We start from the raw sequence: 429,248 nt of genomic DNA, 5'->3' as shown, positions 1-429,248 counted from the left end.
TGCTCAAGGCTTTATCCAACCTGTCTTTGAACAGTACCAGGCTTCACAATGTCATCTGGGGCCTCAACATTTCTGAATATTTTATCTTCAGTTTACCATTTTCTAGGTGAAAATTTGATGTGGTATCATTTAATATTACTTATACAAACAACTATATTTGATTGCTGATCAGTGACAGAATTTTATTTTTTCATTATAGAATTTTTAACTTTTCTCTCTTGTAGCAAAACATGGTGTTCCCATTCATCCGAAAAACAAACAATAGAATCAGTTAACACACCTTTCTGATGGGTCATGAAACTGGAATGTATTTAGTACTGGAAAGTTACCAGTCTCAGTTAAAGGCACACCTTTTGACACCGGATGCTCTGGCAGACATCCTTGTGCCCATCTGTTATGGTGAATTATTTGCTAAAGTCTGAAAAGAGCTGGGATTTGGTTTTGGTGGGGTTTTCTTCTTGTGTTTTAAAAATCCACTATTTTGGTTCTGCAGGCCTAATGCTTGTGCCTGGCAATGTGTTTCCTTTGTATGTGCTTAACATGTGCTGGGATTAGGATGTCAGACTGAAGTACAGGGAAATGTCTTGCTAATTAGAAGATAATTCCTGGTAGCTTCCAAGCTCTAGGCTGGGCAGTTTACAAACAGCTGTGTGGAAACATGATGGTGTTATAAGAAGAATATGTCAATCTAATGGTATGTTTCATTTTTTTTTTTTTCATTCCATAGTTGTTCAACAGAACAATGCATGCCCATATGCAGCTGAACTATGTATGTTTTTACACTTTCTAGTTAGCTTTTTAATCCATACCTTGTTCTAGTATTTTCTGTGTAAATGGGGTGATAATAAATTCATTTTTATTTCTTCAGAAATCAAAGCATGTTTCTTTCAGAAAATATTAATTACATGATTGAACCACTGTCCACCTAAAGATTCAACATTTCAAAGAAAAAACACAAAACTAGACCCTCTACTATTGGAAAATTCTGACATTAGTTTTTAATATGACTGTCTTTAAGCTGTTTTTAAATGTGTAGCAACAGGTTTTACAATACCAGCCATTGTCTAGGACTATTTTTTGTTTAACTGTTGTGTAGATAGGGTACCAACTGTGTATTTTATAGGGAAAAAGATTACAAATTAAACATATTATTAAAAATAAATGTGATAATTAGTCTGTGAATGCTATCCACAGAAATAGTGGGCATATTTGGTAGCCCAAATCCTTATGTGCTTTCCTTCTGGATTTCATAATGGCACTATTTCAAACCAATGTTAAACTATGTAGTAGGACCTCTGTTCTCTAACTTAATGACATGCAAACTCATTTGTATCCATGTCACATGTATTGTTACAAAGAGGTGTTAACTTGGAAATAGTATTTTTTGCCCTTCAACTGAAGGCCACTGCTCTTAGTAAGAAATATAGTGGAAAGTATCATTGTGCTATTTTGGCTCATAAAATAAAAAGGAATTTACATGTAACACATACTTCTGGTGAAAATCTCAGTAATGGTAGTATGCTACAAACTTTTTAAAAATTTGTTTTGAGGTCTGGGAGCATGATTAATGGAGAACTTGTGGTTTTGGTTTTTAAATTAGATTCTTGTCCAAACAACAATTCCCTACCCACAGCAGGGGTCCTGCTTCCATTTGGTCTTTAAGCATTTAAAGACTACTCAATATTGCAACATTTTTCCAAGTATAGATCAATTTGGCACGTTAGTACACTTCCCCTGCTCCAGCTGACTTTGTGGCACAGTTGCCAAAAGTCCTTTGGGACTTGGCTAAAGAACTCTCACAACATAAAAGCAAACTGCTTGTTTTTTTAGCAGCAAAGGAAACTCCTGTTAGTTTTATATTAGTCTTGAAGAGCACAGCTGCTCTCCCTTGTAGATCTACATTAGACTTGTTGAATCAGCTTGCTTTTATTCCCTGTAACAGAGGTCCTGATCTGCAATTTAGATTTATCCTTGCTTCATTTCGACCTTGGTGGAGGAACAAAAGCTGTGGTTTTGGCAGATGAGGTTACATGAGATGATCTTTCACCCTGCTGTAGCAACAGAGCATCTGCTGCCTTTCATCTCTGCCTTGTGGGGAGAAAAAAAAAATAAAAGAGTACCAATGTAAAATGTTACACTAGCTCTTCAGCTGTGTGCAGGTGTAACTTCTCAAGAAGCTGGAAAGAGTTTGAAGAATGTGAATTGGATGGGCTCCTCTGCTGAGGAGTACTTGGAGCAAGCTGGGGGCAGCTCCCGTGAAAAATCACGGATCTTTATTGCTTTGCTACAGCCTTATTTTGAATGATGGCAGGGAGTGCAGTGAGCCTCAGAAAAGGGAGAAAAGTGGGGTTTTAGTGGCTGCCTGCATGTGGAGATGCCCAGTGGTGCTGGAAGAGTGGTCACCGGCAGGGAGCACATCTGTATCCTTGCCAGACGAGAGTGGAGTTCTGTGCCCGTTTCTGGGTTCCTCAGTACAAGAAAGACAAGGAGCTACTGGAAACGGTCAGTGGAGGCCCCTCAGGGGTCTCTCTTTTAAGGAGAGAGTGTGGGAGCTGGGCCTGTTCTGAGAGAGGATCTCATTAGTGCATATAAATAACTCAAATGTGGATGCCAAGAGGATGGTGCCAGAGACCAATGGCCATAAACTAAAACACAGGACGTTTCACCTCAACATGGGGAAGAACTTCTCTAGACTGAGGGGGCAGAGCACTGGAACTGGCTGACCAGGGAGATCGGGGTAGTCTCCCTCTCTGAAGGAATTCCGAACCCACCTGGACGCGTTAATGCAGCACTGTTCGTGGTGACCCTGCCTTGGCAGGGGACTGGGCCTGGATAATCTCCAGAGGTCCCTTCCATCTCTAATAATTCTGTGAGAGCGTTCCAGGTGGGAACGCAGACCCGCAGCAGCCTTCAGGCCGCTCGGGGCCAGCGGCGGCGCCAGCCCTCGGCCGCGTTTGCCGGGTGCTCGGCAGGGCGGGGCGGCGGCCCGCTTGCACGCCGGGATTTGCAGTCCGCCCTCCCTCCTTCCTGCCCGGTCAGGCGGCGGGGCCGCCTCTCTCCTTCCGGGAGCGGCGCTCGCCCGTTGGCGGGGACCGGGAGCGGCGTTTGTTGACTTCCTCGAAGGCGGCGGGGGCGGCGCCCAGCCCCGGGAATTCCCCGCGGTGGCGGAGGCCGAAAGCGCGGCCGGGCCGGTGGGCTGGGGGCGATGGGCGCCCGAGGGGGCCCGAGCGGAGACCGCGAGGGGCGGCGCTGCCTCCCCGCCGAGCTGAGCGCCCGCCGCTGACCCGCCCGGCCGAGCGGGGCCCGGACAGGTTGGTCCCGGCGCGGAGGGAACGCGGGGCGGCCCCGGCCGGGGCTCCCCCCGCTGCCGGGAAGCTTCGTGCCCCGTGGAAGAGGAGCGACTCTCCCTGGGAAAGGAGGCTGGTCTTTCGTTTCTCTCCTTAAAATAGAGTCGTCCTCATAGAAGCCCAGAATTGTGAGGGTTGGAAGGGATATCTAGTCCAGTCCCGGTGCCGAGGCAGGGTCACCTCGAGCAGGTTACAGGTGACACAGGAATGTGTGCAGGTGGGTTTTGAATGACTCCAGAGAGGGAGACTCCACGCCGTCCCTGGTCAGCCTGTTTCAGTGCTCTGCCTCCTTCATATAAAGTTCTTCCTCATGTTGAACTGGAACTTCCCGAGTTTCAGAAGGGGCAGCCTGTCGGTCTTGTGCCATGTCCCTGCCCAGTCGCACTTGGCCGGAATAAGGGGTCATACTGTGGCAGGAGGGTGAGCAAGGCTTACAGGTGCTGCCAGCAAGCTGGGCTTGGGCCTCGGGCAGGCTGTTAGCCTGGTTACAAAGCTGCCTCTAATCAAGTTGAAAAACTGCGTGGGTTCTTGGAGCTGCCGTTTGTGCCTTGGTACAGAGCAATCTGGCAAAGGAAATGAGCAAACTACGGGTGTGAAAACAGAAACATGATGGAATATTGGAGCTGGCAGGAATACAGGTGCTGCACGCCGTGTTAGTTTGGAAGAAGGAAGTGTAGATGAGCATTGAGGTAGTTGTGTATGCTACTGGTGCTTTACACTTATAAAAAATTGCCTCTTGAAATTCTGCTGTTTCACCTGGTAGGGAAAATACCCTTATCTCCTTAAATGAATTGGTCCCCTAGCAACTTAGAAGTGAGTGTCAACTGTTCCAGTGAGTGCTTTTAGGAGTTTTTTGTTTCTTAAGGAATCCTTTCATTAGCCCACTCCCTTTCACTGTATGTATGCAGTAAAATCAGTGTGCTGGAAACAGACTCTGGAAAAAGTGGAGTTAGGGGAGAATTATTGCTAGGACAGTAAAGTCTGCTCTGGACTCCAAAGGTCAGTTTCTCTTCTGAGACAGTTTTCTGGGACATGTTGTTACGGCTATGGGAACTTTCATTTCCTGGATAGTGGTGTATGATCACATGCTTCTGCTGCAAATAATCCAAGTTATCTGTTCCAACATCTATTTTAGAGTTTTAGTAATTCTACTAGAATTGCTGTAGAAACCAGAAGAAATCTAAGATTATGACTACTTTTTGTTCTTTGAATAATTGCTGTTTAATAACAGCACTTTTTTTATAAGTGTTTATCAGATAATTGCCCTATAGCTTAAGTAGATGATTATTGCCTCAAATTTTAAGCAGAATTTTTTCATCTAAAATTTCAGTGAAGTCAGAAGGCAGAAAACACTGGTTCACTGAACTCTAAATTAGACTATATGAAGGGTTTAGCCACCTTCTCACTCCCAACACCCGTATTTTTTGCTAAAATTTATAATTATTCAGAACCTTGTTTGCTGCATTTGTAGTTTAGAAATGTGTGAGGTGACCATTACCCAAGTGCTAGCTAGGTTATGTTTTACAATGAAAATTAAATAGTAAAAAGTTTTTCAAGAGCAAAGAGGGTGAAGTGATATCTTTGTGCAGCAAAAATAGGTAATAAATGAGAGATAGTTTTAAGATTGCCTAAATTTCAGCAAGTATTCTACTTTGGTTTTCTGTATATCTTTTATATGTGACACTCAAAAGGTGGGGAAAGCGTGAAAATTATTGGTCAAATATATGAACAAACTACTTAGTGTACTCAGGGCAGAGAAATAGAATAATTTCATCTCACAGCATTGGAAAATCATAGAGTTGCCAATGCAGTAAAATTTGTTTGTATTATTTCAATAGATGCATTGAATTGGAGATTGTGCATATAAAATGTTAAATGTGGGTTGCCTACTTAGGAAAGTGGAAACTCCCCTGTCACTGCACATGCTATTCATATGCTTTCTTTAGAACAGAATTTGAAGAAAAAAAAGAGAGCATGTAGAAGGAAACAGGATAAAATGCAGTGTGGGTTTACCTTTTGATATATGTTTTCATTCTTTCACAGGGATTTTCTAGACAGGGTAAGTCTGACAGTCCATATTGAATAAAACAGTGATAATGAGATCCAGTTTGCTAAGATGGCAATGCTAGGAGTAACAAAGGGGTCAGGATAGGGACCAGCTTGGTAGAAGTCAGTGGGGAGTTTTGCTGAACTCCACACTTGTGTCCATTATCCATGGTTCACTTTGGACTCAATCTTAGGTTTTTGCTAAATGTTTATACTATACTTGCATTAATTAACTAATTCACATGATTATACAATGTTTTATGTGGAGTTCTTAGTGTATGAAACTGTAGATGCAAGTAAAATTTGACAGGACCTTTGGGGAGAAGAAATTAAGCTTGAGAGGGTAAGTGAAGCATAAATGGCTTGAATATTCGAAGTCATCCACTTAGAAGCTGTTAAGTGGAACTTAGGTTCAAATTACCAGGTTTGTCTGAAATTCTGCCATATAAATCTGAATATAGAATTTTAGAAGACAGCCCAAGTTGAAAAGGACCTGGCAAGATCATGTGGTCCCCTTGTAAAAGGGAGCCTGAATCAGATTTGCTGGCATCCTGTCCATTTGTGTCTTGGAAACCTACAGATGTTGTGTTAGTGAGTTGCAGGATGACCAAGGGCCATCGGTGAGACTCACTTGCCTTCCAGTAGCTGTAACAGGTGAGGCACATTTCCACTTAAATTAAAAGTTAATACAATCACAAAAAGGCTTATCACTGAACTTGTGAACTTATTGAATTGTAATTAATCTATTTAATTGGATAGAAGGAAACTTGTGATTGGGAGGTAGGACCTGCTGTTTGGTTTACAAAGGAAGATATAAAAAAAAAATCCAAAACAAATCCTCTAAACTTTTGGAAATAGTTATTCCGTATAAACGTTTTGAAACGGGAATGAATGAACAGCAAAAGAAGGGTTTCAATAACCTTTCAAGATACTTATATTTGGTGCTAGAAATGTTTAACAGCCAAAAGCCATTTTGGTCCTACTTAGGTTTGTTTGACAGTACTGCTTTTAATTACTTTCAACATTAAATGTAATAGTTTAATAAACAGGATTACATGATGCTGAAAGGATAATATTTTATTGATTCCTACTCCTGGGTTTTTATTTTCCCCCTTTTCAGATAGTTGTCAGGGAGAGTGATTATTGTGACAGCATTCACAGAAAAGCAGATTAAATACCTTACGCTGAGGATGCATAAGGTTTGCAAATTAGCAGTGGAGGTACTGGAGTCTGACACTGTTCAGAGAAAGTAAAATTTATTGAGCGCTTTTGTAATAAAATGGGCTGTTTATTGCTTTTCTGGTCCTTGTGAGAGTAGATTATTTATTGTAAAAACCTTGAGATTGAAAAAAATTGCCTGTTGTACCTAAGGAGATTTTACTTGGCTTTTGTAGCTTACCCAGATGTTCAGGATAGATGAGCTACAGTGATCTGGTTTGTGAACTCAGAGACAGTGAGTTTCCATTTCCTGAAGGCAATAAAACGAAAGTGCTCTGGAGGTGTGATGCAGCTCCCATGCTGACGTGTTTCTGAAGGAGCACCCAGTACACTGGGCTGTGCCCCTGTGCTCAGGGACTTGCTGGGAGGGCGCTGGCCCTGTGGACTTTGGCCATACGGAAGGATGAGCAGTGGCCAGAGCAGCAGCTGCTGAGATGTGGGTGTGCGTGTGAGAATTTTTATTACTCTTAAATGGAGCAAGTTTGTGTAAAAAGTGATGCCTTTCTCTGTAGAACAGTCTGTTCACAACTGGAATCAAAGAGAACCTAAGATTTCTGAAGGAGAGGTGCAAAGTGATGGATACTTAAAGAGACTGGAAGTCTTGCTTGTTTTAACATCTTGTGTCATATGCTCCAAGTACTGTGTTGAGTTTTTGATGCTGGCTGTGGGAATTCTGTACTATTCCTTGCTGTGCTGAAGTGTCTTTTAAAAAAAGGGAAAAAAAAACAGTACAGCTTTTCTGAAATTAAGGTGAAGGTTGTAACATGCTCACTCAGGATTCCTTTGGTTCAAAGGCATTTCTTGAATTTAAAGGGTTTTATTATGGTTACACACATTTATGTATACCCTTCTCTGTGTAAGGCAAGATAAATCCGTACAAAAATTATGCTGTTGTTATCAACAGCTGGAAACTGTTCATATTACCATTAGGAAGTCAAACCCTTCAAGTCTGGAAGGCAAACAGGAAAACAACCATCTTGAAATTATTTGCATTTGATATTTGGAAATATTTTCAGAACTGTTTTATTCTCTTTCAAATCAACTGTTAGGCCAAAATGAGAATCTGCTTCATACTGGGAAAAATTTAATGTAATCCTGCTTTTACTGTCTCTCCTTCTGATCCGAGAATAAGATTAGCATTTCAAACTACAGAGCTCTGTTTGTGCAGTGGTCTGTTTGCTATTAGAGCCTCTGCATCCCATGTTCCTCATATGTAGAATGTGTTTTATATTTAACGGCCTCCCATGGTGTTAATGACTAGTGTTCCTAAAGCTCTTTAAAGAGAAAAGCAATGTTTCTGCCAAGCATTAGTAAGATATGGGAAAACATTATTTTGCTCAAAATATTCAGTGTATTGAATCAAAGCTGTTCTATAACCTATGTTGAGCAACAGAAGTGGTTCCTGTTAGTTCTTCTGTTCTTCACATTGTGTGAAAGAAAACTTAGGTGGTGCCACCTCTTCAAACTCATTTGCTTATAAACAGGGAGCATAATTAGTCCTGCTAGAACTTAATGCTGTTTCCTATCAACAGTGTCTTCAGGTTGGGTTTTTTGTTTGTAGGCTTTTAAACAGTAGTTAATTAATACAAACAGTAGTACTGGTACTCATTTAATGTATTTCATTTTGGACATAAAGATTAAAGTCCTTTTAAGTAGGCTGTTTTGTGTGCAGATCATTCTAAAGTGTAAATGAAATATATTTATCACAGGCAAAACACTTAGCTACTGTGCTGAAGTAAAGGGAGTAAAAAGTATTAAGAAGACCTTTCTTGGGATGGGATGTGTGGTAAATGGGATTGTGAAGTTTGCCTTAAGGAGGCTGAGATGGACATCAGTTGTATTCAGAGACATTAACTTGTTGGTAAATTACTTCAAATATTTTAGTGAGAAATCTTTCACTTGAACCGGTTACTGTAGGACAGATTACCTCATGAATTGCAGCTCCAGAGAGGTCAGTGTTCACTCAGGTGGTTCAGAGTTTCAGCTCTGAGACATTTTCAGCAGTGCATACGAATGTGACTTTGAATTAGGAGAAGTCAAACAGATTAAAGCAGGGCAGAAGTCCATGGCAGGACTTGGTGAACCATCCTGAAAGACCTTCTGGCATCCTTCTTCCAGATTTGAGGAGCTATAACCTGTGTTATAATCAAAACACCTATTTGATTGTTGCTGTCAGTTCATATTTTTAAGATGAGGTAATACAGTTCTGGGGCATCTAAATTTTGATTCCTGTCCTTGGGTGAAATCAAAGACTACATCTGGAGTTGGGGATTTCTTACAGACATTTCTTTTTCTATACTGAGGGTTTTTGTCTATCCTGACAGCAAAAAAAGCTGGGTGAGCTGTGCATTTCACCATGGCCTTTTATAGTACTGCTGATCATGAACTGTTTAATGGCAGCTTGTCATCACTTAGTATGCAATACAGTTGGTCAAAAATGTGTATATTGGATTTTTGGGAACTGTTATCTTCAGTGTAGAAATTTAGAAAAGCATGCAAACAAAGTCCCTTTGAATTATATGGAATTAAATGCTTCTCTTCTAAATAATCTCCAGTTCTGGCTTAGAGAGCAGCGTCAGAAAACCAGAGTTGAATAATCCTATAAACTAAATGAGATCTTTCAAGTAAAAAAATGTTAGAGTAGCTGGTCTTCCTAACAGGTGCAGGTTAGGTGTGTACTTGTATTTATAAAATATATTCGTGTATACTGAGTTTTATTTGGAAGGTGTTTCTCTCTTGGAGGCTCATAAAGGCACTTTTAGTTAACAAAATGCAGAATAAACATGGTCCTGTTTTCCCACATTGCCATCTCCTGGTAGCACTGATGTGTGCAAGAAATAGGGAATGTATGGTGCTTAGGTTTAGGAGCTATAGGAAAGCATGGGGACAAAGATCTGTGCTATGTACAAGGTCACAAATCTGCTGCTTTCTTTGAGAGATAATGATAAGCTGTGACACTTCTTTAATGACATTTGAGTCAAGTGTTCCGAGAAAAGGAGATGTGTTGCCTTGAGAAGGCAAGCTCTTGGGAATTTGATGAGATGGGTGACAAGACTTGCAGAGCCTTTGGTGAAATGGGGGAGGATAAGCTGGTATGTTATGCTCATCTTGGAAGACAAAATGAGCAATTCCTTCAGTCAGTTAATGCAGTTTCCATGATGTGGTGCTTTTGGTCAAGGTCACCTTGTGCATGGAGTGATACTGTGCTTACAATGAAAAGGAAGCAAAGCTTTCTTGCAGGGTTCTTTCTACTTAAATATCACAGAAATCACAGAATATTCAAGGCAGAACAACAAGCAAGGGAAGCTTAGGCTACCTTTTTTTGTCAGAATGCATCAAACAACATGCAAGGCATCCATTCACCTCCTGATCATAACCATTAAAACGAGTTCAGCTTTGGTTTGTAGTATTCTTGTCTTTTTTCACTGTTGAAAAACTCCACTGCTGTCTTATTTAGTAGAAATGAGCTGTCACAGTTTTTTTATCATGTTGTCTAACTGGCTTGGAGCAAATTGAGACAAATGTGATAACAGCACTATTGTTCAGCAGTAGCTGTACTACAGCTCTTCATAATGCTGCACTCTGAAAGCTTTCCAGCATGGTGAGAGAAATTTGACCATACAGACAAGCTCCAGGCCTTTACTTCTTGTAATCTATAAACACATGGAAGTTTTGTTTGAATTCAAATAGCAAATGCACAGTAGAAGCAGCAGTTGTGACTGTGGGTTTTTTTTTCACTAATGCCTGCCTTTTCTGCAAAGTTCTGCTGATCAAGTTAGTTTTCTGTTGAAGTTTTTCCTGCAGTACAAAAAGCTGTCTTCATTACGCTCAGTTCTTTCATTCCAGCATTTCTGTTGGTTCATTAGCTAATCATCAGGAAACTAAGGATTTGTTGAAGGGGAAAAAATAAAAGTCTGCTTTTTGTAGAAGTCACATCACTAGTTTGTTTAAAGGGCAGTGTATTATCAGGCACTTTGTAGCATTTCATAGTACTGCATAGGAATACAAGTAATCTCCATGTTCATAACTAAATGAGATGTGTCTGGTTTTGGTTGGTTGTTTTTGCATTTTGGAGGTTGGCTTGTTTTTAAATAAACCCCAAAAGTTGTTCAAGATAACTTGTAACTCTTAAGGCAAATGCTTTTGGGGGTTTTCCATTGAGACCTATTGCTCAAGAAAATATATAGAATTTCTTTAAGATTATATTTTCTTATTGAATGTTTTGCTGTGCCTGAATGACATCGGTTGTAACAAAAACTCAGTGTAACATCTACTTTGCATTTGTCATTCATGTGGATCTGCCTGGTATTTTAGAGTGACACTTTACTAATGATCAGATTATTGTCAGTTTTCTCTACACATACTGAGGCAGGTCATGTTACTGTGCATGTTTTCATTCTCATCATATTTTCAGTCAAAAATTACTGTAATTGTTCAGAAGGAGGTTTTCTACTGTGACCAGGGAAAGAATAGCTACTCATGCAGTCTCTTTAAGGACAAATACAAGTGTAATTTAAGAATCTGCTTTAAAGTTTCAGAAAAATATAAGTATTTGCATTCAAAAATAAAGAGGCTTTGGCACTTGTGCTTAGGAACCACAGGAGTTAGTTGATTTGTTGGAACTGTACTCTTTTACTGCTCAGTGCTGGCTTGCAAGAGTTCTGATATAATATTCCTTTGGAGTCCAGATAGTTGGTACCAGCCAAATTCTACATTGGTGTTAAGACTTAATAAAAATGAATTTGAGGGTTCATACATCTGATAGGTACTCAAAATATTTATATCAAGTAACGGTGAAATGTGTCTTTTCTAAACAGTGTATTTTCAAGGTGACATGGATTTCAAGATTTTTCTGTGACATTAAGATACTTCCTGATTATTCAGTCTTGTCTTGTCATACTTAGACAGAAACACCCTGCAGTATTATTTTGGAAGGTTTTCAGACTCTTTGATGAATTTGTCTTTGTGAAAACTTAGCACTTATATCTGTCTTTTTAACAGCTGTCATGGAGGAGTTGGTAGAGGATGACATCTGTATTTTGAACCATGAAAAAGCAGACAATGCTCACAAGAGAGACAGCGATATTCCTGTTCCATCCTATAGTGGAGATGAGTCTGTTGCCTCACACTTTGCACTTGTCACTGCATATGAAGATATCAAGAAACGACTGAAAGAGACAGAGAAGGAGAACTCCTTCTTAAAAAAAAAAGTGAGAATTTTAGAAGAGAAGGTAAGAAAATAGTTGATATACCAGTTTCTGGTAGCAGCTTCTTTTTTGCTCCTGGCTGGATGCCAGAGAAGAGGGTTAAGGATTTGAAATGTATATACTTGAAATAATTTCCATGTTAAAAAGTTTTTATAAATTGTTTTATTTATTTAAGTGAAATGCAGTTTGTTCCTCTGGTAGTGTAGTTGTGTCATACTGGCATTTTTGATTCTCACTGGGCACATATATGATGCAGTGCAAAGGCGGGGCTGATTCAGACACATGTGTAATTGCATAGAATTTGTCACTGTAGTTTGGGTGCCACTTCATGGTGTTTATTAGCTTGGGCATGTGTGATACGGTACTGTTGAACAGTGTGGTGCAAAGCTTGTAAATTATCAGAATCCAGGAATTGTCTATCAAAAGACCCTTGAGCATACCAAAATGATAAGGAAAAATTGGTTGGCAAGAATATCCAGCTAGGTCTAGCTAATCACAGCCTCTATGCCTAACATAGATGTTGGCTGGCTGGCTTTTGATGCAGTAATTCTGAAATGTAAATGAATATTGGAATTTGTTTTATAGGCAGTTTCTTATGGCCATAAACCAGTGTTAATGAACCTGATGTTCATTAAAGCTAAAATTTGACCAGGGCACAGGTTTTTCTCTCCAGGTAAAGAATGCCATGATAAGATGTACATCCATTGTTCAGCACCGAGTGTCTTTGTTCTGCAGAAGTTCTTGACTTTGATAGGTTGCTTTCTTATATAAGATGCAAAGATAGATCCTAGTATTAGACCTAAGACATTTTTAGGACTTTCTCCTTACTGTGCTACTGACTCTTAAAAGCTTTCCAAGTATGTATTATTTTGTGGCATTGGAATGAAGAACTTGAGTCACACTTGGCACAGCTTTGAGACACCTATTTGGGAATTCTTGGTGAAGGCTGGATTGAGTTTTTCTCGAAAAGGAAAACTGTCTCAAGACTGTCTTTATATAAGGTTTAGGGGGATGTTGGGAATAGGAATAGAGCTTTAGACCTGAACCATGCTGAGTGTAACATCTTTTATGTTGTTACTCAGAATCACAATAAACAGAATTTGACCTTGACAATTCCTTTTGTCTTGTGTGTTTTGGTTTGGCTGGGTTTAGTTTAATTCTCTTAAAGATGCTGCTTTGTTTTCTGTAGAGAAAACTTTTTCATATGTGAATACCACTAAAATGTTTGATGAGGGAGGGGTACTGAGAAGGCCAAGGCTGTTAGTGACTTCCAGTCTTTGTCAATAGCTAATGTACCTATATGCTTAAAAAATATATGGGGAGTTACCCCTTTGGAGTCTGTCATTTCAATGTGCATGGAAACTTCCAGAAAGCTTATTAAGGCTTGTGTTCTATTTGAGTAGCTTTAGGAGGGGGAGAAAATATAAAGGACAAAACTTAAAAGGAGTCATACACATACAAAAAAAAAGGCAAAGGGGCAGGAGCTTCCTATCTTTGTGGCCTGTTTTCCCATACTTTCTTTCAAGCAAACACTTTCTAGAGGAGATATTTAAGGTAGATATGTGAGTGTCGATGCTTTGTTTTAGTAATTTTTTGTGTGTGACTCCTATTTTTTAAGAAAATATGTGAAAATCGGTTGTGAATATCTCCAAGAGGTACACATAAAGGAAGTGTGCAGGATAAAAAGAATGAAAAGGAAAATGCAATACTTAATTAAAGCAAGAACTTTTTATATGAATGGATATAATTTGATGTAAGACTTCTTTCTATCTTATTAAAAACACTGAATATATTTTAACTCTGTTCCCCTTTTTCTAGCAATCCAGTGAGTAGTGGTTATTCTGCCTTGCTTGTCTTTTGCCATAGCAGGCAGTAAGATGGTGGTAATCTCAAAGTTAATAGATATTTCTAAAATTATTCTGCTTTGGCTTTTTGTACATAAATACACTGAAAAAGAATCTTTATTTACATTATGAGGCATTTAGGAAATTATGTTTGGCTTCCTTTGAACTTTCTGTGTGTTGTGCATTTATATGCTTAAAACTCCTTTTTCAAAAAGCATTTACATTTACATTTTTTTGGAGCCTGGAAAAAATATGACTAAGGGATTGTCAGTGGGAGTAATGATAATTTATGAATGGTTTTTAAGTACTCATAGGAGTGAACTCATAAGCAGTCTACTGGAAAGTGTCCCTGTCGATGGCAGGGGGGTTGGATTAGATGAGCTTTTAAATGTCCTCTTCCAACTCAAACTGCTCTATGATTCTATAAATTAGTGAGCATTAAGTATTGTGAGAGATTTCAGAATCTGTAGACAGCCTTTGCTGCACTTTAGTAAAAAACTTTGACCCATATCAGTGTATTTGATTAGTTTGTTATCTAAACTGAAAAAAAAGGAAAAGCTGTTAGATTAATATGGCAGGCTTAAAATTTTTCAGTTCCCAGCATACAAAACTTCTCACTTGTCCTGTGTGTTGAATGTTCAGGTGCTTGGCTCCCGGGCGGAAGAGGAATGCAGCTCAGTTGGGCGGGAACAAGTCAATAAGGCCTACCAAGCCTATCGAGAGGCCTGCATCGACCGTGACCATCTGAAAAGCAAACTGGAAAAAATGGTGTGCCTTTTTAAGTCATGGCTTCAGTGCTTGCTTTATCAGCACTGCATAGTTAGTACATGTTTACTCTAGAATGAACTTTATATTCTTAAGATCTGTGGTGTTGGTTTTATCACTCTTTTAAAGTATATGACAATACTTTCTGTAGAAATAACAATTTAGTGTACCTCAGTTTTATTACTGGGCTAGAATAATGCTAAAAAAATCAAAACAGTATTTTTTGTTGTTGTATTTGTTCTAAAATACTGAATTGTCTGACATGATAGAAAAATGCTTCACAAATTATTTTGGGTTGGGGTTTTTCTCTCCTCTGAAAATAGGCAAAAGAAAGTGCGGAATCCTTGAAAAACTTGAACGAACAGTTGCAATCTAAAGAAGTAGAGCTGTTACAACTAAGAACTGAAGTGGAAACTCAGCAAGGTATGCATTTGGTTACTTCATCTTAGGGTATGTTGAGGAGCCATAGTGGCCTCAGGGGCATGAAGAGGCTTAACCTTATATGGGGGCAAAGTAAGAGAGGTATCAACAGCAGTGAGGTACTTTGAACTTGTCTTCATTCTCGTGAATGGTGACATATACATTCTGAGGCTGTTGTGTTCTCCCACCCTAGGTGATTTGCAAATTTGAGAAATGGGCACCACCTAACAGTTTATAAGCTGGGTCATGTGCATCTCTGGTCCCCACCACCTTTTCCTCAGAGCAGAGCAGAGGCCTGGTCAAGTATAAGGATCATTCAGTCAATCCCACTTCCTCTGGCACCTGCAGAGGGTCCAGTATATTGCTTTGTCTCGCTGTTGGACACGACAAATACAAGAGGATGTTGTGCTGCAGTTGCCAACAGTTACTTAGCTGGCTGGGAAATGAGGAAAAATAGAAAGATGTTGGTTGTAGAGAGCCTGGTGAAAAGAGGAAGGAGAAAATAACACTATATCCTGGCAATTCCAAAAGCCCAAATCCAGCATCTCTTGCTGCAGTAGTCAAGAGTGCTCTGTATGTGATAGATGCCTAAAACAAAACACCATGGAAGGAAAAATCCCCTTGATTAATTTAGGTACAAGAAGATGCCATCTGTATAGAGTATGGACTGACTTCAGAGTCTGTACAAATGCAGTCATTTGAAAGGCACTTTTGAGTATGGCTGTGCATGAATTTCATTACTATCCAAGAGGACCTTAAACATGTATGAAATGCACTACTTCAATTGCACAAATGTTTAAACCTAGAAAAACAAATTGCAGGTACTGCTAGTATCACTGTTGAGGATGTCATCATTTCAGGCAGTAAGAATTGCAGGGTTTGTAAGGAGAGCTCTGAAAATGTGATGATTTACTTGTTTGTAATTCAGTTTTACTCATAAGTGGACTCTAGGTACCTTGCTTTAAAAAAAAAAGAATCAGTGTAACTTAAGGCTGTTTAAACTATTAATTCTGGAAATAAGTGTACCACGCAATTAAAGACTTGTGGGGTTTCTTCCTGTCATGTTCCTTCTTTTCTTGCTGTCTCACTAATGCCCTGCTACTGATCTGATGGTAGCATCAGCTTAGGTTGCTTCTTACCATGTGAATTGCTTCAGTCTAACAAGATATGTGTAACTTTTATGCTTTCCCCCTTTGTTTGGATTGTATCTTTTGTTGTTCTGTGTGGAACTTCTTGATGTTAAACTTGGGGAAAACTTAATGGTAAGTGATGTAATAATACAAATCTGAGGGCACAAAGACTGATGTTTTCAAAGCATGTAAGAAGTATGCAAGTTGGCATATGTGTATTTGCCATAAATTGATTTTTTTATTTCCAGTGCCTTTTTATGCTAGTACTTCCTTTTTCTCAGTGTCAAATGTCCAGTGCATTCCTAGAAAGTAGGGCTCCAAGCTTTAAACCCAGAAAATAGGCCAATAATGCCAACAGCATTGCCAGTGTTATATTTCCCTGTTGCCATAGACTCCAGTTTCTTCAGAATACAATGTTTTTGTAAGGCATGGGCTGATTGAAGAGGATCTTGCATATTGAATTATGTTCTTTGGACTGAGATTGGAATCTAATTGTCTTGCTTGTCTTCTTTACAGTGATAAAAAGTCTGAATTGTACTCCAGCTAACTGGGAATTAGAGAAGCTGAACAGTGACCTGAAAGTGCATAGTCTGGAACAGGATCTAGAAAAACTCAAGGAAGAGTGCAACAGTCTCAGGAAGGAGTTGCAAAATTCCAAGCAGAAGGTACCTTAGTTTTTAAGGAATTTTTGTATTAATGCTTAGTTTTAAATCCCAAGGTCAAACAAAATCAAGGGTTAACAAAAAGAGGAAGTCTATATGAGTGACATATTAATATCTTGGTAAAATTAACCTTTAAATCTTTCATAGACTGTCATTCTTCTTGGAAATAGGGACAGGCTTCTCAGGGAGGTGTTCATGGCATCAAGTCTGTCCAAATTTAAAAAGTGTCTGGATAACACTCTTAATTAGAAAGTTTAGCTTTAGGTAGTACTGCAGTGAGCAGGGAGCTGAACTTAATCCTTACAGGTCACTTCTAACTCCAGATATTCTATGATTCTATACAGGTGAGATTTCCCAGCCATTGCCCATATAACAACAGAAAATAAAGCTGTATGATTTTTTATAAGTAGCCACTGAAGTTTTGTGTAACCTGAGCTGCTAAGAAAGTTTAGGCAAAAGCTGGCCTCTATTTTTTTTTTTTTAAAGCAACAGGATGCTAATGTTTAAAGATGTCATGAACTTTGTTTAAGGAGGTATGGCACTTTTCTTTAGGGTAGTTGCATGAAGCTTGTCAGCAAAATTCCTCTTTTGGCATCCTTCCCTGCCATTTCTGGGACAAATATCTGTTCTGAGGGACATATTTTGTAACCTAGGCATTGTTAGGATCTCAAAAAGAAAATTAAGATCCCAGTAACAAAAAGCAGTAAGTTATTGTCTAGTGCATTCTTTGTGCTTTCCATCTTATCTTTGATGAAAGGTACAGTGCCAGTCTCTAGGACTCTGCAGTCACACTGAAGTCACACAGTGAATGTAAAACATTTAAATGTGATTGTTTGAGGAGGCAGACTGTTTTACATTCCTTATGGTCATTAATAATGATGATTATGTAATCTGGAATCACACAGCATTTGCGTGAGTCTGCAGTTTTTCCACTAGGTGGAGATAAAGCATGTGAGGTGTTTTGTTAATTTCCCTTACTGTTGGTTGTTTCACTTGGGTCTGGAGCTGTTTCAGGTGTTTTCAATAACTTGTAAATCTGAAGGCTTGCTGTAACCTGTGTGAAGTTCTGGTGTCTTCGGGTAACTCTAGAACAGAGTAACAGCTGCATAAATAATTGCAGATTGTATTGTGAGAGTGAATGATGTCAGAGAGAACAGACTAAAATAGCATTTGTAAGGAATACTGCATGTGACACTGTTTAAATAATGTTTATGCCAGCAGCTTTTGTTGCACAGAGCAAATACAGGGAACAGCTTTTTGTTTTGTTTTGGGAGGTTTTGTTACATTGGTTTGGGGGGGGTTGTTGTTTTTTTTGCTTGTCTTTAATACAATTTCTTCTTGATCCTGGTAACTGCTTAATACAGGAAATAAAGTGCATGTTTTCAAATATGGGGTAATACAGTGCAACTTTTTTATGCTATGAATTTAAATCTTTGGGAGATGGTGATAAAGCTCAGGGGGGGAAAATCTGTCAGGTGAAATACAGTCAAGTGTGATCAATGGGCAATGACAAATCAGCATTATTTCAGCTCAGCTGGTATTTTCATTTTTACTTATTTTCATTACATTAGTTAGTTTAGCTAATATGTAATGAAAGTAAGTAATAATGAAAATGAAAACAGGAAAACGTGTTTTCAAATGTTTTCTACCTTAGGCAAGTGTACCTCTATTTTTCTGTTCTTTTAGATATTCTTACTCAAGTTTTACATTGTAGTTCATGCACTGTGTACATTGACAAGTTGCTTGAAATATGTGCAGCCTGTCTTAAAGCCACTGTAAAGGGATCAAATCCCTACAACAGCTTTGGCTAGAGGGAATGATAGGAAGGGAACATGGAAAGAAGGGATATGAAAGTGAGGGAGCTCATCACAAGTGAGGGTCTAATAGAAGCACAGCTAACAAAGTGAGTCCAATGTTTGATTTGTTAAACAATCCTGGTAAATTCAGTGTGACTGCCTATATGTGCAATTTGAAAGTAGGCTTTCAGACTGAAGAGATAAATTATGTTCTGTTATAAAAGTAACTTGGGGAAGTAAATCTACACTGAAACAGCTTCCTTTAAGTTAAGGTTCTTTATATACTGTGACAGAGAAAGAAGGAAAAAAAAAAAAGACTGATTACTTTCTTGAATGGACATGAAAAGTCTTTCTCAATTTCTGCTTTTTAAACAATCTCTAATTCTGAGAGTTCAGCTGTTTTAAGAAAGAAGAGTATGGAGGTGGCTGAGCAATGCCTTCGTATAAGTAGGTAGTTTAAGCATTTCTAAGTGGAAATTCTTAGTAGAATTGAAACCCACTTTTGAAACCCACTGCAGCTAACACAAATGAAGATTACCTTACTTGTGAATTTCAGTATTAGGCAAATTGGAGTTTCACTGCCGTTGTTTGAGAGAGAAGATCTGAAATCATGTTCATTCATTCTCTGTCTTCCCTTCACTCTGTTATGCAGGACCAGGCTCAAGAGAAAAATCCATTACATGGAGACCACCTTCAAAGGCAAGACATCCAGAGGTATGAAATACTTTATTTTCAGTTTACTGAGGGACAGTTGTTTGAACAAGTAAATTACTTTTGCTGACTCTTTAGGTGTATTATTTCAAGTTACATAATTTCACTGAAAGTCTAGGTATAGTTATTTAGCAAGATCATTGTACATTTTTTTCCTTTGTCGTGTTTGTAGTTCCAGATGATGAATATTTATGTAGTTATGCCTGTTGGTGCACTTACAGCTTTTTCCACCAGAGGGAAGAGCAGCCCTTCACATTGCCAGGCTTTAGTGCAATGGGCCTTGGTGCTTCCTTGGGTGTTGAAGAGACTTTTCAGCCACTGAAAGAGAACATACAGACACTTCCCATCACCTGTTCTCTGGTGCAGTGAGGCTAACAATGCACACACTACACACAAATCACACTTTGTCCTTTCACCTTGACTGGATACTTATTCCTGTGGTTCCTCCTGGAACTTCGCTGTCAGCCTCACACACCTGATAATAGATGTTCTCTCAACACACAGCAGTTATCTCTTTGATCACCACTCTGATTGAACTGATCATTTGATCAAATAATTACTGATCAGAGCAGATTTATTCCATCAAGTGGTGCTCAGGTGGCAGCCATCTAAAATAGCATATGGATTTTATGGTGTTTATTGTAATAGAAATACTAAACGTGTCATAAATATGTAAGCCCATCCAAAAATCTGTGGAGAAAACACTTGAAAAACCTCCTATGAGAAACATTTGTTGTAGCAAGCAGTCCTGCTTTTTGTAGGAAATGGAGACATTTGCACCTAATTAACTTTCTGGAAACTAGTTACTTCATATTTGTGAGCAGCCTGCAAATCTGACTTTAAATTCTCAGTGTGCAAATCTAATTTGCTGTACATTTAAACAGGCTGTCATAGTGAAGGTTCATATCACATGTTAGAAGGCAGAGAGTTCCAGGCACAGGGAATCCTTGGTTTTCAATTACAAATTCCTTGAAAAATAGGCTTTGCAATGGGATTCTAGGCCAGTATCCACAAAAACAAAATCAGTTGCATGTGATTTAGGTGGAATTCTGGTACCTGCAGCCCTTTGCAAGATGCTTGTAAAACTGCTAAATGCATTTTAAACAATCCAAGCACTTTGCTTCTGGTTGGTGGCAGATATTTGAGCTGTCCCTGTATTTGCCACTTCTGTGTTAAATATTGGACAATTCTGGTTTGACATAACCAAAGTTTTTGATCTTATTTTTTAGACCAAAACATGAGAATTAAGGAAGTGTGATTGCCACATCAGCTTTTAAATTAAGTTGTCAGCTCTTAAGAGTTGAAAGAGCCAGAAGGAGTCTGCAGTAGGAAGGCCACAGGTTTAGCGGAACTTCTTGAAATATCAATTCTGAAAATTTTAACTTCCTATTAGTCAGAACTGCTGACACTTAACACATTATTTATTAAAATAACACCTTCCTGTGTTCTTTAACAGAACTTTATGCATCTGAACTTGTGTATTCTGGGGAAGTATTTCTGTGGATAGAAGTTCAATTTCTTGTTTTAAGAGAACTCTCTCAGTGTTGACTTGCATAATAGCCACTTCTCAGAGTGATTTTGAACACATTTGTGCTTGATATTTCATGCAGGAGTGATGCTATATTGCTATTTTTGAAAGATAGTGTTACATACAGTTATAAAGCTTATTAATTCTTACTCATCTCAGTAGCTTGAGATATTGAGCTGTTTTGAAATAAATGCCTTTATTGAATGTAGCAAGGAAGAAAAAATTCTGGAAACTCTCATCCATTATATTTGTCTTCAATAAATGTGTTTTGGTAGAATGTTAATCATTAAAAAAGCATTAAATCATTGCATTCATGTTTAAGTAACTGCATCCTTATGTCTTTGAACACTAAGTTAATTATTAATCAACATAAATGATATATTCAGTGAGCCTTTGCTAGAAATTTTACCAAGAAACATATGGTAATGCTGACTTTTTTTTTTCCCCCTTTTAATTTTCTTACCAGTTATTAACCTGAAACATCAGTGTTGGAACAGTGCTGCTGTTGCTAAATATGTTTCTTGTATTATGCTGTTTTAGAGAATTAATTGGAACACTATTTTTTACACTGTCTGATCAGGCAGTGTATTAACATAAATTGGAGGCCTTGAATATGAAAGAATGTGGTTTATATTTTAGATTGGACTCTGTGTGTATGCTCAGTTTGGGTCTCGGGTATTTAGTCTGAATTCAGTGTAGCAGTGTGCATGGTATAAGACTCAAATACTGGTTTTTGATTATTTGAAATTAAAATCAATCAATATTACTAGGCTCCTAATATGTGTTGGGGTATGTGGTCATTTATTGAAAGGTATTCAGAGTTAACATTCTGCCTTTTTTATAACCTGGTGTCACTTTAAATAAAGTATTCCTTTGAGATGACAAATCTTACTGGAAGATGCTTCGTTTCAGATGCTGAAATGAAAAGTCAGCTTCATATTTCTTTCCTTTGGAGAGTTGAAATTATTATTATTACCTAGTATGTCAATATATAATGCATTGTATATTGCAGTAGGCAAGAATCAAATTATATCCATCCGTTTAAGGTAGTTCTCAGTACTGTTCAGTACAGTTACAATTATGGTACTCCAATAAAATTTGCAAAAAAATTTATTAACAGTTAACACTTGATAGGCATGTTGATAGGCTGCTTTAGAGGCAGCAATATTTAACTTGTAATAAATTTTTGTTTTGAAAGTTTGCAACAAACATATTGGGACCTGAAGAGAGAAATGTCCAATTTGCGTGTAGTGACTGACAAGCAAGCTGAGATCCTACGAAAACTGAAAAGGAACCCACCAGGAGTCAAGAAAGGCAAGTCAGTGTTGGCAGTAACAGACCTTACAAACACAAACCATTGATGCAAGCTGTAGCATTTTAAAAATAAACCAGCTATCATATCTTATCAGAATCTCATCAATTGAAGTTGATAAGCTAGACTGTATTATGGTTCCAGCTTCCCCATTTTCTGCTTTTGCTTCTGTCTCATACTGGTCAACTTCACACATAAAGGTGTTGCTGATGTGTTTTTTCTTCAGTACTGTATTCTGTTCCCCTTGTGGCTTTTTTCTCAGTCAAGTGTTGCTTATGTGCACAAGGCTGAGGTGTTAAGTTTACTTGTATTTGACCTTTTACCACAACTACTTCATATTAGGAGGGAAAAAATCTTTTTTGCAAATGCAGTCTTTTTTTCCCAGTACAGAATATAAGAAGTACTAAATTTGCAACATTTTAAAATCAGACTTTAAAAGACTGAAATTCCTTATGATTCCCTACTTCTTTATATTTTATTCAGAAAAGTTTTCTTTTTTAACAAAATGCTACACAGTGTGACATTTTCTGAATGTCAGAATACTGGGGAAACAAAACTGCCTTAAATAATTTTAAGGGTTAAATATTTTTCACATAAAGTATTTAAATTTTCTGTGAGCACTTCATCAGACAGTTCTTCAGTTCCATACATATGTTTTTCTCAAGACAAATGCTATGCTAGACTATCAGGCAAATAAACTGTGGTAAAGAGTTAATTTCCTTTGTTTTCTGCTCACTTCAATTGTGATCTTTACTGTGCTCAGAATACTGGTGGAAGACAGTGCACTTGGTTAGAATGTACTGGTGACAGTCTCTGATGTCCCTGTCCATTACCAGATCAAGACATTTTGTTTCTAAACAGCTCAGTGAGGTAATGACAGGATTCACCTCCCGAGCAGTCCCTGCCTTTGTGGTCAGCAGTGACTAATGATCACTTTGTCTCTGGTACTTGGCTGATACAAACTGTCAACACATTTTGTAGACTTGGCCATATTATTACCAGGTGAGTCTGTGTTCCTACAATTCTAAAACATGTTTGTCAAATAACTGCAGCAGAGAAACTGGGAACTGAATGAGTCTAAATAATCTTAGATCTGTCAAGGTTTGATGTGATCATATACAGTCTTTATGTCCTTTTAATTTGGAGTTACCTGTCTTGCCACTACACAACTACTTATTTTTCTCTCCTCCTTGGTGAAGAAACTCATTTTCTGCAGTTCTTAAGCAGTTGTTCATCCACAGCCACAGAAGGCATTCTTGATTGATCAGGAAACAGTGGACTTCTGCCTTTTCATCTGTAAACTTTTTTCAGTAATTTTTCAGAAGTATGTGAGAGTGCACAGGTCTGATCTTGGTCATCAGCCACACTTATGAATGCAATGCAGATGTATCTTTGCTTATATTTATAGACAAGTCTTGGCTTATGCAAAATATGGGTACAATTGACTGAAGCCTTCCACTTCCAATACCTCTAGTACCGACTTTTGGCATTTACAGACCAGCTGCCATTGTCTGTAAGAGGTGCATTAATTCTGCAGAACACGTGTTCATTACTTTGTGTGGGACATGAACTGTATCAGTTAACATGTGGATTCTACTTAGAATGTAGAGAGGCGTTTTATGTGTGTGATGTACGGAGGAATTTTCAACAAATGGGTGCTTGTGGGGTTTTTTGTTTATTTTTTTCTTGTTTGTTTTTTTTTGTTGTTGTTGATTTTTTGTGTGTTTTTAGTTGGTTTTTTTTGGGAGTTTTGGGGATTTTTTTTGGTACATTTTTAATCTCTTTTCAGTGGATTCAATTTTTCTTGAACTTCTAAAGGTCTGTAGGCCTCTAATTGCTTTTTACACCTGCCAGCACAAAAATGCCAAATCCCGTGCCTTAGCATGTCTTTCAGACATGATGCCCATGGTATTGGAAGGTGGTTTGGGCTGACATCCACAAATTTTAATTTATTGTGACAAACAGAAGTTGTATTCTTTGACCAAGATACCAGCTTCTTTTTCTGGCCCTGAAGAACAAAAGTTAAAAATTACAATTCATGCTCAAGATTAACAGCTGCTCTAGAAAACTCTATGTAAGATGTGAGTTTTAACTCAGGAGGCATTAATCTACTCTGATTACATGTTTATGTACATTATCACTACAAAACAAAATGACCTGCTTGTATTTGGCCGTATGTTCAGATGTGTGTTGAAGGTACAGCTCTTCCATTTCAGGTAGATCCTGTTCTGTTTCAAAATCCTCCCCCTGCCTAACAGTTTAAAACTCCTCTGTAATACCACACAGCTGAGCATTGCAGTCTGTCAGTTTACTTTTGAAAGTCAGACAAGAGAACCTGTGAACACCACACATTTCCCTCTTACTGCTTCATGGGCAGTGAGAATTTGGGTTCTGGATGGCACAAGAACACAGCTTGTTAAAGAATCAGTAGAATAGGGAGTAGCATTCAGTCTTCTGCATCTGGGTGATTTCTTCAAGCATGTGAAAATGGTCTCTGTTTCAGCATTCATTTCAGTCTGGTCAGAAAGATCAATCAGTTTATTTCTGTTGAAATGGGAGTTGGGAGGTATCCTTGGAGTTGGGTGTGTTTTAGACATTGTGATTTCAGGATTTTGGGTTCATCTTGAGACTGGTGAGGGTAGTATGTTGTTTTTAGATTTCAAGTAGTTACTGAATATGGTCCAAAAACTTGTGGCTTTAAGAAACTGTGTTTAACATCCCTGCTAGACTGTAGTACATTTGGGGTACATGAAAAATGCATTAGACAATGTAATTTTAAAATCTTTTTTTTATCTTCTTCCTTCAGCTGCCTGTACTGCACCAGTGCAATGTGTTGACTTGAACATTTCAAAGGTGAATTTGACATCTGGGGTAGTCTATAAAAACCTGTCACAAAATGATAAAGCCCTCGGCAATGCTGTGTCTCCCCCTCTGCTGAGAGATGCCTGTGTCCCATCAGAAAGGGTGACCCTACAGGCTTGGACAGATGAGAGACCAATTCCAGCTGACAGCAAAATGTTTCAGGAACACCATTCCTACGGAAAGAGCTCTCTGGAAGATAATTCCTGGGTATTCCCTAGTCCTCCAAAGCCCAATGAGAATATGTTTTGGGAAATGAAAAATAATCCAACTTTGTTAAACTGTCCAGCAGATTACCTGGATCAGTGTAATCAAAACTGTCTGCACAAGAGTTAAACAATTTTTAGAATGAACTGAGGCATTTTTGGAGTGATTCTGAATAGGCACCTTAATGCTCGAACTTTTAAGGAGAGAAAACAAATTGCTTGAAATGTTCTTTCTTTATTTTTAATTCTAGTTCCAAATCAGAAGGCCTAGTCTTCCTCTGCTGTAAATCAGGAGTGAGTTCCTTGATGTTAAAGCTGTGCTGGTATAATGTAAATACAAAGAAATCTAGCATGGGGCCTAGATAGTCTTGTACTGCAAATGACATACATTTGCTAAAGGTTACAATGAAAAGTGAGTTTGTGGAATAAAACAAAATAATCCAGTTCTGTATCTGTTTGCTATTTGTATGTTATCAAGAAAATACTTGGTATCCAGTGTTAGAACTTGAACCAGCTCTGAGCTTATATTTTGACAGTGTTCTTTTTCAGAATAAGGATAATATGAAATCTTCCTTCCTCCTTTCAATTTGCTTTGACTCCTCTGGTTTGTAAGTGCATTTTTCTGTAATATGTAACTAAGAAAGGTGAGTTTGGTTTTTTTTTTTTTTCCAACCTTGATTTATATGAAAGAGTGGCAGGAGAAGAACCACCCTTAGGCTATGCTGTTTCGATTGCCTCATTTAGGGCTTGACTGAGAATGGTGAAGGACCGTAAGTAAAGCTGCTGCTGCCCACTGTGAATCCTGGAGGTTCAGCTTGTTTCCCTCAGTGGAAGCTGCTGTAACTGCAGCAGTGCTGCCACAGACCCAGCGAGCTCACAGTGCAGTTTTCCATATTGTGCCTCCTTTGCACAGCACCACAACTCTGACTCTTCATTCCTGTGGTGGTGAAGGCTACTAATTTTTCTTTTGTTAAAGAAACAAAGCCTTAATTTAATCAGACTTGGTGTTGTTGCATTGTTGATAGACAAAAATAAGTATTTTTGTGGTGTCTTTAGTATATCACTGAGAACCAGAGCTACTGGAATTCCAGCTACCTGCTTTATAGATTATGGGTGTCTAAGCACTACTTTTTCATTATTTTTTTTCCTCTTAAGGCCATGAACTGTTTCTAGACAAATATCATTTATGTTTTGGTTTTGTTTTTTTTTCTGCAAAATTCTCTGCTTCATATCTGGCGTAATACAACAGGGTTAAGTGAAATGTCTTGACTGCTCAAAAAGTGGAAGAAAAATGCATTGTATTGTAGATCCATGATACCTAACTTGTAATGGGCAGGAAGATATTTAATACTGAATATGCTATTTACAAATGTGTGGGTTGGTGAACTATTCAGCTTCACAGATCCAGCTTAACATCAAAGTAATAAAAATTAATTTCACAGCTGTTTAGTAGCTAATTATCTTAAGATGGCTTGCAAATACATGGGGAAGCTCTGGCAGTAGCACAGCCATAGTAATGATGGGCTGTAGAAGTGTTAGGAGGGTGCTACGTGATCTCTGTGGTTCCAGACACCCTCCCCTGCACAGTAAGTACTTCAGACAGAGCCCATCTTTCACTCTGTCTATCAAAGGCAAAAAAAAATGCCTTCCAGATACCTTCTCCTGTAGTACAAACAGCATACATAAACAATGTTTCCCATTCACCAGATATTGTTTTTATCTTTCTATTATCTTGCTCACGTATACTGGCTTGTCTGTGATTAATGGAAATGGTGTCAGATGCTGGAATTTATTCTGACCAATGAACACAGCTGACTCAGGGGAGTACAATCTCTTGGAAAGTAATAGAACAAAATCCAATATGCATAAAACAAATCCAAGTCACTAGGCTTTAGCTGATAGAACCAACTACCTATGTAATAACAAAGAAAACATTTCTTATGTGGCTGCATAAGCTATATGGTACCTAGTTCTAATGTAGTTTACTTTTGGGGTCCCCCACCTCAGTATTACAGAGGTTTTTTATTAAGGAATGTAATATTCAACAGGCATTAATATGATCTGTGCAATGAAGGAATTCTACTGTGTAAGATATTAAATAAATTTATTTTTGTTTGAAATTGGTTTCACTAACAAATCTCCTTTCTGTATTTGGCACAAAATTTTTTCCTGAAGTTTTAATTCCTTTATTGTGTATAACTGTTATTCCAAATACAAGCAATTAGATTTGAGGTTCATTGCTTTGACTGAAGGAAAAAAAACCAGCCATCTGCTGTAGCCTGCTTCAGCATCTTCTGGGAGAATTATCCTCCTGGATGTTGAAACCTGAAGCATTTAGTTACCTTTGACTACTTGTGTCAAAAGGTTCCCAGTCAGCCTGTCCTGTCCTGTATGAAATTAAAATTAAGATTTTTCTGTGCAGAGCCTGAGAATTTCCAGGTTTTGCATTTGACCCTTGGTTTTATATTCTGTGCTCCTTCCCAGGGTGGAGAAGGGAGCAGCAATGTTTGATGAGAGGGACTTCAGGAGTGCTGCTGCTAACTAGGGAGAAGAGGGACTGATGTCAGAGAGTTTGCTGCAGGCAGCATTTCCAATCCAATCACTCACTGCCATGTCCAGGCTGTAACATTTGAAGAGGAAGTTCCCCAGACTCAGAGTCGCTTGGGAGCTCGCTGGCTTGTGAAGCATCTGTTGGGTCTGAAGCTTAAAATCAGATTTTGACTGAAGATGGAAAAGTCATTTAAATCCATGCCACTAGTGGCTTACAGTGCCTTTTCTATTTTCAGAAGTGAAATCTTTTCATCAGTGACAGCAAATTATATGGAGAAGTAGCTGTAATAACAGGGTTCTGGTGTTAGCGTGCATGTGTTACATAAAACAGTAAAACTGCAAAACTGCATATAGTAAGGCCCTATGTTCTGAAATAATTATGTTAAATGACCCCAAGAAAATGTTAACTTTAATGCAAACTTTGAACATTATAAAACCTCCACCAAATTGACAATTTTTAATTTAAGAGATGAAAGCCAGCTTTTGGGGCAGGAGGAGGTTGTTGCTTTGCACTTTTAAATGAGCAAATAGCAACCTGATGAATATGTACTTTGGTATTTGGTGAGTTGAATGAACCTTCTAATAACTTACATGTAAACTTGTACTGTTTGGTTATTTTTAAGTAAAGTATTAAGTATTTTTAAAGTCTGATAAGTATTTTTAAAGTCTGATAATTTTAAGTTTCCCTGACAGTTTACTGGTGTACAGCTGATCAATTTTCCTCACATGTGAACTAGCCATATTGAAGAAAGCAAACCCCCAAATTAGCTGTGATGCATTGTCCAATTTTTACAGCTAGAAAAAGACAAGAGCAGCACAAGACATATGGTGGAGTTACAGTAAAACAATACCCATTCCAAGTAATGAAACACAGGCCCATGTAAGTATCACATGAACTATACTGGTGGGATAAAGCAGATGGAATTTTCTTCCAAAGCCAACTTGCAGCAGACTTTGTCACTCCTGTGCTGAGACAACTGCAGCTTTAATGATGCTGTGGTAAAGGAAGAGTGAAGAGCTCTGGCACCTGACTGACACCTCTATTGTCTTCTGATCTCCAGACAGGCCCTGTGAAGGACAGTAGTTGCAGAGGTGTAAGGTATTTCCCCGATTCTCTGAGTGTAAAAAAGGGGGGTTTGATTTTTTTTTTTGAGGTTTTATTATTTTGAGGGTTTTTTTCAGGCTTTTGACCCTTTCTTTAGGGAGAGTGGTGTTACTACTTGCAATTGTATGAACATAGGGCAGTCGATAAAAGCATTTTTATTTTTTTATGATCAGCAGTAAAGGTAAACACTAATTTTAACTGAGTTGCAGTTGGACCATTAAAAAAACCCACCCTGTGCAGTAACTGTCCAGCAAAATTAATTTAATTGTATTTTAAGATGGAAGGGAGCAAGTCAAACATTAAGATTCAGTAATTAAAGTGGTAAGATGATCATGTTTGAATATGGCTGATTGATCTAGGGAGAAGCATGCAAGAAACACCCAGGTGCTTACTGTTACTGAACCAATTTTTAACTAGGTGGAACACTTACATTGCAAGTGTATTTGACCATTTTTTGATCAGCTGAGTGCAGGAATTACCCAAGGAAGGAGTATGGCTGTACTAAATGTGGAGCAGGTGTGCAGGTTATTTTCTGGATGCTGTCTCAGACTGCAGTAGCTGTTCCACTGCCCTTTAAAAACCCTGTGCATTACAAACTGCCCCTCATATTCCCTCTGAGTTTGGGTTTTACTCTCTGAAGGCAAGCTTCTAAATAAGTATGTGACACCTTCCCCTCTTTCCTCTCGTATCTTCCACTTGTAGGGGGCTCCCCTGAGGAGTTTGAATAGCCCATTAATACAGCCTCCAGTGAAAAATGGGGGTGTCTTGGGTGCCTGCCAAGTGCTCTGAGGAGGACAGATAGGTCCCTGTGCTGTATTTTCTTACACTGATTAGAATCCAGGGCTGCCTCCAGTTCACCTGAGTAGGAAGGAGAGTTTATGGCTGAGACAAAACCAAAACTGAAAGTAATTCAGTGGTATGAGTTTCTCATGTCATGGTACTCATTCTTTCACTTAAACTTTATATAAAAGATGTAAATGCCATTCAAGTACAGGATATGCACAAGATACTAAGAAAATGAAAGGTGTGAAACCAAGAATTCAAAGCTAGGGAACAGCACATTAAGGCCAGAGGTGTATTACAGAGGAAGCTGATGCATGATCCAAGGACCAATTCCTGCTGGCTTTCCAGAGGTTGAAAATATAGCAGATTTTCATAGTGGGACAGAAGAACAGTCACTGTCGTTAAAAACACGTCACCATCTATTTTAAATTTCCTCCTTTTTAAAATACATACAACAAAACAACTAATTAGGAATATTTTGGTTTTCCAAAATGCTTGAGATAAGAAGCAAGAACACGTGCAGGACACTGTTCCACATAAGCTGTTTCATGGTGGCTACTTTTAGAGCTGAGCGCCATTTAAGTTTGCCTAACAAGGCAGAATGCTACACATCTTTTCAGTTTATCCCTCACAAGTCCAATCCTCCACCCAATCTACTGAAGCAACATTATTAATGATTGTTCCAGTAACAGGCACAGAATAAAGGGCAATGACTGACCTGCAGCATTAAGTCCTTCATATATATACATGTGTCAGAGTTTCGTCCTTGAATAGAGGAATACTGTTTGTGGTGAAACAGTATTAAAATAAACAAGGAAAATGTTGCCTCTTCTAATGGATCAGTATCAAATCCTACTCCTTACTCAGAAAATTACTTTTTTTTCAAAGTTACCGAGTTTAAGTGCAGCCTTTCCTTGCTTTTAAAGAATTTAATTTTATTTCAGAATGTTTGGATGATACTCCAAGATAGTATCTATTAGTATCACTAAGTGATACTAATCACTATTTCTATTAGTATCACTAAGTGAAGCCATTTAAGCAAGTACAATTAATTTTTAAATAATTAAATTAATTAATTACAATTAAGCAGCTTCAAGTATCAGTACACAAAAGAACGTTTGTATGCTCTTTTTAAATTAGAGACCTGCTTTGTTCCTGCAAGGTGATCTGCATCTTCTATGCCTGGTTTAGTTGTTTACTCACCTCTACCTGGGATAATTTTGCAAGTGTGGTCACTCACTCACTCCTGAAGCATGGCAACTTATTCCCTGTTCTCAAGGAAGGTCTGGATGAGATTACTGTCTCCCCTAGAGTTGAAATGGTCAGTCTGGGCCACGTACAAGCACAAGGCATCCATCCATCCCTTCTGACAGTGTAGGTGTCAAAGTGAGTCACAGTGTAGACTTAAAAATGAGTTACAGTGCAGGCACAAGTACTGCCAGGCTCTCATCTGACAACATCTTGATGAAAAGGGTAATTCACATTGGTCTGAGTAGCTCTTCTGCATTTGCCACCCTTCTCTTCTAGTAAGTGCATCTCCATACAGTCAGCTTCAGGTGATGACTAACAGACCAACTTCAGTGTAAAACCAATCTGTGACCAGTTAAAACAACTTAAATTATTCACCCTTATGTTTTTATGTAGCCTGGCTCATGCAGCTAGATACAGGCTTTAAATTCCAAATAGACATGCTGGAATTGTAAAGTCCAAATTGTACACTGGTAACAAAATCTCAGGTCCAGATAGAGGAACACACCTTTGCCACCTCTCTTGCAAACTGTGACAGCATGCTGTAGATCTTTAATTACAAAAAGTTTTAAAGTTGACTCTTAATTTCAGACATTATTTTATTCTCCATTCACTATCTCATTTTGTTATTTCAGTTAAACTCCACACAGAGTGGTACAGACAATTTAAGTCTGTTTAAATCAAGTGAAATCTAAATTGCATATAAAAAAAAGTTCATTTTAAGTTTTAATCACACATTCTGAGCAAATTTCTGTCTTTTTTTCTTAATTCCAGTTGCTCTGTATTCTTCTCTTTGCTTCAAATATTCTGCTTTGCATTCTTCATAGAATGATGGATCAGAATAGCTACAAGACAGAGAAACACATATCGTTTTTCATCTTGGAATATTCAACAGATATTGCACGAGTACCACTCATAACTGATCTTCCTTCCACACCCAAAGAAAAATTGTCTGCCTTTAACAGTAAAATAATTTTCCCTTTCAAGCCTCTGTAGTGAAGCCACCAAGAGGAAAGGCAGAAAAAGGGAAACACATTTGGTATTTATGTTCAGCTTAAGAATTCGCTTGCAGTTCTCCTCCTCAGCATGGGAACCTGCTGGAGATGACTCATTTTTTTAATGCATCCAAGTAACTACTGGGAACAGGTTCAAGGGTATGTCTTTAACAGTAAATATAATGGTCCTTGATCATTACATTAAATTCCTTTCTCTCATAATTTTTTGAAGTATAACTATTCAACACTATAAGCCTTTTTTTGTCAGAAGCATTTTGTTTAATTTTATTTTTTTCAAAAGGTGAAAGAACAGACAAATAAAACTGAGTAACTCCAGCAAATTCTGGCTGCAGTTAGGCCTAAATTTTTCCCCGGCTGCAGATGTTTTTTTTCATCAGTTCCTAAATACTTGAGAATAACTGTCACTAGTTCAAAGGCATTTATTTTTAATGTCAATCACTGGTTTAAGAGAGCAGGACACGCCAAAAATCAAACCAATCTCCTTTTTCCCCCAGTCAAACTCAAAAACTTAGCAGCCCTCACCCTGGGAAATTCAAGAATCTAACACTTCAGCCTAATGGCACTGGGGGTAAATTAGGACTTCCAAAAAAGATGTTTCAATCCACCATGGCATTGAGTTGACCTCTCATATATAACAATTTCCCATTGCTCCTGCAACTGCTGTTCACAACAGCAGGACACTTTCAAGACAGACTAAATCTTAAAAAACAGAAGCAAAACAAAAACCAACTTATCCTGTCTTACTAACAGACTACGAAGAAGCTGCACTGTGCACTCCTATCCCCACATCTGTGATGTACCAGAGCAAATAAAGGGCTGCAGGACCTCTGGGCTGAAATCTGTCCCCAGGTGAATCAAGAATAAAGTCTCTGTAGCCATAGATTCATATGGTAAATAAAATCTTGTCAGTTAGGGCCCTGACTAGCACGGCTTTAATAAAGCAAAGATACCATTTTCAGAAAATACATCCAAGTCCCTAAGCCTGCACAGCCCTTTTCAGAATAGTTAACATTTCTAGATTAGTACAGGCCATGCACAAAAACCCAGCAAAAACTCAGGAGGGACTTACTAGCCAACCAGACAGTCCTTCAGTGCTGCGTTCTCCTGCCGACACTTCACCACCATCAGAATACCGGTTTCTTGACAGCATTTAGTAAATGCTGGGGGAAAAAGAAACAACACAAACCAAACTGAAGTTAGAAAAATGACAATAGGTGAAAACACCCTATGTGTAGGAAGTAGAAGACCGGATCTGATTTATTATTAATATAACCATAGTTGGCCCAGATTCTCATACTGTTTGCAAGGTCTTTGTCACTTGTTTAGCAACAACACTTTAACTGGGATTCTCCCCTCATCATGTAGCACATTCACACACATACTGCTGTTGCTAATACCATTTCTGAAGTTACTCTTGCAGCAAATCCATGATGCTTGTGCCTGATTTTCACATGCTCTACTCAGGGCTACCTACCACTTACATCTCTGGCATTTAAGAACAATGAAGTTGCTCAATGAAGTGAAAGTACCTGGTCTGTTTTAAGGACCTTAAGACTTAAAAACAAGTCAGTGAGATACTAAAACAGAACAGCAAAGTCATGGCTAAGGACATGGGATTTATCTGGGAGTAACTAAAATTATGCCTCATTGTTACCAGCACCCTGTACAAATGTTTCACTGAATAATAACCCTAGATAAGAATTGGCTGTTATTTCTATCAGGAGATTTCAAGCTATTCTAAGAGGTAATCAGCTACATTTAGCAGATGGAAAAGAGAGAAAGACAGACAAAAAAAGAATGCCATGTGTCCACAATCAACCAGGAGCCAGATCAAGAACAAAGTTCACCCCTACCACATCCCCTTCCCCAATTCCATCAATTTCTCCTCCTCTAAGGTCTTCCTGGTAGTGATTTAATATCCAGCAAATTTAGGGCATACAAAAATTTTTTTCTTGCACAATTTACAGCTAATCTAGTAACATCAAAAGATAATGGTACTACATCACAAAACAGCTCAGTGTATAGGTACATCAAGACTTAAATAAACAAGAAAGAAGAGACTTGTGTCTATAAAGGCAGCACTCCTGTCCTTTGCTCATAGCAGATGCCTGCTGAAATGGGCATTAAGCAATTGTGGACCTCAGTGGAACAAAATCCACCTTTTAATCCTGGATAATACTGTCAAGATCTTGAGAAAGTGATCCAACAACTGCAAGCAATCCCTAGGTGAGATTAATCTGCTTGTCCACAGCTATTATTAATCAGGCTTTCACTAAATAATTGACAAGACAAGGTAGTCTTTGCTTTAAGTGTTGAGGACAGATTTCAGTGTCCTTATACTGTGAAACTTTGTGAAAAACTGACTTCTTACCTACTTCAAACATTTATTGATGAACACTTAAAAACCTTCTCCAACACAGCACCCAGCATTACACACTGGCAACTCCACCACACCCTACATGAAAACCAGATGAAAGTGTGCAGAAAATGGGTTTAAATTAACCAGTTATTACCAGCTGGGAAGACACTGCAGCCTGTGCTCAAAGATATCTATTAACAACCACACCCAGTTTCTAATATCTATGTGTTTTAAAGTCACCCAAATGCACAAGCACAGCTTTGAGGAAACACCTGGACAGCTGAAGTTTACCAAGCAGTTTAATCTCAGAACAAGGCCAATGTTTTATTAGGTTATCAGAATATTTCTTTGGTTTCCAAGAGTGAATCTGACATTTCTTCCTTTCTTTCCTGGACTATTTATATTGACTATTCCTACATCAGCATCTCAGAAAAATCATACCTATTAATACATTTCTAAAAATGACCTTTGTTTTTTTGTGGGAAAAACATCCAAAGCTTTTGAAAGGTTTTAGGCTGTCTAATTTGATTTATCCTCTCTGTAGGCACTTCTTTAAGTGCTGTGCTGAGGTTTTGGGTTGGGTTTTTTTTTTTGTAGTAGTAATCATTTCTTCTGGAAGCTGTGAAGTAAAAAACCACTGAAGACAACAGGAGGTCCCTCTCACTTGTTAACTCACCAGTCTTGATCGGTTAAAGGCGTGATGTCCCAGTGAACAAAAAAAGCCTCAACTGCAATTGCCAGGATTCCCTGGCTTCAGAAGGCCCTGCCTGTGGTACATGGCCAGGCACTGTTGCAAAGTGATAAAACTGCTTCCAGCTGTTTAGCTTTAACATTACTGATTCTTAACAACAGAGAGGAAGAAAGAAGGTTAAAGAATATTAAGCATCCTTATATGAGCACACAAAGCTTGATTATCCATCTCTTCTGTTTGGCAGTCATGTAAGGAATGCAAGACAGTTTATAGACACTTACCAGAAACCTTCCAGGAGTGTGGAGAAATGTTGTTTTTTTAATTTATTTTTTAATTGTGCTTTGTCTTGCTCACAGAGGGGCAAGTACCAATCTCTTCACTCTCCTAACCAGTGACAGGACTCAAGGAAGCTGGGTCAGGGCTAGTTATACAGGTTTGCTACCAGGAAAAGATATCCACCCAGAGGGTGGCTGGGCACTGAAACAGGCTCCCCAGGGAAATGGTCACAGCACCAAATGTGTCTGAGTTCAGGAAGCATTTCAACAATGCTCTCAGGCACATGGTGTGATAGGGGTGTTCTGCATAGGGCCAGGAGTTGGACTTGATGATCCTGATGGGTCCCTTCTAACTCAGCTTATTCTATGATCCTGTGAGTCTTCCATGAAATGAAATGTGTCACTGCTGAGCAGCACAAACAGTATTTAAACTACTCGTTTGGAGAATGTCAGAAGTAGTGCTCAATAGTTGCAAGTATCTCAAACCAAGAATTTATCTCCATGTCTGACAAGCCTTAGTCATTCCTCACTCAGGCAATATCTGCATTATTGACCACACTTTCAGGATGCATAGCAAGACACCACAAAAGGAGCAGATACACAGCATCTAGTTACAAACCTATTGTAAGTCAACACTTTAGCAGCTATGAGGGGTAATCAGAACACTAAAGAATCCGAACAAACCTTCTGCCTGATACACTGCACGTTATAGAAAGAACAGAATTGATCTTTTCATAATCTTGTGTATGGTACTATCTTTATGACTTCAGGAAAGCTTTCCATGACTTCAGAAGCCCATGGGCTGATACATTTTCTTTCTTCCTGCAAGCAGCAAGCTACCAAAACAAAACCTCAAGCAGCAGCAAAACAAGAGGTAAATTTGAGCAAGTCTGTAAATTCCTATCAAACTGTAACACAAAGGAAAGTCATTTTTCAAACAATAAAAGTTATTCCCAATATTTCCAGATACAAGGCAAATAAACTGAGGAACAGAGCTCAACACCACAGAAGTGAAAATGCCTTGAAGAAAGGGGGAAAAGGCTTGCCCTCCATCAAATCAACCCTTTGCCAAGGCTTTTCTAGGACAGCTACATATGTCCATCACTGAATGCTCTGTGCACAGACAAGGACAGATCCACTACTGCGTCAGCAAGCTGCAGGTGCCTATCAGTTACCACGGAAACTGGCTACAGACCCCCTTTCACCTGCAGCAGTCATGGTCCATGACATCAGATCTGACATAGGTCACCCCACAGGCTCCTCTCCGTGCCACAGGCTCTGTCTAAGGGGATGCACATGGAGCAAAGATCTCAAGGCTACAGCTCAGAGAGACTTCACTGAACAGCTCAACACTGATTTGAGGCTGGATTTCTTCTTCTCCTCTCATGAAGAAAGCTTTGCATTTCTGTTGCAAGGCAAATCCAAGCTAAGTTTTGGTCACAGTTTAGAGAATTTTAAGTCTCATTACGTTCTGGCTATTACAGCCTCATAGAGAGATTGTAACTACTAAAGAGCAAGCCTGCAATTTAGTACCTTTCCCAAATCAACCAAGTACATAAGGCCAAAATGTATCTTTGCCAAGACAGGTCTGCTGTCAACTGAACAAAAGCTGAACAGCCGTGTCTGAATACAGAGCAATTCAGTTTTGCCAGTTCTCACCTGCTCACTATGGCATGCTGGCATGTGCCAGGGATCTGCCTATGATGGGAAGACCACATTTTCAGGGAGAGACAGGAGGGCTCTTTGGCTGAGGCCAGAGATGAGTGAGTCCTTCCAAGGACTGACTCTTCAGCAGGGAGCATCTCTGGCCCTGAGCAGCTCAGAGAAGCTGCTGAGTTTGGTCCTGTGGCACTGCCCTGGATCCAAGAGCCGGATCTCACTGGGTCTTCCTATCCCATCTTACTCACCTGAGAAAGCACAATACAAAGAACTAGGAGACATTAGATCCTGACATATGTAAAAGCAAAGAAGGAGCTTTTTAAAGCCTTCTTAATTTATCTAAAAAGCTGGACAGACATGCATTTTTTTAATAAAAATCCCATTCCAAGTCTTTCTGTAATTCCCTTCAGATACAGAATTATACAAATTATGTTGGAGGCATGAAGAATTAGTTTTGAGTGCCTGACTTAGTATATTTGATGGTTGATTAAAAACTTCTTTAAGTTACAGAGCACTCTTTTTATTAAGGTTTCTTTGATAATTAGCTAGGTTGGCACAGTAAAGAACACTTTGTTTACAAAGATCTTTACAGTTCACACTAATCTGTGCTGAAAAAAACAGTATCTAAGAAGAATGTTTTTCTTTAGGATTTCTAATTGCTTTTTCCCCAACTCTGTTTTATGACTTTATGACAAGATAATATGAGAAGCAGATGGAAACTGAAGCGAAGCTGGCTAACAGTTCACTTATCACAGAGTAAAGATTGGACAAATTATTTGCCTGTGTATTCAAGCAGTCAGTCAGGTATATGCAATACACACTAAAGTATTAATTTGAAAAGATCAGATACATTAACAGAAAGCTCCAACAAAGTTGGTGGGGGTCCACCAACAGATGTCCTGGGACATACAAGTCCTAATTTAACAAAAGGAGATAAAAAGCCTGGGTCCTGCCCATTTTAACTTTAGAACATATTGATAGGTTCAAGAACTATTTGCTCTCTATGACAAAAATATAAAACTTGTAGGGTTTTAAGTCAAAGGGACAAACCAACATCTGGCATAAGACACAGGCACAGCTCTGCAGAATAAAGATGATGATTTTCTTCCACACCATTAAACCAGACAAGGTTAAATTTAACACTTAATCTCAGCGTCTGCAGGACTACAAACGGCAGACAACAAAAACAAGGCAACATATTTATGATGAAAGTGTTCTTTATGTACTCTACAATAGATCCCTCACCCAAATAGAATTCAGCTGTTTTTTTCACTGTGCTGCATTCAAAATGAAATGGTGGAATAGGTGTGTTGGACTGCTGAAGTTTCAGTTATGTGTACATAAAGGAAAGACTTCATGAAAAAAAACATGTTATGTCCTGCCACAAGCTTAAAAACAAACTGAAAGTTCTGGGGTTTTTTTGCAATTTGATAAAGAGGAACAACCAGCATCAGATTGTATTTGTAGCAGATTTCTAAAGGATTTTTTTCTCTTTACTTAAAATATTTTAAAATATTAAGATTGTTAATTAGTTAATTATTATTAGTTAATTATTGCTTCCTCCAAACATCAAAGTCTTCCCATCTGTAAAGTAAGAGAAGAATAAAAATAAAAATCTCCAGACAAGCAGCAGCATGGAAACTGTGTTGATATAACACCAAGGAATCATCCTCGTTGTTTTCAATATATGAACTGTTTGTAGCGTGAAGGCTATTTCTGAAAGTTCATTTTGTGCAGATTCAGATTATAAAAATACTTGGCACTTTCATATTGCCTCATATTGTGAAGTGTTGTACATTTCATATCATGTTGGAACTGTAGTTTTATCAATTATAATTGTGCATCTATTTTGCAGATGTGCTTGTACACAAAATAAATGAAATATTCCCCATTATCAAGATAAATTGATCCTCTCAGGTCTGGCTCTCGTTTATTTAAAGACTTTACAATTTTACTACTTAAGAGAAAGTCCTACAGAGGTGTTATCTCACCATTTATATTTTCTCAACACTTATGATACTGCTATCACACTCTTAAAATAAGAAAAAAAAAACAAACCAGCTTGCATCGTGATCCAGACCAGACTTATTCTGGGGTAGGTTTTTTCCCTCTACACAAAAAAAAAAAAGAAAAAAAAGAAAAAAAACAAAGAAAAAAAAAAGTTTTTTTTTTTTGTCTGGTGTTTGGGTCATTCCCTGGGCTGTACCACTGAGTGGAGAAAGATGCCCAAATAATAATGTGGATTCGGGGGTGATAGTAGAAGGAGGAGGAAACAGCTCCCTTTAAAATCTAAACAAAGGCAAAATTTTAAAACCTATGTTTGCAAAATATGTATAAAAACATTAAATGATCCAAAACATTACCAGCAACATTTTTAAGGGTAGTTATTATGCTTTTAAATTTTGTATTAAATTATGATTCATTAGCTTGTTACTTTGAAGATGACTCAGTATGCACAGAACAGATTACTGGTGCCTTTAATGAGCCAGAGGAAGTAGTAGCATGAACGTGAAGAGATTGTTTTACATTGTAGAGTACGAGCTATTTGATATTTCCAACACAGTACAAAAGAAAGCTTCTCTGTAGATTGCTCATGGTTCAGTTAACATCACTGAATATCTAATACCTCCAACTCAATTAATTCTCACCTGATTAAGATCAGTCTGATATTCAAACTAAATCATCTCTCCAGTCAAGTAGAAATCAATATTTCTGATTTTACTTTTAAATTACAACAACAAATAAAATACATGCATCGTCAGTATGCTAGGAGTATCTTTCCTATTCTAGCCTTCTATGGCATGCAGAACACAGCTGATTAAAGAATTATTCTAATTTGAGCCACAATATATATAAGGCAGATTAATTTTGAATAGAAGGAGATAGCATGAAATAATTAAATGCATCTTATATAGGGCAAAGAGAAAATTGACATAAAATAACCTTGATTCTTTCAAGTGAACCTCTGTTATCAGATCAAATACTTTGTCTCTGCAAATATTCATTTGCTATAACATAAAAATCATATACTTTCCATTTTCCTGCTCATCACCAGCCCCCCCAAATCTGCTCCATTTCAGCTTTTTCAGCTGCAGGAATCTATCCTAGGAGAGACGATCAATACATACTAGCACACAGTACAGGACTGGGGAGCAGAGAATCCCAGGAATTCAAGAATTTTAAGGAAGGGATATTCATCTTCCTGGCCAATCTTTACCACAGCACTCTCAGCTTTATCTTAAAGTACAGAGTGCAAACAGAGGAACCCCCAGCAGACCACAGCATCTCTGGCACTCCGAAATAAAATGCAGAAACCTCCCTCGCCTCATGACTGAGGTGAACGTACAGCAGGAGAGGAACATCAGGAAGGCAAAGAGCACAACTGTGATCTGCAGAGGAAGAATGTTTCAAAAAAACCCTAGAAACTCCTTGCCTAAACACAATGCCTTGGGTTAAAGAAAGCATCTTACCAATATCCTAGAAATAAATCTGAAGACTTAGCTTTAGGGGACGTTTAGAGATGAGAAAATAACATACTGAATCAAAGGGCCTATTTGTCCTTTACATCATCTTTCTCAGAAGGCTGTAATAGCTGCTTTAAAGAAATGTGTCAGAAAGGATACATTATGGAAAAACATCTTCTCAAGTGAAGTTTCTTCTTAATCCCTATCAACTGTAAGTCTGGCTTATATCTTGAACCATAAAGTTCTCACATACCCTTTAAAACCCTTAGGGTGCCTTACACGGTGAGTCTAAATGGACAAGCATTCAAACCAAGAGGATGAAAGAGGGGAAAAAGCTCCTGAAACCAGAAAGGTATATGCTAGCCTGGATACCATCAAAATCTCTCTGCCCTGGCCCACTCAAGTCCTGCTAAACTCCCAACTATTGCAATTGTAGTTATTTGTTTCATACCATGCGTGCTTTTTTCATTAGCAGGTTTTCAAAATCCTGCTGCAAAAATTAATTGGCCTCAAAGTATCTCTCAGCTGGATACAGAAACAGGCCAGAGCAGAGGGGAGCAAAGGCACTCTACACAGTTCAAAAATGTTTGAGAGTTGGTTGGGATTTTTTTCAGTACATCCAGTTACTCACTCTGTAAATGCCACCTACCTACTTAGGAACAAGAGACTCCAAAGTTTTCATGTCCTACATCCATTGATATTACAAGGATCTAGGTTTGGTCAACTGCTTACAATGGGCTTTTAAAATCAATATAGGAAACCAACGGCCTATTTAAACATTCTGTTTCAAAAATTATTAATATATGTATACAGTGGGGTTTTTTTAAACCACAATACCACAGTTCTGAAAACTGATGTAAGGCACATAGGGATCCTCCAACATCAGTTAATTCAAAACAGAAGTCATTGCTCAGTTGCTGATCTTTTTCTTACAGAAATATTAGCAGGGTTTCTCTTGTTTTCAAAGCCAACAATCATTAAAGACAGAATTTGTGGGGGGAAAAAAAGAGGATCTTAAGAAACTACCATCAAGGAATGACAAGCACATTCACAGAAGCCATGAGCCATGAAGATACAGTCCCATTCCCATGTGATGCAGAGGCTTGTGCTGGGGGAACCTCTCTCACCAGACTCACTACATGTGTCCTGCAGCTCAAAATTTGCTACCATTCAGATTGAGAATTGTGGATGTTTCTAAGAGGCATAACCAGAAACCTCAAGCAACGGCAGAGAAGCCCTTCTGTGTGTCCCAAATAACCCACACTTATCCACAGTGGGTCGTTGGATCTTTTCTTTCCAATTTTAGAATAAGCACCAAGAAACAGAGAATGGAACTGAAAAGCAAAGTTTAAGAAAGAGAATAATTGTTATGTTTAAGAAAAACACATAAAACAAGCCGAGGAACACAGCCAAACACAGCAATTCAAGCCAGCATAATCAGTTCAACTAACAAAACCCAGACAAATACTTAAAAGTATTAACAAAAATATGCCAGATTAAAGTAAATAAGTGTTTAAAAAAAGAGTTCTGAAAATAACATATACATGCAATCTCAGGATACTTTAAGGAGCATTTAGTTCTGCCATTAGGACAAGGGCAGGGCAGCTCTGCTCATTCTATGTCCTGCACATATGAGATCTGACCAAAATGTCTTCTTGGGGACAAGAGCTGGAAAGACTAAAGTTGGTTTTCAGTTTCATATAAATACTGAATGCACACATGAAACTTGACTAGGAAAAGTGTTTCCCTAAGAGTCACAGAGTCAGAAAAGAACATATACCTTAAAATGTCAGGCAGTGCTTTCCTGACTATTGTTAAATGATGAAATACTGTGAAAGACAGAATTTATTAGCAATATATGTTTAGTCACTAGAATTTCAACAGAACTTGACTGTAACAGCAAAAGGAGCTTTGGCAAAGATGATAAAGAGAAATGTCTACTTCTTAGTTTTGGTGCCATAGACCTGATCTGATCCTCGTTCCTGGATGTACAGAGTTGTCAGCATTTCCTGTATGCATGAGTATACACACCTACCTACATATGTGTGTGCACACATTTTGCCCCAAACACACGGGAATCTAGTCCTGTCATATTTTTAAGTAAATTCCAGCAACCCAGCTCTATAAGAGCTACAAGACAAGTCCTCCTGCTTCTGACTAAGCACAACAGGCAGAGCACAGCAGTACACGGGAGAGTTATGTCCTCAGAAGACACAGGAGAAAGAGCAAGGGCATAACTATTATGTATAAAGCTTTACAGCCACTACTTTGTCAGTCAAGGCAGATTTAAGTGCTCAAAGATGACAATTTGCTGGGCTATGCAGGCAGATTTTTCCAGAGAAACAAACTTCCTTTTCTTCCTAGTGAAATTACAAAAATTGACCCTTTTACACAAAGTAAGCACATTGCTGTGAAGCATTTTATTTGTGTAAATCATGATTTGTCTACTAAAGAAACCTGCTTGAGGAATGTTCCTGTCAAATACAAGCATCACCTTCTCTAAAAGGCTTCAGGTAAAGCAAGCCCAGCAAGCACAGCCACCTGGTTAAACTGCACTGGTTTTAAACAACTGCCTTGATCTAATTTTCCTGCCACCCTGCAGTAAGTATCCCTGACATCAAGCGTTACCATACCAGGCGCTGGAAGAGGCAGAACTGGAACAAATGCAAGTTCCCCCATGGCTACTGTCTGTCACTGCCTGCTTTTATATAAACAAGTGCATCCAGCTTGAGCTGTGCAGAGCAGCCTCGCCTCTGCCTGTCCTCCCGCCTCCTTCGGGAGCTGCCGAGCCACTCAAGGACAGCTGAGAAGTTCGGATAACAGATGATTTAAAGAAACAACACTCCTCCCTCCGTCCCACAGCGACTGACTCTTCAGCTGAACTCTAAAGGCAAAAGAGATCTATTTCTCAAAAACAGAGCCTCACGGAGTGGAAGAAGTAACAGTAATGTTCTTCTGCCACACGGTGGGGGTAGAGCAGGGCATTTATATCACTCCTGAGGAGGCATTTGCCCAGCTATTCCACCATGACACCAGCTCTCAGTTACACCGTGCCGTGCCAGGGACTCTTCCTTTCCCCCTGCCCCTGTTCAGTTTAATGGACTTCCAAAACTACCTATTTAACTCAGAGGTCCAATACTGAAGGTTGGTGGTAGCAGTAATAGTAGTTCTCACTCCCCTGAATGAAACAAAATATCTTCTAAAAAAAACCTGAAACTGGTTCCAGGGTTCCAGCTGGAGGGTGAGATGGGGCGCACAGAATATGATCAAAATCTCAGGTCTTTTGAGTCTATAGAATGCGCCCAATATATGGAATATAAAATATTTATACAGTTATTAAAAGAGGAAGTTACTTTCCCTCGCAGGTCACAGTTCATCCCCAACTACTGTTCTAACATCTCCAAAACAGTTATCATGTACTTACCCTACTTTCCAGTAAGTGTCTTTTTTTCCCCAAGTTTTTCCATTGGCTTGTGTGGAGGCAGGAATTCTTCACCATGAAAGAATTCCTGCTAATTGAGGTACTACCCAGGGCTAGTAAGGATGACAAAACCAAAGTGCAAATTTCCCAGGAAAAAAAAAAATTCTGTTATGTCCATATTCTGAAGTGAGCAGTGAAGAGTAACTCAACCCCTGCAATTATGGCCACTGTGTGATAAAGTATGTAAACTTACTTTTGCAAATAAAATTGCATCATTGACTATGAAGGCATTTAGAATTTCAGACTACCCTACTCATTTCATGATTTTGAAGAAATTACTTTAAACCATGAGGCAGGAAAGCACACTATCAAAACTCATCAATATCTGGAAATTTGGTAGTAACTGTGTAACATTTATCTTTCATCTTCTGTAAAATGTTTTAAATAAAGGACTGCAATAACCAGGCACATTTCTTCAGAATAAAAGTTGTAATTTTGAAGACAATAAAATAAAATACTGGTAGAAGACAGGGAATTTACAAACAAGTCTTTGATAAATCTACAAAGCAAAACAAAATGCACCAGAAGCTAGCTATGAAAACCCCTCAAAAGAGAGAAATTGTTTTGCAATGTAAAGCTCAATAGGCAAATGGAATGAAAATCTGTGTAAAAACATGGACTTTACTAGCACAAATCCAGGTGTAGTTTGGTACACTGAAGCCTCGGGGACACAGCTCTACCTTCTGAAAGTTGATTACACTGTGCTCCTCAAGCTGTATGCAGAGGAATTCAAGTTTGGCAGGAGGGAGTTGTTTAAGTGCATCTATTCTGCCTGCTCCAATTATCTTGTTTCTGATGCAAAAACCTCTTAGAGCATCAACATACAAATACAGCATAAACAGTGTTATGAAAGAAACAGCAAAAACAATCACATAGATGCAGTTTCCATTTTTAGAGAAACAACCAAACTCTTATGAATTTAGCAATTGTTAAAATAAGTATGTTAACAGTGCATCTGCTACAAAATCATTGGCAAAGGAGATACTCAAAGTTAAGACAAGAGGATATGTATATGTAGCTCCAGTTTAGAAGCCATTTGTCACTTCTTCCTATGGCATGAGGATACTTCCAATGAAATATCACACGCCTATCCAAGCAATCAAGAACTGACTAAGTTTATTCCTAACACATTCAATCACAGACCAATATCCAGAGCTCAACCTGCTGTAAGACCAGAAGTGACAGAAGACCCCTGTGCATTTACTCAGTGGCAGCTGAGGACACAAGAATCTGAAGCAGCATTCAGCAGCTGGGACATGAGCAGAAACTGACTGAGGGTCCTGGTGCTGCCACTACAACCCCTGTGACTTTTTGTCTTCTGTTTATTTAGAACTGAAAGTAAGGACCTTTCCTGGTTGGGACTTCAGTGCTATGACTGGCTGATTGTGAGTGCATTCTCCACTGGTGCAATGAGATTAAAAAGAACCTAATGTGGCTAAAAATCTTTCCTCCATTTTCTGGGTTTTGAACTAAATGAGTTTTACTCACTGAATGCAGATGTACACATGCTTCTATCACCACAGATTTGTCAGCATGTAAGTTTTTTCCAAAGACTTGTCTCACCTTTATTCTGAAAGAAGAAAAAAACACCCAAAAGCTAGCATATGCTGTATTAATGTAAAACCCCTAGAGGGCAACTAAGCTTCAATTTCAACCTGCATAAATATTCAGCTCCTTAACTAGTTTACAGATTATGTAAACTATTTCCTTCAACCTTGTTTTTTTTCCCCTCGTTTAAAAGAAATGAATCCTTTTCATTCTCAAATCACATTATTGCTGCCTATTTAGTGTAAGTTAATCACCACTGCCCAACCAGAGACCGAGTCCTCAACCCAACAAAGCTCAAATGTGCGCAAAAGAGAACAATAAAGAAAACACATGCAAAGGCTTCATTTAAACAAAGACAGAAAACAAGCATATGAAAGTCTGAAATCACTTTCTTTGCATTAAAGACCTTTAACAATACGTCTTGTTTATTATTCAGCTTAGTATTAATTTATTGCATGGCATCTGTTTTCTTGTACAGCAGTCTGCTTGCAAGTCTCAAATTTATAAATCGAAGTTTACACTGTTGAGATTATTTGCATGTTTGCCCCTACATACCAAGATTTCAGCCTTATATAGTTGGCAACCAAAAAAAAAAAAGTGATGAAATAGGAAACAAGATGTCAAATTAGTTATGAAAAATGGCTTCATTTAGATTTTGGTCTTTAGCTAAAGTCCAGGACTGCTGCCAGTGGTGAAAGTAAAAAAAAAAGGGAAAGTAATTGGAGCCACAAAAGTAAAAAGCCTATATTCAATTACAAGTGCTCTTCCCAAATTTTAAATTGGTAACCAGTGTCCAGCTGAGCCTTGTTTGCCATGAACCAGCAGGCAGCAACTGCCTTTCTCCTACTCTGATCAGATCTTGTTGGGAGCTGAAAGATGAAAGACATTTACTATCCTGCCAGTCCACAGCTGCACAGAACCTGCAGACACACTGATGCTTAATGTTAGAGAAGGCACTAACAAACCAATGGGATTCCCAAGATATGGAAGCAACCAGAGACAGACAGGAAAAAAACAGCTCAAAGAAATCCTTAGGAAATGCTTGCAAGGTCCAAGAGTTTCTACAAGGCTTTTGCAGAAGATCAAATACCCAAACAAAAACTGATAGCACTGCCATCCTTGCTTTATGCATAACTATGCAATGTCCCATATGCTGAACAGAGACTAAGAATGACTACCAGCAGAATACATTTTATCTCATTTTAGCCACCCAAAATTTCCATGTCCCACCCAAAGCTGATTCTGAAAGTACCTTCCTGTCCTTGTTGCCTTGAGCCTTGACAAGGAAGGGGTAAGGGGACGGGGAAGAGATAGAGAGGACTACAACTGGGATGAGATGTCTTCCATCCTACATGACAAACAAAAATCAAAGGAGGAGTTTGAGGAGCTGACATAAATCTCCAAGGTGTTCCACTTATAAGAGTCTCCTCTCAGAACACTGCAGAACAGAGTGAAGTAGCTTCTATTCCCCTTGAGCTTTGAAGGACTGCAGAAGGGAGAAGAGGGAGGCTAGACTGTTTCTTACTCAGATTCATCCCCTCTGATTGCCTGAAATACAACAAGCTTTAGGTATTCATTCTGACTTTTTTGTCACAAGTTCAGCCAAGGCTTAGAGACCTGAGGACTTGACAACTATTAGTACAAAAATGCCCAAGTAAAATGTTATTGTACAATCAGTTCAGGTCTGGACACACAAAAGATTGTAAGTACCAGATCTCTTTATAACACAGTAGACCCCGGACATCAGTGTATCAACCCTACAATCAAACTGAAGATGGTGATTATAATACATTAGAAACAAGGAGATTCTACCTGCTTCACACAAAAGAATTACAGTCACTGTTACAATTTACTGCTTATGTCAAACGGATCTGGCTGAACCTGATACCACAACCCAAACATTGTTACCTTTAAGTACTTTTAACACATTTCCCAGAGACTATTATTTCTCCTCTTTATTAGAGTGGCTGAACTACTTTCAGGCAAGTCAAGTCATTGCAACTCAAACATTAGGGCCACAGAGATCTGTAACATCAGGTCTGGAACAAACAGCACTGCACTGAAACCACTGCAGAAAAGAAAATCATGAGACCAGAACTGTTCATCAGGTGAGAGAAGGTAGCCAAAGCAAAAGTCGACAATTCTGTTAAAAATCTTCCTTCTACAGAAGTGCAAGTACTATTTTTTGGGGTTGTAATTTACTAAGTATTCTCTGCCCAACAATGAATGCTGCTCAATGGTTTGTGCACAGTCAGTAAGTAGTATTTGCATAAATTTGAAAGCAGAGTGAAGAGGACAGACTCCCTCAACAGTATTTTGGTTTAAAAATGCTAAAGTTTTATAGTTACTCAACAGATGGAGCATATCAAAATGAATATACACCAGTCTTGCTGAAGCAAAAACATCTTTTCCCCACCATTCTCACTCTCCACAAAGAACTCAAAACCTCCTCAAGCTGTTTGGAATGTATAAAATAAAATATAAAAAATCATCACATATACATACATGAATATGCTTTTTAATTTCCTTAAGTTTTCAAAAGTACAGGGACACCTCTATTACAAGGAAAAAGCTGAAGAACCATTAATACTACTACTCAACTGTCATGAAGCATTGTTACACATAGCTAATATAAAAAAATATACACATAGCTAATATAAAAACTTTTGATGTAAGTCATTGAAGATGCCAGAGAAGCTGTGAGCTCTTCTGGTGCCCCATTAAAGATTAGTTAATTACTAATTAAATCTTAAGTTATATAACCCCAAACACTATACCATTCTTTTGTATTCCTCTTTTCCATATTCTATGGAAAGCAAAGGTAAATTTCGGTTCATTAACTAGATACGTGCTGAAGCCTACATTTAACGTAAAAAAACCCCAAACCACTCAGAAAAGACATGCAAAGAAGCACAAGGAGGAAATCAGGACAGATCAGAAATTACAAATATTATTTACACCAGAGAAAAATAAAAAGTTCTTTTCACCATTGGCCTCATGCATCATTTTGACTGGGCTGTCAGAGTCAATGTAGAAAATTATCACCCCAAAGGCAGGAAAAAAAAAAAAAAAGCAACAAAGTTTGAAGTTGCAGACTGTGGTCACTCTTGTTCACTGGACATAATTTTCTTCAAGCTGAAAGCACAAGTTCTCCCTCTGAATTTAAATGTCATTTTTAACATCACAGCATTAAAGATTTTTGGTGTCTTTGTTAAAGTACTTCATGCTCCTGAAAACAAGTCTGGAATCTCAGGGTTCAACACCTTCCCTAAGCCATTTCGGGGACTCTGACAGAAATAGTTTTCCAGGATGGTTACTGAGTAAGTATTTTATTTTTCTTTTTCCCTTTTAGCTGGTTAACATAAATCAGATCATCCTCTTTCTTCCATTTGAAGTCCTGCTTTTATTCAGATCACTGCCAGGAACCTGTCCAATATATGAGAACCCAAATTGCTTGATAGACAAAGAAAAATCAGTTCGGGCATTAAAAAAAAAACAAAAACAAACAAACAACAACAACAAAAAAAACCAACTTGGAAAGCAAAAAGCATTTTTGAATGGTAAAATAGAACTAAGCACTGAAACAGGCCATGGTAGCTTAAACATTAACCAGATTACAGGACAAACACAGGCATACTAGGTATGGCCCCAAGAGAAGATGATGGCCCAAAATGTCTTCCCAAAGTCCTTTGCAGACCTGCAACCCTTTCATGCTTGATAAATGTGCCCTCCAAGGGCATCAGGTTTGACAAGCATTTCACAGAAATTAAGTTCATGCTTTTGAAGCATAGTTAGACCAGTCTAGATGGCATCAAGAAGTCCTACTTTCATCTCTCTATGTCTTTCCACATTATACATTTTCTGTACATTTCCCACATATTAAACCATAGCATTCAGAAAGTCTTTTTGCAAACATTAGCTGTGTCTCCCTAAAATAACTTTTTAAAAGTCTGACAGTCTACAGCCATAGGTGAGATCACATCTCAAACCACAACTCTGCAGTGCTTTATTTTCACCGACTTCACAAGCATCCCATTACAGCAAAGAGCATGGGACATTTCTGTCACCAGGAAACAAAGCAAGATCTGTCTCAAGCCTGGCATGCAAATGTAACAATATATTTTTGATTTTGTGCTTCAAAAAGGACTATTTAAACATCCCTGGAATGTTGTTATCTGAAAGCTTGAAGGGCATCATTTAGTGTATATTGAAGAGGAGCGAAAAGAAGAATAACTGGACTGTCCTTGGGAGATTCCAGTTCACAGCCAGAAGGAAAGAAAACTAAGATGTGAACAACATTATGGGTGATAAAAGTAATACAAGGAAATCCAGAACACAAATATCAGAAGCCCCCCAAAAAAAGGCAGTAGTGACTTAAAGAAATCTTTCTTTATACTCATTTTAGGAAAAAGGTAAGAAGGCAGATCTCTTAATACGATAATTAAAGTCCCAAATTCCCTACAACCATTTCAACTCCTTCCCAATACAATGAATAAATACTAAGAGAAGAATGTGTTCACTCCATATTAGGGAAATTTTCATGCACAGGTCTTCTACATTTTCTTCTTCAAAATTCCTCCTTTCTTACTCACTATCCCATCAGCATGACTACCTTCCCTCCTTTCCATGATTCCTTTCAAATCCTTTACTAGTATTCCACTCAAATCTAGGAGAGAGCAGTTAAACTGCTTTTCTTGTTCCCTGATCATAAATTTAAAGCCTCATCCATACCTCCAAAGCTCTGTACACCTCTAGCAGTCTTTGATCATCCCTTTTCCTATCCTCTGAGCAGTTCTGCAGCTCTTAATTCCTCATCCAAAACACCTCTCGCCTTCTGTTACATGATTACACTTCCTGTAGAGGCATCCATCCTGATTTGGGGCAGCAAATGTTCCAGGTGCTCTTTTCTGCAGGACTGTTACAAATAAAATTCAGAGGGATGACAATACAGCACAGTGTTTTATGACCTTTCAATACTGTAGCCTTTACTCCCTTCTTAGGAATCAGACTTTTAAGTAAAACACTCTCCAGAGCACAAATCTCCCTATTCTTTTTCTATGCAGCACCACAGAGACAACTGCTGGAAAGCGTTTACAACTGCAACAAAACTAAATTTGGGGGTGGGAAAGAGGGGGTTATTTTTTGTTGTTGTTATTAAAAGGACCTGAAAAACAATGTACAAGAACGAAGTTTTATTCAGCAACAGACAACATTGTCTCTACTCTAAAAAAAACGCTTGTGCATTGTCAGTATTGTTACCACAGGACCCATTAACTACTACATCAAAGAATAAGTGCTAGAGGGACAACTCCCTCAGTTTGAGCGAAACAATCTTTAGAACTACTGCTCTACGTGTAAGAAGAAGCTTAAAATGTTTCCATCCCAAAACAGGATAAAAATTTGACATTTCATTGTTTTCAGAAAACAATGAAGAACACTTAGACCGAAAAGCATGAAGAACACTTAGAACACCACATTTTGTTGAAAGTGGGTGTAGCCGCCAAACGATGTTTCAGCTTTGTGTTCCCTTATTGCCTGATAAGACCTGTGATTCCTGCCCTTTTATTTTTTTTTGACTGGTTCTGCTGAGTTGTAACATTCTACACGAAATATGTACAACAGGTACAGGTCTCCAACATACAGGGGATGAAAACTACAACTCTCATAATCCATTGTCTCATTAAATCAAAGCATATTAAGTAAAATCACAACTCCTATTCTGATTTCAATTTAGTATTAATTCCTGCTGAGCTTCATTGCAATTTCTGAGGTTTGGATAAGCAGTTTTCTTTGGCAAATACACTTATTAACTTCATGTGTTTTCTAAAGAATGGACAGAAGTTTTCCCCTATCACCTTATGCTGAATACAAGGTCAATATATTGTTTTTAGGCTGCATGAATGCTCACTATTTATTGAATTTCTGTATTCACAGATGCAACATTTTGATCAAACTAAGTTTTATTTCCCACTGCTGAACCTAATGGTACCTATACAACACATCCTGACTTCAACAGCTGAAAAACAACCTATTTTCTGTGTGAAAATAACCCAAGGGTAATATTAATAATTCATATACAACATAAATATTTATACACAGGCAATGAGAATATAGCATGACCTCTTAGAAGTATTAAGACTTATTTACACTAACTGCTAACTGTGTAACTGTTGAATGTAGTATCTAAGAGGGGTTTATAATGCAAAATTTCAGAGCAACAACTTCATACATTGTTAAGGACAGGCAGTTAAAACAACAGCTACTGTGAGTCACATGAACTGCCACTGCTCTGTCCACCCACGCCACACTAACACCTCACTGTAACACTCTAACACTGCACCCATAGGTTATTGCCACCAGCAAAATGGATGCAAAAAACCCCTCACAGAATCCAAAGTTTGTGCTCCCTTGCTGGTAATAAGAATGACTGACACAGAAGAATTAAAATGTGTCAAGTGGAAAAGAAAACTATGAGATCAGCAAACACTGTGTATAACACCTGGGAAAAGGCATTAGTCAGGGGCTGAACAGCACCCTCACCCTTTTGCTGGGAGAAGAACTTTACCATGTCTCCTCCACTCTTCCCCTCACGTGGTTCCCTAAAGACTGATCTAAATTCCATTAAATACACCAAGATCATTAGATACAGGTAATGTTGCATTTCTCTATTTTTACAGTTTTTTAGCAATCTTACCTCACCAGGACCCTAAGACACAAAACCAGCTCTTCAGCCTAACACTGTAGAGTGTACTAGTGGAGAACTGGAAATAATTTGAGGACTTAAAAGGCATATACATCAATACTAGCATCATTCCTGAAAAAACAAGTTTGAAGAAATTATGATAGAGAAGAGACTTTTAAACTTTTCTCATCAGTGGGCATAGAATTTCCAAGTACAGAAGTCAAATGAAGACAGCAACAATGTTTCAGCTTCAATGGGGAATTGGTCAGGGAGTAGTAATATGACTAAAGGGTGGAAACAACTGATGATTTGGATGCTTAATTTCAAGTTCAACCCTTCCAACAATCCAAGAAATTATACAAAAGGACAAAAGGAATTATTTTTTTCTTTCCTTATATACAATAAAAGTACTCCCATTCTGCAGATGTCAAAACAATCTGGAAGAATAGTTTTCCTCCTAAAACTGGATTACCAACTGAACACCATAATACAATAATTGTATCTCACCATAAGAGCTGCAGAAGAAACAAACCTACTGTTAAACTTTCAGCAGTTAGCTTGGTGAGTGCTCTTGTCACACATATTACTACTAGGTACTACAATAATCCAAAACCACACAGGCATCTTCTTTTCACACCAGCATTTGTTAAGAACATGCAATTAATCTGGGCTATATTAATATATTTATGCTGGACAGAGAAACCAATTTGAAATTCAGGATCTTAGCTGGAAACCAATAAAATCTGTAACTTGAGAAAAGCATATTGAAAGACTGCACAAAACACAGCTAACCTCTTGAGGTTCTCATCTATGAACTACCAATATCACTTTAATATCTATACATAAAATCTCTACCAGGTAAGAGATCCAAAATCAAAACAGGGCTTGTAAGATATGGCAACCTGGCTGAAATTGATATTCATTAAAGTACTCTTTGCATGAATAGGAGCATTTGGACTCTGTGGTCTTTATCAGAGCCCCAGCTGGTAATGGTTGAAGGTTAATGCCTTACCCCATTCTGTTCAATTTTCTGTCCTAATTAGTCCTCTAAATCTATAGCTGTGAGCACCAAGTGTCTGTGCTCAAAAGAAACTAATTAATGCTAGCAAATTAGATCAAGTCCAAAGATCCAACAGCCAAACTCTTAAATGCTCCTTGTTAATAGGAAGTGTAGCTGTCAATAACTGCTGTTGGTGGCTATAATGAGGCCTCTTTCTTTCACTGAAAGTGATTTCATTTCTCTTTGTCCCTGTAAAAGCTGTTCCTTTCCCTAATAAATAAAAAAAATAAAAAACCCCACACAACTAAGTTGCAGTGGTAAAGCTAGCAGCAGTCTGACCCATTTCTTGTCATCAGCTGGGCTGAAATGACATGGACATTGGGAAGAACAAAAATAATCAAACCAGACAAGTTCCCTCCCCGAACATTTTCTTCGAAGTGCTCAAAACTAGTTAGAACACTGAAATTTCTACCATCAAGCAAGAAAATATGCCTTCATATTTCTTTTCTATAAATTAGCTTAGGGTAGTTAATGCTGTTATCATTCACTCAAACAAACAAACACACACACAAATCTAGAATCTCATTTCTTCAAATTCTAATTTCCATATAGCTGTTCTCTCTGCCCAGTTTGTTGGAGCAAAGCTCAATATACCATAATCCCTCTAGAGATTGTATTAATTCACATAGTTAAATGTGATGAAAGTAAATTTTCATTGGAAATACATAGCACTGAATATTTTTTTTTTCCAAAATAAAAGCTATTGTGTGCAAATAAGAGCATTGTATAAAAATTCAGCATCTTACTCTCAAGGAATGCTAGCCAGAAAAAAGCTCACAGCAATTTACTATTAGTACTAAATATAACTGTACACTACCAAAACATCTAAAATAATTTAAATAACTGACTACTGTACAACACATAAAACATAACATAATATTAATAGTTTCATATAAGGTCATGTGGTCACACAATATGACTATAATATACTTCAATATTCAGATAATAAATACAGCAACAGTTTTTCTCCATTTTTCCTCCATTCTCCACCTGCAGTTTTGTTGCTGAATTGAAACAATGTTCTCAAATTATACTAACCTTCCACTCACAAAAATGGAGTTGCAGGTAATAATGCAGCTTTTTTTTTCCATCCTCCTAAGAGAAGGCTGTTGTGTTCATAAAAAAAATCTGATTCTTCCACTGTAACCTCTCAGGCTTTCCACCAAACTCTGAATAATATGGACATAAGCACATGTAAGCAATTTCTGATCACAGCAGCTCAATTTAAAAAAAGGTACCAGCAGCTGTCATGTTAACTCATTGATTTTTATCAGTCACTTGATCTTTTGCTTTGGTCAATTAGAAGATCACTGTGCTCCCACACATTCCTAGGAAATGTGAACTTGAAAAAAAAAATTGTAAGGACTATATTTTCACAATGATGCAAAGTGGATGAGCAAAGCTCAGCTGTAAATGGTAATTTTAGTTTTAATTTGCTATAAGACAAGAACACTCATCAAAATTTTTAAGTAGAGCTGTCATGTAATTTCCCTCTACTATCAGTGTTAGCATCTTCTGATGTCAGAACTGTAGGTACCAACCAGTTAATCCTCCCTCAGCATTCAACAGGGATTGGCAACAATTAACAGAACTCAGTCTGCAATACCAGGGAAAGTAAGAAACATCAAGCACAATTTGCTAAGGATTTCACACGTTTCATTATCTGCATTTCTGATAGGAAAGTATATATAAAAAGAATGGGTTTTTTAAGAAGGAATATCTAAAGGTGTGCTTGGGCATTTAAATGTACAGCACCACATGTAGTTCAATCAGAAATTTCTTTGGATTTCTGGACCTTGCTATGTCAGGTGTAAGGGTCATGGTCTGGAGCAGGTGGCCCCTAGAGGGACAGAGATAATGTCAGTGACAGGACTGTTGAGTAACTGCACATTATCAAAACTCCTGATGACACTGGTCATGCTCAACTGTAGAGAAGCCTGCAGTAGTGTTGCATCCCATCATCTTCACTAAGTATCAACACGAGCCCTGAGGAGGAGAGGGCTAATGGGAAATCTGGAGAATGGGAGGAGGATGGCTGCTTGGAAATGTCCTTTTCCAGCCACACTTTCCAAACCATTTTTAAAGCCCTGGCAAGTATTATGAGATTTTTTCAGCAATGTAACTCCAGTTGCTTTAATTACACAGCTCCTCCAGACAACAGAACCAACACAACAGTGTTGTCCAGTGAAGGTCCTCAACTCAGTACAATGAGAAATATCGTCCTTGTGTCTCCCTCGTAAAATTTTTTTAATAGATCAATAATTTTTTTAAAAGGACAGAACAACCTGTCATCTTGATCAAATGGATGTCACTGAGAATGTGCTTAAAATAAGAAATGGCTACCTTTACTTCACCATCTTCCTAATGGTACAACCAGACTGAACTATCTGTCCCTGCAGTGACCCTGGAAATACTGTAGATCTATTTTCTATTGAATCCTTCAAACATACAAAGGACTCTCAGTTACAGAAGATGTCTGCAGGTCCTCTTCATGACCTTAAGGGCCCAAATCCAGATGATGGGACAAACAACAAAACAACAATTTTCAGAGGAAAGAAGTTCAGAACTTAAACCCCATTTTCACTGGAGCAAGTTGCTCTTTTCCCAGGAAAAAAAAGGTCGCGAGGTTTTGGAAGGTGGGCAGAAATGCTTTACAAAACAACCAATACACAAAACATCTACAATAAATATAATAATAATACAGAATTAATTTCATTAATGACTCTGTGACCCAGTAATTTCTTTTTGGGATCTCAATTCAATACAACTTCTTCAGAGTTTAAACTTGCAACATCTCAAAGTCAGTCAGTCGTTTCTGTTTTCCAAGCCAAGTAACCCAAAATTAAATCAAATTAAGCTGACAGCCCAAGTTTCTGTATTTCTGTTACTAAAAAAAAAAAAAACATCAAGTTCAGTTTCAGAATCTGTAACTTTGGACAGCAAAGTAAGTGCTCTCAAGAAATTAGACAAACTTCTCTGTAGAAATGATTAAGAAACAACTACAGCTCTTGCAACTTTTTCCATGACTGTCCCCAGTTTTAGAGCATAGAGCTGTCCCGAGTTTTAGGGCATGGACTCATGGAAAGCAAAGCACAGCTTGGTGAAACTACAGAACTTTTGATGTGCTAAAGGTCACCATTCTGATGAAAAACGCTAACTCCAGGTTCCTGAAATTTCCTGTGAATTTGCTTTGAAGAAGCTTACTCATATTTAGATTTTATAACTGGAAATTAAAGCAAAACAGGAAAACAGCTGGCTTAAGAAATTATTTCATAAAAGCAGTAAGTGAGGCAATGGTTAACATATGAACCTTTCAGTTACTTAGGTTTGAAATGCAAGGACATGCTGATACAGAAATATATAATTTAATATTGTTGCAGGTAAACTCATGCTACAGTTTGTAAAAATACAGTGAAACATTCCTGTATGACAATGTTTTTGGGATTTTTTTGTCTGCTTGTTTTTTGACGCTTTTGCCCACAATTTCACATACACACATACAATGCATGGATATGAGCACAATAAAGCATATTTACATAAAGGTCACAGAAAACTGACTAGTATTTCCCAGAAAGCATGTTAACAGAAATACTACCCAAGTTAACAAACCACTAATATATCCATTTTCACTGAAAGAAGTGCTTGAAAATCTTATATCACACAAAAATCTTTCTGAAACTGAGAGCTGCAAAATTCTCAAGAAACATGCAGAACACACAAGAACTTATACTGGAAAAAAATGTTGTAAGCAAATTTAAATAATCTAAGTAAAATGAAATATGACCAGAGTGGACATACTTTCCATGGTTATTTCTTCCCTAAGCCATTTTGGTAGGCTGACAACCAAGCACAGCAATGAGCCAGCCATTTAACTGTGTCCTAGGGAGCAGGATCACTTCTTAAGTTAACAAGAGCCTTTTATTTTTTATTTATTTTTGTAACCCTTGGGGTTTCTTTTCCCTGGAACGCTCTGGAACACGTGCTGGACAGGCTGTCATTACTTGCATTATTAGCTCTGATAAGCACACAGCTCTAGGTGGTATAGCTGCAGGCTAAGGTACCGGGCTGGCTACAGATGGACCCTGTGCTCATGCAGAGCACTATTGAATGTACAGGGGCTCCCCATAGGGACACATGTGAACCCTGCCTGATCAAGCCAATTGTAAGGGCCCATACTTGTGGAATAGCTTTATTTCCTACAGTACTGATGCATTTATCACAATTTCCTAAAGACAAAAAGAAACAGAGGTCTACTAATAGGAGTTTCTGAAACATGAACTTAACATAAAGCAGAGAAATCCTACATTGAGAGCAATTTAAATGAGTAACTCTGCCCTCAGTGTAAACAACTCCATTTCATGCATGTGTGTACACTCCACAGCACACAAACCAAGTCACAAGAGCTTTGATTACTTAATTACACAGCTTATGTTCATAGCTTATAATTGTTTACAGCATAAAAAGCATAGCCTCTTTACTCTGATTAACACCTATTCCTGTGTACTAACAAGACAAATTTATTCCAGGAATAATCTCACAATGGATTTGTGAGATGGTAAATCTACTGACTGCAAAACTGCTTAAGATCATTTCCCATGGTTTGGTCTCTCCCCTCCACCCAGATGAAAAGCTGTACAACAAAATAACTGAAGCTCTGCTACCATCTTTTTATTTTAATAGAGGTATTAATGTGGGGTTTTGCTTGTCTATTTGACAAAAAAAAAATTGTTTCAGAAATACTCAGTTTCTACTTCTAACTTTCACACAATTTGATCAAAGTTGGCTTACAGATGACAGAAGACAGGGAGATGGATGTACCCACAAACCTTATTTTCCTAAAGATACAAAACTAAACTCTACACAGGAGAAAGAAGGAAGAAATTATAATTTTGGTTAACATCACAGAAAAAGAAAAACCAAAACATCTGGCTTTAAAATTTACGGAGGGAAAAAGATGGAGAAGCTGCAAGGTAATGGTCCACAGCTCACAGCTCAAGAACCTCCAATATTGGCTGCTGCCACAGAAAATGAAGATGCTGAAACCAAAGTCCTCATGTTACACAAAGTTCAGAGGAGAAAAACACATTCACACTGTGCCTTTGGTTAACCTCAAACAATATTATACAAATAGCAAGCTCTCAAAATACTTTTAACCAACACCTTTCAAATGACCCACACTACTGCAACTGCTTTTCATCTTCTTTTTTTTTCCCCAACAGGTATAGAATTCAAAGTAAAAATGATTCAACTATTGTTCAAATTTTAAAAAAAGGTTTGTTAAGTCCTTCTGGCAGCACTGGAAGGCACCTATAACATGATGCCACTTTCCTTTGACAGATATTACAGTAACACTACTTTTTAAAATTTTTTGGAGAACCTCTAAAAGCAGCTGCTTAAAAATACACTAGTCCACTTTACCTAGCCTTGACTCTAGTGACAAAACTCCAGAAACTTCCTTTGAAGTTTCTTAAATAATAGCAAAACACAAAAAGCCACATGCCATTGGGGAAACAATTGTCCTTCCTGCCATGGTAAAAGTCGCTGAAATAATTCAGAGAAAACAATATGGCAACAAACTAAAATGCACTCCTTTGTCAGTAAATACTGTTGGAAGATGCACAGAAGACACTGCTGAAGATTTGAAGAAACAAGTGTCAAAACAAGTTACATAGTGTGGGAGATTTGCTATACAGTTGAGTTTGAAAGTAGAGAAGTTTTTAACTTCTCACACCTTGTGGTATTTGCATTTCAACAATGAAATGCACAAAAATATGCTTTTTTTTTGTGAGCCACTAAAGGAAAGATGTACTAGAGAAGATCTATTCCAAACAGGAAGTGGCATCTTGAATAAAAAACAATGTATTATGGACAAACTGTGCAAATGTAGCTACTCATGGAGTGGCTGCTTTGACTGGAATAAGGGATTCCAGACTAAGGCTACAGAGAGAGTGCTGCACATGAAACTCCTTCACTGCCCCACTCAGAGGTAAGCTATTGCAGCAAAGTAGTTGGAGCCAGGAGTGCACAGTGTGCTACAGGACGGCATCAATGTTATAACCTGACAAAAACGAGCCTTCAAACAGTGGCATCTTCACCAGATTTTGTAATGAGATGGGGAGGGGCCACAAAAATCCCGGGCACCACAGAGAAGTTTGCTCTCTGGATAACTTGTGGCAAAGTGCTTCAAAGAGTAGTCTTTTCTAAAAAAAATGTGTCAGGTTTGACAAGTGCTCCAAATCCACTGACCTTTTTGGTGATGACAAGTGGCTGTGAGCAGTTACTTACCTAGCAGCAATTTCCAAGAACTAAGCACTCAATGTGTCCCTTTAAGGTGAAGGTGTCATTTAATAATGACTAAGAAAGTAACTCCTTTGCAAAAGAAACTTGTATTTTGGAGAAAGCATTTTGAAAACAGGTATGTGGATATGTTCACCTAATTATGTAATTTTTGGTTTGGTTTTGTAGGCAAACAAAACGTGTGTCACTTACAAAAACCTCCTATATCTGGACACTTTAAAAGGATATATCAACAGAACTTTCTAACCCATTAAAAATCTTCCCAAGGAGAGTTTTAGGGGGTTGAAAACACTGACATGCAACACCTTCTTGTTAAGTTTGGAAGAAAAACTGACATCAGGAAAGAAGATAATTTATTAGCTCAATTTCAAGCAAACCATTTGCAAAACTTGTGGATAGGACTGAAAAATGAGCATAGCTAAGTAAAATTTAGTAAGTGCAAGCAATTATGTGCTTCTTCCATGGGGATATATGCGCTTCTGTAAGGCATCTTTTCTGGGCACCTATCAAGATCAAGTGTTGAAATACACTGAACTTAGAACCAGGTATTCAAATTCCTATATCACAGTGTTAAAGATTTTAAAAACTATGATGCATGTTCAGTCATATAGATGTCAATAAAAAGTACTGTTATTAACAGTAATCTTTTTAGACTGATATTTAAATTATTCTAAAGTACTGTTTATTTCATCTTTATCTAAGCCTTTTAACTTCTATTTTTATGTTTTATAATGTATATAACATGCAGTACAGTGATACATTTACATAATTTATAAATGAATATACCTATATTGGGATCGTGCAGTCAGAAAATTTTTACTGATGGGGTGCATGAACAAAAGATGTTTAACGAGCTCAGATTTGGATGATTAGATGCAAATGCTCTCTACTGAAAGCCAACACTTGTACAGAATAATTCAGTGGCTTTTCATCCACCCTTACATCCCTCCTATAGCAGCATTCTTGGCTTACCTGTGTGTAAGCAGCTCTCAGCAGAGGGGGTGACATCACTTTAAATTAATAACTCTTCAATAACTCTTTAAAGAGTCCAGTACTCTTCACAAGAAAATGAAAGCAGAAGTGCACTGCATCACCCTATTTCAACATCTGTCTATTAACATGTATGTGTTTATGTGCATGGATCATTTCAATGCTGGGGCAAGGAAAGGATGCAGTAAATTGGGAATATTTAAATGAATTGGTTATAATGAGAGAAGCCTTAACTGAAGGTTTGCATGAGGCAGTTGAATCTATTTAAGTATTAAATACTTCATACAGAAACACAGTAACTCTTGTGCTGCTCTGTCACCACGAGACTGAGATGTGAAAAAAAAATGTATTAATCATACTAAATTCTACAGCCCTTGAGAGTAAGTCATTTTGGAAAATAGTCCACATCACCAAGCAGCCAAAGGCAACACAGCAGATTTATATGCTTCAACACTGGTTTCACAGTGAGCTGATAAAGATGGAGATCACACATATTAATTCTCTGACTACATGATTTCAAAAACAAGGATTATATTCAGGGCACAAAATTGAGTACATCTGATCTCCTAATGAATATTTGACTCTTACCTTGCACCTTATCTGAACACAGCTCCTTGGCTCGATCCCTCATTATTTGTGGAATCAAAACATCTTTTTCCACATGTCTCAGCTTAGAATTTTCTGCAAGAGTGAAAAGAAAGATAATTTTGAAAAAAATTGTTATCTATATATCAGAAAAAGTCAATCTAAAGAAATAACACAATATTGTTTATATAACATACAGGAGTATACTAAAACTGTCACAAACAGCAGTAAAAAGTACAATGAAAGGACCATGCAGATCAAAAGGATGGAAAGTCCATAATTTGCCCAGATACAAATATGAGCATTATCCTGAATATTTCTACTCTGTTTAATATGCACTGCGAACCAAAAATAAAGGAGCAAATTCTGGCAGCACATTTGAATTTCTGCCTTATTGAATAAAAAAATCTACATACAGACAGCAGTTAAATACTTTTATTTCTGGATACTAATATTTTTCTATGCCCATGATCTGTATGTACTCTTTCATTCACTAACATAAAGCTGAGAAAAACAGCACATACTAGAGGACAACCTAGAATTTGTATGGCTATGTGGAAGACTTCAGTTCTTCAGAAGAAAATGAAGTCTCTTCAATGGAGGATCTAGGAGCTTTTTCATTCAGAAATCCAACTTAAAAAGAGAAGTGCTGCTGCCTGATTTCTGTACTTAAAAGTAAAGTTGTAGTTTGCTTTCAGCTGTCTCTAGAATCCTCTTGAGTACAGCTAGTGATTTAGAATAAACAACACAGACCATTGAAAAAAATACTGCTTTTCCAAATCCACTTTCTTCAAAAAAAAAGGATGAGAATTCATCAAGAACAGTTTTTTATTTCTCAGTTTCTGAGTTTAAAACCCTTTAGAGGACATTTGCTCAGAATACTGTAGAGTCCAATGGACTTATACCAAATACATGGTTTTCATCTTCGAACACACTTTTTATTCATCTTTTGAAGTTGGTATCACATTTCAGAATAGCATCAATTGGGATGCTCACACTATGGAAATTCTACCATCAGATAGAGTTATGTTGGGTGACAATCATTTCAATTTAAAATTACTCATTAAAAAGGAAAGCAGATGAAATGAAGTGAAAGTGCAGTGTATTGAAACTAAGGAAAGAACCAGGTTTTAAGTTACCAACAGCTTTCAAACACTATTTTTCAGAGCATTTTTTGTTGCCTCTCCACAAAAAACAACTGAAACCAACATTTGTCATTCTAAAGTCATCTTCTTTTAAAGTTTACTAATGCTAAGACATTACATTATGAGATTACACAGTATTGTATGTGATATTACTAGTGGAATCTAGCAGCAACAGAGGATTACAATGAGCAATATACAGAATCTGAACTAAAGCCATTTCTCCTCAAAAATATCCTTCTTAGCATTTCTACATCAGGAAAAAAACCCTCTATTCTGTACATACAACAGAAACACTAAAAACAAATAGCTCAGACTTAGATTTGCTTCCATGCACTGATTTTCATATTAAAATATTACAAATACCAGATTTCTACAAATATATTATTTTGCAGATAAAATATTACAAATACCCTTCATTTTAACTTTCTGCAGAGCATCAGTGTACCAAACACTTGGTACAGTACATAGGCTACAGACAATACAAAGCTGTCAGAAAACTTCCAAGCATGTTTTGCAAACAGGACAAATCAGTTCAGCTGAATGACATGGCAGGAACTGGCACCACCATGCTACATGCCCCCACTCACTCCAGTCAAAGCAAGCTGGCACTGCAGCCTTCCTGCCCTCTCCCCATCCCTATGATGCTCTTTTCCCTCTGCCCACACAGGCAGGCTCAGCAGCCCTGTAGTGAATGAAAGGGAAAGTTAATTTCCTTTAAAGATAAATAAATTTCCTGTTAGGCAATTTTTCAACTAGGTAAATCCTGTTTTCAACTAGGTAAACCCTGATCCTGTTCACTGTATAACTCCAAAGCCATCCATACGAGGGAATTCAGTGAGATGAGGACAAGAAGAAAGACTGAAGTATCATGGGTACCACTGGCTCGAATTACAGCCTTAATTTCTGCTCCCCACACTCTTTTTCTAAACTCAACTTGACTATGCTGGTGCTTGGATTACACAAATACAAATGCAGATAGAGTGAATTAAGTGGGTTGCCTGCTGTCACCAAAAGGGAAGTTTTACCAGTGCCACATTGCCCTCATCCACCCCCATCACATCATCATTTTTAAGCACCTAACCTCACAGTGAGTGAGCGAGTCAAAACAGAAAACTAACTCAAATACGTGTAAAAAGGTGCTTCTCAGCTGATTTACACTTTGGAGTAATTAAATCCACTTATCTACTTCCCCTAATTAGCATAATAGAATAACCTGAGGCGGAAGGGACCCACGAGAATCACCAAGTCCAACCCTTGGCTCTGCACAGGTTTAACTTTTATACCACAGCATAGATGGAAATGTAGCAGAGAGGAGAGAAGTCTTTAGGGCCTGGGAAGAGCAGCTGGGTTTCCCCTGCTGGCAAAGCTGGCCAGAAGCATCCACAATTTTCACAATGCCAAAGCACAGGCCTCCAGTGCAAGGATCAGCTATCCCTCTACTGACAGAGAGGTGAAGTGGGTAGGAATGCAACTAAAGGAAACAGGACACAGGGCCATCTGGGAAAAAGCAAGCAAGCAAGCAAAGAAAAAGAAAACCAAAAAGAGAAGACTTCCCTGATAGCCCAGAACAGTTAAAAAAGGGTTTTCTCTTACGTTAAACACCCAATCTTCTGTTTGATTATTCAAAAGAAAGAGGCGTAAGACTGATAGCAAGGAGTAGCTCTACTGGTGTTAACACCAGCACAACCAGAACCGTGACAGAACTGTGCTCCAGGCAAATTCCTTCTTTTTAGTCCCATGTTGTCAAGTCTACAAATGCTGAAAATGCAGGGAGGAGAGGGCACATCAGGACACTGGGCAGCATCTAGTAGAAGAATGAGAAGAGAGCTACAGCAGTAATTCAAAAGCAATTATACAACAGTATAAAGGAAACTACAGTAAAGACTATTTATAAACCCATCTACAGCTTTTAGAAGAATCTCTGTTGTGAAGTATCAGTTTCAATGGGTTTTTTTAATTTTAAAAAACGCTTGTATTTACAGGATTTTGCTTTTGTATTTTTAATCAGAAAATATTTATTACTTAACAATGGTTGGACTTGATGGTGTTAAACGTAGCCTAAGTGACTGTATGAAAATTCCAAAGAATTTTAATTATCTTATACTGTCTAAGTTTCAGGCTCTGGGTACAACTACCTCTCCAAATAAACCAAATGCAGATGTTCAGGTTAAGCAGTAATGTATTTACTTGTGAGTTTCTACTGGAACATCTTAAATATTCTTCCTGGATTCTCAACTATCCATTGCTTTACAATTACAGTGATTTTCCTTCAACAATCTTAAAACACTTTACTGAAGTCAGTATCCCTAGGATTTACACAAAATATTTAAGAAAAATAAGGTGCAAATATTAAAAATAGCAGATACCAGATAAATCAATGTGTTCACAAGCAAAGTACCTGCACTTCTGATACTGATGTACAAGCACTTGCAAGATCACCATCAATTCAAGCTATTCATCTCTGCAGTAACATATATGGCAACAACTTTCAAACAACACCTCAGAAGCAAGACTTCATCAAAAAATAGGACACAACCATGATGTAAAACCATCAACTCCTTTTGCCTTTTTTCAACTATATTACAGTTTCCAGAATAAGAACTTTTTCCCCCTTTTGGAAGTTCACTATTCTGCACTAAGAAAAGTACTTCTTACTCTAATACCAGATACCTGTGGACTAGTCCCTACAGAAGAACCTGCATTTCAACAGTCTTACTCCTGTTTTATTTTATCATGAAAATATTATTCCCAGACTAGTAAGAAATATATTTTCCTACAGTTTGCCTTCTGCATTTGAAAGTTGATACTTTTGGTATCACCCACATCCTCCACACACTTTTCCTGGTCTTCTGGGGAGGCTGTTTGAAGAGATCATGGCTTTTCACCACAAAGTGAACCACCACATCACCCCAGACAAATGCTAGCAGCAGCTTTTTCTTCTCCCTCTGCCAGCCCAAACTTGGGCATTTTTGTTAGATCAATTTAACATTCTGATAGTTTACCCTTACCTTACCTTCTGATGAAATTTCTAAGTAACATCAAACATTACAAGGGACAGATGGATGAACACAGCTAATCAAGTAAAGGTTACAAAACAAAGACTAAATACTACAAATACTAAAAATAAGTATTTTGTAAAAACATACACAAAGTTAGCCAGAATTAAAACCAAAGGCAGGCTTCCAGGGGCTACAGCTAAGTCACTAGCTCCTTGAAAATCAGGTCTAGAGGCAAGGAATCTGTGTGATAGAACTACTGAATGTTTCCTAAAGACTGATCAGCAGATTCCAGAATGCTCCTCTTGGGGACAAGGAACAGAAGATAAAGAACAGTTAAAAAAGTTACAAGTTTGCCAAAAAAAAAAGGGGAGAAAGCTACAGAAAAGGGAATACCTTTGTGAAGAGAAATTGTTTTCCATAAAACCTCAGCCCAGTGTAAAGAATTAAAGAGAGAGATTACTTAACTAGGAGATATCCCTATTCACTAAATCACTAAGAAACATAAAATTTATGACTTGGGGTTTTTTTAAACAAACAAAATCTGTGGTTCTCGTTGAATACAATATGTAGGGGTCAAGATTACAGTTGTAATAATAGCCTCCCGTAGTTGATCAAAACCCTCAGCTGCAAAAGCTCTTTATTGCCATGGAGGGCCAGGGACCACAGCTGGTCATTTTAATAGTTTCGTTATTTTTCTAAAAATGGCCAAACCCCAAGAAACTAATACACATTAAGAGGAACAAGAACATCCCAACCACTAGAACACATCAAATTCACTCTGTATGGAAGCTGGCAAAACGGATGACAAATACTTTGCTGACTTTCTAGTCTCTGACTAAAGGACCCAGGATAGCCTCGAGAACAACACAAGCACCGTGTAGAGCTGTGCTGCAGGCAGCAGACCTTTAAAGGGGAGAGGAGAATGAAATACAAAGCTGCTTTACAGTCCTAACAACAAAAGGGACTCTAGCAGCTTCTCATATTAATTAGAACACTATTACAAGAAGAGGATACCAGGACAAAAGCCTTCCTAGAAGAGTGTCCTGAGAGAAGTCATGTAATCTCCCCACTTCATTCAACACAGCTAGTAACTGATTTGCTCACCCTTTACTCATCCTGCTGGTAGTTAACAGCTCTGCTCTCACCTCTTTCACCACTTCAGGTAGCAGGGACACAGATTACTCAGGAAAGTTGAAATCCGCTCTACCCAGCTACTTAAAGAACACTTTCTCCATCCAAAGGGAACTGAGTCAAGCAATTCCAGTAACAGTCTTTGAAATGTGCATTTCTAGTTATACAACCTATAATTTGGATTTTCTTGATTTTTTATTTAGCCACGTTCAAAAAATGTTCAAAATAGTACTTTAAATACTATTCTTTTTCATTAAGAATCACAGTATGCATGAAGAACAGAGAAAGCTTTAGTAACTTTACATCATTTTAATTAGCATTTTTACTACCTCATGCTTTTCTTGGAATTCCAGTTCTATTAACTTTTAAACATCAGTTATGTTCCTTACTAGAAAAAATGTTTTAGAAAGTTAAGTCAAGGTTCATGAATCCAAGTTAAAATACAACACAATATAAATTTGAAAAGCAATCACTTTAATTATTTTGGGAGATTGAAAAATGTGGAGCCATAAATGGGATCTTCTTTTTTATTACACCTTAATACTTTTTCCTACCAGTTGCCATCAAAGGTAAACAGTTCTGAGTAGACAGATTTCTAAGATACTCTTCTTTTTTAAGCTAAAAAATAAAACTCAAAAAAGTATCAATAAGAACTTCAGCACTAGAAATAGCAGTTACTAAAGTGAAAAGGGAAGAAAACCAAGGAGATGTATGCAGAATTACCATTCTTTAGCCTACATCACATTTAAAGAAAATCTCCACTACAAAGAAGCTGTTTTCCTGGAAGGGAAGGTCTTGTTTTAATCTATGACAAGTCTACTAAAACTTGAATTTAACAGCCATTCTGTCATTTCTTCCACATGCAGATCTATAGTTTACACAGTACTTGAGATGGTTTGGAGAATGAATAACAAGTTTCTAACTAAGTTGCAAAATTGCATTAATTTAGAGGATTCAGTTATTCTTCATGACACTCCATAAAAATTGTTTCTGTGAGGTAAATACTCCATTTCATTACGAAGTTTTGCTTTAGGACACTTGCCTATGAGATAATTATAAGAATACACTGGAAAAGTAAACTTTTCTAAACAACAGAAGGAGTAGCAGAGTGTCCACTGCCTGCTTATTGGCAAACATTGCTTTCATCAAAAGATTATTGGTTCTAGATATTACATTTTTTTACAAAAAATAATCAGATCAATTTTAGTGCATGTATAGCAGTGTTTTGAGTAAGCAAATATGATTAGAGCTTAGTACTCCTCTAGGAAAAGAACACATTCAACTCAAAATTTTCATCTCCATTATTCTGCCTAGCTTATTCCCCTTGTATGAAATAAAAATTACCATTCTTAGGTTAATTCATGTGAATCATTTATGCCTATGTGCATCATAAAAACTTCTCCAACAAGTCTGTATCATTGAATCAGACTGCATCAACTACTCAAAACCTCTGTTTGAAAACAGCAAGTCACACATGGGAACAAATTCATTTAGAGATAGACCCATTAAAGTCACGGGAGAGAAAAACAACTTATCTTTCTAAAATCTTAGGGTCTTTTCCTACAATTGTAATTGATGTATCAATTAATCCTTTAAGTATCCAATCCTGTAGCCTTTGGGAGGGCTTCTGTGCCTTTACCGACAAGGAATTCAAGGGGTCAAAGCTACAGAATAATTTCAGCATCCTGCTTTGTAAATCTGAGTCCTAAAAAACCCCTACAGAATCCTGTTAAAGGTTAAGAATTTTATCAAAGACATCCAGTGTGAACTGATGGATGATGGACCAGGACCAAACAAACACCTTTATACATATGTGAAATGCTACAGAGTTTGGTAATTTCATTTGCACATCAGTGTTTGCATTCAAACTAGAGCTTAAGCAGTGAGCTTCTACAGAGGTTTTAAAATACAGAAGGACAATATGAAATGACAGAAGTGTTATAATCCAAGTGAAACTAGATCTGTGATACTCTGAAACCCTAATTTAAAGGCAAAAGAAACTTATCAATGCAGCTTTTCTATGCAGTATCCTTTTTTATTCGTCTTTAAATGTATATGAATAAATTTAATTGTATTTAAAAAGTTCCAGATTTTGAGATCTTTCTAATACTGACAACATTTTAAATTAAGATGGAGTACAGGGATGACAACACCAGGGAAAATTTCCAAAGCTTTAACTTCTCACCATTCTATCATCACCTCAAAGTCAATTTTCACCTTTTTCACTGGCTGAATTTGTTATCTTACATTTTGCTTTCGGGCTCATGTTCCTGCAATATGGCAGTACTGGATTACGAGAATGCAGTTTGCTAAAAGTGAACAATGGCTGTATTACAGCAAGTCTGTAATGCCTAGAAATAAAAGGAAAAGCAGACCTGAGAAAGCACACTTTCTTGTTAATTACATGCAGATTGCAAATGCTCATACATCTAGTGAGTAATAACTAAAGCCAAGCCGACACAAGGAGATATTTTTACACTGCTGATCACACAGCAAATCCAGTTACAGGGCCTGAAAATTAATTACAGATTAGGACTTAATATTTACTACTGGAAATAATGCAGCTTCATCAACACATAGCCTGTAACATTGTTCAAATATGACAGACTTGCCCGTAAGGAAAACTTAAGTTGTGAGCTACCTATAAAGGGAACACCTCAGCCCATGTCAAATCCCATCTGAAAACAGGTAAGAGTTCCAGCAAAATGCAGTAAAGACAGCTTGGGCTGTGGGCTGACCAATTAATTAAACTAGCAGAGCCAGCCCTAATTCCACTATTGTAAATCTTCACTTGGTAACTGATGCAAAATCCTCAACACAATTTTCTGTCACTTAAACAAAAACACCATGCAGGAGGATTTCAGCAACCAAATACACATTCCAGAGTTTTTTCTGAGATGCTAAAATATACCAACAGCACAGACACAATTCAAATCCTACATATAGGTTAGGGTGGCACACTTTTTAAAAAGTCAAGCCCACACATTTGAGCACCTCTTGCCTGAAATCAGTCCCAAGTGTAAAATCCCTATTTTTTCTACGCCCTTTCTAACTAACAGTGAATGGTGTCCAAGAATTTATTGCTTACTTCCACTTGGAGTAAGAAACAGAGAAAGGTCCTAAAAAACCACAAACTATCTGAATCGTATAAACTAAACAAATAACATAAAATAGAGTTAAGCAGTGACATAAGAAACTGTGCAATAACTTGCACCAGAAACAAGAGATGAGTAAGAGGTAAATCCGACATAGAAAGAGCAAAGTACCCAATATGGACGAGGAAGGGATGCAGGAAAATCTAACAACCAACAAATCCCTCAGTTATCACAAGAGGAGATGTTTACCACCTAAGATTTGCCATCATGCTCAATACTATTAATCAGCTGCTCCAGCACTACATAATTTTCAGAAGCGTGTGACAAGGTGTCATGAAAAACAATGTGAATCACAAATAAAAGTTTCATTATAGAAACAAATCTGCCCAAACTCCTGGAGAGCTTGAATATTTAGCTCTTCAGCCACTCCTTTCAAGATAAAATTTACAACTTTCATTCCAAATAAAGAACATCACACACAAATGAAGAGCAAGGCTTATGAATAACAGGACTGAATAACATTCTTCCTGCAATTTTTTAAAAAAAATTCTTTAACTGGAAGTAAGGATTAAGAGACAAATGAAAAACAATGCCTACCTTTGACTTCTGTACCTCTGTAGTAAATGAACAATCAGTACATACAATATAAATGAATGAACATCTTGGAAACTAACATGAGGGATATGATTAAAACACACCAGTGTTCTCAAGTTTCAGAGCATGAGGTGACAAGACTAAAAGCCTGTCAGTTACATTAACACAAGGATTGCAGATGTTATTCTGGTAACTTATGTTATTAGTCACAAAACTTATCTAAAAGAAGTTTAATTAAAAGTTGAAAAAGAACAGCTGAAAAACATCTTTTACTTCTACATTTTTTCCCTTTAAATTCAACATTGCTTTATCCCTCATTATTTTATCCTTTCTATCTTTTGAAGCTATAATTTCACTCTTTTCAGTGTATTCTTCTAGCTCTAGTCTTACTGCCCTTGCCACTTTGAAACAAGTCACATCCATTCTGCAAGCCAAATTTTTTCCACTCACTGATAAAACTGCTGTTGTATTTAACAACCTACACTTCCCCCTGACATGAAGAAATAGACATGTTAAGTAACTAAGGAAAAATATCAAAACAGTCTTCAGACCCTCTGTTTTTAAGCCCTATGTCAAGGATAGGTACCAAAATCTGTATTGTCTATCTCAGCTATCATCCATGACTCTACTTTATGCATCTGTGAATGTTCAAGTAGGGATCCAAACATCACCACCTGAAAATGACAAATATAACCAAGTGCACAGTAAAAATAAAATTAACTTTATCATAACCCATGGCCTCTACCACTAAAAACTCCACCCTACATAGCTTTGGAAGTGCTGCATATAAAAATCAAATTCAGTGCTGGGCTGCAAGCACATTGATTTTGGAGAAGGACTAAACAAAATAGTGTAACATTTTCCTAAACTGGGAGAAGCTGTTGACTCCTTCAAAGGCAGAGAGGCCCTCTAGGAAGACCTATACAAATTAAGGGCTGAACAATCACCAACCATGTGAAGTTTAACACAGTTTAACACCTGGGATGGAGCAATTCTGAATGTACAGACAGACTGGGGGGAAAAGCATCTGGAGAGCAGTACTGCAGAAAAGGACCTGGGGGTCCTGGAGAGTTGAATGAGAGTCAGCAGTGCCCTGGCAGCCAGGAGGGCCAGCCCTGTCCTGGAGGGCATCAGGGACAGCATCACCAGGCAGGCAAGGGAGGGGATTGTCCTGCTCTGCTCTGCACTGGGGCAGCCTCACCTCGAGTCCTGTGTGTTTTGGGCTCCACAATACAAAAAGAATATAAAACTTTAGAAGAGCATCAAAAGGAGAGCTACAAGGTTGGTGAGGGGCCTAGAAGAGAGGAAGGGCCTAGAGGCACTCAAGGAGCAGCTGAGGTCACTTGTTTGTTCAGCCTGGAGACTGAAGGGAGACCTCACTGCAGTCTACAGCTTTCTCACAAGGGGAAAAGCAAAGCTTTAAGCAGAGTTACAGGAGGTTTTTTAAGCTGGATATTAGGAAAAGATTTTTCACCCATTGGTGGCTGAGCACTGCAACAGGCTCTGCAAGGAAGTTTGCATGACACCAAGCATGAGAGAGTTCAAGAAGCATTTGGACAACACACTCAAGCACATGGTCTGATTCTTGGGGAAGTCTTGGGGAAGTCAGGGCCAGGAATTGGACGTGAGGATTCTTGTGGGTCTATTCCAACTCAGGATAATCTGTGATTTTATGAACATAAAATCTTGTGAACATGTTTACCACTGATTTATTTATTGGAAATAATTACCTAATGACACAACCACAGCTTCTTCCCAAACTATGGCTATCAAAAAACTCCTCCCATAGAAATCACAACATAATTCACAGGTTCTACATTCTGAGCTTCAGAGGACTCCTTGATATTCACTCTCTACTGCTCTTCAAAGCCATGAGAATACTTGTGTCTTTTGTGACCATAAAGTGAATTATCAGTCACGGTAACAATTTACAGAACTGTGATCCTCCCTCTTTTTCTCATATTTGAGCCAAGAAGCAGTTAACAACGATGACATTAAAACCTACCACACCAGGGTATTTGGGTTAACACCTTCCTAACATGAACAGGGCAGCTCACACCTCTTGCAGCAATTGTTCCAGTCTCTCTACTACTTCGCTTAGACATCTCCACGTTTAGTTCATTCTGAGGTTTTTAACAGAACTGTATAAGCCAGAAACTGATGGGGAGCGGGGGAGGGAAGCAAAAGATAGTGGATAACAAGGTAGCAGATTTAGAGAGGTGTTAGTAAGCAATGTCACTGCTCAGATGAATCTCAGTATTGGTGCCACGCAGCAGGTACACCCTTAGCAGTCCTACCACAGCTAACATACAATCACAGTATAGTTTGGGAGGAACAGATAATGTCATTACACACATAAATATGGAAGCAGAATGCCAATGACTTCAGTGTTTGGTGCCATGCCTTTTGTTTTGCACTGAAATCACAACAGGTTGAATTGCTGGGATTAGCTCAGTTGGTTACAGCATGCTGCTAACAACACCAAGGTTGTGGGTTTGACCCCATTATGGATCATTTACTTAAGAGTCAAACGATCCTTGCAGGTCCCTTACAGCTCAGCCTATTCTGTGAATCTGTGAATTAACTAATGTAATAACTAGGCTTTTTCCACAGGACAACTGGGAAGCGAAATTACGCTGTAGATGAACATCCACCACTTGAAATGCCATGCTAAATTCTATTATGTTTTCTTGATTAAGAGATCGATGCATAGAGGATACCATCAATAAACCCAGAACTTGACTACTCTATGAACGCCTTCTTTGCAAGGCCTGGAGACCCAGGCGCAAGACACGTTTCCATCAGAAACCGAGAGCCTGGCCTCGGCCAGCATCCTTCAGCTTCTGGAGAAGCAGCCACAGGCGGCAGGGACCGAGGTGCACAGCCACGACCACTGCAGGTCACCACCACCTACGGGAGACTCAACCCCTTGCATTAGCAGAAGGGAATGGCCTTTTAAGACACCAAGCCGAAGGCACCTGACTCGGGAACTCTGGGCACAGCGACTGAACACTACATGGGTATGAAGGCCACGGGCTTACATTCACTCCTGAGGACACGTGTCTATAACCATTCGGACAAGACCTCGGTAGCAGGAAGCCGAGGACAGCATAATCTTGGTGCTTTGCCCTTACGTTTGTTACACAGCCAGAGAGGCTACAGCAGGCACCCGCAGGCACCTGGACGCCCCGGAGCTGCCTTCGCCCTGCGTCCCGCCGCTGGAGGTCACGGCGGCGCCAGCAGAACGGCAAGGAGGGAAGCAGGGAGGCGGCGCCGGGAGCCCGCTGAGGGCACCAGGAACGTCCCAGCCCGCCGGGAACCTCGCGGAGGCCGGGCAGGAGCCCCCGAGGGTGGCCCTTCCCAGCACCCACCGGCGGTGCGCCGCAGCCCACGCCACCGCCCTCTCCGGTGGGTGTGAAGGGCCAGCGGAAAGCGACGGGGGTTTCCCACAGGAAGCCTGGCGGGGCGAGCGGCGGTGGGGGAGAGGAGGGCGGGGGTGAAGTGAGTATGTCTGGGGGGCGCTCCGCCGCCCCGCCGTCCTCCCTTCTTCCCTCCCTCTTTCCCGCCCGCCCGTCGGCCGCCCCTACCTGCGGCGCCGGGGGCAGGCTCCATCTGCGGCCCCACGCAGCGGCGGCAGCTGCGCACAGCGTGCGCGCGCTTCCCCGGCCCTGCGGCGCAGGCGCGGTGCGGCCCGGCCGCTCGTGCCGCTCCTCCCCGCGCCGGGCGGAGACCGGGGGTGGGAGCGCTGAGGGCGGAGGTGCCGTGCATGTGGGCACGGGGGCGGCCCTGCGGCACCGCGACTAGGCCGCCGCCGCGACTGAGCCGCCACCGCGGTGATTTCCTGACCGTGGGTGGCTCGTACGTTGTGAGTTACCGAGGGATCACAAAATCACAGAATGGTCAGGTTGAAACGGGGCCGCAGTGGGTCATCAGGTCCAACCTACCTGCGCAAACAGGGTCGTCCTGGAGGATTGCGTCCACATCGTTCTGGAGTATCTGTGGTGAGGGACACTCCACACCTTCTCTGGGCAAGCCGTTCCGGTGCGTGGTCACCCGCACAGTAAAAAAAATCTTCCTCATGTTTCAGATTGAGTTCCCTGGTCATCAGATGCTGCTTGTTGTCTCTCTCTAGTCCTATTCTTTGGCACCACCGAGCAGACCCCTGCTCCATCCTCTTGGCACCCCTACTTTAGATATTTATATACATTGATAAGGTCCCTTGTCAGATGTTTCTTCTTGAGACTGAACAGGCCCAGCTCCTTCAGCCTTTCCTCATAAGAGAGATGCTCCAGTGCCCCGCTCATCCTCATTGCCCTCCGCTGGATCCACCGCAGGAACTCCATGTGTCTCTCCTACTGAGGAGCCCAGAGCTGGGCTCCTGACAGGCCTGGGTGCTGAGCACCAAGTTCCCAGGGAACCCCAGGGAAGCTTGTGCGTGTGTCTGCCTGTGTGCAGCCGCTGACAGGGACTGGTGTCACATCCTCCAGCCCTTGGGGTGCCTGAGGCTTCCACAGCAAGGACTCGAAGTGGCAAATGAGAATTTCATTGGTGGCTGTTTTCATCAATGACTTAGTTTCTGACCATAAAAAGGGGCTTCCCAGTCATTGGACATGAGGCCCCTTCTCATGCCTCAGTGTCGCTGGGACCACGTTCCTGTGATAGCAGGGCGGTTGACAGAGGAACCAGGAAATCTGCTGTCCCATCTACAACTCCTAGTTAGCATTCTGCAATATATTTGAAATATTTGGTCAATAATTGACCAACCTTTAGTTTCATGAGGCAAGAATAACCACTTTGGGACACAAAACATGGAGTAAAAAAATTAATTTGAAAAGTGATAAATTTCCATAAATTGTCATACACTTTAAAACCCAATAACATCATTCCCAAGACATTAAGAGAAATGAGACATATCTGAAACTCGGGTCTTGTTTTAATAAATACAAGCCAGAATTTTCAGAAAGCCTACCCTCTTTTCCTATCTTTAACATTTTAAACTGACAAGTGATATAAAAAATTAGTCATTTTATGCAGTAGCCTCTTACAGGAGGCTGCAAAAATTCTTCCAAATATAACATTTCCTCTGTTACCTGGCATTGTTACGTTCATTGGAAAGGTGAGTCTTAAACATTACATTCTCAGGGAAGTGAGAAACCCAGGAGCCTTCCCCAAACTTCCAGATTGTATGCCTCTGGAAGATAATAAGCAGTCTAGAAAATTCAGTAGGAGGAATTTAGATAATGCCATGTTATTTATTATTGAAATTATTTTCCGTCAAAGTTTCAAGTGCAGTTTTTCCCCAGATTGACATTATTTTCCCCATTTGAAAAGGTAGTCATTTTATTAGGAAATATATTGTTTCAACTTGAGGCCACACTAAGAGCCAAGTTCTTCGTGTTGATACATTCACAGAAATTAGTAGAGCGTGATGTAGGCAAAATCTTCCACATGAATGCTCTTGGCCTTACTGATCCAGAGCATTTCTGCTTTATACCATTAAGTGCCTTTATGCTTTTCTTTTTTTAACCACAAGTTTGATCTCATTCCTTAGAGTAAAATATGAATATTATAATTCTTTTCTGTAATTTTAACTATGCCACTTCAGTTAATGTTTATAAACTGTTTTGAGAATTTTAATTGAACAGAGCAATGCAAATGCAACGTGTCAATTTATTTGTATTTGTTTTATTAAGGGATTTTGGCTATGCCACTTCTGCAGTGAATATAAGAGAGTGTTAAAAAAAAGATACCAGCCAATCTGCAAAGAGTTCTTATATAATCGACAAAGAGAAAATACAAGAAAACACATGATACAAAGAGGAGCTTTCAGCATGAGAGCCAAAAAAGGGGAATGTATGCTTTCCAAGTAAGTTGAGTCTTTAAAAAAAAGGCATTATTTTAGTTAGTAATTTTGCTGCTCTTAAACTCCTGGCTACTGATACTTTATATATGCCCTGCAAAATTAGAACTCTGAAGGTGTCTTTTACTGATGAAGATCTTTGAACTTACATGTCAGCTCCGTGTGTTGTGTTAATTTGATCAGTTTCAGGTCAGAACTTTGCTGCTTCTTTCATAGAAACAGTACCTGCAAAAATAAATGTCCAATAGCTTTGTAGCTTGGAGAAGTTGTCCTCTGCTGCTGCTGCTGCTTCTTCCAGTAGCAGGTCTGGAAAGCAGAAACAGGACTTTCTAGGGTTTTATTTCCAAGTCTGACAGACAAGAAGTGCAAAAGGGACTAAGACACACCTGGAGAAAATAAGAATAAAGGAAAAAAAGTTGATAGAACAACTTTGTTCTGAAGATTTGAGGGTCAGAAATAGTTTTTGAGTGAGGGCATATGCAGCTGTGAGTCGGATAAGAGTCTCCTGCTTTTGGGGTTAGCAGAAATGATCAGAAATGAGAAAGTATCAGAGAAACTGTTATCTTGACAGATAAGCAAATGAGGCTGACATGCAGAGGAGGAATGGAATAAGACAGTAAGGTAGCAACTGTCCACAAAGGGCTTTAAATTAGGAGTAATATCTTGTGTTTGACTTGGGAGCCAGTGCAGTGATCCCAGAAAGTGGCACAATGGCTGACTCAATGACACAGGATAATTATGTTCTTACAGCAGCTTGAATGAACAGAAGCAGAACAGTTTTTGCCACCAGAAAAGAGAAAGTTACTGTGTGAGAGATGTGAAGTGTTAAGTGCCACATGAAGAATTTTAGTAGCACAGATAAAAAAGCAAAACTTTGTAAATACGTGTTCTTCATGCTTTTATATGCTGTCTTGATGTTAATAAGATCATCTACTTATATAGAGAAAAGAATTGCTTCCTTCATTAATGTGGAAGTGCCTGTGAAAATGAGCTCCATGCTGTAGGAGCATTCAAGGGTATAAAGGGATAGTTTAATTAAAAAAGAAAAAAAAGAAAAAAGTGCAAAGTGGGTCTTCCTTAAACATGAGGTCTAACTTGTATCTTACCCCAGGAGAGAGTTTTGAAATGACATCTGGAGTATGCAATTTGTGTTTAGTCAGATCTTTTTTAATATGAATCTTGCACAGCTTGGGCAGCCCTGTGAAGTTGTACTGAAATGTGTGGGGCATTTGCCATGTAGCACTTTGATACAAGTTTGTACCGTATGCTTCATTTAACTGAGACACTTATCTGGTAAACTTGCTTAATTGGGACATCTCCTGGGGTACTGGTGTAAGACCAGTAGTACTTAATACACACAACTGCTACTTAACAGGGCCCTAAAAGAGCAGTGGCTACTGCTGAGTGACCCTGGTTATTCAGTGCTGCCTATGTAATCTCTCTGTCACAGTTTCCTGGAATTTGTCTATACAAAGAAAATACTCCCTGCAATTAATTCCCTGAGGGTAAAATACTGGGTGAAGTATTGGAAATAGACTGATGATGGTGGTCACAATTGGTGCACTGATTGTTACAGTGGGGAAGGTATGATAACTTCCCTTATAGTCTTGAAGGATGATTGAGAGAATGTTTTTCTTACAAAATTTTTAAAACCCTATATAGTCAGAAGTAGTGGTGTTGGGTTACAGTAATTTCTGTGTTTCTAAGATTCATATTGTTATTTGATTAGCTAATCGCCCATTTTCCAAAGTGTGAACATATTTTCACACTTCAACCAAGACAGTGTTAACAAAGAAACTATAGATAGCAATAGAGATTAATTATCTGTCCCATGAGTCTCCACACCTTGCTTTTACCAGATAAAGAGAGCCTATCTGTCTGCACACAGGTGTGATTTTTTTTTTAAACAATAGTCTTGGTCAAATGAGTTCAAAGGCTTATTTTCAAGTGGCACCTCTTAGACACGTTTGTTCACTGTTGATGTTTTTGATCTTGTTTCATGAAATACACCTACCAGTAAAGGGTTGTGATTCTTTGCTAAGCTTACCCATGTGAAATTCATTCATAGGTGTGAGATGTGGGGAACTTTAAATGAGAATATTTAAAATCAAAGAAGTGTTTCCTTCTTTTCTGGGGGGAAAGTACTCTTACTGAAGTCACTGCAAAGTTGTTGAGGGCCTTATTTGCAATTGCCATCTGAGATTTTCACTGACTTGAGACGTCTTCTAGAAGAGGGAAAAACACGAAGGAGTTTTAGTGTCTTTCTGTTATATAAGTTGCAGCATTTTGTATTTATTCCCCCACAGAATTAAACCCATCCATATGTCTCTTCAGGATAGGACGTCTTTACAGCAGAATCTGTTACTGTAGGAAGAAGCATTAAGCATATTGAACTATTTTTGCCCTGTCTCATGAGTCTCTAATTTTGCCTGTTCTGGGTTTTAGTGGATGGCAGTGTGTTGCAGACCTCTGAACCTGCAGCCTGTCAAGGCTCACTTAAGTGACATGAGACTTCTGCAATATTTTCACAGTGCAGGCACAGGCACTGCATTGCCTTGGCCTCTCTCTTGCTCTCAAAGAACAACTGGATTGTTGCTGGGTGGCAGGCTCTGTGGTGGTAGTGCCTATCTCGAGTCCTGTGGACTGTTTTTACCACTTCACCAAGAATGCAATCATTCCCTTCATGGGCCTGACCTTTCTACTCAAGTTTCAGGACAGCTGGGACCATCTAATCAGGGTGACTACCAAAACTTGCTGTCTCTAGCAAGATGTCACTGAAGTTGTATATGGGAAGCTGGCCATCTGCTAAAGCAGAAAAATTGCATCAAATAATAATTCTTTTTGCCAGTCACTACTAGATTTGATTGGCAAAGTGAAAAACAGTTCCGTTTCTTTTCTGAGTCTGCACACAAGAGCACACTCTTTCACTGGCTTCTGTTTGCTGAAAAATTCCTCTTTTATATCAACAGATTCAGATGTATCCCAAAGCTATAAGCTCTACAGCAAGTGTAAATCATTAGACTGTCATTAGGATTTTTAGGTATTATTAGTTCAGTAGTGTAAAAGGAAGGGATGGTCTGCCACCAAAACAAAGCAGACTGTAAGCTTTCATCATTTGATTTACCTTGCTTACAAGAAGAGTTACTTTTCAGGCTGTGGTCAGAATGCTTTTCTGTCTGAATACATTCACAACAACTATAGGGTGACTCTCACTTGTATTGCAAGTTTTGTTTAGAAATTTATTTGAGTCATTACTAGAACTTAGAATTTTCATTTTCCCTCCTTGCAGCTCTGCATCCGGTCATGTTTTATTTCTGTTCATGAAGTTCTTTGAAAAGCTACTTAGCCATTCTCTTGCTTTACCCTTTCCCATTTTTTAACATTTATCTTCCAGGATTAGCCCTTCTCTGTGCCACACAGAGAAGGGCTAATCCTGGAAGAGAAATGTTAAAAAATAAATGGTTCAGTGTTCATTGTGGCTTCTAGGCCACAGTGACTACTTTGTGGTGCAGTCCTCTAGGTATATGAGCTGGCACAAGAGCTCTCTTGCTGTCTTTGCATCAGTACTAGCCTGGATATTTCCTAATCACTCCTTGGTATGGTTTTATTTTGTTTGGGTTTTTTGTGCCACAGCAGAGAACATCTCTATGGAGGCAAGCTCTGAAATTCTAAGGTACTTTCCAATCCATTCTTTAATGCAGACAGAGGTTACAGCTCCACCCTTGGTGTCAGGAGTTGTATTACAAGTACAGAAAAAGAAAGAGTAAGCCTTTAATGACTGAAATGCACTACATAGTCAGTCCTGTTTGAGTGCTAGTCTTGTTTGTATGTACTCATTTTGTTTAGTAAATCCCTGCTTACAAAATACAAATCCTCTTAACTGCTGGTTGAGCCTCTTAAGAATCATTGTCTGTTTCTTTAGTTCTGGAAATGTTTGTCTCTCATAGGGCACACCATCCTGTAATGGTGTAGGATCACCATTCTGCCTTGAGGTAAAACTGCAGTAGTTGCTTCTTCCATCTCTAATACACAAAGAACCTTAGAGATAGGAAAAAGCCACCACAAAGAGCTTAAGCAGTTTGCCTGGCACTGTGGAGGAATGCTAGTGATAGACTAAAGATCTGAAGATCAAGCTCCTCAATTTATAGTCCATTCAGATTACTTGAGATCGTAACACTACTCATAATTCAGGAGATTAAGCCTAAGTACAATCCATACTTCTACATTTGGATTGTCATCATTGGAAATTATAAGATCCAAGTCATCAGGGCAGAAGAAAAAGGTGATGAAACAAAAGCTACTTATTAATGTATGTAGAGATGAATGCTGAAATGAAAGAGAAAGAATGTCATTGCCAAATGTGATCCTGATGCCATCTCAAAAATCTTTCTGTCAGCAGATGGCTTCTTTTTGCATGCACCTAGCTCTCAGTATTTAACTTACAGTAAATCCTCACACTTATCCAACCGCATTCACAGTGTTACATAATTATCTATGATGTTATATTTGCATACCTACTTAGTTTATATTGTTGAGAAGTCTTTGGTTGGTTGTCTTTTTCTCCATGAAATAAAAAGTACAATCTAAGATACGAGGATTTTACCTTAACATTGACATTTGAATATCTGTCCTGCATTTGTTTCTAATTCAAACTTGTCACTTAAATTCTGATAAACAGAATGTGAGTGGAGGAAGATGCTTTTCTACCCCAACAGATATGGTCAGAACATGCTTTTTGTAAAATCTTTTCCATCCTCTTTAGTTTTTAGGTGCATAAGAGTGATGCAACAATAATAACTCTGAACACTTAGCTTCTCTATATTCACCAGTCTGGAAAATTCAATGTGACTTCAACACTACTCTACTAAGGAACCTCAACTGACCAGCACTGATTCTGAGGTTTTAGTTACTGAGGTATGGATGTTGTCAAGAGGAAGAATTGGCATATAACTCCATAACCTGAAATTCAGTAAAGGAAAAAAGTCTTACATGCTTCTTTGTAAGACATCCATTGCTTTGAAAATCAACTTCTTAGTTCCTAGTATCTTAATCTATGTTGTGCAGTTAAGCATTTGGCTGTTTGTGAGTATAGGAGACTTATTGGTGAAGGCAGTGAAATTATAATGTCCCATATTTTTGAGCTGAGAGATAAACTCTTGTTGTACCTGCAAACAAATGTTATTTCTACCCTCATCTCCCTTTCTCATCTCTTTTTTTGTGTTGCTGAGTGTGGTTTTACAGCTGCTGTACTTTCACCTACTGGCATTCATTTCAGTGTTGAGTGAGTGCTGAATGCAGGGAAGATCTGATTTGAAAACTCAGCTCTCAACATGTATTTCTCTGCAGTCTGATTCTGGTGTGTACCTAATTCCCTGCCTGGGATATGTGCATCCCTAAGTAATACAAGCTTTGGGTGATTCCAGTTCTGATGGCTACTTGGTGAGGGTCCAGCAAGGGTTGGTCACTGCTGATGTGTCAAACCATGGTGTTGTCTAAAGAATCATGAGATATGTTTTGGACTGATTAATGTGATGTGTTGTAATACGCAGAATCAAGGTGAAAACTCGAGTAATTTGTCCCATTGATTCCAGTTGCATTTAGGAGTCCATAAGAGCCTGACAACTTCCACATTCAAATTCTTTGCTGCAAAGCATTTGGTTAACCATGTCCTTTGTTTTACTACCAATGTTCAACCTTTAGTCACAAATGAAAATTATACGAGGACATGTATGTCCTCATGTATTGTAATGTAATTGAAGCTTGAGACAGAAATGGATACTCAAGAGAAACCCTTGGCAAAATTAGTAAAACAAGTCCTTGAAGATCTGGGAAGTGCTGGACAGTTCTGAAACTTCAGTGACAATGGTAACAATATTAATTTAGGGCAAACTGAAGCTGGGAGTTAAATACAGATACTATGGTTTAGGATTTCATAGTTCTCTCTTTGCTCTCCAATTAAATAGGTAGTTAAGGTGTATCCTATATTTCTCAACTTTTCCTAATAAAATGCAATCTTGGATGATGGATTTGCTATTTTTATTATTCAGCATTAGTCAGCATTAGTCAGATCATTCAGCATTAGTCAGATCATTGTGCATTATTAGCATCAGTATGAGGGATTTGAGTCTTATTTTTTCAGGCATTGTTAGCATATCTGCTCCAAAAATCTTGAGTATAAACAATTGAAGTGGCCTAACAAGCAGAATTGAATAAGGGCAAAGAGAGCAAGAAGACATTACAAATGTCGTATTTAGCATGAAAACATCTACTGTGTATCTGTTGCCATTATACATTGGTAATATATGTGAAATGTAGTAAAAGTTTCATATATACAGATATTAATTCTCTTTCTGACTTATTGTACAGAATTAGAAAGGAGCATATCATCAGATATGACTAAATGGGGATGTGTCAAAAGAAAGTGTAACTTTAATAGTTAGCTTTCTGTCATGTTTTTACATAACTGGGAGTAAGTGTTAATCAGCTCAGAAAAGCAGGGATTTTTGGTCAGGTATTTTCAAATTCATTCTTTCTTGGAGATTCCCCTCCCCCACACACACTTTTTAGAACACCTTTTATTTAATTTCAGTGACTAATTCACATTTTTGAGAAAAGAATATTCAGTCCTCTAAACTTTCAGTAAGGTTCATAACATTTCTGAGATTTTCCAGAACTTTTACAACAAGATTATGGGAGAGCTAATTTGGTATCTCTGGTAAGTCAAAGGATTGAGATAAATGGAAGACAATACTTTTAAAAATGACCAGTTACATAAAGAAACATAGAGAAATAAAAAGGCAGAGAAAACAAATAAAATGCCCTTTCTCTCAGTCTCTGTGCTTTATTTTGAATGGGTACTTGGAAATGTAACTGAATCCCTGCAGTGGATAAACCAACTGTTTTTTTCATGAGCTCTGTGTTCTATGACACAAACATGTAAATCTCCCTCAGTATCATAGTTTGTATTCAGTTATGTACCAAAAAGTTGATTGCAGTGTGTGATGAATCAATTCCCATGCTGGGATAAGCTGTAGAAAGGGAAGTTGAAGTTTGAATTTCATGATTTTCTGATGCAAAGCAGCAGATTAGGAGTAACAGCTAGATTTTAACCCCTGAGTTCTAAAGAAACACTGCATTTGGAATGTCAGATTAACTCTTTTTCACTTGGCTATCACTTAGCCAAAAAATTAGGGAAAATTTTGAATTTATTCTTTTTAAGCTCTGTATGGTTTTCCCAAGCAGGAATATATGTTAAATTAAAAAAACTAAAGTAGTTTGCTGTACCTTCAGGCTTCTAGAACAGTATGATGTTTAAGAATGTCTCACATTGATTTCAGTTCTGGATTTCATTGTGGAACACAGAGCTACTCATATGTGAGAGACATAGAATGCAATCCTAACCAGGACACCTGCCATTAGTGCAAAGTCCTTCTAGGAAGGTGTAACCAGCTGTGGTGGCAGTTTAAGCTCTATTCATATTCTAATCACATCTTCAACAAAGATGGAAATGTAAAGGATTGTTCCAAAGAAAATCTTAAAGTACCTGGTGTTGTGTAATTAAAATAACATTCTGAACTCTTTAACATTAAACTGAAATGACTGCAGGTGATTCAATCCATCTACTGAATGCAATTTGCATTGAATTCTTTCTTACCTAGTCCGTGTTTTGAGCTAGCACTTGGCTAGAGCATGGCTCTACTGCACTGACATAATTCTTTTCATATTGGGGCAACATACAGAGACCATTTCATTAACTTTCTATTCATCAAGCCATGTTCTGCCTTGAATGTAAATAATTCAAAATGTCCACTTCAGCATAATTTTTCCCCCATAATTTCCTTCCATTGGTACAGCAAAGACCCCGCAGTGTGCGGGGAGTGGGTACCAAGCAGGTTAGGGATCCACAAGCTTACAGCCAAGGAGTGCTGGTTCCTTGGTGGGGTGACACTCACTCTCCAGGGCCAAGGCCATAGAAAGCACCTTTGGGAGAGCTCCTGCTGTGGTGAAGCAGCACTGGGAGGGTGGGAAGCAGCTGCAGGCAGAGTGCTGGCCAGCCTGCCTGCTGCAGGGCCAGGGCCAGGGCAGCACAGAGCCAGGGTGGGGAAAAGCGGCAGAATCTCTGCGGCACGGTTCTTGCCAGGTTAGGGAATGTGTAACGGAGCAGCTGTTGGATATGCAGTGACAGCTACCACGACCACCATGGCTTTGCTGGCTGACAGCATGTCTCCCAAAGGGGGGTAAAGCATGGGCTACTCTAATCAGATGTTCATTCGGAGAAAAATGAACTTTCTGTCATTCAAGTCCTTGTGGGTACTGCAAAGAGAACAAAAGAATACAGTCATTAAAAAAAAAAAGAAGTCACTGGCTACTGACCTGCCTGTCAATAAGCATTAAAGAAATGTGGTGCTGAGAAACTACCAAATCTGTTTTAAAGAGCAATGCTAATGTCAAATACAAAGTCAGAATTGGTGTTGATCTGTAACAATTGTGTTAAAATCAAGAGATACTTTTGGTTTTATTGTAAAGGAAAAATCCTCCACAAAAGATACTTGCATTAGCAAGGGAGAAAATCTGCAGCTGAATTAGGGAGAGACTAGAGGAGGGAAAAAGGTAATTTTTCATTCCACTGAGTTTGGATATCCTCACAGTTCACAACAGCAATTAGGCATTTGAAATTGGCAGTGAACCCTGGGAAAGGATGAGCATATTGTCAGAATAGTTGTGTTTTTCAGAGAAGTGCATTCATTCTGACTCAGGGAGGAGCTGGAGTCTGCAGTGAAGGGAGAGCAGCAAGTACTAGCATACTTAAAACTCTTTGGAGTTGGAGGCTTGCTACCATAAAGGAACCATTTTTTTAGGAAGGATCTGCAAGGCCTTCAAAAGAAGATGTGCACATAGCAGTTCTGTTTCTGCATAATTAAATTCATAACCTGTTTCAGAAAAGAAAAAGAGCTTTGAGGTTTCACTTCAGCTTTTACTGTCTTTGATGTACATCAGAAATACCCTCCTAGCTTTTCACACGCTTCTAGTCAGAAGACTACTGTAATTCTGCAAGTAGTGTGCCGTTCTGGCTAGGTGGTTTTGTCTTAACCTCTTCTTAACACCTTTTCATTCAGTTTCTCTCTCCTCTGTCATTTACTCCAGACCACTTCTGACTTCTGCAGTATGAAAAAACCCAACTAGTAATGTAAATAAGTCTGAATCATACTTGTTTAAAACAAGTGGGTTTTTTTCACTTCTGTCCATTTTATCATGTTTGAGGCTTCTACATTTTTCTTGTATATTGGTGGTTAGCTGGAAGGACATATAGACATTAAGACCTTTGGGAGAGATTTTTCCTGCTTTTCAGTTGAAAGCAGGTCACTGCTCTTATTGATTTCTGGACTACCAGATATTGTATGTGTCAATGTCAAGTTTTAGGTCTCCTCTTGTGATGGCAATAATGATGAAGAATTCAGTATTTGGGTTTTATGGGGGCACACCTAGGTCATTTTACCATTAAAATTATCAGAGGACCAGAAATACTCTCTTGTTTTCAACTAACAAATCTCCAGATTGTTCAAGTACATTTACAAAGGTGATTTGCATAATTTCTTTGTGTGCTGGTGGGTTTTTTTCTTTTGTATGTCCAGAAAAAACTTAACAAAGGACTTTTTTTCATTCCCTTACTATTTCATAGGAGCTAGGCTTGTTCCTGCAATGTTAATATGGGTGTCATCTGTTTTACAGAAAAAATATTGAGATTGAGATTGAGAGAGGGTGAGTTATGATGTAATTGAGTAATTGATGATGAATGACGACAAAAGTGTCCATGGGAAATATGAAAAACTATTAGGCTGTGTAGGAATTCAATGGTGTTTAAGATTTGTATAATCTATCTGAAATAAAGAAAACTTTAAAGAATATTGCTAAATGTTTAGCTAGAAATTTATAATTTTCTCTCCAGCTCTTATTGTAAATGTTAAAAGTAATTTTGACCAACATTTGAAAGGAAAAGTCTTGTATTTTTCATATTAAAATTTTTAATATGTTTGTTATTTTAATATTACCTGGAAAATTTCTTGATAAAGCTTACAAAACTAAATTCTATTTTGTCTGGGAAAACTATCTTTCCCCTTTCAAGCAGCACTGAATATTTTGCAACATCCAGAAGTACACACCAGCAGTAATCTCTTTGAGAAGAAATTCTCAGAAGATTCAGATCCATTTTACATGCTCAACCCTGGAATGCAGAAATACAAACCACAAAATAAATGGGGTGCGTTTATTTATGACAACTGTTTTTTTTATTTCCCCTCCTCACTTTCCCTGTCTGGAGACTGCAGCAGAAACCACATGACCAGATAGATAACTTTCAAATAAGTTTTTTAACTAACCTGCTGTTCTTGAAAACAGATACAAAACTAAGAACACCTTAAGCAACCCCAAATGTTTCCAAATGTGCACATGGATTTGGTGGGATAGACTTGTACTATTTCTTCTAAGCATAAACTACTATACTGCAAAAGTGAAAAGTAAACTTGTCTAGGAAATGGTCATTCAGCTGTCAATGTTGAATGAAGTTTGCACATGAGGTACAGTGTGTTGAACTTCTAGTCTGAAGTTCATGCAGAAGAGAAATTGTTTCAACAATTCATTCAGGTATGGAGATAGAAATGGACACATTCTTTTTGACTTTCTGAGCTTGGCTTTGACTTGGCTTGCTTTGTACTATAGGAAAAAACTTGTCCCTTACCATTTACCTTGGCCCAGAATTCACTTTATCCAGTAGAAATGGAATAAAGCTACCATTCAGGTACTCTGTAAGCCATCTTTATGTGGTTGGATTGATTCTTTCATTGTGTTAAGACACCTTTCTGGACTGCTTGGGAAGGAGCTGTGTTAGCATCATTGCTTTAGAAAGTGCAACTGCAAGGTGCCTTTTGCTGCTGTCTTTATGTTCTTCCATTCCCTCTTAAGCAGACTTTTTTTGCCTCCTGCCTGTGACCAACAGTACCCAGTGGTCTGCTCTTCACAGTCACAGGCTTTGAAAAGTGTCCCTACACACTCACTGTGTGCAGCTGTACTCAGGCAAATGGCTTAAGGGCACCTGTAATTATTTCAGAGTTTTCTGAAAGTCTGAATTTGAACATTCTGGGAACTTTTTGTCATTGTTGGCTTTTTTACTATATTGCCTTTCAACAATATCTGGCTTTTTAAATGTCTTTCTGATGTAACTGCTCTATATTTGCCAAGGGATTGTCCTTCATCAGCAGGAAATAAAAATGGCCCTATGAATCTGTGTTCTCTGATCTTAATATTGTGTATGTTGAAGACATGAGAGAAACAGAGGAGGCAGGTTCAGCAAGGAACAAAGAACATTAAATGACTTAGAAGTTCACCAAGATATCACAGAGCTCTTAAGATAACTACTACCAGTCTTGTTGAAGAAATTACATGAACCCTATATCCCAGCAGTGATTACAGTGGCCAGACAGCTCTGGTTTTGGTGTGGGAGCACAAATTCTTCCACCAATCCTACTATGTATTAGGACTTCTACTCAGCTGGAGGGGAGAGCAAAGACAATTACTGTCTTGATCCATGAACTAGAATACAGATGTTTTTATTCACTGTTAAATGAATTCTGAAGTTTTCCTGTTTATTGCTGAGGTGTCCTAATTTATGAAAACAATATGTTTAGTGCATTTTGTAAAAAACCCTTATGAACCCCAAAATCTAGTCTCCCTAAATATGAAAAAAATTTACCAGCAGTTAATCAAAACTCTAGAACATGTCTTTGCAATGGTATTGATGAAGGTGCAAAAACTAGCTATTAAGTGATGCATTGCTTGATTATGGTATGATGTCAGTGCTTTTAAGACCTTTTCCTTCACAGGTCAGCACCTCAGTGTGCTCTGCCACAGTGACCAGTGGCACTTCATTTTTCCTGACAATGTGTCCCCCTCTCCTCCTGTAGCTTCATAGATGCTCTCAACCCAGCAGGAGTATTTGTTCTGACTGCTATGTCAGTCCACCAAACAGATATGCAATATGAAGTTACAGAATGCAGAAAAAGGTTTTAGGGCTTTCTTCTTCCCTGAGAGGGGAGCTAGTAACACACAGTGCTTTAGGAAAACATTCCAGGAGACAGTGAACTGGTCTGAGGAATAAGGGACCCTCGAGCTAAGTAGTCCCATAAAGGTTCTGGTTTGTGAACAGAGTGAACATTTCATGCTCTCCAGGTAGTTTGTGGCAGTCCATAAATGCATGGATAATGTTTTCTCATTTAACCCTTCTTTGGTGATAGTTTCAGTTTGACTCATTATTGCTCACAAAAAGACTTACAGTAATAGAAACCTGTACAGTTATGAGAGATGTTATGTAATCTCATCAGTCATTTTGTGTTTGCAATTTATACGATAAATATTTTAATAATTTGAATTCTTTATAGGTATGTTGCCAAAAGTTTCATATCAAATTTTATTTAAAAATCATTACAAAAACCCAATAAGTTTCTTGAAGCTGATTGGAAAAGCTTATGGGAAAAGCTTTTGGCAAGAGGATACCTTAGGACATATTCTATGGGCTTGTCCACGGGTAGCATGTTTTTGGAAAAATATAATTAAAGTCATTAGGCAAATTGAAAGACAGGAAATTTGTTTTGAGTAGCAGTAGAGAAAAAAAATCCATATCCAATGAAGGGTGGTTCAGTTTTACTAGGTTTTCATTTTAATTGTATGGAACATTTTGAGACTGTTGGCTCAAGATGAAAATGGAGGCTGAGAGATTTTTCTTTGATGCAGGAGGAGAGAGGCAGAGACAGAGGAAGAAAAGTGAAGACTTTGGCAGAAGATATTTGGCATCATAAAACTGGTAATATTTGAACCTTCTTGTCTGAAAAAGCACACAATATTTTCATGTATTTCCCATTTCAAATGAGCACATTTGAACGAGTGTGGTTTTTTATGTTTCCTTTTATGTCTGGTCTTATTTTTTGTCGTTAAATATTTGTGTTGTATGTGCTAACAGAACTTTGGAAAGTATATTTTAAATACAGTGACAATGGTGGTTCTGTAAGGCTCGATGAGATTATTTGAGTTCTCTGTCCTTTGGATAAGATCATTTCATGTCTCATTTTTTTGAATATTTGCCCGTTTTCCTAAAACACTAAATTGCCTGTGTCAAATTCTGGTCTTCAGGGCAGCAATAGTGCCCTGCTTTGGGAGCACTGATTAGTTGTGTGATGGGGAGCAGAATAAATTCATTGCCCTGTGTTTGTGTGCCGTTGTTTGTTGCTGTTCATTCGTATTCTCCATGATTTGTTTGGCAGAACATTAACAAGAAGTCTTATTAGTGGCTCATTTTAAAGAACAATGTACTTGAGTTTGTTGAGGAAATAACTACTGCTTCAAATTTGAAGATCTTGACTGCCCCAAGATGAGTCCCCCAACAGTTGGTTGCCTTGCACACTAATGCCCAGTGGAAGAAGAATCTGTGCTACAGATAGTTGCCACATCAGAAATAATTCAAAACTGCAAGAAAGAGAAAAATAAAAAATAACTGAAGCTCCAGACAAATTGGCAGGCTGGGTTGTGTAAATAAAATGGCCAGCTAATTGTATTCCCTGGTGAATCCAGTCCAAATGGACCAGACGGGTTGAGTGCATAATAGAACACATGCACCACAGTTTGAAAATCTCTGGGAATACTGAGCTGTCTTGTGCCACCCCTGATGGAGCTGAAATTGTAGTGAACAGAATGCTGGAACCATGTTGTATTATCAGAGGACGTGGAACCACTTATTTGAACTAAACACTTAGTGCTGTCATGCTGGTGTGACAGAAAATGGCACTAAAGCACAGCTGAGTGGCTATTTTTGTCTGGATAAATACTCCAGTTTGTCAAGCTTTGTCTTCTGGTCTGCTAAAGCACAAAGGTAGAGTTCAAAAGACATTAACAACTTTATGTTATGTTAGCTTAGGAAGAAGAATCACCTCATTCCTTTTCTGTGTGCAATTCCAAATGTCGGGTAAATTAAAGTGGGTCTCGTGATTCAAAGAGGATGCTTAAGCCTATGCTTCATTTTGTATTTCCACAAAAGTAAATTTTGTATAAATTTACCTTTTTCTTTATTTCAGCTCGTCAAGTTTTGGCATTGCTACCGGTGGATGCAGTCTCCAGTTTAAAAAGCACTCCTTGTAAGAGATGAGCTTCACTAAGTAAGTATGATTGTAACTCCCAATTTTACAATTATCCTTACTGTGCTGGAGCACTTCAAATATTTGCTTTTGTGTCCTAAAACTAACAGCAAAATATAACAAAAAAGTAGAGATTACAGATATAAAAATTAGAGTCTTACTGACTGAGCAGCCAGGCTTGGGGTGTAAGTGGGAGTTCAGGATTTCCATTCTTAAACTAAGTGTACATTTAATACTTGTTTACTCATTTGGGGATGGGGGGAATTTTTGTCATTAAACTTGGCTAAAGTTGGGGTTCAGGTAGATGAGGGGGAAATCATAAATTTAGGGCCCATGATTTCTCTGAAGCATTTTCTGCAAATGTGGACCATTATTTCAAGACGTGTTCATGGCACCTTGCAGCTGGGGAACGCTCTGTGGCAAACGGAACAGGATGAGTGTGAGGCTGGTGTCTCCTGTTGGGGTGAAGAGCCAATAAAGATCAGAGAGAGGGTAAAGAAGTATTTCAGGCATATCCCACTGCACTCCAGGCGCATAGCTGTCAGGATAAAACTTCAGAGGAAACCTCAGTATGTGGGGCTACACGTATGGAAGGACTGTGCTGCTGTGCAGCAAATCTCCTGGCTTTCTGTCAGGACTGCTTGAGTGGAAATTTTTTATTTGATCAATACCCAAAACTGTGATTTTATGTTGAGTTATACATAGAACTTAGAGAAAGGGCACAATAATACTGTCTTGAATATAACTAATGGGTGTTCTTGCTAGGCTTGAATATAACTAATAGGTGTTCTTGAATGAATACTGATGATATTGCCTTGAAGTCAGGAGTGCTATGCCCTGAGAGAGCAATGGGGAAAGGTGAAAACAATGTTTTGTCTCTGTGGTCCCCTAAAGGCAAACTTTCACTACCCCTTTCCTGCAGATTGAGAGAAAATTGTTTGGTGGGTATTTAGAGGACAAGGGAAGAACAGAGGAAGCTGGTTCTTCAAGAAATGAAGAAGAGCAATAAATGACTTCTCAGTTCACCTGGGTATCACACAGCTTTTGATATAACTAATAGGGTTACTGCCAGTCAGTTTGGTCAGTGAAGAGTAGTTCTCTCTTCCTCTTTGTTTTCTTTCTTTTCATCTGAATTTTTATTTTCTGAAATTGCTCTGTATCATGTAAGTAGTAGTATCCAAGATACCAAAGTTAAGAACTGAATATTGCTCTAAAAATTCAACTTATTCTAAACCTTTTACCCTTACAATTCTAAGAATTTTTATATTATGTTTTAAACACTTCATAATACTCATACTGATTCACAAGTGTTGTTTCTGGATTCTCAGGTCAAAGCAAGTTAAGAAGCACACTGTAGTCTAAGTTTTGTTTTGGTGTGAGGCATAGATTTATGCAGCTAGATTGTGCATGGATATCTGTGGGGAAATTCCAAGGCTAGAAATGAGAGCAAGACAAGTGAAAATGAGCAGCATGGTCCTATTTTTAACAAGTGAGATAACAGATTCAATATCGGCTACTTTTCCAACCAAAATGTTCTGGTTTTGTGGTTTGTTTCTGTTTTTTTGGGGTGTTTTTGCTTTTTTGGGGTTTTTGGGTTTTGGGGTTTTTTTGTGGGTTGATTCGTTTGGGTTTTTTTTTTGCTGTGTAGTTCTGTAGCTCAACTGGGAACTTTAGTCTTCTTTTTGAGCTGTAGTCTTCTTTGCTCAGTAAGTCTCCCACAGCAGTAAGAGTGATTCCTTCAAAGTATGTGTATAAATACATGGAAGTAGTGGAATAGGTGTATAGCTGTAATAGATTCATTGCCCAGGTAAATCAAGACACCTTAGCAACACTGGTTGAAGCAGTAGCAGGCTTAACTCTTGAGAATATCTGATTTTACTCCTATCTCAAATCTGTAATTTTACACTTTTCTACCTTGTATTTAAGAATAATATTCTTTCTTTAGTCTTTAACATGCATCCAATTTAATGCAAAAGTTATTTATATTACAGTCATAGCAGAAGTTTCATTGTGCTTTGTGCACTGATCTGGTCACAGTGTGAATGCCTTTAGTTTTGAGACATGGGAAGACATACAGTTTGAAGTTCTTCATGGTCTGAGTCTGCTTTGAGTCTGCTTGGTTTTTCTAAAAGCAGCAAAACAAATCATCAAATCAAAACAAGAAATCAATCTGTTTTCTGGGGAAAGAAAACAAAATAAACACGCAAACAGAAACGTCAATACACAGACAAACAAAACCAAAATAAAAATAACTACAAAATCAGTAACAACAACAAACCCCAACCAACCCAAACAAACAGAAAAAAAAGCACCCTCCCCCAGAATCCTACTGAAAAGATCGTTTTTTTCACTGTGTATTTGTTTGCTTGACTACTGCTTTCCTGAGAAATTCTGTTGCTTTGAAGTTTTCAAGCAGCTCTTTGCAATTTTCAGAGATTTTTCTGTTCAAGTTTGATGGCCTTTTACACTTGTTGGTGGATGTGTACTATAATCAAATATGTCTTACCATTTCACTTTTTCTATTTTCAAGATTCAGAAAAATACTGGAATAAACCAGTCTTTCTGCTAGTAGGATACATCCTCCCCAAATGTGCACACAGCTCCCTTTGGTGCATGTCAAAAAAAAAATATAAATTATTTGAGCAAATCAGAGTATGACACCATGGTCAATTTAGTTTTGATTCATTCTTATGGTCAGGTCAAAAGGGAGCAGTCTGAGACTATAGCCTGTGCAAATCTAAAGAAGCAGATAGAAAACCACTGGTTTCATTTTGAATTTTTTGACCTGCCCTGCAGTTTTAACATCTGCTTAATAATATTCTTTTTCATTAATTCTGGTAAAGAGGCACTTAATTATTTTTAAGGAGAACCAACTGATAATATTTTGAGACAATTAACCTGTAAATATTAAAGTCCTTGTTTTCCTCTTTGAACAGGAAATAGACTCCTGTGCTAGTGAGCTGCATGTTGTAGCTGGTAACACTGGCAGAAACTGTGTCAGAATTGCTGTATATTCCTCAGGACAAACCCAAAGCAAGTGTAAACCTCATTATGTATTGTGCTGTGTACACAGTTTTACATGGCTTTTCCACAGGCTAGACAGACATTTCCAGATGAATTTGTTGAGATTGTTCACTCTTGAATTACATGATGCCAACCTAGAAAATTGACAGGAAGCATTATTCAGATTCTTTTAAATTTTTAATTTTTAAAGCACATTGTTATGTATTTCTCTACTAGGTAGGGTAGAGCATCTTCCTGGCAATACTGGAATGCCCTGAGGATCCCCAAAAGCCTTTTAAAGAATATTTTATTTACTGTGAGGAGGACTTGAGATAACCCTTTTAGGTGCCTGCAAGATTTGTAAAGTCTGGTGAGAACAGATTCGCCATGGATGCCTTCAGCTCAGAGTGTACTGAGAAAGGTTTGCTGTGTATGGTTTCAGGCTACTGGCAATACTTGGGGCATTAAGAGTGCCATTGCAGCATTAGTGTTGATGATATGGGAGCTCATATGCATGGCTGAGGCCAAGTCCTGTAGAGGCTGATCCACCCAAAACTCAGAAGCAGGTTTCTGTCTTTCTTTCCTGCTACTCTGTGGTCCCCCAGAGTCTTGTTTAACTTACTTAATCTAAAGAAAAAATCAATGCTGGACAAAGCAAAAGTATTTGGTTTTGGCTTTTGGAACTTGTGGCAAAACACTTCTTGTTTATTTGCAAACAAAAGTAAATTTGCTTTCATCTTCAGTCAAGAAACAAATTTTCTTACCAGTGCTAAACCCTTGGTAGCAGGTAGATCTCTTTATGGCAAAAGATCTGAGTTGGCACAAGAAAGAAGATTTAATCTGGGCATGCATGTCATTGAAAATTAAAACATTTTTAAGAAGAATGAGGCCTGAAACAGCCTCTTTAAAATAGCAATGGAGAGAACAAATGGGGTTGATTTAAAGAGGACATTTCATTGGTTCATGAACAGGGTTAGAGTGTCTGGCTGCCTTTAGCAGCAGGAGTCTGACATCAGTCATGAGTAACACAGAAAGACACTTTTAAGATCTGTGTGTTGCCAGTCATTATAGTTCTGATTCTGCCTCATCTGTTTTCTTCCAAATCTTCTGCTTTGGGATACCATTTTAACTGAGCTGACAACATGTTAGACTCACAACATTTGTGATGTGTATATAAATGCATTTAAATGCATTTTCACAAAGGAACAAGTTCTGCACAGCAGGATCAGAGCAATTCTATGGTCCTCAGGTCTGTCAGCACAGAGCAGATTTCTTTCTCTCCTGAGTATGAAAATCCATAATCAAGGGGGTAGGCTCATCTGTAAGAGTATTTGGCCATGAAACTAAAGATAGTCATTCTGTATTAAAGGCATTCAGAACAATCTGATACTTCTGCTTCCAGTATTTGAAGAAGGATTCTATGAAAAATAAGGGGTTTCAGTAACATCGCTCTTTTGTGAATGAGTAGCAAAGTGAAAAGTTGAATGTGCCTAATTAAAGTATTTATTCATTCACTTTAGTCAGAGGATGATAGAAAAGTTGTTTGGAAGGAACCCATGGAGGTCACCTACTCCAGCCTCTTGCTCAGAGTGGGATGCATTTGACCAGTGTTTGACACTTTCCTGCGTGACATCCTTGTCACTAAACTGGAGAGACATGGGTTTGATGGCTGGACCATGCAGTGGATAAGGAATTAGTGGGATGGTTGTATTTGAAATGTTGTGGTCAATGGCTTGAAGTAGAGCCCAGAGATGAGTGGTGTTCCTCAGGGGTCTCTACCGGGACCAGCACTGTCTGAGATCTTTTTTTGCAACATTGTCAGTGTCACTGAGTGAACTGTCAGCAAGTTTGCTGACAACACCAAGCTGTTTGGTGCAGTCAGCCCACTGGAGGGAAGGAATGCCATCCAGAGGAACTTTGACAGGCTTGAGAGGTGGGCCTGTGCTAACCTCATGAAGTTCAACGAGGTCAGGAGCAAGGACCTGCGCCTGGGTCAGGGCAATTCTGAGCATAAATACAGGCTGGCCAAAAAATAGATTGAGAGCGTAGGTACAAGTTTTAATTGAGAAAACTGACTCTCAGGCTTTTCATTTCTGTTTGATTTGTTTAAAACATAGGGAGGATTAATTTCCTGTATGAAATATTCACTTAAAATAACTACTGCCAGACAAAGTAAATTACCACTAATAGGTAGTGTTGCTACAAATGAAAAGGAAAAAAATACTTGAATATGCAACACAATTAATCTATGCAACATCCTGCTAAATGAAATTTAATTGTAAAATGCAACTGAAAAGATTTTGAAAATATTTGTCGCATCCAATTATGCTTATTCTAGCAGGATGCAGTTGAAATTACTTCCTTCATTCTATACGCTTCTCAGTATGTTAAGTTTGGATTATTAAGGAGAGAAGGAAATAGAAATCCCTTCTATAAATCTCTTCACCTTCCCTTAGCCTGAGCAAGAGTCAGTTTCTAATTTTCCCACAGATGTTTTCTGTGCCTAACTTCAGGCAGGTGAAGCGCCACAGGTGTTTGCACATTTACAGATTTTGCAAAATCTGTGATGCTTATCTGCCTTTCCTGTGCATATTGAGGCCATAGCTGGGTTCAACTAGAGGATCAATTAAAAATGGCAGCTTGTAACTTAAAATATAAAAGAAAGTATACAAAATATGAAATGAAAAGAGGAAGTAAACTTCCCTTTCCAAAAAAAGAAAGTCATTTATCTGATAAAATATAGTATATCTGATTATCTTAAACGTACTAACAGAAACAGATGCAATTCTTTAAACAATGCAGGCCACAAACTAAATTTGATCATTCTGTTGTGAGCATGGATTGCTTAATGTATTTGCATTATCTGAGACAATTTTGTAAATGAGAAGGGACTACAGGAAAATATCTGAGTAGATACAGAGATAAGATAGTGAGAGATTTAACCACCTCAGACTTGCAGGTTTTAGCATCGACAAGCTGATAAATTATCCTCCATTTTGCAAGTGTGAACAGAGAATGCTGGTAGATTGACTGGGTTCAGGATATGCAAAATGCGGAAGAGTGTTCCTATTTAGATAACAAATGTCTGAACTTTCTGTCCAGAATTCAGACCTTATTTATCAAGGTTCAGTCGTGTACAGTGATCATTCTGAAATTATACACACTGTTTTATTTTCACTAGACTTCTGTCTAGAATTAAAAAGAATGAGTGGCAAAAATGGTGGTTGCTCTGACATAAGCAACAAAACAAATGGCAGCTATCTTACTGGAATTACTCCAGTCAGTTTTGCAGATTCAAAGAGATCTTGTAGTGTGAGTAAAATTCACAGAAGTAGAAATCTTTAACTGAAGTACCCATCAAACTTAGTTTAACTTGGATAATTCTAAAATTATTAAAAGTAAGACATATAAACAAAAATTGAAAGATCAAGGCTTTGCATGTATGCTGCTTCTTTTATAGTAAATATTAGTAATCTTATAACATCTGTGAAAATTACTGTTGGCTTGGGTGAACTTATTTAAGGCTCAACATAAAATCAAGATGGTCAACATATGACACAAATGTAGTAATCTTCAAGTACATAAAAGATAACTGACTTATTGGTAGAAGTCAAAATAAATTTTATGTACTTATTCAAAGTGATAAGAATATGAATTACTTATGTAATTCACAGATTAAAAAACCACAAAAGGCTCATGATTCAACAGCTGTGGATTTCCAGTAGTAAAATATCTTCTGTACATCTTGTTAATGAAAGTCCTTGGAAGTACTTTTAGAGGAGAGTTCTGCTTTTTAAAAATTCAAATATGCTTTTGTTCTAGGTGGTAAGGGTTCATTCATTTAGATAGCTAATCTAGCAAGAACTGCATATCAAGAAGGAAAAATGACAGAAAAATGCAAACAAATTGTAGGAAGTCGGGAAGTGATATTCAAGGTACAAATATTTTTGGGGTTTTTGTTAAAGTTTGAAAAAAGAATAAAATCGGTTCACTTTGTTAGTAAAGTGACCCTTTTTTGTTTTTCTTGACCCTTCTGAACCATTCACAAGTGACTCTCAGAATCACTACAAATTCAGATTTCTGTGTTTCTGCCAGTGTTGTGTATGCTGAAATGCTTTCTAGAGTTTAACGATTTGTCAGGATTGCCAATATGTTTTGGGTATTTTTTCAGTTTGAAAGAGAATTAGCAAAGAAATTTCCATCCCTGATTATTTGAATAAAGGCTGACACCAGATTTAGCTACGATAAGAGCAGTTCTAGACTTTATTCTACATTAATTCATATTCAGGTTCCATTTTAGTTCCCATATCATATTTCACTGCCTGTTTTTCAAAGATTCATACACTTGCCAATTAATATAATAGAATATATTCTTTCTTATTCACACACTTGTGTATTAACACTATCAATATATTCCTTCTCAGCAGATGATGGTAAACATATAATTAATTTTCAAATTATGATCTGCAAAAGGTTTCTTTAATTATAACTTTTAAATAAGCTCTTGGTAATAACAATAACCAGCTAAATAAAGCATCCCTGTTCTTTAGCTTCAGAACTGTCTCTCAGCTTGCTTGCATGTACTGTATGAGTCAGATTTGAAAAAAAAAAAAAAGATGTGCAAGTTCTTTGACTCAGGCTATACAGCATATGATTGAAGTAAAGAACATCATCTGCTTTGTTCACCAGGGGGTTTTATTATTATTATTTCTCTCTGGTCTTCTACTTTTCTGCTCCTCAAATACGGCTAATTACAAAGGAAAAAAAGTTGAAACTGGTAGAGAGAGATCCTTTAAAGCCATTCCTTTTGCAGAATGGAACAAAAGAAAGTACCAAGGGCATGGATAGGCCTTGAAAAAAAAGAAAAGAGAAAAACCATCTAATGAGGATGCTGAGATAAGTGCTTGTGAAGAAAACTGGCAAAAAAGGGCTTTTAGTCTAAAATCCATAAATAAGTGGGCATTAGATGGGTACTAGAACATTTTTAACAAGAGAGGCCACCAAACTGTATCATCCTATGCAAGAGCTACTACCCTAAAACTCTTCTTCTTAACAAGATAAGGGTTTTTCTCTTTGAAATATTAATTTGAAAAAGATATACTTGAAAATTAAGGAGTATTATTCACGTCTGTGAATCCATTATAGGGGAAGACACCATCAAAGCTGCTTTAGATATAATTATGAATGCTGTAGATTTTCTAAAGGTCAAAGATCCTAAACGCTATGAAGAAATTGTTCACAGCATATCATGGTTCAGACAGGGTTTGACCTCCAGTCTCTCTTTGGGTCTTCTAGTCTGTGCTGAAGAAGAAGCATGCACAGCATCAGCTACAGAAGAGTTTAAGAATCAAATCATTTGCCCATCCTCCAAACCTATTTCTTAATACTCCTGGGTAATTGGGCACTCAGACGTGCTTGATATCCATAGATGTGCAGGTCAGGTGTTTGAGGCTCGGTCTAATTACCAGAGAATGACTGCCAGCTAAGCATTGTCCATTTCAGCTCTCACTGCTGCTCTTGTAACACATAAAGGAGAAAAACAAATCTGAAAGGGAGAGAAGATAAAAGGAAAGAGAAAAATAAACTATAGGACCTGATCCAAAGACTGTAGAAGTTAATGGAAAGTCCCATTAGCTTCAGTGAGGTTTAGATTAATCTTGGTTTTTAACAAGACTGGCAGTTCTTTATCCCATCGTGCATTAGATCTCCTTTCACCCATGTGTACCAGAAAGTTTGCATTTAGTACCAGTGATCCGATGTTGAACATGTTCTGACAAACTAATGAAATCAGTTGGGAAATTATATGATTTAACTATGGGGTTTTTCAGAAATTTCTCTTAATATGAAATTTTAAGGGTTTTGAAAAAAAGGTTTCAGTACAACAGCAGTAGTCCCCAAAATATAACAACAACAAGAACAACAACAACAACAACAACAACTTGTAAATCCCATTACAAAAAATCTGATGTTTACTTTTTCTTTGGAGCATTTTGATTGTGAATTTAAAAAGTAATAAAATATTTAGTGCAGTTTTATTAACTGTTTCTTAAACATGTGGTACACTATACTACTCCTTTCTTACTCACTTTAAGTCACTTCTGGCACATGTTCTGTGCTGCAGATGGACCAAGTAAATACACATGTATCGAGTGATCAGGTGTTTGAACTTGATTGCCAGCTAACAGATTTTGGTGTGATAGAGGATTCACCCACAGGTGTCCTATGCACAGGAGAGTAATTTTTTGGCACTAACTTTTCACAGCAGGTTACCTGTGTGGTTGGTAGCCATTGGCCATTTTGTGTCACTTGCTGCAGCCTTTCCTAGATTCTGTGTAAATGATGAACAAATATAGCAGGATAGTTTCAACTGGTTTGGTAGATGTCCTGCAATTATCCAGTTTTATTTATTATGGTTCACAATTTGATTTACTAGATAGTGAAACTGAACTAATATGTTGGGTGGTTTTCTTTATATCAATGATTTTCTTTTTTTGGTCAGGGATTTTCCTGAACCATCACTCATAAAACTGATGTTTTATGAGTTTATGATAGTCTAGATATTATGATAATATCTTCTGTATAAAGATTAATAAGCCAGTTACAGCTGCAGATGAGATGGTAAGAAGTTATTTTGTGCTAGATTCAAGCTAGAGAGATAATAATGTTGTTTTCTTGTGAGACAGTCTTTTATTTTGCTTAACAAGGCACACTCAGTATCAGTGAAGCATCAGACATAATTCCATAATTAAATTCTATTGATACTTGCTTGAAAAGCAAAATTATAATCCTTCTGTTTCACACATTAAAGGCTGAGTTTGGTCTCTGAATAATACTGTAACTCTTCAGAGGACTATTGAATTTTCTTTAACACATTTTAAGAAAAATAATTCTGATTGCAGCAGAGAAAATTTTTATAAATGCCCTCTTATTGACATTTTGCACAGTTTTCTCACATCTTTGAGTTCAATTAGCTAAATAACCAGAATTCCACAAACTGCAGACTTCATAGATTATATAAAATAGTGTCTTTGATACATAGAGTATCTTGAAGCAAGTATCTAGCTAGATGTAATAATAAATACATTGATGGAACATGGTGTCAACGAATAGTGTATTCTCACACTGGGAAATTTCAGACTTGGGATAGAGCCCTCCTTTCTCCCCTCTATTGAAATGCCAGCTGTTTTTAGACAATTCACACAGAAGATAAATTATTAGAGAGTAAACTTTTTATTATAGGAAGGGAAAATTCACTTTTTATTAATCTTTCATATAAGCTGGACTATAAATTGCTATCCTTACCCAGGTTAAAACCAGAGCAAGTTTAGCTAGTTCAATGCAGAAAAATAGCTTTTTAATGAAAATGCCGAGGAAGGGGTTCTGTAACTGGAGACAAGCTTCTAACAATATAATAGAGCATGTTAGATATGTGTCTGCAGAAAAAAAATTGATCACAGAAAATGAATGATTTTCCAAAATATTTCACCTCTGTAAAAATATGTGGAAAACATGCAGGATATATGACATTAAAAGGTACACTGAAGCTGTTGTTTAAATGAGAAGGCCAATTTCTTCGATTTGTTCACAAGGAAAAATGATGGTATGGGCCACTCACTTAAGAGTTGGACTCTGTGATCCTTCTGGGTCCCTTCCAACTCAGACTGTTCTGTGATTCTGTGATTCTGATATGAAGTCAATGAATGAGTGACAAAAGTGGCCTTGCTGGAAGCTTGGTTTGATTCTTAGCTGTAGCCTGCCTGGTAGATGGAACACAGTTGTGGAAACAAACAGAAGTTCTCTGAGAGTGAGAACCTAGACTGTGGTTAGTACTGCACTTTGTGCTTTCATGGTAACTCAGATAGCAAGCTCACATATTTGATTTCAGAGCCCCTAAGTACCCACTGTTGGCTCACATTCAGTCTCTTCTTTGGTGCAAAACAACTGGTTCCCAACAAGAAAGCTTCAACTGGAAATGCAGAACATATGGAGGAGTTGCCCAGACCTTTGTGGTTCTCTTAAGACCTAAAAGGGCAGGTCAGTAAATCTGTCATAGGCACTCTGAAGACTCATGCAAGCCTCAGGAGTCTGCCTAGATCTAGAAATATAGAACTCTCCTGGCTGGGACTGTACTTAGGCCTATCAAGATGAGAGTAAAAAGCAAAGAAATTCTGTGTCCTGTAACTTCAGGGGTGTTGGCTTCAAGGCAGGGGAGCCACTTAGATCTCAGACTTTATCAGCTCAAAAATGCATATGCTTGTGCAGAGAGTTCAGTCCTGCCTGAGCCAGTGAGATTCTCACAGAGCGTGCTGGGAGATGATAAGATGTGTGAAATGCACAAGAATCACTTCATGTTTAATCCTGAGAAGGCCTCTCATTGCTGAGTGCAAAAACAAATGAGCCCAACAAACCTCTTAAAGTGAGTTGAATGCAGTGGGCATCAGCTGTGAGTGAATGTGGGATGACAGTGGGGACACAAATGGCTTTAGCCATCTGTCTTTGGGACTTTAAACCTGGCAACCAAGAGCACATAGACACACCCATAAAATGCTCCAAAAAATGTAAGATTATTAGCCACCTCTTTCTTGGTAGTGTAACAGATGTACAGTAGTACACTGGAACAGATTCCTTATGTCCAGGCATAAAGAAAATCTAAGTATATTGTATGTTACAATCATAAAGTTGCATTTAAAGATGAGTCTACTGCATTCTAGTTTTTCTTACTAAAAGGATCTAAATTGTATGGCCTATATAATATTAGTAGCTCCTATCTTGTAAGACACTTGCAGGTTTATTGCACAATCTAATGTAAGCAGAATTTTTAGGTGTAAGTTTCACATTTTAGTTGCTGCTAAAGGACTGCAATAAATACTGCTTTACCTGCATTAAGACTGATGGCTAAAATAGCAACAGGAAAGCAAAGATGAGGGAACAAGGCTAAGACTGGGTGGCAAAATGAAACAAAGGCTTTCCACCTGTACTGCAAGGCTTCAGTCATCATTGTGGTTGTGTCTCTGCATCTCAAAGGTATTGAGGTATTCAGAGGTATTCAGACCTAGGGCTGCCTTACTTTTTCTAATTGACTGTGCAGCTAAATCTGCAAACAGTTATGTGAGCTAACATCATTTGTGGAAGCAAACTGTGTCTGTGTACACATGCTGTTATATCAGTGGTATCACATGGATAACTACACAGCTCTTGTAGTAACTGAAACCAGGAACCAGGGGGACAGAAACTGCTTCCTGAATGGCTTTTGGCTTGAAGACTCCAGGAGTCACAGTTCTTAGGAACAACACTTCATCATGAAAATATATCTTTTAAGTATGTAAGTACTGTAATTGTTTACAGATACTCAAAATACATACAGAATATATAGAGTAGATTTTTTGTTTATGCACAAGCCAAACAAGCCCTATAGGGCCAAAAGCATATGTACATTTATAAACTATGTAAGATGTACTTGCAGTCAGTGAATCACTGCTTAGGCAGGCTACCACATTTAGCTGAACTTCAACGCTTATGTATATTCAACCAAAGGTTTGAGAATATCGTGATGTAAGAGTTTTTCACTGATCATCCAAATATGGTTACTTTGAAAATAGAATTTGCATCAACATTAGCCAGTATAGTAGGACAGAAAGTGAAAGAAATGACCTGTTCAAGGGGTCTGAAGAACTTCCTCTTTTAAAATTTAATATGTATTAATTATGTATGACATTTCAGGGAGTGAGAGTTGTTTGTAGCCTATGGCAATGAGTTACTGAAATGAGACAGAAAAAAAAGTGTCAGCATATCAAATTGCACAGATATTGGTAGCCTAGATGTATTTGCTAGTTTGGAAAGCTATATTTGATGTTGTGAAATTGAGGTACTGCACACTGGGTTTGGATGGTGGTACCATATTTCTTTTAAAATGACAATACTGAAGTAGTTGGGTGAAAAGAAATGCAATTCATATTTCTGGCAACACTGCAAAGAGAAACAGTAAATTAAATATTTTCTTATAACTTATTCAGGAGCTAATAAAAATGATGTTAGAAATACTGAAATGCATTTCAACCCCCCTCACAAAAAAAAAAAAGCTTAGCAACTTCCTTCTCATTCAACAAAATAAGGGGAAAGCTTACTGAGGATTATATGATGTGTGTAAATATTTTATTTTTTTTTCCACTTCTTTGGGAGGATATCTTTCTCCAGTACTGATCTTAGGTACAAAAATTCAAAAGGAACTCCTTCACATAGGATAAGGATCCCCAGCATTCTGGGGACCAGTTGTGGTTTGTTTTTTTTAATTTAATAATGCTCTATTTTACAGTGTGTTTGATGTTACATATGGTATTAGCTGTATTTTTACAGTATGTTTGGTTGTTATTTTTATATCTTTTGATCACATGGAAAGAGAAACTGTCTTTCTCACAGCCAAAGACAAGCTGTTGAAATGGCTGCCAGCAGAATTCTGGCGTTAAAAGAAAACCAACAAAACCAACCAAAAAATATCATGGAAACTGGGAATGGTTGAACCAGTCACAAATCTTTTGACATTCCTCCTGTCCTACCCACTTGGGTGTTTGTCTCCTCAAGTGTGAGGTTGATGAGTATTAACCAGCCAATTTACCAATAGCATCTGAGGAAGATTTTCTCTTAGCACCCCTGATTTTTTTAAGGACATAAAAAGGACATATCCTTTTTAATCTTGCTGTAGTCTCCATTGTCCATTGTAGAGGAATCTAGATGGGAATTTCTCAAAGTGTCAGGATCCACTGCTACACAGTGCAAGATGATCCATCCTGGGCCTGTGTAAACATTCTCATCTGTGCTGGTGCATGTTGTAGTTAATGATTTTCAGTCCTGCAGCCCATCTCAAGTTTAAATCAGCTAGGTACATACGATTATGTGGTGGACTCAACATTCCAGTTTATGAAATGTAAAAGGCATGGCATTTATCTTAGCAAGAAAAAATTTAAGGTGGCAAGAGTAGTTCCTACTACTCTAGCCAATGTGCAAACATTGGCTAGAACATCTGTGTGCCTTGGTGTTTTCTCTGCTGCCCTTGTTTGGAGTTCTCTGGTTTGTGCTGCCCATATTCAGTCCTGCAATAGCTTTATATCCACTATTCTTATAGGAGACCTCAGAATTTATCAGAAAACACCAATAAATGTCATTCTTATCAATCTATTTTTCGGATTTTGTAGCATCTTCTTTGTAGCATAGTTCTCATTTGTTTTTTAATCTATATTAATTTTAAGCAATTTTAAGCATTTGAACAGTTTTCAAAGTACTTCACTTTTGTTTTGCAGAAGTAGAGTATATTGTACTGGGGTATTGGTCATGGTTCAATAGTCAGACTACAGGCTGTACTCATAGCTATGAGTGCTTTTGATTTCCATGACAGGTAGTACTTCACACTTAACAGAGCTTTTTCTCTTCTTCTATTTTGCTATGCTAATGCTCTTCCAGTCAGCTGTGTATGTACTGAAGTATTCTCTTCTCCTTAGGTTTTACCATTTTATCCCTGTGCCTTCCATCAGTGTTTTAAGCTGTTAACTAATATCTGTTGTGTTTGCTTTTGGACTCCAGAGAGGCAGCAGTGTGTTCAGTAAAGGGCCTTTATTTTGAGAGAGCTGGAAGCTCAGAAGTGTCTAGCTTGAATAGGCAGTGATGAAGTTTGTGATGGTCTGTAGTTCCCTAAGAAGTGGTGGAATGAAGAAGCACTTCATAATCTGTGTCTTTTGTGCAGATAAAATAATCCTGATAGTTGAAAGCTCCACTGAACCAAGCAGAAAATTTTGTTGATTGTCATCTTCATGCGTGGGCATTAGGTCGTCTTTCGTACTGATAATCTTTGTGTGAGCAAATAAATCCCCTCACTTTTGATATTCAGTGGCAAACCAGAACAAAAAGTGAAGAATAGTGAAGGTCTTATGTGCCTGGTATACAGTTGCTGGGAAGAAATGTGCAGTATTTTGTATTGTTGATGTCATACGTGATTTTATAATATTGCTAGAGCAGTCTAACAATCACATGGTTTAATGCACTTTTGGGTAGCAGTTCATGATGGTTCAGCAGGATGGAGAAGCCACCTACCCAGCTAAAGATAATGTGCAAAGGACTGGTAGGCAAAAAGTTAGCATTAGCTTGCTAAACTACAAACCAAGCCTGTCAATTTTATAATCCAAGTCATGAATTATGTGGTTGTACAGACAGTGGTTTCTTCATGGTAGAAATGTTTATAAAATGCTTCTTGTTCTTTAATGGATTAACTACAGAAGTGTTCCACTTTGTCTTTTACAGCTATTGCACAGTTTGCAGCTCTAACTGCTTCTTCTTCCATTACTAGAATTTCTCTCGTTCAATGGGCCACTGAATGCCCCAACTGAATAAGAGGAATTCTAGTAATGGAAGAAGTAGCAGTAAGAGCTGAAAACTGTGCAATAGCTATAAAATCTTAACAAAAAGATATTTCTGAGAGACTTAGGGCACATGAAAACAGCAGCAAAAATCTCTCTTCCATCTTCTGCTGTTCTAAAAGAAAATTTGAACCCAATAGGAGAGGAAAAGTGATTACACTTTAGGGATTTGTACTGCATTCACCTCTATCATATGGAACTATTGTTGTGTTCTCTATTACATATAACAAATTTTAAAAATAGAGCCTGGTTTTGACAAAAGTTAGCAAAGTGTCTGTGAGGCTTGTTTCTTAACAGTGAAAAAGAAAAAATGGTTCTTGCTTACTTAAACTCTCTTGTCTTTTTTGTCTACAAGGACATGCATTTCTTCACTCTTGTTGCCATGTCATCTTCCTCCTCAGTCTCTTTTAATGTCTTCTTCTGGTCTTATCCTGCTGTGACTGAGCATTACAAAGTTTTTCACGCCTCCATGCGCAAGTCCATCAACCAATTAGTTTTCAGAGCACATGATACATATAGATGGCATGGCAGTGGGTTCAGACCTAGGTCAACATACTCCCAGCTTTCAGTCAATATGAAAAAAGTATAGGTCTACATTATCAGTGGTATCGATTTAGAGAGTGGATTGTTCATTTTTGCTTCTTTTTCAAACTTACTCCCAGCTGTGGTCACCGCTGTTATTCTGATTTTTGTCTCAGCATTCATCACAGAATTTCTCACCGTGACAAACACTAATTTTAAACAGGCACCTGAAATGTATCAAAGTATGAGTCTCATATTGACTCCTTGTGGAGGTTTGTTGTATCTTGCACGCCCATCTCTTAGAACATTCCAGTAAGATATTCAATTTTTGCATCAAAATACCTTCTGTTTTCCTTTGAAAAAGTTTGGAAGACTTATTGGTGAGGACTTTTGAGGAAAGTCTGCTTCAAAAATACATCTTGCTTATAAACTAATGTAGAACATAATGAGTAATGTATTTTAATTGAAGTAAAAAGCCAGGTTTTCAAAATCTGGTTTGAAATAAGCAGGGATAAATTATTATAAATCATGTTTAAAGGAGATTGAAACAAATATGTAAAACAGTTGGACATCCTGAATTAGAATGGATTGAATCTTGGCATTTTGATGGAGGTAATGTATCACTTTATAAATATACTGAGGGTTTGGAATCATGTATCTCAGCAGAAAAAAGGGAAATGCTTTTCAGAAAAATACCTTGTCTGTAACTTTAGGTGATAGGAAAAAGCTTTTCTGCTGGTTGCTTTGTCTTTCATTTTATAGTAGAAAGGAACATTATACCTGCACAGTCTCTTTAATTTTATTGAGCATGCTGAAGCATAAATCTATATAGCTGTGATCTACCCCTCTCATGTACTAACTTGATTTTTTCTTGTAGAATTTCTGTTTTGTCATTATAACTAAAATGAGAAGTATGCCTAGTAGTTTAAAACAAATACACCTTTATATTATTGTGAAGTTTAGATATTAGAAAATTACATGGTACTTACTATAGTTAAAGCAACATAAAATTAGAAGCATTGATGGAGATGAAGAGGGGTGTTCACAATTAGAAGGTACTGCCAATTCATTCTGTTTCCTTTCATTTCTGTTTCCTCCATTCTTTTTCTGCTGTGAGATAAGTGAGATTTCAAGATCCTCTATAATCAAGAGAATTTAAATTATTTATATTAATTTTGAAAAAAAATCCAGTAACTGGGATATGCTGATATCAAAGCTACCTAGGGAAGGTAAAATACTGTGTTTATATTTGTACTCTATTTTTACCCATAAAATAATTAAGCTCTAATGATAGTGTCCCACTATAAATTATTTCAGTGGCAACAGAAGCTTAGCTTAGATTGGCCCTTCACTGCATACCATGAAACAAAAGAGTAGGTTTCCAAATTTTCACATTCCAAAATCTGTTGAAATCAACAGATTTCCATCTTTTCTAGACAAATAGTCTCTGCTGCTTTTACTCTCTTTGACAGAGGTGGAGCTATTATAATTCCATATAATACACAGAGTAAGTGTATTGTAATACAGCACACATTTTAAAACAGTTCTGATCCTACCAAAACTATAATGTTTTATATCTTTTTCTACAGGAATTATGATTATCAGTCACTATGACAGAACAAGATTGGTAAAATATATTTTTTTTTCTGCAAGTTTAAAAAAATGGCTACCCAAGATAAAAATCTTAATCCATACTTAGGCATTCAAAAACTTATTTGATATTTTAGAATTAATAATTACTGGGCAAGGTAAATGGATAACCAGCAGTGCTAATTATGAGTCTTCCTGACTAAGTAATTCAGTATAAAATACAGGTGTTTTAGCTTCAGACAACAATCAAAACTAAAAAAATAAGAACTCTTGTGTCCTTGTTTAGCACCAACTGTATCCTGCTTTGCTTAATTTCCAAATCCACTGAACTGGATAGTTGTTACCAGTCATCTCCAATCTGTGTGAACATAGATAATTTGTTCTTTTTTTACTAAAACAAGTGAATTTTGCTCAAAGATCTACAAAAAACCCCTATGGAATTGTGAGCTTAGATAGAGTATCATTGTGGGAAAGATGGACTAGAGACAGGTCACTAAAGCCTTTTTTCTTTTTACTTCATTTGAACTATTGACCTTGTAAAAATATTCAGCTTTCTGTGAGTTGTTTTTTTGTTGCTGTTGAGATGGGTTTTGGTGCCTGAGCTTTGAAACATGTATGATCAGACCCAGCTTATCTGTGAGGCTGCTGGCTTTTCTAACTCGCCGTGCTGGAAAACACACCGATCTTGGGAAATCAAGCTAATGTCTCTCAGCTGTGCAGAAAAAGTGTGAACAGCTCTGTCAAATGAGCTACCCCCATCTCCTCTTTTTCAGGCAGCATCTTATACTGGAGCAGTCACTTCACATTTGCCATTTGAGCAGTTGTGATATAACTGCTGTTTTATTGCCTATAGGAGAGTTTCTGTGAGGAATCAGAAGCTGGTCTTTCAGCTACCCTGGCCAGGAAAGGTTTTAATCACAGGACTCCATTACTGGTGAATGCATAAGGAGTCCTGACAGGATTAAGAGAGAATATGAACACATAGCTCTGGCCTAAAGGTTGCTAATTGACCAAATGGTAATACGAGGGGAAGTATTTTCCAGCCTTGAACCGCTGCCCCCAGATAAGTATATTAAATGCCATCAGTTAACCCCTTGAGTGCAATGACCCAGTGCTGCCAGGGACACTCCTGGTGTGATAGACCCCTATGTGTCCTAATCAGTGGTGATGTACCAAGTAGAGTCATAGGTCCAGATGAGTCCTGCATGTGTTCCTTTGTTGGATGGAAAGATGTCTCTAGACTTGCAAAAGGTTAAACACAAAATTTAAAGTCCACAGCTACAGTGGCTTAAAAACACATTAAAATTGTAAAGAAAAAGAGCAGTCAGGAATGAAATAGAACAATATAAAGTGAAAAATATAATCTAAGTAATTTTGCTTTGGAATTGAGTTGGGTTTTTTTTTAATTTGTTTTATTGGATTTTTACTGTTTTCTCTAGATACTTTCTGAAGAATGAATGTGCTTAGTTATCTTCAGCTTAGTTCTTTCCCACACTTATTCTCAGGTCATGAACATTACTAAATTTCACTGAAAAATATCAAAGCTGTTATAACAAGTGAATTTATGAATGGTAAATTACACTTCATAAAAGAAGGCAGTTCTATAAGATATGTTCTATATCCAGTTCTGTAAGACATGTTTTCTTTACTTTTTTTTCCTGTGGCATTTTTCATTTAATTTCCAGGCAGAATATTTCTGTTGTTAAGATGGTGTCTTCTAAATCAATGTTTCTCTGTAGTAAAAAGAGTTAAGTTCTGTATCAATTTATGTATACAGAAAATGACAGTCTGGACTTCACTTCTGTTGTCTTCAAAGATGTTTAAAGTGAGATTGTCCATTATGGGAGGTTATTACTGCCCTTCTAGTTTAGTAAATACTGGGATCTTATTTGTGCTTACAGTATGCAGGACTTCACCTCTTGCCTGATTTCACTGAAATTAGTGGGGTTACTAATGTAATATGGTACCAGTCAGAAGATATATCAATGGCAGACTCAGCCAAGTGGAAGTTGTAGTTATTTAACAAAGATTTTGTCTTTACAGGCACAGAGGTATTTATCTATATTTTTCAATGTGATAACTAATTCTTTCGTTTATTGTGGGTATCTTAAAAATTATGGATATTTGGCCACCAGAAACCATCTCCATTGCCTTGAGGCACCTCACATTGTTGCATTAATGGATGAAAAATTACATTTGCCATTTCATAATTTGTGTCCTTTTTTTTTCATGTTTAGCATCAAGTCTGATAAACTTAGAAATCAGTAACTCATAAGCTATATTGTTGACTTTTGGATGTTAAATGTGTTACACAGGCTTAATCAAAAGTAACACTTCCCATTGGAACTATTAAAAGAGCCAAGTGCTGATTTTTCAGGCCAGAGAACAGTGCTAGAAGGCAAAAGTCCTCCTAAGATATGACTGCAAGACATTGTAGGTTTTGCATGTTGCTTTTGATCATGAGCTGGTACATGAACAGATATGGCATTGCCTTTTAAAGAGGGACACTGCAAATTGTAGGGAGGAGAGAGAGACTCATGCTGTGCATTACACAGCACTGCACATCACCAGTTCTATACCATGGGAGGCTTTTTAACCTTTTCATTTTAAAAATCCTTCTTTCAAAACACCAGTCATTCCTTTATTGGTCACGTGGCACTACATTAACTTTGGCTGGAAGAGGCTGTTCTTCAAGCTGACTCTGTGCACCCACATTGCTTCCAGCATCCACACTCTGACTGCAATCTGAGCTGTGGCTTCCTACAAACACTAGTTGCCAGTCTGGCAGGGATATTCTAGGAGAGGTTCCTCTGTCATATGCTACCTGCATATATGTCAGGCTTATATGTGCTTGGACTTAAACTAAAAGGCAGCAAGAGCCTGGATTTTTCTTCTGTATGGACAGTGGACAAGTTTGGACATGAGTGTTTGGGGGACCTATACTGCCCAGTTTTCTGCCTATGATTTTTTCTGGTGTGGTACAACTTTTATATACATGCTTGTAAAAATTTCATCCTGCCTGTAACATCTGAGGCAGCTGGGATCCCCACTTGAATTCTCACCAGCTGCAGGTCAGCTGCCACATTATATAGATGTGTGCCTATCCCTTACAGAATGCCGTGCTGGTACCAAATAAAAACTGGGTATCCCATCTCAAGAGAATAATTGTGTGTTTCACTGTTGGTTTTGCTTACAAGACCCTGCCTAACAAGTGCAGGTCTGTGGTACTTCCCAGCCATACAGCTGTTTGCAATGGTTGGAGATATGCTAATAATGCAAATGAATGATATAATAATATTAATATCCATGTGTGATGTCCCTGTAAAGTGCAATCTCTTAAAAAGGTGAGTCTGGTGTCTGGAGTGCTAATAATATTCATGTTAATCCTGTCTTTAATGTACTTTTTCTGATTAGGGAGGAATCATCACTTCAAATGTAACTAGTGCAACTGATAGGAAGGCATTTTCTAGAAGAAAAAAAAATTATTCTTCTTTTGGATTGTCGAGCTTTAGACAGAACCAATTCTAGATTTATCTTCCATAACCTGAGCTCCAGAGCTTCACAAGAGCTGCCTTCTCCAGTGTATAAGTACTACCAAGATCCTCTTCATGAGGCATCAGAGCAGGCCAGTCAGAAGTCATACTTTTTATATTTGTATTAATTTGGTTTGGTTTCTGAATTATAATAAATTTAATTAGATTGTAGTCACATGACACCCAGGGGCTCAATTCTAATTTGCTCCTACTGCCTGATAACTGGTTAACAAGGTCTAGACATGAACCATTCCTGGCAGGGTTCTCTACACATTAGTTTAAGAAGCCATCATTTTTTGTAACCATCACCCTTGCCTTCATTCAATCACACCTCTAAGGTTTCCCCAATTATACAAGAGGTAGAAATTCCCCATATCAAATTGCCCTTTGCCGTGGATGCCATCTTTATCCCATCATGTAGTACACATCATTCTGTTTCTCCTGGGGGAAGTGTGGCTTGTGCCATTCTATGGGCCTGCAGAATTTATGTGCATGTACTATGCCTTCCACTAACTGTAGTGCTCTTTGTCCATCACTACTTTGCAATTAATTAACAAAAACTCAAGTCAAGAAGTGGGTAGACAATGTATAAGTTCAGCAAGTTGCCTGAAACAAGGCTTCTGTGAGTTGTGATAGGCCATGGTCTACCAGACAAAGACTGCAGTGTAATTTCAGCTAGGATTAGATTCCAGAGAATCCACAAATATGATGTTATTTAGTAAGACCTATCACAAAAGGTGATTTTTAATTACTGATAAGATGCAAAGACAAACCGAGACATCAGTTCTACTTTTCCTGGAATTACCCTTTTTTTCTCTTTATATAAATAATATATCTTACTATTCCAAATAAAGCTGTGTGGCTGATCAGTAAAGAGTATTATCCCCAGCTTTACTGCAGACTTTGTTACATAGAAAGTAGCTTAAAAGACGACGTAAAATGTGAAAGAGTATTTTGTCTGCTTTTTAATCCTTGCTTGTTAAGAACATTGTGCTAGAAGGAAATATTTGACTATTGGGTCCAGTCCCTGCAAACAGTAGAGATCCCACTGTGTAATCCTTTTAAGTAACTGGCCAAGCTCCACGTGCAGAATAACAGTGTTTCTTGCCATGCATCTTGCTCTAAACTGGGCACACTTGATGCATTATCAAGTCTAGTTGATACAATGAAATAAACACCATTTAGTAAGGTGTAAAACTGGTTCATGTTTGCTGCTAATGCCTATTTAATCCAAACAATTAAGAGGGATGTTTGCTGTTACAGTTCTTTCCACATTTCCTCTCTTCATTTCAGGGTTAAAGCTTCGTCATGGGAAATGGTTAGAAAAGCTGGAGTTACAGGAATAGTTCCAAGGCACAAAACAAACATTCAAAATTATAAGAACTGTATACATAATGTGGCAAAAACCCCAAGGAAATTACAGTGGAGATTGCAAGAATAAGGGGAAAGAAAATGTTTCCCTGTTACTCGAGACATAATATGATGGAACCATCACAGTTTATTTTTTTGCTTGTCCACAAATCCCTATACCCCCCCAAAAAAAAAGATGTCCAGACTTTAAAAATTGTTTCTTACTTCCATTATTTCTGTTTTATGCTTTTGTGTCACACAAGATGAGTTTAATTTTTCTGATATATTTTATTGCTTCCTCTACCAAAAATGTAATTAGAAAGCATGATGTGCTTTGCTCTTTTTTTTCTCATTGAGTAAACAGTTGAAAAAAGCATTCCTGTTTCTCCTAGAACAGTCTGATTTCATTGCCTTAATTAGTGTTATTCCTAATTTATAAGAGTGGCAATGTATTTATTTTCTGGTAGTTTATAATAGATCTTAGCACAGTAAATGCCATTCACTGTATTTAATATGTCTGATTATGAAGTAAGAAAATAACTTTGTTATCCTACTACTTAATTCACTGGGAAACCTTCCTTCCTGTTCTTTCTTTCTCTTTTTAGATGTTTCCCCTTGCTGATTTTAAATCTGTTAGACTCAGATTTCATGACATCTCTCATCTGACTGTTCCTTGTTTCTCTCATTAATTTGACCAGTTTGTTCCTGATTTTCCAGGTTTCTGTAAACATATTTCCAGGCATACACAATTGAAAACTGTGTGAAACATCACATTCTGATTAGTTTGTATAATCATGAGATCACAGTAGTTATGTGTTCCCTTGAACACATAAAATGAATCAAATTCTCTCAGCAAAAATCAAGTGATTCCTGAATGACTAGTTGTAGGTAGAAGAATGAAATAGTCTGCATAAGGAAATACAAAATAGAGTTAAACACTAAAATCTTGTCTAGAAGCTTTCAGAAGCCTTATTAGTGAGTCTAATACCATATAATAGAAGCCAAAAGGCTCCTGGACATTTTTTAACTGTTCCTGTGCCAAATTTCAAAGCAATACAGTTTTTGAAGATTGGACAGTTTCAAAGATGAAACATGGTTGTTGTAACCACCATGACCCTCTAGATTATGAGTATAAAATACAGAACTCAAGAAGATGGGAATAGGTTTCAGAGACTTCTTAATCCTGTCACTGAGACCTTTCCTGTTCATTGTGCATTTGTTCAGATCTAAACAATGGACATAGTGGAGGGAGAGGCAAAGAGGAGGAGGGGATAATAGAGACAGCTGGTTTAAGTTTTATATGTATTAAAATAATATAAATAACAATATCCTTATATGTAACTCTCATTCAGTGATCAACACAAGAAATTTTATAGTTGCTCTGGGCTGCTGCTGAACAACATCTAAAAATGTTATGAATGGTACTCCAAAACTCTACTTTAACCTTTAATTTATTTTCAGATAAAAACTACTAATTTGTACAATGATATCAGTCTTAGTTCTACAAAGAAATTGATTGTTATCTAGCACTCTTAGGCCTGCTCATTCATTTATTACTCCCTTCAAAGCCAAACAAGAACAAAAAAATAAAGAAACTCTGGGAAAAATCTTGAGGGAATGGGGGACTATTTATATCACAAGGCCCGATTTCATAACCCCTTGCATATATTGTGATTCTTAAAAGTGCAAGTAGACCTACAGTGCTATCATTTGCAGGATTTACCAAATAACATTTTTCAAATATATCTTTTCTGTGACCCTCAATTCTTTGAGAAAAGAATAGGGTACATTGTCTGCATTAGCAATGTATTTCTTTCTCTTCCTTGAGCTTTATCAAGAGTTGTCATGCGTTATAGTTTGGTGACAGTGCTAGAAAAAAGTGAAGACAGAACTGACCTCTCATAGCATTTTTGTGACCATGGGGCTCACACGAGCAGCTTGGCATCTGCCGGCACATCTTTAGCGAGTTGGCAGCCCCAGCGCCCTTTGCAGGTTGCAATCAAACCTGCCTTCTACAGCAGCCTCTTTCTGGCTGATTAAGTTTAATGTAATTTTAATTAAAAACCACAGTGTCAAAGGGTTTAGCTGCTCGAGAAATGAGCACAGATTGTGGCACAGTGGCAGCAGTCACTTGGAAAATGGAAATGCATCCTGACAATATTGTGTAGGGGCCAGATAAACAAAGCTGCAGCTACTGTACGTTGCAAAAAGCTGGGAGAGACCATCATTGCAAGGAACCTTATTCAAAAATAAAGTATAGAGCAGTTCCTGTTCTTGTTTTTTAACCATTTTTAAATGCACCTCAGCAACTGATTAGAGTAATAATTGCCAAGAAATAATTTTAATCTTCCCTCCACATTTTAACTTTTTTTCATTGGCATGTTTAAATTTTCAGGTTTCAGTCCTTATTCATTTTGAACAGCAAAATATTTGCTTCACACAATAGACTTATACAACTTTTTTCCTTAGGCTATAAAGAAAAAAAATCATCATAGATTTTATCAGTGCTGAAAGCAGGTTCCGTTTTAGGGAGTTTTTTGCTTTTATCTGTTTCCAGATTTTCTTGTCCCTTGAAGCAGATCACAAGGAGATTTTAATATTTTACATACTGCAGATATTGAGCAACATTTGGAGAATGACCAAAAGAACCACTTCACCAACAAAAGGTTGCATCATATCTATGAGATTTAATTTCACTAAATCTCAATATGCATAGAAATATTGGTAAGAATACTTTCCAAAAGAAGTATCTCTGTAATATTTTATTTTCTTAGTTGCCGTAGTCTTTTGAGAAAAGAGAATGGATTTGGAGTTGTTAAACACCCTTGTCTTGGCAGAAGTTTCTATTTTTTAAACCCATCCTTTGAACGCATGTATTTCTGGAACGAAGGCTTGATCCAAAATCCACTGAGATCAGTGGAAAATCCCCAGTGACTTAGACTTTGGATCAGGTCCTGAGAAGTATATGTGCAATAGGTAGGTAATGTAACATTGTTCCCAGGAATTCCTTTCAGCAAGAAGCCTTTTTATTGTTTGTAGATGCTCCCGATGCTCAGGGGCCAGAACCCCAGGAGAATTCCACCTAGTGACGTCAATTCTGTAGAGGAGAACTTCCTCTGTCCCCTTTTAGGTTTGTGGGACATTTTCGAACAGATGGAGCCTATATAGGTGGGACGGGTTCCATCTGAACAGAAGGGTCACAAATGCACCAACTGAGAGGATAGACAGAGCTATGGGGGAGAGTTTAAAGGAGTGGACAAGGGGGATGGGAAGTCTGTACAGAATCCAGCAGAGAGGAAGAAGCAGCTAAAATAAGCAGATGGGTAGACAAGGGGAAATAATGTTAAGGGTTGAAATATGTAGCACACCTAGAGAAAAGGTTAAGGGAGAAAATCAGAAGACAGATTTGGTGTTGCAATACAATTAGGAGGCATAAAAAGTCATTCTTCAACAACACACATAAAAGGTCTGGCAAAGAAAGTAAATTTTTAAAACTAGCAATGTTCCAAGGGAAGGGTTGTCCTGAGCATCATGTGGTGGGTGGAGGTAATAGAATGTATTTACAGGCATTGAAATTGCTTTGCTACATAGGATACAACATGATAGAAAACCCAATGAAGAGAGTTTAGCTCTCTAAACTAGAATTTACTGACAAGCAAAATGCCTTACCTGAAGTGCATGGATGTATGATGGATTCTCTGTCTCTGAAGAGAATAGCAGAGAGGGAGAAAAAGAAAACAGAAGGAAAACAAAGCAATATCCCATCACAAAATCTGAAATGCAAACCACCTTGGAAGCAATAAGTCAGGGGATGCACAGAAAAAGATGACTATGTATAACCAAATTATATAGGAGAGAGACCCTGCAAAACTGAAAAAAAAAATTGGAATTTCAGCAATACAAATAAAGAAATGTGTCACTTCCATTTATACTGACCCTGGATCTATGTGGAAAAAGATATTTGAATGCAGCTCCATTAACCAATGGTTTTGGAGGCTGGTTTAAAAGGGGCTTTCTCCCACCCTTAGCCCACCATCACTATTACTTAAATGAAAATTTAGATTAACATAACCAGCTTTTACTTAGTAGTGGTTATGATGTAATGATAGGATTAACTTCTTAATACAATTTTGCAAAGGACAGCAACTTTCTCATAAAACAGCTATGAAACCACCAACAGTTTCAAATTAATAAGTACTACCATCCATTACCTTGCTACTAGTAATACTATTATTTTATAAATATATATGCAGTATTTTGTTTCTAAATAAATGCTTTAAACTAAAGCATTTATAACTTGTAATTACAGGTGATTGTCAATTATGGAAAGATCTGTCTAGTCCAAAATTAATATCTAGCTTTATAAAATACCAGAGCAGAGCACTGCCCAACATTTAAGAATACTAAGATATCTTCCACTATTTGTAGCACATTGCTATGTACACAAGAACCTTCTCTTCACAGTTATTATCTCCAAAATCCTTAGGGTGCCAGAACCACTCAGGTTTGCTTCTCAGTTCTCCCTATGTTTGTGAACAAGGTTCTGAGGATATTCCATATGGAAATATGCAAGTGGTGCTTTTATGATCACCAAAGGAAGATGTTTCCCTGAAGCCTTTATATGTTTTCAGAAAAAATCTGAGCATCTGCCTGGAGCCCATTTGAATCATATATGCAGTTCACTTCTACATCAAAATCTGACTGTGAACGTAAAGGAAAATGCCCCAAGGGTTACATGACACAATAGCAGGTTACATACAGCACTTCACTGACATATCTACATATATATATATATATATATATATATATATAATCCTTCTATTTATGAATACAGAATTAGATGTTTATCTAGGCTTGTACAAATAGCTAGTTATATTTGATGAAGCAGTGAACTAATTAATACCTTCATAACAGATAATTAAAAAATTCTAAAGTGTCAAAATATTTAACTTTCGAAGCATGCTGAAGAGAAATGGTTCTATTACCTTGTTAAGAGTGCTAGGATAAAAAGACAGGGTAATCAATATCCTTCTTTATGTGGTTTCATGGTGAAACAAATATAATATGTAAATATTTGCATAGATTCCAAAGGGTTGACTGAATACACTGGTAAATCTTTGTATTCTATGGAGTACAAAGTTTTGTGTATTTCCAAACTCCTATAGATCTTATACTGCACAATATAATTTTGGATATGTACAGTCATTCCAGTTCTCTTGCACAAGTAAAGCAAATGCAGGTTAACTGAGTGGCCAGCCAATATTTATTGAACGTATTTAGCAGCTTATAAATTACATGAAGTCTCAGTGAAACCAGGCATTAGTGGTAATGCAGTTCAGCTACTAAGATTGGCTGCAGACATGCATGACAAAATGCAAAGGGTACACCTCTGAGAAGAGTTTCACTTTTTCAATGTTCCAAACAAATTACTTGATCTACCTTTTGTGTTTGTACAAGCATAATATTTTTTATTTATAGAAGATATTATTGTATAAACAATAATTAGAGAGTATAAATAAGATTTTACAGAAAGTATTCATTAAATTGTTTCCAGCTTTCTATAGGCCATTAAGTTTTTTTAAATACTTAACTCACATGGAGATAACATTACATTGGTGCAAGTTGAATTACTAAACCACTAAAAATTACAAACTTTGACCAAAACACATGACTTCAGCAAACCTTCTTCATTGAGGGGTCTTGAGTTTTTGTTTTGGTTGATTTCCTTGTATGTTTGGTTTGGGGGTTGATTTATTTTCATTTCTAATATAGCAAAGTATTTAAGATTTATTTATAGTGTTAAATGAAAAGTTAATTTAATATTTTTTCACAGGTACCTCAGTAAAAGCAGGCTTGATAATAATGATTTTGTCTCTTGTGTAAGTAAAAATAATTGTGTGAATGAAATGCCTTCTACTGTCAGTGTGGCACTTCTCTCTGCTGTGCTGCTTGCAAAGTGGACATTGTATTACTGTGCTCCTACTGAAATTATTTTTGAGGATTTTCTCATTAGTTGTGCAACCTCCTCTCTGCTTTTCTAAAATAACAAAAACTTGGCAGATTGGAGAAGTGTGTACTGTATAGTATTTTTTCAGCCCTTCTAAAATTAAATTAAATCCACTCACCATAGCAGAAGAGCCCTCAGGCATAATTCTACATACTATGTATTTGCAGTATTAAATATTCAGTATTTTTTCTTTTAAAAGCATATTTTTTACAATTGTCATTAACTTCCTTGCTAAGCCATATTTGGGGTTGCATTTAACCTTGTTTTTTTCCAGGTTGTCAAAACTAAGCTTTCCATATTCATTAGTCTTTCTGATATATAAAAAACTCAGTTGATATGGAAGGGAATTTTTGAGTAGCATCTTCTATCTGAGCTTACATCCAAGTGTTCTTTTTACATAATGTAGAAGAGTGAATAAATGGATCAATTAGTCCAAGCAATAGCATAGGTCCAAGATACTCATGAACATTCATGATTCTAAGCCATTGACTGTTTGTTTGGGTCAATCTGATCTATACATTTCATATATTCTCTTGACTGACAGTCACTCTAGTATTCATATCGGAATCAAACATACACATTTAGAACCATAAAAAACCTCAATTATGAAATAAATTCTTTATATTTGCCACATAATATGTATTGCTAAGTTTGAGTCATGCTTGGCCTTTATTTGTATGGCTAATTTCAGTATGCATATTATGCACTGATTTGAAAATTTGCTTTCAGATTTCCACTAAGTATCTTTCAGATACCATATTAGTTGGATTTTAGGAGCAATAAGAAGTGTGCTAATTATCATCTTTGAAACAAAAGACTTGCTAAACAAGGATATGGCTTGGGTACAATTCCACCAGTGATAGCAGAAGTTGTGTACACTCTCCAGTTAGAATGAGCACCCCTGCTATTGTTTGCAAGGATGTAAGTCATGAATTTTGAATGCCTAATATTAGAAGAGTAGTTTAATATTACAGCAGAAAATACCTCTTTATGGTAGCTCATAAATTGCCTCATTGACAAATTTTGTTTTCCAAATTACAAGTATGTGAACAGAAGCCATCTTCAATACAGCTTTTTTTGTGTGGCTACTTTTTTCACAGGATCACAGAGCAGGTCAGGTTGGGAGGGACCACAGTGGATCATCTGTTCCAACCTCCCTGCTCAAGCAGGGCCGTGCTAGAGCGCATTGCACAAGATTGTGTCCAGAGGGTTCTTTAATATCTCTAGTGAGGGATACCCACACCCTCTCAGGGCAATCTGTTCCAGTGCTTGGTTATCTGCAGAGTAAAGGCGTTCCTCCTCATGTTCAGAAGGAACTTTTTGTGCATCAGTTTCTGCTCATCACTTCTTGTGTTATTGCTTGGCACCACCAAGAAGAGCCTGGCTCCATCCTCTTGGCACCCCTCCCTTTAGATACTGGCAAACATTGACGAGGTCCCATCTCAGCCATCTCTTCTTGAGACTGATCAGGCCCAGCTCCTTCAGCCTTTCCTCCTAAGAGAGGTGTTCCAGTCCCATAATCAAATTTGTCACCCTTCCCTAAACCCACTCCAGGAACTCCATGTCCCTCTTGTACTGAAGAGCCCAGAACTGGCTCTTTTCCTCCCTTAGAATTTATCAAGAACTACTGCCACTGGTCCACTGAATCAGTAATTAAATTTTCTTATTAACTAATTATTCATTAATTTTATCATGGATTTAAAACTTTAATGACAGCACATTCCAGAGTATTGCAGGCCAGGAGAGCAAGGACCTTGTCAGGCAGGGTCTGTCCCACTGCCCATGGCAGCAGAGCAGGGCAGACACAGAGGTGATGGCTGGGTCCCACCATGAGTAAAGATCAAAAAAGAAAAGTCTCTGGTGTACCATCCTCAAATGTTCTTCACCTGTGGCCTTCTATCCATCTGTAGCAAGGAGTGGAAAATAGTTAAGTGTAAGAAAATTGATATGGAGATTTGAATCTTTCCTAGTATTGGCTTACTTTGGGATGATGGTAATTTTTTTTCATAATATAAAGTCATAGACAGAGACATTAAGTCAGAGACATTTACACCTTTGTAAATATATAACGGTGAGCTCTCATTCAGAAGTTCGTACTCATTTTAATTTGCTGACCACAGAGGAAATTATAGAAAGGATAAGATGGTTTTATTTGGCAATTTTCATTAAATCTTCCTTTTAAAGTAAAATATAAACATCTGAAATTGAAATCCTGATTATAAGTATAATTTTATTACAATAGCAAGCATTGAACAACATTGATACTGTGTAAAATAAAGATGAACCTCTCTCTAAGGATCTTATTTCAAAATTTCAGTCTGTAATGCTGGCCCTTAAGCTATCCAGTTGAATTCATCCATCTCCTGCCATCATCTTGATGTGCTCTGAAATTGCACCAAAGTACAGCTGGTCACAAATTTCACACTTACCACTTTAGACAAGTGAAAGGTCAAGGGCTTAGAACAGTTGAGCAGCTCCTTAGCAGTACCACAAAGCACAGACAGGCATGAAAGTGACTGCAGGTCAGATCAGCTGTAATTTACACTAACTGTGTAAGTCCACACAAATCCATCCCACTACCCTCACACAGCAGAGTAAGTAAGTTGGAGCATTGCTCACTTGTCTCACTTCTCATCTGCTCTGTGCAATGTTGGAATCAAATATACAAGCACACTTTCATTTAATGCCATTCTTTTGTTTTCAGAATAAACAAGCATTAAGTAGCTCTTCCAATAAAAAGTCTTTTCATATTTGGAGGGACTTAGTTTAACTCCTAAGACAGAACTGAGATTTAAACCAGCCAGCTAACAGGAGGAAAATCAAGAGATGAAACTAGAAGTGGTCTAGTACCATTGCTGAAAATACTGCTAGAGAGAAAATATAAAATTACATATTCAGTACATTCTAAAATCTGAAAAATAGGCATTGTGTCTGTTTGTGTTCAGTGAGAAATTACTCAGTCTTGGTCTGAATATTATAATATAGGATAAATAAAACCTAAAATGTGCTGATTGAATCCCCTCAAATCATATTACCAGATCCTATTTCAGCAGGCAACACTGGATTTATGGATTTTTGTTTACAGGAAGCTAACAGTGTAGGACTTCTATCATCATTTTAATGTTTGCAAGTGAAAGGACTGAGTTTTGTACGTCTCCCAGATAGAGAGAAAAAGCAAATTAATATTGATGACTTAGCTTTCATTCCTGAATAAACTAAAAACAGTGACTGAACCTAGGAGAAAAAAAAAAAAAAAAAAAGAAAGCAAACCAAAACCAGAAAAACAAAAAACCACCAACTTCTGATGTGTAGCTATTTTACAAGTTGGTTTTGTCCTACAAAGGCCTCAGCTGCAGATTCACCATCATTCTTGGGCAAGAAAAAATTAAGATCTCTTTGTCCTGAAATAAATCCTATTAATCTCTTTTATTATTTTTATTTAAACTGGGGCTGTTAATGTTCAATTATCAATTAATTTCTTTCCTGAATTAATTGTCATGTTTTAAAAGGAATTTAAATATATGATGTACACAGAATAATAGTTTTTTAAAATAATCCCTTTTTGGGTACACCAACCCTTTTGTTTGTTTTCTAAATTTGACACTGAAGTCAAACAACTGGTTTTCTTTCTTGCATGGTTTACCCAACAGCACAGTTCAGCAAATCAATTTATTTCTGATTAACAGAATCCCTTTTGTGGATATCCTGTTGTCACTATCAGTGGCCTACTAGAAATACACTATAAACAGCATTTGTGCAAGCAGTTCCATAGTTACTATTATCAGACACTATAAAATTTTTCAAACATCTAAATAATTTTAAATGTTACGATATACCAACAAGTTAATTTTTACATAAGCCATGCAAAAGGCACTTCAATTATTTTTTAAATGAGAATGGATTATTTCCCCATATCTAAACTACCTCTGAGTACAAATAACAATAATAGCTTAAACTTTCAGTGCTAAGGTCTGTTAAAAAAGGGGTTTAGAGTCAGTTGCAATTAGTGGTTTAGCATGCACCACATTGAGTCTGTCCATTGCACAACACTTAAACATTCTGTTCAAGTAGAATATATTTATTTTGTCTTGAACACAAAAAATTATATTGAGATTTCTTCAGATGTGATGTTGTCATAGACTATGCCAATCTATCTTTGGACTATGGCATTACAAATCCATAATGATGAATCTTGGCCTTTTATGTCATTGGACACAATTGGGGAATGTGTAAGAATAACTACAATGTACTGCACGCACAGCTGGAATAGTTGCTGTTGGAAATAGATATCAATAGAAAAAAAACTGAAGCCATCATCAAAAGCAAATCATGATCAGCTACTCTGGCACTGATGTTTGGAACTCAAGGAGTAGTGGATTTTTAAAGCACCACTGTCCATCTTTCACATCAAAATAGTGGAATAAGTACATGTAGGAAAACATTTCCTAAGAGAAGAGCACAAGGATTTCCCTCAGGTTGTTGCTCCACTCGATGTGTACTTGACTAAAATTCAAATTGTGAAATAATAAATTTGACATTAATTAAAAGTTTATTCTTTGCCTCCCAGTGCATGCAGTAACTTAAAGCCAAACACCAACAAACAAATTGGCAGCTGGTGTTTTAGTCTGTGAGGTGTTAGCTGTCTGGTCTCACAAAATGAAACATTCATTTGATTTGTCTTAAGTATGTAAGTTAATCCAATATGCAAAGGCCTTAAGACTTTGCTTTCAGAATGTTGAAACTCCTTTTTCTTGAAATTTCATCAAGAGTATACATACTCATTACTATGTATTCATCTCTGCTAAGTCGGATGAGGAAATTCAGAATAAAAGTTGTCTTCAGAAATTCCCATATGGTTTTGAGTAACAGCTGCTATAGCAGAAGCCAAGTGGCACACTCAGCTTTATGTAACACTACATACATAGTGCTTTCTGTCCAAGGGTTGCTTTTATTTGTTCACTTCCTTGCAACAAGTACACTGGTCCCATTAGTTAGAATATCCAAAGGAATTTCTTCTTTCATGAAATTGCATTGCTAATGGTTTCTGCAGTAGTCCTGATGTCCAGTGTTATTAGAAGTTTATTTGAAAAGTTTGGTCAGTAATTTCGGCTTCAGCAACAAAATAATTTGAAAATGTTATCTATCCTCCATGTGACACTGGTTGAATACCGACCTAATATTAGGAAGATAAACCAAAATCTACCAAGAGCATTTAACTCTGTTCAGAACATATAATTTGCCTGACAATGTTTCATTGTTAGATGATAAGTTACAAAACTAAAACCAGTAGCCCAAAATGAGACTTAAAAGAGAAAAAAAAATCTGCTTTGGTAAGACTTGGCAGTGCTCTGTATGTATTCTTCTTGCTTGTTGGATATGCACAGGAGGACATAAGTGGTATTCTGGCTTTCTAACACCAGAGGCTTTCCCACAGAGCAAAGCAAAGTGCTTCTTACAGTGCCTTTTCACTGAGGTTCTGCTGACATTAAAGGCTTAGCTGCTTCCATCCATGTGAGTCATGCCCACAGGCCCTGAAAAGTGCTCTGGGACACTGCCCTTCTCTCAGGCTCTTAGGCTCATTTGCATGAAGCTGTCTAACCTTAGCCAGGAGTTTTTTGCTAATGTACATTATCAGTTAATAAAAGCTCACTTACTAGTGAGGAACAAAAGTTTGTATATTTCAAAATGACAATGGAAAAAAAGGTAATCCAAATTCCTAATGCCAGTGTGTTTGCAAATAAATTCCATGTAATTTACAGCTAGAGACATCCAAATAAGTTTGTTTAATAGTTATCCCAAAACATACTGCAGGGCAGAGTTAAGATTGCTCATTTTATAAACCAGTTGTATTTTTTTACCTTATGCTAAATTTGGAATCCTTTCAGATGAACTACAGGTATGATTGGTCTTTACAGTGTGCAGGGGTCATAAGACACCATGCATATCTTCAGCTCCCCAGTGTGTTTGCTGTGGGGACAAGATACAAAAAAAATGAAATTTCTCTCAATTCTGCTGCCTACACAGATGTGTCACAAATCTAAAGAATGATGATGGATTGTAATTTACTATACAGAATGTCCTCTCTGGGTTAAGTGAACTATTAACATTTCCTACAAAATCCACAAAGCATCCCTTTCCAAGTGGAAAACAGACTTGAGTCTACCAATACTAAATTAAAGTGCTTCAATTAGGAGACTGGCACTTATCATAACAACATGGCAGAATATAACAAGTTACTGCAGAGAGGGTCTGAGGCAAGAAAATAAGTACTTAAGTAGAGGCTTTCAAAGGTAGTAGATCAATACATATTAAAGTTAGCCAGCAGTCTTGAACTGTAGGGGAAAACTTAAAAAGGAAGCAAGGGTCGTTTTTGAAAGCTTCTCTTTTACAGTAAAATTCCAAGTGCTGTCTCTCTGCTGTTTTCACAGTAATGCTTTGACTACATGCTTAGCTCCCAGTACCATGCATTAACCTTATTTACAGTTTTCATCAGGGGCCAGCAAAGGCCAGAGGGCCCCTAAGGGGAATGGAGCCAGCGGTCAGCAGGGCAGGGGTCTTGTCAGGCAGGGGCCACCCTGAGCAGGGCAGGCCCAGAGGTAGTAGCCAGGCCCAAGCAAAAGTTGCAATCAGCAGGCAAGTTCATGATGATGAAGCAGGTCTGAGATCAAGCCAGGAAGTCAATCTGCAGGTCAGAGTCAGGTCCAGCCATTGTCGGGCACACCCCGGGTGCAGGCTGCGAAAGCAGTTCATGGGGTCAGCTGGACACATGGAAGCTTCAGGCTGGGAAGGCAGGAGCACAGCATCAGCTGAGCTGAAAACCAGCACTCCTCCAGAGAAGCTTAGGAAAGAAGCAAACACTCAGGGATGAGCTTAAGTAGATCATCTGGAATTGTGGGTGTGTGTGGAGATTCCAGCTGAGGCAGACCAGGGCCATTTTGGCTATTAGTGTACTCAGGCACCTTGACTACAGGCTGTGTGTTACCTAAAATTCTTCTACCTCCTGTGTTTATTACATCTGACAAATATTGTTCACCCTTGTGCTAAGGTAGGAATATTTTAGCTGGTTTTGCTAGGTTTGCTCTGAAGCTTGAGTACTTAGCTAGATTCTGTTGGGGGATTAAAAGAAGTCAATTTTTTTTCACACAGGAAGGCCTTTTTCAAAAACAGTCCTAAAATCTGCATCTAAAATGTTCTTTCTCTGTTCTGTTTAAATAATCAATGAAATGGTACAGACTGGAAGAACAAAATGAGAAATAGACATGACCAGACAGAAGCAGTTGTAAGTCTTGGGCCCAGACACTAAAGGCAGGATTTAACTGTCTAAACACAAGTACTTTCCATTTGAGGTGCCCTAGAGTATCCAAAATATCCACACATATGATCTTTGCCAACAGGCTTTAAACCAGGTATGTCAGGGGATGGTGATGACAGCTTGCAGATAAGTGAGGGAAGAGCAGTCCGGGCAGTAAATACATGGGACAGGGTGACAGGAGCAAGAGAGCCCTCAGGAAAGATAAGACAGGTTAAAAGGAGGTTTGCCTCAAGTGTTTGTGCACAAATGCACACAGTCTGGGAAGCAAACAGGAGGAGGTGGATCTCTGTGTGCAGGTGCAGAACTGAGGCAGCATAAGAATAACTGAGATGTGGCAGGGTCTCTGCATTGTAAGGAACACACAAGTTCTTTAGGAACAACAGGCAGCAAGGACAAGGAAGAGGGATTCTGTCTATGTGAGGAAGCAGCCTGGATGTATTGAGCTCTTTTGTGGAACAGTTGGTAGAGTGATTGAGGACTTGTGAGCCATGATCAGAGGAGAGGCTGGGAAAAGCAACACTGTAGTGGGAATCTGTTACAAATCACATAAGCAACATTGGGAAATAAAGTTTTCTTTAAGCAGCTCAAGAAAGTCACCAGATCACTAACCCTTCTTCATACAGATTGCCACACCAGCACTGAAAGATTCTGGAAAGGACCTGAGGGTCCTGGTGGGCTGTGGTGTAAGTGCATTGGGAGATTTCAACAGGAGTGTAGCCACTAGATCAACACATGATAATTCCCCTCTGCCACTTTTTGAGGCTGCCTTCAGTCTTGGGCTCTCCAGCACAAGGAAGATGCTGGTAAATGTCAGCAAGTCTAGCAGAGAGCTACCAAGATGGTGAGGAGGCTGCAGCACACGTCTTGTCAGGAGAACCTGAAGGGACTGTGCTTCTTTAGAGAACAAGATTATTTAGGGAAGGTGTGGGGTGTCTAGTAGCAGCTTTCTGATACCTAAAAGGTAGTTTTTTAGAAGGCTAACATAATTTTTTTGCTAAGGAGCACAGTGGATGATTGAGAGCTATGAAATGAAATAGGAAAGGCTTCAATGTTCCTTACTTCCTGTAAGGAAAGATTGTTCCACTGTGAGAATAATTGAGCGTTGAAAGAGGGGCCCAAAGAAATGATGAAATCTCTATCCTGGGAGGTTTTGAAGATTCTAGCTGGACAAAGTCCAGAGCAACATCCTCTGAATGCTATGTTGATCCTTTTTTGAGCAGGGTGTTGGACTGAAGACCTCTTGAGGTTCCTTCCAGCTGGAAAGACATGCAGTTCTATCAGATATGGGATATATGTATATGGTGCAGAAACCACAGGAGACCTCTTCTGGTGCTCTTCTGGTGAATATACAGTATAGGGGAAACCCAAAGGCATGTCATATAGCTTTAAGGATTGTGTTCAGGCAAAAGGTCTGGTTGACTTTGAAAAATAGACAGATTACACGCTTATCTTCCCACAAGAAGTGAAGTTTTTGCAGAGGAGTATATGCCTTCCTCTTCTTTTTCTATCTCTTTTTATCTGTTTTATCATTTTAGAATTCATTTCAGGGAAGCTTTTCATTATGGTCTTTTGACCAGATGGAAATACTTTTCTGGCAATTCCCAACAAGTAAAATTCTCTTTTCAAAATGCTGTTCAAATTAAGGAACATCTTTTAGGGTAATATCAGGACATTCCTGATTCATTTCAAGTCTGTACAACAACAGACACCACTGAAACTAAAAATGGAGAGAGGAGTAAAATGGACTTAAAATGTTCAATCCTATAAGTAATAATCCAGTGGAAAATATAGTCTGATTTATGATACTACTGTGAACAGCTCACACTCAAATGTTTGTACTTCTTTAATTTAAATGCTATTGGGCATGTGGTCATATGTTGCTACATTAAAGATGTGTCTGATACATTTTCCTTACCATAGGTCTTGTACAGGTTGAGATTTCATGTTCACATCCCAGTATATACAAGTAAGATGGGTAATTACTTCCAAATTATTTTTGTTATTTAGGAAAATATAAAGGAGATAAAATGCAGAGCAGGGATTTTCTAACTTCAACAACTTTATACAGCTCAGAGCAGGTTTGTTTTTGCTATCTAAATATTATACTCTAGTCCTGCCTATTAAATTCAAACCAAGCAGAAGGAAAGGATGAATTTGCATATCCATTTCCATTCAGGTTATGGACTTTTAAATCCATGTTGCTTGTGTCTATAGGCTAATGAGTGCACTATTATAGAGGAGACTTAGTATGTCACTGCATTTGTAATGTCCAGATTTTTGCTCGGCATATAATATTTTGAGAGCCATTTTTTTCAAGCATAGTGTAATAGGCTTTAACTTTGCTAAGCTTTTCTGCCAGGCCTTCAGTGCCCTGCTGTTCTATTATATTGAACTTGTAAGCAGGATGCTCTGCCAGGCTCACCCAGATTACTGCTGCAATAAGGGCCCTGCTGAGTGACTAGTGTCATGATAAGTGCTAGGGAGGGAGTTCACCATCTTGGCATACTGTTCTCATCTTATTAAATTCAGCTTTGTGGAAGCAGGGAGTCTGCCTCTCGGCCTCACTGGCTCTGGCTCAGTCCAACTGCTACTGTCAGACAATATGAAAATAGGAACCACCACAGCTAATGGCAGGTGCTGCACCACCATAGCTGAGGAAAAAAAAAAGAGAGATTTTTCTTTTTTGCTTTTCTTTTTTTTTTAATAGGTACTTGACTGGATTGATTAGGAAACATTTAGGTATTTAATAATATTATTATAGCCTTCATACCCACAGATACTTGCTGAGATACTGTTTCTTTTTGCTCTGTCCACTTTATATAGATTCCTTTGTTCTTGCTTGCTTACTTACATTAAAGTGATGTAGCAAAGTCCCTGGAATGGGTCTGATACCATTCAGATTTAGTAAGGGATGGTGTTGTAAAGATACAGTCCTGACATCCCTATTCAGACAAAACTCCCTACTGGATCCTGCCTGAGAAAAAATTCCCAAATTCCAGTCTTGGATTACTGCTGGAGGTGAAGTGAGTTAGCTGTTCATCCCCCCTAAACTCAGTAACCCCTGCTTGCCTCAATCTCATATTTCTTTTTAAAAATCTAACTATTAGTTTTGTCTGGAGGATTCAGAAACTTCCCAGTGCCCTGAAATGACCAGCTGTGATCTGAGCGTAAGCTATGCTGCTGAATGCAGCAGGAAAAGTGCAACATCCATAGAGAGGAGAGAGGAAACAAGGGAATATATGTTTGCAAGCCATACCCATGGAGAGAAAGAAAATTAAAATCACTCATTTTGTAGTATGAATTGCAGTAAAACACACCTTACTTCTGAATCAGAGGGTATTTGACCATCTATTTTTGAGCCTAAGGCTCTTTTGAGAGCCTGAAAAAGAGTTTTCCGAGGGCTTTTGGAAGGATAGATAAATTACTTCTGCACCTGCTGGTGTCTGAGCACATATAGACTCTTCCTTGACATCAGCAAATATGTTGTTTCTCACTGTTCAAATATAAGTGTTCAAACAACCCCATCATTGTCACTTCAACATTTTGCAAATTGAACATGAACAACACATGCAGTAACCTTTCTGACACAAATATTGACAAGGTCTAGCTACAGAAGTCACCTTATAGCAAAACCAAGTTGGGATCAATAGAAAATCCAGGTTTTCAGCTGCGTTTGTGGCAGGAGTTGCTAAGTCTGGCAGGTTGCATTTCAGCAGCACACTTGTTGGCCATGTCAGTCTTCATAAGAGTGACAGGTTTGATTAGACTCTTTGAGAGAGGCTAATTCAAAAATTCAGACAAAATAACCTCTTTCTGCCAATTTGCAATACCGCATTCACAATATCCATTCCAGACTCATCAAAGCTAAGGAATAAAGGACTCAGCATTTTAATTCCCCCTCTGAGAAAATGAGTAAGAAAATTATGTCTCTGAAAAGTGTGATTTTTTTTTACTTGAAGAAGAAGAGTGGAGAACTATTAGTGGAACTGACTACCATGAATGTTGTGTGTCAGACCTTTCAAACCCCAGGCAATTAGCATGCAAGAGAATTCTTATCAAAATTCGAGGGCAAATAAAAGGATAAAGAAAATTTATTTGGTCATGTTCATATGTAAGGCAAGTCTAATTTGTTTACACTTGTTCTTTGTTTCTATATCACATTTAAAGATGTCATTTTTTAAGATTTTCCAATGTTCCTTCTAAATGACAGTTTCTTCCTTTTTTTTAATTCCCTGGTCTTTCTTGTTATCCTGACTCACTATACTGTAACTGGGGGGAGCAACGGTAGAGTGGTGTTTTTCTTGCTCTGATCCACACAAAGTAAATCTGTGTGATCTACACAAAGTAAATTGCCAAGAAAAAAAATTATTCTTTTAGAAGAGGTTTGAACCTTAACTTTCCTCTTTTTTCCATCTCTTTTACTATAGACTTAAAAAGTTCAGTTGAAATTCAGAACACGGCAGCTAATGAGTGAATTGCAGTGGAATGGCTGCTGGAAATTGTCCAGGGGAAACGTAACCAAGAGATAAGTAGAGAATGCTAACAATTTGAAGTTTTGCACTGTATGAAATTGGTTTTATTTTGTTTTACTTTGAGAAAAAACCAAAGATCTCAGGCTTAGATCTTTGCTACTGAATCCAGGCTTGGAATCAATAAATGTGGGATGATTGTGGCATGATTCTGGAAGTATTTTATGAGGAATGCGTGGAATCTACTCTAGCTTAGAGATGACATTGATCTCTAGCCATTGTGCCTGAGAACATGGAACAAAGAAAGTGTTTGTTGCTGCTAATCAAACAGATTTATTTTTGGTTTTCATGCTATAATTTAAGTGATTGGGTGAGGAGTTGCTCTTCTGTCAGATTCTGAGGGATTAAATGGCCTTGGGACATGACCTCTCTTTGTGAGGCAGAACATCAATTCAGGATTCAGTTTTTCAGATTTTTCTTCATTATAATATGGAAGAAGAATGCCTCTGAGATATTCCAACTGAAAACAAACTTGTAACAGGATATCAGAGCTAGAACCACTCTTCTGCAGTAAATCTGAACCTTGAAACTCATTTCCATCTTCAGTGATTTTGCAACTAAAAAGTTTAGTGCTTTTAAATTACAACAATCAAGTGGGCAGGGCATTAAGGTGGGCCTATAAAAAAATTCACACTGGTCTTCCAGCCATCACATAAAAGCAACATAGAGCACTTTACCAAGGATAAGACCTTATCATCACTCTTCAGGCATCCTTTGTCCTGGTTAGCTGACAAACTTTTTGCAAAAGGCTTTTGTCAAGTACATCAGATATACACCAGCTGTGTAATCCCAGGCTTGTCTGTAGTATATTGGGGAAAGTTACAAACATAAAAATCTGAAACAATGAGCCAATCATGTAATTTTTTTAATTAAGCCAAGATATCTGCGTTTGAGGTTTTATTTATTTATTTATTTACTTATTTATAACTGTATGAGAAAAGCGTTTTTTTGATTTGACAGTCTGGAGATAAATATACCCTTGCAATATTTGTAGCACAGATGCTGAATTGCCATGCTAACGCAGAAAAGTAAAAGAGAAAAAAAATAATCTATTTTCACTTTCCAAGTTGAATGAAATGTGAAAAACAAACAAACAGCACAGATGGTGGAACAGTTTAAATTTTTAATTCTCTCCCAGTGTTTATCATTTCCAATATTTAAAACAGCATGATAGCAACATATATTAAAATATGTTATTTTATTTAAATAAAAACTTATTAAGCAGATGAGCAATTCACTATTTTCAGCAAAGTCAAATCTAAAAAGAATATTTTTGGAATATAATCTGTTTAAATGTTGCTGCATAAATATTAAACAATATGTTCAAATGTTGAATCTGGCAGAATCTTATTGCTGTCTACTGTGGATAGCATATCTGAAAACTTACAGTTCTGTATGTTCATTTCTTTTTCTTTATTAATTTCCCAAGTAAGTGTAGACAAGCAGAACTAGAATTCTCAGTAAGTCTCTTCATTGTTTTTCAGTATTCTCACAAATGGAACACAAATTTTGGAGAGAATCCCAAATGGCAGGTGCTGACACTAAGTAGAGACAGGAACAGCCTTCTTGTTAACATATTATCTACTCCTCACCTACCACTGCTCTGTTACAAAACTCATTGACAATGAAAGCTAAATGAAGTAACTGAAAACTAATTCAGTACTGTTACAAATATTTCAGATAGCTTTCTGCAGCTTGGGAGCAAACAAGCAAAGAAATCTTCGCTATGCCTAGCCCTGTTGGATAATATCCAAGCTGCTATATTTTCTTTCCAGAGCAAATTTAAAGCATTCTTTGCAAAAGGTGGTGTCCTGGAGTGCTGAACTGGGGAAACAGAAAGACAGATGGAGGAAATCAAATGAATCAGGTACTGCTGCTTGCAAAAGGAATTGAATGAGGTGGACAAATAGTTGATATGACCTTAGTAGAACTATTTTGCTGTGTAACAGATCCATTAATAATTTTTTTAATGTTAGGGTGTTCTGTATGTTAAAATTTACCTAAATAGTCTCATCCCATCATAATCTCTAATTTAGTTCTTTCCAAAGGTTAGAAGGAATATATTAGTTTATGCAGTGTTGCAAGAAGTTTAGGTAATGATATTTATTTACACATAAACCTTTTCACTGTTCTTCCCTTCCTCCTGTCAAATCCCAGGGTGTGCCCATTGTTCTCACAGTCTGAAGAGCCAAAGAGCTTTTCATGCATAATATCAAAGACAGCTATATGGCAGTGACTCTGAAGGATATCTTTTTATTTAGAGGTCCCCACGAATGTTCATTCTGATATGTCACTGATTGTGCTGTCAGTTCATAGAACTTTCTTTTTTATTTTCTCCTTTAATTTGAGGATTAAATTTCAGTATTAGTCTGAGGGAGCTAAGGTCTCAGTGTTCATACCCTTTTTGGAAACTGTAACTCTGTGGTGGATACCTTGTGAGTTTTGCTGGGTAAATATGAAACTGCAGTGTTAGCTTGCTTCGAGGCAACTGAAATAGGGAGGAGAGGGTGCCTGTACCCCCTCAGTGGGTAGGCACATCTTGCACTGCCAAGATTTTCCAAAATGGTTAGCGGCTGAAGGTGTTTTGGCTGGTGGGTGCCACAGCTGAGATAGCTTATAGTGAGCCTGATTTTTGGAAAATAGCCTTTGAAACTAGGCTTTTAACAACAAGGCTCTAACACTCTCAGATTTCTGGCAGTGTGCTTGCTGCCTTGTATTCCTCCTTGATTTTTGTAGCCCTCACTGTGGACCATCTCTGGTGACTATCACAAAGGCCATCTACGTTGAATGTTAATTTAAGTGGTACTCGGGATAGATTCACATCCTTTACATAGCAGCCACAAGAGGGGGATGTGGAACACTCACAGAATATTAGGGTTTAGTCCTCTCACAGTTGTCAGTTTTATCGGTACTTTCTCTGATTTTTACCATCCATCCACTTTTACCACCTGGCTTATTTTTCTGGAGATCACGGCTTGCAACAGCTTATTTTAGTTAGGAGAAACCTTTAGCGGGGGTTCAGATGGAAATATTCTGTCACCTAAATTTGACCCCCTTTTGCTCTTTAATAGAACAGTTACAGCTGTTTGACACTTTCAGAGAACTGTGCAGCTATCTCAGCACAGAAAAAGGGGTTAATGGAACAACATGGGTTTTATTCCAATAAACAAATTCTAATTGATACATAGATTGTAATCACAGGAAACCTTTTTTATTTTAGAGCAGCTGTGCTGTAATGGGCTATTTTAGGGGCAGAGTAGTACATACTGTAGAAAATTTGTACATGAGGGCAAAAGGAATAGACAATTGCTTTTGGGGACTGTGTAGATTAGTACATCATTGCATACTAACAAAGTGCTAATTGCTCCTTTTGACCACGGGCCCAGTTTACAGAGCTTTAGCACAAATGTGTCCTGTACACTAAATTATAAAACTAACACTGCATTATTTCTCTCTACAGCTTGCAAATTCTTGCAAATGACTCAGGTTGCAAATCCTGCATTTACTTTGTGGCAGAAACAGTAAAAGCAAACACTATACACATATTTGTATAATTTTAGGATTGTTTTAATACTGTGTATAATTTCACAAGTAATTTACATCTACTCAGTATGTTAGCCGAAAACAAATAAGTGTGAACTACTTTGAACAGGTTGTTGGTATGGATTTTATAGAACTTTTAAAATAGCAGCTGTTTAGAATAATTGTCAAGTATTTAATGATCATTTAATAACTGGGAAAAAGAAAACCATGCAGAACAATCTCTCTTCTTTATCTTCATTAGAATCACACTCAGAATGGCTGATGTTTTAGTTCAGAAAAACAGTATTTTTTCAGTATTCTCTGCAACTTTTGTAGAAGTCCAGAATTATTTGCTTCCAGTCTTTCCACCCCTCAAACAGAATAGAAAGAAGCATTGCAACAAGACACATGCAGAGTCAATAGGAGACCTCACTTGCTTGGAAAGGCATAAATCTACAGGTGTCACTCCCATTCTGCTGCACATCATTTAAGCCTTTTATGTACCAGCTCTTGATTTTGATTTTTGGCTAGCAGGGAAATTTGAAGATTGGGCTTCTTTCATGTATCTCTTTTGGTTCCTCTTGTCTTCTCATACAAGAATTCTTATAGGAACAGTCTCTTTGTATAAGCAGCCTGGCACTAAGTGAATTTAACATCTACTGTAATTTAATTCCAGCTTTGCAGATTCTTCATTTTGGATCTTAAGAACTGAGTACTAGAGATTGAACCTGAGACTTCAGTCATGTGCTGTAGTATGTGAGATTGGGGCATGTATCAAAGTATTTTACTTAGGAAAAGGTATTTGGTAAGGGAAAAGAAAAGATGCTGTAGGGAATAATAGAGTTTTGTGAAAAGAACAGACTAAAGTATTGCCTAGGTTTTCCTTTCACACATTGCTAAAACAATGTGAATACTGAATAACATGAATTCTACTCTCTAGTCTATTTTTTTAATAAACAAGATGATTTAAAAAAAAGACTAACTGAAAAGGACAGGTATGTGTCACCATAAGGGCACTCTGTGTCACAAAGCAAGTATGCCTTAGTTCCAGCCAAAACAACCACCCACTCAGGGTACTGAAGGGTAGGCATGCTGTTATGACCCAGATTCAAATGGTGAAAGTGTTAATAATATTTCAAGCACAGAACTAATGAGACAAGAATTTCTGGGATTCCCCTTACATTCCTATTCTCTCTCAAAAGGAAACTGTGGAATTCCCTCAAAAAAATAAGAAAAAAATAAAAAAGTCTCTTTGGCTTATCACCAAATGTTGAATATTTTGACTGAGTAATATGTGGCAGAACTGTGCACCTGTCCTGACTGGAAATATATGTGTGAATACTGAAGAGGAATAGATGAATTGAGAAGTATAAAATATTGGAGGACTTGAAACTTTGACTAGTGCTGAAACATTTTTTGTAAATGGGAAAAGATTTGTCATTTAACATACTGACATACTTCTTTGTTTTGCTGCAGCTGACATAAGTTTGAAAGACAATAAATCTGTTGCAGACATCAACACAAAACCAGCAGCCTACCCCACCAAATAACTTGCACAATGGCATTTTGGAAAGGATGGAACATATGTTTACCATATTGCTGCAAAAACTTCTTTTTCTTACTCCTTGTTGTGCCTAATTCAGTTCATTCTTATTAGAACAAGCATTTTTATGTTGCTGAATTTATGTTGCATATTTTATGTTTTATGGAAATATTAGGAAGCTGTCCAACTCAGATAGGCTTGGTGTGATATTAGCACTGAATGTGATTACAGAAGAGTTAATATGAGCAAATTCAATTGTTTTACAGTAGTTTCTTTTTTAGTTTTTAGTTAAGTTTAATAATTGAGAAATCAAAGCTTTATCAGACTCTATCAGCTCCTATGTTGAACAACATTCATAGATACAAGTTACTTGATTTATTGCAAGTGTATTGTAGGGTAGATTCTCTATAATGGAAATAAGGATTGCAGCATCAAGCTTTCTGAAAATTTCTGCTCTTATGGAAGTCCTGTATTCAACCTATTTTCACATAGTAAGTGTAGGACAGTATCTGATAGTCCTCCTTCCTTTAACTTGTTCAAACTTAAGTTGGTTACAGGGCTGCCACTCCTTTTTTTCTGTTAATATTTTTTTCCTTTGATGTAGGCAGCTTTTGGGTTGGAAAGAATGAGAATCATTAAGTCATAGAATTAGTTAGGTTGGAAAAGATCATCAAGTTCAACTGCCAACCCAGCACTGCCAAGTCCACCATTAAACCACATCCCCAAGTGCCACATCTGCACATCTTTTAAATACCCCCAGGGATGACATCTCCACCATTTCCTGGGCAGCCTGTTTCAGTGCTTGGGAAACCTTTCAGTAGAGAAATTTTTCCTAATGTCCAATCTAAACTTCCCCTGGCACAACTTGAGGACATTTCCTCTTGTTCTATCACTTGTCACCTGGGAGAAGACACTGACCCCCACCCAGCTACACCCTCCTTTCAGGCAGCTGTAGAGAGCAATAAGGCCCTGAGCCTCCTTTCCTCTGGCCTGACCACCCCCAGCTCCCTCAGCTACTCCTCATAGGTCTTGTCCTTCAGAACCAGCTTTGTTACCCTTCTCTGGATGCACTCCAGCCCCTCAATATCTTTCTTGTAGTGAGGGGCCCAAAATTGAACACAGGATTTGAGGTGTGGCCTTACCACTAGTACAGGGGGACTAGTGGTAAGGCCACACTCACTGCCCTGGTCCTGCTGGCCACACTCTTTCTGATACAGGCCAGGATGCCATTGGCCTTCTTGGCCACCTGGACACACACTGGCTCATGTTCAGCTGGATGTCAAGCAGCATCTCCAGATCCTTTCCCATCAGGCAGGTTTCCAGCTGCTCTTTCCTAAGCCTGCAGTGTTCAGTGGGGTTGTTGTCACCCAGGTGCAGGACCCAGCACTTCATCTTGTTGAACCTCACACAACTGGCCTTTTCCCCTCATTCCAGCCTGACCAGATCCCTCTCTAGAGCCTCCTTACCCTCCAGCAGATCAGCACTCCTGCCCCACTTAGTGTCATCTGCAAACTGACTGAGGGTGCACTCGATCCCCTCATCCAGATAATTGATAAAGATACTAAACAAAACTGGCCCCAACACTGATCCCTGGGGAACACCGCTTATGACCTGCTGCCAACTGGATGCAACTCTGTCCACCATCTTGGCCTGGCCATCCAGACGGTTTTCTTTCCCAGCAAAGCATGCACCTCTCCAAGCCATGAGCAGCCAGTTTCTCCAGGAGAATGCTGTGGTAAACAGTGTCAAAGGCATTTCTGAAGTCCAGGTAGACAACATCCTGGACAACAGCTTTTTACTCAGCCATTAGATGGGTCACCATGTCGCAGAAAGAGATCAGGTTGGCCAAGCAGGACCTGCCTTTCATAAATGCCTCCTGATTGGACCTGATCTCCTGGTTATCCTGTACGTATGATGGCCGTGTCATGAACTAATGACATTTCCTATATTTCCCATCACCAAGGTCAGGCTGACAGGCCTGTAGTTCCCCATATCCCTCATCCAGAACATCTTGTAGATGGGCCTTGCATTTGTTAAGGCCCAGTCAATCAGGACCTCCCTGGTTAGCCAGAACTCCTGGGAAATGAGTGGCTTGATGAGTGGCTTCCATGAGCTCCCTTAGTTTCCTTGAGTGGATCCAATCTAGCCCCATAACTTGTATTTGTCTAAGTCGTGTAGCAGGTCACTAACCATTTCCCATTGGATTATGGGGGCTTCATTCTGCTCCCCATCCCCATCTTCCAGCTCAGGGTACCAAGGGAATAGCTGGTCTTTGCTATTAAAAACTGAGACAAAGACATTAAGTACATCAATCTTTTCCTCATCCTTTGTCACTACATTTCCCCCCACATCCAGTGAAGAATGGAGATTCTCATTAGTCCTCCTTTTCTTGCTGACATGTTTTTGGAAATATTTTTATGTCCCTTGTGGCAGTAGCTGGACCAAGTTCTAGTTAGGCTTTGGCCCTTCTGATTTTTTCCCTGCATAACATACTTGCAGTCCTCCTGAGTTGTCTGCTCCTTCTTCCAAAGGTCATAAGCTCTCCTTTTTTTTCTCTTAATTACCAGCCCTTTGTTCAGCCAGACCAGTCTTCTTCCCCTGCTGGCTCATCTTTTGGCACAGGGGAACAACCTCCTCCAGCACCTTGAGGATTTACTTCATGAAGAATGTCCAGCTTTCCTGGACTCCTTTGTCCTTCAGGACTGCCTCCTTAGGGACTCTGTAAACCAGGCTCCTAAACAGGCCACAGTCTGCTCTCTGGAATTCCAAATTAGCAGTTTTGCTGACCCCTTCCTAACTTCTCAGAGAATTTAAACCCACCATTTTGTGATCTCTATGCTCAAGCCAGCCTTCAGCCATCATGTCACCTACAAGTCCTTCTCTGTTCACAAAACAAGAAAAGGCAGTATGTGGTTGGTTGTTTACAATATTTAGAATTACTTCAGTAAATACGACTTTTGTGAAAAAACAGATGATTTATTTACATTCTCAGTAGTGCTTGCAGAGACACTCCCTTAAGATAGAGCATAAATTAATTAGAAGTGGGGCTCAGGGGTGACTCGTTAGCCTGTTTTCCTCTGAAGCTTTTCGGTGTTTGCAGGAGAGGGTGATGGAAGGTTGAGGAGGAGGAGGAGCAAATTATCTCCTTTTGTGATGCCTCTTGTGAAGGCTTTTTCTCCCACTGACTGAGCACAGATATTGAAAGTCTGTTCTATCTCCCAAAAGTCTGATGTCAACATCAGATGTCATCCACAGCAACAGCAGCAGCAGCCGCTGTGACAGCAAAAGGCAAACAGTGCAAGATGTAGCCAAAATGTTAAAGTCCCTGCTTCCCTCCTCAGGGCTAACAAGGCACGCAGAGACCTATATTCTGAACTTGGGACACAGCTGTTAAAAGCACTTTAGTTTTCCAACCTGTGTTTCTGGAAAACTTTGTGATTGCAAGTGGTTTGGACAAGTCTGGCTTTTGAAGCAAAGCAAAAATGGAATTCTGTAAGTTTGAACGTGTAACAACTGAGTAAGAATGGCAGAATTTCACACCTCTTAGTTCAGATTTTTCAAAAGAGGCAAAGTAGTGCTCCTGGTATTTTAACTCAGCTTTGTAAAAAATAAAATTAAAAAAAAATAAAATACTATATGGATGGAATTAAATGAACCCTATAACACATCCCAGAAACCATTAAAAAATTGCAGCTGCATAGAAATTTTCATTTGAAGGGACAGTTTGAAAATGGTTCAGTTCATGTAAAGGCTATTTATTAGTCTCATCACACTTCCTGGTACAATGGAACTGTTAGTAATATATAGCAGTATTGGAAAACACTTTGAAATGACCCTTATCCAAGGACTGGAGTGAGTTGCCTTACAGTAGGTTGTCATGCTGTTTCTTTTTCTTCTTTTTTTTCAGCTGCCATCTGTGCTCCAGAATTTAGGTTTTCATTAAAGCAAAAATCAGCTGTAAGGGTTTCAGTCTCATTCACATTAAAACCCCTTGGAACAACTGAGAACTTGATCATATAATTACAAAGAAAAACTTAGTAATTCCATTCCCTTCTTTTCCAGTTTATATGTGACCCTCATCAGTTTAAAATCTATCAGTGCTGGAACTGTATAAACCAAATACCAGACATTGTAATGAAGCTGTTTTGCCCTTCTGCAAGCTTGCAGTTGTATCTCTGAGAAATAGAAATGCCCCATTAATCTGATTGCAGTATCAGCCTGGAGATCTAATGCCATTAACTTGTCAACTTCATTAACCATTTCATTGTTTATTGAAGTGTATGGCATTAGGTGTATAGAGAATGGCACAGGTTGCTTTATGCAGTAAACATGAGTAACTGGAGAGATAAATTACCATCAGTCTGAATTGCTAATTAAGGAAAAATATAAAATTTCCTGTAATAAATCTAAAAATGTGTTTATTTTAAATTGGTTTGGTTTGTGGGTGGGCTTTTAGGAACATTACTGCATTTTTCCTATCCTTGTGTTTGTATCATTTTGAATTGTTAAAAATTCAAGTGCAAAAAACCCCCAAAACCCTACTAGTAATAATATTACATTGATACCATTATTCAAAATGTTGGGGAAACTTGTTAGTGGGTCAGGTGTTGGTTTTGTAATTCATGTCAAAGAGGCCACCTGGCTGTGCTGGTATCAATGTATATCCAACTTGTTATTGGTGCTCAGAAAGAGATGCCATTGTGAATTGTTACAAGAACAACTGTATATTGAAAAACAATCCCTGAATTTTCTTCTCAATGTTGGCATGTTTGGGGGGGATGGAGGCGGGGTTTAACCCATTTTAAGCTAAGTTGTTTGCCTGCTGTTTGTTGATATTGGTTTCCCATTCAAAACCACAGTCTTCTTACTGTTCCAAAAAGATTTTTTAAATGGCATTGGCAAAACCAGGCTCAGTAGAACTCCATGAAAATTAAAGTCTTTTTATTATTCCGAAAGTTTGCATTCTGAAATTGTTTACTCTTTTCTGGATAGCACTCAATTGGATCTCTCAGATATTTCCTTTCCAAGTTTCTGGGATTTGGGGAGGCAGGAGGGAAGGGCTCTATTCAAAATACTAACCAGGAATGACCTGATTTAAATTGTAGAAATTGACACTTACAAAGCTCAACTCATGTTTGCACAGCCCTTGGAAGCAGTATAATTGCTGAGTGCAACATAATTGTTAATTATTTGGCTTCAGGCAAGATAAAAATAGCAGTGTGCTCACACTCTTCATTGGTAGGAGACACCAGGAATCACAAGATTTTTAAAATACTGTACTGTATAGGCCAGTTAACCAAAAAAAAAAAAGGTGTGGGGGAGAAATCCTGGGATTCTGAAACATGACTCTGCTAAAGCAGTGTTTTATGGAAGATTTGTGTGATAATTTAAGGTAAAATGCTCATCATTAAGCTTCATATTGGCTTGCAAATGGGCAATAGCAGTCCTGCTGGCATTAAAGATTGCAAGGGAGGTTGATGGGTAGGAAACCATTCAGAAGATTGTTTTTCCTTTACTAATACAACACAGAATGATGCAACCAACACTGGTAAAAGGAAAAAAGAGCTTTGAGAGCAGAAGCATCAGTCAAAGAGGTGGTGCAGGTCATTCAGTTTCCAAGTAAATCCCTTAGAAACTGGTGAAATTGGTGAATAATATTTTACTGAAATGGTCTCTTCAGAGTTGTCAGTGGAACAAGGTGGGAAATTGTGGTGCCAGCTGCATGCTGCAGGTGCAGTTCTTCCTGAGGCTGTCTAACTTCTTGCCAAATGAAGACTAGAGAAGTAAAAGAGGCTTAAAGCTCCTGAATCTCCTTGCTAACCTGCGACAGATGTTCTGGGGTGAAATGCTGATTCAGTTAAGTCTGTGCCAAAGCTCCAGCTGCCTTCAGTGGGAACTGGGTTTCATCCATGTTTTTTGCCCTTAGTAAAGGAGACACCATGAGTGCACTTAGGCATCTCTGTGGGAATCACACTTAGTTGTAGCTGGGCAATATCTGATCAACATGGAGCTGTGCTGTTTACCTGGCATCAACACCCATCTTGTGTCAGCTCCATGTGTTGTCTTTCATTTTCCCTGCTCTGCAGCTGTAACAGAGCTCACCTGTCCTGAGAAAGTCAGAGTTTCCTCTCCCGTGGTCTCCTGTGTAGATTCTGATCCACAGAGATGGAAGGGGTTTGTGGATCATACTCACCACTGTGCCACAGAAAATTATTACAGATTCTGTTTGCTGTGGACGTGGACAGACCTGGAGCTTTGCTACCATAGTTGCTCTGGTCTCCAAAGGGATTTTTAACTTTCAGCCCATGAGTATCTGCAGGGCAGGAAGAGATGATATGAAATGATACCCAGAAAAGATTTAGTTCCTCATCTACACACTCCAGTGCAAAATGAAATAGTGAAGAAAAGCAATTTTCATATAGCTGTTTTAATTGAGAGAGGATATAATTTCACACTATCAAATCCCTATGGAATTGTCAGGCCTTATATTAATTTGGTTTTTATCACACAGAACACTGTGCACCAGTATAAAATAAACAACCTGGTACTTTGAAAGGAATGGTACGTATGACTTATTTGTGGGTTTCATGTTGGAGATATTATTTTTTTTATATTGGAGGTAGTTTCATATGCAAAACTTCACCTGCATCAAATGACTCAGACCTAATACAGCAACCCCAGTGAGAAAGCTGCTTGGTAAATGATGACCTGCCAGAGACATATTGATTCAAAGCAGTTTGAGTACATCTTATGTGACTCATGATTTCAGTCACTGTCTCTCTGCTGAGTCTAGCATGTGTGCAATATAAAAACATTATTTTGCAAAGCCTTTATAGATCTGAGAGATATTTAGCAGCACAAATTACAAATCTGGTGGAAATCTGGTGGAAATCTCTTAATCTAGTTACTTTTGTTATCATGTAGCTTGTCAAAGATTAACAAAAATCCAACACAATGCATGTGTTCAGTTGCTAACATGTAATTTTTTATGGCTGGCCAATATTCTACCTTTTGTGGAAGCTTCATGGGGATCTTTCTCTTGGGCACAGTAATTCTAGCTGCTCTCAACTGGTTTGTGTCACAGCCTTGCAGATTACTGCATTTGTCAAAGGAACAAAGGGAAAAGTAGCTAGAACACTGCGTTGCTGATGGGTTTACTGAAGAGGGATATTCAGGGGAGCTTTTGATATTTTTCCTCTCTTTTTCTAATGTACAGTGGGACTTAGAATATTTAACTGTTACTGTAGAGATATTTATAGTTCAAAAAAACTCCCTCAAATTTAGCTGTCTTTTATATGCAAAAATGTATGTGGATGCTTAAATGTAGGTGGAGTCATAGATTAATCAGATCAAATAGCTATAGACCTTTAAATAGTGCTGAAGTCAAATATGGCCTATATGCCACCTACTAGCCAAGACAGATCAGTAGACATGAAACAAAAATGACTGATTGACCCATTGGATGCAATGTTAAAGGAATTAGAATTTAAGTGATGACTTAACAAGGAAACAAGCAAAAATAAACTGAGCTTTAGTTGTCCTGATACAGAAAGGCTGTGGAGAATTTTTTGAGAGAAAGATGATTAAGAGCTGCAAGAATAGACATTATTTGAAATTCCTTTGAGAAGTATAAAAAGCAGAGATAATCAAACTCATATCACAGATTTGGAACATACTATCATTTCCAGATGATATTTTGCATAATTTTCATAGGCAAGGGTTTCTAATGTAATGATTAGAAAATTCTGTAGGTTCACTCTAGGTTTAGGTGGAAGAACTAATTCCCCAAGTGGATAAATGTATCAGCCAGATCAATACAGCAATGACAATGGGTATTTTAAATGCTAGGAAGAAAAAATGGCTATCTGTATGAAAGACAAAATGTGTTAAAATAATTTAAAATAGTAGAACCATTCAAAAGTCTTATTTAAACCATGAAGTGTAAGTACTTTTCTATATAATCAAGTATATAGCTATAGAAGTAGACTCCAGTGGGTATGTCTGTTCAGTTATTGCCTAAAACATGAAGCTTAAGTGAGTTATTGTGGAAGAAACAGAAGTCCTACTTCTATGTTGACTCTTTTTAGTTCATTCCTGCTGAATTCCCTTGGGATGTGATAGATATAATCTCAGCCACCAGGAAGCAATACCAGCAATAGCACAGTTCTAAGATGACTGAACTATAAGCCAAGAAAAAAAGAAATTCCAGCTGGCCAAATACAGAAAGTATAATTCTGTCAGGTTTTTAGTCTTTATGTCTCTGTTACAAATGAAAGTAGTATAAAGAAAGTCTGTTGTTTCTAGCTCCTGAAATATTGCTCCCATATGAAAATGTTGAAAAGCCTCTCTGCTATATTGGTGGTATTTTCATTTAATTTTGTTCATATTCCACGTGCAGATTCATAATTCTGTGTTCCAGCTTTGATCACAAAGTATGCCCATCTAGCAGTTAGTTGTCCAGGCTATGTTGCCTTACCTGATTTACAAGAATGTTGCAGAAAATAGTGGCAGAACATAAGTGACATTTAATTATGGCACAGGTACTGCTTCTATCCTTGTCTGGTGCTTGTCATAGATGGAAATTAGATTTGTCTGACCTGATTTAATCTTAACAAATGTATCATAGCTGTTGTTTTTCTCTTTATTGGTGCCTGGATTTGTATGTGATTATTAATTGTGCTGAATTAGGCTGGCCAGCTTCTAGGTACGATTGTGTGGTTGTGTTTCCAAAATGAACTTGGGCTGTCTTGTTTTCCTCCTTCAACATTATTTGCTTCTTTTTTTCTTGCATGGCATTGGTGTCTACACAGCCACACACTAAGTAAAATTAAGGATTTGTTCCCGCAGAACTAATGCAGCTTTGAAGAGTGGAGTAAAGAGGGAATGGGAGGAATTTTCAGTTTCAGACAAACTGGTTCCTTGACTTGGCTTACCACACAGCTGAAAATAGTAAAAATAACAGTGCTAACACTAGGGAGGTGGACAGATACGTGGGACAAAGTATTACTGCTCTGTCCATTGACTGCATACACATATACTGGGTTAAAATGATTATCAGCTCTTCTTTCTGCCTGTACAAGCCAGCATGCTGGTTACTTATTTCCAGACTTTTGGCACCCCTTTTATCCTGAAGGTTGTAAAAAATAATTTCTAATGGGCTTAAATTACTTTATCCAGTTCCCTATGAGCTCTAGGCCATAGTGATTTTCACCAGGTATATGTAATTTAGTAACTTCTAATTTATCAAAGTAACCTCTGGCTTGTTCTCTTCCTTCCCTAGCCCGAGTTCTTGCTTTACATCACTACATCAGCCCTCTGGTCATTGCTAATCCTCTGAGGCTGCAGCTTCATGTTTGTTGGCTAAATAGTATTCCTGTCCCAGTTGCTCTGGTGTTTGTCATAGGACATCACCCTCTGAGTTGTCCTGGTGCAAGTGGCTGTGAGTCAGTTTTGTGCATGAAATCAGGGAGTTGATCCAAGTTGTAAAAGTCATGCTTTATTAATTGTTTTCTTTCAACCCAAATCCCCAAGGGGAGAACATGCCAATGAAAACAAGCCAGGGGTTGGGAATACCTTAAGCCACTGACCACTTTCTATTGTAAAACAAGACCCTGCAAAGACTTCAGCAAAACAGCTTTAGACTTACATGATTACAGCTGAGATTAAAATCTGGCCTTGCTGTATCCAACCATCTGTTTCCATCACAAGAAAAGAGACTCAGCAGGAATATTTGCAGTTTTGAGGACAGGATTCTGGTTTCATTCCTGTAGTTACATATCACAAATAACTCTATTGCTGGTGTTACAGTTATTTTCTGGTTTATTCCAGTGTATATTATTTGGGAACCTACTCTCCAGAAAATTATAGAATGAAAGTGCTTTGGACAGCCCTCAATTTTAGTTTCTCCAGGTTTACACCAATATAACTTCAGTGGACAGCTTTGGATTTGTACAAATCTAACCCAGAATACGGTGTTTTTTAAAGTCGTATGAAATGTATATAATTTTGTCTCAACAGCTTTGGAGGAGTGTACTTTACTGCTATCTTCATAGTCCTAATTAAATGTGACATTTTTTCACTCCTTGAATTTTGCTCATCTCTGAAGTGACCTGAATAGGTGATGTATTAAATCTATGAAGGAAAAAACACACAGATGCCGATACTTTTCTTTTCTGCAAATCCATGTAAAAACATATAAAATAGAATTGAAAATGCATACAGTGAGATTAATTTCAACCAAATTTATCAACCCTCGGAGATATCATCTTGCTGACCATTGTTTGTTAGCAGTTACAGAAAAAGTTTTATTCTCAAAAACATGGATAAGAATTTTGACTAAGTTTCTACATTTTCTGCTGTTCCTTTTTATCTGCTCCTACTATTTATGTCTGGTGCACAGTGTCACCCACAGATTAATGTCACCACCAGTATGATGAAGTACACACTTCAGCTTCTTGATAAGAATTAAAATAGCTGGGGACCAGTGTTTATAACACATGATGGAGGAAAATGTTACTTATCTCTTGATTTAATAGCTAAAAGAATATAGCAAAAGATCAATGATAAAATTCCCTATTCCTTTTTATACATCTGTGGGCTCATGTTTACCTTAAATGCGATGCACAATTTGGAATGGTTTGGCAAAGTTTTGTCTTTTTGTCTGATTTGCATACCTCTTTGAACTTGCTAACTATCCTATATATAGGATATATTTATTCAGTATATGTTTGTTTTAATAGTGTCATCTTTTTCACCACATCATTCCTCCTCACCTCATACCACAGTTCTGATTTTGCCTCCATTTTCATTTTGTATCTTCCTCCTGCTGTTAAGTAGATTTGCATATAAAATAATTCATAAATACATCAGAGAAAGAATATCAGTTTTTTGCCAGTCTCTGCTCTGGAAGCCAAATATTGGGAATATTTACAGATGTTCCTCTCTTTACATGTTCTCCTCCTTCATCATCAACCATTCTCACTACCTTCTTCTGACCACACAGGAACCATCTGTCTTCCTTGCAGGCTTAGCTTCAGTCTCTCTGCTTCTGCAACTTCAGCATCCTTCTCAAGGCCTGATTCTCTTTTCCTAAAATTTCCCAGAAGGCACCATCAGCAGAGCTGGCTTCTTCCTTCTTTATAGACCAAGGCAGATTCTACACTGAATCTCTGTGTGCCTCTCAAAGAGTGATACTGCCTAGATCTCATTCTGAAGGAGAATGCTAATTTCCCGTGGATGCACATATAACATGACAGAGTGCTGAAAGAAGATACCACTTATTAGACTGTTAATCCACAGACAATTTGTGGGGTTATTTTTTTTCTCTAATACATCCTAATACCTTCTAAAGCACTGCTGTTTTCAGGATCTTTTTTTTTTTTCAAAATTTGTTGTGGGTCATGATTGTAATTGGTGCAGGTCATCACTGTAATCCAAAGAATGTAAAAACTATAAGTATTGTATTTGGTATTCATCAGAATGTATGATCTGTACAAATTTTTCCCATGTGCTATAGTTCTGTTTTTAATAGCTCCGGGGAAATTCCCAGTAGATGTGTGTGGGTTAATGGGAAGATTTTGGTATTTAGGTTATGAGTGTCTGAGTGGTTGTGTATAGAAATGTTGATACAGCATTCAGATCCTTAACCATGAGTCAACAGTGTCCTGCTTAAGGCTAGCTCCATACTGCATTAGTAAAACAGGGCAGCAGGCTGAGGGAAATGACTGCCCCCCACTACTTGGTACCTTTAAAATCCCTTGTGCCAGCTGGTTTCCATTCTGAGGCACTGGGTACAAGAAAAATATGGACATATTGGGGGTCTATACTTTGTTATAGTATTCATGTTATCCATGTATATGGGGAATCTTGCCAATGCGTACAAAAACCTGAAAGGAAGGTGCAGAGAAAACAGGGCCAGGCTCTTTCCAGTGGTACCCTGTGACAGCACAATTGGGGCAATGGACTCCCACAGAAACACAGGAAGGTTGCTTTGAACATAAAGAATCATTTTTTCACTGAGAGGGGGACTGAGCACTGACATTGGCATCTGCTTCTCAGAGAAGTCGTGGTGTCTCCATCCTTGAAGATATTAAAAAGTTATCTGGACACAGCCTTGGGCAACTAACTCTAGGTGGCTCTGCTTGAGCAGTGGATAAAGTGGCTTTCAGATGTCACTTCCTAACTCAGCCATGCTGTGATTCTATGACATGCAGGAGCAAACCTATTGAAGAGTCAGCAAGACGATTAGAGAAGCCTCTGTTGTAGAAGGCTGTTGAAAATAACATAGTGAGGATGAAGGAACAGTGGAAATAGGACTCAGACCAATCATGGAATCTCCATCCTTGGTGACATTCAGGACATGATTCATCAAAGGCCGGAGCAACTTGGTCTAACTTCCAAGTCAGGTCTCAGTGTTGATCTTTTAGGCAACCTTTAGGTTGGCCCTTCAGAAACTTAAATTATTCTGATTGATTCTGATTGATTTTGTGTAAAATTTAAGCAAGATTTCCTGCTCTTTGCAGGAAGGTCTTAATGAATGCAAAGATATTTAAAGCAAGACACAATATAAAACCCAAGCTGCTGGCAAAGATTAGTAGTATGAATATATTTTGAGATCTCTGCTATTATTATTAGTTTGCATGGCATTTGTGGAGCAAGAACCACAGCTGTTGAATGTACTACATTGGCATATATGATATGAACAATATCCATTGTTGTTTCACAGAGGAGTCCTCTGGAGATGTAACTACAGGAAGCTGAGCTATAGGATATGCTGTACAACACACTGTTTTGGTTAAGTGTTAACACCACAGACTTTAAAGACATGACATGAGCACAATTTTCAGGAGAAGACTTGGACACTTCTGCAAAAAAAAGATTATGGTAGAGCCACCCCCTCCTGCCATTTCAGCTGCTCTTTTCTACTCTGGCTTATATCCACACTTTAATAATACATGTGGAGGCAGCAAGCTCCCCTGTAAAAGAATTAGCTTTGGTGGACAGAAATGTCTTTGCACTGCTTCTACTCATAAACCTTGGCACTAAAAACTCAAGGCAGGATTGATTTAATCAATACTTTCTCATTAGCCTGTGTTAACTCTGGTAGCTAACTATCCACAAGCCAAGGAGGGGAAAAGTAGGTGCTGAGAAAGCAGTTAGTGAAAGTTTGCTCAGGATAAGATCTGGAGACAAGTAGTCATGTTGAATTTGCAACATCCAGTAAACTCAGGACACCTTGATTCTGCTGAATTGATACAAGGCTACTTGAACATGCTGGCACTAACAGTGGGCTGTATAACTTGGACCATGTCCTGGGAGACAGTGGCAGCTGAATGAAAAGAATACAGGATTGTGAGCCCACCTCAGGAAACAGAAGGACTCTCTGAAGGACTCCCTGAATTACTACCTGGAAGCCATTGATGCTTCAGCATGGTCCTTAGCTTCCAAGTGTACAGTGGGATTGTTGTCCCTACTATTGCTCTGACTGGTAACTGTGAGTGAAAGCATGAGTAGTGGATGTGTAACATAAATAGCTACCTGCTGTCAATAGTAGCAACTTAATGATCAAAGAAATATTGTGCATCTCCCCCACTCAAACCCCTATCAGAGAAAAGGGAATTTACAACACTTCTACAACAAATTAGAAATATAATGAGACAGGGAAGGGTTCAATGCTGCTGGTTTCCTTGCTTTTTATTTACAGTTAAAAATAGGTGGCACCTTAATTTCAGATGGGATGGAGTTAATTTTCTTCCTGGTAGCTGGTACAATGTTGTGTTTTGGATTTAGTATGAGAATAATGTTGATATCACACTGATGTTTTAGTTGTTGCTAAGTAATGTTTACCTTAAGTCAAGGGCTTTTCAGTTTACCATCCTCTGTCAGCAATGATCTGCACAACAAATAGGGAAGGACAATACCCAGGACAGCTGACCTGCACTGGACAAAGGGATATTCTATAATACCAGTATTCCATACCCAGTATATAAACTGTGGGGAAATGGCCAGGAGGTGCCAGTTTCTGCTTAGGGACAAGCTGGGCATTGATCAGTGGATGGTGAGCAATTGTAGTGTGCAGAAGTTATCTTGTGGTTTATTCCTCTTTTTTTCCCTTTCTTCATTATTATTATTGTTGTAGTTGCTATTATATTTTACTTTATGTTCTTATTAAACTTTTCTTAACCTGTGGGTTTTTCCACTTCGGTGGGGCTTGTGAGTGAGCAGCTGCATAGCACTTAGTTGCCAGGTGGGTTTGAAACCACAACAGTGGAAAGAGATCAAGCAGCAAAGTTTTGAAATAAAATAATTCAACTGATAGCTTTAATGTCAATATGGACTATATACAATACTAATCATTTTTATTTGAGTAATTACTCATAGTAGTGTCCAGAGTAAATCAGATCTAAAGTGTATCATCCCACCTTGAGCAGTAGCTAGTACTAGATATGTCACAGAAACTGCAGGAGGTCTGGCAGTATATTGCCAGGGAGTTGGGTGACTGTGTAGAAGGGTGTGCTTCCAAAAGCTGTAATTGCTGGCTTTTGAAATTATCTGTTGTGTAATATTTAACATTATAATTATAATTATATATAATTTTGCTTTGTGTGAAAGATTTTCCTATTGCTGCTCTGAAATTGCCACTAAATTTCCATTTCAGTGGATGCTCCCTTGTACTGAGAACATGTTATTTGTTATTGTGATTCTTTTTGTGTGCTCCCACTTAATTGCCTTCTGTCTAAGGCAAACATAGGAGAGTCTGTCAGTGTCTTTTTACTATTTTTTTATCTCAGTTAATTCTTCTGTCACCTTTTTGATAGGGGTAATTAAAATTGTGCAGTGTTCCGGATGACAAGAGATTTCTTAGTTAACTAAATTGCAATACGTAGACATACATCATTTTATTTCTGTTCTATTGCCATTGTATTTTATGCATAGCCCACTAACTGCTTGATTTTTCCACTACTGTTTCTTCATGAATAATCGTCTTTTTTGATCTAGTACAGTGTTTGTTGAGTCTTTTTCTGAGGTACAGTCAGTTCAGAACCCAGTAAAGTGAGCAGTTCCAGTGATTTCCTTTAAAGTGTTCCAACGAGACTTGCCAGCATTTGGTTTCATCTGCCATCATGTTTTATATTCACTCTACTTGCTTAAGACATTCAAAGTTTTTCACAGTTTCTCTGGTCTGCATCTACTTGAATAGTTTTGGAATGTCAGCAGAACACTTTCCAGATAGTTGATAAACAACAGATGCCCTGGGATGGAACCTTGTGGCACAACCACAGATAACCTCACGCCACAGCAACCATCTTTCTTTTTGTTTCTTATTACTTCACCATTTTTGATCTGTGCAACTACTTTGTCTCCTCTGCCTTCTCCACTTTGCCCACTTAGCTTCTGTAGCTAAGGACCAAAGGACCAGAGAACTTCATAATTTATGTCAGTCCTCTCTTTTACCTGCTAAACTACTGACTCATTTAAATAAATTTTACAAATTAGCTCCTTTGCAGAACTCACAATCTATAGATTTCATTTTGTATTAAGTATCTTAAAGGCACCAATGGAAATAATTTACCAGTTATTGAAAGGAAACTATTGGTCTGGAAGTGACTGGATAACTGCTCACTCTTTCTTGTAACTGCTTGTGCAACACTGACCGTCCCTCAAGTATGGCAGTCAATCCTGCTCTCCCACTCAGTAAAAATTGTGTGTATAAATGTCCTGTCTTTCATTACTGAATGTTAGCATAAACACATGGTACTATCACATTTCATGCAATGAACACAACTGACCACTGAGACACTGGGTTATGCTGGTGTGATTGCATGTGTTAGCACTCACCTTTTACTCTCTTGATTTGAATCTCACAGTTTACTCCCTTTCTTCCCATATTATCTTCATAACAACTTTATGCTTTTCTGAACTACCTGTACAAATGGTAACATGTCTTAAGTTATGACAGGCAGGAATTTACACACACCAATTTGCAGCTGGGTCCAATACATTCAGCCCTTTTCTTTCCCGAAATTCTTAATCCCGAACAAATCTATCTGTGATTCGCTTCCTACTCTCTTCTCTTTCTGAAGGCCTGTTGCCAGCTTGTCTCTTGCAGCTTGTCAGTGTTTGCTTCTCTAGTGCAGATAACGTAATGTCCAGTCTCTCCTGAGTACGGGGACGGGGACTAATCTGTCTGTAAGGGAGCCTTATGTACTGTATACCAACCAGGCTGTATTGACTTCATTGCTTTTAGATTAGTCTATAGCACCAGATGGCCTTCTGTCTTTTTGGCACTCTCACAAAATGGCCAGTCTTACTCTGCTGCTCCTGGGATGGTGAGTATTTGCACGTGGGGGATGATGGCTGCATTCAGAAGTCTTCCCTTCTCTGCTAGATTGTTTTGGATTTAGAGCAGAGACTCCTGGATGCTCAGGTAGCATATCCTGACCCAGTCTGCCCCTTTTAGATAAAACAAATATGCTTCTTATTGCAGTGGAAAACCTAACTTGACATCTGGAAACAAGCGCATCGAGCTTTCTTTTCTCTCTGGACACATACCTAGATATACTGGAGCTCAGAATGAGCAAGGGAGTTGGAATGTGCAGTTAGCAAAACAAGGAGTAAAACTAGGAAGAATTTGTTGCAGACAGTTTGGGGTCATTTGTATGATTTGATCTAATGGTTAATTATGAGCAGAGACAAATCTGCTGTTGAGAAGTGATTCTAGAATAAGTAGATTCATCCTCCTGGAGATCCTGTTGGAGAGGCCACTCCTATGACAGCTCCCACAGAACTCTAATTGCAACTTCTGTCTAGGAACATAGAAGTACAGCTCATGACATTGTCCCTATGGCTGTCCAGCTGCAGCAGCAGCTCTTTGTTTTGCAGCTGTTAGCAGTTACAGCAGCAGGTTACAGCAACTTTGGGCATCTCTATTCCACAGAAGAAAGTGAACTTAGCTCTGAAGAGGACGCTGCAATTATATGTGGCAATTATATGTGACAGTTATGGGCCATAATGGTGACGTGTTCTACCTATGATTCTCTAATCACAATTGCCTGTTCTTTTGCAAATGTTGAACATTCCTCCCTACCCACCAAACTCTAGCAAACTGAACTCTAGCAAAGAAGATAAATGGGCTAAAAAGGCGGAGATATTAAATTTATGACAAGGAATTTGTAAAAATGTAGAAATCAGAGTGCAAACTTCAGTTTTCCCAGGAGGCAAGATTCTGAACTCTTGCACCTTGCCTCTTCAATGACCCTTACCTCAGCAGTCCTCCTTTTTCCAAAATGACCTCACACTCGTTGTCTGGTCACCTTCTTTAGAATCAAAGTGAGAAAATGAGATGGCATTAGCTCTATTAACACATTTGGCCAAGTGAAACAGAGAGATGAGGAGTTAAGGCCTTGTCATCTTCTGAGCTGAGCTGATGCAACAGGCTCTGCTGGGGTGCTCAGGTCTGGAGCAGTACCTGGCTAGGAACAGTTAAAACTTTGTTTCCCTGTTTTCATGCTAATATGTATCATTTTTTGGCTTCTACAGTATATGACAAGACAAATTATTTGCAGTGAGCTCCTCCTGTACAAGTGGTCAACACACATTTCATTACAGAGCCAACAACTAGCATATCAAAAGTGAAGACCTGGTACTTCATTAATTCACTTTCCTTCAAGGTGTTTTTTTTTCCTGGCTGTTCTTTTGTCAATCTTTAGTCAAATAAATCTCTTTGCTGATTTTATGGAGAGATAACTAACAAGGGATTCTTGGTCTTAGTGCTCAGTATATTAGCAGATAGCTCGTCTTTGGTTCCAAGGTTACAGTGTTAGTGGATGACTGTCCTTGTGAGTTTCCCCTCTCCATTTCTGAATGATCTTGAGGAGTTTATACCAGAAAATCAACTAAACCTAACTTGTGGATTTCCTTCTTTACGCTTTCTAGGGAAAAGACATAAAAATAAATTTGTAGTTTTAGAAACATTTTCATATCACACAAGAGGCAATAGTCGATTTCTCAGTTGAGTTGTCTGAGATAATTCAAATGCTTTTAGAAGGAAAACAATCCAGAGGACTGTCTAGCTGAATTCATCCATCATCATGCATGAGAATTTCAAAGTGCCCATGGGGTACACAACACCCAAGCAGGGGGAAGTAACTGTTTCAATCACTCTTAGGGCTTTCTTAAAAACTGCAGTCTACACACAGTCAATGTCATCAGAACATTTTTTCCTTGAGGGAAAGAGCTTAGCAGAGACTGATGTTCTAATGTTCTGAAAAGTTCACTGAGTTATTTTCCCTCTGTAGGGGCAAAGGTGCTGAAATGACTTTAATTTTACGTCTGTGTTTTCAAGTTCATTTGAACATAAATATTGTTTTTCTTTTCTTTTCTTTTTTTTCTTTTCTTTTTTTTTTTTTCTTTTCTTTTCTTTTCTTGTGGTATATGTAACTTTTCTACAACCTGGAAATTCTTCTCTTTCTAATGTGCAAATGCAGCTGTTTGCAACTCATTCTAACATGGCTTCAGTTTAGGTAGTGTTCCTGAAGAGCATACAAAAATAATTTGGAGCACTCTTCTGACCATGTGATCTTCAAAAATGACCAAAACCCTCTCAAGCTATGAAGGGAGAGCAGCTCATCCACAAATGAAACTCCAGGCTCCACAGGAAGGTAACCCTAATTCTCGTGATTATATGTTTGAGTGTGCTCTAAACCAAGTCTCTTCCTTCAACTGTCTGTAGAAATAAAAGCTACAGCAATCTCAAAACCAAAAATCAAACAAACTTATCAAAAATACCCATCTTTTGCAAAGATTATTAGCACAATTCAGCATATGCTTAACCCGAGTGTGGAAGGTAACTTCCCCCCTTGTAAGCAAGCGAGGATGTTGGTGCTTATGAGACATTTTGGTAGGGAGAGATAAGGGTTGGTACTGAGAGTCAGGGATGTCATGTGAAACTGATGTCCTACACTATTACTGTGAAAGTTTACTCCCAGCAAGCTACATGAGAAATTTAGAAGACTCCTAAAGAGTTTACACTAAAAATCAGTGGAATAAATAAATAGTTAATTTTTCTGTCAATCTGGTTCTTCCCAGTGAAGGCTGTTCCTCTTGACTTACTGAGAGAAAAAGGGGACACGTTACCACAGCCTCCAAATCCCTGTTGTTTAGCTAAAGTACAGCACTGGGTTGAGATGACAATGTTGGCATGTTGTAAGATTATGGGAGCTGTGTGCAGTGGAAGGCTGGATGTTAGCTGGCTGAGTGAGTAGGCTCTGAGCACTAAAACATTGGTGTATGATAGTAGAACACAACTCTGAAGGGATATCATATCACATGGGCTTCTCTAGACCTGAAAGGCAGTGTAGGTTAGATAAAGTCAAACAGACAATGTTCTTTTGCTTGTTGTAGCCTCAGAGGGAGGATGCTGGTTGAAGAGATTTTTCTGATATACTCACAAGCTGAGTTATTGATTAATGCTAGGTATACACCTCTTCAGATTAAGCACAGAGGTTTTTGCCTAGTAGTAAGGAAAAATTCAATAAAAAGACATTTTTCTCAAATCTATCTAAACAGATATTTTTTAAAGTATATTAATAGTGTTCCTATGCCAAAATTTCCCTTGTTTTTTTGAGCATTATGGCCAGCCAAGGATCACCATCAATAAGACAACCATCCCTATTTAGATCGACTGGCAAACATAAAACCCATCTGTGTGTTGTTTAACAGGTGCCATTTTAGATCCATGGGGAGCAAAGCAAGCTTTGTACAGATGGACAGTTATTCATTGGACCCATGCTAGCAGTATTATATTTATTCAGCCACTGCCTGCCTACAAGCCCAATATTTGAAAGAGCCAGTGAAAAATGTTTCTGGTGGAATATTTTCCTGAGAGGGAAATAGGAGAGGAAGTAAAAGAAATTCCATTAAAAATTGTTGGCTTACACTCACCAACAGTCTCATTTTGATCAAGAGATGCAAGTTCTGGCAAGTGTTCTGGGAATCACTTGCTGCAACCCAAAGGCTTTAATTATTAATAGAAATACTATTAAACAGTTTACTTTTTGTGGAAAGGAAGTGAGTTCCTTTGACTGACAGCAGTTGTATAAATTGAAATGGAAACTGGCAACTCACATCCACTATGCCAGGTAATGAAGGATCCTTTTCTCCACTTATGTAATCCTTTCCTTTTGTGTTTTTTTTTAATTTTACAGATGACCTTAAGAATGGAGAGAAAGGTATATTAATAATGAAAAAATAGGAAAGAATATTTCAAAACACATTTTGCTAAGTCTAGTGAAAAACAGATGGTTGGGCTGACTTGAAGAGGAATATCTTTTGCTGTGAAAAAGACTGCAGAGAGTCTGTGGGTTACTATAAGTCTTCTGTGCATGTAGTAAAGTGATCCTCTTGACTGCAGCCTCAGAGAAATGCCTAAGGGACTAATGTAGTTTTCAATAACAGCCTGCTACTTGTTCTGTAGTCTATGCAGGAGCATGGGCATACAGACATTTTATGCATCTCCATACAAATGACAGTAAGTCTCCAGCATGGCAAGGCAAGCAGTAAGTTCCTGGAGTAAGCCAGCTGAAGCTGTTCTTAGCACTGCCTGCAGTTAGGTGAATAGTGATTCAACCAATAAGAAACAGTCATTGTGGTTTGGATGTTAAACAGCACCCTCATGTTGAAGAGTGGATAGACTCACAAAACCCAATATTATTTGTTGCAAGACTTGCAGACCTGCCAATTCTCAAGCATTGTGTACAGCTTTGTGACTGTAGCCACCTTTTCTCTCAACACAGTTTCTAACTCAGGTGAAAAAAGTGAGTGCAGTATATAAGCATTACATATTTGATGTTAAAAACTGGCTTATGAGACCTTGGTGACAGGGGACATAAGATTTTTATGTTATCTATTATTGCTTCAGGTTGATTAAATTTTAAGATATGATTAAAAAAAACATGATGACATGACAATTAAACTTGAACATAAAGCCAATTGCACTGGACAAAATTACCATTTCTGTTACTACTATTAAAGTATAAATACTACCAAAAAAAAGTTTTAAGTACTGAGATAAGATGAAAGGAGCAACTTTTGCTAATTTTATATTATTTCTCTAGAATCAAAGAATGATTGAGTTGGAAGAAGCCTTTAAAGATCATCTAATCCAACTCCCTGCCGTGGGCAAGGGACATTTTTCACTAGATCAAATGCTTTAAAGCCCAGTTCAGCCTGACCTTGAATACTTGCAAGCATGGAGCATCCATAGTTTCTATCATCAACCTGCTCCAACATCTTGCCACTCTCATTGTAAAATATTTATTCCTTATGGCCAATCTAAACCTAGCTTCGTTTAACTATTGCCCCTTGACCTAGCGCTACATGCCTCGGTAAAAAATTCCTGTCCATCTTTCTTACAAGCCCCCCTTTATATATTGAAAGACCACAATAAGGGCTCTCCAGAGCCACCTCTTCTCCAGGTGGAACAAACTCAGCTCTATGAGCCTTTCCTCTCAGCCCTCTGGCCATTTCCATGGCCTTGCTCTGGGACTCTCTCCAACAGGTCAGTGACATTCCTGTGCTGGGGACCCCAGAGCTGGATGCAAGTGAGATCTCATGAGAGTAGAGCAGAGAGGGAAAATCACCTCCCTAGACTTCTTGGCCACCTTTGGATGCAGCTCAGGATGCAATTGGTTTTCTAGGCTGTAGGTGCACATTATCATCTCATGTCTGGTTTTCTCAGAATTTTTTGTTGTGCAAATATAGCATTGTGGTGATTTGGAAAAGAAATATTCTGCATCTACATCAGGTTGTATATAGTTTATAGACATGGTGTATACAGGTAAAGAAAGAAGAAAACCCCACCCTGATAACAACCCCAAAACCCTACTTTCTGGTTGTTTCCAAGAAAAAAAAAAGGAAAAAAAAAAAGAAAGGAGTAGAACATCGAACTACAGTAGAAAAGAAATGGCATAATATTCATTCCCAGAAGAAAGCACTCAGGATTAAGTTGTGGAAATGTCCAAGAAAACGCAGTTCTCATTATACCATGAAGAGTTGCCTTTAATAGAGTCATCATCCAGCCCAGTCACTGGTGTGCATGGAGAGGGTAAACTCTTAGCATGGATGGGCAAATATTGCCTATGCTTTATTCCAGAGTTTTAAAGAAGAACTTGATTAGAATTACAGCTATTTGTATAGATGGGACTGTTAAGAAAAGAATGCAAATCAGTTTTTCTTGTAGGCCAGTGAGTCAGAACAAGAAGTGGAAAATCAGGGGCAACCAGAGGCACCCATGTGATGTTTTAGAAAAATAATTTCTGAAAGTATCTGTAAAAGTCTTGGTTGCTGCTGTCAAGTTTCTGAAATGACCCTACTGGACTTTTCTAAAATATATGCATTCATTGATCAGAGGCAGAATGCTGGACAGCACTTAAACAACATTGTAACTACAATAGTTCAGTTTCAATGATCTTAGTCATTGCTTTCACTTACAGGCTTCTCTGTGGAATTCTGAACTGAATTCTGAATTGTAGGATCATACCTACAATGCAGATAAAAGATGAATAGACATGAGAATATATTTTCAGGTAGTTTTGTCTTCCTTAGAACGAGGAAGATTGTTGCTTCACATCAACATCAGCACCATAGCTTGGCTCTGCTCTCACCTGCTTTTACTGGCTGCCTCTGCTGCTCAGAGTTCTTCTCCTGTTTCCTGGTGAACATCACCCACACAGTCCTATTTCTTTGTTGTTCATCAGTCAGACATATCCTTCTGTGCAAGTGTTGGGGGAGTCCTTTCTCCTGCTCCCCCTCCTGGAAGGTGTGAGAGAGCCCTGATAGGCTAAATGCTCCTCTTAAACTTCCTTTTTCCAGGGCCTACTCAGCTTCCTTTTCCTGTGGAGACCATATGAGGTTTTCCTCAATATGCTCCATTGTATTTTATATCTAAGTTCACTTCTTATTTTGTATTATGAGTTCATTTGTTTTCTTTGAGTTTGCTAAGTGCAGCCAGTCTGTGCATGGTTCATTACATTACTTCTAAACAGCCATAGCCAAACCACTGCCAGAAGCCCCTGTTGAAGAAGTGGTGTTTTTCTTGCTTGTTCTCTTGCTCAAGGAAAGTAATTGAGTTTGTATAATTCATGTTTTAAATTCATCCAATAAAAAAAGGAGATTCTTCAACCTTGTTTTTTTATTCCTCAAGTGTGAAAATTAGATTTATCAGTTATTAACTTGTTTATTTTTTTAAGGTATCTAGCTTTGTGTCACTGTTGATTTCACTATTTGCAAACTGGCTTTGTCATTTTATTGATAGCACTTGAGTGAAGAACTCTCTGATAATATATGCAAACTCACAGCTCTCAACAAGCTTTACAGCTCCGTTAATGAGGGGATTAACAAGAGCACTGCAATGTATTTAACCTGCGGCACTAGCTCTGTTTCAATAAGACTTCAACAGCCTATTAAATGGAGTGGGGGCTCAATTAACCCAGACAAAGGCCACTCTACAGAACATGGCAGGGAGGACCACAGTTAGCATCTGCCTAAGCAGCTTGTTCCGAGCTGGAAATAAAGAGGGTGACATGTTCTCGCCCCGAGCTATGATATAACTGAAATGGTGATTCTAGTTCATCTGCGCTGACTGAATAGGTGCCGGCATTGAAACCCACCACTATCTCGCCATATGACAGTTTGTAAAATCCGAGTGCACTCAACGGTCACCCAGAGCCTCCTGCCTGCGAGCACCGAGGTATTGTTCCCAGGGAGCTTTCCCCAGCACAAGGATGCAGGGCTGGCGTACTGTTACGTTTGGACGGTCAGGGGACATCACGTCAGTAGATCTTTCAGGGAATGTTTTAACAATCTCCTGCCAGAGAGGGATTCGGCACGGAGGTGTTACTGGTCTTTGTGTAATCTGATTATTTCATTGGAGGTTGAAATAAGAACGGGAAAATGACACATAAGCAGGGTGGGAGAGAAACAAAATTTTTCAGAAATGCACACCTACGTTTCCCAGTACTTGGTTGAATTTCAAGCGTTTTTTTTAAAAGAGATGTTACTCATGGTTAAACTTGTGTTGACAATGCTTTACTGGGTAAAGTTCTAATTCTTCCCTTGGTTTTGGGATGAGAAGTAAGGATTTTTGCTATTCCTAGGGAAGAACTATCTGCAGAAATTAGCTATTATTTTATTTGGTAATCTGGGTTTAGGTTTCTTAATATGTATTGTTACAGACTACAGGTCTTTATCAAGAAAGTCACTGATGGAAGAATGGCATAAGGTGGTGGTATGTGCCCTGGTGTAGGAATCTAGAGACCATGTTGCAATTATTTGCAAGATAATTGTAAATACGAGAAAACAGATTTTTTCCTATGTTAAAAAGTAGAAAATAACAAAGTTTTTTGCTAACAACCAATCAAAAAATACAAGAATAATAACATCTACTGCAAAATTTGTTAGATAGACAAAAAAGAATAGGGGATATGAATTCATACCTAGATTAATTGTAAACCTTTTCAGAAAACACAGCTCTGCTCAAAAGGGTGTGACAGTTTTATTTTCTGTTTTCCTTGAAGAATGCTATGTGTTCATTAGTAAAACATGTGCTCATGAGTTTATACCAAGCAGCAATCTTGGTATATTGCACATGCCATAATCTGGTGGCAAGGGCTAATAAATAAACTTTGATTGTTAGCAGGATAGATGGAGGAACTAGATCTACCAAAATAATGTGGAAGAAGTGTATGGGCTCTGTCAAGTGCATAAGTGAGTGGTAAGTCCATGGCTTACCTGAAAATAAATGTATATAAATAATTTCCAGGTTAAAGAATCCAAATTGCATCTGTTTTTTGTAGATATCAAGCATGTGGATTCATCTGCCTTGTTTTCAGGGATAAACATGCATAATGCTTTTTCTCAGGGCCATTTAGTCTAGTTCTCTGTCCATTTGTCTTTACATGACATTCAAGATCAAAAAAAGGTAAGAATTCTTCCCTTCTATGCAAGTCACTTCCAGGTTTGTGTGAAGTCTTAGATCTCAAGACTTCCAAGGCAGAAAACATCTGCATTTCTAATGCAGAAAACAAACAAAAGACAATTTTTTTGTATCCCCTCCAGAGATAATTAAGAGAGACAAAAGAGCAGAAACCCAATTACTTTTGCTTTGAGGTCAACTTTAAGTATTTCTGATTATCATAGTAAGGACACGTGCTGCTAATTTTATACTTTTATGTAGAGGCTAATTTTCTTTCCTTGGAGCTGTATGTTATTATGGTTTGAGGATAAAATAAGTGAATTACCATAGCAATATATTGATTTCCAGCAGGGAAAAATAAAGGGAAGTTCTTAAATGAACACTGGTTTTCTGATGAGATGTATTTGCTTTACCTTTGTAAGTCTAACTTGAGGTTAATAGGGCATTATTGCCTCTAATCACATCTAACTAGACATGCCTCATTGGTAGAATACATACATTATTGAAAGTTCTAGAGGCAATGTTGTTTTTTAAAAGAGGAGGGGAAATTGGAACAATTATGTTGTCAAATAACTAGGAACTGCATCAGGACTTCAGCAAACATGTTAGGTAGTTTCTCTCGATTCGGGTGTATTTTCTTAAAGTTTATTTTGATTCCTTGAGCCTTTGGCACAGAGAGGTTGATCTTGTGCTGGAAATGGTACAAGCATGTAGAAATGTATGTAGCATGTACAGGATCAGCATAGAGGATGTGATGCTGGTATTAGCAATGGTCTAATCCAACAGGGCAATTTTTGATTTCCTTTTCCTATCCAGTGTATTCTCCCAACAGTGACAACATCAGATGCCATTTGGGAACAACATGCAACCCTAGCTACTCTCTGCAGTCCTTTTCTCTTGCGTTTTCCCACCCTCCACAACTGCTGGATAAGGAATGTTTGAGAATGCATCGTGCCTGTTAATGTTAGTGTGTGCTTATGGATCTGTTGTCCATGTATTTATTCAGACCTCTTTTAATCTGATGATATCATCTATGACTGCCTGTGGCAGTGTATTCCAGAGGTTCATTCCTGTTGGTTAAAACCAAACTAACTACTTAAAAAATGATTTCTAGGTGGGTCACCTATTTGTTCTGTGACTCCTTTAAAATAGTTTGGAACTTGCTGCACAACTATTCACCTTGTCCATTGCCATCATAAGCTTCTAAATCTGTCCTCTCAGCCATCTGCTGTCCAGCTTGGAGTCCCATCCAGTTTAGTCTCTCACAAAGGAGGAGCTCTCTCTACTTTTTTATTTTATTTGCTGTTCTCCATACTTTCTTAGCTTTGCTCTGCCATTTTTTTAGGTATGGAACTGCAAATAGTACTTAAATAAGTTCTTGTTTATCATGTACGTCATTCTCTACTCATTCTTTTCTTTTAAATCATGGTCATTGAATGATAATAACAATTTAACCATAAGACAATAACACATTAGGCAAAATGATATATAATAGGAGAAAAAATTGCTTTGCACACATTGCTACTACTCCTCTTCCAAACAACTTTTTGGCATTAGGAAAAGCATACACAATACATAGGCAGCAGATAGATCTCTGCTCCCTGTCAGTCCTTACCAGATATGCTGGCTTTCAGCCAAGCCAAGTTAACTGGAATTCAATTAGCATCTTTGACACTTTTAAGCAGTTCTTTTTCTACTTTTATTGGCAACTGATTCCCTGTGAGTTTAACTCTACAAGAATGAAGACGTCTGTTAATTTTTCAACTTAATGAATGGCTTTCAAGAGAGGACAAAAATCAGTGTAGTATTGGATGTTGAAGTGTGAACAGGAAATGAATGAGTTTGTATATTAAAATAACAATATTTCAGAATGTAAATAATATAGAAATAATACAAAATGTAAATCATAGGCATAGCCATTAGGAAATCCATCCAGTTCTCTGCTAAGGAAAAATATCAACAGTGTATGTCTTAAATTCTTACTGAGTGTCAGAGAATGCATTGCAGTATGGACATTTGGATGAGGCAAAAAAACAGAAAGAGGATGAAAGCAAAATTATAAAGGGTAGTTGAAAGATAGTACACAAAAAATCCCCATTCCATAAAGATATATCTCACAGACAATTTATCCATACAATTAAGAATTCTGGTTTGTGGAATCAAACCCACATTCTCTTGTTTCTAGATCCTCAGGTGAAAATTGTTTCCTTCAAAGGATCACCAAACCTGGTGAGAGGTTATATTGTGCAGCTTTTGACTGTCACAATAAACCAGGAGTTCAGGAAGAGACTGAGAAGCATCTGAGCAAAGAAAATGAACATCTTTCTGGGATACTTGGATAGCTGCCAGCTCACACATTAAGCTCTGTTTTCCAAACCAATTGTTCTGTTGTTTCAAGTGAGAATAATCTTCATCCTCTGCCTGGACTTCTTGTTTTCACAAAATGAATTTACCAGCCTAAATGTGGGGGGTTTTTTTCCCATAAGTTCCTGACATATCAGCATTTACCATGCATTGATATAATTTATATAAGCAGGAGAAGATGGTGCTAGGTAAGCATTACAGGGCTCCTGGAAGATACTCAGGAAATGCAGTTTGATAATGCTTTTTGCTTTTTTTGTTGTTGTTTTTGTTTATTAAATGCTAGTTTGCAATAATCAAAACAGCTATTAATTATGAGCAAATATTTATAATGCTGGACTCTGTTTCAAGGCTAAATACTGTTAAATGCTGCTAAACCTATAATATAAATGACTGCCCAGAATTAAAGATATTAGCCAGTATGAAAGCTGTAATTATACCATTGATTGTTCATGTCCTGAAAAATATTTGTAACAGATGCCAAACATGGGATTAGGTACATGCTAATAAAAGCCTCACTTATGGATGGTTTTCAAATGCTGTAAATTACTTTATGATTATCAAAAGGATACACATATGAGAAATGTGTGAATAAGCTTAAGTTTTTCAGCCAAATCAGAAATATGGGAATTGCTTTACTAGATCAGACCTGCAGTTAGAGTACAACATCCAGTGCCTGGCAGTGAATGACACTAAGATGTGTATTATCCTCTAATAATTAAGTTCTAATGAACCAGGTTTAGCATCCCTTCAGGAATTTTGTGGTTGGTTATGATATATATGGATTCTCTTGATATCTGTATAATGAAGTCCAATCCACTATTTCATCTTCTGGTGTTCTTGGTTTCTTGGCTTCTCATGACAGTTCTACAGTCCAGGGAGAAGTTGTGTGGAAAAAAAATCCTCAAATTTTTAAAGTATCTTCCAATGTAAATGAATGTTCAGCTTATCCTTGCAGAGTGGAACTCTCCTGAATTGTGCATTTTTTAAAGACTTCCACTTTAATTCTCTCTTTTCCTGGTTTCTCCAGTAACAAGGACCTGAATGATGATCACTGACCTTTGCTTTTGTGCTTTTATTGGAGCTGAAAGAACTGAGATGGAAGAGGAGCAAGAAATATGTTTTTTCAGCCTCATCAAACTACTTATGATCTTTTTTTTATTCATTTTTTGTTCAGAAAGTTTTTTGAGTATTTAGAAACATGCCAGTTCTGAATGTTTATGAGAAGCGAGATCTGTTGTACTCATGATCACAGAAATTATTTTCATTCTTTTAGCCAATTGAATGTGAGAATAGGTGCTAGCCTATGTACATTCAAGTTAGTACCTTAAAGAACTTGGGGGATTGGACACACTAACAATAAAAATTAGTAACTCACAGCCAGCAATTATCTCAGGTAACCTGATGGAGTGGTGGTAAGTTAATCCACTTGCATTGATTTTAATGTTTTCTATACATGTGTAGACAGATACATTGGAAATACCTGTGTTTCTTAAACCTGTAGGTGGTAATGTTCATTGTGTAAGTTTTGTACAAAACAATAGCCCCAAGTCTTTTGGTTCCCTCTTCTTTTGTGGGTGCCATGTCATGGCCCAAGTGTTACTTGCTGGAACAGGCTCTGACTCCTCTAGGCTAAGCCAAAATTCTCCACTGTTTTTGGGTTCACACATTACAACTTGGCATTAGGGAAAAGATGAGATAAGCAACTACAGGAGGGAAAGTGAGAGGAGGAAATATCTGTGATGGAACTGCTCATCTCAGATTGTTTGTGGAGGGCAATTTGCTCAGATTTGGTGCATTTTACTTAGTTTTGGCTTAACTGGTTTGCACTGTTGCAATGTATATTGCTACATTATCTGGCTTTCTATGTTGCCTGCACCGCTGGGGAGAAGTGGAATCTTATTTTTTCAAAAAGCTGTCCTGTGGATCAAATCTGTGCACAGGCTTTTAGGAGCAAAAGCTTAGCAATTGGATTTGAACTGAAAAAATACAGCTGCTATTTATTTCATTTTAGATAAATTTTCTTCACTCCTATAGAAGAAGTGAAGAAAATTTATAAGAGTTAAAAGTTGAGAAGTGAAGAAAATTTATAAGAGTTACCACAACTTGAGGCTGTGGTAACTTTTATAAATGTAGTTGTATATATAATGCTACCTCAAATTATTTATTTCTGGGGAAGATGGATTTGTCCATCCATCCTGGCCCCAGATACCCTACTCTGTCCACCTGGAGCTGCTCACTGCTAGTGTAATTTTAAGTGAGATGTCAGAAAGTTAGTTTGCAAGTTCTTGAATTTGCATAGTTGAAGGCAGGGGGAATGGGTGATGTTGTTTGGTTTTTTTTGGAGGGGGGTATTTGTGGCTTTGTTTGTTTGTTTTGGGTTTTTTTGTAGGGGGAGTTATTTTGGTTTTGTTTTGTGTGTGTTTTTGTTTTACTTTGGTTTTTGCTTATCTATATATTCACTCTTTTTTACCAAGGAACATCTGTGGCTATAAACATCTCAGCAAGGCAGGGGTATCAGTGATGCTGGGAAAAAGATCAGTAGTGGCTTTAATAGAGTGTGGTTAAAGATCTGTGTGTGGAATGTTGTAATAGGCTTCAGCTCATGTTAATATAGGGGTGTTATTCTTTTTTTCAAGACATTAAATTCATCCCTGTGGACAGCACTTTAGAACCTGAAACAATAAAGGAGGCTTGTACTGGGTACAGCCTCTACATCATGCCCAAGCTTTTAGCTGAACACAGATCTCTGAAGACAAAAAGCTGCTTTTCTCTGTCTGCCTTTTGCTATGCTCAGTCCTTTCAGTCAGTTGTAAACAGAGGAAGAAAGGACTTTTCTAGATATTAATTTAATCAAAAATGTTAACTATAGCATTCTTTCTGCTGAGGGAAAATTGTAGTATTTATTTGACACAACAGGGAATGATAAAGGTAAAAATATAAAGTAAACAGAATTACGTTTGGGTTTTTTTCTTTTGTGTTTGTGACAAGAGATGTGACTAGACCATCATGATCTTGAGAACACTGAAATACTGACCATAACACTAGTTTTCATGCCCTTTTAGCCTTTCTGGGTGGGGAAATGCAGATGTTATTTCTCTGTCATCAAGGGAAAAGAGACTGACACTTCATAATGTTAAGACAAGACTGTCAGATTCCACTGGAAATAACGAAGTTTGACAGTTCCTGGGTTAATACTGCAAGTACCAATCCTGTAAATTTCAATTAGCCCTGACAGCAGTAGGGCTTAACGTGATGTTTATGTGAAGTGGTATGTTGGTAGCTTTCCTTCACACTTATGAGGAAAAGGATCTCTCTCTCCTCCATTCTCTCTCCCTCTCCCTCCCTCCCTGCCCCCTCTCTCTCTGACACACACACACACACAAACACACACAGAGTAGGGTTCAGCCTTCACTCATTTAATCCTAATTATTTCTTGGGATGTCATGAAGATACTTTAAGTGTCCCAGACTGTCTTTGTGAGGACAGACTTAGGAACCCAGCTATTCAGAGCATAGGTATTAAGAATGGGTACCTAAAACTTGCCACAACATATTCAAACTTTAGCATTTGAAATTTTCACAAACACTTCACTACCTGAGCTCTGTGGAGTCCTGGTAAAGGCAAGATACCAAACCTGATGCACACTTCCCTACCTAAAGCTGGTTCTGGTTCTGGTGTAGTCCTATTGTTGTCTTCCCCTCTGTAAAATGCAGCTTTGACCGGGAGCAGCTTTGCCAGCTAGCAATAACCTTGTGGTATGTACCAGTGAAGAGGTACTTCTGTGATACAATGTCATCACAGCTGTGCATCCACTTGCTTTAGATCATTGTTGATGTCCACCCCAACTTCTATCAGCAAAACACCTCTTTTTTCTGCATCTTGTGTCAGTTCCCTGAATGAAATAAGCTTTTACAGGCAAGAAGGAGTTTTTTAACTGTGTTTGTGCTAGCGCTCTGGCTGATGTTAGTGATGCTGCACAAAAATCACACCTCTAACCAGCTCTGTGCTACACACTGCTTTACCAGCAAAAGTTTCTAATGCCATCCTGCTGTCATGTAGTCCTCCATGTCAATTTGGTGCTAAATATAGGTGTTATGTGTGAAAATTTTGGCCTACCTGCTGTTCTTAAGAGAAGTCAACAATAAGCCTCGGTTGGGCAGAGGTTCCTCTTGCAAAGTGCAAACATGTTACCAACAAAAAGCCATCATATCTATGCTTGAGATGACCACAGGTATTATTTTTTTAAACAAGTAAATGTGACACATATAAAAGTGCAGGACAAATAGCATGTGGATGGGCTTAGAAGGCACTGAGCAGTGAAGTTCTGTCAGTGGCTTCCTTGGTGGCTGTCAGGACAGACATTTTGTGCGGGACTGACTTCCCTCTGCTCCCACTGAGACTAGTGGGAGGTGGTTTTCAGTACACTGGACAAAAGAAAAATAGCTCTAGGGCTGAGTTCTCTCTTAGCAATTAAAGATAACAAAAGTATATGTTAAAGACACATGTTAAAGATAGTAAGAGCCTGAAAAAGACACCAAATTTTTAAGTTGTATAATAACACTGAAGCTGATCTATTGGCACCCTTTCCACCCTGCACCACCTCTGGTTCTCTCCTGATCCCATACTGCTGAACTTGCTGAACCAACAGGTCATTATGCAGCAAAAGTATGAACAGTTTAGTGCTGAATTTGCTCCAGAGCTGCTGCCATGGAGTCTTCCACTCCATGTAAGGCTGGAAGAAGTGATAAGGCATTGGAATGTACCAGTAGGAGCAGAGCAACAGGAAAGCAGATCTCTCCTTTCAGCTGATGGCAAGTTATTAGAGCATCTCAGATATGAGGTTTGCCCATATTTTCAATAATCTTGTATTTAATTCTGCTCAAAACTTATTTCAGCATGCAGTCTTATCAGTCACAAACTCAGGAAGTTATGCTTAAAATTTTATGATAATACAATAAATCTAGGCTATGTTATGTTTTTCATAGGTGTTGGGCACCAAATGCAGCTGTCAGAGGAAAGATAAATATTTGAGTTGTTCAGCAAGTTGAATGTTTGTCTAGCTAAAAATCTTGCCATACTAGAATGATTTCTGTGTGGACCTAAGATAATCAGAAAGAGATAGTGTTAAGAAACAAATTCTGAAAACTCACAGATTTGAGTAAGTGGGAAATGTAAAAATTTTGGATTTAAAATGAAGTTATCTCATGTTGAAAACAATGAATCGTAAGGCTAACATGGAGCATTTTCTTATTTTAATCTATTGAGTTGGAAAGGTGGAAAAATTAATGAAATCACTGCTTGCCTTTGAAAACTGTGAAAGAAATGCATTCTTCTAATGGGAAAAAATCAAATAGCTTAAATATTGTTGTACACATTCATTGTGGCATTCTGTGTATGCTTTGATTTATCCTATAGTCTGTCTGTCTTGTATCCTTCCGTTCTTCCTCTTCCCACCTCCCTTGTTACTTGTTAGGTGATTTACTTAACACTTTGCAAGTGCCTCTTCTGTGCTATGCATATTCAATTTATCAGAGCTTCTTAGAACAGGTGTCCTCAGGAGAGGAAGTCATTTTCCTTCCTGACCACACTTTCTCTACACAAACATCAAACTGCAGTAATTGTCTCAAGAATTTAGAGTCAGACAGCAAAGGCAAAGGTCCTCTTTTTCCCTTGTCTAGCAAGTGTGCTGATTCACTCAGAGAGCTAGTTCCTTTTCAGAGGTAAGAAAATTAAAGTTCCTCACTGGAAATAAGGAAAGAGGTTGTTTTTCCTTGCTTTTTGATTGGGGACTCCTACTGTCCTGGAAGTCTTTCAGTTGCATTTCTTTTAAGAATCAAATTTTTGGAAGGACACAGTCCTGTTACAGCTTTGCTCTGCTGAATTATTGAAGGTTGTATAATAGCTTCAGTGGGATAAAATTAAACCAACAATGGATACAGTGCAAAATCTCTTTTGTGTTTTCACTGTTATTTTCATGTGTCTCACATCCCATCCCCATTTTCACAGACTGCTTTCAGGAAGAGACAACCATCAGACAGTAAAGTCATGTTAAAGTATGAGGGAAGTATTCAAGTCAGAAAGAAATTTCCCTCTCTTTGCTTTCACCAGTTCAAAGGTTTTTGAGCCTTTTGCATCAGCACTATGGTGCTTTGCAGTGCCAATGTTTTTTAATCACTCTTCCATGTTTGTGCTTTAGCTTCTGTCTATGGCGTGGCATAATGTAACACATGGCAAAACAACTGTAGGTTCCTGACTTAGTAAAGCTTAATCTTTTACTGTTTGGTTCCAAAGAGTCCAGTGAGTAATCTTGTGTGAAAGTGAAACTCTCTGTTGTTTTCTTAGGAGTTTTTGACATAGTTGAACTTTAGATTCCACTGTGGTGTCATCCAATTCAAAGCTCTTATTCTTGTAGATATTTATATAGTACAGGAATTCATTTTTCCTCTCCTTTCCCTTTCTTTTTTTCCTTCCATAATTCCTTTTCATTAAAAGCTAGCATGATGGAAATCAGTTGCAGGTTTTACACTGCAACATTGGCTTGCTTTTCATGCAAGAATACTTTTGTACAAAATAAATCTTACAGGAGGAGGACAAGCCTGGAATATCTTATATTGGGTCATTTTATAAGAAATCTCTGGTAGCTCTCAAACCCCATTTATCCCCTCTTTCAAAATAATTTCAGGTACTTGTTAATGCCCCGTAATTAGTCTCATGAGCTGTTCTTTGTTTTGTTCAACTCCGAGTGTCCCCTCAGCTTAGGCGCTGAAAAAGCAGACACTTCACAGTGCTGGTTTGAGAACACACTGCAGTGCAAATGTGTGTGTGTGTGCTTAGCTTAGTACAGCACAAGTTTGATTCAGCAAAGCAATGAATGCTGCTGCTGACCCAAGTAGCCTTGTCCTCAATCATTTGTGTTAATAACATACTTGCTATACACGAGTAGGCTGAGGGGTCCATTCTGGGTGGATGTCTGGACTAAAAGTGGGACATGGCAGACTGGCAGACTACAGGATTTGTGTACCTCATGGTTCTTCTTGTAGCTACAGTGCATAAACAGCTTGGAGAATGAGAAATCAATCTCCATTTCCATGCAGAAGTTCAGTCATTAAAAATTAGAGCTCACTTGTGAAATCATGAACCTTGTCAATGTTGTGGTTTTCAGTGTGCTATCAGAGACCGGTAGAAAACCACATTTTACATACTGAAGAAGAAATCAGATGTTTTCAAACTCACAGAAACTACTAAAGGGATTTATTTATCATAACCAGGCAAGCATTTAAAGTAAAAATTGGTTTCATTTTCTGTTACTGGTGACCTTAATTAAGAAACACAAATTGAAAGTAGCATAATTGAAGATTATGAAGCTGTTAAGAAAAAAGAAGATACGGCAAAAGTTTGAGACCTTTTGAGAGGGAGGCTCTAATAGATTTATTTACAGTGTTTTAAGACACTATTGAGCCAAACAACTATTCTACTCTTTGGCTGAAGTTTCAAATATCTTCATTTGTTAGTGACAGATAGAAGTCCCTTCCTTGTACATCAGCTTCTGTGGATCTCATTTCAGATTATGAGTGTGAGCCCACTGCTTCTGGTAAGAGAGTAAACGGGAAAGAATAGGGGAAGACTGAGAACTAGGTGAGAGGTATGAAGGAAAGTAATTGAAGTCAGTACTGCCCTACATGTGTCAAAAAGAAATAGAACAATTACATGCTGTGAAGATGAAGAAAAATGTGTACTCAGTAATTTTCTTTCAGCATTCAGGGTCAATATTCTTCAAAGTGCAAATGAGCAGTTTAATGGAGAGAATTAAATGAAAGACCAAGTCCTGTTGCACAGCATTATTCTTTCACTTTACTCCAACCTGGTTTTAAATGTAGCTGAGTCTGTCTGACACAGATCTGCTGGACTTGTACCAGCCTTTTCTGGTAAGGAACGAGCTTGGTGGTTTCTGTTGCATTCAGTCACTGCCAGCCTTACAGCAAGGAGAAACTGGTGTGATTGGGAATCAGGGCAATTGCTGCAGTGACTGCCAGCCCCAGTTCTGGCCTGTATGGGTGTAGAAGCCCAGCAAGAATCTCACCAGGACTGTAAATTGTCATGGGAATGTTTTTGCATGAGCAGCACCCAAAACCAAGTCAAGTGGCATGAGCTTTATTTTCTCCTAAAGCATATGGTTCACGATATGTTCACTGAGTTTTGGTGAAGATTTTATTGGAGCTGGGATGGTGGAAAATGGTATCTTGAGCCCAGTCCTAGTTTGGGGAACACATCTACCTTCACACCACTGGAAAAATCCCAGTATGTTTTGGTTGACCCTGATGATATCTGTCAGATGGGAAACTTGCAGAATTAATGACAGTAATTTTTTTTTTAACTAAGACTTGTCTGTCTTTACTTGGAGTTCTGTTTTACTGCAATACAAGCTATGATGAAGTGACAGGGCTGTGAAGCTTTCACCTTGATTTTGTGGTGGAAGGGAGTAACAGAGAAGGGGACAAAGAAGGCACTTGTGTCAAGGGACATTGTCTGGGACAAAGTACTTGTACTAAGTGAGGTTCCCTAGTTATATATTTGGGTTTTTTTCTTTTTTTTTTCTTTTTTTTTTTCCCAATAAGTCTTTGGTACAAAGATTACAGGTCAGGTGTTGCCACCACCTTCTGTGTTGTAACTTTAAAATATGCTGATTGTTTCTGAACTGGCTACATATGCTTTTATGTTAGCTTTCAGTATGATACTGAAGCAACAGACAACTGCCATGACAGAGTAACTATCCTCCTCTGCTCTTCCCTCACTACTTCCATGCCTCTTCCCTTATTTCAGCTGTAGCAGTCATTGGGCTCTCCCATGAGCCAATTTAATTCACTGTAGCAATAGAAAACTGTCATGGGTTTTCCTATTTCTTTTCTTTTTTGGTGAATTAAGTGGCACATATCAGACTGGATCTGATGTGTGGAATAGCTGGTACAAAGTCATACCCTTGTTTCAAATCAACCTCTAAGAGTGTGCCTCCTATAGATATTAATGAATTTTGTGCACTATTTTAAATGGTGGGGTGGATTTTTTTTCCAAGTGTCTTAGGGTTGACCCTAATTATATCATGTCAGCCTTGCTACCCACATCTCAAGAGGCTCCAAATAAACATTCTGTCTCCTGAGATCTCCTGACATTAGAGAGACTTTGTGCTAAGAAAAAAGAAAGGCAAAGGGACTTATACTGATGTTTCTAATGCCCAAATGGCAACATTAACCATCTTGTAGAGAGCCTGGTGCCCACTTTTGGCAGTAATCAATTGCCAGTTGGCCAGACAAGTGATCACTGCATACATGCAGAGAAGCATCTGTGGCTTTTCAACATGTCTCAGACACTGGGGATTCATGGCACATGTGGAACAGTGGGATCAAGCATGGAGAGCATGTGTGAGCGTGAGTCTGTGCATGCATGCAGAAAAGCTGATTCATGGAAAGACAAGTAAATAAGTAAATCCAGAAGCGTGTTAGTCCTGCTGAGCTAGTCAACAGAACTTGCCTAGTAGGCCTCTGCTGGATGTGGTCAGATTCTCATCACTCTGCTCATGATGGATGTTGGGTGAGTTCCTTCAGTCAATGCAAGCTCCAGTCTGATTATATTTACCTGTACCCATTATCAACATTCAGGATTAGGGTTACTCTGGAGTGTAAGCAAAGTCTTAGTTATCCTCTTACCTCAAGAGATTGTTAGTGAGCAAGGTGGGAATTAACTAGAACATGTTTTCCTGCCATTAGAACAGCTTGATAATTTGGCTTGTTGGAAGTAATGATAAAATATTCTTTTAAAATATTCTATAAAGAAGTGCATGGAGGTTTCCAGGGCAGGAGTACATCCAGTTCATTTGTTCACTGAGAAACAATAAGATGCCATAGTGTGCCTATTTTGTTGATCATGACAAAAATTCAGGAATTATTCCTCTGACAGTATTATGTAGAGACAGACTGGAGGAGGAAGAGCTGAGAATGGGTGGGAAAGTGAGTGACTTGAAATTTCCCATTACTGTGAAAGCCAACCTTCACTTTATTCTGTACAAAAGAAGACCAGAGAAAAAGAAGCACTTAAGTTAATATAGGTAATCATCCAGAGAGGATCAGGAGTGTTAAAAAGTTCATAACCCCTTCTCTGAATCACTGTCTCAAAACCCAGTACTTGAGACTTTGCAAGCCTTGAAAACAGGCAATCATTGGTCCTTTCTCATTTTGAGATTTTTTTTAAACATAGAATCATAGAATTTTAAGGTTGGAAAAGACATCCAAGATCAACCTTCTCCCTTTAACTTGTTCAAACTTAAGTGAGTTACAGGGCTACCACTCCTTTTTTTCTGTTAATATTTTCTTCCTTTGATGTAGGCAGCTTTTGGGTTGGAAAGAATGAGAATCATTAAGTCATAGAATTAGTTAGGTTGGAAAAGATCATGAAGTTCAACTGCCAACCCAGCACTGCCAAGTCCACCATTAAACCACATCCCCAAGTGCCACATCTGCACATCTTTTAAATACCCCCAGGGATGACAACTCCACCATTTCCTGGGCAGCCTGTTTCAGTGCTTGGGAAACCTTTCAGTAGGGAAATTTTTCCTGATATCCAATCTAAACTCCCCTGGCACAACTTGAGGACATTTCCTCTTGTTCTATTGTTTCTTACCTGGGAGAAGACACTGACCCCCACCCGGCTACTCCCTCCTCTCAGGCAGCTGTAGAGAGCAATAAGGCCCTGAGCCTCCTTTCCTCTGGGCCCCTGGCTCCTTCAGTTGCTCCTCATCACATTTGTGCTCCAGACCCTTCACCAGCTTTGTTGCCCCTCTCTGGACACACTCCAGACCCTCAATATCTTTCTTGTAGTGAGGGGCCCAAAACTGAGCACAGGATTTGAGGTGTGGCAATTTATTTTTTTCTTAAAATAGTAGGAGTTTTCTTAAAATAGTAGGATCTTTATGCAGTGAAATAAAAAACCTTTGAGCTTTAGTTCAAAACCCCCTCAAATCAGCTCATATGGTGGGAATGGAAACATTCATATCACCCTTTGGCACCTTTGATGCCACTTAGGTTTAGATCAACATGTGGCATAGAGACCTTTGGAGCTGTGATATGTAACTCAATCTTTGCCTTGGGCTCCTTCATTTTTCCTTCTGCTCCTTTGATAAGGATGTCATAGAGATGATACCTTTATATAAAAATTGTGCAAGTCTCTCTGAGCAGGTAACTGAAGGCAAATTATTTGCTAATAGAAGTTAAATAAAATACCCTCTCCTTTGACAGTATGTTTATCCCATCCACAAATGCCTGTCACTTTATGTCCTGATCTGTGAGCCTTGTTTCTACACTGCAAACATGTTGATACAAAAGTTCCTCCTTACACTATTCAGTCCCACTTGTTTCAGTCTGTGCTGCATGAAAGAGACATTTTCCAGCACCTGTATTCTCACTGGTGCCTTCAGCAAAGCCCTGCAGTTGAACCATTAGAAATACATGCTGACCTTAACAAAGAAGGAGCCGACATACTTCACTCATAAGACCCAGAGAGCAATCAGACAGCATCCCAGTGACATTCATCACAGCTGCTGGCAACAGCCTTTAATTCATCTGGTATTTAACCAGGGTGAAATACCCTGTAGCTATATCATGTTTGTTGGTGTTAGATGAACCCAGCTCATCACCCACTCACTAAAGTTCAGGATTTAACACCAATCTGGTCTGCAGGCAGTTCATATCCTGCACAAAATACTTGTCTCCTCTTTGTCCTTTATTATATTTTTTTATTCACCACAACCTATTTTCTAAACTCCACTCTGCTCACCTCCAACATGTAACTGAATTCTGTTTTCCTGAATTTGAAAGCTATGCTACATTCTGGTACAAGTCAGAGATGCAGCCCATCAATGACACAATTAAGCCCAGTGATTACAGGCAAATTTTCCAGTTTTTATTGTTAAAAGTCAAGAATATTCAAGCAGTGAAAACTGTGAGTGTGTTTTCAATGTTTGAGCACTGAAGTGATGTGGCTGCAGCATCCTTTTAAAAAGATGGATGGGAATGGGAGATAATTAGGAACAATAGCTCAGATAATGAATAGCTGTGTGTCTCATATGCATTCACTGCTGAGTCTTTAAAGGAATTAATTGGACTTCTTTCAGTGTGATTCTGATCAAGAGAAGTCAATGAAAACAAATCAGTCATTGGGGGCTAGAGCAAATTTAGTGGGTATTAGACATGGCCTGGTACAGTCCTATAGGATAGCCTCTCCTGATTTAATGATACTTACATCCTTCTGCATACAGGATGTGTTTTAATTGAATGCTCTAATGCTGTAAATTTGGAGAAGTAAAACCTTCTGGATTTAATTCTGGTTCCATTGAAGTCTAGAGGCTCCTACTGATTTTAATGGGGCTGGTTTCATGCCCTGTGTAAGTCTAGGCACAAACCACATTATTGTTTGGATAAACTTCTAGGGGGAAAAAAAGCATGTAGCCTACCTTTGAACACACACTTACACAGTTCCATGTGCTTTGAATCTAATTTAGCTTTCAATCTATCTAAAAGATTTTAACAAATATTTTTTTCTTAAAATTAACCATCTGTATTAAAAAAAAGAAATCTCTGAAGACTTCATCCTCCAAAGGCCAGTTTCACCAACTTCATTAGGCAACTGGAAGCCTGAGCCCAAGTAATCTTGATCTTGGAAACAAGAATAAGGACACTATCACTGTATAGAAAACACAAGGAATGATTTGTGAATCTTACATGAATGATGCTAGAGGCAGAAAAAAATCTACATTGCTGATTGAGATGGATCAGTTATTCCAGGCTATCTAAAAAGTTAAAAACAGTAAAGTACATTTTTATGGTTCCCAATATTCAAAAAAGAATGACTGAAGGTCCCCAAATAACTAGATTTAAACAGTAAGTGTTGACTACTTTTTAGGGCAATGGTTAGACTTGGTTTCAGTTTCCAAGTTTTTCATCTCAGTGTCAAAGGATGGGAATGTTGTCTTCCTTTTATTTTTTCTCCTAAATTAAAGAATATTGAGGTTCCTGGATGATCATTTGACCCTGATAATTCGGTAAATAGACAGAACACCAGGTACAGTGGGATCTTTTATTAAAACCATAACAGGTAGCAAAAAATAAAATTGTTAAAACAGTGGAATTAAATTTGGCAAAGTACCAGAATTGGTACAAGGGGTTTAATTCTGTGTTCATCAACACTGAACAATCACCTGACTGTGCTGAACCGGGCATTCTTACTCTTGGGCTGAATTAACTGGAGTGCAAGATACAGACTTCAAGCTATTCATGGACATGCAAGACTTAATACTGGTGCCCTGAAATCCCATGTATTGCTTTCTGGCCACTCACTTGGACTGTGTTGATGGGAGGGGATCTCCAGCAGTTAGTTGACCTTAGTATACTGCAAATAACCAAGGCCAGAAGAAGCGATTTATGAAGTCCTACTCCTGCAGGTGAGATACCTGAATATACTGTCATTATCAGTAAAACTTTTGTGGTACAAATGGCCCTTTACATAGTGCTAAAGGCCCTGAGTCAGTTGTCCTGGGTGAAAGTGTTGTTACCTTTCCCTTCCTGTCAGCTGGAGAGATGACTAGAGCAGGAATAGCACAACAAGGCTTGCTCCTCATCCAAATTCACAGCTTGGGAGTTAACCTAAAGCAAAACTGAGAGTGCATTATATAAATACTGCAGCACCTGTTCCTAAGGTGCTGTAATCGCTGACAAGGGATTACAAATTACTTTTTCTAAGGTGCAAATCACTGACATCCATAGGAAGGGGGCTGTGACCTCTGACAGCAGGGGCATGTGGGCAATGGGGTGCAGTAACTGCTGTAGCTGATCCCCCAGAGATGGAGCAAAACCCTTTGGGCCTCTGCCCTTTAGTGGGAGCACACTCTCTCCCCCTACACTCAGCAAACACAGATCATTCAACACATCTATAAGAAGGAAAGATGCTGTTGTTGCAGGCAAAATCTTTGCATTTATGGATTGGTGTATTCAAATAGTCCTGTGTGTGACGCCTACACAGACAAATTCAAGCTGATTTGAGTCAACAGATTATTTAACACAGTGTACATAGAACAGATAAAGCAGTTCTTTTCTAGTATTATTTCTCCACTGTCTGTGTGTTAACACTTCCCACACTCCAGGATCAATGTTTTATTACTGTGATTTCTTCTCAGTCTTGGTGTTCTGAAATGACCTTTTAAACCTGATTGGTGCTGCATAAAACAGTATGGAAAGTATTGTGAGTTTGAAACACACACTTATTCTTATGTGTGTTTGATAGGTAAACTCAGGATGAGAGAGAAGGACCTTCTTAAAATATCTTTAAGAGAAAAGTATGCCTAGAACATGTATTTAGGTCCTGTGGTGTTTCCTAGGCATTTGACAACATATATGAATATTCTGAAGGCATCACTCACATAAATGAGTGGGATATGATTGCAGTGAAAGATGCAGTTTTCATGGAGATTTGGTGTAGCAAAGTGTTGAGTGAAACAATGGAAAAACCCTAAAATGTCATGGGACCTGTCTGGAATTTCTGAAGTTGTATTTGACATTTAAACCAGAATTGGTGCTGGAGTTTCATTTTTAAGAACGAGAATACAGAATATTAGAAGAAGTTTGTGTGGGTGGTTCATTGGAAGTTAGCATTAAGATCAGCTTCACATCTATCCTGCTTTTTCTTTGTATTGAAATGTCAATTGTGTGGTTTTGCAATACCAAGAATTATGAATGATTAGGAGTTTGAAGGGCATTACAAGGGATACAACAGAAGACATAATCATTACACTAGTCATTCCTATTGTGTTTATAGCCATAACATTTATACCATGTTATGATGGATTGACACATAACATTTGCCATTAATTGCTTCTATTTCACCATTTGCCAGCTTTACTGCTGTAGTTGCTTTGAGTTTTCTCCCATATAGATCAGTCTGTAGATCTAGTCATTGCAAAGATGCAGAAAAGCCTCCAGTCCCCACTCCCATCACACACACACAGAGATCCAGTTGAATTTAGTGCTGGTCAGGGATGTTTCCCCTCTGTCTGTCTGCTCTGGTGTAAAACACTGAATGATGCCAGCCCCCATTTCTGCGTGCAGCCACAGAGTCCAGCTTGGCAGCGCGCATCCCGCTGTGGCTGGCCCTGAGCAGGCAGCGCTGTCACTGCTGCCACATCAGCTCTGATCTAGTCTGATTCAGCCTGCTGCTACAGAGTCACTTGAGGGGATCCTTGTGGGGATACCAAAGCAAAAACACTTTTTGCTTCTAGGATGAATATTTCTATTTTGGACACAAGGATCTCTCTTTTCCTCTTGTGGGATTTGGAGCAAAGACCACTGGCAGTTGTACCACCTGCTGGATGGAGCTGCTGGAGGGTGTCATCTCCCCAAATCCCCTTTTGTGCAGTTCTACTTACAATCTGGTATTATATATATATATATATATACACCAGATGTGTTCTCACAAAACAACAAAATACTAGGCCTAATTACAAAAAAGCTACACTTCATGCAAAGAAGGTTGGCCAGGTCATTCCATTACTGAGGAAGCACTCTTTTTAACTCAGGTGCAACATATGGATAAATTTTGCCCAAATGCCAGACACATGATGCTTCCTACATTCTTGCAAGATATGTACATTTCTTCCCCCTCTACTGGAACAGCAGCAGCATGGAGCTACCAAGGCAAAAATGACCCAGCAAAGCTGAAGCTAACACCCCACAGCTGCTTCCCAATATCTAAACTTAGGTATCTATGGATTAAATTGATAGTTGCCTAAGTTTCCTAATTTTTGATGCTGAGTTCTTCCTTGGGACTACATTAGTTGTCGTGTATTTTAAAATAGCAGAAAAAATGGTGGGAACATGCTACTTCAAAAATTAGTAATTTCTAAGGTTAAGCTTTAGGCATTCTCCTTTAAATTGTGATCCTGTTAAAATATCAGGGCAAGGGAATTGGATTTGATCATTCTGTTACCTTTTTGTTTGGTGGTAAAGAAGTTGGTATGAGTGAGTTAACTGTTCAAAGTTTGTTTTTCCCAGATGGATGTGCCTCCAAGGCTGGACATTGCCTTTGAATTAGATTTCGCAATTGTCATTGGCTGCATCCTTGATTACTGAAATTAAGAATGGCTCAGACTCTTATCTAAGAGCAGGGTGGAGAGCTAGGTAAATGTTTCTTCCCCTAGCCTGTCTCCATGGCTGGGACAGGGAGGGGTTTGTTTGCCTAATCAGCCTGTGATCTGAGGGTTTGTTTTTCAAAGGAGCATGTGGGGCTGATGTCCTTGGGTTCCCAAGCCTGAGGCAGTAGTGCTGGGAAAAATGTAATTGGGGCCCATCCTTAATATTTATAAAGAGGACATAGAACTTTTTCTTTTTATAACCAAAGCTAGCCATGCAGCAAAGCAAAAGTAAGTCAGAAATAAGTATTTTATTTATAACTCAGTGCACTAAAATCCAACCAAACAACCCCAAATATAGTCCAGTTCAACTTTTGTTTTATGTCACCATGTTGTACTTGTTCTTCCTCATCTCAAAATGACAGTTCTGGGATCTTGATGTCGACCTGTGGAAGAGTGATTCCCAGACAGAGCATCTGGCTCCTTGTGCGAGTCCTGAGGCAGTTGGTTGTGTTGGGGGCCATGGAGTTGCCTCTGGCTCTGACATGTGGTTGTGTGAGTTGCTTGATGGGGCTCAGTGGCAGCTCTGCCCTGCTGAATGCTGCCTTGTTTTGACTTTCTCAAGAAGTCAGTTTGCACTTCTTGATTATTTTTGTAGCGACCATTCCCTTTAGGAAGTATTGCCCTTCCCTCTCAGGCTTCTCTACTCCTACAGCTGGGTGCAGTAAGAGCAATGCTGTAAACAGCATCCTCAGCCTGCTGAGGGGCACAGCCTTCCCCTGTGCTACATCTGATAGAATTACTTTGTTTTGCCTTCACCTTGCAACTTAAAGCACAATACTTATGGCTCATTTTTGGAATTTTGAGAAACTATACACAGGAGTAAGGATATGGATGTAGAAGGCACGAAGGGGTTTTTTTTTGTTCAAGTAATGCAAGGAGGATTTAAGGATTTGACTCCTGAAGAGGCTTTAATTGCTAGCAAGGCCGGAGGAGGAAAACAGTGTGTCATGACTTCTGCTGATCTGCTGTGGGAGTTACCACTCAGCACTGTGCAGAGCTGAGCCCCTCTGGTCTCAGGGCTGGATACTGCACATACATCCACACTGGCAGAGAACTAAACGTAGTCCTTCCCTTTAGTAGCTGAAGTACAACAGTTTTACATGCTAATTAGATTCATGTCGTGACCTGTCTTTCACTTATAGACAAGTCCTAGACACAAGAACAGGTCCAAGAACAGAAATTTTAATCGCCTTCCCCATCCAGCCTGAGACATTTCCCTAAATCAGAACCATTAAAGCTGCAAGTGCACAAATTGGATATGTAACTCAATTGCAGGAGAGAAAACTATACCCAGCTGCAACTGATGTGGAAATTGGGTATGGCTACTGCAAATCACTGTGGAATTATATGAGCTGGCATTAAACAAGCAGCAGGGCAAATTAGCCCTGTACTGAGCTGCATGCTGCTGTGCTTACACAGCTCCTGAGTTAACATGTTTAAATGCAGCTATCTCTACATATTGCTGCATTTTGCTAAATCCAGTGGGGACCAAAGAATAGGAATTGCTTAAATATCTGGTCTTCCTTTCTGCAAATTTAGCATCTTCTCTCATCTCAAAGCTCAAGAGACCATTCTGAAGCAGGGGAAAATCCTGTGTGTAATTAACCAGCCCTGGCTTGTGTCCCCAAGACCACTTTTCTGCAGGCTAATTCCCTGGAGCTAGAGCCAAAGAGTGCTGCATTTGTGCTTTGAGATGGTGCATGCTCTGGTTGCAAATCCTGTGGTTTTAATTGCTAGAGGCCATGCAGCACTGCCCCATGAGCAGCAGCATAGGACCCAGAAAGAGGCAAGAATTTCTTGGCCTGGATTCAACTCCATGCAGTGAGACTTGCAGAGAGCACAAAAGGTATGCAAGAGGCAGCTGGAGAAAGGTTAGGGATACAGAAGAGAAAAAAGGTTTACAGGCAAAAGCACCTTTATAAAAATAAGCAAAGTGCCTAAATAAAACAGTGTAATAAGTGCTTTAAACAAGATGTACATAAACTAAGAGGGAACCGATTTTCCTTGAGAGAATACCTATCTTTTCAAAATGCATAGCTTTGATGACTCTTTTTGGCAGTGCAACAGAGATGTACTGAATATTTTTTAGAAATTATACCCAAAACTAAAAGCTGGATCTTCCAATTAGGTGTAGACCAGCACAGCCTGTTAGGTAGAAATTACAACTAACATTAAAAGTCTGTTAATAGCAAAGCTTCTTGCCCTGCTGTAATTAGCACTGTGTGATTTTCCCTTTTGCTCCTTTCCAAAAAAATCAGTTATTTCAGAAGTAGTCATAAAGGTCCAAATTTCAAAGTAGAGCTAATGGTCTTTCTGTATGATAATAATTGTTGACAAGTGGCTTGAAACTTAGATATACAAAGACTTTTTTCAGGCAGCTACTCTGGGGTGGGCTTTAAAAATGTATTTTGCAAAAACTCACAGCTTCTTTGTCAAATGCTTCATTTTCATACAATTTTTGACTGAGCAGAGAAAGACCATCTTTAAGGGGCTGGATTGCCCATCTGGGGTCAGTGCAAAAGGATGGAACAGATTTTTTTATAATTATTTATAAGATGTCTGCTTTCATAACGCTGTTCCTTGAGTGTCAGACAACCTCGGGGGCCCTTGGCCACCCCCCTCCATTTGTTGGTCATCAGTAATGATTCATTCCTTGAAAAGCATGGAAAAAAACCTCTTAAATCCATCTATCTTCCCCTCCCTCCCCATGTTGTCCATCTTCTGTTGTATGGAATTTAAGATTTGAGGGTAGCAGGAGCACATTTCTTCAGGTCCCTCTTCAACTCAGATACCGTTTTCAATGGAAACATCATTGGCAATGTATTTGTAATGTTTCTTTTGATCCTACAGCCCCACCCTGGCAAAAAGCTCCTCAGAGGTGCACTCTGGGCATTGATATTACCTCACAGTATAGTCACTGCTCCCTTCTGCCATAATTCTTATTCATAGTTTGGTAACTCTAGTGGCCCCAATCATTGTGCAAGCTTCTGCACAAATCCTTAGGGTTTATCTAGAAAACATTTTACATTCCTAGTTTAAATGGCTTGGCTGATTGACTGATAGTGTAACAATATACTAGGCTGGACAGACCATTGATCCTCATTCCAGGACTCAAATGTTATTGTCTCTCTTTACATTTACTGTAAATGCTCCAGAAATGTTTGTGCTCTGGGGAAAAAAAAGCCAACAAAGCCAGTGTCTACCTCTTTCAAATATATTGGGAACAACAATCTCAGCTAAAAATGTAATCTAAACTGCCAACCTAGCTCTCTCTTCCAAGGCCTGATAAGGTTTATAGTCTAAGATCACAGTGGAAGGTTCTCTTGCAAGACAACCTAAAGCAGTTTAAGCATCACCACCCCATCTCTTTATTCAGACACTGATTTGAACAAGCAGCTGCACCAGCACTCCTGTTTCACAGTGCCAGCAGAACCAGGTTCATTTGAAGAGCCTCTGTCCTCAGTAACTTCTGGAATTCCTACAGCTATACTTGCAAGAGAACATCTCACTATGGCTGGGATGGACAACACAGGACCAGAAACAGCCACAAAATGACTGGTGTTTTTTTCTTGGCTTTTGACCGTGACTCCTAAAACTAGTAAATAGGATGTTGGTTTCTAAAACTAGTAATTAAGATGTTCCAGGAATCTGAAGCAGTTTCCCTGTAAATGAGGGAAGAACTCCTTGCTAGACATGTCCCAGTGAATGGCACCTGCCTACAGTAGGTGAACAAAGGTGTAGTTTTTCTCATTTTGTCCACTATCATGAAGTGGTAGCGAGTTAAACACCAATGAATGTGTCAGACTGGTTTATATATGCCTTTGCAGCTAGAACTGTAAATACTTTAAACTGCAGCCTGCTCTCTACTGCTTGGAGTGGATAAATGCAAAATGGACAAACCATTTTCCAGCTGATCTACAGAAAAACAGGGACAGACAATCCCCCCCAGGGGCTGACCTGTAACAAGGAACTGTTGAAAATTTTCCATCAAGTTCCCAACTTTTTCGTTAAGGGTGTTTTGGCTTGTTGGTATTGTCTGAAGATTTCTCAAAACCTGTCTTTTTCAGAGCAGAAAGGCTTGCTCACAATTCTTGGCAAAGTCAGCACATGTTGTCAGCTAATTGTTGGAGAGTGCTTCTTATGGAGTTCCCCTCTCTGGGGATAGAGGTCAATGTTGGAAGGGAATGGGTAGACAAAGAGGGTGAATGCTTGTCAAGGAAGACTGAGATTGACAGGAAAATGCATTATTTTCTGAAACCCAGAGATGATATCACATGTGGTCAAGTTGGAGGTGCTTTTTTTTATCAGGAGGCCTACTGATTGGAAAGGTCAGCAAGTCTGGAACAGGGCTGTTCTGATTCAGTCTCATGCCACAACCTTCCTTTACCCAGAATTGAGGTTATACATGCTATCTTCTCTTTTTTCTGCCTGCTCTGTGCTTTGGCTCCCTTCTGCAGAGCACTGTGGAGGAAGGCACATGGAGCTCCATGGGGAAGCACGTTCGGGGCACAGCAGCAGAAATTTGAAATAAATGCACCACTAGAGGGCATCTGCTCATTCTCACAGCTGGAATGGAATCCTGTTCACCCCTGCAGAATGTCAGCCCGGTATTTACAGCTAAAGGTAAAAAAAGGTCCTGGACCTCAATGCCTCCAGCATTTTTTTCTTTAATGAACACATCCTTGTGCTTTGTGTCCTCAAAAGAAGAATACACTGAAATGCATTAATAAGCCAAGTTTAAGATGGTATATCAAGCTCTACAGGTTACCAAAGTTTGACAAAGATCATCCTGAATGAACAGAAATTGATGTTTGCTTATTTTCCTGCATGTTCAGAGAGAGCAAATGGGCTTTGAGAGAAAGAGGGAGGAACTCAGTTTGCCTACTGCCCCTATGAATACACTTGGAATTAATCTACGTAGAAATGCTGAAGGAAGTCAGGAGAATGTTCTCAGTATCTAATACAATGGCCTTTTTTTGCTATGCTTTAGTTCTTCCTGAGAACAAAAGAATTACATATATTTATAAAATTTAATTTAGGTGTGCTCTCTTCACAGGTTTGGTTGATTGCCTTTGTTTTTCTAAGTACTGCATGTGGCTGTGGCTTCACCATAGTACACTAGGTTTTTTATGAACCCTGGGGAGCTCATGTGGTAGCTGCAGAGCAGTCTCTGAGCCACATCACAGCAGGAAGATCTGCACACAACTGGCTGGAGGCTGGTTGGACACAGCCCACAAGACATCAGTGTGGCTATTGATTCACCCATGGTCAGTTGTTTTCTTTTGTGTGTAGACTTTCCCTCCTCCTCTCTCAAAGAGGTCCCAGCACAAGGTACCTCAGCCCTTCTCTTCAACACCACCATCTCCAGATAGGAGGGAGAAGAATTTTGTTTCAGCTCTAAAATGAAACTCCAATGGTCTCCACTTGACAGATCTGATTCCAGGTTAAAGATAATCCAAACCTTCCTGTCCAGTGCTCTCCAGGCTTGCTTTCTGCAGCTGAGGGATGATAGTCCTACACTAGTGCAGGCTAAGCCTCATCCCTTCCTTCACCCTTTCGGAGCAGAAATCCTCAGATGTGCCATACTGTGCCAAATCCTTTACAGTGGTTTTGTGATGTGAGTTAGTATCTGCTGGAGATGCTGAGCTGAGATGTGAACTCATTTCACAGAGGGCTTGACCTGAATTCCCTGAAGTGAGAGTCTTGTCCTTTTACTCACTGAGCTCCCTCTTTTTGTACTTAATCAAATCCTAAATCCTCTGAAGTGAAAAAATGCACATTTTGTTTTCAATGACTTGCTGAAGCTGAATGCTTCTCACAACCAGCAAGGCCTATGAAACTGGTATTTATTAAGGATGAGTGATTTCTCACACTTATTCTGTTTCTATCCAAGGCTGCCGACTTGGTCCACCTGGGTTTCAGAACTGAGATATCACATTTCCCATGTCTCATGCCTTCTCTGTACTTGCCCTGCATTATTTATTAAGGCACTGAGTGCTCCTGGGGTTTGCTGTCAGGCAGGGTCAGGCTCCTTTGGGCTCACCTCTGCTGCTGCAGTGTTGGAAGACTGATGCACCAGCCAGTTTATTGAGCAGACTGGACCTGCAGCTGGTGCTGCAAATTGAGGTTATATATATTATATTGAGGTTATATATTGTATAACCTCAATGCTGGAACTTAGAAGCTACTCAGTGGAGAAACTCAGAGGAAACTGGGAATCAAAGCAGAAGGGAGGACCTGGGGTTTCTGACTCTGCAGGAAGATAAGTAGATTAATTGGTATCTCCCTCAGAGCTGTTTTGGCTATCAATTCTTTCAGGTCAGGCAAGGTTGCAATATCCCTGCTGGCAGTAACACTCTTAATGACTGAGTTGATCAAATCAGTGTCATCCATTTGGACCTTTCTTGCCAGTTTGGGCTTGTAAAAGAGTTTCAGCAACTTTTTCATCAAGAATCTTACCAAAGTGGCTGGGGGGGAGCAGGGGGAGCAAAATGCTGTTTAGTATTAAAGATCTGTTGCTATTTTTAAACTGCTAATTGGATCTCCCCTCTGAATTATTCCAGGTCAAACATGTATGTGGTTAACTAAGGCTCTAATGTGGAAATTTGTTGTGCTACCTTTTGTGCCAGTGAAAAAAGAGTTGTAGCAGCATGGCCTGCATGGACACTTTATTTTCCCTACAATTGTGATATTTCTGTAGCTTAAGAGGAACAGTGGCTGATTGCAATAGGAGGAAAGCATAAACAGGCATTAGTGACTTGGGGAAAAAAAAGTTCTATGAAAGATTACAGAGCTGTTAATTTTCATGGTGTTTCTTTATTTTCCAAGAGATAGGCAGTGTGGCCCAAATCTCCCTCTGAGATGGTGAGGAGTGTGAGTGCTCCATTAAAGCTGGTGTTTGGATAGACCATATACTACTACTAACAGCAAAAGAAGATGCATATACATGTGCTTCATCCTTGGACTCCAGAAGAGGGGCAGACGCTTCCCAGATCTTGCAAGTCAAGTTTCATATTTTAAAATTCTGGGTCACTTCATTAATTAAAAAGTTGTGTTTTTAAAATGTTTCTAATCAAATGCACTGTGGCACTGGGAGCTGGAGTGTTTTTTTGTCTGAAGCCTATATCATCCATCAAAACATGCTTCATGCAAACAGCTGGATCTCATGTTTAAGTCTTCATAACTGAACTGAATGTTTAGACTGTCTTTTTCCATCAAATGTGTGATTTAACAGTGCAGCAGTGGAAGAATCTAGGACAGTTTCTGAATTGCAGATTTCTGTACTTGCTGTTTCGAAGCAGGAAGAAAAAGAAAAGACAGACTGCTGGCAGAAAAGTAAAATACTACTACAATAAGCATACCCCCCATTCTATTTGATGGACAGCAGTGCCTATTCCCATAGAAAAGGGCTGGGATTCATGTGGATTAGCTCCTTGTGAAATGTGTGTAGAAATCCAAATATTCTCTTCCCAAACACGTTGGCTGCCATTCTCTTCTTCTAGTCACTTACTAATATTCGAAGCCGCAAACTGTGAAACCAAAGTTGCAGGAAAGGCATTGTGTGTTTGCAAAAAAAAGCCAACAAAATTAGGCCTGTGTGGGTCCATCCTGCAGTCTTTCCTCTTGCAAAGCTTCCCATAGCCCTGTGTGTGTCCGTGTCTATGCCCATGCACGTGGGTTCCCATTTGCTACAAATGGCTCTGTCCCTTTTCTTCAGGATCTGTCAGAACGAGCATCTGTACAATGTTCAGCTCTGCGCTTGACTGAAAGCTTGAGAAGTTAAAAGCTTTTAGAATAGTCTCAAAAAAAAAATATCAACAGCACGCACATATAACTAAAAACACATGAGAGATGAGAAAAAAGAGAAATAATGTAGCATGCAGTAACATTTGGAACCTTTCTCTCTTTTTAGCGGTATCAGAGAGGCTCAGCAAGAAAGGGACCCCTGGAATCCACAGGGTTGCTCTCAGAAACACAGCAACAGCTGAACAGTGCATGAGAGCTGAGGCTTCAGGGAAAACCTCCATGAAAAATAAAAGGAAAGGAAATAAAAGGGGAAAAAAACTCAGTTTTTTTTTTTAAAGCTCTGTACAGATGCAGTGACAATTTGATCAGTCTTTCTGCTTTTTTTGCTTTCATGCAAATTGATAGCCTGCTCTTGGGAAAGGTCTACAGTGGTTGTGAGCATCTTATTGTCTGCTTGAAGTTACAAGCTGACTGGATAAGCTAAGAAAAGAAGTGTTGTGGAAAAGTGAAAAGATGTTTGACAATGTCAGGAATTCTGTGTTGCTCGTGGACACACACTCAGAGCTAAGGCTCATAGGCAAATTTACAACATTAAGAAAATTGCAGTGGAACCAATGTAATGCCAGTGCCAAACACTCAAAAAGACACTAAGTTCTCCCTCACAGGGTCATGAAAGTATTATAATACTGTATGGCTTTTTGAGGCAACAGTGTGCTGTTTTGATATGCTTTCTGTTTTTTTAACTGCTGTGGGTTGTGTTCTCACGGTTTGCCCTGCAACCACGGGGATACTTTTTATATTCTTTAGATGAAAGCTGTTCCTTCAGCTTCTTCAAGAAGAAAATTGAGAGTGTGGCCTTTAAGAAAATGATCAAATGTGACAAGTGTTGCGGTAAAGTCACAAACAGTGAACCAATTTTTATTATGATGATTTGGCTTCTTACGGATAAGACCACAGTTGCACTTCTGTTTTGCTTGCTCTCTAAAGCCTTGTGTGTATAAACCTTGCCTTCCCCTGTCGTACCAGCTTTTCTCTGACCCCAAAGAGGACAGCTAGACTTCTCAGGCATCGTTAGCTAGTGTGGCCTCTCTTGCCTTACTGCCTGTCAATATGGGAATAGATTCACTGCAGCATTAATGTGGATGAACATCTGAGCTTAAGCTGTTGTAGAGGTTGAGCAGTCACAGTGCAGAACCAGTTACAGGCACTGCAAGGGCGTATGAGGATTTGTCCCCTGAAATTTATGAGTGTGGTAAGCTGAAGGGCTCTGTGATCCTTTCCTAGTCTGTTGTGAAAGGGTTGCTCTTTCCTTCCCGTCTCATCACAGAATATTACAGAAGATGTTGGAGGACTAGTGACTACAAGGAACAGTTTTGTGTTCATTGCAAAGCAAGAGAGTTAAGAGACCCGTTACAGAAGGTTTTTCTTGGGAGTTCACCCCCTAAGGCAGGACAGAGAGTTAATCACCCCGAATTACCCCAGGTGTAATCTGGTAGTAGCTTTCTTGGCAAGGGAGCATGCAAAGTTAGAGAGTGTGAGTTAATTCTGCAGCTAATATGTGCACCTGTGAAAAAGTGGTGGTGACCATATTTTACACTTTTTTTATGTGGCTTCTCTGTTGGGGAATTACTGTATTGGTAGCAGAATGGTGAGAAATTCATAGGGAAATACCTTGGTTGGTTGGACTTGAGTACTTTGAACCTGGCTGTATATCAAAGTACTTTCATCTGCATGTTTTGGTCCAGAGCATGTTGGGTATGAACTTCCATTGTCCTGAAACAAAACCAGTTTTTTACTCCTATGACAAGTAAATAAAAGATGGTGCAAGACAGGACTGCTTTCACGTGGTAGCATTTAACAGCCACAGGTGTGACAGTATAAGTGACCATACAAGATGCAGGACAAGGGAAAACCAGGCTGGTTATTATTAAGCCAAAGCTACAATCCATGTCAAGGCCCTAAGCTTGTCTCCCCTTGAAAACAATAACTCCTAGAAGTGTACAATAATACCTCAGTGGAAACTCAGCTTATATAAGCAAAAGAGTTCCATTATAAAACACCCTCTTTGCAGGAGTTCAGTTTTACACATAAAAAAGTAAGAATGAGTTTGGTTTGGGCACCTGGAGAGATGGCCCATCCTGATCTAGTAAAATCATTTAAGGCCATGAATTAATCTGCTACTGGGTTTCTCCTATGAGCTCTCTAGGGGTTGAGAGTGCAGTATGACTGGCAATTTTCTAGTAGAGAAGTACAGAAGATAGGTGAAGTGTAGATAATGTTTGCAAGAGAGTTCCTTTGGGATTGTAGATGCCCACATTAAATTAAATAAGCTATGATGGCAAAAGGTTGGAAGTTCTGCCCTTTTATTTTCTAGCTTTTTGCCAGCATGGGTTTTTCAACTCTGAGCCAGCACAGCTACACTAGGAAAGACTTTCGGAGGAACCCAGACACATTTTCTTAGCCTGTGTAGATAAGAAATCAGAGTAAGGCTTGCAATATTTTAATTGCAGTACAGCAATCTGAAAGTTCACAAGGTGAGGAGCACTTCTCACCAAGAATATACACTGCAAACTGTATTTAGAAATAACATTTTTAATTAAAAACAGCATTTCTGATCCTGTTGGCAGTAGCTATGGGGCATAAGTGAAGATATATAATCTGACAGGAGATGTTTGGAATCTTGATGCAAGAGACTGCAAACCAGTCTCAAGCCTGCTTGAATAATCAAATTAAGAACTTCCCTTCTTAGGCATACATTTCTGAAGTGGCACGTGCAGGTCTGGCACAGAGCACTCATTATTGCCAATGATAGCTGACATCAAAGGCTTTCCTGTTAAAAAAATTTGTAAAGATGCAAGGACAGACCCTTTGTATAGATCCTGGCTGTAGTTTCACAATATACCATTTTTGGTGGCACAATCATCTTTAAAAGTTCCGGTTCCTTCAATTCCCAGAGCTTGTTCTTGTCTTTGTGCTGCAGTTATCTCTCTACTGTGTTGCTATACTGCTTTAGGATCCAGGAGAAAAACAAACCAAACACTTTTATTTTTTGTTGGGATTATTTTACTGATTTACTTTGCAGCACAGCCCCCTACACAGTGATAAGATGTGTGGTAAACTGACATGAAGTTAATAAGTCATTGAGACATATATTAGGAGTGGGATTGGATGTGGGTGGGATTACCTGCCACCAGCTTTGTAATGGAGGCAGGGTCTTGTGGTACTGTGCAGTACTGGGCAAAGTCTGTCATTGCAAGTCCCACCATAATCTCCCTGGCTCTAGGGCCTGCAACCCCAGCCCTGGAAACCACTGCATAGGAGTGCCTTGCTTGGCCATCCCCAGCTGCAACACCATTCTATCCAATCTAAAAAAATGGACCTTGGATCCACTGTTTTTTCATGCTCTTTCTGTGAATTCAAGGGCCCATGGGCTGCCAGGCCCTTCCCAGTAGAGCTCCTGCTCCTGTTGGTCTCACAGCATCACCTCCAATGGAAGCAATGACATTCCTGCTATGGGTACTGCACGGTCATCACTGCCTTGTGGCCCAGCTCAGGGCACTGCATGGAACTTGCTGCACAGAGCCTTACTCGGTAAAAAACAGAGGACCTGTGTGGGATTTGAGGTAGAGACTCATAAAATGTAGGAGTGGAGCAGCCCATGGCCGGGGCTTGTGTCTCTTGTAGTGACCAATAGAAGGTAAGGGATCAGAACAAAATCTCTGCCCCATTCACTGAGGCATGTGGCTCATCATCTTCCTGTGTTCCAGGGAGGTTTCAACAGGATGAAGAGCAGAATCTCTCTGGTGTGATGCAACACTGGAGGGAGTGACAATTCTTGGCCAAAGGGCTTGTCCACTCTCAGTCATTTATCCCACATGCCCCAGCCAGTGCAGGGGGCAGGGAGACATCAGGATCAGGCTGCTCCACCAGTGCCACTGAGCTAACACATGTGATACAGCCTCAGCCCTTGCTCCCCCCCGACTGCCCCTTTGATAAAAGGACCTTTGTCTGCTCACCCTCCAAAGCCCTGGATGCTCACTTGGTGACTTTGCTGCCCTGGTACCCAAGTACCTGGCAGCAGGCATGGCCTCTTCGGCCAGTGTCCCAAGAAAGGGCCATCCAGACCTCCCTGTGCATCAGGCAGGCAGCTCCAGAAGGAAGAGACACTATACATCTTTGACAGTGTGACTGCAGCTTATTTTAACACTGCTGGTTTGTCTCATCACTTGTCACTGACCATGTAGCACAGTAAAAACTAGAAAGCAAACTGAGTGCAGTAAAGGCAGTAAAGCAGGGTCTTGCACATTGAACTTGCTTCCCCATTGATCTTAGTTCATCTTCCCTTGCCAAAACTAAAGCAAAATACAATGCTAAGTGGCTCTGAATGAGCTACCTGTGTTTTGCTTCTACAGAGATTTTAATCTCTGATCCTAATGCTGACATGCAGTATTAGGAAGGGCTAATGTAAACGACTCCCAGTTTAAAGGCATTTTTGTTTCGTTTTTCATCCCTTGCTCCAGCAGTGTTCACCAGTGGAACAACTGGGACTGCTGCTCTCATTCAGTGTCACCATTTTTACTGAGTATTCACCTCACTCCTGTCGCTGTAAATTAGAGGCAGGTTTATTCCATTCAGTTTCCTATGCCTGATTCAGAAAAGCTTCAAGAGTCACAGAGAAATCTGAAGCTCTCTTAGCTCCTTTGGAGTGTGTCACCATAAATCATCCCAGCCAAAAGGCCATATGCCACTTTGTGCTACACTCTCTCAGTTAATAAAATGCGTTAGATCTTAATGCCTTGGGGCAAAAGGATGAGTCTAATGGGTCATGCTTTATCTATTTCAAGACACCAGGTAAACTGATAGTTCTGCATTAATGATGATTCCTTTAACTTACTTCACACTAAAGAGACACTGAAGAAATAGTTACAATATTTTTCATGGCTGTTCAATGCCTTCAGCCACTGCCTCAAAATACATAAGAAAGGAGGATAGTAAGTTAAAAATCACAACATTTTGCAAATGCATAAGCATATTTACAAACCTCAGAGGAGTGTTTCCTTTGGTTTTTGAAGCCTTTTGCATTCACCTTTTCTAGCTATCCTTGCACAAGGTAGAAAAATTATTCCACTGAGAAGATCAAAAGAGGACCAAAATTTCCACTTAATCACAAGACTTGAAAAATCAGTACTAACAGGTAACTTCTAAACTCATCAATTAATACCAGAGATAAAAATTGCAAGGTTTGGCAAAACTGATAATACAAATAATTTTTACATTTTCATTCTGAAAGTCTACCAGGGCAGACCTCTTTTGTGTTGAATACTATAAAAAAATAAAAGAAGGCTCTTGACAATTTGAAAGATTCTCCTAAAAGTGGTAAAAAATGTTATTTTTGGCATCATTTAAAGAGCTCTCTATTAGCTCAAGAAAGGCAGTCTAGTGTACAGAAGTGTTCACAGATAAGATTTCTCTTTTTAGATTTTATGCACATTTTATACTTTGCACATAAAGCAAAGTGAAAATTAATGTAGGTTCTCCTGACAGGTTTAAACAATTATCTTTCTTACAGCAATAAGCTCATTTTATCTATGAACTGTTAACCAAAATAAGTGACAAAGAACAATTAAACCATTCATCTCAATTTAGGATCCTAATGCATACCCATGGTCAGAAGAGCCCAAGTCCTTAATTTTCGTCAGAACCCATTTTTAAATGGTTTAATGCTGCCTCTGATTGTCAAGTGCTAAAATATGAATCTTCACACTTGTGAGTCACTGGTGTAACTAAACTGTGACTTTGGCATCACAGAGTTTCCTGGGAGTAATGCTAGCTGGGGCCATGAAAACATCTGAGTCACGATTTCCAGGGTAATTCTAGCCCACCTTTGTCAAAACTTAACAAACTCCCACGTTCTCCCTCTTTGCCTCACCAGCAACCCCCAGCAACTCCCTTTGGTTGTGACTGGGTGGTTGACAGCCTGATTTTGGGCTTTTTGTCTCAGTGAAAATTACTCACTGCTCCTGCCTCTTCTGACAGCATCAGCGCTGGCTTCCATAAAAGTGTTAAAACACAGGTCTTCCTCAGATAGGCAAATTCCTCTTGACACTGGTTGACATCCTCAAGCAGTGGATATACAGGTGAATGGAAATAGGAACAGGTACAGTTTTGCTTCAGGTCTTAGGCCTGATAGCTGTGAACACCTTGTGTCTCACACTCCCCCAGCTAGATGTGTGATGAAAGGGCTGTAGCTACAGCCATAGCTGGACATTTTTAGAAGCAAATGTCTGTCTGTAAATAAGAAAATATGGAAGATGTAAATCAGTAAACAAAAAATATTGTCTCTGGTGTCAGTGTAATGAGCTAACTACTCATTTTCTCCCAGTAACAGGGAAGAAAATGAGGTAATATTTTCTCACATTGAAAAAAACAATAAAAACTGCAAATTTAGGGGAAAAAACATGCTCTGCAAATTTAGGGGGAAAAATCATCAGTGAAGTTGAAAGGAAATGGCTTTCCTTTCTTTTGATTTTCTCAAGTTTCAGCTTCTGGAGTCTTCTTGGATTACCTTGGTTGGAGAGAGAGCTATCTAGGCTTTGTGATGGGTTTTTCTTTGCCTTAGAGGTGTGGAAAATGAACCACAAGGAGGAAGGAGATAGGAAGTCTTGGTGCAACAAGGTGGATATTGTCCTCATAATGGCCTGTTAACCATCACAATTGAGATGTAGCACATGCTTAGCTCTGAACAGTTTCTCCAGAAAAATCTTTTTTCTGGAACAACTGCTGTTAGCAGCAACTGGAACTGAAGCTCTGAGGCCCTTCCGGGCAGCAGAGAAAACTGCACTCCACAACCTCCTTGGGAGCCATGGCTCTTCTGGCCCCGGAGGCGTTACCAAGAGCAGACAGCAGTACCCCATTTTCCCACTCCTCCCAGCAAACCACAAGTCCTTCAAGGGTTTACTCACCCAGATGCTTTCACTAGCTCTTGCTGGAAGTTTTACCTTTGGAAAGGTGGATTTGATATGTTCACTCTCTGACTGGCACTCTTGTGTTCAGGCTCTGTATCTTGGCAGGGCTATGGCTGCAGCCTGGCAAATTAACGTTCCTATTAAGTATGAAAATTAGGGAGGAAAATGCCTTTGAAATACCTTCTCCCCTCAATTGGGTTTTGTAATTGTCATTAGCAATTGTAGAACTAGTCAGTGTCTGTGTTACAAAATGTTAATGAGCCTAATCTTTCCCACTTTCTGTCCAGCAAGTCAGGCATAGTACAATTATATTAGTACCAAATCTATAAAAAAAATTGTGCAGTTCTGGTTATTACTAATAGTGTTTTCACTAGAGCCTGAAAATTAATTGTGCTGCTTTCAGGAATGAACCAGTACTTCAACTCTCCTGGAGGCCCTTCTGAGGGATTCAGCCCCAGTACTGTTATTTTGGTTTGGGTTTTGCAGAATGGGTGGCTAAAGAAATCAATCTAAAATTAGGGTCAGATAAGAGAGTTCACTATGAAAATAGTTCACAGTTATCTGCATCTGACAAAGAGTTATGTACAGTCTTGATGACTTCAATTACACCATGTATGGGTACAGAGATCTGGTTTTGCAATACTAAAGATAAGGACCATAGGGTTGAACAAAACTTTGTTCAAGAGCAATTTTTGAAGGACACAGGTAAGCCTGTTAGTTTCTTGCTTGCACTGAGGTCTTCAGTGGTCTAAATAAATATTTTTCTTCCTTTCTAGGGATAGCAATTAATTTTTTTGTTTTGGGATTATTTTTTGTGGGTTTTTTGGGTTGTTTTTTGGGTTTTTTTTGTTTGTTTGTTTGTTTGGGGTCTTTTTTTTTTTTTTTTTTTTTTTTGGTAATCAACTGCTTGCTTTAGGTCAGTCAATTAATTAATTTAAAAAGCGCACAATAAGCAAACCCACACAAACTGCAGAATATATAAAGGGAGCAATTATTCTTGGAGACACCCTTAACATTTTCCATAGTCTGACATCTACACACTGAATGGGCAAAGTACACAAGTAAATATTTTTTATTAATGCTGAACAAAATTGATGTCTAACATCAAAGCATTTATTTCTTTGCAAGGGCTAGCCATACACCAGAACTGTACCTAGTGTTTTGATTGATGACAAATTCTACAACAAATAGCTTAATAACACAATAAAATTGATTGCACAACTAAAACAACGCCAAAAGTTGATTCTCTATAGGTTGCAAATGAAGTTAATCAGAATCTCCTGTGGACTTCAGGTGGGACCCCGAATTTGCTAGAGTTAAAAATCTTCGGCTGGAGATGTTGGCATTTGGCTACAATCAAAAGTGGTGTAGGGCACCTGGAAACCAGTGGCAGCAGCTTTACCTTACACGGGGTTTCAGACTAGGATGAGGTGTATCAAAGAAAATTAAGAGGGAGTATTTATTCCTCTGAACCTTTCTCCATATTTAGCACTGAGATCTGCATGAAAAAATAAGCCTGCTTCCAGTGCTATTGGTAAAAAAATAAATTATATACGGTGTCTTGGCTGATGCTTGTATACAAAAGTGCTTTCGTGTGTGACTGTACCATTGGTCCCTGGGCAGCCTCCTTGGAGAGTTACTTGCATTTAAATGGTCCTAACTTGGCTTTGAAAATAATATTTCTCTGAGGAGATTGAAGAGATGTACTTATGTCTTCAGTTGTTTGTTTGCTGGCACTTGTTTGCAAGGCTAGCTTAGTAAGCAAGTGGAATTCGGGTAGTTTTACTTGGGCAGTAATAACCCGCAGGACTTCTACCAGCTTTCTCTGTCTTCAAAGTCATGTGCAAATACAGGCTGATTAATCACACTGATGAGCACCCGAAGCTTGTTGGAAAAAAGGCGTCTTGTTCTGTAAGGGGAAAAAGAAAAAAAAAAAGAAAAAACAAGGTAATGAGCCATTAAAAACACAATATCCATTTACTCCCCCACTGTCAAAATAGACTGAAGTTTCAAATAACTTATAGGCACACCCAAATCTGCATACATTGGTGATTCAAGGAGTTTTGTTCCCTCTCCCGGTGCTTTCAATCTCAGTTAATTTTTCTCATTGTCCTTACATTTCCTAGCATCTGAAAACTTCAAGGGCGTAGAGAAAAAAAACCAAAACAGCTGAGGAATTCAACTTCTTTTCTACCTGGCTGTTAAGGTAATCACCGCGCTGTTGTTTCGAGAGGAGAGCCAGACGGGCTGGAACAATAGCAGCGTGTATAAACTTTCCCCATTCACCTCAAAGGGGCTTCAGTTCTAACACCTCATTAAGATGGTTTAAATGCAAAAGCTGCCGTTTTGTTGTTGATTATCATATCAGAAACCTTCACCTAACGAACTTAATTAGTATAGCTGCAAGCCCTGGCATGTCTTCATGGAGGAGTAGGTTTCAAGTTTAAGCTATCTAAAGACTGGAATCGCAAGTCAAGTTCTCCTAAGGCTGATGATCCACAGCTGGCTTTGTCAATGCTTGTAGTCTTTCTCTCTTTTCTACTTTTATTTTTCATTCTTGTTCCATAGACATAGTGTTGTTTTAGCCCATGTTGAATTTGTACTCACATAACACTTATGATTAAGATCACAGCTGAATCCCTGCACGAGGTAGTAGTTGATATTTTCCTGCAATTTGGTGTGATATATAATTCTGAAGAGTGAATTTCTTCCTCTGTTTTTCCTTCCAAAGACTCATTATAATAGGCGCTGCTAACTTCCTCCTCTGCATCTTGTTAGTGCGATTCGAGCTCAGTTAAAATGAGGCTTTATTGGCATGGCAAGCTACCAAGTGTCACCAATGTGTTGGGGAGAAAAGAATCATGCTGCTCAGAGCACGAACCAATGGCAAGTACTTCATAACACAACCATCAAAATAATACAAACATATCAATATACAACCATCAATCAAAAAAAGGAGGGATGACAAAGGAAAAGCCCTAGTTGGTCCCAGCTCTGTGGATTTGCTGGGAACCAACCTCAGGCAGCTCCTCGTGAGTGCTGAACTGTGCCTGGATGTGCTGAACTGCTGGGATGTCAGGTGGCTGGAGAAGAGAGGTGTCTGATCAAGGAAAATGCCAGACCTGAAACACCTGTACTGTAGTTTGTGAATTCCCTAAATTGCAGTCAAATGCCATCGGTGTCAATGAGTTACAAATACCTAGCTAAGGCAGTTTAGGAGACTGAAATTCATTAGCTGTCTTTAAATAAGCAGATGGACAGATAAGATCTTTACCACACTCAATTTGCCTGTCCTATAGGCACTTTCTTTCTGGATACCCTGATCATCTGCATTTTTACAAACCAGCACATCTAAGGTAGCATCTGGATGCTGTCTGAGAGAAACTATATTCCAGATTTTTACCACAATAGCTTGCCCTTTTGGCCCCTTGCATCCCCAAATGGTTTAGTTTGCATTTAAATATGCATAGCATGCTGCCTCTGCCTGCCAATGGCATTTAGCTGAAATTCAAACAAAGCTCCTCTAGCTCAGAGAGTCCCTGCACTTCTCATTGCTGAAAAAAGGATGGATGTTTTGAGATGCTTTGCTGCCAGTATTGGAGGAGGATGGGCGGGCTCCGTGGACTTACGTTTGAGCAAGACCATTCTTAGACTTTGTATCACAGTGACAGGCACAGGTGAGCAGTCATTTCCTGCTGTGACTGGGTTCGTTCACAAATTCACGTTTGCCTAATCCCAGTTTGACCGTACCAGCTCCTGCCTAGGCTGCAGCTTGAAACAATGGTTTAGCACAGCTTCTTGGGGTTGTGCTCCAGCAGAAGGTTCTCCTCATCTACAGGTACTGCAACCACCTGTTGTTAGCATTGGCCAGTTTATCTAGTGTAAACAGAAAGTAATTCTATTCAATCTAATTGTCAGCTTGTCTGTTGCCTCTGCTAACAAACAAAATGGTGTATGTTACCAAGAATATTTTTTAGGGGGGAGAAGTGGAAGGGGGAGGAACGAAGCAGATTTATGAGGCTCTGTAGAGGGATCAGTAATCCCTCTGACACTGTACACAACCAGAGCTTGAAATACAAATGATCTTGTATGTAGCTGCTTTCTTACAGTGGAAGACTTCTTAGTGACTAGGTTATTTCATCTTTCTCTTCCCACAGGGACCATGTCAACCAACCCCAAAAGAAATAACCTAGCTGTTGTCATGGTCTTACAGTGATCTTTTCCATTTTTCTGCCTCACAATGACAGACTCTGGGCTGGAGTTTAAGCAATGAAGCACACATGATTGATTTCACATGGCTGTGAAAGCTTGTAGCATGTGACACTGACATGACTCTCCTTTGAATTGAATAATGTGGTGGCTGCAGTGCTGAAACAAGCTCTGCTGAACTTTTTATTTTCCTCCTTGAAAATGTTCCTTGAAGCTCCCCCTTATCTACATTCTAGTTTTCTCTGCACTGTATTTTTACCTACTGGACTTGAGAAGTAAAAGAGTTCAGTGGGAGAAGCTTACTGCAATCATAAAACAAATTCAGAAAAGGCCAGACAAACCAAGAAATTTGGTTTGTTTGCTCATCTGTTGTCATACATGTGTTCACCTATGACAGCAGTTGTTGAAGAATAACCCAGAAGGATTTTTCTTAAGACTGTATATGTTTTCATTTCAACTGCCACAGATGTTGAAAGAGAGTTAAAAAGGAATTAGCCCATTGAAATAAGAGTTTCATCGTGAATTTTTCTAGGACAGACCCCAGGTATGGTAAAAACTTGCTTGGGCTCGTTCTTAGCCATTAACACATTAGATACAAATTTCTAGTCCTCACTCGTGTTGGGGACCATCTGTGTGAGTAATAATACCTTGTTTGACTAGAAGCGATCCTTGGGTGACTCAGTATTCAGCAGTATGACTAAGAGTTAGAGTCAGGTCCCCAAACACTGAGGAAAGAATTTGGTATTCTTACATGTCAGTTGCGTGCAGAACCATCGTTGAATTAATGATCAACTGCTACTCCTGCAACAAGAAGTTTTGACTGTTTAGCTGGTTTTTAAGGAATTGCTTCTCTCATGGGGAGTTGCCATTTCCCCATGCACTAACATATGGTTTTCTAATCTGAGAAGAAAAGCTGCTCCAGAAAGATTCAGACTACCACATTAGTTTATAACCTAAGAACAAAGCAGGAAGTAGAGACCCACATAAAGCATAGAAAAGGGATTTAAGGTACATCTTTTATGGTATAGAATGTAATTAAGTAGTTACTTGTATCGATATGCTTTGTTAAGTGAAGGAGTAAATCGAGGGAGGAGAAAGATCTTTACATCTCACATTTTTTAAGTAATGATTTCTTGTAAAAGAGAGAAGAGGACTAAATTTACGAAGAAACAAAAGAGAAACTAGAGTGAGCAACAAGATGGGGAGGAAGGAGAACTTTGTGGTTGTAACACTCAACAAGGACCAGCTCAGTAGATTTGGGTTCACTTTCTTGGTCTCCCGGAGGTTTCTCATCTTTGAGCAAATCACATCTTTGTACTTCAGTTCTCTCTGTGCAAAACAGTGGAACACTTCGTTTTGGCTGAAGTCTCTCCTGGGCTGGGCTTCTTCTTCACCTATGTGTACCTGTTGCACATAGCTGTTATTTTAAAAATAATACATCCTAATATTCTTAAAGAGTTTTGATGAACCTGGCACATGCTTTTGTAGAATTCTTGTAATAGACTGCCTTTTGATAATCCAGTAACAACCTGATGGTGTCATTTTTCCCAAGCCCTCAGTACAAAGTCTCTCATGAAAGTGAAGAACTTCTGCAGAAGCAGATAAGGAAATACAGGAGGAAGCACAATTACAAACACATCAGCAAATATATCCAGTTTTTGCAAGGTAGGGGTAATTTACTCTTCTCCCGTACCTTCTAAGTACCAATCAAGTCTTATCATTATAAGAGCTGCAGCCTAGCCTTACACCTGTCAAGGTGTAGAAAGGGAAAGCAACACCTTTCATTAGTGAACAGGTGGAACTGAAGCATGGGCTGAATTCAAACTCAGATTGCTGGGAATTTAGCAAAAAGCCCAGGAATAAGCTTAACTCCCATCAGTCTGTGCATTACTTTACTCCATAAAAGTTTACTTCAGCTTACCTAACTTTAGATGAAAAAAACCAGATGCAGTAGAAAATCCCAGTTAATGGTGGAAGAAGTAACTTACACTAACATCTAAATCGCCATCATCTAAATGAAACATCTGTTTTTCCACTGAATGTGCAAAGAACCTCAATGGGATATTCAAAATTATGTAAGTAATTTGCTATACCATTTAATTTTTTTGTTGTATAATTCTTTCTTCCTCATAAACAATCTTTGCTACAGAGCAGTGGTGTTCATTGCCACAATTTTAACTTAGACATTGATGGTATTAATTCTCTTTTGATAATTGAAATAGATGTTATAATTAGATAATTTGTCAAATCCCAGCCAAGAGATATTCTGAACTCAGGATAGTGAGGGAAAGTGAAGGAAAAGACCTTGAAATACTTGATTTTTCCCCCTGTGAATCCTAAAATACTCTCTTATGTAAGTTGGGAATTTTAAACATGTTGCTGACTGTGTGAAACTGCTTTAAAATTCATTAATCATTTACAAAAATAGGGTGGCAGGAAAAACGTAAGAGTGAGAGAGACAAGAGTTGACCTGATGTTACCAATATCAGGGGAAAAACCCCAGAAATTTAGCTGTGTGCCATGCACTGTCTCACACATCCACTGTGTTCTATAGACCTGTGTTGGTTTTAAGGTAGTGTTGATAATTCCCATTTTCTGTTTATTTATTTGTTTTTCTTACAATTATTTATCTAAGCTGCAGTACCCCTGCTATCAGAAGCATTTACTTTCATTTTCACTTCATGGCATTTTGAACTAGGCATTTAAAGTGTCTGAATCACTGCAGGTACATGTGGATTGCTTTCAGTAGTGTGTAGCTGCTCCATTAAAAGAAGAAAAAAAAGGTGCTATAGTTTTGTATCTTGGTGTATCCCTTGATGCAGTTTTTCATCTTCCACCAGACCGGTTTCACTGTTGTTGATATCCCTATGCAAAATATAAGAAGAAATAAGCTTACTGTGGAAATAATGGCATTAAATAGAAAAGTTTCTTGTAAATGGAGAAAATTCCTGATAAGGGAGACCTGAAATATTTTGTTTCTTGAAACAGAAAACTGATTAAAAAAAAAAAAGTAAGGAAAAGCAGAAACTAAAAAGTGGGGGGAGGAAGAACAATGAAAATTGGGCAGCACTCTATATACTTACATGTATAATATATTTCCAATGAGTGTAACTTTAGGTGTTAGTTAAGACAAGAGTTAACAAAGTAGCACAACTCCATTTTATGTTTGATACAGAGAATTTTATGCTTTATTCAACAGAGATTTTTCTAATAAATGCTGATGATTAAAGCAGTAGACAGTAAGACAGCACATTCATCTCTATATTGATACTACCAAACAAGATGTAACCTAAAACATTTTAGCTTCAATGACTTTTTGGCTACCCTCAATCCCTTTAGGCAACAGCACTTTCTGCAGCCTGTGTTTGTGTTTCAGCACAGCCTGGAAAGAAATAGCCCTTCGTATGCATTTCTGAGAGTGTATCTCTTAGTGCATCTCTAACATGATGCATTTACTGCTACTTCTAAATGAAAACCCTTCTCCAGATTCTATATAATGTTTATAAACAACATGCCTTTCATTTTTTAGTAACCAGTCTCTCACTTGTTCCAAGTGTAGCTTCATAGTGCAGCTAACCATGTGCAGCTGTGACCTTGCTCTGGGCACTGAACTCAGTGCTGCTCATGTAGGAATAGTCACACATAAAAACCCCAGACAAACAAGTTGCTCTTCCTTGGTATTGTTTGCTCCTGTGGGGCTTATCCCATGTTTCCCAGCCCTGCAGGAACGTGGTCTGCTCTGGGAGGCTGTGCTACCAAACTGGTGTAAAATATGCCTGGTGTTGGCCCAAGGGGAAAGTCATGGACAGGTGCTGGAGAACTGTTGGCATTCTATTGGGTTGGCAGGCAGTTTTGCTGCAAAGTGAGCAGGTTGTTAACTTGAGTGAGAAAAATGAAAGCAAGCTTTAAGTTCTTCAGTGGCATTGTTAGCTGACAACTCCAAAAGCATAGCTAAGATCAGGTCACAGGTTTCTGTGTGTTAATGGGGCTGCATGGGGGACAACTGTGGAGCACTGGACTTGTTTAACTCTGCAACCAAAACATGTAAATAGTGGCCAGCAAAACTCCTGAATTGTGATCTTAAAGCATTTTCTGTCCCCCCGAACACTACCACAAGAAAACCAGAAAATCCACATGGCTATACTAAAGACATGAGGAAGATAAAATGGGAACAAAATTACTCTACAAGCACTGCCACATAATTGTTCTAGAGAAAACACTGTGTCAGTGCTTTGCTTATTTTAAGAGACAAAAGACCAGACAAAAACGTTTGGACTCTGGATCATGTAATCCAATGCTTTGCATTCTCTGTTGCTAAAGTTGACTTATCTTGGTTTATGTCTAAACATGTTTCTGATACAGTTTCTCTAACAAGCATGAACCCGATTTCAGGTTGTTTTTTTTTTTTCTTTTTTTGAGAACTGTGTTAATCAAAGGCTATTAATGAGTCTGTCTTTGTTAGACTCTGATTCCAAAGGACAATAAATCAAATCACAGGGTTTCTTGTACAAGTGTTGTACTCACTCTGCCAGGTTTAATTTTTTTCGAAGAAGTGGTGAAGGTAACTTCATCCTGGCAGGCTCTACATAAGATCAGTTATTGTCTGTCATTTTGTAGGAATCACAGCCAGCACTTAGAGCAATGTACCTTATATCCTGGCATCCTTGAATTTGAATGGAGTAAGGATATGGATATGTACAACTGGGGGGGACTAGCTGGTGATTTTTAAGACCACACTATATTATGGACTTACTTCATTTATCCATGTCCTGCATGTCACAACATGTTGTTTATGCGCCAATATCAAAGGTGTGTACTCAGTGGGAACTATTCTGGTTTAAGCCAAGATATGAATTTTAACAGATGTAGTTAAAAACATTTGAATTATATAGATCCTGCCTTAAGGAAGGGATATTTTAGATTGATAGAAAATGATTAGAAGCAAATTTGTCTCCAAATACAGCATAAGCATACCCCCCACTCGAATATTGTACAACATTCTTCTGCCTGCATGGGGATAATGCAAAGGAGGCTGGAGAAAGCACCTTCCAGTGAAGCACTTGTAAATCAATTCTTTAACACAAGAAAAATCAAGAGCTACTTTGTTGTCTTGTGTATAGGTATAAGTCTTTAACCTAACAAGCAAACAAAAAGATTCAGTGACTGAAAAGGAAAGCTAAGTAAATTCATGCTAGAAATAAGATGTACTGCTGAGTTGGTTAAATTGTGAGGAGAATAAATGATTGGTGGAAACCACGGGCAGCAGTTGTAGAATTTCATCTTCTTGGTGTTTTTATAACAAGGCAAGATGTTTCTTTAGAAGATTTGCTTAATCACATAAGTGTTCCTGGGGTCAATTTAGGTGCAACTCTGTGAGACAGTGAGTGATATATATATATAAACATTATATAGCATCTTGTCAGCTGGATGAATAACCTCATACTAACTTTTGCATAGTATGGGACTGTGTGCAGACAGGGTTTTAGCCAGTTTGGTTGCATTGCTGTGAAAAGCCCTCATGACATTTACTTCAGTGAGGGATTTGACCCATGCCCCTCTGCAGTTCTGCCACAACTGAATCCAAATTCTTATCTACAGCACGGAAACTTAAACTGCTGGATCAAGTCTGGCTGGCAAGACAGATATTTAGTATGGTCCTGTTTGTGTAGCTGTGACTGTTTGAAGACCCTCTGAATAGTAGGGTAAAAGTGGGAATAACATCTAATCTATTTGATTGACAGATGCATCACAACTTGCTGTGACAGTGTCCAGGCCCATTCCTGTTCATTTTGCTCTCAGTGGTGCCTTGGAATTGCCTTCTGCTTTGACAGGAACATGCCATTATAACCTGGGCCATCCCAGTGTACACAGCCTATGTGGAGCTGCATCCCCATAGGCACTGTATTGGCCAGGATACTGACTGTGCCTCACCTCTGGCCTGAGCCATACAGACAGATTAAGGCCTATAGTTTGTCTCTGGGACAGAAATATTTTGACTTCATCTGCATCGAGGTCTTACCCACTGTGTTGGTGTATTGATCAACACAAAATGTTGTGTGATGAGGAACAAGGGTCAGATGTTTGAGCTCAGCAGTGAAAAGGGGGAAAACTTTGTTTCCAGGGAGTAGCTTAAAATAGATGTGAGTCTATGCTGCTTATCTTGGCTGTGTCACTGCCCACTGCTGTGCCTTGAGCTGCTGAAGGTACAGGTCCTTAATGCAAGCTGAGGACTTCTCTTCATCACTTCTCAATCACCTTATTCTTTCTGTTCCGTATGAGACAAAGTGAGCATTATTCTTATTTTATGATACTTCTTGTGCCTTGACAAAGCAAACTCCTGGAAAAGGCCATGGAGAGAGAAAATTACAATAATCGTGCCTGGAGAAGACAAAAGTGTGAATAAGACTTTCAGCAGAAGTGTGACTGAGATAGTGTTGAATATAGGGCAATATAGTGGAACTGTTAATAAGCAGATTTACAAAGACAGAAAATGTGAGAAACAAAGGTAAGCTCAGGATCAAAAAGAACAGATGGATTTCTTTCTTCAGACACAAAATGGCATCAAACTCTTAAAATTGCCAACACACAAGTTAATGACTATTCCACAGTGGCCACCACTAGAGTGAAAAGGAAAAGGTAAGTGAGATTAATAATAAGATTGATCCTTGCAACAAGGCAAGCAGAATCTTCTTAACTTAAATTAATATACAGTTAATAGATGCATACCTGTATGTAATAGATATTAACAAAGACTTCTGAGCAATGAGAGAGTAGAAAGTTTCATTAACCCAGCAGAGGACCTCCATGGAGAGTTCGGTGTCCTGAGACAAGAGGCATTTTCTAAAAGCTTTCTGCTTGGCTCTGTTTCCTGGATTTTAAAATATCATTGTGTTTTCTGATCACTTTGCACTGCTTCAGGTCACAGTGAAGCTGCTGTAGTGTCTAGTGGTGCTGTCAAGGGCAGCCTGCACCTTCAGCAGCAGAGACATCAAATCCCTGTGCTTGGAATTATGCCAGGATGGCTTGGTGCACTGGAGGCAGTTGCCTGCATAAGGTACAGTATGTACCTTACATACAACCAGTACAGCATTTTTTTCTGTAGGATCAGTTTCTCAGTTTCATGGCCTTGCCTTAGAAACAGTATATCGGCTCAGGTGGTTGAGGAAAGTTATGGAGCAGTATTTCTGAGTTTTTAGTCTTTGCTGAAGCAATTGCTTCTCCCAACCTCCTTACATTTCTAGTGGATGTTTGTTATAAGGCCTTTGATGTGGTCCCCTAAAACATCCTTCTCTCTAAATTGGAGAGAGATGGATTTGGTGGGTGGACTGTTTTGTGCACGAGGAATTGGTTGGATTGTCTCATCCAGAGGGCAATAGTCAACATCTCAGTGTCCAGATGGAGATGAGTGGCTCCAAATGGTGTCCCTTGGGGGTCTGTACTGGAACCAGTGTGGTTTAATATCTTCATCAATGACACAGACAGTGGAATCAAGTGCTCCCTCAACAAGTTAGCCCACAGCATCAAAGTGAGTGGTGCTTTTGATATGCCTGAGGGGCAGAGTGCCTTCCAGAGGGACCTGAAAAAGCATGAGAAGCAGGCCTATGTGAATCTTACAAGGTTCAAGGCTGAGTGCAGGATCCTGCACCTAGGTCAAGGCAGGCTCTGGTATCAACACAGGCTGGAGAATGAAAACATTGAGAGCAGCCCTGCTGAGGACTTGGGGGATGAAGAGCTGGATATGATCCAGCAGTGCTGTGCTCGCAGCTGAGAAGGTCAACCATGTCCTTTTACTGTATCTGAAGTAGCATGGCCAGCAGGGCAAGGGAGAGGATTCTGCCTCTCCACTTGAGTGACATCCGACCTGGAACACTGCATCCAGCTCTGGGGCCCCCAACATAAGGACATGGACCTGCTGAAGTGAGTCCACAAAGATGACCAGAGGGCTGAAACACCTTTGCTATGAAGACAGGCTGACAGAGTCGGGGCTGTTCAGCCTGGAGGAGAGAAGGCTCCCTGGGGAGACCTCATTCCAGACTACCAGTACTTAAACAAGACCATTAAGAAAGATGGGGAGAGAAAGTTTTTATCTGGACCTGTTGTAATAAGACAAGGCACAATGGTTTTAAACTAAAAGAGTGTCTATTTAGACTAAATATTAGGAAGAAGTTTTTATGGTGAGAGCAGTGAAACACTGGAACAGGTTGCCTGGAGAGATTGTGGATGCCACATCCCTGGAGGCTTTCAAGGCCTGGTAGCATGGGCCTCTCAGTAACCTTATCAAGTTGAAGATACTCCAGCTCCTTGCCAGATTATTGGAATTGGTGACCTGTAAAGGTCCCTTCCAACCTGAACTAAGATTCTATGTTTCTGCATCTAACCAGGAATATCTGACTTTTTTCATCCAACAGCCATGCTACCCAGTATATTCAGGCCAACCAAACTGATGTTTAGCTAGTTTAATAGACCAAAGTGGTGCTTTAGGATCTGGCTTACAAGGGGATCAGATGGCTCAGAAAACAGTGGTGTGTTATGGACTATTGCAAACAAAACCAGCCCTGGCTACCTAAGCTGCCCAATATCTGTCATTATTCTCAGAGAGGGATCTGTTCCCCAAGGGTCCTTTTAACTGTGGTCATGGTTTGGCTATTAAGTTGCACTAATTGGTTAGGACATGAAACCCTCCTGGGATACCCCAGATTTCCTTTAGCAGGGGGATTGAATGTGGAAAAAGATTCAGAAGACAGTCATTACAAAATTAAATTGTATGTGATATTGGAGATCGCTTTTACTGAGTTTCACCTGTCAAGGTTGGGAGTTTGACAGTCACATTTTCCTATTCTTAAGACGTTTTTCTCTCCCCTGTGTGAAGCCACATGAGTGGTGGGCAAAGCCGACGGAGCAGCTAATGTGGGAGAACTTGAATTTGTCGGTACACAAAGCGCTGCCAGATGCAGGCACAAATGGGAACCTTGCTTCTAACAATCCCCCCTGCTGAGGCTTATATTCTGTATTGCCTTTTATTGCCATGAATACAGAGTTGTGTGATAGAAAGTGAGCTTTAGGTTTTCACAGCACTTTTTTTTTTTAAGTGGCTTGGGTGGAGATCACAGAGGAAGTATGTGACCCCCTTCAACATTGATACCACAAAGTATCAACCAAGATAAAACCTGAAAAGGGCTGTGCCATGCTTCCCCAAGATTCTCATACAGAACAAGACTTTCAAATTTAGAAAAGGGACTTTCAGCTTGGAAAGTGATGAATGAGAAGCATTACTCCACCACAGCCCTTTCCACCCCCATGCCTACCCGAGCAAGGAGACACAGGCAGTTCTTGAGGTCCCAGAGATGTAGTATACCAGAGGAAGACTGAGTGAATTGTGGTTGGACAGAGTAAGAATGAGACAAACCTACAAGGATGTTGTACAAATTATGTTTGCCTTTGAGTTTAATCATAATGCTAGAACCTGTAGATGACTAACTCGAAGAAACATTTGCTTTTAAAAGAGGCAAAGAAAGATCAGTACCTTGCTGGGTCAGTGCAAGGTGGACAGCACCATTTCCCACAGATACCCCTCAAAATGTAATTTGAGATCCAACTCCATACCTACCCAAACTATTTTTCAGTATCCTTGCTGCAGGCTCCTGATTTTGGGGGCAGAAAGGACCTGTAGTGCTATTGGAAGTCTTCCAAGCTGCAGCATTCCCACGGGTACAGTGTACTGTAAACTTTGCTCTGTGTGGACATATTGAAAACAAATATGTAAATACATATTTACTGATTCCCTAGGTTGGATTCTTCCCCCCATGGATTTCTGGCAGCAATCTCTTAGAGTGACTATAACAAAAAAACAAATATATATTATCTGTGACAATTACTTGAGAAGAAAATACTTGAAGTGAAGGTAAACTCTAGGCTTGTTCCTGGAGGTCTCCCTTTGGAAGCCTCCTTCCTTACTTGAGCATAAAAACAAGGGCAGTTTGGTAACCAAGGCTTTGTAGCTGGTCCTAAATTCATACAAACCCCTGAGTGCAAAGCACCATTGTATTTTCTTGGCATGGTTTATACCTGGACTACTGGCATATCACCTCCCAATTCCTTCTAAATTGCCCTTCATCAGTTTCCCATCAGTTTATCAGTTATTTCTGCACTATAGATGTGGGATATGCACCCTGAGCCAACAGGCAAATAAAAATGCTGCTTCCTGTTGAGTTTAGCTCAGCTATGGTAAGTATGACCACAAAAATGTCTGCATTCTACACTAAAATAGTAACATTGAGTTTCCTATCTAACCCACAGAAGCCAGGAAATTCATAACCTATTCTAGGTTAAGCATAAAAAGGGGATTGTAAAAAAATATTTAAAAAAAATAATAAGAAGAAAAAGAAACAGGCAGTACAAATACCAGTATCTCAATGTCAGGACAGAATTTTAGATACATTTTATTAACAATAATTAAGGAGGGTGGAGGGAAGGAGGAAGCATTCCCAATAGCTGTCCCTGGAAGCTGCGAGATAGTTCCAGGGCTGGATTGGGGCACCCCAGGGGAAGGCTGGGACGGCTTTGCTCACTAAACTCTTAACAAGGCACAGTCAACACTTAGCTCCCACTTCTGTCTGTTATTTGTTTGGTTTTGACATTTTGTTGTTACAAGAGCTTAAAGAATTTTTTTCTGTCTTTCCAATTCTTTCTGTGGGACTGTTGACAGCCTTTGGTGCATACACATTTCCATTGTTTTCTCTGCTTAAGCACTTAGTCAGATTTGCCCATTTGTTTGTGGGTTTTTCAACTGGCAACAAAAAAGATAATTTAATATATTTTTTAACATAGGAAAATGTGATGCAAAACCACAAACATTGGGGGGATTCAGGGACAGGTGTAGTGACTAGGAGTGCAGTTAAGTTTTTGAAATGGCCTAGATTTCAGCCGTTTCTCTGTTCTTTAAGTGTTGCTTTAGAGTATGAACAACAGGGAAGATAGTAATTGCTTTCCACATTCTAATTATAAATAATGAACAAAATTCAGTAGAGCTGAGCAGGAAAAGTATGATGCAGGAGAGAAGAGGAAAAGAGGCCCTCTCTTTCCAGCAGAGGTGGAGATTTCCATGAGGGTGGCCCTTCCAGCTCAGTGCCTCCCACAGGTTTCACTAGGAGTGCTGAGCTGTCCTTGGACTGATCCTGCATAGACACTGCTGGGCTTGTGTTTTGGGGTGGAACAGTGCCTGGAGACACCTGCCAGTGCTGGTTAGAGATGGTGTTGGGTGAATGTAGGTGGTCTCAGAATAAAACCTACACAAGCTGCCTGATCTGGCTGTGAGAGAGAACTTTGACCTGCATCTGCCTTGGCTTGTGCAGCTGCAGCCCCCACCTGATCTGCCTCCTAGAGAGGAGCAACTCACCATCTCATGGGTCCCCTGCATGCAGGGACTCTGAAGAAAATACTCCATTGTGATTTCTTCTGTGGAGTAACTTCAGTGGTTGACACTGAGGTCGTGGGAGGTCGAAGAGTATCTTACTCAGAGATTTTTGGCAAAAGTGACACCAGGGTTTTGGGACAGTGGCAGAGGCACGCAGCAGATTGAGAACAGTGACCACTTTATTGTATGAAGATGACTGCATTGCCAGGATGACTGAGCCCTGAATTGTCTTGCCTTTGTTTGCTGGTTCTCAGACTTTGCAGAGCTCAGACCAGCCAGGGCATTAAGTCTCTGGAGTCTATGATTTCTTAGTTGTGCAGAACTCTCCATGATAATAGTCAGATGAGAACCTGGAGAAAATCCATCTCTTTAATACAGGTATATGCATCTGTTTGGGTGTTGTTGCCTTTTAGAGCATATATTAGGCATAAATAAACTCAACACAAATTTAGGGGCACCTCTAGTAACACACATTTCATTTTATAGCTATTTATCTAGCATGCTAGATAAATATTGTGGGAAAATACAGACATATGCCAAAATGAATGTTCTATTTGGACTTGTACACGCTGAAATAAAACCACATAGACAACCACATCCATTAGCTAAAATGTGCAGAAGAAATTGCCACAGAAGCAACTGATCTCTGTGCAAGAGTGCTGGCTCTGTGCCCACCAGCACATAACACAAAGCAAAGAGGGAATAAGCAGCAGAAGTACCAGGGGCGTACACAGTCATACATTCCTCTTTTTAACCTCAGTAACCTCTTTTCTCCCACTCATACCTCCACCCTCACCCTGAACACCCAATGAGTATATGAAATAAAAACCATATTTGTTAGTTATATGGTTCATGATGACTAATGGAGACTTTGTTGAATAAACCAGTGGGGTTTTATTTTTTTTTATTTGTGGTAAAAGTACATTAAAAATTACTCACAAGCTGCAAATGGGGACTGTTTGAACCTAATTTGAAATTAAATTTATGTGAATGGGTGAGCCAAAATAAAAATGATCACTTGAAATCAGTTTTAATAAGTGGAATTTTAGTCTGAATGGCTGTAAGGTAGGTTACGTTAAATGAGAGCTCAGATATAATGTGGGAGACTAGTTTTGGAATGAGAGTGGGCAGGGAGTGGGACAAATTGGGGGAAAAAGTAATTCAACAAAAAGAACTCTTTTAAAAAAATCAGTGAAATCATGGACAGAAATATGCAGCGCTTTTAGGTGAATTATTCATTTTTGTTTGTGTAAAAGCACCGCGCTTTTTCTTTTACATGTTGCTATCTTTTTTCATGTAAATAATAATCAATATTCCTTGGAACAAAGTTTAAAAATATGTACATAGTGATGAGAAATTGTTGAAACAGCTTCAGATTTTTTGTTTCACTTCCCCTCCTTCCCCACCAAATCTCAATTTTTTTTCCCAGTTGGTTTTGACTTCTTGCTATTGATAAATTTGGCAAAATCATCTGTGTGGGCTATTTAATTAGTATGAGTGAATATGGAGCTCCTTGATTTGCTTTTAGTCCTCAAAAAAACCCAACAAAACAAAAACACGCACACAAAAAAAACCCAACAAAAAAACCCCAAAAAACAAAACAAAACCAAAAAAACCCCAAAACCAGCCAAGAAGCTGGTTTGAGCTTGTCATCAAATAACATGATTTTAGGATACAAATCTTTAAATCTTTAGTGGAGGTGATACATTCATAAGACTTATGGTAATCTGTACAGGCTGACAACACTTAAAGTCAGCATACACTGATTGTGATATACAGACCCTTATCATTTAAGCTGCTCTTTTCCAAATTTAGTTTCATTATCGAAGTACATTGCATTTGTCTCTAAAACATTGCTTACATTAATGGGAAGTCATAGAAATGTGAACATTTGCTCCTAGTGCTTCATTATGAAGTGAAAAGTTGTCCCTTGTCTGAAGTCTTTACCACAGGGGCCATTAGCTGTGTCTTTTGAACTCCTAAAAATGTTGATTATCTTGTGTACTGACTGAACATTTCAATTTAAAGTCTTTCTTTGGAGGATTTCCTCCTGGTCTGGAAGTGGAAACATTGATGTATGTTGAGAAAAAAAGTGTTCTCACAGTGTTTCCTGCCTCTCTTGCAGCTACAGCTCACAGAGCTCCTATGTATTCTCTTCTTTGGCCTTCATGCGTTGCTTAGAAGCTGTGAGAGATTGGGGTAGCCCTTTGAACAAGTGCCCCAGTACTCAGCCAGACCAGCCTTAACTTCCTAATCCCATCAGCCCTGATCATCATATCTTCATAGTTAGGTGAGAGAGGAGAACAAATGTTTTTCTACTTAGCAAAAAACATTGTGTCCTTCTGCTTCTTTTTTTTTAAAGGAAATTCTGGCAGGGAAGGGAGGTAGGATGGGGACTGCAAACCTCAGAAACAAGTGCAACCAGAGGAGTTTGCACTGCACTTTTCAGTATTACAGTGGTAAATGTAGTACATTAATTACACAAACCTAATGGCACCCAACTGAAGAGATTTGGTTGTCAAATTGGCTTTGAATAAAAAGTGATCTTAGGGTCTTACATACCACTTTGAGGTGTTGGCCTGGGGAGCACAGTGATCAGCTATGTGTTCATCAGCTTTTGAGGCTCCGAGTCACGTTTTCATTTATTCTTCAGATGCTGGGCTGATCTGGAAATAGCATTTCTGGAAACCAGGCAGTGACTTCAAGGCAAGGAAATTGCTGACTCATTTCTGGGTAACTCGTGTTAACCCCTGTGTCACATCCAGCTCCCGGGGGAGGAGGAGGAGATGGTGGTGGTGCTGCTGCATGGCCAGGAGCTGACAGTGGAAAGTTGAGATTGCAGCAGGGAGAGGTACTGAACTCTTGGCAAGGAAGCCGCTGGTAGATGCAGCTTTGGCATAGCCAGGGCGGTCTGCAAGCAAGGATGGGCTCCATACGTGCTAGACAAAAGGGATGGCGGGTGGCCAGGGGCTCTGCGAGGCAGCAGCGTGTGCTTGTGTTGGGGGTGAGTGTCCTTGGCACAGAGCTGGAGGGGCCCTGCCATTGTCAGCCTCCTCCTGATTGCTCTGCGGGCCTGGAGGGGGATCTGTTGTGTGTTTTGTTTGTCATCTTTTGTTTGCAACTTGAAGCAATCGGCAGAGGGTAATTGCGTTTTGTTTCTGACAGCCCTAGCAGAGCATCCTCTGTTGTTTGTCAGGCCTTACTAGCTGTGCGGGTGGGAACCTGCGGAGGGAGGGCAAGACAGCCGTGGATCCCTTTGTCCAGTGCTTCCGCAGCCTGGCAGTGGGCCTGGACCAAGGGGAGCTGGGGCAGTGCCTGACCCTGGCCCTGCCGTCTGCCAAAGCACTGCTCTGCAACCAGAGCTGGCTCCTTCCCCTGAAACCACCTTGCTGGCTGATCACTGGGATTGGCAGCGGGCTGATCTTATCAGCCGGGTGCAGACGAACCCGAGCTGCTGCGGGAGGTGCCGGAGCACCAGAGGATCAGCAGCCCAGGGAGGACACAGGTCACCCCCCAGTGTCACCACTGAACATATCACACCATGAAATCATAGCTGCAGGAGGTGAAGAGTTAGGGGTCACCTTTCAGGGCTGAGCCCTTGCAGTGGCTCTGCCCATCTCTCGCTTTACAAGTGGACAAGGGACACATTCCTGCTGCAAATAACTTTTAGGGAAGAAAGAACCATGGAAAAAGCCAACACTTCCATTAGCCCAAATAGCATGCACTGGCACCCTGGGCCTGCTGCAGGACCACAGCATCCTTCTGCATGGCCCTGGAGTGCTACAGCCCTGCCTGAATTGTGAGGGGTCCCGAGGTGACCATCCACAGCCAAAAAAATCCATCTCCTGAACATCTCTTGGTTGCTGACAAGGAGGAGAGCCACCAGCCTGCCAGGCACGGCGTGGTGGGAAGCTCGTGTGGGATTGCCGTGTGTCACTGCAGTTGTGGGGCTGGGGCTGGCTGTATCAACTGGCAGAGATCCACATCTCGGGATCAGGTGGGAAGTGTGCTGACCTGCAACAGGGTTGAAATCAGTCATGCCCTGAGAAGTACAAGCCACTTTCCTGTTTGCAAGCAGCAGGGTCCCCTTGGTGGTTTGCACCTCCCTGATTTTTTTTAAAAACATTTTGATACGCTTCCAGTTTTAAAGAGAAGTGGTTTCCATCTGCTGCCCGCCCTTTTTAACAACAGGACTTTCAACATGTTGATGTATAAATAATTTGCATTTTGATTTAATGGCTTTTTTTTTCCTTTCCCCCACCTTGATTTTGCCTTGCCTGTTTGGCACAGGACAGTTCAGGTTTGTGCCACAAACATGGCCCTTGTGGCTTTTGCTCTGCATGGAAGGCACGAGGAGCATTGCTGACTTGCAGGTTGAGGGCATTCTTGGGCACTGCTTGGTTAATGCAAGGACTGTGGAGGTCTGGTCCTGTCCACATCACCTGGTCACAAAGACAAAAGCTAGTTCAGAGAGATCAGGGAGTAACATACCGACCGTGTGCAACACTTGGAATTCCCTTTTGAACTTATATTTCCTGCCATAGTGCTCACTACTTTTTTCTCTTGTTTATTTTCTTTTTTTTTTCTTTTTCTTTTTTTTTCTTCTTCTTTTTTTTTTTTTTTTTTGGTTGCTTTTTTTCTGGTCTGCTTATCTCCATCGAATGAAAATCAGCTGTGAAGATCTGAGCTTTGTGGTCTTTCTGTGTCACTGCTGTGTGACACATAAGGCTGACGTGAAGTTTTCTCTATTTTCCCATTGCCTTTTTCTCCATAGAAAGGCTGAGGATGCTCTGGTTTTACTTAAAACCAGATTTTATTGTGTCTCTCTCACATTAAAGTATTTAAACTCGTGCATTTCTAAGAATGTCCCTTCTCTGAAATGCTAATCTAGAATTAAAGCTGCATAAATACAAAAATAAAGACATGCTAGATTGCAGACTTTATATTTAAGGTCCCATCCACAGAAATCAGGTCTCTTCTTTCTCCTGTGCCTTCTGTATTAATTTTAGCAATTTTCTACCTTCAGGGACTAGAAAAATGTAATTTGTATGCAGACAACAATCAGAAACTTTGCTGCCTTCCTATATGTGTATATTTTTTAACTTTAAAAACCCCTCAGGTGCTTCTGTGGGTAAAGAGAAGCTGCATCTTTCACAGAGTATATTAAGAAAGTACCTGATCACAACTAACACTAGATTTGTAATTTAACTGTTTATTTTTAGTGGACTAGATAAAAAATTAAAACATACAGGAAGAATAATAGTAACTGCTGTGATACATGAAATTGTATGGTTTTAAAACAATTAGAGTGTATGTGAGACTTTAACTATTATATACATATTCCAAGATGCATAAGTGGTGATAAAGCAGAAGGTATTTGGAGAAAAAAAAAACCATATTACTACTGATTATCTTATATTTTCACTGATACAGATAATCTAATTAATTTAAACTTACTTTAAATATCTGTAGAGATTTTTATGTTCCTAATTTTGTTGTGGGAAAAGTCACACTTCTGGCATGGTCTGTATTTAAACTGGACAGAGACAAACCAAGAATCAATGCTCCAAACTTCTTGAACTTTTGTAGCATTGCCTCCATGAGAAAGGGGCAAACTGGTTTTGAAACTTCCAAAACATTGAGGAATATTAAGAATCTACTTTGGTTTAGAATCCTGTAGATTGGCAGTGCTGACAATGGGGTTTTCAGTGGTTCAGTTCTATTTCCACATCTGTCTGGATCGTGTTTTGAAGTTTCTGGGAGCTGAAAACATTGTAAACCAAATTTTTTTTCTTCTGTGGTTTTGATTCTGTTTAAATGTAGATTAAAAAAAAAAAATCAAATCAAACTAACCCCAAACCAAAAATTTTGCAGATTTTCCTCGAGATACAGACTTCTTCTTGGTTGAACTTGGCTTGGTCTTGACTGAAGTTGTTTTGATGTTGCATTTCTGCAAGTACTTTTCTGGTTTCACTGCTTTTTGAGTCTCAAAGCTTGTGGGAACAGCTGATTCCTAGCCCCAAGGATGCAGGTTAAATCTCTGTATGGAATTCACTTAAGAGCTGGACTCAGTGATCCTTATGGGTCCCTTTCAAATCAGAATATTCTGTGATAACTGATTATTTTGTATACAGATTCTAATTCAGTGCCAGTCCTTGTATCCTTGCAGTCATGTTTCATTTTGCCTGGGTGTGCTTTCTGAACATCCTTGTATCTTTGAGGAGGGGCTGATGATTGAGGATATACATAGCTCTGAAGAGCATTTGTAATGCCATTAAAGCTTTGTTTTCTTTTGATAAAAACTTCACTTTGGTACAAAAGCAACCTGTTCAGACATAATTGAGGAATCTTCTACTAAGTATCTCAATGAGAAGTCATGGGACCTGGAAAGATGGCTTTTGAAATAATGCTTGCTATTGTACCAACCCATCACTGTGCTTGATGACATCAGAAAGAGCTTTACTTTGTAATGGAGCTAAAAGTTTGCAAGGGGGAGGTAGGAATGAGCAAAGGAGAATGGCTGGGACTTACCCAGAGAAGTGAGCAGAGCCCAGTGCAAATTATCTTAAAGAGAAAGGGCTCAAATCTGTCCTTTTGCTTCACCTCTGCTTCACTGCTGGTCTTTTTCATTACTACTCTTTTACTGCTCTGAAATTATTACAAATTGCAGAATCTTCTGTAAAGCAATATATTCCTACTGGTTATTGCTAGGCTGAATAACAAAAGAGAATAAAAAAGACAAACTTTACTTAAATCTAAGTTCTTAAATTTACTTAAATCTAAGTTCTACACCCACTCATAACCTTTTGACTAATAACATAACTTCTGAAAAATCCTGCTGTGTGCAAGTGCCTCCATGCCACCCCACACACATTGCTGGGGTAGTCCAACTTTTGAACTCTCTGCAGGTAATTTTGTCCAGTTTTCAAAAACACTTCAGCTTTTTGCTGACATCTTGATTGGAAGCCAAGTTCAGAAATTAGTCTGGAAAAAGTTGAGAGTGATGTAAAGTAGGCAAAGTTGCATGTCAACTGTCCAGTTTCTTCTGAAGGAGCAAGTTAGAGCAGCATTATGCTTACTGCACATTCACTGCCAAGGAAGCAGGATGGACCTCCTCAGTCATCACCTGCAAGTTCTCACTTGTCTTTCTTAAGACTTCTTCCACAAACACATTTTCTTTGTTGCAGTAACTGATCTAGCACAAGAACAGTAGTGTTTCCCCACACCTGCCAGCTACCTTTAGATTAATAGATGAACGTTAGTTAAATAGACAACATAAGGACATAATTTGAGGAGATTTCTAATATCTGTTTGAACTAGATCATATTTTTCAGGTGTGTTTGATTTAAAGTTTAAAGCAGAAAAACTGAGCACATTTTCAGTTCATCACTTTTCCTATTGTGAGGTGCAATAATTAAATTCAGGCCTATGCTGAATCATTTTGTCTATTGCCTAGGGGAAAAAAGAAAGGGCAAACACAACACCTAAACTAAAGTGTCACCTCTTCACCCTGTTTTTCACTAGTAGCTTCTACCTCCTCAGATAGCATGTGACCATGCAGTCAGTTGAAGTAGGATTTGGCAAATCCAAGGGAGCAGAGTCATCTGCTGCAGCAGTAGGATCTGCCTTCACCAGACCAGCTGGGGCTGGACTACAAAACCTCCATCGGCAACAGATCTGAGGTAGACCCCACACTCTATCCCTAACTCTAAATGGGGGACAGAGGGGAGCACGTGGCTAGAGGAATCTTAAAACTATGATAAATTAGCAGATGAAGAATACGATGAAAGTGAACATTGGTAATCCAGTCCTGTTTACTGGGTATTATCCAAAGGCACCTCCTTCCCTCAGCTGCTAGCCATAGCATGGTGTTGTGCCTTTACAAGCTAAATTAAAGAGCCCTCTACTGCTAAAAATTTACTTGACAAGGTACTTAAGCTGCTGAAGTGTATAGAGGATAATAAGGTCAATTTGTCTAGCTAAAGTAATACTCCTCCCTGCAGAGGTTCAGGTCCGATTAAAGGCTGTTGTGATTTTGTAGTCATAAGGTGCATTTATATTGGTATACCTGCACTTGCATGTGACATCTTCCTGATATATCTGTCTTTGACAAACAAGGCTCCTCTCTGGCATGGTTACCACTTCCAGGTTTAGAGCAGGCTTTACAGCAACAAGATGAGACCTCATTGTTCTACATGGACATGGACATGTAGAACATGGACTGTTCTACACATCATGTTGAAGGACATCGACCTGTTGGAGTGGGTGCAGAAGAGGGAGACCAAGTTGATTAGAGGGATGGGGAAGCTTATCTGTGAGGAAGGGCTGAGAGAATTGGGTTTGTTCAGCCTGGAGAAGAGAAGGCTTCAGGGTGACCAAATTGCAGCCCTCCAGTATCTGAAGGGAGCCTACAAGAAAGATGAAGAGGGACTTTTTACAAGGACATGTAGTGACAGGACAAGGGGTGCTTTAAAGTGAAAGCAGGTAGATTTAGACTAGATGTTAGAAAAAAGTTCTTTACTGTGAGGATGGTGAGGCACTGGAACATGTGCCCAAAGAAGCTGTGGATGCCCCATCCCTAGGAGTGTTCAAGGCCTGGTTGAATGGAGCTCTAAGCAACCTGGTGTAGTGAAAGGTGTCCCTGTCCATGGCAAGAACTACATGATCTTTAAGGTCCCTTTCAACCCAGGCCCTTCGATGATCCTACAATTCTATGTCACCATCTGTCTCTAGGTGATTTTGCTATTGGGTTTTGTTTTCTTTCTCCCTACATTGCACATCTTTGTAGCAAAATGGCCTCAAATGACAATGAAATAGCTTCTATAACTATGAGATAGCATAGAACAGTATCAGTCTCAGGATGCTTTGTTTTTTGTAAAAGCAAACCACACCCAAACTGGCACCATCAGTCCAGACTTAGGGTGTGCTGTGGCCTTATTTCAGTTTGCCTGTGCTGATAGACAATGCATTTGCCATTTGTTGTCACTTAAACTACTCAGTTTAAGTAAACCCAGGCTGTTGTCCCTCTTGTGCTTTAAGTTATGCCACCAGAGTTTAAAAGCCACGTTTATGACAAAATAGCTTAAACCAGCACTGTTGTGGTGATTCACTTTATAAATCTGCTGCCTGTGAAACTTAGTGGTTGGTACCCTCACCTGAGGCAAAATAAAGGGAAACCTGTCACCTGCCACCATGGCTGCTTAAGGCAAAGAGTTTAACTTAAAGCAGGAATAAAAGCAAAACACATTCCCAGTAATGTCTCCCAGGAGCTGTGTCTGTACCTATTGAGGCTCAAGGGCTGCTGCTGTCAGGTGGAGACCAAGGAAAGCAGCTGAGACAGAGCTCCCAGGCTGCCTCATGTCTGCTAGGGGCTGTCAGACTGCTTTAGCTCTGTTAGTAACACATTATAGTTTAAAGCTTCTCGCTTGTGCCTTTTAAATGTCATATCTGAAATCCTCTGCCCACTCACTGGAAGCAATCTCAGTGGCTTCAATAGACAATAGTGATGCCAAATTTCGAGGTGACCATATGTTATCTCTGTATCTGCACTTCTGTCTTTGCTGCTGTTTGTCAGTGCCTGTACACAGATATGAAGGGCAGCCCCTGACTGCAGTATTTCACAAGGACACATGAAAACAGTTAAATCCTTCTCAAAAATTGTTTCTCCTTTTATCCAAGAGGATGCGAGAATTACAGACAAAGGTAAATCCATAGAAATGCAGGTTAATACCCAGTTCCTAAAAATATGACTAGCTTCATTCAGTATGGCTAGCTTCAGTCAAAATGTGGTGTGGATGACAGAGCTGTGTGCAGGTTGTATCTGATGGATGTGAACCACGCTGTGCAGGGCAGCAGGAGGACATGGGAGCGAATCTAAAGGAAGCCTCTTGATGTTGCTCACAAACCTGGTATGTATCCTGGATGGTGTCTGCCTTCACATTCCTCTTCCATCTCTTTTCAATGAGAGGATAAACTGTTCTGAGCATTACAAAAGACACTGTGGTCCTCTGGTGGGTCTGAAGAGACAGCCCAAGGAGAGATGTTTTCAGGTGTCCCATCCCAGTGGCAACTTTCCTGAAATGTGACTGAGTGATGGTGCAGTCTGCCTCATCCACTCCAAAATTAATGAATGGTGAAGGAGCACTGCAACCACTAAAACAAATAAAGCACAGAAGGAAACCCAAGAATACCTTAAATTTGGTTCCATTTTTTTCCTCTTATTAATTGAACCATTCTTAGCACATAAATATGCATGTGCCCTTGCATTTAGAACTCAAATTTATCTGTGGTGTGACCATGGGTTCCCAAGAACACAGAAAAGCAACATGTACAATGGTACCAAACAATGTATGAGAAGCAACCCCCAAAAGAGAAGTCTCAGCACCAATATGGCCTAATTCCTTTGTTTCCTGTAAGAAATCTGTAAAAGCCAGTGATAGTTAGGAAGCTGATTGGATCTCATATGCCTTCAGGATAAACCTGAGGCCACTGATGACTTGATTGAATAGCCCCATCACTGTACATCAGTGGTATTTGGAGAATTTATTTTGCTTTTACCTTTTAAGTCATTTAAGTGGCTTAAGCTGTTTCTCTGATGCCCTCTGTAGACAGTGAGGAGCCTGAGAATCTTTGGAAAACCTTCCAGCCCTGTCCTTCATTCTGCTTTTCTGCACATGCATCTAATGGCCTTATCCCCTGATAGAACAGATATTTTGTGGATGAGCCTTGAAGGTATTTCCTATTTAACTCTGGGAAACCTTTTGAGAGATAAGAAGATATGGAGAACACAAGAGTGAGCTATTACATGTGTATATGTGATAATTTTAAAAATCCAGCTGTATAGTATATAAAATATATTAAAAGTATATTAAAAGTGTATAAAGTATATAAAGCAAAACTTCCTTCAGAAAGTTCAGTGTTCCTTCTTCCCTTAATGAGAAGTGTCCACTTTGCCTTTTCTCTCAACTCTTCATTGAAAGCTCTCAAGCAATAACCAGAAGCATGGCATTTCCCCTCATGTGCACGAGAGCAGTGAGAGCCTCCAGGCCTGCTGAGAGAACCTAGGGTGCCTGGACTTGAGCCCTTACTTCAGCAGAAAAAAAGGAGACCAAGGGGAGGCTGAGGAATCCTGTCATGGAGTAAATAAGAACTCAACATTTAATCTGCAAAATGCTAAACATAAGGGAAGTTTTCTGTAGTGCACTGACGCATTCAGACTTTGAGGATGGGCAAAAATTTGGTCTAATAACCTTCAGAACAGAAGTATAGCAGCTATTTCAGGTTGAGACTATTACCCTGCTGTTGGTTTTGTATGGTGCAAACAAATAACCACGTCCTGAGAGAGGAATCATTGTATTTATTTTTGCTCTGAGAATCTTTAAACATGCACTGTTTATTTATCTCTTAAACTGCAAGTGCATCTCTCCTTCCCAGCTAAAAATTTTCCTCGTGACATTGTCATTTAGCACTTCCAACACTGTTGGTAATACAGTACATCCATCTTCAACAGGATTAAAATTTGGTTTTACACCTCAGTCCCCTCTTAAATCTTTAATAATAACAAAATCAAAAAGTCTATGCAGAATACAAATGTATTTATGTTTCCTAAACATTCAAGATGTTTCATGGCTCCCTAAAAACCCAGCAGGAGAGCAAGAACCTTGTCAAGAGATAATAAAGCACCCATCTTGAATTAATTCTGATCTAATCAAATCTAATTTGATCTGATCTAATCTAATCTCATGTCTGTCCAACCAGTAGGACTTTGTTATCTGCAGACATGATGCCAACACAATGGATTGGGAAGTTACTCCCTGCTTTAGACATGAGGATTTTAGTAGCTGGGCTGGTTAGTCCTCAAGTTGATCTGGTTTCATGGGATTATGCCATGGGAAGGGAGGCAGATTGCTCTAGCACTGCTATGAAGTGTTTTCATCATGTCCAGAAGCAGCAGGTGTGGTTCTTTTAGGTGATCTTCTCCTCTGCAGAGAGTGAGAGTAATTTTGACAGTAACAGCTAGTCTGATCTAAGGAAAATAGCAAGGGGAGGCAATTTGTGTTACTAGCTCAAGTGATAGTTGGTAAAAAGGGATAACAGAAATTATTATTTCTTTCAGAAACATCAATTTTTAAAAATTATTTTCTTTAAAATTTATTATTTCCAGCTGTCTTAATTGCTCTAGTAAAAATCATTATTTAGCCCTGGAGAGCTTTCCTTGCTGTTGTATTTTTCTGTGGTTTCTCCAGTTCCTCATCTCTAAAGAGCTGACAAGTCCCTGAGAGATATGTCAAGTCACTGGGGAACATGAGAGACCTGCAGGGACACCATCTTCATGCTGAAAGTGGGCAGGTTCTGGTTAAATACTGTGTGGACATCATGATGACTACCACACATATGCTGCAAAGCTGCAGGAGGCATCCAGAGGACCTGCATTTCCTACTCATCTTCCACTTTGCTATGGAAAAGCACAGAAAGGGGATTCTTTATCCCAGATTTTACCTGACTCATAGCCAAGCATATGTGTAAAGGCTCTGCTGAGCTGTTCTTTGTGAAGGCTGTTTGCTGACCCAAACCTATGGAGTCCTGATCCTTCTGTGCAATAACGTAAGTGAAGATCTTCAGCACGTGCTGCAGTCTGTGCAGACGCCTTGTCTGCGTCCATCTGAGTCAAAAAACAGCGGCAGGGAAAATCCCTGGGACGGGAACTCGGTCATCTGTGCTGCTACCTGGTCCAAGCAGGCAGCAGCCCTCCCAGCAGGTCGCAGGCAGTGCTTGGGAGCCAGCACGGGCCATTCCCAGGGACCAGACCGGAGGCAGGTTTTGGACAAGGAGAGCAGCCGGTAGCATAGACACAGGCCATACTGTGCTGGCTGCCCTCAGTGGCCAAAAGCAGTTCCCTGGCAGGTTGGATTTAAAGCTGTATAGGTGCAGGTTTAATTTAAATCTGTACGGGTACAGCTTTAAAGCTGAAATGTCTTTGGGTGACAGTGGGATGGCAAATAGTGTCCTCATGCCAAATATTGATGGGTGTTTAATATACACTTTGGGCACATGCTGTGACTGGGGAAGATTGCCTACTGATGTTGTGTGAGTGCTCCTGATTCCTGCAGTGCTGTGGTGCGGGATGAGCATGACAGAGGAGAATCACAAGTGTAAAGTGCTTTAAAGATCACACTCCAGCAACTCTTACCAGAAAAATACTCTTGATTTGAAGTGTGATTTTTTTTAAACGGCAGTTCTATTCTACCAAGAGCCTTTTGTGGATGCAGTTACACTGAGGAAAAAGTAAAAGCAATGACCAGTACAGCTTCTTTAGTTTGGGGTGTCCCTGTGAGCTGCACTGTCAGAAGCCTGGTGCTGTAGGCAGAAGCAATTCCCCGGGTGGAAGGCACAGCCAATGTTACCTGGTCTTCTTCTTCTAGTGCAAATTTATCCACTCTTTGCAGCACTACTGAATTTTTGGTTATAAGCCATTTTTGCATCAATTCCCATGGGTAGTTGTGAAGAGTTGTCTGTTCCCAAACTGGTGTCAATTCCAGTGACCCTTCCTGCCAACAGCAGTGATGGGTATGGTCTGAGCACCCAGGAGGTGTTGAGGACTGCCTCCTGCCTCTCCATACCTTATCTCATGACCATTGCCACTTGGCCACTTGGTGCTATCCCTCTTCCCTGGTGGACAGGATCAAATCCCTCACTAAGCCTGCCCCAGGGGGTCAGTTACTCTGAGTTTGCATTGCAGCAAAATCACATTGCTTGATTTTTCACTCTAAACTCAGGAATAATAATTATTCTGAAATCAGCCTGGAGTAAAGACAGAAGTAAACCAAGTTTAGAGTACTTTCTAAAGAGAAATTAAGACAGGCAGCTTAGAAGTCTCAATAAGATGCCTAACATCAAGTAGACGAATCCCTCTCCTTCTCCAAGAAAATCCTGTGTGCTGTGGAAGAACTTCTGGAAATGCACTATATGTAGTAGAAGAAAAGAAAAAGACATCTGAAGTGACACAATAACTGACTGGTACCATATTCTATTCTTGATTGCATAGGGTTTACTGTGCAAGCATCATCCATCTGCACACATGTACACTCCCTTGTGCCTCTGGTATTAGCAGCAGAAATTCACATGCACACATATTACTGGTACAAAGCACATGGGGCTTAAGAGGAAAACTTGTCTGTAAGCAAATTGGGCAGTGTTTGGATTGCACATTAACAGTGCTGTAGGGCCATCAGTAGATAGGTGGTCCCAGGAAGAAAAATAACACGTCCATTATATTTCCTGTTTCTGAAAGGAGGAACTGATACCCCAGTGCCAACACACCACTGCCCCAAGCTAGCAAATGTGTCTGCCTGTGCAGGAGATAGGGCACAGCAGGGAACTGCAATGCTGGCACTTAGTGGATTGCATGTCAGCCTCCTCTCAGTGGGCTCTGCAAGCCCATCAAGGGCACATATAGAAGAGAGGGGATTTGCCACATACTGAGAGGTTGTGGGAGCAAAATGCAGCTACATGAATGCTTTTTTCCTCTGCAGTAGACATGGTGTTTGAAAAGAGTCTCAGGAGCAAAGGGTAATGGGAACCATTACCTGTCCCATGTAAAGTATTCACCCTGCAGTATAACAAAAGTTTTCAAAGACTAGTTGAAGCGATTTGGGTAGAATTCTTTTCTTCTACATGCTCTCTGTACAAGAGATGAAAGATTGGTCTATGTTTGCTCCCAGGTCAGGACTCCACTATACCAGCAGACTGGCAGATTCCCAACAGAAAGATACTCCCCACCTTGGAGAACCTGTGATCTGAAAGTCAGACAAGAATCTCTGAACTGAGACACGAGTCTGTACAACAGTCAGAAACAGTGGGGTGCTTCTGCTTGGTGCTCCCTCAACAGACCTAATGAAGAAGTATGGATTGGGAATCATATTGTTGCTTTTTGATGTAGTTTTGTGGAAATGCATCTCAGCAAAGCACAGAATTAAGAATTATAAGGGTGAGTGAAGGGAATTAATTAACCTGGTCACACTTGTGTAGGATGCGAGGGACGAATTTCAGTGATGAAAAGGTTACAAGCCCCAGGGCAGGTGATGACATGTTTGTTGTGTGGTGGTCTCAAAGCTGGGCTGGGTTTGTTTCTAGCATTTAATGTGGTTTCAATGTATCCTTGAGCTGGGCACGGTGAGGGAAGATGGCTCTCGAATAAGAGCTATGGCCTTTGACATCCAGTCCTGGCCACAAAACCTGTCAATGAAACAGCAAATTAGAGAAGGCACAGCTACCACCCTAGTCCAAAGAAGGCTTCTTGGCTGCAAGCAGGTCAAGCAGAGAGCTGAAGGAGCTGCACAAGCCTCTGCGTGGCAGGGCTGCAGCGCTGCAAGTACAGAGAGCTGCGCTTGCTCTCACTTTTCCTGGCCATAAACACCTAAGGTCTGATTCTTCTGGCTCTGCAGTCTGCATAGTCATTAACACCGCTTTGAAGAGTTGGGTTAGTGGGTGTAAAATGCTACCATTTAGTAAGGCATCATTTTAACACCACTTCACAGCACTGTAAAATGAGAATCTAGGCTATGGGGCAGAGGAAAACCTGAGCCCCAGTATTCACCTCATTAGAGAATCCTTTGCTGTGTGGATGGGAAATAACAAGGGCAAGCCCATCTGTACTGAAATTACACAGGCTGCCTGAGTTTGGTCTGATTTTAATAGAAGACCAGAGCAATAGAATAGAAAAAGTATTAAATTAATATGCAGTTTTAGTGGATTTGGAGCAGGGACTGAATTTTACTTCCTATTTTCCTGCTTTTATGTGAAACTTCAAGCAACACTTTCTCTACTGCATTTAAAATAATTTCTATAAATATATAATAGATGCACGGACAAACATGTGTATGTAGGTAGTGTAAACACATATTCGGAGATTATACTATTCTCAATATGTTTTCCAGGGAAATCTATTTGAAAAAAAAAAATTGCCCTTTCATGTGGATTCTCACACTCTTTGCATGTGTCTTGCCTATGGTAGGTATTTAATTTTTTTTTCTTTCTTAGTTTAGTTTGGGTGCTTTTTTTTTTTTAGGCTTTCTTTGCCATAGGCCCTGAAAACAATAATAGAAAAAATACTGTGGCAGTTGCTTCCTTGTGGCTTGCCAAAGGGGTGTTAAGAAATTTTTCTGGTTGTTCTGTATGTGTGAGGTGCAAAGAGGTGATAAATTGCTGAAGGAAATTAAAGCAGAGGGTGGGGGGTTGAAGCTCAAGTTTTGTACTCTTCTGATTCGGTCAGTCTGGATTATAAACTGCTGGTTTTGTTAGAAATCAAAAGTTAAATTGCTCTAAACCCAGCGGTGTTGCAAAGACAGATTAATAGATTTAAAACATCATGCAGCCTCTGGTGCTTTGTGTGCTTGGTTTACTCAGGTGCTGGATAAAGAAACCACAGTACATCAGAGAGGAGTAGCTGAAGTGGTAGTTGTGATACTTTGGACAAGCAGTCATTTCTAATCCTGGCAATTCCCAGAGCAGGGCTCTGCCCTCCCCTTGCTGCCTTGCGGAGGCACCCAGCCCATGTGCCCATCCCATCAGATTCCAGCTCCTCCTGTGCCACTGCCTCACTGACAGCAAAGGAGGTTGGCTGTCAGTTCAAAATTTGTTTCTTGGATTCTTTCAGGGCCATTTAGCCACTGCTGCCTTTCAGTGAAGGATGCCTTGCTGTGAGTGGGGAAGTTGTGGCTGGCAGTTGTGGCTGCTAGCTAGTCACAGCTCAGCTGTTTTGCTTTGCCCTACAATGGCCTCCACATGCCCCTCCTTTCCAAAACAAAAATGTTTTTCATTTATGCATTCAGCTGTGGTGCTGGCACAAGTCCATGTGAAGAGGTCTTCTTTCCTGTCCTCCTTCCCCCAAGTTCAAGGTTGTTGCAGTTTTACCTTCAGCATCATCAGCTGAACACCAGTAATGCTGGCTCTTAGCTAGAGAGCTTTGGGTCCAAACGTTTTGCAATGTTCCATGAAGGAAGGGAAGTTTTATGGACTCTGGGTTGCAGATGGGAACATCAAGGCATGGGGCTGTGGCAGGCTGCTGCATTATTCAGCAACAGGCAAGGAAACCTGACCAGGCTGGATGATGGCTCAGAGCAGAGTGCGGCTTCGCTGCTGGCCAGGACCGTTGGCCACAGCTGCACCATCTTACCTTAAACCTGCCAAAACTTGCTTCAGCCCCAGCTCTGACACTGAGAGCTGCCCACAGCTCTGTTGGGCTGCAGAGGCGGCTGCTGTCCTGCTCTGCTGCTCTGGCTGGCTCCTTGGCCACAGCAGTGCTAGGTTGAGGCCGGTATTTGCAGCCACACTTCACACACCATCCCCTCTCTGCAAGCTGATTTTCTCCTTCCTCAGAGGCTGTAACTTGGGAGCTGGTGAGATGTGAGTCAGCTTCTGCTGCCTGCTTTTGGGGTGAGAGCAGAAAGGCAGGGGCCATAACACCTACAACACCCAGTGTGCCTCAGATGTCTGTAATTCCCAGAGCTCAGCTTACACATGTTTTCTTGGACTAGCTGCAATGGTGAGGACCCAAGAGGAGAGTGGGATGTACCTGTTGAGATCAGCTGGAGGTAGTGATGCACAGGGCAGGGGCTTCCCAAGCTGATAGACTGGAGCTGCAGTGTTGATGTCCCAAGTCTGCCACTTCCTTGTGACACTGTCACCGCTTGAAATAACCATACTTTTTGTTCATTTGTAAGGCTGTGAAAATGCATACGTGCACAAACACATATCTGGGATGAGGCTGAAGCGAGATATCAGCGCTCAGGTTGCTACAGATGTGTGTGAGGCTCAGGCACTGCCTTACTTGTGTGCAGCCTGACATGGTGTATGGCAGCACTGCCCACCAAATGCTGCTGGGCAAGGGGTCCCAGCCACTTTGGGCCAGCTTCAGCATATGCAAAAGAATGTATCAACTGGCTGCAGAGAAAGTGCATGAAAGAGAAAAGGGTTGAGTCTGTCTTTTGTTTCTCATATGCCTTGGCCCCATGAAACACCCCACAGTGCCACTGCCTGCTGAGGAGTGAGCTGAAGGCCCTGGGTAGCAGACTGTGATGTCCAGCAGGTCAGAGTTTAGGCTCCAATGCAGAAGGAGGAATTTCCTCCTTTCCTCCAGGGATAAGGGCTTAAAAGTGGAGGATTCTCCCTTTAACCTATTTGCCCCAAATAAATATTGCCATTTGACAAAGAAAGGCAATCCTTAAGGCAAGCTTGCAAAGCCCTTCAAAGCAGCAATGGCAAAACATTTAAACTGAAAGCAAAAGCATATTGCCCTCAAACTGCATCCTTTGGCATTCACTTCTGAGCTATGGGACCCTGCAAAACACCAGCTGCTTGGGGGGAACCTGGTGGGACAGGGTGGGAATTTCTGTGAGCACAGATGGTGGCATCCTGCTGCATCTGCTGCACTAGCACTGGACACAATCATGGACAATTTTTGAGGGTCTGGGAAGACATGTCCAGCTGTGGAACATGATAAAAAGAGAAGTGAAAAAACATGATGATGACCCCACTGGATGGTGTGGGTCGTTCAGTGAGAGTTGTAAGTACATGTGTAACCAGTCTGCTGGCAAGCCAGAGCTTACATCTTGTCCACAATGTGATTTATCTTACAGTTTCAAGCAGTAAACCAATATAACCAAAATGATGTTGTCCTTTCACAGAAAGAAGGAAGGGAAGCTTTGTTTTCTCAATAATGTGTCAGGAATATTGCCCTCTGCCCCTGCACAATGCAGTGTAAACTTGCTTGTAATTTGTGCTGGAGGGGGGGAGTCAGCTCTCTGTCTATGTTTCATTGTAAACTTACACTTAAAATCCTTTCCTGGCATTGATCCCGGCTTTGATATGCATTAGTAAACATTCATGACACCGACATTAATCCAGAGTGAGCTTATAGTCATTTGTTGTATTAGACACTAAAAACCAGTCACGAGGCTATGATTTGATAGTGTTATCTCAACACCTTGTGTAGAGATGCAAGGCTGACTTGGTGACATATCATCCTTGACACATGACACATAGAGACCATGCTTCAATCAACACGCCGTGCCTCTGGGCAGTGTGGTGTTACAGCCTCTGCAGGGGAATGCCACTGCCTGGAAACAGCCTCTCCTGCAACTAGTGGTGATGGCAGGGCTGCAGAGACTGGCAAGCAAGAAACCCAGCCTGGTACTCGAAAATCAAATCCACCAAAATGTAACAAGTCCCCTGCATGTTAATGATGTTTCGTTATTTGCAGACATGTCTAAGCAAGATCCTGCTTTTCTTCTACTTACTTATTCTGCAAATAAATTCAGCAGTAATGATCTTAGTAGCTCGGTTGGCCCTAGATTTAGCCATAAACACATCATAATTTGTATAATTTCATTTAAATTCTGCCCTAAATAATTCTGTTTATTTAAATTCTAGTCATCCTTGAGCATGGTGTGCCCATGTGATCCACCTGAAAATATAGGATGGTCATGAGCAATGGGTTGCAAATGGAGTTGCATCACCAGTGGGGAGATGTGGTGGCCAATAAAATTTTCTAGGTATGAAAAGGAAATAGAGTATTATCATTTGTTTAGAAGTGTAGTCAGGATGTGTTTTCTTAAACAGTAACAGTCTGGTTTTGCTGTGAGCTGGATCTAGCCTTAGCTGTCCATGAGCAAAGAAACAGCAGGTTGCATCGCTGCCCCACACTCAGGTCTGTCTTCCAAGAGGGAGAAGAGGTTGTGACAAACCTTTCCTGGTGGTAAGTGCAACTGGTTGTGATGTGACAGCTGGCAGAAAATACAGGTGAGAGTGCTTCTTTACACAAACCAGAGTTCACACCCAAGCTCCTTCTCAATCATGTGTTTTAGTGATGTGGATGTGCCTGTGCCTGCTGTGTGAGGCGAGTGCTGACTTTTGGCTCTGCTAGTGGTAACGAAGGGTTACAGAAATGCTGAAACTCAAAAATACAAACATAAATACCAGGCCTCCAGCCCATCCACCGGGCATTTCTAATTGTCAGGTGAATGGATGAGAAGTGTTGTGATAAATGTCATGTATCTTTTGGGTTGTTACACAATGGTGATAAAGAAAAAGGCAAGACACAGAAAGGGGAAAGCTGGGGCTGCCTGTCTCTACTTGGGAAATAACAAGCCCTTCATTAGAAATGCCTTTTAAAATGTTATCTGGAATTTATAAGATGTCAGGGTTAGTCCTGAAAAGACTGAGTTTTGAAGCATCACTGGTGAATATTATGTTGCTGCCAGAGCTTTGCACACACCAACACTCAGGCTCAGTAGCAGATAGGCAAAAGCACAGGTAAAAGCTGGACAGATGAGAAAGTGCTCCCATGCTCAGCCCATGCCAGTTGCTGCTGTCAAAATGGCTTTCTGTCCTTGCAGGCAGCTGTGGGCTTCAGTTCAGGGTCCCTGATGTTTAATTGCCAAAAGGAAAACCATATATGTATGTAAATACTGGATTACTCAGAATACCATTGCCAAGGGGCCAAAATACTTACATAAGGTGGGATTGATAGCAGTTTAATTTTTCAGGTTGCAAACTGTGGTGGCAAAGACTTGCATACAATTCCCATCTCTCCTAATGCCTCAATATACAGACATACAACAATAAACCTCCTAAATCACCCCAGAGGGACTTGCAGGAGCTAATAAGTCAAGGATTTACAGTGCAATATTCAGGCAATAGAGTTTGCAGAATCAGCTTTGATCCTGCTAGGAGAGTTATATTAGGACTTTGGTCCTATCTCATTACTTACTTTCATAAGAAAACTTGCATACATGATGTTATTTTTCTACCTTTATGGCTATTCTCACATGGCCATTTCAAGGGAGGCTCTTCTAATGTCTCCTTTAATGTCTCTTGCCAACTCAGGGTGGCAAAAATGACCCCATGGCATGTCATTAGCTCTGGTCATAGCTTGGTGTGTGTGTGCAGGCTTTGATTAGGTACAGAGACTGCTAAATGACAATTTTGCAAGCACTGTGTACATGATGTGGGAGTCACTGTGGGTTATTGCTGAAATTTGCGGTGTCATGGGTAGTATGTAGGCATTCTTCAAAGCCTCATGTACTCAGGAAAGTTTCAATGGTTTAACTTAAAACAAGTTTCACACTGGGGCAAACTGTGCAAGTACTTGGTTTCATTTTAAACACAATTTATTTTAATGTCACCTCTTGGGGGAGGGCTGTTATTTCTTTTTGTACCAAAATAAGTGGAACGAAATGAAAGGTGTGTGCCTACAAGCCAGGTGCTGGATGCCCTGGCACAGGTGTTGGGGGCCCTCGATTTACATAGAGACATTGTTTTTCTTGAAAGCCTGTCAGTCAGTGTGGTCAGAGAGGAGTGCCAGACACATCCAGACACATTCTAACATCACAGTGTGAAGGATTTGTCTTCCAGAGCCAGAGCTGAGGCCACTGAGAAAGGAAGAGGCAAGAACAGAGCAGTTCCCTTAACTGCACCTAATTCTGAGGATGTGCAAAAGACACAGGTCAAAGTCTTTGGACAGTCTTTGGTCAAAGACTCTGACTGTCTATTTCCAGCTTGGGCACCTTAAATTAAACCTTCTCCTTTTTGTGTCCAAACTGTCTTCCTTTTGCACAGCTCTCAGCCATGAAGCTTTGACTCAGCAATACAATATTGCCAGGCTGCTGCTGCTGTGGCAAGAATGAACCACACTAAAAGGATGGACATATTTTGTGAGGAAAGCCTCAAGTATTTCCCACATAGGTGATGGTTTATTCCCATGTCCAGTATTGTCTTAACTGTAGTTTCAACACTTCCCACTTAAGGAGATAAATTAATGGATGTGCAAAACATCACACAGTGAGTTAAGGACTTCCACCCAATCAGAGGCTTGTCCCTCTAAACTTTGACCTTGTGTTCAAGTCAGGGTCTTTGTAATATATACTTTAAAAATATATGGGTTAGCATCTTGCATATTTATTAATATTTTGAGAGTCATTCTACAACATACACAATAATTACTTTTCAGGGAGGTTCTAGACACGTGAAAGATTTCTGAAAAAGCAACACTTTTCACTGATGGCAAGTTTTAAAAAAATAAAGCTGACTTATTACTTGAAGGAGAGAAAAGGCCATGAAACAGGTATTTTTACTCAGGAAAAGAGAAATTTTTTAGCTTTTAAATGTGCAGAGACACTAAATCAACTATCACAAATGTGTGCTGGTGATGCAGCCAACAACACTTAATTATCAGTTCTACAGGAAAATTAGGTGAGAAAATTACTTGTCTTTTTATATTTATTTTATTTATAAAAGAATCCAAAGACAATGACAATTCTCTCACTACAGCATGTTAGACAAAGATGGCTTGTCTGTCTTTTTCTTCTCTCTTGGTGATATGGACCCAGTGTACCTGCTACCTATGAATATGGCAAGAGAAATCCTGGCTCAAAAAATCTTACCATACATGAATGATGGAAGATGAAAGAAAAGAGAAGGGTGATCTTGAGAGGGGACAGTCGCCTGTGTCTCAGCAGTCAGCAAGTTTCCATCAAGTATATCATCCTTCATCAGCAGCAACTGCCTGTTCACCAGGGGGAAGGGGAGAGTGCCCCTGGGAGAGTGTGGCATTTCAAGGCAAAAAGATCATAGGCAGTGTCCTTTCAGCAGTGGGTTTAGTTTTCCCTTGAGTTAAATAGGAATAGGTAGTGATCATGTATTTTGCTGATCATTGTTTAATAACCATGCAAGCAAGGGTCTAGTTGGCTGTTGGCATTGCTACCAGTTCTGGTTATAGTGTGCCCAGCCAATTTCTATATTTTCTAGGAGGGTACATGCCATTGGAGCCAAGGAAAACATGTTCTCCTGAGACTCAGATCTAGCAGTGTCTAATAAAAGGCCTGATGAAGAAAAATTTCTGCAAGGTTTATTTTCCCCTGGGAAATTAAGCATTGTATACCATAATGTGCCTGGCATATGGCTGCCTATGCATGGGAGCACTGAATCCAATCCCTGACTCAGCAAAGTACTGCAAGCAGTGTTTAGTTGCTAAAAACAGGACTTAGGCACAGGTCTAAAGCTGGGCACATGCTCAGGCAAATTAAATTCATTTCACTTGTGCACAGAAAAGGTAAAACACTGACATTTGTATTGTGACACAAAGCTAATTTTTTTCTTACATAAGTAGTGGATCAAAAAATGGTAGTGAGCCTATTTTCCAGATTAATTCAATTTATTTTAGATGTGTGTTACTTTGTTTCTTCACCTTGCAGATATTACTTGCAGAGAGACAAGTTATGCAAAAACTGATTTACAAGACCAAGTGCACAATCCACATAGTGAAATAGGTCTTCTGGCTGATATCTTTATTATTTGTATTGTATCACCCTGTTCTGACTGCAGGAAACAATAGCCATATACTTTGCAGTGGATGGTTAATGAACTGACAAACAATCAGCCTGATTTCTTTTCTTGGCTAATCATTTACAGATTTGTTAATGCTCTAATGTCAAAGTGTTTCTATCCTGGTATGTCTCACTGTCTAGGAAAGAACTGTGCTCCTTCTGCCTGCCACCATGTAAGTGTCCAATTCTTCTTTTTAATGCTAATAGTAGTTTCTACCAGAGAACCCTACAACAACATTTTAACTCTTAAAAATCTGTTCTCCTTGATGGTTTTAGGCTATTTGCTTCTTAATTACTTTGCAAATTTCTTTGCTCTTGCATTTAAAAAAAATATTTGGGATGTAATTTTTTTTTCTAACCGGTGCTACTTTGAAACCAGAGAAGTGCTTGTGGGTGTCATTCTATGCTTTCAGACATCACCACCTTTCTTTTGGAGGTTTAGAAATTGGTATGCAAATACCCAACACCCTTTTGCATCAACCTCATTAGAGCCAATAAACATTTCACTTTAAACATCAATGTTCCCAAATGGGAGGGTTGAAGATCCAGCCTGTTTATCTCTTTTCAAACAGGTGACTCCTTATTACCCTCTGAAAAACTGGAATGCAAAGCAGTCTCTCATCTGTAGCTATTACAGCCTGTGATGCAGTGTAGTAAGGGTTTATTTTCTCTCTTCCTTTGGTGGCCACTTAGCCATCAAATTCACACACATGCTCTTAAATATTCATGCAATCACACTAGTGTCTTAATATTTGCACTAATTCCATTTCTCTCCACTTTGCATTTAGCATAGAAAATTCTTCAGACCCTTCACAGTGAATGTGGGGGACAAAGCAGCAGTGGCAGCTGGACAGACACCCCATCCATACACAGCTCCACTGCAGCTGAGTCCCCAGCAGGAGCTGTTACAGGGTGTTTGTGGGCAGGAAAACGCAGGTGCAGTGGAGCTGAATGAAGAATACACCACAAGGAAGAGCAAAGGCAAATAGTGCTAGAACTGAAACAGAAAATTGAGAGTTTGTGCTAAGCTTAAAAAGCAAAAATTTCTCTCTGCATCCAAGAAAGAAGCATGGCTTGGTGGGTAGAGCAGGCAGCAGTCAGCAGTCAGGACGAAGGTGCTATTTCTGACTTTTTTACTGGCTGTGGTGAGACTTTTTTGATGGCCCCATTTCCTATCTTTAACACGAGGTTTTTACTTGCTAAAATGGCAAGAACCAGTGGCTCTGCAGGAGATTTGGCTGACAGGCACATAAAACTGCTAGGGATCTCTTCTGTAACTCATTACAGATTGTAACTACACTTCTTCAAAGTCTCTCAAATAAAGAATTAAATGCCTGAATTAAAAAAAAAAAAGTATCAAATTTGAAGTTCATTTTTAATATGACAGCCTTTAAAAACATTGGGACCCACCCCAGCATTTGTTACTCTTCCAGAATTCCTTTTCTTGCCAAAATAACATATGCAAGAAGTGTAAGTAGGAAGAAGAGAGGAGACTGTGCCCCTTCTCCTCCCTCACACTTGAAGCCAGCAGCTGAGATTCAAATGCAAATGCCAGTATTCTCTAACTCTCCAGGAACTTCTGAGTCTTGGTGTCTTACACCTATGTGACAACTTAGGCTAAATTAAAAATCAAAGAGATTTCCCCTGGAGTAAGGTACTGCTTGTTATGAGTGAGGATATCATAATTGGGGCTGCCAGGAGGTTTATGAACTCCACTTGCTGAAGGAGGCTTTGGGACTCTGAAGCACCGAAGTCTGTATTTTCTGTCTGGAGTCATCCCAGCTGCTGCCCTCCCTGAGCCAGATGTGTAAAACCAACAAACATGCTGCAGATCCCATTTAAATGCTAATACGCCTCTCTCTTCTCTGTGAACTTGGTAGATCAGGGCGATGAGATTGTGTCCCTGCTCTCATCCTGCTGCTGTGGTGGCTCCTAGGTAAAAGGAGAGGCAGGTCCTGGGTGCAGGTGCCCTTTGCAAGGGTGCTGTGCAGTCTCCTTGTAATGTCTGGTCTGACTGGAGCTGCCCGATGTTGACAGGTCAAGGTCTCAGCTGTAGCTGCCAGTCTGTGCACTTCAAAGCTTTGATTGCCCCCTGTTTTATCCCAATGTCCCCTAAGCACGTGCCCACCCATTGTAGCTAAGGTGGTAAAGAGGGGGAAAACAGACATTAGGTAGCTTTCTTTAGCAAATATTGGATGGGACATTCAAAGTCAGTAACTAGAAACACAGAGGGGGTTTAATGGCAATGGAAAATTTTCCTTTGATGTCTTTCTATCTGCTCTTCATCTTTATCTTTCCTCAGAACCTTAAATGACAGGCTCTTCTGGAAGAATACATCATAGCTGAGGATCACGTTCCGGTTTTTTGCTATATGTGAAATTTCAGAATAAATTTTAAACCTTAATTAGGGCATAGAAAATGTACTGTACTTCTGTTGGTTTGATTTAGTAATAGGAATTGTGTTTGCATGCAACAGACAGGGAGGGAGAGAGGGAAAAAAAACTGATACTGTTTGAAAGGAGAATAGCCATGAAAACTTGATGGGAGAAATTCCAGCAAGTTTCCTAACTTCTGTGAAGCTGTAAAAGTTCAGCTTCACTTGGCCTGTGATGCATTGGTGTTTCTTCACTACAAAGTGAGGTGGTTGACGTGGTTGCAGTTCTCTGTGTAGACAGAATGTTTTTTCCAGGTTTCACAACCTTTTAAAATCTACCATTTGACAGGGGAATGGTAATTTTAAATATAGAGAAAGATTGGGGTCTAATTTTTTTTCATTTTTTCAGGACTCTATAGAAGGAATAAACCTCCAAAGAAGGTTCTAGAGGTCAGAGAGATCTAGGACCACTAGATTAATTTGCAAAAAGAGAAATGTGATTCTGTATATGATATTTCACAGGCAGAATTTGTTAAGTTGTATGTGGCTTTCTCCAGTTTGTAGTCAATGGGAAAACTTCCTGTGGAATCAGTTTGCTATTGACTAACACTACAACAGATATTTTTGATAGCAAACAAGTGTCAAGTGCTGGCGTTTTACAGCTGGCATCACTTTCCCCTGGTGCAAAGGACACTAAAGAAGACAGTACACAGAGAATCCGGCCTGTGGACACTGAAGATCAGCAAATATAACCATAACACCTCACTGGAGGTGTTTGTCTCTGGCCCACGTTAAAGGCTGACACAGACACATGACTTAGGAGACTCAAACCTCAGGTAGAAAACTTTTGTAATAGGGGGTGTGTGTATATATCAGTGGATCAGTCCAAACATCCATCTGTCCTCTCCCTGGCAGTGGTACATATGCCACACTTTAATCAAGGAATGCTTCCTGGGCTCCTGCATCACATGAATGTGCTTGGGTGTGTTTTACCTGGGCTGTTCCAGGCCCTTTCCCATCTCCCCAGCAGCTTTTCTCAGTGTATTATCACCGTATTTGCAATTATCACAGTAATCCTTGTCTTTCTGCAAGTAAACAGTGAGGCAGATGAGTTTTTTATACAATGTGAAGTATTTTACTGTAAATATTTTTTTCTTCCACTGTCAAATCTTGTGCCTACTTCTTTTCCATCTTCTGTCAAGCTCTCTGCAGTTACAACTGCAGCACCTCCTCGTTGTTACTCATACAGAAATGCCAGTGAGGGAAGGCTCCATGTACAAACACACACATGCATCCCATTTTTTTTCCACGTGGTGACTTCTGTATTAGCAACTGGTTCCAGATTTTTATCTACTACTTCTAAAATAATTGGAGGAGTTGTATGTCTTAAAGAGAGAAAGGAATTGTATGTTTTAAAGAGAGAAAGCAAGTTCTAGAAATATGTGCTTTGTGCAGGAGAAATTACTCTTAGTCTGCGCTGCAGGGTTTATTTTTCAGATCTCACAGGAGAAGTATATTGATTCTGGGATTGTCTTATTCCAGGAGAACCTCTTCATTTAAAAGGACATCATGGATTGCTTGTTAATTCACTGGCTGAAACTTAAGTAAGCAGAGGCTAATGTCTTTTTACTGGTTTAATTAACAACGATTACTTGTCTAGAGATAAGGTATTTCTAGTCAAAAGCCATCTCCTTCAACTCCAGATCAGCTGAGAATAGTTCAAATTAGTTTTAGGGTAGGGTCAAAGACCAGAATTTTAGGAGTTTGAAGTTTTTTAACTGAGCAGATCAACACATATCTGCCGTATCTGCGGGAGAATACACATCCAAGTGCAAAGGGGGAGGCTGGGATTTCCATCTGCATGGAAGTGGATTGGTTGGGGGCTTTAAACAAATGAGTTAATGAGGTGGCACTGAAGCACACATCTGTCCTTTCTGGGACATCTGAAGTCCAGCACATGCTCCACTCGGCAGCTCAACTCAGAGGGGCCTGTCTGGGTCAATCAAACCTCCAGTGTGCAGCACCACTCGGGGAGGACTCATTTGAAACAAAAAAACTAAAAGTGTAAATCCTCCCTCTGATTGGATTTTTTTGTTGTTGTTGCAAACAGAAGCCAGCTCCCAAGGCACCCCTCCGTCCCCAGGACACAGTGAGTGAAAAGTGCCCAATGGCATTCCACTGCAGCTTGCACTGGCTGAGGGCCTCCCATCAGGAAAGGCAGCCCTGCTTGTCATCAGGGCAGCTGAGCTACACACGGCCAGGGATGATTTGGATGGAAGAAGCCTGCATTGTTCCGGGCTTAGCTGTATCAGCAAGCTCTCATGCTGCCTGAACTTCTGTGAAACTAAGTCCCATGGCTCTGTCTGTGACTCTTCTTGCTTCACAGGGAAAGGAAATGGGAACCTTGGCTTCCCAAGATACTACACAGCATTCACACCCTGCTCTGGTGTTGATCTCAAGGCACAGGGTCCGCAAATATTTGTACCTCCTGCAACAGATGTTTCTGGAAATGTTCCTTCAAGAGGTGATCTTGAACGCAAGGCAAAGTTCCTACTGAAATGTATAGCTATGAACCAAGCAGAGCAAGGACAAGGACTGTGACTCTTCTACCCCCTGCTTGTGCTGATTCTGGTTTATTGGCTTGCAAAGAGTCCAAAGGAATGGCTGAGAGCTTGCCCTGCTTTTTTGTAGGGATTTAGGTCCAGAGCTTTGAAAGTCATGAGGCACCCAGCTTCTGTCAACTCAGGACTTGCATAAAATAGTTTTCGAAGTTTGCTGCTGGAGGACTTTGTAGATTTACATGCTCTGTTATTCTGCTGTCCCCTCATTCTCCTTAGTAGCCCTGCTTGTTTGGGTGTGTTTGCTGGGTGTGTTTGCTGCCTCATGGGTCAGGAAAGAGGCTCTGCCATGATCACAGCCCCCTTGTGATGCCAAGGACAGGGCTTGCAGGACCACAGGCCCCTTTCTGTGTCTTGCAGACATGAGAGGAGTGCACAGGTGGGTATTGCTAAGCTAGGGTCTTTAATGGACCATCCAGAATTTCAGCTGACCAGCCACTAGTCTCTAAACTAGTCCTTGTTTAAGAGAGGAAAAAAAATCTGTTTCAATCACCCTGGTGAAGGGATGGGTAGTTCACTCTCAGCTGTTTGAGTCCAGCAAACACAACCACATGAGAGCACAGATTCTGAATTTTTCAGTTCAGCATCTTTGTCATGACTATTGTGAATTGTCTGAACCCATCATCCTGAAACCTATCCCTCAGTGTGGCTGTGCTTTGTCTGGGTATGTGTGGCCCCAAGGAGCCAGTCTGGGAGTCAAGAATCTAAGGACCTTATAATATTTCTAGACATTTCTTTTTACACTGGAAGAACTAGAGAAAATGGCACCCCAGAACTTTCCTGGCCTTTTGTCCACCTTTACTTAGAAAAACACCTACAAACTTTTGCCTCCTTTCCTCCCAGTCATATTAGACAAAGCCACAGACAAATAAGCATGAGCAAAAGGGGCAGGATACAGTTATGTGGCCACTTCTTCCCCTCACCACAAGCTCAGTCTGGAGCAACCTCAGATTGAATTTACTCCCTGAATGCAAACCCTCGGGGTTGTGCTGAGGATGCTGGAGATGCAGTGACCCGTTTTCGTGTACAGATCCGAGTTTGTGGACAGAAGGACATTCAACACATTCCTACAGGCAAAAGGAGAGGAGCCCTTTTTCCATCTCTAGTTTCAATTTTGGCTTGACCATTGTGTGATGAAAGCCGGGCCCTGGGCAGGGAAGCGAATACTCTAACAAGTGGCTTGTTAGTGAGGAATGTCCTGCAGTAAGTACGGAGCAGCCTTGTCACTTCTCAGCCAATCCTCCGAGGACAATAAGGAAGGAGGACAAAATGAGTGCAGCCCTCCTGGGCCTCCCCTTAAGAGTTTAAAAGCAAAATATTGATTTTGAGTTACCCTGCTTCAACTCAGCTTCACTCTCCTGATATTTTTATTCCCTTGTAGGTTTCTGACTCCATTCGTTTTTTAAACAAATCACTGGTGAAATTGTGGTGTGTCCATGTAACATTCCTGCACCTAAAAATATGGTCAATTGACACCTTGAAGGTTTCCAGGCAACTCTAACCATTTGTGACATCTTTAGCTGCATCTCCAGTATGTTCAAAACAGATGAAGTGAATGAATTGATTTTAGCTGCATAAAACCCTTGACAAAAATCTCTTTGTGGCCATCCAGTTAGTCTCTTGATGATTTGTAGAGTATTTGCTTATGCCATGAACTTGATCCTTCCCACTTCTCTGCTTGTTTTTCAGCTAGCTCTGCCGTGGGTTCCCTGCTCCTGAATGCACTGCAGCTGCCTTCCCCAGAGCTGGGGTAAGAGCCAATCAAACAATGCTGGACCTACAGCCCACTATGTCATCAGCTGAGCACTGTATATGGCAAATGTACCAGATGAACAGCACTCAATGGTGGCAACCTTGTTAGATGATTTAAATTGTTGTCAGACCCAAACTGCCTAATAAAATCAGCAGATCTGTGTAACTTGATTCAAAATCCAGCAAAGTCAAAATGATTTTTCAACTTGCTCAAGGAGATAGTGGATAGAACAACACAGCAAAAACCTTTTCCTTTGTCCCCAGAAAAAAAAAATTAACATTTGCATGTGATGAAACATGCAGTAGGCCAGGAATAAATTAAGTGCAGAATCTCAGCTCCTTTAATCAAATAATTTGACATTTATGTGTGTGGTCAAAAGGAAATTCTTTTGAAGACATATGGTCTTTTCATTGTATGCTATTTTGGATCAAGTTCCATTGTATTAACAAACATACAGATAAATCGTTGATGGGCTTGATTGTTTTGGGTTTTTAAAGGTGCCTCCAACCCTGGGGATTCAGGCTTCTCCAAGTACAATGCACAGTAACCACCCATGATAATTAACAACACACAATAATTGCGGTACTTAACATTTATTGTCTCAGATCCCCCTGACAAAAATGAAGAACGAATCAGAGGCAGGAACTGGAAACACTGCTGGATGGGCCGGAGTGCTGATAATAACACATCTTTCACGAAGTGCAAGATATTACTGATTAACTACAAAAAGACTTATCTGAGTTCAAGAAAACCAGCAATCACTTCTTTTGGCAGCAAGAGTGTGCAGTGAAGTGTGAGCAGGACACCGAGGTCTGGCTTTGGCAAAGCACCGAGTACATCCAGTAGAATTATACCCTTACCTGGTGCCTTTGGCTGGCTAAACTGGTGATCACCTCTGAATGCCTCTAACCTCCCTTCTCCGCAACACAAGCTGTAGGATTTGTTAGTCAGTCCTGCATAAAGCACGGTCTTTCTGCTTGAAAGAGCATTTTCTAAAGGAAGGCATCAGATCTAAAGGAAGAGTGACAAAATGCCTGGTAAGCTGATCTTCTAACATTAATTTTTTTTTTTTTTTTTTTAAATCTACAAAGCTGCTTCTCTTTAATCAGAGGAGTTGAGGTGATGCAACTGTGCTGGTCTCTGCCATCAACAGGAAGATGTCCTGTTTCCTTCTGCTCATCCATTCTCTTCTCTGCCCAGTCTGCTCCTCAGACCCTGCTGTGATTCAACTCAGCAAAATGTTAACACAGAGTAAATAATGATTTTCATGTGAATGGCCACAGGAAAATCATATTGAGGATTCTCCATCAGCTGAGTGAATTAAAGGGCCACATGAACAACCAGGAGTTCAGTGTGGGAAGGAGTCTTTGAGACAAAAACAGTGAAATGGAGGAGTGGAGTGTAAGAGGAATGGGGTCACCACTTGAGGCAGAAATTCATCAACTTCAGCTCTTTTGGGGCTTCACTTTTGGGCAAAAAAGGCTACTTGCATAATGTACAGAACTATGCTGGAACTTATATGTTCTAGAGGTAGTGATACCACTATGAAAAGGCTACATCCTCTCCCACTGTCCATGATATCCATATTCCTGTTTCCTGATTGAATGAAAGCAGGCAAGACCTTGAGCTCTGTGCACTGCAAGTGTGCAGCTGTTGGCTAAAACCCAGCATGGGTGAGAGCTGCTGGAGTCTTTGCTGGCCCACAATGACACTGCACTGTTCTGCACTGTGGCTGTCGCATGGCATATGGGAACATGTGGGCTTTGTGCCATTGGTGCATGACCACCTGGTCAGCTGGAGAAGCATTTCTAGATGCATTGGGAGTGAGAGGAACACCAGCCACCCATGATTCATTCTGCATTGAAGAGATGAGACTGGATTCCCACTGGCCTGATGGCACCAGCTCAGGCTGGGGAGGACCTGGCACCAGTTCCAGTCAAGTAAAGACTTCACCTGAGAGCAAGAAATGACACTGCAGCATGCCGAGTGCAATGTGTGTGGCTGCTGCAGGAGGGGATGGAGGAAGGGAGAGTCCTTGAAAGCCCATAGGTTTGTCTTGCCACCTGGCCCATCACCCACAGCTTCACCTCTGGCCCAAGGGCTGCAGCATCCTGCCCCGGTTTCTGGCTGCTCTCTGGTGCGTGTGTGGCTTCATGTGGAGCCGCTCTGAATTGCACTTGTTGGGAGCCGCCACACCAGCCAGCAGCATGCTGAAAAGCATCATCTGAGATGTCCTGGCTTTTGCAGCATAAGCTTGTTTTAAAAAGCTGTGATCATGTCAGCAAACAGCCCATCACTTCCCCCCAGCCTCCTGCTGAAACTGTGGAGCACCCCATACTGACCACCCGGCACTAGCAGCAGCATTCCTCCAGCTGCTCACGTCCATGCTTCAGGACAGTCCCAGGAAGTTCAGCTCTCCCCTTACCCTTGTGTGGGCAGAGTGGGGATCCACAGCAGCTGAAGTCAAATGAAGCATCTCAGCTTAATACAGCAGAGCTTGTCAGGTTTGGGAACAGGCATTGGAGTCTGGACCAAGCAGGATGGGAGTGGGGGGTGCTGGGATTTCCTTTCAAGCTGTGCCAATTGACTTCTGAGGCTTTTCCTCCCCTGAGCCAGCCAAAACAAGCTGAGGCAAATCTGCTAAGCGATTGCTGCTTCCTGTCCCTTGTGCTGGCACCAGGGAGAAGAGAGATGGGGCATCCAGAGCCCAGGGGATGCTTCCTCCCTGTTTCTCTACATGGAGAGGACTCTTCACACACCCGTGAGAGCAAGGAGGAAGGAGAAGAGCAGCTGTTTCTGTTCATTGGTGGGTTTCTGGCAGAGCATGTTTGGCAATTGCAAAGCAGAGTTTCCTCTCTGAATCCTGCCCTGCTGTGAGGGAAGGATGAGCTGGGGAAGCTGCAAGCAAAAGTGTGTCAGAGAGAGAGGCTGGAACTGCCCACTGATGCTTTTGGTTTTGAGGACTTCACTCTAACACCTTTCTACAGCTGAGTGAAGCATGTGCAGGCAAATCATAAGCTCTCACTCAGGCTCAGCCCATCTGCCAGGGTGAGGGGGGCAGGTAGAGGTGCTGGCTCTCTCAATAAGGGTGTCAAGCAGGGCAATGCAGCCTGGCTCTGGTGATGCTCTCCTCTGCCCCAGTTACTGATGCAATGGGTGTCTTGGGAGGTTTCTTCTTGGGGTTTTGGGTTTCCCATCAGCTGAAGGAGCATTTATACCCATCCCTTTATATCCATCTCTTTATACCCACACCTGCCCTCCTGCCTCACAGAAGAGTGAGTGGAGCAGCTGCCATGGTCCCCCATGGGACAGGGTGCCCCAGAGGTAGGGGTTGATGCTGCTGACAGTGCCCAGCTGCATAGGGGACTGAGGGGAAAAAAGAAGGTAGAGATAGCAGGTCATACCTATGAAAAAGATAAGGGCTTAATAAAGTTGCAGAAAAACATTTATCAGCTAATGTGCCCTGCCTTCAAAGACACTGATGTCTCCTCAGGCTGTGAAGGCTAAATATGAAAAAAAAAAAAAAAACAAAACCGAAAAAAAAACAAACAAAAAAACTTGACAAAGTAATTTCAGAGTTGTCTCTGGTTTTCCTAGTTGGGTACTAGACTGGTCAGCAACCTAACCCATTGCTCTTCAAACATGGTAGTTTCTCACAAGCATTTATTCTAAAGAGAAAAATGTTATTCCAAGCCTCCTATTTAAATATACAGAAATCCAGATGGGAGAAGTGTTAATTTGAATTTACACATGTAATATCACAGCCTCTAGGGGTTAAGGAGAAGGTAGGAAAATAAACCTGTACTTTTTTCCTTCTAAATAAGTTACATGACCAAGAGTTAGGGGGTTCTTAATGCTGTATTTCAACTGCCATCACTATTCTCAAAAACATATTTAACTATAAGAGATTGTTTAGTAAGATTTGTCTCTATTTCAGTGTTAAGAAGGACAAATTGATTTGTGGCCAAGACAGGTAAGGTAGCCAAGCTCAACCTATGACTACTTCTACACCTGTCCACTGGAATGTAGCATAATCAATTTCTAACATTAGGCATTTTCAATTCCAGAGCATTAGCACTGGGGGCTGAACCCCTCTCATATGGCTGGTGCAACAAGAGCCAGAGTAAGAGCAGGAAAGGACAGAGATGGAGGTGCTCAGGTTATTCAGAACTGCTAGTGGCCTTTGGCCAGGCTGTGCTTTCAGAAGACGTCAAAGGTGAGTTGCTCCCAGTCCGGGCACCATCTGCTCTGCTTTTTCCTCCAGTGGAAATTTAAAGTGTTGAGACCAGAAAAAGCTTCATGTGTACCCTGGAGTACTTCAGTGCTGGCTACAGGAAACCCAGCTGGATATGGATAAACCAGCTCCCTGGATGTGATGTGTTGAGAGGCTGATGGGGCAGTGCATGGGTACCAGCAGCTGTGGGATGACATTAGGGCCTGTCTCAGCATGCAGCCACCCTGGTCATCCCCAACAGGACACACAGACAGTTCAGCTCACAGGACAGCAGGACACAGATCCAGAGTACTGCTGGGAAGGTGGGACATAGGTTTTGAGCCTGGGCCCTGGGACAGACCTGTGCTGGTGCAAGACCGGGAGAGTCAATAGTAAGGATGCTTACACCACAGACTTGCCCACACTGAAAAAACAGAAGTAGGAAAGGTGAAGCTGGAGTGCTGGAGGTGGAACCTGCTGAGGCAGTAGGGGAGAGGGGTTTGGGATGGGGTTGTGTGGAAAAACACAGTGGCTAAACTGAGCAGAGATGTTTCAACCCCAGTAAATCTCTGACATGTTCATGTGAGTTGCAACCAGGGAGAGTTGTTCTCATCGCTATTGAGAAATATGATGGGGGCAACCTTAATTTTTTTTTTCATTTACTCACTGGTTTGTTTTCCTGTGAATGATAGTAACAGTTCAGCCTGAAAAGTTGATGTAATTGTGAAATTTTTTCAGCTGTCACAGTTCAAATGCCCCTGCATGTATGCTTTAGAGCAGATTGCCTTAACACCAGTTTGGCTATACCTTTTATATGATATTTTTTTTAACTAAATTTTTGTAGTGGTATTATGCTAAGCATTTTTAGTGTTTCTTTTTACATACATCATTCCCACCTCTTGTTTTATAACTGTTTGCAACTTCTATTAAGTCAGAATTTCCAAAAGCAGCAAGCTATGGCAAGTCAAGCATTCAATCAGGATTTAATAGACATCACTGTGGTCCTCTTTCCTTTGGAGGCTGTTCACCTGTGCCTTGCGGGGATTCACTACAGCAGAGATGAGCACATCTTCTAATTCACAGGCCTTTGAATATTTTCTATGGAAACTGCAACATATTCTTTAAAAAATAGTATATGTTTCTGAAACTCTTGCAGTTTTACAGATGGCTGAACGTACTTTTCTCAGTCAGCTTTTGGGGGTGCTTTAGATGTATCAGTTGAAAACTATCGATGCTTAGTGAGATAGGCTCTGCAGTAGGTTAAAGAGTTTCACACAGACCTGTCACTAGCTGAATAAAGAGACTGAGGCAAATTTCATCTGAGTAGCATTGTATAGACTCTGCACCCTTGCAGAGAAATAAGAAGTCTCTGGCAAACTCATACTTATTTGGAAGGAGAGGTTGGATAATGGGAGCAAATTCAAAGTCAAGTTTGGCAAAGCCTTTGCTCAGGTAATGGGCACAAAGTGCAGCTACAGAAGTTTGCAAGGCTGTGGTTTCGGCATGCTTTGTGGTCATAGGGGTTTTTGGGGTCACCTCGCCTTCTGCAATAGGTTTTGGCCCCTGCAGCATAGCATATGACTCCTAGCACAACCACATGGGGATTGGGATATGAGCATGAATTCTAAGCACTAATTTAGCTTTCTGGCTCACAAGGAGATCCCACCAATAGCTGGACCAGCCTTCCTGACCAGGCCACAGCTGAGAATAGGAGTGATGAAAAGGGCATGCCCCAAAGCAAAATGCTGTGAACCTGCAGCAGCCTGAGCTGTTTTATGCTAACCAAGCATAGTAAATCATCGTTCTAGCTCTTAGCCATATCAGATACCACTGGATTACACTTTGGTGAGAGAGACAGAAAGTGCAACTACGCGTGATCTGCCACTGCCTATTACTGTTTTGGACTGGCAAATTTTTGACTCTGGGTTTTATGCAAGTGAATATAGAGGAAGGCAGGCAGTGGAGAGCTGTTTCAGAGAGGTGTAATTGCCTCTGTTCTGGGTGTTTGAGATCAAATCTGGGGAGAAAAACCAGTGCTGACTGATTTAACTCTCTAGTTGCTGCTCTGCTTGGAGCTAGAAGGCCTGGCAGTGTTACTGCTCCAGCCCCTGCCATAAGTACAGCTGTGCTGTGGCCAGACCACCTGCCAGACAGCCAGAGTCAAGGGTGCAACACTTGCAAGCAAATTATCATTTATCTTCATATGCCTTAAGATGCTACAGTGGGTCAAGAGCTGCAAGCCCACCAGACCGTGGTTCCACAAATCTGGTTTTAAGGTTCTTAGTACTAAATCAGAAGCACTGTGGGCCTCAGGTTGTTGGTCAGTAAACTCTTGCCTGGGCTCTGATTTCTTCAAAACATGGCAACAGGTTGACTCTGCACCAGCAGCCTTTGCCCTGAGCTGGGTGCTGCCCCTTCACCTGCAGAGAGCTCAACCTCCGATGAGTGCATGGACCAATTTGACAGAAATGTGGCCACATGCCTGAGCCTAAACTGGGCCAGAGGAGCACCATGGGTGCTTGGGCAGTGCACAGATCCCTGGCCCTGGGTGCTGAAGGCAGGCAACCAGCAACAACCTGGCCAGCCTGTCCCTACTCATCTGCGAGGGAAGGTTCAACAGGATGCCTGCAAAACCAGTGGAGGAAGTTCCTACCCTACAGTTTTGGTTTTGTTCCTGGAATGCTGTTTGTTGTCTTCATTGTGCTGATGCAGCTGTTGGTAAGATTGCACTGATCACCAAATGAAAAAAATCAAGGTTAAAATCACACTCTTTTGGGAGGTGGTAATTATTAAGTAGAACTGCCCTCAAAGTTTGATTTACAGCCCAGCCTTCCAAATGTTCATACAGATTGAGTGAAAGAGACCTGAGCCATAAGAGTAGGCAGGCAGCCACCAGGGAACTGGAGACTTCATGGTCTGCTCCTGTCAATAAAGCCAATACCTGGTAGAACTGCAACCAGAGTCTTCTCACTGCTTCTTGCAATAGTTATTCTCTCCCTGGCACACTGCACTTGGACTGTGGGCCTTTCATATGATGAGGATCAGGTTATTGTACATACTTCATACTCTTCATCTGAGCTATGTGTACCACTTTGACCCCTTCCCCCCATGGGACAGGATTTTGTTGCCTTGCAGATTGCATTCTCTCTAACAACAGATTTCTTGCATGCAAATCAAGAAGTTGAGAGGAAGATAAGGTGATGAATATGCTAAGCATGGAAAAGAACTATCATTTGCAGTTATGTTTGCACACATTTAAAACAGAAAACAATCAAATATAAATATCACAGAATCAACCCCAGCAACTCTGCATCACAACAGGGGAACAAAGATACACTGTTGTAGAATTTAAAGTTCTACTGAAAATAAGTGATTGTGGCTTAAAATCTTTATTGAGAACAAATGGTTATGTTCTGTAAATTGTTTATGAGAAGAAGGAGTTATTTGTTCTATTTCAAGTATTTCTGCCTTGCTGCAGATTAGATTCCTTCTTTAGGATGCTGAAGAAGGCATTGTGTTATCTGGTCAGGTGAGAGGACAAATGGAGGTGGAAATTTTAAAATAAAACTGCAGGAATGGTTAGAAAAATGTTGTTTAGTGATTCTGACAAGTCAGTAAATAGCAGCATATTCAAAGTCACAGGGGTTTAACCCTTTTGTCAGCACAGGGTTTCCACTTTTCTCAGTGCCCAGCTCTGAACAACAAATATGGGAATCTGTCTCCTTCCTTATTCATCACTGTGCCTCTGGATTACAGTTCAGCTGGAATATTTCCCCAGATCTGATGGAACTGGTGGTGGTTTATCTCAGTATGTCCCCCTATAAAAAATGGATAACCATAACTGGAGGGTCGACTGCTGCCCTGCCCTCACTCTGTCTGTTTCCTGCTTCACCGAAACATGTGAGCAAGAGGGAGTGGGGCTCATCTGCAAAGCAACCCCGGTGTGATGCTCTGAGCATCCCACTTGGGCCACCCTCCTGGGATAGGCTAAGGGAGAGTCAGGCTGGTAACTGGGGAGAGAGGCAGCAGCCTGCTGAGCCCAGGCAGCTCAGTGCAGGAGTGCAGGCAGCCAGGGACCTGGGCTGAGGAAAGCTGCTGGGCCATGAGGAGATAGGTTAAGGCTGAGGGCTGCTTCTGTTCATCTTGGAGCTTGAACTCTTCCACAGAGCCATTGTGGAAACAATTACTTCTACCTTGCTTTACTTGCAGTAGCCATGGATGTCACCACTTTCTTTCCCACCTTTTCCTCAAAATGCCTTCTTCTCAGCCTTCCAGAATTTCTGAAGGAAAAGAAAAAGAAGGCTGTTAAAATGCAGCTTCCATTTTGATCTTTCTTTGGGATAGAAGTGGTTCTCTTCTACAATACCATGTGCCTCACCAGGAAACCCAATTCTTCACTCGTCGCATAATTCATACGTGTTTTGTATATTTTTTAGAAATATTTTCTCATTCATTGAAATTAATTCCTGCAATCATTAAATCAGCAAAATGAAATTAAATAAAATGAAACCTACAAAATGTAGCAGCCTGGCCCTCTCTTCCCATGGTCTCTCAAAGAGAGGTGTGCAAAACAGAGATTATTGCTTTCTCTTTTCTGTTTAATATTTTCCTCAACGAATGCCTAATCATTTACTTCCATGAAGCTGACTCTCTTCTAACCAATTTAATTCAGTTTTTTTCCTAGCACATCAAAACTGATAGCAAAACTTGACTTCTGCAGGAGTTTTTGTCTCAATAGGAACTTAAAGGATTTTGGCTACCCTGTGTTGAAATCTATCTATCTACCCTGAGCCTGTAGATATTTGTGTGTGTGTGTATTTGTGTCTGCATATACATTGTACACACAGATATATGTATGTGTGTATGTGTGTACAAAAATATCTTGTGAAAATGCGTAATTTCTTGGGTCTTATCGTAGCCTTTGTGCAACTGGGTGCTGGGATCTGGATATTCAGTGTGCTTAGCAGCACTTTTTAATGAAGAGGTGTTTTCTCCCTTGGAGCTGTCATTCTCTGCCACATCACAGACTCTTTCAGACAGAAAAATAATTGGCCACTTTCTCCGGAATCGGGGAGCCCCAGGGACCGGCGGAGTGCTCAGCGAACCGGGACAGCAGCTCGCAGTGGTGCCCACTGGTGTCCCCCAGCGGGTGCTGGTGCTGCTCCCCACGCGGGTCCTGCCCTCCCTACAGGCACCACCCACCCCAGAGCTCCTCAGTTGAGGTCTCGTCGATGGCGAAACGTGACAGGCAAGACCCAAAACCTCAGGAGGAGAAAGGTGAAACAAAATGGACAATTACTTCCAGAGCTGTTCTGCTATCAGAGAGAAATGCAGGCTTGCAGTTGCTCTGTTGGGGTTTTTTTGTGTTTTTTTTTTTTTTCTGAAACTTGTGTAATGGCTACCCTATGGGATGGTTTTCCACCTTTGCAGCAGGATTTTTTATTATTTTTTTCAAATGTGGATTTTTAAACAGCATTTATTCTACTCAGGGTCTGCCAAGATCCACCTTTCATCAAATAGTCCCCAGAGACAGGCAATGCACTAAAAATCCACCCCTTTAGAACCTCCCATCTACTACACTCCATGTAGAGAAGTGATGAAATAAATGGTGAAGGCTGCATACTAAGAGCACTTGCCTGGCAGGAGCAAGCCAGTATCCCAACCCAGCCAATGGCTCAAATGCAAACACAACACAGCTTAACCTGCTCGCCAAAGTTCCTCTGGGTCCGGCTCTGCCACTTCCTAATCATTGCTCGCTGTCCTGACCGCTCCTGTTACCACAGCACAGACCCTGTGGGTCCCACTCCTTTTTCCGAGGGTGGGTGCTGGAGGAGGAGAGGCCCGTGCTCTGCTCAGCTGGTGGCCTCCATCTGCCCCGCGGGTAAACAGCCCCTGCTCCTGTAGCTTCCTGGGCCGAAGGAAAAGCGTGTCCTTAGCTTTGTTGTGATACCTCCCGGGCCGACTGCTTATCTCTGACTCATTCTCACGTGTCATTTAGGAGAAGAGGCTGGGAAGAGATCCGGAGGAGCAGAGGCAGGCATTCCTCTCAGGAACCAAGGACATCCATCCTGCAGGCAGCAGGTACACAGCCTTAGGAAGACATCTGCAGGATGGAAGGATACGGCCCCTGTTTCCCATCACCATCCCGAGGCTCTGCATTTTACCTGCCCGGTTGTTCCCCAGCTGTCAAACCCTACACCTTAGGCTATATATAAGAGAAACTGGAAGGTGGGATTTTAGCTTGAGTAGAGCTGAATAACGTGTAAAATAGGCAGAAATGGTGCCATGATAACATTAGGTTTACCAAGGCCTCACCACCATGTGGACATCAAGGTCTGGCTGCTCAGACCAAGTTCCTTGCTATTTTCTAATGGGTCGTACCTTAAGAGCACTGTGTTTTAATTTAAATCCTTTTCCTATTCGTTACATCATTTTCTGCCCTTCAATCCATAGCCATAAGCAACAGGAGAGCCAGTAACTGCCTGAGATGTGAATAGTGGAAAAAGGAAAAAATAGTAAAAATAAAATAAACAAACCCCAGAAAAACAGACAATGAAAAAGCAATATGAAAAGAATATGCATTTGTGATATGGTTTAACGGTCTTCTGTGACGTTTGCTCATTTGTCTGTACTCATCTGTAAGATTCAAATTCTTCTAGCTAAAATTTTCCTTCACTAATGTGTTAGGAATCAACGCAGTCATCAGTGATAGAAAACACAGTGCTTGTACTTCACACTGAACTTATTTGGAGAAAAGTGATGCAAGGATCACTCGCTTCACATTATCCTTGTGTCACCGAAAAGCAAATTGTGGTGGTTTCATTGCAAGGGGTGTGGGGGGGGTTTGGGTGGGCTCGGGGGTGAAGATGTAGGTCACATCTTTTTTGTTTCTTCATAATGGAAGATAAATCCTTCTGCTGTGTATATTCTAAATCTCAGCTGCTAAACAAACAAAACCGAGGAGGGCGGGCAATTCTGCAGGACTGGTACCAATGGCAGGAACCCTCCTGCCTGGAGTCAGGAGATATCCCACCGGGGTGTCCACAGCCGTTTCCTTCTTAACTAATGTTTTTTTTCTGATGGAAGTTGTTTTGATGGCTTTTTTTTTTTTTTTTTTTTTTTTCCCTGGGCCATTTAAACAGAGCGGGGGGGGCCAACCCTGCCCCCCGCCCGGCGACCCCCCGGGCTCGGCGCTCCCGCGGGCGCAGGCTCCGCAGGTGTGGACACCTTTGAAACCGCCGCTCCTGCCAACGGGATTCCCAGCCGAAATTCACGTGGCAAAGAAAGTGCCCATTTGCTTCAATTATTTTCTAACGACTCCGCTCGCTTGTGCCTTTGGTCTTGTCGGTACCCAGATGGGTAATTTTGGAGCTATTTGCGTGCATGCCCTTGTTTTGAAGGCGCTGGGGTTTGTGAGCGCAGGTACTTACAAACGCTTAGTGATAATTAACAACTGAAAGGGGAGCCCTAAGCACCCCGACCCGGGATCACTGCGGCACCCGGATTTCAAAGCGCCCGGCGTTAATCCGGCCGGATCGTCTGCCGGATCTCGCGCTAAGCGATGGGGATGAGATGGAGATGGGGATGGGGATGCCATGTCCGCCTGCCCCGCCAGAGCTCACTCGCGGGGCCGCACAGGTTCTGCCGGGATTCCCCGCGGCAGCTGCGGGGGGCGAGGTGTGCCCGGTGGTTCCGCAGGTCGGAAGATTTGGCAGCGATATTTGGAAGCCGGTTAAAAGAGCGGGGACAGACGCGAAGGCCAGCGTGTCCCCTCGTCCCCCTCCTCCACCACCCCCCCAGCCTGAAACTGCCTGCGGGGCAGCGTGTGAGGAGCTGGCCTTGGGCAGAGCTCCCGGCCAGGATCGCTCCCCGCCACCCACGGCCCGTCCCATCCCATCCCGTCCCGTCCCGTCCCGGCGGCTGCTGCGGGCCCTCGCACCGGGGAACGCCCGGGGACAGCGGTGCGGGGCTGGAGCTGCCCCGCTGCCCCGCCACGGACCCCCGCCCGCTTGCAGGGGCACCTTCGGAGTACGGTTCCCCGGCGGTCCCTCCTCCGCTGGGCTCCCCTCCCGCCCGGTTACCCCGAGAAAAGGTGCGGAGCGGCTGGAAGGGAAGATGCCGGCTCCATCCCGCCCCCGGTAGCAGTGGGATGCTGATGAGAACCGGGGCGGGCAGCTAGAAAGCCCGAGACCTCCCTGGGAGGGGAACCCTACAGCTATCTTCTCACCTTCCCAGAGAGTACATATGTCGTCCCCGTTCTGCTTTCTGCTTATTTTTATAGCGGACTCGCCCGTCACGGCAGTTATTTAATATGTGGTTCCCTGCTAGGCCTTGCTATTTGATTGCTGTCACAAATAATACCAGGTGAAATTCCTCATTGTTTCTGCAATTACACTGTAGCCCACTGCTATTCGCTTTTTCAGCCCCTAGAGTTAATTGTTTTCCCACTGTACGCCTCATACCAAATGCACAGAGAGCAAACAAAACCCCAAACCTTCCAAAACTCATATTTCTCAGCTATTATGTTACCAGCAGGAAATATTTCATAGCTCTGACATCATAAGCCCTGAGCAGCATGAAGTTTATCAGGGCCTTCACATGATGAAATTGTACTTTTTAAAGCGAGAAAATAAAAAAGCAAAACATCTTTCTACTGGATTTGAGCTGCTAATTTTAATTACTGTGATTGCTGAATCCAGGCTTTTTAATAGTCATTTCTCATACAAAGCAGGAGAAGCAAGCCAAAATTAGCTCTTTAAAACTGTCTGCAACAGATCTGTAAATACAAATAGGATCAAACTGCCCAGATCTGGGGCAGTCACACCCATGACGTGGATCTTGTTATGGTCTCACGTCTCTATTGTGTGACTGTTGGGATGGTTATGGGCACATATCTATATGTGATTAGGCAATGTTGCTTTAAAACTAGGGAAAAGGTGCTAGGCATCCCTCACTAAATTTATTGAAGGATGAAAAAGCAAGCATTTACAAAGAGCTGTTTGGAGATCCCTATGCATAAATAATCATAGAATCGTTTTGGTTGGAAAAGACCTCTCTCTGAAATAATGTAGTCCAGCTGCCATCCCAGTACTGCCAAGTCCATCACTAAACTGTGTTCCCAGCTGCCACACCTATAAGTTGTTTAAGCCCCTCCAGGGGTGACGACTCAACCACTTCCCTAGGCAGCCTGTTCCAATGCTTGACAACCCTTCCAGAGAAGAAATTATTCCTAACATCCAAACTAAACATCCTCTGGCACAACTTGAGACCATTTCCTCTCATCCTACTGCTTGTTACCTGGGAGAGGAACCTGACCCCCACCTTGATACAATCTCTTACAGGCAGTTGTAGAGAGCAGAATGGTCCCCTTTGAGCCTCCTTTTCTCCAGGTTAATGACCCCAGCTACCTCATCTGCTCTGCATAAATTTTGTTCCAGATCCTTCACCAGCTTTATTGCCCTTCTCTGGACTGACTCCAACCCCTCAATGTCTTTTTTGCAGTGAGGGGCCCAAAACTGAACTCATGATTTGAGGTGTGCCCACACCAGTGCTGAGCACAGGGAGACAATCACTGCCCTGGTCCTGCTGGCCACACCACTGCTGATACAGGCCAGGATGCCATGGGCCACCTGGACACGTTCTGGTTCATGTCCAGCCAGCTGCTGACCAGCACCTCCAGGTCCTTTTCCACTGGGCTGCTTTCCTTCTCTCCAGCTGCTTGTCCCCAAACCTGCAGTGTTCAGTGGGGTTCTCATGACCCAGCTGCAGGACCTGACACTTCACCTTGTTGAACCTCATACATTTTGCCTTGGACCACTGATCCAGCCTGTCCAGATCCCTCTACAGAGCCTTTCTGCCCTCCAGCAGCTCAACACTCCTGCCCAACTTGGTGTCATCCATGAACTGCCTGAGTGTGCACTCATCCCCTCATCCAGATCATCAGTACAGGTATTAAACAGGACTGGGCCCAACACTGATCCCTGAGGAACATCACTTGTGACCAGCTGCCAGCTGGATGTAACTCAGACCACCACCACTCTCTGGGCCTGGCCATCCAGATGTTTTTTCACCCAGCAGAGTGAGAACCTGCCCAAGCCATGAACCATATCAAAAGTATTAAATGCTGGTCATGGCTATGGTTGTGGTTTTGATCCTAATTTCAGTCTTTTTCTTTCACTAAGTTTCTACAATTCCATTTGGAGCAAGGAAAGTCATCTGGAAGCTAATGACAATTTAATACTTTTCCCATCTCCCTTACTATAGATTTCCCAAATATTTGTTAAAGCAACAAAGGCATTCACCTTACAAAAGCTTACACTTTCTTGAGCAAACTTTCTTTTTCCTTCTTTAGCCAATAGAGTACCATAGGCCCAAGGACAGAAAGTTGTTGTGTGGTCTTACCTAGCAAAATTAGCCATTGTAAAAAATTCACTTCAAGCATTGAATATGTTTACCCTTGTCTGCCCATATTTTACCAATTAGGATCGGACTTTGAATATTTTTTACTAACCATTGCATTTCCATTTAATTTAAAATTACAGCTAAAGATTTTTTTAGGTGCTATTTTATTTGAAGGGGGAGAAAGGAAGTGACCAATGAAGTTGCTTTGAATACCAGTTTATTTTCAAATCCTGAGCTGCTTCTTCCAGGTCCTGTTTCATTGACTTCTGTCTGTTTTTTCTGTTTTGTATACCTGGGGTGGAAAGGGCTATTCTGTGGAGAGGGCTAATCTTCACTCTCTGGTTTTTATAAATTAGCCCTGCCTTTATTATGGGGCTTATGTCCACATACGGCCATTTTTTAAAAATATGTATGTCTGTATGCTGCCTTTTTAAAGAAAGTGGCAGCTAAATTGAATCATTACCAATGGGTAAAATTGCTGTTAATGTGACACCTTTCCTGGTCAATATTAAAGATAATAGTTCTTTGGCTTTGTAGGACTATTGATTCCCACTATTTAAAGTCCATATATATATATCTGTTTCAACAAGACTTGACTCTACTTTTTAACCCTTTTGGGTTCAATTTTCTCAGCCTCAGAGTAGATTTTAAGCTACACTTGTTTCTTCAGGACTGTGTGTCTGCACACTGAAAATCCCACTTGGCATAAATAAAATGGCTTGATGGTTTTTTGCAGCTATAGCAGGACTTGTTTTCATGAGAAGATAAAGAGCATTTTCAGTTAATTCAGTCTCCTAACGTTCCCATGAAAGAGACGGACATTGACTGCATGTGACAGAAGGAAGTCCCTGGGCACTGAAAGGGTGTAGCTGGCTTCCTCATAAAAACAGCCCCTGAAGTTCAGCGACAAGCTGAAATGCCAAGCCTTGCACAGCCATAGTAATATCTCCTTGATTTTATTCTGAGTGCTGTAAGGACTCAGTAGCTGTGAAAAGAAAGGTATCAAGAATTTTAAAAGGAAGCACTAATATTTGACTGGCCATATCTGAAAAATCCCAGCTTTAGTGATTTTAAAAATGCCATTGAAACAGGGTGAAAGAGTGGAAGTGAAAAGTGTCTTCCTTCATTTGCCCAGTGTGATACTCTGTGTGTAAGTTGAAGGGGGGGAAAAAAGCCAACAGAATGAATTACTGGGAAAATAGAAAGAAAATCTGCAAAATCTCTGCACAAGCTGGACATAAATGTGAAAGTATTAAAGCCGTTTGGGAACCAGATGCTTACAATTTGAAGAGGATATCCAGAAACTTACAGCTACTTTTAAACAAAATCAAACAAAGAAAAAATTACCTCACTTAAACTATACAGATGTAGCATTCAGAAAATACCTGTGAACCCTGCCATGGTGGCAGCAGAACATCAGGAAAAGAATATAGCAATGGAATAGTGTGACTGGTCATTCTAATAAGCAACATTTTTGAAGTGTCCATATAGATCCAATGGAGTGTGCGTATGTATCCAGATCCATATTTATAAGGATAAAGGTCATATATGGTTATAAATGGTGATATATGGATTTCCATATATACACACACACATATGTAAGTAACAGCCTGATAGATCCCATTGTTTCCAGTTTCTCCTCTTAGGCCCTCCTGAGCAGGGTGCTCAGGTTATACAGTTTCAGTCACAAGAGTCCAAGCAATTTGTTGAAGCAGAGGATGTTTTCCAATACTCTGATGAAAAAGGAAAGGTCTCAATCTCAGCCCAAAACCAAAGCATTAAATATTTCAGTCCAGTATGACACTGCTGTAACTTGGGCTGCAGAAAAAAAGCTCTTCTTTTAGAGAAAAACAGCTTTTTTAGAACCAGAGATGCTCCTTACTTGAATAAACCCCGTGAAGATATTTGAATAAAGCCCAACGAAACAAGATAATCTGTAACCCTTCAAAGACCTACGTCTTCTTTCAAAAACTTTTTTTTTTTTGGTTGGGTTTTCTTTCGTGTGTGTGGTTTAGAGGTTATTTTGGTAGATTTACAAACCTAACATGCTCCTTTCTGCTTCGCCAGACTGTGATGTTTCTGCAGTGTTATTTTTAAGGTAACAGCTAAGGGCTGCGAGACCCATTCAGAACTCTCCAGTCCCACAGGACTGAAACATCCCGCAAGTTCTTGCGGCGGAGTTCCTGGGCAGAGCCCGTAGGGCTCGGGAGCAGGGAGTAAGGACGGAGACGGCTTGTAGGGGGCTGGGGGGCATTCGCCCGGTTGCCCCCTTGATTCCCAGGGACGGCAGATTGGCAGCGATAGGAATGACAAATACTGGGTACCAAGAATTTGGTAACGTGACTGTTCACTTTAATTTGCGGGACTCGGGAGGGGGTGAATTACAGCTTTTCCTTCAGCGTGCAGAGTGAATGAAGAAGCCCCCGCGTTACCGGGGCTCCCTCCCGCTGCGCCGCTGAAGGTCTCCGGGCAGTCCGGTTCGACGGGACTCCCGGGGCGGCAGCCCCGACCCCAGCCTCCCCCGCCACCGCCGGCAGAGCCTCGGCTCGGCGGGAGATGCGGAATGCGAGGCAGGGATGGAAGCCAGGCTGCTGTTCTCCCGAGCTGAGCTGAAAATAACCCCAGGTTTGAGAAGGATTCATCAATCCTTCGTTCGTTAGGGAGAGCACCCGGGCGTATTTCGAACCAAAACGGAAGAATCTCCCTTTCCCAGGACAGCCACAGGTTTTATGCCCTCCTCTGGGTGCAATCCGCAAGAAACCTAAGCAACATCGAAAGCTTTACTACCTTGCCCAGATGAACGCAAGACCACCTGAGTTTTGGGGGAAAAAACCCCGCAACAGCCTTGAACTACGCGGCACCTGAAGGAATGTTCGAAATAATGTGACCCTTTCAGTGTGTAAGACCGTACAATGAACTCCCTTAAAACCTACATAGCGGTTTTACAAAATCTCCTTCCGTCCCTGCCCTAGCCGGGGAGAGGCAGAGCCCGAGGGAGCGGGCTGCCGGGGCCAGCCCCGCCGGGAGGAGCCGCACCGGGCTCTCCGGCCGCGGCAAGGGGCGCAGCGGCTCGGCCTCGGCAGCGCCCGGCAGGACGCTCCTCGCCTTGTTTTGCTTTCAAAGCAGGGCAGCTCGGCCGAGCTCTGCTCCGCTTCGCATCCCGCGGCTCCAGCGCCTGGTCCGCTTCGTGCCGGAACGTCAGACTTTTCCGACGCATTTTTGCTGTCTTATTCGGTCGAACGAGATCCACGCAAAAATTAAGGCAAACATTATCGCGGAGAGAACGTGTGGTTAGGGCTGGGGCTGGTATTTCATTGCCGGCTGCGAGCAGCCTAGCCCAGGCTCCCACCTGTGTGGCCGCAGCCCGAGGTGGGCACAGCAGGGGCAGCTTCCCCCGTCTCACCGGGGGTGAGGGATGAGTCCTGCCCGTCCCCGGCGGTCACCACGGGAGTGCCCCGCCGCCCGCACCTGCCGGCGCCCGGCTTGCGCAGGATGCGCAGGCAGCGCCCCGGCCCCGGCTCTCGGCGGCCCCGGTCAGCTCTTGGCCATTTATCTCAGTTGCCCGATGCGGCGCGGCCCGGCGGGAGCCGGGGGGCTACCGGGCCGAGGCGGCGGGGAGGGCGGCAGAGCTGGGCTGCTCCGGCCCGGCCGGATCCTTCTGTCAGGCAACGAAATCCTGGCCGCTCAGCGGGTCTGGTTCAAAATTCAGCCGTGAGGTGGAGGGAGGTGTTCGCAGCGCTCCCTGCGAGATGGCCGGTGGTGAGCAGAGGGCGAGGGGCTGCGGATTTGTAGCTGCAAATCCTTCACGGCGGCTCTGCCCGCTCCACAAAATCACACGGGCATCTACCCCTTCCCAAGCGCTGTTCCCTACCTTTTTGAGGCTAAAGGCTCGGGGATTTGCACCGAGAGAAAGCGCCAAACAGATCTGGCACCCGCCTCAATTAAAAATCTGCCTTCCCGGTGGGAGATGCTGAAAGGGAACGCGGCTTGTGAGAAACCGACTGCAGAGTTCCTGAAAACTGGAATTGCGAACCGAACCTGCCACTTCCCACGGATAAGGTGAAACGTGTTAACCCCATGATAAGGATGCTGCTCGGGGAGCGGAGCGGGAGGAAGGAGGCTCTTGGACGCAGCAGAGACACAAGCCGAATTGTCTGAACGGCGAGGCGACCGGCGGGGAGTTTGCGGGAGGCCGGCGTCCCCCGCCCCGTCTCAGCGGCCCGGTTGATCGCCCCCCTCCCCACCTGACGGGTGCCGGTTTTCCCACCCAAACCTTTCCATTTCGTCCCCATCTCTCGTTCAGCGCGGCGGATTCTTCCTTACGCGCCCGAGCGGTAGGACGGTGACACCTCAGTAAAAGGTCTTTTTTTTTTTCTTTTTTGGAAGAGGGGGAGCCGGGCCCTCCACCGCGGCCACCGTGGGGTGATGCGGAGCTCCCCTCAGTCCGAGCGACGTGGGCTCACGGAGCGGGCCAGAGCCCCTCGGGTAGCCGGCCGCGGGAAGGGCGAGGGGGGGGCATGGAAGGGGACGGGGCGCGCACCAAAGTCACAGGTGACTTGTTCCAATTAGTAGCTGTCTAATTAAATTAGTGTCACGCGGCCCAGCCAATGGGCCGGCGGGGGTGGAGGGCGACGTGAGGCAGCCCAGCGCAAGCCCCTCCCCGGCAGCCCGAGAAACGCGGTATAAATTGCCTCGGCCGAGCCGTGCCGGAGTGTAGCACTTCGCGGCCGCAGGTCGGGGTCGGCACAGGATAGAGTGGGAGCTCGAACGCACCGCCCATCGAGGATGCAGCTGGGTGAGCCGCTGCTGACGGCGGCGGGGTCACTGCCGGGCGCCCCCTTCTACCCGCTGGAGGGCGGCGGACGCACCGGAGCTGCTGGAGCTGCCGGAGCTGGAGCTGGGACAGGCGCTGCTGGAGGCTCCCGCGGGCCGCCCGGTTCGGGATCGCCCCCTCGCCTCGACCTAGATAAGATGCCCAAGAAGTTTGGAGCGGCCCCCGCCATCCTGAGCGAGACGGAGGCCGTCGAGCCGCCCTTCGCCGCTCCCAAGCCGGACGGTCGCAAGGCCACCCCATGCGGGGACGAGGAGCTGCCCCCGGCCGCCGCCGCCCGGTACTCCATGGACAGCCTGAGCCCCGAGCGCTACTACCTGCAGTCCCCTGGGCCGCCCGCCGCCGACCTGGGGGGGCCCTGCGCCCTATTCCCGTACCCGCCGGCGGCGCAGCACGGCGCCGTCTACCAGCCGCCCGGCGGGCCCCGCTACCCCTACGGCTCCGTGCTGTCCCCGGGCGGCTTCGCGGGCGCCGTGTGCCCGCCCGGCGGCCGGACGCAGTTCGGAGGCGGCGGTGGGTACCAGTACGGGCAGGCGACGGGCGGCGGACCTCTCTACGGCCCTTACCCGCCGGCGTCGGGCTCCTGCGGCGGGCTCGGGGCGCTGGGGGTGCCAGCCGCCGGCCCGGGGATGCGAGCGCAGGTCTTCCTCTGCAACCGGCCCCTCTGGCTCAAGTTCCACCGGCATCAGACGGAGATGATCATCACCAAGCAGGGCCGGTAAGTGGATGCGGGGGATGGTGGAAACGGAGGGAAGTGGTGTGGTGGTCGGGAATGGGGGGGGGGAGGTGGCATCCCCGGGCCCGCTCCGTGTCGGGCGGCTCTTGCCCGCTCCCCCGGGTGGGAGGTGCATGTTCTGTCCGTCGGTGGTGCCGCGGGATGTTTTCCCCGAGAAACTATTCCCCAGTTTCCCCACACACGGCGGTCCGGAGATAAGGCGGGGGTCGGCTGGGGCTCGCCGCTTGCTTCCTTAGTCTCTGGTGCCGGGACGGACGGGGCACTCCACGGCCGCCTACAGCATCCGCCGGAGCCCGCGCCCCCTCCCCCGCCCGCCTCACCATGCCTTGTGGTTTTCCTCCTTTCCCCAGGAGAATGTTTCCCTTCCTGAGCTTCAACATCACCGGTCTCAACCCCACGGCCCACTACAACGTCTTCGTGGAGGTGGTGTTGGCGGACCCCAACCACTGGCGTTTCCAGGGGGGCAAGTGGGTGACCTGCGGCAAAGCCGACAATAACATGCAAGGTAGGTGCAGGTTCCGGGGGTCTCCTCGCCCCCTTTCCCCGCGGGTCGGTTTCTCGGAAAGGGTTCCCAGTTTGCCGCACCTCCCCCGCCCCCCCGAGGGTCTTGCCCACACCCGCATCCTGCTGAGGGTCGAGCTACTCTCTTAAGATCGTCTTGGGCTCTTTCTGCGCTGCGAAGCGCTCTTGATGTGCGGGGGCTGCGTGGGGGTGGCCTTCGGGGGGCCGAGGGGCTGCGCGGGCGGGGAACAAAGCCCCGCGCCCGGGCGGCGTTTCACTGCCTTGTCTTCCCCAGGCAACAAGGTTTACGTTCACCCCGAGTCGCCAAACACCGGGGCTCACTGGATGAGGCAGGAGATTTCTTTCGGAAAGCTGAAGCTAACGAACAATAAAGGTGCTAACAACAACAACGCGCAGGTAAGGAGGGAGAGGGAGCCCTGGGGGGCTCTTGGTGGCTCAGCGGGGGAGGCCTGGGCTTTTGGGGCTTTTACAACATTTCATCGAGCCGCTACATCCCTGTGCTTGTCACTCGTTTCCCTCTTGAACTGGGTCATAGAGCTTGTTTTATTTGTTTTGCCGTATGAATAGTTGAAAATGTTGGAATATGATGTGCGAATTACTTTTGTTTTAGCTACTATATAGATCCCCTGGAGTTGGTCAAGAAGTGGGGAGGGTAGCTGATAGCTCTTCGTAAAGCAGGGCTGCAAGCTGTGACTCAGCTCCTGATAACAGTTAAAACTGCTCCATTTCTAAACCAAGAGATTACAATTTACAGGAAAAAAATGTCATGCTGTAAAATAGGTCTTTTAATGTTAGATGCAATTTGTCTAAAGATGTTGTCTCTTTCTTCGTTTCTTTTAGATGATAGTACTTCAGTCCCTACATAAGTACCAGCCCCGACTTCACATTGTGGAAGTGACCGAAGATGGTGTTGAAGATCTGAATGATTCCTCAAAGACTCAAACGTTTATTTTTCCTGAAACGCAGTTCATAGCAGTTACAGCATATCAAAACACTGATGTAAGTATCGATGTATAAAATTGCAATTAAGAACAAAATTGACTTGTGGGTTCAGCATCTCGTGTTAATATATTCTGCTTTCACTTTTAGATTACACAGCTCAAAATTGACCATAATCCTTTTGCAAAAGGCTTCAGAGACAACTATGACTCGTAAGTATACCTCTATTTTCTTTTGCAGATGTGTCAGTCTAGGAGGCATGATTCTGGCCTGAAATGTCTGTGGAAGGGTTTTTCTTTAGACTTTAATTCAGTTATTCAGCGCCAGTGCTTTTACTGGCGATTTTGCTTATGTTAAAATGTCTGAAGAGTGTATTGTCTAGATGACCTGTCTTTCTGCTGGCTTCTGAATTTTGGTAGGAAATTTGTGTTGGCAGAACCCAGCTGGCCTGCAGATTTTACTGGCAGCAGTATATTGGGTGGCTCCACAGAACAGTTTCTTCAATTGTCAGCAGAATTCTTACCTAATGATTTTCTACTTTAACTTGTGCTATTGCATGTAGCAGTAGTAGAAAATTTATATTGGCCTAGGAAAACTGCCTGCTAAATCAGATTAAAACAAATCACCATCCAATTAAATGTAGTTATGATTCTAATTAAGAAATGCCTAGTTTCTTGGTGTTTGTGTTTTTGTGTTTGGTTACTGTGATAGTGGAATTGTAAAGAAAAACACTCAGTATTCCTCTTTTATGTTGTAGCATGTACACAGCTTCCGAAAATGACAGATTAACTCCATCTCCCACGGATTCTCCTAGATCCCACCAGATCGTCCCTGGTGCCCGATACAGCGTGCAGCCATTCTTCCAAGAACAGTTTGTCAACAACCTGCCCCCAGCCAGGTTTTACAACGGTGAGAGAACTGTCCCTCAGAGCAATGGCCTGCTGTCCCCGCAGCAGAACGAGGAGGTGGCCAGCTCTCCTCAGCGCTGGTTCGTGACGCCCGTGCAGCAGCCCAGCGCCAACAAACTGGACATGAACTCCTACGAGACAGAGTATTCTCACAGCACCTTGCTCCCTTATGGCATCAAATCCCTCCCGCTCCAGACATCCCATGCTCTGGGATACTACCCCGACCCGGCGTTCCCACCCATGGCAGGCTGGGGGAGCAGGGGCTCTTACCAGCGGAAAATGACTACAGGACTAACTTGGCCCTCCAGAACGAGTCCTCCGGGATTCACTGAAGACCAGCTTTCCAAGGACAAGGTGAAAGAAGAAATTGGCTCGTCCTGGATAGAGACTCCACCCTCTATAAAGTCTCTAGATTCAAATGATTCTGGGGTCTACACAGGCGCTTGTAAGAGAAGGCGGCTTTCCCCTAGCACTTCCAGCAATGAAAATTCCCCGACAATGAAATGTGAGGACATTAATGCTGAGGACTATAACAAAGACACTTCAAAAGGCATGGGCTACTATGCCTTCTATGCTAGTTCTTAGAGCATCTTTTTTATTCCAATTGGCTGTTTTGGTTTTTTGGTGGTTTTTTTTTCAGGGTGGCCTTGGGTTTTTTTTGCATTACAATTGCCAAAAAGACTCTTGCCTTCCACCTTGAGTTGTTGTGTGCAATTCTAAAGAAGGTGCCAAAGCTTTTTGACTGTTACAGGTAACAAAGTAGGGAAAGAGCAAACCATGGGAGATTTCTTCCCCTTGTTTTAGAAGGAACCATATGCAGAAGCTGTAAGGGGTACTCGTAGTGTCTAAATATGTGGCATATTTATTGGAGACACTAAAGTATACGGTTTGGGTTGGCTCAGAGGCCTGATTAAATCTATGCACTCCTGAGCAAGGAAAGAGGGGGTAGGATCCCAAATTTCATTTCCTTCCCTGCTTAATAAAAGGGAACTGGGTTGCAGGGAAATGCACAAATGCTATGTTCTGCTTTAGACTGAGCTGGTTTTTTCAACCCATCCACAACACAGTTGGCTGAGTTGGATATTGCTCAGCTACAGCTTTTTCTTTTGGCAGAAAATGCCAAAATAAGGCCTGCTTGCCAGGCAGGATTTTGACTTGAAGGTCTTGTTGCCAACGGGATTACAATGACAAATCTGACTTTTCTTAGCTTAGAACTTGCATTAAAAAACCCTGCCTCCATCCCAAAAGCCTAACCTTTATTAAGGTGGCCAAAAACCAAGTGTACATTTGGTGTTTTGTCTAGGTACACTGTAGAATATTGTCGAATAATGTATAAATAGTTGACCTATAGCTGTTCAGTTGGAAGGACATCCGGTGGTGTATTGAAGTTCAAAAGGCATTTTTTGATTAATCAAACTTAGCATATGACACATGGCAAAAGGAGATTTCTATTTATGTGTATGTCAAGTGACTTTTTCAGCTGCCCTGTATGAAACTGGAAGTGATGTAACTTTACCCATTCTGCCTATACTTTCAGCCATTTTAAACTGCCCCAGAGCAACTGGCCCACGAACTTTTTCCCCTCCCAATAAAGTTGTTTCTGTTTTTTCTATGTAGATAGTAATAATTTTTAATAAATGTGGTGGTGCCAGGCATAACACGATATGGCTCTGCCTCATCTTTGCCACTGCTGGGTGTCCTGAAAGGGGAGGAGGGAGCACGATCCTAGGGGATGGGCCTTTATATTTAACCATCCCTTGCGGTACTGACACTTTATCTGTTGTACTTGCTGTGTGGGGTTTTTTTTTCCTTTAATTTTTTTTTTAAGTCTCTTTGCTCTTGCTCTGCATTTTCCTGTGCATCTTCTGCAGAAGCTGGGAGCCTCCAGCTCGCTCCAAAATCCGAGGGCCTCCTGTCCCCTTTCACCCCTCGTCCCTCGCCTCTGCAACAGGCGAGGTGCGAGCTCGGCCCGGACAGCGAATTGAGAACCCAGCCCTCCTCCGCAGCAAACCCCGGGCTTGCCGCCTCCCGCCGCCCCCTTCTCACCCCCTCTGCTTCCCGGAACAAGGCAAGAAATTCCCCTGCCCGCTTATCTGAGGGGAAAGCTTCTGGCAGAGCGATTGAATCCCAGCTCCCGCGGCAGCGGGACCTTTCCTGAGGATATGCAGGCAGTAATGGGATTAAGCTGTTAACGATTGCCGGCTGCAAACCAAATAAACGCAGGGCTCAGGCTGGGGCTGTCCCTGGTGGAGGTAACGCTGTCGGGGGGTACCGGCAGGGGCTCCCTCTCCTCCGGAGCAGGACGCGGCGGGTGTCCGGGCAGATTTCGATCAGCGCCTCGCCTCTCCGGGCGACGCTCCGGCTCTGCGCGGTGCCAAGCTGTCCTGTCAGGCTTCCTCTGCCCCATCTGGAACGGGATGGGGACTTGAGGCAATTTTTGAGAGACTAAAGACCGAGCATATTATTCCTTCTTTTTAATCTTTTTATTTTTTCTCCAGTGGGGCCATCCCCTCCCGGAAAAGCCCCCGGGAAGGGCTGTCCCTGTCCCCGGCGGGGGTGCGGCAGCATGCGGCCGTCCCCACCCGCCCTGCAAACACCGATTACACAGCACGATTCCGCCGCGCTCTGTTAATAAAAGCTGTATATTTTTGCACCGCACGGTGAAAAAATAACTTAATACTTGTGAAAAGTCCTCACACTGTTTAATAGAAACGTAAGTGCCTGGCTGGCCCCAATTAACACCTTGTGATTATAATGCATTCCTAAAATGGGGTGTCAGACGCCAAATTGTGAATAAAGGTATCTAATTAATCTTCATAGGATGACACCGATAAACAACGCCAGGTTTAAATAAAGATCAAGGAACTGAATGCTTTTTATTTGTTTACATTAACAAAAGATAAAGTTAACTACCCTTGCACTTTGCTTCGTAATGTGATTTACTGCCACAAACAACGGGCTGTGGGCGGAGAGCTCCGCCTCGCCTCGCCGGGCTTTTTCTGGCGGCTTTAGCGGGAGGGGGACACCCTGAGGGCGAGCGCCCCTTCCTCCGCAGCCCCACGGCCCCGGGTGAGGCGGGCGTGTGCCGGGAAATGCGGCACCACCTCGGCCTGGCAGCGAGCGCTGCGAGGGAACGGCCCCGGCCCCGCCACTTCCGACGCTCTCGCATGAAAAAAAAACTGCGTGCGAGTTTGAGACACGAGCTGGACGGGCACGGCGCGTCTAGAGCGAAATAAAGAAATAAATAATAGTTGTTTACACCACTGCGGTGCTGTGCGGCGAGAGGTGGAGGGCGAGCCCTGCCCGATGGAGAGGAAAAGCTTCATTCTGGGTCAGGGAGAATGCGAACCTCGGCGGCTGCCGGCGGGGCAAAGGCTGTGCCCGACTCGGGGCTCGGCTCTTCCCCCCTCGCCGGCGCCGTGAAGGGGCTGCACACCCTGGGGCCATTCCCCGCGTGTTAGCAATTCTCTGGGATATTCCCTCCCTGAGCCGAGGGAGCGGATCGGTGCTCTGGGTGCGCAGCCCTGATTTTTAAATAGCATAAGCGCCCAGCGGGGCAATAGAGGCAGCGGAGACGGGTTCGTCCCATGGATTGAGGCCATTCCTCGCCGAAGACTCTGGTTTTTGGTGTTGTTTTCGTTAAAGCAAGACCTGGCACGTCGAGAACAACCTTGTGGTAATTTTTTTCCAACGAAAATTCATCCCTCGCTGCTCGCCCCAAACCCTATCGCCGCGGCTTCACACCCGGGGCGGAAAACGAAACGACCCCGAAGCTCTTTCTTCCGACGGCACCGCCCCGACCCTCCCTGGAGAAAGGGCTCCTTCCTCCTCAGGGCGGCCACCTCCGCGCTCCGGGGAGGAAGGCACAGATATATTTCGGTATGTTTTCTCTTCGAGCAATGGGATGGGGTTTTACTTTCGGTCTGAATTTCCGCTCCCACCTTCCTCAACGCCGCCGCCTCGTTAACACCTGCTCGCTTGTTCCCAGCTCCTCCTCTCTGAGGGCAGCGCGGCGTTAATGGAGGGGGGCTTTCCCCGGAAAGGTGATTTTTTTACAGCCCCCGCCCAGGGTCGGCTCTGAGGCGGCGGCCGCCGAAGTGGGAACAGGCCCCCGATGGCTCCTGCGGTACCGTTACCTTCCAGAAATTCCCCTTTCCGAGGGGAATATCGGCCAGCCGTGCCGGGGTGTCGGGTCCCGGCTCTGGGTCGAAAGTGGAGGCGGGGAGGAATGAGGTGAGGAGGAAGACGGGGCCCGCCGGCACTTTCCTCATGCCCGTCCACCCCATGATATTGTGACATTATTACTATTATTATTATTATTATTATTATTATTATTATTATTATTATTATTATTATTATTATTATTATTATTATTATCCTACATTATACATTCAAGCCCAATTCCTCAGCCCCCTGAGCTCTGTAGCCCACTCATCCTTTTCCCCGGATCTTCATAGCCGTGATCATAATGATATGGGTATGGCTAATATAAATATTAATCTAATCCTTATTGGAAGGATTTTAGTGCTTTCTGCGTATCACAGATATGTAATCCAGGGGAGAATGACATTAGCCTGAAAGTGTGGAGTGCAAAATATGATTTGAATAAAAAGATAGGGTGGTATCTAATATTTCCTTTAGGGAGTACTATACTCTGAGCTGTCAGAACCGATTGTGTAACTGGAGGAGACTGAGGGATGTGATCCTAATCATATTGATGAAACATTCATCTGAAAGACCGAGCGCAACCAGAAGGGACTCACTAGGAATACAATTAAATCCTAATCTGGGGAGGAGGAATCCTCTGCAGGCTTTCCTCTAACCTGCCGCCCTCTTCCCCATTTTCGTTTCAGAGTCAGATAAAATGCAGGAGAGGAAGGGGAAATACAGGAGAGATGATGGAATGCTCTGTGGACTGCATAAACACTGGGAGTGCTGGGTGGAAAGGGGGTAAATGTGCAGTTCAGATCCTGGTGAGTAAAAATAAAGGCCTAACTTTAGTCACAGGGGAAATTACCTGCCTGCAGAGGGCTTCCACCTGTGAGTGATGTTAATCAGGTGCAGGAAGTCTCTGTTTCTGAAGGGAGAGTGCTTCTCCTGCCCAGGCTTTGGCTTGTTAGCTCAGTTCCAGACTGCAGAGCAAAATTGATTTTTCTGTCTGCTGTGTGCGGTTCAGTTTCCATCTGCAGCAGGGAGCTGTTTTCTTGCTGATGTTTATTAGCAAAGGGGTTAATTTCCAACCTGTTTTGACCAGTGCCCCTCAAAAGATGGTCTGAGAAGATGGATGGGACAGGGCTCCTGTGACAGCAGTAAACCCTGGCTGACTGTTCTTCATCCATCTTGCTTTTGGGGAAAGCATTGAGCACGTGGGTATTCCTAGCATGTGCCACTCTTTGGTACTACACTACTTTGGCTCGGATCACTAAAATGAATTAAAGTAATGAATATCTAAATTCATATAATGATGATGATTGCAGCTTGAAAGGGAGCCTGTATTCTTCATCTGCTCACTGTCAGACTTCTTTGAGTGTCTGAGACCCAAATCTGATCAGGTGTTTTTAGAGCTTTTCCAAAGTCACTTGTCTTTTATCATCAAGCTCAGGCAAAAAGCAAAGTGATTTCCTTCTTCCTGGAGTGTTCTACAAAGAAAGAAAGACCCCCCCCCAGAAAAAATATCAGTTCTCTTTCTCATCAGTGGGGTGTGATGTCTGTAAATAAGGAAAGGATGTGTGGAGTGGGACATCCATTAACAAATCTGTATTAGGAGCTCCATGTGTGTCCATGTTCTCTTCCGCTGCAGCATGAGCTCTGCAGTTTTACTGGTTTATAGAAGGACTCTTGTGGATGAAGTAGGCACTGCTAAAGTGTGTACCCCATGAAGTAGTATCATTTTAGTAGGTTTGAAAATGAAACTTTGTGTTAAGGTTCCTCTGCACTGTGGTTTTCTATGGCAGTGCACAGTAGGAGAGCAAAGGGCTCTGCTCTGTAGTGATCCCTGGGTTTCTTGGAGCAGGGTTAGGTTTCTGTGGTGTGGGTAGGGCACTGATCACTAAACTTCGTGGAGTAGTTATAATTCCATTTGTCCACAAAGCAATGTAGTTTTTGTAAATTGCTTGGCATAGTTGCAAACTTCCTTTAAGGAAGAAAACAACCTTTATTAGGAAACAAAATAGCTTGGTAATATATTAGAGTTGTGCTTGTTTTTAGCGATAAGCTCTCAATAACAGAAATTCTATTGCTTTCCTCTCCTCACTTCTCATTCCAAGTAGAAACACTATAAGATGATATTCCTGCTCTGATGAAGGTATGATTTGAGCAAGCAGACCTGTTAAATTGACACTGGAGAGGGCATGTCAGTGCAAAGATGTCTTTTCAGGAGCTATTCACAATAGCATGTGAATTTTATCCTATCTCTTGCTCCAGATAGGACAGACAAAGCCTCACCTGTGTAGCCTGGTGTCCTCTGATACCTTGATTAGCTCATTTTCCATTAACTTTGTGTTGTATATTGCAAGATTATGGTTAACCCAACTCTTCTGTTACTTCTTTCAGTGAAGGCAGGATTCAGCTCTGCTGCCTTTGCCTTTCAGCTCCTTTGCAGCATTATTTGAAAGGAACTATCAGGTAAATTTCTTCTTTTGAAGGGAAATATCTTTGATCCAGAAAAGTTTCTAAAGTTTATGCCAGTACTGATCCTGAGCAGCAGATAAATCTGCATTGTACATCTCTCTTTCAAATAGGCAACATATTTCTCTACTTCATCTGCTTAAATTTTATGTGCATCACAAAACTTTGGAAATGTCTGCTGTCAACATAGGGTAGAGAACAGCAGCGTTTTTTTTCAGTCACATCAATTCTCTACTTCAGTTCACTGTGCAGCAGCAGAAATGCCCATGCTGACACTGAGCAGAGAGAATAAATGAAGCAAAATGTAAGAGTGAAAAACTTGAGTTTTTTACCCCCTGCCAGTGGTGCTGGTGACTGCTTTCAGCAGTTTAAGCAGCAGTATTTGTGATTGTTTTTCTTTTCCTCTTCCATACCACCCCTCAGCACTCAATCACAGCACATGGCAGTGAATGTCTGGATGGTGACCTGGCCAGTTTAGGTGCTGAACTTCAAAAGCATCTAAGCAGGCTGGTATAAACACTCTTGTCTGGAAAATGGTGAGAGGACTTTTGGATGGGTGGAGATGCCACAGTGGTACAACCACAGTATTTAGGTATCTGTGGGCATATGGTGAAATGTAGGTTTGGAGTACATCTCATACCCCAAAACAGTTGTCCATGGGCATGCACTTGTTCTACCATTTACTTTGTGGTTCCTTGACTGGGGTTAGGTCTTTCTAGCACTTCCCTTTCTTCAGCCATGGGAAGAGAAAGCCATTCCCAAAGGTATCAGCAAACATGAGCTCCCTGTTTTTGCTGTACCACAAAAAGCTTAATCATTGCAAAGTTAATGGAACATGTGCAACAGCCAGAATGTGGTTGTGCTCCCAAAAACTGTGATTAACATGTGGGTTAAGTTCTTGTTTCTGACATTCTCACCGACTGAGAAACCTTAGAGGAGGTGCCATCCATTCCACTCGAAATGGGCTGAAATCTTAGGAGTTGAGTAAATTTTAGGGCAGTGTCTCCTGGAGCTGCAGGAAGGATGATCTATGGCAGGCTGCTTTTCATTTCACATTTGGCTTGGAACAAGGGGTGTGTTTGGCTCTAGAATACTACACAATAAATGAACAAGCAAAAAATAGTATTTCATCACAGAGATAAAAAAATAGATCCCACAGCTATTGATAGGATAGTTCTGAACTCTGGGGCGATGACTGACTTTGCTAGACTGGATTGTGGGTGTTTTTGGTAAGTGGTTAAAGTGTCTCCCTCTGCTCTGAATTATATTTAGTCTCTGTAGAGAAGCATGAAGGATACAAAATGAGACACAATGCCCTTTTAATGTTTTCTCAACCTAGCCTGGGACTGGAGTATTAAAAAAAATATATAAAAAAATCCAGGACTGGAAATTTAAAAACCCCAAACCCACAGATCCGTTTTCTTGTTGGTGGGGTGTTCTCCAAACCAGGAGTTACAGGGAGAGCAAAAGCAGCAGGAAGCACACAAATTGTGTTCCTCCACCCTATTCACATCCATCACGCTTGATCTGCGTCGTTCTCCACGCTGATATTTGATATTGTTCTGCTGAGAGGTGCTAATGGCTGCCCATCGTGTTTGAAGATCACCGACATATAGAGTGAAAAACACTCTATAGAAAAGTTTGAAGATTGATCATAACCACACCTAGAAAAAATCCTGGTGGACGGCAAGTAGATTAAGTCTCTTTTGTCTTTCAAACCCGTTCTCTGTTATAACAGCTACAGAGGTTAATAGGCCAAAGCTCTCAAGTATGGCATTAAAACTAAAAGCTCTCTTATGGTATGTCTTTACTGAAGAGGAAGAGTGAATCTGTGGGAGGGGGATTGAGCTCATTCATGGTTCCACTTAATGTGAGAAAGAGATACGAACCTATCTCTCTGTAGTCTTCCCTTTTTAGGCTTGGCTTGCAGGTCCGTTTCTTACCTTGCACCAGCTGTGGGGTTCATCCACATTCTCTGAGAGTCGGTTCATTTTACAGATTTGGCAGAAAACACATCCAGGAGAAAAGGACAGTTGCATTCTGTTGGGTTCTAGAGTTGGGTCGGCTCAACTGAGGCCCAGCAAGAGCAGAGGCAGTGCAAGGAGAGGGCAGGATCTGGTTTTGGTGTAGTCTCATGTTGATTCACTTTGTGATGCTGTGAATTGCAAAATTGCAGCTGTATCATGCAGAAAGATAAAATTCTCTCCTTCAGATCAAACGGTGTTTTCTCAGGCTTTTGGGATAAATGTTCCATGCCTTTCTGTTCCTTTTGAGTGTCCAGAAAGGCCAAAGTCCCCGGGAAAGTCACTCACTGTGCCATGGCTGTAGGAAATGTGGAGGTCAGATAGGAAGAGGTGTCAGGGAACACAATAATGCACATATAGCTTGAGTGTGTGACTTTTCTTGTGCACGCTGATGATCCTGCAATATCACCCAAATTTAACTGCAATTAATTACATCCTTTTTGGGATAGGTTTCCTGGGACTAATTTGTGAACAGGGAGATATGCACTGAGTTTACAACTTCTGCATCAGGCTCTGGAAGTGGAATATGTTTCCTTTATCCTTGTGAGGAAGCTACAATTGGAGAAAGCTAAAATCCAGTGTATGCGTATCAGCAGGCTGTGCTAATTTGAAAAAGTAAAAGTTCATTATTATGGACTGGCTGATTAAGATGTGGTCCATGTGTGCTGCATAGGCAATGTCATGTTTGCTGTCATCTCACAGGACACTTGGAAATTCCAGCCACCAGCACCTGAGGAGAGAAAGAGAGGAGTGCACAATTAATTGTGTGGTGGGCATTGTCAGGCACAGCTAGTTTGAGTGGCTTACACAAATCTTTGTCTCATTTAAAAAAGCTGATGCATGCATTCAGAAACATGGAATTGTAATTCTTCAGTCTTAAAAAACCGAAAAGCAATAAAGATCCTTGGTTCTTGATTTGGTCTTGCTGTTTCTTCAGGAATGACACACAGACTTCATTCTTGTGTTTGAACTCAGGAGTAAAGTGCTCTCTGTTCATTCCTTTGGCCTTCCACCATTCCTGTTTGACTTTCTGCATTCAGGAATGGGCTTCTTATGCTTTTGAGGTGGTTGTTCCTGAAGACCAGCCAGCTCTCACAAGCTTTCTTTTCCCTTCCTCAGCAGTCTTCCACGGGATCCTAACCAAGAACAACTCTGAACTAAGTTGAATTCTGCCCTGAAGTGTCAGTTTGTAACTGTATTATTTGTCTTTCTCACTTCTCAAAGCTTTAATCCCAATCTTACAGCTACCCTTTACATCCCATTGTAAGAAGTCCAGAAGACTCATCAGTCACATGCATGAAGAAATTACCATCAACACAGACTGGAGATGTGGATTGTGCCTGCCCTGATGCATTACCCTGTCTGCAGATACCAGGGTGGTTCTCATCTTGAGTACTAGTGGGGACCAGAGCTCTGGAGAACCAATTCATGGAGCTTCCTTCAGCTTTCAAACAAAGGCTTCTCCCAGGAGGTCGGTAGCAGGCCCCTGGTACAAAGTCATCAAGGTTGGACCTCACCCTCTGATCCTCACCCATGTCTGGACTCACTTGTTCAAAGCAAAGCAGTGTGTCTTGCAGCCAGCCCTTTGCATGGACTCCAAGTCATCCATATTCCTCACCTTCCCATTGTGTTTGTTCTCAGGAGCTTGGATTCATCCTTAGCAGCAATCCAGCTGTGTGAGCTATCCCACTGTGATCCTAAAACCCCTGTGAGGGGGGTGACCAAGCAGTCTCCTTTTTGCATCTGTTTTCAGACTGCAGGTACTTTCTTTAAGTTCCTCTGTGATTTTTTTTTGCCACAGTCACTGGGATTTCAGATCCTCAGGGGTGAGTGCTGCTTTTTGGAGCTTCCCTTTTCTCACTCCTTCTGTCTCTCCCTGAGTGCCCACCCCTCTCTCAGCAGTGCCTTGTTCTTGTCTCTTTTCATCAAGTAAATGGGAGTACTAAAAGCATTTTAGTTTCTCACTGCACTGGTTTGGTGCAGTGCAGGAGCTGGATGCTCCAGCAGCCCTCGAGCTTCTGCTGAGCTGCTCTGAGCCATGAGGGAAGCCTGCCTGAGGTGTTGAGCCTTAGCCCTGCATCACCTTGAGTTCCTGCTGGGAAGTTTCCTTTCTGGAGGCAGTGGTGGATGGAATGAGTCCTCCCAGGGCCTGGCAGTGGCAGTAGGGTCCTGCATGGACGCTCTCTGGGTTGGTGTGCTGGTGTTAGGGTGGTCTGCTGACTGGTGTGGGGACCCAGTTCCATCTGCCCAGCAGCAGCCTGCACAAGGATGGAGCCTGGATCTAGAGCAGGCTGGAGGTTGGTGGGGTGGCTCAGTAGCAGAAAAAGGGAGGCCTGGCTCTGATGGGTGTACAAGGGAAAGAGAAAACTTGGAGGCCTGGATCAGCATTGAAGGGCATGCCAGGCATGCACTGTGGAGCATTGGGAGTGGAGAAGAGGGAGGTACAGAGTGAAGATCTGAGGAAGGTCAGTTGCAGAGCCAGGGTGAAAATGTGATAACCATCAAACAAATCCTGCTGGAGGAATGGAGCTGGAGCGTGTCCAAAAGAGGACAACAAAGCTGGTGAAGGGCCTGGAGCACAAGTGTTTTGAGGGGCAGCTGAGGGAGGTGGAGCTGTTTAGCCTCAAGAAAAGGAGGCTCAGGGAAAACTTATTGTTCTCTACAACTGCCCAAAAGGAGATTGTAGGCAGGTGGGAGGTCAGTCTGTTGTCCCACATAATGGGCAATAGGACAAGAGGAAACTGCTTCAAGTTGCACCACAGGAGATTTAGATTGGAAATTAGGAAAAATGGTTTTGCTGAGTGCTCAGGCATTGGAACAGGCTGCCCAGGGATAGTGGTGGAATTGCTGTCCCTGGAGGTGTTCACCAAAAGCTTAGACATGGCACTTGGGGGTATTATTTAGTGGTGGACATGACAGTGGTGCATGGTTAATGGCTTGGACTTCATGATCTTAGAGGCTTTTTCCAGATGCCCTCCAGGATTCTTAAGTACCTCTCAAGACTTAGCTGAAGATTTTTCATCAAGAAAATTTATTTCATGGAAACATAGTGATTTATGTTATGTGATTCTCTCGCCTTTTTAAATCTGATGTTAAGTGCCCTAGAACCAGAGTTACCATTTTATGGAATTGTGTTGATAAGCACTGTATTTCAGTTCTAAAGGAGAAGTGTAGGTAACTGCTAGGAAGTTATGCTTAACCCTCAGTTACAGAATTATCACTGTCACAGGTGTGTTTGATGCAATATGAATTTTGGATGCTACTATTATTATTAAAAAGCAAAATGCACCTTCAGTTTCTATTTTGCAACTGTGTGGGAAACTCACAGAATGCCATAAATTATTACAGCCTCATCATCAGTTGTATTATGATATAGTATCAGAAAATTAGTATCAAGAAAATGTCTTCTTGGACCAATGTTTTAAATTGCTGAAAAGAGTCAAAATTCTAAAGAGAGGTGCCAATCTGTCAAGTAAATAAATGTATTTCTTATATTACCTGTTCTGAAAATACCACTGAAGCTTCTATGCAGTAGCCTGCTACAGCAGTTGGTCCAAAATTCCATGCAATGTAATAAATAAGGCAGGAGTTCTGCTGTCTTTTAGATGGAAATATTCTGCTACCATGTTGGGATACAATAACCTTTCTTATGGGATTAGACAGGCTGAATTTAAACAGAAGGTTTTCACTCATAATTTTTTCCAAGTGTCCAAAATGCTTCAGATCAAATAATTTTGAATGCTTTGTACCATTATAGATTTTTTTGAGGCAGAGTCTCGCTTTATGGCCTCAGCCTACAACTGTAAAAGTATATTTAGCTAGCTGCCTTCTGACAGCACTCAGGGGCAAATAGTACCTTGGGTTCACTGCTGTTTATTAAGAGCAGCGTTATATGAGAGCAAAACTTTCACTGAAATGGATCAGTAGGAGCTGGCTCCTTGTCTCCTGTGTCTGCTTTCCATGTAATACTCTGACACTTTTGACCACTCCCATTTCAAATGAGAAATTACCTGTTTGTTTCTTGTACAGTCCTGGCAGTCTGCTGCTTTTTTCTGTGGATCACACAAAATCATTGAGCTGCTGAGCTCTGATGTTCATGCTTTTCTCAGAGTTGTTTCTGAGTAAGTCAGGTATCTTCCCTGCCTGAGCTCCTGATGAAAAGTTGGACATAAATCCCTAAGGAAGAGTGTGGGTCTGCAGAGGGTATAGGCTGCTGGGTATTGAAAAAAAAGAACTGACTGCAGCAAACATCAAGTGGTCAGCACTTCCCAGGGACAGGCCCTTGAGCTGTAGCTTTTAAATGCCAAACTGGAGCTTCTCGCTTATTTCCACCAAATGAAGTCCAGTTCTGCAGCACAGAGTCACATCAGGAAGAAGTGGGGAGGAGTTGCATATGGATTCTCTTTGCCAGTGCAGGGTTTTAGTCCCTATTACATCCCATTTGTGCATGTCTGCTCTGAAGCTGACTTTCAGCACTTGAGCTGGACCCATCAGCACACTTCAGACCCATCAGGAGTTGCTGCATCTGTGCATGGTGTTTCTCACTGCTGGAGATGTTCTAACTTGGTTTAAGTTCTACTCTGTAGTGCATTGTAGCAACCTCCAGATTGTGGAGCTGTTCCTAAATGGTAAGAATTACCATGTCAGTTAAAAAGGACAGCCCTAGGAGGAACCTCCCCAGCCTGGAGGGAGGTTCCAGGTGTCAGCCTAGAGGGATATGCCCGACTTCCATAAACATGATAGTGTCAGCTTCCATGCAGTAATTCATACAAGGTTTACAGACCTGTTTTCTGGGCTTGCAACTCTCCAGCATTTCTGATTGCAAATGTAACACTTGTCACAGCAAACAGGGTATGTTTTTGTGGTTATGGACCATCTAGCATGCTCCTAAATATGCAAAGGGTGTGTACATACATAATGATCTAGCATGCAGTCTTTCACATGCAGCTTGGAAAAGGCAAAGGAGTGTGGTTAGGAGAAAGATAAAGTAGGATACAAGTAGGAAAACTTTTCTCAAATAAGTGGGAATGTTTCTGAAATTGTTGGCTGGAATCAGAGACTTTCCAAAGGTAGGGTGCCTTCAGACTAGCTAAGAGATACAGGGTCACAAAGGCCTAGATAGGGCAGTCTGCACATTGATAGGTGGTGCTTACATGTCTCACTGAATGCTATTTATTCATGCATCACTATTGAAGTTAATATGACTAGAACATGCTGAATTTGGCCCTAGGTTAGTAACACAAAATTGTAGCTGTTTAAAATGGATCTGAACAGAGATGGTCCAGTGCTGCATTGGCTCTGAGAGTTGTTGGTTTGAGGGGATTTGGGATTTTTGTTCTGGCAGGTTTTTCTTTAGGTGTGGGGGATGGTTGGTGGAAGAAGAACATGATTATTTTTCCTACCAATCTAATAAGAGAAGCATTAGCCTAGAAAAGGAGAAAAAAAAAATCTATTCCTTTAGATGTTACATAAGGTGCTGCCTTATTCCTCTTAGAAACAGAGCTTTCATGTGTTATATTCCATAGTAGGCCCCCCAAAAAGATGCATATCTTTTGCCTGGGGTGAGCAACTCCTGAGATTTCTGAAGTCAGGCTAGTACATTAACACCTTAGATTTAGGTAGCACAGGGCTACAAGCAAATGTCTTTGGATGACAGAAGCAAATCAGACACTGCTTTTGTATGTCACGAGGGATTATTCTGTTTTAGTGCTATGCCCTTTGGCTTTAAAGATGCACCTGTAGTGCTCCTGTGGTTAGTGCAAAGGATCTTGGTAGAATTAATTTACTATAGTTGTTTTGTCTTTGTAAATAGCAAATGTTAGAACTGGCTGTACACAAGCAGCTTTTCAAACCTTGCATGTGTTGTTTGCAGTGGTTCAGAGATAGGGAAGTCTTCTGTTCTATAATGCTAGCACCGAGTGCAGCAAAGTACTTTTCCATTCACAAAAGGTGATCTTTGTGGAAGTAGGAGAAATTTAGGGCTGTGTCTGGGCACGAGAAAGATGGGAGATAAATTCTAGGAAATCTAGGGGTGGATCACTAGATATGGGTTTAGGCTGTGCCTTTGCTGAGAATTTTAAAAATTCTCATTTGATTCCATGTCATGTGCTGTGTTAATTTTTTATTGGAATAAAGGACTCTGAGAGCTCTTGGTGTTTATGTGGCACTGCCACCATACAGAAGTAACCATTATCTGGCCTTTTGGGAAGAGAGATACTGGTCTATGAAATACTGTGCCAAAAAATGAGCACATTGAATCTTCTGAAGATATGGAGGGACATAAATGTTTGTAGTGTCAAGAAAGTTTGTACCAATATCTCCTACTTCCCTTTTATTAGCTCCAGAGAGAATTTAAACTAAAAAAAAAAAAAAAAATCTGCAATTCTATTTCAAAGACAGTTTTGTGGTTGAGGTTTTTGGTTGATTTTTATATGGCATAAAGATGGTATCATGTCCTGTTATTAGGTGAAGTCTGCTGAGCACTTGCTGTGCTTTCTGTTGTCCAGCTCTCCTTCACAGCAACAGCAGAAGACAAAAGTGTAGAAGCAAAGAAGAAAGAACAGGAAAGAGAGAGCCTGTGACTAGGTGGCTTTCTAATTATCTTGCTAATAAGTTCAGAATTTTTTAGATGTTCTGAGACCTGGCAAATTTTAATTGATATCAGCTGCTAAAGTCATAGATTTTCAGCTGCCTTTTAAATCTGAGTCTGCTAGGATAAGACAGCATAAAGAAGCCATACCTAAGACAGGCTGGTGAGCTGTGGGATTTTTCAGTAATGTAGGGTTGGAAAAAGTGGGGCAGAGAAATAAAAGGAGATACAAGAAAGGTGTTCAGAGCAGGAAGATGCTTGGAAGTTTTGTGCTTTGAATGTTAGCATTTAGAGGAAGGTGAAGCGACCCAGGCTGAAGGCCTGATGTGGTTTGGGTCATCTCTCAGGATCAGCGTGGTCAGGGGCTCCTGTGTGCCAAGGGGGCACAGGAACACAGAGGTCATGTGGCATTAGGCCAAGAGAGTCTGCCTGGAGCAGCAAACTGTCCCTGGAGCAGCTAATGCAGTGTAAGGGACGTTACAGATTGATAGCTCTCCTGAGAGCTTCCAGCCACCAGTTCGAAGGATTTCCTGAGCTCTTTCTGGACTACCATGCTTAACACTTCCTTGATGTGGTTTAATCCTGATTCCCCATAGGAACCCCTTAAATTCTACAGCCTTTCATTGCAAAAATTTGGTTGCAGATTTCCTCACTGGAAATCTCAACCCATGTTGCTGAGATTTGGTCTTTTCAAACCACTTCTGTTAATCATCAGTGCCAAATGAAAAGCACTCTAAAAGCCTAAGTGGGGTTTGCTTATGCTCTTACTCTTTGATTTACCAGGAATGGCCCCTCTTTGATTTTAGATATTATTTTAATCTTCTAATTTTTCCCATCCTGAACTTTTTTTTTCTAAATAGGCTACATTTCCACCCAGTGCTTGAGTCAAATCAGAACATAAATACAATTCCATGTGACAGACTTATCTTACTTTGTTTTGAGAGCTACAAACATTGGATACTTTGAGGTGCTGAGATAGGACATAAGTATTTCACCTTTTTGCTATTTGGTATTCATTATAAATGTAACAATATATTAAGTGGGGAGCCTAAATTTACCTGACTCTGACAGGTATATGTTGTGTTAGTGGTAGGCTGATATTTTGGGGTTTGTCGTGCTTATTATTTATATCTGAATTAGTGGAAACTGTGAACACTCTAATCCTGAGGACAGAACATTTATTTGGAAGTATAAACAGGTCTGAGGATTTACAAATGTGCAGACACACTAATAAGTTTTTACTACCCTTCACCTGAATCTGCCATGAGCTCTTTGTAGGTTGTCCCGTGAATGAATATCTAGGTTTCTGTTTGGCAATGTAATCTAAATATTCACATTATAACAAGCACAGAAGATTGTTTTCTTCAGTAGCATAAACTGGGATTTAAAATTCTTTTTAAATACGCTTTTGATATTTTCCCTGACTTCAAATCGCTGGGCATGCAAGTAAACCATAACTGTAAAATTTTATTCAAACTTGGATATATTTTATCCCAGAGTGATACATTGTGCAGTGTGTGCAAGGTGTACCGGTGCCGCACGGTGCTGTGGCTGCTGCCAGCCTGGGTGGGGGAGGAGGGGGCTCTCGCTGAGAGCGGGGCAGTTCCGAGCCCGGCTGTGCCCCGGTGAGCGCGTTGGGGCTGGGGAGCCGTGCCCTGATGTGTGTGCCTGCAGTGCCCTCTGGTGCGAGTGAGCGAGGCTGGCGAGCCGCGGCTCAGCCCTGAGGGCTCTCCTCACCCCTGGCTGCCGGCGAAGGAAGGAGACCCAGCACAAAATCCTCTGCTGGCCGTGACCTTTGGCAGCTGTGTTTTGACCAGTGGGTTATTTGGTTATGTGGTACGACGCAAATATAAGGACGGCCCTTGGGCTTTTACAGCTTAAAATGTGCTTTGTGTTCTGGTAGGATTTTGGCATCAGTTGGAAAATGAACATTTAGTGTTTCTGTTGAGGTGATGCCCACAGGACCTGTTGTGGAGAGGGGCTCCCAGGTATGCTAGATGCTGTCTCCACGTTCATAGGCTTGGCCTTTGAAGTGCTGTGGAACTTCATGGCAAAAAATAAGTGACCAAACCTGGTTTCCTCCTTTCTCTGCCTCAAACTTGTCAGCTGCACTTCATCTGCCTCTGAAATTAGGGAGATTGAGTTAGCATATTTTGATTGGAAAAGAAAACTTCAAGGGAAGAAAGGGCACAGTGATCAGAACTAAGTGAGCAGGACAGACCCAGGAGGGTTTTGACACATTATCATTTGAAAATGGCAAAGCAAAAATCTGCTGTGACCACAGTATTTCAAGATTACAAGGCAAGAAAAATACCTGCCTACGCAAATAAGTTCAACTCTGACATAGAAAATTTAGGGATGTGTCCCACTCATTTGATAAAATGCCTTTTGATCATTCTAAAAATATAGCTACCCTTTTGGAGGGTACATGGCAAAACTGTAGGGAGTGTAAGTGACAGCTAAGGAAAGAAATTGTCATTGTAGTACCAAGACCTGAATTATGTAAGCAAGCATGCTAACATCAAAAAATGAAAAATTCAAACCTAGTTCCTCAATAGAGGCCATTGGACTGCAGAAATCTAGGGAAATAAAAAAGGACTTGGCACAGGTTGAAATGCAAACAGAGCCGAGTTGCACAGAAAGCAACAGAGAAATGGGAAAGAGGGGAAGGATGTTACCCTGACCAGAAAATAGCTGCAGAGCACCAGAGCATCTGTATGAAAATAGCTGGGAGCAGAATTCAGCCACTAAAATGCTGTAATCCTTTCTTCCAGTCCTCCTGGCAAATCCCATTGTGCTCTCCAGTCTGCCCTCCCTGGGCACTGTGATTGCACCTGCAGGTATCACCACCAGCCCTTAAGGTGGGTAATGTGAGATTTGGCTGGGAATGCCATGTTTTCTCACTCACTGAAGCACATAAAATTCTTGTAGGTTAGGACTCTGTCACAGAAAGGAAGTGAGTATGCCATAAAGCCAGTTAATTCACTGCTTTACTTTGGTTTAACAATGATAGGCTTTGTTTATTACTCAAATGCAAGACATTAACTCAGTTAATAATTATCTTAAATACCACAAAATTACTTTCAACCTGGGATCCTATTAACTAGATGCCAGTGCTGCTCAGCAACATGAAAATGCAAGAATGTATTTGTTATGTTCCATACTTACTGGATTGTATTTTTCCATCTTAAGTACCCTGACTATATAGACACAAGATACTGGCAAAGCCTCTGCCTGCTGAGGGTTATCCTGAACACCAGACTTATTTGTACAGTGCAAAAGTGTAAGGGGTGACTTGAGCTCTGATTCTCCTGGGATATTGCTTAGACTGAAACTACGGAGTGCATTACCAGGAGATTTAATTCTGCAATACATATGTACTTTTTTTTTGTTTGGTTGGTTTTTTTTGGCAGGTGAATAAGGTATTTTCACATATTTCCAGCTGCAGTCTTTTCTTCCAAGAATGTGGCTATAAGCTTACTTATAAGGGTTTTCCAGAAGTTTCAGCATGTCTGTGGTATTTGCCACTTGGCAGGTCAACTTTAATATTGCTGAGAAATTTTCAGGTTTCAAATGCAGGATCATCAGTGCCTACACACACATACAGATTTCTGGTTGAAATCAGAGCACATTTAAGTGCAGCAGCCTTTGCCTTTCACAGAAACCAAGTGATCAGCCAGGTTGTCCATTTCATTCTTCAGGATGTGGATGCTGGCCACAGCTGGAACAGGAAGGAGCACAGCAGAATCCCTGAGCTCCTGTCCTACACAGGAATCAAAAACCACACAGAATCTGTTGTTCCCAGCCAGACAGTGACTCCATACTTTTACTTCTCTGCCAGGGATGCCTGGACTAAGCTGTGTCTCTGAGCATTTTGCAGGTCTGAGTGAGCACAGCTCGTAGTCAGCTCTGGAAGAGCCCAGCCCTAGCAGTGGACACCTTTGGACACCTGGACTTCTGCCAGGTGATGTTTTTAAAAGCATGGCTGGATAATGGCACAGCAGTAAGTCCTGCTCAGAGAGGTGAGCTATCAATCCCCAGAAAGTTGCAGAATCTGAATACAGGTGCACTGTGAAACTCTGGAGGTGGCTAAAAGTGTATTTGATCACCTTAGATCCACTGATGTTTCATCCCACCTGCCCCACTGGAGTACCAAGATGAGGGCTCACATCTACAGGAAAGTCATCTTCAAACATAGATGAGCAATTTTGCAGGTCTTGGGACATGTGCAGTGACAGTGGCTTTCAAGTAACCCTGTGTTTGTGCAGGAGCCCCTGTGCACAGTTATTTACTGGCATGAAGTCCATGAAAAATGTAAGTGGTCCTGAAGTTCATCTCTTGGCACAAGTGGCTTTTTGAGGTCTGGCCATTAGTAGTTACCTTTTGGCAGTGTGCCCAGGTTGGATAAGCTGCAATACCCAGGGGTAATGAACTGGAGGATTTAAGAGTGAGGCACAAGTTAGCTTTAAGTCAAGAGTGAAAGAGATAGGGCTTTGCTTTTGCAATAAGTGAATGGTACCTACAAACCATGTATTTACAAACATTATAATCCTGCAGCTTTGCAGGGAGGGAAGACTGGTCACTCTCATTCATTTGGTCTGGCTGGCCCTTTATTTGCAAGGAGACTTGAGTTTTAACAGGGTTATTCTATTTAAATCAAAAGTGATGTGTTTATATCAGGCTGAAGGGACTTAAGAGTCTATTTAATATGCATTGATCTTTGTGTATGGGAATACAGAATATATGCTGGAGCTGTTGGAGCAGGTTTTTGGCTTTTTTATGGCAAAAAATAATTGGTAATATACAGGAATGGGACAAGACAGCAATAACAGATGTGATTTTCAGAGTTTATAGAGTGACACCATTAGAAGAAGATTTAATATTCCCAGAGTTGAAATGCAGATATGCCTTTTAGTGGTGAGTTTCACGAGGAAAGGAAGGCATACATATTGTTATCATGTTAGTGCTTCCTCTTCACTGTACCAGCATTTGCCTTCCTTCATAGACCTAGGTTTATGTAGGATTAGTAATGTTCTCTTGGTAGATGAGGTGTTGTTCTGTAGCATTGAATAAAGTGGATTATTCGGAGTTTGAAAAATCAGTTCATTTTTACTCCAAGAAAGATAGCCTGTAACGTGACAAAGTGCTGTTTGTGTACAAAAAATACAAAAACCATCCATTTGGAAATATATTGGGATTCTCTTTTGTATTTCCCATTTTCTTGTACTTCCAGCAGAGGGCAGGTTTGTGCCACAAAACCTGTTTGCTCGCTTGGGACGATACAACGTGACATTCACCAGCCGCGTCCAATCCTTGTCAGGGAAAAAACCAAAATCTTATTCTGTGGTAATTTCCCCTGAAAATTATGTCAGGTTTTTTTCTGTTTGGTTTGGTTTTTGGGGTTTTTATAAGAACAAAATGAAAAAAAGACTAGATGGAATTCTGCTAGTTAGTGTGCTGAAAATCTATTCCCCAAACACATTCCTCTTGTTTTCTAAAACTGTTGTGAAATTGCCACTGTTTCATTTCTCTCCGTGCAATTGTTCCCTGTTTCTATCACAGTAGGAATATTTAAGACGTTTTCAGCTTCGTGTGAGGAGAAGCATGCAATGCACTTACTGTTGCACAGACGTGACACGGTGGTGTTCTGTTACAGTTGCACAGCATAAAATGCTGTCGTACCAGCAAAACACAAACACAATTAAGGTCTGGAGGCTAAAAATTGTAAAAAAAATAATTGTATAATCCTGGCATGCAAAACACTGAGGGAAAAATCAGGTGGTTACATCAGAAGCAACAAGCCCCGGCAGGGTGAACCACATGCCCATGTTTGTGTAATTCTTCTCAATGCCATTTTGGTTTCAAAGTGACATGTTGTGGCAGTGCCAGAACAGGGTGTTCTGAAACAACGGAGGTGAATGGTTTTCTAACTCGTGTGTCATCCCTAGGAATCTTGTTCTTTCTGCTGCAACTACTTCACCTTGTGTTGCTTGTGTGTGAATCAACAGGATAGTTTGAACTCACCAGTGGATGCAACAGCTTCTGCTTCCTTAGTGTCTCATTGCTGCTTTTTTTGTCTTCCATGTGATTTTGAGCCTTGGATTTTACCTTTTTTTCCATTGTCACTTTGCATGCTGTGTCCCTAAGTGACATTTTGATGAAAATACACATATTTTGCAAGCATTTGTACCCATTAGCCAGTGTTGCTGTTTACTTTCCTATCTGCTATACAAATTCACATAAAATGTGCTTAAAACTTTTTTTTTTTTTTTGCTGTGCTTTTCATCCACTGTCCTAGATTTGTGTCATTTTGAAAAGTATGGACTGGCACAATATATTGTCATCATAATCTAATGTTTTGACAGTCACAGCACAAGTGTAGCCTGCTGCCAACAAGCTGTGCACTGCTGAGTTAGAAGCTTGTTTTGTCAGTGTTCTCCAGGACAATGCCTTCTGCTCACCTTCAAGCTGGTTTTGTAGCTTCATGTTGTCAGCTCATTAGAGGGTGGCAGCATGTTCCTCTGCCTTTGGAAATTGGCTCTCACTCCCTCTGATATTAACATTAGTATCTGGATGATTCAGTTGCAGCTAAAGAGAGAGTGAACTTCACCAAGTCAGAAAGCACAGCCTTCAGTTCACTGGTGAAATGTTAGTGAAGACTCTTAGCCTCCAGTGTGTCACTGCTGTGGCCAATATTAAACCAGGTCTCCAGAGGTGGAAAACTGGCCCAAGGGACAGATACCTCCTCTAACTCCCATCACATCCCTAATAGTTACTAGGGCAGAATAATGTTTCATGACCTTTGGGTTCTACCATTACCATAACATAATCTAGCTGTGCGAGCTTTGCAAAGGTCATTGTAGAAATAAAAATATTGCCTGCTGTGATCCATACCCTCAGACACAAAGGAAAAGCAATAGCTTAATAAATGTAGTGATATTTGCACTATAGGGCACAGTGCAAGGGTCACGAACCATTATTCTGCACTAGTAATAATGTCACTATTCTATTCTTGCCCAGTGGTTACTGTATGACATTTGTGCTTGCAGGGAAATTCCTGTGAATATCAGTAACTTAAAATACATTGCCTCGAGGGGCTATTGTTCTCCAATTGAAGTCAATGAAGTCAATTTGCCATTTGCTTACCAGTATCTGGGCACTGGACTGACCCAGCATTCCTCATGATCAAAACTGAAATGGTTTTAAAGTGGGTTTGGCATTTTGTTTTCTTTTTTCCTTAAAAAGTATTTGTTCATTGGACCCCAGATGAAATGTGTTTCTTAAAAGATTGTAACACATAATTTTATCATATCCATGGGAATTGCCATTACTGTATGTGTAGAAGACAGTTTATATGATGAGATTTTTTTATTAAAAAAAAGTTTAAGTCCTAATACTCCTAGGTACCTGTGTGATGATTTATGACCTGGGAGAGGGATGTTACCCAATATTTCTTCACTATATTCTTATGTGATAGGTAAATGACTGTTTTCTCTATTTCTCCAACAAAGAAATACATTAATTCAGACTTTTCTGCATGATATGGCTGGAATGATAGAACTGAAATTACAGAATTCATAATAATATGGCCTGAATTTTGCAGGTGTGGAAGGTGCTAGTTTTGTCCAAAAGATTCCTGTTTTTATGCTAGTGGAATTGGCAGCCTTGAAGCTGATTTTTTTTTTTTTTTAAGCTAAAGTATGTCAGCCTTGGTCCATCCCTCTGAGATCATGAATTATGACTGAGCTCTTAAAGGAAGTGGTGGACAGTTTGTATGCAGCTGTGGCCCATGTTGGCATTGGCCTTTGTCTAGAAACACACCTTAGCAACCAATAAGTTTCATGTGCCTCTGCTAATAAGTCTGAGAAGAACTCCATTCCTCGTGTGTGAAGAAACCTATCTGACAGAAAAGAACAATTTGAGAGCTCAGTCAGTGGCAGGATCATTTAATTAATTACTTTGGATAACTGGTGCCTGCCTGTAGTCTGGCTCCACCATGGACGAGGTGATAAATGTTTCCTTCCCCAGCCTCAGTATGTGTATCAGAGAAAAACACAACACCAGTTGTTTTCAAGAGCTTGTGGTGACTAAAATTGTCCCTAGCTGCAAGGGAGGGTTCATGTTTACAATCTGGGGAAGCAGGCAGCATTGTATCATCCAGGGTGCCATGTCCTGATTGCCTCTCAGACGTGCTGCAGCCAGGCTTGTGACAGAGGAAGGGTTTTGGTGCAGAGCATGGTGAGAGTGGCAGAGGCACCTTGTAGATCAGGTGCATCCTTTCAGTAGGACTTTGTTCAACATGGAAACACAGTAAGGGGGATCTAGTGGCAAAAGAGCTGTCCCCTCTTCGTGATCCACTGAGCTCACCTCAGCTGTCCCACCAGCCTGTGGCTCTGCCTTGAGCATGAAGTTTAGCCCTGGCTTCAGACAAAGATGAAGTGAGAACCACTCATGAGCCATGTCTAGCACACGAGACAAAGTCAGTCTATAGGGCTGACATTCAAGGTGTGCTCCACAGAGCTGGGCACACACTGGTGTTTCTCCAAGGCCTTGTCAGTGAACAGCAAAGACTGATCCTGCCCTTGTTTTCCTGCTCCTTTCCAGGCCAGGAGAACAGACAGATTTGCATAGTCTGTAGGCAGCTGAGTACAGTTTTTCCTGTGGGTGGTAGTGTTTAGAAAGTGTCCCGCCTTGCCATTTTCAGATTGCTATCACCCTCCCCAGATGGGATTAGGAGCCTGGCTTCACAGGCATTGCCTGATCCAGCTGGCTTTCATAGGGATGAGGTGGGCAGTGGTGACAAAACAGGATGGGTGATGACTGTGTAGCTGTGCTGGTAAACTTTCCTTGGGGGAGGAGACTGAGGGGAAGACAGGGGGGCTGAGGAAAAAGTTAGAAATCTCCCATAGAAGGAGCTCCTTTAACATTTGAAGGAAATTATCAGGGAGCAGACGCCAGTCATGCTTTTCTGACTCATTGTCCTGTTTTCAGACAGCGTCCCCCCTCCAGTCTCCTCCTGCCTGTAGCACTGCTGTCCCAATTTATTTCTGTAAAAAGTTATCCCAAGAATTTCCCTCTTCAAAAATATAATTAAAGAATTAATGTTGTAATACATGAAGTTTTGCAATGTGCTGAAATCACTGAGAAAATTAACTTTCCTTTTTAAAAAATAAAAAGCAACAACATTCATGCAGTCTACAACCTGTATGATTCGAGATGCTCTCATGGGTTTTTCACCTCTTTAAGTAGAGCCTGTCCTTTGCTCCCAGATGATCCTAACACAGGATGCCTTCAGAGGGACATAAAGTACAGTTTGATCTCATAATGAATGGTTAACTGACTTGCTCTTCTCCCTAGCTTTGGAAGGAGGAAGATCTGCAGAAATTTTTTCAATGTCAGTGGTGTCCGCAAAAAAAAACAGGAAGAGTGGTCTGTGAGGTACAAACCTGTGTGTGTTTTCTTCTAAGCCTGCTTCCCAATTTTGTTACTAATATGTTATTTGGGAGTACTGAGGGACAGGCAACTGCCCCTTTCCAAGCCTCTTTTGTACAGTAGAGCCCAGAGGTGAAAGGCTGGTGTAACTTTGCAGTAGCCTCATGAAAATTGCTGTAAAGACTGATTTTGCCACAGGTACTGTAGAAAGCTTGACTTAGCATGTCTTTAGCATCAGCCACAAACACTTTCACTTCTGGGTCCAGAGTTTCAAGGATCAGCTTAGTCAGCAGTAGAAACTCTGTCATCTCATTTGATACCCTTTAATTAGACGTACATGCATATATAAATGCATAGATTATCTAATACATCCTACTGCAAATTTCTCACTGAAATTAATGAGGTTATTCCAAGAGTAAACTGTGAGTAATAATGAATAATATTAGTACTCAGCGTGACTAATAGTGGTAAGAGGGAGAGTCTTAATGACTTAGACAAGGAGGGTCTGCTGGGAGCCAGCACAACGATTTGCACAAACAATTCCTTTTCAGAGTGGTGAAGCTTGGAGCTTACCAGGAGCCAATCATTAAAGTGCAGACCCCATTTTATCACAGGCGTCTTGATTTCTGTCTCTGAGCCTTTCTCGAGGCACAGCTTACATGTGTGGCAGAAAATGAGTCATGCCCAGGCAGTTGGCCTTCTGATCCCTTCTCTGTTTAGTGTAGTCCACATCTTTGCAGCAACTTTTATGGAGAGATCATGTTTCAAAAAGCCTTTGACAAAGCTCCACACAGGGTGTTATTTTTCATTTAACTGGGAGAGAGAGGCAGAGCGTGAGATGAGGAACTGGCTTAGCAGTAAGAGAAAAAGCAGATTGAGATTTTATTTTGTTAAAATTAACAGTTCTTGGTGCAGTGCCTGGGAGTCTATCTGAGGTTATGCCATATTTTAGCATATTAGTGTCTCTGAAGGATCTGGAAGAGTGGAAAAAAATGATGCAAAATTAACAAAGAAAAGCAACATTAATGAAAGTTTTTAAAAGAACGAAACATGAGGTAGTTTTCTTTGATATTGGGTGCTAGATGGTCAGCTCTGAATAGATGTCAGTGAATATTTGAAGTAATTAAGACAAACTGGTGTGTATATATTACTATAGAGTCATATTCAGTAAAATAAAGTCTGCTCTCGTGCTATTCCTCCTTGCTGTAATTGCAAGTTTTTGGGGAAAGATGTGTGGTGTAAATTAATTTGGGATGGGAAATGAGGAAATTAATATTCCTCCTCAAATACAAAGCAATCAGAACTTCTTCAGAATGAATACTGAAAGGGTGAACCTTTTTTATCAGTGTAAAAACTCCAGTTCCTTTCCAGTTCATATTTCCAGCTCTTGCCACTATTTCCCCATCTGTGATGCCTCTGCTTTTCTCATGATATATTTTTCAGCAGTTTCATGCCACAAAAATCTGCAAAATGTTAACAATTTAGAGATCCTTGGTCAGGCTGGATTTAGGAAAATAAGGTCAAGAGGTTTGGAAAAAAGACAAAGCTGTATAATTCCAGGGTTTGTCCTAATCTATCATTAAGATGCTGCAATGGCACCTAACTTTAACAAGTTCCATGACTAGAATAATAAGTTAAACCAAATAGATGTGTCAGATGATGAGCATTGAAAACCAGGTCATTTCAGGCTGCTTTAATTGAAAATGTTCTCCTGAGGATTTATGATCCAGGTCTGGACCAGAATAATATTTAATAGTTTAATCTATTAGATATCTCCTGTTGGTTGAGGAAAAGTGTGAGTCAAGGTGTGAAAGGATTAGTTCCAACAGAGAATCTCTTTCAGATACTGTTCATGTATGATTAAAGCTCAGGTCAGAATGGTCTCTGTACTAGGGCCACAAAGAATCAGCCTTCTCTCAGCAGTAGTTTTGAATATGATTAAATCACCAAAGGCATATTCAAAATCACCCAATCCATTTTAATTCTTCTTTTATGTCGTACCCAACTGAAATTTTCTGATGCTGTAGGCTAATGAAAAATACAACTTTTGCTGCCTATCCTGAAGGAGAATATTACTATAAATGTTCTTGAAAAGCTGTATCATAAGCAGCATCTAAGGTATGTAATTTTAAAATAATTCTTGCTTGTAGTCCTCTCATTACAACGTTGGCCTTAAGATGATCTGTTTAAATGCAGTGGTCAGCTGCCTGCTTGTCTGATTAGTGCAATATTGCCCCTGTTGTGTACTGGAAGGTAAGAGTTTTAGGTTGATGTGGATCCTGGGGTTCAGTTAGCCACCCCAGCATGCCTTTTCCATGAATTTGACCAAAATGACTATTCCTTTTCTGTTTGATGGATTAGATGAATAGGCTTCTTCTTTACAGAGGACTCAGCAGGTTGCTTGTTGCATGAGGCAATGAAGGTCAGGCAGAGGGGCATTATAAAACTGATGAATGATTCTGATTGATGGAACTTTTATTCCTAGGCATGCAAGAATGGAAATCTCTTTTATAAGAGCTTAGAGAAGGCATGCCAGAATAACAAGAATGTTCTTGTTGATTTATCTGCAGCTGGTATTGGGTCTGCGGTAGTGATTAAATAAATAACAGCAGTTCTATCAAATGTTGCAAAATTGAGCAAAATCAACAGCACATCAAAACTGAGTTCAGGTCTCTGGGATATAAGCTTTACATAGACTGCATTTTCATGTAGCACAGAGATTCACCATGAACACTGATCTCACCATTGCTGTGGCGAATGCAGTGTGCTTGCAAGAGTGCAGCTTACTTGTGGCAAGTTGCAGTTTGCTGTTTCTTCTGGAATCTTCTCTGAGTTTTAAATCAAAGCCTAAAAGTGAGAAAAGCATGTGTGTATGGTTATTATATACCAATTGCTTGTCACTCAACAGCAAACTAAGTTATCTTTTAAAGGGTGTTTAAGCATTTGAATAAATTACAAGGGGAGTTGTTTGGGTTGTATCTTGTTTTGTTTACGTTGTTTTATCTTGATAAACTATTGAAATGGATTCAGAAATCTCCATTGCAAAATAATAATGTGCAATGAACTTTTATATGTGGCAGCTGTTAATGACATCCTTCCCCCTTGCAAAGGAGATCACTCTGTGTGGTACAGCATTGTTGATATCTCTTAAGTTAGTTCTTTGTCATATCCTCTAAATAAAGCAGAAGAGAGCAATACTGCAAATGGAAGAAATTCTTGATACCTTTGGAATTACTCATCCACTGTGCTGGAAACTGTGAAGAAATCTTTCTTATTGTGTATCCTTCTTTGTCTGTTATTTTGAAAGAAAAAAGCTGCCACCAGCCAGCCAGAATTACCACTTAGGTCTTCAATAAGCAGCTGCTAGGAGTTTGACTTAGCAATGAGAGAGACAAGAAGCGGAAAAAATCCGCTCCAAGTGGGTGGGAAGGAAAGAGAGCTTTTATGAGGTAGAATTTCTGGACTTCCTTCCTTGCAAGTATATTACTAGAAGTTGCCTTTGTTTTTCAGGGGGGAAATGCTGCTGGTGAAGTAAAGGGTGAACCATTGTGTCAAGGTAGCTTGCTAGGGCCTGGACATGTGTTTGAGATCAGCTCTCATGTTGGTGCTGATTCTTAGGCCAGAGAGGTTTTGCTGTTGACTTAATTGTGAACAGACAATGCTCTGTGTCCTTAATGGCTTAGGAAGCTTTATATGGTAGCTAAGACCTTCCATTTTCTCTCCAAGGAATGTGCTCTTCCTACAAGACTGCCCATCTGATCCTGAGGTGTTCAGCTTCATTTTTTCTCTTTTGTCAATAGAATTAAATGAACATTTTGAAGATGTAGTATTCTGTAATTCCAGTAGTCCACACGAGTATGGACTAAGCCAGCCTAATAACTGGATAAATGCATTTTAGGGAAAAATGACCATGTTTACTGACAACAGTGTTCTCATCATTCTAGTGCTTGCACAATATTAACTATTGTACAGCTTTCTTGCACTGACTGTCATCACATTCTTCAAACTAGAAAGAAAATCAAATCATTGCAAATAGGTTTGAACACTTGGCAGTGAAGAAGCTGGAACATAAAAAAGTAACTCAAGAGAAGACTATTGAAGTGTTTGCTGACTGCCATTTGTTTGCTGACAGATTGGTTCAGGCAAACACATCATCCAGGATTAAAGCTAGACAAGACCTGGAAACCAACCCATTTTAATTTCAGACTCAAACATGTTTATTGTTTGTCCATTTTCTTTTTCCTTTCTGTTCACTTCTTTGCTTGCTGTCCATCTCTCTGCGTGTTTTCATCAGTTTCTGAGTTCTTACTTGAGCCAGACCAAAAGAATCTGGCAAGATCAATTATTTCAAACATTAATTGTTCCCCACAACAACTTAACGCACCTAGCATGGTACTGGGGATGGCTTTGTGTGCTTGAGAGAGAGATGCTGTGAGGGTGGTTACTTAACTGTCACTGTAAGTGAGAGAACAGTTTTCAAAATATGCTTAGTAAGCTTAGACTCATGGATTTCTTGGAAAGAGGGATGGATGAAGGAGGAGTATGGCTCAGAATTCAGCAATTCAGACATGTTAAGTCTTCGAGAATGGGCTTTAAACTAATTACTTACTAAGTAACTAGTAGTAAGTAAGTTACTAACTTACAAATTATTTTAGCTATGGGGATGCCATATGTACCTCATGTTTTCAGGCATTTTCCCGTGTTTGTTCTTTTTTTCACCCTCCCCATGTGCCCCTAGAAGTGGTGCTGCTACAGCAGCGTGTGGGATGGATCGTGGGTAGGATCAGAAGAATGATTTGTCTGAAGGATAAGCTGGCAGCAGATGGTTATGGGTAACGTGGGTCAGGCCCCATTTGGTTCCCAGTGTGGTTCCCAGTGCAGCCCTGGTGCAGTTGGCCAGCGCTGCTAAGGGGTGGTGCAGGATCAGCTGGGAGCAGACAGGGGCCACGTGGAAGCATTGCAAATGCTGCTCCCCAACTCCTGTGTTCTAGTGCCCCCAAGGCCATTGTGGGAACCTAGGACATCCCTCTGGCTGTCCAGGATGGCCAAGACCCCTGCCAGGGGACTCAGAAGCCCTGGCACGGAGCCCAAAACACCTGTGGTTTTGATTATGACCCGTGGAGCAAATTACCAGCCTTATGTGAAGATCAGCAACCCACAACAGTTTAAGTAGAATAATAGTGAAGTTATCACAGAGTGGAAAAGTAGATTTGGGGTTTCTAGAATGGGGGTTCAGGAGGCAAGATGGAGGAATCTAGGCATGTCCAGCCTTTCTCCTTCTTCTTCTTGGCCTCCATCTTCTGCTGTGATGTTGGCACTCACAGATTGGTTTAGAGTAGAAGCTCGCTGTCTAACATAGGTGATAGGTATTGGAAAGTAATTGTAAACATTGTGTACGTAGTTTTTAGTATAAAGACATAACACCACCCCGGGGGCAGGCAGTGTGCCTGGAACTTCCTGCTGGGCAGACCTCGGCAGGGCAGGAGAAAATTTTTTATAGATAAGATGCAATAAACAACCTTGAGACCAAGAAGTGAAAAGGTCCAACTCATTCTTGAAGCGCTCGGGCTGGGAAGAGACTTTTGACATCTCTCGGGGTCACAGTGACGAGAAAAAGATCCTGAGAGGCCATGGCCCCAAGCTAGGAGGTTGGCACAGGGGTGTTGCGGGCGCGCTTTGCAGCCGGTGGGCTGTGTGTGTGCAGTGTCAGGAGATGGGCTCGGACACGATGGGTGTCCTGTCTCCTCAGCTCTGATTTCACCTCACAGGAGGAGGGAGCTCTGGAAGTGCCTCAGACTGCCAGCTGCTCAGCAAGGGCAAAGGTATTACAGGAGAGTTTGCTTTTCTGATGTTCTTACCTTTGACCATTTGGAGCAGGAAAGGCAGCGTTTGCCTTCTGAATTGGCATGCACTGGGGTGAACACATGCAGTCCTGCTGGTAACTGTGCAGGACTGTTGTTCTTCAGATGGTTGCTGCTTTCTTTTCAAGGTAAAATCTTCCTGGATACTGTGACTAGGAGAAATGCAAACAGTCATAACTGGCTTGACAGAAATACCTGTCTGGGCTCCTCAGAATCCCTCCATCCTTTACGTTTTAATTATGAGTAGAACTTTAAAGTTCCAGAACAGTTTCTTCACTAAGATTAGTTCTATTTTCCATATTTTGCAGGGTTTTTTTTTCCCTCCCATCACTTAAAAAAGGAAAACCAATATTTTTTGTTTTAATTTGGTCTTCCCTTCTTCCTCAACTTTACCTCATGCATTTCATGAAGGAGGATAGTTTAAATAGGGAATTTTAAGAACGTGGATCTATTTTCCATGTTAGGACCCTTCTTTGTCATTTTAGGAAGCTAAGGAGATTGCCTTCAGTAGCACGGAATGGTATTGATAAATCCAGTTGTATATGTATATTAATTACAAACATATAAATCCACATCTCATTTTCTGGAGATGTCTAGCTATCAATCTAGATATGTTATGCATTAAATATGCATAAGTGTTGAACAGCTGTTTCCATAGTGGTGAACAGCTGACTGAAATTTTACTTTCCAGAGTGAAATATATTTATTTAGTGATCCTTTATCTAATGCTCTTTGCTTACAGCAAAATTGGCAAGATATGAAAAAAAATCCCCAAACCTCTGAAAATACACAACTTTGACCAATAATATGACAAAAGATCAAATATTAAGTGATGCCTGAGACACATACTTTTAATCACATTAGCTTTTAGGCAACAGTGCTGATCTTCTTGGAGGGAGCATTGTTTTAGAAGACTGGCAGTCAGGTGACAGTCATCAGTCTGCTTTCTCCTTTTAGCTTTTGCCTGTGGAAACATGCTATTCAGAATCATTATCTGCATTGCAAATATATTTGTAGTAATTATGCCTCTGCAGGCTAGATGAGCCATTAAGTTTTTATTGTGGCATAAAAATGGTTTTGAAATCTCTGTACCAAAGTAATTAGCAAAAGTGAAGGAGGAGATCACAAGGCTGGAATTTTTTATTTTGCTCAAGTAACATGGATTTGCTATAGCAAGTTGGAGAAGGCTGATGTTTCATTCTGACTTCATCGATACTGTAGGTACAGGAACAGCCATGAATGCTGTGCAACTGACTAATGGATTTACTTTGGTGATTAATGCCTATTATCTACTTTACTTCAGAGTTTGATACTTGCTAAACCGTTTTTAATACCTAGAAATATGCTGAAATCACCTCAATTTCTTGCAAAATTACTTCTTGTGAATAGGGTGCTGCTAAATGCGAGCTAGAACATGCAGTTGGTGATACCATTAGGGACTAGGCCTGCAGAGAAGAAAAAACCAACTTTGAATTGTATTGTATCGTATGCTATTGTATGTTTAAGACACAGCATGAGTTTGGAGCTAACAGCTCCCAGATGTAGTGATGCTCTTTTTTTCCAACACCTAGCATCCTCTGGACAGACACTGTCTCAATTAATCTGTAAATTAATTCAGTGCAGGCTCATGGGGCATGCATGGAGGTAAAATGTTACCAAACCCTAGTCAGATGCATGATTCCTACTAAAGCTGATGGGAATGACATGCCTAAGGTTAGTGTGTGCTCATGGCCTGATGCTATCCTGTGATGCTGTTTGTGATGGTGTAGGGGTCTTGCAATGCCAAATACACGTCATGTTAAATGTTGTTATATACCAATGTTAATATGTTTGTCTGTTATCATGATCCTTTTGAAATGCTGTACTCCTCCTTTCCTACCTCACCTGCCATGTTTCTCTTTTCAACCATGACTTGTGTAATTTGCCCAACCTCTGTTCTCCAAGGATGCCACAGTCCTCTTTTTATTCACCCTCTCCTCAACTCCACATGGCAATGCTTTTATCTTTCTCTAGAGAAGTACCAGAACAGAGCTGCTGTGTTTTCTGTGAGAGAAAGGGAGTTATATTTGCAAGAGGGATCATTCACCAAGAGATTTATGGAGCATCAGCATTGTGCCTTGTCACCCTGTGCCAGGGACATTTGCCAACTTCTTTCTTCTCTCAAGGATCTTGAGATTAGTGGTAGAGAGAAAAAAGGTGGCATCCTATAGGACTGACCCTGCTTTTTGTGGGGGCTAACTCACCAAAGGTACTATTAATGTGACTGTCTTCCACTCTTAATCTCAAGAGCTAGTTCAGATATTTCCAAGTCCTTCTAGATTATACTGTGTATCAGTAACCTCAGGGCCAAGCTCTGCAAACCAGTAAAAGGTGTCTTTGGGAGAAAGGCTGCACTGTTTCCCTGTTACACATTACTTGTTGAGGCACAGGTTGCCTTTCTCTGTCTTGAAATGGAAATTGATTGCTGAGTTGTGAACTGAATTGAATCAGAGTCCCAGTCTCTGCAAGAGTATCCTTCCCAATAGTTTGCAGCAGGGCAATTTTCATAGAAGTGGGACTTTGCTGCAGGTGTCTTCTGGCTCTTCTTTCAAGGTTTGGCATAGGTGGCTTAAGCAGATTAATTTATAAGGAAGGTGAGTGTAAGCACTGCTGGGAAGAGCCAAATGTTGCGGGCAGGCTGTCCAGACAGTGCTGTGCAATCCCTTCTTGCCCTTGGGGATACAGACTTGGATTTCACTCTTTTTCCCATGCCTCTTCAGTCCCAGTAGTTTTCCAATATGTGCTTGGTAACCTGGAGAACTACAATGAATGTTTTTCCTCCTAACAGAGAAAGGCAAAAGTGCAGACTAGGCTGCTCTGGAGGTTTATAGCAGTGAAATGAATGATCTGAATGTAATGGCTGCTACTTGTCAGGGAAAGGGGAAGCCCTGTATAGGGAGGAATGCATGTGGCAAAATGCCCTTGATGGCAGGGCCTCAGATGTGCGCAGAATCAATGGTGTGTGCACTCACACGCTTCACAATTCCCTGTATGAACATGGTGACCTTCAGTCTTGTGGTCTTTGCTAGGAGTCTGAAAGCCAAGTAAAGTTCAAGCAACATGAGGAATATGCCTCTGCAAATTCTGGCATGCCTTGGCCTTTTTTCTTGTGCCAAGATGAGCCTCCAATCATCTACGTGATGCTCCCAGCACCCTTTTAACCTCTTAACACACCTTGGATATGTGCGTGCACATCCTCACGCTCTAAGGTGAAAGGGAGCCAGAGATGCCAAGCACTTTTAGGGAGGATAAGAAGGTACAAGTTAGATGGATTTCCAGGGCTGGTAGGTCTACAGTTCGTGCAGACAAATCAAGTAATGTGAGAAAGAGGAATACTTTAAGGCTCTATGAGTAAGCTATGTAGGAAACTTTCCACAGCCTGTGAAACAGAAGGTAAAATCAGGTCACAAAACTTTGTCTTTAGCAGGTCTCAAAATTTGTAATCAAGTAACTTTTGATATAGTTAAGCGTGGTATAGCATAGGCAGTATTCCTGAAAGAGGGGAAATTGGGAGAAAAACCTTGGGATGGCCCACAAAAATCTCAGTTTTTACTCTGATGTTAACCTGTTATTGTCATCAGCAAGTTTTTTATCTCTTGGTGTTCCCCCCCTCCTCCACCCTTGCATGGATTATGTTTAGAACAACCCAGACTGCCTCGTATAATTTTGATCACGGGACTCTGTCTGATCCATATGAATGCAGTGATAATGTGAAATCTGCTGCTGGCTGTTCTAGCTTCTGGAATATGATGTTGGGTATGCGAGAGCTCCACACCTTTAACCATTAATTGACTAAGGCATCTCCTCATATGATATAAAACACATTTATTTCTTTATTTGTTACATTTTCACTGCAGTCGTGGGTCAGGCTAAAGCCTAGGATTTCCTGTCCCTCTTTCCACCATCTACCCTGGCACAGAGTTAATGTACTTGCTCTGACTGGTCAGTTGTTCGTAACACAGTCACCTTGAAAGTTTGGTTGGCATAGGCGTGGTGCTTTTTCTCTTTTTACCTGTATTACTCTCCTCACAAAAATACTGCTTCAGGTGCAGTTACACCACAGAACCCCCTGCTCTAGCTCTCATCTTCTGCTCTCCCAGCCATGGTTGTAGTTGCATGTGTTTGTAGCAGCACAGCAAAACAAGACATCATCTGGGTGTGAGTGAGTCTGTGTAGGGAGGGCTGTTGGAGCCAGTCTCTCACCCCAGCAGCAGGTGCCCTTAGTTCAGGTCGTGCCACAGTCTGCAGCCTTCCCTAACACCGAGCGCAGGGCAGTGTTGCACGGATCATCACAGCCTTGTGTTTTTGCACTGTGTTAGCTCTGTGACTTAGGTGCAGCTTACCGAATCTGGAATTGGCAGAGTGCTGTCCTTTCATGTACTCATGCAGGACCGAAAGCAATGAAGCTCTGTCACAAAAGTCTGGCTGCTGCTCGCTGTGATAATTGCTGCCCCTTGAGTAGCAAAGGAAATGTAACAGGGCTGGGCACAAATGATTTTTAAAAAGCCCACTTAGAATTGGACAATTTCCTTAGAAAACTCTTATCTTTTGGCTTTAGGAGTTCTATAGAATGGTCTATACAATGAAAAGCTTCCTAAAGACTTTCACAAAGGAGGAATTAGCCAAGTGCTATTCATAGAACTCTGTGTCTGTGCTGAAAAGGTAGCAAGCGTCCATTCCGCAGGGCGCTCCCCCACAATAGCCAGGAGTTACTGAGCCTTTCAAAGGCAATAATGCTTTCAGCCTTTGTGTGCCTCCAATCCCACAAACGACCCTATAGTTTACTTGGGTACTTAGTAGAAAGTGTTTCAAATAGCCCATTTTCCTGAGCTGCCAGTGTGCTAACAGTTTCCCTGACAACTTGGCTATAGTAATTTCTCCTGCTTTTTTTCTACGCCGATTTCCCAAGAACTGGTAATTTCAGTTAATTCCCTCTTGGGAATATGGGAGCGAGATATTATGTTTGTTTTCCTGTGATGAATTCTGCATGAATGGTTTTGGCCTGCATGCAGGATGCAGGGAAGGGAAATTTAAAAAAAGCTTATCAAACAAAAGAAGAAGGGAAATAAAAGGGAAGAATTGGTGAATTAAAAAGCCTTTTAAAAGATGGAGAAGAAAGAAAAGAATATAATTCTTCCTTGCTATGAATAACATAATTTTTATTTTATTTACCTTATTTACAATTGTGTGAATTATAATAGAAATAGTTTTTAATTATTTGTTGAACTATACAATCTTGTAGCAGGAAAAATATTAGTGTCTGTAGCCTATATATCAAGAATCTATAGTGTAGGCCACATTTTAGAAGGGTTGGTATTAAGTGAATTCTCCATTTTTAATGGATGGATCATATTTTCGGGTTTTTTTGACTACAGGAGATCTACATGGGCAACTCTGATAGCAATTAAAAAAAAAGAAGGGTAACTTTAGGATGTGTTTATCTCAGCTTCATGCCATTTGGTGTTGGAATATGTGGGAATTAATTGTACCTTACAAATCCTGGCTGTAGACTACTAGTTGTAGCCCAAAGGCTCTGTTAACTATTAGTTCTCCAGAGTGGGAGGAAGCATGTAATGCACTGCTGGAAATGGAATGTGTGTGTAGGTGCTGTGTGGTGAAATTTTCCTCACAGGGAATCCCTGCCATGCCTTTCCATCTGGAGTGTGTTCTTGGGTGAGCCTTTCTTGTTCTCAGAATGTATCAGGATAATTTTTCATCAGTTCTGTCAGCTATTGAGCATTTAAAGACAACACAGACACAAAAATGCTGTTAGTGTGGGGCACACAGTAACACTGAGTTATGGCTTCAGAGGTCATCAAAGAGTGAGGAACTGAGGTTTGGTAAAGCATCCATATTTAATGGGCTCTGGTTTTTACTTAAGAGACTTAAGTTCACCATTAAGATCAGAGTTTTCAAAACGATTTAATAATCAGTATTGCTAAATCAGGCATTGTTCAGAGTCCAAGATGAAAGCTTCTGTAGTTGAAAAGTCCTCTTTAGTCCTGAGCTCCCAAGAAAGGCCCTACTGAACTTGCTTAAGTCTGCTTGTCTTCAGAGCATTTCACTGAGGTCTTTGGCATCTCACTAAGGCATTTAGCATCAAGGATTTAGGGTTTCAGCTGAACTGTGCCCTGTTCATCATCACCTGAACCATCACACAAACCTTGTCTGCTTTAGGGTTACAGAGAGAGTATTAAAAGCTAGAGGATGGGAGGTGACATGATGTGGGGATTCTCATGGCAGATAAAACCCTTCTGCTTGGAAATTGAAGTACTGCTCGGGTTTTAGCCAGCAGAGGGAGATGCTACGTGTGTAAATCACACCCTCTGCATCAGGCAGCCGTGCCCGTTACGGGGGGGCACCAAGCCCAGCCCAGCACTCACAGATAGAGGGGTTCGTACTTCATTGCATGGTGTGATTGGTTTAATATGCTTTTCAAAGCTGCTTTCTTCTAGGAGGAGCTGAAACCAGAAAATTCAGTAAAAATCAAGTTGTTTCTAAGAACACATTGTAAGAAAGCAAGAGTTTATTCATTTATTCAAGCACATAACTGCTCAGGCAAAATAGGTATTAATGCACACCATTTGCAATGGCACACAAATATTTTCAGGTGCTTGTTACATCACTTTGCAGAGCTGTTCTGATAACATTGTAATTAATACTATGAAGTAAGGATGTATAATGGTAGCAGTGAGATACAGGATGTACATAGAAATGTTATATTAATGCTGTATAATAACATCAGAGCTAGATTTGGGACAGTCTGTTTCCCTGCACAGGTGTACCACCTATGTACCTAGAAAAACAAATGCTTTAGTGTAGTTTATTATGGGGGGTTTTTTGGTTTATTTTTTTTTAATTATTGTTATATGCAATGTAATTGTAGGTCACGAGACATGGGAAGAGGAAAGTGAAAGAAGGAAATCACTGCAGACTCAATAGTTCATGTCTTTATGGTGGGATTGATATGAAGCAACATAGAAGGGAGTTGACATGGATGATAGCTGCTTGCTTCTCAGATGTTTGTGTATATAGAGACACAAAGGTATTTAGCCTAAACTGTTTGTTTAGAAGGAGATGCATCATGACAGTTCTGGGGAAATCTTGTTTTCCTCCATGTGTTGGGCAACAGGATTCAAGGTCACAAGGATGAGCTGGATTTTGGAGCTGATACAGTCACAGCCTACACCTCTCTTCTCTATACTAAACAAGATTTCTTAGGATGTAGGTGGGCAGAGTTGCTTCAGAGCATTATTTGTATTAGTTCACTTGTCACCACAAAATTAATTTAACAGTTTGGAAGGCTGTCAAACTTCTATGAGAATTGCTGTGTTCACTTGAAACATGACTGATGTAATGGCTGATTAATTAAACTCTCTGTGCTTTGTTTATAGCAAGAATAGATTATTTTTATACTGTCAGAGTATGGACTCAAGAATCTTTATGGACTCAAGAATCTTTTGTCTGTTTTACTGATACTCATAGAGTTCCTTTGAGACCATACTTTGAAACAGATAATGCTCAGTTTCAAATGTGTGTTTGAATTTGGTATGCCCTCTAGTTCTGTTCTTGGGCAGCATCTCACAACCATCTTATCCAAAGAAAAAAGAAAATAAAATTGAAAAAGGTCAGATACTGCCTCAGGCTTTACTTTAAAAACACACTCCTGTTGATGTGCCTGAAAAAGGGCTGCACGGTATGACCTTGATATCCTCCACTTTAAATGCCTGTATTGAATATGTGAAGTGATCTTTGTGTATAATTTTTTTCGCTTCTCCCTCTTTTAGAGGCTTTCCTTTTGTTCTTTAGATTACTTTGGATGCTGACTTAGTACTGTAACGTTCTCATGGCAGGAAATGTCTGTATATGGGAATCTTGCAGCTAGACTTCAGTAATTCCCACACAGACTGTCAGTCCTATGCAGTGACTATGTATACTCTGTCCTCATGTTGGCAGGAGAATTCAATTGTGTTCCTACAATGGGATAGGATTTAAAGCTTTTAGTTGCTTTTGTTTCTTGTGGAAACGATGGCTTCTGGCCATTGGAATGGAGAGTGACATGGTCTCTTATACAGGACTTTTACCCATGTTAGGGAACTAATCAGACTTGATTTTAAATAAAAATTTCAACCTGATACAGAAGAGACTTCAGGGACTGAACTTTTTTTCCTCCCTTCACTCTCAGCAGCTCAAATTTTAATGTACCCTTACAGAAATTAAGGACTTGGTCAACACTGAGTGAAATGTCAGCACAGCCAGACAGCTCTAATTGGTTTCTGACTACCTCCCTGGCAGACAGTGACCAAATATCCATGCAAGCCAACCTCTTGATGTCCTGATAACACAGTTCCAATAGGGATTATTGCTTCTAGTATTTATGATAAAATTCCAGGCCAATAAGTAGTGAAGGTACTTGGGACAATTGGAGTTTACACCTTTCTAAGAGGGTAATAGCCAATAGTGTTGCATATCCCCCAAAATAGCTGTGAAATATAAGAGACCCTCTCTGAAATCAGTTCAATTCTTGTGAAAGTCCAGCCTTATCCTAACTTCATTATAATTCAAGCCCAATCTGCTCTTATCCTTCATATCCTTTATTCACTGCTTACATTTTTCAGGCCTTCTTGCTAACTGCTGTCTTTGGCCATATCCCTGAGGAGTCAATGGAAAGACACTTCTAACACCAGTGAAACTGGACTAGACCCTTTCCATTTTTTAAATCTAAATACTTTTCCTTATATGCCATATTTCTGTGAGGAACACTGATGTCTTTTTATCTGATGGCACTTCTGTCTTTTTATCTGATTTCACTTGGAAAATTATTTTGGAGTTTTAGGTTGTTTATTCAGAAAAGCTATAATTATCTCATGAGCTACAGATGTAAGCAGTGCTTCAAGATTCTTTTTTCTGCTTTGGTTGTTTTTGATGGCTAGGTGTGTTTGTTAGATTCTTGGAGCAGTGACAACATCTGTTCTTATGGCCAATGTAAAACCTATGATAGTCTGTAAATAATGTATCTGAAAAAACAACAACTCTGAAATCAGCAGAGCAGAGATTTTCTTGGATTACTGCTTGACTCCTAAGATAACAGCACTTGGTATGTGGAAGGACATAATTGTGCTGAATTGTGGAGTTACCTGATTAAAAACAAACCGAAACAATCTACCCTGTACTTTGAGTACTTTGACCATATTTCCACCTTTGATCTTTCTTTGTTAGGGGTACTGCTTGCACAGATCCAGTTCTAGATAGGCTTGTCATACTGGCCTTAACAATGTCATCTAGATACAGATAAACTGTTCTACATAGTCTTAAAATATTACATTAAATGCATTGAGGAGATAGTTCTCTCTTTCCCAGAATTGTATTGTTTGGAGTCTTGGCAACTAAGAGAGCGTGGGTATGAATTAGCTAGAAAATAACCCCAAGATATAGCATATATTAGCAAACAAAACAAGTATTTCAACCTCAATTCTGAAAGTTTCCAAAATGGCTTGATGCAAAATGATCCCATTTCTTGTGGCCATGTGTAAAGCTTATTGCTTGTTTCATTGTCCCCAGTTCTAAAATGGTAAAACTGAGGGCAAGTGACCTCCCCTCTGCAGGTTATTAGCAGGGCCAAGAGTAGAATTTGGGTCTGCTTTTCCCACTCCAATGCTTCCACCCTTTGAAAGACATACAGATATTATTCATAAAAGTTGATGAATATTTATTTTTTCAGTGTAACTTGGGAAGCCGCATTTGAGTTGATCATAGAAAAACTATTTAGCAACTGGGAGTAATTAATTTTTTTTTTCATAAGTTGCTATGGCATTGAGAGCACTAATGGCCTAGCCCAGCTTCCCTAAGGGATTTCTCTCACCCTGTCCATGGCTCCCATTTCAGCCCAGCCCTGCCCCAGTGATGCTGCTGCAGAGTTTGTCTCCAGCAGTGGTCAGTATAGGATGCTCTAGGGCAAGGCACAGCATGCTTTTTGTTAGCATGTGTGAGATTCTGGTCCTCAAAGGAGCCTCTTCCTTGTTGCAATGCAATCTCTAAATACTGAGCCTGGGAGCATGTAATTGTTGTAATTAGTGTAATTAATTAACCTTTAAAAAATGGTTACCATAACTCTCTTTTATAAATGTGTAAACCCTGGTAGAGTCTTGCCTAACTTGTAGCTTCAGTGACACTGTCTGACTGTAGGGTTTGGCTGAAATTCTTATATTACATATACATGTATAACAACTTTCTTATCAGCTCTGAATTTATCATCTGGCTGTTTGCTTCAGCATTTTCTTGGCTCTTCTGCGGTGAGGTAACATAAATGTCTACTTTACCTTTTTTTTTTTTTTTAAATCAGCCAACATTTTACCTACTTATATCATCTTGCCCAATTCACCTTTCTTTAAAATCAACTCTAACAAGGGAGCCAAAATGCTGTCTAACTAAAATCTGGGAAACAAGGAAGATGTGGAAGCCTAGATCCTAGCAAGGCTGGTGCTCAGTTCCTCTGTGGCAGTAGAATTACAGTCTGAAGTATCTATATGAAGTCTGAGCAGACTATTAAAGTCTTTAGTCCCTGCAGTCAGGCACAATACTCAGTTTTCCTCATCTTGTGCCACAGCTGGAAGCCTGTGGGCCCCATCGGTCTGGATTGCTCTGTCATCTGGGATCTCTTGACACAGAATGGATGCTTTGCTGCATTTAAAGTAATTGCCAGCTGTTTGTTGAGTTGCAATAACTCTGTCATGCATCTGTCCAAATTTCAAAGAAATCATGTTGGCTAAGACAGTGACTAAATAGATCTTAGTTGTCCAGTTCCCAATCCTTGCTTTTTGTAATAAGCATGTAAATACCCTACGGTTGACTTTTCTGGCTTTTGTTTTAGTGTATTTAAAAACAATGAGCTTGACTTTTCTCTCCACACACATTGTGGAGTCATGAATATGCTGTCAGAGGAATGTGAGAGGTGCTAAAATGCCAGTCTACTGAGTGCTAGCAGAGGGAACTCAAGGGGATGGATAAGGACAATTCTTCAGGTAAGAACTGGGCCTAGTACAGTTAAAACTCCTCACTGGTACTTTCAGGTGTGCTGTTCTTACACACAAGAAGTAATAATGCCTTCTTATTGAGTTGCTCTGGCTCTCCTCTGTTAATATATACAAAAGTAAACAGTCACATGCTACACCTTTTTATTCTCGTAGCTGGAACTATTCTTCTGATATCTTTGAAGGTAGCTCACTGTTCTGTTCTTTAGATCTTTGTTTTCCCGTTTCCCTTTCCAGTCCTCTCCACTTGTTTTCTCCATTAGCTGCACCTTTTTATTTCTGCTTCTTGGGCCAGGATTCTAAGAGACCAAGATAAACATTTGAGGGGATTTCTATCTGGGCAAGGCAAGACTTCTGTGGCCAGGAAAAACATTTCAGCTGTATGAAACTATTGTGGCTGAAACCATAGAACTAGCAGGTGACATGGCAGTGAACAAAATACAGATATTCTACACAAATATTAAATACCAGGAAATGTAAATGACATCTCTTTATTGTAAGGTTAACTCTGATTCTTGCTTATGTGGCAGCTCTGCTCTGCCCTGAGAGCACAGACTTCTCAACAGCTCCAGATTTGGGACAGCCTTCAGCGGGCATTCTGGGGTTCCTGTATGTTACCCTGAGCTTTCTTGGCCTTGCAGTCCCTGCTATTTTGTACTTGGTGTCCCATTCAGAGTTAGCTCAGGGGTGTTTCACACCTGTCAGAACCCTGGAGCTGTATTCCATGACTTCTGTCTGTCCACTTGCTTAAACGGGCCCATCTGTATCTTTTCTCTGACAAACACCCACCCATGAGACAGAAGTCCAGACTGCTGAAACACATTCTCTTTTCAAAGGAAGCCTGTGATACAAGTGGGACCGTTGTCATATGACAGTATAATCTTATGAAACAGTGCACTGACAGCATATCATAAGGATGGGTACATGTCTGTTCACACAAGGACATTTTATAATTTTTTTTTATTATGAAAGGAGAGTGATCAAATTTAAACCTACCTTTTAGTTCAGAATAATCCTGATAAATGAGTATTTACTGATAATCCCTTCTCAAAAATACATTTTCAGACAACTTTGAAATGAAACACAAACAGTGAGGACTTTCTAAAATTTTTATCTGAGTAAAAAAAAAAAAAATTAAATTTGAAGGCATCAGGAGTTATCACTGACAAAATCACTGGTGAGACTAATTCGTCATGTTTGCTGACTAACACCTCTGATTTTTTTCAAGTGGAGAAAGCTGAAGGAAATGATAATCAGATAGCCTGACAACAACCTCAGCACAGAGTTTGTCTCTCTGGAGGAGGTGCTACTCAGTTCTCTGTGCCATTAAAGTTCAGAACCTCAGTTCCCTGTTGTGGCCACAGTTTAGGACAGCAAAGCCGTATTTCAGCTTGTACAGTTTATTCTAGCCCACTTCAGCAAAATGAGCTCTAGATGCAGCACTGAACTTCTGCCCCTGGAGTCTGAGCAGCATCAGGCTGTGCAGGAGGGACTCACTGTCACTGCAAGCACAGGGTCTTGGTTCCTCCTCTGCTGCATCACTCCCTTGCAGTCAGTTCTGCATCGGTGCCTTTCACAGGAGGAGCTGGGGCCCTGCTGCCATCATCTCAGCCCTGCTCTGGTGTCCTGCTGACTTGCAGAGCAGGGTGGACAGTGAACCTCAATAAAAAGCTCTTTGGCTCCTGCTTTGTGCTCTGCTGGTGCCCCTGCTTCAGATAGATGAGTTCTGTGAGTGCTGTGCATACCACTTCCTGTTACACCAGGCAGAAGTGTTAGCCTAAAAGGGGTTGTTGGTATTATTTTCCCATGCTGAAGTCAAAGGTAGTCTGCTGTAAAGCACTTTCCTGATGGGGCTATTTCAGTTCTAATGCTGCCATAACTACAACACCTTCAGGTTGACCTTACAGGGACTGGTATGTGAGTGTGGTTTTTGGAGCAAGCAAACTTGAGAGAGAAAAATGTAAGAAATAACACATTGTGTCCAGAACACTTTCCTGTTCAGATGTTTTCATTAATGAATCAAGCCTTGGGATTTGAAATCCAGCCCCAGTTTACAACTTGAGTGCTCTGATTTCTGAACTAATGTCCCCCACCTCACTCTCACTTCCTTTGAAAACATCAGTTATGGGGTAAGCAGCATATGAGGTATTGAAAAGGAAACCTTCTAGATTTCCAGAATGAAGAGTGTAAGGTATCTAAGTATCCAGCCTGGAGATTCTGGTTGTATATGATGGATCACTGATGGAAACTCATCCAAAGAATTTGGATAATGTGCTTATAATCACAGAGGATATTTCTAACAGTTGATGGTAAAGCCCCTGTCTCTTAAGTGTCAATCCTATGCTTTGACTGTGGCATCATCCCATCTCCATTCCAGTGACTAAATCATAAAGAATTACAGAATAGAGAGTACAGGCCTATTTTAAATCCTCCATAGATAATTTATTTTTGTGTTGTGACTTAAGGACCTTTTAGGATCTAGTGAATTGATTTACTCCCTAAATTAAAAAAAAAAAAGGCATTTAAAACTATTAAGCAAGCCAAAGTCAGATCTAAATGATGAGACAGAGATAGTAAAGAGGAGATGCATTGCTGTATGGAGGCTGGCCCTTCAAAGGCTGGGGACACGTGTATTCATTTGGCTGGGAGTTTGGAAAATAGCAGTGTGGCAGGCTGAGGGCAGTGTGTAAAAGCCTGTGTGGTTTTATTCTTGGCTTGTATTTCACTGTGAATGAACGTACAGTATGTGATTTTGTTTCTCTGAGCAGAGTGGAAAGGCCACAGGTGCCCAATTGGAGAGTGCCTTTTATTGCCACCTTAGATCCAGAAGCACCACGGGCACTGTGAAGGTGTTTGGGTAGGTACCACAGTGCCTCTGGTACATGGGAGCTCCACCCCATCTGCTTGCTTGGAAGACTTCACAGTAGGTATTTACAGAAAGTTCCAGCCTTTCTGGACCAGTTTTTGAACAGATCTGCTGGTCTGAAACCTCCTTGCAGCACAGGACTGGTTTCTTCCTTTTGTTTTTCTAATGGCCCGTGCTAAATCCCAAATCTGTGAGTGCTTATGCATGGACTTCACTACTGTAAGTAATTCCATTCAACTCCATAGGGTTATTCATAGTCAAGCTGAGCATGTGTGTTCAATGTTTGCAAGACCAGACACTGCAGAAGCTGGCTGCTGTGGCATTTAGGGCTGGCAATTCCATCCCTTAGGCTTTGGTGTCCTTTTATGGAATGATTTCATTTTATATAGACTTCACTTTGTTTTCTGCGTCGGCCCTCTGCACTATTAGTACATACCAGAGGCAAATACTTCTTCCTTAGATATTGCATGAAAAAAAAGCAAATTAAAAGTGCATGCAAATTTAAATTCACTTCCTGTCCAGTGTGATGTTCTGTGGAAAACATTCAGACTACTTCAATGCTGAAGCAACAATTATCACTTTTGACAAAGAAGAGGTCTGTCTGGTTTATGTTGGATTTTTTTTCTTTTCTTTCAACTGGTTTGTAATGTGTAAACTGCTAGAAACCATAGCAAAGTTTTGGGATGTGCAAATACAGTGAAAAGCAGCTCTGCTCAACAGGAACTTGAAGTTAAGCATTGAGTTGTGACAGCCTGAGAGGAGACACAAAATTGCCTGGATTTGGCCAAAAAGTATTGAATGAAAGCACAAAATGGGTAAGGGGAAGCCTTAGGACATGTCAAATTAGGGGTGTTTTGCATAAGGTTAGATATGAAGGAAAATACAATCATAGAAAACAGAGCCAGAGACCTAGTTACTAGTTACTCATTGCTGTCCCAATTGCTTTCAGTTGTCATCTTCCAGAGTGCTCACAGCTCCCTCCAGTTTGAAATTGTTTGCAGGTGTTGTAAGTCTCCACCTGCTTTCAGATCACAGATACATATATTGACTAGCTGAAGCTCAAGAACAGTATTCTGCATAACACAGGTTGATATATTTTCCATTTGGATGGACAATTTCTTGTTGATAACTCATAATTCTGAATATTTTTTCCATATTTTGTACCTGTCTTAAGATGTTGACGTAGCTTGCCTGTGAGACTTATGTGATGGAGCATGAAAGCCTTAACAAGGCAACAATCCAACAGTGGCTCATATCTCCACTGAATTTTGGCCTTGCTGTTTGCCTTAAAGAAAATTAACTTGGACTGAAGTGATTTGCTGCTGACAAATCCCTGCTGATGTGTCCTTATCTATGAGGTGCTTACATAGGAGCTGAATGGTTCGTTCTGATGTCTTTCCAAGAACTTGTGTTAGGCTAAGTGCTCTGTCATTTCTAGAGTCCCCCTATCTCTCTATTTTTACAGATAAGAACTGTATTCATCCTTTATCAAAAGCCTCATCCTTCTCCCACAAGTTCTCAATGATAATCGCTGATGGTTCTGTAATAGCTTCAGGCAGTTCCTAAAAATATTTTGGGTCAAACTTCACCAGGCTCAAGTCAAACCCTGAGTCTGTTCTCTTTCCTTCCTTTCTCGAATAATGCCTGCTTTGTTAGTTATATTCTGTCTAATCCCAAATGATTAAAAGTGTCTGCTAAACAGATTAGTGGCCTGTAGTGTCACTGTAAAGGGTTTATGTTGTTGCTGAGTATAGGTAGTAAGTCAACTTAGTGAACTAATAGAGAAGCCAAGACATTTTGGAGATCTTAGAAGCCAGAGCAGAGTGCTGGGTAGAAAAGTGACACTGGAAGAATTCAAAGGTTGGGGATGTTGTGAAGGAAGGGTTTTGCCAAGGTTATTCTGACAGTGGAATTTATCTACAGCCCTGAAGACCGCAGAATGGAAGATTACAGAGTCTGTAGTAGTGCATGGTTAAACATCAATGTCTCTGAATGCAGTGGTGTTTTAGAGAGTTCTTTTTTTTTTGGCTAATATATTTTTGTTGAAATGTACTGACTCCCACTCAGAGTGGAAATAGAAAGAGACAAACATAAAAGGGAATACTACATGACAGTATATAAAACTATATTTGGAACTGTTTCATCCTCTGTCCTCTGCTTTCTGTGGAGAGAAGCATAAAGATAAGTGCTATATCTCTTCTTATGAATGTTCTTACCTGAGTGGGAATCATTTAGAGACAGAGTTTTCACAGATCAGGTCTCCAACTTGAGACCACTTGCTCTTGAACACTTTAGTTAGTTACAGAAACCACTGAGTTATATGAAGCCTCATTCTTTATTTTTTTCTCTTTGTTAAGATAGTACTTGAGCATGGTTTTCTCTTCCTTTAGCTCTTTGTTTCTGAAGACTTTTAGTTACAGCGTGATAAAATTAACTCACTAAAAAGAATATTTATTCTGTTTTCTGTTCTTGTGAAGAGGGCTTGGAAAGCCAACAGCCTTCCACAAAAACGTACTCAGACATCACACCCTGGTTTCAGTTAACTTGGATGAATTACACTACTAGCTTTCTAACAGTTAATTACAGTGCTTGATCCTGTTACCAAGGATGATGAAACTGATTCATCTGCTAAACAAAGAGCTTTGTGGGTTTTTTTTTTCCACTTGCTTTGTTCCAGCATTGCTTTATACTGTCAGTGTGTAATTCATCCCAATTTATTTTGTTATTAATTGTCCATGCAGGCTACATTGTAGTGGTGATTTTTAACTATGGACACCTGAAGTATTCCACACTAAACTTTTTACTAAAGGATACCAAAGTCTAAACATTACAGTGGTAAGTACTTTGCAAAACAGATATACCCTCATTTTTCCTATTGAAAAGCCAGAAATTACTTTCTGGCTTGTGGAGACACAGAGATAATGATTTAAGTAATTTTCTTGTCTGTGCACACTTCCTGAACAGATGTGGTTTTCCATTTTGATTGTGGTTGTTTATCAGTTGTTGGTATGGAGAAAATATGTAGGTAAACTATCTAATAAAAAAACTGATAAGCGCCAGATACTGGAAAAATTGAATAATGTGTTTGTGAAAAGGGAGGGGAAATAATCTTCTATTTCTTAATTTTGCTGCTAGTCAAATTATCTTGACTATGGCTGTTGTCAGCAGGTGCAAGGGTAGCTGACTAGAGGAGCAGCATATTCTTCTCATGTATTATAGAAAGAACTTATGGTACCCAGTGGTTTGCTGTAGTCAGATGAGCTGCAGAATTCAATAAAAGTTCTGTGCACTTACAAATCATTTATTTTCATGGCAGAGCAAAATAATACAATTCAGTGGTAAATGAAATTATTGCATTTACCAGTGAAGAGACAAAATGTCTATTGGTATATGTCATAATGACTTTTGAAATCCTAGATTTTTAAAAGATAAAGATCTTCAGGCATACAAATAAGTTGTCACTATGGCAATCAATGAAATACAGTGCTGTCCTCCTGCTGGTATCTCCAGCTAACACTTAAGATCTACAAGACAAAAAATGTCAGTCCCTAGTCTAGGAAAGAGCATCAGAAGAAAGATAAAAAAGACATCAAATATAGACAAGATAACCGCAAAACTGAAAGGAATGAATGCTGCCTTGTGTTATCTGTGCATGGAACTTGAGTTGCAGCAAGTGATGTTTGGGCCGGATGCAGGCAAGGCCTCATTTAATAGTTGAGGTAATTATCCTTTCTGCAGCCTTTAGGGGGAAAAACTGCACCATCACTGCATGGAGAATCATAGAGATGCTGCTGATTCAGTCTCAGAGCTGGGAGAGAGACTTCTATATGAGGTTTCTTCTGGTTCTGTGATTTCCCTTAAATGGGGCCCAAAGCAGAGCCCCTTCAGGCACTGAAAACAACAAGGGCTTGCTGAAAGGCAGCAGCCTGCTGTGTCTCTGTGCAAAGCCTACATGTCTAGGGAATCTCCTAGTTAGGTGGTTAAGACTTGTCTGGTTGTCTTGAGTCTCAGGAATACACATAGTGAGGCTGGATCATGTACTTGTACATGAGGAAATAGACATTTTACAAGAATCTCCTTGAAACCTGGGGGGAGAACCCCCAAACAGCAACCAGCAAACAAACAAAACATCTGAATTGCTATTTGTCAGATCAGTATATTTTTAGGACTCCTGCTGAAACATGTTGGGGCACTTTGATCCTACTTCAAGGAAGGAGTAAGAGGATGGGCTGGAGTCAGCTGATCTTGTGCATGTGAGTGTTGTGAAAGGTGATGCCCACATTCTTCATCACTAACTGGTTTGAGTCTTCCTCCTCCACTAACAAGTCTCTTTCAGGCAAGAAAATTGCCAGTTGAACTTCATGGTGTCTGAACTTGTTTCCTGAGGCCGGAGCTCACTTGAGTGCTTTTGTTTGTGAAATCTGTTAGATGACATATCTCATCTCCTTTTGTTTGGCTTCAGCAGACAAAGGTGTGGAACCTGAAAACAATCACAGAAAAAGAAATTTACATGCTAGATAATGGACTGATGCAAAATATTTAACCTATGTATGGTGTGTTTCTTACCTTTTAAAATTTTAGATCCAAATGTATCAAAGAATAGTGACATTTGCACCATAAAACTGTTAAAGACATTTTCTGGTGACCAGTGATGGTCTGCCTGATCTAGAGTATTCTCTGAAATCAGCATTCCTGACTTTGTAGAGAAATACTCTCTGTCTTCTCCCTGTGGTAGATCTTGTATGTTAGACTAATCTGTGAAGCTTTCAAATGGATTTTATTTAACCTAGAAGGAATAAAATATTTAAATTCCATCAATAGTAGCTGATACAGAGTGCTCAGTGTGCAAGATGCTGCCTTGATGAGTAAGTCTAATAATTCTTCTCATCTCTCCTACTTTATAAGCTCTTTAGGTGCAGCCATGCATCTAAGAATCAATCTAAGATTCTATCAAACAATCTAAGAGTCATTTAGTTTGGAGAAGACCCTTATGATCACCAAGTCCAACCAAACAACTAAGTCCACTGTTACCACCAAATCTAGACATATTCTACGTTCCTGCAGGGATGGTGACTCCACCACCACCCTGGGCAGCCTGTGCCAGTGCTTGGTAACACTTGAGAGGGTAAAAAATAGTTATGGGCAAAACATTTCCTCCTCAGAGGAAAGACTTCACACTTAGCAAAGTCACAGACATTTCTTACTAGTTTTCCTCCTGTCCAGTAAGGAGCACTTCAGGTAAGAATTACCACAGGCAGTGAGAACTGCCAGCTTTTTGGAAGTGTAAGCATTTTAGTTATTTGCTGCAGGGAATTGTGGGATGTGGATTGCAGAGAGCAAAGTGAATAATCCAAATATGGCATAGGGATTTGGGTAAGGATGGGTTCCCAGCAGGGTAGGCTTTTTCAAGTATGTGTTTAATGATGCAGGTTGAATTACTTGAAGTTTAGATTTGGATTCGCAAAGATACACAACTGCCCAAATTCTTCAGATTAGGAATTATGCACCTGAAAATAGAGAGGGGTAAAATCCTACTGACAAGTAGTGTTAAGTGATTTTCTGGGCTGTTCTGGTGGCTGATAGGGATGCTGGTGAAAGTTCACTGGGAGGCTGGAATAGGAGTGAATGTGTTCTTTGCATGTATTTGAATGAGCTGTTCTTGGCACAGCTCTAAGCAGAGCATGTTTGTACCTGCTCTCATTTCAAAGGTCTAACTGGACTCAGCACTTTTTTTTTCTTTTTCTTGAGTTTTACTTTCCAGTGGGATTATAAATACATGACATGGTGAAAGTATGATAAATCTGCCATGTCTGCTCTGAATGCAGCTGTCTGCAGAGAGATACAGCTTAAGTTAAGCCCATCTGAGGTAGTTCTGTTTATGCCAAAAATTACACTCCGTGCTACAATTTTAATATGGAATTGCATCTTTTTTTCCTTCTCAAAGAAGACACTTTAAGTGGGATGTAACATTGTGACAGTATCTGTGTGTGTGTGTTATAGGAAAGAAGGGGTTTTTTAAGGCTTATCAAATATGTTTAAATGGAAATGCCAAATAATTCTTTCTGCTAGTAGGATTGACTGTGAGAAAACTTTCCTAAGTGTGGTTCCAAGTTCTAATTTTGCTTATTTGTGCTTATTTAAATCTAACATATTTGCTCTGAAGTCATTGAAGCTGCACAGAATTAGGTGATTGCAGAATTTACATCAAATGGTCCCCAGAGCTGTTTGTGCTGCCGTAAGCAGTTACCATTCATAACAGTAAATGAGCTAATATGTGTATGGGAGATTCTTTTTGAATAGTGTGAGATACAGGGACTGTCAATCCAATTCTCATGAATGGAATTTTCTACAGCAACACTGAAAAGAAATCACATTTCCTCTTAGTGGAACTCAGAAAACTTAGAGATACAGGAAATTCACTTGTATATTAAAAAAAATAATTTCCTTCATTGGTATCTGGGTGATATTCTGTGATCTTTTTACAGTCCTCAATAGAGGCATAAAGCTGATAATCTTTCAAGTCATTTCTGTCAGACAAAATAGGCCTAATGTTAGGAGTGCCTGTTACTGCAAAACTAGCCTTTTCTGTTTCTGGTCCAAGGAGCAGAAACAATGTTTTATTTGGATTGTCCTATCTCTAGGGAAATAATAACTTGTGCGTACAGCCTTTGAACTAGTTAGGGATTTGATGCATCATTTTGGTAAACTAACAGTATTCCAAAGAATAGAATTAGATTAACTCTGTCTGACATTAGATGTGATCTGTTCGATCAGAGTTTTCCTTAGGCAACAGCAAAAACACAAAGCTAAAGGAAATCAAAGCAAGAATCGAAACACTTTATGGAAAGCCATCAGTCTCTTTTCTGCCTTGCAGCCCCTCCCCCTTTCTCTGTTTAATAGATTTTATTAATTTTTTTATTGTGAATCTTTAGTCACCTTCAGATGAAAAGAGCATCACCAAACTGTCAAATACACATTTCTAGGAAAAAAGATATTTCTTACAGTCCAAGTCTGCTCTCCTTCTCCTTCATTACAATAGTGTAATGTGTATCTAATACTGGTTCTTCTAGAGTGTTGAGCTTATAAAGACTGTTGTAGTCACTTGCACTTGAGATCCAAAATATATACCTAGCATATCCAACATGTATAGCACTTAGTGTGTGAAGATGCCACGTAAATCATACATTGCATTAAAAACAATGAAACTGGCATTTAACCATGAGATAGGATGCATATCCATGTGCAAACATATCACTGGCCAAGTTAGAAAATGGTTAAACCTGTCTGACTACATATAGGAAAAGAAATTAAGTATAAGTGCTTTCATGGGCATAGAAACAAACAGAATGAAGTCCACGACCAGTCAGATAATTTTTCCCAAACAATATCCTTTGCAAGAAGAGTGGAAAGATAAAACCCAGCTTGAAGCTTGGATAAGGAGTTATTAAATGACTTCTGTTTCTGCGAAGCTGTTCCAATAAGATAACGTAAGAAGCAAACATTATTGGCACAGTAGTCAATACACAGAAGGCTGGTTTCAAACTAGCAGCAGTGGTTTGTGTGACACAGGCTCAGGCTGCCAGCATGAAGCCATGTCCTTTGGTACAATATAGAACACTGGATGCAGATCAATCTCTGCTAGCAGAAGTAAAGAGAGTGCTTGGGCTAATTCCATATAGATGAACTGGGGCCAACTGTTCCATTTCTTTATGCCTGTCACTAGTCTTGGCCAATGTGACTAAAGCCAAGTCTGACACTAAAAGCTAGAGGGGATAATGGCATTTGGCTGCTTGGCTGTTATTTTTGTGCTCAGGACCTTTGTGATATGCCATCATTATGAGTGGCTAAGGACGATAAATGCACAGACATTGGGAACAGCATCCTACCGGCATCCAAAGTCCTGTTCTCTATGTCCATGGAAAATCCAATCTTCTAATTTGCAAGATGTGTGAATGCCATCCTGTGGGTATCTTGTCAAAATTCCTTGACTGACAAACATATTTGTGTGTGGGCACTTGCAGAGCTGTGTTAGTATGTGCCTGTCAGGTAGGCACACTGCAGGACCTGGCCACACGCATGGCTTCTGCTTGCCACAGCTGCGAGGCAAAGAGTGTCAGTTTAACCTGCTCACTCTAGTGCAGTGGGGATGCACACAGCTGCATTACACTGAGGGCCAGTGGGCTGTCATGTGATACTTTACAGAGTCAGCACCATCAGGACCACTTTCAGTACTCTCCTGGTATGCTCCTCAGTGGAAATTCTCAGTCCTTTCCTTCAGTCTGCTTCCTCAGGACACACCCCTGGAATAAGTCAGTCTTAAAAAGTAAAATTTTTTATTCTCTAACCACCTGCATACATCTCATACATTGCAAGGAAGGGGGAATGTAGATTACAGACTTCCTGAGTGAGAAGAATTTGTGCCAGAGTAATTTGAACTGCCTCCCCTTGCTCTTACTGTGTGTCTTTCAAAGTGTAGGTTTAACCTGACTTAGGACAGAGCTATTCCTGCTGTAAATGAAGTCCATATACTCCTCCTCAGTGTATATCTGCTATCAGGGCTAATACCTCAAATCCATTCTCGGTGGGCACTGGCAACTGTTCTTCTTCTGGGCCTTAGGAGGTACAAGTGCCAAGTGACAACACGAGTGACAACAGTGGAGTGGCATCATTGCCAGCTTTATCAAGAACCTGCCTATTCTGGAGGAGAGCAGCCTGGATTGTATGTTTTCTTCACTCCTCAATAAGGCTCTTGCTGTGCCTTTACCTAATATGTTTCTAGCAGAGCCCACTTTTGCTTCCTAGGCTTCAGCAACCATGTAAACGTCTCCTGCTGTGAGATCCAAGAGACACTACAAACCTGCAGGCCTAAGGGATCCAAGAATCCTTTCCCAGGCAGCAGTACAGTTTTGAGATGGAGATTTTGTCTGGCAAGGTGGGCTAGGAAGTGAGCTTTTCAGAAAAGAGTGATGGTGTCTGGGTTCCTGGGTGGAGGAGTGCTCAAAAGCAACTACAATTTATACTACCTGAAGAACAAAGATGCAGTGGAGTAGTTGCTGGAGGATTGCTCTTATCAGGAAAGTAATATAGAATCTGTTCTGGCAATCTACTGGCAAAATATGTCCAAAGAGTACTTAATTTCTGTCATCTTATTTTTAGTAGCACAGTCTGGACTTTGCTGCCAGGAATCACATTTGGCTCTGTTAATAAAGGTACTTTGAGGTGCCCCAGATTTATAGTGTGCAGCTTGCTTGAGGACTGTAGCAAGGATAGAAGGCCTTTAGTTTGTCCCTACCTTCTTGCCTGAAAAAAAAATGCTAGTAGTGCTGAGTGACATTTTCATCCCACAGGCTTAGTATTTGTGAGGAATCTCTGCATTCCAAAAAGCATGCAAAGCAGTGAGGGAACCTGTGTCAGCAGTGTGCAGGTGACATTCAGGACTTGTAGGGGGATACAGTATGAAGGTGGCATAGAATGTAATCTTATCCCCCAAAAAGTTGCAGCTGAACCGATTACTAAAAATTAGGAGCTGACCTAATGTTAACAGGCCACACCTGTAGCCAATAAGAGCAGTGGTATAAAAGAGTGGATTGGTGGGATGAGGAGTCAGATGGTTACTGCAAGGACTAGGAAGAGTCAGTGCTTAGAGGAGCTGCCTGTGAGAAACATCAAGGAGGTACGAAGCTCTGAGGATATGAAACCCTTGCACTGAAATGATAATAGAACTCTTGGTATATAAGACAAACAAGGGCTCTTTCACCACAGCCAAATAACTTTGCTACAGCTGGGCTGAAAACGTGCTCAGGGTTCACACAGGTCTGAGGACAGAGTGGAAGAGCTGCTGTCTGTGGGGTTTAGTCAGTATGATGGGTTAAGCACAATCCTTCCTCTCTTTTATAGTAAAGTCCTGTTGGCTTGGGCTGCTCTGCTGCTCCCAAAAGCAGCTCCAACTGGGGAGGGGCTTTTCACAGAACACTGTTTCTCTCTGCTGAGCCTCACAAGTGCAGCACAGTGAGCATGTATAATGGGTAGCTAATTTAGTAATGTGCAGCCCAAGTGACACAATTACTCCTTACCTCATAACTCTTTTGTAAAAGTCTAATTTAATTTAATTTTTTTTAATGTATCAGTGATAGTAACAGCAATGGCAACAGATACCAGCACTGGAAGTCCTGGTACTGATATACACATTATATATTCCTTGAGCAGCTGCTCTATTTGATCTAGGACATGGAACTTTTATTGCCTTCTGTCTCCAGCTGAAATTTTTGTTCTGTGTTTGAGCAGCATATAGCACAGACATAGCCAGTACTTCAAAGACTATCACATAAACAAGTCTTGCAAATAGGCACGCTAAGTAAACAAGGGGGATATTTTTGATCTCTGTTTATAACAAGTTGTCACTGCATGGCAGCATTTTCACTGATGTTGAGTGCAGGGGATTGGAAGTGGAAGAATGAGATAGCTGAAGCTCTTCATAAGCATCCCCTGAGCTAATTGAGAATCTGCAAGAGGAAAGCGTAGGGCTCCAGTTAGAAAATCTAGTGGAGGAGATAAAGGAGTCAGATGTGATGGGCAAGCTGGAGATGTGAATAAAGGTGCAGTGTTGCAGCAATTGTAGCTGAAGTACTGGGGGCTACCATGGTCCTCTCTCCTTTGAGGGCTGAGCCAGACAAAAATTAATCCTTTTTTTTTTTTTTTAGGATTGGTTTTCAGCTGGCCCACCTCACCAAACAATTGCAGAAGCAGCAGTGCTAGCACAGGAGAGATAAATGCAGCATGCAGAGGAGAGCAAGACTGCAGCAGCCCAGGTGCAGATCAGACCACACAGCTATGGGATCACACACCACCTTCTGACTCTGAGTCAGATATAATAGCTGCAAGGGAAGCAGTCTCACAAGTTAGGAGCTGATTTTTGTTCACTGCCGTGAGCGCTGCAAAGAGCTAATATAGTCTTGCTCTCAGGGACTAGATTTGAGCAGAAGTGGAAATAGATAGTGGTATGTACTCCCTTGCATGGAACAGTATGCAAAACTCAAAACTTGGTAGTAGCAATAAGCTCTAGCAGTGTAACTTGTCTCAGGCCTAGACATCTTGAGAGACCAGAGATATACCTGAGTTACTTGGGGTGTAGCCACTCACAGGGGAAAATCCTTTCCTCTGTAGCCAGAGAGAAAATAAAGTAGCCAAAAATATCTCATTACTGTTGCTTCTGCTCTGAGACATAATGGAATTTATCATCTCTGATGCAAAGTTCTCCTATTTTAATGGAACCATTTTTCCCCACTCTGGGTCTTCTCCAAAAAGACTAGTGTCAAAAGGATTTTATATTAACTAAAAACTAAGAAGAAGGAAAGCCAGATATGCTCTTGAAAGCTAATCATTCTGACTGTAGAAGAAAGTGTTTTCTAAATAACATAAGTCCTTGCAGTCTCCTAGTGCCAGAGTTCTTTGGGGAATTATTCTAAACTCTAGTCCTCAGCAAAGTAAGCTTTCCTGCAGCCAAGTATTGGAGTTAAACTCCAAGCTTTATTTTTATCTACAGTATTCTTGGCAAATTGTGAAGCTTATGTTTGGCATTTTATTTCCCTTTACAATCTTCTATCTTTGGCTTGTATTACACTTTGCACAGCTTAGGGTTTATACAGGGTTCTGGGTGGGTGATATAAATTCTAATAGGCTTTTATATAATGTAATTTAGAAGCTTAAACAAAGAAAGCCGTATTCTGTACTGGAAGATTTGTGCAGAGCTTTGCTGAACTTATGTTAATGTTGAATTAACAACTATTTTCAGTAGTGCTTTGTTTTTCTTTCAAATGGAACTGTAACGGAGAAGAAGGTGGAGAACAAATTTCTTACTGAAATGCAATACAACAGTAACACTTAAATATCTTTAGTGATCTGAGAATAGAGACCAAATTTGTGACCCTCACATTGTCATTATAATGTGCATTTTCTTTGAGAAACAAAACCCTAGGAACTTTATTTTAATAGACAATTTTGTGTGCTAAATTTCTGGGATATATTTCTCTGTAGCTGTCTTAGTAACTTTTTTATTAAATAAAAAAAAAAAAGTGTGTATAATGATTGCAAGAGTGTGTGTTCTTACTGTACCTTGCAATTAGGGATCAAAAAGCATGTTACAATTATTGGTTGTACTAAGCCAGAACTGAATATGTAAACATGATTTCTGTATCTGCTGGTGTAAATGAATGTTTTACTCACAGCTTAAGCAGGTCTGATTATAAATGACACTGCCAAAATCACTCCAAACCACACCATAGAGCTGAAGATAAGAGTTGTCTCTGTATGTTTTTCCTTGTGACAGAAAAATATAAATAAAAGCTTAAGACAAATGCTGACGGGAAGATAAGGTGAAAAGCCAAACCACAGTGCATGTTACCTCCAAACTTCAGGAGCCTGGTGGTGGCAGCTTTAAACTGGGAAGTCTCGTGGGTTTGTTGAACAGACTTCTAGTACTGGTTTAGATCCAGAAACTGGGAAGGAATAAAACAAGAACCATCTCTTGGCTATAAATGGCAGCTCCAATAAATTCAAAGGAGAGTCATAAAATGTCAGCAACTATCTGGGGATGGATCTCTATGGATGCTTTCTCACCAGAGGGATCAGCCCCAGTGGAGTCCCATGCTAATGTGCCAGCTTGGTTCTCAGTTCAGAATAGTCTCATGCCTGGTCAGCTCCTTTCCTGCCATCTCTCCCTGCACTCTTCTGAGATGATGTACTGCTACTGCTTAGGCTGTGCATGGACTGCTTGACATAGATGCAGTCAAGCCAGGGTAGCCAAGATGAGTTACACAAGCTGCAAATCTTTAGCAAGGAAGAGTCTTGCTCAGAGTATGTCTTTTCAGGAAAGAAAGAAACAACAGAGACTGTATTTGGCTGTTTCTACCCCTTCTACATCCAGGTCAAGATGTGGAAAGTTACTAAAGGTTTTTATAATCAATCAGTTTGATCAGTTATAATCAATCAATACAGTTACTACAGGTCTTTATAATCAAATATTTTTGGAGTATTAGAACTACAAATATGGAAGAAAAAAGAATTCCGAAGCTGAAATAAAACAGGCTTCAGGAGAGCTATATGCTGTAAATGGGATCTTAAAAATGGGTATATATTAATATATTATTATATTAATTTTAAGTGCAAACATGCCTTTAGATCACTCACAGGCATCATCAAAGATAGCATCTTAAAAATCAGCTTATCCTAGGTTGTGTAATGTAATACTGCTGTTGTCCCATGATATTTTGTACTTGTGGCTGCATCCTACCTTCGCCATAGGAAGTTCCACTGTCCTGGAGATGGTGATAAGATTTGTTTCCAAAAATCCTCTTACATATATTGATAAAATCCTTAAATCAAGATAGTGAGGATTATGGGTTTTTTTAATTTTTTTTTTTTTTCTGAAGAAACAAATTTTCAGATTCTATCAAAATTAGTTATGAATAGAAATTCTGTGCAACTCTGTACAAAGCACTAATGAATCTGCTAATGTGACTCAGAGCCACTGCTTTCAGTTGATATTCCGGCCATGGAATTAATTCTCATGTCACTTTGAAGAATCACAGAGTCATAGAATTGGACGGGACTCTGAGCTGCCCCATGGGCTGATGTTGCTGCCCATTGCAGGGGCATGGAGGAGATGACTTGTAAAGGTTCCATCCAACCCAAACTGTTCTATGATTCTGTGATACCACACCTGAAGAAGTAACACAGGGATAATTGTTTTGCTTTTACTTTAGACTGAGAATACTTTAGCAGGTCACCAAAGTAAGCAAGAGTTTTGTAACTGGGAGATGACGTGAAATGAGAGTTATGAGTTAGGTTCAAGATTTATGCCTATTTTCTTGGGGTTTTGTTCCAGGTTTGGCTATTTGAAATTTAAATTGCTACGAACACACTAAGTAAGGAACCTAGACTTTCTCAAATTTTGGAGTATCTGCTGTCACCCATTTGGCACATGGTGGCAATCTAGTCAGTAATAAAGACATCTGGTTACAGATATAAAACATTTCATATTAAGTAGCCCAGTTTAAAAGATGGAAATAATTGTGTCTGGTAAATTCTTTTTTCCCAAAATTGACTTCCATATATTCTGTTTCCACAAGTTTTCTCTTTCCTTATTTATTTAAAATTAATTTATTTAGATATTGCTTCCTTTTTAATATATTTCATTTATGATGTAATACCTGATTTTTCTGAAGTCCTTTGTATGAATTTCTGAGCAAATACTGTGTATGAAACTTTCTGCTATGCTAGGTGACCTGCATGATCACAAAAAGAAAAGTTTTTCCCTATCAAGAAATTGGACTTTTCTATTATCAGATAAGAATTTGAGATTGTCCAACTATGTTGCACCTTTAAAATAGACTATACTAAAGAACTGTCATTGTGAAGAATATAAGGAGCACTTTAGCAGCATGAAGAAAGTAGTGCTTATCCCATCTACTTGTACACCTGTAGAGAAAACCCTTTTTGCAATACGAAATACACAAGACATGAACTCCTAGTACAAAGGAATTTTGAAGGCGCCTGAGTGGAAGCTGAATGTGTCAGTATAGCCAGATGATTTTTGAAGACAGGAAAACAGGATAAAATTTTAATGTTGCAAATTCAAAGGAAGAATATCCAAGAAGCTCTTTTCTGTCTAAATGTTGATATCAACAGACTTTAACTTGCTTTCTTACTCATCATCCAATAATACCAATCAGTTGAAAAAAGCCAATTTTGAGATAAAGTAATTGCATTTTACTAGAATTGGAAATCCATATGCCCTGGTTGTTGGCAATTTAGACATTTTAGGCGCTTTTCTAGACAAGTAAAGGTGGATTAGCAAACTTTTCGTGAACTTCCATGGCTTTTTTTGCCCAGATTGGCCTGCAGCTTCATAGGCAAATTGTTTTGCAATAGCTGTGGAATTAAGGTGAAGTCCCTATTTCAGCTCTGAAACTCTTAAGTGCAACTTCTCCATAATTGGAAATTCAGTGACTAGATGTCTGTCACGGCCACAGCTACTTGTATCTTGCCAAAAACAACTTGGTGGTTTGCAATCACAAGGGAAAACTAAGCTTCCCAGCTGGCTGATGGGATGTAATCTGACTCCTACTCAGTTACCAGAGTGCTGCAGAAACATGTGTTCCATTTGTTGACAGAACAATTGTCCTGGGTAACATTTACTTACAATTTGGTACTTTCATAAATATTCTAAGAACTGGTACAGCGCAGAGAGTGCAGGTAGCAGTTTCCATTTGCCCTGTCATGGCCTAGGGCCATCACTTCTAAGCTGACTGCCAGCTCACTCAGCAAATCATCCGGACTGGAGTACAGGCTGTTTAGGAATTGAGACAGGTCATGCTGTACCTTGTTTTCCTTAGCTGGCCATTCTCATTTTTGGTTGCTTTCTTCTTGCTCTAAGCCTCACAGCTTCTCTGCCCAAAATTAGCTAATGGGTGGTATTTGTGCCGTGGCAATTTCCAGACTGGAAGTAGAGTAAGTCATTAGAATTGAAAGCACATGTGTGGAAGAGTCCTGAATGGCAAGAATCAGAGTGCACTTTGATAATGGCTCAGGAAAATTTTCAAGTCTGATCTGTTTTATTTCTAGGCTTTTTTGTGGACATCCTACCTCTTAATACAATCTGGTGAAAACCTCTTCATTAAGAAAAAGATACAAGGATAGATTAGATTACAAGGACCTGGAAAGTATTATTTTGTTTCATGTTATCTGTTGGTGATGAATTGTTTCTGCTAAGAAGAATATTCTGAGGGACGGTAATCTCTGAATTTATGCTGTAATGACTTTTGTGAATAATGCACCTACATTTGCCATTGATAATTCTTTCTTTCAGTTGAAATTCTTTAATGTAATATGTTGTAATGGTAATTGTTCCCTAGAAGTCTCAGATAGGAGATCTGAACTTTCTAGGAGTCACATTTACACAAGGGATTTGGACAACAGTTCCCTCATGGGAGGTTATAATCTTTGTAATTCCTAATCTGATTTGCATTAGGGAATACATACAGCTCATTAGCAGCACTGTCATCTTAATTAGCACATAACTAAATGTGGGACATGCATTTGACTTGTAAATAAATGTTCCATATATCCATGCTCCTCTAAGAGTGCCAGAAAACCAGAGATAGTGAGGATGATGAACTATGCAGTATTTCACTTTAAGTGAGGGGGTAAACAAAGTAGGCCACCACTTCCTCCCCCAAAATATCACAAAGCTGTGCCTAGTGGGACATGTAACCTCATTTGCATCAGTTGTGTCCTTCATCCACAAACACATTTTTCACTATACTGACCATGCTCTGTTAGGAACAATATTCAAATCTGTTCTCTCCCAGAAGGCCAGGAGTGAAATTACCTTCCTGTTTTACTGGTACCTTCTTGCTTAATTCCCTTTTTAAAGTAAACGTTTCCTGTCTCTTGTGGAGAAAACAGAAATATATAGGGTTACTCTTTAATGTAAGAGAAAAAAGGCAACGTTTAATAAATTTGATAATATTCAGTAAAGCACGTTACAATCTGCAATTAAATATTATTGTATTTTGATTTATTATAACTGATTATTTAAATATTATAAGACTATGACTTTGTTATGCCTCTGTTTTCTGTCTCTAAGTATCTTACTTCTCAAGAGCTGAAACTTCTTAAATATGGAAGAAAAGCATCTGAAGTTAGGCATGCTTTTTGGCTATGTTCTTGGCCAGAAAACAAAGACCACAACAGCAAATTGAAAACTTTTATGTCATAAAGATACTTCATTTGGAAAGACAGCAATTGCAGAAATTTATTGTCTATTTTTGGTTTTGCTTTTTTTTTTAATCCCAAGTGATTATTGAAAAAAAAAGAAAAATCATGTTAATGCAGATGATGTGACAATGGTTTATAAAGGCACAGTCACCAGATCCTGGGTGAAGACCTTGTGGTATGTCATTTTGAAACAGAAATGCCTACTCTAAAGGCATTTTATGTGTAGATAATTAGCCTGTGGTGTATTGGGCATTTTGGAACTGAGTCCAGAGAATGTTCAAACACATTTAGAACTTGGCTTTTCATCACAACAGGTATGAATAAACTCCCTGGTGTGATGGAGGAGAAATTGTGTGGGAAGAATATGATCATTTGGAGAGCCTTTGGGAAAAGAGATTTGATGGCCCATATTGCACAATTTACCTCAGCTACCTGGAACCCTGGATATATGAATATCTTTGGTGTTTATTTACAGTATTCCTTCTGTGCGTGTGAAAAAAATTTGCAGAAGTTGACTAATCTTTAATATTCTTCCTTGGCTGAGGAGCAGGTTAAAGGTTAAACTCATGACTTTAGGCTAAGTAGGGCTATAATAAAGGGTGCTGATTGTTTTTGGTGATGTGAAGACCTGCTTGGGTGAGGTTAAAATATTACACTGAGAGCCTGTATAGAAAACAAGGAACAAGTGCAGCCGTGAAATGTGTGAGACCACATGATTGGAAAGAACTTCTTGGAATCTTTTCTTGGAAGAGTCTCCTCCTACTGCAGGCATTTACATGCTGAAGTCCTTAATTACTACTTCAAGGTCTATCTTAAACTAAGTAGTTTATAGCTTTCTCAAGGTTGCCCTAAACCTCCTGAAAGGGTTCCCAAGATTTCATTCTTCTGATATCTAAAAACCTTTTTCAACCTAAATTGTGCCAGTGTTGTCTTTTATGTTAAACAACTATTCCTTTCTTTGTCCTGGGGAAAAAGTAAATATCATGGCTACTATAGGGCTAAATCATGTGAGGGTAAAATGTCAGGAAGGTGTCTCCTTCTACTAAGCTGGCCATGGTGATGCTAAGTTAGCACTGAAACGCAGTGAGCATTAAACATATAGTCAAGTCTGAGGATGGATTTCACTGCTTTTCTACACAAGGGTACGTTTTAGACATTACCCACAAGCTGGATGGGTTAAGAAATATAAACTGGTGTTAAAAATCAGCTGCATATAATTGTGACTTGTATGGAAATTTAACTGAAAATTTCTTTGTCTGTTACTGCTATTGTTGATGGTCAAAGTTATTTCTGTTAGGGTAGTTGGACAAGGTAGGTATCATGTTTGATTAATGGAGGGATAAACAGCAACAGATGAACACACAGTCAAGACACTTGTTAGTGTAGAATCCTTTCATACTATTTCACCATGCCTTCTAAAATGGCCAAGTTCTATACACTGAAGTTAATAAATATTTTCCTTCTGTCAGAGGTCTGTACCAGATAATTATGAAGCAGCGGATTTTTCTTTTTTTAAAGACAAGGTGAGATAAACTTCCCTAGACTAAAACTTCTTAAACTTCTTTTTTAACTGTGTAACAACTTAAACACACATCTGATTTAAAATGTGTATTCTTTCTCTTTGTGTGGAAGAAAAAAAGAAACAATAGGACAATCGATCTTTTGAAAGGAGAATTGAGGAGAGAAAATGAAGTGGAAGTGATTTTATTCATTAAGTAGCCTGCCTTGACTTGCTATATGCTTTTCAAATCTACTTTACTCATCTGAACCTGTACTTGTTGAAGCTAGTGACTGTAATGATGGTGACATCATCGTTTTGTTTATACTGAAACCTCTTTTGAGCACAATCACAAAAGAGATAGTTTTAGGAGATTGATTACTCCTCAACTTTGGAATTTGGTAATTTTGGTATACCTCAAACATGCTGCACTTGTCCTCAAGTCTGCTTTTCTTAGCTTTAGATTATGAACTCATCAAGCCTTTGATTATTTCTTCATAAGCATTTATAAACCACGTAGTACACTAAATCTCCTGGAAAGAAACATGAATAACTTTGATCCTTGACCATATGAATTTACAATAAATATTTAGTCACAATTTTGCATTTTATATTACACCTACAAACTGTGCAAAGATGAGCACTCAACATTTGTAAATCTTAATTAAGGATCTGCTAGAATGTGCAGGTTGTTCTTAGTTTTGATTTGACCCTGTTGTTCATGTGTCTTATAAGATGGATTTCATTTACACAATTGCTTCAGGTTTTTTGAGTTTTATTATTTTTTTTACAAGATCACTCATACTGCCTTCATCACAGAAAATATGACAGTATTTAATGAACAGCTTCTAGTGTTTTATTTTAATTGTGCAGACTTAGGATGTATTTATTTATTATTTACTCCACTGGAGTGATGCTATTGTTTCTCTTTTTTGCTTTTTACTAACATTCAAGTTTATATATCTGTTTCTTTCATAAGCACTGACTTTCATGGTAGCTTTCACAAACATGGGAAGGGGGATTTATCTTTTTTTGCAGATAGCTATAGCCAAACAATGTCAAGTTTCAACTGATCCTCAGTATTCAATTTTAGATACCTGAACTGGTAATTTTTTTATGTGCTAAGTATTGTATGACACTTGTCCTCAAAATGCAAGATCATCTGGCTTTCTTTGCAAATGTCCTTGGTTTTTTCCAGTCTGAACCTGGCAAACAGGTACTCAGAGTATAAAGAATGCACCATTTAGTTGAGCACATAGGATAAGGTTTAATTTTTAAAATGTGGTATAGAAATTACATTGGCAGGGGTCCTGAGACCCTTCAGTTTTCTCCTATACTCCTCCTAGCAGAGAATCTTCCTTTCCTAGTCCTTTTCTTTGAGAGCATTAGGTCAGATCCCCTCTTTCTCCTTTTGCAGCTCTAGTTTGTGTGTTTGTTTCCTCACCCCTTTCTCTCACACCCCATTTAACATCTGAGATCTCTGAGAAATCAGGTTTACTTTCTCCCCAGGTTTACTTTACTCCACTTCTTTGCTTGGAGCCAGTCTTCTCAACCTACCCAGGTGTTTCTCTTCCCTTTCTCCTTCTGTACATGTGATTGTTTGCACTAGTATTTGTGTCTTTTTGCCTGTACTCCTTTTGTTTGACTTTGGTTCCTCCTATTTGAATGTTCTTTGTCCTAGTGTAGCTATAGGAACTGGTTGTTTTCATACTACTTCCCTCTCCCCCTCACGCTGTTTCTTTGGTATTGTTTGCTTCTGCCAGCATCAGATGCTCTAATGAGAAAGAGGGGGCAGGTCCCTTATCTTCTTCTCCCCTCAGCTCCTTCTTTTATTTTTGTACTGATGACTCCTCAGTATGAAACTCTGTCCTTGCCATGGAAATTATGTCTGCTTTGTATTTAAAGAAAAGGTTACAAGGACCATGGAATACTGACTCCTGGCATTTTCCTCCTTCCCCATTCTTAGGGGCGCTACCACTGCTAAAATAACCTCCTGTTGTGATTACCTGTACCAGGTACTCAGCTCCATTAAAGTTGACAATGTTTTTGTTAGTAATATTGTGTCAGCCTGTAAGAACACCCAGTATTAATAGATAAAAGCCTTGAGAAAGAATCTACTTTGGTAGAAGTAATGGCTGTTCCAGTTATCCCATCAAACATCATCTTTCCATCCTGTTTGTGAAGTCTGTGGTGACTTCCCATCAGAGGTCCTACTTGCCAGAGCAGCTGATGACTGGAGTGGATCTGATGCTGGTGTCAGACTGGGTGGAAGGTGCTTTTATCAGCCTCTAAATTCCTTTCTTTGAGTCCTTTGGCAGTTGGCAAGAAATTAAACAGTGGGAGAATAAAATGCAAAGCTGACTCTTATGGCACTGCCCTAAAGAGACAGGCAATTTCCTCATCAGAGGTCTGGCTTACCCAGCAATTTCTGCTGCTTCCATCTGTGTCCAAGAATGTGTTTGGGGAGGGGGTGGGGAAGGGAAAGAGAGGAAGAGGAGTGGAGGAAAACCACTATCAGGCCACTCTTAGTGGACCAGGTACAGTATCTTATTAAAGATACTGATGGTCTGCCTCTTCAGTGCCACACAAGGACCAATATGTCACCTGGTGTGTCAGGGACAGTTGCACTCATATTCGTATACACAAAGCTGGTCTGCTTCTATTTTGATAATGACTTCTGGGAGGTTTGGTAAGTTTTGAGTGTTTTGAAGGTCTGGTCGACTTGTTGTAAACAGTGGCATCAGTTTCTTTTCACTCAGGCAGCATGGTATGGGGAAACTAGGTTGGCCTTTTCTGCTATAGCTATACATATGGTGACCAGATGGAATGCAATGAACAAACAAGTTTTTCAGCTCAGCAAATGACTGTGTGTTCACCTGGAGATGTTGTTCTCCACAGAGTGCCAAAGGAGGTAAGGTGGATGAATGCTGGGCCCTACTGCCCTACTGAACCTTGATTTGTCCATTGGGCATTCTCTGATGGCATTGAAAAAAGTGCTAGAGCATCTTGTCAGAGATCCCTTCTCAGAGATCAAGGGGAAAGGAACATCCTTTTATGCCAAACCTAACTGGCATTCATATCAGTAGGCTCCTTTTTGAAGGACCAAACATTTTTATCACTCTAACCCTTCATCTGCTGTCCCCTGAGAAACCTCACTAAAAACTGTAGTTCACTGCACATTATGGGAAGTCCTGTTTTAGCTATTACTGTTCTCTGGGCTGAATCCCCAGAGAATGGAGAAGTTCAGTGCTTGTGAAGATGGGTTGTGTTCATCCCAATATTAATGGAGGACCACTGCAATCTGCCTGCCAAGACATATTTAGCACCAATTATGTGGGACCTGAAGTTGCAATCCATTCCTTTTTATACCCGTGCTGTTTTGTACAAGACCATTTTCAATGGTTTAACTGGGCTGAAACTCTGCCAGTACTGTTCCTGAAAAAGGAAAGAATAGGTCACAGTTATACTGCAGGTGTATCAAGGCCCTTAATATCAAGGTTATTATTTTTGTGGTGGTTGTGCTCAGTGCTTTATTATCTGTTAAAACTCTGGGTCATAATCTTTGACTGAAGAATGTGTTAAGACTGCTCCCTATTCAATCAGTTCTGCACAGCTTGTCTTACTTCATCTCCTCAGTACAACTAGGCAGGTGTAGTTTACACTAATGATGCATTTCTCAAAGTGCAGGTTTTAGTGACCTGGTGTAGGTGCATGCCAAATCTTTAATTTAAAACCTCCCTCCAGGTTGTATGGGTCAGGAGCTCTGACTAGGATTGCAAGGATTGCATCTGTGCCCAGTGCCATCCAACGGTGTGTGCACCTGCTATTCCCTCCAGGGCATTTGCTTCTGTTCAGAGAAATGGTGAACTAATTTTGTTTGCAGACTGATCTGGCTCTGCCAGCACCTTTCCTGAAAAGCATACAGAGGGTTACTGGTCACCAATCAGCTCTTCCTCCCCAGGCTCAGGCAAACGTCAGGAGCCTTTCCTTCTCCTTCTCAAGCCGTTCTTTGAGGCTGTGCTAAGCCTCCTGCTGGTAGGCAGTGCCAGAGGCCTGCTTTGCCTCCACAGCCAGGTTTATATTTTTGTCCACAGGCTCTGCAGAGCCTCCTTTTATAGTGTTCTTAGTTCAGCACAGTATTTGTTGATGCACGCATTCCTTTCATTTGCTGCTTCCAAAACGGCTGATAAGGCCAGAAGCTCTTCTGTCTCCATTTGAGAGGGTTTGTTTGAGACCCAGTCCAGCTGAGATCCCCTCGCCTTGCTTTGTCTCGACCATGCTGTATCTGCCTCAGCCTGCCTGCCTTCACTTTTACACTGCATCTCCCGTGATCCCTGCCTGATCCTGAAACTTCTGTGCCTCTCATCAAGTAACTCTAGACTTTTTGCTTCTTTCAGAAGTCAAGCTGGGACTGGCCCTGTTGCAGTGGAGACACTGCTGTTTTCTTCCTGACACTTCCCAGCCATTCAGAGTTCCGACACTGTAACAAATGCTGAGCCGAGAGCATCCCAAAAGTGATCCAGGGAACTGGCTGCATTGCACATGATGTGGAGCTTTGTGGCCTCTCTGCCTCCCAGTGTTAATGTTAGAGCTTCAGTGACAGCTCAGCTGTGGGCAAATACAGATTCTGCAGAGTGTCAGGGTGGAAAAAGGAGCCACAGTATGCAATCCCCCTAAAGTGTAGTGGGAGTAGGTGTAAGGAGGAGCCCCAGGGCAACGTGAATATGTAGTAAAGAACAGGAAGCACAAAGGGATGGTTCACCTGCTGTATGTGGATGTTCAGCCCCATCAGCACAAGGTGTTTCACAACTGAATGAGCCCAAGGAGGGTGTAATTTTTACAGAGGCAGACAAGGCAAAGTTATCTTTACTAGACAAGTGTTAACAGCTGTTCCTGAAAACTTTCACTGGAGCAAAGCTTTACAGGGGCAGCCAGAAGTACAACCTTGATACTGCTCCCTCCCAGCCCCCCAGCTTTTTGAATAAAGGATTGTTGGACTATTTATGCAAGGGCAAATAACATTATTTTTGGAAATGACTGAATTATTTTCATTACTTTTTTCCAAAAGAAAAAAAAAAAATATCAGCCCGAGGCAGACACCTGGCATGGAAAATTTCGGCTTGCGTGGTAAGAGGCTGGCTGGCAGAAGTTACCGGGAAGTGCGAAGAGTGTCAAGAAAAAAAAAAAGGAAAGAACGGCAAGCATTAAGCAGGCGTAGTCACCGGCAGCGCTGGGAGCGCGCTGCCCTCCCTGGCTCCCGGTCCCGCCGGGATGCGATCCCTTGTGTCCGGCGGTGCTCCCGGCCCGGGCAGCGGCGGCGGCGCGGGAGCCGGGCCCGCCACGCGGCTCCGCGTGGGACCGAGCGCGCCGCCCCCGCGCCCCGCGCTGCTCCAGCCCCGGCGGGGGCGGGGCCGCGGCCGCGCTGCGCTGCTGCCATTGGCCCGGCCGGCGGCGCGGGGCGGGGGCAGCGGGCGCGCCGCCGAGGCGGTCCGGGCTCAGCCCCCGGTGCGGCGGAGCAGTCGCGGCCGCCCCGTCCTGAGGGCACCGGCGCCGCCCGCCTCCGCCAGGCAGCGCAGCCCCCGCGTCCGGTTCCAGTTCGCCGTCTGTCCGCCGCTCCGCGCCCTTCTCTCTCGCTCTGTCTCCCGGGCGATCTCGGCGGGGCCGCGATGGAAGAGGAGCGGGCGGGCGAGCAGATGAGACCGTTGCTCACCACGGTAACGGGGGGTGCGGTGCGGCGGGGGGCGCACAAAGGGGCCGCCGCGGGGCAGCGCTGCCCCGCGTCCCGCCCGGGGGTCGTGCCGCTGCCCTCCTGCCGGGGCACGGGAGACGCGGCGGGGCTGCCCCCTGCCTTGGCTGCCCAGCCCTCAGCGGCGGGACCCTCGCCCGGGGGTCCCGGCGCCTCTCGCCCGGTGTCCCCGCGTGCCGGCCGCGTGCGCGCGGCCGTGTCCCCCCCCCGCCCCTCGCCATCCCCGGGGGGCGGCGGCGGGGCCGGAGCCTTTTGTTCGGCCGCGGGCTCCGGGTGCTCGGCGGCCGCGGCTGCCCCGTCCACCCCCCCGTTCCTTTGTGAGAGCCCCGCAGGGCTTGTGCCGGCGGCGGTGGGCGGCGCGGCCGCCCCTGGCCTCGCCTTTCTCCCTGCCCCGCTGGCTGACGAGTTCCTGGGCGAGGGAGAAGTGCGCACACATGGCAAGCGGCGAGCTTCCCCTTGTCCTCGTGTCGCACGGCGGCGGGGTCGGCTCGGGTGGTGGGCACGCTCCGCCGGCGGGTTTCTGCTCCTGGGGAGTACAAGTGTTGGTGAGGGGGACATGGGTAGAACTACGGAGCTTGGGTTCATTTCCTTCTCGGGCCGGGTGGCTCAGTGAAGCAGGCATGTGTTGCCTTCCTGTGCTGCTGAAAAATACATGTGGTTCCACGCTTGTAATTTCCCCTCCCTTCAGATGACTCAAGGTCTGGATTTTGTTAATGAGCCTCTGAGCTCTTACTCTGATGTTCTCCTTCAGGGCCTTTTCCAAAAAGGTGTCGCGCAGGGATTTGTCTTAAGTGCCTGAAGAGGAGGGATGTGTAGTTTGAAACACAAAGAATGCTGTGATGGACAGAGAAATAACACTGAAAACACATGAGTTTTCATCATCTTTCCGTTACTCTTCAAGGAGAGACTTGAGTCACATTTGATAAAATTGGCAGTCTAATGAAGTGCTGGCTTCCTGTGACATCAGTATGTTCAGTGTGTTTTTCCTTTGTTATAACAGGAGCGTTGATAACTTAGTGGTTCAAAGGGCCATGAATTTTGCAAATGTTACAATCTTTGTATGTTGCCTTTGTATGTTAATGCTTGCGCTCACATTGAAGGGTTTTGCAGATGTGTTCTAGACCATTTCTCTGTCTTGTCACTGCTGCAAAAAAGGTATATTCCCAATTCATGTTAACTTCTTCACGGTAGATTCTGTGTAAGAGCAGACTGCTTAGTAGGTTTAATTCATGTTAAAACTGCCTTGCCCCTCTATGAGGTATCTCTTCTTAGCTGGCAGGAGAATATTCCCTATGTATAGGAGAATCCTTCCTATATATAACAAAGAGATGCTAAACTGTGTGCAGAGACTTTGAGGTTCAAGTGTGGGGTTGCAGTGGAAGATTGTAATGGTTACCATCTCAGGTGATTCCTCAGGTGAATCCAAATGAAACGAATATTGCGAATGTCATGAAAGTCAGTGTGCCCTGATCACGTTTGTCAGATCTGGCAGCAGTCATTTAGGTTCTGTTGTAACAGAAATTAATTTTTTTGGGATGAACTCCTCCTATATTATTGCATGGTGATTTTTGATGCAGCTGTAATGAACAGAGATACTCAGTGGAGTGGTCCACATTGGTTTCCTTGCAACAGCAATATCTGACCTTGGTGCCAGAGTGTATTAGGGAGGTAATTCCAGCTGAGATGAAACAGTTAGAAAAGTGAGAGGACAGGTTAGAAAAGTGAGAAGGCAGAAGAGTTGGTAGGAACTGGAAAAAAAGAATTTCTGGAGAAAACACATGAATTAAATGGCTTACAGAAAGACAGGACATGCTGATCCTTGGGCAATTGCATAGTATAGTAGTATTGGATTTGTTGTGGGTTTCATATGCAAGAGGTGTAATTTTATATACAAGAGAGCTACTTAATCCAAAAGATGAGTGTTTTTGACAATAGAGTTTGACGTAATTTTTCTAATCCTGTGTTTCTTGACAGTACAGGCTACCTTCCTGCTAGCAAAGCTTGCTGAAACTGCTTACATGTGCAGACCTTTTTGAGAAATAAGCCTCTCAATAAGATGGAAGGACTTAGTAAAAAAGTGTATATCAAATCTGAGAACTTCATTGCTGTGGCTTAAAAATACAAAAGTTTAATCAAACAGAGGAATTCCTAAAAATTCCTTTTCTTCCTTCCTCCTGTGTTGTTTCTGTGTTCATAGAATATTAGATATGTAATGAGTTAAGATTGGTGTCTCTCTTATGGAGGAGCACTTCTATCGGTCACATGCTGTCCCCTCCCCCTCCCATTTCGTTAATAAAAAATACAAAAAAAATCCTTTAACCTTGCTTGTTTTGTACCTTAGGTCCCGTCTTACAGAAGAGAATGAATAAATGTTTGGAACTTTGGTGTTTTGAAGAACCTGATTGGTGGCAATACGTACTTGAAAGTTGGAAGGGCGAGGTGAAACAAATGCCTGATAGTTATTACAACCAGAGAGCAACTGATGAACAGAGCATCTGGGATGACTAGAAAATACAATAGGAAAAAGATACATACCTGCATAAATCCACAGTTCTTTCATACCTTACATGCTCTTAGATGTTCTGCCCCCCCATCTTAGGAAAGATGCATTATTATTGGAAAATGTTCATGGAATAACAAGAGGATATGAATTTAGTTCAAAGATGATAAAGGATTCAACAGTCTAGGACTTGTCAGCCTAGTAGAGATGATGGAGCAGTGATATGGTGAGGCTCTATAAAACTCCTTTGGAGAAAGTAGGTGAGCATGGAAGAGGAGGCGCACAGTCAAATCAGGTGCTCAGTTCCAAACAAACAAAAGAAACGCAGTGTAGGGATTCACAGGTATATTTGCTATACAATGTATACAGTGTGAACTTTGGGGGAGTTTGGACAAACATTGGAAGACAGATACATTGAGGTTAGTAAATGGATGAGCAACAGCCCCAGGAAATCTGATTTGAAAACAGCTGGAGGTTGTGAGTGTAAGGAGGAGTTGTATGCTTGTCTTGTTTTTCCTCTTCCCTCAACAGCTACTTATGGTAATTCTTGTTGGGTTTTTCAAAATAGGGGTGGGACGTGGTAGTTTGTTTTCTATACAGTGGTGAGCTTGACAGTTACAGTTATGGTATTAAAAATACTTGATACTGCATATGAGTGATCTTAGTTCTATCTTTTGTCATTATGGTGTTTGTTACTGTAATGTTTGGTGGGCTTCTTTGCAACAGCTGTAAGTAGCATTTAAAGGAATGTGTAGTGCAGTTCTGTCTCTAGATGTTCTGCAGGTAATATTTTCAAAATACTTTGTTTTCTTAAAGTAGATGGAAACTTTTTCTGTTAGTATTTGATACTACTTCATGTATGTGAAAATATTCACAAGATTGTAGACCATGCAGTATAGTTAAGTAATGGGTTTGTTTGTGTTTTCTTTCAATGAAACACATCTGGTTTTATCATTAATTCTACTGTAGATGATGATAGAACTGAAAGTGGCTCTGTTGGAGAAGGGCATGTTTCCAGGGATCTCCTTCTGGCTTTCCTAATCAAACCAGAAAAGTACTGTGGTCTGCCTTATCTCACTGAAGAGGGCATTAGTGTCACAGTGCTTTTTCTGAAGTGGCTGTGTGGTTGGCTACAGCTTTTTAAAATTTTTTTAACAGATGTGCTTGCACGTTATCAGGTGGCTTGCTGAAATAAGCAAGTCACTGTCCTCTGCTGTCATCTTATTCAACATGGGGCTTCTGTGATGTGAAGTCAACAGGTCTTTGCATACAATTTATTTTTCCTACTAACATAGTGAGCTCAGACTGGTGCTTTGCCTTTATGACTGGCAAGGGTAACCGAGGGTATGTTTGTACTGCATAATTGAGGACTGTGCAGGAAACTGTCCTCCCCCACAAGTTTGTGGCATCTGGCTGAACAAATGCTCTGCACAAGTTCAAGCAATACAGTTATAGCTGTGTGGCAGTGCCCTAGCTAAATAGCCCTGATCAGAGAGAATTGTAGTGGCTTGCCAGCCTTGCAGAATTGAAGCCATGACTTTGGAGAGACAAGCTGCTTTTCTCTGGTGTGCTGTTTGGGTATGGTGCATACCTCATACAGCTTGGACTGTGTTGTGGGCCTCTGTAAGCTTTTAAGTGTATGTCTGGCAGGCTTTCTGAGTTCTTGAAAAGTTACCATGGCTGTCAAAAACTGTTATTTGAGAACTTCCATTATGCTTCATTGTAGTAGTTCTATTTTCTGTCCAGAGTAAGTGGGGGGTGTACCAAGTTGAGTAGTTGTTGGTTTATATCCATGTCATTTATCTGCCTCTGCAGGTGACTTTTGACATGTCACCAAATTTGTTGTGGGCCTTTGAATATTGATTCCCATTACACGAGGGTATCTGTTGCACAGGACCTTTCGTGGCCCTGAAGCAGTAGTAATACTTAGTAAAGAGAACTGCTCTATAACTAGTGCTAGATAAAATAATAGAGTATAAGTATACTTTGAGTATACTGAAACTTACTACAGAGGGTCTGTCATGAATGTTTTTGGTATAGCACATCCTGGAATGATAAAGTTTAGGAATACATCAGATTTTTTTTGCTAAAACGAAGATAGATGTCCAGCTAATGTTTTGAAATAGTGCTATGAATACTGAAATTCAACTGAGTGTTTTGTAAGTAAGGACATAGAGATGAGCACCAACTATTACTTAACTGTGTAGATCAGAAAATGTCTGAATGTAAAATGAGAATTTTGATTATTTTACAGATCATCTTGCAATATTCCTAAATATTTGCATTTCTAAATTTACATTTGCAAAATTATCCGTAGATGAAAGTATTACATTATTTTTAAAAAAGACCAACATGTATTTGAAATGGCTCAGATCTCAAATCTACCTTGCCAGCGTATCTCAACAGTTGTTAGAAGGGATTATCTGTCTAAGAGTCTCGTGTTTGTGTATGGCACCCTCAGAGTTCCTAGTTTCACTGGGAATTACATTCCCTAACTAGAGTGTCATAACTTATAAAATGTACATTTTAACCAGTAGATGGAGCCATTTTAGTTATGTATCAGCCTGTCTATTTACCTAAGTTTGGAAAACTTTGTTTCATAAAGTGCTTTCAGTCATTTTGTTTTTAGAGGATGGCTTACAATTTTTTATTCATTTCTTTACCTGCAGAGAAGACTAAGTGTATTATTCTTCAAGTAACAGTGCCAGGACTGTACAGCAGGAAGGCTATTACATTTTCATAAATGTGGAGAAAAAAGTGAATGCTTGTTCTTTGTGGGAATTACAGTTGTCTCTGTAAATTGTCCAGTGTCACATGAGTAGAGCTTTGTAGCCTTTGTACACCTTGTGTTGCTTTTTGGAGCTGAAGTAGCTTTTTGGAATATTCATCCATAGTTGTGTTAGATATCTGTCAGTCTGGATGCTCTTGTGACTTCTGCCCAGAAAAGGCTGCTAGCTCAAAGTTCTTTTAGCTTTTTGAGCTTTTGTTTTTCCTTCTCCAGTACCTTAAACTAAAATGACTCAAACCCCTGTAATGAAATGTTTGTCCTGTTTGGATATACTGGCGTCAGTTGTCTTGTTTCAGCAATGCTGGAGTGCTTCATAACCTTGAAATACCCCTGGCTTATTAATTCTAGCAAGTCCCATTTTAGCAGAAGCATTCCCAGTGCTGTATTCATTGTATTTTATCTTCCTTCAGAAGATAAAAGATTCGCTTTTCTAAAAGTTTTTTCTGAGTTTGATTCTGCCCCTGCATTACATCCTTAGTAATGTCCCACCTAGACCTTCCCTTTCCCCCTCTATTCTGTCTTCTGCTTTGAAGATGAGTTTAGATTAACACTTTGCCAACTTGGAGAGTAGAACCTTATTCAAGTCTTCATTTGAACTCTCACTATATGATACTTTGTGAAGTATAGGTGAGTCATCTTCTTTCCCAGAATCCTACTGTGAGAGATCTTGAGATTTCTTGTGGCTCAGGGTTTTTGTAGTTGTTGGTTGGTTGGATTTTTTCTTATTCAAACTCATTGGAAGTTTAAATTTTCGACAGTTTTTACAGAATGAGTACTGATGTTTTTCATATGCTCTAAGGCATCTAGACTTACATTCTTGGCAGTAGTGCTAAGATAGTATCCTGAAATATCAGAATATTTTTAAACTTGAAAACAGACTTGAAGGTTTTTTTAAACTTAAATAGATGCTTCCAGATTGGGCACCTGTTGTCACACTGTTGCCCCAGTTTAACAGAATGTCTGGAGTCTGCCTCCAGACAAACTGTAGCTTCCTGTGAATGAGGCATGTGGGTGGAAACTGTGGAGAGGAAGTGGGAATTACAGAGAAGCATCCCCTGTGTGTTGGAATTGTGCTGTTTGACCTACTCTGCCCTCTGCTACTGTTGCTTTTACAGTGCAGCTATAGTTCTGAGGATCTGGTAGCTGAGATCTGCTTGCAGGTGGGCTGAACTGAGGACTTGTATGAAAACCTGGCTGGTTTTTTTCAGTTACTGTGTTTTTACTATGGGGGCGTGTATTTAGAATGTATGTGTGGAAATGCTGTCTTACAAAACTGTGCTTCCCTAAAATGTAAAGTGGAGATTTCTTTTTTCCCTTACTTATTTTTGCACTAAGCTGATTCCTTTTCATTTTCCATGACTAATGTCTACTAAATATATGCTGGCTGTGTCTTGACTGGGATCTATTTTGGGATGAAGAAAAAGGCAGCTAAGTTATTGTGAATACCTAGGTTATGGCAGGGGTAGTGATGCCAGTAATTCCTTACTAGAAAAAGTTAAGAATTTGCTTCCACAAAAAATGCTGCTGCTGAACATTGTGAACACACTGATTGTTTCACTGGCATATTATAATCAGAAGACTAGAGAATTTCTAATCAGCCTGCTTTGCATGTATGTCTTTGTTACCAAAGAGAACAGAAAGAGGTTAAAGCAAATCTGTTCACAGAGCTGTTGGAACAGAATCTTGTTTGGTGTCCATTTCTCAACTGTGACTGCTTCTCAGTGCAAAAATTGTGTTGCTATGTCAAGAGATTCAGGCTGCTGTGTCCTGGATCTCAAAAATCATGCTAAGTGAAAGCATGTGTGATTTCTTTCTTTTCTTTTAGACAGGCTTATGAGTAAGCTAATACAACTTACTGTAAATCACATTTACTGCTAACTGATCAGATTTCCAGTTTGCATTTAGAAGCCCTAATTCTTCAGATTTTCGCTTTTTTAAGTAAAGGATGGCTAGCAGATGCTGGTGTGAATAACACCTTGTTGTACAAAGATTTATTTTCTATTTCTGCTGTATAACTTCACTTTTGGATGAAGAAATTAAAAGTGTGTTTTCTCCCTTTCATAGTGCATTTTGTCTCCATTATTATTTTCAACCACTGCAGAGCTCTAGTTTATCTAACTCCACCCCTGCACAATTAGATAATGTCTGTATATTCCTCCCACTCCTGCTTCCGCCTTTCATGTATTCTGTTTTGCATTTGAGCTCAGCCACAGGTTCCCTTTTCTTTCACATTGTCAGGCCTGCTTGAACTCCTGCATGTTGTCCTTTGAGGATGTTGTCCTTAATGGTCAGCCAGTACTCACAGGCTTTGCCTTCACCCTCCGTTGTGGTCTGCTGGGAGATTGTGCATGCAGAGCCCTGGACCAGGTGAAAGTGAAGAGCCATGAAGTAACTCTGAACTGCCATGTTGTAACTATGTGCTGGGTTGTGCACTGTATGCTGTAGTATTTGTCTTTTCTCCCTCTCTCAGGACTTCAAACTCCATGATTTCATGATTGCTGCAGCCAAGGCTGCTCTCGGCTTTCACATCTCCATCTGCTTCTTCCTTGTTTGGGAGCAACAGGTCCAGCAGAGCATATTCACTAGTTGGGTCATTGGTGACTTGCACCAAGAAGTAATTTTCAACAAATTCAAGAAAATTCCTGCAGTGCTTGTGTTTGCCTATACTCTACCAGCAGATACTAGTTGTTTTAGGCCCTGGAGTGTCTGCAATCATGAAGTTTCCTTAAGCTTTCAAATGAAGGCTTTTGCTACAGCCCCTTCTTAATCAGGAGATCTGTAGCAGGCACCTAATACAAAGTTGCCCATGTTGGACTGTTCTCTGATCCTTACCTATGAGGTCTTCAGTGCCTTGTCACTCATTCCAAGCAAAGCAGGAATCTTTGCATAGATTGAAACCCATGTTCCTTACCTTTCCAGGCTGTTTTTCCTAAAGCATCTTTGACCTTCCGTTGTAGTACCTCAACCATGTGAGCTGTCTCACCATCACTCTCTAATTCCCATGAGGTTATAGCTCTGCAGTGGTGCATGGACGGAATCCTGTTACTTCCCATGATGTGTAGAAGCACTTGAGATGGGCTCACAGACAGGCCACTTCCATGAGAGAAGTGTGTGAGCCTCCAGACTTGTGTTCCCACATCTTCACTTCTCCTCAGAGTGACAGCCTTTCTCCACCATGCCTAATTTAAAGTTATACTCACAGACTTATTGTGCCTGGTGATAAATACACTCCTGCCACACTTTGTCAAATGGATCCTTTTTCCTGGAAGATGTTCCTGTGGTCATAGCATAAAAGCTCTGCTACAGCCATGCACTGACCCTCTGGAAGCATCTAATCTGCTGTGAGCCTTTTGCTTCTCAGTGGAGAGACTGAGAAACACTGCATGGGCTTCCTTGCCCACAGCGCTCAGTAGTCACTCTTGATTTGCTCTGTAGTTGCATTTTGGAGGTGTCACTGGTGTCCGTATGGATAAGCAGGAAAGTCCAGTAGTTTGAGGATTGGATGAGCCTGATATATTCATTGTTTGGCAAACAGCAGACCTCCCAGGACCTCCTGCTTATCTTATCTTCCCTGTTGTGCCATATGTTGATCTCCTGCAGCTCTTTCCCCTGGCCTGCTCAGCAGCTCAAAGGTAGCACAGCTCCCATAGGGTGAGGGAGGCCACTGTGATTCACAGCAGTGAGCCAGGGAGGAGCAACACAGGCTTCCTGCAGGCCGGCATCTGGATGGTGACATCCTCCCTGTGCAGTTCTTGGAATTGGGATCTCTGATGTACCTGTTCCTTTGGCTGGTGTGAGACTGCTCCTTGTAACATCGCATGAACTTGGAAGGTATTTTGGGCCTTTTGTAACTCAGGCTGTGAGCTGCTGTGCCATCTGTTGCCTGAGCCCTGGTAGATCGATGTGCTGCACCCAGGTTTATATTGTGAAACTATTGCACTACCATCCACTTCTGTTCACAATATAGATTTAAAATACATATGTTCACGTGAATGCTTTGGTCTACCTGCAGCTGGTTTTTGATGGGCATGTCATGTCAATATTACTTTAACAACTTCTGTGCTGTAAACTTATAATGACTGCTATTTCTTCAAGGCAAATATTCAGTAACAGTAATCATTAGAGTTTTTAGCTGGCTGGTGCTGTTGCATTGGCTGATGTTGCATAACTTCTTGGCTTCTCAACTTGGAGGGACCAAACACAACAGATTTTCATATTCATGTTTTTCCAGATCATGTGCCTGTAATAATAGGTATCTCTCTTACCTGGAAATATTTAACAGCATTTAATAAATACCTCATTATGTAGAGCAGAGACAGTTCTACCATACTGGAGATGCTTAAGTTTTTGAAAAAAACTATTTTTTTTTCCTTTTTGTTTGTGATATCTGTAAACTTAGTTTGTTAGAGTGAAAACACTGTGGCTTCAGTCTATGTTCTAGGAATTTCTTCATCTCTGTCTCTTTTATAGAGGGATTTTAACTAAATAATGCTACTGGTGCTTACAAGGGTGAGTACAAAACTGGAGGATCTTCTTTCCTAGTTGCTCACCAGAATGTTTAGAAGAAGGTATGCTGTGGGTTCTCTGACTATATTGTGAAGTCAAAGGACTGATTGCAAACTCTTTAACATTTTAAGCAACAAGGTAGGATTCTTTAGACTGCTGCCGGATTTATTGCTTCTTTGTTTCTATTAAAGAAAAAAAAGCTATAGGAAAGATTGTATTTAACTTTACTGCTTGTTTTAGGCTACTGATTTTTGGAATTTTTTTCCCTTTGGCTTGTGCAGCACTATTGTGAAGTTATACTGTTATGTAGGCACATGCATTTCTTTAACATGTCAAACATATTTCCAAACAGAGATTGTGTACAAAAAAGGAAATGAGAACTTCTTACTGAATAGCCACAGTTGGTGTTCCTGTTAGTGGTAAATTCTTCTATTTTTTTGTCAAATGGCTACACCCTACCAGCCATGAATTTTAAAACTGTTTATATAAAAACAAACAGATAGCATCTGATGATTGTTATGACTCATTTAAGGAAGTGATAAAACCCAAGAGTAGCAGGGATCCTTTCCTTTTTCAGCTTGTTTTTTTTTATTAACTGTGCTGTGCTTGTGTGCAATTGAGAGATATCAAAAAGGAAATTAATAAAGCAGAAATAAAGCAGATACTTATAATTAATATTTGAATTTGAATTGCAGATACATAATGACAGCTTATGAATTAAGTTTACAAAACTAGCTTTAATTTTAGATTGCAATTACAAGCAATTTGATTAAAACTATTGTAACTGTATTGTACAAGCTGTTGTAATTAAAGCTTTTGTGGAAATTCTTGAGTTTTTCAAACAGGTGATATATGTCAGAAAAAAAACAACCTTTTCTTTTGCTTGTTGGCATCAGTGTTGCCATCCATTACCTGCCTTAACTGCTGTTGCCATATGAAATGCTTGCAATTGCTTTACATGTTTTTAGAAACGTAACCAGAGGGCTTTTTTCAGCATATTGTGCAGTGTATTTTGCTAGATCAACTTTGACTGCTTTTACTGAAATATGTAAATGTACATGGTTCTGTGTGTTGTAAGAATAAACATTTTTGGGCCTTGTTTTTATACACAGATGCTTTAGGTAGAGCTTCAGCTGGAGAAGATCAGTTTATTGAGAAGTTGAGAGTATTTTTCCTGAAAGTCAATTGAATGAAGATTCATGTTTAGGCTAAGTAAAATTATAGATTTGAGACTTTAGAGCAGGACACAGAAAAAAAGGTTAAAAAATTTTATCACCAGGATAGAGAAAAAAATAAATAGGGGTAGGATGCTAACTTTTTTAATGAAACAGCTGTCCACCAAATTATTTTGACATGATAGAAAACGTTATTTGTCAAACAACATTTTGTTTGATGTGATTAAATGTAGTGAAGTTAGTCCACTTATGAACACAAATAAATTCCAATTCTTTATAACTTTTGCATAGAGCAGATGGGCTTGGTAGGTAGCCTGTTGGCTTATAGTTTAGGGAGAAGATTGCCATATTCTGTTGAGTGAAGCCAAATAATGTTAGTGCGAGGCTTTAATTCTTGAGCATGAGTAAGTTGCCTTTGCTGTAAAGATATAAATGAAGGGCAAAATATAAATAGGGATCTGAAGCAATTTGATATGCTCAAGGTCAAAGAATATACCTACTACTTGTATTCTGTGCTTTCCATTGATAGAAGGTTTTGAAAAGCCAGGCAAACAAGAAAGTTCAGTGTGCTTTTCTCATTGGTGATGGAGACAACTTACTGTAAGCCATTTGGTATATGTGATTTTAGCTAGTCCTAACACAGAAATAACTTGAAATACGCTGCTTTGTTAAATAAGATAATGAATTTCTCCCTGTCACATTCAGAGATTTGGTGTATGACTGGGTATTTACTGTATTTGCATTTATGGTAGACCAGGCTGATGATTATAAACTTCCAGATCCTGGAGGCAATGTAAAGGTGAGCATTTGCATGTGAAAACAGTAATCCTCAAACCAGGTCTACTTCCTAGTCCACATATATCAACTCTATAGCTGGGTTTCTCTGGGGGAGGGTGGAAGAGTAGGTCTCACTTTGAAAACCATGTTGGGGGTTGATGTATTAACTAATAATTACCTTCAGCTTTCTGAAGGAAGGCATATTTTGTCTTTGGCTGTTCTTGGAAGAAATGTGTAATGCTTGATGACCATTGCTTAGGTAATAACTTTTCAAACAGCTAAAGTTGTAGTCTCGTCACCATGAGAGGTTGCTGCAGAATACTCTTGAGTTGAAATTGCCACTGGTGCATGTTCTTAGTAATGTCACAAGTGTCCCCTTCCAGGTGCTGGGGAAAGTTGTAGACAAATGACAAGTTTGGTGGCGCTGAGAGCACCGGGGGCCCAGGAAAATGTGTATCTGTTTTCAGAAATGGCTTCTAGAGAATGGTGGCAGTATTTTCAAACAAAGGTTTAAGTTTGTTTTAGAGGCTGCAGAGGTAGCAAGAGCTGGGGCTAGGTGTGGGCAGTGGCAGTACAGGTGTCAGGTGCTGTGGAAGCTGTTGAGAGCCCAAGGGGGCTGTGGCTGGGGAGCTGAGTACTTCTGGAAGTGACAGAAGGGGAATCTGTATTTGTATGCATGCTTGTTTCTGGAAATAATTAATTTCTAGTGAAGAGTAAAGAAATACATCCCTCCAAGATGGCATGTTCGCTTCTGTCTTGTGGCTTGCATTACTGCTGCAGTCAAGCTCAGAGGATCAATTGCAAGCAAGACTGTAAACAGATTTATGTATTATGGCCACTTTATGATATGGAGAACCTGTTTCCAGCTTCACTTGGGCTATGGTATAAAACAGGCTCTCGGGTGAAGATAAAAAAAAATTTCCTTCCTGTCTTGAGGGTCACTAAAAAAAATCCAAGTACCATGAATGTATACAATATGCTGTACAATTTAATGAAAGCTGAACAATGGCTCTTTGGTGGTGAACAGATTGTATGTGTATATATTTATCTTTAAGGTGTACTAAATTTAAATGGAAGAAGTTATGTATTGTTAGAGAAAAGAATGGACATGATCTTAATTTGGAGAACTTGCCTCCTGTAGAGCTCTACATCAAAATACTTTAGTACAAATCTAGCATATACTAACAAATCCTTAATGAACATTTTTAAGTCCACTGGTGATCCTGAAGTCAAGTGTCGGATAGAAAAGAGGAAAATAGTCTGGGAACTGCTTTAAATGTCTTCTTGCTTACATAAGAATCATTAAGATAAGGTAATGATCAAGAAAGTGGTTTATTGTGAGAGGTGAAATGGGGCAAAGCAGAGCATGGTGGTGTCCTTCTGTAGGTTCTGTGGTCACGGTAATTCTTGAGAGTTCCATTGAAAATTAATGTTTAACAGCAAGCAGGAGAGACACATTTTAGGTGTTTTTGATAAGGCTGTAGTTCTCCCTTTCCCCCTTTATTGTGGTTTATTATTTGGTATCCAGTGCTTTTCATTGTTAGAGTGATGTTTGCCTAGCTTCTATCCTTGACCTCATCTGTTTATGATTGGTCAAAGGTTGGTCTCTATCATCTTGGAGGCTTTTTCCAACTTAATTGATTCTGTATTGACAGACAGCCTCAAAGGAACTGGATTGTGACTGAGCCTCTTGTTCTGTGTGAGCAGTGAGTCTGTGATGTTGAAGGATTCCCACAGGATGTTTTCTGTAAAAAAATGGGCTTTGTGACTGAAAAATTGATGTGCTTACTCCACGTACCTTCAGGATTGATAGTGACTTATACTGCAGCATAGAGAGTTTTCTTGGTGGCTGTAGACCAGTGCTTCTCAGTTAAAGTGGGAAGGAGACATTTGCAGCTCAGCAGCCTTTCTGTTTCATATGCTGCTTCATGTATAACTGGAAACTGACTTCCTTTTAAGTAGTAACATTGCCCTTCCTTGTGTTACTGTGCTACTATCTCTCAACTTTGGCATGAGTTGCTAAGCTCCAAGTGAAGTGGGTTCTAGGCAGAGACTCACAGCAGCTTTCCAGTGTATTAATTCTAGGCAGATAGTAATGTAATAAAAGCTGAAATGTAAATGTGCCCTGTATGTGACTACATTCTTTTGTTAGTTCTCTCTGCCATGTGCTGTTCATATTACTGAAGAAAGTGTTTCTAAACCCCCTAGGCTCTGAGAAGGCAGAAATTGAAGAACCTATAAATATAACCCTTTTTTTCCACAGTGATCATGCTCTGGGACAGTCATGAGCAGTGATCTCCTAATTTTACACCACTGGTCGGGACAAAAAGTTTCAAAACAAGTTATGTTTTATATTCTATATGACAAAAAGGTCAATAATCCTATATCAATCCAAATCATAGAAAATCCATACCTGAAAACTGTTAGAAGTGAAGCAACAAGACTCTAAGTGAGCCCATGTAAAGAAGCAAAGCTCTTGTTGCAGTTGATGAGTGATGAGGAAGCTGATCTTTGTTAAGTGAACTCTACTAATTATGTAAGTTAATGTGTTAAACTTACTTGTGTCAGGTAGTTTGACAGAAGTCTTATTAATGAGAACAGTGGTTTATATCAAAGTTGTTCAGAGACTAGATGTAATGAAACAGCTGGAATTACCTGGTTTAAATTAGATAATTGGATGTGATTCTGTTATGGTATTCTGAGACCCTCATGTGAGAGCAACCAAGTCTTCTTTTCATCCTAGAAAGTGCTATAGCATACACCTACAGCACAAAGAGAAGCTGAGGACTGAGCAATTTGTCTTCCTTGGCAGCTGAGGGCTAAGTGAGGTTTCTGGTTTTAAATACTTACTGACTTTTTTTGTGTGCATCTCTGTTGTTGTAATAGAGAATGTCTGTAATTGAAGGCCTGCTCACTTTGCAAAGATGTGGTGCCTGATTGTCAAGACAGTGTAGTGTGGGTGAGTTACATTCATGCCTTCTTAGATCATGTATTAGTAATACCCTTTGTAAGTGGCCCCTTCAGTGGCTTCCTAATTTACAAAAGTTAAAGTTTTCCTTTGCGGTGTCATAAATTTCCTGTAAAAGCAGCTTAAGCAGAGGATTTTTTGTGTTGTGACTTTATTGCTGTTTGTTCATAAAATCTTGGTGAAGAGGTTAGTGTTAGGAAGATTGTGTTTCAGTTGATACTTCAGAATTAATACAAAATATTCAGGATGTTCCACTTCAATAGTGTAAGCACTGATGTCTCTCCTTTGGAATAATAGAAATTGTAGACTCATTTAAGTTGGAAAAGACCTTTAAGGTCTTTGAGTCCAACTGAAAATATTTGTGCTTTATTAATATGCATTATGTTACCAGTTCTATTGGTAACAGTAGAAAATGTTTGTAAGACCTGTTTGTAACATGAATGGTTAACTGAAAGAATATGGGAGCTTTTGGAAAAGCTTAGTTATGGAATGTAATATTGCTTTAAAGTATCAGAAAGTACATAGAGGTAAAAAAATATTTTAAAAAAAGGGATAATTTTAGGAAATCCTTAGTGAACGCTCTTCTATCACCCTCTTCCTCCATCCTCCTTATAAAGTGTTAGCCTGTGAATGTGGCTAATGAGATCTCAAAACTTCATGCCTATCTTTGTCTCCTAATGCTTCCAAAAGGATTTGTAGAAACGTGGGGTTATCTTGCATATTCAAATTAACGCCAAGAGCAGAAGTGAAACCTGCTGACACAGTGCTTCCAAAAGTCTGAATTGTGGTGTAGTTCCCTGCTGTGCAATGTGCCCAGGGTGCTTCTGTTTAGGAGAGCAGGCACGTTTGTGAATGTAAGTTGCTAATAACATTTTATCATGTGTTACTGAAAATCCAAAAGTTGCATCCATTATGGAGTGAGTCAAAAGTAGAAACAAGCTTCAAATATGTAGAGCAAAGTTTTCTTCAGGCTGCTTTGTTTCACTTCCTAAACAGTAAGGGTAAAGAAGCATTGCAGCCTTTTCAACTGCTTTTTGTTTAACATAATTTTCTTGAGTATGCAGCTTCAAAATTTTCTTCAGTAAAAAAGACTGGAAGAACTGCAAGAATGGAGAGAATGAAGGTTGGTCTCTGTACTACTGTACAATAGCTTCCTGTCTGAGGCTGTCAGAATGCCATGTTTTTTTCCCAATGTATGACTACATTTCAAATGTTTAAGCATTATGACCTCAGTTGTCTGCCAAAGCTTCTCTTCCCTTGTATATCTAAATCACTTGTTCATGAATGAAAATTTAGAGTCAATGGCAGGATCAGAGTGTGCAAGAGATTTTTGAAGCGGACTGCTTTCAGGTTCCCCCTAGTGTCCTGGTATGGATGTTGTAATTCTAAAGTGAACTACAGTTCCGTTTCTCTTTAGTGGAAGATCTTCCTCTTGGCACACTTGCTCTGTTCCTGTGAGAAAAGGGCATCTTACGCTTTCTTTGAGTTCCTGTCAATGCACAGGGCCCTCAGACAGCGTAAAAAGCCTTTAATGGGCAGTTGGCCTGGTTATAAGTATTTTAAAATAGCAATTTTTTTGTCTCATTGTGCTTGAATAATTCTGCTTTATATGCTTTAAAAAAACACCAAAACCCCACAAAACAATGCTTCTGCTATAGTGTTGATTTTGATAACCAATGATGAAAGTGTTGCAAATTGAAGAGTCAGGTCCTTTTGGAAACCTCAGTTTTTAAGTGTGTAAAACGTTGTTTAAATCACATATGAATTCATTACTTCTGTTTAAATAAGTTACATCTCAGACAAAAGCTCTGAAATTGATGTTAAGACAACCAAAAGCTATGGTGTTGTGCTGCCCCAAATATCAAAGTGTATTCAAATGTCAATTAAGAGGTACCATTTTCTGCCAAAGTTGGATGTCTTATTGTCATTCAGATACAATCTCATTTGATTAAGGTTAAAGTGCAGTAGAAGCCAGTTTGATTATCTTTGTTTTCTACAGGGGAAATTTTTTCAACTTGTTGTTGCTGATACTTTTCCAACCTGGTTTAAAGGCAGTTGATTTTCTTCTGTAGAGTCGGTTCTGTGAAAAAATGTGAGAATAAATACAAATGATTTGGTGGATAGGTTGATTTCTTTGTGTGTGCCGAGACTTAAATGAAGTAACTCTAGAAAAAGGAACTTTATAATTAGAAACATGGGCAGTTCCTAGAGGACAAGTATGTTCAAATTTTTCCTATTTAAATATTTCTTTACATGTTGCATTTGGGAGTAGGTGAGACAATTCTAAGAAAGCTGCTCTTGTTGTTCCTCTTGTATCTCATATTTATTTTTAAAAAGTCTCTTTATCAGTTTGAGGTGGAACAGTCCTTTGGAATTATGGAATGATGAAAGCTGTGTTTGGATGAAGGCTGTGTTTGATTGCCAAAAGCCACCATGTAAAGATGTTCTTCCTTCCCAGGAAAAATCCATCTGAACTTTTAAAGTTGTATAAATGCATATATAATTAAGATACCTGATTGCAGAAATTTATTTGATATCATAACACATCCCCAGGGCTGTTTGCTGTGTTGTTCATATTTTGTATGCTGCAGTAAAAGGAAGTATTGGATTCTGTGTAGGTGGTTTCTCTACAAATTTGATAGTATTGGAAAGAAATACTTGTTTTGGAGGCTTGGTTTCTAAATAATGAGAAACATAATGCAATTTTCTTTACTTTCTCTTTTTTCTCCTTATCTCATATGTTTAGAAAGTCAATTTGGTTGCCAGATACAATTGCCATCGACTAGAATAACTCTTGCATTCTTTTCAGCATTTAAAAATTCCCTGCTAGCTGTGAAATCCTGAATTAAAAATGTTAAGATAAAGTTCTTGTAGCCACTGGGTGTAGCATATTAGATTCATATTGCTGGAAGGTCTTTTGCTTAGATCTCCAGTCTGGATGATACATTTTATGTATTTGTCTTAATGTTCGGTTCACTGTGCATTTGGCTTGACATTTTATTTTTATCTGTTAATGGTATCAATTATGTTTGTAAGGACATCTTAAAGCTGTTTCAAGTTCAGGCAGAGAGTTCAGGAGGAGACTTTGTGTCTAGGGCAATGACTTTGATTTATTGATGTCAGCTTTAGAGTTCTAGGGCTGGTCAGAACTGCTATGGTTGCATCACAGGAAGTATGGCTGGTGTAGGTTTACTCTGCATGTTCAAATTTGCCTTACAATAAAATCATGGCAGCAGAATTTTTATGGGTAGACTTTATGCAAGGCTAGATAATTGTCTGTTTTCCAGAAGTCAATGTGAAAGCCAAAAGCCTGTCTAAGTTCTTTGTTGTACGTGCTCCAATTTTGCTTAAAATTGTCTCAAATAAATTGTCTTTCCTTGAACATGTATTTGTGCTACTGGATGGTAGTGTACAGATTAAGGTATATGTAAGTGTGGTCTATAGCTTTATTAGAAAGATGGGTAACTTCCGTTGTTCATTTTAAAATAATGAAAAATGCCTTTTCAGAGAGCACCCTTTTTAATAGTTCTTGGCTGGTTAGACCTCCCATACAAACCATGCTACTACTCTCTGAAGTAGAGAATTCTAAGTGTTAAGCAAATGAAGAGCATCTGATCTGCCTGCCAGGTGCTGGATGCTGTCAACTTTTCTTACTAAGTAGTCCCTCAAGTCATAAATTTACAATAGGAGTCCGACAGCAGTTTTTTTTTCTCTTTGCAAGAGAATTGAGTGTCTTTCTTAAAAGTACTGTGTTGTCTTTTACATGTTTATTCACAAAACAAAAACTAATAAAATAATAAAACCTGTGTCAGTAGTTGTAGTTCTTGAGACAAAAAATTAAATGGCTACAAAAGAGGTAGGCTTGTTTTTTTGGTTTTTTGGCTAATTTTAGATCTCTAACTCAGTTTCCCTTTGCATTTTGTCAGCTGAACTTTCCTGTAAAATAAGCACCAAGTACAGTGGCATGTATGAGTCAGTTGTGCCAGAATCAACACCTTACTTTTAAACTGACTTCTCACAAAACCTGCTAGTAGGACATAGTGAAAGCATTACCCTTAATATATCAGAAAATCAACTGCTTGCTTTTTTAAAACAGAAAGAGCTTGTTGGTATAGTTTTACAAGATATTAGGCAAGACAAATAAGAAACAGAAGTGGATCTCCTTTTGAATGTCCTGTCAGTGGCCCTTCTGAAGGATCTTGGGCTGACTCCTAGAAATTTCAAGTTCTGAGAGTTTTTATCTCAGGCTTTATTATTTCTTTCTTTCAGGCTTTTCAGACTTTTAAGATTGTTGTGCTTTAGAAATGCAAGAAGAAAATGGAAGAAATTTTGGCAAGAAAGTATGTGTCTTAAAATACAGCTTCATGGTAAGGGTGAGCTGGAACTAACTAGTTCCTGATTTCTGAAAGGGAAAAATGTCATTTCCACTACATCCTTTTTCCTTTCCCATAAGCTGATTCAACTTCTGAAGCCATTGAAAAACCCAAACAAAATCTTAAAAACCAGTCTACAAGCTCAAAAAAAAGACTTGTCAGTTTTAGTTTCCTGAAGTGAATGTTAAATGAGTTACATGTTCATTCTGTAATCAGAATCATTGAATCAAAAAATGGCCTGGGTTGGAAGGCACAGTCTTCTAGTTCCAGCACCCCTAGTGTGGAAAGAGACACCTTCAACTAGATCATATTCTCAGAGCTCCATCCTACCTGGCCTTAAACACTTTCAGGGGTGGGCAGCCACAGCTTCTCTGGGCAACTTGTTCCAGTGCCTCACCACCTGACAGGAAGAATTTCTCTTCCTGATATCTAATGTGTGTCTATTGTGTTTCCATTTGAAGTGCAAGAGACTTCTGACTTTCTCTCAGCCTTTCCTCCAGGGAGGAGTGCTCCATCCTTCTAATTATCTTGGTAGGTCTCCTCTGGACTCTGTCCAGCAAGTTCATGTCCTTCCTGTGCTGGGAACCAGGTGGGTTCTCAGTGGAGTGGAGTCATGGACTCACCTCCCTAAAAGTACCAACTGCTTTGGTTGGGAATCGAACCCTGGCCTCCTGCATGGCAGGCAAGAATTCTACCACTGAGCCACCAATGCTGGTGATTATTTTTTTTTCCCTGACTCATTTTACACATTGTCTTTATTTAAAAAAAATTAAATAAAACAAAAACTTCTATTCCACAAACACACAGGCACCACCAACTTCTTTGATTTTTCCCCTCTACGCTTCCTCTGAAAAATTTGCTTTTGCAATTGGGAGCTGCTTGTGCAGCTTCCCCTTGCCCAGCGCTTTGTAGTAGCCTGAGTGCATAATATCAGTGACTGCAGCCAGTCTGGCCTCATTTTTCATGTAATTGAACATTTTCTATTCACTTACAGGTGTCCACAGTTTCCAAGTTGACAGTAGCACAGAAGTTTCTTGTCAAATGACAGTGTGCAATGCCTACTTTTCTGAAGTAACCAGAGTGATGCTTGCCAAAGTTCATCCTGTGATGTTGAATACCACCAGCATTACCATGTCCTCTGGGATGTTTCCTATGTGTGCAGGTGGCTGTGGCTGATGTGCCCTCTCAGCTTCCAGGTGTCCCTTAGTCTGGAAGGCATCCTGTCAGTGTGTGCAAGGGCAGGGAAAGAGCTTGGTGCTTGTGAGAGTGAGGAAGGGCAAAAGGGGGCAGAAGTGGGAAAGCATCAGATCCAATGTAAGGCAAAGATGTTGCATTGTCAAAATATTATGAGAAGAGTGGAAGGTGATGTGACTGCTGCCTTGCCATTTCTCCAAGCTGAGATGTGAAACTACAGCAGTGGAAGTGTGTGGCTCCATTACAGTTTGAGTCAGACTCTGCTGGAACATGGTCCTGCTCTACCTCCTCTGGGCTCAGCAGTCTCCCCTGCCTACACCTCACCACTACTGAGTGACATCTGAATTGAAGTGGCAAAATCAGTGCAATTTTACTGCTGGCTCAGTTCCCTGATCTGGTATGTTGCAGGTTCTCATTATGGCCAGCACTATCACAAAATAGGAATTGCAGCATTCTGGTACTGTCTGCCTTACTAATAAAATATGTGGGGATTGCTAAAACTTGGGGTTTTTTTGGTAGCTGTGAATTTGCTGGGGCAGAGGCTTGGTAGTACACTAGTGGCTGCTTGATATTCAGCATATGTGTAACAGTGGTAGTAATCTGACTGGCATTCATGCTACAAGGATTTCAAATACCATAAAGTTCCTCAGCATAACTTTGGAGATGTGACTTGTGGACTTTTTATTTTGTTGGTTTTTGTTTTATGTTTGGAGTTTTTGGTGGTTTTCATTTGTTTTTTAAAAATTACTTAAAATAATCTCCAGATGACAACACCTGAATCCTGTATGTTACAGCACTTAGCTAAAAATTTATGATGAAATGCTGCTGTAGTTCAGACTGCATGAGCAGACTGTATTTCCATCCTACCTGCCTTCTTATTAAAAAGAAATGTTGTGGGCCAGCTGATTCCTCCTCCTGTATTAGTTACCTATAGATACTGGAAACATTGCATTACCCTCCCACTATAACTTACTGAGTTTTGATTTGTAGGTAGTAATTTTTGTTCACTGTAAGAGTAAACATGTGTTGTTTGTTAGTTATTATACAGACACTTGATTTGAGTGGGATGCAGTCATATAAATAGAGAATTTGAGACACTGGGAAAGTTGAAGAATTAAGCCTTGAATTCATGTGAATTGGTGAGATTCAGTCTTTTGCTTTTCTGTGGAATGACTTTATAAGTGAGTAATCATTCAAAAATGACATCATCATGGAAAGACATCTTTTATTTATTAGCTGCTGATGGTTGATGGTCTTTTCAAGGAGATTGGGTGATCAAGGAGATCATTCTGTTTGGGTGTAGTTTGGTTAGGTTGTATTTGAGCAATTTGTCCTAACTGAGTAATTGGATGGGTTGACTTTTTTTAAATTTGTTTTCTGTTTTTTCTTTTGCTGTTTACCTCCTGAGGATTTACTGTCAGGGAAAGCAGATCTTCTTGTGCAAGCACTTTAAATAATGTCAATAAAAACAAGATAAATTTATCTGTCTCTTATTATGGTGCTTCATATCTGGACTCAACAGCTGTTCACAATGATGCCATCTATTCTAGGGAATTAATCTAAAGGATAAGTGTTTAATATTTGGACATTGACCTGTTGGAGTGAACCCAGAGGAGGGCCACCAAGTTGATCAGAGGGACGAAGCACATGTATGAGGAAAGGCTGAGAGACTTTGGATTGTTCAGCCTGGAAAAACGAAGGCTTTGGACTGATTTAGCTGTGGCCTTCCAGTACCGGAAAGGAGCCTACAGGAAAGATGGGACAAGGCTGTTTAAGAGAGGATGTAGTGACAGGGCAAGGGGGAATAGGATCAAATGGAAAGAGAGTAGGTTTAAAGTAGATGTGAGGGAGAACTGTTTACTGTGAGAGTGCTGAGGCACTACAACAGGGTTCCCAGAGAAGTTGTGGATGCCCCATTCCTGGAAGTGTTCACGGCCAGGTTGGAGCTCTGAGCAACTCTGAGGAAGGTGTTCCTGCCCACAGCAGGGAGATTGGAACTTGATAATCTTCAAGGTTCTCTTCCAGCCCAAACCAGTCCATAATTTAGAATATTTGCATAAATGGCTGTAGAACAATTAAACATATGGCATTGCTTAGGCAGCCTTAATAGTGTTGAAACAGCCCTGGTTTATAGTTCTTATGAACTTGCACAGCAATCTAAGACTATTTTGGGATAAAGAAAAACTAGAATATCTCTCAAAAATGCTGCCAAAATTCCTGGAGATGAATTTAGCTAAAGGCAGTATGTTACAGTTGTAAAGTAAGCAGCTTTGAATTCCTCTGTGTCTCCCTACCATCCCTTCTTCCCCTCCCCCCAGGAAAAAAAACCAAACAAAACAACTGAAGACCAAAAACATCCCCGAAGTTTAAAAACCCAACCTCCTGAAAACCCCAACAAATCAAATCACCCAACCCTCCCTACCCTAGCTCAGTGGCATTTGCATGCTGACCACATGCTCATGCGTGCTGCTGTAAGATCTTGGTGGGGTTCTGGTGGAACATGGTGAATTTCATCCATCTATACTGAGGGATGGTTTTGAGTCCTGGAACATGTCCTGGAAAACTTTACACACATCTTTTGTTTTTCTACATCATCAGTGTATTTAGATCAGAATGTGGTGTGATTAATCAAGTAGGACATAGTACACTAGAGAACATAGTAATCTTGCTGTTAATGAGGGTTCAGGTTATAAATTTCAGTGGGATCTCTAGAGACTGAGTATTCAGCTGTCCAAATGATGTGCAGTTGTGTAAGGAGGGCTTAAACTGGTGATCTGCCTCATGTTTGCTCTCAGCATCCTGGTGGCTTCTGACAGCTGACCTGCAATCTGCTGAGATACCCGACTCCACTGCTGGGACAATACACCAGAGAATATCTGTACAGAATACATCTATCTTTTTTTCTTCCCTTCTTTTTTGGGAAAAACCCAGTTCCATGTGTACGTGCCGATGCAAGCTGAAGCGTGCTGTGCAGGTGTACGTCTTGGGAGCTAGGTGTTACATAGAAATTGTATTCTGAAAAATACTTGTAGGCAGTAAGACTTTGGGATTTTATGGCTAGTTTTAACTCATTAAATGATGAGCCACTGCTGGCAAAGGTTTCTGTGTTCCCTGGCTAAGGCAGTAATGTTTCTTTGGAGTAATACCCAATATTTAATTTCTTTGTAAAAAGAAATTCCTAAGATTTTTTTTTTTAAATATGACTTAATAGGTTCCCCTTTGATAAGAAGCTGAACAAAACTATCTGTAGAGGTGTTTGACATATGACTGTGTTATACAACTTGTCCCCTTCATCATCTTAATCCCCTAGCACCTTGCCTCCTGCCTGAATCCCCCCCATGGCCTGGGCCACCCTCACCCTCTCCAAATTAAAGCCTCATTTAGAAGTATTTTCATGCTGTCTCATAATTATTTCTTGCCTTTTTTTATTTCCTAAAGAGAGATGCTTTGAGCTTGGTAGATGCTGTCCTTTCAGCTGCATGAAAGGTGGCACTGGGTTGATTTTGGGGCTACAGTGTTAGAAAAGATAGTCATAGTATCATTAACTGATTTGAGTTGGAAGGGAAACATAGGGATCATCAACTCCAACTCCCTGATTTAATTTCCTCATAAAAGGAAGTGTTGATTTTGGACTGTGGATGCAACTCTTAGCACCCCACCTCCCTACCCCTCAAACCAGGATTTTAAAGTATCAATAGATACCGAGTTTACAGGGCTGCATGTGTGGGTGGGTCAGTTTGCTTGCTCTGCAAGCAAGCAAGCACTCAGTTTTCTTATGCTCATATCTGACTGTGTCAGATAGCAGCTGGGCTGGAGCTCATGTGGTAAATCCTGCTGAGAGCTCAGTCCTGCTTACTGCAGCTACTTTAAATGTCCTGCCATTTCAGAATGGCAGATTAAGCACAGCTCTGCCTGCTAGACACTCTGCAGACCCTGCAGTAAGGCAGTTCACTGCCACTTTGTAATGGACTAGGATCAGAATTGTGTATCACTTGGGAAAAAATCAAAAGTTTTTCAAAGATGCAAGAGCTCAGATATTTTTTTTTTTCCCCAGATAAGTGGTACATACTCTTTTGGACCCATCTTTCAAAAATGTGTTTTACAGGCTGAGATAAGGTCAAATAAGTGGAATTTGAAGGGGTATAAAAGTGAAAATGAAGAAGGAAAGATTGAAGGAAAAAGTGTTTCATGATAGGTGCTTATGTTTCTTTTATTAAAATAAATATCCTCATACACTTCACAGAGATATTTTTGCAGCATCAAACATATGGTTAAAATATTGCTCCAGCACAAATAGTTCTGCTCTGAGTTCTCACAGTGTTGTCACTGAACATGTTCAAGGATGTGATAATTTTGAATATATTTGCCTACAGTTTGTTTTAGAATACTTCTGTAGTTAAACATGTTGAGACAATTGCAGTTTGAAGTTGATCTGCTGTTCTCCATTTGATGGGAAGCTTTTTCCTGGTATTTACTGTAAGGGAAGAGCAGACGTTTATCCACAAAGTGTTTTGGTATGGGACTTGAAAGACAAAAACTTCCATCTGTTTGGAAAAAAAAAACCTATGCTTCTCTTGCTTCTTAGTGGGTTTTTTTTGTTTGTTTTGTTCCAAGAACTGAGTGACTGTTAACAAGGAATTGGCTGACTACGGACTATAAAGTAATTTCAATAAGCTGCTTCAGAAAGGTTTTTTTTTCTTTAAGTATTCAAACCAAGCAAGTACTTTTTCCCAAACTTATAAAAAATAATAATAAAAAAGAAATAAAATATGTGATTCCCACCCCTCTCATTCTATCCCTAAGGAATAGACAGCCTCTTTTCCCTTCACACACCCACTCCCAACTTAAACAAACATTTTTTACTTGTAGCAATTGAATTACTTCTAGTATGGATTTCTGCTAAGGAACAATTCGTTGAAATATGGGAGAGCCACCAGGACACAGTTTAGCATGGCTGTTTCAGTATTCATCTGAGCAGCTGAAGAGCTGTGTGAATCTTTGTGTTAGGGAAAGAATAGGTGTGATTTAGGATGCCCAGTTTAGAAGAGATCACTAAGAACTAGGGTATCTGATATTTGTGTTTAACTCTGTGCTTCCTCTATGAATCATTTAGTTTATAACTATTTACATATGGCAGCAGAGAGGCCTTCAATACCTTGGAAGTTAAAAGATGCATACGTGTGTTAGAATGAACTTCTATTTACAGAGTGGAAACAAACTACTTTTAAACTCTCTTGTCAGCACTGTCTGAGAATACTTTCATTAGCCTATGGTTAGAGAATTTTCTGGACTGAGGCAGCAAGAGGAACTGAATGTGGCCTTCTGATTTCTCCACAGCTAGGTGATAAATACCATCTTCATAGTTGCACAATGTATTGCACCAAGTTCATGGACAGTATGTTACTTGTTCTGTTTTGTCCAAGTTGTTTGTTGGTTGGGGTGGCATCAGTCCAGCTTCATTGCTAGAGTTCTCATCAAACAAGACGTAGGAGTAAAAGAAGAAAAAGGAACAAGCAAGGCAGTGAGGCAGTGGCATGTCTTAAAGGTTAAGTTATAGATAACTCCTTAAAGAGACAGTTTTCCCATGCACTTGATGATGGGACAAGGAGATTAGGGTATGTTAGTGATGAAGAGGGAAAGAGTAAGATGAAGCGCTGAATTTGATCTGCTTGAGCAGAGGTTGTATTTTTCAAAGGCTGACTTTCAGAAGGAAAAAATATAGCTACTCACCTGAATAGTAATACTCACCAGTAATACCTGAAACAGAGACAGCTTACTCTAGGAGGACACATGAGATTAATTGCAGCTAACATCATTGCTTTTTTACCTTTTCAACAGGAGAGGAAAAAGAATTCTTTTTAGGAAGCCTTGGTTTATTTTGCAGAGCAAGAATATATAGCTTATGTTAAAAAAAAAAGCAACAACCAAACACCTGCATTGGAATGAGTATTCGTTGAAAGGTTGAGATTACAGCTATAAACACACTTAGCAGATGTTTGACTGCTGGGTTGTTCTGTTCTGGGACCCGTGGTACAAATGCATTTTGTAGTGCTAATGAAGTCTTGGATCAGAGCAAAAATATTACCTTGGAGCTGTTCTCAGCAGCTGTTGATGCAGAAAATGTGAAGTGTGGAACTCAGTTTCAGCTCCTTTTTTGGTATTCCCTGGGCTGGAATTGAAGGCATTCCGTCTTGCCCATTCTGCTGCTGTGTGACCCTGCGGTAGCCGTAATCAGTGGCCTGGGAGATGAGCGAGCGGAGCGGGAGCGATTGGCTGGGGAGCAATTTCCCGGAGTACATCTGTGTCAGGCACAGGCAGCTAAAGCAGTCATGTATGCGCAGGCTCTGATCTCTGGGGAGGTTCATTACAGGGTCTCCTACAAGGGCATTCTCTGCTTCTGCACATCAGCATGGAGGAAGCTCGTCAAGGGAAGAAAATGCAACCTGTATGTAAATAGCAGCTGTGTAACATAATAATGGCTTGAATGGGATTTGATGCAAGTGATATTTAGCAGCTGTGGCTCAGAATTGTGTGCTACCTTAGACTCACTAGTTGTGGAAGAAATTTTTGAAAGATCTGGTGATAGAAGTGGTAGTTTGAGTAGAGATTTCTGTATTAGGGAAGATATTTGCTGTGTTGTTAGAATTGCTTAATCATAGTAACCAGCTTAATTCAGAAAGAAAATGTTCTCCTATAGTTGTGCCAGTATACTGTCAGACTTTGAGATTGGTTGAGTGTTTTGGATAGGGTTATTTTTTCTTTTGCACTATTTTGAGTCAGCCTTTCTTAATTTGAAGGTTATCAACTGTGGCTTTGCTTGATTCTGTGCAAGTATAGCCAGGATGTTTCTGGTAGAGAGTCTTAAAATAGCCGGCTAACTGTTCCTTTTTGACAGAAAAAAAGGCAAGTGAACTTAATGAGCTGTGTAACTGAGGTGAAGTGTTTGCAGAGGTAACGTTTTCTTCAGACCTCAGTGGCACAGATAAAAAACTCCATTTGTGGGGATTTATACAATGAATTCTAATATTAGTGTTATAAGCTATTTCTTAGCCATTGTATGGGTTGTCATTACCACTGCCATGTAACTGCAATGCAGCGTGTAACAGGGATTACTACTTTAAAAGTTTCCTGGAAACTAAAATTTATGGGATGGAATTTTCCTAGGGTGTAAAACTCTAAAGATCCCTGAATTATTTTATGTATGACAGCTAAATTTTCTATTCCATTGTGTGAGCATAAGATTTAGATATATTAGAGTGCATCAGATTGTAGTGGCCTTTGTTTTTCAAGGTCTCTGTAGTGCAGTGCTCGATTTTTTGTTTTCATTGTGGTGCTACTTTCAGCTCTGGGCACAGAACTGTATCAAGCATGCATAGAAGACTAGGCACAGATTTGAGGTGACTAGTTGTAAACATTATAGTACTTCTTTTTTTACCTGTAATTTCAGGAATTCACTTAATTACGTTTAAGTGAATGGAGACATGTTGGGTTTTTTTGAATGAAATTTAGTACTGTGAGGCAGTGATAAAATGCAACTTCGTGAAATAGCTACTATAATATTAGGTATGCAATTTGATATCTTGTGTTGGATTGCTGACAGTATTTGCTAAGTTTATACATGGTAGTGAATTTTCTGGCTTGCAGAATACTCAGGCTGAATTGAAATAGACTTGTAAATGAAATATTCACCTGCACCTTGCTAGGAATCAAGCCATCTCTTTTTCTTGTGCTTGTTCTAATCCAGTTTTTTTGATGAATTGCTGTGGTGTGCCATGGTTGAAAGCCATTCACAATCGTGACCAGTCTCTTTCTTGTCGGTATTATGTTTCCTTTTCTTTCTGACTTTTTCCTCACAATTTAATTTTCTCTTGTGATTAATGCAAACTCGGTTTATTGTCCAAAGACATGTTTAGTTTTTCTGGGATGGGACATGGCTTCTCTTGCACATTGTGGTGCTCAGTGTGACCCTGGCTGGATTAAGGCCTGCTAGAACTGAGATAAAACTACATATAAACATTAGATTTCAATAGAAGCAAAACATTAGTGTGTTTAGAACTGCTTTTTTCCTGAATGTGCTTGGGTTTTGTGGTGTTTAAGTAGCACACATGCATGTCTTTAGTGCCCTCCACATATAGTTTCAGAAAATTCAAAGTACAGTGAAACTTCCGGGGAGTCCGACTGAAGTCTGTTGATATCTTTTGGACATACTTGTCCAAACAAGGTTTGTAGAGCTGCTGTGTTTATTGTAAGTCTGCTCGAATCAGATTGGTCAGATGTATTTGGTAAGGTAAGCTGAGCAGTTAATTAGAGGATTAGTAGGCTAAAAAAAATGTCTAAGTATCCCTAACCTCTTCCATGATGGTTATGGTCTTACTGAAATAAATCTAAGTGTCACACCTCCCTGCAAGGCTCTGAGTGTAGCTTTGATGAGGAGGGGCTGTCATTTACATGGGAGGATTGTTGAGTAAAATAGGAGTTGTACACGCACAGGTTAAATTCACAGGAAAAGAGGGGATGTGTGGTGACACCAAAGCCATTGAGCTGAATTAGAGTCATTCCTGTAATGCTTGAGCAATATCCTCTGCTAAGATAGTAGGGGAAAAAAATCTCTGGAAAGCAGCTGTTGGAGACCATAGAAATTACAACTAAGGGGGAACCCATCAACAGTATGCTTCCTATTTTAAACCTGGCAAGCGTTCTGTTTGTGAATTATTATTAATTGTGCTCTCATCTGTATATATTTAGAGGGGAAGGCCAGCTAAAAATTGTACGATGACAAAATGAGACAGGGCTCATTTATATGTGATGCATTTTTCCTTGGCTGTTAGGTTGATGTGCTTGATTTAGAACTGGTAGTGTTTCATCACTCTAGCAACTTCTGATGATACAGTATTGCTGTGTAGACATTGTGCCCAAAAAACTTATTTCAAATGCATCTCTAGGACCACTTGTGCTGTTCAACTGAATTTGAACAGTTTGATAGACTGCCTAATACCTTCACTTACTGTTATTTAGAAAGAACTTTGATTTTTTTTGTCCTTTAAGGAGGCAGCAACTACAGATGCCGGCCCTCCTGCCTACTGTGGGCTCATCTTACCTCTGGTTTAAAAGCAGAATCAGTCTGAAAGAGAAGTGAAACAATATATTTAGAACTTAGCAAGTGCTGCTGTTAGTCGGTCCTGCAGGTACACCACGTCTACAAGCCCTTCCTATTGACTCACTTTTAACTAAGGCTGCTTGGTGCTGTGTGTGGGTAGCAGTGGGAGGAGACCTATGGGATAGACCTGATGCTTGTCTGAAGTAGAGTGATTGGCATTCAACTCTGCATACAGCATCCAGAGATGACATTGACAAATATACTGTTTTACTGGATTCTTTTCTTTTCCTTTCCAGAGTTGCTGTTCCTGGTAGACTTCATCTCCTAATTTTGTGGGTCTGCAACACTGGTCTTGTCTGTTTTTTACTCCCTGAAGTATTAGTTCTTATTAACTTGAAGCTGTGGGAGGTTGAATGGATAGAGAGGAGGTTGTACGTGCATTCTGTAAATTGGAGATGTATTTTATTTCCTGACTACATGGAGTATTATGAGTTCCTAGAGCAGAAATGCAGACTTCTGAAACAGACCACTTGGGAAATGTGGCTGTGACAATGAATAATGAATTACCCTGTGGGTTCTAAACTACCCTGAACAATATATTTCAGTACCTATGTAACAAAACAACTGAGTTTGTTTATCTATTTTTTATAAAGATCAGTTTTAAAATATTTTATAGGTATACACACACATTTCTGGATACATTTGCAAAGTGAGGTTGTGTAGTTCCTCTTTGGTTGTCTCTGAGATATATGGTCAAAATTAAGGTTTTAATTCCTTTTCATAGCCAAACCTTAATTTTTGAAGCAGGGCAATATCAACAATCTTATGTTATTTAATTTTTTTATTTATTTTTGTCACTGGAGCTTTTTTTGATGGCTGTCATATCCATCTCCTGAGTGTAGATCCCACAAAGGAGGGCTGATAATAGAACAAGAGTCCTGCTTTGGCTATGCTTCCTAAAGCCAAGCCACTGTTGACTCTGATTCATTTTGCACAGGGCCTCTCCTGTTGAGTCCTCTTGCAGACAGCCCATTGCTGGATGGTTTGGTTCAGCTGAACTGCTCCTGTGTGCTTACTGGTGGTGAAAGGAGGGAGAGCTGAGCGTGACAGGCAAAATGCACTGTGCACAAGTGCTCATGTGCTGCTGATCTTGGTAAATCCACAGCAGTGTGCTACAAAGGTTTGCCAGTGGGGTCTGTAGGCAGGGTTTGCTCCTGTTTTGAGAGGAGTGATTTGTTGGTGCCACGATTCAGCTTAAGAGGAAAATCCTGTCTGCCAGATCTCTTGTGCTTACAGAAGTAGAGATGTATCCATGGGTTCTTGTGGGGAGGAGGAGGAAACTGTTTGCTTTATCTTCAAGACAGAGAGATTGGGACACAGTTACAGTCACAAAGCAGTATGTAGGATCACTGGGACGGCACAGGCAGTTATATTAGAATACTATTAAAATAAGAAGTGTTAAACTGTTGGCCAGGGACAGATATATAGAAGAAAAACGTTGATATGAGTACGCTCCTTCCTCCCCATCCTGAGTTGGGGTTAGTTTTTGTTGGTTGCAATTTGTATTGTGGTTTTGGCTTTGTTTTTTCTTTTTTATTTGCATCCACTTCAATAAATGCTGCAGTAAAGCTTCTTTGTAGCATGGAAATTGTAATGTAATTTTTTGGGGGGGGGAAGGGTAATGGTCTTTGGAGGTTTTTTTTGTTTGTTTATGCCCTCTCTTAAGCCCTACTTACTTACTTCCATGAGCACTAATATAGTCCCTTCTGGTGCTGCATGTCACTCTTTAACTCTGCTGGGAAAGAACTTTGGTCTGAGGAAATGTAAATGGAGCACATAAACATTGACTTAGCTAAGTAATGGTCTTAAATGTTGATCTCAAATTATTCTTAACATGGTTACTGTATTGCTCATAGATTTTAAAGGTTTACAGTTAGCTGTATCAGCTATTTATGATCACTGTCTATCACCAGAATGATTTGATTAGATTCTATTTCAAGTACCTTAAAAATGTGCTTCTAGCAAGTTGTCTGTCTTGGAAGTGGTTTTTCAGTAATGCACTTTGGCAGCATGCCCATCTGAAATCTGTGTGACTGCACAAGGTTAAGTGAGTTGCATGGTGAGAAGTGCTTGCAGAGATGACAGTGGAAACTTGCCTTTGGATTTAATACTCCCTGCGTCATATTCGTGCTAGTCCTTGAGACTGTGGCTACCACATACTGCTGGAGGTTGTCAGTTCTTCCCAACTCAGGGCTTTCCATAAAAATTCATGCAATTTAGGATTGATTCTTTTTTCAGTACTAGTTTTAAAAACATGTGGCATTATAGATACCAAAAGTGTACTGTAGTAAATGACAATAAATGTTTGAGAAGGTAAATTAGTAGTGTTAACAATTTCTGGTGCTTGGTTTTCTGCAAGGGGGAATTACTCTTTTCTCACAGACTGAAAGAAGACATTTGAAAACCAGAGGTGGCAAGAGGAATCCTACTGGGAGTCTGCTGGAGCACTGGGTATTTGAAAGTCTTGTCTGATCTATAGCAGTTGAAAAGGGATTTCTTTTTCATGCTGAGGAGTGTTAGAAGGCAGAGAAGACACATTCTAATATATGCAGGCACCTCTAGCTGAATATGAAGGTTTTACTGGAGGTTGTTTCTGCAGTATGTTTATGAGTATCCAGAAATCTGTTAGGAAAAAGTACACTTAGTGTATCATAATACAGTGTAGTGTATCTTAATACGATGTGCTAGACTTTTTTTTTTCTCCTGAAGTACTCAGGATTTGTTCTGTTTTTATAAATTACCTTCTCCTTTAAAAAAAAAAAGTGCAAAGCAAAGGTGAAAGCTTAATCTCTCCCTAGGGCACCTTGGTTGCTGCTTATGTTGGTTTTCCCCCCCCCCTTCTCAATTGTTCTGTCTTTTGACTGAAAATGAAAGTTACATACATTCTAAATTAGTCTTGAATTTTACTTTGGCTTGTCTACATCAGCTGTATTTGGGCATCTGTGGGATTGTCCTTGTAAAGTTTCACATGCAGTGAATGGTAAACTGCCCAGGAATATTTGCTTCAAGCTCCAAGTCATTCTGTGCCTAAAACAGGGAAGTTGACAAATTTTCCACAATCCCGCTGTTCTTTGTTTATGTAAAAAGTTCAGAAAGTAGACAAGAGAACTGAAACGGCAGCTGTAAAATTTTCCCTCCCTTCAGTGCCTTCAACTGACATGATAGATCATCTAAAATTACTGGAAAGCTATGCCCTACAGACTTTATTTTTAACCAGGAAAAGGTTGTAGTTTGGAATTACTCTATAATGTACTTGAATATTTTTGATTTTTTTACCTGACCTAAGGCAAAAATATCTCATACTGGGATTTTCTCTTGGCATCACAAAACAGATATCTTAAAATGATGCTTTGAACAAAGGCTGTAAATGATATGCTTCCTTCATGTATGATATTTGTGGTTGTTAATGGTTTATTCTTGGAAGAGTCTTTGCATATGTTGAGTACTTTGAGATAGTGATAGAACGGTTTGCAGGGGCACACATGCCTTCCTGTAATCTAATCTTAAAAGACATGTTACTTTCACGTGATGTGGTTTTTGAAGACTGCTTCTGTATGTATGAGTTTGGCAGAGAATCTTTTACTGAAGGAAAGGGTGATAAAAATTAATAATGTGATACAGGACACACAGCAAATCCACTTTCAAAATGTTATTGGGAGATGGAAATTTCTTCTTATGTGTTTATTTTTCACAGTGTGTATGCAGTTTTCTACTGGTATGCAGTTGTTTGTATCATCTGGAGAAAAACTCTTTCTTCCTTTGTTGCTCAAAAAACTGTGTGTTTGGCAAGATTTCAAGTGTCCTAAAAGGACTGCTGGGGATGGGTGTGTTTATTTAGGTACAGGATTTTTCACGAGTCTGTGGCTGTAACCATGAAGCTAATTGGGGAACAGATTTTGATAGCGGTTTTCCTATTACTAGGGTTTTTTTTTTTCTACTCAGATATAAAAAACCACCTGAGGTGGTTCAGAGAATTTGTAATTCTTCCATCTGCTTCCATCTCTACTTGGAGTTTTGTGGTAATGTGCATACTGTGTGTATCTGTTTCTGTGAACAGGAGTGTACTACAGTACTCTGGATTTTGGTGTGTAGGAGACAGGAATATACTATTTCCCCCCATACTCCCCTCCCGTCTTATTACCATGACACTTGAAAAATTTCTACCACTTTTTTATTAACAGGTCCTTGGAACATTTTCATGGTCTTTCTCCAACAGACATTGCCTCAATTTTTAAAATTGTAGCTCTGTGGAGTGTACAAGGTTTTTTCTACCCTGTTTCCAAAACTCTACTGTCACTACAATGCAGCAGTAGTGACAAAGTTAGGTTACTGTGTAATGCCTTTCTTGAAAACCCTATTTTCAGGGACACAGCTCAGAATTGACTTCTATTTAGTTTTCAGAGGTTTCTTCTGCCATGTGCTACTCTTCCCTCTTATGTTTTTAATTATTTACATAGTGCCAGCTGCTTTTAGTTTTTTGTGGTCTAGCTGTGTCTAACCTTTTTTTGAACCTCATCAGAATTTTTTTCCCAGCATGTGGGGCTTGTCCTCTTCATTTTCTTTAATCTTCTTTCCTCAGCAGTTAACTACTTAAATTTGTTTTGTGTATATGCACACAATATATTATAATAAAGATATTTTTTGTTAAGATCAAGGAGTTCTGTGTTCAACTTTTTTTTTTTGTGAGTGGGAGTTGATACAGTGTATTTTAGCTTGTACCTGTTACACACAGGTATGTTTTTCATCCTTGCCACTTTTCCTGTGAAGTGACAAACTTGTTCTATGTATGAAGTAATTGCGTAATTCTAAGACCAAAGTTTAGTTGAGTGTCAACACTGTTAGGGTTCCCAGTTCCTGTAAGACTCCTGATTTAGGCTTCTGTTTTTCCCTCATGAACCCATTATCAAAGATCCTCTGTGGATTGAAATGTAAAGCATCAGATCAATGTAACTGCTGCTAGAAGCAGCGATCAAACAGATAAACTTGTGGTGGATCTGGCTGTCATATGGCCACAAGAGAAGTCACTTTGGTGAGCTGATCTAATGGAAAACGAATCGAGTAGTTATAAAAAAGCTAAAAAACAAACAAACAAAAAAAAAACCAACAAAGAAACCACACCATTTCTTAAGCGCTTTTAATCTTATTTCACGATGGTTAGGTCTGACTTAAGGAAAAAGTGTGTGCCCAAGGGAGCAGAAAGATCAGGCACACAGTAATCTTTAGCAGCTAGCCTTGCCCTTATATTTGGATGTTAAACTGCCCTTAGGCAGTTGTTCTTTTGGAGAACCAGCTCTGTCAGGAGGCTGTAATTTGTGAGCTGTGAAAAGTGGACTTTATTCTAAGGAATGCAAACACATGGAGAAAGGCAACTCTAATGTTGTTTTGATTTCAAGTCTGAGATGGACTTGAGATTTCTACTATTCAGTTACTTTATTTTTGTCAAGACTGAGCAAAAGGCAGTTTTAAGGTGCTTTAGTGATGTGCTAACTGTGATTAGAGGATGTGTTCAGAGATAAGCCTCTATCTGTTTCAAATATTTCATGTTATGGGTGTGGTTTCAGTAGTAATGGAACCCCAAAGGTCTGCTGGAAACTGCTGCTTTTTAACTTCGTGGGTAAAAAAAAAAAAAAAAAAAAAGGGGAATTAGGTTAACAAGCTGGCTGTTGAAACCTGAATGAAGCAATTATTTTGATATTTCCAGAGCTGTGGGTCTAGGAAATACCTTAGGTTTTTTTGCTACCCCTTTGTTCAAAAAAGCTTCTTATTTGTGCTGGAAAATCTCACACAGGAATTGCCCACTAAAGAGAAGAGCTTGAGATATCTCAGTATTTACTTCTGTATCTTTTTATAAATTTATCAGTTATTTCATGGAAGTAGATTGATTGCTATTGAATAAAAAGCTAAAAGAATACTGCACTTTTGAAACAAGTGTCCTGATTGTAATGAAATCCCAGAGCATTGCAGAAGGAAATTTTATGGTATTTAGCCTGTCTGTTGATTTACTGTCTTTTTCTTCAATGCAGGGTAATGTTTTCTTGAAAAATTGGATAGATAGGTTTTCAGTGATGACATGAATATATTTAGGAATTTAGGAAAAAAGTAGTTCTATTTAGTTGTAACTTAAACTTGTGTCTTGTTTCTTCAGGGTCATGATGAAGAAGCTGTTGTGGATATGGGCAAAATCAGCTCTACTATCAATACAAATTTTGAGAAGGAAGAACTAGAGAGTAAGTTTGTGGTGGTTTTGTGTTTGATTAACATGTATTTTTTGCTTAGGGATAAAAGATGAATTTTCCTTGCTAAAAGGAATCAAAATTTTATGGCTATCATGAAATTCTGGGGTAAAACCGGGGAAAGGCAAAGGTGACATGCCCTGTTTTGTCTCTGTGCATGCTGGTAAATATCCACTGTTCTAATCTGTCACCAAAAAAAAACCCCCAAAATTACTGAAGCTTTCCAAGGAAAGCTTGCTTCTTAGACTTAGGTTTGAAAAAATAATTCCTGTCGGTAAGTAATTTTCCAGCATGAATGATGTCACGTTCTGCAGAATTAAAAGTCAGGAAACAGGGGTCATGAGGGAGATGTTTGTTTTCTTTTCTGAAAGTTAAGTGTCCTTGTGATTGTGGTCATGCACTTCAAATACTGAGAGTCTGAACAGACATGTAACTGTCCTTCTGGTTCCATAGTAAACTGTACGTTCCACAATCTGCTCTCAGTAAAGCATTAGGGTAGTCTTCATTATTTGACTCGGGATCCCACATTTAGCAATAAAACAGCAATGATTTAGTTTCATGTAGCAGAATGTAAAATTAGGTATTTCGTCTAAGACGTTACTTTTTTTCTTACTTGAAAACAAATTAGTTTGGGATGAGGATTCATGGATGCTCCTTAATGAACAAGGAAAAAACTAGGGGGGGGATCCAGTGTTAAAGTCTTCATTATTTACCTTTCACATGGAATACTCTTCTACATTTGCAGAATGCTAGAAGGCAGTAGATTCACCGAGTTGTACTGACTCTTGCACTGCTTCAGCACACTGGAAAACCATAGTGGCAGCCGTTTCTGGCTAAGAAAGGTTGTTTTAGGTTGCTGTGACATTTTTCACACACTGTGGTATAAGAGGAGACAGTTAAAAGTGATGGAAGTTGTTTGCTACTGCAATCATACTCTTGATCTGTCCCCTTCATTCTGTTACTGTTTTCTGTCTTGTGCTAACACTTCTGTTGGCCTGAACAAACCACAATCCCAGCTAGGTCTGTTAAGCCATTGGAAAATTTACCAGTCTGGCAAAGGAAGATGGTCAAGATCGCAGCTGTTGAGCACAAAATGCCACACTGATGGATGTGTGCCAGAGCTGAGCAGAGGAAGGGAGCATGGATGTGGGGCTGAGAGATGCAGCAGTGGAGGCTGTGACGATGCTGGTTTAGATGGGGTTCTGCTGTAGGGAAACCACTGCCTTGGCTGTTTCTGCAGTTGAATCTTCAGTGGAGATTTAAGGTGTCTCCTCCTTAATTTCTTTATCTTGCATTTCTCAGGAGATGACCCAGAAAAAGTGTGTGTGTATGTTTTGCAGGGAGGCAAGGGTTAAGGGGAAGCAGGCATCCAGCTGGAGTAGTGTTGGAGGCAGGAGCTTTAGCAGCTGTAATACCTCGACCCCAAGGAATGACATGGGAATGTGCAGCCAGATCTCTTCCCCAGTCTCTTTCAGAGCACATTCTTGTAGGAGTGCTTCAGCTTGTACAGCACTGCAGTTAACCAAGATACTGGGTGGGAAGGCAGAGGCTCAGGTTGCCTGAGGCAATTTAAGCACTTGGATGACTGCTATGGAAAATACCCCTGTCTTACCCATAGCCAAAGAGTAAATTAAGGTGAAATGTAGACTGCTGTCCAATGAACAATTGAGTCAACGTAAGTGCTTTTGAAGGGAGGAGTTGAGATCTCACTCTCCTCACTTTGCTCTTATCCATGCACCTCATCTTTTCTTTCACTCCCTCACTCATTTTGCAGTGGCCAGTGTTGGTATCTCAATGCAAGAGGGGGCTGGCTATACAGAGGTTTAACAAATAACTAGTAAGACACATACTTCTAGTAAGAAGTATGTGACCAAAAAAAAAAAAAAAAAAAGTTTTCCAGTAGTATTATCACATCTGTGAAGCTGTATATAGGTACACATTTTCTCACATAAATAGGCATTATTCTTAGTGTTCACATATATTTTTAGTATCTTGTATGTTTGTAAGAATTAAATTTTTATTGATAGAATGGAACAAGGGAGGGGCACCATATAGTTTGACTTTTATCAAAGTGAAAACTATTCCAAAGTAAGAACAAAATGTTTTTTCTTTCCTTTATGAAAGAGAAAAAGGTATGTAAGTGTGATTGTTCAACTCATATAGTCACCTTCTCAGAGATTCTTCAAACTCAAGGTGTTCTAGAGGATAAAATTATGTGAACTTATAGCTCTGTTTAAGAGTTCATTATTTATAAGCTATTATGATAAAAGTAGGTATGTGGAATGTTTAGGTTTTATTTTTAATTCTGGTATCAAAATCCTACAAAGAGAGAAATGGGATTGTTGGCTGCAAGCAGTAAAACAATTCCAGCTAGCCTTATTTTTCATTTTTGACACAAATATTTTCTTGTAAGCTTGGGAAGCCCTCTACTAAAGCATTGGGCATTGGAAGTGTTTTAAGACTTTAACCTATTTCAGTCTAGTCTCTCCATATGTGTTTCTGGTGACTTGAAAAGGAGTAGTAGGAATTTTGAACCTTTACACAAGTATGCATCGATGTATTTTCAAGGAGAGTCAGCAAGCAGTGCATTGAGTTCAGCTCTGGTGTGAAGCACAATACTTTTTAGACCCCATATGGACAGATGATACTTAACCTCCTTTAAGCATGTACAAACTAATGTTGATAGGTTTGATACAGCAGAGGGCATAATTTTGCTCTTAATACTAAATGAAAGGTGTCTTAGTGTTGTCAGTTTCTTGTATGTTCTGGAAATTTTCTGATGAAATGTTAATGGAAAGAGAAACAAATGCTAAAGGGGAAAATAGATCTTGAACTTGGAGCTTCTCAAGCCCTGCATTCTATTTATGGTGGTTGGCAGAGTGTGGTACCTGTCTGGAGTGACAGTGTTTAGGTTAGAAAGGTTAGGCACAGGCTGCTGGTTTCGTAACACTCTTCCCATAAAAGAGGAATGGTTAGAGATGGTAAACTGCAATTGTGGGCAGACTGTGTGTGTACTAAATAAAGATACTGCACTTTACTGAAGCTGTAAGGCCTTATTTTGAATTAACAAATGTCAGTTTACAGAAGAGCTAGAAAAGGGAATAACATCTTAAAATAACCTTTTTTAAGAGCACCTAATGTTCTTAACTTGATGCCAGGCTCTTTGAGCTGCAGTGAATGAGAGTAATAACAAAGTCACCCAGGAACTGGAAGTAAGGCATGAATATTAATGGCAGAGGTGTTTAATGTGGTCTTGTAAGGTGTACTTTCTGTTAAATGATGTTTAAGGAAAACTTTTTTAACTTGGGCTGGCTTGATACTACAAGGATGCGTCTTTTAAACTGTGTAGCTACTTTTCAACCTTGATTTGAGGATACATTTACTAGATACAGTGTAAGGGAAGAAGGGATACATTCTGTTACTCTTAGTGGGCATAGCAGAGATAAGCAGTTTACACATTGCAGAGGTTTCATTCCAGAAACAATCTTGAGGTCAGGAATGTGTGTCTGCGTAGACTAGTTTTCTGTGGCATAAATCCAAGCACCAGCTTTCAAGAGTTAAGATGGTTTAATAGCTATCTACTCTCACATTATCCCGTGGCAGGTGTAAGTAATGTTTACATTTAAAGTGACCTTATTATCTCTTATACCTTGATGAGCCTTAATTTTTATTTAAGAAATGAACCCTGGTTTTCACTTAATCTTAGTTGACAAGGACAAGCAATCAAATAATCCTGTATTTTTTCTCCCCTTAGGTGAATATTGTGTATCTAAGTAGAAGACTTGCTGTACAAGTGTTTCACAATTTGAAGCTTTTTAAAAGTGTTTGACATCAACTGTGTCCTAATGACTTTTTCCCTAACTTCTTTTATTTAAGAGAACAATATGTAATGTTTTTGTTCCGACTGCATTAGAAATTTTATAAAAAGACAGCTAACTGCAAACTATAATAGTTTTATAATCTGAAACACACATAAAATTATTATTTAAGTAATATGGTCATAAAACTGAAGTTCTACCAAACAGCATGAACCAAAACTTAAAACTTGCTGTAAACTCGATAGTCCCAGATCACTCAAATATAAAATTTTTGAGAGGAGGCAGAAGAGACTGCTTGATTCTACAACCTATTAGTTCTTGATGACTTTTCATAACCTTTACCTTTTTCCAATCCCTTAAAAACCAGTTGTTCCAAAAATTGACTAAACTTGTGCCTTGTTGGATATTAGAACTATTTCTGAATGGATGATTTCTTTATTTGCAGTTCACTGAAACTTAGTGTTTCATAGCACTTTAAGCTTTTAAATTTACCTTTTCTAATTTACAAAATAAATAAAAAAAGGAGAGAGTTTGAGGTTTTCTCAGGAATGAGTAACCCTTCTGTGAAGCAAGATTCCTTCTGTAAGTACCAGTAGATGCATTTGGCAAACCAATCCATTTACACGCTTGTAAAAAGAGGGGTGTGATCAAATTTGTTATGACAATGTATTTGTGACCCATTGATGAAGTCAGAAAATTTTCATTTCAGAAATTTCTTATGAAATACTTTACAAGAACAGTGTTAGAATGTGGAAGCCTTATGTCTTTACCAGGGAGATGGGAACTGATGATCTTTAAGATCCATTTCCACCCAAACCATTCTGTGGTTTTATGTTGTGTTCAGTAGACAAAGGGCTAGTCTTGAATGTTAATGGGACTTCCACTTGAATTGCTTATTTCTAGGTTTTCTCTCCTCCAACAGAAACAACCCTTTGAAATTACCTTATATGTGTATCCTTTTTCCTGAGCTCTGCTGCAGAGACAGGCTGCACTGAGGATCCTCAGCTGGGATAAAGCATGGGGCCCAGCTCTGCTCTGGCTCGGCTGTGCAGAGCAGGGATGGCTTGTCCTCCCTCCCATCAGCACCAAGGGCTGGCTCCTTTCCCTGGCAAGGGACATGGCTGCTGGCAGGGAGCCACAGGTCTGTGCCAGAATCCCTGTGTGGCACTACCACCCAGCACTAAGCTTTTCCTATTACTGTTTCTACTTGCCTATCTAATATAAACCCTTCCTGAATATTGTTGATTGTGTCTAATAGAAGCATTCAGTGAATTTTTATCTCTGACTGCCCCTATGAACTTATTTGGCTTTAAGTCAGAAAAAAAAATCACTTTTGTGTGTAATGAGAAATCTGACATTTACTGGTTTTGTCAGCATAACATGCCAATGTGTGTTATGTAGTGAGAAAACACTCTTCCTCAGTGCTTCACCCTGTGCTAACTATGGTGTGGGATTGTGCTTCTCAGTTTTATCAGTTCAAGTATAAGGAGTGTATTCTCAGAGAGACTGAATTCCTAGGAGCAGCAGGAGATTTCAGAGCCCAGGTACAGCCCAGGTTGTGTACTGGATTCTAAAATATGCTGTACTGTGGAGAACCTTTGGGTTCCACTCATGGCATGCAGTTATCCCGTGAAAGAATTTTCTTACTTCTTTCTATAGGTTTGGTTAGAAAATTTTATCCAAATGTTTAATTCTGAGAGCAAGAGATAGCTTTAGTTAAATAGTTCCTTTAACAAGAAGAATCCTTGGTAATAAAAGGACTTCTTAGTAGTCAGTTGATGTGTGGAAGACCAAGATTATGTTAAATTATTTTATATTCAATTTTGATACATTTAATTCTGTAGAAAATAATTTGACTCTTTCTTGGGAATGTGCATGAGAAGTTTATAAAATAAGTGAAAAATGCTGTTTGTTCTGAAATATTTAGTTTCTTTCTTATGACAGGAACTTCACTATCAATACTAATTTCTGCATTTAATTGCATCCTTCAGAAATAGAACATTATTTTTAATTAGAAAATTAGCATAGTGGAAGTATTTTTTGTGTATTAGTGACTTGAGTGATTTTTCATTATAAATAAACAAGGGTGTGTGTGTGTGTGTGTGTGCAGGCATTGTTCTTGTTCCTTAAGTTTTACCAGAACCAAGAATATTTGGAGAAGTCCTATGGGCTCTGAAATTTTTAAGGGCAAGAAAAGACACTTTTGTTCTTACTCTTACTTCTTTCATCCCTCTCCTTTTCCCCCATTTTTGTGCTTCTACCTTCAGAGCAGTCTTGTGACAGAAAAGGTCACAGAAGCTGTGCTCATAGATTGCATTGAGCTTATTTTTGTGCATACAAGTACTCTCAGTGATGTAAGGGAAATTAATACCAAGGAATGAGATGCTGTGTTCCAGATCTTTCCTACTAGGGTAATGCATTTGGAGATGTGATTTAAGACATCAAACAGCTGGATTTCTTCCCTGTTTTATGATCTTAAGGAATGGATTAGGGTCTCTCTTGCAGATACTCCAGTTTTTCCATACTGGAATGCTCCACGCTAGAATGAGATAGATTATGACATTATTTGATTAAAAAAGACTTCTGTATAAAATAGATTTTCCATCTTCAGATTATTATTTGAAGATTTTCCGTAGATGCAGTAATTCTTGTCACAAAACTCTAGTCTTCAGTTGGGAAGATAGGGTCACAATGGTACGTTGTGAAAGGGTGAGGGGGATCACACATAAGATGCTATATTGGAAGTGATAGTTGGATATTAGGATTTTTTTTTTCAGGTAGTGTGTTGCTGTAGGTTGGTATAGGTTGCCTAGATAGGCTGTAGAACATATATCCTTAAAATTACTAAAAGGATGGCTATCATCCTAACGAAACTGATCAAAACCATGGCTTCAGCTTTGAAGTTGGCTGTACTTTGAGCAAGGTTGGACCAGGGAGCTCACCTGCAGATGGTCCTTACATCCATCATTAATATATGATCGCTCTTAGTTCAAATTTCTACATAACAGGGTTTCAGAATCCACATAGATACAAACTTGGTTTCCTTTACTTTTTCTTGTTAAGATGGAGAACAATGTCCTTCTTTCTATGAAGCTTTAAAGGCATCTAGCCAAAGAAAAGAGAAGGTCCTGTGTGAAAAGAGAAGACCTAGTGATATCAGGGCATTTTTGTTGATCTCTCTCAGACTTCAGAAATCTTCTATTATGAAAATCTTCCACTTTCATAGGAGCTCTGGGGAGAAATCAGGAAACGTAGAGCATTTTCTTTTCTGTAAATGTTATAGGACTTCACCCAAAGTGACTTTTGGAGTGAGACCAACCATGTGATTGCAGATCAACCATGTGATGGAGACACGTTTCAAGATCCTAACACTTAAGTTTGTTTCATATTGATAAGGGCCTTAAGTAGTAAATACTCTCAGTGGATTTGAACAGCTAAGCTTGGATAAAGTCATGTTGGATTAAAATGAGCAATCATCTCTTGAGCTTTGTATTACTAAATTTAGTATTGGGCAGTCTACTAATTCTATTGATTATTGGTTTATAGTAATTCTGTAAGAAGCTTTGTTTGAAAGTGGTACTGTGCTACAGACATTTACGTGAATAAAGCTTTGAAGGTCACATGATGTACCTTTTGAACTTCTAAACACAATATTCAAGTAAAGGTTGTGTCCCTTGTGTCCCATAGCACCCCCATGCTAGAAACTTGAATCCCAACCTTTTTAGAGTTAAATTTATTTCCAGTGCTTTCACAGATGATATATTAATTTTATATTAATTGCCTTTCTTGGAGGTCTGCTTTTTAATTTTGTTGAGGTTTGGTTTTTTGGCCAAACCAAAATTTTCTGAAAAATATGAAATCTGAAAAATAACTTGTTTAGTCAATTCACTGGGAATGAAGGGAAAAAAAAAGGAAAAATGGCCATGTCTTTGTTTAACGTTGCTTTTCCTTGTAAATTATGTTTATAAGTAAATCTCTATCTGTCTATCTGCAGACATTATTACTCCTATCTGAATAATGAAACTTAAGGAAACACAGACCTACTCAGTGCAGCTATCTTATTTTTAGAAGGCTTCTCAATGCTTTGCTTTGTTGAGTTAGAATCAAAGTTAAGCTTGTCCAATTTTTATTATGTAGTTTTGTCCCACTTTGGAGTTGAATATGTCTGTAAGCAGTTTTTGGGTAATCATGACAGTATACTCAACAGCAGTAGTTTCAGATTTTCTAGACAGTAGTTGAAATATCTTTATTTATGACTGTGATATCAGAATGAAGGTCCCTTTTCCTAAGGAACACTCAGGTGCACTCATAAGCTTCTGTTTGCTGTAGGTAAATTTTTCTTGGTTGGTCTGTTGTACTGCCACCCTCACTGCTTGCTCTGAAAAATATTTCAGAGGCTTTTTGTCAACACCAGGTATTTTTTAAAGTTACTCTGATGGAATTACATTGCATTGTGATCCATTTTACTTTATAAATGCTGACAATCATTTGCTCATTGTCATTTCATATTAGTCCCAAAATACCATTGCAGATGTCTGAACACTTTGCATATACAGAAGTGCTTTGGGGAAGGTAGTCTTGATGTACATTTGCCTGCAAGACCATGTCTACGTGAGGAAATAGTCTCACAGTAGTCACTTCTGGGCAGTGTGGGCTGAAGGGCAGGATCATAACCCATGGCTAGACTGTTCCCTGTCTCTGTGAAACCCTCATTTGTTCAGGTGGCAAGAAGGTGCTTCCTTTAAATCTTTCTTTTTGGAGTGGAACAGCAATATCAAATGTTGTAGGTTGTGGACTGACCATCCAGGTTGCCTACTTGGTGTGCTTGAGGCAGCTATGAGGCACCTGGACATGATTCTGTGGTTTCTGTGATAGTAAAAGCCATTTGCTGTGGACCCAGGCTGTTTAAAAACACCTTCTGTTTGTTGCTTATTTCAGCTCAGTTTTTCCATAGCTTTTATTTGTGTCTTTGCAGCATATCTGCTCTCCTCCAAACTTTTCTACTCAAAAAAACAAGTTCTGTCTCAGTGCAATTAGGTAAAAGCAATAGACTTTATTTCCACCTCTCCTTCATGCAGCAACATGATCTTTGTCTATGGAAATGGTCACACTAATACAAATGCCAGTTTTTGCAATAGCAAGGTATATTGTTTAAGATGGAGATCCTTGGAAAATATGTGAGGGATTTTTGTCTCTTATTTGTGGGAACAGTCAAAGACCAAAATGTGGAAGTCCTTATTTCTCAGGGAGTAAAGTCCTGAACAGTGTCAGACTCCTTCAAGGTTGTTTTTTGTTGTTTTGTTTTTTTTTTCTTTAGTGCCGTGATCAAAACACATGCTTAAAATGTGTTTGTTAATTACATAAAATGCTTGATTACTAGAAGTGTGCTAGAGTTTCTCTTAGGAAGAAACAGTTCCTGCGAAAAAATCCAGCACTTTGGCAACAAATAGAACAGTTGGAGTGTATATATAAACTGTAGTTTGATACCTGCTAATTGAACATATAAAATAAAACAAAACAGAAACCCTAACAGGCACAGTAACAGGACTTGCAGTGAGTGATGGCTCGCTCAGTTGCAGCTTTGAGTGGAATGTGGTGAGTAATGCAGTTATTTTTGAACCTCATACTTTTGCTTTCCCTATGCATAAGGCTATTGTATCATGATGGTGTCAGCAACACGACCATTGTTAATGATGCCCCCTGATCATATTACATATATATATATACACCAAGTGCAGTGATTTATAGGCGTCACTTTGGCATTAATTTCTCTGGGAATTGCATTGTGCATAGCAGTCATGGAGGGCAGGGGTGGGTGTGCCAGGCAGGGGCTGGGTATTGTTGGAAGAAACTCACAAAAAGACAAGTCTCTCTCTATAAATAGGACTGATGAGTGCTTCCAGAAATTAATCTCTTTTCCACTCTTACATGGAAACAAATAGCTTTTAATATGCTTAATTTCAGATTTGGTCATAGTGCCAGTCAGTCAGCTCTAATTAAACTTGTGTTGGAAGTGTGTCAAGAATTGGATCCTGTTATGTAAAAAGGAATCTTTGACCAATTAATTAAATGTTGAACTTACTTGTGTGAATAATGGTTTTTGCTTGTATTTTTAGTCAGCACTGTAAAAATACACAAAACTTCTCTAAAGCAGTATCTTTTTGGCCTTAGAGATTCTTTTTTGGGGAAATAAGCTTGACATCTTACCACTTTTTGTTTCTTTAAAGCTCTATAATCACCAGGAATCTTAAACGTCTTCGTGTGTGCTAGGTACATACATACATATGTGTGTATGTGTAGTCACAATTTCTAGGGCTTGCCTTCATAATGTAAATTTGCTGAATTTGCATCTGTCTAAGAGCTGGAAGACCACTTCCTTTTCCTTTGGTTACTGTCAGTCTTCTGTAATAGCTCTTCAACACCAAGAAGCAGAGTATTTAGTGTTGTAGTTAATTTGTCTCTTCCTGCAATTGTTTGTTTAAATAGCAATGAAAAGCCTATTGTATATGCTATCTTCATTACAAGAGACATGGTAGTAATATGTTCATAACAGTCACTTGATTGATATCTTTTGCTAAGATGTTGATGCTAGTATTGTCTTGATGTCAAAGGTCAAAGGAAAAGCAAGATGTTGAAAGTACATGTCTTAAAGAGCAGTGTTCATTAATTTGAGGATGTGCTCCTAAATTTATTAAAACATTCTAGAATAGGGAAGAAACCCACCCCAACATCTCTGGAAGTTATTTGAAGTGTTGACATACATTTCAGAATAGAAGTTCCTGATACTAAGTTAATGGTGTAATTCAACATCAGTTTCACCTTGAGGTGTTACGCGTTATTTGAGAAAATACTGGCAGCTCTTTCAAGGACAGAAAACTACTTGCAGACTCTGAATGAAGGGGTAATTTCTTGATGAAGTTAATAAGCTGAACCAGGAGATTATTTTGCCATTCTTACAACTGTCCTGATATGAATCCCTGCAAAAAAAGAGGACTAAAATGTAATTTCTCTGCCTTGGCCTCGTGTATATAAAGTAGCTTCTTTCAGTGTTACAGGTCAAGCTTGTACTTCAGTATTATTTGTTTCACAACCAAATTCTTAAACTGAATAAGAACATGACCTAATTTATCAGAGAAATGAGTCTAGCACTAGTTCCTTGACACCCCGGAAGGACAGAAAGGACACGGTCATGTTAGTTCACTGAAGGTAATTTTTGTCTAGTGCTTTTGGATTGCTATTTCTTAAACCCCTTGTCTTTAGATACTCAATTTGGGTAGTAGGTAATTTTTTGTTTATTTGTGTCCTTTTAAACTTCCTTGAAAAGGCCACAGAGCTGTGTATATCGGAGTTCACGTCCCACTTGGCAAGCCAGGCCGTCGAAGGCATAGGCATCGTGGGCACAGGCACCACAGAAGAAAAAGAGAAAAAGATAATGATAGAGAGGATGGCCGAGAATCTCCATCATATGGTAAGAAGTTTGTTGTGCATGTTCTTCATGTCTCCTGAAAATAAGCTTGTAGTAGCTACTCTGTGCTCAAATGTTGTTTGTTTTGTGCTATTTCTTTTATTCTTGCTGTAATTAATGTCTTTTTGTGTACAATCAAACAAGGATTTTGTGGTTGTGTTTTATCTAAGTCAGAAGCTGTTGGACTTGGTCCAGCTGCCTGCATGAATGTTCAGCAGCCTGCACTGAATAGGTTAGACTAGAGCTTTGTAATGCTCTCCTGTAGCATGAAAATCTGTGTTATTTAAATTAGACACCTTTTTTCAGATTGTGTAGTCGTGTATGCTTCTTCCTCTGATTTTTGAAACTAAGCATGTAGCTGTGAAAAGCAGCATTTGCCATGGTAATTTGATCAATGATCTTATTTTATTTAAATATTTACTTCAGTCTTCTTGCTGTCTGTTAGTAAAGGAATTGCACTGCCTCATAAGTTTTTGGTTTGGATCATGAACTGACCTGCCTCCTCCCCCCCCATTGTCCTCAAGAGAGGACAATTTTGTCATATCATTCTCTGAAATGAAAATATTTGGCAGTATGCTTAGCAGTTTTTCTTCGACATTCTGAGTCCACTTTAATTCCTAAAGTGCCATGAACGAGCAGATTATGGTGCAAAAATTTAAGTGTGGACACCATGCTGTTCACTATTACCTTTCAATGACTGGCAGCATGTTCTGCATGGGGCCAGTACCTGAAACAAAAGATTTTGCAAATGGAAAAGCTCTGACAAATCTTTTACCATTCTCCTATGGTTCTTGGTTTCAACCATCTTCAAGGCCTCCCCTCCCAAATACAAATTAATACAATGGACATCATGTTTATAGAATCTTGCTATACAGGTTTTGAAGAAATAAGTGATATTAAGTTGACAGAAATTCACTTTTTCTGTTCTGGTTGCTTCTGTATGCACAGGGTTTGGCCAGATTCTGGGGTGTGTTGGTTTTGGGATGGAAACAATCTGCTATAGACCTTAACTAATAATGAATGTTGTTTAATTCAAGAACACATTTCAAAATGATGCTACTAGATGGTGGTATATACCAGAATAAAAATGCTAAAGTAAATCTCAGTGTGGAATTAACTTTGTTAGTAATTCAGATCTTAACCTTTAAATCTAAAAGGCCATCTTCCTACTACAGTAGAAGCCTACAGTTGTATATTCATGTATAATAGCTGTAAGAGTGATGTTTCAGTGAACAAAGTTAAATTTTTTAAATCTGAGAAAATTAAAAAAAAAAATTAAACTTGAGATTTACCTGGATTTTCTATTTCTGGCCTTCCTTGAGATAACATTGCAATTAGTACATTTTTTGAACCCTTGCAGTATGAAAATTCACTTGAGTTGAAACAAAATCTTTGTATAAATATATGTATAAAAGTATCTCTAGAATCATGTGGTTTAATTAGTGTTTTTTTTTAAAGTTTTGTTCATATTAATTGAAATCTAGTACTTATGTGATCAATAAGGATAGTTTAGTTTTCTAGCTAGTTATTGAGCTGTTCCACTAGGCATTATAGTATGAGAAGTTAAAATATTTTCTGGACACTTCAGCTGCATAGTTTTCTAGTTTCCTATGCTAATTTATACATACTGCTCCAAACATGCAATGAAAAATTGTATCCTGCATAAATAGCAACAGACCACAGAAAAATCTGCTGCTCTAACAGTCAGTGCCTGGCTACTCACTGATGACCATCTTGAACTATTGCTTGGGCAGCTGATCTGTAAGTAAGGCTGTTTGTTTCCATCAGCCTGTTTTGTTTTAACTTTTTCTTCTTCAGTGTCTTGTGTCATGATGGTATTAATTATTTTGTTCTCAAAATGAAAACATGGTTTCTAGTGTTTTGGTATATTAATTTCTAGGTTTTTTGAACCAAATTTGCTGGTGATGTTACTTTTCATATTGGGAATCTGTAGAAGAGCCAAAACCAATTGATTAATTTTCATAAACATGGATTTCCAGATGTTTTGTTTTCAGAAACAGTGCAAAGTTTTTAGAGAGCCTTCTTTTAAAGACATGTATATGTTTTTTTTATTCCTCTTCCCTCTTAAAGAGGATGTTGTCCTGCATATTTCTAGCTGATGGCAGGAGATTTTAGTGCTATGTAATGTTTCTGATTTCATAGAAGTATGAATTCTTCTAATTATTTAGTTTCTCCTTTTCTTCAAGACACACCATCCCAACGAGTGCAGTTTATCTTGGGTACTGAAGATGATGATGAACACATTCCTCATGATCTCTTCACTGAAATGGATGAACTTTGCTTCAGGGATGGAGAAGAATATGAATGGAGAGAAACTGCTAGGTATGTTTGGAGTAGATTGTTTCAAGGTATATCTTACAGTAACTTTATTTCAAAGAATTGCAAACCAGATTTGGCTTAGAACCATTGCTATCTGTAGGAGTTGTTTACTCAATTCATGCACAGCAACCCAAAACTTTAGTTCTTCTTTTCAAACTCTGAAAGAATCAATATTGTTTTCAAGAGACCCTCAGTCTTTCTGGTGCTGTGTTCTCTTCCCTAAAAATGATTATACCAAACATTTTGAAAGGTAGGAGTATGCCAAGTTATAAATATGGGTTTTTGTCCACCTAGTGTGGTATTTGCAATCTCAGAAATCTCTTTAGTATATCATAGCCAATATATTAGTATAATTTTTTTCTCAAACATAAAAAATTGGGTATTATTTTTTTTTCTTGGGTAGTATTTGATTCGTTTTTGGCAAATTGTATGCCTGAACATTACAGGGATGCCGATTAGTTGCTTCTTTCTACCTATGCATTGTGAGGAATTCTTCTGCATTTAGTACTTCCAGCTACCTTGTTGCATGTTAACTTTTGTAGAAACTCAATTTGCACAATGCCTGTGAGTGGGAATCCAGATCAGTTTATAGTTTCACGTGTTAATATTGCCTGGTTCTTAAATGTCTGACTTAGCAGCCTTAGGAGACTCGTACATGCTGTATGGTATGTTTCAGACAGCTTTCTAATCCCAAAAGAATAATGAAATCAAGATGCAGATCAGGTAATAAGGCAGTCAGCTATATTCTTCACGAGAACATGTGAATAGACAGGTATTGCTCAAGCCCAAAGAAACAGTATGGGTAAAACTGAAACAGTTGAGTGCGGTTATTAAGGCCTGATAAAAACATTAATCAGTTGGGCTGCCTGAGAAAATGAAAGCTGGTAGGATTTCATGGGATTTTCTGTTCTATGTCATGCCTAAGCCACATGGAAGAGTGGGATTGCTTGCCAGATTTCCTTCCCAGGAGAAATATAAATGTGTACCTGTGAACACATTTCAGGTGGCTGAAGTTCGAAGAGGATGTTGAAGACGGCGGTGATCGATGGAGCAAGCCTTACGTAGCGACTCTGTCTCTGCACAGTCTCTTTGAACTGCGGAGCTGTATTCTTAATGGGACGGTCATGTTGGACATGAGAGCAGACACACTTGATGAGATAGCAGGTTGCAGCAAAAATTTTTAAAAATACTTTATTCCTAAATTTTGATCTATAACTTGAGGTGGTTTTGGTGATGTCTATGTTCTTGAAAATACTGTGCTGAAGAAACAGGTATGTGCATGCTTGCTGCACTTCTCTTGGTCTGGTTGAGAGGAGCTGGTCCTACAAATGTCACTTACAAAAGTGGATGAGTAGAAGCTCCTTAGTTTGTACTTTAGGCTGAGGCCCAGAACTTGCCTTAATGTTCTAATCCCTTAATGTGTTCTCTGTCTTTGTTTCTACAGATGAATTGTAAATATCTGCCAGAACATTTTAGGAGTTATTTGTGCACTTTAGTACCATAATTATTAATCATATTTTGGCTGACGTTAACATGATGCCAGTAGTGCAGTTGGTTGTTGCACATCTGGTAATTTTTTCACCTTTATAAGAGGTGAGGAGAAATAAATGCTGTACATGTTGTTTGACCTACTGTGCTGAGTGTCCTCACTAATCACATGGTCATTTTGGATACAGGCAACTTTGAAGACTTTCATACATATAGATATATATAAATATATAGATACATGCACATATATATACATTATATATGTCTGCTTGCTCCTAAATGAATTTAGAATTAGTTCTACATAATTTTCCTGGTATCTCTTGCTACAGGTACCACACAGTGGAATGCCTTCTCAGGAATCATTAGACATAGGGTTAACCAACATATGCCTGAAGGACAAGATGTTTTGGCCTTAAAAACTTTAGCAGCACTTGAAATGTTTTCTTGTTTTGAAATCCTTGAAATTCACTCAGGAAATTGGTATTCCCTTCCTATTTTTCTGACTTACTGAGCAAGAGCATTCAGTACATCTTTGTAAATGTAATGTTTTGATTTATAATTTTATTTTTGGTAATCGAATTTAGTGATAATACATAACCAAAGTAATTGCTTAATTCCATGTAACCAGCACTCTGGGTAGCAGGCACTTGAGTTGCAACTAGGATGCCTTAAGAGATTGTGTGAATTTGTTTCAAGTTAATTTTAGGCGCCATTTTGAAGCATGTGGCTTAGCAGTGCTTGGTATACAAGTGTGCTGTCTTGTTTCCAGGAGCCAGCAGTACCCAGTAGGTAATACTGTTTGTTACTCATAACAGGAGAGGGAGGGTGGCAGGTTTCCTTCTGAGAACCTGTAACAACACTGGTGTGTTACCAGTGATCTCAGAAAGAAGCTGCACTCTACTGACAGACACTTTACTGCATGTTGTTCTCTTAGGATGGAGCCCTACCCTGAGCCCTAACATTTTTCATTGTGAGAAGTTCTATGCAATTTCAGTTTAACAATGCAGTTAAGTCTTGATACATTAGTTAAACCTGGGAAAATGTATTTAAAAATTTGTCACATAGGTTTGTGTTTCTTTGTGCAGGTTCAGGTCTTTTATGAATTTGTTTTATATTTTTTATTATTTAAAAAAAATGGACCTGTAAAGAAACACAGTAGGTATTTTCTCTGATCTGTAGGCTTTCTTTCCTGGTGTGAGCATACTGGTGAGATGCCCTTTTGAAACTTGATATTGTTTGACAGATGAGTAGTTAGTTTTAGATTATATACCTAGACTTTGTTTCATACTTCCTGTTCTAAAGCATATGAATCACATGAAGTTCCATAAAGAGTCTCAGTAGAGCATCTGAAGATGACAGGAGTTGTGTAATTCCTCTCATTCCATAGCAACTTTCACTTTTATGTAGTTGTATATACTTCTGAAAGAAGGGAACACCAGGTTAAGACTCTCATACATCTGTTTTCCATTGTGTTTGTCTTCGTGAACTCACTCCTAGTGTAGGTTTGTTGAATACAATAAATACATTTTTTGAAAGTGAGTTTTCATTGAAATTTGAAGTAAATGGCTCAAATTACAAAGTACTTAGTACCTTACATTTCTTGAAATGATGCTACTAATAAATACCCTCTCTTGGATCTGCATGTTGTGCTTTTCGTATTCTCACATTTTCTTGTTCAGTGACATCTGAAAATTTCCTGTGGATTCTTGAAGATGGTTTTGCTAAAGAGAAGATTTTTCTTTTAAATAGATTTTGACTTTCTTTTATTATTTGATACGACTACAGTGCTTGAGTGAGGCGAAAGAGAGATGTGATAGCTACCTATATAATTTTCTTCTTCTGTTATTATTATGTAGATATGGTTTTGGACAACATGATTGCCTCTGGCCAGCTGGATGAATCCATAAGAGAGAAAGTGAGAGAGGCTCTTCTAAAGAGGCACCATCATCAGAACGAGAAGAAATTGAGCAGTCGGATTCCTCTAGTTCGGTCTTTCGCAGATATAGGCAAGAAACATTCTGACCCTCACTTGCTTGAACGAAATGGTGAGATAAGTTGTAGCCTCCAGTTCATACTAACCTGGTAAATGATGCTCTCACTGGGAGATGAAGGAAAGGTCAGCTGGTAATAACAGATAAGTGTTTCCTTCTCGATGAGCAAAGAACTAACAATAAGAGTGTGTGTGATGTGTAGCTATGGATGATATTTTTGAATTTACTCAAATATTCTACTCCTGCCTGTATACCATAGCATGCATTATTATTTTGAAGCATAGTAGTGCAATACAACATAGTAGTATACATACATTGATCCTAATGTTTTTTTTTGTATATGCTTAAATAAAATGTGCAATGTTTGAGGAATTTCAGCATTGTGGCATAACTTATACATGTGTCAGATGGATCCTACTTGCTTTTATAGTCTTTGCACAAGAGATTTAGTGATTGTGAGTTCAGTGATGCTGACAGTTACTGTGTTTTAACCCACTGTTAAGTTCATTTGACAAGAAGTTTGCTATGTCAATGATGAAGGTAGTACTGTTAGCTAGAACACTGTTTATTTTTATCTTGTTTTGTAGAGAAGGTTCTAATGGGAACAAAAATCCCAAACCCAAGAAAGGTATTTGCAATGTTCTTAGATACCTTTTTTGAACCAGTTCCTGAAAATTTATTCTAGACATCCAGTCCCAAATTCCAAATAGCAATATGTACTACAGAGCAGCTTACTTGTATTCTTGTGTTTTTATGGGACCTCTATTTTCATCACTGTTCTTTGTTTCCTTTTCTTGTGCTTTTATGGGACCTCTATTTTCATCTCTGTTCTTTTGTTTCCTTTTGCCTTGCATTAAGTAAGACACATGGATTTTTTTATTCTGAAAAATTGAAATTTTTTACTCTGATGAAAACTGAGTTCTGATTTCATGAATCAATCATTGAAGTGAACTTCCTTTTCTGTATTGAAGGATGCCTCATTGCTTAGAGTATGTTTCACTTAGTTAAGTGCTTGTTAGGGGCTACCTATGCTGGAGTATTCTCCAGTGAATGCCTGAGCTTGCTGATAGGTTTTTTTGTTAGCCAGTGCATATATGATATATGCTTAAATATTTCTCTAATAGTTTCAGATTTATTTTTTCAAGAATGAAAAAAAGCAGCTAACTGATCTAAGAGCATAATGTCTCCTGTAACTCCCAACTTACATGTTTTGTTCAGCAAACATGAAAATTTCACACACACAGACTTGGTTTTGCCCATCCTTGAACACCTGTATCCCCAGGTACAATCTTTCTTGACAGTTATCTTACATGTATCACTTCCATTTTTTAGGGTATTTTATTCTTAATACTCTTTTTACAAGAGTTTATGGGATATATGCTGAAACAAGAAACCAGTATAATATGATGAGCATATACTAATTTACTTTTCTTTTTATTATGCTTTGGTAAACCTCTAATAAGCTGGTAAACCAAACATGCATATTTGCATATTAGTTCTTAGGCTCCTTAGGGGGTTGTGTGTGTTAGGACATGTTTGTGATTTATCAGGTATACTTATGGAATTTAGTTATTACTGTAGTGATTATTATAGGCAACCAAATCTGCTCTATTGGTCCTATTTTCTTTACTGCTCTGCAGTTGTGACATTTTAATAGTTGAGTTTTGAGGCTTTTGTTCTTAAAGGAGGTTTGTATCTGTAGGATCCACTCATTGATTGTTTGGGGGGAGGAGAATGTATGTGACCTTTACCTAGGCATGCTTTCTGCACCTCCTTCTCGTTAATTTTTCTGGGGTTGTTCAACTTACTGGTCTCTGTAGTGCTTGGTATGAATGTGAAAGTAAATGTGTATAGTTTGCTGTTTGTTTGTTTGACGGCATGGTACATGAAACCAGCATGTTTTGGATTTCAGGGATTGTAGGAGAAGTCATCAGTAATGTTTTCAAGGAGACTGGTCATCCCAGGAAAAGTGTTTGTGGCAAATGGGAGAAATGGTATCACCAAACCTTTTAATGGAAGTACTAATATGTGCATAAACAGTCTCTCTTCCTGCTTAAGGGAGAACTGAAAAATCCATTACAAACTCCAGTCTGAAGGAGCCATCACAAGACTGTGTTCTCTTCATAAGAAATTAGTAGGACATAGAAACTAGAGCAACAAAAGTAACAAGGGATTTTGGAGAAATGTTTGGTTTTAGGGGCTATTGGTGGGGCTATTGGTAAGTCACAGCAAGAAGATATGGAGAAGGGGCTGTATATCTCATTTTTGTGCCCTCTTCAAAAATATGTATTAGACTACAGCTGCCTGGGAAAATTCTCAATAAAACAAGACTCTTATTGGAAGACAGCTGCATTTAACACATTTAGATATGTTTGATCATGATCACTTTTTAAAAATTAAAAATTCTTTGTACATAACAGATAGAGTTAATACAAGTCTTGCAATATTTTGATTTTTTAGTTTATTTTTTGGATGGATTAGCCGCTGCTGTGCAATTAGGAATAAGGAATTACAGAAAAATTGAAGAGTCAGTTTCAAGAGATAATTTTTTTTTGTTAACAAATCCTACTCTGACTTAAGATAATATCTTCTCCCTCAGATCTTTGGCATTCTAATTAGTACTCCTCAGTAATTTCCGACTTTCCTAATGTCTGGTATCAGATCTGCTCTTACCTCTTATCTTACTTGCATGAGTATGACACTTTGGCCCATAAAGCTTGCAATTTACTATGTAAATTGTTAATGCATATTTGTATCTGTGTGGGTTTTGTTTGGTTTGTTTGAATTTAATATAATCTATCCCTTTTGTAAGCCTCATGGTGTTCCATTTGTTTTATCTCAGGGGAAGGCCTTTCAGCCTCCCGGCACTCTTTGCGAACAGGTCTCTCTGCCTCCAATCTTTCCCTGAGAGCAGACAGCCGTTTGTCGGTTCTTCTCAGTTACCTTCTTCCTTCTTCAAGAGCTGGGAGCCCGGCAGCCTCAAGGTGTACAACCCCTGTAACCACCCCTCAAAACACTCCACCCTCCAGCCCTACCTGCAGCCCAAGCACAAGTGCCCAGCCAAGCCCGCTTCAGGGCAAGGAATTGCTGGTGTCATCTGCCAGTGATGATATTCCTTCAGTAGTAATCCACCCACCTGAGGAAGACTTAGAAGTGCAGGAAAGCCAGGAAAAGAAGACAGAGGAAAATATTGGCAAAACACCAGGCAACTATTGAAATTTAAGCTGTCCATGTGTGATGCTCTCTGCATCTGGATCACTTGCACTGCGATGTTTTTGGCACAAAGAAATATGATAACTGTTACCTCTGCCTGCATGTTTATCTATTCTCAGTTGTGACTGTCTTCTTGTTTGGCATTTTTAACTTTTTAGCTTTTAACTAAAGCAAGCAAAAAATTCTTTAATTAACATTTATTTGTGTAATTAAAAAGGAATATGGTTTTAAAATCTAATATATAAGCAAAATGTCAAAAATGGTGGCCTTTTCCTTTCACTCACCTACAGTCCATAGCAGGTTTTGCTTTGGTTTTGCCAGTGGTTGAGGTAATGTCTTAAACCAGTGTTGGATATCCTGAGATAGGTACAGCTGAAACCATGGTAAAGTATTAGAGGTGAATATGAATAGAATTAGGAAGGATACAATTATTAGTGGCTTTCATAGTTTAGTTGTATCATGAAGCTTTCAAGCAGTTTTATTTTTGCTTTTGTGCTTTTTAAAACCATGACTGTTAAAACCAGCAGTAGTTAACTGATTAAATGATCAGGTTCAGTTCACCTGCAGCTGTTTCTGGATAGTTCTTCATTAGTTCACTGCTTCAGCATCAGACACTCCATTAGCATTTTGCTGTGTTTGATAGGCAGAATTGGAGACAGTAGTTAGGAGCTTGTTCTCGTAGGCCAGAGCTCAGCAATTTATTATTTTGTTATCTGCAAAGCCTTTCTTCTTTATATGCAAAAAGGGTTTGTAGGCGTATAGATAAGTTGAAAGAAACTGTTAGAACTTTCCATCCTTTCTTGAAATGTTTTTAGTAAAAGTTTCATAACATTTGCATTCTGCATACGTACGGTCATACTAGCTTTACTTTTGCAAAATTACCAGCTATTTAGAAACTTCACAATTCTACCTGGCAGATTGTGTTTTTAAGGGGGAATCATCTTTCTTTTTGGTCATCAGGCTCTTCCTCCCCTTCCTAGAAATTTGTCTTGCCAAAATCCTGCTTGTAGGTTTGACTGCTTTAGGCCTGTGTGTGTTGGGAGCAGGGAGACTGATCTCCCTTGGTTTTTCCATCAGTTGAGGCTTTGCTTGCTTTCTTCCTCACTTGTTTAATAAATAAGAGCACACTGTTACATTTAACAGTGGAAATATGCTGACAGAGAAGAAAGAGGCTGTGGTTATCTGCCTTTTCACATTAGCAGCCAAGTCACTGAAAAGGAAAGAAACTACGTCACAGTTTTTTATCTTCAGTTGAAGTATAGAGGCCTCATCATTATTTAAATTCAGAAAAGCAAACACAAATCTCTTTTTCTGACTTCCTTATGGGAAATTAAGAGAATTCACGTGACGATAATTCTGTCACAGGTCATCTTCCAAACGTGCTTTGAAATCAGAAGTAAAATAATAGCTGTAATTGTTTTTCCAGTTCTCATTTCTCTGACAGGAATGACAGCATGCCAGACACAAGATCTTTATAATCCAGGAGAAGGCAAATAAATGAAGCTCAAGTACATGATGCTATTACTATCATCACTAGTAAGGCTTTCTACTAGAATCTCCAAGTCATGTTCAAATCAGTTTTATTCTTCATACAGATACTTCTCATAAAGAAAAAAGTCTGAAAGGCATGATTTCCCAGTTAATCCATAAGTCTTTCCAGAGAATGATAAACACCAACAATGAAGATATTTTTGTTTTCTGGGGTTTCCCCTGCTTTTTTAGTTCAAGAAATCATCTGACCATAGAAAGATACAGTTTTTCCTTAGATTTGGTTTTGAGGACATTCTCAGACTATGACTTCAGGGCTGCAACTGGACCAATTTCTGTCTTGGGAGGCAAGAGTCAAAGAAAACCCTGACAAGGAAGTCAACTTCCTGGTATTAACTAAGAAAAAAAACCAAATGAATCTTCCTGGTTCATTCCACTATAGGTTATGGTCTGTACCACCTCTCTAGTAATTCAGAATATTGCCGTCTGAATACATTTTACACATCTGTATGATTGAGTTTGGTTTGCCTCCTGTGAGGGTGAGGAGCTGTGTTAATTTTCTAATAGGTGGGTTTTTTCTGTATACATTCCTCTGTCATTTGCCTTGTGTTATTCAGACTTTTATTTTTTAGTTTTCATAAATAGCTGGAAGGTTACTGAACTTAATGTGAGTTACTGTAAAAGGAGGGAAAAGAGACACACCTTTGGTCTACCACTTAATTTTAATCAGCCAGTCATCAGTTCATAGTAAGTCAACTAGACAAAGGCTTCTCTTAATAATGTTTTTTTAATTTTGTCATCAGTTGAAGATCAGTGTTTGTTTTCCCATCTTTGAACTGTTGAATAATGAATTCCATAGGAAGGGCTGGGAAGTGAGCTGTGTCACAGCTAAAAATTAACAGTTAATTCACCAGCATCACTGAGGTTTCATAATGTCTGTGAACAGCAGCAAAGAAGTATGTTTTAAAAGGTCTTTTTGTCCACTGAGAAATGTACTTTGAAACTGAGCAAAATAACATTTACAACGGCTTTCCTCTTACAGTAATTGCTTCCTGAAACTATTGATTCAGAGAAGTTTGCCTATTTGCCCTCTAGTAGTAATTTGAACTAATTTGAACTTTTTTTTTTTTGCATTAGAGCTGCATTGGACTTTAGTTTTAAAAATTTATTTTTATTTCCTCAAGTACAAATATGGTTGACTTCATATTTAGAAGATTTGTATTATATAATTTTTGCTTTTCTAAATACAGTTATTTTGAAATAGTCATGCTTAGATGTTGAACTCATATATTACTCATCTTTTTCATATGAAACAGATGTGAGACAACTGTATGTAATCTTCTTGCTTTCTTTTTTCTGTAGATATTGTTGATTAGATTTTTGTGATCACAGTATTAAGTGTAGTTGGCTAGAAAAAGCACATGATTTTTAGTGATGGTGTAGTTATAAATACCTTAACTTGAATTTGTGAGGTTTTATTCCAAATTACTCCAGACTCACTTCACTGTAGTCTTTCAGAGGAGGCAAGTGGTGCATCTGCCTAACTAACATCAGGAAGAGCCCTGTGTTTTTAAGGATCCCCTCAGTAGCTTCATAACAATGAATTTCTCTGTCTTACAATCTGAAAAGTACTTCTAGGTAGTTGTCCTTGAGTTTGCATCTACTGAACTGGAGAAGAGAGGGAAATAAGTTCTTTTATTGATGTGAGACTGGAATAGAAGTGTTTCACTCTTAAAGAAGATTAATTCTTCGATTCAGAGTTTCTCTATAAATAGCAGATTGATGGATATGTGTAATGAAGGCAGTCTCATATGGAAATGCTTGCTCAGGTCTGAAAACCTGTCAGCAGTATTGTCTTGTGAGAGCAGCAGTCTGTCCAACTGCAAGGCTGACGGAAAGGAAAACTATTCACACATGGTTTAGGATCAGACAAATATTCCTGTGTCAGTGCCAAAACTTGTGAGCCTTGACTGTGACTGACCGGTGAAATTTTGAAGGCAAACCTTTCAGAAGAATCACTTTAGCACTGAAATAATAAATATTTCTGCTAATATGTGGAATCCTTATTCACTGTCCTTCTCCTTGATTGTCTCTGTTTTTGTTCTAGTCTCTGCTTGCTCTTGCTCACAGTGTTTTTCCAGAAAATGCAAAGCGATGCATTATCACTCATCTTTCATCAGTTAAAAACATTCTAAGTTACCTGTATTGCTACAGAGAAGGGGGAAAATGAAGAAGTTTATATGTCTAAACTTTTGTATTAGGCTGCTCTTCTGCAACAACTGTTTAATATTTCTAGTTCTACAAACGTCAACTCCTAAGCAGTTAAATACTTAAATCAGCTGATTTCATAGGTGGTTGATGGTATGATTCTTGTGAATAACATATAAATCTTGGAGCAGAAGAGTAGAATGTATTTTTTGTTGTTGGGGCTTTTCTTGTTGTTGTGTTGGCTCATTGTGCATGTTAGGATTTATGAAGGAAATGACAGCCTATTAACTTGGATTTGGTTTTTGCTTCAGGACAAAACACCTGCACCACTTACATCCCTTATGAACTGTAAGAATGAAAATTAGTGGTAAAGGCTTGGACCTGCATGTTTTTGTTGATATGATGACTTTTTGATAGAGCTTTTTGAAAACAAAGATGGGGAAGAAGTGAAGTGAATTCGGTCATCATTTGAAATGCTAAAAAAAAATTCAAAATGGGGAAATAATAGACATGGGGGTATGCAAGTAGTTATGTGGCAGTAGTTAAAATAGAGCAGTAGCCTGAAGATAGCCAGAGAGGGTTTCATATATATCTTGGCTGGAGAGATGCTTGACCTAAATACAAACTTTCTCCATGTAATACAATGTTTAGGCTTCAGTCTTTATCTAGATGTGGTTTTGAAGGCATGTGGAAGCATGTTCTGTCACCACAGCTGGAAGGTCTAGTGTAGACAAGCAAGAAGGCCAAATGCATTTCTAGTGCATGTTAAACTGAACAAGCAAAAGCTCTGTAATTCAAAAGGTGGGATTTGGGCTTGGTTATACATGCCTAGACCAGCTTTTAAATGTTAATTGGGTAGAGAGAACCATGATGCAACATGGAATTCAGTGTGTTTGAATGCTTGGGTTACTTGCCTTTTGCACCCTTTACTGAACCTGCAATTCGGTGCTGCTGGCAATGTAGCAGGATTCATAACACAGTTTTGTTTTGGTGCAAGTGTTAGAGGGAAGCTGTATACTGAACTTGAAAAACTTTGTGTGTACTCTTCAGCTCAAGCGTATATTCTACATAGCAACACGTGGTTGGATGAATAGTGGGAGCTTAGGTCTGCTGATTGAAAGCATGGTTTGCAAGCTATCCTTCATGTAGTACACTACTTACTTTTACAGCTTAGTTAACTTAGTTGACTACATTCCCTGTAGTTGTAGCCTGAGGCTTGCTGACACTTTTTACAATTACAGTAACTGCTACACAGCAGACTAGAGGTGTTTGCATTTGGTGTCCAAGGACTTCTTAGTACAGTGAAGATGCTATATCCTAACTACTGAATCAGTTATGATTAAAATGCCAGAAGTTATCTTTTCTGCAATTAAAGTAGCTGATGTTTTCTGGTGACTGTTTTGCAAATGGCCATCATTTGGGGCAATACCTAATTTTTTTAATTATGTCATTTTTTTGACAACACAGTGACTTGTTTAATGTTGCATTTATGATACTAATGTAGGGCACTTACTGAATAACGTGCACTTTTGCGTTAAGCAAGCTGCCACATTGAGTTTTGGTAGTGTTTCACACTCAGTTCATTTCCTGCACCATTTTGAACTTATCTCCTTTGTTTTAATTTAGGGCTGTTGGCATCTCCACAGTCAGCACCTGGAAATTTGGACACTGGGAAAAGTGTAGATGTTAAAGCTACTGGGACAGGAGGAAGCAGAGAAAACAGCACTGTTGATTTTAGTAAGGTAAGTAACATTAAACACCTTAGTGTTTAGCATCAATTAACTATGTAACAAAAACTGTGCTGGTTGTAACATCCCCCTTAGTTACAACTAAGACATGTGTACCAGTGTACACATGAAATAGGTACTGAGAGATAACTTGTGTCACAATATGATCTAGGCTAAATGTGTCACATGTTTTAAAATTCTTCCCAGCGGAATGCTTCTCAGTATTTTGGTAACATAAGAGTGCAGCTGCTGTACTTTCTCATGCAGATGGAGATATTTACACTTCTGCTATTAAGGCTCTTCTGAAAGCAGTTTTGTACATTGTGTTGTAAATTATTTTTCTAGAACTTTTTGTTGGTTCCTTTTTTTTTGTGAAGAGGGCTTTTAAGTAGAATTTGCTTTATATATATATTGAGTTTCCTCTACAAAAGTTGTTGTACATCTTAGTCATTAGTAACACGTAATGCCACTTTCTAAAAGAAACCTTGTAAAAAATCTACTGTAAATCTCATATATTTCTTTCATAATCTAAATTTGCTGGGCAAGTTTCATTGTGGCTGTTACTATAAAGTTCAGTCAGAAGTGTCATCTATACTGTGAAATATTGTAAGAAAATTGTTTTGCCAAGTTAAATAATTTTGCTTAAGGAAAGCTAACTTACACTGTAGTTCTGATCTGATCATGGCAGGTGCCATATATTCCTGCTCCTCTGTCACAGTTTATATATTTTTGCTTGGCCTGTCCTTGTGTACACCTGCCTTGTCTCCTGTTGGACAGGAGTCAGCCTCCTGGCACTGTAGTTGTGGCACACTTGGTGTGGGACTCAAGAGGCCATCTGTAAGTTCTCTAGCTAGCAGTGTCACTGGTGCTTGTGTGTGTGTGTATGTGAACACAGAGTTCATGTGCTGTACCATTTTCTAATGCACTTCTGTAATTATGTACAGAAATGAAGGTGAAGATTTTCAGCCATCATATTCTTTATGATTTGTATGAACATACAAATTATTTTTCAAAATTATGACATACTTGAAATACACGGCTGTGAAATAACTTACTGCATTCTAGAAACCATGTGTAATTACATGAACTCTCCTTACTTAATTGTGCATAGATTTTGTTAATTTATGTCCGATCACGGAATGTTTGTCATGATAATATTAGAAAGGTGATTATGCAGTTTGGAGTCTTCTAGAATATACTAGGTGTTAGTAATTCTAACTTATAGAAAATAGTTTATTATTATTTGGCTGGCTGGCTGACATTTTCTAAATGTGTTTGTCTTTTCTGTATTGTGGGATATTTAATTTGCTTTTTAATTTTTCTTTGTAGCATAAATGTCTTGTAAATTCTGATAAACATAATTATGTTATGGAATTTCTGCTGAGAAATGTAAGGGATTAAACACTTGTTTCGTCTTTGTATGAATAGGTTGATATGAACTTCATGAGGAAAATTCCTTCAGGAGCAGAAGCATCAAATGTGTTAGTGGGAGAAGTAGATTTTTTAGAAAGACCTATTATTGCTTTTGTGAGGCTCTCCCCTGCTGTGCTTCTCTCGGGTCTCACAGAGGTTCCGGTTCCTACACGGTAAATAAATGCCTGGAAATTCTGGCTTTACTTATGCAATAGGATAATAATATTTAAGATCTCAGATAGCTGTAAATTTTTATATACACTGTATTAAGCTCAAAAAATGTAGAGTTTTGTTTAACATTATGTCAGTCATTTGCTGCAAAATTTGAAGGAATGAGATCTGCCACAAAATTCTCTGAATGCATTATATATCTTTATATATATCTCTATATACACACACACATACATAGATACATCTATATACATGTAAAGATGCTGTCTTAAGCAAGTGTAGGATTTGTAACTGAAAGTTGATTTGGAGTAAAAGCAATGAGTCTTCCAAGTTTGTGCTGACATTTTGAAGATGGGCACGAAGATAGTTATAGTTCCCTTCGGTGTGACACAGCTTGTCAGTGGGGAAGAGCACACTGAAGGTCTGAAGGTCTGTCTAATCTGAACATCTGTTCTTTTTATACAAATGCTCTGCATATGAATGACTTAGGTGGTGAAAAAACAATTTTTTATTATATGCCCAATTCTACATGATTGACATTGGAGTAGTCAATCTTCAGCTTTCAGTCTGCAGTATGCTATCCAGCCTGGTGCAGTCACCTGTGCTCCCCCAGTCCCAAGGATCTCACCACTACACTTGTAGGTATGTTTACCACAGATGTTCAAAACTTCAAAATACAGGTCTCATGATGAAGGTAGAAGATAATTTCATCAATCATCATGGATAACAATTCATTTTCTGTGCACATTGATGTATTGGACTGTTCCGTGGTGTTTGCCCATACATTTGTATTTATGTTTTTTTGGTGGATTTTTAATGTTTCAAAATGATCAAAGTGTTTGTTTATCTTCATGATTTTCAGCTTATACACTCTATTGAAGGGCAAAAATACATATATGTGAGAATTTTTGGAGAGTAGTTGACAGGAGTACTCAATGTTTTTTGGGAAATTCCAAAATTTCTGCATACTGATTACTGTGGCTGAATCTATTCTGTACTAAGTTTTTCAGAATGGTTTGGACTTGCAGATCTGGAATAGCATACTGGGATTCTTAAGATGCACTCTCGTTTTCAGTTAGGGTAGTAAACTTGCAAAGGAGACAGAAGTGACCTTTTTGTACAATGAGTTGGAAGAAAGTGCTATTTTTTTCAGATGTATTGTGCTTAGGAATGTCATTTTCATGAAATATAGGAAGAGGGTTGTGAAACAAATTACTGAGGTTCACTCTTTGGTTTGTATCCTTTTGAATTTATAAAATGTTACTCCTGTTCAAGGTTTTGGTGAGTTGTATGTTAGGCACTGTTACTGCACAAGGATCTGCTAATATATGCTGTGACTCGACCCCCAGATTGGATCAGCTTCCCAGAATGTCACTTACTTTTATAGGTGTTCCAACACCCAAGTTCCTTTCCTTTCCACTGACACAAGACTAGGATAGACTATATGAGTATGCCCAAGTGTACTGCAGGAAGTACAGTAGGTGCATCCTCTGTGTGCTATGGCCACTCACAGCAGGTGAGGGGGTTGAACTCCCATGAAAAGGTGATCATCAGGGAATGTAGGACAGGTCATAGAGCTCCTAGGCTGCCACTTAAGGGGTCTTTGCTACTGGGAATGTCAGAAAGGCTTAGAATCCAGAGGAAATATTCATTGAGCTCTAGTCTGTGGATTTCTACAGTCTTTAAGGCATTACAAGAAGTTTAAAAATTAGGCTTAATTAAGAAGATATCTGAGTAATTTTGGGTCAGGATTTGAGTTCCTTACAGTAATGACTTTAAGCTGAATCTTTTCAGTGTTGCAGCAGTCTTTTAAGATCGTAAGCGGTAAAAATGGGATTTTTACTTCACCACTAAATTTTCTTTTAAATATTAATTTGAAAAAACCCCTTTTGAATATATGCAGATGAGTCAGCCATACTCACCTGTATTACTTTCTCCACAGGTTTTTGTTTTTGTTGTTGGGACCAGTAGGAAAATGTCCACAGTACCATGAAATTGGACGATCAATAGCAACACTTATGACAGATGACGTGAGTGATCTGTTTTAAATGCTTGTAGTTAGAGTCTAGAATGAGGTATTTGCCAACTGATTTCAGTAAATGATTTGGAGTAGTAGGTTAAAGAAAAAACCTCAAACTAGTTAAATGAAGAACTGTAAACTTAATTACTTTTTGTGTTAGTGAAGTCGATAATGGTAAATTAACTTCTCTCCTTGTCTGTCTTGAAATCCTAAATGTATTTCTGAAAAAAAATTTGGCCTTAATGTATACATTTCATTTTTATGTTAAATTCATTATCAGAACTATTAAATAGAACTGCTTTTGGTATGAGCCACTGTATGTCAGAAAGGACATAAGCAGCTGCGCAAGTGCTCAGGAAACAAAGTTTTAAAAATGCGTGCAATTGAGTCATCATCATTTTTTTTTTAATCTAAGCCAGATCAAAGAAATAAAATAAGGATTTTAATAGCCTTTTGAAGTCATGTGCTTAGAGCCCTATTGGTTTTAAAGACCGCAGGAGGGAACCAGGACTTTTAATTTAAGAGTGATGCCATCTTACTGAGCAAAATTAGGATGTTTTAATTTTGACTTCACATTGAGCGCCACCTACTGAATTGCTGATAATTTTTAAGGTTATCTAGCAGAAATGTAAGTACTTTTTACTCTAGAACAATTTGAAGTTTGGTAATGTAAACTAGAAATTTGTCATTTTGCAATTGGTAACAAGTCTGTGAATACAGTTTTTGTTCAATGTGAGAATTGAATTTTAAAAGCTCTAGTTACAGCTTCTGATCTTTTTTAGATAGGCTGATCTGATTTTTAGGAATAGTCTAGATCACTGAAATAGAAAAAAAATCAATTATTTGATGGTCTAAAAAGACCTGAGTAGACTTCAGAGATCTATTTTAAGATTAGAAGATTTAATGATCAGATTTAATGATATTTGGAGAAAACCAGTTCAGGTTTAAAATGTACAGAACAATTTCGAATCATCTTCTACAAGCAGTTTTACAGTAAAATAGCATTTTTTCCCTGTGTGTGTATAAAATATATCTTGGAGTTCATGTTGTAGTAGTCTATAAAATGGTATAGGATTTTTTAGTAGGATTGCTTTCTTGTGCTTTTTAAGCAGTCTTCTAAACTTAATTAAGGTAGATGTATAAAAATGCATTCTTATTCTTAATAAAAGCTTGTGGTTTGGTTTGAAGCTTATTTGAAGTATTTTTTGTCATGATTTAGCACAGCATAGTGGTACAATGGCTGTAAGGCAGAATTAGTCAGACAATAGTACATGAACTTGATGTCCTGAAAATTGAAGGTTAACTTTCATTTAACTTTAGAAATTACCACAATATTAGTTTTGAGTTTGAAGATAAAACTTCCATGTCTTGTGGTCCATAGGAATGTGCATACCAGTAGTTTTTAATTTAAAAGTATGCAAGTAAAGTAAAAGCCAAACTTTTGAGGACCTACAAAATATTTTCCATACCTTTTAATCAAGTTTAATCATTATATAATGCTAATCAGTTCCTCTTTCAGAAAAAATAAAATAAAAATGAGTGTTGAGTACTTTCTTCTTGTAGGTTTTCCATGATGTTGCCTATAAAGCAAAAGACCGAAATGATTTGTTGTCAGGAATTGATGAGTTTTTAGACCAAGTGACAGTCCTGCCTCCGGGAGAGTGGGATCCATCTATACGAATTGAGCCACCAAAAAATGTTCCTTCCCAGGTAAGAGGAAAAAAAAAGGTCCAGTCTGTCTTGGAGTGAGGGGGCCTAAACTGAATATAGGATTTGAGCTGCTGAGTACAGAGGGACAATCACTGCCCTTGTCCTGCTGGCCACACTCTACTTGACACATGCCAAGATCTCGTTAGCCTTTCTGGCCACCTGGCCACACTGCTGGCTCCTATCCAGATGGCTGTAAAGCATCAGGAAAGTCCCCACATCCATTTTGCAAGAAAAAGTTGATTGTTCATTTAAGTTACAAAAAAAAAAAAAAAATTAAGAAGGGGAAAAAGGCCTTAATCAGTTTTCTGCTATGCTGTTAATTTTACTTACAATATTTCCTTTTGAAATACTGAAATGAGTTCATGTGGGAACTGGAAGAATTGGTGAGAAATTGTACTTGAGTTCATATTACCAAATTCTGTGAGTAGTCTAGCAGTGGCCAGCAAGAATATTTAAATTATTGTAAGAACTTCTGTTTGCATGCAGCATTCATTACAGTGTTCAATGTGTTTTGTGTAGCATATACTGATAACAGAATGTTTATGAAATAGATACAAATTGATCATACTGCTCAGTTGTGATGATGCAGGCTTACAATGAGAGCTGAGGAAAGTGAGTCCTTGGAGAGATTTTCTTCCTCTCCTCCCTCTTTACAACTTAAAGGAATTTGGGCCTCCAGGATCAAAAGTAGGGGAGAGACCAGAGCTTTTTGTTCAGAAGGTTGACATTGGTGTCGAGTCCTGTGGTGGTTTGGCAGAGTGGGTGGAATAGAATGGGGTAACAGCAGTGCAGTCTATTCATGAGTAGCCTGAGGTTACCATGTAACTTGTTTCCAAAATAAGCTGGGCTCAGGGTTTTTTGGAAGGCAGGCTCAGCTGAAAAATTTATGAGGAGCTGGTAAGCAGCTTGCTCAGCAGGGGAATTACTTCTCATTTATATTTCAACTAAATACTCTGTGTATCATAAAAAGAGGTCAGTTTCTGATACATGTTAAATGTTTCTGCTCTGTAAATGGTTGAAGAAAAATAATATCTAAAGATTCCTGACTCATGGTTGAGCCTCTACTGTGTGTTGAACATCTCGGCTTTGTTTCATTGTGTTTCAGTAATCTATTTCTTATAGGTAGAGGGAAGATGAATACTGTTGTGCAAGGTACTAATAAGGTCTTCTGGGTGGTGTTGTACAGTTCTAGTCATCTGTTCTCAACAAAAGATTGGTTTGGAAAATGGAGGACTGCTGATGAGCTGGGAATATGAAAAAGGGTGTGGAAGGCATAGGATTTGTGCACACTCTCTTTTAATTATACTTTTTAGTGTAAAAGCAGTCTCAAAGTATTTTTTTCCTTTTTCCTTTTTTCCCCCCACATCTCTTCTGTAGGCGAAAAGGAAGGCACCTAAATTTCCAAATGGATCTACTCCTACAGGAAGGGATCTTAAAGAAGAAGGCCATCATGCTGGACCTGAACTTCAGAGAACTGGAAGGTGTGTTCACTTCCCTAAATGCTAGCTTCCATAAAGAAATAGAAGTGATAAATCTTCATCGTAATGATTGACATTTAAACATTAAAAAATTACGGTACAAGTGTCAGAGCGCATCCTTTGTCCTTTTCAAGTGTTGGATTCTTGCCTGTAAGTGCCAATCTGCTTAAAGTATTTCCAAGCCTCTGGCAATGTTTCTCAACACATTTGTGAAGGATTTCACATAAGATGCTGCCTAATTTAACTAACTGACTTTTAAAAGTTGGGTTTTAAGTTTTAATCTTCAGGGGCTTGCAATTATCATAATTACAGCAGGAATATGCAACTTTCAGTGTTTGGCTAGGTACTAAAAAATCCCATTAATGCAAATCTGTTTTATTAAGCGTGTATGAAATGGAACAATAAGAAATGAAAAGTGGCACAAAGTAGTTTAGTATTGGTTAGCTTTGGGTTTCAGTCAGGTTTCTTATAGAGATAAAATAAAACAGAAGGAGTTTCTTTCAGTTACTGTTGTTTTCTGTTAATTCTAAAATATTTGCTAAAGAAGTCTTCAACATTGGAAATACCTGGTTATGATTAAACTTTAATATCTGAATTGAGAGTAGAGATTAAATCAACTGAAAAATTTTGGAGTATATGTACAGTGTTGTTATCCCCAGAATAATAAACTTCTAAATCAAATGCATCTTTTTCATACATTTGCAAGAAAGACTTCACAACATTTGTGTTGATTTTTACCATTGTGGCTTTGTTATAATTACCTTTTACTGTTTTTGTACACAGTATGTGGAGCTAAAAAGTTCATTTCTGCTCACAAAATTATCTGTAGATAAGACTTTTCTTTTTCTTAGGAGTGTTTGGGGTTTTTTTAATAATTAAAAATAAAACAAATTTTTCTAAGTGCAAATTAATGTCTATTATTTTGGAATCTTTAAGATTTTTTAAAATTGATTTTTAAATTCTTGGTAATAACTTACCCAGCTGAACTAACTGGAATATCTGTGTTCTCCAGATAGGAACACTGTTAAAAATGATAGACCTAAATTTATTTATTGACGTCATCATATGTATGTAGTGAATTTAAATAAAAAGCTACAACTGTATGTTGGAGTGGTAATATTGAAATGCGATAATGCAGTGATCTTGGTTGAGGTTTAGCATATTTCTCTGTTCCATTGTTTTGAATATCATAAGACAGATTTGACTTTAAGCATCATTTAGGTGAAATTGTTTGCAAAGTTATTTTTTCAGTATCTAGCCCATATATTTAAAAAAAAAAACGTAGTCAGCTTTTAAAAATGTGGGAAACCTGCTTGATTATGTTTGGAATACTCCCAAATTGGAGTAGATAAGATTCTCATTGACGTTTTTAATTGTTATGCTTTAATCTGCATTATGAAATAGCTAATTTGTGCCAGCAATAGGCACTGGCAGTCATGTGTAGCCCATAGTTTTAAACTAGCTAGAATCCTTTAGTGTACAGTTTGACGAGTTTCATCTCACCTATTTAGGCTTTTTGGTGGTTTGATACTTGACATCAAAAGGAAAGCACCTTTTTTCTTGAGTGACTTCAAGGATGCATTAAGCCTGCAGTGCCTGGCCTCGATTCTTTTCCTATACTGTGCCTGTATGTCTCCTGTAATCACTTTTGGAGGGCTCCTGGGAGAAGCTACAGAAGGCAGAATAGTGAGTACAAAGAATGGTAGCGGCCAGGCTTTTAGACCTTCAGAGGCAAGTCACTGTGTGCATTTGTCTCATTTATTTATACTTGTATTTGAAGAATTTACCCACAGCACTTGATTAGCCTGCCCCAAAGCAGATCTTCCCCAAAAGGTAATTGCTATGGAAAGTGTGGGGAACCTATGTGAACAGGAGAAGATGCACAGGGGAGGTAAAAAATGTTTATCCTGCCTTATTGGATGAATGGCTTCATGAATTGAGAAAAGGCTTGCATTGCCTTCTTTTTGGCTGCTTAAGAGCAATAAATAGCAGTAAAGGTGCACCATCCCACTGGGCCTGCTTTAGGCAAAGTCAGAGGCTCAAGGTGGATAGCCAAGAGTATGTACTGGCCTTGAGTAGACCTATGAGGATGATAATGCCTGCAGTGTGTGGCCAGCAGTCCATTTATGAAACTGACAGGATGTGTTTATGCTTGCACTAATACATATGTTGCTCACAACAGAATAAAGTGTTTGAGGTTTATCAGCAGAAAATACTCTTCATTGTAAATTATTCAAATGTAAACCATATGCATACAAAATTTTGGTAGTGTTATGTTGGGCAGTAGACAATACCAGCACCTTTTCACCAGCAGTTTTTGAAGCAGGGAAGAATTACTTAATATCAGCAGTGTTAGTAACTTAGTGTCAATTGGCTTATGAGGAATCTAGTTTGAAGTGTATTTTCTGTTTTTAAATCTATCACAAAAAAACAAGGCTCTGTCCTTTTATGGGAGGGACAGATATATTCAGACATGTCTTTTACAAATGCTAAGATGCTGTTGAAACTTATGTTACAAAATTCTTCTTGATACTTAATGAAAATTTTAAGCTTATACTGTATTAAAATTTAGTTAACTGTTTTATTTCTTTCAATTATTGCTGTTGACTCAGATATTTGTTTATTGATGTAGCACTTCAGGCTGATAGAAAATACAGAAATCAATTATATCTTTTCTGTGTGCTGGTTTTCCCACTGTAAATGTAGGAATGATTACTAAAATGACAGTGTAACTTTTGAATGTACAACATGTATAATAATGAAACTACCCTCCTTTCAAAGCTTGATTCTCAAACACCTTCTTTCTTTTAGCTATCTGGAATTGTTTGCGGGTTTGTTCCTGCCTTCAGATACTTGGTGTGCATCATTGAATAAAACATTTAGTTACTGCACACACATGTTCAAGCACAGTAGCTGACATTGTAAGGTACACAGTTTGTCTTTGAAACCTTCCCTCGCATTCTCAGAGGCCATCACCTCCACAGTGCTCCTGTCCCTGCCACCCTGACTGAGAGCCCCAAGGTTAATGCATTGACTAACCAAAAACACTAATTTGAAGGTAATAGAACGAGAGACTGGAATTATATTTTTTTTCTTAATGTTATGAACAAAGGACTCATTTTCATTTTTAATAGCCCAGTTCAGCAAATCATTTTGACCATTTTCGGATGATTTCCTGAATTGGAGCTCAAGTTTGAAGAATTCTGTTTTCTTAGGTTTACCTAATTTCAAAATAGCAAATCCTTTAAAGTTCCACTAGGAACACTGTAATTCCATTACAGGAATCTGTAATCCATGACCTCTCATAGTGGTAGGTGGTGTAATTAACTGTTTTCAAGTAAATTTAATATAATATTAGTGTTTAAAATTCTGGCCTCTCTCTTTAGAGGTACATTGTAACTGGGTATTTTTGGCAGAAAATATTACAGGGAAACACTTAATTCAAGAACTGAAGTAGATACCTTAATTCCTTGAAAAGAAATGCATTACCAGGTGGGACATTAGTTTACTGCTCATCTATTTTTGGTGTCATGTATACATAAAGCAATATTCTTCAGTAATTTCCCCCGCACCTTTGCCTGTCAGCTTGTTTTTTTTTTTTTTTTTTTTTTTTTTTTTTTTCTTTTATAATGCTTGGTTGATGCAGGTTTGATTCAGCACACTGTAGATATGGTGCAATACAGATATCTATTTTCTTTACAGAGACCATTAATTCTTTCTGTAAACAACATGTTGAGTAACTATTTTCTTTTTTTGTTTGTTTGGGGTTTTTTTTTTGTTTTAGGTTAGTTTTTTGGGTTTTGTTTTGTAAATTTGTATAATTGTTGGTATGCTTTTCCTTTAGAGCTGGCAGGACTAGTAACTTGTTCTCATGGTTTTGGATGGCTTTATGTTTCTCAAGGGTGAAGTTTTCAAAATCTTGTCCGTGGTATTGTTACTGCAAAACAGTGTTAAGTTATTCTTGTCTCAAACATGGATATTGATTGCAATGTGTTTGCATCTTGTCTTGTTTCTAAGTTAGTGCATCTTAAACCTGTATTTATGAAGATATGATGCTAAATGCTAACCTGAAAGATGGCAAAGTTACAGCATTTTTTTTCCCCCAAACAGAGTGCAATAGAGTCTCTCTTTGGAGCCTCATTAACTGGGATTGCCTATTCTCTCTTTGCTGGGCAACCTCTTACTATCTTGGGAAGCACAGGACCAGTTCTAGTATTTGAAAAAATATTATTTAAATTTTGCAGGTAAGTGATGTTTCTATTGACTTGATGCACTTTTTTAACATTCTAGCCTGTTAAAATAGCTGTGATTGAAAGCAGTTGTGCAGTAAATGTGTATGTCCATGAAGGTAAGTACAGTGGCAAGAGACTGAGAAATTGATATGATTTGGTAAAGCTGTGAGGCACTGGCAAACCTGAATGAGAAAATCAGTGAGAAGAAGTGGCAAGGACTCAAATAAAAGTTACATTCTGACTGTGTGAAGTTGTTGGCTTTGCTTCTGCAGGGGTAAGCAGAGATGGATCTACCCTCTATGAGAAACCATCTGGGTAGCTCTGGAGAGACCCATCCCCATGATGCTTCCCAAGCTAGGTAGTTGCACTGTCAGTCCTAGAAACATCTTGCAGTGTTGCTTTGCTTTGGTGGGAGATGAGACAAAAAAATTTCTGCTTCCTTCAGAGCTAATATCAAGCATGAGAAAAGTGCTGAAAACCTAAAAAGCTTGGCCTCAGTGTCTTTTCGAGTAGAATATAATAATGGTGGGTTTTGACTCAGTTAATGCTTTTTATTTCTTTCTTCACACAGGGATTATGGTCTTTCTTACCTCTCCCTGCGAGCTAGCATTGGTCTGTGGACTGCATTTCTGTGCATCGTGCTTGTAGCCACAGATGCCAGCAGCCTCGTGTGCTACATCACTCGATTTACTGAGGAAGCTTTTGCAGCACTCATATGTATCATATTTATTTATGAGGCTTTGGAAAAGCTTGTCCATTTGGGAGAAGTGTATCCCTTCAATATGCACAATGATTTGAATAAACTGACTTCATATTCGTAAGTACCAAGTTACTACTATCTGTTAGTGAAATAAATAGGGACATATAGAGAGACATATTGTTTACTAAATAGCAGTGAGTGCCACTTCCAGGAAGGGTAGGAGGAATGCTAGGGGTGGTATGGGCATGAGAAACATCAAAACAATTCTATTCAGGATGCTGTGAAATTGAATTTTCTGTGTTAGCTATGGGTGGTTGGAAGGGATAAGGGGTTGTGACAAAGCCTGCTTTAATACAGCTTTACTAAAGGTCAGAACAGGACTTCTGCTTGCTACTTCTAGGGAGTATAGTTTCATGAAATAGGATGAGTTGGGTTACCAGCTCACACCTGCCAGATGAAGATACTGCTTACTGTTGCTCAGAGAAAACTACTCATTTCTCATTTAAACAAAATCATTTAAATGTTGGTGCTCCCCTCCTGTTGGAGATGTGCATCTTCCAACTTCAGTTGTACCTGTGTGGTCACAGTGTGGGTGAGGGACCCCTAACAAAGTCATGTCCATGCACCTGGGGTGAGGGTCCTTGCTTGTTGCACTGGGGCAGTCATTCCCTAGTTGGAGAGCAGAATACTCAGTGTCCTGCTGGGCTGCTGCTCTGCCTCGCCCGGACAGTGATCCCCTTGCACACAGGGTGACTTCTAGCAGTGTCAAAACTGGTTTGGATTACTGTGTTTCCCCTCCAAGATCTCTGCTCACTTTTGCAATCATTCAGTGCTTCTTCAGGACTTTCTTCTAGGGGGGAAAGGGCAAACACCCTGTCAGGCTGCTTCTTGTGTTCTGTTCACACTTGACATTTACACTCACTTTCCTGTCTTTCCTGCCACTGTTAAGACCAGGCCGCATTGCCAGGAGTGGGCTGTGGAAGGACACTCACTCACTTATTTTTCCCTTCCTACTGGCTGCTCATCCTTCTGTTTCAGTGGCTCTAGGTGCTCACTGGACTTCTGTGTGGGTGTGTTCAATCCACTGAGCTGGCAGAAACTGTCCTGTAGGGCTTTGGGTACTTGCCACCTGACCGTGTTTTGCCATAGGCAGGCCATGAGGGTGGAGATGGGAAGGTGGGATTTTAATTTGGTTTAGCTCTGTGGTTTTTGGGACGTGCCACAGTGTTCAGCATGGGTTTGCCCTGCATTTTTTCCCTTACAAAGCTGTAGAAGATCCAGCTGTTCACAATTGCTTTCTTCCTCCTTTCCCTTTCCTTTTCTCCCCACTCTGTAACACCCAGTGGGGAAAAGGGTGCAGAAAAAGCACGTTCAGTTAATTGAGCCACAAGACAATCTCAAATACTCTTACATTTTTCTGGGTGTGGGTTTTTTCGTTTCTTTTCCTGCATTTCTACTTATCTACTTGGTGGCATACTTTTATCTTCATTGTCTTTGTTGAGAAATTTGTCAAGTCTTCCTTCAGCGTGGTTTTTTATGTTGCTGCTTTGACCAACAACTAATTATGTTTTGTCTCATCATGCTTATTGTTGCAATTCCATTCTCTATTGATGATTCTGTGTTGGCAACTGCTTTGTAGGAGCTACTGCTTTCCACTCCTTTCCCATTTCCTATTGCTGTTAGTTTAGAATTCAGTTAATAAAAGATAATTTGTTTACTTAGTATTTTCTAAATTCCCCAAACATTGTGCTATGCAAATCTATGTTCTTTTTGCCCATGTACATTTAATGTTTCTTCTTTCTTTACCTTCACACCACCAGGATGCAGATTTTCCCTTCCATGGTTCATTGGGGTTTTTTTCAGTGTCTTTAGTGAATCTCATAGAAAAAGGAGACTTATTTCTTGCTTACTACCTCTTTCTCCTCTTCTAAATAAATGTTTATGTGTTAAGCTTACCAGTTGGTCTACTTGAATAGCTTTATTTGAAAACATCCCATTAAATCAATATTTAGTCCATTGTGTTTTGTTTTTCTTTTTTAATCTGATGTGTACTTCTGTCAACCTGTCTGACAGAAAGGATTCTGCAGTGCGAGTTTGCAAAATGCTGCAATAGAGAGGGGGATTTTTACTTCTACAAAAATATTGCTAAAAATTATGTATACAGTTGCTTTAAAGCTGAGCACTGTAAGCATTTCTATCTTCAGTTAGCTCACTACATACTCAAATATGGTGTCTTTCTTGAGGGTGACCTGATTCTTCATTTCACCCACCGTCTCAATAGTCCTAGATCAGGTAAGGAAAAGCCTTGTACTCTGCTTCTTCCATAGAAGTTTGGGGTAAACTCTGGTTTAAACTCTTCAGGATTTTTGAATTTACTTCAAATTGCTGCATTTTGGCACATACAGCTTAAAAGCATGTAAACTTTTCTTCTTCCCTTCAGATGTGTGTGTTCTGAGCCTGAGAAACCAAGCAATGAAACATTGCGTATGTGGAAGACTATGAATAAGTCTCGTGAAGATATAGCATGGAATAATCTTACAGTTTCTGTGAGTATCTGGAAGCTATATGTATGTATCTGTGTGTGTATATGTGCATATGAATAAAAAATAAACACCTGCACAGTACCAGTGTTTATTACATTTTTTCATCTGATTTCTTTTTTTAACTGAACCTGGACTGTTTTCCTTAAAACTGTATTTTTCAACTCTCTTAATTTCTTCCATAAGGCTTTACACAGTTATTGTAGAGGACTAGATGAGTGAGTCCAGAGAAGTAAATGCTAATATAAGTCTGCTTGAGGTAGCCACCTTAATGCTTTTAGGCACCACAGTAATCTTCCTGTAGGGGAACATGATGAGGTGAATAAGCAGGAGTTTGCTTTCTTCCAGTTCCTGAAAGAAATATTTTTAATATAACGTGATGATGGAATTGGTATTTGAAGTGTGGCAGTAAACACATTTCATTAGTTATTAGACATTGGTACAAAACTCCCAACAGAATCTAAGGAACTACCTAAATATTGATTGGAAGAAAATAATTATTTGAATTTAAAAACAATTATTTAGAATAGGCTCCAAGGTATTAACTTAAGAATTGGATATTTTATACCAATATCTAATTTTGTGTGTAGGTGAAGAGGAGGTAAGTTATCATGTGCAAATGCTCTGGAAAGCTTTTAGAAAGAAACACTTTTGCTGATAAGTAGTTTCTTGGGCAGTGTGCAGTGGAATAAATGCAGCTGTGTGCAGCCACTTTGCTTACACTGGCATCTGATTCCCACCTGCTCTTGAATTTGGATTTGCTGCTGGTTTTGTTATGCTTGTTAGGTTGGCCATCTGAGGCTGTCTAGAACAGCAGTGGATATCTGTATATGGGCTCCCCTTGTGTCTGAGGATAGGCATTCACACTAAAGCACTTCTTTTGCACAGCAGAAATACCACGTAAAACCTCAGTGCTTTACTTGACTTGTAGCAGGACTTTTTTCTGTGTGCTACCTATGGCTCCTAGTTTACCATAATCATTTAGGATGACAGTTTCTTTTGGACTTAGTTTTTTTTATTTCCTTTATATTTATTACTTATTTTATATGCCTTTTCATCTATATGTCTTTACCTCTAAAGCATCTTTAGTCTTACCTAAGAGACAGAACTGACCCAGGATTTGGTGTTATCTTATAAGCAAGGTAGATTGTGAAAAGGGAGAACTTGTGCCATAAGATAAATTTTCAATGAATTAACTGATAAATTAGGCTAGTGATAGCAGTGCTGCTTCCAGCTACCTGAATTATTGGCTTGTGTTTTCCCTGTATTCCACGTGTCTACTTGAACTTTCTGCTCTGCATTTCTGTCATATATGGATAGCTGTCATCTGACTTTGTTTTCTTTTTTATTTAAATCCATTATTTACGATGCCTTCCTACTTCACTAGAAATGTTTTCTTATGGTTTGGGTAATCTTATTTTATAAGACTGTGTTTTTTCCCTTAACTGAGCAAAACAAAGTCAAAGAGATAGGAGAAACTGAGGAGATCCTTTTTTATGTTTGTTAGCTTAAAGTTGATGTTGGATATTCTGCTTTTCCTTCATTGAAAAACAGAATAGAAGTAATGTGACTGTAAATAAATTGTTTCTTCTTGGGCGTCTCCCAGCATTTTGTCATCCTGAAATAATCAGTGGTGGCTACTGTGGCTTTTCTGGAACAGACAGCACATGTCTGGCTTTTTCAGGATGAGGTAGTCATGAAGGAAAGAACCCCTTGTTGGAATTATGAACTTTCTCAAATGTGATTTATATAGAAAAGTTGGAAGCTTAGTTAAATGTACTGAATTAATAAAACAGACTTACAAAGAGTTTTTCTCTTTGCAGGAATGTTTAGAATATCATGGTGTGTTTCGTGGATCAGCTTGTGGCCATCACGGACCATATATTCCAGATGTTCTTTTCTGGTCTGTCATACTATTTTTTGCAACATTTTTCCTCTCCTCTTTCCTTAAGAAATTCAAGACCAAACGCTATTTCCCAACTAAGGTAATTCTGATTAGAGACTAGACTGTTGTTACCTTGTAATATATACACCTTGATATAATTTAATGGAGTTGAATTCTGTCTTGAGAAATTTCTTTTAAGACAGGAAAGGAAATTAAAACCCAAAATTCAGCTAATAATTACAAAGTTTAGGACATTTGAGGAAATAAATAATCTACAAAAAATTCGGTGTTTATTCTGTATTTTTGTAGAATTACAACAAGATATTCTAAACTTTTGAAAGATCTAAGCAGTCCATCTCCTCACATTAATCAGTATTGCCAGGTGTCATTAGTAGAGACAATATTGCTGCTCTTTTCCTCACCTAGCCATACAAAACAATTAATTACTTTCTCCAAACTACTGATGTCTATTGGGTTTTGAGTGGTTCCTCGGGGGATTGCTATTTCTAATAGATGTTAATGTGATGATTCTTTTGAGATTGATTTATGTAACTTCTGCTAGGCAAAATGAAGTGGTTAGATCTGCTATAAACCTCAGCTCATCCCTGTAATGTCTTCCTAATGTTTAATAAAGTTATCTTTGATAATATGAATGTATTGCAAATTATCCGCCTCGTATTGATTAAAACATGAAAATATGAATATTACTGACCTAAGGTACCAGGAATTACCTGTGATGGCTGAGCCTCCTAATGGGATTGAGGGGAGAAGGAAGATGATGGAGTTGTTTAAAGTAATTTGCCTCTTGCAGTAGACCACTTTTAAATGAGTGAACAGCTGTATGGAATACTTGTCTTCTGCAACTTCATACTGTGCTGGCAGGCAGCTTAAATTTGAAAGTAACAAGAAAAAATAGATAATGTTCAGTGGTAGAATAATATAAATAAACCTTGCTTTTTGTAGGGGAGAAAATCATCTTTCTACACATACAAATTATAATGGTGAAAAAGCAAGACTTAACACAATTCTTTTCTTTATAGGTGCGTTCCACCATCAGTGACTTTGCAGTATTTCTGACCATAGTAATCATGGTTTTGATTGACTATCTTATAGGAGTACCTTCTCCTAAGCTTCATGTTCCAGAGAAGTTTGAAGTAAGAAACAAAACCTTTTGAAAAATATAATTTTTAAAATGATTGAAGTTTTATGAACAGTAGAACAATCAATTGTACAGAAACAGAAGTTTCTCTTTTTTGATTACAATGTGGTTGATCAAGTAGTTTCTCTTTTCTGTTTTGGATGTATGTCTCATCTGACAGAAAAATTTATGTTTTATATTATTACTGAAAGAGAAGCATTCTTTTGTGTAGATGTACAAAATGAAGGAATCAAATGGATTTGTTTTAATTTTTCCCATATAAATGCCATGTTCACCTGTAACAACTAAATCAGTCTTTTGGTCAAAGCCATTGGGAAACAACCTAAACATATACTTAAGGGACTGATCTGTTGTTCATTGAAACTGTTTGTAATGATAAAATCTGCATTCTATTTTAGTAATTTAATTCTCATTGTTGATGGGTTGGTATCCTTTTTTCAGCCCACCCGAAAAGATCGAGGATGGTTCGTAGATCCTCTTGGACGCAATCCTTGGTGGACACTCTTGGTTGCTGCTGTTCCTGCTTTACTCTGTACCATTCTCATTTTCATGGATCAACAAATAACAGCTGTTATTATAAACAGGAAAGAGCATAAACTGAAGGTAAAAGTCCTTTTGATGGAAGTCTAATGTTGTGTAAGTTACTTAAAATCAGATTCATTCTGCAAATTTGTGAAATTACCATCAGCTGCTAAATATAAATTGACTAATCAAGAACAAATATAATTTTGTGGATACTCTCAAAGTATCTGACTTTTGTAGTTGTAGGTTATTCACCTGCTGAGTTAGAAGTATGATCATATAAATAGAAAGATTTTCAAGTTATTTGTTTCCTTAATTTTACAGAAAGGCTGTGGTTATCATCTTGATCTGCTCATGGTTGGTATTATGTTGGGAATATGTTCTATCATGGGCTTACCGTGGTTTGTTGCTGCAACTGTCCTGTCTATAAGTCATGTTAACAGCCTGAAAGTTGAATCTGAATGCTCAGCACCAGGAGAACAACCAAAGTTTTTGGGAATCCGGGAGCAGCGAGTGACAGGATTGATGATTTTTGTGCTGATGGGGACGTCAGTGTCCATGACTTCTGTGTTAAAGGTAAAAGAGACTTTTTCCAAAATATTTTCTTTGTGCTATTGATATTGTGATTTAGCATTTCATAATGTGAGAAAGTTCTTTTATGTTAAATAAGATATGCCTGGACTCATTCTCAAATTGCTTTTTTAGCAACAGATGTTAGGTGAATAGAAACAATATGGAAGGATGCAAGAAAATGAAATCTGAGAAAGCTAGGAATGTAGTGAGTAGTGAAGAAAGCAACCTTTTCCTGTGTTACTTAATTTTTCTTGCCAGCTTTTTTTTAGTTTTTTCAGTTCAGGTTACCTAAAAACTGCAGTTTTTATGTAAGTGCTTAAATGGAGAGAGAAAAGGAGTGTGATAAAGAAGTAAAGCTACTTGAGCAGAAGTAATATAGTGTAGCTGAAGGAGTAGAAACATTGCTTTAAAAGGGAAAAATTACATTTTTCACTTCTTGTTCTTCAGCTTACTAAACTTAATTTGATTCTTAGAGTGTCAAGATTATTTTATATATTATGATCACACTATAAAGGTGATTTTGCAGGTTGTGTTGTAGCATCAGATTACACTTTATCTCCTAATTTATATCCCTAGTGACCTTTTAATGACTCTGTTGGAAGAAAATTAATTCAGTTGGATTTTGCTCAGATTTACTAAAATCTGTTCAACTTCTACTCTGTTGTTTCAAGTCCAGTAGTTAAAAGGATAAATGAAAGAATTATATTTTTTTGTTGTCAGAAATGCAGATAACTGCATAACTGCTGGTATTTCTAAAGAACTTTGTAAAAGTCTGTATAAACAAAAACAGATCTCAAGTAATTTCGTAAGAAATGCAGCTTCTCAAATTTAGATAATGGGAAAGAATAATCCTGTAAACATGCAGCTATAGTTTAATAAGTAGTTATGTATTATAAATTTTAAATAGTTGACCATTTGTATATCTATTAAAGACTGTAAAGAATAAGACCTTGGAGTTACTAAAAAAAAAATTCAGATTTGACAATCTCTCATTAAAGTTACCAAGAGCTCAGCTGTATAATGTCAGAATCAAAAGCAGAAACACTGAAATAGATTTATTGTTGCTCAAAAGCAATAACTATAAGTGGTGGTTGCTGAAGTAAAGTGTTTTAAATCCCATATTCTAACTTTTTATTCTTAGAAATGAATATTTTTTGGTTTATGGGCCCAGAGTAATAGGAATGGAATTATTACTCTTTGCTTTTAAGAAATGTTTTTCTTTTTCAGTGTGAATGACTGTTATTGTTCGAAAGAAGTAAGGAGAACAAAGCCTTGCATCTGACAGTTGTTGTGCTTTTTTTCCATGTGTGGATTTATACTGATTTATTGCAGTAGAAGACACTATATCAAATTACAGAACTTACAGGAAGACACTAGTCACACACACACATACATCATGAATCCCTAAGGCATAGTTTTATTTCATACTGTTTAAATAAAGGGCTTTGTTCAGTCTTGGTAGCAGCAGTTTTTATTAAGATTTCATGTTGTATCTTGGCTGTCCTTTGCTTGGAAGCTTAATGAATTCAGGAGCAAAGAAGGCTTCACTGCAGCGGGTTGATGCAAGTGCCACTGAAATCAGTGGACAACTTTGTTATCTTAGTAAGCTTTAAGTCATATAAAAATAGAAAATCACACTGTATAAAATTATATAAGCTATCTATTATATATTAAAATTTAAATTTTTAGAAATATAATCTTTAATAAGATTTAAATTGGTCTTCTTACTGAAGCAAAACTTAGGTCTGAATAATTAGCAGATTTTCATAGCTCAGTAGGTATGGTGAGGTATTTGTATTGTCTGCTCCAGGTGTTCAAAAGTAAAACTTAATGTGGCAATTTAATGAAGTTGTACAGAATACAGTAGTCTTGATACAGTTCCTGTCAAACAGCAGCATAAAGCAGTATATTTAGCATAAATAGAAATTTTTCTTGCAACGTAGAAAATTGAGTGAGTGAGCAGTCAAGGCAGAACCACTTTTTTATCCTGGTGATAACCTTGTTATTTCTAGATTTTTTTTTTTGCTGCTCAATGTATTCTTTTAAATAAAGGTCCTCAGATTTCACTTAAGTAAATATAAAGTAAAAAATAACTTGGTCTGTGCCTTTCACTCATATGGACTGCTCTCTTATGTCATGTTGATTCCACTTTTAACTGTGGGTGTTTTTTCCCCCCTAGTTTATTCCAATGCCAGTTTTGTATGGTGTCTTTCTTTACATGGGAGTATCTTCATTAAAAGGGATTCAGGTAAAGTCTGATTTTAACAAGCAGTTCACTTTTGTTTAATACTGAATGAAAAGGAAGCTGTAACACTCTGCATTATGTGAGGCACAATAAAGTTGTTCCATATTTTCTAAATAGCATATAGGATAATTTCCTGAGTGTCATGTTCAAGTATTTGTTCTTAGAATATTATGTCTTCACTTGTCAGTTCTTTTTTATTCTTTCAATAATGTAACTAAGAAACAAATTTTCTGAAATATTCTGGAATTTTTTATTATTAGTGAGGATGGGGGGGACAACCCCTGCAAAACAGCCCACAGTTCCACCCCCTTGAACATTCACTGTCTTTCATTAGTATTTAATTTGGGATTATTTTACATTTCTGTAGTCTCCTAAAAACATTCATTTTCTTCTGAAGAGGCAAAAAATAATTAACTGAAGAATGCTTTTATTTTTCCATGCAGTTTTTTGACCGTATAAAACTGTTTGGAATGCCTGCCAAACATCAACCTGACCTGATTTATCTACGTTATGTGCCACTCTGGAAGGTCCATATCTTTACAGTTGTTCAGCTCACTTGTCTAGTTCTGTTGTGGGTGATCAAAGCCTCTGCAGCTGCTGTTGTTTTCCCTATGATGGTAAGTTTTCTGGTTTGCCAGTTAATAATTTTTGTACAAGACTCCATGTATTATTCAGGGTCTCTTCAGAAGATGTTTGCTGCCTTTAAGAAAGAAGGGAATGGGAAAGAAACAAAAAGCCCTGGTAGTACAAGCTGATCACCTTTGAAACACAAAGACTTCTCATTTCCTGAAAACAAGCAATTCAGTTGTGAATAGCTACTGAAAGTGGAAATGATTTACCTTTGGGGTAAGATGAAATCTAGTACTAGAAAAAAGGGCTTCAGTTACAGATTCTGAGTGTTCTTAAAGTGTGTGTGCATTTTTGTTTATTTGAATAGTTTAATATATAAAGTATTTTTTCTGTGGTTCCCTTTAGGTTCTAGCATTAGTGTTCGTTCGCAAGCTCATGGATTTGTGTTTCACCAAAAAAGAGCTTAGCTGGCTTGATGATCTTATGCCAGAAAGTAAAAAGAAGACAGAAGATGATGAAAAGATAAAAGAGAAAGAAGTAAGTGTGAAAACAAATAAACTGAGCATGTTGTAAATTTCTAGGAAATACTTAATGCAATTTAAAAGAATATTATGTGACCTGAGCATATGACCTCATATACCAGATACATATTTTTAAATTCTTCACTTACTTAAGAAATTAAATTCTTTACTAGAGGAACAGTTGGTGCTGGTTAAGGAATTAAGTCTCTGTTTCAATTATGCTGTTATGAACTATGATTTTTATTTGTGATAAAAATTTTCAAGCAAAGTGGAAAGAAGCAGTTGTTAGCACAAAAATGTTGAGTTTTTTGGTCTTTCATCAGATTAGAGGGAAAGAAAATGGAGAGAAAGGAGAGGGAGAGGGAAGTGGTGGAGTAGGATTTCTTTGTTCTGCTTAAATTAGTCAGAAAAGTGTTCGTAATATCAGGGGCATTTTGCTCATGTGTGTTTGTGGAGCTGCCATTTAGTGCAACTACTAGTTACCAAAAATACAGTAATATAGCTTCTGGAACTTCTCCATAAAAGTCCTGCCTTTCTGTGCACCACCTAGATGAATTCCTTGCAAAGCTTGTAACACCCTCCTTCCCCAGTCTCCCATGTTCCTTGTCTTAATAAGACACTTCAAAGAGGAAAGGTCATAAGCTCTGTTTCCTGCATTCAACTGTGGTACCTACTCAGAAGTGCCTTTTACCCCTATGGAATACCTGTCATATAACTTGAATAAGTTGAGATGATAACTGAATAAATTGAGATACTACTGTGGTTTCTGCTATTTGAGTAATCTTACAAACTTCTTACTTGGAATTTACAGGAAGCAGAGAGAATGTTTTCAGACCACGACAGTGTACACCTTGCATATGGAGAAGCAAATATAGATTTTCCTGTAAAAACTCTGAAATACAGGTATAAAATGTGTCTGTTGAAAAATTCTTTTATCAGAGCCTAAAATTTGCTTTATATTAAGTTGGTTGTGTATGAGTTGAAATAATTTTTTCCCCAAGCTGGTAACTTAGCCATGATTAGAAAATATGAAGATACATCTCATGGTGGTACATTAGTATTTTTATACTGCATTGTTCTTTAAAACTGCATCTTAATTATAAATTTACATGACCATCTTGAACAGATCAGATGACTCAATTTCGACCAGCTGTACTAAAGGTGAAGAAGCATCCTTGGTCAGTTTTGATGGAATATTTGTGTGCTACTGTGCATGAAATGCTGAGCATTAAGCAACTAATAGCATCAGTTGAGCCATGTGTTTGCCAGCCACTTGGGTTTTTCAGAGGAAATCTAAGTGTATAATTATTTGGTTTACCTAAGTGAAGGCTAAAGTCGTAATTTCTGTGATGCAAAAAACCTGCTTTATAGGCAACTATTTCTACTTCAAAATGTTATTTTCTGAACATAAATGTACAAATAGATTCTCTTCCAGAAAAGGAAGTACTGGAATTTCAGTCATGGAAATTCTTTCAGCTTTGGTGTTAGGCATTTTGTCTCAGTTGGTGTTTCCCTTACTGGGGTTGTATTTAGCTGAGTGGTCAGGTGTTCTCAACTGTTCCAACACAAGTTTAAGATGTGACAGATGAATAGTTTACAGGTTTTCTTTTTGTCTCTAATACTAAGGGTTCCTAGGTTAAAAATTTGCCTTCCTATGGATCTAGGGTAGTACCAAGTATGTCCTGATGAGAATTGGGAACAGACAGAAATTTGGATTAGACAGATATTTCTGCTGAGTGCTGTTGTCTGTTCTGAGAGCAGGCTTAATCAGACTTAAGCAACTCAAATGAAAATGCTAAAGCTTTTCAAAAAAACATTTGAGTTGCTAATTGCTCTCACAGTAGTGCTGTGACTTCATAAACTGTGTACGTGTGTTTTGTATGTATTCTGCTGCCTTATATGTCTTGTGGGATCCCTGAGGAAGAATGGCTTTAAAAATTTTTTCTGCCATTTGAAAAACTTAGAGATGACCTGGGGTAGATTCTGAAGCTTAAGTGTGGAACAGAACAGAAAGCAGACCTACAGGCAGCACCTGAGTCTGCTTCGCATATAACTGTGGAGGACAAAAGTGGAAATAGCTTTAAAATCTTTACATCTGTGAGGGTAAACTTACCTTCTGCAACACTTGGGAGGGAGTGGTCTGACAAAATAACCTTGCAAAATATCTAATAAGGCTTTTGAGAAAAAAACCCAAAACTTATCTGTCAAGATAATTGGAATTTCTAGATTTTTTATAGTTTCAAATGTCACTTGAATTTTTGAAATTTCATTAACCTTTGCTCTTTTGCCCTTGATTATTTCCTAAAGCCACTTAAAGTAACTGATCCATGAAAGCTTTAGCACAACAGTGTGATTCAATTTATTATTTCTGGGCATGTAAAATAATTTTCTGAACTTAGGTATGGGTTACCTGTCAAGTATTCTCAATATCTTACTGGTATCTATGTGAAAAACTGTTTTGAGATGCTATGTAGTTATGGTAGTGCTAGTGACTATCAGATGACTATTTTCAGTTTTTTGTTGAAGTATACTTTTAAGAGGTGAACTCAACTTGTGGCTGTGTAAATATTGAAAGAAGGCACAACTGATGTAAATGATGAGTGACAGTAAGTATAATAGTGTTGCAAGGAATTGAATACTAACCTGAAAGTATGTTTGTTCTTTAGCACTGATCCCTCAGTTGTAAACATATCAGACGAAATGGCCAAAACTGCACAATGGAAGGCTCTTGCCATGAGTACTGAGAATGCCAAAGTAACCAGAGCTAACCTGAGGTAGCTATAATTACTCACACCTTTTCTAACTAATTGTCTTGTGTTTAACAGCCATACTTGTATTTATTGAACTATATCTTAAAAAAACCCCATGGTTTATGAATCTGAGTTACTGACTTCTTACTTTGGAAGAATTTGAATTTGAGCTTAATTTTTCCTCTTTACTCTGAGGTTTATCAGTTTCTATAAGGAATTATTTCATTACTATTTTATTACTGTATTATTTTAAGTAGTAATTTTAAAATTACTATTTATTTACTTAATACAAGTGTTTATTACTCTGATGAGCTTAGGATTTCTAAGCACTAGTATGTACATGAGCATGAGAGTGGTTTGATGCTCAATAATACAAATTCCACTGAGAATACAAGGTAAGTCCAGCACACTTTGATTGTTGCTTTGTACTGCCCTAGGATCTGTTTTTATGGGGGAGTGTGTTGCTTGGATTGCTTTTCCACAACTCATTTTAAATGTCTAAAACTTGAACCTGTCTCAGATGCTATCTTCACTGAAATATACTTCAGTGAAGTGCATGGACAGATCATGAGCCCTCAGTGCTCTGAACTTTCTCTGTAAGCTGACACTTACCTTCTATGCTGGCCAGCCTTTCTTCTCTGTGAACTCCCCATCAAAGAACAAAGTCTGAGTGTGATGTATCATTCTGCTATTTTATCCTAACTTATTTCCTGTCTAGCTGAATCTATCTAGGGAAACAAGCCAAGACATGAGTATCTGTGCAGAATATTCCCAAATTCCTGAAAGGCTTATGATTTATAGGACTACTCATCATCCATGCACCTATTGCTTAGCACTTTTTATGTAGGAAAGGGGTGAATGGGCATGTTTGCCTCAGAAAACTAAACCTAAGCAGTCCTGTTGTCTATTGTATGCATCTTCTATTGGTTGATCCTTTTCAGCCAATTCTGTCAGAGGAAGACATATTTGAGAGATACAAAATTGTCAGGTTTTGTATAAAATTACATCTCAGTGGAAGTATTCATAGTGAGGAGGGAGTGTTCATGCTCTGTGCAAGGCTGGAGCATTCCTACTCTGTTCATGGCTCTGTCCAAGCCATCTCAGGTCCTGCTGGAAGCACCAGTAGTGACCTAACACTTGTATACCATCTGTCTGTTCACCACACGCACTGCTCCAAACGAGGCATGCAAGTACAGTTTTGGCCAGACAGCAGGTCAGCCAAGGGTAAAGGAGACAGAGAAAGAGCTTTGAGGTGTATTGTAAGAGGAAAAGCTTAAGAGACTCATTAGTGCAGGCACCATTTCCATGAATGTCTAGGCTGAATTGCTTAAATATTTTTAAAATGTTAAACACATATTTAAGTAAAATATTTCAAAATCTTGAGTACCACATGAGCAAGACCATCAAGAAGACAAATTGAAGAGATAAGAGGGTACGTGTGTCAGTATACCCTCCTTATTTAATAGGTGTTTTCTTCCTTGCTAAATTCTTAGAAGCAGCCCATTACAGAATTTGTGGATGATTCTAGTGCATTATCTGATAGTCATTGGGCATATAAGGCTTGAAGAGATACAGGCCTGCATTTCTTTTTCCAGAAGAATGAAAATGTTTAGATTGGTTTTCAGGCAGTTCTAATTTAGTACAATTTCATCTCTCACTTTGCTGTTTCCTGAGTAGGTTAAGTTAGTATGGAATTATATGCAATGCTAGCGAATCAGGTTTCTGATCAGTTTGCAGTGTTTTTTGTTGTGCTTTGCCTTTTATTCATTATTCCATCTATTCATTATGTTTTGCTATAAGACACTTCCCTTTGATTCTATAACATACCCTCCTTGAGCTTAGTACAGTAAAAAATCCATCTTGGTAGGGAACTTGCTAAAACTACAAATGGAAAATAAGAACCACTGGTGCCAGAAACCAGGTTTTTATCAGGCAATCTGATAGTGCATTAATCTTGAAAATGTTGAAAGGAAGACTTCTTGAGCCTTAATTCAATTGGTTGCTGTTTTGAGGTATTTGCTATACTTTCTTTGCATCCTGTTGAGATTCAGAGATGTCACTACTGGTCATTCAAAAGTAATTTCCAGTAAATTACTGATTTCAGTTCTGCTAAGGTTTTTCTGCTTAACTGTCTTCATCTGGTGGTACAGACAGACATTTAGTGCTGTGGTAAAAATGGTTCTGTAGGCACTGCTATTTTCAGATTTATATTCAAATACTAATGCAGTTCGAAGGAGGCATGTCTTTTATAATTCCAGATGACATGTTGTGTGGCTTGGCATGATTTATTAAAAACCATGTATTTTTAAGAAGATCAATTTTTTATTTTTTTTCTTTTGTTTTTCTGAATGGATTCAGATTGCTTTTTCTTTTTTCCTCAGCCATCTATTGTAGTTTACAGACTGTGGGGTCCCAGCACAGTTGTATATTCTAAGGAGACCCAGAATTTTTCTCTTTGCATGAATTTCTAATATATTTTTTTCCTTAAAGAGCAACCCTACAGATGTGTCATCTCTTTTGAAATTCATCCTCCCTCTTAGACTGTTCCATTTCATCTTCTACTGACTTCCAACTACCTTGTGACATTCTTACTGTCCTTCAGTCAGGCACTGTTCAGTGTCTGTGTCCCTAAGAGTGTCAGTTGTTCAGGTGACACTTGTCTTTTGGGTCTTCTGCTTCACTTGAATGGAAGGTTCAGGTTACACAGGTTTCTTACTGTCCTCTGCTGTTGTTGGAAGTGTGGTTTCCCCTTTTGAACAGACTGAAATGTCCTCTCATTCTTGTGAACAGATGGTTTCCCTGCCCAGGAGTAAAGATGTATTAGTAATACTGCTTGTTATGTATTTTTGACTATTTTTACTTAGACAGTTTTGCAGGCTGTGTTGGGGATTTGTTTGTTTGTTTTTAAAGATGCTTTGCACGAACAGTTTCAAATCAATAAAAGCAGTGGAATTGGATATGTATTTATGAAGGAGATATTGGTGCTTTCTGTCTTTTAAGTTTGTACTGTTCCTGTGAATATTATTTAACAATTACTAAAATGTAATAGAAGTGCCTTATCATAAAAGCATCCTTATGTAAATACTTTCACGGTTCATTTTGAAGTACAAAACATTTGAAATTTAACCTTTCCTAAAGTGGGCCAGACTTTACATTTTCTTCTTTGTTTTCAAACAGCCCTGAAAAACCAGAAAGTGTGAAAATAGAAGTGGAAAAGTCACCTGTTGTGAGATACGTGGATGCCGAAACATCTTTATAGAATGGAACCAATGGGAATTGCTTGTATTTGTGTGTGTATATATATCACTGTAGGATATTTTACCATGGAAGTGTGATTTCCAGTTTAAGGAGCAACACATATTTAATTTTTGCCATTTTTTTGGGCACTGTAGATATGCTTGCATAATGCAAAGATCTTCCCAGCAAATAAGATGAGTGGTAATCACACTTCAGCTATTTATTTTATTGGAAATTTTATTTTCATTTTAAAATAGGAGGACTGTAATGAATGCTTATTGTTTTCCATAATCAACATGTGCATAAAAGTTACATCAGCTTTTGCTGATGATTACTGGTCCACATTGCTTAAAATTTTGCAATACCTCTGTTCATAATGTGCGCCACAGAAGTTTTGTTTTCCATGCAGGCAATTAGTGCTTGTTTTTGCAGGGTATACTTTTTTTGTGGTTTCATAGAACAAATGTTAATGTGCTGTTGACAAGAACTACTGTGTTTTATGTCTCCACTCCATGCTAGTGTTTTCTGGATTCTGTCTCTCCTACTCTACAGGAGTGGCCTAGAGCCCTAAGTCAGGTGGTTAGTTAAGCCTTAAAATGTATCTAAATACCCTGGTGTGCTGCTTTCTTTGGTTTTCTGAATTCTCTTGAGTTTTCCTTATTGTCCAGTAGCAGTATGAGTGCAGTAATGGCAGTTACAGTCCCAAATCAGTATTTGCCATTCTGGACACTCCATGTTTACACAATATAAATTTGATTTACAGGCAGCAATTGGTCTATAGGAAATTATAAGTACTTACCACGTCAGTAGTCTTGAATTCTTTTCTTCCTGTTTTTGCTTACATTTTTTCCCATAGATTTTCAGTGTCTGATTTGCTCAGCTTTAAGATTTTGGAGTATTTCATATCTTCATCAAATATATTTCTTGGTTAATAAATTTTTTAATTTACTGTGTACTTGATTAAATTAGTTGTAGCTCAATTCTGGAATAGTTTTATGATCAGTATTATTTTATGGATTACTAATTGCTTGTGGTATTTGTATGTATAGTTCTGATCCTCTCCATTGTAAAGGGCATATATGGTAGCACACCAACTTATTTTTAAACACATTATTTATTTTAATTAGTATAAATTTCTATCATGTAAGATGAATTGAAAAAATAAATATTCATTTATTAAAGTAAATGGGATTTTTTGGGGACTCCACTGATAAAGATGCAGTCAGTGCATTTATTGTACTTACATTTTCAAGTTCTAGTGTTTAGCATTATAATATTTGAAATAATGAGAATTTTATATATAAATGAAAATCTTGATGACTTACCTGCGCAGTTTCCATTCTTAATATTTTTTTTGCCTTATGCCTTAGTTTTTTTGGCTTTAATTTCCAACATTATCTCTTTACATTCTGAATTGCCACTAGCCCTTTCTGGATGCATTACAATGGCTTTAATTAGAATCTGTGCTCATTTAATACTAGAAGATGCTGTTTGCTTAATGCTGCTTTTGGCAGAGTTGGGAGTTTTACCATGGACCAAGTGATAAAATTCTCAACGATTGCAAAAGGAGCTGATTCTGGAGGAGGGCAGACTTTATCTGAAAATACCACTTGAGGTGGAATTTTAGTGCTCTTCAGCCAAGTGTCACCTGTAGAGAAGGTAACTGTATATTACAAAAATAAGGCAATCAGTGGGAATAAATAGAAACATTTAAAAATAGAATTTACATTACATGGACTGTTACTCTTCCCTTTAAATGTAATGCAATTATTTAACATTTTTTTTTCTTTCCTTTTTTCATTTAACTGAATTCTGAGAAGTCAGTTTAAAGAAAGGAAATCGTAGTGTACAGCAATATGAATAATGGTATCCAAACTGTCATAACAGGCTCAGGTCAGTGGCAAAGCAAGAGAGGTCTGCATTACCAGTTTGAGCAATACTGTGTAATGACCTGCATTCTTAGATAGTAGTGTAGCTCGTGCCTTAGTTTGACTTCATGCTCTTTCAGAAAGTAACCCATGGTTTCCCTCCGATCAAACTGAGATAACAATGAAACTACAGCAGATGGTTTCTCAAAACTTTGTACATTACTTTAAAAAAACCCAAACAACACCCATCTGCATGTCAGTAGTTGACAACTAAGTACCTCTTGCCCTGAATCAAGGAGGGAAGAGATATTTTGAGGATTTTATGTAGCATCATCCACAATACAGTACTTCTGTCCTCAGTAGTATTTTTCGTTTCCTGTTCACAGTCCTACAACAGTTTCCAAAGACCCAAAAAATTATTAGAAGCCTCTTGGATTTCTAACTCTTTAATGCTGGAAATCAGGGTTCCATGGTGCTGCATACCTTGTATCTGGCTTCTACTTCAGAAGTTTTGGTCATTATTACAGGAGGTGGATATATTTTGAGTAACGTTGAAAGGAAACAAAACCAAAGCCCCACAAGTCTAATCACAGTATTTATTTAATTGTGTAGATATTTTAATCAGTACCAGAAATACCATGACTTGGCAAGCCAGTTTACAGTGACCTTTAGTTCCAGTGTTCTTGGGCAACTATTGGCAACTCTGCCAATAGTTATACTTGCACTTTCTTCCCATATGAACAGGAGAAGATCTGGTATGAAGTACATAAATCCTTGTTGCTAATGTATGGTTAAGTGATTCAGTGGTCATTTTACACCTTCTCTGCTTTAAAGTCACACATAGTATTAAAATAAGACAGCTAAGGATGTAGTTTATTGTATGTAGATGTATGTTTTGCCTTAAAGGATGCAAAAGAGCAGTGACAATTGCTGTGCACTGATTTTTATTTTTTTTTTCCATAGGGCTTAAGCCCTGTAAAAACGACGCCAATGGATTTCCATTCCAATAGCTAGAGGAAAATAACCAACCCTGCACTTTTTATAGATGCCTTGGTTTCCTGGAATGGAGCTTAGTGCTACTGTGTACCTGGCTGCAGAGCCACCTCAGGAAGTCCCTTTTTTTTTTTTCTTTTTTTTTTTTTCTTCTTTTTCCTTATTTCTTTTTTTTTCTTATTTATTTATAAATATTGATGTTTACATGAAATCTAGGTCTTAATTTTGACCACTCCATTTAAATTATCATCTAAAATGTATCATTTAAAATGCAGTTTTGTGTTTAAATTATATTCTAGAAAACTCATTTTCGTATGTATTACAGTGACACGTTTTTCATTCTGTTTACATATGCCCAAGTTAACAACAATTTCCTCCTAGATGAACTTTGCAGCTATAACATAATATTTTATATAATTGTTCCGTGAAATGTTCCAAATTGCCAAGTTTGTCATCATAAAACCTGTCAGGGTAGAACTTGGTGCCCTAATGGCTTTGGGATCTTTTTCAACCAAGTATCTTGGCCATTTTTTCTTCATTTAATGCAAGTTCTCCTGTAAGTTATCATTTGCTTCACCTGCATCTCTGTCTTTATCCGGTCACTTCCTAATTCGTGCCCTTTGCAAAGGCAGGTTCGACAGGCTGTGAAATATTTCTGTACCAAATGGGTGTCTCGTGGCAGAGCCTGCGCTGCTCTAAAGGGTTTGTCTTGTACATAGGTTCTGGAAATCAGAAAGTGAATGGTTCAGGACTCTCAGTTCACAAATGAAATCTGTCAGGCAAGCACCACAGCGAGCTTAGTTGTCTTTTTGCTTTCTTATGATTAGTAATGTTTTAATTACTCATCTAGGACAAAATTATCAAGTACAGTAAAACGTGGGAAATACTTTGTTTATACCAACAGTAATTTATTTGATGGCAAATTTCAAGACTATAGATGCACACGGCTTTGAGTCAGCGTAAGTGTAGTGCTATAAATAAAGCAAATTGCTCAGTAAGTTTGTCAATTTTATTTTATAATGTTTTTAGTAAAAACTTCTAGGACTTTGTAGTTGGCATTGAACTTTGCCTAAAGACACTTTCATATTGAATTTAGTATCTGTTGACATTTATTTGGAATAATGAATGAGTTTGAAAATCGATACTTTTCTAAATGATTTTATTGGAAAGACACATCACTTCTTGTATTTTCCTTTCTGTTGTTGCTGATGCTCCTGTGCAAAGGTGTCTTCCAGGTTCAGCTTTTGCAGCTGAACTGCTGTTTTGATTTTAATATTCTTTATTTGAAATGTGATTACATACTGTATGGTTCGAATTTTTTATGACTGCTTTTCTAATTACAGTGACGTTTTCTTACTTTATAAACAAATCCAAAGCAAATGAAAACATTATTCCAACTGTAGAATCAATATTCAGTTTATACGGAAAACACAATTCTCAGACTTGTTTTTAATGTGATTCAGCCTTTGTGTTGTATTAATTACTGCTAGAATAAAATTATCTTTTGTAACGTTTCAGAAAGTTGGTAAAAGCAATAAACAATCTCCTGGACTCCATTGGGGCCGCTTCTGTTTTCATTGCCCAGGGGCGCTGGGGGCGGGCCCGGCCCGGGCTTCCCGTGCCCATGGCAACGGCGCCGGGCCTCGCAGCACGGCGGCTTGCGATTGGCTGGCGGGCCAAGAAGAGGTGAGGCGATTGGCCGAGGCGTTCTGTCCCGGCGGAGCGAGCGTCGTCGTAGCCGTGTGGCGGAGTGGAGGCGGGGCGGGGGGAGCGGCTGAGGGACCGCGGGGAGCGGGACAGGAACACCAGAAAACGCAGCGCTGGGACGGGAGAGTCCAGTCAAGGGCAGGGAAGGCGGTGCAGTGTCCCCATCCTCCTCCCGTTCCGCTTAATGACGTCCTCCACAGCCCTGCTCCTTCACCAGCTCTGGGCTCTCAGTAGGCATTGAACAATCTCGTGGTTCCCAGAGGCTCTGAGGAATGGCGGTACAATTCCCTATAAAGATCTGCTTGGTAGTGAGAACGGAGGGGGTGAACTTCAAAGAGATACGTGTTACTCTCGAGTTGATACCGACCTGAGCTGCTCACTAGACCTCAGAAATCCCCTCTTGTTTTCTTTTTTCTTCCTTCCATATGTGAACTGCTGTTTAAGAAGATGGAATTAGGCAAACTTTCACTCTGGAAATTAACCAAGAAACTGACATTTGGTGGACCCAGCAATCTGAGAATAGGCCTGGCCATTTATGGAATGAGTGAGGTGGTACAGAGGGAAAACAAAACAGAAAAAAGCAAAAGACAATCCCAAAACAGCAGTAGCTTAAATGTTTTCATTTGTCAGGAAAACAAGAAGGACCTTACTCTTGTTAACCTTTAGAGAATCTCCAAAGAAGTAATTGAAGAAAGATTGAGACATATATATGTGTGTGGAAGTTTTTGTGTGTAAGAAACACATGGATTTCCATATTGATTCAGTTAATGAAATGAAAGAAATATTCTTCAAACATTGTCTGTGTGGGTTCTTCAATTTCCTAGACATAGGCTATCACTGGTGGGGATCTGTTATGACTGCCATGCTCTTTGAGAACAAGAGGGGAAGCCAGCCAGAAGTCCCTTTTTTCCCCAGCAGACTGGATAAGGAAAAGTACCTTTTGGGAATTTTTCATCACCTTTGATGCTTCCTTTGGATTATTTTGGCCATGTTTGAAATAAATTTCTGTTTCAACAGTAATATATTTCTAATTTCTCTTTTAGGAAGTGAATTTTCACCTGACCTTCATCTGACCCAGATTATGGTATTAGATGAGGTATTAGATACATTCCTATCCAGCAACAGCATCAAAAGTCTTATTAAAGCCACCATATCTACTGCTTCTTTATCCACCCTAAGCCTGTTATCTTGTGTATGATTAGACAGTGGAATTCAGCCACTGCAGCGATTAAGAAAAGTGTTCAAGGGAAAATCTAGAAACTAGTTGGCTTACAAACTATCCATATGTGCTAGTTATTGCTAATAAAGATTATAAGGAATGTGAGACATCTTCTTGTTGAAGAGACCATTACACTGTAGTCAGTGGGGGTAGATTCATCCTCCAACACTTTGTGGTTTTGTTTGGTTTGGGTCTTGTTTTTACCTTCTTAATCTTATGTGCTTATGTCATCTGGGACAGATACTAGACTGGGCCACAGATCAAGTCTGGGGTAATTCCTTTGTCTCCTGTTTCTCATCATGTGGATTCTTTCATTTCTGACGGGGTTCTTGGAGCATTTCTTGTCCTCTCCTGCATTCCAGTGCTATCAGAATGCATCTCTCTTCCTGTGTAATTGAATCAGCATAACTAATTAAATGTAATTATCCCCAGTTAAAATGAATGCATTACTATTGCTCTAATTCCACTGTCTTAAATGGAATTAAATGAGACTGTGCTGTAAACGCATTTTTCTCTTAATGTGTCTCTCTTCTTCAAAAGAGTTGTCTGATTTCAGTTTTTATTTGGCACGACTAGTGAGTGCTGTTTGGTCTGTTTCTTACACATTCCTCATGGCTGGTGTCATAGCAGGGGGATAGTTATGAGGACAGTGAATAGCCTGGCTCCATGGAATCCATGGAAATTTCTGCTGGCACAAGTATAGAAGAAACACGGGGTGAGGACTTATTTGGTGACTTCAAGAAAGTCAAATAACTGAGAATAGGTAAGGAAATATTAATGTCTGTTTTCTCTCAGGTTTCTGAGAGAAGGAAAATAGAGTTGTTTCTGTTTGTCTGCCCCTCACTCACAGTGCTAATATACCTACCTGATTTAATGACTGGCTACTGATGGAAGGGGCTTTCTGCTCTTCTCCCTTGATTTACACCTGTGCATTCCTGCCCTGTCAGCAGGGGCACTCATCTGTACCAGTGAGCTAAATTGGTAGGAAAGTAACAATATAAATGGAAGTGTATGTGTTTAGCTCTCTAAACTGGTTCAGGTTTGGGTCAGATCAGCTGAAGAAGTAGAGAAGAATTGCTGGTGGAAGGGAAGGAATGGGGAAAGCCATTTTCACTGGCAGCTGGCTGTTAATTAATTAGTCTAATCTCTGTAGTAAGGTGAAGGGCATAACATTCTAAGCTGCATGGATAAATCCTCCTTTCTGCATGTTGTCCCTGCCCTTGTACAGTAGAAGTGCTTTGGAAACAAGGCAATCAGGGCTAAAGTAGGAGAGATTATTTGTGACCTGAATCAGGTTCCCAATCCAGTGCATCTGAGATAATGCTGGGCTGACAGACTAAAGAGGTCACTGCAGGGTCAGTTTGTGGCCAGAGCTGGCCTCTTTCCTGAAGGGCTTCCTGACCTGTGCTGACTTGTTGGCCTCTAGGAAACAGAGGGGTAACCTCAGGGTGAGTCCTCAGAGCTGGATGAGTGCTGTATCCTTGAGTGACCAGTGTCCCTTCATTCTTTCACAACAGCAGTGAAGGGAATGTGGCTTGATGTTTATCAGGTTCAATTTTGCACAGGCACTTTTAGATCTGTAATGGCAACAAACCTTTAAAATATTTATCATCTGTTATTCTGTTTCATCTTTACCAAGGTAGCATTAGAATTGGAATGGCAGCCCTAAAGTAAGTTTGGTTGACAGTTGTAAAATGTTCTAAATAATCACTAAGACCTAACTGTTCTGGATTAAATTTTAGCCATAGTGGCAATCCTGCTCTTTGTGGTTTGGAGAGTTAACCCAAGGATTTCACAGGATGCTAAAAATTTTAAGGTTTAACTCTGTTTGCTTATGATCAAGTTATTTGTGTGTGGTTTGGTTGTTCTTTATTTGGTTGAAATCTGTTGTTTGTGCACAGATACTCATGGTCAAGTAGACAATTTGTGAGTTTCACAGTATTTCCCACTGTGCAAATGTGAGGTGCTTATTGCATTGTGTCATGCCTCAGTAATATTCCAAATGGACAGGGTACTGGGGAGATGATATAAGAATGTCACTGAAATAATACATGGAAATTCTTACTCCTTAGGATTCTTAATGTGCTTAGCAATGTGCATGGCTTCTCTTAACTTTTAATGCTCTTGAAGCAAAGGAAATAAATGCTTTGAGCAAACTGCAATCAGTTTAGTCTGAACTCAGTAGTTTTGTCTGCTGAATGGTGGAACAAATCCTATTTATATTCATTCCCTGGTAATAACTGGTGCCACAGAAGTATTCTGGGATGTTTTTTAATAACCTTCTTGAGCAGATACATGGAAGAGAGGAGAGAAGTTTCTTGTGGATCCAGATCAATGATTCCCTGTGGTAGGATAAAGGCTTGTTTAAAAGACTAGACATGGATGAACTGGGCTTACAGGCCATTTCCGAGAGGGATTTAATACAGTGCACGAGTTCATACTGTCAATAGTTGCATTTTGGGTAGTTCTGTGATGTGAGATTGTATAACTGGAAGAATGACTCTGATGTTCATTGGGAAGGAGCAGCTTCTGGTAGTTTACAATGCTTTTGTTTCATGACCAGTTTTCTTCTTCTTCTTTGCCTTTATGAGGAGGAGAAGTAAAAATCAGTAGCAGAGGAATTCAACACTGCACAGCAAGAAAAGGAGGCCATCAGGTTTGATACAGAAAATCCTCTTAAGGACACACCAAAGGGAACATCCAAAGAGTCCATGTTTAGTGAACAGTAAAATAGGTGGAAAGGATCAGACAGCAGTATTATATCTATGGTTTTTAAATTGAAAGTGCTCTACCATTATGCTACAGCTGTATGTAATTCTCCAGGGTAATTCTACAGCCCCAGCCTGTGCCTGACCATTCTTTTTTTTTTTCCACTCAGAGAAGGATCTATATCAATATAGTTGCTTTTGTTGCAGCAAGAGATTCCTCTTGAATATCCTCTTTCCACGTCTTTCTGTATTTTTCTAGGGCTTTAGAAGATTTTCAGTGAACAGGTGTTGTGTACTGTGAAAGCGAGTAGGTCAGGGCTTTTATGGGAAGTCAGACCTACAGATTGAATGTTTTTATGCAGGCATTTAATGTGTGCTAATGGCCCTGATGAGGCCATGCCATACAGATCTGCTCATCTGGAAAGAAGCTGTGTGTCCCACTGCAAGGAAAGCAGGTAGGTTTGGTATAAGACATTGAGAAGGCCAAGATTCAAAACTGCTGAAAATTTCTGTTATTCTTTGACAGACTGTGTGGTCATAGATTCACAGAATGGTTGAGGTTGGAAGAGACCTTAAGATCATCGAGTTCCAAGTCTCTGCCATGGCAGAGGTACCTGTCACTATATAGCAGATTGATCACAGCCCCATCCAGCTTGACCAGCTTGGACACTTCCAGGGATGTCCACAACTTCTCTGGGCAACCTGTTCTGGTACCTCATCACCCTCACAGTAAAGAATTTCCTCCTGATATATAATCTAAACCTGACTTTTTTTGGTATAAAGTCATCATCTCCTTGTCCTAACACCACATACCCATGTAAAAAGTCCCTTTCCAACTCTTTTGTAGGCCCCTTTAGGCAGTGGGCTGCTGCTGGATATCTCCCTTGGAGCCTTCTTTTCTCCAGGCCAAACACCCCCCCCCCCCCCCCCCCCTCAGCTTCTCTCAGCACAGGAGAGGTGCTCCAGCCCTCTGATCCTCTTTGTAGCCCTCTGGACTCACTCCAGCAGGTCCCTATTGTGCTGATGGGAGCCCCAGAGCTGCATGCAGTAGTCCAGGTGGGGTCTCAGGAGAGTCAAGGAGAGGGAGAGAATCACATCTCTCAACTCACTGTATGCATCTCATTTTTTTGTCAGATACCTCCTTTTTCTACCCTTCATTTGACTTGTTTATTTGGATAAAATAACTATAAATTCTCTGTTGCCTGGACAACAGCTTGTTGTTGACAACCTTGATGTTAGCCTGTAAGCATTGCTCTAACATAAGCAGCCAATTCACAGAGAGAAATAATGGCAAGAAGATGAAATAAAAGGAAAAGTCATAATGAAAAAATACATGAAAGAGCAAGACAGTATTGTCTATGCATGTGTTGGAAAACCAAGGTTTCTGTATGTTAAGTTA

The 429,248-nt window shown here is 39.8% G+C and overlaps 4 protein-coding genes and 2 long non-coding RNA genes across 17 annotated transcripts; 5 read left to right on the top strand and 1 right to left on the bottom strand.

Moving 5' to 3' along the window:
- The first annotated feature begins 3,051 nt into the window (after positions 1 to 3,051).
- Positions 3,052 to 27,171, top strand: AZI2 (5-azacytidine induced 2). 3 transcript variants are annotated; one of them, XM_054646518.2, is made up of 8 exons: positions 3,052 to 3,311; positions 11,613 to 11,842; positions 14,305 to 14,430; positions 14,751 to 14,850; positions 16,494 to 16,642; positions 19,088 to 19,149; positions 21,873 to 21,988; positions 24,793 to 27,171. In XM_054646518.2, the coding sequence occupies exons 2-8, from the start codon at positions 11,618 to 11,620 to the stop codon at positions 25,179 to 25,181; spliced, it is 1,167 nt and encodes a 388-aa protein (XP_054502493.2). In that variant the 5' UTR covers positions 3,052 to 3,311; positions 11,613 to 11,617; the 3' UTR covers positions 25,182 to 27,171. The 3 variants fall into 3 exon arrangements, with proteins under 3 accessions (XP_054502493.2, XP_077033138.1, XP_054502410.2); XM_077177023.1 differs by lacking the exon at positions 3,052 to 3,311 and adding an exon at positions 3,336 to 3,419; XM_054646435.2 differs by lacking the exon at positions 3,052 to 3,311 and adding an exon at positions 3,428 to 3,564.
- A 1,779-nt stretch (positions 27,172 to 28,950) lies between these two features.
- On the bottom strand, positions 28,951 to 73,529 carry CMC1 (C-X9-C motif containing 1). The gene is made up of 4 exons (XM_054646713.2): positions 73,396 to 73,529; positions 60,848 to 60,940; positions 32,823 to 32,913; positions 28,951 to 31,582 (listed from the first exon to the last, which is right to left on the bottom strand). The coding sequence occupies exons 1-4, from the start codon at positions 73,418 to 73,420 to the stop codon at positions 31,468 to 31,470; spliced, it is 324 nt and encodes a 107-aa protein (XP_054502688.1). The 5' UTR covers positions 73,421 to 73,529; the 3' UTR covers positions 28,951 to 31,467.
- On the top strand, positions 73,073 to 130,094 carry LOC143693937 (uncharacterized). 3 transcript variants are annotated; one of them, XR_013182008.1, is made up of 4 exons: positions 73,073 to 73,216; positions 88,452 to 88,521; positions 89,786 to 89,866; positions 129,994 to 130,094. It is a non-coding gene; the product is annotated as an uncharacterized LOC143693937 (long non-coding RNA). The 3 variants fall into 3 exon arrangements; XR_013182006.1 differs by lacking the exon at positions 73,073 to 73,216 and adding an exon at positions 73,444 to 73,809; XR_013182010.1 differs by lacking the exon at positions 73,073 to 73,216 and adding an exon at positions 75,512 to 75,674.
- A 1,799-nt stretch (positions 130,095 to 131,893) lies between these two features.
- LOC143693936 (uncharacterized) lies at positions 131,894 to 250,197 on the top strand. 2 transcript variants are annotated; one of them, XR_013182002.1, is made up of 4 exons: positions 131,894 to 131,962; positions 239,118 to 239,178; positions 239,787 to 240,218; positions 249,393 to 250,197. It is a non-coding gene; the product is annotated as an uncharacterized LOC143693936 (long non-coding RNA). The 2 variants fall into 2 exon arrangements; XR_013182003.1 differs by lacking the exon at positions 131,894 to 131,962 and adding an exon at positions 236,298 to 236,414.
- Positions 250,198 to 257,246: 7,049 nt separating this feature from the next.
- Positions 257,247 to 263,394, top strand: EOMES (eomesodermin). Its single transcript, XM_054639390.2, has 6 exons — positions 257,247 to 259,344; positions 259,713 to 259,867; positions 260,159 to 260,280; positions 260,725 to 260,883; positions 260,974 to 261,035; positions 261,581 to 263,394. The coding sequence occupies exons 1-6, from the start codon at positions 258,581 to 258,583 to the stop codon at positions 262,314 to 262,316; spliced, it is 1,998 nt and encodes a 665-aa protein (XP_054495365.1). The 5' UTR covers positions 257,247 to 258,580; the 3' UTR covers positions 262,317 to 263,394.
- Positions 263,395 to 329,944: 66,550 nt separating this feature from the next.
- On the top strand, positions 329,945 to 423,771 carry SLC4A7 (solute carrier family 4 member 7). 7 transcript variants are annotated; one of them, XM_077176986.1, is made up of 27 exons: positions 329,945 to 330,187; positions 365,803 to 365,884; positions 377,033 to 377,176; positions 379,381 to 379,516; positions 380,517 to 380,677; positions 382,858 to 383,046; positions 385,835 to 386,197; positions 391,528 to 391,643; positions 392,406 to 392,465; positions 393,057 to 393,214; positions 395,155 to 395,242; positions 396,796 to 396,942; positions 398,320 to 398,423; positions 399,932 to 400,106; positions 402,531 to 402,664; positions 403,224 to 403,469; positions 405,793 to 405,898; positions 407,716 to 407,877; positions 408,818 to 408,931; positions 409,378 to 409,539; positions 409,783 to 410,034; positions 412,211 to 412,279; positions 412,720 to 412,893; positions 413,252 to 413,383; positions 414,179 to 414,270; positions 416,034 to 416,141; positions 419,295 to 423,771. In XM_077176986.1, exons 1-27 carry the CDS (start codon positions 330,140 to 330,142, stop codon positions 419,374 to 419,376), a joined length of 3,804 nt encoding a protein of 1,267 aa, XP_077033101.1. In that variant the 5' UTR covers positions 329,945 to 330,139; the 3' UTR covers positions 419,377 to 423,771. The 7 variants fall into 7 exon arrangements, with proteins under 7 accessions (XP_077033101.1, XP_077033080.1, XP_077033072.1 ...); XM_077176965.1 differs by lacking the exon at positions 385,835 to 386,197 and having other exon boundaries at positions 382,858 to 383,007; XM_077176957.1 differs by lacking the exon at positions 385,835 to 386,197.
- Positions 423,772 to 429,248: the final 5,477 nt, after the last annotated feature.

The sequence above is a fragment of the Agelaius phoeniceus genome, chromosome 1 (assembly GCF_051311805.1).
Source record: "Agelaius phoeniceus isolate bAgePho1 chromosome 1, bAgePho1.hap1, whole genome shotgun sequence".
Taxonomy (NCBI): domain Eukaryota; kingdom Metazoa; phylum Chordata; class Aves; order Passeriformes; family Icteridae; genus Agelaius; species Agelaius phoeniceus.
Note: the sequence above shows the minus strand (reverse complement) of the source record. Positions and strands in the feature narration are given on the sequence as shown.

Bases quoted from the DNA above. Each gene is read 5' to 3' on its own strand.
- AZI2 (XM_054646435.2), top strand. The intron at 11,843-14,304 runs GTAAGAAAATAG...TTGAATGTTCAG, and splicing joins TGAGAATTTTAGAAGAGAAG to GTGCTTGGCTCCCGGGCGGA. The intron at 21,989-24,792 runs GCAAGTCAGTGT...TTCTTCCTTCAG, and splicing joins CCCACCAGGAGTCAAGAAAG to CTGCCTGTACTGCACCAGTG.
- CMC1 (XM_054646713.2), bottom strand. From the start codon at position 73,420: ATGGAGCCTGCCCCCGGCGCCGCAG. The intron at 60,941-73,395 runs GTAGGGGCGGCC...TCACTCTTGCAG, and splicing joins GCCTGCCCCCGGCGCCGCAG to AAAATTCTAAGCTGAGACAT. The intron at 32,914-60,847 runs GTAAGAGTCAAA...TTTTTCCCCCAG, and splicing joins GTGTTCAGATAAGGTGCAAG to CATTTACTAAATGCTGTCAA.
- EOMES (XM_054639390.2), top strand. From the start codon at position 258,581: ATGCAGCTGGGTGAGCCGCTGCTGACGGCGGCGGGGTCACTGCCGGGC. The intron at 259,345-259,712 runs GTAAGTGGATGC...TCCTTTCCCCAG, and splicing joins ATCATCACCAAGCAGGGCCG to GAGAATGTTTCCCTTCCTGA. The intron at 259,868-260,158 runs GTAGGTGCAGGT...TGTCTTCCCCAG, and splicing joins AGCCGACAATAACATGCAAG to GCAACAAGGTTTACGTTCAC.
- SLC4A7 (XM_077176986.1), top strand. From the start codon at position 330,140: ATGGAAGAGGAGCGGGCGGGCGAGCAGATGAGACCGTTGCTCACCACG. The intron at 409,540-409,782 runs GTAAAAGTCCTT...TTAATTTTACAG, and splicing joins GGAAAGAGCATAAACTGAAG to AAAGGCTGTGGTTATCATCT. The intron at 412,280-412,719 runs GTAAAGTCTGAT...TTTTCCATGCAG, and splicing joins CTTCATTAAAAGGGATTCAG to TTTTTTGACCGTATAAAACT.